The sequence below is a fragment of the Trachypithecus francoisi genome, unplaced genomic scaffold (assembly GCF_009764315.1).
Source record: "Trachypithecus francoisi isolate TF-2019V2 unplaced genomic scaffold, Tfra_2.0 Lachesis_group13, whole genome shotgun sequence".
NCBI lineage: Eukaryota > Metazoa > Chordata > Mammalia > Primates > Cercopithecidae > Trachypithecus > Trachypithecus francoisi.
This window is the reverse complement of record NW_022681458.1, coordinates 123,539,614-124,116,329: the sequence shown is the minus strand read 5'-3', so window position 1 is coordinate 124,116,329 and position 576,716 is coordinate 123,539,614.

Sequence of the window (576,716 nt, the reverse complement as noted above, 5' to 3'; positions counted from 1 at the left end):
TTGTCACACACATATATTTCCGTGAGAGACACTACTGGGATCCCTAACTTGGTCATCATACCTGTGTCCTTGATTAGATGCCAATTTTTTTAGTTTGTTTTTTACCCAAAATATTTTTTAGTTTTCATCTCATCCTTCTGAACTTGACTGTAATTTCCTTGATAAAGCATCAGAAAATCCGGATAAACACCAATGTATTTGGACATACCTGGTCTGAGACTCAAACCAAGCATCAAACTCAGTTGCTTTATCATCATGATTCTGCTTGGAAAATGTGCATTTAATTTTGTGCACCTGCCCTAGTCTTCTGACACTAATTATCTCATTTAGCTTCCCTGGATGATCCTGTGATTTATCACAAATATCAGATGGGTTCAGGGAACCAATAATGACACATAGCATTTTTAAAATTAATAAGTGTCTGGTAACCAAGATGAACATAGACTTGTTGAACCGATGAGTATAAACCAGCCTGTCATAATGTATGTACCTTGAGGGTAAGTTCACAAATGAAACTTGCAGACATTAATCTAAGTGAAAGAAAAGAGACACAAAGTCCCCATTTTCTATAATTCCATTTATACAAAATGTGTGGATATGCAAATCCACAGATACAGAATATATATTAATGATTACTAGAAACTGGGAGAGGAAGGGCATGGAGCAATTATTAATGGGTAAGGGGTTTCTTCGGGGATAAGGAAAATGTTTTGGCATTAGTAATATCTAGCACACTTCCGTAAATACACTTTAAAAAACCCAAAACACTGAATTGTACATTTAAATGGTAAATTTTTTCATTATGGATTATATCTGCATACAAAAATTATAGAAATAAAAACCACATGATTATATTAATAGATATATAAAAGCACTTAATGCAATTTGCCACCTATTAATGATAAAAGAAACTCTAAGAAAACCAGGAATAAAAGGGGACTATGTTAACATGGTAAAGGTACATATGAGAAAATTTTAACTGATATCATACTTTACGGTGAGAGAACACTTTCCCACTGAGTTGGGGAACAGGCAAGACGTTCTTTCCCCCAAACACTCATGTTCATTTTTTTTTTTTTGGTGTCCTTGCTAGTGCAAACGAGAAAAATTAAAGATCAGGAGATTGAGACAAGATTGCATGAGGCCAGGAGTTCAAGACAAGGCAAGGAACATGGTGAGACCCGGTCCTAAAAGAATACAAATTTTAAAATTATCCTGGCATGACTGAGCACACCTGTAGCCCTAGCTACTTACAAGGGTGAGGCAGAAGGATTGCTTTAGCCCAGGAGGTTAAAGTTACAGTGAGCTCTGATTATGCAACTATATCCCAGCCAGGGTGACAGAGCAACACTCTGTCTCTAAAACAAGAAGAAAGAAAAGAGAGACAGAGAGACAGAGAGACAGAGAGAGAGAGAGAGAGAGAGAGAAAAGAAGGAGGAGGAGGAGGAGGAGAAGGAGGAGGAGGAAAGAAGAAAGAAGGAAGAAGGAAGGAAAAGGAAGGAGGAGGAGGAGGATAGGAGGGAGGGAAGAAAGGAAGGAAGGAAGGAAGGAAGGAAGGAAGGAAGGAAGGAAGGAAGGAAATTAAAGGCATATTGGGAAAGAAGTTAAAATCCTTTTATTTGCAAATGGCATGAAATATATATAGAAGACCCCCAAATAATCTGTTTTAAAAAATGAACATTATTTCTACAGGGAAACATACAAGAAAATTTGTGTGACTTTGGGTTTGCTAATAAATTTTAACTTATAATATTGAACACAAATCAATGAAAGAAAAATTTTATAAATTGGCCTTTATTAAAACTAAATATTTTGTTCTACAAAAGGTTCTGTTAAGAGAATTTTAAAAACCCTATACGCTTGGAAAAACTATTTGCCAGTTACATACCTGATAAAGGATTTGCAGCTAGAAAGTACAATGCATTCTTTAAATTCAACTATAAGAAAACAACACAATTAAAAATGGGCAAAAAGTCTGGGAAAACATCTTACAAAAAAGTACAGATGGCAAGTAAGTATATAAAAAAGATGCTCAAATCATATTTCATTATTGAAATGCAAGTATATCAATAATGAGATACCGTTTCATGCCCACTAAGATGTGCAAAAACCAAAACCAAAACAAAACTAATTGAAACTGACAATATCAATTGCCAGTAAGGATGCAGAACAACAATAACTTACATTTATGCTCATGGAAGTGGAAAATGATACAGCCGTGTTCAAAGATAAGTTTGCAGTGTTTTTATAAAGCTAAACATGTCTTACCAAACAATCCAGGAATCATGCATCTAGGTACTTGTCAAAAACATTTGAACATTTATGTCCACATAAATCCTGCACATGAATGTTTATGTAAACTTTATTCATAATTGCAAAGTCTGAGGGCAACAGAGAAATGCTTCAGTAGGGGAATGGATAAACAATCTGCTGAATGGATAAACTGAGGTACATGCCTGGGTTAATGTAAAATACTATTCAGATATAAAAAGGAATAAACTATAAATCATGCAACTGCATGGATGACTTGTAAATGCATGTTGCTAAGAGAAAGAAGCCAAGTTGGGAAGGCTACATACTGTATGATTCCATTACATGGTGTTATAAAAGAGGAAAAATTACAGAGATGAAAAGGAGATCAGTGGATTCCTGGGGGTTGGGGATGCTTGAATAGGTGAAACAGAATATTTTAGGGCTGTCAGATAAGTTTCTACGATATTATTGTAGCAGATACATGATACTATGCTTTTGTCAGGCCCTGACAACCTCATAGAACAAAGAGTAGACCATAACGTATACAAATTTAAAAACATAATTTAGGAAATTGGAGTATCCTAGGATGGAATGCAGACTTTGACAAAAAAAAGTCTAACTCTATTACAAATGAATGTCATACCTCACTAAAGAGGTTGGGAAAAAAGGAGGTAACTAACAGAACTTTGGAAATAATTGGGAGACCATAACAGTAAAGGCAAGAGGAAGTATTCATAAGCACTGTGATGATAAAGTTGTTTCCTATGGGGGCACCAGTTAAAACTTCTGAAATCAGTGTACATGTATATTGTGATTTAATAGGTAAGTGGATGGCAGATAGCGGCAGCCTGGTTTCTCCCTATTTGAATTGTGGGTTAGACATAAGCAAATGGAGAAGGCTACAATGAACCATATATACTGCACAAAAATTAAGAAGAGTAACATGAACTCATGTTTAGCTTAATGTATGCATATGTGTTAGTTTATGTAATGTGAATAGAATGGTAATTCCTTGTCTCCTTCCCAGTAACCTATAGCCTCAGTACTCAGGAGAAAAATATAAGATAAATCCCAACTGAAAAATATTCTACAAAATATCTGACCATTACTAATGAAATATGGAAAGGCCATCAAAAACAAGGACAACCTGAGAAATTGACACAAGTCTAGATCAACCTAAGGACTAGAATTCTAGGAGCCTAAGGACTGGATTCTGGAACAGAAGAAGAACATGAAGTAAAAACTACGGAAATACAGGGAAGATGCTTATCTTCTTAGTTTTTTAATCGGCAAAATTGAGATAAATATATGAGATTGCAGGGGGAACAAGTGGGAAACGTTTCTGAATTTTTTGTTTTTTGTTTTTTTTTTTTGAGGCAGTCTCATTCTGTCACCCAGGCTGGAGTGCAGTGGCACGATCTCCATCTCAGTTCACTGCAAGCTCCGCCTCCCGGGTTCATGCCATTCTCCTGCCTCAGCCTCCTGAGAAGCTGGAACCACAGGTGCATACCACCACACCCGGCTAATCTTTTGTATTTTTAGTAGAGACGGGGTTTCACCGTGTTAGCCAGGATGGTCTCGATCTCCTGACCTTGTGAGCCACCTGCCTTGTCCTCCCAAAGTACTGGTACTAGAGGCATGAGCCACCATGCCCAGGCTGAAAAAATTATTTTTAAATTAAATAATGAAGGTGAGAGTTGCTAGTACTAAAAAAAAAAAAAAAAAAAAAAAAAAAAAAAAAAAAAAAAAAAAGACATGCTTTTCTAGGACATTTGACATCAATAGATATTGTTCTTATGTATTCATGTAAAACCTTCTTCAAATAGTATGTGCGGATCTCTGAGTGTGTACATAGTTATGTGTGATTAATATATTTACAAAGGGAAATTATATGCCCCAAAATACATGGAAAATACAAAATATCTTTCAGTATTGTTATGGGCAGATTTATTCAGAACAATAATGTGTGACATACAACTAAATGCAGATATTATAAAAATAACAAAACTCTTAAGTTGTTCGACAAACATAAAGCTATCCTGACACAAAATATATACAGCAATTTGCTGTTTGAAATACGGTAACCATCGGATATGGTCAAATCTATCCTGAGTTTTACAGAAACCACAGCAAATGACTTAGCAATCCATAAATCCACACTTGACAGTACTTAAGCAGGTTTCATAAATGATTTGCAATGGAAGAAGGAGTTTACTATAATTGTTCTCCATGGCCATAAAAAGCATTATAGATTAGAAAAAAATGACAAGGCAATATTAAAGAAAAATGTTTTCTTAGCAACATTTTTTAAAAAGTGTGGAAAGAAAAAAAAACCTTTAATGAGCTAAAATAAGTATGTTATATCTATATAAGGGAAGAAGGGGTCTTCTCTATCAGTTAAGGTGTATTCGTTAGTTTTTTGAGCAAAACCCAAAATAAATCCAGTGGAAACCCAAAATAAGTCCAGCATGCTCACAAAAATCAAGACTTCTAAAGCTTTGGGGTAAAAAGCATCTCTTTGGTGTGATTATTAAAAATATTCCTTCACCCCTACTTTCAGAGTTTTGACTCCACTCTAAGCTCTCCAAGAAATGATAAAACTGGGACCTGTTCTTGGTTACAACTAGGGAGCGAACACAGGACCAAAACCAGAACATGCTAAGTCTATTCCATTCTCTTGCTTGGAAACTTATTTGGAAGCATTCTCTCACTCTCTTTCTGTGTGTGATGGGGAAACCTCTTACCCAGTTTTCGGAAGTTTCTGATATTCTGACCAACATGGCAACTGGTTTTAGGCTGAAACCAACAGAGCAGAGACATACAGGAAAAAAAAAATAACAAAAGTAGATCCTTGAGGAGATTGACGAACCACTAATCTTTAATTCTAAAGATTATCCTACCCCAGGACTTCCCATCTATACTGGATGATACGTCTACTTTATTTCTGTTCAAGTCACTTTGATTTAGATTTTTCTAACAGGTGAAGTGAGTGAGCTTGTTTTAAGAAAGAGATGATCCCCCCTTAATAGTCTAGTTGATTATGAGACTAAAGAGGGATAAAGTTGTAGTGTAATCATGAATTAGTGACTCAGATTTGTATCTTTCCATATATCTACCTGCTTTGCAATGTGACTTTGGAGCTCTTCGAATCGAAATAGAATCTATTTACTTGCTGACTAATTCTGAATTTAGTCTTTTAACTTTGGTTAATGAAATGTTGAGAGTTTTGACACTGCCAAGGCTTGAAAACACTTCCTTGATTCTTTCTACTCTTGTTCTTCAGTCTCCACCACAAGACTATTCCTAGGCTAGCCTGCTGGACAATAAGGTATATGGATCAGAGCCAAGTCACTTCATTTGTCCTAGCAGAAGCCATCCTAGGTCATTCAACAATCAACTGATCTCCACATACGTGGGAAAGCCCAATCAAGATTGGCAAATCTGCCTAGCTGAACTTAGATGCATAAAATAACCCAGTCAAGACCAAAAAGAAACAACCACTAAAAACCAAAACAGTGAAACACTGGACATGCGAAGGAAAAGGAACTTTCAGACTTATGACTCAAAACTTGACTTACATTTTATATCATTGAGTTTTGGGATTGTTGGTATGCAGTAACATTGTGGCAATAGGTAAGTAATATATACACTGATAAGAAAAGTGAGATGCTACCACAGTGAAATCTCAAAATAAGTGGCATTGGTTTTGGGACCAGATGGTGAGGAAGTTCTTATAATAGTTTAAGAGTGTTGAGGATACATATAACAGAATGGAAATACAGTGACCCATGTTATGTGGTGGAGATATATTTGGCAGCACTTGTGCTGATGATAATAGAAGATAAAAACATAACCACAGCATTTTTAGATAAGATCAAGGATTTTCCCAAGGCAGTGCTGAAAGTACATCTAAGACTGGGTGCAGTGGCTCATGCCTATAATCTCAGCACTTTGGGAGGCCGAGGCAGGTGGATCACCTGAGGTCAGGAGTTCAAGACCAGCCTGGCCAACATGGTGAAACCCCATCTCTACTAAAAATACAAAATTTAGTGGAGCGTGTGATGCATGCCTGTAATCCCAGCTACTTCAGAGGCTGAGGCAGGAGAATCACTTGAACCCAGGAGGTGGAGGTTGCATTAAGCTGAGATCACACCATTGCACTCTAGCCTGGGCAATAAGAGAGAAATTCCTTGTCAAAAAAAAAAAAAAAAAAAAAAAGAAAAGAAAAGAAAGAAAGAAAGAGAGAAAGGAAGGAAAAAAAAGTGCATCTAGCTTTTACTAGCTACGTATGTGATAAGGTCCCATAAGAAAGAGATGAACTCGTCCAGGCACGGTGACTAACCCCTGTAATCCCAGCAATTTGGGAGACTAAGGCAGGTGGTTCACCTAACATAAAAACTAACTGGGTGTGGTGGCGGACACCTGTTGTCCCAGCTACTTGGGAGGTTGAGACGGGAAAATGGCTTGAACCCAGGAAGCAGAAGTTGCAGTGAGTTGAGATTGCGCCACTGCACTCCAGCCTGGAAGACAGGGTGAGACTCTGTATCAAAATAAAAAAATTAAAAAGAAAATTAAAAAAAGAAAAGAAAGAGATGAACTCAGAAAATAATGGAAGTTTGTTAATAGAAATAGATAAAATATATAAGGGTCAATATTTCCTGTAATGAAAAAAATACTATTTTCTCCTTTTAGATTAGTGGAAAACTAAAAAGTGGCAAAGAGTCTCAAAGAATGATGCCTCCAGGACCATAAACAAAATTAGGAGTGTGATTGTGACATCCTCGCTACGACCCTGGATGAAATTAAAGTGATATCTGTTGGTTCTCTCCATTGGAAGTAAGTGATTCTAGGAATCTAAGGACATTGTCCCATAGAAACGTGGCATGCCTAAAAGAGCAATGAAGAAAATGAATGAGAAAGACCTATATGGAAAACAGGTATAGAAGAGGCTTTTTGTTTTTTTTTGTTGTTTTTTTGGGGTTTTTTTTTTTTTTTTGCGCATTCACGTAAAATAGACTCAATTTCATAAGAAACATCCAATGTTCCCGAGTCAGTAAGAGTACCTCCAGCTTGGATCTAACAGGCAAAAAATATTCTAAATGTGACAAGAGCTCTTGGATCTCAATAAAATTCTGGTAGAAAGTGGGCTGAGAGTTCTTTTCAAAGAGCATATTTTCCCATTTCTTCCTTAGATGTCATAGAAGCTAACAAATGGTGCTATCCTGCCAAGACTGCATTAACAAAATACCACAGACTAGATGGCTTAAACACCAGGCATTTATTTATCACAGTTCCAAAGACCAGGCAGTCCAAGATCAAGACAAAGGCAGATTCAGTTCCTGGTGAGGGCTTCCTTGAAACTTACAGATGGCTACTTTCTGTCTATATCCCCACACAGTGTGTGTGAGAGATCTCTGTTCTTTCTCTTTTTATAACAACACCAACTCCGCTACGGTGACCCTGCCCTCATGATGTCTTCTACACATGATTACCTCCCAAACACCTCATTTGCAAATGTCATCACGTTGAGGGTTAGAACTATTATAACATACGGATTCAGCAGGGGCAATAATTTATTACACAATATGGACAAAGCAGGATGTTCCAAAGGTAAAGCCAATGAACATGGCAAACGATAAACTGTGAGCCACAGACAGCTAACAAAAGTGGTACCTGATCAAGAAAACCCTATCCAGAATGGAACAACTTGGCTTCATTTGCTTAGCAATATTTCAAAACTATAAGAAGCAACCTCCCTTTGACTGCCTTTCTTTCTCTTTTGGGAAATGTGAGTGGTTATTGCAATCATCCTGTCTCTGACCATTGTTTTAGGGCATGTTTTCAAGTAAGTGTGTGTGTGAATGGAGTCAGGGGTGATGCATACAGCTTGTCTTTTTGTTCGTGGTCTCCAAATCAAGGGAATTATTGTCTACCAAGGGTGTCCAATCTTTTGAGTTCCCTGGGCCACATTGGAAGACACATTATTTTATTGGATCCCACATAAAATAAACTAAAGCTAACAATAGCTGATGAGCTAAAATGAAAAGGTCTGTGCATCCATCTCACAGTGTTTTAAGAAAGTTTATGAATTTGTATTGGGTCGCATTCAATGCCATCCTGTGCCCCATGCAGCCTGTGGGCAGTGAGTTGGAAAAGCTTGACTGAGGCTTTTGTGGTTGAGGAGATCTTGGACATGAAGTTATGTGATTAGATGAGATGTGGGGATTCTGGGATAAGGGTGAGCATATGGTGCATATGAGAGAGCGTGAATAACCACAGGCATAAGGCAAACCATAGTATATTGATGACACAGTTCTGAGTCTTCATCTTTCCCTGTAGCCACATTTTTGCAGTATGACTTTGTAGTCACAATATTGCCCCGTGTTTCTGATATCAGCTATGTGTCTTGCTTTGGGCACAATAAGATTTTAGCAGTAATGATTAAGGAGAGAACTGCAAAAGTGTTGACATACTTCTGCTTCTTTTTGCTCCTGCGTCTTTGCCATGAGAACATGCCTGAGCTAGCTGACTGTGGGATGAGATATATAAGGCAGAATCTATCTTTCTCTTTTTTTCCTAGCACAGGCTTCCTAGAACACGTATGAGCCAACTAGCCTCCAAACATGAGAAAGAACCCGGCAAAATCAGTAGAGATGTCTCACCATCTGCAGCTGATTCAAGAGAGATGAATGAGCCCTGTCCAGTCCAGACAGCTCCCACTTAAATAAACTAAATAGGTGCTTATATTTTTACAACTAGGTTATCTGGGATGGTCTGTTAAACAGCATTATTCTGTCAATGGGTAACAGGTATAAAGACCTACAGAGCTAAGTTGACAGTATATATTGGGAAGGTTTATGTGGAATTAATTTTGGTGTTAAAATAGCTGCCAGTTGAATGTGTTGACTACTCGAATTTTCCTGGCTCTGACTCTTGAATAATGCTCTTTCAAAGATTTTAGCTTAAACAAGTGCCAAATGAAATTCTATTTAACAATTTTACCATAACAATTGCTGCTGCATTTTTCTGTAAATATACCTTTTCTCTTATTAAAGTATCTAATTATTTTTTGCCTATAAATTAGTGCAGAGAGGTATATCAGAGAATAAGAAATTAGATAACAACTCATGATCTTGATATATATTTTCTATTCCAAGGAAGTCAGGATCCTGAAGAAATTCTACCATTTTTACTCAAGATCTATTCTGATTATAAAGGAATGTCAATTTCAGGTTGAATATATCAAAAGAAAAACAATGTATGGATTATAATTAATTTATATATCTGTCAATGTAATTTTTGATTCAGCAAATATGCTCAAGAAACTGGAGATGGATATGTGAATAACAGATTTACTGTCTCATGGAACGTATAGTCTAGCAGGAGAAACAAAAGTGAATAGACAAATTAGACCCTATTTACAATATTATAAATATTACTGTGAATATAATTACAAGAAGCCATGATGACAAAAAAGAGAGGTAATTTATTCTGATTAGGAGCCGGGAGTAGGAATCAAATGTATTTTCCCAAATGATGTAAAACTCACATTGGCTTCGAAGGAAGACTATGATGTGTACAGGTGCTGGATGGCAGACTCTGTAGAAGGGTACTTGAAGCAGAGCCGCATATGCAAAAAAGCTTCAAAGATTAAAGAAGCATGCAACATTCAGAACATGCAACTACCGCATGGAGTAAAAAGGAAATGAGATTCGTGACATAAGAGAAGGAGAGCTTTTTATACTGCACTGGTGTTCCCATACCAATTCTCTTGTCTTTTGCTGTTTTTGTTTTAGGAAATTAGAGAAGCTTAAGGAAATGGTTCGATTACATGGAATACCCTTTTGGGATAAACTTGTTCCTGAAGACTATGTTTGAAATACCATTATTTAACAAGATCATTTTGTCTTCCTCTTATCTCTTAAAGTGAAAATATGCCACTAAACAATGATGTGAATAAAAATGTTCCTGAGTTCCGCATTACATAACTCAGTTGAAGCAGTGCATGTCCTAGTAACTACTATTTACTAGAAGCTATCTCGCAGGAATTCCTGGAAGAGATTAAGAAAATGAATGGGTGGAGCTGATCCACTCTAGGGGCTAAATGGCCGTATTTCTTGGAAAGAAAACATCAAAATACGTAATCGTTTCTGAAAATCTTCGTTCACATAACAACACAAAATAAAACGGTATGTCAGAAAAGACCATACAAGTACATTTATGTTAATAACGAAATATTATTAACTGAGCTTTCATCAAGAATTGGATTAAAAAATACCATGTTAAAAAGTTGTTTTAAAAAAGAAAATATAACTTAACTTCACATTTCCATTTATAGGTTTATAATGATTCCTTTAGGGGATGGAAATAAAGGGAGAAATAGAAGTATTTTACCTTGACAACAGAGATTTAAAAAATTCAATGAGCATGAATTACTTTTGTTTAACAAATAAAATCAAACGAACACATATTAGATATTAGAAATAAAATGAGCCACATGATGTCAAACTATTAGCTTCTGGGACTAGCTTTTTACCTTTGGTGGGATAGACAGCCAACCTGTAAGATGAGCATAAAGGATTACAAAGACTTCGTAGTGCTACTCAGTCATTTTCCAAAGGGTTCCAGAAAACCATATGATTGAAAATGCATTATTTTCTATTGGATTGCACTATTCTTCTAGCTCCTCCTTTTAACTATGCCTTCTGAAAGCCACGATATATTTAAAACTTTGGATCCTCATTCTGTTAAGTAATGTGTCACGTATCCTCCAACACAAGAGGCAGAGGAATGGGGAGCACAAGTGACCCTGGGTTATTGTGGGCAGGGGAAGAATCAATAAAATGTGAAAGAGGAAGATCCAGTAATGGCACAAAGGAGACGCTACTAATATTGGAAAAATATTGGAAACTTCTCAATTTATAAAGACCTGTTGTCTAAGAAATATATAGAACAGTGTCTCTGTTCTAACCAAATATGTAAAGTATTATAAACTTTTATATAAAATAATTGCACAGCTGCTGTATATCTTGCAATATTTATCAGTGAACCATACAGAAAAATTCAACAGTTTAAATAAATAATGGGAATAGTCTTTACTGCTGAACTGAGGTAGAATGGCCTCAAAAGACACACATTCTCAAATTAAAAAAAAAAAAAATACGGACAGTTGCATTGTGAAGCAAGGTGCTTAATAGAAAACTGGAGATACTGCAAAATTCAATTTATGCCTTTAGAGACTTTCAGAGTCCTAGTAAATATTTTACTGACCATTTTATGTTTTTTAGTAAATGAAGTGCATAAAGCACCAGAGAAACCAGAAAAAATTGTTATTCTATTTCAATTTTATAACTCCTCTCACATTAGTGGTATATGAGTTTATCTATAATATGTAATGATACATCGATTCTAATAGGGTGTATTATAATATACAGAATTCTCAAAGCACAGAGTAATAAAAAATGTCTTCCACTACACCTATAATTTGAAACTTCCAAATATAAGCACGATCATATACATAATGGAAATAAACCTTTTAAAATACTCATATCTGGTGCTTTGACAAGAAAATTTTTATATTGCCTGTGGTTTTGGAGTTTATAATTAAGTTTAAATATTGAAACTGAAACATGTTGATGTAATACCTGAATCAACGTGACTACAAAATAATCCAGATAAAATACTGTCATAGAACATTAATACAATTTTTTTGCTCATATCAAATAACTAGGACAAAACTCAAACAACAGTAGATAATCATTTGTGAAATCGTTTTCTATTTTATCATATTTCTTGAACAACCCTTTGTATATGTATCAATATTAACATCTTAACAACAGCAAGGCTCCTGACTACTGATGCTATCATTTTATATACACATATTCCAAGTAATGCTGTAATGCTGTTTAGTAATTATATTGCTTCTAAAGGAAAATATAATGACAATGTTAGGGAGAAATAAGAGAAGAGAAAATAGAGTGTTTTATTTTATGGCAAAAAAAAAAAAAAAAAAAAAAAAAGCCCTGACAAAGAGAAAAAGAAATATAACATTTTTAGTAGCAAAGTTTCCAGTCATAGGCAGCCTTTGTTGGTTGAATATAAAAACACAATCCAAGAGAAACAAAGTTGAAGGGTAGTGACTTTTGATATTTTGTTTCAAAATTAACTTTTTCTAAGGTTTCTGTTTTCTTGTTTGTTATATCTCAACCAGATCTGACCATCTTGTCTTGGATCAGTGGCTGGCCATAACTTAACCAACAACTCTTACCAAATAAATCTAGTCAGGGCTCGATAATTCGTTCTAAGAAAAATACTGTACTCTAGTACTCAAATGATCTCATCTACCAAGTCCTCTGCTTACTTGCCAACTTTGGCAAGAGTCAGCTTTAAGATATGCATCTCTCCTTCGTGGTGTCATTCATCTTATCATCGGGCAATGCAAAGCATATTGATTTGATTCAACCCTTGGTTGTGCATCTTACATAGTTAGTGTGGTCCTCTTAAAATGGAGGAAATGATACCCCAGGAGGCTTTGTGATAATTAAATGAAGAAATGTATATAAAACACATTCCCCAGAACCTTATACATAGTAAGCAGAAAATCGATATCTTCTCTTAGCAGAAGTATTAAATTAAGTGATTATGTGGTAAGAAATTGACCTCATCTTTTCATAATAATGTAGTAGGTATACAAGAATGTTGTGGAAAATAGCTAGGCAGCCTCGGAACACGGTGAAGGTCAAGTATATGACCAATTTAGCTGTGAGCCATGGTAACTGGCTTGTATGAGGCTGAAGAAATATTTCGAACACACACAGGGGAGTCAGGGAAGCGCTGTGGCTTTTGCAGCATGTAATCAGATGCTCATACAAACTCTGCCGTGAATCCTGCAATACAGCCTTACAACAATATCGTGGGGGTTTCTTTTTAGACAATCCTGTCTCCCTGGTTCAAGGCGGACTGTCAACATGTCCCAGGATGGCTACATAAGACATTGAAAGTGACTTAAGCAAGAATTTCTGAGAGTTTGCAGTGCTATGACCCCAAAACTAAACAATGGGAAGGCACGCAAATCTTCCTCCTTCTCTATAAAATAAAGCAACTGTTGAATCTGTATTAGACTTTGAAGTTTCTCCTCCTAGCATAGGAAAGCACGGATACTTGATTTTTGATGTGTTTTTGTTGTTATTGTCCACAGGAGGCAGACCCTTTCTTATCAACATTTCCAACCTTAGCTGTCTCTAGAGCGTTCTTCTAAATATGCCCTCAGTGATGCCACAGATCTGTGTCGTTCTCATAGTTCAGGATGTGGTAAGGAGCTGTGTGAGCATATAAATAATTGTCTTTAGACAACTGGGATAATTGGTAAAATAGAATGAGAACCAGCTGGGAGGTAGGCGATCAGTGCCCTGGGCCTGGTTCTAATACTAACATGATATGTAACCCTAAGCGGATCCTTGATGTGTTCTTGAATTTATTTTTCTCAGCTGTGAAATGGATTTCCGGCCTCTGGCAACCCATCTCTTACTTTCATTCTGCAATGAGAAAGAGATCTACACTATTCCTCATTGATGAACATATTTTCCTGTAGCACAGGACTGGCCATTTCTGGAAGTACACTGTGTGTAAAAGTTGGAGTGGCTGATAAGACAGGCAGTCTTGAAAGATCCAAATTTACTGAACCAGGCACTCTCATGATTCTAATACACACTGAGTTTTAGAAGCACTGCTTTGTCAAATCAGATAATAGGGAATCTAAATTATTGGCCCTTGCCCTTTCAATGTTGCCAGCTCAAATAAATAGCTAGGCAGGAAAAAGAAATGAGTGGTAAGAACTTGTGCCATCCTTTCCCCAACAACAATTTTAACAAAAAGTTACCAGGAGCCTTAAACGTCTAAAATGAACACACAAATTCCTTTTGGCCAATCACAAATATCTTAATTGATTTTTCCTCCTCTGGTCTTATCCCTGACCCCTAGACCTCATCTAACCCTCACGTGTTTTTAAAAAATAATAATAATAAATAACAATAGGCTATTGGATAGAGATTCTGAAAGGACTTTCAAGAGAGTTTCTGAATTTCCTGCAGCATATTAATAGTAGACAACGCAGGCTGGATTTAAACCTGGTTCATCTCTCCTCAAACTTGTGAGCTGTTGGCCACTACAGGAGCTGCCCAGACGTTCAGTCATAGGAACTTTCCTACAGGGATGCAAATGCCTGAGAGTAAAACCTAAGCCCCTTAGCTTAATTCATCAGGACGCTGCTTGCCTTTCCAGACTATTGAAGGCTGCCTTGAGAAATTCGTTTGATTTGAGATGTGGAAGATGGATAGGTGCAAATGAAAGTGTGATGTGTACAGGGATAATTTTCAGGCAGAGTGAACAGCGTATGTGCAGGCCCTGTAGGGTGACAGCTTGTTGAACTGAAGGAATTGAAGAAAATATAGTGTGGCTGGAGCATACAAAATCACGACGCCACAACATAAGATATTAGAGTGATGGTGAGTACAGAGAAGAATAGAGAGCTTTGTATGTTGTAGTAAACATTTTGGGTTTTAACTGAAGAACAGTGGAAAACACAAGTTTGGCAGCAAATTCACATTTTAAAGCCAAAAAAAAAGATTATTTGCATAAAATACAGGATAACATGTTAATACTATTATAATAACATTAAAGAATTGTACTCAGTAAGATATTTTAAATATATCATCATATGTTTCTTCTTTCCCAGATATAAATGACCTATATAATTAAGGACATACTGTTTTCCATTGTAAATTTTGTGTGCAAATTCTATATCTCCATTTGGAGAACAGGCAGAAGTTGCCAATTCTTCCTTAGGAGGGAGCAAGATGAGAATATAGCGATAAAAACGGCAGCAGGTATAAGATGGAAAACATGAAGCTTAGTTATTTTGTTAAATCCACATTGGAGATCATAGCAGCCTTCCCCCTTGTTCTGACTATGGCCAGTGCACGTAACTGAACCTAGGTATCTTTTGAGTGTGATGCTAAATCATGAATCCAACAAGCTGAGCATAGGTTTGAATGTTGGTCAAGCAGACTTATTGTAGGACACTTGTGTTGTAAAAGTACAAATTATTTTTGCTTGTATCAGGCAAAGGCTGTATTAATAGGGGCATTAATAAGTTTGGTATTGTATAACTGATTCATAGAGCAGGTAATTCATTTGTAAGCCGTTCCAAGAATCTTTCCTGAATAATTTAAACCTTCATGCTCTGGCCTTCAGTGCTTAATTATAGAGGTGTGAAAACAATTTATTCACATATTAAGCTTGACTTAAAATAACTGAAGAAGTCTTCACTCTTCATATGACTCAAACTTTTATTTTAAAAATTTATCCATTGACCAAATTGTTATTTATTTGGTAGCATTATTTCATGGAGTTGGCCAAGTGAAGAATGTGAAAACAAGATGTATTTCCATCTTTTTAAAAGTCCCAAGGTATTTTTCTTGACATTTTAAAAACTAGGGATTCTACACTTTTTTGTTTTTTAACTCTAAAACAACCAAACCAGGCAATGTAGCCAGCAGAATAGTTAGACTTTTACTTAGTTATCAGTAAAGATAATAGATGACTGTCATAAAAAATGAGGTACACATGATATAAAACATTGCCTAATTTTTTAGTTAACAAAAAAATTGTTCTCCTAAGAATCCACTCCAGATCTCCATGCCCAAACAAGATAGATTTGACAACGTCTTCCTGCAAGCTTCTATTAGATGCTGACATTTCAATCACGGTGCCCCTCACACAGCATTGCCCATCTATTTCCTGACTGTCTTGTCAATTTGACCATGTTCTCTTCTTTGAAATCCCAAGGCCAAGAGCAGGTGTTGGTCTGTGTGGTTGATCCATGGGACATTTCTTCTTGGACTTTACACTTCCTTGGTGGCTGTCTTTAGCATACTACCCAGTGCTCTAAGAAAAATAAAGAAAAGAGAACTGATAATTTAACTAATAAGATTGTCCATCTCGGTACTTACAATCTATCACTAGCTCACCAAACTCGTTAGGATCAAATTCAAACTTTTTCACATGGCCTGCAGAGACTGCCATGAATAGGTTTCTGGCACCTCCGTTTCTCTGTCTCTCTGTCTTTCTGCCACACACACACACACACACACACACACAATCCTCATACCCTAAGCATTTTTTATTGATTTGTGCTTGTAAAGCATGCTGTAGTCTTTCATGCCTCAGTGCTCTGCACTTACCCCTTCATCCTCATAGAATAACCTCCCCCTCCTGTCCTGCCTATTTCGTGCGGTTCTACTTATCCAACGCAAGCAGAGGTGCTCTGAAGCCTCCTTTCATGCTACACTACCTCTCATTAAGAGCTGATTACTTCCTTCTTTCCTCACTCTGAACAGCTATCTTACAAAAAGCACTACTATAGCATTTGTCAATCATTTTTCTGTTCTGTCATAGTTAAAATCTTTGTTTCTGTGCTTACAGAGGTTACAGCCATTGTCTCTACACTCCTAAAGTTTGGATGCTTGACACAAAAGGGTTTTCCCAATGTATATTTGTGGGAGGAAGGAAATAAGTGAGGAGATAAGATAAATTAGTAGTTGCACTTATTCTCCTTAAGATATGCTTACATTTTAAATGGCATATGCAACTGATAAAGGCATGCTTACTTGAATTTTTAGAGATTCAGTCAACAGATAAAGAAAATCATTTCAATAAGAGGCTTCCAAGTCTGGGGGCCAGAGGCTCTTGCCCCCTAAAGGGTTGCTAAAAAATCACTGACCTGAGACCAATTGATTAATAGGAGAAAAGGTGCACAAATTTATTTGATGTGCAGAAACTGGAGCCTTTGGAATGAAGATTCAACTTTTCAAAGAGTAACAGAAGCTTATACACTATATTGAGGCAGAAAGAATGATGGCTTGAATTCTGGTTAAACAAATTCAGTGGCAAGACAGCTGATGAGAAAGACAAAGGAAGAAGCTTGATTAGCAAAGGTGGCCTTGCTATGCAGATGAAACGTCCCTCGGAGATAATGGAGGGCAAATGTTTCTTTTTAGAATTTTAAAGTGTCAAATTATCAATCTCTCCCAGATCCAGAAAGGCACAGAAAAGGGAGACATCGTCACATTAATGGAGATTCTCTACAGATGCCAATTTCCCCCACCTCATTCTGCTGGCCTCCAAGCAGCCATTTCAAAATATGTGAAAGAAATATATTTGGAGATAAAAAATTTTTTATTTCCTTCACAGGAACCACCAAATCCACAGCCTGTACGAAAGCTGCTTCTTCCAACCTCAGGTAAGGCTGGCCCAACTTTCACCGACAGTGAATGAAGATGATTGTGGTTAAGATATATTCTAGAGAAAAGACTATGTGTTTCCAGGAAAATGGTACCTGAATTGTAGAGAAGGCAGTGCAAGGTGATTATCATCTTAAATAGTGGTCTAACATCAAAAGGATGGACTCCTTCTCTACAGAAGCCAGACAGGCAGGCGAGCAGAAGACTGAATCCCTGACAAGACTTGCAGCTGTGTAAGCTCAGTCCAGGACTGGCAAAGGGGTTTATGTGATAAATTCTAAGGAATGATTTACTCCAGAACTTTCCAGCTCCTTCTTCATGAGGAAGAGCTTATAATTATGGTGATGTTAATAAAAATAACGATAAGTAACCAAAACGAAGCTATTTATATTTAAAAGGAAATTGATATGTATTGATATTTTAAATCCCTACAGTGTCACCTACAGGTGACACTGAAACAGGAATAATACAGGGTGGTCAGAGGAGAATTAAAATTCCAGACAGTAGTTTCACATGACTAGAGGCTATGGGCTGATAAGACCCTGAAAAACAGTGTGGACCAAGTTGGCTAAAAGCAACTAGACTCAACATGGTGCTGGATTTGACTTAGGTTTCCCCTAGGACCTCACTATATGCTCATTAACATAATAAATCACACACTACAAGCACCGTAATGCTCCAAGAACACTCATATTTGGTGTATAAATAGGTAGAGCCATAGTTCTGAGAAATTACACCTTTTTCCAGGAATTTTCATGAATATTTCACTCTTTGGTTGAAGAAATCCATAAAGGTAGCATTCCTAAACACTGCACTCGTTTGCATACTTTTTGCTTTTCAATAAAGCTTTGTACATTCATGATTTTCTGACTCTTCCTTGTATTCCTCCTTGCAGTGGTGTCAAAAGGCTGGACACTAGCTGGATTTGAGGTCCCACCTTCTTCAGCCCACTGGCATCAACACTATTATTGTTTTCATTTTACCATAATGGAAATGGAAGTGTAGAAAAACCAAGAAAATGGCTTACCTAATTCTCCATGGTAACCTCTCTCATTTTTTATTACTCAATTATTCAATAAATATTGATTGAGCATTTATATATGTGGCAAGTACAATTCTAGACACTAGATACATTATTTTATGTATGCTTATTGGTTTCACATAATAGCACATGTCAACCATCTGGTTTTCTGTTATTCATTCACAAAAGCAAACTTTTTCTCACATTCCATAAATGTGAGAAATTTGATAGGAATGTCCTTAGTATGGAAGATCTATTGAAGTGGGGATAAATGTAATATCTGATGGGGTTCTGATATGAAAAATAAGCCCGTGAAAGTACTGGACCATTGCACTCTTCAGAAAGCTTCTGATTTTAGCTGCACCTAGCTCCTGATTAGCGGTCATTCTGGTATCTTCTACAGCCTCCTTGGGCTACAAGCATCAAGCTGCAGAGAAAAGTACCAGGAGAGCATTCTTATTCAGTTCAGTTCTCCAGATGTTCTTTAAAACACTTTGTGGAGATGTGAACAATGTAACAAAAGCCGGTATATACTTAAAATACAATTTGATGATTTTGGAGAAAAATATATATCTGTGACACATCACCATAATTAATGCCATAAACATATCCATTGCCTCCAGAAGTCTCCTCTATGTTATTATTATTATTTTATTTTATTTTATTTTTGTGATAAGAACACAAGATAAGATCTACTCCTTAAGCAAATTTTTAAGTATACAGTACAGTATTGTAAACCATAGCAATTGTTGATGTAAAGAGTCGAACTCCGTAAAATATTTGAAAAGGTTTATTCTGAGGCAAAAACAAGTGACCAATGGCCCAGGACACATCCCCTGGGAGATCCTGAGCACATATGTTCAAAGCTGTTAGGCAACAGCTTGGTTTTATGCATTTTAGGGAGATATAAGACGTCAATTGATACATGTAAGATATATGCTCAGTTTGTCCAGAAAGGAGAGACAACTGGAAGTGGGGGCTTTCAGGTCATATACAGATTCAAAGATTTTCTGATTGGCAATTGGTTAAAAGAGCTATTATTTAAAGACCTGGAATCAATAGCAAGGAATGTCTGGGTTACCATAAGGGGATGTGGAGACCAAGATTTTATCATGCGGATGAAACCTCTAGGTAGTAGACTTCAGCAAGAATAGATTTTAAATGTTTCTTATCAGATTTATAGAGTCTGTTCTCTCAGCCTTATGGTCTCTATGTTGATGTTAATGTTGTTCATTTGTGAGGAATGTGCAACCTTCACTTCCCATCATGGCCTGAACCAGGTTTTCAGGTTAACTTTGGAAAGCCCTTGGCCAAGAGGAGTGATCCATTCAGATAGTTGGGCAGTATGGGGGTGCGGTGCTTAGAATTTTATTTTTGGTTTACAAAACTATGCTGTACGGAGCATCTCTAGAAATTATCCTTATTTCATAACTGACGCTTTGCACCTGTTGACCAATAGCACCTCATGCCTTCTTTCTCCAGCCTCCAGAAACCACCGTTTTACTCTCCGGCAGGTTTTGTCCCCCTTCTTTTCAGCATCTTGTTTTATCTGCCAGGTCTTTGTGACCTATATCTTGTGAAAACAGTCCTGCTGGAACTCCTATCTCATTTGGAGAGTAGCTTGAAGTCTTCAGGTGGGCATGAATTATCTTGTGATTGGCAAAATTCAAGGACAATTTCAAGAATGTCAGAAAGCACTAAAAAGACAAAGGAGTTTCTAATGGCCAGGTGATAAACTGTGCATCAGTAATAATTTATAATAATTTTATAGTTATTTATGAACTATCATTGATTTATATTAATATGCAAAATTGAATATGAAGTATAGTAGAAAGTAATTTTTATCAATACATAATAATTGTACATATTTTTGGGATACATGTGGTATTTTGATACATGCTTATAATGTGTAATGATTAAATCAGGGTATTTAGGATATCCATCACCTAAAATATTTACTATTTCTTTGATTGGGAATATTTCAAATTTCCTCTTCTAGCTATTTTTAAATATACAGCAAATTGTTGTTCACTCTAGTTACCCTACTGATTCAGTCCATCTAACTCTGTGTTTGTACCCATTAACTAACCTTTCTTCATACAACCCTTCCCCCACTGCCCTTCCCATCCTCCGGTAACCATTGTTCTACTCCCTACTTCCACGAGACAAACCATTTTAGCTTCCACATGTGAGTGAATGTGACATTTGTCTTTCTACCTGGTCTATTCACTTGACATAATGATCTCCAGTATCATACATGTTGCAGCACATGAAAGGATTTATGTTTTTATGGTTGAATAGTGCTCCTCTGTGTATATGTACCACATTTTCTTTGTTCCTTTTTCTTTTGATAGACACTTAAGTTGTTTCCCATCTTTGTTATTGTGAACAGTGCTGAAATAAACATGGGAGTACAGATATTCATTTGTAAAAATGTAATTATAATATAAATGGTAGTGAAAATGATTTATAATAAAAAGTGAATGTAATAAAGGTATCATAGAATGTGAGTTAGTCAATTCTTCACAACAAAGATTAGGATCTACACAACTGACTGCCCAGCAACCAAGATAACACAAAATAAGCAGGTTGAAAAAAGAGATTGAAGACAATTTCTGCCTATGGTGATGTACTTATACAATCTGGGTTTCCAAATAAATTTGCCAATGGTTTCTTAAGTAAGAGCTGCCCAAGAGAATTTCAATTCTCATCTACCAGTAGATGACATATCTCTGGAATCCCACTCCTGATATTGATAAAACATTCTTGAATTTCCAATTACGTGAACAAATAGAGCTAATATACAAAATGTCTGACAACGAGTTAGTAATTAAATTATTATACAAGTTATAGGCTTCAAAAACTTAAATCTCTATATGGAATATGTAACCCACATTTACTTGCTATAACAAGCAATGTGTAAGTATAAATGATCAATGGCTCAAAAACTCTGAGAAATATTCAGCTTTGTACGAAGATCCACGTTAAGACCAGAATCAATCCATTCATATCCCAAAAATCAACATCTCAGGCTAATCTGAGGTTTCACTCTTTTTAACCACTAAAAGATTACTGAAATTCTAAAGAGGTAGAACAATGAGTACCTTTTGTTATTACTGTAGCCTTGAAAATAAGCAGAATAATAATAATAATAAAATTAGGAATTATGAATAAATAATTTAAATCTTAGAAGTTGGTAAATTTTATAATTGGTTTACTTGTAAGTACATTAATAAGTTTTAATTATGCCAATATTCTTGTTTCTTTTGTCTGTTTAAAGTTAGTAAAGCTTTTATTTTAATTAATTTTCTTAGAAACATTTGATTAAATTAGTCTATAATTATCTTTTTGACTTCAAGGAAATTCATTGTGCTTAATTAATTAGTTTGAATGAGTTGGGCAGTGTTGGAATAATATTTGGATTTTGGTTATTTAATATATCACTGAATGTTGTATTATGAATAGCTTAATAGATAAATGCATGTTAGCTACTAAATAGATTTCTTTTTTTTTTTTTTTTTTGTTGAGACGGAGTCTCGCTCTGTCGCCCAGGCTGGAGCGCAGTGGCCAGATCTCAGCTCACTGCAAGCTCCGCCTCCCGGGTTTATGCCATTCTCCTGCCTCAGCCTCCCAAGTAGCTGGGACTACAGGCCCCCGCCACCTTGCCCGGCTAGTTTTTTGCATTTTTTTAGTAGAGACGGGGTTTCACTGTGTTAGCCAGGATGGTCTCGATCTCCTGACCTCGTGATTCGCCCGTCTCGGGCCCCCAGAGTGCTGGGATTACAGTACTAAATAGATTTCTAAGGACATTAAACCAAGTGCATGTAGTGTGACTATTTCTTCACCCACAAAAACTCCACAGACATTAAGAAATCTCTGAACAACTAAAATAAAAATTAATATTGGGATGCAGAGGACAAAGAAAAGCTTCCAAGTGGAGTTACATTATGATTTTGATGCTAAGGCTGAGTAAGGGTCAAACAGAGAAGAGAAAGGAAGAAGATATTATAGGTTATGGTTTGAGAATATAATTGTAAAAGATCTTTCTGCTGAGACTATAACCCTGAAAAATGTAGGTAGTAAAAAACTTGGCGATGGATATAGATCAAATCATGGAGATGGGGGCAGCCTTGGATGACAATCTACTTATTTTCCTTTTTTAAAACAAAAAATAATATTTAATTAAATGAAATTTGATTTGACTTTACATTTATTTCGTTGAATGTGTTGAAGACAAAATAATTAAATGAAATCTGATTTGACTTTAAATTGATTTCATTGAATATGTTGAAGACAAAATTAAAGCTAAAACATTTGAAAATATGGTTTAACATAACGTGTGGAATTAATTTGAATTGGGAGACACTGGAGACAGAGACCCATTTGAAAGCGAATGCTAAGATTGCTAAATGTGGCGATGAGCCTGAGCTTGGGTGGTCAGTGAGACTGCGGGAGGAAAGAGAGGAACAGCAGTACAGCAGAGGCACTGACACATCTGTATGCCAGAGAAGGAATGGGTGGACAAAAACTGCCCTTATATTTGGAGCCTGGGAAATAGCCATCCAGAGGCCCATTCATTTCCAGAGCAGAAAGTCTCCTATTATTTCTCAGAAAGATTTATCTTTGCAGCTTGACTCTCACAATGGTACATATTTAAAGAGACACAAACATATCACTGTCACTTCCTTTGTGAGTCACCCTGGGAATTTCAGGTACCCCATAGTAAAGTCAATAGCCCAGTAAAATAAATGTCTCCCTTTAATCTTCAACTCCACAAGGAGATGTTTATTATGACAGAGAAAAACATTTTTACTTTGGATCTCTGAGTTCATGTTGTGGACAATCGTTTCCATGGGTGCTTGAGTGTGATGAATTATAACTATGAAAACTGTGACATTTTAACAAGAACTGGCCCAGAAATTCTGTGCCTGAGGGCAAATCTCCTACTCAAGTGTGAAAAACATGGTAGCTCTGAGAAGGTCCAGGGGCTCCTAATATAGAATCAATTAAGAAATAAAATAAATGAAAAAGAAACTGGCCTATTTTCATGCTGCAAATAGCTCAATCCAAAGGATGGACTTTTTTTTTCTTTCTCACTCTATGGTCTCTTCATAATTCTGTATTCCGGCCAAGTTTTAATCTCCTTTCAAGCAGAAGTTGCAAACTGGTGGCTCTCAGGCTGAATCAGGATAACAAAAACACATGTTATGAGTTCAAAGTGTTAGAAAATCAGAAGCATCATTCTCAGCAAACTATCGCAAGAACAGAAAACCAAACACCACTTGTTCTCACTCATAGGTGGGAACTGAACAATGAGATCACTTAGACTTGGGAAGGGGAACATCACACACCGAGGCCTATCATGGGGAGAGGGGAGTGGGGAGGGATTGCATTGGGAGTTATACCTGATGTAAAGGACGAGTTGATGGGTGCTGACGAGTTGATGGGTGCAGCACACCAACATGGCACAAGTATACATATGTAACAAACCTGCACGTTATGCACATGTACCCTAGAACTTAAAGTATAATAATAATAAAAAATAAAAAATAAAATAAAAAAAGAACAATCATCTTAAGAAATAATTGTCAAGATTTGAAAATCAAATAATTTCACAGATAAATATAACTTCATATATTTATCACAGATAAATATAACTTCAATATAATGTTATCTCTTGAAAAAAAAAAAGAAGGTCTAATTCTTTCCTGGCAACAATTGGTGAAATTGAATAGTGCTGCTACTTGGAGGTATGACATAGGTGAGGAGTCCTGCCCTGGGGCAAAAACCCATGTGTGATTTTTTAGACTCAACCATAGGCCATTACAAGGCTTCATCAGGAGGGTTTCACGGGGATAATCTGCCCTTCTCACACCAAACTTTGCAGACGATGCTTTGCAGCTTCCTCCTGGAAATTACAGTCCAGAACTCAGGCTCAGCAGCTCCCAGGCTGGCCATCCGTACATGCATGTCTGCATTCCTAGCCCAGGCACCTTCGTGTGAAGGCCTCCTTATGATGGGGGCCTCAGCTGCGACACTTTTCCTATTGTTACTTAGTACCTTTCCATTCTTGGTCCTTCCCTTTCTTTCCACCCCCTGCTCACGTGTCCATAAAAAGGCAGGACCCTCTTGTTCTTTGGCAATGAAATTATTCCTCTTGTCTGTGCTGATCCTCCTGACCCTTGCCCAGTGTCCTTCCATGGAGAATAACAGAACACTGAGGGACCTGTATTTCTCTCTCTCTCTTTCTCTCTTTTTTTTTTTCCTTTTGCTTGCACTGTTGAATGGGTGAGTAAAGTCTTATTGTTGCTTTGAGTTTTTGGCTCCTTCTTCTAACTGATTACCCGAACACCTAATTGATCAACAGCGGATACCAGATTCAGCTCAGTGTCAGACCACTTCCTATTATCACATCTATCCTGATATACCCATTTATACTACAATTTTGTTTTAAGGCATTTGAATATGAATCCCTGTTTCCTGGCATAGCTCCATACTCACTTAGTCCAGAAATTCTTGACCACACAGCCCTTGCTGATGTCTTCTAAAATTGCATAGAGTCTTGAAACTCATGTGTGGTCCATGCACCAAGAGAATCATCATCACATGAAAGCTTGATAAAGATGAAGTATTTCAGGCCCCACCCCTGACCTATCAATTCATAATCTGCATTAGAACAAGATTCCCAGGTAACTTGTATGTGCTTTACAGTTTGAGAATCACTGGTATAGAGCATCTTTCTAGATCATCCAAGACAGCATGATATGTGTTTGATGAATTCATATTTTTAGAGAGATCTTACAAAGTAGACTTCAAGCATCCTGATGGTAAAGAGCGTGTCCTGGGAAATTTCTTTGGTATATGCTGCAAGGTGAACTAGCAAAGACTGAAGGAAACAGAAAGTACAAATAAATGCTTCATCTAATAAACTTGTTCTTTTTTTTTCAATTGTCTTCCCAAAACCTGTACCATATTTGTGACCACAGATAAATACGGAAGATGCACAGCTGAGAGCTGAGCATGGCGGCAGCTCTACACCCACCTTTCACCCTGAGCAGCTCTCTCTTGGTATTTGTTTGACTATATACTTGTCTCAAGACATTTGGTGGTTCATGACTCTGACTTTAATGTCTGGACATGATGTTTTAAATGCTTTTTCCTTAGGAAGACTGAAAACATTTGCAAACACTTGGACTTCTCCACCTCCTATCTATCTGAGGTTGGATTTCTTATCATTCTCCTCCCAGTATTGAAACCCTAGCATGGACTCTCTTGGACTGGCATTTAATCCAGCCTATATAGTATTTTAAAATAAGCTTTTACAACTAAAACGTGTGTCTTACTTTTTATGTAACACAAAAAGCACCAATTAAACATTATATGGGTTGATTTTGTTACAACTGAACTAGTTGAGAGGTCACCTTTCCAGTGTGACTGTAGCCTGTTTTGTAAACCAAAATTTTATTGAAACACAGCCATAGTCATTCATTTGCATGTTGTCTATGTGTGTTTTCACACTACAATGGGAGCACTGGGTAGCTGTGACAGAGACAATATGGCCCTCAAAGCCTAAAATAACACCACTTGGTCTTTTAAGAAAAAGTTGCCAACTCAAACTACTCAATTTTATGAAACAAGTCAACCAAATAATACTTTTGGCACTTGGCAGACAAATGACTGCTTGATTTAATTTTCAAGGTTTTAATAGGTACTGTGCACTTACCATCAATAAGCAACACAGAACAAAATATGGGAACTGATTTTTTAAAAAATGAGGCAAAAGATCACCTCATTTTTCTTTAAATGTGATGGACAACCTATCATTCTTATGACTACTAAATGTGTTTTGAGTTCTCAACTCTCCATGGGGCAAATTTAAAAATTCTGCTTCATGTATCAGTCCATTTCTTTAGATTAGCTATTTAGCAAAGGTGTATTTATTTTATATATTCATAGACCAGTATGTGACATGGCTCTAATATGGCTATAACTGTGCTAGGTACTGTAGGAAACTAAATCTAAACAATAAATGTGACAGATGCTTCTCAGTCTATAATCCATATGGAATTATGTGAGCAACTGAGCTGCAAAATCTGTATTTCCATGATTAACAAAATGTACCAGATTTTGTTAAGTGAATGTGGCTGGTGAATGTTCACTTGGTAGAATATAGTGATCCCAGATAGCCCAGGCTTCAGTCACTATATACAAAGAGTTGAACTCCATTGATAGAACTTCAACATGGTCTCAGTGGAACATGGACATGCATGAGTGAAAGGGTAGCCAGAAATGAGAGGCTGTAAATGGATGTTCCCTCCAAGATAAAGAAGGCAACTGTTGTACCTAGTCTCCAAAGATTCTTCCCCGTCCTGTCTCCAACACATGTGTTCTCAGTTTTCACATTCTGCAACTCTCTTTCCCTTGACTACATTCACTTATGCTGTCTATTCAGTAAGGCAGGGGTCTACAACCTGTGGGCCATGGACCAGTACTGGTTCATGGGCTGTTAGGAAATGAGCCCACAGCAGGAGGTGACTGGTGGGAGAGCAAGCAAATCTTCATTTGTATTTATAGCTGCTCCTCATTACTTAAATTACCACCTGAGCTCTGTCTACTGTCATATCAGTGATGGAATTACATTCTTATAGGAGTGTGAACCCTATTGTGAACTGTGCATGTGAGGGATCTAGCTTGCGTGTTCCTTATGAGAATCTAATGACGGTCATCTGTCACTATCTCCCACCACCTCCATATGGGACCATTTAGTTGCAGGAAAACAAGCTCAGGACTCCCACTGCGTCTACATTATGATGAGTTGTATAATTTATTTTATGATATCTTACAATGTAATAATAATAAAAGCAAAGTGCATAATAAATACAATGCACTTGAATCACCCCCAGATCATCCCCCACCACAGTCTGTGGAAAAATTGTCTTCCATGAAACCAGTTCCTGGTGCCAAAAAGCATGGAAACTGCTGCACTAAAGGAAAATATCTGGAATGTCTTAAAATTTGAAATGAACATATACTCTCAAATCTTCCTTAAGTGCCAAAATATGTTTACATAAAGGCACAGACATTTTTTCAGTCATTATTTAGTAGACAACAGAGGCATGTTGATGTAAAAGGAAGAAAAGCTGAGAAGCAGAATTGGGGATTAGAGTGAACTCTATTGCCTGCCTTGCAATGTCCTTCCCAGAGATCCTAGGATTAGACACATGGAGGATAACTGAACTTTGTATCTACTTCTGTTATTCACAAGAGTAAAGGTGGAAAACATTAGAAATAAATTTTCTGAAATCAAAACCTTGAAATCCTGTTACAGCCACTCTAGAACAAAATAGTGATGGAAAAACATTACTCAGTTTTTCTGAAGAGGCATTTAAAAATATCATGAGCAAAGTGAAGTCAAACAAGCTTATTCTACAGATATTGAATCCATAGCTAAGAATACAGCAGTCCTTCTATTATATTTGAAGCACTACTGTAATAACAGTGTGTTTTGGATGAAGTAGAGCTTCCAATTAGAAAGTTGACCAATCTAACTGATGGCCAATCTCTATCTAATTATGTTCCTCCTGAACTCCAATTTATTTTCTATGCTGGAGCCAGACAGTTGTTTTTAAATGAAAATATTACAGCTTTACCACTCATAAAACAATGTTACAAAAATTTCCAAATATTTCCAATGGCAGACAAAGCTCTACATGATCTGGCTTCTACCTACCATTCCATCTTCCTCTTGCCCTGAAATACATCTCTCTCTCTCTCTCCCTCTCTCTCTCTCTCTCTCTCTCGCTCTCTCTCACACACACACACACATACATACAAACCCCTACTTACCACTCCATCTTCCTCTTGCCCTAAAACACATGTACACTCCCCCCACACATACATCCCTATATACCACTCTGTCTTCCTCTTGCCCTAAAACACGTGCACACCACACACACACACACACACACACACAGACATACACACACAAACACACACAGACACACACACCTACTTACCACTCCATCTTCCTCTTGCCCTAAAACACATGCACCACACATGTGCCCTAAAACACATATACCACACACAGACACACACACACACACATTCATATACACTTGAGCACTCTTGGTCTTCTAATAGAATTCTTAGAATTACCATGTTTCATTTTACCACTGGGCAGACTTCCACAGAGAGCTCCTCCCATCTCTCCTCATCTAGGGAATTAATTCTAAATATGTTAGCTCCATCTCCACTTTCTCCAAAAGGCTTTACTCATGCCCCTCAGACTATTACATACTCTCAAGCTATCTCACCTCTTTATTAGATAACTTATTGCTACTTTTGTTTTTTCATGTAGATATATAGGTACTTAAATAATGTATTGGAGAGTACTAGGTTATAACTTGCATGAGGGCAGGATCCTGTATGATTTTTTCTGGCACTAAGAACAAAATTGTTGATTGAAAGAAGTGAATGATTGAATGACATCAATGGCTTCATAATCCAACAAAACTAGACAGCACTGTGTCTGGTGTCCTTGGTTCATGATTTAACCTTGCTGGTGATTTCACATTTGCTGAGTTTGATGCATAGACTCTGATTTTATTTATTTGATCTGAAATCCTGTGGGAAATGTAGGACAGAGATTGTTAAATCTTTATTCTGCATGATAAATGAACTGAGACAGGGAAGGAGAAAATTTTTGAAAGTTTTCTCAACAAGGAAATTCAGGTATATGGAGAAATACAACTTATGTACGAATCTTTCTTTCTTAAGTTCCTTTCTTCTGTGCCTTTTTTGGGAACTTAGCTACCATTTTCTTATATTTTCTTCATTGTCTTCAATAAACATACACACACACACATACACACAGTATTTCTCTTATAACTCCTAAAATGTGGTCACTGGGCATTAGAAAAAAATGGTGAAAAGACCACAGTGAGTATAGGGGTTGGCAAGAAGAATATAGATTGACTTGGGAATCATACAGGCCTGGGGGTAACTCTTACCTCTATTCTTTTTTTTTTTTTTTGAGATGGAGTCTCGCTCTGTCGCCCGGGCTGGAGTGCAGTGGCCAGATCTCAGCTCACTGCAAGCTCCGCCTCCCGGCTTTACGCCATTCTCCTGCCTCAGCCTCCCGAGTAGCTGGGACTACAGGCGCCCGCCACCTCGCCCGGCTAGTTTTTTGTATTTTTTAGTAGAGACGGGGTTTCACCGTGTTAGCCAGGATGGTCTCGATCTCCTGACCTCGTGATTCGCCCGTCTCGGCCTCCCAAAGTGCTGGGATTACAGGCTTGAGCCACCGCGCCCAGCTTTACCTCTATTCTTAACTGCCTATTTGATGTTCCATAAATTAACTTCTAAAACTAGACTTTTCTTCAAATACAAAAAATGTCAATATGTTGTATACATTATGAAAATTAAGTGTTTATAATTAATTTTTAAACAATTATATACAATTCTTTGCACATAGTCAGTTCTAAATGTATGTTAGAGTTCAACTACTGCTATTTAATGCTATGCCCACCAGTTAGATTTCCTGAGTCTTCTGGTCTGAAATTCACACAGATATGGGGCCAAGCATGTTACCAGGATGAGCTGCACCAGTGGAATTTTATGCTTGACACTGATAGAAAGATAAACCTAATGTGCTTTTTTGAGCAACATTGAGTCAACCAGTTCGTATTTGTAAATCAAAGAGACAATATTACATATATTCTATTGACCTTTGAATAACGATTTGTCTGGCCTACTTTTTTCTAAGTACTTGGACAATTATGTATCGTATTGCTGGTTAATTTACTCCATTATCTAAGAATTCAGGGAAGGAACAGAAACTCCTCCTGTGATCTACAGCTGAAAAAAAATCTGCACTTGGTCTAACTCTAAATTCTTCTGAAAACATATGGAGGAAGTGCAGAAAACTATTAGAGGAAGGATGTAACCCATTATTTATCAATCAGTAGATAATGTGTTTATAACACAAGGATTACTGAAGATAATATCAGAATATTTCTTAGGTCACCTGCTTGTCCTTATTTATTGCCAGTTTAAGTTTGTGCTTATTTATTGCTAGTTTAAAACCAATCTATAGAATCTGGATTCAAATGAGTTTAAGATTACTTAATACTGGTAGAAACAAATGGAGTTGTTTTTATCTCTAGCATTTGGTGTTGAAAATAAATTTTAAATATTTTTAAAATATAATTTTACTTTTATAAGGCAAACTGATACTGAGAGATTAAATAAAGTTTATTTTCCTGTTTCATGCACATTTTTAAGAGCTGTTAAGTAACTAAATTTTATAGTTTAGATTTACTTTAATAGTCAAGAACACCTCCATTTTAATCTGCTAAAAGAATAGGTTATAATTGAATCTCCTAAACTGAACAAGTTTGTTCTGTCTCTGAGCCTTCCTTTATTCCTTGCCGTTCCTAGGAACTCAGCTCTCAGTATGTCATTGAATTACTTTTCTGGTCTCTCGTTGCCACTGTAGAGTGTAAAAGTTTCAGAGAATCAGTGAGGATATAAAATCAAAGAGGTAAGCAACAGGGGAAGCAAAAGAGTCTGAGGATTGATTGAAATAAAAGCAAACATTTATTAATATCCTACTTTTGCATTTATTACATAAACAGCAGTGCATTTGGAAGGTCAGGATACTGTACACAGCTGAATAAATGCTAAAATTATTTATAATTGCTCCACAAAAACTAAAAAGATCGGAAGACTTTGCTATTAGTAAAGAGACAGGAAATGGTAAAACCAAAAACAACATTTAGGCTATAGATTGCCTACTGACATGGGTCTTCAGGTTTATTGTGAAGGAACGTTTAATGTTCTAGTGACCACTGGGATATATGAGTCATAAATGAAAGAATCTCATAGTCCATGCACTTAGAATAGGGTCTGGCCCAATGAGGCTGCTCACTAAATGTTGAATGTATGCATGTTAATACCAATATATTTGAAGTCTTATGGGAAAGAGAGAAATTCATAGAGAAAACACAAATCTGATTCAAGAAGAAATAGAAAATCTAAAAATTGATATGATCATAAAGACATATAATCAGTTGTACATAGTAACTAGTAGAAAATTTTTGCTAAATATTTAAAGAACACTCTTCGAATCTTTTTTATTATTAAAAAAAAACACTCCCAATTTATTTTATAATCCTGATACCAAAACCAGGAAAGGACACTGAGAAAAAGAAAAAATACATATGATACAAGCATACTTGTGGACATAAATGTAAAAGCCCTAAACAGCCAGCATCTGTTTATGGTGGATTTGTGACTAGAAACTCTGAAAAAAATATCCTGCCTCACAGCAGCCAAATCCAGGTATCACATACTAATAAGAAACAACTGGACTCGTGTAAATTAACAGAGTTCTACATGACCATGCAAAGCAAAACCAACAAGCAAACAAGCAAATGAAAGTTGACCCTGCAGGCATATGACGTCTGGGGGGATAGCTGCCAGTACCAAAGGTGCTAGATCTTAGGCGCCTGGAGACAAGATGGGGATGCCCAGCATCTAGATGCGAATGTCAGAAGACCAGGTCACATATGCTGAGAGCATGTTACAAGAAGCCGATCCGAATTAGCAAGCAAGCAGCAGGAAATGATTTTTGCTTGGGGTTAAACTCTGAGAGACACAATTGTGGCTATATTTATCCTTGGACCAGTAATCAGTAAAGGCAACAGTTTGAAATTCCTGGACTTAGGCCTGGGGACTGCAGAAGTGGCCAGAAGGACTCCCATAGAATAAAATCAAACGTGATCATACAAATAGTTTAGTATTATCTTGTTAAATAAATATGAAGCATTTCACTATTTTTGCATAACTTAGAGAAAGTCTTGTATTTATATAACGGGAGACATATGTAGATGTATTCATGGTAGCCTTGTTCATAAGTTTTTGAAAAGGTTATCCAAAGTGTCATCAGCATTAGAATGCATAAATAAACCTAACACAAGAACAGGAAACCAAACACTACATGTTCTCACTCGTAAGTGGGAGTTGAACAATGAGAACACATGGACACAGGGAGGGGAACATCACACACTGAGGTCTGTTGGGGGGTGAGGGGCTGGGGAGGGATAGCAGTAAGAGAAACACCTAATGTGGATGACCGGTTGATGGGTGCAGCAAACCATCATGGCACATGTATGCTTATGTAACAAACCTGCACATTCTGCACATGTACCCCAGAACTTAAAGTATAATAAAAGAATAAAGTAAAATAAAATAAAATAAAGAAGAATTTGCTAAACTACATGTGCCAACATAGATAAATTCAGGTCCATAATGTTGAGTGAGAAAAAAGCAAATTATACAATAATGTACATACATAGTGTTATCCATTAAAAAGAGGAAAATTTAAATGGTAGCATGGGGAGCGAATTAATAAAAAGCCTAAGACAATTTGAGGGAGCAAACAAGGGGGTCTGAAAGTTACAGATACACAACAGATTTCAGGAGCTTGGGTAACATTCTTGCCCTTGACGGTGGTAAGCACAGGACCGTTTACTTCTCATTTTCTTTTTCCTTACAAGAGGCACAAATGCCATGTGTGTATGTGTGTGGGTGTGTGCATTCTTGAGAATGTGTACTCTATTTTAGTCTTTGAAATATGTCATGGAGAGTACATTATGGCCAGATTGTGACCGCAGCACTTCATGATCAAATAACACATTCGGACAGACAGTCTTAAGAGATGGAGTGGCAGCAGGGTCGGACAGAAGACGTAACATTAGGATGCCCACCCAATGAAGGGTGGGGGCTCAGGGGCAAGGGTTGCTTGTTCAGAGTTGTCTTGCATTGGTCTTAAGTAGTAGGCCTTGATATCCTCCCTCTGTCAGTTTCTGGATGCTGGCTGTCCTCATAAGAGTGTGACTGTGGTTGAGGCAGCACTCTGCAGCTGAAGCAGACCCTACCTCCTGGTAGCAGGAGGCTATCTGGGCTTATACTGGATGGTGCTGGGCAATAAATCCTTCTTGCATGAGGATCAGGGCAGTGCATGACCATGGCACTGTGTAAAACCTGACTTTTCCTACTTGACAGTAAACTCATTGAGACATGTCACTGAGTCTTAATTAAATTTACAATAATAGTAGCAATAGGTGACTTTGCTGGTGTCAACTGTGCATCCAGGATCTGTACTGAAACTTTATATATATTATCTCAGTTGGAGAACTCAATGGGTCACAGAGCTAAAAAGTGGCAGAGCTGTGTGTCAAAGCAAGATAATTGGGTTCCAGAGACATTTCTTGCCTGCAGGACTCAGTTACTTTTCCTCTGTGTGGTTGGCACAGTACATATACCTCATATGCCACCCTCATCAACTTCTGCCTAATTTAAGTGATGGCACATAGAGCACACATTCTTGGGTGTTTATGCACGGCTATTGAGAAACTCATTGATACATAGCAAGTGATGTTTGTACAGCTGAAGTTCTTTAGCTCCCCATATCAAAAGTCTTGCAAAGATAAATTCAGGATGAAATCACTACAAAAACCCTGGATTGATTGGTCTTTCAAAATGGAACTCATCAAAGACAGGCTCATTTGATTGTCTTGAGGGCAGAAAGATATAACTCTACACAGATACACTCAGGAAATGATAAAATATCCACTTTGAAGAAGGAAAGAAAAATTTGTAGCTGTAGGACCTTAGGCAAATATCTAAACTCTCTAGATCAACTACCTAAAGTTAACTGGAGACACTAATATTACTTACATGCCTCATGGTGTTGTGCAAATTAAACACAAGTCCATGCCTACAAAGCACTTAGAGCGCTTCCAGCACACGTGTTTAGTAAGGGCTGGGTATTTTTGTAGGTATTATTATTATTATATATACATATAAGAGTACTGCCTTTTTTCAGGATTCCTAAATGTCAACTACGAAGCTGGTTCCAGGAGAGAGAAAATAGATTCTGCCTCTTGGTGGGGAGTGATAAGTTTCTGGAAGTACATATAGGCCAAGAAATAGTGTTTTAGACATTTTTCATTGACTTTATATTGAGATAATTGTAAACTTTCTGCAGTTGTGAAAAATAACATAGAGGAGTATGTCCTTTACCCAGTTTCCCCCAATGGTATCATCTTTAAAACAATGTCGCAGCTATGATATCAACATGAATGCAATACATTCATCTAATCAGATTTCTCCAGTTTTTTGCTATAGGGATTTGTTTGGCAGATGCCCTCTACCACACAAGTAGAAGAGAGAGCTGGGCCAAATCTATGTCTGTCTGGCACAAAAGCTGTGTTCTTAACCATTGTGGTAGGAGGCATCTGACCACTGTACTTTTGCAAAGTCTGAAAAAAGAAAAAGCATGATAACAAGCTCAGCATGCATCACTGTCTAAATTGAATAGTTTATTTTTGTAGTTCCAATAATAACAGGTCCAAAAATCTCTACCCATCTTTCACTTCCTTAATCATTGCTGTCCACAAATATGGCTAATTGATAAATGTTTAATAAAGGCAATAAAAATAGAGGAATGAAAACTACAACAGCACTATCCACTTATCATATTCTTACCATATGCCAATTTCCATAATACTCAGTATTCACAACCCCGATTCTCGCAAAAGTCCCTAATGTTAGATGCTATTAGCCTTTTACATTGCATAGGTAAGTCAATATATATAATAAATATATATTTATTATATATATAATATATAGGTTAATCTAAAATCAAATTCCATAATCTGAAAATTTTCGATCATTCTCTTTTTAAGAAAAAATATTAAATATTTTTATGAATTATGTAAAAACAAATGATAAATTTATTAAGTACATTCAAGTAATAGAATGAGGAAAAATTTACTTGAAAAGAGACTACTTTCCTATTTTTTTGCTCAATATCTATTCGACCCATCTTGAGTTAACAGAGGTCAGAGTTACAAGTTGATTTTCACAGTTCATGTTAGAAGCTAGTGACGTTTATATATTAAACAACTTTTCAAGCACTGTCTTCTCAGCCATGAAAACTGAATTCATTCTTGAATGAAATGTGAAATTATATTTGTATCACTAGATATATGTGTTGAACAGTGACAGATTTATTTTTCTCAAAGGGTTAAAATTATCAACAAATCTTCACTAGTTAATTGCTGATTGAGCCTTGCCTCTGTCCATCTTCAGAGATTTATAATTGAGTAAGTTGTAAAGATTATGTATATTCTGTTGTCAATATGTCAATTGCAGGAGAGTTGAAGTAAATTAACTTTTCTAAAAGTCATTAAGATATCCCAATAGGCTGCAATTCTTCTAAGATTTCAAAGTTTAACTATAGTAATGAACTTGACCTTTCTTTTCTTTTCTTTTCTTTTTCTTTTTTTTTTTGAGATGGACATTTGCTCTGTCACCCAGGCTGGAGTGCAGTGGCAAGATCTCGGCTCACTGCAGCTTCTGCATCCCAGGTTCAAGTGATTCTCCTGCCTCATCCTCCCGAGGAGTGGGACTACAGGCATGCACCACCATGCCTGGCTAATTTTTGTATTTTTAGTAGACATGGGGTTTCACCATGTTGGCCAAGCTGGTCTTGAACACCTGACCTCAGGTGATTCAACCGTCTTGGCCTCCCAAAGTGCTGGGATTGCAGGCATAAGCCACTGTGCCTGGCCTAACTTGACCTTTTTAATAAAACTTTTTTTTAAACCATTCATGTTAAGGAGAAAATGTTAAAATCAACCAAATATCAAGCATTTACTGAAGACCTGAAGAATTGTGCTATATAGTGCAGGCATATCAAATATGTGGTTCTGGTTAATTTACATAAATAAAACTAGAGTATGCAACATAAAAGTATAAACTAGTGTATAATTACAGATTACAATTCCTCACATAATTTCAGCTAATATGATAGAGTAGTGACAGAAAAGGACCGATAATCAGAAAACTTATATTTACTTGACGCTCTTTGTTTTCCAACCCTTAGATACTGACGTATGTTTAGGCATCATCTTTGATCCTACTCTCATTTTGCTCCATGAATGAAATCACATCAAATGAGGCCAGCACATCTATGGCTCTGATGGGAGAGTGGGAAAGCCAGGCTTACAAACTCTTAGCCAAAGTGGAAATAGGAGAGCTGATGCAGCGCCATCAGGAAGCAGCCAGCCAATGAGCCACACAGTCAGCCACCTCCCCCATCACAGTGCTCATCCACCCACCCAGGATGTGGGAACTGAGCTCTGTCCTCAGGTGTTTCTAAGCAACCTCTGTATTCCTGTTGCTATAGCTTCCTAAACATGGGCTTTACTGTCCTAGATACCTTGTATATATTTATGAATATAATAAGTGTTATTTAAAAAAGGGATCATATAATTTTCATTTTTGTTAAAATTCTATTTATGGTTTTAATTCATATATGGACTCAAGTTCGTATGTAGAATTTTTCAGCAGCAAACACCACTGCCAACAGCAGCAATATAATAATATTATTACTTTAAAGTCATTGATACGCCTATGACTCAGAAATTTGTGTCTCCACATCAGAGCTCTATTGTGATTTCCATTTTAAAAAATTCATCTAACTCCTCTCTGTATCCCAACTTTATGGCAGAATAGGGGACTGATCAAACCATGAACAAATTGCTGGTCTCAGTCAATCAGCTCTTTAACCTGGTTTGCCTTATCTGAAATACAATAGAATTAGACTGACTCCTTCCTATAAGTTCTTCTGCTTTTGATGTTTAGTAAGTCTAGTTACAAATAACTACATATTTTGTGACTTTTATATCAAATATTCATATAATATAATGCATTTTTCAGTACCATCAGTATTATTCTGTATCTTAGCTCTTGATAGAATAGTTAAATCCTAAAATGACATGAAGTAATCAATTCTACACATTCTAAAAATTCTCAGTTAAGTAATAACAAGAGACAGAAACTATTGTCAGAAGCATTTGCCAAAATGCTTCCACTCAGCCATGAACCTCATGTTTCTTTGGAGCTTTCGGTAATATTTTCTACCACACTGAGAATAAAAATTGCTAGCATCACATGTTGAGTTATTAGACCACTGTCGAGAAAACGTGCCCCATATTAGAAATGAAAATAGATGTGCCTCAACTTCACCCTCTTAGGAGTTTTATAAATGGATTTGAAATGACTTTGTCATATTTAATAGGCTCTGTTCATTTATGAGAAAGAAAGAGTTCAGCTTCCCACAGACCTTTCCAGTTTACTACCACTCAGTGGCCTATAGTCAGTTTCCTTCTGCCTGATTCATTCATTCTCTCATCATAGAAACAGAGAAGGGAATATTTAAAAAGGCACCACTTTAATGCATAGTATAAGGCATATTTTAATCGCTTTTTCTCATTTATTATTTATATCTACTCCTGCAAACAATTAGGAAGCTACTGTTTTAATTCTTAAAGAGATCTCAAAGGGACTACAATCTAGCACAAGCAACAGCATACATAAAAATAAATCTGAGGCAGTATATGTTTAAATGTCACAGGAGCACAACTGTCAATCCAAAGGATTATCAAAAGGGAAGCAAATATGAAGAGGAATTCTTAGAACGGGGTTTCAGAATAACAAAGGAGAGGATGTTTCCATGTTATGCCTCCTCCCTCTTCTTAAACTAAATTACGAAGAATAGTCACTGCATATTGAGAATCTGTAATACTATTGTAAATTTGCAATTTTATTTTTTTTACTCTGTACAAAGTACAAAATCAACCAAGTAAAATATATTATTTCAAGTAATCATTACAAAAGTTTCTGAGTTTGAGAAGCACTGTTAAATTAGCATCCCTCACTTTGCCAGCTCTGAAGCCCCGACCAAGTCCTAGTGTCCTGTTGAACGATGATGAGCATCCTGCTTGCAGGCTAAACCTGGAGAAGCAAGGCCAGAGTCACTGGGACCTGGAATCAAAGCTGGAGCAGTTATATAGCAAATTATAAACCAGATCCAAGGCCATCCAAGGCAAGATTAATTCACGCCTGCAGACCATCAGTTTTGCTACATAGCATCCTTAATTTAAAACGTTTTCTGCAGACTCGAAGTTTTAGACCCTCTCTAGCAGGTCACAAATGTAACTTGCAAGACTGGGCTCGGCATTACGACTCTCGCGGGCAGGGACTGGCCATCTTGCTCGCTCCTCTGAGTCGCAAAATTGGCCTTCATGTATTGCTCAGTCAAGCACCACTACCAATATAAACGCCCTGCCACACGACCTCGCTGGAGCAATGTTTACCTCTGCCCCTGCTTCCCCAGGGCGCCCACAGATTCAGGTAGCCCGAGATCTTCGAACAAGAACTGCAAGTGGGTGTTACATTCCCAGGTGCTTACTGACTCCTTTAACCAATTGCAAAGCAAAGAACCTCTGAATTCACCTATCACTTGAAAGCCCTGCTTCGAGATATCCTACCTTTTCAGGCCAAACCAATGTGTACCCTTCATGTATTGATTTATGACTTTGTCCATATTCCCTGGCTCCCTGAAATGCATATAAAACCAAACTGTAATCCGACGGTCTTTGGTGCACTTCCTCAGGACTTCTTGAGACTTAGTTTCCCAAGTCATAGTCACTCACGTTAGCTTATATTGAACCTCTTTAAGAAACTTTAGAGTTTGGTTTTAATGTTAACATATCTATCTGTACCTGTATCTGTAGCTGCCTAACTATCCTTCTATGCACACAAAAGCATATACACACGCACACACATGCTTAGGCATGTGTCTAACATCAGTCTCATTACATTGCAGTAGCCGTAGCTCTCTGGCTTGACAGAAGCCTGACACAAAGCCCAGCTAAAAATCACGTTCCCCATTATTAGCTCTGCCTTTCCTTCCCTAGGTGGAATGGTTTTGAATAAGAACACAATACTTAAACCATACAACTAAGCCGAAATAAAATTTATCTAGGAACAATGTGGAATGAGTCTAGTGAGGCTTTGGTCTCTGATTGCACTTTCCTTGGCATCTCTTCTCCTGTGCCTTCTTGCTCTCCAGGTCTAAGTGATGCCTCACACATGCTCCCACAGGGCCGTCAGCGCAGGTCTTCCCCTCCTCACAGCACTCCCCGGCTCTTTTCTCTCATTTGCCCAGAGTGTGTTTATTCTTGGTCTGATTCCCTTAGGCTCCTGTTAAATGCCTGGATAATGCAACGAACTTAAATCCTACTTAGACAATAATAGTTGATGGTGATAAGCAATTATTCCTCTTACTTAACGTTCACATCCTAGCAACACGTCAATGTTTTAACATTAAAGAAAGAAAACCCAGGGGCGACATCCAAGCCATTGAACCATCGGTATGGTAAAATAATGAACATATAACTCTACACACAGTTTTAAAATCTATTAAATGGTTTTCCTGAATTTTCCTATAAACAAATCAGATAATAAAAATTATAAGTGTTTACCAAGTTGTATAAGTTGCAGTGCCATTTGTTCATTACATCATTTCAATGCTCTTAAAATCACTTATTGATTTTTATCAACTTATATTTGACTTGGACTTCTACAGCTAATAAAGCATCTTTATGAACCACAGTTTGACAAAGAAATGCACAGCAAGCAGTGCTAGTAACCTGCCCTTGATATTGATAGTAGGAAAATGATCCAACAGGTTGCCTTGGGTTGGGGGAGAACCTAGTGACTGCTCCCCTCTTCTCAGGCTTCTGCTTTTCCCCCCTTCTAAGTTTCCATATCCCTCTCTTCACTTCTGCCCTCCCTCAGCTGTCCTTCAGGATGGTATTTTCTGAATGCCAGTCTCATACTGGTCACCACTTCAGGTGTACAGGAATTAGAGGAAAAGTAAAAGAGAAAGCGAAGACGATGAAAAGGCAGTGAGAGGTAGCCATGCCCCTGTGGCCCGATTAGATTTTCCTCATAACTTGAGAGGCAGAGGAAAGAAAGAGAAGAAAAATTCATATGTGATTTCAAGCTGTCCAGCTTTCTGCATAAAGAGGAAGTAATACAACATCGAAAGTATTTTACTTGCCTAATATTTACATTCTATGGATTGGATACCTTAACATTGTCTTATTTATAATAGTTCCTGTTAAAACAGGATCATCACACATTGACATTGATATTGAAAGTTGAGGCTATACCATATCATTTCTAAAGAAAGATTAAAACTAATGTTTCACAGAACTACCTTTCAATCCAGCAATCCCATTATTTGGTGTATATCCAAAGACATTTAAGTTATTCTATTATAAAGACACATGCACATCTATGTTCATTGCAGGACTATTCACAATGACATAGACATGGATTCAAATCAAATATCCATCAATGATAGACTGGATAAAATACATATGCTTGAAATACTACGTGTACCCCATGAAATACTATGCAACCATAAAAAAAGGATGAGATTATGTCTTTTGCAGGGACATGGATGAAGTTGGAGGCCATTATCCTTAGCAAACTAACATAAGAACAGAAAACCAGATACAACATGTTCTCACTTATAAGGGAGAGCTAAATGATGAGAACACAAGGATGCATAGAGAGAAATAACACACTAGGGCCTATTGGAGGATGGAGTGTGAGAGGAGGGGGAGGATCAGGAAAAACAACCAATGGGTAGCAGGTTTAACACCTGAGTGATGAAATAGTCTGTAATACAAACCCCCATGACATGAGTTTACCTATATAACAAACCTACACATGAACCCCTGCTCTTAAAATGAAAGTTAAACAACTCACCACCAACAACAAAAAAACTAATGTTTAAGTCATCTCCTGAGAAGCTGAATTGCAAAATCAGGCACAATGTTAAATCAAGATTATTTCTTAACTCATGATTACCTATTGAAAAGGCACTGTTTCAAATGATAGCTATGAGACTGGTTCAGTTGTATAGAATTATTGTATTTTTACTTATCCCACTTGTAAATACATCAGGTTAATGGTTTTTTAGGGGTCTTTGTTTGTTTGTTTGTTTTTATCATGGGGAAACTGCTTAATCTATCTGTATTTCTTTTTTCTTATTTGTGAAATGATGACAATCATCGAGCTGCCTATACCAATTTACTGTTGTAAAGAAACGTAACAAGACAATGCCTTACTTATTGTAAGCAATCATCATTATTATTCATTTGGACAATGCAGTATATACATTTCTGTAGGATTTTTCTAATCATCTGATTTTTAATAGTGACTACACTTAAACAATTTCCTTTTATTGCACAATGTAAGGTGTTAATATTACTTTTAAATGCATCAGGTCTGCAAGCAGAAACAATTTACTTTGTTTTATCTGGAATATACACATTTATAAACAGAAACTTTAAGTGAGTTAATTATAGATTTTCACGTACTTGTTAGAAATAATACTGAAAGATCTTGTGTGCCCTTTAAGCAGCTTCCTCCACTGTAAAACTATAGTAACATCATGCAAAACTACAGTACAACATCACAGTCAGAATGCTAATGCGAATGCAATCCATCCATCTCTTTCAGATTTCCCGGTTTTCCTGTACTCATTGCATGCATATATGTTTGTGCTTGTGTGCATTTAGTTTCCTTGATTTTTATCTTGTTTGTAGGTCAATGTATCCACTATCAATGTACAAAAAATTCTATTTTCACAAGGATCCTCACATTGTTGTTTTATAACTACATACCTCCAACCCCCACAACCTACCTGTGATGTAGCCTTTTAAAATTGGCTTTAAAAAAAAAAAACCTCAGTGTAATTTCCTGGAGATTCACATAGGTTGACAATTTGTGTATCAATAGTCTGTCACTTATATCACTAAGTCTTATTTCATTCCATGGTTGTACCACACTTCATTCATCTTTTGAAGGATTAAGTGAGTCATTTCACCTTTGGACCATTATGGAAAAAACTGTCATGTACATTCAAATACAGGTTTTTGTATGAGCGTGAGTTTACATTTCTCTTAGATAAATGTTCTTAAGCACAATTTCTGGATCATATAGTAATAACATGTTTAGGAGAATTTGTCATGCGGTTTTCCAGAGTGGCTATACTGTTTACGTGTTCACTGACATTGTATGAATGATCTAGTTTATAAGCATCCTTGCCAGCATCTGTTGTCACTTATTTTTAAATTTTATGTCAGCCATTTTGATTAGTCTGCTGTGATATCTCATTGTGATTTGATGTCTAATTGAACAACTTCTTCTATTTGACATTTGTAAGATATTTTCAGTGAAAGGTTTGTTTATATATTTTGCTCACTATCTAACTGGATGGTTTTATTACTGTCATGTTAAGAGCTCTTAATATAGGTAATAGCACTTTGCTAGAAATTTGATTTGCAAATACTTTCTTCCAATCTATACAGTCTAGAATTATCTTTTTAGCCTCTTCACACAGGCTTTCCCATGCCCTAGATTTTTTTGCTTTTTTCCCTTTTAATTTGTATTAGTTCCAATTTACACATATTTCCTTTAAAGGATTATATTTTAGTATCAAGTCCAAGAATTCTTTCCCTAGCCCTAGATTCTAAAAATTTATTTTATTTTTTTCTAAAAGATTATACTTTTGTATTTTACTTTTAAGCATGTGAGCTCTCTGGGGTTTTGGTTCAGTGTCTTTTTTTGTGATCTCTGAATTTCTAACTGTTCCATTTGTTGAAAGTCCATTTTTCCTCCATCGAATTGCTTTTTCTTTTTCGTCAAATATCAACTGAGAATATGTATATCCCTATATGTATATGTATATATATAAATCTTGATACAGCTTTATTTCCAGGTCCTCTATTCTGTTTAATTGATCTGTGTCTCTCCTTCCTCCAATTCAACAATATGCTGATGACTGTAGCTAGATAGTAAACTTTGATAGTGGGTAAAATGAGATTTCTTACTTGATTCTTTATAAGATTGTTTGATTTTTTTTTTTTAGGTTTTTTTTTTTATTATACTTTAAGTTCTAGGGTACATGTGCATGACGTGCAGGTTTGTTACATATGTATACTTATGCCATGTTGGTGTGCTGCACCCATCAACTCGTCAGCACCCATCAATTCATCATTTATATTATGTATAACTATTCCAGGAATTGTGATTTTTCATGGCAGTTTTAGAATAAACTTGCCTATGTCTACAAAAATTATTGTTGGAATTTTGGTAAAAGTGGTTTAAAATGTATTTGTGCCAAGTTAACATATTTTCTATGTTGAATCTTCAGTCTATAAACATGGTATACTTTTTTGAATTTAAGTTTTCTTTGGCTTCTTTCATTATCATTCTGCTATACATGCTTAATTGTATACCTAAGTAGTGCATTTTTTACTAATGATAAATGTTATAGTGTTTTAAAATTTTTGTTTCCCGCATGCTCAATTTTAGCATATAGAAATTAGATTTTTAAAATTAATCCTCTATCCTGTATCCTGACATCGTGCTGAAGTCTTGTATTGGTTCTAGGAGTATTTTGTAGATTTCTTGGGATTGTCTATAAGAATAATCATATCATCTGTAAATATGAACAGTTTCTTATCTTAAGGCAGTAGATAAAACTTCCAGTACTAACTTAGTAAAAGTGGTGGGAGTGACCTCCCATTCCTTGCTCCTGATTATAAGGTGAGTATTCTTTTCTTAAAATCATTAATGGGACTTGAATATTGTTAAATAATTTTTTTGTGTGAATGAACATATTCATTATAAGTTTTCTATTTTAGCCTCTTGCTGTGGTATACTATGTTGATTAATTTAAAAATATTTAAGAAGTCTTGCATAGCTTCAGTATATCCAAGTCAGTCATGATGTGTAACTGTTATTATACATTGCTGAATTTTATTTAATATCTTATTAAAGAGTTTTTTTGTCTGAATTTCTAAAAGTTACTGGTCTATTATTTCCCTCCCGCTTCCTTCCTTCCTTCCTTCCTTCCTTCTTTCCTCTTTCTTTTTTTGTACTATTTTGTTCTGCTTTTAGTATCTGGATGTGGGGATCAGAACACAATACTCCAAAGAATGGCACCTTGGTATACTGAGTACTTTAAACTGGAGAATAGTCAAAGGGCTTCAGAAGCAAGTTCTTTCTGACTTTCCACTAACTTCCTCCCATTTCCCATTCTTCCCCAAGACAATCCATAAAAAGCAGAACTTCTTCGCCCAAGTTGTGTAATAAAAGCCAGAATTCTTCTGACCCAAGGATAGTCATACAAACTAGAATTCCTCTCCCCCAAAGCAAGTCAGAAAACCTAAAAAGATCATTCATTGTCTGACCTCCTCCCTTCTTTGCAGATCCTTGTGTGATAGGTGTCCTGCCCCATAACCAGGAAAAAGGAATGTCTTACAGAGACATAGAAAAGGATGGGAACAAACAGGACTTGCTATGTTCTCTCCAGTTTATTACCTTTGGATCAGACACAAGTTTGTCCAGGTACGTTTCTTCACAAGTACACATTTCTTTCACCAGACTCAGCATATAAATGCAATGCTTCTTGGGTGTCTCAATCTCCATTTCCTTGTGAAAGCTCTTCTGTCATGTAATTTTCATTAGATAAGTGTGTGTGCTTTTGTTCTGTTAATCTGTCTTTGTCAGTTTTATTTTCAGGTTTAGCAAAGAACCTTAGGTGGTTGAGGAAACTTTCTCCCTAACATGGGTAATACTAGTCTCATAAGAGTTAGGAAGTGTTCCCTCACTTCTATTTTCTGGAAAAGATTGTGTAAAATTAGCATTAATTTTTTCGTAAATATTTGGTAGAATTTTCTACTGAAGCCATCTGGACTTGAAAATCATGGGGGAAATTTTTTTAATTATGAATTTAATTTTTGTAATTGTTATTCTGTTTGTCTCATTCTACTTTAATTTGGCAGTTTTTTTTTTTTTTAAATACTGGTTCTTTTTTCTAAAGTTGTCAAATACGAGCATGAGGTACATGTAATATTCCCATTCTACCTTTAATGACTACCAGATGTCTTATGAGTTCACCTCTTTTATTTCTGATATTCATAATTTGTGTTTTCTTTGTTTGTTATTACCATTCTTGCTACAGCTTCGTTGATTTAATTTCTTTTTTTTTTTTTTTTTTGGCAAAGTCAGCTTTTTGTCTCATTGATTTTCACTATTTTTTCCCAATGTTAAATTTTATTGGTTTCAGACTTTATCTATATTATTTTCTTTCTTCTGCTTTCAGGCTTCTTTATTTTCCAATTTCTTGTGGTGGAATATCAGATTACAGATTTGAGACCTGTCTTCACTTCTAATTTTAGCATTTCATGCTGTATATTTTCCTCTCAACATTTTTCTATCTGATGGCTCATGTTTCGATATGTTGTATTCTCATTTTCAAGTAGTTCCAAGTACATGTATTTGTGCCTTATTTGGAGCATATTGTTTAATTTCCAGGTGTTTAGCGATTTTGCTATTGACTTTCTGTTATTTATTTCTAGTTTGATTCTGCTATCATTAAAATATATATTTGAAATGTGTTTGAAATTTTTAAAAATGTGTTAGGGGTTGTTTTATGATGCAGGATATGGAACAACTTAATGTATGTCCCAAAGATACTTGAAATTTTTATGTATTCTGGTTTTGGGTGGAATATGCTGTGTATGTCAGTTAGAACCTGTTCATTGATTGTGTTGTCCAGTGCTGTCAGTTCTTGCATCATTCATTTTGAAGTTCCAACTTTTGGTGTGTGCATAGTTAAGACTGTAATGTATTGGTGGTGGTTTGATTCTTTATCATGATATAATGGTAATCTTTGTCTAGTAATTTTGCTTGCTGTGAAGTCCACTTTGCCATATGTTAACAAAGACACTCTTATTTTTAAAATAGTTTTTATTAGTGTATGCCTGGTAAATTATTTTCCATCTTTTAACTTTTAATCTAGCTACATCATTGAATCTTAAATTGTTTCTTGTGCATTGCAAATTGTTGAGTCATGTTGCTTTATGCCCTCTGCTAATCTATGTCTTGTGATTGGCGTATTTAGAATTTTTGCATTTAAGGTAATTATTATGATAACACTTGTCTGCCGCTTTAATATTTGACTTCTATTAGTTTTGCTTGCTTATTTGGTAGGTAGGTTGGTGGTTTTGGAAATAAACTATGTTGATTTTGAATAGTGTTTTTAGTGTATCCGTTTAGTTTTCATAGTTGTTGCTCTGAGTTGTACAACATACATGTGTCACATCAAAGTAGAGTAAGTCCTTGCTTAATGTGATCGATAGGTTCTTGGAAATTGCGAATTTAAGAGAAATGATGTACAGCAATTTTTCACCAGACAGAGCCAAGTTCTCAAGACAGAGGAACTGCAATAGAGAAAGAGTTCACTGCACATACAGCCAGCTCAACTGGAGACCAGGGTTTTATTATTGCTGAAATTAATCTTCCTCCAAATTTAGAGGCTAGGGATTTTTAAAGATAGTTGGAGGGCAAGGGTCTGGGAAAGGGAAATGCTAATTTACTGGGGATAAAATCATAGGGCTGTCACTGGGGATACTGGCTCGTACCTGTAAACCCAGCACTTTGGGAGGCTGAGATGGGAGAATCAGTTGAGCTCAGGAGTTCAAGACTAGTTCAAGACCAGAGAAACTCCATCTCTACACAAAAATTAGCCAGGAGTGGTGGTGCACACCTGTGATTACAGCTACTCAGGAGGCTGAGGTAGGAGGATCATTTGAGCCCGGGATGTCAAGGCTGCAGTGAGCCAGGATTGTGTCACTGCACTCTAGCCAGGGCAACAAGTGAGACCCTGTCTCAAAAAAAAAAAAAAAAAAAAAAAAAAGAAAAGGAAAAAGAAAAAAAGAAAAAGAAAAAGAAAAAATAGAGGGTGTGGAAAATAGACCCTGTGTGCTGCGTTTGCTACTGAGTGGGGCCACAGAAAGGGTTGAATCATGAATTGCAGGTCCAGATAATGTCATCTAGTTGTTAGAAATGCGAAAGTCTGAAAAGACATCTCAGAAAGCCACTCTTAGGTTTTACAATAGCGATGTTACTTACTGAAGTAATTGAGGAAGTTATAAAACTTGTGACTTCTGCGGCAATAGATGATTATCCTTTAACTATGCCTACATTTTAGCAGAATTTCGGCGCCTCTCATAATCCTAACCTTGTGGACTCTCATTAGTTTTACAGAAGCAGTTTAGTTTTGGGAAGGGCTATTATCATTTAAATGAAATGATATTTAACTATAAACTAAATTTCTCCCAAAGTTAGCTTGATCAAGAGCACTTTGGAGGCGAAAGGCAAGGTAGAGTTTATTAGATCAGGTCTCTTCACCGTCAACATTTTCTCACTGTTAATAATTTTTGCAAAGGTGATGTCAAAAACATTGTTAAAAATTATTTTCGTTATGAGTTTTGCTTAAATTTTGCTTCAAGTTGCAGTTTCCAAAACTCCCAAGTTGCAAGTTGCTGTATTTATGTGACTGTTTTACCACATCCTGGGAACTATGAAGAGTGGAAACCTCGTTTTAATTTAGAATCCTTATCTTGCCCACTTTAAATATTATTGTATTAAGTATCAGATGGGGTCATGATTTTTGTTCCAGTCATCGAATATGATGTAAAACTCACACAAAACAGTATACTGTATTGTGTTTTCACATATTTCTGATAGCATTTTATTTTATTTTTTCTTCCTTCCTTATGCTCCAATTATTATTACTTTTTCTTTATCTTTCTTTTCTTTCTTTTTTTTTTTTTAAGTGCTATTGGGTCAATGCCAGATTTTCTTTCTGGCCTAGAGCCTTAGCTCTTATATTTAGATCATTGGTTCATTTTGAGTTTTTTTTTTTTTTTCAAGTTTGTTTTTTTTTTAAGTTTATCGATACATGTGCAGGATGTGCAGGTCTGTTATATAGGTAAATGTGTGCCATGGTGGTTTGCTGCACAGATCATCCCATTACCTAGGTATTAAGCCCAGCATCCATTAACTATTCCTCCTGATGCACTCCCTCCTCCCGTTTTTCCCGGTCATGTGTTCATGTTTTCTCATCCTTCAGCTCCCACTTATAAGTGAGAACATGTGGTATTTGTTTTTCCATTCCTGCGTTGGTTTGCTGAGGATCATGACTTCCATTGTGGGAGACAGTGTGATGATTCCTCAAAGACCTAGAGGCAGAAGTACCATGTAAACCAGCAATACTGGGTATATAGACAAAGGAATATAATTCATTCTATTATAAATGCATATGCATGTTCATGTTCATGGCAGCACCATTCACAATAGCAAATACATGAAATCAACCTAAGTGCCCATCAATGATAGACTGGATAAAGAAAATATGGTACATATACACCATGGAATACTATGCAACCATGAAAAGAAATGAAATCATGTCCTTTGCAGAGACATGGATGGAGTCAAACATCTTTCTAAGACACAGGGTCTTGCTTTGTCACCCAGGCTGGAGTGCAGTCATGTAATCATAGGTCAGTGCAGCCTTGAACTCCTGGGCTCAGGCCATCCTCCCTCCTCAGCTTCCAAGGTAGCTGGGACTACAGGCGTGCATCCCCATGCCTGGCTATTTTAAAAAATATTTTTATTTCATGTAGAGATTGGGTTTTGCTATGGTGCCCAAGCTGGTCTCATACTCCTGGCCTCCAGTGATCCTCCCACCTTGGCTTCCAAAAAGTTGGGATTACAGGCAAGGCATGAGCCACTACCACACCCCACCTCTTTTAGCCAATTTTAAAGGATAGGTAGGTCTGTTAGCGGCTTCTTTTATTAGTTTATTTTATGTTCCTGAGACAGAGTCTTGCTCTGTCACCCAGGCTGAAGGGCAGTGCAGGAAACATTTCGGCTTGCTGCAACCTCTGCCTCCCAGGGTCAAGCAATTCTTGTGTCTCAGACTCCTGAGTAGCTGGGATTACAGATGTGCACCACCACGTCCACCTAACTTTTTGTATTTTTAGCAGAGACAGAGTTTTGCTATGTTGGCCAGGTGGGTTTCGAACTCCTGGCCTCAAGTGATCCACCCACCTTGGCCTCTCAAACTGCTGGGATTACAGCATGAGCCACTGTGCCCGGCCTGTTAGAGACTTTTTTTTAAAAAAGTCTTCCTTGTCTTTGAATGCTTCAGTTTCTCCTTTGTTCCAGAAACATATTTTTGGTGGATAAAAAATTCATGGACAATGTAACTTTTCTTTTAGCACTTGAAGATACTGTGCCAATTCCTTGTTGCCTTATGGATTAAGGCAAGAAATCTGTCATTTGAATTGGCATTCTTTATCCTTAAAGGGTATAATTATGTGTTCTCATGTTACTTTTTTGGGTTTTATTCTGTTTGGGAATTGCTTAGCATCTTGTATGTATGAGTATGTGTCTTGAATATCATGGGAAGTTTTCAGTTAATATTTTTTCAAATATCCTGGCAACTCTATGCTCTTTCTCTTCTTTCTCTGTACCTGGTTAATATAAAGTTGTTTCTATATTTTTTTTTGGTATATATCTTCTTTCTTTTTATGGACTGTGTAAATTGTATTGTTCTTTCCTCAAGTGCACCGTTTCTACTCGCTATTATATTCAATCTATTGTTAAGAACATCCAGCGAGTTTTTAAATTAAGATTGTTCTGTTTTTTAGTTCTATAATTTCCATTTGAATCTTTTTTGTGTTTTTTTCTTTATGGATATTTTATGCTTTTTTATTCATTTCTACATAATTTGTAATAATTGTTGAAATTCTTTTGTGATATCTTCTTTCAATTCCTTGTCAGCTAATTCCAACATCTGATTCTTACCAATCTTGACATAAGTAGATTCTTTTAAATTAAAGTCATAATTTTCTTAGTTCTTAGTATTGTGGGGTTTTTTTAATTGCATCAGGACATTTTTCCTATTATGACTTAACTATTTAGAAGAAAATAGTTACCAAATTTTTTAAAAGGGATTCATGCTTTTCCTATTTTCCTCAGAAGAATGATTCTATCCACAAATAGCTTTTAATTGCACTGAAGTAAAAGGTGAATAGATGTTAAGAGTCCTCTTTGGTTTAATAAGAGTTAATATTTCCTTTAGATTGTATTTGAAATGTTTATTATCAAAATATATAAATTTTAAGTAAAAATATCTTGATAAGTTCCACCACAAGGAAAATGTTTCCAAAGTGCTTTTGCAGTGTTTGATACTCTTTTCACAATTTTTTATGTGAATATCTATTATATTACTGCATTGTATATCTTTAAATATTTACTGTCTATCTTCATAATTAATTAACTAAAATATTTTAAAACATCATTCTTCTAAACTGAGTCTAGAGATTAGACTTTGAAGACTGTTTTGAGATCTTCATTGTGGGCCAAATAGATTAACCTTGAAATATTTTGAAAGATTGAATACTATTGTTGTAGGACATTCTCCTTAGTTCAGTTAAAGCCTGATTTGTATTACACAACCATGAAAGATTAAGCTTGCAGACACTTTGACGGGTGAGAAGAACAGGGTTTATTGGGTGAAAAAGTTAAAAAAAAAAAAAAAAGGGAAACAGGGACTCTCAGCAAAGTGGGAGTCCTGCAAGTAGGATTCCTACCTCACAGACTGAATCCCCGTTACCCCCGGAACAGGAGAGGCAGGCTCCTCCCCCTGCAAAGGATGCTAACTTCCCAAGGCTCCACCCTAGTGCACACTCCTCCCCACCTACAGGCTGATCAGAGCTTCTCCAGGACCCCTTTATACTTGGCTGTCTCACTATAGTGTAGGCTGGATTCTTCCTAAATCTGTCCATAAAGTTTACCCATGAGATAAACTAAGGCTTGTTCTACTTTCCAAGATGAAACATTCATTCACTTATATTTAAATGAGGAAATTTGCAATTTACAAAGGGCATTAGTTATTTTCTCTCATGAGCCATATGGTCTTAGTTCTCTGTTTGGTCATTGGAAGGCTTAAAGATAAACATGAAGATTTACCAGACTGGAAATTTTTTCCTCTACTCAGAAACTATCTAGGCATTACAAAGCAAACACATCAACATAACATCATTATTTTACTTTTCTATAGCATATTGTTGTTGATCATGAGGAAGAATCCTATCTTCCATAATATAGGTTTAAGGTCTTCAGTTGTATCTTAAATGCCAAAAGAATAACAACTTTTATCAGACTCCATGTGAATTAATCTCTGTCCCAGTCCTGCTTTAAATAGCTCGTTTTTTTGTTTTGTTTTCTTTTTAGTTTTCATTTTTTCTTAACAGTGAAAAAGAAAATAAAACTTACTTTTATTATTTTTATATAGGCTGATTTATTCAGCTTTCGTGTGTGTGTGCATGTGTGTGTATCTACAATAGAACTGAGAAACTGAGAAGAGAGGTTCATCAGTACTAAAATTAAGACAGCATACATGAAACAAAATTTTAATAACAAAATTGGGAATGGAAAGAAGAGGGAAGGACAATTCACTCAGTTTTTTGTCAGTCCAGTTTTGGGTCTAATTATTTTTGCAACATTGGAAAAATAACATTATTTGTCTTCAGTTTAGTTTTGTTCTGTAATGTATTGATGTAAACACCCACAATTCCACGTGTCTATAATTCATGTTTTCCTACGTTCTGGTGTTAGAAATTAGCTCCCAATCAAAACTGCCTTACTGAAATTGGAGACAGGCTCTAGACTTCTGAAATAGTTCAAGAGCTCTGGGCATTCTCAGGCGGAGACTATTTTCTTACGTGTTTCTATGCCGGCTCAATGGTGGCTGCCATTTTCTTTCTTGCCTCTCCTAACAAGATATCGTGAGATTTCATGGTGCTGATAACACTTGGGGTGAAGACCAGAATGTCCAAACTTGTCAAGATGCTCCTGATGCCCCCGGAACACAATGTCTACAAATGATTACTCTGATTTGGCTTGCTTTTAAGGTCATCTTGCCTTCCTCATGTTTTCACTTACTGGAAACAAGGAAACAAACATTTTGGCAAATAGGCTGTGAAAGAGTCCCAACCTATGTTCTCTTTAATCTTATAGAGATACAAGAGAAATGTCATTTTGTTTCCATGAGTTTTCCGTGAGTCTCGCGTGGAAAAACATTCACACAAGATAAGCCAGAGAACAGTCTGAGTCATAGATCCACTGTACTCACAGTGGTCCACAGTCTTCTTCCCCACCATCCCCACCTGCTCTGCCACACCCTACCCCTGGATCATGCTCTTGTAAAAAATAATGCATTTCTATACTTTTTCTTCAGTTAGGAAGAAAGCCTTTTACAGATGGTTCTGAAAACCCCTCACAGGGATAAATTTGCCAGACCATCTAGATGGCCGGACCATCTAGTGCGTAGTATAATAATTTTGCGGAACGATTTTCAAGTTGAGACTGCTTCCTCAGGGTTCCCTACCTACTTTATATTTTTTAAAAAACATATTTTTTATTATTAGTCATAGTAAAGCTCAAAAGGGAAAAAAGATGATAATTATGAATAAACTATTAATAACTATTAATCATATTTCTGCTGGTATTGTTTATCATAAGGTGTTTACATGCCAGTCTTGCTCAGCCTCTCTCTCCCCATTAATCTCTCTCTCTCTCTATCTCTCTTTAATTATGTGTCTGTTTATTTATCTATCTATACACAATTTGGATTCTTACTTTCATTAGTCTGGATCACATGTCTGTCATACAGGAAATAGGAGCCTCAAAGAAGGTAAACACATTGTATCTTCTTCTCTTGACTACAGGATGTCTTATGGACATTCATAGTCGTGTAATTATAAGGACCGCTAAATATCATGGGGGTACTTATGCCTTTTGTGTTCTGAGTTTTTGTGGGAACACTGACTATAAACATAAAAAGGACACTAGTTGATTAATGAGACCATCATCCTGCCTACCAAAAAAATCTCATCACTATTATCATTGCTCTTAATATTATCATCAAATCTAGCCTATTTTTGAATAAAGAGTTTTTTAATGGTTGAAAAAATAAAAAGAATAATATATTAGGATACATGGAAATTATATAAAATGTAAACTTCCATTTTCATAAATAAAATTTCATTGGAACACAGCCACTTCCATGCATTTGTGTATTGTTCATTGCTTCTTTGTGACACAGTGACAGAATTTAGTAATTGAAACACAGACAAGGCCGGGCGCGGTGGCTCACGCCTGTAATCCCAGCACTTTGGGAGGCCGAGACGGGCAGATCACGAGGTCAGGAGATCGAGACCATCCTGGCTAACACGGTGAAACCCCGGCTCTACTAAAAAATACAAAAAACTAGCCGGGCGAGGTGGCGGGCGCCTGTAGTCCCAGCTACCCGGGAGGCTGAGGCAGGAGAATGGCGTGAACCCGGGAGGCGGAGCTTGCAGTGAGCTGAGATCCGGCCACTGCACTCCAGCCTGGCGACACAGCGAGACTCCGTCTCAAAAAAAAAAAAAAAAAAAAAAAAAACACAGACAATATGGCCAACAAAGACAAAACTATGTATTTTCTCCTCCTTTAAACAAACTTGCAACTCTTTGAAGTGTAACATGTTGACTTTCAAGAACACCACCCACAAGACCACAAAGTACTTAGGGAGGACTGCTATTCTGAAAGTAGGTCAAATATACGTCAATGAATAAGGAGTGAATGATTTTTGTTTTTCAAAAAGACTTTTTTGATAATGTAGGCATTATCATAAGGTAGAGAATGCCTCAGCAATCTTTAATACTAGACACAATGGTTTAGTTCACAGAGAATTAATTAATGCCGGTGTTTAGAAATCATAAAGCATACTGTAATTAACTAATGAAGCAATAAAATATTTATAAGAAATAGAAAACAATAAACAAATAAGTACATTACAAAGTGAATACATAATACTAAACATTATTTAAATCTTATCAAGAAACGTATTTAATATTACTCTTTGCATGCTATTTTGTTAATTTTATTTAATTATATTATTTGCTATTTAGAGAGGAAGAGATTGTTTTCATTTACTAACTTAAAATTTTGTGTAGAATTAGCAAATTAGGGAGCAATTTACATTTAGTATTTTATTGAGAGGATTAGATTTAATATATACTACAAATGAAAGCAAACAGTTATACTTTTAAATCTTGGGAGATTAATAGAACTTGATTTGTATTTACTATTCTTTGCACAGCATTCCCCACGTGACAAATATGTGACATTGAAATACATACAAAGTATACCTACAAATTTGAAACAAAAATACAAGGATATAAATATTCAATTAATATTTCTCTCTGTAAAAGGATAGAATTATACTTGCTCATAGCTCAAACTCTAGAGGAGTTTCTGGTTTACTTTTTTAATATCTGGATTATATTCTTTAAATAAATTATCAGGCTGAATTATTGAAGGAAAGACAGTCTATGTCAAAGTGCATAAAAGAATGAATAAATAAAGGTAGTACTATTTTTCTTCAAAAATAGCATGTCGGAGTCAGGAAGTAACTTTTTTATTTGATGTTTAAACCTAGTCTGCAAGTATTTTAACTATCTGCTCAAACGAGATTAAAGCCACCAAGAAGTCATCATGACATACTGTAGAATTCATTAAGGTGGAGATATGGAAAGGCAGAGAGAAAGCAATGCCACTGGAGAGGTACCAGCTATGCGCAGCTTTGCTAATGCAGAGGAAGAAGTCCACATGGAGCTAGGACGGGGATCCTACGTGTTCACATAATTTGCATTAAGTCGCCTTCCATTAAAAACAGTGTCTTTGGCCCGGTGCGGTGGCTCACGCCTATAATACCAGCACTTTGGGAGGCCGAGGCGGGTGGATCACCTGAGGTCAGGTGTTCGAGACCAGCCTGGCCAACATGGCAAAACTCATCTCTACTAAAAGTACAAAAAATTAGCCGGGCGTGGTGGCTAGCACCTGTAATCCCAGCTCCTCAGGAGGCTGAGGCAGGAGAAACACTTGAAGGAGGTGGAGGTTGCAGTGAACCCAGATCACCACCCTGCACTCCACCCTGGGTGACAAGAGCAAGACTCTGAAAAAAAAAAAAAAAAGAAAAAAACACAAAGAAACAAACAAACAAACAAACAAAAGCAGTGCCTTTGATACCTTTGTAAAATTGTAGCAACATATACATGACATGGTACAATCACACTGTGGTGCAACTGTCGCCACAATCCATCTCCAGAACTCTTTTCATCCTGAAAACTGAAACTCTGCACCCGCTAATAAACTCTCCATTTTCCCCTCTCCCCTAGCCTCTGACAACTACCATACTACTTTCTGTTTCTATGAATTTCACTATGTTAAGTATGTCATATGAATGGAATTATATGGTATTTTTTTCTTTTGCAACTAGCTTATTTCACTCGGCATACTGTCTGCAATGTTCGCCCATGTCATAACATATGTCTTTACTTCTTTTCTTTTTAAGACTGAATAATATTCCATTGTGTGAATAGGTCACATCTTGTCTGTCCATTTGCCCATTCATAGACACTTCATTGGCTTTTAATTTTTAGTGAATAATAATGCTCCTATGAACATGGGTGTATACACATCTCTTGAAGACCTTGCCTTCAATTCTTTGAGATATGTACCCAGAAGGGGGATTATTGGATCATATGGTAATTCAAATTTTTAGTGAGAGTCAGACTTGTGACTTTAGGAGATGAGATGTTGCAAAATTCAGGGAAAAGACAAGAATAAATTAATTTCAGTTTCTCTTTTAGATATTCAGGTCATATAATTTTGAACTCTCTAATGTCATTACAGAAAAACGTAAAAGAAGTTTGTGGAAGAGGCAGCCATCTGACTTGGTATTCATGCTTGCTTATAGTAGAAGTGTTGAGTAACAGATATCAATTTTGAGTATTTCCATTGCCTTGACAATTAATATTAACAATTTTAAGATATCATAGAGTGCATCTTTCTCACTATCTTCAGTACTGCCCAATTCAAACTCTAATATGGTGTCCCGCTATTCTGAAAAATGTTAACGTATTACTGCTCTGCTCTGGAGGTCAGAGCGAAGTCTGAGGAGTCTGACAACGCGGGTTTTGATTTGAGCATTGGGAGCGCTGAGAGTGCTTATCACACAGAGGAGCTGGAGGAAATCAGTTGCTGCCTGCCCCCATGAACTGCAGGCTGGCTATGAGAAAGAAGCTATGTTGTTCTGGAGGCCAACATGTAGGCAATGGATTGAAGAACAACAGAGGGAGATCTTGGTTGAACAATAGGAAGGATTCTCGGACACCTAAACTGTTTTGTTTTGAGAGAAGAATAGTGAGTTCCAGAGGGCGGGTCAAATACAAAGTTTCACTTTGAGGTGAATAAATTCTGGCATTTACTGTACAGCACGGTCACTATAGTTACAAAGTACTATTTTGTTTATTTGAAATGTTCTAGGAGAGTAAATTGCAAGTATCCACACCACACACACACACATACACACACACAAACACACACACACACACAATAAATGTGATGGATTGGTTGACTAATTTATTTTTGTAATCATTACACAGTATGCACACACATATATATATGCACACACATATATATATACACACAAATATAATCACATTGTACACATTAAACATTGCCAATTATGCCTCAAAAGAGCTGGAATAAAAAAAAATACTTTGTTTCCTGAAGTAGTGAGCTTCCTATCACTGAGGTATACAAACTGAGCCACAAATCTGCTCAGAAAATCTATTTAAATGCTCTGTATTATTCTAAATATTTGGCAAAGTGATATCAAATTACTATTCAAGACTTAATAATTTATTTACAAAGTGAAAATATTTCCCCCACTTCTGTACAGAGTTAGCGAATGGAATGTGAAAATTAGTGAACATTATTTTAATGTACATCAATATTCGTTCAAAGTTTCCATAAGATTTTGATTTTTATGAAAGCGTGCTCTTATCCAGTCTAGTTAACTTAAATCCACAACATTTTACTATGATTCCAAGAGCTTACCAGATATATTTATCCAAGAAGAGAGCCTGGTTAGCTTAATAAATTATCTGACATTTATTACAAAAGGTTATTTTCCCTGAGAATTCCTTCCATGACAGCCAAATGCCATTAGCAACATCATAACAGTTTTGCCACACAAAAAAAGACCCCCATTGACCTCCATGAAAAATCTCCTCCCCTAAAGTTACATGAGCCTTTATCTTTGAAAATGTCCTCAAACTCTTTACTTGTGGCTTTCCAGCCAAGCAGGGACTACCAAATGTGTCTGAAAAACAGAAGATCTCTCCCATTTCCTAAAATTCTACCTTAATAGAACGCTTGCCAATCAGAGATTTTCTCAATACATTTCCCCTTTTACTGAATAAACCTCTCTCCTTTCCCACACCCTCAAGCTTCTGCTCAAATAAGGTGCATGAATTAATAATATGTGCTCCAAGTTGATGAATAGGCAGCCTTTGTTAACTTTGTCTCCAACTTTGTTGTGTCATCAACATCCCCTTCTTCAAAGTATTGAGCTTTATGATTAAATGGAGCCCCAAAGTACAACAATAATTCCATAATGCCAATAAAGGCCCTTTTCCTGAACGTATCTCCCCTGTAACTTCTGGTTAGAGCCTGAAATGTCAGGCACAAAACTATTCTTTCCATATTGAGGAGGACAGTGTGTAGGGAATCACCTGGAACAGGAGTTTAAAAGGGTGCAGTGGTGTGCTAGTAAGCATTTAAGAGCCAGTTCTCAATCAACCAACCAACCAACCAATGAATCAATCAATCAATTTTTTTAATCCCTAACTGAAAAAAGCCCTGTTTGTATGTAAGTACCCCCACTGGGCTGATTGCAAGCTACCAATATGCCCTCACAGAGCTTGGAGTTGGGAAGTGTGCTTTCTGAGAGCCCTGGGAGCTGGTTCCAGCAACAGAGGCTGACTGCACCTCTTCCTAAGCACGTTCTAGTATCATTTCACATCACTCCTCTGAGCCTTAGTCTTACTACTTTTAAAAATAAGGAAAATTCCAGATCATTAAGTTACTTGTTTAAGGTGATGCAGCAAATATGTATTGTCTGATATTAGCACAGTATACCATTTACAAAACTTCCCGTGGTAAACTAGTAATTGAAATGGATGTCAAGCTGCAAACTGAATAAATAGCACATTTTTCCCCCAAATAACTTATTTTTGTTTCCTCTGGATGCAACAGAGGTTGCTTAAAACAGGTGGCATACACACTGCATGGATGACAATATGAAAGACATACCTCACTATATTCAGTTTTGCCAAGGGCTAGACTTGCCTTAATTAGCAACTCACCAGGATATTTTCTTTGCCAAATAAGTAGCCAATCAAGCAATACACAGATATTGGGCACTTCTGTGTGCCTAGCTGCTCCACTGGGTGCTAATTCTTTACCTTCAGCACAGGTGGCCCGCTCACACCTACCCAACTCCATTTGCAGGTGTGAAAATTATCCACAGTTACACATTTCAAAATGCAAACATGTTTTCTTGGTGGTGGTGTGGTTTGAAGGAAGGGAAAATGGCTTTACTCCTTCCGTTTTCTAATTGGAACTATCTGTTACTGTCTTGGTCGTCAGTAAAGAAGCTATAGTCTGAGTCCTGGGTCTGACGTGGATATCCAGACCTGCAAACGTTGGATTAGACCACAGCCTGCTGAGGGAAGGCGGAGTGCTGCCTCTGCAAGCAAATTGCTTCTGGGATCCCTTGTTAGAGAGAATGTATTTCAAGAGTCACTACTGTTCTGGGCAAATGTCGTGCCATAAGAACATATTTTATTTTTGTAGCAGTTTACTTGCAAAATAAAAGATTATGAAAACACTGTAGAGGACTCACACATACGGAGCAACTACTTTGTGAGAGGTTTTTTTTTTTTTAAACATATATTGTCTCAAAAAAATCCTATGAGAAAATATTATTAACTCCATTTTTTTTTTTTTTTTTTTTTTAAAGACAGAGTCTTGCTTTATCATCCAGGCTGGAGTGCAGTGGCCTGATCTCAGCTCACTGCAAGCTCCGCCTCCTGGGTTCAGGCCATTCTCCTGCCTCAGCCTCCCGAGTTGCTGGGACTACAGGCGCCTGCCAGCACGCCTGGCTAATTTTTTGTATTTTTAGTAGAGACGGGGTTTTACTGTGTTAACCAGGATGGTCTCGATCTCCTGACCTCGTGATCTGCCCACCTCGGCCTCTCAAAGTGCTGGGATTATAGGCGTGAGCCACCACACCCGGCCATTAACTCCATTTTATAGGTGATGTACCTGAGGCTTGATGTGAGACAAGTTTTCAAGATTCACAGCTAATATGTGCATGGCAGAGCTGAGACATGCAATAAAAACTCTGCTGGAATAAAAGGCCACGCCATTTCTAGACACTACAACAGAGTTGGGAAATGATGAAGTCATATCCAGTTGCCACTTGTTTTGGTACAACCCAAAAGCCAGATATGCTTCTTAGACTGATTAATAGTTGAAATAAAGCAAAAGAAGAATAGAGTACATTGTGAAACATGAAAATGATTTGAAATTTAAATCTCAGTGTCCCTGAAGAAAGTTTGATGTAAATGGCCATGAACACTCGTGTATGTTCTTGCCATGGCTGCTCTCACACTACTATAGCAGAGTTGAGTAGTTGGGACAAGACCGCACAGCTCCCAAAGACTAAACTATTTCATCTCTAGGTTTTTACGGAAAAAGTTCACAGACCCCTGAATTCAACCAGTGGTTGTCAAACTTGAACATGTATCAGAATGACATGAGGAGAAGATTTTTAGCAAGAGAAAGGCATATAGATTTGATATAGTAATTTTTTTTCTTTCTTTCTTTTTTTTTTTTTTTGAGACAGAGCCTCGCTCTGTTGCCCAGGCTAGAGTGCAGTGGCACGATCTCGGCTCACTGCGAGCTCCGCCTCCTGGGTTCACGCCATTCTCCTGCCTCAGCCTCCCCAGTAGCTGGTACTACAGGTGCCCGCCACCACGCCTGGCTAATTTTTTGTATTTTTAGTAGAGATGGGGTTTCACCATGTTAGCCATGATGGTCTCAATCTCCTGACCTCGTGATCCGCCCGCCTTGGCCTCTGATATAGTAACTTTTACATAGGCATGGGAGCCCTCACAAGAAAAACGAAGACTCACAGAAGCAATTGGGGCTGAAAGCTTACATACTGGGTTGGACAAAGAATAGTAAATATGAAAACGTGACAAGGTCTGAGCCTCACTCCAGAGGTCCTGACTCAACAGGTCTGCAAGGAAATTGCTTCTGAGATCCCTTGTTAGGGATCTGAGCATTTCCATTTATAAAGTGTTCCTGGATGCCACCCTTGGAGAACCCTTGTGCTGGATGAATTAAAGGAGGTGAACATACTTTCTAATGCACTAAAATGGTTCTGCTGATAAGACTCTTCAGTTACTAAAAAAAAGCAATAGATTTTGCAGCTAGAGGATAACCCTCCTTAACAACTACAATCCTCCCCACTCTGCATCTTCTCTTTGTATGATGTGTTTAGCATTTGTACTGCCAGATCACTCATACCGTTTACATTTTCATGGGTGTAGGTTTTCTTGTATCTTTACGGTTAGTGACAGCAGGAATCACACAGTTTGTGGCTGTATGTCCACCTTGATACCCAGGGCAGAACTGCTCTCACATTGTGAATGGTGGGCAGGGTAGCAGAATAGCATGACCAGAGGCATACATGCTTTAAATCTTGACTCTTTTGTTTGCTTTCAACCAAAATGTGGGCATGTTACCCTACTGAATTTTATTTCAGATCAAATACATGAAGCCTACTCGATGTCGGACAAACTGTAAACAACCTGGAAGCTCTCGAAGCATTCATTATGTGATAGTTGAATAAAAGCTTTCAATCACCTGACACTAGTGAAGAACATGCAATGAAGGAATTCTCTCCTGTGCCACGTCCATTGATGGAACCTCCTACATCACCTGATGGGAAGAGCGAACCCATGACAGCTTAGCAGTGTGTGGCTGCCCGCTCTACCCTTACATAATGACATCTAGATTGGCAGTGTCAACAAGTCTGCATCCAAAGTAGAATAATAGCTGCCTGGAGGAAACTAACCTGCTGCAACACAAAGAAGAGTTTAGAATGCAAGAAAGGGAAAATCAATGGTAACCACAGCTTTGGTGTCTCTATTATTTGCTGCAATCTCCCAAAATAGCACAGAGGTTAAGAACACCAAATGTGGAAACTCACTGCATGGCTTAATGTTCTGACTCCATCACAAGTCTATGGTGTGTTATTAGGGAAGTCAATTTCTCTGCACTTAGGTTTCATCATTTCAAAAATAGGACAATCATAGAGCCCACTTTAAATGATTCTTGTGCGGGTCAAATAAGTGATTTTATGTAATCTCAGAGCTCAGCCCAAGATAAATACTAGTCAGAGGAAACACTTGCATTGCACTTACATGTTCTAGGAACTGTGCTAAGTGCTTTACTTATTTCATTCATAAATCAAGGCACTGAATTAATGCATACCATGAATTCAATAAAAAATTAGAAATAGAAGTAAACTTACCAGGATTTGGACCAATTATATGTGGGATTGTTGTTAGTAAGTGTGTATACTTATATATATGTTTACTTTCTTGACTTTGCTACATTTTGTGAGAAATGTATTTTATAATCTGAAAAGACTTACTATTTTTGTTTATTCTTGGTTTTCATACGATAGTGAAGCCTTCATCCCTTGATTTTATGGCATTTTCTATGCCCATCTACCTTGCCACTCAAGTTTCTGCTTTTTCTGGAACTTATAACTCATTGGCAGTGAAAGGTACCTGGGTGGCAGAATATTCTGAATATGATTTGTCCTGAATGCACTCTGTTTTATTTGAAAGCTTACTACTGTACTGCCAAATCTATTTGGAAGAAAAAGGAGAGTGAGGAGGAGGAGAGGAAGAGTGGGAGGAGTAGGAAGAGGAGAGGCAACAGGAGGAAGAAAAAGAGTAGTGATATGGTTTGGCTGAGTCCTCAACCAAATTTCATCTTTTTTTTAAAAAGTATACTTTAAGTTCTGGGGTACCTGTGCAGAATGTGCATGTTTGTTACATAGGCATACACGTTCCGTGGTAATGTGCTGCACCTGTCACCCCATCATCTACATTAGGTATTTCTCCTAATGCTATCCCTCCCCTAGCCCCCACCCCCCAAAAGCCTCTGGTGTGTGATGTTCCCCTCCCTGTGTCCATGTGTTTACACTGGTCACCTCTAACTTATGAGTGAGAACATGTGGTGTTTGGTTTTCTGTTCTTGTGATAGTTTGCTGTGAATTATGGTTTCCAGCTTCATTCATGTCCCTGCAAAGGACACGAACTCATCCTTTTCATGGCTACATAGTATTCCATGGTATATATGTGCCACATTTTCTTTATCCAGTCTACCATTGATGGGCATTTGGGTTGGTTCCAAGTCTTTGCTATTGTGAACAGTGCTGCAATAAACATACGTGTGCATGTGTCTTTATAGTCGAACAATTTATAATCCTTTGGGTATATACCCAGTAGTGAAATTGCTGGGTCAAATGGTATTTCTAGCTCTAGATCCTTGAGGAATCACCACACTGTCTTCCACAAAGGTTGAAAAAATTTACACTCCCACCAACAGTGTAAAAGTGTTCCTATTTTCCCACATTCTCTCCAGCATGTTGTTTCCTGATATTTAATGATCCCCATTCTAACTGGCATGAAATGGTATCTCACTATGGTACTGATTTGCATTTCTCTAATGACCAGTGCTGATAAGCTTTTCTTCATGTTTGTTGACTGCATAAACATCTTCCTTTGAGAAGTGTCTGTTCATATTCTTTGCCCACTTTTTGATGGGATTTTTTTTTCTTCTAAATTTGTTTAAATTTTTTGTAGAGTCTGGATATTAGCCCTTTGTCAGATGGATAGATTGCAAAAATTTTCTCCCATGCTATAGGTTGCCTGTTCACTCTGATGATAGTTTCTTTTGCTGTGCAGCAGCTCTTTATTTTAATTAGATCTCATTTGTCAACTTTGGCTTCTGTTGCCATTGCTTTTGATGTTTTAGTCATGAAGTCTATGCCCGTGCCTATATCCTGAATGGTATTGCTTAGGTTTTCTGGCAGGGTTTTACTAGTTTTAGGTCTTATGTTTAAGTCTTTAACCCATCTTGAATTAATTTTTGTATAAGGTATAAGGAAGGGATCCAGTTTCAGTTTTCTGCATATGGCTAGCCAGTTTTCCCAACACTATTTATTAAATAGGGAATCCTTTCCCCATTGATTGTTTTTGTCAGGTTTGTCAAAGATCAGATGGTTGTAGATGTGTGGTGCTATTTCTGAGGCCTCTGTTCTGTTCCATTGGTCTATATAACTGTTTTGGTACCAGTATCATGCTGTTTTGGTTACTGTATCCTTGTAGTATAGTTTGAAGTCAGGTAGCGTGATGCCTCCACCTTGGTTCTTTTTGCTTAGGATTGTCTTGGCTATGTGGGCTCTTTTTTGGTTCCATATGAAATTTAAAGTAGTTTTTTCCAATTCTGTGAAGAAAGTCAATGGCAGCTTGATGGGTGTAGTATTGAATCTATAAATTACTTTGGGCTCATGACTATTTTTACTATATTGTTTCTTCCTATCCATGAGCACGAAATATTTTTCCATTTGTTTATGTCCTCTCTTATTTCCTTGAGCAGTGGTTTGTAGTTCTCCTTGAAGAGGTCCTTCACCTCCCTTGTAAGTTGTATTCCTAGGTATTTTATTCTCTTTGTAGCAGTTGTGAATGGGAGTTCACTCACTATTTGGCTCTCTGTTTGTCTGTTATTGATGTATAGGAACGCTTGTGATTTTTGCAGATTGATTTTGTGTTCTGATACTTTACTGAAGAGACTTATCAGCTTAAGAATATTTTGGGCTAAGACAATGGGGTTTTCTAAATATAAAATCCTGTCATCTGCAAACAGAGACAATTTTACTTCATATTTTCTTACTTTAATACCCTTTATTTCTTTCTCTTGCCTGATTGTCCTGGCCAGAACTTCCAATACTATGTTGAGTAGGAGTGGGGAGATAGGATATCCTTGTCTTGTGCTGGTTTTCAAAGGGAATGCTTCCAGGTTTTGTCCATTCAGTATGATACTGACAGGGTTTGTCATAAATAGCTCTTATTATTTTGACATACTTTTCATCAATACCTAGTTTATTAAAAGTTTTTAGCATGAAGGGCTGTAGCTTTTTTTTTTTTTTTTCATCTATTGAGATAATCATGTGATTTTTTTCTTTGGTTCTGTTTATGTGATGTTTATTGATTTGCGTATGTTGAGCCAGTCTTGCATCCCAGGATGAAGCCAACTTGATCGTGGTGGATAAGCTTTTTGAAGTGCTGCTGGATTCAATTTGCCAGTATTTTATTAAGGATTTTGCTATCAATGTTCATCAGGGATATTGGCCTGAAATTTTCTTTTTTTGTTGCATCTCTGCCAGGTTTTGGTATCAGGATGATGCTGGCCTGATAACCTGAATTAGGGAGGATTCCCTCTTTTTCTACTGTTTGGAATAGTTTCAGAAGGAATGGTACCAGCTCCTCTTTGTACCTCTGGTAGAATTCAGCTGTGAGTCCGTCTGGTCTTGGACTTTTTTTTGATTGGTAGCCTATTAATTGCTGCCTCAATGTCCGAACTTGTTATTGGTCTATTCAGGGATATGACTTCTTCCCAGTTTAGTCTTGGGAGGGTGTATGTGTCCAGGAATTTATCCATTTCTTCTAGATTTTCTAGCTTATTTGCATAGAGGTGTTTATAGTATTCTCTGATGGTAATTTGTATTTCTGTGGAATCGGTGCTGGTATCCTCTTTATCATTTTTTGTTGTGTCTATTTGAGTCTTCTCTCTTTTCTCCTTTATTAGTCTGGCTAGTGATCTATCTATTTTGTTGATCTTTTCAAAAAACCAGCTCCTGGATTCATTGATTTTTTGAAGGGTTTTTTGTGTCTATCTATTTTGTTTTTTGAAAAGATGCAACCTGGCCCACCAGCATGGGCGCAAGTTACAACTTCTTACCAGCCTGCATCTCATTACTCAGTGCAGGCTTTCAGCATCTCACTTGCTTGTTTCTTAACTGATGATCCCATGCCCATGCTCAGCTTTTGGTTTAATCTGTACCCAGGCTCTAGAGAGCAGAGCATCTCTCTGAGGACTTTACACATCCTGCCCTTGGTCAGATGAACTTTCCATCATGCTTCCATGTTTAGTTTTTCATTCTAGTCTCCCTCTTAGATGGTATTTTTGGATCCTTCAGAATGGACTAATATTTATAATGTAATTTGTAATTTAGAATGACAGTTTCAATTTTAGACTGTAAAATGTTGTCCAAAAGGGGCTCTGTTTGTGGCCAGGTGTGGGTGGGTGCAGCGGATGGGCCAGTGGGATCACTCATATTCCTCCACATGCAAGAGATTGTTTTATGTCTGTCTCCTCTGTTCACCAGGAGTCTTCCCTACTTCCTGTCTGCCTCACACTTAGCTGAACTTTATTCACATTCAGATATCATTTTCTCCAGGAAACTTTCTTTAATTTTCACCTGAGACACTGTCCTGTCCTCTGCTACATGCTATCTTCAGTGTCCCTTCCCTCATCACACTCCCATTGAGGCACAAGAAATTGATTTCAGTGATTATGAGCTAGTTGAAGGCATGGACTGGTTTTTGTTTGATTTTGTTCTCCTCCCACCCCGGCAATCTCTATATCCCAGAACAAAATATCCGTATGCACATAGATGGGTGTGAATGTTGAAAGTATGAGTGAAAAAATGATGCATGTTGAAATGGTGGAATGAAGAAATGAAGATAATTTTGCCTGTCTTTCTGCATGTTTAGTTAAGCCAGGGACTTAAACAAGATGAGTCTAAGACAGGTGGTTCATCTTGAAGCTTAAATGCTTGTAACTACAGAAGAAAAGCTTTTGCAGAGTGAACGAGTTATTTCAAAAAGTCAGCAATGTATTATAGCAGTGATCCACATTAAAAATAGATTAAACATTTACCTAAAACTCTAACTTGACATGTTCAGTCTTCATCTTTAGTATCTCTGTGAAAATGACTCATTAAGACGTTACTGCTTACAGCTGATTACCAGAAAGTAATGTATCTTCCCTCATACCAGAAATACTCCACTAGCAAGAAGTTCCCAGGGAGAACAGAAAGAGTATCAGATACTCATGTAAAAACTATTAATGTATTACTCATTCCATACTAAAATGATTGCTTAAGGACTCCTTATGTATGTACTTTTCCATGAATGCTTTTATGATTTGAGTAATGCTAGATCAATGTGATTCCAGACATCTAGACACTTGGAACATGAATATTGGTCTAAATATATACTTTTTAAAATATTTATATCAGATGGCATGTAAATGAAATAAAACTCTGTAGTTGGTCTGTGAAATTTTTATATTTGTCCACTTTGATCCTAAGGTACCAAAATTCTACTCTGAATCTCCAAAGGACTTATTTTAGTATTATTATTATTATTTAGTATTATTTACTGAACCATTATACACTAAAAAGTTATTTTAAAATGCAATTGGGAGAGGAAAAATAATACTTGCATACATTTTTATTATCAAAGTTTGAATTGTTATTTACTTATTCATTGTCAGGTATTGTATTGCATTGTATTGTATTGCATTGCATTGCATTGCATTGCATTGCATTGTATTGTATTTATTTTGAGATGGAATCTCACTGTTGCCCAGGCTGGAGTGCAGTGGCATGATCTCGGCTCTCTGCAACCTCCACTTCCTGGGTTCAAGTGATTCTCCTGCCTCAGCCTCCAGAGTAGTGAGAATTACAGGCATGCACCACCGCACCCAGCTAACTTTTGTATTTTTAGTAGAGGTGGGGTTTTACCATGTTGGCCAGGCTGGTCTTGAACACCTCACCTCAAGTGATCCTCCCGCCTCGGCCTCCCAACGTGCTGGGATTACAAGCATAAACCACTATGTCGGGCCTATTATCAGCTTTAGAAATTATCGCTGACAATACACAGTCATGGAAGTATAACAATAGAATAATGTAAATAAGTGCTTTCTTGCCCTTTGGGGAAAATTAGCTCTTAAGAATAGCCTTACTTTATTTTTAAACTCCTGAAAACAACAGGGTTGAGTGGAAGTCATTCTCGCCTAGTCCTTAATTGACTCAGTCAAGCCATTTATTCAATCTAAGTTTTGGTTTTTCAACTGTTAAATGAGGGCTGTAGGATTTCTAAGGTGGATTCTAGATGGTTTCTAAGGTTTTCTAGAACTCTAGCAATCAATACATATATTTTATTGTGACTGACATTGTTGCTGGCTACCAAATAGATACACACACACACACACACACAAATATGCACATGCACATACACACACATGAAAACACACACATGCGCACACTCACAAACTTAACTGCTTATAGAGTCCATTTGCTGCTAAAAGAGCTAAACATACTATACATATCAGATCCTTATTATCACAGTCACCTCCTTCTCATCTAAGGAAAAGTACTGGGTTCTAGTCCTGGCCAGCAGGGTACAAGAGGAAATTTGCAATTGGAAGTCTGAAAGTCCTTCATTTCCTGAAAAGGCTAATAAAGTAAAAGTCATGGGAAGCAATGCCTCTATTCTTTGATAGATCTGGTGTACCTAGATGCTTTATCTGGAGATGCTGCCACCATGCTGGCATCCTAAGGAAGACACACTATCCAACCACAATCACAGAATCTGAAAGATGCAAAGGCCTTCAGTTCATGAGGGCATTTTAGGGAGATAAGTCAATTCTGGAGCCACTGTACTCTGAACTATTTGGTTGAGACATAACAAGCTTCTTGACTTTCCAAAGAGCTTTTGGTTGGATATTTTGCCTACAGCCAAAACCACATTGGATCATCTAATCAGATACTCTACTCTTTGGAGCTCTGACTTGATATAAGCTCACTCAAGATCATTTCATAGCTTTAAACTTCACTTAATTAAGATCTCTATTCAAATGTTTACTTTCTCAAAGAGATCTTTCCTGACGATCTTATCTAAAATAGCCTGTCTGCCATTACTCTCTCATTGTTATCCTACTCTATATTTCTGCCAAGAACCTATGACTCTCTGCAACTATTTATTTATGTTATATTTGCTTATTTGTTTACTGCCTTTCTTCCTCTGGAATATAAGCTTTATGAAGGCAGAACCATCATTTCCCAATTGCCCTGTTTATATAGCATCTACCACTGCTAATACAGTCAATATTGAATACATGTTTGTTGCATAAGCTAATGATGATAGTCTGAAATTAAAAAGTACAAACAAATGGACTGAGAAGTAAAGGGTCTTATCATTGTTAACTAAACTTTGACAAATGTAAGCATGTAAGAAAGCAAAGCAAGCATGACTCACCTTATTAAAAATACAGAGATTATAAAAGGTGAGTTATTTTGTTTATATACTTTTTTACATACACATTTGACATGTTTGAATGATCTTAAACTTTACAATGTAAGAAGTGAATTGCTTCTATTGAGAAGAAAATAATGAGTAAGGAACAATGAAATTGAAATAAAACAAGACTGACAGATTCACTCATGTATTCAAAATTTTATTGAACATAGGCATGTGTGTATGTCTGTATGTATATTAAAAGTTCTAAAGAAATTAAAAATCTTATGTATGATGAAATAATGGGAAAATAATAATAATGAAGTTTTACTTTCTACACAATTCATTTCTGTAATTTTTTTTCAGTGAACATAATACAAAAGTAAGCAGTGAAAGGGTCTAGACATGATGCTAATTGCTGGACACAAAATATGAGGTCTCTGTACACAGAGAATTCAGGGTTGGGTTGGAGAAATGAGATTTAAATAAACAAAATTTAAATGTAAAAATAGGAATAATATTTTCTATCACATTGCATGCATAAGAAAGTGTTAGATGATGCCAACAAATATGATGGTGTAAAGACCTCTTAAAATTTTATTATCCATGAAAACAATGAGAGAACTGCCAAGAACTGAAGCACAAACAGATAAAGTAGTCAATAGAAACTTCCCCTGAAGTACAGATGCTGGACCTTCTACAGAATAGTATTTTAATCATGTTCAAAAAACTAAAACTAAAGGAAAGAATAAGATCATTGTTTATAACAACAATTATATAGAATAGATATACAAGTTGACTGTTGAACAACATGACTTTGAATTGTGCAGGACTACTTATACGTGAATGTGAATTTTTTTTCAACCTAATGCAGATTGAAAATACAGTATTCATGGGATGCAAAAACCCATTGATATGAAAGGCTGTCTTTGTATATACACAGTTTACACAGTATGTATGGATTTTAGTATATTCAGAAGGTCCTGGAACCTCCCCTGTATAACAAGGGAAAACTGTATCAGAAAGAAACTCTGGAGTTGAGATGTATAATATCCAAAATAAAAAAAAAATTATCAGAGGACCTCAATTGCAGATGTAAGCAGGTGGAAGAAGAAATCGTCAAACGTAAGTATAGGTTAATTGACATTATGCAATCAGATAAAGAGAAAGAAAAAAAGAAAAAAAAAGAAAAATCTTTAGAGACTTACGGGACACCATGGAAAGTATCAACTTAGGCATAACAGTAGTCACAGGACAGGAGAGAGAGAGGAAAGAGCTGGAAGTATATCTGAATAACTAATGGCTGGAGTCATCTCATATTTGACAAAAAATATATTATTCTAGAAATCCAAGAAACTCAACAAACTCTAAATATGTTAACTATAAGAAATCCACACCAGGATACATTATTAATCTTTGAGAAATAAATACAAAGATAATTTAAAGCAGCAGGGCAGAGACTGCTAATGGATATTAATTTTCTTTCCTTTTGTCTTTTCATTTTTGCACTTTTTAATTTAAAATAAAACTTAAAATTGAGATAAAATAACATAATAATGTAATAAACAATAATTATGTACAAACATTACTGTTAATATTAGTAACTGATCATTTGATTTTTATAAAAATAATTTAATAATTTATTTTTAGTGAGTTTTAGTATGTTCAAAATATTGTGCAGTCATCACAACAATATAATACCAGAACATTTCCATCACAACAATCAAGTGATTCTATACTTGTCAGAGATCATTCCAAATTCTTTTCAGGCTTATCCCCTGGAAATTACTAATCCATTTTCTGTCCCTATGGATTTGTCTATTGAGACATTTCAAATAAATGAAATTATACATCGCGTGGTTTTTCCATGCCTTAGTTTCTTTCACTTACCATATTATTTTCAAGATTCATTCATGTTATATCATGTATTGGCATTTCATTATATGACTGAATAATATTTCATTGTATATTAGAATTTTATGTATTCATTCTTCTTTTGATGGACATTGGGTTGTTTCCAATTTTTGACTATAATACATAATGATGTTATGAACATTCACGTGTATATTTGTTTGTAAACCTATGTTTTGAATTCTCTTAAGTATATACTTAGAAGTGAAATTACTTAAGCATATGACTCTATGTTTAACTTGTTAGAAACTAATGAGATATTTTCCACAGTGGCTGCACTATTTTAAAGTTCCACTGCCAATATACGAAGGTAGCAATTTCTTTACATATTTAGGGGTACTTATTACTTCTCTTTTTAAAAACAGCTATCCTACTGCGTATGAAGTGGCATTTCATGCTTTTTATTTACATTTCCCTAATGATTGATGACACTGGACATTTCTGCATGTGAGTGGATCATTTGTATATTTCCATCAGAAAAATGTCTTTTCAAATGCTTGCTTAATTTTTATTCTTAGTCTTCATATTGTTGATTTGTAAAATCTCTTTATATACTATATACATTAAACTCTTATCATATGTATGATTTGCAGGTATACTCTTCCATTCTGTGTGATGTCTTTTCACTTTCGTGATAATGTCTTTGTTGCACAATTTAAAAAATTTGATGAAGTTCAATTTAGTATTTCTTCAGTTGCTTATGCTTTTGACATTATCTTTAAGGAACCATTGCCTAGCCCAAGGTCATAATGGTTTATTTCTATATGCATTTCTAAGCATTTTATACTTTTAGCTCTTCCATTTAGTTTTTCAATCCATTTTGAATTCATTTTGTAATATTGTGGTCCACATTCATTCTTTTGCAAGTAAGGTTTTATTTTGGGCAAGAAAAATGTTCTAGAATTAGACAGTGATCATGGTTGTACAATCTTATGACTACATGAAAAATCACCGAAATGTATACTTTAAAAAGATAAATTCATCATACATAAATATCTCAAAAGTGCTTATTTTAAAAGATTTTTAAAGTTCATATTATCAGACAGTATATCGGTTACAAGAAGTGTAAAATGGCTCACTCCTTCAGTACATTTTTAGGTGGAAATTAATAATATGCTAATTAAAATGTAGAAGAGAGAGTGAGAAAATACTGATACACAAATAATAATCCATAGAAATAATTATAGACATAAAAATTTGAAGACAGAAGAATAAACACAAATGACAAAGTCACATATCCTGAAAGTAATGAAAATCAGATTCCAAATGCAAATATGCTACTCAGCAAGCTGGAATCAATAGGAAAAGAAAAACAGTTTCCAATGAAAAAGTTATCATTTCAACAGTTTAGGAGGAAGAATGAAATGCAATAGGGTCAATAAATTTTTAATTAAATATTTTAAAGGTTATTAACCTACATATTATCTAAATTTTTATGAAGAAGCTTTTTTCCATTATTTTTAATTTTTAATTTCATAGGTTTTTAGAGAACAGGTGTTATTTGGATACATGAGTAAGTTCTATACTGGTAATTTGTGAGATTTTGGTGCACCCATCACCCAAGCAGTATACACTGAAACCAATTTGTAGACTTTTATCCCTTATCCCCTTCCCACTCTTAACCCCTGAGTCTCCCAAATCCATTGTATCACTCTTATGCCTTTGCATCCTCATAGCTTGTCTCCCACTTATAAGCAGAACATACAATGTTTGGTATTCCATTCCTGAGTTACTTGGCTTGGAATAGTAGTCTCCAATCCCATCCAGGTTGCTTCAAATGCCAGTAATGCATTCCTTTTTATGGTGAGTAGTATTCCATCATATATACCAGTTTCTTTATCCACTCATTGATTGATGGACATTTGGACTGGTTCCATGCTTTTGCAATTGTGAATTCTGCTACTATAAACATGTGTGTGCAAATATCTTTTTTGTATAATGACATTTTTTTCTCTGAGTAGACACCCAGTAGTAGGATTGTTGGATCAAATGTTAGTTCTACTTTTAGTTGTGAAGTGAATCTCCACAGTGTTTTCCATAGTAGTTTACATTGTCACCGACAATGTAGACATGATCCATTTTCACTGCATCCACACCAACATCTATTATTTTTTGACTGTTTGATTATAGCCATTCCTGCAGGAGTAAGGTGGTATCACATTGTGATTTTGATTTGTGTTTCCCTGATCATTAATAATCAGTATCTTTTTATATGTTTGTTGGCCATTTGTATATCTTCTTTTGAGAATTGTCTATTGATGCCCTTAGCACCCTTTTTGATGGGATTTTTTTTTTCTTGCTAATTTCTTTGAGTTCTGGATATTAGTCCTTTGTTGGATATACAGACGGTGAAGATTTTTCCCCACCCTGTGCGTTGTCAGATGTATAGATTGTGAAGGTTTTCACCCACTCTGTGGGTTGTCTGTTTACTCTGCTGACTGTTCCTTTTGCCATGCAAAAGCTCTTTAGCTTAATTAAGTTCCACCTATTTATCTTTGTTTTTATTGTATTTGCTTTTAGGTTCTTGGTCATGAAATCCTTGCTGAAGCCAATGTCTGGACAGGGTTTTCCAAGGTTGTCTGCTAGAATTTTCATAGTTTCAGGTCTTAGATTTAAGTCCTTGTTCCATCTTGAGTTGATTGTTGAATAAGATGAGAGATAAGGATCCAGTTTCATTCTCCTATATGTGGCTTGCCAATTATGCCAGCATCATTTGTTGAATAGGTGTCATTTCCCACTTTATGTTCTTGTTTGCTTTGTCAAATATTAGTTGGATGTAAATATTTGGCTTTATTTCTGGGCTCTCTATTTTGTTCCATTGGTGTATGTGCCTATTTTACACTAGTACCACGCTGTTTTGGTGACTATGGCCTTATAGTATAGTTTGAAATCAGGTAATGTGAATTTGCTCTGTTTGCTTGGTATTACGTTGGCCATGCGGGTTCTTTTTTGGTTTTATATGAATTTTAGGATTGTTTTTTCGAGTTCTGTGAAGAATGATGGTATTTTGATGGGAACTGCATTGAATTTCTAGATTGCATTTGGCAGTATGATTATTTTCACAATATTGAGTCTACCCATCCAGGAGCATGGAATGTGTTTCCATTTGTTTGTGTCATCTATTATTTCTTTCAGCAGTGTTTTGTAGTTTTTTTAATTTTTAAATTTTTTTTTTGTAGATGTCTTTCACCTCCTTGGTTAAATATGTTCCTAAGTATTTTATTTTTTGCAGTTATTGTAAAAGTGATTGAGCTTTCTATTTTATTCTTAGCTTGGTTGCTGTTGTTGTACAGCACAGCTACTGATTTTGTATATTAATTATGTATCATGAAACTTGGCTGAATTCATTTATCAGTTCCAGGAGCTTTTTGGGGAGTCTTTAGGGTTTTCTATGTATACAGTCATATCATCAGCAAATAGAGACAGTTTGACTTCCTTCTTACTGATTTAAATGCACTTTATTTCTTTCTCTTGTCTGACTGCTCTGGCTAGGACTTCCAGTCCTGTGTTGAATAGAAGTGATGAGAGTGGGCATACTTGTCTTGTTCAGGTTCTCAGAGGGAATGCTTTTAACTTTTCCCAATTCAGTATTACGGTGGCTGTGGGTTTGTCATATGGCTTTTATTACATGGAGATATGTCCTTTGTATGCCAGTTTGGGTGAGGGTTTTAATCATAAAAGGATGTTGGATTTTTTCAGATGCATTTTCTGTGTCTATTGAGATGATTATGTAATTTTTGTTTTGAATTCTGTTTATGTGGTGTATTACATTTATTAGCTTGTGCTTGTTAAACCATCCATGCATCCCTGGTATGAAGCCCACTTGATCATGGTGGATTCTCTTTTTAACATGCTGTTGGGTATGGTTAGTTAAGGTTTTGCTAAGAATTTTTGCATCTGTGTTCATCAGGGATATTGGTCTGTAGTTTATTTATTATTTATTTATTTATTTATGATAGTCTCACTCTGTTGTCCAGACCGGAATGCAATGATGAGATCTCGGCTCACTGCAACCTTCACCTTATATTTCAAGTGATTCTCTTGCCTCAGCCTCCTGAGTAGCTGAGATTACAGGCATGTGCCACCATGCCCAGCTAATTTTTGTATTTTTAGTAGACACAGGGTTTCTCCATGTTGGTCAGGCTGGTCTTGAACCCCTGACCTCGTGATCCACCTACCTCGGCCTTCCAAAGTGCTGGGATTATAGGTGTGAGCCACCGTGCCTGGCCTGGAGTATTCTTTTCTTGTTATGTCCTTTCCTGGTTTTGGCATTAGGATTTGGTATTACTGGCTTCATAGAATGATTTAGGGAGGATTCCCTTTTGCTTTATCTTATGGAATACTGTCAATAGGATTGGCACCAATTCTTCTTTGAATGTCTGGTAGAATTCAGCTATGAATCCATCTAGTCCTGGACTTTTTTTTGTTGGCAATTCTTTTATTACCATTTCAATCTCACTGCTTGTTATTGTTCTGTTCAGGGTTTCTAATTCTTCCTGATGTAACCTAGGAGGGTTGTATCTTTCCAGGAATTTATCTGTCTCCTCTAGTTTTTCTAGTTCATCACATAAAGGTGTTCATAGTAGACTTGAATTATCTTTTATATTTCTGTGGTGTCAGTTGTATTATCTCCTGTGTTGTTGCTAAATGAGCTTATTTGGATCTTCTGTCTTCTTTTCTTGGGTAATCTTGCTAATGGTCTATCAATTTTATTTATGCTTTCAAATAACCACCTTTTTGTGTCACGTATCTTTTGTATTTTTTGTTTCTTTGTTTCAATTTCATTTAGTTGTGTTTTGATCTCAGTTTTTTTCCTTTCTTCTTCTGGGTTTGGGCTTGATTTGTTCTTGTTTTTCTAATTCCTTAAGGTGTGACCTTAGATTGTCTCTTTGTTGTCTTTCAGACTTTTAGATGTAGGCATTTAGGGTTATGGACTTCCTTTTAGCACTGCCTTTGCTATATCCCAGAGGTTTTGATAGGTTGTGTCATCATTACCATTCAGTCTGAAGACTTTTTAAATTTCCATCTTAATTTAATTGTTAACCCAATGATCATTCAGGAGCAGATTAATTTCCATGTATTTGCATGGTTTTGAAAGTTCCTTTTGGTGTTGATTTTCAATTTTATTTCACCGAAGTCTGAAAGAATATTTGATATCATTTCAATTTTCTTAAATGTATTGAGACGTTTTGTGGCCTATCGTATGGTCTATCTTGGAAAAAGTTCTATACACTGACAAATAGAATGTATTTTCTGTGGTTGTTGAATAGAATGTTCTGTAAATATCTATTAAGTCCATTTGTTCCAGGGTATATTTTAAATCCATTATTTTTGTTGTTGTTGTTGGCTTTCTGTCTTGATGACCTATTTAATGCTGTCAGTGGAGTATTGAAGCCCTCCACTATTATTGTGTTGCTACCTATCTCATTTCTTAGGTCTAGTAGTGATTGTTTTATAAATTTGGGAGTTCCAGTGTTAGGTGCATATATATTTAGGATTGTGATATTTTCCTGTTGAACAAGGCTTTCTACATTATGTAATGTCTCTCTTCATCTTTTTTTAACTAATGTTGCTCTAAAGTTTGTTTTATCTAAGAATAGCTACTCCTGTTCACTTTTGTTGTCCATTTGCATGGAATGCCTTTTTCCACTCCTTTACCTTAAGTTTATGTGAGTCTTTATGTGTTTGGTGAGTTTCTTGAGGGCAGAAGATACCTGGTTGGTGCATTCTCATCCATTCTTCAATTCTGTATTTTTTAAGTGGAGCATTTAGGCCATTTACATTCAACGTTAGTAATGAGATGTGAGGTACTATTGCATTTCATTCATAATGCTATTTGAGGCCTGTATTTTTTTATTGTATTTTTGTTTTATAGGTCCTGGATGTTTATACTTTAAAGAGATTCTATTTTTTTTTTTTTTTGAGACAGAGTCTCGCTCTGTCGCCCAGGCTGGAGTGCAGTGGCCGGATTTCAGCTCACTGCAAGCTCCGCCTCCCAGGTTTACGCCATTCTCCTGCCTCAGCCTCCCGAGTAGCTGGGACTACAGGCGCCCACCACCACGCCCGGCTAGTTTTTTGTATTTTTTAGTAGAGACGGGGTTTCACCGTGTTAGCCAGGATGGTCTCGATCTCCTGACCTCGTGATCCTCCCATCTCGGCCTCCCAAAGTGCTGGGATTACAGGCTTGAGCCACCGCGCCTGGCAAAGAGATTCTATTTAATGTGTTTCTAGGATTCATTTCAAGATTTAGAGCTCCTTTTAGCAGTTCTTGCAGTGCGGGTTTGGTAGTGGTGAATTCTCTCAGCATTTTTTTTGGTCTAAACAAGACTGTATCTTTCCTTCATTTATGATGCTTGGTTTCACTGGATACAAAATTCTTGGCTGATCATTTTTTTTGTTTAAGGAAGCTGACGATAGGGTACCAACCCTTTCTAGCTTGTAGGGTTTTGACTGAGAAGTCAGCTGTTAATTTGATAGATTGTCCTTTACTGGTTATCTGGTGCTTTTGCTGCATAGCTCTTTAGATTCTTTTCTTCATCTTGACTTTGGATAGCCTGATGACAAAGTGGTTAGGTGATGATCTGTTTGTGATGAATCCCGTAGGTTTTCTTGAGTTTATGGTCTTTGGATGCCTAGGTTTCTAGCAAGACTGGCGATGTTTTCCTCAATTATTCCCCCAAACATATTTTCCAAACTTTTAGATTACTCTTCCTCCTCAGGAACACCTATTATTCTTAAGTTTGGTCGTTTAACAGAATCCTGTACTTCTTGGAGGCTTTGTTCATATTCTAAAATCCTTTTTTCTTTGTCTTCATTGGATTGTGTTAACTCAAAAACCTGTTCGAGCTCTGAAGTCCTTTCTTCTGATTGTTCAATTTTATTGCTAAGACTTTCCAGAACATTTTGCATTTCTCCCAGTGTGTCCTTTATTTCCTAAAATTGTGATCACTTTTTATTATGCTATCTATTTCACTGAAGATTTCTCCCCTCATATCTTGTATCCTTTTTTTAATTTCCTTAAATTGGACTTCACCATTTTGTGGTGTCTCCTTGATTGGCTAAATAATCAACCTTCTGAATTCTTTTTCAGGTAAATCAGAGTTTTCTTCTTGGTTTAGATCCCTTGCTGGTCAGCTAGTGTAATTTTTTTTAGGTGTGTTAAAGAATCTTGTTTGTCGTATTACCAGAATTGTTCTTCTGGTTCTGTCTCATTTTTGTAGGCTATGTCAGAGGGAAGATCTGGGGCTCAAGGCTGCTGTTCAGATTCCTTTGTCCCGTGGGATGTTTTCTTGATGTAGTACTCTCTGCCTTTTCCTGGGAATGTGGCTTCCTGAGAGCTTAACTGTAGTGATTGTTACTTATCTTCTGGATCTAGCCACCCAGCAGGGTTACCAGGCTCTGGGCTCGTACTGATAGTTGTCTGCATAGAGTCCTGTGATGCGAACCATCTTTAAGACTCTTTGCCATGGATACCAGCACCTGATCCAGTGGAGGTGGCAGGGGAGTAAAATAGACTCTGTGAGCTTCCTTAGTTTTGATTGTTTAGTGCACTATTTTCATGCTGGCTGACCTCCTGCCAGGAGAGGGTGCTGTCAAGAGAGCATCAGCTGAGGTAGCATAGGAAGGATCCGGTAATGGTCAAGGCCCTAGAACTTCCAAGAGAATATTCCCTTTGTCTTCAGCTACCAGGGTGGGTAGGAAAGGATCATCAGGTGTGGACAGGGTTAGGCATGTCTGAGTTCAGACTCTCCTTAGGGGGGCTTCCTATGGCTGCTGTGAGAGATAGGGGTATGGTTTCCAGGGCACTGGAGTTATGTTCCCAGGATAATCATGGCAGCCTCTGTTGTGCCATATAGGTTGTCAGGGAAGTAGAGAAAAGTCAGCAGTTACAGGCCTCACTTAACTTCTACACATATCAAAAGGCCGATCTGACTCCCACCGTGCCCCCACACCGGCAACAGCACCAAATTTGTTTCCTGGCTGTTGGCGAGCAGGCCTGGAACGTGTCCCAGGCTACCAGTCTCCCAGCTGAGAAAGCAAGCAGGACTTTCAGGCCTCCCTGCCTGTTGAGTCTGCACACCAGATTCCTGTCCTCCCCTGAGTTCTGGCCAGGAGACTTTGCATTCCGTTGGAATTGTTAGAAAGTTCAGCTGGAGGTTTCCTTTTCCCTGTGCTCTTTCCCCAGTTCCTCTGGCAGTCCTCCCCAAGGTCCCCTGTGAGACAATTCAGAAGTGACTTCCTGGGGACCCAGAGAGCCCACAGAGCTTTTGTTGCTGCTTCCTCTACCTCTGTATTTTGCTCAGCTCTTAAAATGGACTCAGGTCTAGATAAAGTCAAATTTTTTCCCCTTGATCTAGACCTTCAGGTTTCCCACAGAGAGTGTGTGTTTGGGGGTGGACCATCCCCCTTTCCCACTGTCACAGCTTGGGCACTCCCAGTATTTGGACTGTCTCCCAGGTCCTGTAGGAGCAATCTGCTTCCTTCAGAGGGTCTGTGGATTCTCTTGGCTTCCCTGATAAATTCTTGCAGTAAGTCTGGAACAAAAGTTCACCGTGTGAGTCTCCATACACTGCTCCCTTCACCCGAGCTGGAGCTGTAAGCTAGTCTTGCCTCCTATCTGCCATCTTCTTTCTGTGCTATGGATGTTGAATCAGCTTTATGAAGAAGCTTTTAATTGATAACAGTAGTTCTGATCCATTGTATCACTTCTGCCAAAGTCCATTAGTTGTTAGCAAGTCACAAGCCCACCTAGAGGCAAGGGGAGGAAAATAGATCTAACTTCTGAGTGGGGACAGTGTCTAATTCATGTTGTAGAAGAGCATGAAGGAAAAGAGACATTGTGATCATCTTTGAAAAATCCAATGCATGACTGGGCTCGGTGGCTCACGCCTTTAATTCCAGCACTTTGGGAGCCCAAGGTGGGTGGATCACTGGAGGTTAGGAGTTTGAGACCAGCTTGGCCAACATGATGAAACTCTGTCTCTACCAAAAAAAAAATGAAAAAAATCATCCAAACGTTGTGGCAGATGCCTGTAGTCCCAGCTACTCAGGAAGCTGAGGTGGGAGAATCACTTGAACCCAGGAGGCAGAGATTACAGTGAGCTGTGATCGCACCACTGCACTCCAGCCTGGGCAACATAGTGAAATTCTGTCTCAAAAAAAAAAAAACAATTAATCAACCGTTATCTATCCCGTATTTTCTACAGTCCCTAATGTCAGATTTTTATTTGAAAAGTGTAATGTTAGGATTAATTTTTTGAGATTTCATTTTTGTTTGAATATTTTTTCTTTTCTTGACATTTTTATTATACTTTTAGTTATTTTGTTGACTTTATACTCCATTTCTAATTTAAATGTTGTATTTTGCCAACATGTTTTTGGTTTGGTTATTAAAATACTTTTATTTTTTCATTTTCTTATGCTTTCTAGTGTTGGGGACTGGTATTTTTTTTTGCTTTAATGATGCAATATCATAACATTTGTGAGTCTGATACATTTCTATTTAAAAAGTCATCCCAATCCCATCAGTTTTTATTTCTGTATGTCATTTCTGTTTTCTGTTTTTATTCTGAAAATATTTAATTGAAAAATAAAAATTTTGTATTTTATGGTGTACATCATAATGTTTTGAAATACACATACATTGTGAAATGTTTAACTTGCGTTAATTAACATTTGCATTATCTTACATATTTACTATTTTTTTTTATGATGAGAATATTTAAAAAATCTTCTCTCTTAAAGGTTTCCAAAATACAATAGATTGACTGGGCGCGGCGACTCACGCCTGTAATGCCAGCACTTTGGAAGGCCGAGGTGGGCAGATCACGAGGTCAGGAGATCGAGACCATCCTGGCTAACACGGTGAAACCCCGTCTTTACTAAAAATACAAAAAAATAGCCAGGCTAGGTGGCGGGCACCTGTAGTCCCAGCTACTCAGGGGGCTGAGGCAGGAGAATGATGTGAACCCGGGAGGTGGAGCTTGCAGTGAACTGAGATCCAGCCAAGTCACTCCTGCCTGGGCGACAGAGCGAGACTCCGTCTCAAAAACAAAAACAAAAACACAATAGATTGCTATTAACTATAGTCACCATGATGTACAAGAGATCTCTTTAATTTATTTCTCCTATCTAACTGAAATTTTGTATCCACTGACCAATATCTCTCCAATCTCCTTTCTTACCCCATCCTCTGGTAACGACTATTCTACCTTCTGATTCCTTTATTTAAACTTTTTTAGGTTCTACCCACCCTGGCTTATTTTGTTAAGTGTTACATGTTTCTGGTTCAGCCATGTTGTCCCAAATGACATAATTTTCTTCTTTTCTTTTCTTTTTTTTTTTTTACGGCTATTAATCCATTGTGTATATACACTACTCATTCCTTCATGGACAATTAGGTTGACTCTCACTTGTTTCTTTTGTCTGATTGCTGTCCTTTTCACTAGAAAAACTGCTAATGTGTAAAGGTCTTTTCCCTCAGAATGTTAGATTTTCCAGAGAAGCATTGTCTGAAACTTTTCTTCAAGAAAGAAAGAAGACAACAGCTGAGACAACGTGAAAACCAGACTATGAACTCTAACTCTGTTTTGTGTTCATTTTATCTACTTGCCAATTGCAATTCACTTTCGTGTTGAAACCCTACATCTCTCTTCTGCCCTTCCCTATACCTGGTGTCCTGAATCCACAGCACCACGGGTCACTTTTTCTAGGAAATAACTATTTGGTGTTCTGCCTTGGAGGTAGGTGCTTGTGTTTGAATGTTTTTCTCAATGAGAAGGATAAAAGGAGAGTCAAAAATTCTCATATATCCACTTTGAAACTATATTCACCTAAATGTGTCCTGGGATTTATGCTTTCCTTATGATCTCTTCTTAATTCATGCCAATATATCTTCTGGCTCCCTTGAGTTTTACAAGGTAAATCAGTTCACTTCTCATCATCATTTCTTTTACACACTCTTGTGCGGCAGCTTCCACTACACAGGTGCCATATCCTCATGTAGTTTCTGGTCTCCTAACTTCTGCTGGAATCTCTTATCTGTTGATCTCTCTTCTTCCATTGCCTTGGTCTTCTCAGTATTATATGTTTTTGTTATCCAAAAGCAAAGTAGATAAAAAGAGAGTTATCCTACATCTTCAATGAAGAAATCAATACCATCATATCTTACTAATAATTATTAAAATGTACTGGAGCAGCCTAGTTTAAATGAAATGCGATGATAGTGACTAAACATAAAAAGCAGCAGTATTTCTTATTTGAGTTTCTAATATCAAAGCAGAGCTGCAAGCTACTCGCACGAGATAATCGGGGGTTACATTGTGTAATATTGGCAATAGCTACTGTGACACTCAGAGATGAGAAGAAAAAGTGGGATGGAGCCACAGAAAAGACTTCTTGGTGATTTGAACTTGACTATATCCTAAAAAATTGCATAATCATAGTAAGAGGGATAAAAAAAGCACAAGGGTTTTATTAACTAGACTTTTTTCTTTTTTTCTTTCTTTTTTTATTTTTTAAAAGAAAATCGTTCTCGATATTTATTAACTCTGGTGTGGACTGGTTTCATTTTTACCTCAGTTATTCAATTTCTATACCTACAAAATGAAAATATCTATTGCTACCATATTTTAATTTTCATATTGAATATACTGTAAACATGAACTTTGTGAGACAATGTCTAGCACATAATAGGTCACCAAATGATTAATATTACACAAATTAACAAAGGTTATTGTCTCAGTTATAATAAAGGTGATTATTGTGACGTGACCATGAAGATAAGGCATGAGCCCATCCATGTGCCCAACACACCTAATACACAGGTTCTGCTTGTCTATGTTCCTGGGAAAGGGCTTATAGTCAGTGAGAAATAGAGAAAAGAGAAAGGATAAAGCAGTTATCATGTTCCTATAATGTGGTGAGCATGTTACTGAGTAATAATTACATGCTAGATGTATATACAATATATAAATGTGTTTAAAAATATGTATACAAAATACATGGAGAATTACAAAGGTATCAACTAATTTATATAGCTTAAAGCCATATAGGTTTGTTTGTACCTATATATACACACACTTACATATAGTTATATAATTATGAAGAATCATAAAAATACGAATGCTTCATCATTCGCCAGCTAAATTAAGGAAAAACTTACGATTAATAACTTGGTAGCCCCTTAGAGGTTGTATGTCCTCACATATATCCTTTCTCTCAGAAACGAAAATTGTGTGTCTGTTTTTCTTTTTCACATTTTTACCATATATGCATATATTTGTTTTATTCTTTTGGCTGTCTCAATTTATATCAATGAAACTGACTATAGTTACTTATCTGTAACTTATCATTAATTATTTTATTATTTTACTCAGTGTGATGTTACTCAGTCTGCCAGTTATTTATTCCTTGCCTTTAGTTTTATATTCATCCTTTTTTTATGTTCTGTGAAAATAAATCTGGGCTCTTTACTATTTTTCTTTGCCAGCTGGCACAGTGCTAAGCTTTGTCAATAGGGGTTACTGGAGAGACATTGCAAGAAGAAAGGGTTTTGTTTCCTGATTTCTGCAGCAGGCACAGCTTCTTTATGAACCAGCAAAAGTTCATGGAAGTCAACAGAAACACAAGTGAGTTTCTGCTTCCCCTGACACCTCCCACTCCCAGGTGGTTTCGTAGCATATAGTCTCGTTTGTAAGTACAATTTTAACTTACAAATTAGAAGACAGATTCCTATCAAGTCCTGAATTGTAGATTTCAAGAAAGTTCTGTGCATGGCACCACAGTGACTTCTCTGCGTTCAGAGGCTATGACCTACCACCTCCTTCCCAACAAGGCCTGTTCAGCCCTGGGAGGTGGTTCTAACATGGCTGCATTCTCTCAGCCCTATAGGTAGTGACCGCTTTTTTAAAAAAGTTCTCTTTACTTCTTATTAGATCGTATTGCATCCCTCCAATTCCCTGTTACAGTTTTACATTCTTTATTTTAATATTTTATGATTTAAGTTGCTTGTGGTTTCTCTCTTTTTATTAGTCTCGAGCTGATATTCTTCCTTCATTTGTATAGTTCCTTTTTTTGTACTACCCTGTGACATTTGTGTTTAATTTGTATTTCATATGCTTTTCCATGATCACTAATAAATTTGCATAACTGTTGGTATGTTTATTGGCAAATAGCCTTTCCATCTATCAGACTCTTTATATGTAATCTTGTTTAATCCTCACAACAGCCTTGGAAAATACATATTCTTTTTCTCATTTGATACATCAAAAAACAAAACTCTGTTAAATAAAATGATTTGTCAAGTGAAATAATTTGTCTAAGTACAGGAAAGTAGTAGATCTGGAATTTAAAATATTGTCTTTCATTCCCCAAATCACTGTTTTTTCTAATACTTTATGCTCAGTAATGATAGATATGATATAGAAAGTGGTAGTTTACTGTTACAATTTAACAAGGTAGTGCTTCATTTGTTTATAAACCAATTATGAAACTATTGCAAAGATTTATTAAAAATATAATGAGCTTTTGATCTGGGCAGTAGGGACAGGAGCAACAACAATTAGACAACAAAAAATCTGTTTTCCTTTAAGTAATCTAGGAAGGAAAAAGAGGAAATAGAAATGATTTAAAAACTAGCTTTCCTATGAGTTTTTGAATTAACCTCATTCTCAATGTCATCACTAACCTCTAATATAATGGGTTTCACATAATACTGGGTCATTACATTTTTAGGCATTATCAAATAGAATGAAGAATAATGTATTTGAAAATCAGTTTGATAAAGAAAAAAATTTGAAATTCAAATTTAGATCAGGCTTCATTAAAAAGGCAAACAAGTCCCAAAGCCGAACTTGTCCACTTCTTGCTTTGCAAATGAAAATTTTAAAAATCCAAATGACAGAGAGATCAATGTGGGGAGATAATTCAAAACTCAGCACCTCAAAGGAGTTAAATATAGTATAATTACATGTCAAATCCATGAGCCACACTCTCAGGACTGCAGATAGGAAATCAGCCAAGGTTATTCAAAAGAACAAGAGTAATATGCTCCCCTGTTTCATATTCCACCACTCCCAGTTTTATACCTAACCAGCTCTGCCTAAGAGTCAGTCCCAACACCAATTTAAACATTTGTGAAAGTTCTCTTTGCAGTCAAGCAGTCCTCTCTTCATCTAGTCTGAACTCTCTTGCTTGTACCCTCTGCTTTTGGGCTACTGCTGTTTTCAGTATTAAGCTCTCAAAATTGTTAGTGGATAACGGTTGGTCTCTTATTAATTTAAAAAATATTCAAGCCATAAATAAATACATTTAAAAAAAATCAGTCATTAAAATAGAAAACGGTTTGAACCAGGGTTGCTTCATGGCATGTTTCAAATCATCCTCATAGTTTGCTGCTTATTTACCTTTATCAGATTTTACAGAACTAAAGATGATTCATTAGCGGGTCTTAATACTTTATGGAATGTAGCTCTCCACGACTGCTTTTAATAAAGTCGAAAAGGTAACATTGAAACTGAATTAGAGTAGAATGGCCTCCACTTTGGTGCATAGAGTGCGCCCTATGCATACCAACAAGCTTGCCGACCCACCTGTAAACCTCAGTTTTCTGTTTTCCAAAAGTCATGTGTTATACACACGCACCCAATGGCCATGCCTCTTACCAGTTTTCTTGGTTAAGTTGAAATATTTTTACTTAAAAAAACAGAATCATATGTAAATTTTATTACACTTAAGTATAGGTTTATAATACACAAACTTATTTACCTGCAATTCATTTGACTGGTTTATGTTTCAATGTGTATTTCTCATGCAGTCTTTCCATATCTCACCACAATTGTTTTTCTGTTTTTAAATATCTATGGGATTTATGGAATCTCTTGTTATTAGGGATTCTCTCCCTAGACATTTAAAAAAACCTCTCTTGCATTTTTAAGGTAACTCGGTGTTATTGTATAAAAAGATAAAACTAAGCACCTGAGCTCACCTCAAGTAAATTAAAAAGTATTCGTTTGGGCCACACGCTAGCATATACTATGTTGTTGTTTGGAAATAGCTGATGTCTCTGTTTTACTCCCTGGTGTGTGCCAGGACCTTTGCTATTCCCTACCTCATAGTCCTGACTGCCCAGTTGTTTTAATGTCAAGATTAGGATTTATCTTCATGTAATTTCCCATCAGTTTCCCAACTAAGTCTCCAAAATTCCAGCACTATCAACCCCAAGCTTCCACCCACCGAGCCTGACATAGGTGGAGGATGATCAATGGCAAAAACTCAGACACATGCCGCTTTGATATTGCAGAGTCAGAAAGATGTTCCCACTCTATCTAAATGCAGAATTTACTATACACAATTCCATTCCCCTTACCCCGGTGATACCATCGCAGCAAGTCCTCCTTCCTCATCAAAGTTTTAAGATGCTTGGTTCCCACACTGCTTGATGAGCAAGATTATATGTAGCCTCGCTGCCTCCTGGCCCTGCACATACACACTCATAAGTATTAACATTTTCCTCCTTAGATACTCAGATTAGCAGCATGTGACAAGTTGCACCTTTGGATACAATAGCATAAGAACCTATTTTAAGGAAAAGCTTCTACTAGGGAATATGGTTTAGTCTTTCCTCAAGGGAACATTTTCCTCTAAGGAACTTATAAATATATTGAGATGTAATAGTACAATTGTTTTCTAACATTAAGAATCTCACCTTACATTATCTATGACTAGATACATTGAGATGCTATAGGATGCTGGCCTGATATCTCATGCCATCGGTGTTAGAATTTCATTTTGCCGTAGTACTCCTTGAGTCCAGAAAAGAGCTGAGTGCCTCGTAGATGCTATTATATTACATAATTAGTAATTATGCTATTATAGTTACTAACTATGCTATTATAATTCCTAATTATGCTATATAATAGCATCTAAAATATGTATTTTACAAGATTATTAATTTCTTTCTTTAAAAGATGAAGACACTAATTTACTAGCAATATAGAGCTATACATATGAACTATAGAATTAGTGATACAGATATTTTAAAATAAACCAACTTTCATCAAATGCGAAGAGTGACGTAAACCAGACAACTATGAAAGTCTTCATGGACCTTTGAGGAGAAAATGGAACAGTGACTAATTTTGGGTAATTGCTTTAAGTATTACATTGTGGCAAACATTCATTTTGCCTGTCAAATGCCTCATTACCATTTTATCAAACCAAGACTTGAAAGAAGCAAACTAAGAATAACCTTTAAAGAAATAAGGCTACCTGTGAATATTATTAATAATTTTAACATGCATAATAACTAATGTTTTAACTTGCAATCTACATCAGCTAGTGAATAATTTACTCACACTAGTTTGACCCTAATAAATTCCTCAATATTAAAATTAGTAATATGGCATTGAATACAGGTATATAATTAATCTCACAGAATTTATAATGGAAATATTTAAAAAGAATAAATATTCAATTATCTTGTTAGGGTAATTTAAGTTCATCCATAAGCTCAACAAAAAACACAGGAAGATGGAATACTCTAGTGAAGAAATAAAAGGTGCTTGGCCACTTTGATAGTCATAACGTTTTACTTTATCCATTTGCTTATTTAATTTTACCATCATTTATTTACTCACTTAATGGTTGACACATTGATTCATATAGAAAGCATGTGCTAAGGAAGCACTATGCTCAGGCTCTGTTCTAAGAGGCAGGGATATTAAGTGGAGGAGGATGGAATTCTTGCCTCTTCTTTCTCCTCCTCTACTCACCTTTTCAGGATTCCTGGGACTGCCAAATGGTTTCAGTGATATTCTCCAAGGATCCTGCTTACCTAACATTGCCCTCAGAATCCTACGTTCCCTATTCAAGAGTAGTGCACCCAGTAACCTGTTTATAATGAGATTCTGAAGAGTTATTTTACTCTGTATTTTACAAAGGTGATGTTCTGGTTCCCTTTATGTGTCAACTTGGCCGGGCCACAGGGTACCCCTATTCATGACCATATATTCTGGGTGTGTCTGACAGTGCTCTGCATGAGATTAACACATGAATGTGCAGATTGAGTAAAGTACACTCCTCTCATTATAGGTGGGCTCATCCAATCAACTGACTTCATGAATAGAACAAAAGACTGAGTTAAAAAGGAACTCCTCCTGCACGATGGCCTTAATCTGGATTATGGACTTTTCAGTCTTAAGACATGGACTGAAACATTGATTTTTCCTGGGGCTCATGCCGGCTGGATTTTATATTGGAACTTATGTTGTCAGTTCTCCTGGATCTCAGGCTTTTGGACTTGGACTGGCCCTCGTGGGACTCCAGCTTTTCTCCCTCTCTCTCTGTTTCTCTGGAGAACCCTAATTACTACAAGTGATAAACCTATGTATTAAAAATGACTGCACCACTCTGTGTGTGTGTGTGTGTGTATGGAAATGTATGTAAATTAGGGCATACATTTTTACATACAATGCCAAGTAAATGTAAAATTGATTTTACATACAATGCCAAGTAAAATCTTAGAATGTATACACAAACACACATATAGTAATTCTTAACTTCCAGGCATATGTCCCAAGTCCCCCAGTGGATGCCTAAAACCATAAACAGTACCAAACACTACAAAGATGGTCCCCATCTAATGATGATTTACCTTTTAATTTTTAACTGTATGATGGGTTTTTTAAGATGTAACTGTAAATTAAAAGTATCTAATTTACAATTGTAAGTCTAGAAGTATCTGAAGTTATGATGGTTTAACTTAAAATTTCACAACTTTATGATGGGTTTATTGGAGTACAAAATGCATTTTTAAAATTTTTTAACTCTTTTATTTTAGGTTCGGAGTACATGTGCAGGTTTGTTAGATAGGTAACTGGGGCTTTGTGGACACATTATTTTATCACTCTAGTAATACGCATAGTACCCCATAGGTAATTTTTTTTTTTTATCCTTCCCCTCATCCCATCCACGACTCTCAAGTAGGACTTGGTGTCCAATGAGAACACATGAACATAAAGAGGCAAACAACAGACACCTCTTTTGTTCTTTTTGGTTTTTTTGTTTGCCTCTTTATGTTCATGTGCTCTCATTGTTTAACTTCCACTTATATGTGAAAACGTGTGGTATTTGGTTTTCTCTTCCTGCATTAATTTGTTTAGGATAATGGCCTTCAGTTCCATCCGTGTTGCTGCAAAAGACACGATCTTATTATTTTTTAATGGTCATGTAGTATTCCATGTTGTGTATGCACCACATTTTCTTTATCCAGTCTACCGTTGACAGGCATTTAGGTTGATGTGATGTCTTTGATATTGTGAAAACTGCTATGATAAACATACATGTGCAAGTGTCCATGTGTTAGAATAATTTAAAATTTGGGGGTTTTAAATTATTCCAATAATGGCACTGCTGGGTTCAACAGCATTTCTATTGTAAGTTCTTTGAGAAATTGCCACATTGCTTTCCACAATTGGTGAACTAACTTACATTCCCACTAGCAGTGTACAAGCATTTGCTTTTCTCCACAACCTCGTCATCATCTGTTATTTTTAACGTTTTAGTGAAAGACATTCTGACTAGTATGGAATGGCATCTCACTATGGTTCTGCTTTGCATTTTTCTAATGATTCGTGATGTTGAGCATCAGAAGCATTTTTGACATAACATTTTACTTAGGATGGGGTTTTAAGGATATAATCCCACTGAAAATGGAGGATCATTGCTATATACATGTACTGTGTATTTTTTTAAACAATGTCTCCACAATACCTTTATCATAGGTAAGATTTTAACAATATCATGCCTGTGACAAAGTTTAATTTACAAATTACAAACAATACTCTTGCACTTTGGGGTCATTAAAAAGTGAAATAAGGATCCAAGTACTATGACACTATGACAGTGGACCTGATCATCGAGGTGGGTGCTAAGTGACAGATGGGCGGGTCCTGTACACAGCATGGATACAGGGGACAAACGGAGGATCACATCCTGGGTGACATGGAGTGGAATGGCATGATATTTCATTATGCTACCTAGAATCATGGCCAATTTAAAACTTGTGATTAGTCTAAAATATTTCATTTAACATTTTCAGACCACGGTTGACTGTGGGTAACTAAAGTCATGGGAAGTGGAACTGTGATAAAGGAGAACTACTGTATATATACACTGGGTACTGGTAAAAAATGGTTTAATCTGAATTTAAACTTGCAAGGAATATATAAAATTGTAAAACCCCTTAGCCAGGAAAAACTTCTGAGATTCAATAGATTTATGTTCTAGTTTCCTTTTTATTTTTTTTTTAATTTTTGCTTTTATTTGTCCAATACGATTTCTTCTAGTAAATAAAAAAAGTGGAATTTTTAGTCTCAGACTCTACTCAGTGTTAAACATGTTAGGCAGAGTTAGTTCAAGGAGTTCTGGGGGAAGGTGGGAGAGGTCAGTCACCTTTATATGTAAACTTGAGACAATATTTCCTCTCTGCTTTAATTGGAGTTTATTTATGTCTGTTCTATTTCACCTTCTCTATTCTCTGCAGCTCCGGGTATATAGACAATATTTTACTCCCCTTGGTGATAAGTGTTACTTTGTAATTGGAATCTGAAGTGAAAATTTAACCATTTTGGGTAGAAACATGGCTATCATAACTCCTTCATTTAAGATTACTATCTTTTCATTTTAGAAATAGTTCTTGGTCGTGGTGCTACTTAGTCATTCATACCCACATAACATAGAGTACAGTCATTGGAGACCAATGGGAAATAAGATTATAGATAGGCTAGGGTAAACGGATGAAGGGCCTCAAACTCCAGCAGATATGGACATATAATGAACTGCAGTGAACAGCATTTTAAAGTTGTATTTGGAACAGTAACATTAAACAGAAGTAATTGATTTGTTAGAAAGAAATAGTTTAACACCAGAACATTTCGGATGCATGACTTGATGCCAAAGGACACTTCAACCTGAGATATTGCAGTTAAAGTATAATTGATTAAAAAAAAAAAAAAGCTACAAGGAGAAAATGGAAAATAAATATTTGAAAAATGGGGAAGAGATTTCATGCTAAAATATATTATGTTTTCTTTTCTTGAGAGGACTGAACACATCCTGTTCACACACACACATTTATACACACACACACACAGACATGTATATACTACAGACAGAACACATTTGAGAAGGACACGTGTATTTAAATAAATGCGTAGAATTATACCTCCTAAAATAAAAATCATGAGATGTGAAAGAAACATGAGAAGAAAAAAATAATAATCGGCCAGGCATGGTGGCTCATGCCTGTAATCCCAGCACTTTGGGAGGCCGAGATGGGCAGATCACCTGAGATCAGGAGTTTGAGAGTAGTCTGGCCAATATTTTAAAAAAAGAAAAAAGAAACAATATCAACAGCAACTACAGAAATGTGATCAAATATATTTTAGAAGCTATGGTTTTAAAAATTTAAGCAATTTTCTTTAAAAGCCTATGATACACTGTTATTTGTTGTGTATCTCTAAGATAGGGATAATTTTGCAAAGCATATTTGAGTACCGAATCCTTCTTACCTAGAACACCTTTTCTTGCTTATGTTCTATATAATGTTAATTTGGGGAATGATAACTGAGAACATCATAATTCCAACATAAACTGCTTTTCTTATATCTGATCAATATGGAGTACTGATCAATATGAAGTATGAACTGAACCACCAGAAGTTGAAACGTACTAAAGTAACTTTCATCAACCTGATTAAGGAATTCACCACTACTTTTTTTATTTTAATAAGTTCACATACATTATGCTCATACCATGTGCCAGAAGAAAAGACAGAAAGAACAATCACAAAACACACATGCTAGTATGTTATTTTCATACATGTAAAGTATATTGACCAATCTGGAGCATCTGTTTGCTTCTTTTCACTTTATCCTTTGTGACTAATATAAAGTTATAAATAAAAATCACTCCCCTGTGGGAATTGACATAAAAGGACATCTGAATCAGTTTTGGAAGGTAGGCAAATACCATGGCTGTGTTCAACCATGAGAGCTTCCCTAAAATAAACAAGTTTCTCTTTTTGATTTCTATGAGCTATTCTTGTTGTCATGACTAAGATGAAGACTTTGGGTTCACAATGATCTAGGTTTTCATCATGACTCGGCCACCTTTTAATTGTGTGATATTGGGGTAGCTGGTCTCCTTCTCCGATCCTTGAATTAATGGTATGGTAAATGGGGTAATAACACCTGTCATTTATGGTTAGTGTAGAGGATTCTCATATGTACAACACCTATATAACAATGAGCAGAGAGTGGATGCTTAATGTAAATGATGACTATAAAGAAGACTATAGTGATAATAAATAGTTGAAGATTAATTTGCTGAAAACCAGAATAAATTAGGGAGGAGGGATATTGGATGTAGAAAGAATACTAAGAGACTATAATTCAGTGACAATGAGAAGATGAAAAGACAACAAATTTGAGATATTTCATGAAATTAATTACCAACATCTCTTAGTGATTAACATTTGAAAGGAGAAGGACTTATGTATTTAGCTCACTGCAAACTATTCACATGATGATGTGTATATTGACAATACTCTTCATGGTAATGGGAAACGATATGGGGTGAGAATTAACAATATCCACCTGCCTTCTAAAAAGATAAATGCTGAATTACCTACTTCTCAGGGTACTGCTTAGGAATACTCCAAAAAGGGTGTCAATAGTATCTACTGAAAAAAAGCAAGATCAAATTCTTTATAGTCAGTTTCTCTCATTTCTTTCCAAGTGTCTATTTTGCTATGTGATGGAAATATATAGCAATATTAAACTTCCTCTTGGCATATTTTGTTTATATTCTAAAGCTATTCAGATAAGGTTGTGTTAGAAAGTGAAATGTGTTCACCACTTTTGTGGGTAAATCGTTGTTCAGTGTGAAGAGTAGAGCTTTCCAGCATTAGCCTTGTTGAATAGAGTGTACATGTCTATAATCCAAATGAATATAACTATACAGGAATTTTATGAGTTATTAAGCTCTTCTAATAACAAAATACCTCCACAATAATAGTAGTGATGAACTGTCCAAAACTTCAGTACTTAATATGCTCTTTGTAGCTTCTTGAGTCCACAAAAAGGAGTTGTAAACATTGACTGCTGATCCTTGAAATTTGCAGGTGAGGAAGCAGATTTGTGTACAAAAGGAAACTGTGTAAAGTGAAATAAGAAAGGAAGAAACTAAAGCTTACTTTAACGTAATGTCTTGCTTGGTTGCTTCAATTTTTTTTGCTTCCCCCGTTTTTACTCTTTTTTTTTTTTTTTATCGAAGGTGGGGTATATTATTTGGAAAGAATCCAAATTATTATTTTTTAATTTTTGGAAATACCCAGATACAAATAGAAGAGCATTAAAAATAATTGTGTCCACATATGTATTTTGGTGTTTAAAATTGAACTGATTATGGAATTCAACAAAAACTAATGTTAATATAATAAAAATAATAATACTGTGCAAAAGTTTAAAATAGTCTGCATTTCTTCATTTTTAAATTCAGGTATATAGGAAGAACTTGATACAAATTCACTGAATTCAGAATAATGGCTCATGTAACTCATAAAATTGTGTAAATGACGATGGCATAGTTAGAACAATTAAAGGTCTCATTCTCAGACAAGTAAACTGAGGCACAGATAATTAATTATCTTGCTCAAATTTAGAGATGAGATTATGCTAACTAGATGTATTTTGTAGAGGTAAATCCTCTAGTGATTCCTAATCACATTCTTAATTGATTGCTTAGGAAATCAACCTAGAAAAAAGAAAGTTCTTGCTTAGAGCATTTGTTCTTACTCTTGGGTTTGTCAACCATGCCTGCTGCTTTCAGCTGCTGCTGCTTCTTAAGCCTCCCAGTGCTGATTCCCAAGACATAGGAGATCTGCAGTTTCATGCCTATGATGGTCATGCTGGTTGATTCCCCACATCATCGCTCCTTGGATCATTAATCTAACACAACCCAATAATCCTATTCCCTTTATTAGTGCTTAGCTTCAGATGGCCAACAGGTCCAACATGACACAACATCAAAGTTACTGAGGAGGTTGTCTTTTCTCCTAAACATAGAGGCATAAAAACAGATGGACCTTCTTTTCCTTATAGATGTTGCTGTGTCTGCATATTGCACCTAAAAATTTGAAAGCTATCATACAACCATATTAGTAAAACTGTTGTAAGGGGAATGTCCATCACAATGAAAACTTCTTATGGATTTCCTATTACGTGATATTACTGTTCTGTTGTACAAAATGCACTCTATTCACGAGAGAAATGCTCAGTATTGCCAACTAAGATTCACTTGGCTATTGCTGTCATGGGATCTATTTATATAAACACAGACTTTAAGAGAAAATTGGAAAAATCCAGTAAGTCTGCAGGCTATTGAACATATGTGAGGTTCACTTATTTTCTTCCTGAAAGATGATGCCACCTAGACACAACTTAACTAATGCAGAGTGTGGGGTGAGATACCGAAGAGTTGCGTTCCATTTCTTCTTGAATGACACTACATAGTCAATGAATCAAACTGAATTTAACTTTGTCCCATATTTTGATGATCCAACTTACTTCTTTCTTATATATTTGAAAAAACAATTTCCAAGATGAGTTAAAATAAATAGGAAAAACATTGTCCAATTACACCAAAAAATCCATTGAGAATTTTGTAAAGTTTACCAAAACGAGTTTAACTACTGTTCAGATGTGGCACCCGTTATAGACATTCTTCCTTGTTTAGGAATTTGACACAATTTCTGTTTTGGCAGATGTTTCATTTAGTTTTTGTTACAATCATGTCAGAGCTTGATTTAACTAAAATCTGTTTCAGTGTGTGACTGGCAGTCAAATAGCAATTCCCTAGCAATGGGGCTATATATCTCAGCTGTTACAAACACCCTTTGCCATGGTTTCTTAGAATCTGTTTCTGATTTTTTCTTTTTTTTTTGGTTGTTCCCATGGGATCTTGCTTCATGAGCTGAAACACTGGCAGCAAAAGCACAAGGCAAGCCTGGAGAGAAATAATCTAGAAATTTACATGAGTTTGAGATATCTGGCAGAGAGTAACAATCTAGGTGGAGGGTCATTTTAAGCAGAGAGACATAAAGAGGGACCCTAAAGCCAAGAGGAAAATCTGGATCCACAGGGAAGAATCTGTGTTTGGCAGGGACAAGGGCATGCATTTTGGAACTTAATAGATTTGGATGGAAAGCTTAGCTCTCACATTTTCTTGCCTTTGACTTTGCAATTTTATTTCACTATTCTGAGTCTCAGTTCTCTCATTTTTGTAACTCAGAAAATAGTACCTATCTCAAACAAAGGAGATTTCCTCAACAGCCTACGTTTACTTTTAAGTGTAAGTCGTTACTATTGTTAGAGTTATTTGGGAAGTCCCTAAAAGTAAGAAGAAGCAAAATCTTGTATCCTGGAATCTTAGACAAAACAAATAATTGCAATGGAGGAAGGAATGTTTTGACTGCTGACCCTAAGAGAGTTCATTTATGTCTCAGTTCATTTATGTCTCTTGTCATAAATGCATGCCAACAGCTTATTGGAAGTAAGTGGTGAGATATACTACTATTTTTTATTTTACCAAGTGAGAAAGGTCACACATGTCTTATTTAAGTATTCTTTACTTGGTGAACATTTTTAAGAATATAATTGTTAAAATTATAAGGCCAAATGTGTTGCTTTCTAATGTTGTTAATTCTCTTCATAACTCACAACCATCTGATGTAGCACTTTTCTGTCTCAGAGCAGTGGAAGTAGCACACTGTCCCTCTATGCACGGAGGATAGGTTCTAAGACCCCAGTGGATACTTAAAACAGAGAGTACCAATCCCTGTATATACTATGGTTATTCCTATTCATACATACCTATTAAAGAGTTTAATTTATAAAATAGTCACAGTGATAGATCAACAACATCTCATGATAAAATAGGATATATAACAAAATACTGAAATAAAGGTTTTTAAAATTTTTATTTTCTTAAGCCCAACTTCCATCTTTTCACTTAAAGGAAGCACTTTACAGCTTCTCTTTGGCATATCTGAATATGCTTTACTACCCTAGCATTTTGGGGTCCTTATTCAGTAAAAATAAGGGCTACTTGAACACAAGCATTGCAATACTGACAGAATGTGCTAACTGGGAAGGCTACTAAGCTATTAACGCATGGATAACCCACACAGCTTGGATATGGCAGACAAAGGAATGATTTGTGTCCTGAGTGGAAGGATGTGAGGCCATGGGGGATTTTGTCACACTGCTCAGAACAGCTAATACCTTAAAACTTATAAATAGCTTATTTCTGGAATCTTCCATTTTATATTTTCAGACTCCAGTGGATTGTGGGTAACTGAAACCATGAAAAGTGAAAGAAGGACTACTGCATAAGGACACTTGAATTACAAAAATTGTACAAAAGTGTATATCAAGAAACACTAAAAACAATAACTAGAAAATGTATATAATCCAGTGACTAATAAATACATAGGCACTCAAACAGTATTACATAAAGTGGTGATGAAAGAGGAATAAAGTCAACCAGTCATTACAACTGGGAGTAGCTAAATCTAGAGTCAGATGTTAGAAGAAGAAAGAAGAGAAACTAACATTTTTTTAATATTGCTCTAATCCAGGCGTCATGCCAGGAAAGTTAAACATGCCCACATGTGATCTATTTAATCTCTTAATAACCCCACAAGGCACCACTGTCGTTGCTATTTTACACAAGACCGGTGCTACACTCATAGGCTGGTAAATTGCACTTAGAATTAGCATTAAGTTGCTCAACACCCATGAGCTTCACTCTCCCCACAAAACTATTAGTACCCCACATGGAGAGGGCAGTTGATAAGATTAGAATGAGGGCATTTTCTGAAATAAAAAAGGGTAAATTTTAACATGTTTTATGGGAAATTTAATTAAGAGACCACCAGCAGTTGATCTGAGTTAGTTTGGCTAGAGTGATAATCTGAGCTCATAAATGATAAATTAGCTTGGAGTGGCAAAGAGATGAAGATACTGTGTAGAAAGCCACATTAAACAGATAAAAATCTGTCCAACATATATTTCTTTGAATGTGTTTTTGTCATAACTTTTCCTAATTTTGCTGGAAAAGTGTCAAAATTAAAGGAAATCAAAGCATGCAATTCTGATGACATTAACAAGACTCTTTTTATTGATCCTTTTTCTAATAATCTGTAATATGAAAGAATTCAGTATGATGGAATTCCATAGTCTATCGTCTTCCTTGTATTTCAGAAAAGATTATATTTTCATTGACTAGCTCAAGGTTTCTCATTTATTACCATAATGTGTGGTTTCTATTCTCTTATTTGATTGGCAAGTTATTTATGTGTTAAGAAAAATCTCAGTGAATTAAAAGTTCCTTGCAATAGTTTCCATAATAAAATGTAATCATTTTCAGGTAATGGAAACCTGGGAAGAAAGAATGTAAACTCAGCGATTTACGTAACTCCTGCCTTATGCTTTATCTCTGATCTACTCAGAAATGCCCTGAGAAAAGACAGCATGGATGGGAAATGGGAAATGGGTAGAAAGTACTTTGATAAGGCTTATTTTTCCAACATTGGTAACTTGAAAAGAAAATTGAAATTTTAGAAAATCATGAGGATAATATTATGTATTTATTTTTCATCTCTATAGCTATTGAAATATAAGAATCATAAAACATGGATAAAATTCTCATATAAAAATCACACCAGCTTACAAGAATGCTGCTTCTCCATGTGGTTGTATCAAAGATTTAGAACACGTTCAAGTGTTTTTAAGGTAAAGGTTGTAATGTCGCCTGTAGCTTAACTTCAACCAGCAAATATGCTTTGTTTGGTCTGCATAATTTTACTTTAATTGTGTCATGTAAATTTAAGATTTATATAAGACTAGATAGATACCAAAGACCTTGGAAAAAAAGGCTTAAATAAAGCTCCTCTCAATTTAAATAGATAAAAGGAGTGTGGGAGCGTGAGATTGTTTAAAATAAAATAAAACCAGCGATGCAGACTTACTGCCAAAAGAGAGAAACACCGAAGCTAAAACCCAAGGCTATGACTTCTGCAGTTCTTGAATTAGCATGCGTCAAAGTTTAAAGCTTGGTTAAAAATAAATAAACAATAAGTAAATAAATAAATAAATAAAATTTCCAGACTAGTTAACCAGAAATCATCCTCTGCAGATGTGTATGTTCTTAGAGAGAGACAGAGAAAACCGTTGTCAACTTTAATTTTCATGTTTTCAGCCCAATTTGTCCTTAAGTGTCCCCAAGAAAGCTTCTGTGGGAAGCAGAACTATAATGAGACGCTATGTACACATATTTATTATTGTCTTTAGTATTTGTGTGCTCATATTAATAGCACTCCAAAGAAGTCAACATCCTAATCCCTGGAACCTGTGAATATGCAAGTCTGCATGGCAAAAAGGCTTGAAAGATGGAAGTGAGATTAGTAATCCTTAGTTACTAAACTGACATTAAGCTTGAGAGATGAGCTAGGTTTATCCAGGTGGTTCCAATGACATCAAAATGGTCATTAAATTTGAAGAAGGGAATGAAAAGAGAAAGAAAGAGAGAGAGAACCAGACATCGCAGCATGAGAAAGACAGTCTAAAGTTGCTGATGAAAATGGGAGAAGAAGGGCAAGTGTCAAGAAAGGTGGGTGGCCTCAAAAAACAGAAAGGAGCAAGGAAACAGATTTTTCTCAGAGCCCCTTAAAGAAACAGGCTTGCAACACCTTGATTTTAGCCTTGTGAAACCAGAGTCAAACACCTGACTTAAAGAACTGTGACCTCATACGTCTGTTTTGTTTTCAGTCACTAAGTTTATAGTAATTTGTTAACAGGAGCAATAAGAATCAAATACATAGTTTTTAACTGAACTTGAGTGCTGCTGTAAGAAATACATAAAAAGGTGGTTGTCGCTTTGGAATTTGGCAGTGGAAAGGGGCTGGAAAAATGTTCAGGAGCATGATAGAAAAAGTCGAGATTGACTTAACATTTCTGATGTTAGTCAAAATATAGATGTTAAAGGCTCTGTTGGTGAGGACTAAAAAAAAATTAGAGAAGAATAACATTTCAGTAAACAAAGCTTTTAAATCATATTCCTTTCAAGAATACTGAAATTATTATGAACTATTGGTAGAAAGAGGTACATTTATGGCATTGCTGGTGAAGGCTCAGAATAAAATAAAGAAAACGTTATTGGAAATTGAAGAAAATATTACCTTTGTGGTATAATGGCAGAAAGTTTAGCAAAAATGTATAAAGCCAACTTTATAAAAAGGGTGAAATTGGACATTCAGCTGAGATTTTTCCAGCAAAGCCTTGTAGTCTAGTTACTTCTTGCTGCTTATAGTAAAATGTGAGAAGAAAGATAAATTGGGATACAAATTGTTAAGCAAAATGGAACCAGAAATTGGTGATTTGGAAAGTTTTCAGCCTATCCAGTTCCAGAAGGCACTACAATTAAGAGATTCAATATCAGAAAGCATGCTTTATGGAAAAAGCCTGGGATAAAGCTATAGAACCTTTTGCTAATACCTCGAAAAGATGAAAATGCCAGCATATGCAGTGATTCAAAAGTCTCTTCGAACAAATTAAGCATGTGACTCATGGATACTCCCAACCATATAATCAGAGGTCAAAAAACTGAGGAAGAAATTTCCATGGAGAAGAATCTTATCTAATGGAGTGAATCCCAGTGACATACACAGGAGACCCACATAGTTCTTGAGAATTTTGTAATAGCAGAAACAATGCCAGCTTGGAGTGGATTCCACGGTATACAAATGAGCTCAACGTAATTACGAAATTTCTTAAAAGTGGAAGACGAAGGTGACCAGACAAGCGGAATCCTGAAAAAAAAAAAAACAAAATATAATCAAAAATTACTGCCTTTAAAGATAAGGGAAGAATGAATGCACCAAGGATTGTGGTTGGCCTGTAGAAATTGGAAAGGGCATAGAAACATATTATTTCCTAGATCCTCCAGAAAGAAACACAGTCCTGCAAAACTTCAACTTTAGGCCAATGAGTTCTATCAACTCTAACCGATATTTCTCATTTTAAAAATGTCTTCCAAAAAATAGAAAAGGAGAGGAAATGTCTCAACTTTTCTGTATGATGCCAGTATTACTCTGATACTAAAACTAGACAAAGAGAGCATGAAAAAAGAAAATTATAGACAAATAGATTTTATAAAATTACATACAAAAATTTTCAACAACGTATTAACAATTTCAATCCAACTGTGTATAAATCATCATACTACATGACCAAGTGATATTTATTCCACGTAGGCAAAACTGTTTCAGTGTTTAAAAATCAATGTAACCCACCATATCAACAAGTTAAAAAGGAAATATCATGTGCTCATATCAATTGAAGATGAAAGATCTATATTTTTTAGTAAAATCCCATACCTATTCATGATATAAAGCTCTTACAAATAGAAGGGAAAGCCTTCAAATTGATGAAGACCATTTATAGAAACAATAAACAAACAAGTAAGCAAAACCTACAGCCAGTATGAGGGTGAAAACTCAAATGCTTTCCTTATAAGACTGATAATAAGACAAGACTGTGCACTCTCACCAGTGTTGTTGAAATAAGTACTGGAAGTTCTATCCAGTTCAGTAAGGGGGAAAAAAAAAGTTATGAAGATGGGAAAGGAAATAATACAACTGCTTTTATTGAAGATAGCATGACTCTGCATAGAAAGTCCCTAGGAGTCTATAAAACAAAAGAAAAAAAGCCCAAATAAGTCTTCTAAATCAAACAAATGGTATTAGCAAATTACAGGATACCTGATCAATGTATTAGAATCAAGGCATTTCTATATACTAACAGTGAACATATAGAAACCAAAAGAAAAGCACAATCAATTAAAGGTAATTTAATTAATTCATTAAAGGTAAGTAAAATACTTGGATGTGCTTATAAAACCATGTACAGAATCTATGTGTTGAAAATTACATATATGAATAAAAGAAATCAATGAAGGTATTGATTATGACAGAGATGCATCACTTGTTCATAGATTAGAAGCCACAAAATACTAAAAATATCAACCTAAACCTTATACCATATAAAAATTAAGTCAAAATAAGTTATACACTTACATGTAAACATATAACTATAATACTTTTATTAAAAATATGAGAAAATCTTTGAGACCCCTCATATTGATCAATAGGTTAAAGAATTTCTATCAAAACCTCAGTAAGGTTTTTCTATTTTTTTTCTTGTATGGTAAGGTTAAGGCCTTAGAATTGCTAAAAGAATATTAACAAAGAAAAATAAAGTGGAAAGAATAGTTCAGTTAGGATAAAAACTCATTTTATGGCAACAAAATTTAAGAGAGTATGGTATTGGTGGAAGAGTAGGCATACAGATCAATAGAGCAGCATAGAGGGCCAAAGAGCACAGGAAGTTCTACACATCTATGCTGAAGTAATTTTTCAGAAAAGAACAATAGAACAAAGATAAAAAGGATAAAAACTAATTTTATGGCAACAAAAATTAAGACAGTATGGTATTGGTGGAAACGTAGACAAATAGATCAATAGAACAGAATAGAAGGCCAAAGAGCACAGGAAGTTCTATACATCTATGCTGAAGTAATTTTTCTGAAAAGAACAAAATAAATTCAGGAAAGGAAATAGAAACTGTTTAACTAATGGTGCTGTAATAATTGAAATTCCAGAGGCATAAACATCAACCTCAACCTAAGACTTATACTGCATAAAAATTATGTCAAAATAAATTATGTGCTTAAATGTAAAACATAAAGCTATAATACTTGTATTAAAAAATATGAGAAAACCTTTGAGATCAATGGTTAGATTGAACTTGGCACTAAAAACAAAATCCATTAAAAATATATAAAGTCAACCTCAATATATTAAAAAACGTATTCTGTAAAAGCCTGTTTGAAAAGGATTAAAAACAATGACTGGGAAGTGTATTTTCACACTACATTTTCTACAAAGATACAATATCTATAATATAAAAAATTTCCCAAAACTCAATAGTAAAAAATTGGAAATTTCTCAATTGGAAATTGAGAAAATGACAAGATTATGCATTTCCCTGAAGATATACACAGAGCACACAAGCACAAAAAAAGATGCTCAGCATCATTAGCTATTGTATAAAAGAAAATCGAAAGTCCAGGGAGATATTGACACATTTAAAATAAATGGTTAAAATTATATACATATATATATAGCATATGTATAATATATTACATAATTTATATATATATATAGAGAGAGAGAGAGAGAGAGAGAGAGTGTGTGTGTGTGTGTTGACAATGTTCCAGGTTCTGCTTCAATAAGTAAAGAACTTGGAAGTCATCACTCCTATTCTCACAAGAATAACAAAAGCTAAAGAACCTGAAAATAAATGACTTTTCTTAGCTCCATCAGATAATTGAGTTCATTAAAAAAAAAAAAAAAAAAAAACTATCTCCTCCCTAGAAAAATAGAAAGATAGGGAAATACAGAGAATCACAGCTTACTTTCAGCAAAAGCTGCTGGAGTCAGTAAATGGTAGAAACACTTCAATGGCTATTAATAAATTACTGAAGGCTGTGTGTGGAACAGCTTAAAAACTCCTAGCAGCCTAATCTTAGAGGGATACTGACTGTTTTACGGCTTTTATTTCCAGGCATTACACTACTCTCTGGTGAAGATAAGAGAATAATCTCCAGTGATTTGAATTTGAGCGGAACTAAAAGAAAGTAACCATTCTGAAACACTTACAGAGGAAAAGTGGTCATTTTGAAAATTGCCAAGAGCATTCTGTTCTACATAATAAAGGCAAGCTATCAAGGGAAACTACTTTAACAAAGCCTTATTTAAATCGGGGGAAGGAAAGTTAGTCAATCACTCCAACCCCATGTCTTACTAAAACCCATAAGGAGACAAAAATGTTAAGAAACTCTTCTGGAAGTCACAGCTAGAGACTTTGGCTTATTAAAAGAATATAGATTTAATCAAAATATTATATAATGCTTTCCCTCTCCAATATCTCATCACCATAGCAACACTGATCTAGTATAATAATAGTTGACTGAAACTGAGAAATTTGCAAAGGACATACACTATTTAAGAAGGAGTTTCTAGGGAAACCCAAAGGGAGCAACATAAACAAAAGGAAGTTTATGTGTCTGACACCTACAGCTATAACAAACATTAAATGCTGCCCAGTTTCTTTCCAGTTTAAATAAAACTTCACATGAAAGATCTATTTGTCTCATCCTATTATTTGATATGTCATGTCTGATTTTTGACAAAATGTTATAAGGCATGCTAAAAGGCAAGGATAAACACAGTCTGAATATATAAAGCAAACATCACAACCAGATTCAGATATGACTGAGATTTGGAAAACATCAGACTGGATAATTTAAAATAATTATGTTTAATATGCTGGAGATCTTCACTTTTGAAAGTGGACAACACATAAGAACAGAAAGGTACTATAAGCAGAAAGATAGAAACTCTAAGAAAGAATAAAAAAGAAATGTTGGTCAGGTGCAGTGGCTCATGCCTGTAATCTCAGCACTTCGGGAGGCTGAGTTGGGCAGATCACCTGAGGTTGGGAGTTTGAGACCAGCCTGACCAATGTGGAGAAACCTCGTCTCTACTAAAAATACAAAATTAGTCAGGCAGGTTGGCGGATGCCTGTAATCCTAGCCACTCAGGAGGCTGAGGCAGGAGAATCACTTGAACCTGGGAGGGGAGGTTGCGATGACTGACATCACACCATTGCACGCCAGCACAGGTGACAAGAGTGAAACTCCATCTCACACACACACACACACAAAAGTTAAAAATCAAAAACATTTTCATAGGAATGAGGAAGGCCTTTGAGGGACTCATCAGTATACTTGATACCACCAAGAACTGAACCAATAAACATGAAGATATGCCAATAGAAAAATTCACAGACTGAAATACAAAGATAAAATAATATAATATTAATTAAAATGTATATAATGTCCAAGAAGCTTTGGAAAAATTACAATGGTGTAACATATACATAATGAGACTACATAAAAGAGAAAGAAGAGAGGAATGATACAAATAACAACTTTAAGTACTAATAAAAGATAATTTTCTAATATTAAAAACAGATATCAAACTGTAGATCTAGGAAGCTCAGAAAGCAGCAACTGAGAAAACTATTTTAAAAATCTATAACCGAAGTACACCATACTCAATATACTCAGCAGAAAATCAAAGACAAAGAAAAAACATTGAAATAAGTCAGGGTCACCTTACCTATGGAGGAAAAGAGATAAATATTATATTAAACTCATCTTCAGAAATCATGCAAGCAAGAGTAGAGTGAAGTATTTAAAGGGTAGAAACAAAACAATAAAAAACAAAACACCAACCCAGCATTTTATAGCCAGTAAAATTATCCACAAAATGTGAAAGAGAAATAAAAAATATTCTTAGACAAAAACTGAAAAAACTTGCTGCAATTTATTTTGTATCAATTTATTTGTATTTTTTTCCTGTTTTGAAAAAAAAAACGTTATAAGTAGTTCTTTAGAGAAGAGGAAAATAGTTCATACCAAATACATGGATTTCTGGGTTTATGGAAGCGTTAGAGAAGAAAAAAATGAAGGTAACATGTACCTTTTGTTTTATTCATCCTTATCCTTAACTGATCTAATAGATAACATATTTTCCTTTAAAATAATAATAGCAAGACTGTGTTGGATGAGTATACCTTATGGATAAATGAAATTAATAGCATGAGTGTTATAATGGAAAAAGGAAGGAATTTGGAATATCCTTTTATAAGGTGAGTGTACTCCCCGTGAATTATTATAGCATTTTATGAAAGTGGACCTAAATTAGTTGTAAATTACTGAAAAGTATAGGGCAACTACAAAGAGACGAATACTTAAATCAAACAAAATATGTCTAAAATTTATTTAAGGAAAACTACAAATGATTAAAAATCAAAGAGTTGCCAAATAAATGGAAAGATATTTCATGTACATGGATAGGCAGAATCAATACTGTTAAAACGTCATTCTTTCTTATCTTTTTCTACAGATTTATTGCAATCTCAGATAAACTTACTGCAATTTATTTTACATATATGAACAAAGTGTTGCTAAGGTTTATGTGAAAAGGCAAAAGACACAGAATAACCAACATGATACTAAAAAACAAGAAAATGGAGGAAGAGGAGAAAACAAAGAAAAAAAAGAGTCGTTATTCAACTTCGAGACTTTGAGACTTACTAAAAAGCTACAATTATCAAGGCAAAATAAAAGACAAGTAATCAGTGAAGCAAAATGGGGAGCCCAGAAATAAGCAACTACAGTTGCATAATGACAATCAACTGGTATTTGACAAAGGAGCCAAGGCAATTCAATACTGAAAGAGTAAACTTTTCTACAAATGATGCTGGAACAACTGGCATCAACATTGAAAAAAAAATGAACCCAGATATAAACCTTACATCTTTCACAAAATTAATGCATAATGAATTATTGACCTAAATTAAAATTCAAAACGATAAAACATCTATAGTGTAACATAAATGAAAATCTTATTTTTTATTTTGGTGATGAGTTTTTAGGCAATGCTGAAAGTACAATCTATAACAAAATCAACAAGTTGGATTTATTATAATTAAAATAGCTTTGTGAAAGCGACTTAAGAGAATGAAAATAAAAACGAAAGACTAAAGAAAATATTTTAAAACATCTATATAGTAAAGCACTATTACCAAAAATAAACAAATAACTCTTAAATCTTCACAATAAGAAAATTAACAACTACATATTTTTAAATGAGCAAAAGATCTGAATAGGTATCACACTAAAAACATACCATTGGCAAATAGGCATATGAAAAGATAGCATCATGTATCAATAGAAAATTATAATTTAAAACAATGAGATATCACTGCCCACCTAATAAGATGGCTGCACACACACACACAAAATGACAATGCCAAATGTTGGAAGGGATCTGGAACAACAAGATCTCTTTTATTGTTGGTGGCTATGTAAAATCATACTGCCACTCTGAAAGGTAATTTGTCAACTGTTTCAATTACCAAACATGCAGCTACCATATGACCCATCAATTTTACTCTTTGGCATATATTTCAGTGGGAAAAAAATTGTTTTGTACACAAACATTTCTGCATGAATAATCATAAAATTTGGTTCGTCATAGCCAAACTTGGAAACAGCTCTGGTGTCTTTCAGTGGATAAATGGTTAAACAAGCTGTGGTAAATCCATACCATTGCTTCACAACAAAAGAAATGAAAAATATACCTAATAACTTTTATGATGATGGTGAGTTAAAAAAAAAAATCAATCCTGAAAGGTCAAGTACTGTATGATTCCATGTATACATAATTCATTAATCTAGAGGAATACCAAAGTGGTGAACAGGTTATCAGTGCCCTGAATCAATGACAGGGCGGGTAGTGGGTGCACCTGTACTAGGGATTTTTGTGGTGAGGAACTATTCAGTATCTAAATTGTATTAATGTTGATATCCAGGTTGTAGCACTGTCCTTAGTTTTGTAAGATGTTACCATTTGGGTAAAGTCAGTAAAGGGTACAAAGTTTCTCTTTGTATTTTTTATTCTAACTTAATGTAAGTCAAAATAAAAATTTTAATTTAGAAAATAGAACACAAAGCAGTCTTCCCATGCTCTTTCTCAATTGAGGTTGACATTAAGTGAATGTTTCCTGGCTAATTGTACACTGCAACAAGAAACCATAATTCATAGTGAATCATGTGGGCCAGGGAATCTAGTCGTGATATGCAACACCCAAGGAAGATAAGAACAACTGATCTCCCCTAGCCGCGTGGAATAAAACAGTGTATAGGAGTCATGACTGTAATGTCGGCCAGGCAAATCTGCTATGTGTGTCTTTGCTGTTAGATATATTCAGACTGCCTAAAAGATATTCAAACTGGCTCATCCCCAGCACTCAATCCTTGAAATCCAAATTGTTTATATGGCTTTTCCCAAAGTTACATAGAAGTGTATTTCTTGGAATTATAACAATAAAAATAGTAGGAAACATAGTTAATATTTAATGAAGGATTATCATGTGCCAGACATTTTTTCTCATGGCTTTATATGAATTATATAATTTAATTACCAACGAAGCTCATGAATGGCTAAAATTTGAATGACATTTCTTCACTTGACTTAACTAATTTACAAAAAATTTAGGTGATTTTCCCCATGATGAAAGAGTTTGCACTATGTGATTACAGGTTATGAACTAAGCTAATATACTCTGGAGACTGTTATCACAGTACTTTGTCTATTGCCTTACAGAGTAAAACTACATAGGTCATCAAATGTTGCCTATAGCAAATTATTCAGAAAAAAATGAACACTAACATGTAACATTGCTAGAAGGTCCATTCTCACATAGCTATAAAGAAATACCTGAGACTGGGTAATTTATAAAGAAAAGAGGTTTAACTGGCTCTAGTTCCACAGGCTGTATGGGAGGCATAGTGGCTTCTGGGGAGGACCCAGGAAACTTTCAATCATGGCTGAAAAAGAAGTAGGTATGTCTTACATGGCCAGAGCAGGAGGAAGGGGGTGAGGAGGAAGGTGCCACACACTTTTAAACAACCAGATCTTGTGAGAACTCTATCATGAGACAGCACTAGGAGGATGATACTAAGCCATTAGAAACCATCCCCATGAATCAATAACCTCCCACCAGGCTCCAACTCCAACATCAAAGATTACAATTGAACATGAGATTTGGGCAGGCACACATATCCAAACCATTTCATAGTTGCACCTAGGAGCAATAATGTGTATTCATAACCTAGAAATTGAATGCAGTTCTGATACTTAGTTATTTAGGCATTCTGGTAAAAGACAACAATGCAGATTATCTGAAGATCTTGAGTCAACTACTTAACATGTATTGGGTTCTACATTAGAGGCAGGTCATTAAAGCAGCTAGAGACCAAGCTCTCTGGCACCAGTATATCAGGGATTAGAATCTGGCTCTGCCTAAGGTAACATTACTTGTCCTTACTTTGCTTTTGTTGCCGTATCTGCATGGAGCATAGAATATATGTCTTTGGGTTACTGAGAGAATAAAATACGTGCAAAACATTGAAACAGTATCATATTATCTATGTTAGCATGTAAAATATGCAGTGTGAATTAAACGTTCAAATGCTGAATGTTTCTGGAAGAAAATAGAAGGGCTCCAAAACCCTAGGTAATTCAGTAGTCTTTGGTAAGATAATTAGTATGTTACTTTCAGTGAGAGAGGAAAGAATATACAATCACATATTGCAAGCTAGCTGGGTTTATGTAGTTCCATACTAGCCTTGAGCTAAGATGATTGCAGGAAGTAACAAAAAAATTTGTTTGTGGGCATGTGTGTTTGTGTTTAAAATAGGCAACGAGTGTTCTTTGTATACCAAATAACTAAAATAATAAATAGTAGAAACATAAAGACTTTTTAATAATAATATATGATTTATAATAAGCATAAATTCCTGTTACTCTGCCATTCATTTCTCTTCTTGCCAAACCTGTTTCTTCCAGACAAGATTTTCTCTTTGTTTCTCTCCCCCTCTGTCTCTCATGCTGCATGCTTTATCAAAGGCCTGATAATTCTTAAATTTCTGTTCACATTCAAGACTAGAAAAATTGAAATGCAGAGTGAGAGTTCTATGTTCTTGTCAATTAATAAATTCCTTTTTTGAATGAACCTTTAGGGAGCCAGTCAGTAAGCTTCCCCTCAGCCATGCAGGATGGAAGACAGAGCTCTTGGATGCTAACAACCACTAGCTGTCCCAGTTTGCTTCAGCTTTATACATTTTAAAGAATAAACTTTTGTTGTATTTGTGTAGGGTTTAACGTCTGGGTGTTGGGTTTTGTGGATGGAGGTGGATAAAGGGCATAATGTTTACTGTTCCATAAAGAATGATTAAACTAATATCTACATTTTTGGACATTTCTTTATTGGATATTCCATCCATCTTTGCAGACTTCCTAAAGCCCAGAGCCTTGTGAGGGTTTTGCCGGAAGCAGACACCATCACCATCAAAGATATACCCCCACAGGTATATAAAGGCTGCCATTTCTTTGCTCTGAGTCATGTGCCAAGTCTCTTCCATCTTTTAACAAATCTTTCATATATGTATTGATTCTCTTTTGTGCAAGAGGTTCCTTTCTGTTTCCATTTGTGATTTTGTGTTCGTGCATTTGCTTGCAATCAAATAATGTATTTCTCTGTAAGAAATAAATGGTTTAGGCAGGAAAAGATATATTTGTGTGGTTTTTTGCTATTTTGAAAGACCATTAATAATGTTGGTTACAAGTACATAAATTGTAACTTCAGCACTAAAAAAATGTGTTTCGAGTCAAATTTTAAAGACTCCAAATAATCTATCTATCTGTTGTGTCCAGTAAATGCCTTCTGGGACATCATCTCCTCTGCAAGTGGTCAAAATGGATTCTACAACTTTACAAGTTGTGGTTTAAGAATTGGGCTTTATTGTGCAAGAGGAAATCTCAGAAAGCCAGATCGGCAAAAATAAATGTCATATTATCCTTAAGCTTTATTGAAATCAAATCCACATGTCACACACACATACCATAAAACTCACCTAGTGTACAATTCATGAGTTTTCAGTACATTCACATATAAGTGCAATCCTCGCCACAATTTTAGAACATTTCTGTGCCTCAAGAACAAACCCTCTACCCTTTAGCTAACATCCCCCTAGTTATCCACCCAACACAACCTTAATCTACTTTCTATCTCCATGGCTTCCCCCATTTGGACATTTAATATAAATGGATTCTTACAACATGTGACCTTTTTTGAACAGCTTTTTCACTAAGCAAATTGCTTCAAGGTTCATCCATGTGGTGACATGTATCAGTACTTATTTCTTTTTATTGCTAGATAATATTCCATTGGATGGTTATGGCACACTTTGTTTATTGATTCATCACTTGACGGACATTTGCAATATTTCCTCCTTTTGAATATTATAAACAGTGCTATAAATATTTATGTAAAATGTATGTGAACATAGGTTTTCATTTCTCTTGTTTACATAACTAGGAGTGGGAATCCTGGGTCATATGATAATGCTATATTTAATAACTTCATGTGCTGCCAGTCTGCTTTTCAAACTGGTCACACTGCTTGATATTCCCACCAACAGTGTTTGAAGGTTCCAATTTTTTTATATACTGATATAAAAATAAATCTATTTTTTTCTTTTCAAGATTATTGGATCTATTCTGAGTTCCTTGTAGTTACATATATATTTTAGAATCACTTTGACCATTTCTGAAAGAAATCAAGCAGAATTCTGATAGAGATTGCGTTGACCCTGTAGATTAATTTGGATTTTATGCCATCTGAACAATATTAAGTTTTCTTCCCCATAATTATGAACTGTTTCCTATTTATTTAGTTCTTCTTAAGTTCTGTAGCTTTCAGAGTATAATTTTTGCACTTTTGTGTTGAATTTATTCCTAAGTATTTTATTATTCTTAATAATACTGTAAATATAATTGTTTTATTAATTCCATTTTCTCGTTTTTCATTATAAATGGAGAGGAAAACAATTGACCTTTGTATATTAACCTTGTATCCTACATCTTTGCTGAATTCATTTATAAGTTCAAATAAATTTTTAGTGAATCTATAGGGTATGTTACAGATAACATACCAAGATTATGTTATCTGTAAAATAGAGATAGTTTCACTTCTTTCCATCAAATTTGAATTCTTTTTATTTCTTTTTTTGGTGTCTAATTGCTCAAGCTGTTCTTCACTCTTGATCCATCCATGGAGACCTTCAGCAGAATTTAGTGACACTTGAACATGGTGTGGATTTCATTCCAGGTGAGCAACTCCTTCTTGAGGGACTCACTACCTTCTTAAAATACAAGCATGAAGATTATGGATGCTGTTTGTTTTGTGCCAGCAGGCTGCGTTTGGGTTTGGGCACCAGCTGCATTCCATTATCTGACTATAAAAAATACCTTAGAGTCCAAGCAGTTTCTCAGTTCCCGGAAAGCTGAAGAAAGCTTAGCTTGAAAGCAGTCCTTTACACTGGAAAAGCAAAACTTATTATATGGTAATTCATTGTTCATACAACCTAGAGTGAGGTTCTGAGGTATTTTCACTCACTACTCCAAACTGTAAAATTAATAACATTGGATGTTCATTTATTATTTGAGCTTATTACTTAGTACTGGATGATGCTCGTTTCTTAAAGCAAGAACCTGAGCATGAACTTTATTCTGTAAGTTCACTTCCAATTTTGTATAAACCCCAGTGGATTTGAAACCTACCCTACAAAAAAAGGGAAATCTTAATCTTTCGTCTAAAGAAAATCATGTTATGCTATTTTTGCAACTTTGCTAAGTGTTAATGAGATCACTTGGACACAGGAAGGGGAGCATCACACACCGGGTCCTATTGTGGAGGGGAGGAGGGGGGAGGGATGGCATTAGGAGATATACCTAATGTAAATGACGAGTTGATGGGTGTAGCACACCAACATGGCACATGTATACATATGTAACAAACCTGCACATTGTGCACGTGTACCCTAGAACTTAAAGTATAATAATAATAAGAATAAGAATAACCTAGTCCCAATAATATTTTAAAGTTATGAAAGTGCAGTAAAACTTTAAAGACACACACACACACTCACTCACTCACACACACACACAGATCTCTACTCATTTAGATGGATTCATTTACCCAAGTAAATTCACATTTTCGGTCCCTTTTCTTTGCAAGTGATAATTCCAGCTTACGTTAACTCCTACATTTTATGTTAATCTAATCATGGTTCTAAGTGAAAAGCAACATGAATTCTTCTATAGGAAAAACTCTATGTAATAGATAGGTTTCTACCTACCTTCAATATCGTATTTGTTTATTTCATCTGTCAAACATCTACTCCAGAGGAACTGCTCATTTCATTGATTTATGAAAAACACCATGCACATTCTTATCTTCATACCATGTCATTGCTTAACCTACAAGCTCTTCCCTCATCTTAAGATTTAACTAAACCTTAACCTCTCTTTCCAATGCAGTTTATATTGTTGTTAATTCCTATAGCATTCCCTGGGTTTATGGGCATTGAGTATTTTTACTTTTGAATACTCATTCATTCACTCCTATAACATTCATGAAATATTGTATTTCTTCATTCATTCTGTAATGCGACTGTTATACCTTTCTCACATTTGGGTTAAAATATTATTAAAGAAATACAACACTTTATGAATGTTACTTTAATGCTGAATCTGCTAAAAACACCAAAATGTGTTTTTATATATACCTATAGGATTTCCTATTCAAAATGGACAATAAAATAATATTTGATATTTGCTAAATGCCATTTGTAAAGGTTCCCTTTTCACAGAGCAGAAGGGTCCGTATAGAGGTCTTGTCACCAGGGAAAGATGATGAGGAGGATGTTCTATCCAGGCTTGTCAACGGATCATGACACTTCTACGCAGACTTGGCTGAGAATTCCTAGGATCCTAAGCAAGACTTGGTCTACTTAAAGGCAAATTCAGCAGATCAAAATGCATTACATGAAGCTCCCTAGAGATAGATAAAATCCAACAGGTAGATAAAAACTGAAATTTCATTGACTTTTCCAATAGGCAACAACTAAAGCTACACATGAACACATTTATCATAGACAAACTTAATGTCGTCTTTTAGAGGCCTTCTTTATTGAATCTTAATCTGATGGTTCTTATGAGGTAATGCAAGGAGTCTGGCAAAATGCAGTTTACAATCCCTTTTCTCAGGTGTGATATAAGAGCCATCTCCCAAAATGTCAGAGGTGGATAACTTAGCGTTGACTCTAGCTCATAATTCTTCCACAATAAGGAATTCTGATTGACCCCTTTCAACTCAGTGTCTTTCATAAATATGAAATCTAATTCCAGACTCAAATGCAATGCAGGAAGTAGAAGACACCTGGGTATGGGTTATGAAATTCTCAACCAAAAATGTTAAAAGCAGCAGAAAAGAGCATACAGGTCAGAATCTGGAATGATTTTAAGGGAGAGAGGTGGCTCAATTTCATCAAGTCATAAGATTTCACATCTGGCAGGTTCTGATTTGCGCCTATGGAGCAGAAATATTAATTTTTATTACCAGTTTTTGCTCTTAAATTCTTAGTGACTTGAATGTGAAAGGACTTGCAGCTTTTTAGGAAAAATTGTTTCACCACATTATTTATTATTACAGGATTATTTTATAATGCATTTTTAGTACTTGATTAATTAAAAACGGGACAAGTTGAGTTAGCATATAACGTCATATTAATATTTCCTAAATGGGCCCCATTAGGCAAGCAATAAAATTTAGAGAGAAATCAAAGCTGCTCACTCTACTCTTTCTCACATAATTTCAATAAAAGTGGGAAAAGGATTCCAAATATTTTCACATAAAAGAGGTAAAGGCTGAGGCATTAGACATGGTTAAATCATACTTATTTTGTTAATAATTAAAGCTTAATAACATGCTCCAAGAAATTTGCGATTCACCAATTTGAATAAAGTCAGAGAAAAAAAAAAGAGCTATTTCTTCCCCCGGTAGGAAATTTTACATTTTTACTCACCTTTGCGGCCGTTATGTCGCTGGTGGGGCAGTAGTCTTGGTTTTGAGTCCCTAGTTTCCTCACACAAGTGGGAAAAGAACAGATCTTACTTGCAAAATATTGTGTATGCCTGCTCTAACCTGTCTGAGTTAGACTCAGTCCTAATGGACTGAATATTACAAAAATAGAAGGTTAAAATAGAGGAGGTTTATTGTGTTCTGTGTTCAAAAGCACTGAAATCCAGGTTCAAACAGATATTTATACACCCATATTCATATCAGCATTATTCACAATCGCCAAAGGTGCCAAATGTTCATCAAGAGATGATCAGATAAACAAATGTGATATATATTTATAATAAAATATTAGTTAGCCCCAAAACAAAATTCCGATAAATTCTACAACATGAATGAAACTTGAAAACATTATGCTAAGTGAAATAAGCCAAACACGAAAGAGCGAATATTGTATGAATCCATTAATATGAGGTACCTAGAATAGACAATCATATAAAGATGTGATTATAACATAATTTACATGGCACATGGGAATGAAAAATGGGAAGTTATTGTTTAATAAATAGGGTTTCTATTTGGGATGATAAAAAAATTCTGGAATTTGGTTCGGAATGGTGGCTCATGCCTGTAATCCCAGCACTTTGGGAGGCCAAGGCAGGCGGGTCAGCTGAGGTCAGGAAGTCAAGACCCACCTAAACAACATGGTGAAACCCTGTCTCTACTAAAAATACAAAACTTAGCTGGGTGTGGTGGTGGGTACCTGTAATCCCAGCTATTCAGGAGGCTGAGGCAGGAGAATCACTTGCACACAGGAGGTGGAGGTTGCAGTGAGCTGAGGTTATGCCATTGCACTCCAGGCTGGGTGACAAGAGCAAAACTCCATTTCCAAAAAAAAAAAAAAAAAAAAATTCCAGAAGTACACAGTGGTAATAACTGCAAAATATTGTGAAGGTACTTAATGGCACTGAATTGGACTAAAACGGCTAAAATTGTAATTTTATGTTATGTGTAATTTACTACAATAAAAATGCAAAACAGCCAATGTGTTAATTTATAAGTAAACATTTATATTAATATATTTATAATAATATATATTAATATAAGATCCAAATGATTGAGATTCTGTTTTATTAAACATTTATATACATGCTTCATGCATGTCAAATAGTCTTCTAAGTGCTTTAGGAATTTTAATTCATTAAATCATTATATCTTCTATACGAAGTAGGTATTATTATTATCCCGGTTTTCCAGGTGAAGAAATTGTGGCACAGAGTCTTTAGGTAATTTGTCTAAGGTCAAACATCTAGTGAACACTATATCCAGGACTCAAACCCCTGCTATGTGGCTCTACAACCTATATTCTTCATCATTGTGCTATGTAGCTAGAACTCCTTGGTTACCTGATTAGGAGATCAGAGAACAAACAGATCCTTTATTTTAGAAAGTCACTTGTAGCATACAGTTGGAAAATAATTCTCATTTTCCTGATAATCCAAATGACACATTTGCTATTTATCTTGTTTACAAACTCTGTGCAAAATTCAAATGTTTCATAGATTAATATTTTTTCTAGTAATGGGTTTATGATTTATCTTCTGGATGTTATTTTAGAAACAATTTTATACCCTGTATTTAACTACTTTTTTTTTTTGAGACGGAGTCTCGCTCTGTCGCCCGGGCTGGAGTGCAGTGGCCGGATCTCAGCTCACTGCAAGCTCCGCCTCCCGGGTTCACGCCATTCTCCTGCCTCAGCCTCCCGAGTAGCTGGGACTACAGGCGCCCGCCACCTCGCCCGGCTAGTTTTTTGTATTTTTTTAGTAGAGACGGGGTTTCACAGTGTTAGCCAGGATGGTCTCGATCTCCTGACCTCGTGATCCGCCCGTCTCGGCCTCCCAAAGTGCTGGGATTACAGGCTTGAGCCACCGCGCCCGGCCGTATTTAACTACTAAATCATTGTTTTGGTTGCTTGATTTGCCTTTTTTTGTAATCTAGCATTTTAAAAATAATTTATTCAATTAGACCATTCATGAGTGTGTAATGTGTGTAAATAATTATAATACATAGGAAGAGTCACACATGTACCTACCCTCAAGTTTATCTACCAAAAACACAGACATATGAAAATACGCATATAAAAGATTGTAGTGGAAGACATAGAATTTGTATTTATTTGCTGGAGTAAATTTGTATTTATTTGCTGGAGTAAATTGTAATTGGCAGAGGGTGGCAGAGTTAAAACTAGAGAGATAAGGGAGGCTCTAGATTATGGAAGATCTTGTAAAATATGTTAAGTAGTTATTATAGGATTTCAGTTTGTTATGTCTGACAATAGACAATAATGAGAGCTAATGCTTATGGTCTTCTTACTTTGTGCCAGATAGTCTTCTAAGCACTTTAGTTAAACTTACTTATTAAATATTCTTACCAACTCTGTAAGTTAGCCATGAATATTATCTCATTTTGAGATGAGAAAATGCAGAAACAGTGAGTTTATTTAATTTACTGTAGGTCACAATAAGATTCAGAAAGTCAAGCTCCAAAGCCCCCACTCTTAACCTTATGGGATATTGCTTAATATGATCAGGTTATTACTAATGTTACCCATTACTCTGGTGGTAGAAAATATATTTGCTTAGTATTGAGTCTTAAATTCGTAAGTGCAAGCCAGAATTATGTCCTCAACCAAGGCAAGAGGGATGAGAGTTTAGAAGAGGAGGCATAGTCATAGGAATGAAGAGGACATGCTTTAGAGGTAGCAAAAGGAAAACTGGCTATGGATTGGGTATGAGAAGCAAGGAAGAGAGGAATTAAGAAGGAATCCTAGGTTTTGTACTTAAACTAAGTGAATTGGTATCACCCAAGTAAGGTAAAGGATATAAAAGGCTAACATATTAAATGTTCTTTGGTTCTGAATCACCAAAAATGTTTATTAGCATTCCATCAATGTCCACATTATGAAGAAAAACAAAAAAAATACATCTATTTTCAAATTCACAGCCCATTTATAGCAATTGCTTATGACTTGTAGTAGGTTAAGGTCAGTAACTTATCATCTAGCCTTATGTTCTTTTATGCATTTTATATTATTTTAATCTGAATCCTGTCATTCATAATTTTATCTTGTTTCATGTTTTACTCAAACATCTTTATCTTTAGGAGAAGCTTAAACTTTCTTTCTTTCTTCTTCCAATTCTATCCCCAAAGAGAAGTTTTGATAGGCACCAAGAGAAAGCATTATAGTAGTAATTGTAGGAATTTTTAGGAGTAAATGAAATTAACAAAGGGTAATAGTTTTTTTACAGTATGTTTTACATAAAGCAAAATTAACAGGTATGCCTATAATTTGATCTATTTTTTCCTTCCTTCCTTCCTTCCTTCCTTCCTTCCTTCCTTCCTTCCTCCCTCCCTCCTTCCTTCCTTCCCTTCTTTCCTTCCCTCCCTCCATCCCTCCTTCCTTCCTCTCTCCCTCCCTCCGTCCCTTCCTTTTCTCTTTCTCTTCACTCTCTTTTTCTCTTTCTCTCTCTTCTCTCTCTCTTCTCTCTCTCTCCCTCTCTCTCTTTCACCCATGCTGGAGTAAGGTGATGTGATCATAGCTCATTACATTCTCAAATTCCTGGGCTCAACAGACCCTCCTGTCTCAGTCTCCTGAGTCACTGGGATTACAGAAGTGAGCCACCATGCCAAGCTAGAATTTGATCATTTGACATATGTATAAATGAGTTTACCCACATCTTTTTCAAAATACAGTTGACCCACCCCCATGCAGTAGAAAATTCTTGATATAACTTTTAACTCCCTAAAACCTTAAATACAAATAACCTACTGTTGACCAGAAGCCTTACTGATAATGTAAACAATTGATTAGTAAATTTTTTTATGTTATATGAATTATACACTAGATTCCTATAATAAAGTAAGAAAGAAAGAAAAAAATGGGAAAGAAAATGTGATTAAGAAAATCATAAGAAAGATAAAATGTATTTACTATTAAGTAGAAATGGCTCATCATGAAGATCTTCATCCTCACCATCTTCACATAATGTAGGCTGAGGAGGAGGGGGACGAGGAGGGGTTGGTCTGGCTATCTCAAGGGTGGCAGAGACAGAAGAAAATTTTAAGTGGACCCTTGCAGTTCAAACACATGTTATTTAATTGTATGGAACATTTTCATAACCACAGAACATTCCCTTTTCCCCCTCTATAGGCAATCAGCCACTCCCGAAACAACTACTATTCTGATTAAAATCACCATGGATGACTTTTGTCTGTTCTAGAAATTCATGCAATTAAACAGTATGTGCTTTTTTGGATCTGGCTTCTTTCACTAAATATAATGTTTTGCAGATTCTTCCATGTTGTTTCTCATGTAAGTTATTTTCTCTCTTTTATATTTAATAGTATCCCAATGTTTGAACCTGCTAAGGTACATTTATTATTTTACTTATTGACTGATAATTTTGGCTTTTTTGAATAAAGTTGCTGTAAACATTCATGTACAGGAAGTTTTGTGGACAGACATATGCATGTATTTCTCATTCTCAAAATCCTGAGGGGTACTGTTGTGTCATAACCTAAATAGGTATTTATTTGAAATTTTTTAAGGTAACAAATTATTTTCTGAATTGATGCTTCCATTTTATACTTCTATAAGCAATGTATGAGAGTTTTAGCTGTTCTCTACCCTCACTAATAATTTCTGCTGTCAGACTTTAAATTTCAGTCATTTTAGTAGGTGTGTTGCAGTATCCCATCATGGTTTTGGTTGGTGTTTTCTTGATGAATAATGCCTGTAACTCATTGGCCATACATATATCTTTTTTCAAGAAGTTTCTATTCAAGTATTTTATCAATTTTTGTCTTTCTATTATTGAATGATAATAGTGCTTTATACATTTTTGATACAAATTCTTTATTAAATACATGTATTCTATTGTATTGTGAATATTTTCTCCTACTCTGTGGCTCACCTGCATATTTTTCTTAACTATATATTTTGATGAGCAAAAATGTTTAAATGAGGATGCAGTGAATTTATCCATTTTAATAACTAATGCTTTCAATGTGTTCTTTAGTAAATATTTGCCTACCAAAACTTATACAAATATTTCCTATTCTTTACATCTAGGAACATAATAGTTTAGGGTCTAAAGTTTAGTTATTTGTTCTCTCTTGCATTATATATGTATATCATGTGAGGTAAGGGTCAAGGTATGCTTATTGTTATTTTTCCTTCAGAACAGATACTCAGTAGTTGCAGCACCATTTGTGGAAATGTTTTCCTCCCCCCCACCACTCCTGCCTTAATTTATATTGGTGCTGTCCTTGTGTACCAAAATTTATGTGTGGATTTACTTCTATTCTACTGTATTCTATTGACTTACTTATTTATCCTATCACCTATATTATACTGTGTTGATTACTATGCTGTAGTTTCATTTTATACCTTAAAAGTCAAACAGAGTAAATCTCCCAACCTTGCCCTTCTTTTTCAGGATAGCTTGATTATTCTGTCATTTGCATGTCCATTACAACTTTAGAATCAACTCAACCATATATTCCAAAAAAGCCTACAATTTATATTCCTTTTGTTATATACCCAGTAATGGGATTGCTGGGTCAAGTGGTATTTCTACCTCTATGTCTTTGAGGAATCATAACACTTTCTTCCACAATAGTTGAGCTAATTTACTCTCCCACCAACAGTGTATAAGCATTCTTTTTTCTCCACAACCTTGTCAGCATTTGTTATTTTTTTGACTTTTAAGTCATAGCAATTCTGACCGGTATGAGGTGGTATCTCATTTTGGTTTTGATTTTCATTGCTCTAATGATCAATGATGTTGAGCTTTTTTTCATATGACTATTGGCTTCTTTTGAAAAGTATCTGTACATGTCCTTTGACCACTTTGCTATGGGGTTGTTTATTTTTTTCTTGTAAATTTGTTTAAGTTCTTCATAGATGTCAGATATTAGACCTTTTTGGATGCATAGTTTGAAAAATTTTTCTCCCATTCTGTAGGTTGCCTGTTTACTCTGTTGATGGTTTCTATTGCTGTGCAGAAGTTCTTTAGTTTAATTAGATCCAACTTGCCCATTTTTGCTTTTGTTGCAGTTGCTTTTGGTGTCTTTGTCATAAAATCTTTGCCAGTGCCTAAGTCCTAAATGGTATTGCCTAGGTTTCTTTTCCAGGGGTTTTACAGTTTGGGGCTTTACATTTAAGTATTTAATCCATCTTCTGTTAATTTTTGTATATGGCATAAGAAAAGAGTCCAACTTCAATATTTTGCTTGCCAGTTATCCAAACACCCTATATTGAATAGGAAATCATTTCCCCATTGCTCATTTTTGTCAGGTGTGCTGAAGATCAGACAGTTATAGGTGTGTAGCTTTATTTCTGGGTTTTCTATTCTGTTCCATTAGTCTATGTGCCTGTTTTGGGACCAGTACCATGCTGCCAGGTTTTGGTATTGAGATGATGCTAGCCTTATAGAATGGGTTGGGAAGGAGCCACTGCTCCTATTTTTTTTGTAATAGTTTCAGTAGGAATGGTTCCAGCTCTTCTTTGTACATCTGGTAGAATTTGAATCCATCTGGTCTGGGGCATTTTTTGGCTGGTAGCCTGTTTATGACTCCCTCAGTGTCAGAGCTCATTATTGATCTGTTCAGGTATTTAATATCTTTCTGGTTCAGTCTTGGGAGGATGAATGTGTCCAGGAATTTATAAAATTTTATAGCTTTTCTAGTTTACATGCATAGATCTGCTCATAATACCCTCTGATGGCTTCTTGTATTTCTGTGGTTTGGTGGTAATATACTGCTTGTCTTTTCTGGTTGTGTTTATTTGAACCTCCTGTCTTTTATTCTTTATTAGTCTAGCTAGCAGTCTATTTTATTATTATTTTTTTAATAAACCAGTACCTGTATATATTGGTTTTTTGAATGGTTTTTCATGTCTATATCCTTCAGTTCAGCTTTAATTTTGATTTTTTTCTCTTCTTCTGCTAACTTTGGGATTTGTTTGCTCCTGATTCTCTGGTTCTTCTAGTTGCGATGTTAGGTTCTTAACCTGATATCTTCCTAACTCTTTATGTGGGCTTTTAATGCTATAAATTTACCTTTTAACAGCTCCTTAGTTCTGTCCTAGAGATTCTGGTGTGTTATATCTTTGTTCTCATTAGTTTCAAAGAAAATATTGATTTCTGCCTTAATTTCATTATTTACCCAAAAGTCATTCAGGAGCAGGTTATTCAATTTCCACTTGATTTTATAGTCTTGAGTGAATTTATTAGTCTAAATTTCTAGTTTGATTGTGCTGTGTGGTCTGAGAGATTGTTTGTTATAATTTCAGTGCTTTTGTAGTTGCTGAAAAGTGTTTTGCTTCTGATGATGCAATCAAATTTTAAAGTATGTGCCAAGTGGCAACGAGAAGAATGTATATTCTGTTGTTTCTAGACACAGAGTTCTGTAGATATCAGGTCCATTTGAACAGTGCTGAGTTCAGATCCTGAATATCTTTGTTAATTTTCTGCCTCCATGATCTGTTTAATATTGCCAATGGGGTGTTAAGGTCTCGCACTATAATTGGGTAGGAATCTAAATATCTTTGATGGCCTTTAAGAACTTGCTTTATGAATCTGGGTGCTCCTTTGTTGGCTGCATACATATTTAGAATAGTTAGATCTTCTTGAATGGAATGTTTTAACATTATGTAATGCCCTTCTTTGCCTCTTTGATCTTTGTTGGTTTAAAGTCTGTTTTATCAGAAACTAGAATTTCAATCTCTGCTTTGTCCTGTTTTCCATTTGCTTGATAGGTTTTCTTCATCCCTTTATTTTGAGCCTATATGTGTCATTACATGTAAGATATGTCTCTTGAAAACAGCATTCCAATCAGTCTTGTTTCTTTATCCAGCTTGCCACTGTGTGCCTTTTAATTGGTGCATTTAGCTTATTTACATTTATGGTTAATATTGATATGTGTGGATTTGATCTTGCCATGATGATGTTAGCTAGTTATTATGCAGGCTTGTTTATGTGTTGCTTTATAGTGTTACAGGTTTGTGTATCTCAGTGTTTTTGTAGTGGGTGGTAACGGTCTTTACTTTTTATATTTAGTGCTCCCTTTGGGAGCTGTTGTAACACAAGTCTGATGGTAAAAATTCTCTCAGCATTTGTCTGAAAAAAATCTTATATCTCTTTTGCTTAGGAAGTTTAGTTTGGCAGGATATGAAATTCTGGGTTGAAATTGCTTTTCTTTATAGGCTCAAAATAAAGGGATGGAGGAAGATCAATGAAGCAAATGGAGAACAAAAAAAGGCAGAGGTTGCAATCTTAGTCTCTGATAGAACAGTCGTTAAACCAATAAAGATCAAAAGAAACAAAGAAGGCCATTACATAATGGTAAAGGGATCAATTCAACAGGAAGAGCTAACTATCCTAAATATATATGCACCCAATACAGGAGCATCCAGATTCATAAAGCAAGTCCTCAAAGACTTACAAAGAGACTTAGACTCCCACATAACAATAATAGAAGACTTTAACACCCCACTATCAACAGTAGACAGATCAACGAGACAGAAAGTTAATAAGGATACCCAGGAATTAAACTCAACTCTGCACCAAGTGAACCTAATAGACATCTGCAGAACTCTCCACCTCAAATCAACAGAATACACATTCTTTTCAGCACCACATCACACTTATTCCAAAATTGACCAAATAGTTGGAAGTAAAGCACTCCTCAGCAAATGTAAAAGAACAGAAATTATAACAAACTGTCTCTCAGACTGAGTGCAATCAAACGAGAACTCAGGATTAAGAAACTCAATCAAAACCGCTCAACTACATGGAAACTGAACAACTTGCTCCTGAATGACTACTGGGTACGTAACAAAATGAAGGCAGAAATAAAGATGTTATTTGAAACCAATGAGAACAAAGATACAACATACCAGAATCTCTGGGACACATTTAAAGCGGTATCTAGAGTGATATTTATAGCCCTAAATGTCCACAAGAGAAAGTAGAAAAGATCTAAAATTGACACCTGAGCATCACAATTAAAAGAACTGGAGAAACAAGAGCAAATACATTCAAAAGTTAGCAGAAGGCAAGAAATAACTAAGATCAGAGCAGAACTGAAGGAGATAGAGACACAAAAAACCCTTCAAAAAATCAATGAATCCAGGAGCTGGTTTTTTGAAAAGATCAACAAAATTGATAGACTGCTAGCAAGACTAACAAAGAAGAAAGAGAGAAGAATCATATAGACACAATAAAAAATGATAAAGGGAATATCACCACTGACCCCACAGAAATACACACTACCATCAGAGAATACTGTAAACATCTCTATGCAAATAAACTAGAAAACCTAGAAGTAATGGATAAATTCCTGGACACATGCACTCTCCCAAGACTAAACCAGGAAGCAGTTGAATCCCTGAATAGACCAATAACAGGCTCTGAAATTGAGGCAATAATTAACAGCCTACCAACCAAAAACAGTCCAGGACCAGATGGACTCACAGTCGAATTTTACCAGAGGTACAAGGAGGAGCTGGTACCATTCCTTCTGAAATTATTCCAATCAATATAAAAAGAGGGAATCCTCCCTAACTCATTTTATGAGGCCAACATCATCCTGATACCAAAGCCTGGCAGAGACACAACAACAACAAAAAAAGAGAATTTTAGACCAATATCCCTAATGAACATCGATGCAAATATTCTCAATAAAATACTGGCAAACCGAATCCAGCAGCACATCAAAAAGCTTATCCACCATGATCAAGTGAGTTTCATCCCTGGGATGCAAGGCTGGTTCAACATGTGCAAATCAATAAATGTGATCCAACATATTAACAGACCCAAAGACAAGGACCACATGATTATCTCAATAGATGCAGAAAAGGCCTGTGACAAAATTCAACAGCCCTTCATGCTAAAAACTCTCAATAAATTTGGTATTGATGGAATATATCTTAAAATAATAAGAGCTATTTATGACAAACCCACAGCCAATATCATACTGAATGGGCAAAAACCGGAAGCATTGCCCTTGAAAACTGGCACAAGACAGGGATGCCCTCTCTCACCATTCCTAATCAACATAGTGTTGGAAGTTCTGACCAGGGAAATCAGTCAAGAGAAAGAAATAAAGGGTATTCAATTAGGAAAAGAAGAAGTCAAATTGTCCCTGCTGCAGATGACATGATTGTATATTTAGAAAACCCTATTGTCTCAGCCCCAAATCTCCTTAAGCTGATAAACAACTTCAGCAAAGTCTCAGGATACAAAATCAATTTGCAAAAATCACAAGCATTCTTATACACCAAAACAGACAAACAGAGAGCCAAATCATAAGGGAACTCCCATTCATACTTGCTTAAAAGAGAATAAAATACCTAGGAATCCAACTTACAAGGGATGTCAAGGACTTCTTCAAGGAGAACTACAAACCACTGCTCAATGAAATAAAAGAGGCCACAAACAAATTGAAGAATATTCCATGCTCATGGATAGGAAGAATCAATATCATGAAAATGACCATACTGTCCAAGGTAATTTATAGATTCAATGCCCTCCCCATTAAGCTACCAATGACTTTCTTCACAGAATTGGAAAAAACTGCTTTAAAGTTCATATGGAACCAAAAAAGAGCCCACATTGCCAAGACAGTCTTAAGCCAAAAGAACAAAGCTGGAGGCATCACGCTACCTGACTTCAAACTATACTACAAGGCTACAGTAACCAAAACAGCATGGTACTGGTACCAAAACAGAGAAATAGACCAATGGAACAGAACAGAGCCCTCAGCAATATTACCACACATCTACAGCCATCTGATCTTTGACAAACCTGAGAAAAACAAAAAATGGGGAAAGGATTCCCTATTTAATAAATGGTGCTGGGAAAATTGGCTAGCCATAAGTAGAAAGCTGACACTGGATCCTTTCCTTACTCCTTACACGAAAATTAATTCAAGATGGATTAGAGACTTAAATGTTAGACCTAAAACCATAAAAACTCTAGAAGAAAACCTAGGCAATACTATTCAGGACATAGGCATGGGCACGGACTACATGTCTAAAACACCAAAAGCAATGGCAACAAAAGCCAAAATTGACAAATGGGATCTAACTAAACTAAAGAGCTTCTGCACCACAAAAGAAACTACCATCAGAGTGAACAGGCAACCTACAGAATGGGAGAAAATTTTTGCAATCTACTCATCTGACAAAGGGCTAATGTCCAGAACCTACAAAGAACTCAAACAAATTTATGAGAAAAAAACAAACAACCCCATCAAAAAGTGAGCAAAGGATATGAACAGACATTTCTCAAAAGAAGACATGCATACAGCCAATAGGCACATGAAAAAATGCTCATCATCACTGGCCATCAGAGAGATGCAAATCGAAACCACAATGAGATACCATCTCACACCAGTTAGAATGGCAATCATTAAAAAGTCGGGAAACAACAGGTGCTGGAAAGGATGTGGAGAAATAGGAACACTTTTACACTGTTGGTGGGATTGTAAACTGGTTCAACCATTGTGGAAAACAGTATGGCGATTCCTCAAGGATCTAGAACTAGAAATACCATATGACCCAGCCATCCCATTACTGGGTGTATACCCAAAGGGTTATAAATCATGCTGCTATAAAGACACGCGCACACATATGTTTATTGCAGCACTATTCACAATAGCAAAGATTTGGAACCAACCCAAATGTCCATCAGTAACAGACTGGATTAAGAAAATGTGGAAAATACACCATGAAATACTATGTAGCCACAAAAAAGGATGAGTTTGTTTCCTTTGTAGAGACATAGATGCAGCTGGAAATCATCATTCTCAGCAAACTATCGCAAGAACAGAAAACCAAACATCACATGTTCTCACTCATAGGTGGGAATTGAACAACGAGATCACTTGGACTCTGGAAGGGGAACATCACACACCGGGGCCTATTATGGGGAGGAGGGCGGGGGGAAAGGTGGCATTGGGAGTTATACCTGATGTAAATGATGAATTGATGGGTGCTGACGAGTTGATGGATGCAGCACACCAACACGGCACAAGTATACATATGTAACAAACCTGCATGTGGTGCACATGTACCCTAGAACTTAAAGTATAATTTAAAAAACAAAAAGCAAAAAACAAACAAACAAACAAAAAGCAGTCTGGGCACATTTTTGCAGAGCAGCTTGGCTATGCTGGGACATTCCTTCTACCCCTGGTCGGCTTGGACTCTACAAAGCCAGAAGGTTGCAACAGCTAAACTCCCCGAATAGCAATGATGGCAGCCTGACTCTCTTCCTGGAAGCTTCATCTCAGGGAGATGCAATGCTGCTATCAGTGGCTGGTTGAAATTCCAAGCCAGTGGGTCTTATGCTGTGAGATGCTATGGAAGTGGGGCCTGCACACTGTTGCTGCGCACCCTGCTGGCTTCAGCCTCTTTCCTAGGGGGTACATACAGGGGTCTAACCTTCCACTTTGCAGTTGCAACTACTTTTTCTAGGAAGCTCAGAAAACTCCAGTATCTGAGGCTCCCATGTCTTTGCATATGCCTGAGTGGCTGCTCTGCCAAGATTCCATGTAGCTCTGTGTGTCAGACTGAAGGCTCTGGTAGAGTGGGTTCATGACGCAAGGGTTGCAAGATCTGTGGGAGAAGCATGAATTCCTAGAGTCACACCTTCACTCACCACTTCCCTGGGTCGGAGAGGTTTTCTTGGCTCCATGTCACTCCTGGGTGGGCCATTGTCCTGCCTTGTTTTTCTCCATTTTCCAGGGGTAGAGTTGTTTCCTTGATTAGACTCAATGCCAGTACCTGCATGTTTCAGTTGAAGGTGCTGTATTTATTCTCCCCTGCTGTTCCTTTCCAGAGAACCACACACACTAGCTGCTGCTCCTAGCCGGCCATCTTGGCCACACCAGCAAAAGTTTCTCTTGCTAGAAGGAAGAGTTTTTAATAATAGAATTCTCTGATGTTTTTCAAACTGGTTACTTTTCCCCTCTTCTTAGTAAAATCGGGAGGATATTTTGTTCTAATCTTCACGATGAGAACCAGATACAGCTAAAAGGAAAAGTCAAAAAAAGCGTGGGTGCCCCCCTTTGCCTGGCCTCCACTGGGGTTTGTAACCCTCAGACTTGTCTACGCTAAGCCTACTGTCATTTTTCAGTTGCAGTGGTTTAATCTGCGAACTCACTTCTCTGATGTATCTAAAAGAACACATCTGTTACTGATTTTTCAGTTTGTTCAGCTTTTTACTTGTTATTAGGGTGGAGTGATGACTTCCAAATTCCTTTTTATGTCTACTTTCAGTTATTTTTATAGTATTCATAACTAACATCCTAAATTTACAACACCTAGCTTAAGCTGACATGAAGTTCACTTCAATAGCATGTATTAACTATGCTTTTGTCTAAATACAGCTCTTCTTTTTAAGTTATTATCACAAATTATAACCATATACATTAAGTGCCTGATAATGTAAACTTATAATTACTTTTTTAAGCTTTGTCTTTTAATTTGTGTATGAAACCAATAGTGTTACGTAACAAAAATATAATACTAGGTTTTATATTAATCTATATATTTAAAGAGATCTTTATTCTTCATATGACTTTGAGGTACTATCTATTATCTCTTTGTTTTTGCTTAATGAAATTTCTTTTGTAAGTCTTGTAGAAAAAGTCTGCCAGCAATAAATACTTTCAGCTTTTGTTTACCAGGTAGTATCTTAATTTCCCTTCCATTTTTTCAAAATAGTTTTGCTTGGTACAAAGTTTTGGTTGACAGTTCCCTTGTTTTTCCCTTCTTTCGGCACTCTAAATATATCCTCTTCCTGCCTGCTGGAATTCATGGTTACTAATGAGAAAATGATGAGTTCGTGTCCTTTGTAGGGACATGGATGAAGCTGGAAACCATCATTCTTAGCACACTATCGCAAGGACAAAAATCCAAACACCGCATGTTCTCACTCACAGGTGGGAATTGAGCAGTGAGATCACTTGGACACAGGAAGGGGAACATCACACACTGGGGGCTGTTGTGGGGTGGGGGGAGGGGGAAGGGATAGCATTAGGAGATATACCTAATGTAAATGACAAGTTAATGGTTGCAGCACACCAACATGGCACATGCATACATATGTAACAAGCCTGCATGTTGTGCACATGTACCCTAGAACTTAAAGTATAATTAAAAAAGAAAAAAGAATCCCTTATATATGCTATATGCTAAGACTCTTTCGTCTTGCTGCTTACAAGTTATCTTTGTCCTTGGCTTTTGACAACTTGATTATAGAAAGTCTCAATATTGCTTTCTTACTGTTTGCTCTGCTTGGAGGTCATTGAGAAGCTTGAATTTGGGCATAAATGTCTTTTGTATTTATAAAGTTTTAAGCTACTATTTTTTCATATATCTCTTTCCACTTTTCTGTTCTCCGGGGATTACGATTATGCGTATATTGGTATGTGTGATGGTGTCTCCTAGCTCCCTTAGAATTTGTTCATTTTTCTTTATTTTGTTTTACTTTTGCTCCTCAGAATGAGTAATTTGAATTGCCCTTGCTTTAGCTATATTCATTCTTCTGACTGCTCAACAATGCTTTGGGCATCCTTTAGTAAATTGCTCATTTATTGTATTTTCTGCTTCTGAATACTTTTCATAATGTCCATCTCTTTACGTATTGATATTATCTATTTATTCACACACAGTTCTCCGGTTTCCCTTTAGTTCTTTGTTCGGGTTTCTTTCAGCTTTTGAGCATATTTAAAATAGGTAATTTAAATATTTGTATCAATTAAATTGATGTCTGTGTTTCTTAGAATGGTTTCCTGTCAATTTATTCCTTTACTGGGCCATACTTTATTGTTTCTGTGTATGCTTTGTATTTCTCCTTGAGAACTGGATCTTTTGACTGTAATGATATGACTCTCAAAATTCAAATTCTTTTCCTTCCCACGGATTGGTGATGTTACTTGATGTACCTGCAATCATCTTTTTTTTAGTGACTTTTCCAAATTATTTTCACAAAACCTATTTTTCTTATTGGATATATAGTCAATAATGACTCTCTTCCATTACTTTATGGCCAGCAGTGCTTTAACAGAGATTTCCTATATTATTTGGATCCAATGTAAATTTTTTTAAAAACGTGTTTATCTTTTCATATCTTCTCAGACTGATATTACTGGTAAAGCTGCTTCAGTCTGAGGTCTTGAAACAGTGGCCAGTCTCTGTGCCAGATGCTTAGCAATCAAAAGCAATTGTCAAAACATACTACCATAATTTTTGAAGTACAACGTACCTATCATCCACCCATGGATGATATCAGCACCAGCAAGCCACGCTGGAATTGTCAGCCCCCATCCACATGGTTGTTTACTGTGGGACTGAAGGGTAGAGAATGGGGGCCATTATAGAAAACAGTGAAATTCACTGTAATGGACCCTGACTCTTTCTTCATAAAGCTATCATCTGGTGACTACAAATGTCCAAATAGACTCGAGAATTCCAAACTAGTTTCTCTAGATGCTTCTTGTCAGTTCAGTAACTGTTTTGGTAAAGGGACTAAGTTCTGGAGCTTCCCACTTTGCTATCATCTGTTATGTCATTCAAATTTTCTGCTTTCTACATAAAGATTGTGTAAATCTTTAAAGTGACTTTTGAAAAGCTGCTTTTTCTCTATTTTTCTGAAAGAGTTGGTGTATTGTTTTATCATTAAATATTTGATAAAACTCAACAGCAAAGACATCTCATTTATGTAAGTTAAATGTTTGTATATGTGCATGTGTTTAATAATCCAATATTTATTTCTTTAAGGAGTGTAAAGTTATGTATTTTATTATTCATGGTGTGTCCATTTTAAGTAGTACTTTTCAAGGCATACCTAATTTTTTTTAAACGTCAGTAAAATTTGTAAAAAGTCTTCTTTTTCACATATTGCAGATGTGTGAATTTTAGTTTTTCTCTATTTCTCCACATTTTCCGTTTTTTAAAATATGGTAGCATATGTCATTGACTTTAAACATGTCTTCTTCATTAATAGAGGCATTTTAATATGTAAAATACATTCTAGTGTTTCCTTTGTCTACATCCATAATGCCGCTATGAACATGAGTGTACCAATATTTCTTTGAGTCCCAGTTATCTTTTATACCTTATCTACAAGTGGAATTTCTGGGTTATATGGTAATGCTACTATTTATTTATTTATTTATGTAATGGCATATTGATACTATTCTTCATGCTAGTTGCACTGTTTTACACTCCCATCAGCAATGCATGAAGGTTTCAATAGTTCTACCTCATTACCAATCTTATTATTTTCTATTTTCACAGTAGATATTCTAATTCATGTAAAAGGTATGTCATTTTGATTTTGATTTGCATTTTCCTAACAATTAGAAATGTATTTTTTGGTAAAACATACACACACATACATGTAACATTAGATTTACCCTTAGATCTACCCTCTTAACACATATTTAAATATGCAGTCCATTATGCTTCACTATGGTCATGATGTTGTACAGTAGATCTCTAGAATTATTTTATCTTTTATAATTAATGCCTTACACTCATTAAACAATAACTCATTTTCCCTCTTCCCCTACCCTGGCAACCGCCCATCATTATAATTTCCTCTTCTGTGTATTTGACTATTTTATATACTTCATATAATTGCAGTATTTATTCTGCTGTGTGACTGAGATTTTTTTTTTTTTTTTTTTTTTTTACTTAGCATAATATTCTCAAGGCTCATCCATGTTATGGCATATGATAAGATGTTCTTCTTTTAAAGCAGGGGTCCCGAACCTTTTTGGCTTGAGGGACCAGTTTCCTGGAAGACAATTTTTTTCAAGGATGAGGTGGATGTGGGGTGGTTTCAAGATGAAACTGTTTCACCTCAGATCATCAGACATCAGATTCTCATAAGGAGCCCACAACCTAAATCCCTTTCAACCTAGATCCCTCACATGTGCACTTCACGATAGGATTCACGTTCCTATGAGAATCTAATGATGCACCTGAACTGACAGGAAGCCGATCTCAGGAGGTACTGCTCTCTCACCAGCCGCTCACCTCCTCTTGTGGTTCTTAATGAGCCACACACTGATACCAGTCTGGGGCCAGGGTTTAGGGATCCATGTTTTAAAGGCTTAATTATAGATAGATAGATAGATATGAGATATATATCATATGTATCACATTATATATGATTCAAATAAAAATTTGAATCTTAAGGAGTTCTATATAAGGTCGTTTCTTCTACATACATGGATATACATGTACTTACATACATGTATATAATATCCATACCATATAGATTATATACATATCATTTATATAATATACATATCATATATATAATATATATCATATTTTCTCTATCCATTCATCTGCCAGTAGGCATTTAGGTTTCTTCTACATCTTGGTTGTTGTAAATAATGTTATAATGAACAAAGCTGTGTAAATAAATACCTCTTATATATCTTGATTTCAATTCTTTTGGCCAAATATCCAGTACTAAAACTGCTGGATCATATGATAATTCTATTTTTAATTTTTTGAGAAACCTCCCTATTGTTTTCCATCATGTCTATACTAATTTACTAGGGTTTCCTTTTCTAGATATCCTTGCCAACATATTGCCTACCTATTTATTTATTTTATTTTTGAAAAAGCCGTTATATATGTGTGAAGTAGTATCTCATCGTGAGTTTAATTTGCATTTCCCTAATGATTAATGATGCTGACCATCTTTTCATATACCTATTGGTCATTTATATTCTCTGTTAAATAAACATCCACATCTCTTAGCTGATTTTGTGCTGAGATAATGGATATCTGAGACTGGGTAAGTTATAACGAACAGAAATTTATTGGCTTACAGTTCTGGAAGCTGGGAAGTCTAATATTGAGAGGCTGGTATCTGGCAAGAGATTTCTTGCCCATCATCTCATGGTGGAAGGGCAAAGAGAGCATGAGAGAGAAAGAGAGACCAAAGGAAGTTGAACTCATCCTTTTATGAGGAACCCACTCTCATGATAACAAACACACTGTTTCAATAACAGCATTAATCTGTTCATAAGGACAGATCCCTCATGGCCTAATTAAATCTTAAAGATTCCATATCTCAGTACTGTTGCAGTGCAAATTAAATTTCAACATGTGTTTGGGCAGAGACAAACATTCAAACTATAGCAATGTTCTTTGCCCATTTTAAAAATCAGGTTATTTGTTTTATATTTGCTTATATTTCTTTGCTTGGTTTTTATTTTATTTTTAGTTTTTTGCTATTGAATTCTAGTTTTTATATATTTTGAATACTAACCCCTTATTGGATATATGGTTTGCAAATATTTTCCCTATTCTGTATGTTGTATTTTCAATCTGTTGATTTTTTTCTTTGCTCTGCAGAAGCTTTTTAGCAGCTCCACTTGTGTATTCTTGTATTTATTGCCTGACTTTTCACTGTCATATAAGAAAAATGCCAAGATTAATGCCATGAAACTTTTCACCTGAAAAGTTTTTCTTCTAGAAATTTCTTTTCTTTCAGAAATTTCATATTTCAGTTGTTACATTTAAGGTCAGGGTCCACTTTTATTCTTTCATTTGTGAATATTCAGTTTTCCTGCATTTGAAGAGATCATAGCATCCCCATTGTGTATTCTTGGCACCATTGTGAAAAACAAGGCTTGAAGGATATATAAGTGGGTTCACTTTGGGGCTCTTTACTCTGTAGAGGAAGGCCTCTACTTCCATTTTTATGACACTACCACACGGTTTTGATTATTTTAGCTTTGTAATATATTTTAAATCAAGAAATGTGAGGTTTCCAGCTTTGTTTTTCCACAAAACTCTTTTGGCTTATCAGCATCCTTTGTGTAGCCATATGAATTTTAGAACTGCTTTTTTCTATTTCTATAAAATATGCCCATATGATTTTGATAAGGATTGCATTGAATCTGTAGATTACTCTTGGTATGTGGACATTTTAACAATATTAAGGCTTCCAGTTTATGAACATGCAATGTCTTTTATTTTTTTCTTAAATTCTTTTGTCAACATTTTGTAGTTTTCATTGTTTTAGTTTTTCACCTCTTTGGTTAAGTTTATTTTTAACTATTTTTTGAATTTTTGTTATTAGTGTATAATTAAATTGGTTTATTAATTTTCATCTCAAATTGTTATGGTTATAAATGCAAATGCACAACTAAATTCTTGTATGTTGATTTTGAATACTGACACTTTATTAACTTTATTAGTTTTAAGATTTTTTTAAAAATTTGAATCTTAAAGAGTTCTTCTATATAAGGTCATTTCTTCTACATACATGGATAATTTTACTTGTGTCTTTAAATTTGAATTCATTTTTTTTTCTTGCCTAATAGCCATCCTGCCTATGATATGAAATAGAAATGGTAAGAATGAGCCTTATTTTTTTGTTCATGATTTAGAGAAAAGGCTTTCAGTTTTTTACCACTAAGTAAAATGTTAACTCTGGGCTTTTCATATATGGCCCTTTTATGTTGAGGTAATTTTCTTCTGCTGCCAGTTGGTTGAGTGTTTTTATGATGAATTTGTGTTAAATTTAGTCAAATGTATTTTCTGCATCTATTAAGGTGATCATATTTTTTATCCTTTGTTATGTTAATGCAGTGTATTACAGTGATTTATTTTTGCACTGATCTAAATAAATCAAGGAAATATTGGCAGAACTAAAGACAGGAATAGACAGCAACATAATAAGAGTAGGAAATTTCAATAATGCATATTCAATAATGGATAGAACATCCAGACAGAAGATTAATAAGAAAATGGAAAACTTGAACAACACTGTAGATCAAATGAACCTAAAACACATGTATAGAACATTCCACCCAATAGTAGTTTGCAGAATTCACATTCTTCTCAAGTACACATGGAACATTCTCCAGGATGGATCACAGGTTGTTACAAAACAAGTGTTAACAATTTAAATTGACTTCATATCAAATATATTTTCTTACTGCAATGGAATAAAACTAGAAATTAATAGCAAAAGAAAAACAAAAAACTACAAATATGTAAAAATTAAACAGCACATTCTTGAATAAACAATAGGTCAAGAAGAAATTAAAAGTGAAACTGGAAAGTATCCCGAGGCAAACAAAATTAAAATACAACATACCAAAATTAATAGGATGCAGCAAAAGCAGTACTAAGAGGGAAATGTATAATGATAAATGCCTACATTAAATGGAAAAATTCTCAAATAGAAATCTAACTTTATGCCTCAAATAGCTAGAAAAATAAGAATAAACTAAACTGAAATTAACAGATAGAAAAAAGCAGTAAAATTATAGTAGAAATAACCAAAATAGAGGATAAAAAGAACCCTAAAAAAGGCAACTAAAAGTTTGTTTTGAAGAGCTCGATAAAATTGGAAAACTGCTACCTAAGAAAATAAAACAGAGGACTCAATTTTAAAAAATAGAAATGAAAGAGGAGACATTAAGTTGAAACCATAGAAATACAAAGTACCAGATGGGACTATTGTGAATAAATAAATGCCAAAAAATTAGATAATCTGGAAGAAATTCCTAGAAACATACAGCCTATGAAGACTGAGTCATGAAGAAACATAAAGCCTGAACAGACTAACAATAAAGAGATTGAATCAAAAAACTCCAAACAAAAGAAAGCCCAAGTTCAGATGGTTTTACTACTGAATTCACCTAAATATTTAAGAAATAAATGTAAATCTTTCTCAAACTCTTGCAAACATCTGAAGAGGAGGGAATGCTTCCAAATTCACTTTATGAGATCAGCATTACCCTGATATGTAAACCAGACAAACGTAAAAGAAAACTACAAGCCAGTATCTCTGATGAATATAGATGCAGAAATAGTTCAACGAATGCTAGCTAATGGAATTTAATGGCACACTAAAAGAATCTTCCAGCATGACCAACTGAGTTTTATTCCTAGGATGCAAGGATGGTTCAACACACTAAACACTCTTTATGTGATGTTTGTTGTTCTCTATTAGAATTACATTGACTACAAATCAATACAACCTACTGTTAGGTTAATCTCAAGACTCCCCTTTCCATACCTCTAATCTCTCTTAGAATGTGGATGAACCAGGATCTAGGATTTGGGACATTTCATTGGAAAAGAAATTGGATTAACAGCCTATTATTGCATGGTATCTATTTGATTTACAGTGGCCATTCTGGAGGCCAGTTCTCTATTTTCTTCTTAGCATCCTTTACTGCTCATTTGGCTAATAAATACAAAAAAGAGTTTGGAAACTGGTTATCTTTCCATTCTTCTTCACAAAATATTTTAGAACAAATATGGGAACTAGAATAAAGAAAAAGACATGACTACAATTGGTAGTGTAAGCTCTATAGCTTACGGAAAACTCATTTCTTAATACCTTTCTACTTACCATTTGAGTTTTACTATGGGCTGCTTTAAGAATAAAGGCATATTCAAAAAGTATTAAGTTAAACATAATGGGCATGCATTACCTTTTTAAGCAGTGATCTCACCTCAGGTGGATATATGTCCAATATGACAGTATGACTGTCATCAATTAATTATCTACTTCTCTTCCTGCAAGAATAAGAAAAGCAGTTATTAGAGTGAGAATATAAAAGTGTTTACTTTTACACTAAGCTATCATCCCTTCATAATTATCTGGAAGTCCCATCTGGTGTGACAATAAAGAAAACCGACCCATCTTAACAACAAAGACATGTAATGATTTGTATATGTAAAATGCAAACAAAACTAAGTGATCAAATGTAAAATATTACATAATTTTTCAGCATATACCACAGTGCATAGAACATAGTAGGTATATAAATTGATTTCAACTTCACATAGAAAGTAAAATGAAAAAATATACATCGACTGGTGTATTTGTGTGACCTTTTTGGAAGAGGTAGCTTTTCCTTTTTAAGTAGTGAAGAATCAAGTATATTTATTGCAATCACTGAGCCAAAGATACGACAAATAGCTTTTATTCTTTAAAGGGGCTATAGATGTTGGCCAGTGTACATCCCAGGTAAGCCTTGACTGACTCAATGATGTAAACTTTCCAGGAGCATGGACTAGGAAGAATGTTAGTACCTCTAATGTCCAGTGGTCTTGGGTCTGATTGTAATGGAATTGTAATGGGACTAACTGATGTGAAGGTTGCATAAGGAGAATTCTGAAATACAAACCTGCTTATGTGCTATTCTGCCTCAGTTTTAGCATAATTATTATAAGAGTTTTCAGCCCTCTATTCCTATTTTAACCTACAGCCTATGTGTGTTTGAACCATCAAACCAATTGAGTGGAGTTATGTAGTGAAAAGCTTTCAAATGAGAGTTTCACTCACATTTAAAAAGTCATATTACTGTAGCTTTCTCTGCTTTGCCTTGGGAAAAGAAAAAAAGTCATATATCAATATCTAAGTGCTGCAAAAAGCACTCCATGCACTTTCTCCTTTAACTGCTTCATAAAACTGAATTTCTGTCTACAGAACAGAAGCTAAATATGAACTCATTCTGTGAGGGCAGAAAGACTAATTTTCTTTTTAGTGTTCCATATGGCTAAATTTCACATAAAAATCCTCATGTGACTAGGACTAAGGCAATGTCTTATGGTGCACCACCACATACAAGGAAAATTTCAAGAAAAACTGAGAAAATACATGAGTCAGATCAAGGTGTTCACTTGCTCAATCTTTTCTTAATAATAGTCAATACCTAATACGTGATAAGAAGTTTGAGACACACAAAGCAAAAGTCCAAGCCTAAGACAGTGCACTGAATTATTAAGTAGATAACATCAATATGAGAAAAGAATAGTATAAGCAAGGATACAATAATATGCTATAAATACCACTAACTTCGATTTCACCCAGTGAAAATGTATAGTTCAACCTTGGTTATATCTTTTGAAAATCGTATATATCCAAACAAACATAGCTCCCTCTCAGTCATTTAACTGCTAGCTCTAGCAGTTCTTTTCCATATCAAGAACTGTTACTAGCCATACATGAGGGACCAATAAATACTAATTCTTTAGCATTTTCTATCATTTAAAAATTAATGTTATATGCATTATCTCTCTAAGATCATGGGCTTGCCCTAGGTTCTCTGATCTGTATGTAACAAGCCTGGGTCAAAACCAAAATTATTTCTAGGTTATAAAAACAATGAGGCTAGAGATTGGTACCAGATCTGGGTTTTGGTAAGAATATGGCAGTGGCTTGTATCAAGTTTTAGCATATTTTTCTCCCTGGAGTAAGGCTCACTTGCATAATTGGAAGACATTTGATGCTTTTTTGCATTTTCAGGGTGCTATTGAACCATTCTGGAGAACCAAGTTCTCTCTTCAAGGACCAGTTGGTCTCTCAATAAATGATTCTCCTTGACTTGTACTAGAAAACTTTCTTTTAGCTTATGTTGAATGTTAGGGGGTTCACACAAAACATTTCATTCCAATTCATCAGGAAGTCATAAAAATATTATTCATTGCTTCATTTAGTGTCTCCTATAGAAAGACCAAAAAAGAGAAAAAATAACCATCATATTTAAATGCCAAGGAAATATCTGTTCCCTTGAGAAGCTTTCTTGATTTTCCTTTGGACATTATGAATCATGTAACTCACTGCTTCCATTTTTGCTTTGGCCTTCCAAATATCAGAGTTAAATTTATGATTTGGTTTAAAAACTGTGAATTTTTCTATAGCCTGGATATTATTGTGTTAGGAACAAGTTCTAGTCCCAGTTTCAAAATGGATTTGATATTCCTTTGTATCATTATTTCCCAATCTTCTATTATTTTTTGCTTCATGTTAGGTTATCCAAATCTTCTAATAAGAATGTGAAAAATTCAAAATAAGTAATAAGAAGTTCAATTATTTAGAATTTTAATGATTATTTGCTATGACAAAGTAAGCATACTGTAAGAATTTGAACTTTTTACAGGGACTTTGCTTTGCCTATCAAAAGGCAATTCAGAGTTTATGAACCTAGATTTTTGACAGAGACAGTTTCATGAATTAAAAGGTCAGTTCTGCTCAGTTACTACTATTTTGAAGGTGAATTTGATTTTAGAATCTGATTCAATGGCCCAATCACATTTTCCTTCTATTTTTATCTCTCTAGCCATTTTCATGCTTGTTGGATTAAATATCTATAAAGGAATGCTTGACAAAATAAAAAAAATACATATATAATAAATTGAGCACTGTCAGCTCACCACTTCATTCCTGCTTTGAAATGAAAGCGATATAGCACCATCACTGTAAAAAGTGACAGGGCAGACAGAGGCTTATTAAAAATATATTATCTTTACAGTTTTACATGCATTAAATATGTCAACGCTTTTCCAATTCTTTTACTTTGTCAGCCTGAAACAGAAGTGGATTCAACAGGGAACATCTTTTGTGCCAGGGCTCGTCTGAGTTATTGCATTTCCTAATCCAAAAAAAAGCAGATTTCACTATTTTATGCAAACATGAATCTTGTTAAATGTCTGTATTGTTTTTTCTTCCGAAAAGAGTCTACTCCTTTCTAATACTACTTTGCAATTAAAACACATAAATTAAAAAAAATTATCTGTAAACTCTTGCTAAGTTTGTTCGGAAGCAAAGTATCAACCTCACAATGAGAAAATGAGTGTTAGACCACAAACCTAAATTCCAGAGTCATGGTGGGATTTGGGATTGATGTATAGGAAAATGAAAAAGCCGTTCTATAGGCTCTGAGGTGTTCATTCTACTTGGGCTGATTTTTCACAAGACTGCCCTCCACTGACTGTACAAAATTCTCTATCGGGGAAACATGCCTCTGGGCTACTAGATCCCTGCAAACCACTGTGATATCAAGTCTGTATCAAGACCTCTTCCCCCAGCCATATTACTCCTCAGATCTTATTATTTGTGGAAGGAGTTAAGAGCTTGGCACTACTTTCACAAATAATTTTAGTTTTAACTAGAACAATAAAATATTAGTAGAGTGATGTTCAAGAATGCATTGTGGAAAAATTTAAAGGAGTGGCAGACCGAAAATCATGCCATATAGAGAAACACCTAATATTGATGCTGTCGTCTCAGACCACAAAATCCAGACAATGAGGAGAAATGTCCTTTGCTAATGAAGATGTAATAGTGCGCTCTTTAAATTAGTATTTTCTCTGCATTGCAGTGAAAATTTTGTAACAATGTAAACGCTTAATTGGTTAAACTAAATATTCTCTACAACAACTACCAGGTAGTCATTCAAAGGAATAGTGGAGAAAAATGTTTATTGGGAAAAATGTACAAGATAAATTACTGACTAAGAGGGCAAATATACAAAAAAACTATTTTCCAAATTTTCTAAAAGTAGCATGGTAATAACCTCATGGGGGAGAAAATACTCAAAAACCTTTATTCTATTTTCTTCCTAAAATAAAAAAGACAATTTACTTTTCCATTTTAAATAATGTTTCTCAATGAAAAAGAAAATATCTACTTTTCTTAGTCCTCACTTAAATTTGAAGAATATGCTAATTTAGAGACCTAATTAGATACCTAATTTTTTTGATGAATCTCTTATCCCTGTTCTAATTAAAATGTAAGATGTATGGGTCTCACCTGAATACCTCAGGTCTATAGCAGTGATTTAAACAACAAAAGCAATAATACACTTCAAGTAGCAGTGATCATCAATCTCTATCAAAGAATCTTACATCAGTAAACCACACATTGATTTAAGAATATCAATTAGGTCACTTATAGTTTAGCAAGAAGTTGAAAAGCTGCCATCTTGTTTCTGAATCTGTGTCAAAGTGATTGAGCCACTGATATAAGAAAGGCCCCTGATATGAGAAGGGAAAGCAATTGCAGTCAGAGAGGAATTTTTTCGTAGTGTTAGATCCTAAAGAATAAACGTGACTTGGCAGCTCATCAGCACATGAACTTTTTTACTAAATGAATCTTGGGTAGACAAATATGGCCCCAAGATGAGAGACTAACATTGCACATAAGCCCTATTTTAACACTAAATTAGGAGATCATGGTGATGCCACATTTCAGCCAACAACCATATTCTGGTTTTGTTCTCATGGTGAGCTTTCTGTCAAAATAAGCTAGTGAGGAAAAAGGGAATTCTCTTTTGTTGGCCCTTGAATATGAGCTCCACCATGAGAACGGAGCAAAATGTTGCCTTTAGGCCAATAGTCTTGTCTGTTTTGTTGACAATCTAATATGTGCCATGATTTTTTCTTATGGTGTTTGATCTTATCTGCTTAGTAACCCCATAAGATGGCCACTCTTCATTTTAGAGAAATGGAAGTTGAGATTTAAAGGGATTCTTTTATTTCCTAAGAAAAGATGGAGCCTAGATGTCAAATTTACATCGCAGCGTGGTGAGGTTCAAGGGAACATTTTCTGAGACTATCAGGTACAGGTAACATCTTCAGAGGATTTCTACAATTTTCATATATGTGGACTAAATAAATTATTTTCAGTTAACATACAATAATAACGTATTTTCAATATGAGATTCATCATAAAAAGTCTACTTTCTCTTTTCCCACCAGTTTCACCTATTACATTTGTAATATACCAATGGCCCGCTTCTAATCTGTTTATTCATAGTACCACTTATTGCCTATGTCTGAATTGCTCTCATTCTCTTGTGAAATTTTGTAGAATATTTGTTTATACATATATTTATTAGTTAATGCCTTTCAGAGTGTTTTCTTACTTTAGTTCACTCTTACATGGCCTCTTTATTTTACTTAATTCTAATCTGCATTTTACTTGACATAACTATGTGAATAACATCAACCATTTTTTTTCAATGCTTACTATTAGTATGTGGTGGCAAAGTTATTAAATGTATTAAAATATCACTTCATGTAATAACCATAAAACTTCTGGGGCAGATAGTATTACCCTTTTTACATTTTTGAAACGTTCAGTGAGATTTAGTAAAGAGATTAAATGCTTGTGATACAGTTTGTACATTTGTTCCCTCCAAATCTCATGCTGAAATTTGATCCCTAATGTTAGATATGGGGCCTGCAGGCAGGTGTTTGAGTAGGCGGAGGCAAATACCTTATGAATGGCTTGATGCCTTCCTAAGGGTTTTCAGTGAGATATTACATTATTAGTTCCCTTGTATTTTGATTGTAAAAAGAGCCTGGCCCCTCCTCCCTTCTCTCTTGCTCCCTTTCTCTCACTGCATCATGCCTAGTTCACTCCACTTTCCACCCTGACTGCATGCTTTTTGCGAGCTGGTGCTACAGTGCTTGTACAACATGAAGGACCATGAGCAAAATAAGCTATTTTTGTTAAAGAAATTACTATAAAGAAATACTCAGGTACTTCTTTATAGAAATATAAAGAATCTAAATATAAATTTAAATATATTAAATTTCTTTAAATATCTATCTAAAGAAATATCTGAGTATTTCTTTATAGCAAGATCAAACAGACTAATACAGGTAGTATATTGTGGTAGAGGGAAAATATTTCCTAAATTGCATCTGAAGAGGAATTGCAAAATTAAAAAATTAGATGTTTGGAAATGATCTGAGAAGTCACTAAGTGGCATATTTTTCTTACTGCACTCTGCAGCAACTACCAGTGATCCATGTTGCTATCCATTTGGAGAAAATCAATGAGCAGTAAGAATTCAAGGTCCTCCACTTCCTAGTCTATTAAAACACTTTTCCTCTATCTGTTTTATATTTCATATATGTACAATTGCATTTAATAAAAGTAATCTAGGCTACAGCATTTTGGAAATGGACAACCAAACCAAATAGTGAACTGTAACATAAAGGTCTTTAGTTGATCAGTTGAGGTTTGCATTTCAGTTCTTCCAGTAATTAGCTATGACCCAGTTTCCTCATCTATTAAATAACAAAAAATTTTCTCATCTCAGTAGATTTTTAAAATAGAGGTAAGAATGCATGGAAATACAGAAATATGTGGACAGTACCTAAAACCCAACAACGAGATGTTTCAATTATTACCTGATTACCTTTATCCTCCCAGAACATCCCATCAAGTGACATTGGAGGTGTTTCAATACACATAGTGAGAGGGAACTCATTGTCTATAGGGAAGAAATCCACTTCTACCTTTGAATAGTGCTGACTGACAGCAACACTAATTATTTAACAATAAAAATTATAACAGAAATATGAGTATACATTATTGCTTCTATTGCAACTAAAATTGAGGCAGTTTCTCAAACTTCTGTTCCAGTTCTTAGCTTGGCATTTTCCCTCATCTTTTGATCTCTTTGGAAAGCATTATGTGATCCTGCGATGCCTTTGATAAACTGCCACCTGAAGGCAGAAGTTACTTGTAGTTAGTAGGATATTCACTAGATTTCAATTTTGCTTTCTAACATTTTATTTCAAGCATTGTTTATCCTGTACTTTGTGAAGGGAATGCAGAAAAATCTTCTTACAGCCCCTTTCCAACATTCACATTTTATATGAATGTGACTAGTGGGTCTCCATGGTAGCAAAAGTAAGTAAGCTCATTCACTCTCAGAGGTTCAGTATCAAATTGGTAGAAACATGGCATCTCCTCCCACATATTTCTCACTCATATACCCTAGGCCTGTCTTCATTGAAAAAAATAGGAAGTTGAAAAATAATGCATGAAATATGCTGCATTTTTAAAAATATATTTTCTGAATCCCAAATAATAGAGGCTAATTTTAAAGACTTTGAAATTTTTAAAGTGGAGATATAAAAATACAGCAAAGATATGTTAAAAAAATTAAAAATTGTCCATAATCACATAACTCAGGTATAAACACGGTCAACATTAAGATGGGCTTTCTAGGCTTATGGTGTTGTTATCTATCTCATTTTAATGTTTCTGAGGTCATGCTACAGAAGTTTATATAAGCTTTTATATAATATTATGCCAATCATTTTCTTTATGATTGAAGATACTAACATATAAAAGAATGAATGTAAAACGTATACAAAAATCAGCTTTACAAGTTTGAAAATTGTTTAATTTCTACTAAACTTATATATTTATTTATTTATAAATAAATATTCACTTATATATGTACTTATAAATATTTATTTATATATTTATAAATATTTACTTTTATATATAATATTTCCTTATATATTTATAAATAAATATTTACTTATATATTTATTTATTTATTTATATTTGTTTATATATTTATTTGCATTGATCAAGTTTTAGATTCTGAAAAATTCTAGCTAATTAATGAAACATGCACACATTCTGTCTACAAATTGACAACATAATAAAAAGAGTTTGTGTTGCACCAGATAAACTAACAATGTTAAGAAAAGTTTAAGTTACTGTTGGTTATAGGAATCTTATTTTAGAGATAATCCTTTTTGTTCAGCACTAGAGAGATAAATGTACACATTGACATCTAGACTACTGGGTAGGACACTCACATTAGGTCCCAGGACTTCTCATCCTTCAATTATTCTAATTTTCTTAGTAAGTTTTATACTTTGCAAACAAATTTCTCCTTTTCGTATTTTTCAAAACCCTGAGAGAGACATTAAATTGTATTAACTTCATTTATCCCTCATCTGAATACCTAATAATTTATACAAATGGCAAGAGTTAATTCTCACACATGACAATTTCAAGACCAGAGGCAAACTTCACAAATCTCAAAAGGGTTTTTTCTGCCTATCTCTCTACTAAAGAAGTAATTTGACCCAAATTACTTCTCACAGGAATTATCCACTTTTATCTTTAGAACTTCCTATTATAAAGAATGAACAGATAAAAATGTGTGTGTGTGTGTGTGTATACAACACAACATTTTTGCAAGAAAAAACAAAACAAAACAAAATCGGTGCCTATACTTAGGAAACTAATTAAATGTAATGCTTTAAAATATTCCAGAGAAGTTCTCACTGCCAGACTTAATACTTAAAATTCTCTTCGTCTTATTTCTTACTGAATATTTAAATGAATCCTATAAGTCCTAATTTATCTGCAGTTTAGTCTAAACAAATTCAGGAGTGCACACCCACAAGAAAGCAGAGTGTTTCACACACAGAGAGCGATGCATTCTTGAAATGGAGAATCTTCCTGATGGGAGGAAACAAAGGTTGGTTTTGGAAATGTAGTTCCTCCGCTCATTTGGTAACATAACACTGAGTTGCTAATCTGAGGTCAGTATAAGAATTGGCACATTTAAAAGGCTAATGCCAGAAGCCTTTTATTTTCTAACGAGGCTGTTTCCTCAACCAAAGTTCTAGGTATTACAACGTTGTCTAGGAGTTCACTTTTCCATTTGTACATAAATATGTAATGTTAAGGAGACATGTTACTCTCATAAACTCATTTCATGTCATGCCAGGTTCTTTATTCCTGACCTAAGTACAACTCTGCACGCTGAGAACTCAGGGAATAGTATGTTATCTTCTATGTCTGTGTTTGTAACATTTTCCCAGTAATCCCCACGTTATATTTATAATGTATAGTGTTGGTAGGGTGGTGTCCCTGCCTCGTAGCAAGACTGTTTATTCCATCAACAAATGTTTAGTGGCCAACTACCAAACATCAGGCAGAATAGCAGGGTCTTGAGATACAGTGATTAAAAAATATGCAGATCTTTAAGGAGAACATGGTTCAGTAGAAAGAAAATAAGCTAGTATAATACAACTCTAGTTACCAACTGTGTTATAGAACACTAAAACGTACTCCTCCTGTCTAACTGTAACTTTGTACCCATTAATCCCTGTTCCCTTTATTCCCTCCATTCCCTGGCCTCTGGTAATTACTCTTCTACTCTCTACTTCTATGACATCAACTTTTTAAGTTCCCAATATAAATCTACAAAGAATGTAAACAAACATTTCTGTGCCTGGCTCATTTCACTTAACATAATGAACTCCAAGCTCATCCATGTTGCTACAAATAACATCATTTAATTCTTTTTGATGGGTGAATAATATTCCCTTATGTATGTATACCTCATTTTCTGTATCCATTCATTTGTTGATGGACCCTTAGTTTAATTTCATATCTTGGCTATTGTGAATAGTGCTGCAATAAACAAAGGAATGCAGATATCTCTTCGGCATACTTATTTCCTGTCTTTATGATATATACTCAGTAACGAGATTGCTGGATAATATGGTATTTCTATTTTCATTTTTTGAGGAATCTTTGTATTGTTTTTCATAATGGCTCTACTAATTTACATTGCCACCAACAGTGTATGAGAGCTCCCTTTTCTCCTTTTCCTCACCAGTATTTGTTACTTTTTGTCTATTTATTTATTCATTCATTTATTTATTTACTTTATTATACTTTAAGTTCTGGAGTACATGTACAGAACATGTAGTTTTATTACATCAGTATACAAATGCCATGGTGGTTTGCTGCACCCATCAACCCATCACCTACATTAGGTATTTCTCCTAATGCTATCTCTGCCCTAGGCCCACACCCTCCAACAGTCCCAGGTGTGTGATGCTCCCCTCCCTGTGTCCATGTGTTCTCATTGTTCAACTTCCACTTTTGAGTGAGAACATGCAGTGTTTGGTTTTCTGTTCCTGTGTTAGATTGCTGAGAATGATGGTTTCCAGCTTCATCCATATCCCCACAAAGAACATAAACTCATCCTTTTTTACGGCTGCATGATATTCCATGGTGTATATATGCCACATTTTCTTTATCCAGTCCATCATTGATGGACATTTGGGTTGGTTCCAAGTCTTTCCTATTGTGAATAGTGCTGCAGTACACATACATGTGCATGAGTTTTTAGAGTAGCCTGATTTACAATCCTTTGGGTATACCTAGTAATGGGATCACTGGGTCAAATAGTATTTCTAGTTCTAGATCCTTGAGGAATTGCCACACTGTCTTCCATAATGGTTGAACTAATTTACACTCCCACCAACAGTATAAAAGCGTTCCTATTTCTCCACATCCTCTCTAGCATCTGTTTTTTCCTGACTTTTTAATGGTCACCATTCTAACTGGTGTGAGATGGTTTTCTCGTTGTGTTTTTGATTTGCATTTCTCTAATAACCAGTGATGATGAACATTTTTCGTATGCTTGTTGACTGCATAAATGTCTTAATTTGAGAAGTGTCTGTTCATATCCTTTGCCCACTTCTTGTTGGGGTTGTTTTTTTCTTGTAAATTTATTTACACTCTTTGTAGATTCTGGATATTAGCCCTTTGTCAGATGGATAGATTGCAAAACTTTTCTCCTATTCTGTAGGTTGCCTGTTCACTCTGATGATAGTTGCTTTTGCTGTGCAGAAGCTCTTTAGTTTAGTTAGATCCCATTTGTCAATTTTAGCTTTTGTCGCCATTGCTTTTGGTGTGTCAGACATGAAGTCTGCCCATGCCTATCTCCTGAATTGTATTGCCCAGATTTTCTTCTAGGACTTTTATGATTTTCGATCTTACGTTTAAGTCTTTAATCTATCTTGAGTTTTAATAATAGCCATTTTAACTGGGGTGAGGTGATATCTCAATGTGGTTCTGCTTTAAAGTTTTTTTGATGATTAATGATGTTGGGCATTTTAAAAATATATCTATTGGCCATGTGTATGTCTTCTTTTGAAAAAATGTTCTTTCCAATCATTTGCTCATTTTTCAGTTGGATTATTTGGTTTATTAGATATTGAATTGAGTTCCTTATATATTCTGGATATTATTCCTTTGTCAGATGTATGGTTTGCAAATATTTTATCCCATTCTGTAGCTTGTCTCTTCACTCTGTAGTTGTTTCCTTTACTGTGCAGAAGCTTTTTAGTTTGATGCAATTCCATTTTTCTACATTTACTTGTGGTGCCTGTGTTATTGAGGTCTTAGTCAGAAATAGCTTTCCCCAGACCAATGTCCTCGAGTGTTTCCCCTATGTTTTCTCTAGTAGCTTCAGAGTATTCACTATTACCTTTAAATCACTAATCCATTTTGAATTGATTTTGGTGTGCGTTGAGAAAGAGAGGTCTAGTTTCATTCTTAGGCATATGGATATCTCATTTTCCCAGCACATTTATTGAAGAGACACTTATTTTGCCACTATATGTTTTTGACACTACTGTCAAAAATCCATTGGCTATAAATGTGTAGTTTCATGACATATAACATTTTTGAACAAAGGCTACTGGACCTAAAAGTGAGGATATTTTTAACTCATAGTCTGGGGAAGTCCTTTAGCAAAAGTGCTGTCATTGCAGGAGGGGAGTCTTCCAAGCACAAAGAATAGCATGCAAAAGTGATTAATGAAAAAATCCTGGAGAAATCCACTGAAAAATTATGGCTTCTTAGTATGAGGAAGAAGTGGCCCAGGAATGACCAGGTATTACAGACTGAAAGTGTGTGCCCCAGGAATATTCCTATGTTGACACCCCACGCCCCAATGTAATGATATCAGGAGATAGGGCTTTCGGAGGTAATTAGAATTAGATGAGATACTGAGGGTGTAGCCCTCATGATAGGAATAGAGTTTTCACAAGAAGAGACACAAGAATGTCTCGTCTCTCCCTACCCTGATGCCCTCCATCCTCCCATCTCTACTTCCTGTCACTGAAGACACAATGAGACGACCATCTGGAAACTGGAAAGCAGCCTCTCACCAGACATAATATGCTGCATGTTGATCTTGGACATCCCAATCTTCAGATCCATGAGGAATAAATATTTATTGTTTAAGCCACCCAGTCTGTGGTATTTTGCTATAAGCACTTGAACTGATGTAAGATACAAAGTATTTCTATTTCAAGAAAAATATCGGATGATTTTCATGTTCTAGTGATTTAAGAACTAGTCTTTCAAAACATTTAAAAATTGTTAGGTATGTGTGTCAATCTTCTCCTACTTTTTCCATATGCTGTTCTCTAATCTTTCGTTTTCTTAAGTGTCTATATCTATGTGATACGCTTCTGAGAGGAGAATCCCATCTTCCAGACAACTAAGATTATGACATTTTTAAAAAATAAAACACCAAAAGTGACAAAGGACTCAGTGGTTCTTTATGTGGCAGATTAACTTAATTAGTAAAGAATACAGAGGAAAATAAAGTTAAGGCACCATTGCAACAAAATAAACTACAGTTAAACTACAGAGAGGTGGTTATAAATGTAAGTTAAAAAAAAGAGGGGACATTTGAATTATCCTTACCTTTGGGCAACAAAATAAATCATGATTTGATTCTGAGATACCGAGAGCTGTTCACTTATTGAATGATGGATATGTACAATTACCTTGTTATTAACAAAATAGAATGAAAGTGCTAAATGGAAAATTCAGCCAAAAAGAAAAGGTGCTAATATTATTAATCACAATCTTTTTTATTATTACTATACTTTAAGTTCTGGGATACATGTGCAGAAGGTGCAGTTTGTTACATAGGTATATATGTGCCATGGTGGTTTGCTGCACCCATCAACCCACCATCTACATTAGATATTTCTCCTAATGCTATCCCTCCCCTAGCCCCCCACCCCCTGACAGACACCGGTGTGTGATGTTCCCCTCCCTGTGTTCATGTATTCTCATTGTTCAGCTTCCACTTATGAGTGAGAACATGCGGTGTTTGGTTTTCTGTTCTTGTGTTAGTTTGCTGAGAATGATTGTTTCCAGCTTCATCCATGTCCCTGTAAAGACACGAACTCATCCTTTTTTATGACTGCAGACTATTCCATGGTGTATAGGTGCCACATTTTCTTTATCCAGTCTATCATTGATGGACATTTGGATTGGTTCCAAATCTTTGCTCTTGTGAATAGTGCTGCAATATACATATGTGTGCATATGTCTTTATGATTTATGATTTATAATCCTTTGGGTATATACCCAGTAATGGGATTGCTCGGTCAAATGGTATTTCTGACTTTAGATCCTTGAGGAATCACCACAGTGTCTTCTGCAATGGTTGAACTAATTTACACTTCCACCAACAGTGGAAAAGCGCTCCTATTTCTCCACATCCTCTCCAGCACCTGTTACCTGACTTTTAAATGATGGCCATTCTAACTTGTGAGAGATAGTATCTCATTATGGTTTTGATTTGCATTTTGCTAATGACTAGTGATAATGAGCTTTTATATATATATATATGTTTGTTGGCTGTCTTCTTTTGTATAATTGTTTTTATTTGTATAATTTTGTATAAAAGTTTGTATAACTATCTTCTTTTGAAAATTGTGTGTTCATGTCCTTCACCCACTTTGTGATGGGTTGCTTGCTTTTATCTTGTAAATTTGTATAAGATCTTTGTGATTCTGGATATTAGACCTTTGTCAGATGGAAAGATTGCAAACATTTTCTGTCATTTTGCAGGTTGCCTGTACACTATGATGATAGTTTATTTTGCTGTTCAGAAGCTCTTTAGTTTAATTAGATCTCATTTGTCTATTTTAGCTTTTGTTGCCATTGCTTTCGGTGGTTTAGTCATGAAGACTTTGCCCATGCTTATGTCCTGAATGGCATTGCCTAGGTTTTCTTCTAGAATTTTGATGGTTTCAGGTCTTATATTTAAGTCTTTAATCCATCTTAAGTTAATTTTTGTAAAAAGTGTAAGGAAGGGTCCAGTTTCAGTTTTCTGCATATGGCTAGCTAGTTTTCCCAACACCATTTATTAAATAAGGAATCCTTTCTCTAGTGCTTGTTGTTGTTAGGTTTGTCAAAGATCAGATGGTTGTAGATGTGTGGCATTATTTCTGAGGCCTCTGTTCTGTTCCATTGGTCTATATATCTGTTTTGGTACCAGTACCATGCTGTTTTGGTTACTGTAGCCTTATAGTATAGTTTGAAGTCAGATAATGTGATACCTCCAGCTTTGTTCTTTCTGCTTAGGATTGTCTTGGCTGTATGGCCCCCTTTTTAGTTCCATATGAAATTTAAAGTAGTTTTTTTCCTAATTTTGTAAAAAAAAAAAAAAAAAAAGTCAGTGGTAGCTTGATGGTATAGCATTGAATGTATATATTACCTTGGGAAGTATGGCCATTATGGCCATTTCACACAATTGATTCTTCCCATCCATGAGCATGGAATGTTTTTCCATTTGTTTGTGTCCTCTCTTATTTCCTTGAGCAGTGGTTTGTAGTTCTCTGTGAAGAGGTCCTTCACATGCCTTGTAAGCTGTATTCCAAGCATTTTATTCTCTTTGTAGCAATTGTGTATGGGAGTTCACTCATGATTTGGCTCTCTATTATTGGTGTATAGGAATGATTGTGATTTTTGCACACTGATTTTGTATCCTGAGACTTCGCTGAAGTTGCTTATCAGTTTAAGGAGATTTTGGGCTGAGAAGATGGAATTTTCTAAATATACAATCCTGTCATCTGCAAACATAGACAATTTGACTTCTTCTCTTCCTATTTGAATACCCTTTATTTCTTTCTCTTGCCTGATTTGCCCGGCCGGAACTTTCAACACTATGTTGAATAGGAGTAGTGAGAGAGGGCATCCTTGTCTTGTGCCGGTTATCAAAGGGAATGCTTCCAGCTTTTGCCTATTCAGTATGATATTGGCTATGGTTGTGTCATGAAGAACTCTTATTATTTTGAGATATGTTCCCTCAATACCTAGTTTATTGAAACTTTTTAGCATGAAGGGGTGGTGAATTTTATTGAAGGGCTTTTCTGCATCCATTGAGATAATCATGTTGTTTTTTTCATTGGTTCTGTTTATGTGATGGATTACATTTATTGATTTGGGTATGCAGAACCAGCCTTGCATCCCAGGTATGAGACCTACTTGACCATGGTGGATAAGCTTTTTGACATGCTGCTAGATTTGGTGTGCCAGTATTTTATTGAGGATTTTCACACCAATGTTCATCAGGGATATTGGCCTGAAAATTTCTTTTTTGTTGTTGTTGTGTCTCTGGCAGGTTTTGGTATCAGGATGATGCTGGCCTCCTAAAATGAGTTAGGGAGGAATCCCTCTTTTTCTATTGTTTGGAATAGTTTCAGAAGGAATGGTACCAGCTCCTCCTTTATCTCTGGTAGAATTCGACTGTGAATCCATCTGGTCCTGGGCTTTTTTGGTTGGGAGGACACAATCCTAATGTTTAATCTCAATTATAACAAATAGCATGTTTTGGAAGTTTACCATGTTTAAAGCATTATACTAAGTACTTATCTGCATAGCTCCTTAAATTCTCAGTATAATCCTAAGAAGCTGTTATCATTATTTTTTCTATTCTGTAGATTATAAAGCTAAAAACTATTAGAAGTTTAAAAAATGACACAAGTACCTTAAATCTGTAAATGTTCCCAGTAATCAAGAATATTTTAAGTCATCGATATAATATTTCTCTTTCTAAATAAATACCATATTTTACTTCTTATTAGATTATTTTAAAATATATGTTCTTAACAAAGAAAAAATTAAAAACACAATGTTTTTCTTCTGAGAGTAATTGTATACTAAACTGATTTGTATCATTTAGGTATTACAAAGTAATGGCAACAGCATTAATATATTTTACTGACTAAAAATAGAACATAAAATTGGGCAAGTAGATTTCCTCCAATAGAGCTGAAAGTCATGAATTGTAGAGTGGGTGCTATAAATTAGAAGTTTAGTTCACTACAGTTCATCAGTGTTGGAGACGTGCACAATAAGCAACAAGAATGAATGACTCTGCCTCTTGTATTGAAATTAGTTGATTAATGACAGACTACATTACTATTTTTTTTCCACACCTTGTGTGATCCTGTTAATTAGAAAAATTCCTCTTGCTCATTGAAAATGTGCCATAAATTCACTTTCCTTCTGTATATGTTGCCCCAGGACAGAAATAATGTTATATTTTGAAAAACATGCACATTTCAGAATGGACTCTTCTTAATCAGATGACAACAGATGGTCTTAAGTGAGCCAGCTTCTTTCTGTGTTGTCAACCACTAACAAAAGAACGAAGAACCACACTCAATTAAATGAGATATAACCCAACCTTGATATTGTTTTGGGTACAATGGTTAAAATGTACATCCTTTTGCCGCAATTGACATTTTGTGTCTATTCAGACCAAAAAATTTCCATGATTACACAACACAAAAAGGAAAGGAACAGATTCAGTATTTTATTATGAAATTAATTAAGATACTCTACTCTCCAAACCCTACAGACTTATGTTGTACAATTGAAATACGTTTCATACACATAGAACACAATATCCTGGCATGTTTAATATATAGAGAGAGTCATAAATAAAATCATTCATTTGAAATATCAATTGTTCCAGAATACAATAAACTCAAACTATGGATTTATAGAATCTTACAACTGAAACTGCCTACAAGTTTTCTCTGAAAATCATGTTTTGGAGTAGAATTCATTGCTATTATCTCTTTTACTCAGAAGCTTAGCACTCAGATGGCCCTTATTTAAAATAAATTATCTGCTGTTGTCAAATGAACAGTTGCACCATTCAATAAGTATCTATTGAAACCAGATACAAGACTCAGGACATGAGATGAATTTTGAGCAAGATAGGAACAGAATTTTTTCTTAATTTGGAGTCTCAAATTAAGCAGATGATACAAAAACTAAATTAGCAATCACAGTGCAGAGTAATAAGTTCAGTAGAAAGGAAAATACAGTGTGCTATAAAAATATGTATAAAGGATACATAATCTGGCCTTAGAAATTTAGAAAAAATTATCTGTTCAGGCAATGATTGAACTGGGACTCAATGGTCAATTAAGAGTTAGCTTGGTGAATAGGAGAGACAATAGTGTTTCATGCAAAAAGAACTGATATACAACCTTCTAAAAATGGAGAAGGAACATGAAAAGTTCAAGAAGCGGAGAAAATCTGAATGTTGCTGCATCTTAGGGTACTAATGAGGGTGTAACAAAAATGAGACTATAGAAAGATAGGATACAAATCATATGGAACATTTTAAATGATGTTTTATCTTAACCTGTATCCTGAAACTATGAGACACATACAAAAAGTTGTATTTGGGGCAATAAAATAAGTTTATTCATATTTTAACCTACTTATAGGCAGAAAGCAGGAAACATGATAATTTTATAATCAGTTCCAGATATTTAGCTTGTATTTCAACTTTCAAACTCGATTAAAAATAGTTTGAACCCCTATGCTTTAGTTAATTTTGTGCTGATGTAACAGAATACCACAGGCTGGATAATTGACAATGAACAGAAATTGATGGGCTTACGGTTCAGCAGTCTGGAAAGTACAATATCAAGGTGCCAGCTTCTGGCTGAGGCCTTCTCACTGTGTCATAACATAGCTGAAGATGTCACAGGGTGGAAGTGCCAAGAGAGCAAAAGAGAATGAGCAGGAGGCAGAGAACACACTCCCACCATAAGGAACCCAATTCCAGGATAATAGCATTTGTACATTCATGAGGGCAGAACCCTTACGACCCAAAGACCTCTTAAAAGTCCCACCTGTTACTGTAGTTACAATGCCAATTAAGTTTTAGCATAAGTTTTGGAGAAGACAAACATTCAAATAATATCATCTCAGTTCATCTACATGCAGCATACTAGGCTATAAAAATACACCTGGAGTCACAGAGATCTTCGTTAAAATGACAGTGTTGAAACCAGTTGGATAACCTGGATAAAGTATAAAATCTCAAATAACTTCCTTACATGTAAAAATAAATATAACAATGCCACCTTATAGTTTATAACTTTTAAAATAAAATTAAATGAGACAACATATATGTACACATACATAAATAGAATAATCACATGGAGATAGATGATAGAAAGATAAATAGATAGATAGATGGTAGACAGATAGATAGATAGATAGATAGATAGATGGATAGATAGACAGATAGATAGATAGATAAAGAATAATCCCTTAAGGCTATGAACAGATGAATCATATGTGTTCCACAATCCTCTGGCCCCACTTTTCTTAACAGGAACATTTCTTTCAGTAGTAAAATACTATACAATATTTCCACAAAATTTACTTAAAATTATAAGTAGATTTTTTTTTACCTCCTAATGTTTTTAAAGTGAAAAAAAAATCATCTTAATGATATAGACAACTAAGTAAAAGTATACTTTCTGAAAGCACTTATGTCTGTTAACAACTGGAACCTGTTGCCTCGAACAGCACTTGACATGCAATAGCCAAATATTCACTAAATTAATTTCTTGCTATTCAGACGTTTTCTTTAATAATTACCTCCAGAGAAGGGTATATAAAGTAATTATAATTTATAAACATACATAGATTATGATATTGATAAAAAGTATAGAAATATAAAATTTGCAAATATGAACCCATATGTATCTATGTGCAGCTCCTGTGATAGCTTCATGTATTGGTAAATAAATATTCTTAGCCAAGTAATAGGGTAACCACTGTATTTTCCAATACCAATAACAAAAGGATGAAGCTCATATTTTTGTGAATAGATTATTTGAAACAAGTACATTAGTGGCTCCTAAGCACACAAATGTATTACAATTAGAGAATTGTAAATCAAAAGCAAAGTTTATAAGTAAATATATAAGTAAACATATTAACTAAAATATTGCAAATAAAATGTTAAAATGCATTATGATTGTTTATTTAATAATTCAGTTAATTTGTTACCCACGTGAAAAAAAGTTAAAAAATCAAAATCCAAGAAAAAATAGTTTAGGTCAAGTCAGTAACAGAAGTTTTAGTATCACACCTACACAGCCAATGTAAAATATAATTAGCTTATTAAAAGGGAAACTCTGAGGAGGGACGATGAGAAAAAAATATCTTCTAAGAGAATGCATATTCATATAGAAAAGAGCATGTCTAAAATAATGAAGGCTTGATATTTGTTGTTGGTAGAAAAAAGGGAAAAAAATAATGGTCCAACTATGAGTAAATTAAATTGTGACATCATTTTGATCACCTTATAGTGATACAAATTTAACACATTTGTTCTATAACACTTGTCATACCTGCTTTGAATAGCAGTGACTGGATGACAAGGAAGTACAGAATATTCTGTCTCACTACTTAGTTCTGCAGTGAGTAGCATCTAAATTATAATAATGTATATTAGGACCCCCAATTCAAATAATATGAGTGTAAACCATATTTATTTTAATTCAGACTCTTTAGTTGTACATAACACAATAAAAACTGAAAGTATAGTCATGATAATAAGGACTTGACTCAATTTATTTGGAAGTCCCAGGGTGGACCTGTATTTGTGAATTGCTGAATCTAAGGACCCTTATTTCATGTTCAGTTCTACTTATTTATTCACCTATTAGCTGTAATCGCCTCTGTCACTGGTATCATTCTACAATTAAGCTTCCTGAACATTGCAGAAAAGATAGCTTCTACCAGCCCAAGATTTACTGTCTTCAAACTTGGAATCCCCAGTGGAATCAGGCGTTGTTCTCATCCAGCATTTATCCAGGAAGATCTGTTGCATAGGCCTCCAGTGATTATGGTTGCCATGGCAATGAACTGCAATGAATAACTTAACATGGAAGACACATGCTCAAACAGAGATCAGAAGAGGAAAGAAACTGTAATTTTTATTTCTTTCGAGACTAAAGAGGCATTTCTTCAACATAATTAAATAAACAGTCCAAAAAGAAAATTGTTGATAACTTGCATAATAATAATGTAGATATCATGACAACTGACACAATGTGGAGGACGAAGAAAAAAAATGACCAAAGCATATTCAAAGGTATTAACTTGTTAGTCATTTTGCATAATTCAGAGTTAAATGATATGATAAAATGATCAGAGAATTGAGGCTTAATCTGTAAAAACTTGGAGATTTTGAATAGGATTTTGGAATCTACATAAAAAGAAAGAAATTGACATTCTGGTAGCTCAGGCTCAGATACCTGAATGTAAAATTTCATTGGATGGAAATGTAAAATCTCATTTCTTTTTAACAACAGATTTTTCTAAGAACAATATAGAAGTGGTCTACTCTAAAACAGAAAAATAAAATATATGGAAGCAGAGAAGAACAAACAGCATAACTGAAACATAAGAAACAGAAGGTCTAGCTTAAGCTTAACTGAATTCCCATAAGGACAGAAGAGGCCCATGGAGCAATAGCAATATTGGAGGAATAATGCAGAAGATGTTCAATGCTATAGAAAGACATTAAGCCAGTAGTTTTAGAAGTACCTCTACCAGAAACAGTAAACACAAAGGAAATCTTACTTAGGCATATTACTGTGGTAATTACAAAGGCTTTACATGACTGGCTTTATGGGATTATTGAGCATGTGGGTATCCAGTACTTCAAGCAACATTTTTTGAAAAGGCTATTTGTTTTTCTTCGCAGAATGTTTAGTTGCCCTTGTCAAATGTCAATTGACCATAACTGCAAGGATTTATCTTTGGGAAATGAATTCAGTTTCATTGGTCTGCATGCCTATGCTTATGCCAGTGCCACACTGTTTTGATTAATGTTGCTTTGTGTTAAGTTTTGAAATTGGAAGAGGTTCTTTTCTCACAAGATTGTTTGTTCTTTTCTCACAAGATTGTTTGGCTATTCTAGATTATTTGTATTTCCATAGGAATTTTAGTATCAGTTTTACATATTCTGCAAAAAAAAAAAGTCAGCTAGGATTTCGATAGGGATTCTGTTGAATCTCTTAATCAATTTGGTGAGTGTAGCCCTATTAACAATATTAAATATGATTCACAAAAATTGGATGTCTTTCCATATGTATAGATATTTTAATTATTTTATGTACATTTTTTAGAGCTTAGCGTACAACCCTGGAATGCTTGTTACATTTATTCCTATGTATTTTAATCTGTTTAATGCTATTATAAACGGAATTGTTTTCTAATTCTAGTTTTGCATTATACATTGCCAATGTGTAGAAAAATAATTCATTTTTGTAAATTGACCTTGTTTCCTACAAACTTTTGCTCAACTTGTTTATGAATTTGAATAGTTTTTGTGGATTCCTCATGATTTTCCATACACGAGACCATGCTATCTGCATATAGAGAGAGGTTTATTTCTTCTTTCACAGTCTGGATGGCTTTCATATTTCTTCTCCTTGTCTAATTACCCTGGCTAGAATCTCTATTATAATGTTGACTAGAAGTAGCAAGAGGACACATCCTCATCTTTCTTATTTCTAATATTAGTGGAAAAATAGTAAGTATGATGTCAGCTGTGGGTTTTGGTAGACACTCTTTATCAAACTGAGGAAGTTCCCATTTATTTCTACTGTGTTCTGTTTTTATGGTAAATGCTTTAGATTTAATTGAATGTTTTTTCTGCATTTATTGAAGTAATCAGGGTGTTTCTACCCTTTATTATTTTAATTTGTGTATTGCATTTCAGATTTCAAATAGAACTTGTATTGATAGGGTAAATTCTACTTAGTTATAATGTATACTCTTTGTTTATATATTGCTTAGATCAATATATAAGTATGTTTTGAGAATTTTCAAGTCTATATTAAAGATATATTAGTGTGTAGCTTTCTGTTTCTGTGATGTCTTTGCAAATTTTGGTATCAGAAAAATATTGGCTTCATATAATTAGTTGAAACAATTTCTTCTACTTTTAAAAGAGTTTGTGGAGGATTGATATTAATTCATTATTAAATGTTTCACCACTGTAACATATCTGAGCCTGAGCTCTTTGTGAGATGGTTTCAAATAGCTAATACAATAATGAAATTGCTACAGGTCTGAGCACATTTTAAAATCTAGGTTATATTATTTCTTGTTTGTCATAATTAATAGGATTTTCTTATAATTATTTATATTTCTATAATGTCAATGATGCTCTCATTTGCACTTATTTTAATAGGAGTTACTTTTATTAGCTAATCTGTTTACAAATCAAATATACTTGTTTATGCTAAAGAACCAACATTTGATTTACTGATTTTGTTGTTTTTCTCTCTTTAATCCCCCTGTCTATTTTCTAATCTGTATTTTTACTTCCTTCTGCTTCTTTGGGTTTAGCTTGTTCATCATTTTATAGTTTCAGAAGGTGAAAAATTAGGTTACTGTTTGATATTTTGTTTTGTTATTAAATACAGTCATTTGCATTATTAATCCCCTCTAAGCACTGCTTAGCTACATCTCAGACATTGTATTTACTGTTTTCATTCACATTCATTTCAATTATTTTCTAATTTCTTATATTAAATATTTTTAGGCCCACTGACTATTTAGCTGTGAGCTATATAATTTACATAATTATTTAATTTCCTATTCTTCCCTCTGTTTTTACTTTCTAATTACTTATGTTGTTGTACAACATACTTTCCATTATTTTAATCAGTTTAACTTTATTGAGTTTTTTTTTTTTTTTAATGGCCTAGCTTATGGTCTATCCTGGAAAATATTCCAAGTGTGATTGGGAAAATGTGTATTTGTTTCTGTTGAAGCATTCTATAGATTTCAGTGAGTGTTAGTTGATTAACGGTATTGTTTAAATCTATTTCCTTTTTGATCTTTGGGATAGTTATTCTATCCATTATTAAAATAAGGATATTTAAGTCTGAAACTATTACTCTGTTTTTCTTTCTTGAATTCTGATATTTTTAAAATACACATTGGGGCTCTTTTCATTTCATGTATATGTTAATAATTTTTCCCATGGATTATTTCATCATTATAAAATTCCCCCCTTGTCTCTAGCAATAATTTTTGGCTTAAAGTTTATTTTGTCTTAAATCAATGAAGTTTTAGTTTCTTTCGTTACTATTTGTGTGATCTTTCTCTAACATCTTACTTTTGAACTTTGTGAGTTCTAATCTGAAGTCTATAGTTGAATCATATAATTTTTGTTTTTAAATGCATTGTGCCATTCTGGTTTTCAATCATGTATGTCATCCATTTATTTCTCTGTAATTATCAATGAAGTAGAATTCATGTCTGCCATTTTGCTATTTGTTTTCTGTCAGTATCTCAGTCTTGATCACTTCAGTTAACCTGTCTTCAATTCTTCTGATGTTTTGTTCTGCCTCTTTATTCTCTTTATTAGTAAAGAGCCTCTTTACTAATTTCTTTCTTTCAACTTCACATTTTTACTTGTGTCCTTTTATAATTTTATCTCATCTTATTATCTTATATATTTAATGAGGAATTTTTGTCATTTTTTTCTTTAATTTTTTAGACTTGGTTTTCTTTACTATTTTCAATAAATTTATAATCTCTAATTTGAAATATTTGTTTAGTAAACTCAACATCTCTTCTTTCTCAGGGGCAATGGTTATTGATTAATTTTTGCTTGGCCATATTTTTCTTTTCATTTGCATTCCTCATAATTTTTGTCAAATCATGGAAATTTTAGAAAATAATATATCATCTCTGGAAATGACATTCTGCATATTCTTTGGCTTTGTTGTTGCTCATAAGGTGTTGGTTGTTGTTGGTTTTGCTGTCTGTTGTTATTGTTATTTAATGTCTTTCCTGCACTAATTTTATAATAGCTGTATTCCCTGCAATGTGCATCCTTGGAAGTCTCAGCCAATGCTTGTATATCGATTTTCTCAAAATTTCTGCATTGTTTTAGGGGACTCTGTATGTAGGTTAGAACCGCTCTCCAAGGCTCAAGCGGTTTAAAATGCTACCTTAGCCCTTACATGCTATTAGTTGTACATGCCCTCAAGGTCAGACTGAAGCTTTATCAGGTATTTCTTGGCCATCCATACAGTTTTGTACAAGCATGCATACCTCTGTAGGCCCAAGAATATAACGTAATACCTGTACACCACAAAAAATAAATTTATGATACCAGACTTTCAAGTGAAACGAAAATAGGACATTAAAAATGAGATAGATAATATAATTTATTATAATTATAAACTTCTATTAAACTGATATATTAAGAAAATGGGAATATAAATCAGAAAGTAAAAAACTATATTTCATTTTACATACTTGATGATAATAGACCCTTGTCTATGGCATGCAAAATTTACTACAAACCAATATAAAATTGAGCCAAATATCTGATGAGTCATTGTACAGAAGAGGATATTCGAATGAGCAGTAGACACATGAGACAGTGGCTAACATTAGTTATAAGAAAAATGCAAATACAAGAACATAAGGTATTATTACACAAACACAAGTTTACATCAAGATAAAGAAAAAATAAAACCCAGACATTATCAGTGTCTGGTGAGGATTTGTAGTCATTGGTACAATCTTTCTGAAACGGTTTGGCTATGTTATTAAAGATTGTCATATTACATTCTATGAATCTTCAATTCCATATCTAGAAATATACCAAGAGAAATGAGTGGTAACAGTTTCCAAAATATTTGCATTATGATAGCTCCAAACTGGAAATGACTCAAACATCTGTTAGTAGTAAAATGCAGATTTTACTTTTAGGTATAGTTATATAATGGGGTATTACACAGCAATAAAAAGAAGGCACTATTAATAGGTGCAACCACATACATAAATCTCCAAAAATAATTATAGCTTTGTACTTATTATTTTGTTACATTATAATTAATAAAGTGTCAAAATACTTAAAAATTATAAAGCAAATATTATAAAACAAATATGATTGAAGTTTTGGCAGGAAAAATATTTTTAATCTTTTAATTTATGTCATTTTATACTGTCATGACTTTTATTTTTATGTGCATGTGTTATATGTGGTATGATAATAATAATGTGTGTAAACAATTTTTAAATATTTATGTTTGCATAGAAACTAATCTGAGAATATCCACACCGAATTCCTCTTTTGATAAGAGGTTTAACTGACAAAATATTCATAAAATTGAAACTTTCATTTTATGCAATTCCATGAGATATCTCCAAAATACAAATTGCATTTATAATATGAAAAATAAACTAATAATTGAATCTTATGATATGCATACCATTATAATTAGCAATCCATTAAAATCTATGGCTTAATCAGTTAAATCAAATCCATGAGAAGAAAATGAATATGAAAATACCAGTTGACAAATTGACTCACACTAATTGATTCGTTGGCTATTTCTGAAAGTCACCTTTCTTTAAAGAAAGAGGCATACTTTTTTGTTAATATTGTAATGTGTCATTCATCTTGTGCTTAGTTTTCAAAGCAAATCTAATAGTTGGGTATTATTTTCCTCATTTTATAAACACAAGGTTCTGAATAGGAAACACTAATAATTTCTTTTTTTTTTTTTTTGAGACGGAGTCTTGCTCAGTCACCCAGGCTGGTGTACAGTGGCTCGATCTCGGCTCACTGCAAGCTCCACCTCCTGGGTTCACACTGATAATTTCTAAGGCTCACAAACATGCTGGCTTCAACTGCTGGTTGAACACACATTGAAAGTATATATAAACCAATAACCTTTTCAGTATATTAACCTACCTTTCTTTATATTTTTTATCTATTTATTTGTTGAAAAGAGATTTTTTCTCTGTTTATGAATACATGTAATCAAAAGCAGATTTAAACAGTATTTGGATAATTAAAAATAATCTGGTATTTAAAACATTTTTCTTTTTTTTTTTTTATGAGACAGAGTCTTGCTCTGTTGCCCAGGCTGGAGTGCAGTGGCCGGATCTCAGCTCACTGCAAGCTCCACCTCCCAGGTTTACGCCATTCTCCTGCCTCAGCCTCCCGAGTAGCTGGGACTACAGGCGCCCGCCACCTCGCCCGGCTAGTTTTTTGTATTTTTTATTAGAGACGGGGTTTCACCGTGTTAGCCAGGATGGTCTCGATCTCCTGACCTCGTGATCCGCCCGTCTCGGCCTCCCAAAGTGCTGGGATTACAGGTTTGAGCCACCGCGCCCGGCCTTAAAACATTTTTCACTAAAAACTTGCCATTGATTAAATTGATAAGACAGTGTGTCAGTTTCTAAATCCAATATTGTTCAAAAACATTTTATGTCCTCTGTGTTTACAGAAGGAAGCCTGATTCTCATCCTGATATTCGATGCCCTTAACAATTGTCTTTATTTATTTATTTATTTATTTATTTCTAGAGTAAATGTGATGTCTCCTGTTCTCTACTTTTGCCTGAGAGATTCCTCATTGTTCAAAATCACATCACACTGATGTCTGCAACCATGCTTTGGCTTGGTTTATTTTCCAAATAGTAATTACCCTTATTTCTCTTTTTATTGTGTCAAATTACTCTCATACTGAAAGCCTGAGTAACTAGAACAGCACCTATTACACCCAAATCACATGCACGTACTTTTATTTGTTTAAATGTTTTCTCTTCACCTAAATTACTGGAGACCAGAGTTATTGGTTTTCTTTTTCCATCTCCACTTTGCATTTCCAGTACCCAGCTAGCCAAACATCTAGCTGCCAATCAATAAATATATGCTAAATACAAAACATGTAATTTCCCATCTGCTACATAAAGGCTTCTAGTTATATTGATCTGTCTGTTTGTTGTCATTATTCTATTTCCTTTAAGGTCTGTACCACAGAATTTAGTGTTGTTTTTTTTTTTTTAATAAAGCTCAATCTAACTTTCTGAAATTCTACCTACTTAAATTTTCTTGGCTAGATTATACCTTTCTGGAGAGCATATTAATCTTTATCATAGAACAAATTGAAATGTAAACACTATGCTGGAAAAATATGTGAAAAAAAAGAATCTGAGAAAAAGCCAATTGTTAATGTTTAAAGAGTTCAATGGTTAAGCATTTTTAATGTTTAAACTCATGACCTTTCATTCTTGCTTCATGGTTGTTATACCTTCAAATCTCTTTGACTTCCTTAATGATTGCTTTTTGAGACTTTCTTTTTTTCCTTGCATAGTATCTATTTTTTCCACTTTGATGTATTTCAGTTTGATTTTTGGTCTTTATCTTTCATTTTAGAGGTTTTTCTTAGAAATAAATGTTTATCATGTTAAAATACTAATAATGTTGGAATGCAACCTCAGCATAACCTATCTTGATTAATAGAGAAACTGGTACCTAGAAAAGAGTTGCTGCCATAAATAAATAAAACATGTGGCATTAGCTTAGCAATCAAATTACTGGTACCAAGGAAACTAGTTAGGGAAAGTGTAGGAAAAGTGATCCATTTTCAGCAGCAGCTAAACATGACATTGCCCTCAGTAACTCTGAAAGCCAACAATGAGCGTGATACATTTTAAGGTCTAGAAGAGGTTGAAAACCAAACATTAGTGGTGTATGTTGGTTTCTGCTGACTTCATTTGACAATGGACAGAGAAGAACAGAGAAGTTCAAAAAAAGCATTTGACTGTTTGCAAGCATAACAGGGAAAAAAGGAAGTTCAGAAATTGGGGACTTAAGAGGTTGGAAAATCTATTGCTTTTCAATCTGAAAATGTAAAAGCTAAAACTTAAAAAAATAGTTTATATAAATTGACTTCAATACAGCATTTAAAAATACATTTCAAAGAATAGATGTGCTAACTGCATCACAATGCTTACTTATCAGAATAACCCTAAATCACTGAAAGGTGGTTTAGGATCAATTTTTGAATCCAAAAAGAAATGTCCAATGTTGTTAAATGGATTGCTTTGCTTTTTAGTTTGTTTGGAGTCTTAGATAACTGAGAATATTCCAAGGCATACTTCTATACTAAGGAAAGAATTTCATTAACTAGCAATCATATATATATAACACATATATATGTACACTATATATATATACCACATATATATATATGTCATATCGGTAACAGTGAGTTGACTAAGCACAGTCTAATGGGTGTGCACACCAACAGTGATTGGTGGTTTACATTTTCAAATGCAGCAAAAGGGTGATCTACCACTAATGAACAATTCAACTACACAAATAGATATTAACAGCATATACAAATTACCCTGAACAATTTGAACCACTGGAAAATAATATTACCATGCAAACCATTCTAATTATCTCACTCAAGGCAAATTTATTTTAGAACATGTGCTAAATATGAAATGTTAGCATTTTTTGTTCTTTAAAAAATTCCAGTTATGGTAGACTGCCCTTTAGCCATTTTATTTTATTATTTTCAATTCTTAGCTTTTCTTTCTTATTTAGATTGAGAATTAGTGTTTTTAATTAGAAACACTTTTCTTATTTGCATCCCAATTACATTTTGTGAACTATTCTGATAATATATAACATATATCCCTCAGCTTGATTCTGTTCTAAATTATTGTGTAGCGTTTACTCCTCCCACAAGGACCTAGAAATAACCATAGAAAAGTAAGTTCCTGAGAGATTTCCCAAATTTTGCACAATGACACACTAGTTATACAGGCTAAGAGCCATTCTAAAGATGTTAAAGTATACAAGTTTCTTTAACTTATGTTGGCTCAGTGTCTTGTATTTGTAATTCCACTGGAAATGTATAAGGTAGGATGGATTAGTATAGCATACAGTATTTTTCAGTCATGTTGGCCACCGGGTGATAGTTTTATAGAGATTGTTTACAGTGAAAACTATTTTGAGAAATAATAAGCTGGAGAGATTTTGATTTTGAAATGAAGCAAACTTTGTTTCAATATTTCCAGAGGTATAATATGCTGTAGAAAATAATTCTTGCCTGGGCGTGGTGGCTCATTCCTGTAATCACAGCACTTTGGGAGGCTGAGTTGAGCATATCGCCTGTGGTCAGGAGTTCGAGACCAGCCTGACCAACATGGCAAAACCCCATCTCTACTAATAATACAAAAATTAGCCAGGTGTGGTGGCGGATGCCTGTAATCCCAGCTACTTAGGGAGGCTGAGGCATGAGAATCACTAGAACCCAGAAAGCAGAGGTTGCAGTGAGCCGAGATGGTGCCACTGCATTCCAAACAAACAAACAAACAGACAGACAGAATTCTTGGCCAAAATTCTTGGGGTTTGGGGTCATGGGTTGATTTTATCCCCTTCTTCATTTGCTGAAACCCTTCGCATTCCTTCACTCTGACTTTTCTTCCATCTGGTTTCAGGTTGGAAACTTCAACATCTGCTTTTCCCATTTGTTCTTTTCTGAAAAGAGCACTACATGTATCTCATATTTCCAAATTTGCCTTTACCATAAAATTATGAAGTTGCAATTACTTTGATAGAGAAAGAATTGAAGAGTGTAGAAAAGTGGACATTAGAATCAGGCAATTCTGGGTTCAAGTTCCTGGGCTGTCCAGTCCTGGCTGTGCATTCCATGATTCAAGTCCCCACTTTTCCCTCTCTGGGCCTCATTCCACTGAACTCTGTCTGTGGAGTGTCATGAAATGCTTCTACAAATATCATCAAGGAAGCATGTGTTTATGCCATCAGTAAAGGAAGACCATACATAAAATAAATATCAATTTGAAATAATTTGATTTTCACATTGTCAATAAATGACTAGTTTAAAATGGCAATCATGGAACATTTTTTTTCAAGTTCTTTCTTTATTTTAGGGATTAGTGTTGTTATTCCATTTCGAATTCCACACAAGGAAATGTTCCATCATTTTTAAATTGCCAAGTCACTAGAAATCTACATGTCTTTTCTGGGTCTCTTCTTTCTTTTTTTTTTTTTTTTGAGACGGAGTCTCGCTCTGCTGCCCAGGCTGGAGTGCAATGGCCGGATCTCAGCTCACTGCAAGCTCCGCCTCCCGGGTTTACACCATTCTCCTGCCTCAGCCTCCCGAGTAGCTGGGACTACAGGCGCCCGCCACCTCGCCCGGCTAGTTTTTTGTATTTTTTAGTAGAGACGGGGTTTCACCGTGTTAGCCAGGATGGTCTCAATCTCCTGACCTCGTGATCCGCCTGTCTCGGCCTCCCAAAGTGCTGGGATTACAGGCTTGAGCCACCGCGCCCGGCCTCTGGGTCTCTTCTTTCTAAATTGCACCACATGTCCACTTGCTTCAAGTCCTCTGCATTTCTTCCTCTCATATATTTTGGGTGTGTCTCTATTTCCGACCTTGATGTATCTCCAGCTCTTTCACAAGCCTTTTCTCAAACATTCATTACACAGCTGGGCTCATCTAAATTTTCTTTAGAGTATCAAAGTGGGAATAAGTGCTGAGACAATAAAAAAGGAGTCTCTAAGACAAAAATAAGCATATACATACATTAGTTAATATTTAAAAAATATATTCAACTGGGTGCGGTGGCTCGAGTCTATAATCCTAGAAGTTTGGGAGGCCCAGGCAGGTGGAGACTTGAAGTCAGGGGTTCGAGACCAGCCTGACCAATATGGTGAAACTCTGTTTTTACTAAAAATACAAAAACTAACCAGGTGTGGTGATGTGCCCCTGTAGTCCCAGCTACTCAGGAGGCTGAGACAGGAGAATTGCTTGAACCTGAACAGCAGAGGTTCCAGTGAGCCAAGATCGCACCATTGCACCCCAGCCTGGAAGACAGAGTGAGACTCCATCAAAAAAAAAAATCTATCTATCTATCTATCTATCTATCTATTCTGCCCCCAAAACCTAGTTTTGTTTGACTATGCATATGCACTATAGGAAATGTCCTATCTATGTCTATTTCTGAGAGTCTGTCTTCAGGTGTAAATGCCTTGAAGTAAACTTAGCAAATACAGCATATACAAAACTAATTGTGAGATTTCTAACAGATTGTCACATTCAGTGGAAGTTAAGGAAGTCAACAGGTAATGGGAATGATAAATACAAAACTATTGAGTTAAACGCATAGTTAGATTTCTAATGGCTCTGACATTATAGGTAGATATCAGCAGATGAAGTGTCTACTTGAAAAATATCACAAACTTTCCAAGTTCTTGAAAGACACAGGCGGCCGGGCGCGGTGGCTCAAGCCTGTAATCCCAGCACTTTGGGAGGCCGAGACGGGCGGATCACGAGGTCAGGAGATCGAGACCATCCTGGCTAATACGGTGAAACCCCGTCTCTACTAAAAATACAAAAACTAGCCGGGCGAGGTGGCGGGCGCCTGTAGTCCCAGCTACTTGGGAGGCTGAGGCAGGAGAATGGCGGAAACCCAGGAGGCGGAGCTTGCAGTGAGCTGAGATCTGGCCACTGCACGACAGAGCGAGACTCCGCCTCAAAAAAAAAAAAAAAAAAAAAAAAAGAAAGACACAGGCAAGTTACTAGGAGTCTTTATTCATCAGTATAATCTCTAATATTGCCCTGAACGGTTCAAAAGTCTTTAGAGTCAGAATATTTGTATGGTTAGTAGAATTTCAGAACTGAGGGGACACTATTAAGTAACGTTCCAATTCCCTCACTTTTATAGAAATTTTTTCAACATCATGTAATAATTAAGTTGCATGATCAGAACAAAGCATATTAGATAACTTTGTTTTTCATTATAAATATAGAAATTCAGCTGGAATGACTTGCTTGAATAAAGGGTTATTATTATTATTATTATGCAACAAATAATCTAAAAGTAGCCAGTCCAATTACTCCTCAGAGGTCATTAATTGAGGACATTATCAAAGATCTAGGCTATTTCTTTCTTCCTTCAACGCTATCCTTAGCAAGTGACTTTCATCCTTGTGGATCCAGCCTGGCTCCAGATTCTTCAAGCATTTTGTCACATTCCAGGAGGCAAGAGGCTGAAAAGGTCAAGTTTAAACATCAAGACAACATACAAATCTCTTCACTGTTATCAAAGATAAACAAAACTGGACACTAAAGTGGTAAGGGCAGATTTTCATCCGTAATAAACTGTTGCAATAGGGAAGAAGATGCTTTTGAACTGAATTCAACTTCTATGTGTGCAGAGGGAATTGGGTACTTCTAAGGTAAGAGGGCATTGGAAGCAGGATCTGTGGAGGCCTTAGCAGAGCCAGGGAAGCAGACATTTACAAAAATCAAGAACAGGGTGTGAGTCCTAGTGAAACCCATCTGGGTTTGTTAACTGGGCCTATGTGAAATTAGGCTACTACCCTCCACAGAGGGCAGGAGATTGGGGCCCTTTCTCTAGATGTCGATGGAACAAAATAGCAAATTCTTCTAGCAGCCTTGAGATTTCTGAGGCAGGAACTTACAGAAGTTGCAGTCGTCATCCTAGGGATGCAGTACTGAGCTGTTAGAAAATTGTTCATGCTTTCTAATGGGATGGTGGGAGCTAAATTATTTGTACGAACAGCCTACAGTTTCCACAGGTCAAGGTTGAGGCCTAGTAGAGAAGAAGGCTGAGAGGAACCAGCCTCAGGTCTAGTCAGAGAGTCTTTGTAACTGTATTTTGTCTTTTTATTTCAGAAGAGAAGTCTCATGTGTTAGAAACGCAGCATATGGCTATCCCCACGGCTGTGAATTGGCATTTTTCTCATCTATAGAGATATAAACTTTATGAATATTTATTGGACATTGAGTGTTTTTTAACTGTTGTATTGTTTGTTACTGTTTTTACTAAAAGTCTTCATATCCTTTGCACATGTTTTTCTGTTGGGTTTTCTTTTTTTCTTTTTTTTATTTTTTCTTTGAGACAGAGTGTTGCTCTGTTGCCCAGGCTGGAGTGCATCTCGGCTCGCTGCAACCTCCACCTCTCAGGTTCAAGCGATTCTCCTGCCTCAGCCTCCCGAGTAGCTGGGATTACAGGTGCACGCAACCACACCCAATTAATTTTTATATTTTTAGTAGACACGGGGTTTCACCATGTTACCCAGGCTGGTCTTGTAAGTCCTGACCTACAGCAATCCACCCACCTCAGCCTCTCAAAGTGCTGGGATTATAGGCATGAGCCACCCCGCCTGGCCAGGTTTCCTTTTTTACAATACAACATTTTAGATCATATAAGTGTGTTCTCTATGTGTGATCTAGATTACAGTTTTACAGATTACAGCTCATTCTGTAGCTTAAATTTCAGCTTGTTTAACTTTTATATAGTCAAATGTATTCGTGTTTTCCTTTTCATGTGTATAAACAAATATTTCTGACTTTTTTGTTTCATAAATGGCATATTTTCATCCCTTCACACATTTATTTAACATACCATGTTGCCATTATCTACATGCACTTAACATAGGACTACATTTACCATAGCTTTTTTTTTTTTTTTTTATACTTTAAGTTCTAGGGTACATGTGCATGACGTTTATATCATGTATAACTCCCCAATGCAATCCTCCCTCCTCCCCCCTCCCCATGATAGGCCCCAGTGTGTGATGTTCCCCTTCCCGAGTCCAAGTGATCTCATTGTTCAGTTCCCACCTATGAGTGAGAACATGCGGTGTTTGGTTTTCTCTTCTTGTGATAGTTTGCTAAGAATGATGGATTCCAGCTGCATCCATGTCCCTACAAAGGACGCAAACTCATCCTTTTTGATGGCTGCATAGTATTCCATGGTGTATATGTGCCACATTTTCTTAATCCAGTCTGTCACAGATGGACATTTGGGTTGATTCCAAGTCTTTGCTATTGTGAATAGTGCCGCAATAAACATACGTGTGCATGTGTCTTTGTAGTAGAGTAATTTATAATCCTTTGGGTATATACCCAGTAGTGGGATGGCTGGGTCATATGGTACATCTAGTTCTAGATCCTTGAGGAATCGCCATACTGTTTTCCATAATGGTTGAACTAGTTTACAATCCCACCAACAGTGTAAAAGTGTTCCTATTTCTCCACATCCTCTCCAGCACCTGTTGTTTCCTGACTTCTTAATGATTGCCATTCTAACTGGTGTGAGATGGTATCTCATTGTGGTTTTGATTTTTAAGTATAAAAAATAATTTAGCAAAATGTCTTTTACAAATAGGGACCTACATCACTTCATATTCTGTAATTCTAATTATTAATAAATTATCAGTAACAGGACAAAGTATGACTTATGCACTGGGGCAAATATCAGTTGTATTCTAATACAGTACTAGTAGAAAATACATTGTATATTTGATATGATGCCCACATTGTAACAACTTAAAATTAAAGCACCTTAAAGTTAATTAAGTGATAAATAGAAAAGCGTGTCTCTTCATTAACCTTTTTAATAGGCTACTGAAATCTCAAGATGTAATAAAAGTTTTAGACTAAAAGATATTTCAGTTTTGAAAAAATTTTACATTTGAATGACTGAGTGTTCTGGATTTCGATTAATCAAAGAGAGTGTGTTTTCTATAATTGCTAAAATGTCTAAAAATTCTATATGAAAGCACATTTTATTATATCATAACCTCTTAGCATTCTTTTAAAATCAGATTTACCTCTTCAAGAAAATTGGGAAATGTCAAACCAATTTAATATTTAGATGTCCTTCCAACTGAAAATCCTTTCTTCTCCATTTGTAAGGAGACATTTCCAACATATTAAAAACAGGAAATTATAAAATAGACTGTTAGCTTCCTAGGCCTAAATTTAATATTTTGGAAAATATATATTTTATTTTTATATATATGTATATAATTTGTTGTCTCTTTTTTCCATATCTCTGATACAGCTAACTACCACAATCTCCATACTTTTCCAGCAAAATTTTGTGCCCATCATTGCCATCCATGATTTTAACTTAATAATGGGGTGTGTGTGTGTGTGTATATATATATATATGTGTGTATATATGTGTGTGTGTGTATATATATATATATAAATATACAAATCTCTTGAAATAATGAAAATGGTATGATACTGTGCATATTCTCCTGCAAATTGCCATTTTCCCTCAACGTTGTTGTAGGATTTGTTTGTGTTGATATGTTTATATAAAGTGCATTCATTAGCTGCTTTGTAGGATTTCTATCCAATGTGTAAAAATCAGTATATTTCTGCAGTCCCCTAAATTTAGCAAATTAAGATGCTTTTATTTTTTCTGTATTACAAAAAAAAAAAAAAATGCATTGGGTGTTTGCTAGAGTAAACCCTCAAAAGTAATTTTTTTGTTACTGATGCATGCGGTTGGAAACATTAATATTCCTGATTGTGAAGCTTTATTTATGTCATTCCCCTATATTACTGCCAACACATCAGACTTTGAGAAAACAAACAAAAACGTCATTTCTAATTTAATTCCACTGTGATCAGAAGACATTCTTTTAACTATTTCTAACCTCTTAAATTTACTGAAGTTTGTTTTGTAATCTAACACATGGTCTATCTTGGAGAATGTGCACTTAAAAATAACGTCCAGCCTGTTTTGGGGTGGGGTGTTTCACAGGTGTCTGTTGGGTCTAGTTGATTTATAGTACTCTTCAAGTCTTCTATTTCATTTTTAAACATTCTAGTTTTTCCATTCATTATTGAAAGTTGGGTATGAAAGTCTCCAATGATTATTGTTGAATTGTCTCTTTTCCCCTTTGTCAGTTTTTGTTTCATGTATTTTGGTAATCTCTCATTAGGTGCATGCATGTTTATAATTGTTATGTCTTCCAGATTTGCTGACCATTTTAGCTTTATATAATATCCCTCTTTATCCTTAATAATACTTCTGTTTTAAAGCCTTGCCTTCATTTTCTAGGGATGCTCTTAAAAAATACCACAAAACAAGAGGCTGTAAAAATATACATTTATTTTCTCACAGTTATGGAAGCTACGCATCCAAAATTAAGGTCTTAGCAATTTTAGTGTCTTCTAAGGGCTCTTTCCTTGGCTTGGAGTTGGTCACTTTCTTGAAATGTACTCACATGGTATTTCCTGATCACACACATCCCTGGTGTTTCTCTGTGTTTACAATTTCTTCTTTTCATAAGGACTCCAGTCAACTTAAATTAGCACCACCCAAAAGGGCTCGTTTTAACTTAACCATCTTTGTAAAGGCTTAGCTCCAAATACAGTAATTGTAAAATGACAGGTTTAGGGCTTCAAAATGTGATTTTTTTGGGCGGCGCATGATGTGGGACATAATTCAGGCCACACCAAGTCTACTTTTTCTGATTACTATAGCTACTCCAGCTTTCTTATGCTTACATTTTAAATAATATATCTTTCCCATTCGTGTATTTTCTTTGACTCTCATTGTGTCTCCTATAGATAGTATATAGTTGAATTGCTTGGTTTTTAGAAAATCCAGCCTGACAATTTTTATCTTTTTGTGGAATTATTTATTTTGTTCATCAGTAATATTATTACTGATACAGGTTAAAAATTCAGTGTTATTGATATAGCTGTATTTATATCTGATATTCTACTTTTTACTTTCTACATGATTTACCTTCCACTGTTCTTCCTTTACTATTTTTTGTTACATAAAACAAATATTTTCTAATGCAGATTTTAATATCTTTATTTTTCACTATATTTATTAATTATATTTACTATATTTATTAATGATATTAATTAAATTATATCTTATGTATTAATTTATCATATTAATTTATACCATGTTAATTTATCAAAATAAACTTCATATATTAGTCCATTCCACTGATGTATGAAAACATTATAATTATATATTTCTATTCTTTTTATCCTCTTCCATTATTTTATGTTTAATATTTATCAGTGTTTCACTCTCACATTTAAAAATACATTTTTATCTCTTGTCATTTCCTTAGTAAAATACAGCTTTGCTCATTTTAACTACCTCTTTTGTTCTGTCATTTGCAAACATGTTGCACATATGTTGTATTTCTACAGACTCAACAAGAAATTATAATTTTATTTATAATTTTATTTAATTTTATATATAATTGTATTTAATTTCTTTTGAAATAAATTGAGAAAATCAAGGAGAAAAATGAATTGAACTGTCTTTTACAATTATGTGATTGCATTTTATTAACCAATGTTTTTATTCAAATGTGAATTTGAGTTATTTTCTCTTCCTTTCAGCCTGTTTAACATCTGTTAGTATTTTGTGTAAGGCGGGTTTATTAGCAACACATATAATCAGTTTTTTTCATCTTGAAAAGTCCTTATTTTACTTTCACTTTCAAAAAATAACTACATAAGATTCTTGGTTAATAGTTATTTTTAAATGAGCAATAAAAATATGTTATCCCCCAGTTTTCTTACCTTCAATGTTTCTACTGAAAAATCAGCTGTTAATCTTATTGAGGTTTACTTGTAAGAAACAAGGTATCATTTTCTTGTTGCATTTCAGATTTTCTCCTGGTCTTTGACTTTCAATATTTTTACCATCATGGGTCTATTTGTGAATCTCTTTGGGTCTTGTAGTTTGTTGAATTTTCTGAATGGGTAGATTATTGTTTTTTTTTAAATAAAATAGGGAAGTGTTCAGCCATTATTTCTTTGAAAAAGATTTCTTCTCCTTTCTCTCTTCTCCTGCTGGTCCTTTCCTTATGCATATATATTGGTGAACTTAATGGTATCCCAAATTTTCCTGGGGCTCTATTTTTCTTCATTTTTTTCTCTCTGTTCTTCAGTTTGCATTATCTCTATTAGTATAACTTTGATTGTAGCTGTTCTTTCTTCTGTTTGTCGAATTTTACTCTTGAGGTTCTCTATTGATTTAAAAAGACTAGCAACTTTACTTCTCAACTGATTGGTTGCATTCAATAGTAAATTGGACACAGCAGAAGACTGGGCTAGTAAACTTCAAGATAGAAATTATCCAAACAGTGAATAAATAATAATTAAAACATAAAACACAATAGGGTTGAATAAACATGGACTTAAGTCTCAAATAAAGGAGAGAGAACAAAACAGAGCGGAATCAATATTGAACACAATTATTAAGATTTTTAAAAATCATTAAGGCTATCTACCCACATGTTTCAGAAGCTCAGCAAAAAAAAGCAGGATAAAGATCAGGCAAAATGAAGCAATAAAACCTAAGAAAAGGAGGAAAAAACTGCTAAAACACCATAGTCAATTCCTGAAACCAAAACAGACAGAAGAATCTTTAAACCACTCAGAAAAAAATTAAATACAAACATAATAATAAGTAGTCAAGTAAACAGAATGATATAACTATACTAAATAAGTATTTAAAAATATATCTTAAAATATATATGACAAAAATGATAGAACTAACAAGAGAAACAGACAAATCTATATTCATAGCTGAAAATTTTTGGAGATGATAGAATAAGCAGGCAAAAATATCTGGAGTAGGTACATAGATGAATTGATCAATGCTATTAACCAATATGGACTATTGGATCAATCAATGATGAGAAAAGTAGGAATAGTAGATACTTCTGAAGGATAGATTTTAAAAAGTTGTAAGACACCATATGAAATATAGAAACGTTCTATATGTTTTCTGAGTGAATGACATATGGCTGTAAACATATAAAAACATCATTAAGCTATGTATGCAAAAATATTATACTTGTGCACTTAACTGTTTTCTGTTATTCTTTAATTTAATAAAGATAAGTATGTAAGAATAAAAAATTAAACTCAGAAGTGAGGAGTAAGATGCTAGAAAGAATGGCAGCTAAATTACTTGTGCTTATTAATAATAATTGTATAAGCAAATACAGAGAATTGTTGACATCCACTTATGGAGTGAAAAAGCAAGGTAATAAAAATAAAATACTGGAATGGAAGGGTTTATTAGGTTTAAAGCATTCTAAGTTCCTTTTATTTGGTGGCTGTGGGTGGTTAAATTAGTAACTTTCAGCCTTCTAAAATCAAATATGTCTATTAAAATACAAAGCTAGCTCTCTACTTTCAGGAAGGGTAGATATGGTAATTCAAGACAGCTGTACCAGCGAAGACCCTAGAAAACAGACAGTATTTGCTTAAAGACATTCTAAACCACCAAGACAGACATGATTGATTAGACCTCAATTCAGGAGAATCAGATACCCAGACACATGGGCTCTATATGTCAGCTCCCTTTTAACTTAGAATAATATGTGGCATCTAGAAGAGGGGCTGAAAATGCATTTCACAGCTCTTCATAGTAACGGGTACAACACTGGAATCTAGGCCAGCCAAAAGCCTGGCAAATGTGTGCTGTATCCTGAAACCTCTAAAACAATATTCTCTGAACACTTCAGTATATTTAAGGCAGGATTCTTCAATTCTTTGTCAGCCATCTGGTCATCTCTATCATTGTTAAATCTTTTTTTCTATTGACTAATTTCTTTTTTTCTGGTCATAGGTCAAATTATTTGGCTTATTTTTATATCTAGTAATGTTTGGCTAGGGGATGGATATTGTTGATAGTATGTCGCTTAATAGTTACATTTTCTTTTCTTTTTTGAAAGTGTGATATGGTCTTTTTGCAGGGAGGGTGGGCAGGCAGTTACACTACTTAGAGTGTAGTTTGATCCTTTTGAGGTGTTCTTAAAGTTTGTTATGGCAGGAATAGAGCAGCCTTCTTTGTAGGGGTAGCTTAGCCCTGTAAACTGTGCTTATTTTCTCATCACAAAATAAGGGTAAGATATCAAAAGTGCTTACATTACAGAGTTATTTTAATAATGAAATTATGTAACCTATAAAATCTCTTAGAATAGTACTCTGTTCCCCTGTTATCTATTATTAATACTATTATTTATGTTATTATATTATTGGAACCAGTAGAGAGAAGAAAGGAAAAGGAGTAAAGAAAATGTCATCAATAGAATTGAAAGCAACAAAGAAGGAGAAAAAGAAGGAGGAGGAGAAGGAGGAAGAGGAGGAGAAAAATCTATTGGAAAGTTTGGATAAAAAGAAAGCATATATATATAACATGTTTTATATAAATTCAAATATTTAATACACATATAATTAAAGTTATAGTAGAAAATTAAAATAAAAATGGTTTTCTAATAAAAAATACATTCCAAATATATTTTACTAATAGGTAATACTGCTAAGAACATAGAAATAAAAATTGATAAAACTCTTAATATAAGATGAAATAGACTTAAAAATAACATTATTGGGGTAAAAACTGTACCCTTGTATCATTCCTCTTTCTTAACATGTAATAACTATAGTATAATATGATGTACTCCAGACTTTCAGCACCTCATTCAGATATGATTCTTAAACATCATCATTCACAAATTTCTTCCAGCTAAAATGACCATCTGATCATCTAAGCACAAAGTCAAATCTCAGCAAGTGCCTGTTTATCTACAAAAAGAAGAAACTTACAAGGTCTATGAGACTTATATTCTTGAATTTCTAAAATCTTTTAAGATTTTAGAGATTAAACATTTGATGCTAACTTTGTTTTTTGGTAACAATTTAGCTAACAATGCACTATTACTCTTTACTGCTACTACTATTTACTATTACATGGCATAACAGCATTATAGGGAAATAGCTTATATCTGGTTGAGTACAGAAACATTCAGTATGATCATTTTTAATTCATAACCATTTCTGATTATATCTGTTATATTATCATTTCTATCTCATATGTAGATAGGTTTAATTGTTCAAATTTGGGTTAACCATCTAGTTTTTCCACATTAATTTCCAAGTCAGAGATATATAATTACCTAAAGTGGAAACACTCATTTCTAGAGAAGTGCAAATGAAATCTTTAATTAGTTAATTTCAAAATGGCTATTCCTAGCTATAGCCATTAACAGCCCTGCTATGCCTTATTCATAATATGCAGAACTGAAGACAACCAACTTTCATGCCTAATGCTTTCAGTGATTAGGTTTCTCACACAATGAATAAATTACCAAAAGAAGAGGAAATTAAAAGTGAGTTAAGTAAATTGAGTATTTGCATCTATTAATGTAGTAGTGGAGAAGAGTTTCTTTCTTTAAATTTATGAAAAAGAAAAGAGTCAGAAAAAAAATCTCCAGAGGTATACAATGCTTCTCACAGCCTTTAATGTTTTTTTAAAAATTATATATTGTCAGTACTTCTAAAATGTGAAATCCAATAAAAATTACCCTTTGGGTTTCCTCTGGCAAAATACAGATTTAAAAGACAAGACTTTGGTTGAATTACTCTTAGATCGACCTTTTGGAAGAGTCTGGAATGTCAGGACATGTCAGGGTGTGTGGGTAAAGCCATGACCAGAACAAAGCAAATTATGTATTGAAACTTTTAGCAGACTGTATTGCAATTATCCAATAGGCTCTGCCTACTTTCTTTGCTTTTCTGGGATTTGTGTGTTTAACTAACTTCATTTTAATTAGTTTAAAACTGGCCACCGAGTGTCCAAATAGACACATGTATTATCAGCTGAATCATCATTTTGGATCAGCAAACTGATGAAATTTGACTCTTGCCTCCATACATCACCAGTCAGTCTGCCCCGTGGATTCTCCCCGCCAAGTAGGGATGTATCCCAGTCTTGCTAGGCCCAGACTTATACTATTTTTAGAAGCTCTTTTTTCAGAAAGATTAATAAATACAATTAGTTATAAAAGTAGATGCTTATTTAGAAAGATGAAAGCAATCACAAATACAATACTTAAAAAGTTGGCAAATACAAAAAGAAAAAAGTAATGTTTCTTCGGCCAAATCCAGAAGGTAGAATAATTATTTAATTAACCTTTTTACACAACTCTATGATATGATTTTACTATACATTTTAAATTTTCAGTCTTTGATTTCCTTTTATACAGTTTTGCCATGCTTTTTATAGATGGAAGAAAATATTTTCCTCTTTTTTCACTTTCCTTTAGCATGACTGATTTATTTTTTCATAAATAGTTCTTTAAGTGTGACAACTTGGTAATATAAAAAAATCAGATTACTGTAAAATTTGAGAGAAACTATGAATTTTTTTTACATGAGCTGTAAGATTTTAGGACATTTTCTTAATAATTACATGTGCAGCAACTATTGCTATATACTCTGAATTAAGGATTGCTTACTAACCATATTGCCAAGCTCTAGGGTTCCTGGGTAAATGTATCCTGGTTGTTAGTTACCTCTCACATTTCTTCCTTTTCTGCATTTCCACTGCTAGAGAAGCCTAATTTACAACCTTCATTATGTCTCCTGAATACCCTTGAACGTAGACTAAAATCTAAACTTCACAACGGAATAAGAATAATTTATCCATCGCAGCTCTTCAAGGCTTCTCTAGAGCTTTTGTCCAAAATCTCTGAGTTCCATACGTCTTATCAGATAGGGTCCTGATGTTCCTCTCTAGCCCCATAAGTTTTCATCACTTGATGAATAAAAGAATCACCTGGAGAGCTTAAAAAAAATCTCATAGAAGCCTAAATAAATGCATATACTTATTCCTGAACATAAAACATATATTTGAAGGCACCTATGTGTTTGTAATGGCATCGCCACAATTGGAAATGTCTGATAAAACTAATTTCACATTATCCTCTTTTGTGGGATCCTTTGCCTTATCTGGACAAAAGAGCTTGCAATTTATGAACTAATATTAGTATTTTGAGTCTTGAAATACATTCCAGCAACTTGGCTTGGATGCCGCTTCTCCAACTGGCTATGATCTTGGAGGAACTCCTAACTACGCCTGCAGGCAGGCACAGGCTAGTTTCCCTTATGACCCCTTCCCGTGAATGTTCCAAAAATTTCAACATCCCCTTATGTATGGGGTTTTGATCAGCCTCGTGATGCCCCTGTTATTCCTTCTGTAGTTAATCCCATTCCTCACCTTGTTATCTATCCCCATATGGTAATGGCTTGAGATTGCATCATTTAATAGTAGACAAACAATTTGCATTGGTGTAAATATTGCTAAAATAATGTCTTACTTTTCTAACAGAATATAAATATTAATAATAAAAGCCTTCAGAGCCCCAATGCAAACATATGCTTTCCTTTGTTCTTAAAATATTTTCCATATTTTATTTTCTACCTTATTTTTTGAGAGCCTTCAAAACTCACATGAGCATTAGCTGCTCTAAGACACTTTGGTCGAGTGAGAATGAAGTTAACCTACAAGTTCACAAAGATCTGTGGGAGTTTCTCATTCATTCACAAGGAATAGTGAGCCTCCTATGAGCAAGGAAACTTTCTATGAATGATCTAGACTCTCTCAACATCTACTGCACTAGACAAAAATTCAAGAAGAGGCTGAGGTACTGAAGATATCTCAAGCCAATTTCTTCTGGTTTCCTTCTTTACTTCTGGTGTGTCACTTCTCTTTACACATTTCACCTCTTCATCACCCAGAATGACTTAGAAATAAGACTCAGGCCAGACGATCTTTAGAGAACAGTGAGATGTGGGGGTGGAGGGGAGTATGGAGAGCCAGAGAAAGACAGGGAAAGTTCATAAGGTAATATAGGGAGAGAAAAATGCCCAGAATTGGGTCAGGCAACTTTGGGTAAAAATTGTGTTTTAAAATGTCAAATGTATTTCTTACTGCAGGAATTCTTAAGTCTCTAATAACAAAATTATAAATCTTTGAGAACATAAAATAGCAGATCCCTCAAAACAAATTTAACCACTAAACTTTTTTTTTTACATTAGCACCCCATTATTATACCTTCACTCAGGTCCTATTATTCTCTCCTTTGATCTCTTGCCTTCCTTGTTGTTGCTCAAGTATATTACACATGATTCTGCCTCAGAATCCTTTTTACAAGCTATTTCTTCTGCCTGTACAAAGGTAATCTCATAAGTCCTTCCAACATTCACCCAAATATGATCTTGCAAATAAGGCCTACCCTGACTTAATGACCTAAAATCGTAACTTTGTCATATCAACAACTCTAGATATTCTTTACTCTCTCTCTCTCTATATATATATATTACTTTTAGTCTGACTTCTGGCACTGGTCACATATTCTATGTTACAACTCCAAAGTTTGGCACCTTTACGCTGTTCACTGAAGCCTAGCACATTATCTAATACATAGTAGGCATTCCATTGGAATCCCTGCATGTCTTAGTGTATAGCTCAAATATGTGAAAATACACATTCGTTATTCTGGTTAAAAGCACTGTAAAAGTAAGAATCCCAAAACTAAAGATTGATTTTGAGAATAGAAGAGGAGACATAAATACAATCTATAATTTTTCTCATGTTTCTCAGGCTTAGCAAATTTGCTATCATGGAAACATCAATGATACAAACAAACCACTATATTTGGAAAAGGGTCAATAGAGTACAGAAACTCCAATTTTACTGATAGTTGATGAGTATTAGCTGATTGACAGTCTTAGATAGTGACCCCAGCAGAACTCATCAGTCATCCTTTGTCAACATATCAAGGTATTTTATTTGATATGAGGGGCATGATTTAGTGCAAAAGATTTTTCATTTCCTTTCCTATTTGGAACCAATTTTTTCCTTACACCACCTGCCCATAGACATACTTCTCAATAATTTATTTTAGTTTGCTTTGTTCAGCTGTCCCTTGACATTTTTGTATATCCTAGAAGTTGATGGTCTCTAAATGTCTGAAGTAAGAAAAACCTTTTCTGTAATTGTACCCTGTGTCCTGATTCTTTGAAACATACTAAAAAAAGGTAATAGACTTATTTCTACATTTTCAGATAAAACTCTCACTCAATTCTTTAGTTCAAGTAAATGAGAAAAAATTTATACCCTAAAAATGTACACTTCATAACAGATTCCTTTGCTTTTTTAGGAAAAACTCACTTATATTTGATTTTTTCTACTTGAAATGACAAATATTTCATGTGTGTCCAAGCAAAGTTTAATGTACATAAACTACTTAGCCCTCATAAACACATAAATGTGATGTGATTACTTATGAATGGGATGTCTCACTTACTGATAATTATCAATTCAGAATAAGAGGTAAATTAACCCTCTAATGCCATGTTTCTCAACCTGGCCCCAAAACACTGACCCTAAAGATAGTCTTCCTACTAAAGCTAAGGCGTCTACTGTCTTTGCTGAAAGCTCTATATTCCAGCAGTCTTCATTATTTTATATAACAAATTCCAACCAAACACTTTGAAGGGTCAGTACTTTTCTTCTTATCAGAATTGATACCTAATCTTGATGTTATGTCTACCTTGCTTCCAGTGTGTCTGCTTGTGCAACCTTCTGAAGGCTTATAGGATGCCCAATACAAAAACATGAATTTTAAATGAATTAGCTGCTGTCCAAGAGACCGTTTTCTGTCAGAGGAGGTATAAGTATGCATACCTGGTCATAGAGACCATTTGTCTTGTCATGTACTACATCGCTGAAAGTAGCTAAATTAATAGAACATTGCCATATTCTATTTAAAATAAACTGAAGCATTCACTTGCGATATCCCTTGAAATTTGAGGGGCTGTTCACTTTGATGGAATATTTATATTATACCAATAATCTATACATGGAAGTGTGTCCAAAAAATTAGAGTACATGGGTCAAACAAGCAACAGGTAGAAACTTCACATCATCCTTCCCCCAATTCTTAATGTATGCATCCTGCACTGGTAATGGAGGCTAAATTGGAAGGATTTGTTCCTAGAAAAGGCCATTTTTACAAGGGGACACAGTATGAGTTTCACTTAACCTGCAGCTAGGACTATTGTGTAGCCACTTGAGCTATGTGATGTGTCAGTGGACTAACAAGCAATGACAGGAGTTAAGATATGGATGGAGTAACTAACCCAAAGAGCTAAGGTAACCCCAAAATAGTAGCAACAAAGAGAACACATGGAACCCAAAAGATTAATCTCTTGATGTTTCCATGCCTAATTATTATTATAAACAGATAAGTACAGCAACTGCAGACTTAAAAAGAATAGAGCAATGACTCCCTATCCCTGTGGGGTAAGGTCAGAGGTACTCTATAAGTCAAGAAACTTAGATGTGTTCAAGTGCTCACTGAGTGCTGGGAAAATCAAGATTGGATGGTGGTAGAGGAAAATGATAAAAACCAATGATTAACTTTGACCTGTTGTTGCATAAAGAACTGTATCTTGTTATACTATCTCTCCTGTGTTAAGTCTTGCATAGATTTTGTGGTTCTGTGATGGACAGGACTCTATGTAAGGCAGAAGGGGATCTGAATGGTGCAAAAGACACACTACCAAATAGGATACCTATGGTGTCCTATCATATGTCCTCTTGCTCCACAATGTTGCTGCTACAGTTAATTGCACATGGGTATAAGGGGAAAATGTTGTCACCTCAGTAAAACTTTATATCTCTGCTCAGGACTTGTGGATACTTGTTCACCCAATTTGACTCATGTGCAAACATGTGGTTAGATGCTGTATACAGCTGTCTTTAAACAATTGAAAACAGGAAAGGTTGGAAAAATCTCTGTAGTTGACAATTGTAAAGTTTCTTCCACACAGCTTCTGAGTGGGTCTTCACTGGATTCAAGTCCCAATTGTCCATAGCAAAGACCAACTCTATTATGTAGTTATTAATTATCTTAGCTCCTTCCTCATTTCATGCCACCCAGTTTCCTGCTTCTGTTTCTTGGGATCACTTAAAAAATAAACCACATAAGACCATGTCTCAGAATCTGATAATAGGGTAACAAAGCTGTTGAACCTGTTGCAGTTAACCAAATAAAATATCTTACTCAGATGGCAATGTGGTAAGTTGAGAAATGAGAAATACTCTCAGGAAGATACTAAGTTTATCCCAAGATTATACATTATTTATATCCTCAAAAAACCAATTAATGAATTAGTATTTATTTACAAAGTTAACTTACTCTATCTCAATTATAATATGATTTCAGAAATTATTAGAACTCAGACTTCAAAGTGTTGGCTTTTACATTCTGACTAACGATGATTTCAATAAGATAACTTTAGTGTGTTTCAACATACTACCTGAGTCTTGAATTCTAGTGATATTCTGATAAAATAAGGTTTCCCAGACTACAATTTCCTGAGCCAATACCATTCTGATAAAGACTTCACTATGCAAGCCCCTCAGGTCACTAAAGAAACTGGTTGAATGACATCCCCATTACAAGCTGTCCTAGCTACCTTGTTGTTGAATGCTTCTCTATGGTGAAAGCTAATGTGAAACACAGAAATGTACATATGTTGAACCCAATCCCATAGTGAGGACTCTGTCAGTTTCCATGTATAGCCATTTTAATTATACATTGAGGGTCAGGTAATAATATTGGGCCAATTATGAGACAAACGTGGGCCAAAACTTCATTATCATCTTGTCTCCATTTCATTCCAATGGGGAAGGCATTGTGCATATCTGGTTTCAATGTCAGCTCAGACCCTGTATTCAAGAGCCCTCAAGAAATCCAAGTGTTCTCTTTTCTCTATTACATGTATTTTCTTGAAAATAACAAATACATATGGAGAAGAATTTGGGGAATATTGCTCATATATGCATAATTCATAAGAAAAGTCTTTTTTGTTTTTTTTTCTGAAAAGCTGTTGGACTCTCCTTTAATTCATGGGTTCTAATTCTGAGAACATGGAAACCGGGCAAGAAATTATAATTCTTCCAATGTGGCAGCTGATTTTAGCCTTTGGCTCACCAGACTTCAATTGGTCCTGGTTACAACACAGTAATTTTAAGTAACATAATACTCAAACTACTCAATTTATCTTATCCCTGGAAACATTATTATCTATTAGCAAAAATTTCAGACCCATGCAGATCAAGATACCATGATTGCTTCTCCAGCATTGCTGCCTGCATTGGTACTTACTTCTGTCTTGCCTTTTTTGGTTCAAATCACTACCTAGCTTTGGCTGTTTGGGAACTCCATAATCCTATGTGACATTGGGGTGTGTAGTTTTAATAGGGTATCTCTATTGCCAATACTAACATACAGAAGATAGTCATCAGAGTTTCTTAAAGGTGCCAGAAACTTTCTCTTATGAATCCCTATCAATGAATCCCTTATCGCCTTAAGGTAGTAAATGTCTTCTGGTCACTTCCAGGAAGCAATCAGGTAGAGCATTCCTTAGATTGTAATCTGTTTTATCTGTTCTCACCTATGTCTTTGAATTCTTTTCTCAATACTCCATAAAAGTCAGTTCTGGCACCACCATATACTTTACTGAGGTAAAGCAGCAGAAGACCATCCTATTAGCATAGCACAACCAGTTTCAGATATCCTTGAATTACGTTAAGCCAATCCGAGAAGGAGTGTTTTCAACCAATAAAATTTTTCTTATCTAGCCTAATAATGTATCTTTTTTTTTTTTGGTTTTTATATTTATTTTTTTTTGATGTTTCTAAATTATATTTATTAATTTTTTTTATTATACTTTAAGTTCTAGGGTACATGTGCATTAACGTGAAGGTTTGTTACATATGTATACTTGTGCCATGTTGGTGTGCTGCACCCATCAACTCGTCAGCACCCATTAATTCATCATTTATATCAGGTATAACTCCCAGTGCAATCCCTCCCCCCTGCCCCTCCCCATGATAGGCCCCAGTGTGTGATGTTCCCCTTCCCGAGTCCAAGTGATCTCATTGTTCAGTTCCCACCTATGAGTGAGAACATGCGGTGTTTGGTTTTCTGTTCTTGTGATAGTTTGCTAAGAATGATGGTTTCCAGCTGCATCCATGTCCCTACAAAGGACGCAAACTCATCCTTTTTGATGGCTGCATAGTATTCCATGGTGTCTATGTGCCACACTTTCTTAATCCAGTCTGTCACAGATGGACATTTCGGTTGATTCCAAGTCTTTGCTATTGTGAATAGTGCCGCAATAAACACATGTGTGCATGTATCTTTATGGCAGCATGATTTATAATCCTTTGGGTATATACCCAGTAGTGGGATGACTGGGTCTTATGGTACATCTAGTTCTAGATCCTTGAGGAATTGCCATACTGTTTTCCATAATGGTTGAACTAGTTTACAATCCCACCAACAGTGTAAAAGTGTTCCTATTTCTCCACATCCTCTCCAACATCTGTTTTTTCCTGACTTTTTAATGATTGCCATTCTAACTGGTGTGAGATGGTATCTCATTGTGGTTTTGATTTGCATTTCTCTGATGGCCAGTGATGATGAGCATTTTTTCATGTGTCTGTTGGCTGTATGAATGTCTTCTTTTGAGAAATGTCTGTTCATCTCCTTTGCCCACTTTTTGATGGGGTTGTTTGTTTTTTTCTTGTATATTTGTTTGAGTTCTTTGTAGATTCTGGATATTAGCCCTTTGTCAGATGAGTAGATTGCAAAAATGTTCTCCCATTCTGTAGGTTGCCTGTTCACTCTGATGGTAGTTTCCTTTGCTGTGCAGAAGCTCTTTAGTTTAATGAGATCCCATGTGTCAATTTTGGCTTTTGCTGCCATTGCTTTTGGTGTTTTAGACATGAAGTCCTTGCCCATGCCTATGTCCTGAATGGTACTACCTAGGTTTTCTTCTAGGGTCTTTATGGTATTAGGTCTAACATTTAAGTCTCTAATCCACCTTGAATTAATCTTTGTATAAGGAGTAAGGAAAGGATCCAGTTTCAGCTTTCTACTTATGGCTAGCCAATTTTCCCAGCACCATTTATTAAATAGGGAATCCTTTCCCCATTTCTTGTTTCTCTCAGGTTTGTCAAAGATCAGATGGCTGTAGATGTGTGGTATTATTTCTGAGGACTCTGTTCTGTTCCACTGGTCTATATCTCTGTTTTGGTACCAGTACCATGCTGTTTTGGTTACTGTAGCCTTGTAGTATAGTTTGAAGTCAGGTAGCATGACGCCTCCAGCTTTGTTCTTTTGACTTAGAATTGTCTTGGCAATGCGGGCTCTTTTTTGGTTCCATGTGAACTTTAAAGCAGGTTTTTCCAATTCTGTGAAGAAACTCATTGGTAGCTTGATGGGGATGGCATTGAATCTATAAATAACCTTGGGCAGTATGGCCATTTTCACGATATTGATTCTTCCGATCCATGAGCATGGTATGTTCTTCCATTCGTTAGTGTTCTCTTTTATTTCACTGAGCAGTGGTTTGTAGTTCTCCTTGAAGAGGTCCTTGACATCCCTTGTAAGTTGGATTCCTAGGTATTTTATTCTCTTTGAAGCAATTGTGAATGGAAGTTCATTCCTGATTTGGCTCTCTGTTTGTCTGTTACTGGTGTATAAGAATGCTTGTGATTTTTGCACATTATTTTGTATCCTGAGACTTTGCTGAAGTTGCTTATCAGCTTAAGGAGATTTTGGGCTGAGACAATGGGGTTTTCTAAATATACAATCATGTCATCTGCCAACAGGGACAATTTGACTTCTTCTTTTCCTAACTGAATACCCTTGATTTCTTTCTCTTGCCTGATTGCCCTTGCCAGAACTTCCAACACTATGTTGAATACGAGTGGTGAGAGAGGGCATCCCTGTCTTGTACCAGTTTTCAAAGGGAATTTTTCCAGTTTTTTCCCATTCAGTATGATATTATCTGTGAGTTTGTCATAAATAGCTCTGATTATTTTGAGGTACGTTCCATCAATACCGAATTTATTGAGCGTTTTTAGCATGAAGGGCTGTTGAATTTGTCAAAAGCCTTTTCTGCATCTATTGAGATAATCATGTGGTTCTTGTCTTTCGTTCTGTTTATATGCTGGATTACGTTGATTGATTTGTGAATGTTGAACCAGCCTTGCATCCCAGGGATGAAGCCCACTTGATCATGGTGGATAAGCTTTTTGATGTGCTGCTGAATCCGGTTTGTCAGTATTTTATTGAGGATTTTTGCATCGATGTTCATCAGGGATATTGGTCTAAAATTCTCTTTTGTTGTTGTGTCTCTGCCAGGCTTGGTATCAGGATGATGTTGGCCTCATAAAATGAGTTAGGGAGGATTCCCTCTTTTTCTATTGATTGGAATAGTTCAGAAGGAATGGTACCAGCTCCTCCTTGTACCTCTGGTAGAATTCAGTTGTGAATCCATCTGGTCCTGGACTTTTTTTGGTGGGTAGGCTATTAATTATTGCCTCAATTTCAGAGCCTACTATTGGTCTATTCAGGGATTCAACTTCTTCCTGGTTTAGTCTTGGAGAGTGTAAGTGTCCAGGAAATTATCCATTTCTTCTAGATTTTCTAGTTGATTTGCGTAGAGGTGTTTATAGTATTCTCTGATGGTAGTTTGTATTTCTGTGGGGTCGGTGGTGATATCCCCTTTATCATTTTTTATTGCGTCTATTTGATTCCTCTCTCTTTTCTTCTTTATTAGTCTTGCTAGCAGTCTGTCAATTTTGTTGATCTTTTCAAAAAACCAACTCCTGGATTCATTGATTTTTTGGAGGGATTTTTGTGTCTCTATCTCCTTCGGTTCTGCTCTGATCTTAGTTATTTCTTGCCTTCTGCTAGCTTTTGAATGGTTTGCTCTTGCCTCTCTAGTTCTTTTAATTGTGATGTTAGAGTGTCAATTTTAGATCTTTCCTGCTTTCTCTTGTGGGCATTTAGTGCTATAAATTTCCCTCTACACACTGCTTTAAATGTGTCCTAGAGATTCTGGTATGTTGTATCTTTGTTCTCATTGGTTTCAAAGAACATCTTTATTTCTGCCTTCATTTCGTTATGTACCCAGTAGTCATTCAGGAGCAGGTTGTTCAGTTTCCATGTAGTTGAGCGGTTTTGATTGAGTTTCTTAATCCTGAGTTCTAGTTTGATTGCACTGTGGTCTCAGAGACAGTTTGTTATAATTTCTGTTCTTTTACACTTGCTGAGGAGTACTTTACTTCCAATTATGTGGTCAATTTTGGAATAAGTGCGATGTGGTGCTGAGAAGAATATATATTCTGTTGATTTGGGGTGGAGAGTTCCATAGATGTCTATTAGGTCCACTTGGTGCAGAGATGAGTTCAATTCCTGGATATCCTTGTTAACTTTCTGTCTCGTTGATCTGTCTAATGTTGACAGTGGAGTGTTGAATCTCCCATTATTATTGTATGGAGTCTAAGTCTCTTTTTAAGTCTCTAAGGACTTGCTTTATGAATCTGGGTTCTCCTGTATTGGGTGCATATATATTTAGGAGAGTTAGCTCTTCCTGTTGAATTGATCCCTTTACCATTATGTAATGGCCTTCTTTGTCTCTTTTGATCTTTGATGGTTTAAAGTCTGTTTTATCAGAGACTAGGATTGCAACCCCTGCTTTTTTTTGTTCTCCATTTGTTTGGTAGATCTTCCTCCATCCCTTTATTTTGAACCTATGTATGTCTCTGCATGTGAGATGGGTCTCCTGAATACAGTAGACCGATGGGTCTTGACTCTTTATCCAGTTTGACAGTCTTTGTCTTTTAATCGGAGAATTTAGTCCATTTACATTTAAGGTTAATATTGTTATGTGTGAACTTGGTCCTGCCATTATGATATTAACTGGTTATTTTGCTCGTTAGTTGATGCAGTTTCTTCCTAGCCTCGATGGTCTTTACATTTTGGCATGTTTTTGCAATGGCTGGTACCGGTTGTTCCTTTCCATGTTTAGGGCTTCCTTCAAGGTCTCTTGTAAGGCAGGCCTGGTAGTGACAAAATCTCTAAGCATTTGCTTATCTGTAAAGGATTTTATTTCTCCTTCACTGATGAAACTTAGTTTGGCTGTATATGAAATTCTGGGTTTAAAATTCTTTTCTTTAAGAATGTTGAATATTGGCCCCCACTCTCTTCTGGCTTGTAGAGTTTCTGCCGAGAGATCTGCTGTTAGTCTGATGGGCTTCCCTTTGTGGGTAACCCGACCTTTCTCTCTGGCTGCCCTTAAGATTTTTTCCTTCATTTCAACTTTGGTGAATCTGGCAATTATGTGTCTTGGAGTTGCTCTTCTCGAGGAGTGTCTTTGTGGCGTTCTCTGTATTTCCTGAATTTGAATGTTGGCCTGCCCTAGTAGGTTGGGGAAGTTCTCCTGGATGATATCCTGAAGAGTGTTTTCCAACTTGGTTCCATTTTCCCCCTCACTTTCAGGCACCCCAATCAGACGTAGATTTGGTCTTTTTACATAGTCCCATACTTCTTGCAGGCTTTGTTCATTTCTTTTTCTACTTTTTTCTTTTGGTTTCTCTTCGCGCTTCATTTCATTCATTTGATCCTCAATCGCTGATACTCTTTCTTCCAGTTGATCGAGTCGGTTACTGAAGCTTGTGCATTTGTCACGTATTTCTCGTGTCATGGTTTTCATCTCTGTCATTTCGTTTATGATCTTCTCTGCATTAATTAGTCTAGCTGTCAATTCTTCCACTCTTTTTTCAAGATTTTTAGTTTCTTTGCGTGGGGTACGTAATTCCTCCTTTAGCTCTGAGAAGTTTGATGGACTGAAGCCTTCTTCTCTCATCTCGTCAAAGTCATTCTCTGACCAGCTTTGATCCATTGCTGGTGATGGGCTGCGCTCCTTTGCAGGGGGAGATGCGCTCTTATTTTTTGAATTTCCAGCTTTTCTGCCCTGCTTTTTCCCCATCTTTGTGGTTTTATCTGCCTCTGGTCTTTGATGATGGTGACGTACTGATGGGGTTTTGGTATAGGTGTCCTTCCTGTTTGATAGTTTCCTTCTAACAGTCAGGACCCTCAGCTGTAGGTCTGTTGGAGATTGCTTGAGGTCCACTCCAGACCCTGTTTGCCTGGGTATCAGCAGCAGAGGTTGCAGAAGATAGAATATTGCTGAACAGCAAGTGTACCTGTCTGATTCTTACTTTGGAAGCTTCCTCTCAGGGGTGTACTCCACCCTGTGAGGTGTGGGGTGTCAGACTGCCCCTAGTGGGGGATGTCTCCCAGTTAGGCTACTCAGGGGTCAGGAACCCACTTGAGCAGGCAGTCTGTCCCTTCTCAGACCTCAACCTCCGTGTTGGGAGATCCACTGCTCTCTTCAAAGCTGTCAGACAGAGTCGTTTGCGTCTGCAGGGGTTCCTGCTGCTTTTGTTGTTGTGTTGTTAACTGTGCCCTGTCCCCAGAGGTGGAGTCTACAGAGACAGGCAGGTTTCCTTGAGCTGCTGTGAGCTCCACCCAATTCGAGCTTCCCAGCGGCTTCGTTTACCTACTTAAGCATCAGCAATGGCGGGCGCCCCTCCCCCAGCCTCGCAGCTGCCTTGCAGTTAGATCGCATACTGCTGTGTTAGCAATGAGGGAGGCTCCATGGGCGTGGGACCCTCCCGGCCAAGTGTGGGATATATTCTCCTGGTGTGCCCGTTTGCTTAAAGCGCAGTATTGGGGTGGGAGTTACCCGATTTTCCAGGTGTTGTGTGTCTCAGTTCCCCTGGCTAGGAAAAGGGATTTCCTTCCCCCTTGCGCTTCCCAGGTGAGGCGATGCCTCGCCCTGCTTCAGCTCTCGCTGGTTGGGCTGCAGCAGCTGACCAGCACCGATTGTCTGGCACTCCCTAGTGAGGTGACCCCAGTACCTCAGTTGAAAATGCAGAAATCACCGGTCTTCTGTGTCGCTCGCGCTGGGAGTTGGAGACTGGAGCTGTTCCTATTCTGCCATCTTGCTCTGCCCTATGTTATAATGTATCTTTTTTGACTCAATATCCTCAAGATCCACTTTCACATATTTTCTTACTTCTTGCCATTGCCCTTTCACCATGACTACAATTTAGGAGGGCATATCAACTACTCTAGCAGGTGCCTGGACTCAGTTGGAGTATGCTAAGAATTAACCTACTGCCTAACGTCAGACCTAAGAGGCAAGATAGACATTGGTGAAGACAGACGTCATCTTTGGAGAATGGTGCCTCACATTAGACCTTGACAGAATCACTCAGTGAAGAGTTGTGGTTTTCCCATATCAGCCAGATGAGAGGTTCCAGGAAGTTTAAAAATATCAGATATGCAAATCCACATAATTCAAATCCATTGATAGTTTCCTTCTCTTTCTTTTTTGTGTTCCTAAATTTTGCATAGAATGTCTACGGATGTAGTTAATTATGAAACATGTGTAGTTCATTATGAAATATACTTTTAAAAATATATAAATAATAACTCATGAGCTAGGTTTATTCCAATATTTTATGATAGGCCTAATATTTTAAAGAATCAAGCAATTTAATTTACAGCTGCAGTAACACAAAAGATTAAAAATAGTATATTGTCTATTACACACACACAAAATGATGAAATTCAATATCATGTAATGATAAAACAAAAATCTTTCTCAGTAACCTAGGATTAGAAACAAACTCCCTCAATATAATAAAAGGCATTTATAGCTAATATCATATTTATTGGCAAAAAATTGAATGATTCTTCCCTAAGATATGGAATAAAGCCATCATTTCTATCCTCACCAATAAAAGATCTACACAGTGACATGTGGCAAGAAAAAAAAAATACAGATCAGAAAAAATATGTGCTTTTTCATATGGTATAATTATTAATATAGAAATTCCTAAGGAATCTACAAAACTGTTATTGAATTTAATTGTTGAATTTAGAAAAGTTGCAGAATAGGAAGTCAACATAAAATCAATTATATTTCTATATAATAGCAATAAATATGTTTAAAGAGAAAGATTCATTTATAACAGAGACAATAATATTCAGCAATTAAGTGAATAAACTATATGGCATTTCTCTGCAAAATGCTGTGGAGAGTACTCAAAGAAATGCCAAATAAAGAGAGGTTATACTATGCTTATAAATCGAAAGGCTGTGTTGCTAAGACATCAGTCATCTTAAATTGCCTTATATAATCAATGCAATACAAAGATATTCTAGAAATTGTTTTAATGACAGGCCGGGCGTGGTGGCTCAAGCCTGTAATCCCAGACTTTGGGAGGCCGAGACGGGCAGATCACGAGGTCAGGAGATCGAGACCATCCTGGCTAACACAGTGAAACCCCGTCTCTACTAAAAAACACACACACACAAAAACTAGCAGGGCGTGGTGGCGGGTGCCTGTAGTCCCAGCTACTGGGGAGGCTGAGGCAGGAGAATGGCGTAAATCCGTGAGGCGGAGCTTGCAGTGAGCTGAGATCTGCCACTGCACTCCAGCCTGGGCGACAAAGCGAGACTCCATCTCAAAAAAAAAAAAAAAAAAGAAAAGAAAAAAAAGAAATTGTTTTAATGACAAGAAAACTTAAAATCTATTTGGAAATTCAAAGTATATGGAAGAGTCAAATAATTTTGAAAAGGAAGAAAACAGTGTGCTTGCCTATACTGCCTATTATGAGAATAAACTATAGTAATCAAGAAAGCATAGTTATAACCGAAGGAAAAACAATTAGAACTATGAGACAGAATAGGAAGTCTAGAAATAGACATATGGTAAAGTAGACATAGATGGTCAAATGATTTTCGACAAATTTGAAGGAATAATTAAAAGGAGAATGTATAGTCATTTCAAAAATCGTGCTGAACAAACTGAGTATCTATATTTGGTGAGACATCAATACCTATTTTGAAGCAATAATTAAGACTTTATGGATTAGCATATGAATTGACAAAGGTAGTAATATAAAAGAATCAATTCCAGAAATTTACATCTACATATAATTCTAACTGATTTATGAAACATGTGATAAGGCTATATAGCAGATAAATATTTTTTCAATAAAGGTTTAAATCAATTAAATTTCCATATAAACAACAACCAAAAATGTTCCAATTGGATCACAGTGGTTGAAGTCGTAAAACTAAGGCCCACTATTTTGTGCTGCCTTGACCTCTGGCAAAACCTGGGAGTGGGGAGGTCAAATGACATAACTGCAAGATCCCTCCCCACTTTGCTCCCTTAGAAAGAGCCTGTAGAAAGGCTAAACAACTTTCCTTATCAAGGGAACCAGGCACAGTTCCTGCTAATCCTTGAGTAGCAGATTTCAGTTCCCCACCAGCCCACAACACAGGTAACACAAGCCAATCACATTCTCCTATGGGATCAGTGGACAATTACCCTCTTGATATTACTAAGCCTGTTTCTCACAGCCTCGCGGTTTTCATTCTGTTTCCAGGTAAAATCTCCTTAAGAAACTGCATGACATGTCCTCCTCCCTATGCTGTGAATATATGTGACTAATACATTTTTGTCAATCTCATCAGTCCATTGCTAAGTGTCACGTGCTTGGAGATCCCCGTAAGTCTCAGGTCATAATGCCTCTTTTAGCAAAGGGAGGAATGGGAGGTGATTAAAACATTAGAATATAATCATTAGGAAAAAATACAAAGAAAAATATTAAAAAAAAGAAGTCATAACATAAAATATGGTGATGGAGCTAAGAACAAACATTTCTGTCATGTCAATAAAGGTCTGAATTTTCCTATGAAAAGAAACAGAGTCCTACTGAGCCACAAAGCCAATTCTAACTACACACTGTCTTCAAGAGAGTCACACTTAGAACAAAACACCTATACCCAGAGAGAACCATACTCAGTAATGAGGTGCCAGATGAATTGTTTATTTCCCATACCTTCCCAATCTGAATGAAGTGAGGGAAGGAGCAAAGCTAGACTATAATTCCCTGGGCTAGAGGAGACTTAATGAGCTGTACTCTGTAAATAAATCAACTGATGCTAGTGTTCTATTTGTTTTCTGCTAAAGATCTTTTTGGAAATTTAGACCTCCCTTTTGCCGACAATAGCGCCAGCCTGTCTGTGTGCCAAGCCCTGTCTGCCCTGCATTCCCCCTCTCCAGGCCTCTGAGCTGCCTCTAGATTAAACAGACACATGATGCTTATGGTTGACTGACATAAATACGACTAGTGGTGATCTGACACAACAACAGTCAATTTCTCCCTTCTCCAGAGCAGCGGCTGTGCTCTATTTGTCTCAGCCCTTCCCCAGGGGGCTGCCTGTGCTCTTGTTTATAAGAAGAGGGGTGGGCCGGGTGGGTGGGGTAGACTAGAAACAGCAGTGTTTCAACTTGACCTTTCATGGAAGGGCATGATTAAAAGAACAGTTGCGGCCGGGCGCGGTGGCTCACGCCTGTAATCCCTGCACTTTGGGAGGCTGAGGCGGGCAGATCACGAGGTCAGGAGATTGAGACCATCCTGGCTAACACGGTGAAACCCCGTCTTTACTAAAAATACAAAAAAATTAGCCGGGCGAGGTGGCGGCGTCTGTAGTCCCAGCTACTCGGGAGGCTGAGGCAGGAGAATGGCGTGAACCCAGGAGGCCGAGCTTGCAGTGAGCTGAGATCTGGCCACTGCACTCTAGCCTGGGCAACTGAGCAAGACTCCGTCTCAAGAAAAAAAAAAAAAAAAAAAAAGAATAGTTGCATGAATATGAATAAAATATTTGGTGAAAAAGAAAGATAGAATTGTGAAGGATAAAATAATAAAGATTTTCTAGTAAAACAAAGGAAAATACCTCATGACATTGGAAGAGGCTCATATTATCTTAAATCTCACATTAACATCCACAATCCCTAAGGAAAAAAAAATGGTGTAGCTTAAAAATTATAATATTTGTTCATTGAAAGACACAATTCAGAGAGTAAAATTTTAATCACAGATTGAGAGAAAAGTATTGATACATACAGCTAACAAAAGATTTGTATCTCAAACTTATAAAAAATTCATAAAATCAATAATCAATCAAAACAGATAAATACAGTAAAAGTAAGCAAAATTTGGAAGAAGCTTTAAAAAGTAGCTGCTTGAATAACCATCAAGCCTATAAAGATACACAACATCATCCATCCTCAGTGTACTCTTTCTAAAATAATTGCACACCTCAAATACATGTGCTAGTGGTGGGAGTGGATATTGTTTCGATCGCTGTCTTTTTTTTTTTTTCTTTTTTGATGGAGTCTCTCTCTGTGGCCCAGGCTAGAGTGCAGTGGTGAGATAGCTGGGACTACAGGCGCCACCACGCCCAGCTAATTTTTTTGTATTTTTAGTAGAGACGGATGGTCTCTTATCCAGGATGGTCTTGATCTCCTGACCTCGTGATCTGCCCGTCTCGGCCTCCCAAAGTGCTGGGATTACAGGCGTGAGACATTGCGCCCGACCTGTTTCGATGGCTATTTATGGCAGTTCGGTAGGATATAAGAAAAAGGGTGTTTGCATACTGAAAACAATATACATATTATATTTATATATATAACCTTATTGATAGCATAGTCAATTCGCACGTTTTGCATGTTATATATATTATTTGAAAATAAAATTTTACTAAGAAAATCATAAGGTAGAGAAAATATATTTACTATTAAGTGGAAGTGGATCATCATAAAGATCTTTATCCTTCTTATCTTCATATTGAGTAGACTCAAGAGGAGGAGGAGGAGGGCCTTGTCTTGCTGTCTCAGGGGTGGCAGAGGCAGAAGAAAATGTGGGTGTAAGTGGACCTGTACAGTTCAAACTCGTTTTGTTGAAAGGTCAACTGTTCAAAAGTCTTGTGCGTGTGTATATATAAGCAAACACAAGAATGTTCATACATCACTATGTGTAATACCTAACCGTTTGAAACTACCCAAAAGTTCATTAACATCAGAAAGGATAAATAATACCATAAGCATTGAATTAAATAATGTGAATCAGAAGCAAAAAGGATTAAATTATATGCAACAACATGAATAAAACTCACAAACAAAATGTTGAGGCAGAAAAGCCAGACATATAAGTTTGCATATAGTTTACATGAGTATATTTATGTAAATGTAAAAAACACATCAATCTTTGTCATTATAGCAGTTATTCTAACATGTTGCATTGAGTGCGTATTGAAGAGAATAGATTATGGATACTCTAATTGCTAATTACATGAGTATTTGATCATGAGAAAATCTAGTATCTTTATACTACTTTTCTGCATATATGCTATATTTTAGTAGTATACTCTTTCTTGAGACTATAAATATTGAAACTTTAGGCAAATGAGATTTAGTACCATAAGGGTGGTTTAACAATCAATAGTCAAAATAGAGTAAGTTAAATACTGGATATTTTTAATCCCTTATTGAAACCTTATTTAATATTAAATACAATTATACCTAAAGCTATGTTTTCTATAAAATATTAAGCCCTTTCATAGAGAGAGAGAGCGAGAGAAAAGAGAGAGAGATCCTTGTTTTATAAATGAGAAAATTAAGACATAGGGAATTGTACCATAAAAAACATGGTTGAATACACAATTGTATCCCAGGTCCATTTCATTCTTTCCACTGTATTAACATAGTTTTCATTGACAAGTTCACTTAAATTATTTATCATGAAAGAAAACAGAAAACTTAATTGTCTATATTGAGTAAATTTATTCTCTCATGTTTCACTCAGCTTTTTATTTCAGTTTGTGCTCCATGTCCTCATTAAATGCAAAAGTGCTAACCATACCAGATTTATCTTCTTTTGGAATGTTTTCTTTAGAAAAAGTATGCATATACATTTGCTTAAATATGATAATATTTTATACTTTAAATGATAAGAGTCAAGAGGAAATTATATCTATGTTGGGATCTTCGCAATTCATTTTTAAGGGTCTATGGGTGTGATTATTTCTGAATTTTTATGTATAAAAATATATGTATTTAGTTATAAGTATTTAGACCATAATCAGCAGGGCTCATTAATTTATATAGCTGTTTTGTGTGCATTGGTTTGTTCCTCTTAAAAACACATAGAACTTAGAATTAAATAGGCATGAAAAAGATTATTTTCTTCCCCTAGGGCTCTCTGTTTTTGTTACCAACAGCTATCGCTTTCACAAAATGAGAATTGAATTGAGGAATTGTGAAGGCAAATAGACCATAAGCACGTTTAAATACAAGGATTGAGTAAGCATTATATATTTAACACTTGTAATATTTCTCTCTTTAGCAGAGATTTGTGATTGAAGAGCAGGTGTGTAGTGATGTTATACTATCACCAAAACTCTCTGCCTTGTCGTTATCAATAGTATTAAGAATAAAGATAAGAATTGTCAAAAGCAATAGTTAGCATATCACCGGCAACGCTCAGACTATCAACTACTACATTTTTTTCTCCACTCTCTCTAATAATGTGCTTCAAGCAATTCAATCACCCATCTTGGACTAACAGCTCTTTGATCCCACTGATTATTATGGCTGTGAAAGCTTCAAGGCCTCTCTTTCCAACTGAGACAGGCCAGATTCTATCAATGTCTTGCATATACTCTTCCCTGACCCCTTTGTTCTTCATAATACATAATAATATGACAACCTTGACTGCATTCATCTCTCTATCAACCCTGCATCTGTACTTAACAGCCAAACCTAGATTAGTGGGAACAAACCGTGCAAATATGACGACTGCTATGGTTTGACTATAACCCCCAAAACTCACATGTTGGAAACTTAATCCCCAAAGAAACAATGTTGGAAGACAAGGCTTTTTGGGAGTGTTTAGGTCATGAAGGCTCTGCCCTCATGAATTAATAATTTTATTACAAAAACGGCTTGCAGGAGTGGGTTTACTCTCTTCTGCTCTTTCTGCTACATACATAAGGATACAAAGATTTTCCCCTCTAGAGGATGCAACACTTAAGGCACCAGCTTGGAAGCAGAATCTAATGATCTCCACGTTGCTCAATCCAATGGTAAATTTTCAAATTCAATCATATTTAAATTCTCAGTCGCATTTAGCATACTTGATAATTTCCTCCATTTTAACATTTTTTTCTAAACTATAGAGACACCATCCAATCTACATTACTGGCAATTCTTTTTCAGTCTTCATTTTTCCCCCGTATCTCTCCAGCTTGGAAATATTGACATACTTCAGAGTTTGCCTTAAAATATATATTCTTATTTGTTTATACATGATCATTTATTCATCTCATACAATCTCGTTTCAAATACTCAATTCTCCTGGACTCTACGCTCTTATTTCCAGCCAAGACCTCTTTCTTGAATTATACAGACTTACATTCAATTGCCTACGCAACATTTAGAATTAAATTTCTGATGGACTTCAATTCAATTCAATGTGCCCAACTAAAATTCTAATTGTTCTTCCTGCCTTGGTCATTTCAATCTTAGTAAAATATGATCCCATCCTTCCAGATGCTCATTTCTACCTATTAGTCACACATGCTCTAGATTATGCCATAGTAACAAAGAGCCTCCAGAACTTCAGTGAACTGGAACAACAAAATTCATTTTTCTCTTTCGTGCTACATCAACTTTGAAATAGGCTAAGGACCTGTTCTATTTTTTCCTTCAGAATCCATGCTGATGGAATAACCAATATCTGTGACATTGCCAATTTTGGCAGGCAGATAAAGAATATTGGATGAATTAAATATTGGCAATTTAAAGTGCCACCAAAAAGGATCACATATCCCTTCTATTCATATTTCAGTGGACAAATAAATGTATGAGCCTATACCCAAATGCAAAGGGTATGGAATACACATCTCCTATGTATCAAGAAGAGGAAAGAAAATCCGTTAGTTTGAGAACAATCAGAAATGTTTGGTGATCTATATTAATGACTACATTATCAGGCCTAAATTAGGAGCCACCATTGACTCCTTGCAACCACTGTGTGTTTCCAGTCCTGTGACAAAGTTTCTGGGCTTTCTTTCAAAATATATCCAGAATCTGGCCATATTGTCCCCTCCACTGCCATCACCCTGGTTTACGCTACATTATCTCTCACCTTTTTTACTGCAGTAGCCTCATAATTCGCATTCCTCTTCTGTTCAAACACTAATATTTTCTCCTCTCATTCTAAAGTGATATGCTTTTACTCTGGACCACAGATCTATAAGAACAGGACCCCTGCTATGTCTCTGACCTCGTTTTAAATACTTTCCATCTGATTCATTCTACTCCAATGCACCAGCTCTTTATTGTAGCTTTCATTCAAAAAGGGTCCTCCTCAGGATCTTTGCACTTGCTGTTCTTGCTACAGAGAGATCTTCCCTAGGATGTCTGTATGCTCATGGTCTCTCTTCTTTCAGGCAATCTTTATTCAAACACCACTTTTTCAATGAGAACCTCTCTGAAAACTTTTTTACAAAATAACATCCATGCTGGCCAGGCGCGGTGGCTCAAGCCTGTAATCCCAGCACTTTGGGAGGCCGAGACGGGCGGATCACGAGGTCAGGAGATCGAGACCATCCTGGCTAACACGGTGAAACCCCGTCTCTACTAAAAAATACAAAAAAACTAGCCGGGCGAGGTGGCGGGCGCCTGTAGTCCCAGCTACTCGGGAGGCTGAGGCAGGAGAATAGCGTGAACCCGGGAGGCGGAGCTTGCAGTGAGCTGAGATCCAGCCACTGCACTCCAGCCTGGGTGACAGAGCAAGACTCTGTCTCAAAAAAAAAAAAAAATAAAAAAATAACATCCATGCTTTGGCATTCTCCATTTTCCTTACCTTATCTATAACCTCATCATGTGACATATATTTGCTCTTTTGTTTATTTCTTGTTTCCATCCTTTAATGCATAAGCTCTGTGAGGAACAAGCATGTCTTGCTCACTAACATATGGCTGCTAGTATTTTCTCTGTATAGTAGATACTCAAATCATACCTGTAGAATCCATAACTGAATGGAAAAATAGCCACATATTTATGCACCAAGATTTTTAAGTCTTATATTCTAAATACTGTGTTAGGTAGATCTGTGCACTGAAATGTAATACAATTTTCAATGTCAGCTTACTTTTAAGTGGAAAAACAAAGAGTGCAAAAGACAATTACAAAAAATAAAAATAAAAAACCTAACAACTCTGACAGGTTAAACTACAGCTGTGAAAGAATAGAAGATGTGTTTAGTTTTGTCAATAGGTTTTAAGCAGAAGAATTGTAAGGACTTCCAGAAGTTTATGCTTCCACCACACTTTCTCTTCCTCATTTCCCTCTGGAAGTAGATAATGCAGAGGATAGTCCAAAGGACTGAGTAGAGCCTGAGTCCATGAGCAATTTTATTCATGATACATCTTGTGCATATGTAATATTTTAGCTTAGTATCAAGAAGAATGCCTACATTTTTTTCCACTGGATGAGAGTTATTTAGGGGCCCTAGAAGAAAGAACAAATTTGGGAAGGGAAGGTGGGGAACAACAAGCTCACTTCTTTCGGTTGCTGATTTTCAAGGTATGTGGGATACTCAAGAAGATACATCTATATCTGAAGCTCAGCTCACATATTGAGATAGGGACTTTTGAACATCATAAATATACGTAAGTTAAAATTCACATGTGGTTTAATCTGAATATGATAGTGTAACCTAAGGGAGTGAGTAGCGAGGATAAGGCCAAAACTATAACTAGGGAGAGACACCAAAAGAAAAAGAACCTGAAAAAGACTTGCCATGCATCGTGTCTAATATTCTATCAGCCAGGAAGGAAAGTATTTTCACCCTCCTATGAGGGGTAATGGAGCAGACATTTCGTCTTCATAGACTCTAGACACTAATTTATTTTGTGTAGAAAAAGTTGTTTGAATGTTGTAAGACATGAATACCTGATAAGCAGATTTATGTTACAGAAGCTCAACAATGTTCACATTAAAAGGCTTATTTAGACCACAGTATTTTTAATTAGATGTATTTTTGTAAACTGTTAAATATTCTAATTAGAGTTGGTATTCAATGGAAAAAGAACTGAGAAATATACCTGTTAGCAGACTGTGGCAATGGGTACTTTACTGTCTACAATACAAATACTAGTTCATCTTCTCGAGGCTAGTTTAAACTCCCAATAACACAAGGGGCCAATCATGCAAACCATGCTTTTTTAAAAAATGGAATCCAGCACTAAATTATAATCTCACTGAACAGGGTGACATTTCCTTTATTTATTGCAGCATCTTAAGTTCACAGTTCTTTTTAAGAATTACTTTTCATTATTTTGGGTACATTATAGTTGTATGTATTTATGAAGTACATATGATGTCTTCAAACAGGCATGCAATGTGTAATAATCAAATTAGAGTCACTGGGATAACCAACATCTCAAGCGTTTATTATTGTGTTAGGAACATTACAATTTCACTCTTTTGGTTATTTCAAAATATACAATAGATTATTGTTAACTATATTCACCATGTACTACTGTATACTACATCTTACTCATTCTAACTACATTTTTGTACCCATTAGGTATCCTCACTTTATATCACCCTCCTTGTTACTTTTCCCGGTCTCTGGTTACCATCATTTGAATCTATCTCCTTGAGTTTAAATTTTTTTTTTTTTTTTTTGAGACGGAGTCTTGCACTGCCACCCAGGCTGGAGTGCAGTGGCACAGTCTTGGCTCACTGAAAGCTCCCCCTCCCGGGTTTATGCCATTCTCCTGCCTCAGCCTCCCGAGTAGCTGGGACTACAGGCGCCCACCACCACGCCCAGCTAATTTCTTGTATTTTTAGTAGAGACGGCGTTTCACCGTGTTGGCCAGGATGGTCTCCATCTCCTGACCTTGTGATCCGCCCCAATGTTTGGCTCCCACATATGAGGAAGAACATGGAATATTTGTCTTTTTGTATCTGGCTTATTTTACTCAATGTAATGTCCTCCATATCCTGGAATGCATGCGGATATATAAGATACATGTTAAATAAATTAATGCAACAATAAAAGGGAATTTATTAGTTTTGTCTCTATCTGCATTAGCTAACATTTAGCTGCTATTTAGAATAGAGATATCCTTGCCCCATTATGATCTCAGATAAATTCATATAAAATATTAAATGATGACTCCAGCCTAAATGTTGCTCACTCTTATCTACCAGCAGAGTGTATGCATGTAATAAATAAAAACTGTTATGGGTTCTGAACTCTTCTCCCATTCTCTTTTTTTAAATTGGCATTTTACAAAAAGAAAAGAAAATCCTCCTACAATTACATCTATATGAATCTGAGTTCCTCTTCAAGAATACAAAACACTAATATTCTATTACTTAAACAATACCATAATACAAAACTTGGATTAAACAAAGATAAAAGGAGTTATTCATAATTATACAAATCAAAATAAATTGTTGATTTTAGAATTCTGATATCCTGAGGAGAGGACAATCCATGTAATTGTCTTTTCATACATTAGTGTTTTTTTTTTGTTGTTTTGTTTTGTGTTTTGACGGAGTTTCACTCTTCTTGCCCAGGCTGGAGTGCAATGGCGCAATCTCGGCTCACTGCAACCTCCTTCTCTCGGGTTCAGGCAATTCTCCTGCCTCAGCCTCCTGAGTAGCTGGGATTACAGGCATGTGCCACCACACCAGGCTGATTTTGTACTTTTAGTAGAGACAGAGTTTCTCCATGCTGGTCAGGCTGGTCTCAAACTCCTGACCTCAGGTGATCCACCCGCCTCAGCCTCTCAAAGTGCTGGGATTACAGGCTTGAGCCACCATGCCCAGAACAAACATTAGTCATTTATAATAAAATTTAAAGATGTAATTTCTTTAAATGTACTTATCTGTACTTTTCCTTTCCCTCTCATGGAATTGAGTGAAACTTCTCACATACTGGGTGAAGAATTATTTCTAATGGGTGCCAATATATTATATTTCACAGTTTTGTTTCCTCTAAAAACAGCACAGACACTTGTCTGTCTAGATTAGTTAATGAGAGTGAAGAGTTACATTGTAGATTTTCAATTTTGCTTTTAAATGATTTATCACAAGATAATAGGATGAAACTTAGTAACTGCATGAACTATAATTTAATAACATTCTAAACATTTGCAATTTGTGTTACTGCTCGAAATTACCAAGATCGAGTGGTAGAAAAATTTATATTAGTCTGAGTATGCTAAGTACTTTACCATGTATGCCACCTACTCCAGCGTAGTTGGTGGCTGAGAATGAAGGGATCTAGAATCTGTAGTAGAGATGCAGAAAATGACAAGTGCAACTGAGGCACCAGAAAAAGCTGAGTTCTGTTATATTTTGCTCAGGCTTCCATAAGAAACTAACACTCAATGGATAGTTCAAACAGCAGAAATTTATTTTCTCACAGTTCTTGAGACTAGAAGTTCAAGATAAAGGTGTTGGTAGGTTTGGTTATTCCTGAGACATCTTTCCTTGGATTACAGATGGCCACCTTCTGGATATGTCCTCATATGGCTTCTTCTCTGTGTGTTCTCATCCCTGCTGTCCGTTTATGTGTCCAGATGTTCTCTTCTTATAATGCCACCAGTCATATTGAAGTAGGATCCTATCCTAAGAGCCTCATATTCACATAACCACCTCTTTAGTGACTTTATTTCTAATGTAGTTCCATTCTGAGATATTGTGGGCAAGAAGTTGAACATATGAATTTGTGGGTGAGGGAGACACAATTCAACCCATAACAAGGTCTACAACATGTCCAATTCATTTTGTATTTTTGTAAGATTTCCCAGGACAAGACCCCAGGCAGAATTCTGCAGAAAGTGTTTCTTACATTTATAATGCAAAGAATTGAATCCAACTAGCACGAGATTTGAATTGTAGTGCAGGCTGTGCTGTGATGCCCAGAGCAGTCTTTATTTCCCCACTTATATCAGACATTGGGTTAGGCTGCTGACAAGGGGGCAGGAATGATCTTAGGGGAGGTAGCAAAATTTTCTATCTTATGGAGATAGAAAGTAGGAGTGGGCAGAGTGACAAACAGGACAGTAACACATTCAAAATGAAAATATTAGCTGTTTCACAGGAATGTAAGAACCCACTCCCAAATTTCTATCTTCATAGGATTCATTTTTATAGATTACAGCTACATGAAAACATCAAAATTGTTGTAACATTAGAGTACATTTCACCATGATTCTAGTAATGGTCTGAAAAGAGACACTGTTATTTCCTGAAAAACTTCATTAACTTTATAAGTATTTTCAGGATGTAGGGAATCTTAGCAAAGCTAAGATGGTTCCCGCCTTCTTGTCAGCAGCCTAACCCAATTTCTTATGTATGTGGGGTTATAAAGACTTCTTTCCTTGAGGCAAGGTGGAGCAAATATGAGTGCCACCCAGCTCCTGCCTCCTACAAAATCAGCTCATGTTTTCATTTTGAATGTGATGCTGTTCTACTCCTCCCTCTGCCCCGCCACTTTCTTCAAACCCCACAGGTGTGTTGCCTCAGAATGCTCCCTAAGCATATTTCTGCATGTTATTTTCTATCTCGGTGTTACTATTGTAGGATAGAAAGCTTTGCTACCTCCCCTAAGAACATTCCCACTCCCCGTGTCAGCAGCCTAACACTTGGAAAGCCAAAGTATCCATAAGAGCTTTTATAAAATTCTCATCATCTATTGTTATTTATATTGACGTTCAGTCAAGGAAAGTGGAGTGACATAGTAGAAACAGAGTTGACAGTGATGTTAGGCAGGCTACTCAGCAATTTCAAGCTTGTTTGAACAGTAACAAAGTATTTAATATCTGCAAGTTCTTGTTTTCACATCTAAGGTAATACTAATTCTTTTTTTTTTTTTTTTTTTTCTTTTTTGAGATGGAGTCTTGCTCTGTTGCCCAGGCTATAGTGCAGGGGCACCATCTTGGCTCACTGCAACCTCTACCTCCTGAGTTCAAGCGATTCTTCTGCCTCAGCCTCCCAAGTAGCTGAGACTACAAGCACCACCATACCCAGCTAATTTTTGTATTTTTAGTAGAGACAAGGTTCTGCGATGTTGGCTAGGCTGGTCTCAAACTCCTGACCTCAAGTGATCCCCCCACCTCCCAAAGTGCTGGGATTACAGGCGTGAGCCACCATGACCTGGTTAAGGTAACAATAATTCTTAAATCAAAAAGTTGTAAAAATGTAAAGAGAAAAAGTACTAAAACAAAAATTTTGGCACAAGAATCTTATAATTAGTAGGCACTCAATAAACCAGGATTTGTCAAAGGAAACAGGACCAAAGTGAGCAATGTGGACTTGTTGTTCCCTACATGTCACTAAGGGGCTCAATATTACTATCAGATGAGTAAAAATAGGCATGAGTAATTATACCATTAGAATGATTCTCCTTTTGTATGCAAGTGACCCTGAATCTGACTCTGACCAATGCCAGCTTTGTTACAAAAGGAAAATATAATGGACTACAAGGAGAATGACTGTTCGTTTTAAAGGAAGAAATGAACAAACATGACTCAGTAAAAAAGCAATGCAAGCATTTAGAAGGCAATAGCAGCAGGGGTATGAGTGTAAAGGTCTTTGTTTAGATTATACCTATCATTTATGATATGGTTTGGCTATGTCCTCACCCAAATCTTATTTTGAATTCCCACATGTTGTGGGAGGGACTTGGTGGGAGGTTATTGAATCATGGGGCAGGTATTTCCCATGCTGTTCTCATGATAGTGAATAAGTCTCATGAGATCTGATGGTTTTATAAGGAGGAGTTTCCCTGCACAAGCCCTCTCTTTTCCTGCTGCCATCCATGTAAGACATGACTTACTCCTCTTTGTCTTCCACCGTGATTATGAGCCCTCCCCAGCCACTTGAACTGTAAGTTCATTAAACCTCTTTCTTTCGTAAATTATCCAGTCTCAGGTATGTCTCTATCAGCAGCATGAAAACAGACTAATACAATTTAATAACATCAGTGATTTTCAGGATCTGTCTTCATTTTTCTGCATTCCAAATCCTAATATGAGAGAATTCAGTTGGCCTGGATCAATCACCAATATTTAAGGAAGTAACTTAGTTAAATGGGATAGTCACTGGGTGCCTATCCTCAGAGGATCCATTTTCAGAGGTTGTAGCTACATTAGAACATCCAAACTGTTGTAATGTTAGAGTACATTTCACCATGATTCTAGTAACGGACTGAAAAAAGACATCATTATTTTCTGGAAAATTTCTTTAACTTCATACATAAACATTTTCAATTAAGCTTCATTAAATCGTTCTTATGTGCTAAATATCCAAAATTTTTATGTCAGGATCATTGAGATAAAGAAACTGAAAAAGAGAGAGGTGCAAGCTATTTACTACAAGTATCATGATACCATAGTTAAAATTGAACCAAAATAGATACCCTAGTTAAAATTGGAGTACAGGGGAGATAAAGACTAACTTTGTATTATCTCCTGTGTGTTGTACCCCCACAAAGGAGTTGGTTTCCTACAAATGTACATGGAAACTAGTTACAAGCTAGTGCTTAAATTAGCAATAAAGCTGAGCTAGAAAGATAGGGTCATAGCCATGTTTCTACCACATTATACTGCCATTGGACCCCAGCACCCACTCACAGCATGCAAACGGCTGGTCTGTTCATGAATGTACACATTAGAAGCTCCATTGCCCAGGGGTTCTGGTTTCTCCCCTTCCGTCTACTCCTAAAACTCTGGGAACCACGCTAGGAAGAAATGGGTAAAGGGAAACAGCATACCTGTGATTATATCATTCTCTAAGTTTTCTCAGTGAATTCCACTGTCCTAATTTCTGGTGAGGATTTCTTGGTAATGGACTCACCATTGCCCAATATATGCTTTACTGTTAATGTCAGAGATGTAAAGAAAATCTTCAAATCTAGTTGATGTTCTAAAAAAGCAGAAAGAGAAGAAATACATAATTTGCAAATGAATAAATAAAAATAGCAGAAATGATGCATATAAAAAATTTTAAAAACTATTTTTTGTTCCTCTGGGTTAAAAAAAGAGTCAAAAATGAATTCCCCAAATTTGTTTAACCATAATTGCACGGTTATAATGGGGGAACAAAGTACAAAATTATTAATAATTTTGGAAAGACAATTAGATAAAATTTACCAGACAATATAAATATGTCCTTTCTTGTTTATATAGTGGTTGCTTTTGAAGAAATATGTCAAGTTGAAATTGTCATGAAAAGTGTAATATCATATAAATGTCGTTTTTTTCTGTGGTCTTTAAGAGAGAATTATTGAAAGCAAACTAAAATTTCAGCAAGAGGGTAATAAAAATGATGTTAATTTTACTTAATTGAATGGTATGCATACATTAGAAATATTATCCATACAACAAAGTCATAAGTGAATATTGTATAAAACATAATGACACAAGAAAAGTCAGAACACTGTGAATGAAGTAAGATATTAACTAGGAAGAACAAACCATGAAAAACGGTTTTATTCTGATGCTGGGTGATGGGATTGTAAGCTAATTTGAAAAAAAAATTTTCTTCAATCTTTTCTATGTGTTAAAGCAAGCTCGTTCAACCCGCACCCCATAGACTGCATGTGACCCAGGATGGCTTTGAATGTGGCCCAAAACAAATTCATAGACTTTCTTAAAACATTGTGAAATTTTTTTGCAATTTTATTTTAGCTCATCAGCTATCATTAGTGTTAGTGTATTTCATGTGTGGTTCAAGGCAATTCTTCTTTATCCAGTGTGGGCAAAGGAACCCAAAAGACTGGTCATCCCTGTGTTAAAGTTTATTTAATAGTCATATGTTCATATATATTTGGTTTATTTTGAAGAACATGGGTGAAAAACAAAGCAGTGACTCTGTTTATTCATCCTACATCCATTCAAATATTTGGTTCTACAAAAAATTGTGCAGTGAGCTAAATAAATAAATAAGTAAATGGTTAGTATGTGAACACTGAGCACAGAGACTTGAGTCAGCAGGCAAAAGCTTCCACTTCCACAGATGGAAATGCTGGGTAGTTTGACTGGCTCGTGACTAGAATCACTGTCAGCAAGCGTATGAGTTAGGATGAGCTTGTCTCTAATGCTCTCTTGGCTTCCTTTTTTAGTATATGTGCTGCCGAAGCGAGCACTTGGCTTCCTTTTAGGTCATACCATGGCACCTTATCAGGCGTGGTGCTTTCTTTTGTCCCTGAAAAGTTCATTCTCTGACTTCAGCTGCTAATCTCTATTGAGGTAGTAGGTGATCTCTGGCTAAGGAGATAATGTCTTTTTTATGTGAATAAAACACTTCTCAGATTATTGACCTTCAGAAAATATATGTGTTAGTTAAGTAGTTCAAGTGTCATAGAAGACTATTAGAGTAGATTTATTTAACGCCTCTCACAGAATTCCTGAAAATGCATTCATTCACAGATATTTCTTTTGATACGGATAAGATTGTCATCTTCCCTGCTGGAGGTTGAGATTGGTGTGAAGACCTTACAGTTTGGTGCCAAAGAATGTAAACAGAAGTGCTAAGCAACAAATCCTATCAGTTATAAAGAGCATTAGAGTCCCATGACTGCTACTTTCTTGGAAATAGTTAAAGAAGTCTCATAAATATGAGCAGAAATAAAATTCAGAATACAAAAGAAAGCACCTCTATGCCTACAGATTTCCTTTCAAGCATTGCTCTAGTTATCTGTGTTGAGGGGGAGTAAGAACAACTAAATATTCAGACCCAAGTTCTTCTAGTCACTGATGTGTGGACTTTAAAAGAACACAAAAGAATTAGGTTGAAAGAAAAATTACCACCCTGAAAGGAGAAATGTTACCCCAGAATCTGAAGTGACAGGCACTTCCAGTGGGATATTGCATCTGAGCTCTGCTTACTTGGAGCAAAAGTCACTGGTCACAGACTTGTAGCAGCAGATAAATGATCATTCTGATTCATTCCCAAGAACTAAGTAAGGATTAGCATGAGAGTTAAAAATGCATTAGGGGCAGCAGTCTTAGGGAGGTCTCTCAGTTTTCATGTACTTCCAGGAATGCCTTCAGGTTCTCATGATAAAAATCTGAAAAAAAAAAAAAAAATCCCCTTTTAGCTCCAGTAGGGGTGGAGAAGGAGCAATTATCACAAAATACACTTGGACCCTTTTCCATAACAAAGACCTTCACTCTGGAAGAAAAGATTTTGCAAACATTAGCTCAGTTGAGGAAGAATAGTATTTCTACTCCATCCCCTCTAGCTTTATATCTCACCTAGGTAAGAGGGAACACAGTCAACAAGGATTAGGGACTGATACTTAATCAAAGTGTTGTAAAAGACTGCTCTTCCACACCTTACCACCACACTTAAAGGGACCCAGCATAATAAGATAATTCCAGCTAAAAGAGTTTCAAGATTCAGACTTTATCTTAAGGGAGGAGACCAACCCTCATATTGTCTTATGCCCAATTTCTGCCTCCAAAGAAAGAAGAAGTAAAAAACTAAAAGGTAGAAATGAAATCCATAGGCAGACAGCCCCGCGCCGCACCCTGGGCCTGGTAGTTAAAGATCGACCCCTGACCTAATTGGTTCTGTTATCCATAGATTACAGACATTGTATAGAAATGCACTGTGAAAATCCCTATCTTGTTTTGTTCCGATCTAATTACGGGTGCATGCAGCCCCCAGTCACGTATCCCCTGCTTGCTCAATCAGTCAGGACCCTCTCACAGGCACCCCCTTAGAGTTGTGAGGCCTTAAAAGGGACAGGAATTGCTCACTCGGAGAGCTTGGCTCTGGAGACTGAAGTCTTGCCGATGCCCCTGGCCGAATAAACCCTTCCTTCTGTAACTGGGTGTCTGAGGAGTTTTGTCTGCCACTCCTCCTGCTACATTTCTTGGTTTCCTGACCGGGAAGCGAGGTGAATGGTGGAGGCAGCTCCTTAAGTGGCTTAAGCCTGCCCTGTGGAACATGGCTGCAGGAGACGCCCACCAGCCCCAGCGACCCGGAACCTGAGAGCACTTCCGGGTAGGCATTTGCCCCTGTGGGACGCCTGGCCAGAGCAGTGTGTGGCAGGCCCCCGTGCAGGATCCACGCAGTGGCTGAACACCGGGAAGGAACGGAAACTTGGAGTCTGGACATCTAAAACTTGGTAAGACTAGTCTTTGAAACTTGCCCACTCCGTTTGAGCAGAAGCGTGGCCTGATCATCCATGGCGTGCCTTTATGGGCACTTTGGTTTTGGTTTTGATTTGGTTTGAGTTGCTTGATACTTTGGTTTTGGTTTTGACCTGGCTTGGATTTCTGGATACTCTGATTTTGGTTTTGATTTTGGTTTGGTGTAAACTACAAAAGTGTGTGTGTGCGCTTTTTTTTTTTTTTTTTTTTTTGAGGTGGAGTCTCGCTCTGTCGCCAGGACTGGAGTGCAGTGGCGGGATCTCAGCTCACTGCAAGCTCCGCCTCCTGGGTTTGCGCCCTTCTCCTGCCTCAACCTCCCGGGTAGCTGGGACTACAGGCGCCCACCACCTCGCCCGGCTAGTTTTTGTATTTTTAGTAGAGACGGGGTTTCACCGTGTTAGCCAGTATGGTCGCGATCTCCTGACCTCCTGATCCGCCCGTCTCGGCCTCCCAGAGTGCTGGGATTACAGACTTGAGCCACCGCGCCCGGCCTGTGTGCGCTTTTTACCCGTTCTTTGTTTTGTGGTGTGTGTGTGGTGTGAGCGTGGTGTTTTGTCTAGAGGAAACATGGGTGAGGCACAAAGTAAGCCCATCCCACTAGGAACTATGTTGAAAATTGTCTAAAAAAGGATTTGAGGGAGACTATGGAGTACTGTGACACCAGGAAAACTTAAAACTTTGTGTAAGATAGACTGGCCAGCATTAGAGGTAGGTTGGCCATTAGAATTAAGCCTGGACAGGTCCCTTGTTTCAAAGGTATGGCACAAGGTAACCTGTAAGCCAGGGAACCCAGACCAGCTTGTTTTAGATCCCCCGCCCTCAACACACGGCAGTTGAGAGAACAGCAGCATAAGCGGCTGGCAGAGGCAAGGAAAGATCAGCAGAGAGGGAGAAAGGAAAGAGACAGAGAGGAAAAGAGGCAGAGAGAGAGGAAGAGATGGAGCGGAAGAGACAGACAAAGAGGGAGTCAAGGAGAGAGAGAAAGACAGGCAGAGAGAGAGAGGAAGAGACAGAGGCAAAAGGAAAGTCAGAGAGAGACAAAGTCAAAGAGAGAAAGAAAGAGATATACAAGTAGTTAAAAAAAAAAAAGTGTACCCTATTCCTTTAAAAACCATCATACCAATTCTAACTTGGACAAAACAAGCTCTTATTAATAGCAAAGGATAATTAAAATCCCAAACTTAAAAGATTTTCAACAAAAGTAAAGTTTGCTAAAAGTTAACGGTGTAACATGTATTATAGTAATTCTGTTCTTGTGGCCTTAGACAGTCTAGTCCACAGACATAAGAAAAAAAAGTTTCATTTTGGAAAAAAAATGGTTATCATCTTTGGGAAAAAAAAACGGGGAGGGAAGGGAGGGCAGAATTTATATAAAAAGAGTGTTATATGGTAAATTCTTGTCCTGAAATAAATTAACTGGTTGTTTAAAGAAAGAAATGTTTGTAATAAGTCAGAAAGTTAAGGCATATCAAAAAATTGCCTGTAAAAGTCGTAAAATAAAAAAAAAAGGTTATAAAAAAAGTGTGTTAAAAAAGGATTTATGCAAAAAATGTTGTGTAATTTAAAAGTACTAGGCCTCCTTAATGTAAAACTATTAAAAAAAATAGTTTATGTGCAAGGTGTATAAGAAAAGCAAAATATACCTTTGGTAAAAGGATTATAAGGAGGCATAAGAATGTACATTTTTATCTACATTAAAAAGTTAAAAATTGCTGTTTTGAAGGTTTAAGCAAGGTTTAAAATGTTAATTTTAAAGAACATTCTGTGCGTAAACATATTAGCTAAAGTTAAAGAAGTATCATCCAGTTTTTCTGTGAACTGGACATTAAAGTAAAAGCATAAGAGGTTTTTCTTAAAGCACCAACCTGCTCTTTAGCAAAAATTATAAAAGATTAAAAAGAGTCTATAAAATCTTACCTTATGATCAAACATTAAAAATTAAATAAATATGTCCACAAGGTTTTATTAAAATTAGGTTTAACATTAATAACCCACTAATACAAAGATAAAATTTAGCTTACCTAGTATAAAAATCATAAGAAGCATTGTTAAATGTAAAATAGTATTTGGCTTTCTTTGGTTTAAAAACTAATAAAAATAGGTGCTAAAGGAAATTTCTCAGTAAAAAGGCACTAAGGACCATAAAGTCCACTGCCAAGGTCCCCACATTTAAAACAAAACGTCAATTTCTTAAAAATTATATACTTTGGTTTATCTTCCACTTTCCTTTCTCGCAAAAGAAAAAAAAAAAAAACTAAAAGTCTTTTAGCACATGTACCACCCCTAGAATTTCCAGTAAACCAACACCAGCCTGAAGATCACATTCTCATCGAAAGGTGGAAAGAAGAAAAACTCGAGCCAGCCTAGTAAGGACCCTACCTTATGCTGCTAACCACCAAGACTGCTCTTCATACAGCAAAAAAAAAAAAAAAAAGGATGGACTCATCACACCCAAGTCAAGAAAGTGCCACCCCCTCCAGAGTCGTGGGCCATAGTCCCAGGGGAAAACCCTACTAAACTAAAGCTAAGAAAAATTTAACTCTTTTAATCTAGTCTATTACTCTTTCTTCTTTCCTCGTTCTATTGCTGACCATCTAGTTATTAATATAACCAAGTCAATTTCGCCTCAAACTATTGCTTTTAATGCTTGCTTTGTTACACCCTGTGAGGACTTGCCAAGTCAAAGACAGCTTTCTACTTCAGAAAAGTACTTCTGTCCCTCCTGACTCTCCTCAGACTAGGCATTAGTAACTAGGACCATTTAATCTGAGGAGATTTCGATAAAGACCCCAGTGCCCACCAGGAGTGTTGCCCCCCGATGTACAGCTTTCATGCCATAGTTAGTCCAACCTTCTGTGGACCACTAAAGAGCAAGGATGGACTGCCCCAACTAGTTTTTGTAATTTCCCTAAAACCATGCATTCATTTTACTAGAGGATTATAGAAGTTAAAGACTTAAGGCCGGGCGCGGTGGCTCAAGCCTGTAATCCCAGCACTTTGGGAGGCCGAGACGGGCGGATCACGAGGTCAGGAGATTGAGACCATCCTGGCTAACACGGTGAAACTCCGTCTCTACTAAAGATACAAAAACTAGCCGGGTGAGGTGGCGGGCGCCTGTAGTCCCAGCTACTCGGGAGGCTGAGGCAGGAGAGTGGTGTAAACCCGGGAGGCGGAGCTTGCAGTGAGCTGAGATCCGGCCACTGCACTCCAGTCTGGGCGACAGAGCGAGACTCCGCCTCAAAAAAAAAAAAAAAAAAAAAAAAGAAGTTAAAGACTTAAAACAAACTTTAGCAATTCAGACAGGATACCAAGATACAAATGCTTGGTTAAAATGGATCAAATATTCCCTCTACACATTAAACAAAAGCAATTGTTATGCTTGTGCACATGGCAGGCCAGAGGCCCAGATTGTCCCCGTTCCACTAAGGTGGTCCTCCAGTCGACCAGGCGTAGGCTGCATGATAGCTCTTTTCCAGGATTCCACAGCCTGGAGTAATAAGTCATGCCAAGCTCTCTCTGCTATATCCCAAAGTCCCTGCGGATCAGTCCCTGAGAGGTATCCAGCTTCTGTCTCCTAACGCTAAGTTCACTTCGTGTCTCTCATGACAGGGAGGAAACTTAGCATTCCTTGTAGATTTGAAAGGATGCAGTGAGCTTAAGAATTTTCAAGAGCTTATCAATCAGTCAGCCCTTGTTCATCCCTGAGCGGATGTATGGTGGTATTGTGGTCAACCTTTATTAGGCACTCTGCTAAATAACTGGAGTGGCACTTGTACTTTAGTCCAATTGGCCATCACTTTCACCCTGCCATTTCATCAACCAGAAGGAAATAATAATAATAATAATAAGACATCATAAAGCGAGAGCAGCCCCTTATGGGTCTTTCAACTCTCATATCTATTTAGACACAATTGGAGTCCCATGAGGAGTACCAGATCAATTTAAAGCTTGAAATCAAATAGCTGCAGGATTTGAGTCAATATTTTAGTAGGTGACAGTTAATAAAAATGTAGATTAGATAAACTACATCTATTGCAACCAATAGCACCCAGCTTTTCATGAGTTAAAAGAAAAACTCATGTCGGCCCCAGCCCTGAGGCTACCTGACCTGACAAAACTCTTTAATCTCTATGTGTCAGAAAGAGAAAAAATGGCAGTTGGAGTTTTAACCCAGACTGTGGGGCCTGGCCAAGGCCAGTGGCCTATCTCTCAAAACAACTAGACAAGAGTTTCCAAAGACTGGACCCCAGGTCTAAGGGCCCTACCAGCAAACGCCCTGTTAGCACAAGAAGCAGGTAAACTAACCCTTAGGCAAAACCTGAATATAAAGTCCCCCCATGCTGTGGTAACTTTAATAAATACCAAAGGACGTCCTTGGTTAAAAACTGCTAGATTAACCAAGTACCAAATCTTGCTCTATGAAAATTCCCACATAACCATTGAAGTTTGCAACACCCTAAACCCCACCACCTTGTTTCCGGTATCAGAGAGCCCAGTTGAACATAACTGTGTAGAGGTGTTGGATGAGTCTAGCAGGCCCAACCTCCGAGACCATCCTTAAACATTAGTAGACTGTGAGCGGTACCTGGACAGGAGCAGCTTCGCCAACCCCTGCAAAGTGACTCTGAAGAAGACGACAAGCCCTGCTCCAGTCACACCCGGAAGCTGACTGATCCACACACGGCCGAAGCATGAGTAAATTCATCGTGGGACTCATTTTCCTTAAAATTTGGACTTGTACTGTTAGGACTTCAACTGACCTTCCTCAGACTGAGGGCTGTTCCCAGCGTATACATGAAGTCACTGAGGTAGGACAAAAGGTTGCTAAGGTCCTATTATTTTACGGTTATTGTAAGTGTACTGGAACTCTAAAAAGAAATTGTTTGTATAACGTTATTCTATACAAGGTACGTAACGCAGGAAATGACCAACCTGATGTGTGTTATGACCCATCTGAGCCTCCCATGACAACAGTTTTTAAAATAAGATTAAGGACTGAGGACTGGTGGGGGCTCATAAACGACATGAGTAAAGTGTTAGCCAAAACAGAAGAAAAAAAGGGTGCCCAAACAAGTCACCTTAAAATTTGATACCTGTGCTGTCATTAATAGTAATAAGTTAGGAATAAGGTGTGGTTGTCGTAATTAGAAAAGAGACTATATGGCAGAAAATAAGTACATCTGTCATAAATTAGGACTGTATGAAAATAAATGTAAATACTGGTCTTGTGTCATTTAGGCCACTTGGATAAAAGAAAAAAAAAAAAAAATGATGAAAAGGATCCAGTCCACCTTCAGAAAGGAAAAAGTGGCCCTTCCTGTACTAAGGGACAATGTAACCCCTTAGTAATAACCAATCCTGGAAACAAAAGGGAAACATGTAACCCTAAAAATTGATGGAGCTAGACTGGATCTTCAAGTAAATATCATGGTTTGAAAAAAAGTTTATAAACGCCGTCCTAAGCCAGTATTTCAAACCTTCTATGATAAACTAAATGTGCCAGTACCAGAAATTCTAGGAAAAACAAGAAATTTGTTTTTGCAATTAGCCGAGCATGTAGCCCAGTCTCTCAGTGTCACTTCATGTTATGTATGTGGAGAAACTGTAATAAGAGATCAATGGCCATTGGAAGCCCAAGAATTAGTACCTACAGACCCAGTTCCTGATGAATTGCCAGCTCAAAAGAATCACCCTGATAATTTCTGGGTCCTACAAGTCTCAATTATTGGACAATATTGCATAGCTAGAAAAGGAAAAGAATTCACTTACCCCGTAGGATGACTTAGTTGTCTGAGACAGAAACTATATAATGGTACCACAGAAACAGTCACTTGGTGGAGTTCAGATCACACAGAGAGAAATTCATTTAGCAAATTTCCAAAGTTGCAAACTGTGTGAACCTACCCGGAGTCCCACTGGGACTGGTCAGTCCCCACTGGATTACACTGGATATGTGGGCATAGAGCTTACGCCAAATTATCTGACCAGTGGGCAGGTAGTTGTGTTATTGGCACTATTAAACCACCTTTCTTCCTACTGCCCATAAAAACAGGCAAGCTCCTGGGCTTCCATGTCTATGCTTCCCGCAAAAAGAGAAGCATAGCTATAAGAAATTGAAAAAAAGATAAATGGCCCCCTGAGAGCATCATACACTATTATAGGCCTGCTACTTGGGCACAAGATGGCTCATGGGGATACCGCACCCCCATTTACATGATCAACTGAATCATACAGTTACAAGCTGTCTTAGAAATAATCACTAATAAAACTGGCAGAGCCTTGACTATTCTGGCCCGGCAAGAAACTCTGATGAGAAATGCTATCTATCAAACTAGATTAGCTCTCGACTACTTGCTAGCAGCTAAAGGAGAGATCTGCAGGAAATTTAACCTTACTAATTGCTGCCTACACATAGATAATCAAGGGCAAGTAGTTGAAGACATAGAGATATGACAAAACTAGCATGTGTGCCCGTGCAAGTGTGGCATGGATTTGATCCTGGGACCATGTTTGGAAAATGGTTCCCAGTGCTAGGAGGATTTAAAACTCTTATAATAGGAGTTATAATAATAATAGGAACCTGCCTACTGCTCCCTTGTTTGCTACCTGTACTTCTTCAAATGATAAAAAGCTTCATCACTACCTTAGTTCACCAAAATGCCTCAGCACAAATGTACTATGTAAATCACTATCGATCTGTCTTGCAAGAAGACATGGTTAGTGAAAATGAAAGTGAGAACTCCCACTAATAAAATGAGTGAGAGTCTCAAAAGGGGTGAATAAGGGAGGAGACTACCCCTCATATTGTCTTATGCCCAATTTCTGCCTCCAAAGAAAGAAGAAGTAAAACACTAAAAGGCAGAAATGAAATCCACAGGCAGATAGCCTGGCGCCGCACCCTGGGCCTGGTAGTTAAAGATCGACCCCTGACCTAATTGGTTCTGTTTTCTTTTTTTGGGGGGGCGGAGTCTCGTTCTGTCGCCCAGGCTGGAGTGCAGTGGCCGGATCTCGGCTCACTGCAAACTCCGCCTCCCGGGTTCACGTCATTCTCCTGCCTCAGCCTCCCCAGTAGCTGGGACTACAGGCGCCCGCCACCTCGTCCGGCTAGTTTTTTGTATTTTTTTTAAGTAGAGACAGGGTTTCACTGTGTTAGCCAGGATGGTCTCGATCTCCTGACCTCGTGATCCGCCTGTCTTGGCCTCCCAAAGTGCTGGGATTAGAGGCTTGAGCCACCGCGCCTGGCCTGGTTCTGTTTTCTATAGATTACAGACATTGTCTAGAAATGCACTGTGAAAATTCTTATCTTGTTTTGTTCCGATCTAATTACTGGTGCATGCAGCCCCCAGTCACATACCCCCTGCTTGCTCAATCAGTCATGACCCTATCACATGCACCCCCTTAGAGTTACGAGCCCTTAAAAGGGACAGGAATTGCTCACTCAGAGAGCTCGGCTCTTCAGACTGAAGTCTTGCCCATGCCCCCAGCGGAATAAATCCCTTCTGTAACTCTGTGTCTGAGGAGTTTCGTCTGCCACTCGTCCTGCTACAGTCTGAGAAGTACTTAGGGAAGACCAAAGTCAAGAGGGGAGGCATAAACAAAGACAGTAGAAAGATTTGAATAATTTCATACCTATAGCTACATAAAACAGAAAACAGCCCATTCCAGCTGGTTTACAAAAATCTTCAAACTAAAACTTTTTTTTTTTTTTTTTGCTCTGTCTCTCTGGCTGAAATGCAATGGCATGACCTCAGCTCACTGCAACCTCCACCTCCTGGGTTCAAGCGATCCTCCTGCCTCAGTTTCCTGAGTAACTGGGACTACAGGCATGCACCACTAAACCCAGCTAATTTTTGTATTTTTAGTAGAGACGAGGTTTCACCATGTTGGCCAGACTGGTCTTGAACTCCTGACCTCAGGTGATCCGCCCACCTCAGCCTCCCAAAATTCTGGGATTACAGGCGTGAGCCACCACTCTTGACCCCAAACTAAAACTTTATCCCAATTCTTAGCACCTTCTGCAATGGGTGTCCTTTTAACAACAAAAATTTAAGGTATAAAAAATGTCAAAATTAGTCTGTAGAGGCTTGAGTCTACTTTTGAAAAAGCAATAGAGAGGATGAGCGCGGTGGCTTACGCCTGTAATCCCAGCACTTTGGGAGACCGAGATGGGCGGATCACAAGGTCAGGTGATCGAGACCATCCTGGCTAACACGGTGAAAACCCGTCTCTACTAAAAATACAAACAAAATTAGCCAGGCGTGCTGGCAGGCACCTGTAATCCCAGCTACTTGGGAGGCTGAGGCAGGAGAATGGCGTGAATCTAGGAATTGGAGCTTGCAGTGAGCTGAGATCCAGTCACTGCATTCCAGCCTGGGGAACAGAGCGAGACTCTGTCTCAAAAAACAAACAAACAAAAAGAGCAATAGAGAATAAATAAATAAAACCCAATTTAACTATTAAAACTGAGATAAATTAAAAGTGAAATACGTTTAATGAAAGACTTTGCCAACACCAACCTAAAGAAAACAGAAGTAGCTTCTGTTTTCAATTTCAGACCATGTAGAATTTAGAATAATGAAACTTATAAAGGATAAACAGGAGCATTGCATAATGATAAAAGGTCAATTCTCCATTAAGAGATAGCAATCCTAAATGTGAATGCACCTAAAAAGATGGTGTTAAAATCCAAAAGGAAAACACTGATAAACATGGATAGAACTATTAGGAGAGACAGGGAAAACTAATACTATAATCGAGGACTTTTGCATGCTTTTCTCAGTTATTGACAGATTAAACAGAAAATTAATAAGAATATAGATAAGTAGCACTGTTAATCTACTTAATCAAACTGATATTTACAACAACCACAATATTCAACATCCATCCACAAATAAAATATACATTCTACCCAAGCTCAAATAGAACATTCACAAGATAGACAACATTTTGGTTCCAAAAATACACATTAACAATGTAAAAGAATAGAAGCCATAGGAAGTATTATTGAAATCGAAATAAAATTTTGTAGTGAGTTCTGTCCAACTTTTAAGAAAAATGCATACCAATTATCCATAACCTCTTCCCTAAAATAGAAACAGAAGCAACATATCATAATTCATCCTATGAGACCAGCATTATTCTAACTTTAATGTCAGATACATTTATTAGAAGAAAGGAAATCTTAAAAACAATATCTCACATAAACATAGGTGCAACATTCTAAACAAAATATTATCAAATCAAATACAATATGTAAAATTATTATATACTATAACTTATTCTATCTGTTCAAGTGGAACTCATTCCATCTGCTCAAATCTGTGCAACATTAAAAACTCCATGAATGTAATTCATCAAATCAATAAACTAAATAAATAAAGCCCTATGATTGTATCAATGTATACAGAAAACAATTTGAGAGTTATTTGAGCATGAAAGCATGAGAAGCTCCACTGACCTGCTTCCTAGTGAAATTGATAAAAATTATTTAAAGAAAATCAGTTAAAAATCTCTGGCAATTTTTCTGAGGGCCCACAGTTAATGAAGAAATATCTATTCAAGATAATCTATGATAATTTGATAAAATTGAGTCTGTGATGTTTTAGTCAAGAGCCTTCCACGCCCCAACCTCCCAGATGAGCAAGATGATAACTCCATTTTAGACTGTAACACATATAAACACAGGAGTCCCTCTGTCCCAGCTCCCAGTCAGGTGGGTTTTACTCTGGAAGGTAAAAGAATTTGGCTTTCTTATTACATCTCAAATTAGTTGGTTTTGAGGATAAGATTTAGGTATTTGTGGTCAAGAGGTGGGGGCTTCCTTCTTCTGTCCATTTCCATTTTTGGAACTGAGACTCTATGTGATTGTGACATATTGAAAAAACTACAGCCCAGATAATGCTTTCCTTGACCATGCATGATACAATGGTTTCATGACAGGACAAAAAAGCCCAGAGGATCTCAACTTTCCACTTTGTTTCCACTAATTGCTCGGATCCTGGAGAGAAGATGTTACTCACAAAGAAGCTTTTTGTTGCCATACTTCCAGCTTTAGAGCTCTAGCTTATTACAGATTTTTGTCTAAGAAAATAAGCAGACAGTAAAATAAATACTTCTCAAGCACTTAAGTAATGAAAAAAAAAAAAAACCTGACTTTATTTACAACACAAAATAGGAAAGTTCAAGTCTAAGGACACTCTCAAGAGTAGTGGAGGTTGTGGTGAAAGATCATTCAGATGGGATTTGTGTATTTAATAATATCACAGCCTATACTAGTTTTCAGAAGAAAAGGAATAGTTTTAAGGAGACATTGAGATACTAGGAAAAGTGGAGGATCTTTCTCCCCAACAGGGTAAATAAAAGTATCAAATAATGAAATAAAAAACTATTCCACTGAATAAATCACATTAATTTTATCGAATTAGTTTGTAGTTCAATTTGTGTCACAGTGAGCTGTTAAAAATAATAGACAATTAGCCAGCAATGAGTGGTGCAATTAGCAAAATAGATGAAGAGAGTTCTTTTAATACTACTGTCATCTCAGAGCAACTCAAATTTGCAAGTCCTTGAGGAGCAATATCAAAGGTTTAAACCAGGGGGTGATAGACTTTACTAAAATAAACCATCTAGTGGATAAGCAATAGAATAAAAATAACAAGTTCCTGGGTTCAAAGGCAATATCTGGAGTTGTTACAACACATTGTTACATATGTCCAGTTTCAAATAAAATAGAATAAAGCAAGCAAAGAAACAAGAAAATATTAGTTATACACTAACAACAACAAAAAAATAAGTAGACAACTTCAATTACCTGTCACAGTGACCACATGCCAGTCTATAGAAAAAAAGAATACAAAGGAACAATGATATGCACTGTTATTTAATTAAAGGAAATCATAATTAAAGAATTAAAGAAATGTATGGTGGAAATGTTATAGAAGTAAAGAATGTCAACAAAAATAAAATGTAAAGGGAATAAAATACTAATTTTGGAGTTGAAAACTACAATGACTAGAATTACAAAATAAAAGCATTGCTAGAAAGTATCAGCAGTATATTTGAAGTGGCAAAAAAAGAAGTAACTAGCAAATCAAAGACACATTAATAGAGATTATGGATATTATGTGAGTTGAGGAACAGAGTAGAAAAAATAAATAAAAATGAACAGAACCTCAGAGAAATGTGTAACACTATTAACTGAACTATACATATACATATAGAGCATAACAGGAAGACAGAAATAAAATGGAAAAAATGAAAATTATACGACTAAAAATTTGCTGAATTTATTCAGAAATAATAACATATATTCAGGAAACTCTGTGATTTCCAATTAGGACAGATACAAAAAGATTCGTAAAGAGATGTTTCATAGTAAAATATGAAAATTGAAAGACAAGGAAAAAATCTGCAAAGCAGCAGGAGAAAAAGTGGCATGTCACTTAGAAAGGAACATCAATAATATTAACAGCTAATTCCAAGCAGAAATAGCAGAGGCCAGTGGGGGGTGAGATAACATATTAAAGTGCTCAAGAAAAAAAAAAAAAAAAAAAAAAAAAAACAGTCCACCAGGAATCATTAATCCATCAAAGGTATATTTCAAAAATGAAAGAGAATTAAATATTTTCCCAGAAAAAAACAAGAAATAAGAGAATTGATAGCTAATAGACATATCACACGTGAAATACTAAAGAAAGTTATTCAAGCTGAAAGGAAGTGAGACAAGAAAATAATTGGAATCCACATGAGCAAATGAAGAGAACTGGTAAAGGTAATTATTTAAAAAATATTATCAAGGAAATTTTTTCTCCTTTCTTTTCTTAACTAGCTTAAAAATGAATTGTATACAACAATATGCATCCAGTGTATTTTGGGGCCATATAACATATCAAACATAGAACTGCACAAAAGAGGTTGAAAGGGAGCAAAGCTATATTTGGATAAGGGAGTGAAAACAAATGGTAAAATCATAAACATAATTTGTTAAATTTGTAATGATGATAGGTGTATTATATATAATAATATCACTAAAAGGAGAAAAAGAAATAGTTATATAAGGATAATGTTTCTCTATTTCACTGGAATTTGATAATTATTAATCTGAAGTTAATTCTGATAAGTTAACATGCATTTGACAAATCCTAGAGAAATCATTCAATTATAACTCAAAAAATAATAAATTATTAAACAAGTTAAAGGGCATAATAGAATATATACACTTAATGCAAAAGGAAACAGTGAGGAGAAATGCATGAATAAAATAGTCGACATACAGAAAACAAAAAGTAAAATAACAGATATAAGTATAAGCATACCTCATTTCATTTTTATTTTCATTTTGTACCTCATGCTTTGCTTTATTACGCCTGACAAACATTGTGTTTCATACAAATTGAAGGTGTGTAGTAACCCCGAGTTCATATCTCTTTCCAATAGCATGTGTTTTTCATGTGTTTGTGTTCCATTTTGGTATTTCTTGCAATATTTCAAACATTTTCATTATCATTATATCAGTTATGGTGATCTGTAATCAGTGATCTTTGAAGCTGCTATTGTAATTGCTTTGTGCCTCCATGACCTATGATCATGTAGAATGGCAAAAGTAATAAAATTCCGTGTGTGTTCTCTCTGTCACGTGGACCAACTGTTCCGCCATCTTTCTTCTTCTCCTTGGGCCTCCCTGTTTCCCAAGACATAAAAATATAGAAATGAATTTACCCCTAAAGTTCTCTGCATTTTCAAATCAATGGAATCATTGAATGTCTCTCATTTTCAGTCAAAAGTTAGAAATAATTAAGCTCCGTGAGGAAAATACGTCAAAAGCTGAGATAGGCTGAAAGCTAGGCCTTTTGTGCCAGTTAGCCAAGTTGTGAATGCAAAGGACAAGATCTTGAAGGAAGTTAAATCTGCTATTCCAGTAAACACACAATAAGAAAATGAACCAGCATTATTGCTGATATGAAGAAAGTTTTAGTGGTCTGGACAGAAGATCAAACCAACTGCAACATTCCTTAAACAAAAGCCTAACCCAGAGCCAGGTCCTAACTCTCTTCAATTCTATGAATGCAGAGAGAGCTGAGGAAGCTATAAAAGAAATCTTTGAAGATAGCAAAGTTAGTTCAAGTGGTTTAAGAAAAGATGCCATATCCATAACATAAAAGTGCAAACTGACATGTATCCCAGAACTTAAAGTATAATAAATAAAATAAAATAAAATTAAGTGTTCATCAACAGATGAATGGGTAAAGAAAATGTGATATATATATATATTATATAACATATATATGATATATCTATATACACACACAATAAAATACTATTCAGGGGAAAAAAGTGCAAAGAGAAGCAGCAAATGCTGCTGTAAAAGCTGCAGACGTTATCTAAAAGATTTAGCCAAGATCATTAATAAAAGTGGAAATATTTTTAAAAATAGGTTATCTGAAGTTGTGTATCAGCTTAAGGAGTTTTTGGGCTGAGATGATGGGGTTTTCTAAATATACAATCATGTCATCTACAAACAGAGACAATTTGACTTCCTCTCTTCCTATTTGGATATCCTTTATTTCTTTCTTTTGCATGATTGCCCTGGCCAGAACTTCCAATACTATGTTGAATGGAAGTGGAGAGAGAGGCCATCCTTGTCTTGTGCTGGTTTTTGCTTCTAGGTTTTGCCCATTCAGTATGATATTGGCTATGAATTTGTCATAAATAGGCCTTATTATTTTGAGATATGTTCCATGAATACCTGGTTTATTGAAAGTTTTTAGTCTGAAGGGCTGCTAAATTTTATCGAAGGCCTTTTCTGCATTTATTGAGATAATCATGTGATTTTTGCCATTGGTACTGTTTATGTGATGGGTTACGTTTATTGATCTGCATATGTTGAACCAGCTTTGCATCCCAGGGTGAAGCCAACTTGATTGTGGTTGATAAACTTTTTGATATACTGCTGGATCTGGTATACCAGTATTTTACTGAGTATTTTCACATCAATTTTTATCAGGGATATTGGCCTCAAATTTTCTTTTTTTGTTGTGTTTTTACCAGGTTTTGGTATTAGGATGATGTTGGCCTCATAAAATGAGTTAGGGAGGAGTCTCTCTTTTTCTATCATTTGGAATAGTTTCAGAAGGAATGGTATCAGCTCCTCTTTGTACGTCTAGTAGAATTCGACTGTGAATCTGTCTGGTCCTGGGTTTTTTGGGGGGTTGGTAGGCTATTAATTACTGCCTCAATTTCAAAACTTTTATTGGTCTATTCAGGGATTCGACTTCTTCCTGGGTTAGTCTTGGGAGAGTGTATGTGTTCAGGAATTTACCCATTTCTTCTAGATTTTCTAGTTTATTTGCATAAAGGTGTTTATGTTAATCTCTGCTGGTAGTTTGTATTTCTGTGGGATCAGTAATGATCTCCCCTTTATCACTTTTTATTGTGTCTTTTTAATTCTACTCTCTTTTCTTCTTTATTAGTCTAGCTAGTGGTCTGTCTAGTTTGTTAATCTTTTCAAAAAAACAGATTCTGGATTCATTGATATTTTGAAGGATTTTTTGTGTCTCTATCTCCTTCAATTCTGCTTTGATCTTAGTTACTTCTTGTATTCTTCTAGCTTTTGAATTTGTTTGCTCTTGCTTCTCTAGTTCTTTCAATTGTGATATTTGGGTATTGATTTCAGATCTTTCAAGCTTTCTGATGTGGGTGTTTATGGCTATAAATTTTCCTATTAACAGTGCTTTATCTGTGTCCTAGAGATTCTGGTATGTTGTGTCTTTGTTCTCATCGGTTTCAAATAAATTATTTATTTCTGCCTTAATTTCGTTATTTACCCCATAGTCACTCAGGAACAAGTGGTTCAGATTCCATGTAGTTGTGTGGTTTTGAGTTGTGGCTTTTTTCTTTCTTTCTTTTCTTTCTTTCTTTCTTTCTTTCTTTCTTTCTTTCTTTCTTTCTTTCTTTCTTTCTTTCTTCCTTCCTTCCTTCCTTCCTTCCTTCCTTCCTTCCTTTCTCTTTCTCTCTTTCTCTCTCTCTCTCTTTCTCTTTCTCTCTCTCTTTCCTCCCTCCCTCCCTCTCTCTCTTTCTCCCTTTCTCCCTTTCCCCCTTTCTCTCTTTCTCTCTCTCTCTTTCTCTCTTTCCTTCCTTCCTTCCTTCTTTCCTTTCTTTCCTTTCTCTTTTCTCTCTCTCTCTTCCTTCCTTCCTCCTTCCTTCCTTCCTCCCTCTCTCTCTCTCTTTCCTTCCTTCTTTCTTTCTTTCTTTCTCTCTCTTCCTTCCTTCCTTCCTTCCTTCCTTCCTCCTTCCTTCCTTCTTCCTTCTTTCTTTCTTTCTTTCTTTCCTTCTTTTCTTTCTTCTTCTTTCTTTCTTTCTTTCTTTCTTCCTTCCTTCCTTCCTTCCTTCCTTCCTCCTTCCTTCCTTCCTTCCTTCCTTCTTTCTTCTTTCTTTCTTTCTTTCTTTTCTTTCTTTCTTTTCTTCTTTCCCCTCCCACTGTTGCCCAGGCTGGAGTGCAGTGGTGAGATCTTGGCTCACTGCAAGCTCCACCTCCCAGGTTCATGCTATTCTCCTGCCTCAGCCTCCCAGGTAGCTTGGACTACAGGCATCTGCCACCATGACCAACTAATTTTTTGTAATTTTAGTACAGACGGGGTTTCACCATGTTAGCCAGGATGGTCTCGATCTCCTGACCTTGTGATTCACCTGCCTCGGCCTTCCAAAGTGCTGGGGTTGCAGGCATGACCCACCATACCCAACCTGGAGTTATTTTCTTAATCCTGAGTTCTAATATGATTGCACTGAGGTCTGAGAGACAGTTTGTTATAATATCAAGTTTTTTGCATTTGCTGAGGAGTGTTTTACTTCCAATTATGTGGTCAATTTTAGAAAAAGTGCTATGTGGTGCTGAGAAGAACGTATACTCTGTTGATTTGAGGTGTAGAGCTCCATAGATGTCTATTAGGTCCACTTGGTCCAGAGCTAAGTTCAAGTTCTGGACACTCTTGCTAATTTTCTGTCTCAGTTATCTAATATTGCCAGTAGGGTGTTAATAGTAATAATAGTGATAATAATAATAATAATAGTCTCCGCTATTATTGTATAGGAGTCTAAGTCTCTTTGCAGGTCTGTAAGAACTTGTTTTATGAATCTGGGTGCTCCTGCATTGGGTGCATAGATATTTAGGATAGTAAGCTCCTCTTGTTGCATTGATCCCTTTACCATTATGCAATGCCCTTCTTTGTCTTTTTTGATCTTTGTTGGTTGAAAGTCTGTTGTATCAAAGGCTAGGATTGCAACTCCTGTTTTTTATGCTCTCTTTTTGCTTGGTAGATATTCCTCTATCCCTTTATTTTGAGCCTATGTGTGTCTGTGCATGTAAGATGGGTTTCCTGAACACAGCACACTTATGGGTCTTGACTCTTTACCCAATTTGTCAGTCTGTGTCTTTTAATTGGGGACATTTAGCCCAGTTATATTTAAGGTTAATATTGTTATGTGTGAATTTGATCCTGTCATCATGATGCTAGCTGGTTATTTTGCATATTAGTTGATGCAGTTTCTTCATAGTGTCATTGATCTTCATATTTTGGTGTCTTTATTGCAGTAACTAGAACTGGTTTTTCCTTTATATATTTAGTGCTTCCTTCAGGAGCTCTTGTATTGGGGGAACTCACCCCCAGTATTTCAATGTAGGTTCCTTTTATTTTTCATAAGTGTTGGCTGGTCTGAGAAATAAAGAGAAAGAGCACAAAGAGAGGAATTTTACAGCTGGACTGCCAGGGGTGATATCACATATCAGTAGGACTGTGATGTCCACCTGAGCCTTAAAGCCAGCAAGTTTTATTAAGGATTTCAAAAGGGGAGGGGTGCAAGAACAGGGAGTAGGTCACAAAGATCATATACCTCAAAGGGCAAAAAGGAAAACAAAGATCACATGCTTCTAAGGGCAAAATCAGAAACTCCTGATAAGGGTGCAACAAAGATCACAAGGCAAAGGGCAAAAGCAGAATTACTGATAAGGGTCTATGTTCAGTGACGCATGTATTGTCTTGATAAACATCTTAACAGAAAACAGAGTTCAAGAGCAGAGAACCAGTTGGTCTGACCTCAAATTTACCAGGGTGGGGTTTTTTTCCCCCTCACCCTAGTAAGCCTGAGGGTACTGCAGGAGATCAGGGAGTATTTCAGCCCTTAGCTCAACTGCATAAGACAGACACTCCCAGAGTGGCAATTTATAGACCTCCCCCAGGAATGCATTCCTTCCCCAGGGTATTAATTATTAATATTCCTTGCTAGGAAAAGAATTTAGTGATATCTTCCCTACTTGCACATCTGTTTATAGGCTCTCTGCAAGAAGAAAAATATGACTGTGTTTTACCTGACCCTGCAGGCAGTCAGACCTTATGGTTGTCTTCCCTTGTTCCCTAAAAGTTACTGTTATTCTGTTCTTTTTCAAGGTGCACCGATTTCATATTTTTGAAACACACATGTTTTACAGTCAATTTGTACAGTTAACACAATTACCATAGAGAGCCTGAGGTGATGTACATCCCTGGCTTACAAAGATAACAGGATTAAGAGATTAAAAACAAGACAGGCGTAAGAAATTATGAAAGTGTTATTTGGGAACTGGTAAATGTCCATGAAATCTTCACAATTTAAGTTCCTCTGCTGTGGCTCCAGTCAGTCCCTCCGTTCAGGTCCATGACTTCCCACAACCCTCTTGTAAGGCAGGCCTGGTGGTGACAAAATCCCTCAGCATTTACTTGTCTGTAAAGGATTTTATTTCTCCTTTACTCATAAAGCTGGATATGAAATTCTGGGTTGAACATTCTTTAAGAATGTTGAATATTGGCCCTCTCTCTCTTCTGGCTTGTAAGGTTTCTGCAAAGAGATCTGGTGTTAGCCTGATGGGCTTCCCTTTGTAGGTAACCTAACCTTTCTCTATGGTTGTCCTTAACATTTTTTCCTTCATTTCAACCTTGGAGAATCTGACAATTACGTGTGTTGGGGTTGCTCTTCTCAAGGAGTTTCTTAATGGTTTTCTCTGTATTTCCTGAATTTGAATGTTAGCCTGTCTTGCTAGGTTGTGGAAGTTCTCTTGGATAATATCCTAAAGTGTGTTTTCCAACTTGGTTCCATTCTCCCCGTCACTTTTGGGTACACCAATCAATTGTAGATTTGGTCTTTTCACATGGTCCCACATTTCCTGGAGGCTTTGTTCATTCATTTTTATTCTAGTCTTGTCTTCATGCCTTATTTCAGTAAGGTGATCTTTAATCTCTGATATCCTTTCTTCCACTTGATCAGTTTGGCTGTTGATACTTGTGTATGCTTCATGAAGTTCTCGTGCTTTGTTTTTCAGCAACATCAGGTCATTTATGTTCTTCTCTAAACTAGTTACTCTAGTTAGCAAGTCCCATAGCCTTTTATCAAGGTTCTTAACTTCCTTGCATTGGGTTAGAACATGCTCCTTTAGCTCAGAGGAGTTTGTTATTACCCACCTTCTGAAGCCTACTTCTGTCAATTTGTCAATCTCATTCTCCCTCCAGTTTTGTGCAGTCATTTGGAGGAGAAGAGGCAGTCTGGTTTTTGGAATTTTCAGCATTTTTGCACCGGTTATTCCTCATCTTTGTGGATTTATCTACCTTTGATCTTTGAGACTGATGATCTTTGGTTGGGATTTTAGTGTGGGGATCTCTGTTTGCTGATGTTGATGTTTTTCCTTTCTGTAGGTTAATTTTTCTTCTAACAATCAGACTCCTCTTCTGCAGGTCTACTGCAGTTTGCTGGAGGCTGCAAAGATTGCTACCTGCTCCTTTTTCTGGAAGCTTCATCCCAGAGGGCCATTGGTCTGATGTCAGCTGACACTGTCCTTTACGATGTGTCTGTCCACCCCTTTTGGGAGTTCTCTTCCAGTTAGGAGGCACGGGGATCAGGGACCCACTTGAGGAGGCAGTTTGTCCCTTAGCAGAGCTTGTGTGCTGTGCTGGGAGAATCCTACTTGGTAGGATTAGCTGTACTCTTCAGAGCCAGCAGTCAGGAAAGATGAAATGCACTGAAGCTGTGCCTACAGCTGCCCCTTCCCCCAGGTGCTCTGTCTCAGGGAGATGAGAGTTTTATCTGTAAGTCCCTGACTGGGGCTGCTGCCTTTCCTTCAGAAATACCCTGCCCAGTGACGAGGAATCTAGAGAAGCAGTCTGGCCACAGCTGCTTTTCCACACTGTGATGAATTCCATCCAGTCCAAACCTCCCAGCCCTGCTAGCACTGTCAGGAGAAAACCGCCCAGTAAAGTCTCAGTAATGGCAGATGTCCCTCCACCCACCAAACTTGATTACCTCAGGTTGACTTCAGATTGCTGTGCTGGCAGTGAGACTTTCAAGCCAGTGGTTCTTAGCTGGCTGTGCTCCATGGGAGTGGGACCCACTGAACAAAAACTACTTGGCTCCCTGGCTTCAGTCCCCTTTCCAGGAAGTGAACTGTTCTGTCTCACTGGAGTTCTAGGCAAGACTGGGATGCCAAAAGAAAAATAAAAAACTCAAGCAGCTAGTTCAGTGTCTGCCCAAACAGCCACGCACTTTTGTGCATGAAACCCAGGACCTTGGTAGTGTAAGCACACGAGGGAATCTCCTAATCTGTGGATTGCAAAACCGTGGGAAAAGCATAGTGCCCAGGCCAGGTAGTACAGTCCCTCACAGCTTGTCTTGGCTGGGGGAGGGAGGTCCTACAGCTCCTTGCACTTCCCAGGTGAAGCAAGACCCACCCTGCTACTGCTCACTCTCCGTGGATTGCACCCACTCAATGTGACCAGTCCCATTGAGATGAATCAGGTACCTCAGTTGAAAATGCAGAAATCACTCACCTTCTGCATTGGCCTCACTGGGAGCTGCAGACTGGAGCTGTTCCTGTTTGGCCATATTGGTCCTTCCCAGAATGGATTTTATTAAAAAGTAAATAATAATAATAATAGTAATAACAGATGCTGATGAAGCTGCAGAGAAAAGGGAATACTTATACCCTGCTGGTGGGAATGTAAATTAGTTCAAGCACTGTGAAAAAAAGTTGGGAAATTTATCAAATAGCTTAGAACTGCCGTTTGACTTAGCAATCCTATTACTACATTCATGGAAGTGATGTTCACAATAGCAAAGACACGGAATCAATGCAGGTGCCCATCAGCAGTAAATTGAATAGAGAAAATGTTGTACATATGCACCATAGCCTACTACACAGCCATCTGAAAGAATGAAATCATGTCCTTTGCAGCAACATGGAGAGAGCTGGAGGCCATTATCCTAAGGAAATTTACAAAGAAACAGAAGAAACCAAATATCATATGTTCTCACTTATAAGTGGGACCTAAACATTGGGTATGAAAAAGATGGGGACAATAGACAGAGGGGACTACTAGAAGGGGAAATGAGGGGGACAAGAGCCAAAAAACTACCTACTGGGTACTATGTTTACTACCTTGGTGATGAGATAATTCATACCCCAAATTTTAACATCAAACAAACTACACATGTAATACCTGAATCTAAAACAAAGATTGTTATTATTATTAATATATTTTTTGAGACAGTCACCCAGGCTGGAGTGTAGTGTTGTGGTCTCAGCTGACTGCAACCTCTACCTTCTGGGTACAAGTGATTCTTGTGCCTCAGCCTCTTACTCAGGAATTACAGACACATGCCACCATGTCCAGCTAATTTTTGTATTTTCAGTAGAGATGGGGTTTTGCCATGTTGGTCAGGCTATTTTCAAACTCCTGACCTCAAGTGATCTGCCCATTTCAGCCTTCCAGAATGCTGGGGTTACAAGCATGAGCCACTGCACCTGGCCAGTCATAATTATTTTTAAAAAGAAAATAATTCAATTAATAATAGTACCAAAAGAACCAAAATAGGAATAAATGTATCTAAAGAAAAAGAAATTTATGTACTGAAAACTATAAATCATTATTGAAATAAATTAAGAAAGATCTAAATAAATTGAAAAAATCCCATATTCATGTATTAGAATACTTAACATTATTAAGATGCCAATACTTCACAAATTGATACAGATGCAGTGCAATTAATCAAAATCTAAGCTGTCTTCTCATAGAAATTGAAAAGCTGTATCTAAAATCCATATGTTGCAAGGTACCACGTATAACCAAAACACTCTTTCAAAGGTCAACACAAAATAAGGAGATTCACATGTCCCAGTTTCAAACTGGCACAAAGATGACACACATAGATCAATAGGACAGAATTGGGAAACCCAAAACGTATCCATATCTCCATGATCAATTAATGTTTTTAAAGAGATGGGGGTCTTCTCTATTGCCCAGGTTGGAGTGTGAAGTGAGATTGCAGCTCACTGAAATGTTGAACTCCTGGTCTCTGGGGATCCTCCCACCTCAGCCTCCTGATTACCTGGAACTACAGGCAGGGGCTGCCATGACCCAGTGATTTTTAAAAATTATTTTATAGAGATGAGGTCTTGTGATCTTGTGCTGGATAGTCTCAAATTCCTGGGCTCAAATGATCCTCTTGCCTCCATCTTCTGAAGTGCTGAAATTACAGGTGTGAGCCATTGCATCCAGCCTAATTTTTTACAAGTGTGCCAAGTCCACTCAATGGAGAAAGAATATTCTTTACAACAAATGGTACCAGAACAACTGGATATCAACATGCAAAAAGTTGAAGTTGAATCATATCTTACACCATGTATAAAAATCAACTCAAAACAGGTCAAAAATCTATATCTAATACTTAAAAGTATACATTATTTTTTATTGTGGCAAAATAGACACGACATAAAATTTACCATCTTAATCTTTTTTAAAAAAAAGTTTTAAGTGCTGCTGGGATACATGTGCAGAATGTGCAGGTTTGTTACTTAGGTATACATGTGCCATGGTGGTGTGCCACATCTATCAACCCATCATATAGGTTTTAAGCACCACTAGGTATTTGTCCTAATGCTCTCCTTCCCCTTGCCCCCCACCCTCTGACAGGCCCCGGTGTGTGATCATCCCCTCCCTGTGAGTTCTCATTTTTCAACTTCCACTTATTAGTGAGAACAGTTTTCTGTTCCTGTGTTAGTTGGCTGCTAATGATGGCTTCCAGCTTCATCCATGTCCCTGCAAAGGACATGAACTCATTCTTTTTTATGGCTGCATAGTTTTCCATGGTGTATATATGCCACATTTTCTTTATACCATCTCATGCCAGTCAGAATGGCTATTATTAAGAAGTCAGGAAACACGAAATGCTGGCGAGGCTGTGGAGAAATAGGAACGCTTTTACACTGTTGGTGGTAGTGCAAATTAGTTCAACTATTTTGGAAGACAGTGTGGAGATTCCTCAAGGATCTAGAATGAGAAATATCATTTGACCCAGCATTTGAAATACCATGTGAACCAGCAATCCCATTACTGGGTATGTACCCAAATGATTATAAATCATTTTACTATAAAGACACATGCACACATGTGTTTATTGTAGCACTATTTACAGTAGCAAAGACTTGAAACCAACCCATCTTAACCATTTTCAAGTGTACAGTTCAAGGGTATTAAGTATTTTCAATTTGTTGTTCAATCATTACCACCACCCATCTCCAAAACTCCATTCATCTTGCAAAGCTGAAACCCTGTGCCCGTTAAACAATAACTACTGTTTATTCCATTCCAGCAGTGGCCACCAACCACTATTCTACTTCTGGCTCTATGAATTCGAGTATACTAGATACAGAACATAGGAAATGTATTGTAGATCTGAAATACAAAACTATGAAACTTCTAAAAGATAACATTAACAAAAATCTTTGACTTTTGGTTTGGCCATGAGTTTTTAGATACAACACCAAAAGCATGTTCAATTTTTAAAAATGACAAGTTAGACTTTATTAAGATTAAATCTTCTCTACAAGGAACATTTTTTAAGAGCATGCAAACACAAGCCACACTGGGAGAAATATTTGCAAAACACCTATCTTATAAACAACCTTCAAATCTCAACAACCAGAATACACCCCAGTTTTAAAATGGGCAAGATGTTGAAAATGCAATGAAAAGATAAATGGATGCCAATAAACCAAAGCAAAAGATCTTCTGCATTATCTGTCATTACGGAAATACAAAATAAAATAATAATGAGTTACCACTAATAATTTTAGAATGAATAAATCCCCTAAAACTGACAATGCCCAATGCTAACGGGGATGTAAAGCATAGGCACTCTCACTCATTGCTTGTGCAATGCAAAGCGGTATAACAACTCTGGACGGTAATTGGGCAGTTTCTTTCAAAGCTAAAAATAGTTTTACCACTTAATACTTCAATCATGCTTCTTGTTATTTACCCAACTAGTTTGAAAACCTATGCCTATCCAAAAGCATGCATGTGCAAACATTCATAGTATCTGTATTTATGATTTTCTTTCTTTTCTTTTCTTTCTTTTTCTTTCTCTTTCTTTTTCTTTCTTTCTCTTTCTCCTTCCTTCCTTCTTTCTCTTTTTCTTTCTTTCTCTTTCTTTCTCTTTTCTTTCTCTCTCTCTCTTTTTCTTTCTTTCTCTCTTTCTCCTTCCTTCCTTCTCTCTTTCTTTCTTTCTTTCTTTTGCTTTCTTTCTTTCTCTCTCTTTCTTTCTTTAGTTCTTTCTTTCTCTCTTTCTCCTTCCTTCCTTCCTTCTTCTTTCTTTGTTTCTTCTTTCTGTTTTTTTTTTTTTTTTTTGAGACAGAGTCTTGCTCTGTTGCCCAGGCTGGAGTACAGTGGTGTGATCTCTGCTCACTGCAAGCTCCACCTCCCAGGTTCACGCCATTCTCCTGCCTCAACCTCCTGAGTCGCTAGGACTACAGGTGCCTGCCACCACACCTGGCTAATTTTTTTGTATTTTTAGTAGAGACAGGCTTTCACTGTGTTAGCCAGGATGGTCTCCATCTCCTGACCTCGTGATCCACCTGCCTCAGCCTCCCAAAGTGCTGGGATTACAGGCGTGAGTCACCACTCCAGCCTGTATTTATGATTTTCAAAACCTGGAAGCGACCAAATCCACCCTCAATAGGTGAGTGGATAATCAAACTGCAGTACAGCTAAAAAGGGAAGTGAGCTGGCCAGCTCCGTGGCTCATGCCTGTAATCCCAGCACTTTGAGAGGCCAAGGCAGGAGGATCACCTGAGGTCGTGAGTTCAAGACCAGCCTGACCAACATGGAGAAACCCCATCTCTACTAAAAAATACAAAATTAGCCGGGCATGGTGGCGCATGCTTGTAATCCCAGCTACTCAGGAAGCTGAGGCAGGAGAATCACTTGAATCTGGGAGGTGGAGGTTGGGGTGAGCTGAGATCACACCGTTGCACTACAGTCTGGGCAGCAAGAGTGAAACTCTTTCAAAAAAAAAAAAAAAAAAAAAAAGAAGTGAGCTATCAGACTACACACTGAGAGATGAATTTTAAGTGCCTATTGCAAATTGATAGATGCAAACCTTCAAAGCTTCAAAGCTATGTGCTATAAAAATAGTTAACAAATGAGAAGTTGTCAGAGATTAGTGGTTGGGGGTGTTAAATAAATTAAGTGCAGGGGATTATTTACAATGGTGCAACTACTCTGTATGATACTCTAATAATAGATACATGGCACAATTTTTTAAATTCCATGCATGCAACTTTACACCACAAAGTGAAGTATTTAAACTTACAAAATCAGGAATTCAGGGGTTTCAGTGGTGGAAAGTAAATGTGTCAAAATAATCTCTGTCACAAATGCATGTGACCAACTTACTGAAAGTGGGGAGCAGAGGTGCTGGACTAATAACGTGGAAATAAGGAGAGTTAGAATGATTGAAATCCAAAGGAAACCTATGTAATCAGTGTACTCTTCTTGATAAAGTCATTTCCCATGGTATATAGGTTACCAATTCTGAAACCACTGTAAACCATATATACTAGAAGTAAACAAGTACATGGATGGCAAATAGTGGGAGCCAAGTTTCTCACAATTGGAATAGAAGATTGTAAGTAAGCAAGAGTAATAGAATAAAATGATCCATATAGCAATGGATCTGAGTTGCAAAACTTCAGTGTGAATTCTCCTAAAATCAGTATATTAAGTTTCTACTGCAGCCACAGCAAAGTTTCACAAAACTCAGTGGCTTGAAACAACATAAATCTATTATCTTAGCGTTCTGTAGGTGAGAATTGAAAATAGGGTTTGTTCTCCAAAATGAAAGTGTTAGCAGGATTGCATTCCTTCTACAGGTTCTAGGGGGAAATTCACCTTCTTGTTTTTCCACCTTCTAGGGGCTGCCAATATTCTATGGCCCTGGTCCTGTCTACTATCTTCAAAGCCAGCAATTGCATCACTTAGACCTCTCCTTTCATCTTCACATCTTTTTCTCTGACACTGACTCTCCAGCCTCCCTCTTACAAGGACCTTAATCTCATTTTAAGATTCCTAACTTAATCATATCTTCAAAGTTCTGGCTAATCCACACACATGTGTGCACACACACACACACACACAACATATATATATATATATATTTTTTTTTTCCTCAGTCAGTTGAGAGGGACTAGAAGCAATGACTCTCCAGTAACAACATGCATATTTTATACTCAGATTCTGATTTCTAATGTCATTCTCCCATAAAAAGGAACCAGGGCTTCCTCGAGAAATGGCTGACTCTAGAACTGAGACAGAAAATGTATAGGTCTAGGCTGTAAGAAAGGAAGTGCTAAGCATGCAAAAACAAACAATGATTGGCTGAGTGGAATGACACAGAATCCACTGAAAGAGCTCTCAGTCACCAAGCTGGGCCAATTTGAGCAACAAAATTAACTCAGTATCAATGAGTCTGTAATAACACAAATAACTATTGAATAGAGTTGAGAATATACAAACCTCTCCTGCAGAAGAATTCCACATAATGTGTTAGTTTTCAAGGAGGTAGAGAATAATTCGCTACTACTTGAGTGATTTAGAAACCAAATAAATTGTTCTTTAAGTATCTCCATTACAGAAAATTTTCTCCAAATATGTTGAGTTTACTTGTAATGAGAAATGAGGATTATAACCCAGGATGCCACAAGGGCATACTGTGAAGGAAGAGCAAAAGGAAGCTTTTCCTAACAGAAAGGGAGAGGGTCACTGTAAAAAGGGAGAGAGAAGCTGCTTAGAAATAGAGTTCATTGGTTCCAGAGACTCAAAGCCAGAGTGGTTATCAGTTCATTGGTGGAGATGCTGTTACTGGGCAAGTGTCTTTTGACAACAGCTTGTCTGAATTACTGCAGTTCTAGGGAATGTCTAAGGAATATCTACCTTATCATAGAAACAATAGCATATGTGTGAAATATGTAAGCCATGAAAAGGACATGCATGAAGGATATAAAGGAACTTCTTGTGGGATTTTGGAATGTTCTTGGAAACAGTCCTCATCCTGGATGTGTAGGTATAAGCTTCCTCTCTTCATGCCTTTCTGGCCCTATTTTGTCTGGGTTTGACGAGACAAACATGTCTGGGTTTGCAACTTTCACCCATATTATCCTGTTTTTTTTTTTCTCTCATTTTGGATTATTGAATAGATCTTATTAAGTTTTTGTGTGTCATGCTGTTTGGTCCATTCAACCTCTTGATGTGCTTATTTTGTTTGTCTTTTATTTGTACTTCAGTGGTGGATAGTATCTTTCAAGATTATTTTAATAAATCCATCAATCCTAAAGATATAAGTAGATGCTATTATTGTTTTTGTTTTTAGTTCAACTATCAGTGATATGCTTTAAGTCTTCAGTGATTTAGACATTCAATCCAAAATTTAGAAGACCAGGCTTCTTTTCTTTAATTTCTGCCATTACAACATAAAGTCTGTTTATTCTATTTCTAGAGCAGAAATATGTAAAATTATTTGAACATTCAAGATTTCCCACTTCTATTAGTTCTCTATTCCCACCTAATTAATATTCTAAAAGAAAGGACATAAATATACTGAGTATCCAATATTCCTAATTCTATATAATAATCATGTTTATATTATTTTTCCTCTACTTCCAAATAGTTTTTTTCCTGCTGAACTTTAAATTTAGTATCCTAGGTTACATTAAACAAATAAGTATGTTACAGTTATATTTATCATATCATTATTAAAATATGTGCATATGGCTATTTAATGCTTCTTTATATTTAGTCCCAACATCTGAATTCCTTCTTTTAAAAGAAAAAAAGAAAACAAACTATAAAACCTAAACATAATCTCTTCTGACTACAGAAATATTTTCTTTTTGATCACCCATAAAGGTTCATGAAAATAGAAGAAACGAACTTCCTTAAATTTAGAAAATACATCAAAATGTGTTCAGGTAATTGGAATGTGCGTGAGTTCAAGATAAGAATGAATAAACTGGTGAATTTTAAATAAGTGATGATATTTTCACAGAAAATTAAATATCTAGTCAGTACTCACACAGGGAAACAGGAGTATGATTATGTAGTTATCTAATCTTCTTAAAGCAGGGTTAAAATTCATTTCAAGTGTTTTGGGGAGAAATGATTCCCTTTTAAAATTGTCTTTACTAAGTTAATGAAAATATACCTTAACTATCTATGCCTCACAGGAATGTCCAGACCAGTTAAGATGGCATAGACTCATCTCTTCCTGTTCTTCATCAACTATACTTTCTGGATATAAGGTAATATGCAAGCAAAGGAGAATGCTAAGTGGAAAAAAATAAAGACAAACTGGTTAGGGACTGTAGAGACTAAAGAAAAAATAGAGCAGCAATGAATCTTATGATTCTACACATAACAGAAAAATGGTGACCCCAGCCCAGATTTGCTGATTCTCAACAACACAAAACCACCCAGGTATGCACATATTTTCATTTAATGGGAGTTCCATCTACATTAATAAAAAGATCAATGATGATCTGTTCTATGGGAAATCTCATTAACAAGTGCCAGAAAAAGTGCTCTTCTCTCCTGCTGTGCCTGAGACTCACTTTCATACAGAGAGACCACACAACTGAAAAACATAGACAAGGGAAATGTCACCATGACAAGTGTCTGGTTCAAGGAAACTCTGTCATTGCAGCCTTAAAACTCTCTTAGTATACAAAGTGTCACCAGGAAGCCAGGTCATCTCAAAAATGGTGATCCCAATTTACAAAAAGCTAGCAAATGACTCTATGTTTCTGTAAGAGAGACCTTGACACTCCCTTCACCCGTTACAAACACGAGGCAGCACAGCCAGAGAAGGTCCATTATTTTCCTCAAGCAACATCAGTAGGGAGCAGTAAGAGCTCCAGCAGCATGAGGTAAAATAAGTAGACCAGAATGCATTAAAAATATTCTAAAAATTAGAATATCATAGGAATACCAGCCCACAGAATACATCAGAACCTGTGTTCAAAATCTGCATGGTGATTATGTAATAAAATTTAGAAAAAAGCTAAAAAGAACATGGAGTTTCTGAAAACAAGAGACAAAACACTCGGTACAGAATAGACAGCCACCTGTCATCAATGAACAAGAACAATTATCATATGAATATGAAAAGACATTTATATGACATAAAAATGAAAATGAACTAGATATTTAAATGTTTTAATGATTTTAAATCACCACTCTAAAAATTAATTCAGCAGAAAATTACAAATTCTCTTTAAAACAAAGAGACAAATAATATCTCAACAAGACATGAAAGTTATAAAGAAAATGAAGTGAAGCTATAGAACTAAAAAATTAAATAACAGATATTTTAAAAATAAATTTGCTGAACATGCTTAATGATAGAACGAAATGGCAGAAGACAGAATCTGCACACTTGAGGGTGGTCTCATAGAATTTATTCAGTCTGAACAATAGAGAAAAAATTGAAAACAAGATGATCAAAGACCTCTGTATAATTATAAAGTATCCAAAATTCAGATTATTAGAGTCTCATAAGAAGAAGATGAAGTGGAAATAGCACAGTATTTGGAGAAATACGGCTGAAAGCTCCCTAAAGTTTGGGACAAACATAAAAGTAAAATTTTACTTTTACATAAACATAAAAATTTAGAAAGCTTAAAAGTTTCAAATAGAAAAAATGAAATACATCTATATTAAGACATGTCACAATTAGAATTATGAAAATTGTAAGCAAAGGAGAAATCTTGAAATCAGCCAGAGGTGACTGATGCATTGGCTGTTGGTGTACACTAATTTCATTGGAGACATTCATGACCTGAAACCATGGAGGCCAGAAGGAAGTGGCATAATATTTTTTTCAGTGCTGAAAACAAAGAATTATAAACCACATATATATATTTATGTATTTATATATTAACCATATATAGGAGCCATATATTCATACATATAGTCATATATATATAGAGAGAGAGAGAGAGAGCAAATCTGGTGAACCTTTTTTTTAAATAAGGAAAAAATAGAGGCAATGTCAGATAAGGTATAACTACAATTTTCTGTCACAAGCAGATAAACAATAGAAGAATGACTGAAGGAAATTCCTCAAACACAATGAAAATCATAGAAGAAGAAATCTTGGAGCATCAGCAGAGAAGCAAGAAAAACAGAAAGTAGAAATGTTAGTACCTATATAAGACTATCCTTCTCCTAAAACATTTTCTAATTTATATGTGATAATTGAAATAAAATTTACAAATTACATTATAATCAAGACAATAATATTTAAAATTCTGAATGGAAAACAGATCTAGAGAGTACTTAGGTTTTCATACTGCAATCAAAGTAAACAGTGATGTCATGTAGGTATTTGGTAAAAGAATTAATTCTGACAAATCAGAAAAGTGGCACACTCAAAAGCCCTGCAAATAAATAAAGATAAAATCTTAAAGAAAAACATTTAAGTAACTCATAAAAATGAGATAAGAAAGCAATAATAAATACTAGTACACAAGATAAAAACAAGATATAATCTTTACAACATCAAATATTGCATTAAATATAAATGGTCTAAATACACATATTAAGAAGAGAGATTGGCAGAGCGATTAAAAACCATAGCTCCAAATATATGCTGTTTATAACAACTTAATTCAAATTCAACAAAGCGATAGGTTGAAAGTAAAAGAATGAGAAAAGGTATATCATGCTAACTTTAATTTTATAATGCAACATCGTCTATATTAATATCTGATAAAATAGAACTTAGAATAAGAAAATTACTAGAGGCAAAGAGGGACATTATATAATGATAGAAGAATCAGTTCTCCTAGAAAATACGATGATTCTGGATGTGTGTACCCTCAACAGTGTAGCCTCAAAATATAAAAATTTGTTTTGAAGAAATAAAACAAATAGAATTAAAGGAAAAGTAGGAGTATACACAATTATAACTGGGAACTAAAACACCTCTCTTTAAAGAATTTTTAGGCAGGTATCAGCAAGCATATAAAGGATCTGACCACATAATCAACCAATGGTATTTAATTAAGATATAGAAAACTCTATTCAAGAATAGAAAAATCCATAATTTCAAGAATACATTAAATATTCACCAAGTTAGACCATATTGTGGTACATAAAAGTAGCATCAACACATTTAAAATAATTAATATGGTGCAGAGTTAAGTTCTTGTACCATAATGGAATGAAACTAAAAAATTTCGTTTCATGAAGATAATGAGAAAATGTCTAAATAGCAATGAAACAGTACACTCAGAAATACTTCATGGTTCAAAGACCAAGCTTAAAAGAAAATAAACGACTAATAATTATAAATACAGCTAATAGGTAAAAAAATAAAAAAAAAACTACGGTAAGAAGTACAATACAGAGTACAAAAAGAAGTACAAAACACAGCTCAAAGAAATCTGCAATGACAAAAACAAATGGAAAAACATGCCAAACTCATGGATAAAATGATCAATATTGTTAATATGGATTTACAGATTCAAATGCTGTTATTAACAAATCAATGACATTCTTCACATAATTAGAAAAAACTATTTTTAAAATCCATATAAAACCAAAAAAAGAACTTGAGCAGTCAAGACAATCCTAAGCAAAAGGATAAAAGTTGGTGTCATCATGTTTCCCAACTTCAAACTACACCGCAAAGCTGCAGTAACCAAATCAGCATGGTACTGCTCCAAAAATAGACACATAGACCAATGGAACAGAATAGAGAACATAGTAATAAAGCCACACACCTACAACCAACTGATATTTGACAACATTGAAAACAATAAGCAATAAGGAAGGGAATTCTTATTTAATAAATAGTCCTGGGATAACTGGCTGCCATATTCAAAAGTTAAAGTTGGACCCTTTCTTACACCATATACAAAAATCAACTCAGGATGAATTAAAGACTTAAATGTAAAACTTAATACTATTAAAATCCTAATAGACAACCTAGGAACTATCATTCTGGACATAGGCCTTGCAAAGATTTCATGACAAAGACACCAAAATAATTACCAAAAACCATAACGATTGACAATCGTAACCTAACTAAACTAAAAAGCTTCTGCAAAACTAAAGAAGCTGTCAACTGAGTTAAAGACAACCTACACAATTGGAGCAAATATTTGGAAATTATACATCAGAGAAAGCTGTACTAATAAACATCATTAACTATTAAATACATGTATGTTATACCCATAATTAGATAATATTATATGCTATCAGAATAAATAATTATAAAACTATCCAGATATGTATATCCATATATAAATATATATCATTTAATATCACTTATCCATGTATGTAGAGATATATGAATCATTTCATGACTATTTTACTTGTGCCTATTGTAAATGGCATTACTTTTTAAATTTCTTTTTCAGTTTATTGTGAGCATATGTATGTGCTACTGATTTTTGAACGTTGATTTTGTATCCTGCAATTTTACTGTATATATCAGTTCTAATACATTTTGTGTGTGTGTGAAGTCTTTAGGTTTTTCCAAATATAGGAAACTATCATCTGCAAACAAGGATTATTTAACTTCTTTCCAGTTTTGATGTCCTATATATCAGTCTCTTGTCCAATCGCTGTAGCTAGGACTTCCTATTTTATATTGAATGAATTACAGTGGTGACAGTGAGCATTATTTTCATATTCCAAATCTTAGAAAACAAGCTTTCATTTTTCCCCATTCAGCATGATAATAGCTGTGGTCCTGCCCTACATGATTGTTATCAGATTGAGGTATCATCTTTCTATACCAAGTTTTTTGAGGATTTTTATTATGAAGGATGTTGAATTTTATCAAATGGCTTTTTTGACGTAAATTGAAATGATCATATGGTTATTCCCTTCACCTTTACTTTACTTCAACTTTACAATAGCTTGAATAGAGTTAGTGTTAGTGTTTCTTTAAATGGGTGTTAGAATTCAGCAGTGAAGCCATTAGGTCCTGTGCTTTTCTTCACTAGGAGACATTATTATGGCTTTGATCTTATTACTTGTTATTGGTCTTTCCAGGTTATTGGATTTCTTCATGCTTTGATCTTGGTAGGTTTTATGTGTCTTAGAATTGGTCACTCCCTCCAGAGTTTCCAAATTATTGGCATAGAGGTGTTTATAGTAGCCACTGATGATCTTTTGAATTTCTGCAGTATTAGTAGTAATTTCTCCTTTTTTATCTCTGATTTTATTAGTTTCAATTATGTCTCTTTTTTTCTTACTCTGGCTAAAGTTTTGTTAATTTTGTTCAACTTTTCAAAAACCTTTTTGTTTTATTGATTTTTGGATTGTTTCCTTATTTCAATTTCATTTATTTTTGTTCTTTATTATTTCTTTTCTTCTACTAATTATGGGTTTGTTTCACTCTTACTTTTTTATTCTTTAAAGAATAAAATTGATATGGTTTGGCTGTGTCCCCAGCCAAATATCACCTTGAATTATAATAATCCCATGTGTCAAGATATGGGGGCAAGAGGAGAAAATTGAATCATGGGGGTGGTTTCCCTCATACTGTTTTCAGGGTAGTGAATAAGTTTCATGAGATCTGATACTATTATAAATGGGAGTTCTTCTGCATGTCATGTATTGCATTTTCTGCTGCCATGTGAGACGTGCCTTTGCTCCTCCTTTGTCTTCTGCCATAATTGTGAGCCACCCCCCACCAGCCACATGGAAGTGCGAGTCCATCAAACCTCTTTTCTTTATAAGTTACCGAGTCTCAGGTATGTCTTTATTAGCAGCGTTGGAACAGACTAATACAGTAAATTGGTACCAGTTGAGTGGGGTGCTGCTGTAAAGATACCTGAAAATGTGCAAGTGACTTTGAAACTGGGTAACAGGCAGAAGTTGGAACAGTTTGGAGGGCTCAGAAGAGGACAGGAAGATGTGGGAATGTTTGGAATTTCCTAGAGACTTGTTGAATGGCTTTGATCAAAATGGTGATAGTAATATTGACAATGAAGTCAAGGATGAGGTGGTTTCAAGATGGAGATGAGGAACTTGTTGGGAACTAGAATAAAAATGACTTTTGCTATGTTTTAGCAAAAAGACTGGTGGCATTTTGCCCTAGCCCTAGAGATTTGTACCAGTTTGAACTTGAGAAAGAAGATGATTTAGGGCACCTGGCAGAAAAAAGTTTTAAGTAGTAAAGGTAATTTGGATGTTGTTAAAAGCATTACATTTTAGGTACTCACAAATATAAGATTTGGAATTGGAACTTATGTTTGAAAAGGAAGCAGAGCATAAAACCTGAGAAAAATCACAGTCTGATGATGCAATAGAAATGAAAAATCCATCCCATTTCTGAGGAGAAATTCAAGCTGGCTGCAGAAATTTGCATAAGTAATGAGCCAAATTTTAATTGCCAAGAAAGTCTGGAGAATTTTTTCTGGGCATGTCAGAGATCTTCATGGCAGCCTCTCCCATCACAGGCCTGGAGGCTTAGAAGGGACAAATGGCTTTGTAGGCCAGGCCAAGGGCCTTGCTGCTTTGTGAAGTCTTAGGACTTGGTGCCCTGCATCCCAGCCATGGCTAAAAGGGGCCAACATAGAGCTCAGGCTGTTGGTTCAGAGGGTGCAAGGCCCAAGCCTTGGCAGCTTCCACATGGTGTTGGACCTGCAGGTGCACAGAAGTCCAGAATTGAGGTTTGGGAACCTCCACCTAGATTTCAGAGGATGTATGAAAATTCCTGGATGTCCAGGCAGAATTATGCTTCAAGGGTGGAGACTTCAAGGAGAACCACTGGCAGGGCAGTGCAGAAGGGATATGTGGAGTCAGAGCCCTCACTAGAGTTCACACTGAGGAACTGCCTAGTGGAGCTGTAAAAAGAGGGCCTTCATGCTCTAGACTGTAGATTGGTAGATCCACCGATAGCTTGCATTGCACACCTGGAAAATCTGCAGACACTCAATGCCAGCATGTGAAAGCAGCCAGAAGGAGGCCTGTACCCTGCAAAGCCACAGGGGGTAGAGATGCCCAAGGCCATGGGAGCCCACCTCTTTCATCAACATTATCTGAATGTGAGACATGGAATCAAAGGAGATCATTTCAGAGCTTTAAGATTTGACTGCCTCATTGGATTTCTGACTTGCCTGGAGCCTGTAGTCCCTTACTTTTGGCCAAATTTCCCCATTTGGAATGGGTGTATTTAACCAACGCCTGTACTCACGTTGCATATAGGAAGTAACTAACTTGCTTTTAATTTTAAAGGCTTATATGCATAAGGGACTTGTCTCAGATGAGACTGTACTGTGGGCTTTTGAGTTAATGCTGAAATGAATTAAGATTCTGGGGGACTGCTGAGAAAGCATGACTGGTTTTGAAACATGAAAACATGAGATTTGGAAGGGGCTGGGGTGGAATGATATTGTTTGACTGTGTCCCCACTCAAATCTTACTTTGAATTATAATAATCCCCAGGTGTCAGGGACCAGGCAAGGTGGAGATCATTGAATCATGGGAACAGTTTCTCCCATACTCTTCTCGTGGTAGTGAATAAGTCTCACAAAATCTGATGGTTTTATACATGGGAGTTCCCCTGTGTACCACGTATTGTATTACCTAGTGCCATGTAAGATGTGCCTTTGCTTCTCCTTTGCCTTCCACCATAATTGTGAGACCTCCCCAGTCATATGGTAGTGTGAGTCTATTAAACCTCTTTTCTCCATAAATTACCCAGTCTCAGGTATGTTTTATTAGCAGCATGAGGACAGACTAATACAAAGATGAATTATTAGGTTGTTTTTTAAAGTTTTCCTTCTTTTTTAATGTAGGCACTTGCAACTATAAACTTCCCTCTGAGTACTGCATTTGCTGTATCTCATAGGTTTTGATATATTCTTTTTCTGTTATCATTTGTTCCAAATAATTTTGAAGTTTCCTTTTTAACTTCTTCATTGACCCTCTGGTTACTCAAAAGCATATTGTTTAATATCCATGTATTTGTATAGTTTCCAAAATACCTCTTGTTATTGATTTCTAGTTTTATTCCATTGCAGCTGGAGAAGATACTTGATAGCATTTCAATTTCTATGAACAATTTAATAATCGTTTGTGAAATAACATGTGGTCTGTCCTTGCAAATGATCCATGTGCTGAGGGAAAAAAATGTGTATTCTACAGCTGTTGGATGAAACGTTCTATAAATATTTATTTGCTCCATTTGGTCTATAGTGGAGATTAAGTCTGATGTTTCTTTGTTGATTTTCTGTCTTGAAGAACTATACATTCCTGAAAATGGAGTGAAATCTTGAACTATTATTGTACTGGGATCTCTCTCTTTAGCTCCAGTAATATTTGCTTTACATATCTTGGTGCTCCAGTGTTGCGTGTAAGTATTTTTAAAAATTGTTATATCCACTTACTGAATCAACATCTTCATCATTGTATTGCGAGATTCTTTGTTTTTTTTTTTTTTATAGTTTTTGTCTTGAAATCTCTTTTTTCTAACATGAGTATAGCCACTGTCACTCTTTTTTAGCTTTTATTGGCATGGGATATCTTATTTCATCCCTTTATTTTTAGTCCATGTGTGTCTTCATATTACAGAGTTTAGTTCATTTACCTTCAATATTGATAAACTATTACTTACTTCTGACATTTTATCATATGTTTTCTGCTTGTTTTGTGGTGTTCTCTTCCTTCTTTCTTTTCTTCCTGTTTTTATTTTAGTAAAGGTGGTTGTCCCTGCTGACATGAATGAATCTCTTGCTTTTTATTTTTTTGTGTATCCATTGTATGTTCTCTGGTTTGAGATTACCATGAGGCTTGCAAATACTATCTTAAAACCCGTTACATTAAGTTGATATCAACTTAACACTTCCTAAACAACACAAGCAAACAAATAAGTAAAAAGAAACCTAATAAAGACTGCATGTCTTAATTTTGTCCCCCTGACTTTTTAACATTTTGTTTATATCTTATTGTACTGTCCATCTCTTGAATGGTGGTTGCAGTTGTTATTTTTGACTGGTTCTTCATTTATTCTTTCTGCTTAAGACAACAGTAGTTTACACACTGCATTTACAGTGCTATAATATTCTGTGTTTTTCTGTGTATTGCTATTACCAGTGAGTTTTGTGCCATAACGTGATATTTTACTACTAATTAATGTTCTACATTTTCCTAATGTGAGTACTCCCTGTAGCACTTCTTGTAAGAAAGGTCTGGTGTTGATATTCCTTAGCCTTTGTTTGTTTGTGGAAGTTTGTATTTCTCCTTCTTTTCTAAGATTTTTTTTTTTTTTTTACCAGATATACTAGTCTATGATAAAATATTTTTTTCTTCAGTACATTAAATATGGCATGCCACTATCTCCTGGCCTATAAGATTTCCACTGAAGAGTCTACTGTCAGACACATTGGAGTTCCATTGTATGTAATTTATTTCTTTCCTCTTGCTGTTTCCAGGATCCTTTCTTCATCCTGGACTTCGGGAAGTTTAATTATTAAATTCCTATTGTACTGTTAACTTCTCTGAGTTAACTCTGCTTGGTGTTTTATAACCTTCTTATATTTGGATATTGATATATTTTACTGTGTTTAAAAATTTATTATTTCTTTAAAGAAACTCTCTTCCATATCTCTTTCTCTATGTCTTCTTTAAGGTTAGCTGTTAGATTTGCCCTTTAGAGGCTATTTTCTAGATCTCACGAGTGTGCTTCATTCGATCTCCTCTGACCGTGTATTTCTATTTATTTTGTTTTTGTTTGTTTCCTGATACAATGTCTCACTCACATTGCTCAGGCTGGAGTGCAGTAGTGTAATCATGGCTCACTGTACCCTTGACCTCCTTGGCTCAGGTGATTCTCCCACCTCAGCCTCCTGAATAACTGGGATTACAGGTGCATGCCACCAAGCCAAGCTTCTTCTTCTTCTTCTTCTTATTTTGTATTTTTAGTAGAGACAGGATCTCACCATGTTGCCCAGGGTGATCTGAAACTCCTGGGCTCAAGCGATCTGCCAACCTTGGCCTCCCAAAGAGCTGGGATTACAGGCATGAGCCACTATGCCTGGTCTCAGATTATGCATTTTCAAATAGCCCATCTTCAAGCTCGTGGATTATTTCTTCCTCTTGACCAATTCTGCTGTTAGACGGCTCTGATGCATTCTCCAGTATGCCAATTACATTTTTTTCAGCTCCAGAATTTCTGCTTAATTCTTTTAAATTATTTCAATGTCTTTCTTACATTTATTTGATAGAATTCTGAATTCCTTCTCTGTGTTACTTTGAATTTCTCTGAGTTTCTTCAAAACAGCTATTTTGAATTCTCTATCTGAAAAGTCACATACCTCTGTTTCTCCAGGATTTGTACCTGGTTCCTTATTTAGTTCATTTGGTAAGGTCATGTTTTCCTGGATGGTCTTAATACATGTAGAAGTTCATCTGTGTATGGGCGTTAAAGAGTATTTATTGTGGTCTTCACAGTCTGGGCCTGTTTGTACCCGTCATTCTTGGGAAGACTTTTCAGGTATTCAAAAACTTTGAGTGTTGTGATCTAAGCTGTGTCTGCTTTAGTAGGACCCCAAGCTCTGTAATGCTGTACTTTTTGAATACTCATAGATGAACTGCCTTGGTGGTCTTCAACAAGATCTGGAAGAATTATCTGGATTGCCAGGAAGAAACTTATTTTCTTCCCTTACTTTTTCTCAGACAAGAGGGACCTCTCTCTCTCTCTCTCTCTGTGTGTGTGTCTTCTAAGCTACGTGGAGCTAGGGTTGGACTGACACAGGCACCCCTGTGGCTACCACCTCTAACACTGCACAGGGTCAGACCAACACAGTACTGGGTCTTGCTCAAGGTCTGCTCTAACCACTTTCTGGCTGCCACCTATGTTGCTCAAAACCATGCAGCTCTATAATCAGGAAATGGCAAAGCCAGCCAGGCCTGTGTCCTTCCCTTCAGGGCAGCGAGTTCCCACATTCCCCAGGCGGGTCTAGAGGTGCTGTCTAGGAGCCAGGGACTAGAGTTAAAAACCTTAGAAGTCTACCTGGCGCTCTATTGTACTGCAGATGAGCTGGCATTCAAACCACAAGATGCAGTCCTTCCCAGTTGTTCCTCCACTTTCCACAGGCAGAGGAGCCACAGTCCTTGACTGCTGCCTGTTTAGATCCATGGGAGTACAGCCTGACTACCACGAATGTGCCCTTGAGGCCCAAGGATTCTTCAGTCAACTTGTGGTGAATACTGCCTGTTCTGTGTCTCACGTTTTGGGGTAGAGGGCTCACCTCTGGAAAGGCCATATCCAGAAATGTTGCCCAAGAGTCAAGGCCTGGAATTGGAGACCCAAAGACCCCACGTGGTGCTCTGCACCACTGTGGCTGAGGTGGTACATAAGGTGTAAGACAAAATCCGCTTTACTTTTCCCTCCACTTTTCTGAAGCAGGAGTCTCTCACTGTAACCACTGCATTTAGGAATGTGCTGAGTCTCACCTGAAGCCAGCAAATCTCATAGTCTCACCCAAGGATCTTGATGTTGTTCCTAGGATCACTGCTTATTATTGGGGGACCAAGAGATCTTCAGTTAGAAGGTGATGAAGCCTTGCCAAACTGAGTTCTTCTGTGGAAGGTACCTGGGTCCCCTCTGGCCCACTATGAGTCTAGAAAAGTTGTCTGTTAGCTAGTGAATGGATAGTGGGTTCCCATGACTCTGACCAGTGCCCTATTCCTGCTATGGCTGAGTTGGTGTCCAAGTGGCAAGACAAAGTCCTTCCCACACTTCTATCACTTCTCCTCAAGAAAAACGAAGAGGTCTCTTTTGGGACCATGAACTCTGCAGCCTGGGGTTAGGGGAGAGTTGATGCCAGCACTCCCTTAGCTGCTTCTGCTTATATCTCCATAAGTCATGTGGCCCTCAGCCCAGTGACTCTGGGACCAGTTTAGCACTAGGACTTGCCTAGGATTTGCAGTCCTTGTGGTCAAGACTGCCTTTCAACTTCATTTGGGGCCCCAGAGAACATTAGTACATGGTAGCAAGGCTTTCAAGAACTCAAGTTCTGACTGCTGGGAATGGTGGTTGCCCTCTGGCTAGGGCTAGTTTAAATGCTCCCTCTGTGGGCAAGCGTCAGCTGAGTTTGGTCCAATTTTGCTTTCTGCTATAACAAGGGCAGCCCTGAGAATAGTGCCTCATAATTGTTGGCTTTCCCTCTCCCCAGGACTCAGAATCACTCCCTGAACCATGCTGTCACTATCAAGGGATGGGGGAGGGGTGGCATCAGTGATTCACAACTGTTTTTTCTACTTCTTCAGTGTCTATTTTAGCGATATGAACAATATGAAGTTAACACCAGGTACTGTGAGTGCCCACCTGATTTTTGGCTCTTACAAAAGTACTTTTTTGTGTGTAGATAGTCTCCTTGCATGGAGGGATGATTCTATTCTGCTATCTTGCTTTGCTCCTCCTTTGGATACTATTAATGCACTTATTTAGATTTGGGTAGGTGGAGTGGAAAGGTTGTAGTTCACAGTTCAATTGGATGGTTTTTCAGGTTGATATTTAATAACACTAACATTAAAAAATAATTTGTCCAGCTAACTTGAGCCTAAAATAATTTGATTAAGAATGTGAATAAGAATATCCGGTAATGAGAATGTTATATTATCTAGTGCAGATTAAAAAATAAAACAAATTCTTTAACAAATACATTAGGAATATGACTTAGTATAAACTCATCAGAACACATGGAATGCCAATAGATATTATAAGTTGAAAATCTTATTTTATAATGATAAAAATTAGAGTAGTTCAGAAATTATTGGAAAAGAGATGTCCAGTATAGTTTATTATCTTATATCATCAAAGAACACTACACTGCAGTGTAGTGGTCTTCATTTTATTGTTAGTTGTTGGAATACAAAAACATTAATGATGCAATATCTTTGAAGCTTTCTAGCTCATGTCATACCATAAATCTAGAAAATTTCATACAATTTCATCTTCCACATCTACACCACTGCCCAAAGTGTATAAAGTCTTTCTTGAGAATCCAGTTATACAGTAACTTATTGCAAGTGTTTGAAGAGGATAATCTTTTACTAGAGATGTAAGGTGACAACATTTACAATTGTATGTATTTTAGGATAACACTCTTGAAAATATCCATGAATATATCTGTATCCTTGTAGTAAAGCATACAGTGCCATGAAGCAGTCATCTTAGATCTGTGAAAAGTATATTTTACAAGCTATTTTAAATTTCTTTCTGTGATTGAAGGCTAGATAATGTAGGAAAGGGAGACATAATATAATAAATGTATTTGGCTTCAGAAAGATTTTGATTCTATCCAACATAAAAATTTCTCTTGATGAATTAGAATCAGAAATTCATGAGATTAATAATTTTATTTTATTATACTTTATTTACTTCTCTTTCTTTTTTTGATAGGAGAAATATATGCAGAAAGAGAAGTAAGCTCCTATGTCACGTCTCTGATCCTCTTAATAACTAATGCAGAATCATTTTCCCTAACATTGGGAAACTGGCAAAACTAACAATTCTCTCCTAGAATTTCTAAACTTGGTGAAAGAAAACCTGACAGTAAAGTTTAAAGTTGGAGAGGGAAAAAAGTCAGAAATGCTGAGGTTAGACTGTTAGAGATCAATATGCAGTGAAAGCCACCAAGAAGGAAACTAGCACTACCCATGGCTTAAAATTGAATGAAAAAAGGATAATGAAGATATAGATGCATGAAGATCCCAAGCTGAAAAAATGTCAACTCGAATATGTTTACGTAAATGAGAAAGTAGAAAATAAGACAGGGAATGTAATTAATGTTTAGTCAGTTCAATTACGTTCTATCAGGGGACTCATAATTTTTCTTCATTTATATTCGTGATATATTTTTGAATGTTATTTTGTTCTATAACAAATATAACTAACATTTTGAATCATAAACTGTAGAGGGACTTATTTTCTCGTTATCTTCCTTCCACCTGCCTTCATTCTGTAAATTTATAAGAAGGGGTTTTGGGATCCATTCCTACATTTAGTAAACAGTAACAGAAACTAGACGGAAAAAGAAAAATGATCATATTTTAGAGGCATAAATAAAAATGACAAGTATTTAGAGTGAAAAAGATTACGTCTATAGATCATAAAGACATGTAAAAATTATATAATGATAATTTCTGGTTGCATGGTCAAGACAAATTAAGAAATACTGAGCTTAACCTTCTAGTATAAAAAATTATAATACTGTACAAAATACATGAAACAACAGTTTTTGGACATTGGTCAAAAGGCAGTGTAGGAGAGTATTCCTAAGAAAAGACAATCACACAAAGTGAGTTTCATATTCTTGCAGAGTTTATGCCTTAAGAAATGTTCCATAACAGAACCCAGAGAAATAGGGCACAAACAGCAACCAGTAACCCTGCACACTGGAAAAAATAGAAATTAGAGGTTTTGTATGCCAATAGAGCTGTAATTTCTTTGGATAATGAAATATAAAATATGCATATACCAAAGTCAAATTTCATTGAGGTCTGACATAAAAGAGATACTGAAAGGTTCTACGATAGGTGGATATTATAAATAATAAATAGTGCTAAAGGTACTGAAGTTATATTTAGTCAGAGTAGAAAGATCTTAACCAAATATCTTAGGCATTTAAAATTTCATAAAAGTCTCATCTTAAGAATGGTCATACCTAATAATTATTAAGAGGAAGCCATAGTCCATCAGAGTATATCACACAACAAATTATTGCCAGTCAAAATCAATTTTAACACTCGTTAAAGGAAGACAAATTCAAAATTTCATGGAATAACAATGCCTAGAATAAATTTTTCAAAAAGTTATTAGTTATGTGAAGATGTTACAAAAAAGTCACAAGTAGTTAAAACAAATGAATAGGAGCCAATCTTGAAAGGTCACGAGATCTGGAGTTTTTAGATTAGAACCTTAAAACCATTTTATTAATGTTTAAGGATATAAATGAAAAGTTGTATACCATGAGTGAACAGATTGAGATTTCAGCAAAGAAATGGAAAATAGAACCAACTAAGAATTATATATTTGAAACCAGAATACCTACAATTAAACATTTACCAGTGGGACTAACAACAGACTAGAGAGTGTAGAAAAAAGAAGAAGAAGAAAAAAAAACTACACAAATTGCAATGTGAATTAAAAATGAACAGAATATCAGTGCTTTCTGGGTCAATATTAAGCAGTTGACATATGAGCAAGTGGAGTAGTAAAAGACAGAAATTCATTCAGAATATGTATTTGACAGAAATAATAGTTGATATCTGTTTTTATCTTAAATAAAATAAAGGGTATCAAACCACAGATAGAAAACTCTCTGTCATCTCCAACAATAAACACACTTAGTGGTATGATAATCAAATGTTTAATACCAAAAATAAATACAAAAACATAAATATAACCAGAAAATACAACACACACACACACACACACACACACACAAACACACACGAAGAAGTTTCTAGTTCCAAAGAAAATGGCGTCAGATGGAAATCTGGAACTATATAAAGGAATAAAGATACATGGAATGGTAAATATATATGTTATTATTTAGAACATTATTTATAATGTAAATAACATGTTATTATTTATAACATAATTATATGTTATTATTTATGCATTTTTATATCTTACTGTTTAAAAGGAAAAAGAAAATTAAATATTTAAAATAAAAATAATGGATTTTAGGCATGTATGGTATAATATTTAGGAAAAAATATATATACACACATATACATATAGCACAAAGGGTGGAAGGATATACATAGAAATGTTGAGTTGTAATTTACAGTTCTAACATTGATTCATTGAATTAATGTTCATTCTTAAAGCTAGAATAACTCCCCAAAATATGTTTACATGAAAAGGCAATAAAAGTAAATAATTTGAAATACTGAATTATATTCAATTAATATTAAAGAATGCAGGAAAGGAAGAAAATAAGAGTAAAGGACATCAGGATAAATAAAAAATTAATCCCAAAGTAGTAAGTTCATAATTTGTCATAATTGTAATTATATTAAATGTAAATGCATTGAGCAATCCAATTAATAGGTTAAAATTGTCACTATGGGGAAATAAGGCCTAATAATAAGATATTCATAACCTATGCATCTTAAATATAAAGATACATAGATCAAAGATAAATGCATGAAAAAACAACACTATGCCACAGTAAACGTAAGAAAGTTGGTGTACCTATATTAAAATCAGACAAAAGGAAAAGAATAGCCACTTTGGTTCTGCCATTATCTTCATTATTACATAGACACATTAAAAATACTTATTATTCTAATTAATTATCTGTATGTCTAAAGTGCTTCTTTGCTCTCAGCCTCTCAGCCAGTTGTGACAGTTTCCTTGAAGGGAAAAGCAGTAAAACATTTTTTATTTACTTTTTTAAACTACCCTAATTCCATCTGAATTCTGATCTGCAAACCTTCACAGTTTTCAAAGTCCTCTGGTAGCTTCAATAATAAGTTTTGTTAAACAATATTTTCTACATTTCATGTACTTTTTGTTAGTAGAATTGGTTTGAAACAAATCAATCCAACATTGCCAGCCGTGGCACTCATGTATCAAGTTTTTATGATACTTGAAACTCTACAGCCCTACACGTACCAAGTCACCATTCAGTCCATTTTAGAACAACTTCTACAGTGAGGAATTACCTACTTTAGCTATCTCATGTTTTTTCAAACTATGTCTACTATATTATTATTCATATTTCCGCCGTAGCAGTCTGCATATTGAGTTGTACATAGTAGATGTTCAATATATGCTTGTTGAATTAATGTACAAATAAAATGACCATATTTGGCTTGTCAGTTATATCTTTCAGTTATGTCTTTTTGGTCTGTCAGTTATACCTTGCACTTATGTCTTTTCAGTTTATCTAGAAAAAGCTCAACTTTTATCTGCAACTGTCTTTCCAATCATTATTTAAAGACAGTTATTGCTTCTCCTAATTACATTTTTCTCTACAGGTTAAATGTTGCTAGCGCCTTCCATTGTGTTCCTATTAATAGTATAATTTTTGCGCTATTATGGCCACTTACTACTTCATGTGTTCTAGTTTTTTAAAAATTCCTCTTAACACTTTGCAACGTCAGTCAATTGCCATTCCAAAGCTGTTCTACCTCACTTCCACATTACAAGCTCAAGTTTATGCTGGGAATAGCTCTGCTCATTCAAATATTGATTTTGTTTCTCTCTTTCTCAGTACTATCTCTTACTCTTGTTTTGATTATTCAACCATACATCTTGAAAAAATGTCTATACTGTTATTTCTTTCAATGTTGTTTATGACTAAGATATAACAAACCCCCTGAAAATATTTGTCTGAAACTAAGCTGTCTACTACAGAAGATAGTAGCCACATATTGCTACTGAGCAATTAAAATGTGGCCAGTTAGAAACCTCAAGCTCTGTAAGTAAAAAAAGAATATTTAATTTCAGATGATTAGTAAAAAGATATAAAATATCTCATAATTTTTGTGTAGATTACATGATACATAATATTTTGGATAAATTGAGTTAAATCAAATATAGCATTGGAATTAATTTCAACTCTTTCTACTTACTTTTATAAATGTTTATTAGAAAATTTAAAATTGTATAGAGGTTTGCCTTTGTGGCTCACATTTTATTTCTGTTTGATAACAGTGGCCCAAAACCACATATGTATCTAGTAACAAATAGAGAATAAAAGTGAGTTCCTCTGATTTTCAGGTCATGTTAACTACATCTGCACGTTGCGGCTTGAGAAGAAACCAAATTCTAGGCATTCAAATGCCTACGAAGGTCTAGCTTTATTGCAAATGTTCTATAGTAGAATCACCATTTTCTGTCCTGAGTAATTTCACAAATTGACTTCCTTATGCTGAATAGATGAAAAAAGACAATAATTGGAAATATTCTGTCTATTAGGATTCTGGAGGCAGGATTGGCACAAATATACCTCACATTGATTCCTATTTAGAACCTGTTTTTTAAAATGCCCTTGGGAGAGACCCAGTGAGGGAATCAAGTCCTAAGTGACACTCTCACTTTTAAGCCTTAGTACAATGACATGTGATACATTAAGTCTAATTTGTTCCTTCATTGAAAGTCACCCTACAGCAAGGTTCTGACTATAATGCTCTTTCTTAGATCCTTTCGCAGGCACATTTTGCAACACACAAATGAAATGAAGATATGATTTGTTCCCTCATTCTGCTGGATTCAGACTTGCAGTGGACAGAAGTTTATTTTTATCTTAACATTGGAGGTTGCCCCTAAGGCTGCTGAATAATTAAGGTCCATGTTTTCTGTAGTTCTTCACTAATAAAATACATACCAAGGCCCTTTTCTATCATTAATAACAGAACACAGAGTTAAGGCTGCTGCTTAGGAAAGTAGTAGCTTTCTATTAACTAAGGTTGGCAATTACATCACACCTTTTTCCTTTTAAATTTGCAAATTCCTTGATACCTCATCAGTTTGAAAACTCACCTGCTTCTTGTGACAGAAGTGATATTTATTTAACAGTTACAGGTGATCTCTAAGTGAAAATTACATTGTTTTATATCTTTGTTAAATAATTTTCTAATTTATATTAATCTAAGTATAGATACTTTATGCAGAGATCTGAAAAACTTTCTGCGTTGTACTAACAGTTTAACTTTTACCAGTGTCTCAGAATTGTTTTGCTCATGTTTGAATGATAAATTTTCTTCTCCATTCCTTGCCAATTGCTCCTACTGTATGTTACTCTTAGGTTCACTGAATATCTTTATTATGGCGTGCACATATTTGATAAATATGGGCATTGTGACTTAAACCTAGTGACTACATAGCATAACATGCCTAAGGACAACATATAATAAGCCCTGACAAGATGACACATTGAAATATTTGATATAAACTGATGTCCCCTTTATTAACTATAATCTTTGCTGAAAAAGGTATGGTTTGCACAGATCCTCCCCCACCCCCAAACACACACACACTCACCTGCATACACGCATGCGCAAACTCACCCACACATACGTATATCTAAAATATTATTGGGGATTTTTTTCAACTGAAGAATTGATAAACAAAAAATATTTTAAGTAAATTAAATGTATTTTATATACTGCTGATCAACAAATTGTAATCTACAAATCTACAGCATTGAAATCTGTAACATGTTATTTGTAATTGGTATTAACCCTTTAATGTTTGTTGACTGGCTTTAATATTTAGCCAGTAAAACATGTTCTATATTCTGGACCAGTCTAGATTATTCCTCTTATAGTTCATAGTTTGCAGACACTCTTGTGTGGGTCTTTAATTTTATTGTGTCATTCTTTCAATATTGGTCACCTCTTTTGTTAGGTCATTCATTACTACTATCTGCTAATGTGTTTTTTCTTTTTGGAATGTGCATCTTTAAATGATTAAAGCAGAATGGAAGAACTGAGGAGTTATGTGAACATTAAGAGTGATTTGTTTTCTCCAATGATATCTTCAGTAGATCTCACCTACCTGCTTTGTTCATTTTTCTGATATGATGTGTGTATATTTGCCTTGTGGTATTTTTAGCCGTGTGCTTATATATAGTGAAGGTGTGTTCTGGAGATCTTGTAGGTCTGGAGAGGAGGGGAACAAATGTCTTTTAATGGAAACAATCTCTTACACAATTCAAGAATTAAGTCAAAGCTGAAAAGCAACACAGCACATCCTCTATCCTCATTGTCCTTCTTCAACTCATTTCAATGTAAGCAGGCACCAAAACAAACAATACAGCAGCATTGCTTTTAATTGTTAATAGTTTCTAGGGTGCAAAACAGTTAGGATATAAGTATAACTGGTAGACTTGTACTATTTCTGAGCTTCTAATGACAGTAACATGGCAATTTTAACTAATATGGAATTCTTTTGAGAAAGAGGCAATAGGATAACCTGAAATAATCAAATTAATGTGTTTACAATGAGTATGGATAAGTAAAACACTATAAAAATGACATATTTACAAAAATAACATTTATAAAAATAATGTAGTAGACATCTAGATACTTAAAAAAACTAGATATTAAAATTGACAACTTACACAATTAGTCAAAGGCTTAGTAAAATTTGATGTAAATAGCCCGAAATGCAGCATTAAGAATTAAAGAGATGCATAGAAGTTTAAAGATAAGGAGTATAAAGTGAGATTTCCAACTTTAGTTTAAAATTAATAAAAATTAAAAGTAGTATAACCTATTACTAAATATTACAAGCAACATTTGATAATATAATTATTAAATTTTTATGATTATAGATATAAATCTAAAACTAAATACATTGTTACAAAAAATTAAAAAAACATAAAATAAAAATAAAACTTTTTTTTTTTTTTTTTTTTTTTTTGACACAGAGTCTCTGTCCCCCTGGCTGGAGTAAAGTAGCGTGACCTCAGCTTACTGCAACCTCCACCTCCTGGGTTCCAGCAATTCTCCAGCCTCAGTCTCCCGAATAACTAGGATTGCAGGTAAGTGCTACCACTCCCAGCTAATTTTTGTAATTTTAGTAGAGACAGGGTTTCTCCATGTTGGCCAAGCTGATCTTGAACTCCTGACCTCAAGTGATCTTCCTGCCTCGCCTCCCAAACTGCTGGGGTTACAGGCCTGACCCACCGGGCCCAGCTAAAACTTTTTTTTTAAAGAGGAAAGATATGTTTCCCTAAAGAGAAAAATAACTAAATAGCTCTTTCAATAACTCCAAAGCGTTTGATAGACAAGGGGAACATATTCTTAAACTGATTCAGAAAATACATCCGCATAAACTATCATTCAAGAATGTAAGTAATTCTTTTGAAAAAAAAAGCATGAGGACATGTGACTCAGGACTGTGCTAAAAGATTTACTAAAAAATTCGTATGAGGAGAAAAAATGTATATCTAAAAAGACAAGAAATTTAAAAACATTCTGAATAAAAAATCAAATAAATGAGTTAATTTAAATGAACATTTTTATTTTCCCTTTGATGTTATACTTTTTCATTTACTGTGAAATTTTCTAGCCTATCAATGCTCAACTTATTGATTTTATTCCATTCCGTTTGCTTCTCTTCTACAGTGAAATAAAACAAATGAGTTTGTTTGGTTTGTACGGTAAGGATAGCATCTTATTGGGAAGAAAAATAAATGTCACGAATATTACGCTGTAATGCTGTGATGTTAATTATTTAACCATTTTGCAATATGTGTGACATCTTAATCCAAAAACAAATAAATTGGGAAGGAGATACAAAGTCCACTCAAGTGCTCTTAATTGTTAATACGTAAACAAATTAGCTTATTAAAATGTGGGCTTGAGTAATTCTAAGTGGAGTTGAAGGGTCTGAATCTCCTACAAACTCCAGGTGACACTGATTCTTTGTTGCTCTGAGCATGTGCCGAGTGGCAAGTGTCTCCATATGTCCTGAACAGAGTAATATTTACTTACAAGCTATATAATAATACAAAAAAAAAAAGCTATTTAAAAAAAGCTTTACTAAGTTGTAAACACTGTTGTGTATTTCTGTGCTGAATTGTCATTCCCTTTTCAAATCTTGTCTTTTCAAATCTTACCTTTGAAACTTCCTTTCTACAAGGTTGGAGGGCCAGACATCTTCCCTGGTATCATGTCAGATAAGCCTCAAGTCATTTACACATGCTTTAAAATTCTAGGAGTAGTGGAGTGGTTTTTGTTCCTATTTTAACTACAGTCAGATTCTCAAGTAGTGGAGTGGTTTTTGTTCCTATTTTAACTACGGTCAGATTCTCAGTTCTCTCTCATGTAAGTAAACTACTTGACAAAAAATGATTATGCAAAATAGTTTCACACAAGTGTGGGGATATTTCACTGAACCTTCTCATCTTCTCACGCTTTTTTCTCTCTTTGCCTTCCTGTTAACTAACTCCTGCAGTTCTCAAGTCTCTAATTAAGTAATTAAGCACATGTTTTGGAATTGTAATATGTAGAATGCTTTTGTCATTACAGGTAAAACAATAAGAATGAGGTTAATTGTATTTTTTTCTGCAGTAGATGAAAACAATGCCAGATGGGATGAAACTATTTGTTCCTAAGTCTGAGGCAGTTGATAGTAACAGATTTGTGAAGAATACCAAAACCATCAGAGATGGCTGTCATTAGATAATACTATGATATTGGATAATTGGATGATTATACTATTGTATCAAAGGATAGAATAGTAAGGTGTTTAAGGAGAAGTGTTCTTGAAGTTCTATTGTGGTTGAAAAGAGCTACTTTGAGATTGTTTTGAAATGGCCAATAAAACTCTTCCAGTATAATTTTAAATTAAATTTATGTATCATATGAAAGCTACAAGGATTAAGAAGACAAATTTATCTAATAGAAGAGCTAGGCTTAGATTTCATTCCAAATAAGATGAAAATATGTCTATTATTCCAGAGGCTTGAGGTTGTACCTTCTTTTCTCTTTCCATGTTCTCAGGCTGTGTTTGACTCCATTCGCCAGTCTCCATACTGATACCCAAAATTTTCCTAGGATTGAGAGTTATATGCATCTTCCAGATTATGAAAACCATTTGGAATAATAATTCCACAGAGAAAAGATCAGATCAGAATGTATTTATTTTAAGGAACAGATCAATGATTTTTATTTTCTAAGACAATTTTTAATGGATGAAAAATGTGCTCGGTGTATTTTAAATAATGGAAGATGTCAAGAAGTGGAAACTGGTTCAGTCAAGGAGATTAAACTCACAGTTTGAATAGCCAGTACTAGAAATAGTAAATAACACAAATTCCTAGCATATTTTATTAGTTTGTAAAAGCAAATTCAAAACTTCATTGGCTGTGTTTGGATTTTTCTCATTTTCCAAGCCGAACTGTTTATCATTTCTAACCTGTAAGTGTTCTCATGTGGAACAACTAAAAACACTTCCCTGTAATTTTTAGTTTGTTGACCTACGCAGAATCTCTTCAAAGTCAATAGCTGTTATTTAGTTTCTATCTAAAATGCCTGGAATGAGGCTTTACATGTATGAAGTATTTTAAATGGAATTTCTAAACCTGACTTGAACATATAACTGACTTGGGCAATGAAAATTAAGATCAGTTCAATTTTTACAATCAAAACTGATGGGTCTGTACTGATTCCCATCTATGGCCAAGTGCAGTCCCGTATTTAATCTAAAACACTCAAGGTAGACATCTGCCCTGAATTATCCCTCTTTAAGAAACAATAAACTAGAGTTCCTGTAAATATAGGGATTGTAACCTAGCCCTAGATTACAGACACCTCCAAAGTAGTTGTCATCATTATTATCCCCTGTCATTTATCATCATCATCACCATTATCACCAATAAATGTTGTTGAGTACTAAGTATCGGATCCTGTGCAAAGGTCTCTGTAAGGATTATTCCACTGAATTATAACTGGAACACTATGTAGAGGAGCTGATTAAAAAAAAAAGACTTATGGGACACTAAGAGGATTTAAACAAAGGTGTATAAAACCCAAGTGTGAATTCATGTTACTTATGCATCTCTATATACCCTGCAGTGCAGACAAAAGGCAAACTCTAGAATTAAAAAAAAAAAAACAAAACTGTAGAGTTGACCCAGTTGGCATCTTTCAGATAATATTTTCTTTTATCTTCCATACTCAATGCATTTTCATGATTAGATAGAAAATACTTTCTGACAAGTAGTTGAAATTTTAGTGAGATCTTTTATAAAACAGCTAGATTTAGTGACTGTCATAAGCCCTTATATTGACAGTATGCATCACTTGGAATCATCATCTTATAGAGAATCACTGGAAACTCTTCAGCTGCATTTGTCCAGTTGTATATTCTTTAAATGCTGCTTGGATATTATTTTTCTCTTGTAATGAAAAAGTTAAAAAAAGTTCTGTGGCTTATAAACAGTTGAAGAGACTCAAATAAAGACAGCTTGGATGTACAAACTTAACATTTTATTTAAAGAAAACACTCAATAAAAATAACTAGTTGATCTTGCGTAGCTCATCATGCAGTACCAAGGCACTGAAAGCAAAATTATTTTTGAGTTGTGAGATTAGAGCAAGCATCTGGAAATATACTTCTGTGGCCAGCTTTCTTGTTCTTTCTTGTCTTTTAAAACTTGAAGGGAAATTCCCACACCTTAGTATATTAAAATGCCTCTTGATTTCATATTCTCTCTTATAAAGACTGAGGTTTTATATATCAAGCAACAACTATGGAAAAGTTTCCTGAAAAAAATTATAGAATTACCATATATCAATCCCAGGTTTTGGAGATAAATAGAACCAGGTTAGAATCTACCCTTTGCTGGTCACTTGCTGTGTGACCTAGCACAAGTTCTCTCCTTGCATACTCATGATGATGATACATAAATGGGAGACACATGGATAGGTGATGAACATTATGATGATACATAAATGTGAGACATGTGGATACATGGATGCATAGATGATAGAATGTATTATGCTTAACATATACTGTATATTTTATATATATATTCACAATGTATGTATGTATACACACACATCCTTGTATATCATATATTAAAAAAAATTTTAGAGATAGAGTCTTGCCTAGTCACACAGGCTTGGAGTGCAGTGGTGAAATTATAATCATGGCTCACTGCAGCCTGGAGCTCCTAAACTCAGTGATCTTCCCACCGCACCACTGCGTCTGGGACTACAGGAATGCACCACCCTGCCGGGCTAATATTTAAATTATTTTTAGAGTTGGGTTCTCGTTATATTGCCCAGGCTGATCTTGAACTTCTGGCCTCAAGGAATTCTCTTGCCTCAGTCCTCCAAATTACTGTGATGCTGGCATTAGCCACTACACCCGGTCCCTATATTATATATTTAAATAAGAGTTACGCATATGTATATATGTCAGGTTCCATGTTACAGACCTCTCCTCTCCCCATAAAAGTCATGTATTTCAGCTGAACTTCCCTATTGTGAATAGATGAATTTATGATAAGAAAAAAATACTATCAGTTTAATGTATATTTCTTCCGGAAATACTGGCACTTTTTAACGGCCACAATAAAAGCACTGACACTAGGGAATACAAATAAGGAAGATATCTTGGGTAATTTTTGGTAAGCAAATGTCTATTCTGCCAGTGCCAACATGAAAATAGTACCCCAAGTGGCACTGCAGAAGGCAATAATGAGACTAGAGGTAATTGCTATAGCTATTGCCTTAGGCCCCTCAACGGCAGAGGCAGATGGACTGTGGGTTCTGATGACAGGAGAATGAGTGGAGATAAAAAAATAAATAAAATAAGTAGAAAGTTGCCAAACACACATCATAATCTGTGCTAAACAATTATGACCCAAACTCAGCAATATCTTTGAGTTGATTTAGATCTTTTCTCCACCTGCAGTATTTAATAATAGGATTGCTTCAAAATTCTTTACAACATAGAATATTATACTGTAAGCCAGTATCACATACACATTTTGATTTGTTTGGTACTCACAGAAGATCTTTCAGGACAAAAATTTAATCTTCATTGGAACATAATGAACACAATTTAAAATGAATGAAAGAAAAAAATATAGAAAAAGAAGGTAATAAAGAAAATGATAACTGCTATGAGCCTACTCAGGGAATATCCTAGGGGTCTTAAGATCATGAGTTCATTACTCTTCTTTGTGTTTTTGTGTTTTTTAAATTCAATTTTTATTAGTTATTTATTCATTCAATTAGTTACTCTTCAAATAACTCTCTCGGGTAGAATTATTTTCCCATTTGTTTTTCAGGAATAAAAATAAAAAGCTCAGAGAGTTTAGGCAATTTCTTTCCACATATAGAAAGATAGTCAAAAGCCATGCTGGGGATTGAATCTGTCCTTCGATGCTTTCAAAATTAACAAATAATTAGTATATCAAACATGTCTGATTTCAAGTTTGTGCTCTTGCCATGACATAATTTGTGTTTGCCATATGATAGCCCCACATGTCCAGTCTCCAAGCAAATGGCCCTCTCTAAAACAAGTCCCCTCATAAATCTTAAGATACTTTGCTTCAGGACTCTGTTCTTCCTCACTTTAAGGTTCTAAGGCAATGTGACATTGTAAAGCAAGGAAAATTTTGCTGAGATTGCTTTAAGTCTTTCTTTGTTATTATTACTATTATTAGTAGTAGAAGTATACCATTTTCAGGCATCTTATTCTTACATTTCTGAAGAAGAATAAAATACTTGTTTTAAACTCTGGTCCTTCAACTAAAGTCCCAGGAAGATGACTTCAGTGAATTTCTAGGTTAAATAAACAAGCGTGTTCCCTTCTGAACACCATGCAATGAAATTATTACCCACTCTTTCAAAAACGATTGGGCACAGTGGCTCACGCCTGTGATCTCAGCACTTTGGGAGGCTGAGACAGGCACATCACCTGAAGTCAGCAGTTGAAAACGAGCCTGACCAACATGGCCAAATCCTGTCTCTACTAAAAAAACAAAAATGAGCCGGATGTGGTGGCGCACACTTGTAATCCCAGCAACTCAGGAGGCTGAGGCAGGAGAATCTCTTGAACTCAGGAGGCGGAGGTTGCAGCGAGTTGTTGCACTCCAGCCTGGGCAACAGCACAAGACTCCATCTCAAAAAAAAAAAAAAAAAAAAAAAAACAGTGGGGGAGTTATATTTATTTAATACTATAATTTCAACAATGTAGACACCTACATGGTAAATATTGTTTGTTTTGCAGCTAAAAGAAATACAGAAACAAAGAAAAATATTAAGTTGACTGTAGTTCAGTTAGCTTGGGAATTGATTTTTGATGAAATTTGTAAGAACAAAAACTGCACATTGATTTGTGTTTGTACTCTACATTTCTACTCCAAAGACACCTTTCAATGCTTATTCACAAACTGCTGTCAGCATCTGTCTTCAAAGATAAAATAAAGAAAAGAAAATGACAATAGAATGCAACTATTGCATCTCTGGGGAAGTTCCATGTTAATTTCCCTTAACTTACTCTACTTAATTTGACAGTTGGAAACTTTTGTCTCATTTTGTCTCCAGAATTCAGTAGTATACATAGCTCAGTGAGCTTAGTTTTATTACACATATTATCCAAATGCTTTTTAATCATCTAAGATCATGATGAGCACCAGAAAGGCAATGTTATTTAACAAAGACACTTAACAGTGAATTAAATGGAGATGGTACTGATAAATAAAGTTGTCTGAGTTTCCTGCTGCAGACACACTCTGTCTGCAATTATTTTGGGGATGAAACTGGGATGGCTTGAATCCTGAGATTCAGCTCTCCTTTGAGGATGTATTAAAATCACATCGATTATAACCTTTTAATCACAATATGTGTGATAATTCCCATAGGGCCTGAGATTGAGTTCAATTTGGTGTGAACATCACATGAAGGAAATGCTGATAAACAATGCTGGGATAAAAATTTCTAAGCAATTTGCAAAGAAGTCTTAATTTCAAGCTTATTTTGGAAATAAGAGGTCAAATCGAAAGGAGTTTAATCATCAGTCTATTCAAATATTCACATAACAAATATGTCAACAGGGCCACCTTGAACATAGCACTTTCTTTGTTGCCAGTAGGCAATATTTGTGTTTGAAAACCATTTGTCTACATTTCAATACTAACGGCTACCAATTAAAATGTAACTGGAATACATACATAAATATGTTAGAAAATAATTTAAAAGTGAAAAATATACACCGTATAGGCATAAATATGTGCAAAAATAAGGGAAGAAGCACATTTCTGGATATTATCATTTGTTTGACTGTTACATAGAGTTTACCCCTTAGTGAATATTTAAATTAATCAAATCAAATGTCAAAGGAAGAGTAGCAAACATTTTTATTAAAGTCGTGACTACTAAAATTATTCATATGACAAAATGTGTTTATTTATGCTTTTGCCTGTGAGTAAAAGGGAAAAAAATACTCATCTCATGGTGTCACAACTTTGTCTTTTGAGGAAGAGAGAGAACATGAGTAGAAGGAGAAAAAGAACAGGCAGGAAGAAGTTATGACTGAATGACAATGTTGGTAAAGAACTATGAATAAAATTAGCATTTCTACAGCCATCAATTCAGTTCATAAACATTCATTATAGGGAGTGGAGTAAAATGGACGAATAGAAATTTCCACCTACTTCACCCTGCAATGAGGACATCAGTTTAACCACTATCTAACCAAAAAAAGCACTTTCATAAGAAACAAAAATGAAGTGAGCACTCACAGTACCTGGTTTTAACCTCACATTGCTGAAAGAGGCACTGTAGAAGGTAGGAAAAGAGTCTTGAATCACCAAGGCCACCCCTCCTCCATACCCCCTGGCAAGGATTGCACGGCAGGGAGCATATGTGCTTTTGTGAGAGGGTGAGTGCGGCAATTATGAAACTGCATTGAACTCAATGCTGGCCTGTCACAGCAGAAAGAAAAACCTGGCTGAATTCAGCTGACACCTGCCAATAAAGGGGATATTTAAACGAGCCCTAAATACTCCCTTTGTGGGGAGGCATCAGCTGATTCCAGCCCTGTTTTGCTGAACTCAGCAAAAGTTCCAGGAGATGGGGCTTGCACTTCCCAGTGGTCAGAATCTGAGCTTCGGCAAGTCTTGCCACCATGGGCTAAAGTACTCTGGGCCTCTAAGGAAGTTGAAAGGGCAGTCTAGACCACAAAGACTGCAACACCTATGCGACTCCTAGTGCTGAACTGGGCTGGGAGACAGTGGACTTGGGGGCACATGACCTGCTGAGATAACAGCCAGGGAAGCAAAGGGAGTGCTTATGCCATCCCTCCTCAGATGCACAGCTTGTGGTTCCAAAAGAGACCCCTCTTTCTGCTTGAGCAAAGGAGAGGGAAGAGTGAGGAGGACTTTGTTTTGCATCTTGACTACAAGCTCAACCACAGCAGGATAGGACACTGGTCAGAGTCATGAGACCTCTCTTTCTAGGCCGTAGTTTCTGGATGAAATTTCTAGTAGATACATCCTGGGCCAGAGGAAACTTTTTGGCTTGAACAGAATGACCTAGTCTTGGCAGGATCCATCACCTGCTGACTACAAAGCCCTTGATCCCTGAATAACCAGCAGCAATAGCCGGGTAATACAATGTGGGTCTTGGATGAGACTCGGACTTGATGGCTTTAAGTGAGACTCAGCACGTTCCCAACTGTGGTGGCTATAGTGAGAAACTCCTTCTGCTTGAGAAAAATAGAAGGAAAAGTAAAGGGGACCTCCTCTTGCATCTTAGGTACCAGCTCAGCCATGGTGAGGGTGGAGTAAAGAAATAAGTGGGCCTCTTGGGTTCCTGATTCAGGCTTTGACTCTTGGATGGTATTTCTGGACCTACCCTGAGCCAGAGGGAGCCCAGTTCCCTGAAGGGTGAGCCCAGTGCCTAGGCCAGGTAGCTGCAAGCTGACTGAAGAGCCCTTGGGCTTGAAAGGAACACTGACAGTAGCCTGGAAGTATTGTGGCCAAGGAACCACAATAATAGCCAGAGATTTCAACACCTTACTTTCAGCACTGAACAGATCTTTCAGATGGAAAATCAACAAAGAAAGACCAGACTTAATCTGCACTATAAAGCAAATGAATCTAATAGATACTTAAAGAACATGTTGTTCAACAGCTACAGAATACACATTCTTTTTCTAAGTACATGGATCATTCTCAAGGATTAATCATGTATTAGGTATCTTAAATCATTCAAAAAAGTTGAAAGAATGCCAAGCATATTCTACGAGCACAATGGAATAAAACTAGAAATGAGTAACAACAGGAATTTGGAAACTATATAAACACATGGAAATTAAACAATATGCTCCTGAATAACCAGTGGGTAAATAAAGAAATTAAGAAGGAAATTGAAAATTTTTCTGAAACAAATGAAAGTGGAAATACAACATACCAAAACCTATGGGATACAGCAAAACCAGTATTAAGAGAAATTTTATAGCTATAAATACCTACATAAAATAAAAAAAAAACTTCAAATAAAGAACATAATGATACATCTTAACTAGGAAAGCAAGAGAATACCAAACCAAATTCATAGAAGACAAAAAGTTAAGAAAGATCAGAGCATAAATAAGTAAAATTAATTTCACTTATTAATTAAAATAATACAAATACAAAAAATTAATGAAACAAAAAGTTTATCTTTTGGAAAGCTAAATACAATTGACTATTGACGTTTGTCAGACTTATGAAAAAAAAAGAGAATACCCAAATACATAAAATCAGAGATGAAAGAAGAGACACTAAAACTAATACTGCAGAAATTTGGAGGATCATTGTGGCTATGAGCAACTATAAGCCAATATATTGAAAAATCCAAGATAAATGAATAAATTTCTAGAAAAAAAAAAAAAAACTCTCAGGTTTGAACCATAAATAAATCTAAAACCTGAACAGACTAATAACAAATAATGAGATAGGAGCCATAACAAAAAGTCTGTCAGCAAAGAAAAGCTCAAGACCTAATGCCTTCACTGCTGAAACTGATAAAACTTTTAAAGAAGAAATAATGCTTACCCCACTCAAACTATTCTGAAAACTAGAGAACGGAACACTTCCAAATTCATTCTAAGAGGACCATTTTACCCTGATTTCAAAACCAGAAAAGGGATATCAAAAAAAGAAGCTACAAGACAATATAACTGTATATATTGATGCAAAAATCATCAACAAAATAAAAGCAAACTAAATTCAAAAACAAATTAAGAAGATAGTGCATTGTGACCAGGTGGGATTTATTCTTGGGATGAAAGGATTGTTCATTATATGCAAATCAATAAGTACGATACATCCTATCAACACAATGAAGGACAAAAACACATGATCATTTCCACTGATGCTGAAAAAGCATTTGACTAAATTCAACATCTCTTCATGGTAAAAACTCTAAAAAAAACTGGGGATGGAAGAAACATACCTAATAAAACCCATATATGACAGAATCGTAGCTAGTATCATACTAAATGGGGAAAAAACGGAAAGCCTTTCCTCTAATACTGGGAAAATGACAAAGATGCCCACTCTCACCACTGTTATTCAACGCAGTGCTGGGAATCCCAGCTAGAGCAATCAAAGAACAGAAAGAAACAAAGGGCATCCAAATTGGAAAGGAAGAAGTCAAACTATCCTTGTGTGGAGAGGATATGATCTTATATTTGGAAAAAGCTACAGACTCCTCCAAAACGGTATTAGAACTGATAAGTACATTTAGTAAAGTTGCAAGATACAAAATCAGTAGCATTTCTGTATACCAACAGCAATCTGAAAAAGAAATGAAAAATGTAATCCCATTCACAATAGCTACAAATAAAATAAAATACCTGGGAATTAAGGTAACCAAAAAGTGAAAGATTTCTAAAAGATTATAAAACATTCATGAAAGAAATTGAAGAAGACACACACAGACACACACAAGTGCAAGATATCCATGTTTAGGCGCAGAAAAAATAAATATTGTTAAACCGTCCATACTACCCAAAGTGATCTATAGATTCAGTGCAATCCCTAACAAAATACCGGTGACATTCTTCACAGAAATAGAAAAAAAATCTAAAATTTATGTGAAACCACCAAAGACCCAGAAGAGCCAAAGCTCTCCTAAACAAAAATAACTAAACTGGAGGAATCACATTACCTTACTTCAAATTATGCTGAAGAGCTATATTAATCAAAACAGCATGGTACTGCCATAAAAACAGACACATAGGAGAATGGAAGAGGATAGAGAACTCAAAAACAAATTCACACACCTACAATGAAATCACTTTTGATAAACGTGCCAAGAACATACATGGGGAAAGGACAGTCTTCAATAAATGGTGCTGGGGAAACTGGATATCCATATGCAGTAAAAAGAAAACTTGACCACCATCTCTCCCCATATACAAGAATCAAGTCAAATACTTAAATCTAAGACCTCAAACTATGAAACTAGTTAAAGAAAATGTTTGGGAATCTCTTCAGGATTTTGGACTGGGCAAAAATTTTCTGAGTAATACCCAGCAAGTACAGGAGACCAAAGCAAAAATGAATAGTGACATTACATCAAGTTAAAAAGTCTCTGCACAGCAAAGGAAGCAGTCAACAAACTGAAGAGACAACTCACAGAATGGGAACAAATATTTGCAAACTACCCATATGACAAGAGATTATTTCAGAATAAGTAAGGAACTCAACAACTTTGTAGGGTAAAATCTAATAATCTGGTTTAAGAACAGACAAAACACCACAATAAACCTTTCTCAAAAGAACTCATAGTAATGGCAAACAGGTATATAAAAAGATGCTCAACATCATTGATCATCAGAGAAATGCAAATCAAAACCACAATGAGATATCACTGTACCCCAGTTATAATGCCTTTTATTCAAAGTCAGGCAATAGCAAAGGCAGGCAAGGATGTGGAGAAAAGTGAACCCTCATACACTCTTGGTAGAAATGTAAATTAGTATGTTTGCTATGGAGAACAGTTTAAAGGTTCCTCAAAAAACCAAAAATAGAGCTAACATATGATCTAGCAATCCCACTTCCTGGTGTACACCCAAAAGAAAAGAAATGAGTGTATTGTAGACATGTCTGCACTTCTGTATTTATTGCAGCACTATTTACAATAACTGCAATTTGGAAGCAACCTGATTGTTCATCAACAGATGGATGGATAAAGAAAATGTGGTACATATACACAATGGGATACTATTCAGCCATGAAAAGAATGAGATTCTGTAGTTTGCAACAACATAGATGGAACTGGAGGTCCTTATATTAAGTGAAATAAGCCAGGTACCAAATGACAAACTTCACATATTCTCACTTATTTGAGGAAGCTAAAAATTAAAATAATCGAATTCATGGAGTAGAAAGTGAAAGGATAGTTACCAGGGACTGGGAAGAGTAGTGGAGGAGGGAGGGTGGGGAGAAGTAGAGATGGTAAATGGGTACAAAAAAATAGTTAGAAAATGTGAGTAAAACATAGCATTTGCTAGCACAACAGTGTCGACATAGTAAAAAATAATTTAATCGTACATTTTAAAATAACCAAAAAAAAAAATTGGATTGTTTGTAATACAGAGGAAAAATGTTTAGGGTGAGGGATACCCCATTTTTCATAATATAATTATTATCATTGCATGCTCACATCAATATATATCATGCAACCCATAAATAAATAAATAAATATATATATATACCTACTATGTACCCACAAAAATAAAAAATCGAAACAAATTTAAAAATAAAGAAATAACAATTATAATAGTTCCTTTAGAGTGCATCGATTCTCATTGGTCCTCTCATCAGTCAGTACTGCAAGCTTGAGATGTGTGAGGAGCAAATCAGTGGCCAATGTGCTGTCTCATTCCTTGTACAGCAAACTAAATAAGGAGTTTCACGCACACACACAAAAATAAAAAATAAAAAATAAATAAATGATGCTACTGTATTGGAGTACACAGCAAATTTAAATTATGCCCCAAATTATTTCATTTGGATTATAGTGTTTTCAAAGCCTAATGTCTAAACCTCCCTTAGTGTTTATTATCTTATACTGAGATTCTCTAGGCATTTTACCTTTTCCTCTTCTAATATGTAAACTACACGAAGGTTGGGACTGGGACTATATTCATGTCATCTTAAACCAGAGAAAAGCAAGAGATGAGCCGTCACTGTTAAATATTTTTTTGTTGCTGTTGGTGTTTTTGTTATTTTTCCCTTCTAACTACAAACTGGAACATAATCAGTGCCAGTTTAGATGAAAGAGCAACAAGAAAAAAATTCAGGTAATTTTGCCAACCAGAAATAATATCTGTTAATACTTTTGTTTATTATTTTCAGATAAATATTTCTCCATAATCAGTTGTAATTTCAAAGGCCCAATTTCACAAATAGTTTTCCCAGCAGTCACTTACTTTTTTTTACAATATTCCTCTTTCATATTATCATATCTTTATTTCTAAACTACATCTTCTAAACAGATTTAAATATACAAAGTATCTTGAATCTTTCAAATGTTATCTATTTTAGCAATTTCATTGCTTACAGTTTCTCACTGTTTCATTAACCATTTAAGACAACCTAACTCCTGACATTACTGTACTGCAGTGGTTCGACTATTGCCACCAACAGTACTGTGCTACTGATCAGATAAATACATCCTTCAGTCTTCATCTGATTTTCCTCACAGAAACCTTCAATGGTATTGAATGCTTCTTCCTGAAAACACTCTTGGTGTTATCAAAGCTTCTGTATTTCCTTCTAATACTCTTGATGCCCCAACTCCTTTGCTGGTTTATCTTCTATGTGGCTGTTAAAGACTGACTTGTTGGGCTTGATTCTAGTTTCTATTCCTTTCAATAGCCTATAGTCGTTACCAAGGCAATCTCATCCATGACATTAGCTTTAATTACCGTGTACAAAGGACACACAAACATACCAGTCATCCAGGCAGCTTCATAAAGTTCCAAATCCACACATATATCTGAACATTATATAATGAGCTTATTCATCTTCACTCCCTCCTTACAAAAAGACAAAGTTGCACAAACCCCAAACCAGTAATTTTTCTTGGAACAATGAGAAAAGTGAAGTTTCAGGACAAACCACCACCCTGCAATCTGGAATGGCAGGAAAATCCAGACAGTCACAGCAGAGGTCCATTGATCTGGAGCAGAAGCTGCTACAGCTATAGAACAGCAGGTAGCTGACGATACTGCAGTGGTAATTTTGGTGAGACTATTCTGTATGGATGGTGAAACTATCCTGTATAATCTTGTAATTGTCCAGTTGGTTAAGCAGGTTTCAAAACCCAGAGAACTTTCAGTACAATGAGTTAAAAACTAATATAAGCAATATTTCAAAAGTCAGAGGATTCCATGATGAAATGCAAAATGTTACAAAACAATATAATGATATTACAAATGTGTAATGGGGCGGGAAAAGAAAGAAGAAGAAAAACATACATAGCTACTGTACTGTAGTAGTTGATGAAGTCATTTGCTATAAAGTGATACCACTTATGATACCACTACACATGTATACTGGAACGGAACAATCAGGAAAATGGATGGGGCAGGGTAGAAGGAGTCAGTTGTCTACTATTGGAGTTGGAGGTTACAGGTAAGCAAGGTGCAGAGACTAGAATGACATATATTGTAATGGATTCATGTTAGAAACATCAGTGTGGACACATTTTGCATAATTTAGATAAAGATATTTATATGTAAAAATATGTATAGCTATGTGTGTATTCATGAGTTAGGACACACACATAAATCTTTGTTCTGTCAGCAGGGAGGGGCTGGAAGCAATGATTCCTCCGTAATGACAAACACACCTAGTTCTCAGATCTTGGCTTCTGGTATCATTCTCCAATGAAAAGAACCAAGGATCTATAAGTAAATGCCTGATTCTAGGACTAGGGAAGGAAATACATTAAAAAAGCCAAACAAGGCCGGGCGTGGTGGCTCAAGCCTGTAATCCCAGCACTTTGGGAGGCCGAGACGGGCGGATCACGAGGTCAGGAGATCGAGACCATCCTGGCTAACACGGTGAAACCCCGTCTCTACTAAAAATACAAAAACTAGCCGGGCGAAGTGGCGGGCGCCTGTAGTCCCAGCTACTCGGGAGGCTGAGGCAGGAGAATGGCGTAAACCCGGGAGGCGGAGCTTGCAGTGAGCTGAGATCTGGCCACTGCACTCCAGTCCGGGCGACAGAGCGAGACTCCGCCTCAAAAAAAAAAGAAAAAAAAAAAAAGCCAAACAAAAATATCTGCTCTGCTGCAGATAGGCACAAGTAGAAGAGACATAACCATCCACTCTTTCAGTGTAGACTATAAATAGGGACTTTCTTCCAAAGTATACAGTATACAAAGGGAAAAAAGCAAGATATGTTATAGTACCTAACAAAGTTTATCTCAGCCAGGTGAGAAAGATCTATATGTAGTATATACCCTTCATAAGATGTGATGAAAACTTCGCTCTGTGATCTATTCCCAGAAATTGATAGAACAGGTTAATCCTGAGAACATCAGACAAATCCTAATCTACACAATTTCTGATAAGTATTCCTTAAAACTGTCAAGGCCATAAAAAACAAGATAAATTTGAGAACTCATCACAGCGAAGAGGAGCCTAAGGAGACATGACAACTAAATGCGATGTGGTGTCCAGAATTAGGTTATGTAACAGAAAAATCTGAAAAATGCCCTGGAGTTGAGTTAATGAAAATCTAAGCTGTCAATAAATGTGGAAACTGGATGTGGGGTATAGTTCAACTCTCTATGCTATCTTTGCAATTTTTCTGCAAATCTAAAACTGTTGTAAAATAAAAAGTGTATTTTAAAAGTCGTTGAAATTTTTATGGAAGCACTACATTTAGTTATTGTCAAATGTTTTCATAGTCACTTCCTGAAACCTCATTAAGTCTGTTATATTAATAGGAAACGCCTTATTTTTAAAATTAGCAATGAATTTAAAATACTTCAATATGCCAATAAATATTTCTTTGAAAACGGGCTTGATTACCTTATAATAAGTATGTACCATAATTTACATAGCCAGTCTTCTGCTGTTGGGAATTTAGAAACATTTTCTCAAATTGTCATAGTCATAAATTAAAATACCATATTTATGATTGTGAATAATTTTTATATACATCTATGATGACTTCCCCATAATATGTATCAAAAAAGTAATAACTAATTCAGAGTGTGCAAAGTTTATACTTATGATTTCTGTTTTCTAATTGCCACCAGTCATTTATGAAATTTAGTTTCCGGAACTTTCAATGAAATTCCAGTATCATTTTGGCATTATGAAAGTACATAACTTTGTTATTCATATAATTATTAATGAGATGGGAAATGATTTACATATATTTATTAAACATTTGCATTAATCTTATGAATTAATTGCTTATATCATATGCTCAGTCTTCCTTTTCCTTTTACTTCTTAAGAGTTTTTTTAATTACATAACTCTTCTTTTTTAATAAATATACTTAAAAAAAATTTTTTTTTATTATACTTTAAGTTCTAGGGTACATGTGCATAACATGCAGGTTTGTTACATGTGTATACTTGTGCTATGTTGGTGTGCTGCACCCATCAACTCATCAGCACCCATCAATTCATCATTTATATCAGGTATAACTCCCAATGCAATCCCTCCCCCTTCCCCCCTCCCCATGAGAGGCCCCAGTGTGTGATGTTCCCCTTCCTGAGTCCAAGTGATCTCATTGTTCAGTTCCCACCTATGAGTGAGAACATGCGGTGTTTGGTTTTCTGTTCTTGTGATAGTTTGCTAAGAATGATGGTTTCCAGCTGCACCCATGTCCCTACAAAGGACGCAAACTCATCCTTTTTAATGGCTGCATAGTATTCCATGGTGTCTATGTGCCACATTTTCTTAATCCAGTCTGTCACAGATGGACATTTGGGTTGATTCCAAGTCTTTGCTATTGTGAATAGTGCCGCAATAAACATACGTGTGCATGTGTCTTTATAGCAGCATGATTTATAATCCTTTGGGTATATACCCAGTAGTGGGATGGCTGGGTCATATGGTACATCTAGTTCTAGATCCTTGAGGAATTGCCATACTGTTTTCCATAATGGTTGAACTAGTTTACAATCCCACCAACAGTGTAAAAGTGTTCCTATTTCTCCACATCCTCTCCAGCACCTGTTGTTTCCTGACTTTTTAGTGATTGCCATTCTAACTGGTGTGAGATGGTATCTCATTGTGGTTTTGATTTGCATTTCTCTGATGGCCAGTGATGATGAGCATTTTTTCATGTGTCTGTTGGCTGTATGAATGTCTTCTTTTGAGAAATGTCTGTTCATATCCTTTGCCCACTTTTTGATGGGGTTGTTTGTTTTTTTCTTGTATATTTGTTTGAGTTCTTTGTAGATTCTGGATATTAGCCCTTTGTCAGATGAGTAGATTGCAAAAATGTTCTCCCATTCTGTAGGTTGCCTGTTCACTCTGATGGTAGTTTCTTTTGCTGTGCAGAAGCTCCTTAGTTTAATTAGATCCCATTTGTTAATTTTGGCTTTTGCTGCCGTTGCTTTTGGTGTTTTAGATATGAAGTCCTTGCCCATGCCCATGTCCTGAATGGTATTACCTAGGTTTTCTTCTAGGGTTTTTATGGTATTAGGTCTAACATTTAAGTCTCTAATCCACCTTGAATTAATCTTCGTATAAGGAGTAAGGAAAGGATCCAGTTTCAGCTTTCTACTTATGGCTAGCCAATTTACCCAGCACCATTTGTTAAATAGGGAATCCTTTCCCCATTTCTTGTTTCTCTCAGGTTTGTCAAAGATCAGATGGCTGTAGATGTGTGGTATTATTTCTGAGGACTCTGTTCTGTTCCATTGGTCTATATCTCTGTTTTGGTACCAGTACCATGCTGTTTTGGTTACTGTAGCCTTGTAGTATAGTTTGAAGTCAGGTAGTGTGATGCCTCCAGCTTTGTCCTTTTGAGTTAGGATTGTCTTGGCAATGCGGGCTCTTTTTTGGTTCCATATGAACTTTAAAGCAGTTTTTTCCAGTTCTGTGAAGAAAGTCATTGGTAGCTTAATGGAGACCGAGTCTCGCTCTGTCGCCCAGGCTGGAGTGCGTGGCCGGATCTCAGCTCACTGCAAGCTCCGCCTCCCGGGTTTATGCCATTTTCCTGCCTCAGCCTCCCCAGTAGCTGGGACTACAGGCGCTGCCACCTCGCCTGGCTTGTTTTTTGTATTTTTTAGTAGAGACGGGGTTTCACTGTGTTAGCCAGGATGGTCTCCATCTCCTGACCTCATGATCTGCCCGTCTCTGCCTCCCAAAGTGCTGGGATTACAGGCTTGAGCCACCGCGCCCGGCCTAATAAATACACTTTAAAAAAAACTGTTCTTAGGGCACCAGTTTTACTTCCAGGCCGGCATGATTTGGGAAAAACAGGCTTTTACGTAATTAAGACAAATATATGAGGACTAATTTTGTATTTGATGGGTGGTCAAAGTAACTTAGGCATAGTTTATTGCTCTTGTTATTTTGTTGCTTTCATGAGTCATTTACCTTTCAGAGAGGATTTCAACTGTCTCACATCAGCTGTTCCAATACTTAGCCTTCAGCCATAACAATCAGATTATTTACTCAAAGAAAATGTCATATATGCTGACTTGTCGGGATGAATTAAGAAATGCCAAACAAGGGCTGTTAAAGGCATGAACATGATAAATATTTAAAAATTTGTTTTAGTTTTATCATCTGAATATTTTTTGTCAGAAAATATGCAGTTATAACTATATTAAAAATTTTTCTAATTTACATTTTTATTTTGAAAGCTAGATATAGAGGAAAATGACAAATGTAAACAAATGCACCTAACACTAAAGAACAAAAAGCAAGATTCCACTGTCATATTTCCAAAAAACATATTTTGGGGGTAAAAATAGAGGAAAGAATTAGTAAATTACAAATTATTAGTAGTAAAGAAAATTCAAAACAGTGAGTCAAGTTTTGCAAATATTTCCTCCAGGGCTTGTCAACCATTTTGGAAATAAGTTATACTCACTTAAAATGTAGTTATTATACTCCTCTGATGAATGAGAATCTTAAAGTTATATAACACAGATGAGTAGAATGATCATTAGTCAGTAGTGATCTTATGAATATTTTCATTGTTTAATGCTCGTTAAATAAATCAATAAAGACAACAACATCTAGGTAATTACATAGATGCTTACAAATCTTGGATTAATAATAAGGAATACTGCCAATTACTATCTTTTATTTGATAGAAACTTCACTATTGCCCAAGATGCTTATAAATGTGCTTTGCTCTGTTGGAGATAATATGCATTGCACAAGCACATTTTCTACTTTCTTGTTCTTAATTGAAATTCTCAATGTCGTTTTTTATTTGAAGAGTTAGAAACCCCAATATTACATTATGGTATAATAAAAAGTAACTCATTATTCTTACATAACACAATTCTAATTTGTTAAAATATGAGTAAATTCAAATAAATAAAATTTCTCAAAAAGATGGCATAAAATTAGGAATATCATTAAATATTCTTCTAAAACTCTAAGTATTTTGAAGGAGCTGAGTAGGAAATAAGATATAATTCAGAATGAGAAAACAATTCTACTGAATCTTGGCATTGATAAAAGACAAAGTCTATAACACTGGGCCAGTTTTTTTCACTTTTAGAAAGGGAATAATAACTTGCATTTTCAGAATAATTATTTCACAATTGCTGTATATTTTATGAAAACTGAAAAGCAAAATGTGATATGTTAATTTAGGGCATATAAATAATAGGTCAAAAGTCTTGTACAATTTCTGTAGTATTGTATTTTTCTAAGTTTATATAAGTTTAGCTAAAAAAATAGATGCTTGGTGTATTTATAAATCCAAAAATTAATCACATTTAATATTTTTGAGGACCTATCATCTGGCAAGCTCTGTGACCCCTTACTCAGTAAAATATGGTGCCCCCATGGAATCATAAGCCATCACAGTATTTAAAGCCATGATATTCAAGCCACTGTTTTAAATTATTGATAAAGGCTTACACAGACCACTACACATCAGATGAGATATTGCTATTTAATGTTATCCAATCATAAATGACTGATCCTTGACTCTAAGTCTCATGAGATCTAAGTCCTCGTTCGTTTGTTGTATTGTTTTCTTTTCATTTTAGTCTTGACATCGCTCTCAGGAGAGTGACTATAAACACGAGCCCTGCCCTGATAGAGCTGCAGGGGATTCAGCCTTCCACATTTACAATGTACCTTTTACAGGATACTTCCTTATCCTGGAGGATGGCCTAATGGCTAAGTGTCTGACCTGGTAACCAAGTGCTCCTTTCACAGGAAACTTGTTTATAAAGGTAGATACTCTTAAGGCTCATGACTGATTTATATCGAGTTCATTCCCACCAAGATAGCTACTATGTCAAAGAACTCTGACCAGAAAAGAAGTTAAGTTCAGATGTGTCAGTCAGGGGAGACACAGAGCAGGCAAATCATGTGAAATAACAAAAGCAGTGCGTTACTTGCAGAACTTATAGGGAAGTGGGGAACTTGCCTCGCAGGGCCAGTGGGAAGTGGGCAGCTGTCTGGGACACTCTTAGACCATTTTTGTTGCTATAACAGAATACCTAAGACAATAAATTATATTAAAAAAATAAGTTTGTTTAGCTCAATGGTTTTGTAAGATGGGCAGTTCAAGAAGGATGATGCTGGCGTCTGCTCAGCTTCTGCTGAGAGCTTTGGTTCTGAGTCAAAACATGGAAGTAGGTCCCAGGGGAAACAGGCACATGTGAACAGGCATAATACTAGGGGAGTCCGGGCTTTACAACGACTCATGCTGGTGAGAACTAATTCATTCTAGAACTAATGAGAACTCACTACTGTGAGAACAGTAATATACCCCCATGACCCGAAAACCCTCCGCCAGACCCCACCTACCAACACTGCTACACTATGGATGAAAGTTCAACATGAATATTGGCAGGGATGAGCCATATCCAAAACACAGCACATTCACACCACAACCAGCAGGTGGATTGAAGAAAGAGAGAATGAGGAACCTGTGGGCCAAAGCCATTATTGGGGTCCAGAGTGTTGGTCAAGCAGATATTCCCTGGAAAGTGCAAATCGGTGAACTTAGAACATAGAGGCATAAGTTCTGTAAAGTAACACCTGTGACCGAGAGATGGTCACTGTGGTATATCTGTGCAGCCCATGCAGGGCATAGAAGTCAGTCGGTTCTATAGTTTGTATATTTGACCTTCCAAAACTCGTGCTGAAATCTGGAATCTCCAAGTTTGGAGATGAGGCCTAACGGTAGGTGTTTGTGTAATGGGGGCGAATTCTTCGTGAATGGCTTCATATCATGATAGTGTTAATGAGTGAATTATTGTTCTACTATTTCTCATAAGAGTTAGTTGTTAAAAAGAGCCTGGAATCTCCCTGTCTCTCTCTGGCTTCCTCTCTCACCATGTGATATCTGCACTTGGAGGCTCCTCTTCTCCTTCTGCCATGAATGAAAGCAGCTTGAGGCCCTCATCAGATATAGATGCTGGTGCCATGCTTTTTGTACAGCCTACAGACCATGAGCTAAATAAATATCTTTTCTTCATAAATTACCCAGATTCAGATATTCCTTTGTAGCAACACAAGTGCAGTAAGACAGTGGGGTGAGTCAAATAGGTTTTATCTAGCAGGGAGGTAGGCACAGGAGGAGACTGTATAGGGCAGATATCTGGATCAACCACACTGAGGCACTGGGGGGAGGTAGAGAACGGGAAGCTGTCAAAGTTGCCTAAGCCTTGCCTCTGGTCTGAGAAAGTTAACTTTATATTCAAAATGCATGCCAAGGCAACATAAAATTACAAGAATTCACTATACTGTTTGAAGTGGGTCTTACAAGCCCCCCAAGAGAAGATAATTAGTTTGAGCACCAATATTTACGTGCCTCTGCACCTGCTACTCAAGTCAGTGGTGTCCTAACACCTACAAATTATAGCAGTCATCTTTTCCTATCCATGATTCTTTACAATCTACATGTTTCACTTTTGCAGAGTGGTTTTTTTTTTTTTTCTACTAGAACTGATGTAATAACCTTCCTTCCAAATAGAAATGGATTCATCTTCCTTGCAAAGAGTGAGGCAAGAATTATTTGAGCTCTCTCCTTGGTACCTTCTAGGCTTTGGAGTTGAACTTAGGTGAGGCAAAGTCAAATATGTTAGCCCTCGTCTACCTTATATTCAAAAAGTTACCTCTATGTATCAGACATGACCTGCCTTTCAAGACCTAATAACATAAAAACAGATGAAAAAAAGTAACAAACACTAGTTGATATACCCCAACATAGTTTAACAACTATTATAATAAAGGTGCAAAGACAATGACAGAATGGGTATGGCAAAGATTATTTAAAACTGAGACAAGCCTTATAGAAGATTTCTGACTCAAACTGGGATTTGAATTCCACTTCAAACAAGACCTTGATTAGCAGCAATATTTGGGAAAATATCCATTTTCAATTTCAGCAGAGAAACTTTAGAAAACAAATATGAACCCATGGACTAATAAAAAATTTCCTCCACATTGGAAATATGTGAGATTAAAATAGTACTAATTTCTAGGTTAGCATTTGAGGCTTTTTTTTAAGGCAGTGGAAGCACTAGGGCCTTTAGACATAAGATTGTCATTTTGAAGCGAGAGTTTAAGGAAAATGACTCTTGTCACTTAAAATATATGAGTAGAAACTTTAAGAGACTGGAGGCAGAGATATAAGCTAAACTAAAGACAGTAGAAATAGAGTTAAAATTCTGTCTGTGACTTCTAAAGCTCAGAAAGAGGAAGTGGAGACATCTGTGTGTGAGAGAGAGATATATATATATCACATACATGTGTATATATACATAAATACATATATATGTATACATAATACATATATAAATACATATACATACATAAATGTATAAATACATGGATACATATATAGTTATTTTCTTATGCTCCTAAATACACCCAAATAATCTTATAATAATGTTTTACTTATAAGGAATCTTGAAACAGAAAACCCAAACAATTAAACTAAAACAAATCTTACTCTCCCAAATTTCCATTGAGAGTATTAGAGTGCAAAGTAGAAAACCCTTCCTTGCTAATCCTAGCTATCATAGAAATGCATAACTTTCCAATTGTGTAGAAACACATGAAGTTTAGGATACAGAAGATTAGATTCAGAGGATCAGAGTAAATGGTATAAATTTAATTGTTCAAAATATGAGTGGAAACAAATCATCATGAAGTCACAATAAATAGCAATAATTGGAAAATGAGAAAATTTGTCTGCACTTACTAATGAGGGATTTCATATCCAAAAATAGAGTTTAGGTTTTTACATCCCTGAATTAATTAGTGCACGCGTACATACATCCATAGTAGGCATTTGAATTTGGCCTTTGAGACTGGTATTACATTCTCTTGGGGTTTCATATCGTGTTTCTTATATACGATGATATTTTGATTTTTATGGGGTGTTATGTGTGTATGTTACAAATAAACAGTTTTGGCATTTCAGTTTGGTATTGAGAGCAGCCACATAAATTTATCAAAATATACATGCCATATGTAGCTATTAACATGTTTCAAAAACAATTTGCTATATCCCAGTATTCATGGCCAGATATTCCTCAGTTTGATAGTCCTATGACAATCAGCATCGTAGATGAGTGAATAAACATCTACGCATCACTATAAACGTTGGATAAAATACCTGAATTCAATTACTAGTGTCACACACACACGCGCGCGCGCACACACACACACACACGCAGTTGTCATTAATAATTCCATGGCACTAACTACTCCACAAACAATCTTTAAATCTTCACAAGCTTTCTCCCTTTAGCCATCAATATGCGCATGCAAAAAAACATCATCACCAATGACTAGCCCCACCTTTACACTCTGAGTATCTTGGATTCGTGCTTTGCTGAGCTCTGAATTTCCATAAAATTAAATGTGATATCCAGCGTTAATTGATTCTGGATGGTACTTTTTTGCATAATTATGTTTAAGAAGGGCCTGTCAATACAATTTGCTCTCAATTGTCACAGTAATGGTAAATAAAATAGGTTCAGGTGCAAAGATAATAATTACTCATTTCAATTATTATAACACCATCATCCTAAAGAAACACAGCCAAAAAGAATAAGACGAAAGAAATATCTGGTGAAACATTTTGGCGTTTGTGGTAATACATCACATTGCTTTCATACTTCAGCAATCTCTGCATGTGAAAGTTCATTCACATCAAGAATTTTACCTTTTATAAGTAATTTCATGTTGCATTATGGAGGATATGGTTGTGTTCTCTGTTGAACATGTGCAGTATGATAGAGTTTCAGAGCTGAAGTTATTCGTGACTAAAGTTGATACTTACATCCTTCTTCTGAGGGTTTTGGGTCATGATCTCATTACTATGGCCACATAAAAGATCAGTTCCATTTGTCAATTAAGTAGCATAAAGAGTGAGCGGAATCCAAGGAAACTGCTTTCTCTGTACATTTGCCATAGTATACGTGGGTACCATTTGGTGAAGGGAGATTAACTGCAATTCTAGTTGCAATGAATTTCCATTGTCTTCACCTTTACTTAAGTTTGGGATTTGGGAAATATGATGATTTTTCTCTGTGTTAGTGACTTGTTTGTTAGAAGTCTTGCTCCCTCCAGTATGTTACCCTCTCAAGCTTTCTTGGCTCAGCGATTATCCTGTTTCAATTTATTATTCTTTCTTTTGGTTTTATTTTATTTATTTATTTTTTTGTCTGAGGAAACTTTTAAAACTTTTGCTATAATCATAGATTTTGATATAAACTTTTGAGATAATCATAAATTTACTTATAATTGTAAGAAATATTGCAAATAGATCCCATGTATCACTTACCCAGTCACCTCAATGGTAACATCTTACAAAACTGTAGTACATTATCACAAACAGAATGCTGGCATGGTTGTGTCCAATATGCACAACATTTGTATCCCCAAAAGGAATTGTCATGTTGCTTTTTTATGGCCACATCCACTTCCCTCTTGTCTGCTACCCTTCCTCCTCAATCTATGGCAACCATGTATCAGGACTGTATTTCTATAGTTTCACCATTTCACAGTTTTATATAAATGGTATCATAATAAATGTAATCAATAAACGTAATCCAGCATATAAACAGAACCAAAAACAAGAACCACATGATTATCTCAATAGATGCAGAAAGGCTTTTGACAAAATTCAACAACCCTTCATACTAAAAACGCTCAATAAATTCGGTATTGATGGAACGTACCTCAAAATAATAAGAGCTATTCATGACAAACCCACAGCCAATATCATACTGAATGGGCAAAAACTGGAAAAATTCCCTTTGAAAACTGGCACAAGACAGGGATGCCCTCTCTCACCACTTCTATTCAACATAGTGTTGGAAGTTCTGGCTAGGGCAATCAGGCAAGAGAAAGAAATCAAGGGTATCCAGTTAGGAAAAGAAGAAGTCAAATTGTCCCTGTTTGCAGATGACATGATTGTATATTTAGAAAACCCCATTGTCTCAGCCCAAAATCTCCTTAAGCTGATAAGCAACTTCAGCAAAGTCTCAGGATACAAAATTAATGTGCAAAAATCACAAGCATTCTTATACACCAGTAACACAAACAGAGAGCCAAATCAGGAATGAACTTCCATTCACAATTGCTTCAAAGAGAATAAAATACCTAGGAATCCAACTTACAAGGGATGTAAAGGACCTCTTCAAGGAGAAGTACAAACCACTGCTCAGTGAAATAAAAGAGGATACTAACAAATGGAAGAACATACCATGCTCATGGATAGGAAGAATCAATATCGTGAAAATGGCCATACTGCCCAAGGTTATTTATAGATTCAATGCCATCCCTATCAAGCTACCAATGAGTTTCTTGAATTGGAAAAAACTGCTTTAAAGTTCATATGGAACCAGAAAAGAGCCCGCATTGCCAAGACAATCCTAAGTCAAAAGAACAAAGCTGGAGGCATCACGCTACCTGACTTCAAACTATACTACAAGGCTACAGTAACCAAAACAGCATGGTACTGGTACCAAAACAGAGATATAGACCAATGGAACAGAACAGAGTCCTCAGAAATAATACCACACATCTACAGCCATCTGATCTTTGACAAACCTGAGAGAAACAAGAAATGGGGAAAGGATTCCCTATTTAATAAATGGTGCTGGGAAAATTGGCTAGCCATAAGTAGAAAGCTGAAACTGGATCCTTTCCTTACTCCTTATATGAAAATTAATTCAAGATGGATTAGAGACTTAAATGTTAGACCTAATACCATAAAAACCCTAGAAGAAAACCTAGGTAATACCATTCAGGACATAGGCATGGGCAGGGACTTCATGTCTAAAACACCAAAAGCAACGGCAGCAAAAGCAAAAATTGACAAATGGGATCTAAATAAACTAAGGAGCTTCTGCACAGCAAAGGAAACTACCATCAGAGTGAACAGGCAACCTACAGAATGGGAGAACATTTTTGCAACCTACTCATCTGACAAAGGGCTAATATCCAGAATCTACAAAGAACTCAAACAAATTTACAAGAAAAAAACAAACAACCCCATCAAAAAGTGGGCAAAGGATATGAACAGACTTTTCTCAAAAGAAGACATTCATACAGCCAACAGACACATGATAAAATGCTCATCATCACTGGCCATCAGAGAAATGCAAATCAAAACCACAATGAGATACCATCTCACCTCAGTTAGAATGGCAATCATTAAAAAGTCAGGAAACAACAGGTGCTGGAGAGGATGTGGAGAAATAGGAACACTTTTACACTGTTGGTGGAATTGTAAACTAGTTCAACCATTATGGAAAACAGTATGGTGATTCCTCAAGGATCTAGAACTAGATGTACCATATGACCCAGCCATCCCACTACTGGGTATATACCCAAAGGATTATAAATCATGCTGCTATAAAGACACATGCACACGCATGTTTATTGTGGCACTATTCACAATAGCAACGACTTGGAATCAACCCAAATGTCCATCTGTGATAGAATGGATTAAGAAAATGTGGATTAAGAATGGATTAAGAAAATGTGGCACATATACACCATGGAATATTATGCAGCCATAAAAAAGGATGAGTTTGTGTCCTTTGTAGGGACATGGATGCAGCTGGAAACCATCATTCTTAGCAAACTATCACAAGAACAGAAAACGAAACACCGCATGTTCTCACTCATAGGTGGGAAATGAACAATGAGATCACTTGGACTCGGGAAGGGGAACATCACACATCGGGGCCTCTCATGGGGAGGGGGGAGAGGGGAGGGGGGAGGGATTGCATTGGGAGTTATACCTGATATAAATGACGAATTGATGAGTGCTGACGAGTTGATGGGTGCAGCACACTAACATGGCACAAGTATACATATGTAACAAACCTGCAGGTTATGCACATGTACCCTAGAACTTAAAGTATAATAATAAAAAAAAACAGAAAAAAAAATCATTACGATTGTGATAAACGAAGCTACAGACTGACGAGATTTTAATTCAAACTGTTGAATTGCATCTATTTGCAGGTGTTTTGAAAATAAATATATCTATGATAAATATTTTTGCAGTATTTCATGTATAGATTATATAAATGACTCATAACCTTTAAAAAAAGGCCAAAAACAAAGCTGAAAATGAGAAAAAGTTACAAACAGCTATTACTTCACACTAGAGGAAATCAAAATAACACATGAATGTGTTAGATAGTGCTCAATCTTCTTAGTTATATTAGGAAGATGCAAAGGAAAACCTGACTGAGGTCTCACTGGCATACCTGCCAAATGGCTACAGAGAAGACAGAAGGCAAGGTCGTCGGAAAATTAGAACTTTCACGTGACATTGTGGAGGTGCCCATCGGTCAAATTCCCTAGGAAAATAATTTGGCAGAATCTCCTGTGACCCAGACCTTTCACTCTCAACACACCTGAACTCTAAGTATATTCAAGCAGAAATGAATTCACATGGTCAGAAAAGACATGTACACAAATAATATCACTGTTCCTAATACCCGAAGCAGAATCATCTCAATATTTACAAATGACAAAATGTAGAAATAAAGGGCTCTATAACCATCTAGCAATGAAACTGAAACAAAAATATGCTGTGAATCTCACCAACATGCAGTTGAGCAGAAGAAGACTGAAATAAAAGAGTACATGCTGTATGATTCCATTTATATGAAGCTCAGATAAAGGCCAAATTGGTCTCTGAGGACAGAAATCACGATAGTTAACTTTAGTGGGGACAAATGACTTGGTGGAGAAATTCATGATACTTTTATTCTATTTCTAGGGCGATGTGCTATTTGGCTCACATATTTGAGTTTCCTGAAGTTGTTTTTCTGCTGTTGCCTTGCATTCTATGATTCTCTTCCAAAATCAATCTACTCCTCTTGTTTTCTTTCACTGTTGTATAACTCATTTGCTTGGTATGAGGGTCTAGATAATTATTTTTGTCTTCATTGCCTATTAGTTCTGTTAAGATACAAGAACCACTGATTCTACAGAGAACTACAAGACGCATTACGGTTGACGACACAAACATGTGTATATGATGGGGTCTCATTCTGTTGCCCAGACTGGAGTGTAGCAGCGTGATCCTGGCTCACTGCAACCTCTGCCTCCTGGGCTCAAGTGATCCTCCCACCTCAGCCTCCCAAGAAGCTGGAGCTACAGGCACATGACACCACACCTGGCAATACACACCTTTGTATTTCTTGTAGATATGGTGTTTTGAACTGGTCTTGAACTCCTGGACTCAAGTGATCCATCTGCTTCGGCCTCCTAAAATGCTGGGATTACAGGCATGAGCCACCGTGTCCACTCTGTATTATAATTTTAAATAGTAGTTCTATATAAAGTCATCCCTCAGTAGCTACAAGGCATTGGTTGCAGGACACCTCCCTAACCTTCATGCCCCCTCATACCAAAATCTGAAGATGTAATAGTCCCTGATATAAAACGCCATAGTATTTGCATACAACCTACACACATCCTCTTGTATGCTTTACATTATCCCTAGATCAGTTACAATTCTTAATACAATGTAAATATCATGTAAACAGTTGTTATATTGTATTGGCTTTATGTATTTTTATTGTTATATACTTATTTTTAATATTTCTTTTCCTGAATACTTCTCTTCCACAGTAGGTTAAATTTCAGACATGGGACCCACAGATGTGGAAAGCCAAGTTTATACTGTTACCAAGTGGTATAATGTTTCACTGTTCTTCTCCAGCATTTTTATTTATTTCTGGGTGCTTATGCTTACTTTCTCTATCCTTTAAACTCTTTTGATGCTTACTACCCATTCTTCATTCATGTTCTAAAACCTCTGCATATTTTGAAGTATTCCCTCAGTCTTTTTCAGTAAAATCTATCCTTCCTTTATCATTTTGGGATTCAGCTTTCATGATCCAAGTGGTTGTGTGCTCTTCTTCAGTTTTCTTGGTCCATTAATTTAGGTTTTACACTTTCCTTCCATTTGTTCGTTTCTATTCTGAGTTTTTAAAATTTCTAGATTTAGTTGTTCTTCAATATCTTCAAATGTCTGATAATATTTAATTTAAAAAATTGTGTCTGTTTTGTACCTGGTGTTGGGGGTTGTATTTTTATTACTGAAAACTGTAGTCCCTATTTTATTTTTTCTTCCTTAGCATAGGCTATTTATAGATTTTTGCGTGTCCTTTTCTGTTTGTTTTCATAGACATTGAGATTTTCAGGACAATAAGCATGCAGTGTATCCATGGCTTATCATTATTTTACCCATACTCCATCCTTTTGCATTGGAACTGTGAAGTGCAGTTTATTTACAGTACAACTTTATTTTTTTCTTTTTGAGGAATGAGGGGTTTGGTGAGTTTTGTTGTTTACACATCCTTTAATTTCTACCAGTTGCTTCCTTTTTTTCCTTTCCTGCCAAGGCTGCCTAGTGCCTTTCTCTTTTAGTTTAGTCTCAGCATCAAAATCCTTTGGTCTAAGCAAGTGCATTATATTCTCCTGATTAATGGAAAAGGAGGCTTTGGAGTTTAAAAATGCTTTTAATGTGAAATGGGGCTTATCTTAATTTACTGGAAGCAAAATATATTTGTTTTTCTTTTATTGCTATCTTTTGTAAACCCATCTTTTGCACTTTTAAATGGACTTCTTGTTACCTGTGAACTGTTCTTCCAAAGCCAAAAATAAATTGAAACTCCCTTCAAATCTTAATTGCCTCAGATGTTTAATCTGCACAATAAGGCCAATAACCCTGACACACTTCACAGGACTGCGGAGAGAGAAAGCAAATAAATATCATGAATATACACACAATTGTAAAAGCTCTTGTAAATAAAATACAGCTATATAAATGCAAAATAACAATAATACTTGTAATTGCTTTTGAGCACTAGAATTTTAGAATGCAGGTTTTGGTAAATACCCACCCCCCACCCCCGCGTTTGTGAATTCACAGTCATAATAGATCATTGTGTTTTCCTAGGTTGCATGTCAAGAGCCAACCAGAAGAGCGGAAACTAGTTTTTATTATTGTACACACATTGTCTGAAGAAAGCCAACAGCAATGAATCTTCAAACTTTTGGGATTTACTTAGATGATTTTATATTTCCAGTATTGCTTCTATTTTCTCTTTGCAGCTCTGAATCTAAAATAACATACAAACCGTTCTCTTGATACACAAACTTCAACAGGACCTAGAATCACTTATGTCCTCTACCCAACTGCACAGATTCAGACTACGGGCTCCTCCCCGTTCCTGGGCTGCTGCTTGCCCTTTTCCACTTCTGAGCTTTGGTTTGCTCTTCTCTCTCCTAGGCTTATTTTCCTTTCTCATGATGTTTCTTGGATACTGCCGTGAAGTCTAGTAATAATTGTGTTAGGAAAATATCATCTTTGCCAGCCTAAAGCACTTCTTATCTCTACTGAAACTCTTAACAAATTGTATCTTCTATTACAATGCATCACCTGAATCATTTCTTTCTCCTAATGATTTGAAGAGAAAGTATTGCCCTATTGCTTTTTTTCCTCTCTTAGTATTGTTCAGTAGAGTGGTATCAACAGAGAGATGTCCAATATGTGTTTAATAATTGAGAGTAACCAAAGACTGTCTTAGGAAATGAAGAGAAGAAAGTTATCTTTTCTTTAAATGTTAGTAACTTGAGACAGAAATCCCCTCAGGCCTGTAGACAGTACTAGAAAGAAAGAGAAGTATTTTCACTTATGATTTTCAAAGAAAAATCTTACACATTCATACAGAGTCAGGTCAGTCTTACTGATGTAAGCACATGGAATATAGATAATATCTAATAATACTGTATTTGAATTAAATTGAATACTCTCTAGTGTGATTTCGTGAAAAGATACTTTTTAAATTCTAAAAATTATACTAAGAAATTACATATAAGAAAGTATGCATAATTATGCAAACACATAGAAATGATAGCGTATCTTTAAGGGGTAATTTTTAGTTGAGTTTAAAAGAAAGAGAAGATATTTTCAGGTATCAGACAAAGGGAAACTTGAAGACAACACAGTCAGCTGCCAAACTAACAGAGAGCAAGGCTGAGAATGACATGAAAATTGTTATTGATCTAATGAATTAACATCTATACAAGGGAAGAAAATTTGTCCTTAGATACATGTGAAGTGGGGATCTGAAACTAAAATCTCAGCAGAAATCTGAAACCAGAAAGAAGTGCCCTCTTGGGGATAGAAAGCCTAAAACGGACTTCACTACTTCAGGAAAGCCCCGAGGAAGTTTTGCCCTGCATCAGGTAAATGAGTGGTAAAAGAAATCTCCCTTGAGAAATACAAACTCCAAGTGGATAAAATCAAACTTTGCATTTGGGTCACCCAAGCTGAGATATTCATTTAAAAACTAGGCTCAGCAATGATTACCCAGGGAACCCAAGAGAGGCTTTCAACATCCATGCTCTAGAAATGTTAGAGTAGGTGGTTAGGCAGACATGAGCAGGGAAGCAGAGAACCATCCCAGAAATGACAGGTGATCATCCGGTAATGGTCAGGCAGTTGTTCAACAGTCTGTCTGAAATGATAATTGATCACAGCTGGTGCCAAGGGAAGACCATCTCTCAATAGATAGAAAATACCTGCAGCTAGTGATGAGTAGCTTCTGGATAAGAGCTCAGGAGTTAGGTCAGCGGGCTCAAGAATATGCACTAAGAGGCAAAATGGCAGATGTATGACCTTTCTTTGAGGGTGTTCAACCAGTAAAAGAAAATAGCCCTCAATAGAGTAGGCACACAACCTTAGTAAATACATTACACATGCAATCACCCTCCCGAGTGCTGACCAACAGTGTCCATGTGGAAGCTGAGCAATAGCCCGCCCCAAGGGGAGGATCAAGGGAGGAGAAAATAAAACGTTGGATCATGCCAATGTATAAAACCCCATGTCAAGGACTGGGTGACACACTCTCAGGTACCCCCCTCAGCCCTCCTCCAAGTGTATTTTTCTTCCTTTCACTCCTGCTCTAAAACTTTTAAGTAAACTCTCACTCCTGATCTAAAGCTTCTCTCAGTCTCTCCCTCTGCCTTAAACCTACTTCTGCCCCTCAGCTGAATTCTTTCCTCTGAGGAGGTAAGGATAAAGTTTGCTTCAGCCTTGTATGTTTTCACCTCTGGTAACAGAACCACTCTCATAGCCAAGGGAAAGATGGACTGGAGAAGAAGCCATGGGTAAATATGGCTTTATATGCTTGCACAGAAATTACAGATGATGTGGCCAAGTAGTCTACCAGGCATAAGTTTCATAAAACACACCAAAGTTGATGCTGAATACCATAAAACTTAAAAAAACTACACATTTAAAACATAAGTGCTATAAAAATAAACAACCTTGGTATAAGAAAAAGGGCAAATTATCATGGAAAAAATAGCTAGGTTTGCAAGTAAAAACAATAAAGTTGGATAAAACCAATCAGTAAATTTTAAAAATCAATAATATGGATAAGTATGGGTGGAGGCTACATGGATATGGTCTATCCTCTTTTTGCAGCTTTCTGTGAAATCTTAAGTTTAAAATAGGGAGTTATAAAAACTCAGTAAGATACATGACAGGATATAGCAGCAGAGTGGTAGCACAATCTGATAAATTTACACACAAAGAAAACAATAGACTAGGCCGAGATGGGCGGATCACGAGGTCAGGAGATCGAGACCATCCTGGCTAACACGGTGAAACCCCGTCTCTACTAAAAAAATACAAAAAACTAGCCGGGCGACGTGGAGGGCGCCTGTAGTGCCAGCTACTTGGGAGGCTGAGGTAGGAGAATGGCGTAAACCCAGGAGGCGGGGCTTGCAGTGAGCTGAGATGGGGTCATTGCACTCCAGCCTGGGTGGCAGAGCGAGACTCCGTCTCAAAAAAAAAAAAAAAAAAAAAAGAAAACAATAGACTAATGTCACTTACAGCTGCAAATATAAATATCTTAAAACATTAATAGATAAAACTCACCAAATATTTGCGTCCCCAGAGGATCCCTTAAAGAAACAGATGGCACACTCAGAGGGTTTACTTGAGTGAAGATTTTAAAAATGGACTATTTCCATAGGTCTGAACAGTGTTAAAAATACCAAGAAGATGTGTGTAGAACTCAAGGCTTGTAAGAATGAGAAGGAAGCTATTAGGAGCCCTAAATCATATTGGAAACTCAAAAGATAGTAGCTCTGATAGAAAGGTTGACTGATGACCTGTGAGGATAGAAAACCATGGTCATTGCCAATTTGTAGAGAAGAGACTGTGGGAATAAGATGGCCGTGCCCTCCTCTGAATGTGGAAGACAGAAGACAAGAGGCCGAGAATAACCAGTCAACAGCTGTGTTTCCTACAGAGCACAAAGCTGAGCAGAGACGGATGGAGAATGGATGTGTGGGCATAACACAGAATAAATAGTAGAGACCATTTATTTTGTCCTGTGGCATTGATCTTGTCCTTCCTTCGGAAGTAAAAATGTGTCTTCAAAGCATGTGAAACAAATCCAGTCAATATAATGGTGGCATTAATTCCAACACATTCCATTCTTCATATTGGTGTCTGACTGATGTTGAATATCACCTGTGTTCTTCATATACAGTAGAAAAAAAAAATTAACACAAGCATCATCACTAAAGTCCCTGCTTGTGTAGCTGGTCTTGAAGTCCAACTAATAATTGTAGCTATCTTTTCTCTCTTGCTAGTCTGTGTTCCTGTTGCCCTCTTCTACATCCTTGGCACCTCAGAAATTTTTCCTAATGACTCAATTTTCAGAAAAATCAACGTTTGTTAGAAACAGTGATTACTTTTGTTTCCTTGTTGTATTTTGGTTGTCATGATGTCCAGCTGACTTTTATTACTGGAAATAAAAACATTCCAAGGTGTTGGGATAAATCCTGAAGGATATGCACATACTCCTTTTTGCACCCACTGTGTAAGACTCATCCAGTTTCTCCATCATATTTATAATCAATCACACCAGCCACTTCAGTTGACCCTTGCCCTGCTTTTTGATTCAGTGGCATGAAGTACCCCAAATGGTGAGATCTCAGTTTCAAAATTCAGTTTTTAAAATCATAAATGTGTTTCATGGTGGGAGCCATCCTCCCTCAGTCATCAGGACTTTTGAACTCATGGAGCCATGGTTGAGAGGACAAGGAGCAAAAGTTTCTTACACATTGTATTAGATGTAATAATGAGACATGGAGCTCCACCTACCACCTCTTTGATATTCTAGCTATAGCTAGAATTTCCTATAGGGAAATTGCACCAGATCCTGGATAGCTAGTTTGAGATTTATATTGCATCTTGAAGGAATGGTCATTAACCTGTCTTCCGATTGACTTTGGGTTCAATTATGTAATTATGATAAGGAAATACCAGAGAGTTTCAAAAGTCTGAGCCCATTGCCAGGCTTCTTTATCCATAAAATGAATATCTTGGTAAGAGGTGATCGTATGTGAAATTCCATGCCAATTCATGAGGCAGAATGTTTGTGCTGGCTAGGGTCCTGTGTGGTAGAAACACAAATCACTTTCCAAAATAAGCTCATATTTCCCTAAAGACAAATCAATGTCTTCTCCACAAACAAAAGGGACAAAAGTAATCGACCTCCTATGAAATGTCTTCTATGTCCCCTTGGTAAAATGACACGAATAAGGAGCTTGTTTTGGGCATCCAGCAGGCGTGACTGTCACATCAACTCCAGGGCATAAAATTTCAAGTTGTTGAGCTCACAGATGCCAAGGCATCTGAAATTTTTCGTGTATGCTGTCGGCAAGCACCAGGATGTTAGAAAGAAAAAACCACTAAATGTCCATAAGATGGGTCATCTTCACCATCTGATCAGTGCCCAGTGACTCACGCTTGTAATCTCAGCAATTTGGGAGGCCAAGGCGAGTGGATCACTTGAGGTTAGGAGTTTAAGACTAGCCTGGGCAATATGGTGAAACTCCATCTCTACTAAAAATTCAAAAAATTAGCTGAGCATGGCGGTGCATGCCTGTAATCCCAGCTACTCGGCAGGCTGAAGCAGAAGAATTGCTTGAACCTGGGAGGTAGAGGTTGCAGTGAGCCAAGATCACACAGTGCACTCCAGCCTGGGCAACACAGTGAGACTCTATCCATGCCCACCCCCCCAAAAAAAATCAAAACAAAAAACAACAACAACAAAACCTGTTCTCTCAAACATTGGCTATTAGGGCAGATACATTACAATTTAACTCTGATTTAGGGAAATTTAACCAACTAGTTGTACTTTACAAATGTCTAGATTCTTAAGGTAATGAGAAAAAGTAAACTAGAATATTACGTAAGAGCCAGCCAACACATGTAAGTTAATAAAGAACTACCACACTTAAAAGAATACATATACACAGGTAATGACTACTAAAATGTCAGGTGCAAGATTGTGGGCACATCCTGGATTTGACAGACAAAGCTATCAGGTTAAAATATGGAGAAATTCTGCAACCATGGAAGAGCACACGTTTTTAGGATTCAAGTAAATTCCTCTGGTGTCCACTGTTGATTCAACCAATGGAGATGAAGGGACTTGGAAAGTAGAAGTAGGTTCTTTAAAATATCTGACCACAGACCTTTCTCTCTATATTATAAAGCAGATACACACTGGATGGTTCAGTGACCTGGCTTTTTGCTTGTATAAAAACCACATGATTTGCATCGTGGGGTAATTCCTTAATGTTTTATTCTATTTAGACTCCCAGCTCCTTATGTAACACTCAGCTTACAAGTTTTTCTCAAAAGTATAATCTATACCCATCTAGGTAATGGATTATACAGAAACCGTGATGATGGTGCTTCAGGAAACAGTCTGTTCTAGAGCAGTCAAGTATGCATCAGCACAGAGAGACACTTTATTTGCCTTATGAAATATTTCCTTGCCCAGGGTCTTTCAAAGAGAGTAGAAAGCCACACATCTTCAGAGACCTCTTTCAGGAAAGAAATATGCAATAAAAGACTGCAGTAAGGTCTATGCTAATTATTAGGGAACAATAATATGGATTAATTAGGATTAATTAGTAGGGAGCCATAACAGATTAACAAAAGAAAACTAACATCAATTTGCTATGTACTAAATGTCAGGAACTGTGTTTTCACATCCATCACCTCACTGAATCATCTCAATATGTCTCCTCTTGTTTAGTTTAACAGCATTCTCGCAAGTTTTGGTCATATTATTAACGTTTCACAGATGAAAAAACTAACCCTAGATTGCTGAAGGAAGTTCCCCCAGGTCACACAGAGCATATGTGACAGTCCAATGGTGTAAATATAAAGCCTGTCTCCTACAAAACCACATTCATCTTTTAAAGATGATACCCACCAACACTTGCTTGATCAGAGACTGCTTAGTAGCATGTGATCTCACTCCCACACGGGTAAACACGTTTGATGGTAGGCTAGCTTCCTAATTGCTCTTGTGTTAGGGTAATATTATACACATGAAGGCTGGCAGTAAGAGGTGATGCCTAGGAACAAGATGGGCGGTAGATGAAAACCATTTTATGTTTAAAATTGTTTCCAAACGTGATTATGCCAGACTGTACGAGGAATGAGACTGCTCTTTACTTGTTTCTGCCTCTCATCTTAGCCAGGCTCTTTTTCTAGCTCAAATCAAAACCCATTTATTGGAACCCTGTTTCCCCCCTGCACTCTGATTGACACTGTCCTTGTAAAGGTTCCTCATTAGTTAATCACAGGCATGCCTCCTGGCCCTTGGCCAGTCATTCTTTACCTAATTTGCACAAGGACAAAGCAAAAAGAGGAAAATTCATTGAGCGTCTTCGGTTCTTTTATCAATATGAGCTCTGTGATGTGGTAGGACAAGTCAAATTCGTGTACCTTCTAATTGGTCCAGAGATTCTACATTTCTTTCTTGAGGACACTTGGTTAGGCAGAAAAAAAGTTCATATTTCAGCGGGGCTATAATCAATATATCAACTATATTGGCTTCATGTCAACACACAAGTGTTCATTATTAAGTAGATTCTGAAGGGCTCACTGAATATTGCACTTTGAAATGTGTGTCTGGTGCCTGGGAGCAATTTTAAACTTCTCTTCTGGGAACTAGGACACAGTTAAAAGGATTTAGGAGTAGAAATATTTCACTTAAGAAAATCCATTTCAGCAATTTGCACATTAAGAAAACGGGAAATGTTTCTTTACCAACTTCACTGGCATTTGATGGGAGATCTACTAAAACACAGGTAATTTTATTCTAGTTATTATGGCTATAGAAGCATAAGTGCTCTTCTACTCTCTTGTGAATATAGTATGGCACAATCCATCATAGTCATTGTTTATTACATCCATATTCTGAGAACAAGTTCCTTTTATTTAAGTACTAGTAACATTAAACATTTAGGAAGTATCAGAATTTTGCCAAGAACTTTAAAACCCTTAATGTTATTTAATCCTCACAGCAATCAAAGGAGGTGGTTGCTGTCACTCTCTGCATTAACCATAGGAATTTAGAGAGGTTTAAATAATCTGTTCAAATTTACGTAATTTGTGTGACCCAAAGCTTGAATTTAAAGATAATGTCCCATTCTAAAATCTGTATATTTAATCTCTGAGTTATACTACCAAGAGAATAATATTAATAGCTAATATTTTGTGTGATTTTTGTGATCCAAACACTAATGTAGGTTATATTTACATATATAAACACACACGTATACATATACATGGGTATATATACACATATACCACTTTAAAACATGAGCTGTACTAATAACTAAAATAATGCACAGGACAAAGATCAAATATTCATTAAAATAATCAGTGCAAGGACCAGTAAAAATAGTAAGCTAGTAGCAAAACATTGAGGAATGATGGATTTGCACCACATGAAAGAGAAGAGAGAGAAAGTGAGAGAAGAAGGAAGGAAGGGAGGAAGGAAGGAAGGAAGGAAGGAAAAGGAGAAGGAGAAGAAGGAGAAGAAGGAGAAGGGAAGAGAAAGAAGGGAAGGAGGGGAAGGAGGGAAGGAAGGAAGGAAGGAAGGAAGGAAGGAAGGAAGGATTAGATTAAAATGAGTTAATCCTATAATAGGCAATGAAAATCTATTCCTGGGGCTTGTCTTTACTATAGAAAATAAATTCACAGGTTAATATTCAACTTCACAACACTGAGCTCTACTCAAATAGTAAATTAAAACATCAAACCTAAATTAATTCTTCTAGAGAAATAACTTTTGTCAGGCCTGGTAAGCAGTACTACTACCATGTGGTATTTTAAAGGCATACCCCTAAGTATCATCACCTTATTTACAAATTTTGAATATTCCAAGTTCTTAAGAACATTTAGAATATTCTTAATATTTTTCAATATGGATGATGATGGTATGTATTTCTGTTTACTCAGAAAGGTCTGCAGATAATATATTCTTTCACAATATTAAAAGACTACAGAACTTGGATGAAACTTGGGTTAAATGTAAATAAATGAAGTTATTACCTGAGTACTTTATTTTTCTTATATCAATTCACTAATATAATGTTTAAAATTATACAAGAAACTTATTTCTTTTAATTTTAGTATTTAATTTTTTAGGAAAATTCTTTAGAAATATCTAATAGAGTAGTATAATAATCACTCATTCTTTTAATTTTTGAATAATAGTGATTTAGATGTTGGAGGCTACAAATTGCAATGCACTAATTATAATCTCTTAGGTGAAATTTGAAAAACAGTGACAGTAATCTAGCCTACTTTATTTGTTACTTTTCAATTTTATGGTACCTCATGTCAATCTTGTGAAGTAATTAACACAAACATAATTGCTCCTCCTGAAATATGAAAGAAACATTATACGTAGTCTCTAGGCTAGGACTGCCAGCGAAACGAATCACCACAAAACACATGTGGTGCGTTTATCAAGAGCAATATGATCTTCACCAACAGGCACAAAGATTTAGTCACGTTACTGATGAAAGATGATATTAGTTTTATAAAGGTAGACTCAAAGAAGGACACCCACAAATAAGTTCGTAAGTAACCAAGATTTAATTCAGACTTCCAGTTTTGTCATTGTACATTATAAATGCAGCGATTTGTGGATTTAAGAGATTATCCTTTGGCTCACACTTTCCCCTTCCATGAGTAGAAATAGCATTGAGAAATCACTGTGCAATTCAAAGGTGCTAGGCAAGGAATACTTTGGAACAGAGCTAGATGTTTAAAATATTTGCTCATGTCAGTTGTGAAGACATGATGACTCCACTCACACTGGCGACCTCATCTCTTCGGAAAAATCCCTGGAGGGGCACTTGTCAACTTGGCTATTTAAGATCTGCTTAGCCTTTGTTTGCTCATTTCTTTTGTTTTGAAATGCTTTTGCTTTTAGCTAAATAGCTAAGTTTTGTACATTCCATTCTTTTCCTGAGCAGCCACTTTATCTTTTGCCTGTGTGTAGCCATTAGAGCTTAACTCTTGAAGGCAACTATGAGAGGATTTGGATGGCTTTCTCCACTTATAGCTGCTAGTTTTCATTCTCTTGATGCTGAAGTTGAGGAAAACAGAGATGGAACGATTCATCCAAAGTGACAAAGTGTCTAGTAGAATGCAGTACGATCCTTGGACGATGATTCTCTACCCGCTTTCTCCATACTGCCGTATAGCAACCACTTGTACCATGTGATAACAACGTTTAAACTATTAAAGATTTAAGATTAGTAAACTTTAAGTCTACTTTCAACCTGCCCACTTAGCTGACAGCAATAATCAAGATAATTACTGATAAAAATTGATAGGCAGGTAGAAGGTGCTAAGCTAATACAATTGGCAGTAACCTATATATCAAAAGTCAGTTGAAATCAGGACAGTATAATGGGAGTCAATCAGTGATTCTGATGTGGAAAAAACCACACTGACATCTCCATTCTTCATGAAGAGAGTCTGCGGTGTGTTAGAGGATGTTTGTCATTGACAAAGTCCAAATGATTTACAAGATCCACGTTATTCTGTCTTTTGTGGATTTCTCCAGCCTTCCTTTTCCTCATGCTCCATTTCACACCTAGAACCACATCCATTTCCCTAAACATGTAGTGATGTTTAAAATCTCACATTGGCCTTCACTGCTATCTCAATTGTCATGCTTTTCTTCATCTTAACCACCTCAAGAAGATTTTCCAATTTTTCAAGATTTAAAGTACCACTTTCTCTTTGAATTTCTTCCTAAGACATTTCTAGGAAGGTTTGCCATATTCCACTCTGTGTCACACTGTAACCTTGCAGACTTCTGTTATGTTACTTGTATATACTTCATTGTATGTCTCTCTCTCCCCTCATGGAAATAATATTATAAAAAGTGCAGATTGGAATCTATTTCCCAAATAACCCAAAATAAATCCACAATAACTTGTTGAGAAAATAATAAACATATGAAAAGAGAATTCCATATATTCCATTGACTTTTTTGTGCTCTCTGCGTTATGTTTTGGAGACTTACAAACACTTAAAGAGTGCAGCTGTGTTATTTATCTGCTCTCTGTTTATTTCTGTACATAAGATAGAACTGTTGGCTTTCAGTGGGCACACAGTCAAAGCTTATCAGTGATAGTATAAGAACAATTGCACAATGCATTTATTTCTCTGTCAGTCTTAAGAGTACATGCTACAGAATATCTTCTGGGATCCTGCTGACTCAAATAGCAACCCCTAGAGAAAGAAACTGACAACAGAGTATTAGAGGTTTTGATTGTAGCATATTATGCATTAGTATCTTAAATTAGGTCAATTTTGGCCGGGCACGGTGGCTCACGCCTGTAATCCGAGCACTTTAGGAGGCCGAGGCGGGCGGATCATGAGGTCAGGAGATCGAGACCATCCTGGCGAACATGGTGAAACCCCGTCTCTACTAAAAATACAAAAAATTAGCTGGGCGTGGTGGCGGCGCCTGTAGTCCCAGCTACTCCGGAGGCTGAGGCAGGAGAATGGCGTGAACCCGGGAGGCGGAGCTTGCAGTGAGCTGAGATCCGGCCACTGCACTCCAGTCTGGACGACAGAGCGAGACTCCGTCTCAAAAAAAAAAAAAAAAAAAAATGAAAACTAAATATTATAGATTGTGTCTAATGATATTTTTGTACCCCTTAACCACTCCTATTTTCTACACTCTCCCACTACCCTGCTGAGGTTCTGACAACCATCATTCTACTCTCTGTCTTCATGGGTTCAATTGTTATAATTTTTAGCTTCTACAAATGAGTGAGAACATGAGAAATTTGTCTTTCTGTGCTCACCTTATTTCAAAAGCACAAGCAAGCAGAACAAAAATGGACAAATATGATTACATTAAGTTAAAAAGTCTTTACTGCAAAGTAAATAATCAACAAAGTGAAGAGACAGCCCACAGAATGGAAAAACACATTTGCAAATTATCCATCTGACAAGGGATTAATAACCAGAATATACAAGAAGTTCAAAGGCCGCAATAAAAAATCTAATAACCCTACTAAAAATGGGCATAAGGTCTGAATAGATATTTCTCAAAAGAAGATATACAAATGAATAAAATCTTTGAAAAGTGATTATTTTGTATTTGGAGAACACTCTTTTTATAATTCACTTTTGAAATTATATTTTCAAGCCCCTCACTTTATCTGTTTCTATTGGTCAGAATTTCAAAGGATTCAAAGTGGTGCTCTCATTTATCTATCTGTTTTCAGTATATTGCAATATATTGTAGCTTTTATCTGCCTGGATAAGTCAATTTACAATTTGGTATAATTTCAACTCAGGTAACTCTTACAAAATAGACATGGAACTTCAATAGACACCTGCAAGTAAATTGTAAATTGAAGATAATATCAATAATGCAAGCTAAACTAACAATAAAAATTGTCAGAGCTGACACTTCTAATTCTAGTATAAATGCTTCACTTGAAACATAGTGATGAATAAATAAGGCTCTAATCAGATGTAACAACAAGCAGCAGTAAAACTGTAATAATAAAAAAAACTACTTAAAATGTGAATACAGATACATTATCACCATTGTTAATAAGCAGTGTGCCTAAGTGGATATTTTGTAAATTGTTTCATCCTGGAGGGTACGTTTTTTATATATGACAATCATTGAAAGCAATACCAAAATAAACTCAACTCAGAAGCAGCTCTTTGAAACGCTGTTTCAAAACTGTTACATCAATATTCTCAAAAGTAATTAAGCATAAGCAATCTTTTTTTATATATATACACACACACACACACATCCACATATATGGAGAGAACACATATGTCTATACCTATCTCACACATATATGATTTTTGTATCTATCGAGTATTCAAATATTTATATAAAAAATGTATATACTGACAACACACACATATTGTAATAAAAAGTTCTTTAAACTAAAAGACATTGATTATTTAAAAGGACTTACTTTTACCTTTTCAAAATAATTTTAAAATTCAGCAAGTGCATGTTTTATAAGATGTATTGCATGTTACTGCAACAGGCCATACATATATTATATAAACAAATACGCCTTTACTGGGATACCCTAAAGTTGTGGTTTTTTTGTTTGTTTGTTTGTTTGCTTTACTGACAGGGTGTGCTACTCAAAATTTTAAACATCACTTTTTTTCTGAGGATTTTTTGGCTATTCTGAAAATAGTGAAAAACTGCTAAGACTGACACCTGAGTAGGCCTGGACCTTAAGTGAGGTGTTATAAAAGATGCAGAGGACAACGCCATGGTCCTCGTGGTGGAGGTTGACAGATGGAAAAATGATAGAGTTGGAGGCAAAGCACCTTCCAGCTGTCTCATTTTTATCTATCACACACACATCTACCTTGTCAGTACTTGTCATTTCTTCCCTAAAACTCTCCATTTACAAACTGTGTCTTCTGTAGGGATAAAAAATAAAATAAAAAAATAAAAATAAATAATAATCATCTCCATGTTTAAGCAGGCTATATACATTTTGATTTGATCTTTTAGTTTAAATTTGGTTCTCCTTATCTTTATGACTTTATTTCCTGCCATGTGCCTGTTGCATTTTTGTACAATAGCAAGAGCAAAGTGTGGTTCTACAACTCAAACTGTCATTTCATGCTTCCAGGCCTGAGTCCATTTTCTTATGTTGTTTCTCTGCCAAGACTCCGTCTCAAAAAAAAAAGGAAAAGAAAAGAAAAAAACAAGTACTTTTATTTTTCCTCATTCTATTTGCCAACTTCTTATTTACCTTTCGAAACTTAGTTTCAATTTTCCTTGATGAAATGTGTGTGTGTGTGTGTGTGTATGTGTGTGTGTGTATTTTAAACATGTTTTCCAAGGTCTGGAGATCCGTGGAGAGGTATAGGTTGAAGACAAAATTCAGGGAATCATAGAGATAGTAATTTGGTTAAGAAAATGTAGACAGAGAAGTGCAGAAACCAACAGTTTTGCTAGTTTTTATGGAGAAGCAAAAATAAAAACTGTTAGTAGAAAATTTTTTTAAAAATTATCAGAAATATAGGAGAGAATCCAGCAGAGAGTTTTGGCACAGAAGCTACAGGAGGGGACTTTTTGAAGAGGAGAGATGATCTATCACTGGCAAAGTAGCAGAAAACAAACAAAAACACGAGAAGTACTTGAACTAAGTACTTTGAAAATGAAGTTTATTGGTGATGGTAAGTATTAGTGTTCTCTAGAGAAACACAACCAATAGGATATATGTGAATCTATAAAGTGACATTTATTATTGGCCTTGGCTCACAAGGTTATAAAGGCTGGGAAGCCCCTCCAAGGATGGGATGATGCCTGCTCACATTGGTGACAGTGGATCTTCTTTACCCAGTCTGCTGATTCAAATGCTAATTCTTTCTAGAAATACCCCCACAGAACACACCCTGAAATAATATTTCATCAGCTCTCTGGAAATCCCCTAGCCCAGTCAAGTTGACACATTGAACTAACCATCATACCTTATATACAATATTTATGCTACAGGACAGGAAGAAAAGCTAGATGGAAAAGGTAAGAAGGGAAATTGGCAAGTGTGATACATAAAGATTTTGATTTCTCGAAAAACTTTGTCTGGTTTCCACACCCACCTGTGAGTATTCTTATAGTTATTCACTTCCTCCTTTCTGCTATCTCTGTCTTGCATATAATTTTTTGTAATGCACTCTAAATGGTAATTTGTGATCAATGTATCTACACACAGCCTCTTTCCTCAATTAGCTCCAAATTATCTGAGGTGTTGAACTGTGTCAAATTCATCCCCACATTTCGGGCATTATACACAGTGCCTGCCATATCTTAGGCTCTTAATTTGAGCTTTCCTTTTGGAATAATAATCTGAAGAGTATATAACAAATATTGCAATGCATTTTACATGCTATCAATGGTGTTGAAATTCTGAAAAGTCAGATATCTGTACCTAAGCCTCTCATCAGTTGAGAAAGTGCTTTAATTTTATTGATTCATTGATATTGACTGTTGAAGGGAGGGACCCAAACATTTATGTCTCCAGACTCTTGGGAGATATTTACAAGACAGCTCACCTGATTTACAGGTAAGGTCTATTCCCCTTCAGGGCTATAACCTAAAAACTTGACTTCATTAGTGATACACTCCAGTTAACTGGGCTAACTCAATTGGAACAGCCCTTAGATAATCAAGAGTCAAAGCCCTCTGACTTCAAAAATCAGAGAAAAAAAAAATTACAAAACCTTCCTATATCAAAAGATAATGTAATGAGAAAGACTGAATGCATAAAAATAGTTAGTTGGAATTTGAGCTGCCTTGTCTGTGAGAATGAATATCATTATCTAGAAATCAAAATCATTAAAATACAGTTAAGGACATTGGAGAGAAAATAAAAGGAATAATTTAAAGTAGCTTCCTAACTAAAACCATTATCCCTCAAAGCACAGCTATATAAAGGAAACTGTGAAACCTTGCTTGGTTCAAAGATCTCTGGGCACACCATGCATCACAAACTGAATACAAAATAACCTGCATAAAAGTCAGTGTTTTCATAAATGCAATAATAAAGAACTTCTTATTATTCTTTCTGTAAAAATTTAAAAAGTAGCCCACAATTCAACATTAATTGTATCTAAATAGTCATATTTTAATCATCATTATTGTTGGAGTATAATTGTAGATTAAAAACCCATTCCAGAGAGAAGAAAGCTATATTAATTAAAATAACTCAACAGTACTTTTCTAATAAAGACAGTGGGGAGTATGTATTTTCTGTCAACAGTGTAATAATTGGAATGAAATTCAAAAATATCTTATTATAAATCTGCATGAAAATTGATTTCAACTTTGCTCCTGGCCAACTATTATAGTCTGTAGGGAAGCTGGAAACCCCCGGTTCTGTCCACTAGTTGCTGTGGAACTAGTCGTAGGAAATACAAACAAGGCTACCCTGGATTGCCCTTTCACAAGCTTCTTAAGACCCTCCTGGCGAACACGGTGAAACCCCGTCTCTACTAAAAATACAAAAACTAGCCGGGCGAGGTGGCGGGCGCCTGTAGTCCCAGCTACTCGGGAGGCTGAGGCAGGAGAATGGCGGGAACCCGGGAGGCGGAGCTTGCAGTGAGCTGAGATCCGGCCACTGCACTCCAGTCCGGGCGACAGAACGAGACTCCGCCTCAAAAAAAAAAAAAAAAAAAAAAAAAATCACAAGTTAGCACTAAATCTGTGGAATTATTCTCTCTAATACAGAATTACAAAATTAGGAGCCATGATTAAATTAATTGTATTAGGTATTCACGTACTACACTAACACACACAACTCCTAAGTATGCAACATGTGAATTTTTACCAGTACGTGCAGCACAGAGATCAATAAAGGCAGCATTTCCAGCATCCCAGACATTTCATCATAATACTTCCCAATAAATATTTCCAAAGCCCCCAGAGACATTTTCTAATTTCTAACACCATAGGTAAAATTTGTCTATTCTTAAACTTTACATGGATGAAATTATACATATGCCTTCTCTTGGGTTTGACTTGTTTTGTACAATATTGCCTGTGAGATCCATCCATTGTCTTGCATGTTACTATAGTGTGCTTCTTTCATGGCTCTGTAGTATATCATTTATGAATATACATGGATTTGTATTTCCACTCCATTGCTAATGGACATTTGGATTGTTTCCAGTTCTGTTATTATGAACAGTGCTTGCACGTGCATTTTTTACACATCTATTCAAGGGTATATGTAGTCATTTTTTATACACACAGCCATATATTTTGAGAAAAAGTGCTGAGTCACAAAATGTCTGATATTCAATTTTATTAGGTATATAATGCTTACTATAACCTTGATTTACACAATATGTACTGGTATGGATAATTTGGGATCATAATTGTATGTATGTTTATAAAACTTTATTATCTAATGCATTACAAATTTATTTACATATTTATGAAACACAAATTGTATATATCCAAAATGTATCTAGGTGTTCAATATGTATCTACTTTTAAAACTTCTAAGTGGCAGGAGATTTTCTTAATTTGCAATCACACAGAAACACAAGAAAACCATTCACATTTTGACAGGGCATTTCATCAGTGACCTGCATAAAATAGAGCTGAAATAATTTTATTTGAAGCCATCGTTTTTGACCTTTTCAGAGAGAGATTTGGCTTTTAATCAGAAATCTGTGTTTCATTTTCAACAAGAAACACATCATCCCAATTCAGCTATTTCCATACAAATGAACTATTTTCCATATCATAAGATTAATGATGAACAGACTTGCATTCCTACAAGTGTATGGAGGAGTTCGTGCAGGAGACCACTTTATGTTCTAGTTAGATATGAAATGTGTCCAATGTGTTTGAATTGTCTAAACTGTCCTTGGATTTGACGGATAAAGGAAGATTCGCTTGGCAATGATTAACCTCCATAGAGTCAACCACTCCTGAATTTGTTAAGAGATACGTTGAAAAACCCTGCAGGCCAAGTCTCTACCCTATCGCATATGGAAAAAATAGATAACGTATTGGGACTGGTCCATTGTAAATGGAGAAAGGGAATGAAAGAAAGATGAAAAGTCTTCACTAAATTTGCATATATATGAAATTGTGGGTTATAAATAGTTCTGTATTTAATTAGCTATGTACATTTAGATGAATAAGAATATGTGTGTTTGTAATATTTTCTTTGAAGTAATATGTTTTAAATGTGATGAACTAAGTATTGCATAAATGAAATATATTTGTCATAACATGTTATGAGGATGATTAATATTAATATTATGCTTTTCAAAGCAGTTTATGATTTATTATTTCATTGTATCAACAATACTTTGAGAATGAATGGAGCATGTGCTACCACCCCTGTGTGCAGAGGGGAAGCTCTCTACTAATTTACATTATGATTCGTGAGAGCCATGTGGCAAGGGTCAATCTCTCCTTCCTCTTAGTTTAATTGTTTTTCTTACTCCACTTTTCTTTTCTTCTAAAAAATTGATTAATAAGTGAATTATGTTTTCATCCCATTGGACATGATTTTCTGTGTTTTTAAAAGGTTCTCATATTTCAGTCAGACACTTTACTTCCAGTCCACTAGTGCTCAGCTGTAGGATAACTTTTTGCTGCTGTTGTTGCTTCACATATTAACACTACTGTTCTTTCTCACCTCTTTGATTAGAAAACTTTTTTGGACTGGAGAAGCTGACAGAATATTCAGATTCTTTATTTTATTTCTTTCACCACCACTAAAGTAGGAGGAAGGAAGGAAGGAAGGAGGGAGGGAGGGAGGGAGGGGAGGGGAAAAGAAAAATAAGCTAAATTTCTTATTTGCTCCCTTTACTACAATCACTTTCCAGAAATCCAGCATTAATGCAGTTCTTTCTCAGCTGGGAAGCCTAGCCTAGTTAACCAGTATAGTTAACTCATAAACCTGCAAGCATGGCCATATATTTTAACCTTGCCTACTCAACTTATTTGCACAATTTTCAAGTTTGCGTTCTCATGGTAATTTGACGGGTGCTGCTTTTCCAGTCGTCGCAACCTCATCAAACTAATACAGGGGACTGCACTTATTGGCCAGGACTGAATCCCAAGTCTTTCATTGTCAAGGAAGATAGAATGATCATGGCTGGTTTAAATTAATCCAAATGTACCTCCTGGAGCTGGTCATGGACACGGCCCCTCCTGAAGCGCATGCCTACTCCTGGCAATACTGGAAAACAATTCAGGTTCTATTTCAAAAGAAGAAAGGGAATACCTGTTGATTACAGAACCAACAGTGTCTGTTCTGCCAGATCTGTTCCTGTCTGGGGTGAAATATGTTATAGAAGTAAAAAGTTGGCCACAAATTTCTCATGGACCTAATTCCTCTTCTTTTGCTAGTTCATTTCATCATTGTGAATTGCTAAGAGCATAATCATTATGAAGTACCTCGCCTTGGGCTTGCTGAGTGTTTTGAATATTGTTTCTATATCTAAATAGCAGAGGAATCTTGGGCAATTTACTTAGTATAATCTTCACTCCCTGTCCCAGAGCAGGTAGTCAATGGATTTTGCTGTGGACTCTTGTGATTTGTAGCAATATTTTCCCTCTCTTTCAAGGCCCCACCCGACACAATTCCTTCATGTTGCACATTTTCCATTTTGGTGAGTGCCTTCTGGGGCACTCCAATGAGCAGTTTTTCATAGATTATTGCTTTAAGTACTTATTTTTTATTGGTCTTATTATTAAATAGCCTGTTACTATTGGTGTTTTTGAAATTCATCTGCCAGATAATTTATCATAATACTTTGCAAGTTTATGTTACGTCTCAGAGTAATGCTAAAGAGAAATGAGTTTTCATTGTTGCAAAAATTTAGTTTCAGCTTCACGAAAAACTGACTAGAGAGGATATTAGCCTCTGAATTATCTGCTGAGAGAGCCTTGAAGCATCTTCCTCAGAGATCTTCCATAAATGGTTATGTGTGACCACAAAAATTTAGAAATTTTTAACTGCCTGGAAGGGAGAGGTGATATAATATTTAAATGATGAGCCAGATTATATCCAGTTGTTGAAAGTCTTCAAATCTATAAGGCATGTAGATTGACCAGCTTCTAATAGCATCCAAAATCTTGGGGAGTCTCATGTCCCATGTAATACAAGGACATTCCTTCTGGCCAAACACTGAATAAGGTGAAAGCATGTATAGGCTGTGAGAGGTGGCCTAGGATGCTCCATAATTCTCTGGGAAAGAAACTAATCCAGGAGGCTTCCTTCCCTAAGAGAATGGAGGGATGGTATGCCTAAGAATAGTACTAGTGATGGTGTGTAAGTAGTAAAACTTTTATCATCTGAATCTTGGAAGAACTCTTTGCAGTGCAGTATATCAAGAGTTGTGAGTCTTCAGTCTAAATCATTGCACCTTGAGGACATCTCCTTAACTCTTTGACATTCATATTTCTCATTCTTAAGAACTAATAACGTTTTAGACAACTCCTATAAACATTAAATTCTATAAATGCCTGAAACAATCTGTAGTGCTATAGATTCTCTATTAAAGTTACTTGTTTCAGTCTTTCCATTTCGTGTTCCAATAATGTTGGTAATAGACTAGAAAATCATTGAACAGACTCTCTAGAAAATAGAACTTGAAGTATGTCCTTCATGCTGAGGCGTTTCAAGTATTGCAATCTCAGGACAGTAGGAGGAGGAAAAATGGGATGCAAGCAAATACAACATAGTTCACAAGTAATTTGGGTGAACAGCCTTAAGAAAACACACACTATTGTTTGTTTCCATGGCACATTATCTAGGTAGGTTCTGTTAAGCTACCGTTGACTAGAAACAGTCCATTAAAGAAAGGAAGGGGCAAGGTGCAGTGGTTCATGCCTATAATCCCAGCATTTTGGGAGGCTGAGGTGGGAGAATCTCTTGAAGCTGGGAGTTTGAGACCAGCCTGGGCAACAAAGAAGACCCTATCTCTACAGAAAATTTAAAATTTAGCCAGACATGGTGGTGCACATCTGTAGTTCCAGACACTTGAAAGGTTGAGGTAAGAATTTTTCTTTTCTATTACATGTTTCTATTTTCCAAGTTATGTATCAGTTTTCAAAGTCAATTAATAAATATTAATTGATTACTAGCATGTATTCTTTAGAAAAAAATACAGGATGAGAAAAATATAAATAGAAATCTAGTTTTGGATAAAAAAAGATAAATAATTTAGAATAATATTAGCACAAATTTAGTAATCCAGATAACAAGCAGTATAAAAACTGAGCTGAACAGAGAATACTGTGACCCAGAGTGACCAGGAAAGGGTTGGGCTTGACTTAGTCTGGGGACTATATCTAAAATGTATTAAGCAGTGATGAAGGAAATAGGCATGGCCACAGAGGCAAGGCCAATGTTGTAGGCAAAAATTAGATTGTGAGGAAGGACAGATACTATGTATTTATGGTTTCTTGTAAACCAATATGGCTGATGAGATAAGCTCTTGTAATTAAGCTATGGAACATAGATTGAAAAAACAAGATTGGGTCAGATATTGGAAAGTTTTGAATGTCAGATTCAGAAATTTAGACATTTTCTTACAAATCATAGAGCACTGAATAAGATTTCAGTGAGTTAATATCAAAAATAGCTAACATTTATTGGGTGCATATTTTATGCTGTCAATGGTCGTAATGCTTCCTGTGTTTTAACTCACTGGATAATTTCAACAACCCCTACTCCCAAACAATGTGCCATAGTTTAAAAGGTCATCTTTTTAAATTTAAAAGCACATCTTTCCATGTAAGGCAAAAAAAAATCAAGGACTGCAGAAATAGAAATTCTTTCTGACTAAACTTGTTTCAAAACACACCCAGAAAACAAGTTCCCTTTAGATGGTCTCTAGCCTGATGATACTCTCAGCAACAGCAGAGCAGGCCTTAATTTCCTATATCTACTTTCTTTCTTTTTTTTTTTTTTGAGACGGAGTCTCGCTCAGTCGCCCAGGCTGGAGTGCAGTGGCCGGATCTCAGCTCACTGCAAGCTCCGCCTCCCGGGTTCACGCCATTCTCCTGCCTCAGCCTCCCGAGTAGCTGGGACTACAGCGCCTGCCACTGCACCCAGCTAGTTTTTTGTATTTTTTTAGTAGAGTCGGGGTTTCACCGTGTTAGCCAGGATGGTCATGGTCTCCTGTCTTCGTGATCTGCCCTTCTCAGCCTCCCAAAGTGCTGGGATTTCAGGCGTGGCCACCGTGCCCAGCCTATGCCTACTTTCTATTCCAGTTTCATTGATTTTTGTTTGATATTGAATTTAATTCTCTCAAACCAGAAAATATTCCCTTGGTAGTTCTCATCTCTGGTACATTATATATAGATGAAGACAGGTGAGATCACTAAATATCGAAGTGTTCATCAATGTGATGAGTTTTTAAATTGTTCACGATTAATATATTCCCTATAGCATTTTTTTTTTACTATTTCAAATAAAAAGTGATCATTGATTATTTGAGGAATTTTCTTTCTCTTTAAAGAAAATATAAAGTAAATGTTGCTTCAGTTCAGAAGCGTTTTTCCAGCCACTTAGAAATTTGTTTTTAATTACTTGAAAATAAATGTGACAAAAGCATCAAATTGTCTAAAGTTTTATCATCTTTTGATTTATATTCAGTTGTTGAGGTTGGGTATGTGGAATGCCAAATCTTCAGAAGAAAGTGAACTTGGTGAGAAGCCTAGAATTTTTCTGGACTACGTCTACCATTTGAATTAGAAAAGGCTACGTCCATCTGAACATCCATTCACTTAATGGCAAATGAAGCTACTGGTCAACTGCAAATAATTGCTGTTGGAATAAAAGAGAAAAGACAAACAGTTTGTTGAGTATAATTAAGTGAATCATAATAAACATGTTAGGGTTTGTTTTACTAGACTAAATCTTTCATTTAAGTTGTCCAACATTTATCAATAATCAATTCACAGGGGTAAGTTCTTGAGCTGAAGCACACACAGACATTTTCTCTCAGTTATTAACATAACTGAACTTGGAGAATTCTAAGCTCTGTCAAAGAATTATATTCATTTATGAAAGCAGTCAACAGAAAAACCTAGAATAATCATTTCTCACAGACTGCAAAGATAGTTAACAGCAGGCTGAGAATTTATGCAATATTGAAATCTGACCTATTTAACCAAAAAGTACAGTTGGAATCTGTTAACTCTAAATTTACAAGATTTAGTGCTCTCTAGATATCTATTAAAGCTTTGAAATAACTTTTAATATCTCCTGTCACTCATAGAAGTATTTAATAAAAAGAAAAATGCCTATTCATATGTGCAAAATGAAAATAGAAACAAATGTAAACACATGGGAAGCATCAGGAAACAGAAGCAGTGAAGAACTTGTTCAGGTAGCCAGTAACTCATCTATTAGCCAACTTTTGTCTGCAATTTGATTATTCTTCTTAAACTCTTTAAGATTTTAGGCCGGGCACGATGGCTCAAGCCTGTAATCCCAGGACTTTGGGAGGCCGAGACGGGCGGATCACGAGGTCAGGAGATCGAGACCATTCTGGCTAACACGGTGAAACCCCGTCTCTACTAAAAAATACAAAAAATTAGCCGGGCGAGGTGGCGGGCGCCTGTAGTCCCAGCTACTCGGGAGGCTGAGGCAGGAGAATGGCGTGAACCCGGGAGGCAGAGCTTGCAGTGAGCTGAGATCCGGCCACAGCACTCCAGCCTGGGCGACAGAGTGAGACTCCGTCTCAAAAAAAAAAAAAAGATTTTATATAAATCCAACACCTTCACTTTTTTGAGATGAAATTTACTTGGTATCAATTAATCATTTTAAGCCAAACTACTCACTGGCATTTACTGCATTCACATTTTTGTGCCAACACCACCTGTTTCTAGTTCTAAATATTTTCATAATGCCAAAATAAAATCCTGTACGCATTAAGCAGTTATTTCCATTGCTCTCTTCCCACAACCTCTTGACCACCATCAGTCTGGTTTTTGTATCCGTGGATTTTCCAATTCTGCATATTTTATATAAATAAAGTCATACCTTTAGTCTCTGGCTTCTTTCACTTTGAACAGTGTTTGTGAGGCTTATTCACATTGTAGTATATATAACTATTTAATTCTTTTTATGGTTAAATAATATTTTATGGTTAAATAGTATGCCATTGTAAATATTAATGTCCTAGAGGAACCATAACAAAATGTCACAAACTGGGTGTCTTAAAACATAAGGAATTTATTCTCTCATAGTTAGGGAGACTAGAAGTCCAAAATCAAGCTGTCATCAGGGCCATACTTCTTCTGAAGACTGTAGGGAAAATTTCTTTCTTGCCTTTTTCTCATAACAAATGGTTGCTGTTAATCCTTGACATTCTTTGGCTTACAGCTGGATCTCTCAATTTCTACCTCTGCCATCACATGACCTTCTTCACTGTGGGTCCTCTCTGCGTCTTCTCATGATCTTATAACGACACAAATCACTGAGTTAGGACCCACTGTAGCACAGTATGATCTCATCTTTACTTAACTAATTTATCTTCAAAGATCCTCTTTCCAAAAATGTTCATAATCATAGGTACCTGGGGTTAGGACTTCTGTTCCTAGATTTCTGAGTGCTGCGTTTTGTCCAAGGCCTTTCCTTTGTTGATTGAAATGATCATGGTTTAGTTTCTTTCCTCTCTCTCAGTCTACTAATGTAGTGTATCACATTGATTGATTTTCTTATGTTGAACCACTTTAATATTTCTGGAATAAATCTAACTTGATCATTGTCTATAATTCTTTTAAAATATTGCTGAATCCAGTTTACTAGCATTTTCTGAGAATTTAACACCTTTACAGTCAGAAGTAGGAAATAGTTGAACCAAAAAAAAAAATGTGAAAAAAGAGTCATAGAAGTAAACAGTGACCAAATCCGTCCAGTAGGCTCCTAGAATTATGGTTACCATTGGGAAGGCCAGACCTGCTGGGTAAATACATACATCCCCCTATTTAAGTTGGATACAATTAAACATTCTGTTTTTATTATGGTTCATTTTATTCTAATTGAAATAGTCAACGTTAACCTTTTGATTACTGTTCAGCTGCGTATCTTCGAGGTCATGTAAAATAATACTTTTCTATTGTAAATTAATGAATTGGCATTCACAGAATCTGAGACATTATTTGTTATCAGTATAACAGAGAAATGGATCTATTCTCGGTGAATGAGAAAAACAGGATTTCTGAGCCTACAGAAATAAGGAAGACATTGGATTGTAGTAAATTTACAAAGGTAATGCATTTGTAAATGGCACACTTTGCAGAGATAGATATATAATCCGTTCACCTAACACAATTTTGTCATGCATTGTATGAGCCATTGTTGGCCTTTGGATAGTACAACTATTAAATTGTGTAGTGCACAGAGGTTTCATAATCAGAAAAAAATGAATTCAAAGCAGACTGACCACCATCTATTTAAACTTGACCATTTACTGAATTTTTCTGAGCTGCTTTTCTCCTTATGGAAAACAGACAAAATGATGCTCAAATTGTAAGGCTGTTATAAGGAATAAATGGAATGTAAGTTCCCAGCAGATGGACTTACATTAGATTGTCTTTCAGTAAGTATTATTTATCTTTTCTTCTGTATTTCTAGGTCTAGCAGCTGAACCTGGCTTAGTAGAAGGGACTTACCGGGATGAAAAGGCACAGTTTCAGTGCAGATTTCAGAATCTGAACTAGTTAGTAAAGTGGCCAGTCCTTATTCTCCAGTACATATTTCATCTTTTCATTCTCCATATTTCTTTTATACCAGACTTGGTGGGATCACTTCTCTTCTTTATGGTTTTGTCAAAAGCAAATATTAATATCTCATTCACTATGCCATATAGAAGAGTATATGTGTTAGCTCTCACAGCAGGACCAGTATCTGAACAGTGAACATAGATCCCAGTGTGTGGTTTGGGCATATTGCCTGGGTCTCATCAAGTCCCAATAGCTATTCATGCTATACCAGTCAGAAACACAGTACATGGTCCTGCAACCATAGCCAAGGATGGATACTCAGAGTTTGTCTTGTCCAGGTAAGAATACAAAATCCAACTGTGCTCCCTTACTTTATATTTTCTGTACTTCTGATATACAATCACTAAAAATGATGTTTAGCCACCTTCTCATTGGCTAATTTAAAAATTTGCTTCTCTAATAGCTATAAGGTTTAAAAACAGAGAGTGTAAAGTCACTTACTCAGAGCTTTAGGCGTGCAAAATACATTGATATTGGTTGTTTCCGTTGTGTCTTTGCCACTATTAAACAGATACAGAAATGGGTAGATAAGGGTCACTTCCTTTTTATTATTGCTATTTTTAATTTTGGAAAGGGATCTAAGACCACACCATAATTTGAAATATTTACGTTTATGGGATCCACATTAGAATGCATTTCAGATTAGGATTTCATAATGACAGATCTTTTGTCTGTGTGTCTACAGAAGTGCGTGGTATGTGACATTGAGCACATGAATATTAAGAAATTGAACCAGGCCCTACAGCTTGAAGCATAGTATAGCTTTGCCAGTAAATGTTATGCCTAATAGTAAAGCTTATTGATGATAAATATTTGATCTTTTATCTAAATAGAAGTAAAGTATACATCCTTGGTATAGTGTTCTATATTCTGTCTCTGGTTTCTTTTGTTTAAAAAAAAGACAGACTTGAACTAGTATATGTGGAAGGTAAATTTTCTGGCTCATTGGTTCTGTGCTGGGCATCTTATATTAATTTGCCTCTTTATATCTGTTTCTGCCTAAATCTACCTGCTCTGTCCCCGGGAAACTGATCCATACAAACTGTACCAATGGGATCTCTTGCTCTTTGTTCTCTTGTGCTTTGGAGAACTGCATTTTTCACTGTGTCAATCATTAGCTCTGGTAAGGGCTTACATATTTGCATATATCTTGGACCCCTGCCAAAACTGATTAATCAGGGAAGGTAAGGAGAGTCACTTCACCCAAGGTCACTTGGTTATTTTTTAAAAATGGACCTCAGAAATAGATCCATCACTATTAGTAAAGAGTCTGTGGGACTGTGAGACTCTGGGGTTAACACTGTTTTTTTTTTTTTTTTTTCTTGCTTTCTGGAGTAAGCAATAGTTTAAATTTTTTTCAATGAGAAGTAATTAAGCCCATATGATGGATAAAAACATATACAAGTCAGAGAAACAATTACCGGTAGCTTTCGGTTGTGGTCCTAGTTATTGCAAAACACAACCGCATCCCTGAACTTCCAATAGTTACAGTTGTTCAGTTCTTACTTGAAGATAATATTAGTCAAGATGCCAATAGGAAAGACATGGTTCCTTCAAGCCAGGTAATCAAGGGAATTTCAATCAAGTGACTGCAAATATGAAAGCAGAAGGCATGGTGCAGCAAGAAGGGAGAGTCACTGCCATTTCTAAGCTTGAAGGAAGAGGGGAAGGGAAAGATGACCGGAAGGCCGAGTGGAAATTCCATAGAGAAAGCTTTATGACTATACCTCTGACCTTTTGTAAGAAAGGTAGCTAAAACCAGTGATGCAAAGCAAGTGCTGACCTCACTGTTCTCATCTTTATAATCTCCTGCCAGTGCCAAAACAAAAGAACAAAGAGCAAGAGATCCCATTGGTACAGTTTGTATGGATCCGTTTCCTGGGCACAGAGCAGATAGATACAGACAGAAAAAAATATAGAGAGGCAAATAAATATAAGATGCCCAGCACAGAACCAATGAGCCAGAAAATTCACCTTCTACCTATACTAGTTCAAGCTGGGTTTCTATCATTTGGAAACAGGAGCAGCCATGACTTGAAATTCTTCTTTCTAGTTTTTCTCAAGTGTCTGCTTTGTCCACTTCAATTATCTCTAACACAGGACTCATGCAAAAAGGGTAGTGATTAAATAGACAGGGTTAGCAGCAGATATATTAACGAGTCACCTAATCCATGAGAACCACTCTCCTTTTTCCGGAAAACAGGCAGTAAAGACAGCATGACTTAAAACAGTCTCTCTAAGCCAGTGAGACACCTGCTCATTTCTGTTCTCTCACTCAATCCTGACAGCAATTAAATCTCTCCAAATTAGTTTTCTACATCGACAGGTCTGCCTATCTAAATCACAAATGTTTTACTTGATTCCGTCACAGCACATTAACCCACTGCCCCACCATAGTAGATTCCACGGGAGCTAAATCATGTCGTTTCTCTACTCTGAGGTCAGATATACACTTGAATATGCTTGTAGGAGAGTTCTGTATTTAGCCAATGTCACTCCTCATCACAGTCTTGTAGTTAGGCATAATAAAAAGGTGAAGCTATTTACTGTATTTTTTAATAGGAAAATTAAAGAAAATGGACCAAGAATTTCTAATTCCTGAACTCTGGAATTCAACCAAAGCTGAAACAAAGTGAAACCACAATTTTGCCAGAAGGACCACTCTCCATCTGTTCCCATTGTTTGTTTTACCCTCTATTTCTGCTGAGGAAGACTAAGACTGAATGGGTAAATTGAGGGAAACTTTCTCCTAAAAACAGCTGGATGCTGGCAGGGGTTCAGAGCAATCCAGCCATGCTATTGAACATAGCCATGTCCTGAACACTACCTCATTTTTAAAATAAACAGAGAAGACGTCAATATCTGCTGTTAGTACATGATTAAAAATGAGTAATAGAGAAATGAACCAGCATTTAGTAGTGAGATCATGGGAAAATATGGGAAAAAAAGAAAGAGGGAATTGGTTTTCTTCTTTCTGTCTCTCACTCTCTTTCTTGCTTGCTTTCTCTTTCTTTTTTTCTTCTTTTTTTTAAAGTCATATTCTTTATGTATAAATCACTGATATGTGTTTGCAATAACATGCTTTTACTAGATCTTGAGAACACCCAAATAAAATATATACTATTTGGTTTTGGGGCAGTTTACTTGTACCTAGCCCAAGCCAAAGCAGGGCAGTTCAAAGCAAAAGCTATAAGGATTATAGGTTTCCAGGGTGTCTTTTGTGAGTCATTGTGGAACATTTGCAAAAGACCACAAAATGAGATGGCATTGTATATTAGTTTGTTTTCGTACTGTTGATAAAGACATACCCGAGACTGGAAAGAAAAAGTGGTTTAAATGGACTTACAGCTCCACATGATTAAGTGGGCCTCAGAATCATGGCGGAGGGTAAGAGGCACTTCTTACATGGCGGTGGCAAGAGAAAAAATGAGGGAGAAGCAAAAGTGGAAACCTGTGATAAACCCATCAGATCTCATGAGACTTGTTCACTATTATGAGAATAGCATGGGAGAGACTGGCCTCCATGATTCAATTACCTCCCAATGGGTCCATCTCACAACATGTGGGAATTCTAGTTGAGTTCAAGTTGAGATTTGGGTGGGGATACAGTCAAACCATATCACATTAGAAAGTTATGAGCATCCTCTATGTGTCAGGTACTATTCTAAGCACTCTACGTTTAATTCTTTAGCCACTATCATTCATGTATTCAGCATAGAGGAAAACTGACGCACAGAGATTAAATGACTTTCTCAAGATAGTATAAAATAGAGCCATGGTTCAATCTTGTGCAGACTGAGTCCAGATAAATACAAATACTCTTTAGAAATTATAGGCATTGCCATTTTCCATAAAGAATAAGCTAGCTGAAGTACTATGATATTTCAATAGTCATCTTCTATTTAACATGCTTTCTAATGTTCAGAAAAGTTACATATTATGACCATTGTGTATTTTAAAGACATATAAGAAACCAATGTTGTGATATTTCATATAAGAAGTTATGGAAATATTTAAATTCTAGTTATTCCAGTGCTTAATCCACAGCATGGCTTAAATATATTACAAATAAAGTTATTGAATTACATGTATTCTAAAGTTCCAAGGGATCTCACGGCTACTTCTATGTAGAAATCACAGTCTTAAGAGGTAAGTGGTGTGTGAGAGATCAATACACAAGCTTATATTTTCTGTGAAATCTCAGCTTGATTGCAACCTAAAGCTGAGACCTCCCTCCAATGTAGTGCAGTTGATGAGTGTATTAGTCCATTTTCATGTTGCTGATAAAGACATACCTGGGACTGAGCAATTTACAACAGAAAGAGGTTTAATTGGACTTACAGTTCCACCCACGTGGCTGGGTAAGTCTTACAATAATGGCAGAAGGCAAAGAGGAGCAAGTCACATCTTACACGGATGGTGGCAGGTAGAGAGAGAGAATTTGTACAGGGGAACTCCTCTTTTTAAAACCATCAGATCTCATGAGACGTATTCACTATCATGAGAAGAGCATGGGAAAGACTTGCCCCCATGATTCAATCACCTTCTACTGGGGCCCTCCCACAACAGGTGCAAACTCAAGACGAGATTTCGGTGGGGATACAACCAAACCATATCAGTGAGTCATGACTTTCATTTTTATACATAAATGAACAGAGATTCGTTGATTGAATTACATATTCAAGATCACAAAGCCAACATCAGAATCACAAATTAACCTAACTATGTCTGACTCTAATTTGAAAGTTGAAAGTCAGCTAATCCAGAAATGTTCTTGAAATCACAATGATATCCAATTATTTATTTTAAAACTATGGAAGGTTTTGGAAAGTCTATCAGGAAAATCCAGTTCAGTTTATATTATTAACAGGACACTAAATATTTATTGACTTTATAAGGGTAAAGTTATCTTCAGTACAGTAGCAATTATTCAAGATGGGTCCAAACTTATCTCTCCCCGTGTCCCTGGTATATGGTGAAAAACAAACCAACCAACAAACAAAAAGCCTCTCATGATTCTTCTACTGTATAAGGTGTATGAAGTTTGGTATAGCACAGCAAGATGTACAAATAGATTTCACTTGCTGAAGAAACCTGATGAAGAAAATCTGCTAAAAACAACATAAAACTCTATGACAGAAAGATGCACAAGGTGCTATTGGAACACAAAAGTGAGGCATCCAAATAAATCCTGGAAAATTATAGACTTTGTAGTGTGGCGAAGTAATATTCAAGTATTCAAGTTGCCCAGGAATCACACAATATGCAGGAAAACTAATGTCACAATGTGTTCGATTTACCATTGATTTTCTCAGTACTTAGTAAAAGTGCCTATCTCAAAATTAGTGCTCAATAAACATTTTCAGAATGTAAGATGCAAAGTACATATATCTCTAAATAGATATTTCTTTGACCTAGGAGCACTATGCGTACCTATACTTCTGTCATGCTCCCTTATACCACCTATAAAAGAAATGCTAGAAGTATCTGAATACACTCAAAAAAATTAAAAAAAAATGAGGGGTAACTGCCTGGAGCTTTCAGAGTACAGTGTAGTGACACCAGGCATACTTTGAAGGGGCCAGGGAAGGTAGTCAGGAAGTTCCTTTGTTCACTTATTTGTTCTGCAAGCATTTAGTGAAAGTCTACTGCATGCCAGGTATTAGAGCACATCAGGATAAATAGATGATGATGTCTTAACTCCAGATAGGTCTGACAGATGCTGATCCTTCAGTGTGAATGGTCTTTCCTAGTCTTCAGGGCTTTTCAAAGGCAACACGTTAGCACCTCTAGATGGGAAAGTTTTTGTTGTTGTTGTTGTTGGTTGTGCGGAGCAGAACAATGCAATTAGCAACTGCCTCATACTTAGCAAATGGCAATTGCACTTCCCACTCATTGGGCTAGCTAAAAATGCATATTGAATTTTGAAATGCCCTCTTCGTCAGGTTGATTTGCTTCTGGTTGAGAATTACATTTGGCAAACATAAAACCTATACCTTAGTTGAATTTAAAGATTTAAGCATCAGTGATCCAAGAGAAGCAGGGAGAGTATGGGAAGATATCTCAGTAAGCACTGTTGTTGCTGCTGCTCCTACTAAAAGCCAACACATGCCAAAGCCAGCGCATCCCAAAGCCAGAATACATAGAAAATGTTGAACTTTAGAAAATGACATGCAGTTTAGCTCATCTGAAACCTAGTTTTCAATGGCAGCAGGGGCCAGAGGAATGATAAGTGGTGAAGAATCAGAATTTCACAATGGCATATACATACACACATGTATACATATGCACACATATTTATATATTCATATTACATATGTTATACATATGTATATTCTGTATGAACATGGCAAGTACCATTTATATGCTTAATAATTATAGATGTTGAGTGGGGTGTAGGACAGAGCAATAGAAGACAGAGCCTGTGGTATAACCTTCCTTTGTTCCCAGAACTTCATGGCCCGGGTATATAGTAGGTATTAAGACAATGCATTAAGTTGAATATCTTCGTGTCTTTTATTAGGAGCAGTTAGGGCCTTCTAAATTCAGAATTCTTTATTTATGATTCAACCACAGCTGGTGCCATAACCAAGGCCGTATCTATGATGATGTCTGCACATACTGTTATCATCCACTTTACCTGTGATCCAGGGGCTAGCATTTCATCTACTAAATAAATATCACCTTATTTACCAGGCAATAATATAAAATAAGCATCAAATTTAAGGGCAGTTGAAAAGGGAGTATCTATATGCTGTGCCATTATTGTGGAATTATTAACTTTGCAATAGAGAAATAATTTTTTTCTTTATTCAGGAACGATAATTTTACAAATTAGACCTGTCAGTTAACAGGAGAATGAAAAATGCAGGTGTTTTTAGGGGATTACTACTGTGGCTTATAGAGAAGTTGACTGAGAAGACTGTCAGACATCTATTGAAATAAAAACTGTCACAGAAAAAGCAGTGCTAGTTCTATGAAATTTAATTTTTTGTTATTTCATGAATGCTAAAATTAGCAGATAGAGGAAGGTGTCATTTATTTACATTTATTCAGAATGATGTTTGTAGAAATATGAGTGTATATTCAGAGGAAAGTTATGGAACAAGATTACTTTTACATTTTGCAGATGTAGTTTAATGTGTTTGTAGATACACGGAAATGTGTGAGTTTCTAGGAAGCATTTTTAATTATATCGTTGTTTCTAAGCATTTGTGTTTATAAGTGAATACACGTAAAATATATTTTTGTTTCTTAATTTATGGATTATCTTCTGATTTCCTTTCATTTTTTAATAGCTGTTTTAATCTGAGGATTAAACCTGAGGATTTAATCTGATTTCCCTTCATTTTTTAATAGCTGATTTAATCTGAGGATTTAACCTGAGGATTCTAGCCCAAATTAAATTATTACTTCTTTTATTTTATTTATTTATTTATTTTTTGATACAGAGTCTCACTCTGTCACCCAGACTGGAGTACAGTGGCATGATCTCGGCTCACTGCAACCTCTGCCTCCTAGGTTCAAGTGATTCTCCTGCCTCAGCCTCTTGAGTAGCTGAGATCACAGGCATGTGCCACCATATTCAGCTAATTTTTGTGTTTTCAGTAGAGACGGAGTTTCGCCATGTTGGCCTGGCTGGTCTTGAACTCCTGACCTTAGGTGATCCACCCTCCTCTGCCTCCTAAAGTGCTGGTATTATAGGCATGAGCTACTGTGCTCGGGCACCCACTTGAAATTATATCTACTCCATTGGGCCAATAGTATATCCTCTGGCCAGGAATACACGTCAGTTTTTGCTCTTCTGGGACAATTATTTTTTTTTCTTTTTCATTTGCCAGTATTTTAGCGTTTGAAACCTGTCTCCTGATCGCATAGCAGAAGTCTTGACAGTACAGATTATCATACATATTATTTAAAATATGCAGTGATCCTCTACCTGACCATAACAAAGTCTGCTTTGTAAACCATGTATTTATTAATTACAATGTTTTATTACTCTCAAATAAAAGTATTAAGATAATCCAGGGCCTGTTTATTTTAATTTATTTTTCTTCAGTAAAAATACTGGTTTAATAATGATGGATCCATAGAAAAAAATAACATAGTCTTCTGTTGTTAGATCTATTACATTTAACCTTAAAGATGTTATTAACATAATCAATTAAAGAGGCCTTGATTTGAATAAATAAATACATGTAAAAACTGAAAATTTACTTAGATGTGCTTCATGCTCATTTTCTTCTCACTAATAGCTGGAATACACACTGTAAGAGTAAACAATAAAATTTTGTAATCACAGTAAATTGACTGATTCACTTCAGCACAAATTTTATTCCAAATAGATATTACATAATAAAATCAGATTAAATTTTAGCTAGGAATGGATCATTGTGGGGCCATTTATTGCTACAAATCTGTGTGGATGCAACTTTGAAATGTACTGAGTAGTAATTTAAAAATCCCTCCAGATTACAATTTCCAAAGTACTAACAGTCTACTTTTCAGGTATAGCACAGTTTCAAGTAGGTTGGCTGTATCTCATTATAGCCGCTGTAGATAGAATTGTGCTATGGAGTTGTAGGTAATCAAAATAAAACATCCTAAATCTTTACTTCTATCATGTGAAGGAAAATTGACATTCACCAAATACAAGCTTTCCATGTGAGCAGTACATAACAAGACCCCTGCTTGTTGTAATACCTACAGGCTCTGTAGGATCTTGTCAAGTACTCCCGCACCAAAAAAAAAAGGGTATATGAGGAAATAATATGAAGCTAATGAGTATAATTTTATTTATAACATTTGTCTTCTTATTAATTTACATTTTTAAGGCTTTTTATTTTATTTTTCAACTTTGCACTTCTTGTGTAGACAATTTCTTGATTTATCAGCTAGGAAAAAGTTATGGATATTTTTAATGTCTGGCATTCATCATAGTTCCTGTCGAGTTTGGTTTCTTTAGCTGCTTAATTCACTCTGGGGAGCCGTTTCTATAGTTAATCAATCACTCGTCTATCTATGTATTTCTTGGGTGGCTGTCATCTAAACACCTAAGAAATCAGACAGAGGGAAAACAAAACAGTGAAATAAACTCATCACTTCTCTTTGAAGATCTAGCAATTTTTAAAGAGGAAGACTTTCCTAAATATTAAAATAGACCATACTGAAGACTGTTTCTGTATATGCATGGGGTGGGTGAATATGTGCTAGGGATTAAAGAAAACAGAAGAGATGTCCAAATATCTACGTGCAGCTATTTTGCTATGCTTTATTTTCACTCTAAAAGTCTTCTATTGCCAGAGACATTACCTGAATTAAACTTTATTTTTTAATCAGAAAAAAATAGACTCGTTGCTAGAGTTAGTTTATCAGTGATACTTGATTTCTATTCCTTGTGGCAAAACATCAAGCAGAGGCATGAAGGTTCATGATGGCTGTAATGTTGTGGAGGGTGCAGGTGTGATTAAGATGATACGATGCTGTCATTATTTGGCTTAAGGAGCTTGTCATATTATGAAGGAATAAAATATATTTAGAAGAAAATGTGAAATGGTCAGTTGTTTTTCTGATAGATTATGGTAGTGGGATTTTCTTCTTTCTTTTCTTTTCTTTTATTTTTTTTGAGACGGAGTCTTGTTCTGTCGCCCAGGCTGGAGTATAGGGGCACAATCTTGGCTCACTGCAAACTCTGCCTCCTGGGTTCACACCATTCTCCTGTCTCAGGCTCCCCAGTAGCTGGGACTACAGGTGCCTGCCACCATGTCTAGCTAATTTTTTGTATCTTTAGTAGAGACGGGGTTTCACCGCATTAGCCAGGATGGTCTTGATCTCCTGGCCTCGTGATCCACCCACCTCGGCCTCCCAAAGTGCTGGGATTACAGGCGTGAGCCACCATGCCCAACCAAGGGATTTTCTTTATAAAAGAAAATAAGAAATAGGTTAATATTTTGGAAACGACAATGGTTTTAGTGCAATTCTTTTTTTGTTTCTCATGCTAATTAGCTGATTTTATTTTAAAACATCTTTGTTACAATGGCCTCATTTTTCAATGAAGTAGTTACATGTAATGATATTTAGTGTCCTTTGAAATACTGCAATTTTGGGATGCATAAATCATATTCAAGAAAATTGTGAGTGAAAGCATTTGTGTGTGAAGAGATTGGTTTGGGAAGAAGTGATACCCACGTTAGGCCTTTAGTACATATTACTATGTTAGTTGCAATTATTTTAATAGATAAACTTTTATGATCAAAAATGAATTATTCTGAACCTAAATGTACATCAGTGGTAGGCTGGATAAAGAAAATGTGGCACATACGCACCATAGAATACTATGCAGCCATAAAAAAGAATGATATCATGTCCTTTGCAGCAACGTGAATGGAGCCAGAGGGCATTGCTGTGAGCAAACTAACACAGGAACAGAAGAACAAATACCATGCGTTCTCATTTATAAGTGAGAGCTAAACAGTGAGAATAAATGGACATAAAAAGGGGAAAAATGGACACAGGATTACTTAAGGGTGTAGAGTGGTACAAGGAAGAGAATAAAAAATCTACCTACCAAGTACTATGATTATTACCTGGGTAATAAAATTATCTGCACACCAAACCCCCAAGACAAGCATTTTGCCTATGTAACAAACCTACACATATACTCCTGAACCTAAATTAAACATTTTTTAAAAAAACAAAATGAGTGATTCTGTGTAACTGAATAAGAGTCAAGGAAATATTTATAGGAACATTACTTAGAATTGCCTATAACCTGGATTGTTCCCGGAGTGAACATCTCTAGCATAGCATCCTCACATGCTCTTGCATAGTGCTTGCAGAAAGTAGTGGGTTTCAGAAGGAGTTGAGAAGAAGCAATGACTAAAGAAGATGACCCCAATTTACCAATCATTTATGGAGAGTCCTAAAAAGAGGAATTTTGTATCCTGATTTATCATCTATGGTATTATACTATGTAGAGAGTCATGGAAGAAGGTATCAAAAGTCATTTGGAAATCCAGTCTCATAATTGAGAAGAGGATATCAATATAAACATAAGCTCTTATTTACATTTTCATAAATTTTCTCCAGGTACCTAGACTCTACTCTTAGCTATTTCTTTGTTTTATAAATTTTTCAAATTATTTAAAATAAAAAAACAAACATTGTTGAAACAAGGTTAATTTCACATGTGAAAACTGAAATATTAAGCATGTGTTACTCTTTAATAATAGTGTTTTCTGCTGAATGAAAACTGAGGCCTCACCAGTTTCAAAGTTATCGAAATATTCTCTTATATGTCTTGACCATTGAAAGTTCCACAGATGACACTAGTGCCTCTAGCACACAGGGCACCCTAGATCATAGAGGCAGTTAGAAAATTCCCTGCATGGGATACTTGAGGGCCAAAAGAGAAAGCTTAAGCAATGTTATCTGATGTTTAACATCCAGAAGTGGACTCTCAGAAGAGGATCCTTGCACAAGTGATTCATTGAGGAAGTTTTCACAGGAAGAACTCTTAAAAGAGAGGAGAGGTAGGACAGGGAAAAGAAAGAAGTCACACCAGGTGTAGGTCAGTTGACATGCTGCAGAAGTAGCTTCAGTCATGTTGCAGACTTGCATGACAGTTTGTGTCCTCCTGCCAAATGTATATGTTGAAATCATCAACTCTAAGTTGATTATGTTAGGAGATGGGGCCTTTGGGAGGTGATTAGGTCATAAATCAGCTATGATGAGGGCCTCATGAATGGGATTAGCTCCCTTATAAAATAGATCTCAGGGAGCTCCATCTTCCCTTTCACCATGTGAAGATACAGGAAGAAAACAGTAGCCTATTAACCAGGATATGGGTACTTCACCAAACATCAAATTTATTGTTGCATTTCTCTTGGACTTCCCAGACTCTAGAACTGTGAGAAATAAATGTTTCTTTTATAAACCATCCTATATGTGATATTTTGTAATGGCACCCTGAATGGCCTAAGACAAGCCTCTTCCCACAAGTTAACTATGTCACATGCTACCAAACATAGGTTATGATTTCTAGGCTTTCTTTCATACTGTTCAGCAGGCAGTCACTGGCTAAAATATGCTGTAGGGGATACCACACTCTTTTCTTTTTTTTTTGAGATGGAGTTTCACTCTTGTTTCGCAGGCTGGAGTGCAATGGTGTGATCTTGGCTCACTGCAACCTCCGCTTCCCGGGTTAAAGCAATTCTCCTGCCTCAACCACCCTAGTAACTGGGATTACAGGCATGTGCCACAATGCCCGACTAATTTTGTATTTTTAGTAGATATGGAGTTTCTCCGTGTTGGTCAGGCTGGTCTTGAACTCCCGACTTCAAGTGATCCACCTGCCCTGTCCTGTCCTCCCAAAGTGCTGGGATTACAGGCGTGAGCCACTGAGCCAGGCCTACATACTCTGAATTATTTCTAGCTTCCTACATATACTGGCAAAGAGGCTTCTGGAGTTCAAAGGCTTCCTTCAAAGAAGACATGCAGATATAGGCTGTAGTAGTCATGGATCTCCAGAGAAACAGAACCGTTAGGGTGTTGTATTAGTCTGTTCCAATGCTGCTAATAAAGACAAACCCGAGGCAGAGTAATTTATGAGGAAAAAGAGGTTTAATGGACTCACAGTTCCACATGGCTGGGGAGGCCTCACAATCATGGCAGAAGGTGAAGGAGGAGCAAAGGCATGTTTTACAGGGTGGCAGGCAAGAGAGTGTGCAAGGGAACTACCCTTTTATAACACTGCCAGTTCTTGTGAGACTTATTCAATATCACAAGAGCAGCACAGGAAAAACCTGTCCCCACAACTCAGTTACCGCTGACTGGGTCCCTGCCACAACATATAGGGATTATGGAGGCTATAATTCAAGATGAGATTTGGGTGGGGACACAGCAAAACTTTATTATTCCACCTCATATCTTTACATTTCCAAACCAATCATACCTTCCCAACAGTCCCCCAAAGTCTTATTTCAACATTAACTCAAAAGCCCGTAGTCTAAAGTTTCATCTGAGAAAAGGCAAGTCCCTTCTCTCCATAAGCCTGTAAAATCAAAAGCAAGTTAGTTACTTCCTAAATACAATGGGGTACAGCCACTGAGTACATACACTCATTCCAAATGGAAGAAATTGGCCAAAGCAAAAGGACTATACAGCCTTAGGGAAGGCCAAAATCCAGTGGGGCAGTCAAGTCTTAAAGCTCCCAAATGATCTCCTTTGACTGTATGTTTTGCATCCAGGTCACACTCGTGCAAGAGGTAGGTTCCAATGGTCTTGGGCAGCTCCACCCCTGTGACTTTGCAGGGTAAAGCCCCTCTCCTGGCTTTCACAGGCTGGCTTTGACTGTTTGAGGCTTTTTCAGGTGCACAGTGCAGGCTGTCAGTGAATCTACCATTTTGGGGTCTGGAGGGTGGCGGCCCTCTTTTTATAGCTGCACTAGGCAGTGGCCCAGTGGGAACTCTGTGTGGGGACTCCCACCCCGCATTTCCCTTCTGCACTGCCCTAGCAGAGGTTCTCTATGAGTACACCTCTGCCAGGACATCCAGGCATTTCTATATATCTTCTGAAATCAAGATGGAGTTTCCCAAACCTCAATTCTTGACTTAAGTGCACCCACAGGCCCAATACCAAATGTAAGCCACAAAGATCTGAGGCTTGCACTTTCTGAAGCAATCACCTGAGCTGTATGTTGGCCCCTTTTAGTTGCAAGCTGGATATTCAGTACTTGGGATGCAGGGCACCAAGTACTGAGACTGCACAAAGCAGCAAGGCCCTGGGCCCAGCCCATGAAACCATTTTTTCCTCCTATGTCTCCTGGCTTGTTATGGGAAAGGCTACTGTGAAGACTTTTGACATGCCCTGGAGATGTTTTCCCTATTGTCTTGGCAATTAACATTTGGCTCCTCATTACTTATGCAATTTTCTGCAGCTGACTTGAATTTCTCCTCAGAAAATGGCTTTTTCTTTTCTATCACATCGTCAGGTAGCAAATTTTCTGAGCTTTTATGCTCTGCATTCCTTTTAAACATAATTTCCAATTCCAATTGTATCTTTGTGAATGAATACAACTGAAGGTTTTTAAGAGCACCCAGCTCACTTCTTGAATGCTTTGCTGCTTAGAAATTTCTTCCACCAGATACCCTAAATCATGTCTCTAGAGTTCAAAGTTCCACTGATCTCTAGGGCTGGAACAAAATTGCCAGTCTCTTTGCTAAAGCATAGCAGGAATTACCTTTGCTCCAGTTCCCGGGAAATTCCTCATCTCCATCTGAGACCACCTCAGCCTGGACTTTTTGGTTCAAAACCATTCAACAAGTCTTTAGGCAGCTCCAAACTTTCTCACATCTTCCTGTCTTCTTCTGAGCCCTCCAAACTGTTCCAACCTCTGCCTGTTACCCAGTCCAAAAGTTGTTACATTTTCAGGTATCCTTATAGCATCATCCACTCTACCTGTACCAATTTACTGTATTAGTCTATTCTCATACCACTAATAAAGACATACGCAAGACTGGGTAATTTATAAAGAAAAAGAGGCTTAATGGACTCACAGTTCCACACGGCTGGGGAAGGCCTCATCATCATACCAGAAGGTGAAAGAGGAGCCAAGACATGTCTTACATGGCAGCAGGCAAGAAAGCATGTGCAGGGGAACTGCTCTTTTACAAAACCATAAGTTCTCATGAGATTTATTCACTATCACAAAAACAGCACGGGAAAAACCCACCCCCATTATTCAGTTATCTCCCACTGGGGCCCTCCCGTGACACATGGGGATTATGGGAGCTACAATTCGAGATGAGATTTGGGTGGGGATACAGTCAAACCATATCAGGCGTATGTGGTTTATACACACCTGATATCTTATCTTGTATCTAAGATGAGATATAAGATATCTAAGATGATATAAGGCATATACGATATATCTTATATCTAATATGAGATTTATTATAAGAAATTAATTTGCATGATTATGGAGGATTAGAAGTCCTGCAATGTGTCATCTGCAAACTGGATATTCAGAATAGTCATGGTGTACATTCTATTCTCAATCTGAAGTCCTGAGAATTAGAAGTGCCAGTGATATAAGTCCTACTTTGAGGGCAGGAAAGGACTTATGTCCAACTGAAACAGGCAAAGAGAGAGTTTCAACCTTTATCGGCAATTTATTCTACTCAGACTTTCAGCAGGTTTAATGTGGTCTATCCGTATTGAGGAGGTCAATGTGCTTTACTCAGCCCATCAACTCAAATCTGAATTTCTTCTGGAAAGTCCCTCACAGACACATTCAGAAGTAATGGTTCATCAGATATCTTGGCATTCCATGGCCCAGGCAAACTAGCAAGTTAATCAAGGATGAAAGGTGTTAATCAAGTGTGTGTGTTTCTCTATGTTTTTGTGAGCCCTTATGCAAGAGATTGAGGACCATCCAGGAAAATCGGACAACAAAGAAATGATGGCTATTAGTGCTAGTAAACAACTGGAAAATTTAAACATTTCCAAGATGCATTAATTAGCAAAATAATTATGATGATATTTATATTATACTTTGTACTTTCAAAGTACTCTTCTTCAATTACTAATTGATCTCTTAGTCCAATGTTATGAAATGGCTAAATAAGCTATTATTCTTCTTTCATAACACATAAGAAGACTGAGTACAAAAAAAATAAGTAAGAAGTTGTGTGGAAACCCTTGCAGAGTTAACAGCAGAGCTAGAACTTGTCTTTCCCCTAAACAAATACTTTCTGTACCACTCACTGCACTTTTTCTCTTTTTGCTTTTTTCCACATCTATTCCTAATTTTCTCTTTCCTCCCGTATCTTTTAAACAAAATAATTTATAATGCCTCATTTAGAGTTTGAGAATAAATCTTGGTAAGATGTACTTGCAGTGGTCAAATTGATTTAAAATGAATTACTTTAAAAGCAAATTTCTGGCCCGTGAACATGTGACAATTTTCAGATCAGAACTAATATTGAAGTGACTGCATAGAAATGGAGATTTGTAAGAGTGCTAGTGATAGCATCTTCATTACGGATGTGCTGGAGGGGACTGCAAACCTCTTTCACAACCTGCCTCTAAGATGTTCTCATGGCTGCAGAACCATTAATTTAGGTGCTATGTAATAATTAAAGTATTTTAAATTGGTGCTGTTCAACCATATGCAAGCATATCTTTGAAGAAGTTTCTTTATGGCTTCCTTCTGTTTATTTTTGACAAGCCTTTGTTGTGCCAAAGAAAATGAGTCATCACACTGCCCATTTGACCCAAGCTGAATACCTTGTTCTCTATCATTAGTATGCCCAGATAATTAGGACCCATTGCTGGTTTGTCACATTAGCCAGTAGGGATGGAAATCATAGGCATGAAATGACACTATTCATAAAAGAACACATGCATTTGAGGGCAGGAAAGTGTATATCGGATAAAAGAAACAGAGAAGAGTCCATTCTTAGAGTGAGGTTTTATGTATATCTGGTTAGGAGTCTGGCAGCACTTACTGTTGACTGTAGCAGCTCTGTCAGAGGCTAAAATTACCTTTAGTGTCCTGTTATCATCTCCCCTGCTGTCTCCGCATCCTTTGAGACTCGTTTTTAAATAGGGTTCTAAGCTTAAAGTTCTTTTAGCTGTCATCCCTTGTTGTTATACAGGAGCCCTGCTAATGTGGCAGTAAGATGCAGGGTTGTGGGGCGTTCTCTAGTCTTATAATTAGCTCTGAATCTTTTGGTAAGCCTGTGTCCAAGGGCTGCGATTTCTGCAAGTGCTTCTTTAGATTCCCCTCTCCTCCTCTTTACAGGAGACAAGAAGGCTAAAGAGAGCTGGAGTTGAGTATTTCTCTTCCCTCAGGCAAATTAGGCCTGTGTTGGGCTCTGATAAAATAGCTTCCCTTGAAGGCAGGCCTTCGTTAAGAAGAAAGGAGCTCTCTGGGTATATTTCAAAATTGCTTTTCCTTTCCTGCTGCTAGAAGTAGGAAAAGATTTTTTTTCTGATTTTCACTCTGATAACCTGGTAGGGCTGCTGGAGGTAAAACACACTATAGTTGGGGAGGGGGATCCACTAAGGTTGTCCCCCAGGAGTTTTAATCTCTCTGACATGCTCATCTTTAGCAGGTGGTCACCTAATCTTTATGTCCTCAGCATGCTCCAGGTCGTGATTCCATTTTACCTGTGTGTCTCTCCAGATTCTAGAGCGGTGGTTTGCTCTATAATCTTACTTCTCTAATGGATATAAGAAGGGTTATTGACTTTACATGTTTTCAGCCTGTTTTCTTGTTTTGGGGATGAGAGTGATGACTTCTAAGCTCTTCACAGTCAAACCAGAAAATAGAAAGGGCAGTTTCCTGTTAGTGTTTTACGTTTGTCTATGGTGTTCTTCAGTGTCAGTGAGGTATGTGTAGGTGTGCAATTGATTTTATTTATTCTGCCTGGGATAATTTTAGTATTAATATCTTTCTTAAATTTGGAAATATCACTTCATCTTAACTTCTTAAATACTTTATTTTGTTCTCCTTATTCACCCTTCTAGAACCCTAATTGTGTTAGCCTTGCTAATTGCATCTTTTATGTTAGCCCTTTTTCTCACGATTTCCATCTCCTTATCTATTGCAACAATTTCCTTGAATCAATTAGTCAATTCTTAAATTCTTTCTTCAGCTCAGTATAATCAACTGTATCTCATTTAAAGTGACTTTGATATGATTGCTAGCTTTTTGTTATTTTTCTAGTTGATTCATTTTCAATTAAACTTTCTTTCTCATATCATGTAATATTTTCCTAAGAGATGCTACTATTGTTTTTTTACTGATTTAATCATTTTAATCAATAATTTTGTGGGCTTCTCCTGATAATTTCATGATTTGTCATTCTTGGTGCGTTAATTATATTGTTTATTTTGCCCACTCACCTTCCAAATAGAATTATATTTATATTTCTAATTTTATTTCTATTGTAAGCTTATCTTCACTGAAGTTGATTGTTCTTTGCATCTTGCAAGGTCTGAAGTATAAACAGTTTATTATATAGCAGTTTGAAGTTTATTCCTACTCAAGCCTCCAGAAGTTTTAATGACCCAGGATCAGATTTCATTTAATTTTGAGGCTTGGGAATCATGCATAATAAATTCATTTTAAATTTGAGTTACAAACCTTAATAAAGAAATGCTTGAGCTTTCAGTTTTTGATTAGTAACATTTTATTTTGCTACACTAAGCTCTAGAAAAATGTCAGTATGTCTCATTATTTCCATAACACTGAGTTGAAAATTTTCTATCCTATTTTTTGAGAACTGAATAGACTTTTGAAGCTCCAGGTTCTAAGAAGATACCTGTGGTGTAGCTTCCCCATGTTAGGAAATGTCCTATAGAGTCCTGGCATTTGGACTTTTCTCTTTCTCTGGCATCAATATGCAGTCTGAGAACATGGTGGGCCTGGGCAAGAACATGTGGCACTTACTTCTTTAGACATTAGTTTCCTGCCTATCTTTCAAGCTCAGCAATGTAGTATTTTTAATTATAATTTATGTAGCATTTCAATGTGGTGGAGTTGGAACGACAGCTGTGTGCACTCAGTCTGTCACGTGGCCCAAAGACATGACTCAATTTTATACACTATGTTAATGATGCTGTATCTCCAAAAAGCCATCTTTTAATTCTGTGAGGTTGTTGTTCTCAGCAAAGAGTCATGGTAAAGTAGAAAGAGCAAAGTCTCTGAAATAAAGCACTTCTGGCTTTAATACTCACATGAATTTGTGACCTTAGGGAAACTGTTTAAACCTTCTGAATTTGACTTAAAATGGCAATGTGGGGCCGGGCATGGTGGCTCACGCCTGTAATCCCAGCACTTTGGGAGGCTTAGGTGGGCAAATCACAAGATCAGGAGATTGAGACTATCCTGGCTAACACGGTGAAACCCCGTTTCTACAAAAAAGCTAAAAACGCAACAAATTAACTGGGCTTGGTGGCAGGCGCCTGTAGTCCCAGCTACTCAGGAGGCTGAGGCAGGAGAATGGCGTGAACCTGAGAGGCGGAGCTTGCAGTGAGCCGAGATCACTCCACTGCACTCTATTCTGGGTGACAGAGCGAGATTCCATCTCAAAAAACAAACAAACAAACAAAAAACTGGCAATGTGGACTACTGATTTTATTGTGTCTGTAATCACCTAAAGGAAACAAGAAAAGGGAAATGTAGGATTCCTAGTGTTGATTAAACATATAGAAATGTCCATGAAACATATATATATATAGGACAAGTTATCTAATTTGTGGTACCCAGTCCTAAATGAAAATGTGAGACTTCTTATTAAAAATTATTAAGACTTTAAGGAAAGTGATGGCAAAGCATTAGACCAAGCAAGAGACCCTTCCAAGCTTAGGGCCCTGTATTCCTCCTGCACAAGGACAATGCCCATAAAACCACATGTAATAAAATATGTGAATAGCTTCTAAATGTAATGTTAAACGGGGGATAGAAAGACTTGGTGAGGGGAACCCACAGCAAAAGATCGCAGGTAAAGTTGACAGAACACAGGTTAAAGTAAATGACACATTCTGAGTGGTAGAGGGGAATACTAGCAAATTCATGGGGAAATTCTTCCAGCGAGTATCTTGTCATGGTAAAAAGCACATGGACTTCAGACTTAGATGGCCTAGTTTTGCATCTCAGTGCTGAGACCAGCTCAGTTGGGGAGACCCTAACCCCGTGGCACTAGCAGAATTAAAGACACACACACAAAAATATAGAGGTGTGAAGTGGGAAATCAGGGGTCTCACAGCCTTCAGAGCTGAGATCCCTGAACAGAGGTTTACCCACATGTTTATTAACAACAAGCCAGTCACTAGCATTGTTTCTATAGATATTAAATTAACTAAAAGTATCCCTTATGGGAAATGAAGGGATAGGCCAAAATAAAGGGATTGGTTGGGCTAGTTAACTGCAGCAGGAGCATGTCCTTAAGGCACAGATCGCTCATGCTATTGTTTGTGGTTTAAGAATGCCTTTAAGTGGTTTTCCACCCTGGTCGGGCCAGGTGTTCCTTGCCCTCATTCTGGTAAACCCACAACCTTCCAGCGTGAGCGTTATGTCCATCATAAACATGTCACGGTGCTGCAGAGATTTTGTTTATGGCCAATTTTGGGGCCAGTTTATCACCAGATTTTGGGGGGCTTGTTCCCAACATCTCAGCACTACCCCTACCAGTTATATGAATGTGGTCACATTATATAACCACTTTGTTCTTTAGTTCACATTATTTGTAAAATAAAGAAAATCACATAACTTTTCTCATAACGATGCTAGGATGATTAGATGAAAGGCCTTAGAAGAGTGAGTGGCATATGCAAGTAATAGGAAAGAGTGAGCTATTTGTTTTTCTGGCAGAGATAATTGTAACACTATTTAATTTTTCAGAAAATATAGAAAATGGATGAAATCTTCCAAGAAACTTTGTGAAAATCTAAAAAGAAAAAAATAAATACTGCCATAATTTTCACCAAAATACATTCCAAATAGAATGCCTATGTGTAAAAAAAAAGTCATAAGAAATTTTAGATAGAAACAACCTGAGTTATTGTTTTCAATAAACGTGGTGTTTAGAAGGCCTAAGTATCCCATAAAACTTATCAATGAAGATAACAAAATATACCATATAATGTTTTAAAGTTTTGTGCATGGTACAATCACCACAAAAACACCAAACAGATACACTTCAAACTGGCTAAGAATACTGGCAAACGTTTGCAAAGAACAAAATTGTGTGTAGTAAAAATAATACATTGTTAAGTAAATCATTACTTTTTAAAAGAAGAATGTTAATATTCTTTCAGGATATGAGCCCCAGGCTAATTTTCTTTAATGTATTCTCTATATTTTTGCATATTTCATATTGGATGCAAAATAAAATTACAAACAGATACTATTTTTCTGTCACTTGGGCAAAAATGTATTGAACAGTACAATATGTAGACAAGAATAAAAAGAAACAGGAATTCATAAATATTGCTTTAAAAAGTATGTGTGTATTAAGATAAATTTTGAAACATCTATGAAAATTTAAGACACTGCTTGATCCAATAATTCAGCTATATTTTCTACACACATATTTATACAGTTTGCAATGACTTATAAACAAATGTCCTTTCAGCAGTTTCTGTTATAGCTAAAGATAAAAATTGCTTACATTTCCATCAGTATAGGTCTGATTTAAAAAATTATTGTTTCATATTATGGAATATTAAATAGCCATTAAAATAAATGTGGTATTTATTTTAGCTACTGTGGAAAGTAAATAAAATGCAAAAGATTAGTCTATCTCCATTATTATTTAATATTTGATTGAAAATATTAGACAATACAATTAAACCAGAGAAAACAATTAGGCAATCAAATGTAGAAAGGAGAAATAAAATGATTTCCATTTGCAAATGGTATCAATGGTGAAATAAATAATTTAATGGAAGATAAAATTAACCTATCCAATTAATAGCATTCACATAAAGAATTGGTTAAAAGACAATAAAACATTAAGTCATATTTAAAATAGCTACACAAAAATATATAATACTCAAGGATACATTAAATGAGAAGCTTAGGGAAAATCACAAAACTTTACTTATGGAAAGACACAAAATGAGACTTGAACAAAGGGAAAGATATTTTAGCCTCTGATATAATAAGTAAACATAAATACACCATTTTTCTCAAAATTTGAAAATAAGGACTTTTTAATGAGGCTTTTTGTTTGTTTCTGGAGACAGGTTGATTCTACTGCTCATTTGGAAGTAAAAAACATTTAAGCATAGCTTGAAAAACCCTGAAAATAGAGTGGATCTGCCAACCAGTAAATAAATAAGCTTGTTACAGAATTTCTAAAATTACACTGGATGGTACTGGCACATGGTAAGAGAGAAAAAAAAAAAAATGACGGGTGAAACAAAATAGAAAATCTAGAATTAGAAAGCAAAATCTTCAAAGCACTGGAGTAAATAAGGACGTTTAGTAAATAATAATATTTACTGTAAAGTTTGGATAACCTTTCGGAAAAAGGTAATATTGAATCCATACCTCATAACATACACCATAATAAAGCCTACATACATGAGATATAAGCCAGGCGCAGTGGCTCACGCCTGTAAACCCAGCACTTTGGGAGGTCAAGGAGGGCAGATCATCTGAGGTCATGAGTTAAAGACCAGCCTGGCCAACAAGGTGAAACCCCATCTCTACAAAAAATACAAAAATTAGCTGGATACAGTAGCACGTGCCTGTAGTCCTAACTACTCAGGAGGCTGAGGCAGGAGAAATGCTTGAACCCAGGAAGTGGAGGATGCAGTGAGCTGAGATCACACCACTGCACTCAGGCCTGGGCAACAGAGAGAGACTCTGTCTCAAAAATATATAAATAAATAAATAAAAAGAGAGATATAAATGTAGAAACAAAAAAACCCTGAAGCACTGTGAATAGTTAAAAAAAAGGAAAAAAAGATAAATTACTTCCTTCATTACTTGGGTAGAGGTGTTTTTAACTATGACCCAAAATTCAATCGCAAGAAAAGATTGATAAATTAAGTGGACTTTGAATGCATTACAATAGAAAGTTAAGCAAAATATATATATATTTCCTTTATATATATATAAAAGAAAAGCTGGAAATATTTGTAATGTGTGTATTACAGATAGGAAACTAATGACTTAACATGTAATGATTTTTTAGCCATCCAGAGAAAAAGTGCAAATACCCAACAGAAAAGAAAAAAAAAAAATGGGTAAAGAGGCAATTCCTAAAAAAAAAAAAAAAAAAAAAAAGAACATAATGAATCTTAAACAAATGGAAGGTTCAACTTTATTCATAACAAAACATGCACACTAAAACTACAGTGAGATACCCCTTTTCACCTATTAAAACCTTGACCACATGCTCCTTTGGCAAATCTGTGTAGAAACAAGCACTCTCCTGCATTTCTTGTGAGTGTATAAGGTGGTGCAATATAGTTAGAGAAAACTGGCAAAATCTAACAACTACTGCACCTATGAAGGACACTTTGGGCCAACATTACTGATTTCTGGGAATTTATCATAAATATACTCCCACACATATAAAAAATAGACAAAATATTGAAAACAACATACATAGCTATGTAGAAGAAATTGGTTGAATAAGGTATGGTGCATTCCTATGAGTACTACGCAAATGTAAAAAAATAGATCTGTGTAGTAGAAATGCAATAAATTTCAGAATATGTTAAGTAAAAAAATAAGATGTAAATAAAATATCCTATGTAGATTACAAACTTTTGTGTAATAAAGTTGGGAACAATTTATATATTTCCACAAAAGAGGGCACAAGAAAGATAAACCAGAAATGAATGATTTGGTTATTTACAGTGGGGAATAGGATGAAAGAGATAAGAAGTATCTCTAAGAATACATTTTAGGTAATTATTACTGTTAAACCATGATCATGTTTTACATGTTCAGAAGATAATATTAAATCAAGAAAGATTGCTTAAAACCATAACACAAATATGAAATATAATTATAACTTATGGAATTATTAGAATTACCACTTGCAAAAAATAATCAAACCACATAATTTGAACATAATTCTGACTCTTTGCTAAATTAATATAGAGTTCCCACTTTAAGCTACACAAAGAAATCCTGAACTATATTTAGTTTCTTGTACATTGTGGTACTCGTGTAATAGTTTCAACAAATTATATGCTTACTGATCATACAAGTAAACACATTGACATTGTTTGGAATAAGATTCTTATTATGAAGATGGGAAATAAAAATACCTAATTTGGGAAGTAAAAGGTGAATCAAGAGATATCAGCTGAAGTAGGAAGTATAAAGTATAAAGTATAATCATTTTTTAAAGTTATATTACATAAATTTGGTACATAAAGTTATATTACATAAATTTGGTACATAGAACTTACTTTTTTATAATGTTAGCTTTTTTATAATGTTAGCTTTTATTTTAGGGTAAGGGATGCATGTGCAGGTTTGTTACATAGTATGTTGTACCACTGAGGCTTGGAGTAGGAATGATCTCATCACCTAGATAGTGAACAGAGTACCCAACATGTAGTTTGTCAGCCTTTATCCTCCTCCCTCTCTGCCCCCTTTAAGAGTCCCCAGAGTCCACTGTTTCCATCTTTATGTACATGCACCCAATGCTTAGGTGTCATTTATAAGTGAGAAGATGTGGTATTTGATTTTCTGTTCTTGCATTAAGTTGTTTAAGATAATGGCCTCCAGCTCCATCTATGTTGCTTCAAAGGACATGATTTTATTCTTTTTGATGGCTGTGTAGTATGCCATGGTGTGTGTGTGTGTATGTGTGTGTGTATGAATTATATATAATTTATATATATTATATATTACATATATTTATATATAATATATAATACATTATAGCATATGCCATATATATATAATTTACTTTATCCAATCCACCACTGATGGACACCTAAGTTGGTTACATGTCTTTGCTATTGTGAATAATGCTGTGATGAACATACAAGTTCATGTGTCTTTTGATAAAACTATTTTCCTTTAGGTATATACCCAGGAATGAGATTGCTGAGTCAGATGATAATTCTGTTGTAAGGTAGTTTAGAAATCTCCAAAATACATAATCAACAGAGTAAACAAACAATATGCAGCATGGGAGAATATATGTGTCTTTCCACAGTGACTGACCTAATCTACATTCCCACCAACAGTATACAAGCATTACCTTTTCTCTGCAGCTTCATCAGCATCTGTTGCTTTGTTGACTTTTTTATAATAGCCATTCTGACTGACGTGACAGGGTATCTCATTATGGTTTTGATTTGCATCTCTTTGATGATTAGCGATGATGAACGTTTTTTTCAGATCTTTGTTGACTGCTTGTAAATCTTTGGAAAAGTGTCTGTACCTGTGCTTTCCCTACGTTTTTAATGGGGCTATTTGTTTTTTCGTCCTACAATTGTTTAAGTTCTTTGTAGATTATGAATATTAGACCCTTGTCAGACACATGGTTTGTACATATATCCTCCCATTCTGTGTATTGTTTGTTTACTCTATTGATTATTTATTTTGCTGTGCAGTGTTACTTAGTTTAATTAGGTCCCACTTGCCAATTTTTCTTTTTGTTGCAATTGCTTTTGAGGACTTAGTCACAAATTCTTTGAGAAGGATGATATCCAGAGTGTTATTTCCCAGGTTTTCTTCTAGTAATTTTATAGTTTTAGGTCTTACATTTAAATCTTTAATGCACCTTGTGTTTATTTTTGATATATGGTAAAAGGTGGGGTTCTGGTTTCATTCTTCTCTATATGACTAGCCAGTTGTCTCAGCTCCATTTACTCGTTGCTTTCCCCATTGCTGATTTTTGTTGACTTTTTTGAAGGACAGAGGTTATAAGCGTCCAGCTTTATTTCTGAGTTGTCTTTTCTCTTCCATTGGTCCATGTGTCTGTTTTTAAATTTAGCTTTTATATTTTATTATTTTATGTTATTTTATTCATTTTATTTTACCAGTATCATGCTGTTTTGGTTACTGTAACTTTCTAATATGCTCTGAAACTGGGCTCTTTCGAGGTCTATATTTTTTTGTTTGTTTTCTTGAGACGGAGTCTTGCTCTGTCGCCCAGGCTGGAGTGCAGTGGTGAGATCTCGGCTCACTGCAAGCTCCACCTCCCTGGTTCACGCCATTCTCCTGCCTCAGCCTCCCGCGTAGCTGGGACTACGGGCGCCGGTCACTACGCCCGGCTAATTTTCTGTATTTTTAGTAGAGATGGATTTCACCGTGTTCGCCAGGATGGTCTCCATCTCCTGACCTCGTGAAACGCCCACCTCGGCCTCCCCAAGTGCTGGGATTACAGGCGTGAGCCACCATGCCTGGCCTGTATATTCTTTCTAGAATATAGAATTTAGAACAGATTTTTTTCTAATTCTGTGGAAAATGGGATTCGTAGTTTGATAGGAAAAACGTTAAATCTGCAGATTGCTTTAGGTAGTATGGTTATTTTAACGATGTTGATTCTTCCAATCCATGCTCATAGAATACTTTTCTATTTGTTCGTGTCATCTATGATTTATTTGAGCAGTGTTTTGTAGTTCTCCGTGGAGAGATGATTTACCTCCTGGCTTATATGTAATCCTAGATATTTTATTTTTTGTGGCTATTCTAAATGGAATTGTATTCTTAATTTGGCTCTAAGTTTAAATGTTAATGTCGTGTAGAAATGGTATTGATTTTTGTACATTGATTTTGTATTCTGAAACCTTACTAAAGTGGTTTAAGAGTTCCAGGAGTCTTTTGGTGGAGTCTTTAGGTTTTTCTGTGAATAGAAGCACGTCATCTGTGAAGGGAGATAATTTGACTTATTTTCCTATTTGGATAACTTTTATTTCTTTCTCTTGCCTGATTGCTCTGGCAAGGACTTACAGTACTATGCTGAATAGAAATGGTGTGAGTGGGCATCCTTGTCTTGTTCCAGTTCTCAAGGGGAATACTAACAGCTTTTGCCCATTCCGTATGATGTTGGCTGTGCATTTGTCATAGTTATCCCTTATTATTTTGACATATGTTCCTTTGATGCTTAGTGTGTTGAGGATTTTTAACATAAAGATATGTTGAATTTTATTTAAAAACTTTTGTGTATCTAATCATATTATCATGTGGTTTTCTGTAGTTCTATTTGTATGTTGAATCATATTTACTGATTTGTATATATTGAAGCAATCTGGCATTCCAGTAATAAAGCCTACTTAATCATGTTAGATGATGTTTTTGATATGCTTTTGGATTTAGCTTGCTAGTCATTTGTTGAAGACTTTTGTCATCTCTATCCTCATCAGAGATATTGGCCTGTAGTTTTAATTTTTTGTGTGTGTCTTTGCAGATTTTGGTATCAGAGGGTTGCTGACTTTGTAAAATCAGTTAGGGAGGAGTCTCTCCTACCCAATTTTTTGGATATTTTCAAGAGGATTAGTAGGATTAGTACGAACTTTTCTTTGTACCTCTGGTAGAATTTGACTATGAATTCATCTGAGGCCTTTTTTGGTTGGTAGGTTTTTTTCTATTGCTGATTCAATTTTAGAGCTTGACATTGGTCTGCTAAGAGTTTCAAATACATCCTGATTCAGTCTTGGGAAGTAATGTGTTTCCAGGAATTTAACCATTTCCTGTAAATTTTCTAGTTTGCATGCATAGAGGTATTTATAACAGTCTATGAGGATTCTTTGTCTTTATAGTTGCACATGTTACCTCTGTCAGTTGTAATGTTACCTTTGTCATTTCTGATTATGCTTATTTAGATCTTCCCTCTTTTTCTGTGTTAATCTAGCTAGTGGTCTATTGCTCTTATTTATCCTTTTCAAGAAACCAACTTTTGATTTCATTGATCCTCTTTATAGGATTTTTGGGGTAGAAATTTGTTCAGTTCTGCCCTGATTTTGTTTTTTCTTTTCTTCTGCTAGCTTTGGGGTTAGTTTGTTTTTATTTCTCTAATTCTACTAGGTGTGGTGTCATATTGTTAATTTGAGATATTTCTACCTTCTTAACATAGATGTTTAGCGCTATGAACTTTCCACTTAACACTGCTTTTACTGCATTCCAGAATCTTTATTATGTTGTGTTTGTGTTATTAATTTGAAATTTCTTTTTATATATTTTCCCTAATTTTGTTGTTTACTCAAAAGTCATTCAGTCCCTGGAAATCTACAATCTCCCAAGATTGCAATAGGAAGAAACTGAATCCCTGAACAGATGATTAATGAGTTCTAAAATTTAGTCAGTAATGAAAAGTCTACCAACTAGAAAAAGCCCATGACCAGATGGATTCATAGCTGAATTCTATCAGATGTATATCAAAAAGCTGGTACCATTCCTATGGAAACTCTGAGGAGAAAGAACGTCTCCCTAACTTGTTCTATAATACTGGCGTCATCATGATTTGAAAATCTGGCAGAGGCCGGGCGCGGTGGCTCAAGCCTGTAATCCCAGCACTTTGGGAGGCCGAGACGGGCGGATCACGAGGTCAGAAGATCGAGACCATCCTGGCTAACACGGTGAAACCCCGTCTCTACTAAAAAATACAAAAAATTAGCCGGGCGAGGTGGCGGGCGCCTGTAGTCCCAGCTACTCGGGAGGCTGAGGCAGGAGAATGGCGTAAACCCGGGAGGCGGAGCTTGCAGTGAGCTGAGATCCGGCCACTGCACTCCAGCCTGGGCGACAGAGCGAGACTCCGTCTCAAAAAAAAAAAAAAAAAAAAAAAAAAAAAAAAAAAAAAAAAAAAAAAAAAAAAAAAGAAAATCTGGCAGAACAACAACAACAACAGCAACAACAAAAAATTTAGCCCAATATATTTGGTGAGCATAGATGCAAAAATTCTCAACCAAATACTTGCATACCAAATTCAGGAACACACCAAAAAACTAATCCCCCATAATGAGGTAAGCTTTATACCTCACATGCAAGGTAGGTTCAATATATGCAAAACAATAAATGTTATTCAACACATAACAAGAACTAAAAATGAAAACCACAAGATCATCTCAATAGATACAAAAAAGGCTTTCAATGAAATTCAACGTCCTTTCATGTTAAAAACCTTCAACATACCAGACATTGATAGAACTTACTTCAAAATAATAAGAGCCATCTATACAAAATCCACAGTCAACATCACACTGAATGGGCAAAATCTGGAAGCATTCCTCTTGAAAACCAGAACAAGATAAGGATGCCCTCTCTCACTACTCCTATTCAACATAGTACTGTAAGTCCTTGCCAGATAAATCAGGCAAGAGGAATAAACAAAAGGCATCCAAATATAAAGAGAGGAAGTCAAGCTGTCCCTGTTTGCAGACAATATGATTCTAAACCCTATGGTCTCTGCCCAAAAGCCCTTTAATTTAATAAATAACTCCAACAAAGTTTGGGAGTTGTACAACAAAATCATTATACAAAAATCAGGAGCATTCATTTACAGCAACAATATGCAACCTGAGAGCCAAATCAAAAATGTAATCCCATTTACAGTAACAAAAAATCTATGAAATACGTAGGAATACAGCTAACCAGGAAGGGGAAAGATCACTACGATGCGAATTACAAAACACTGCCCAAATAAATCAGAGATGATACCAACAAATAAAAAAAATTCCATGCTCGTGGATAAGAAGAATCAATATTGTTAAAATTACCATACTGCCCAAAGCAATTTACACATTCAATACTACTCCTATCAAACTAACAATAACATTCTTCATCAAGTTAGAAAAAAAACTATCTTAAAACTTATACGGAACCAAAAAAGAGTTTGAATATCCAGGGAAATCTTAAGGAAAAGGAACAAATCTTGGGGCATCACGTTAGATGACTTCAAACTACACTAGAAGGCTATAGAAACCAAATCATCCTGGTACTGGTACAAAAACAGAAACACAGACCAGTGAAAAAGAACAGACAGACTCAAAATAGTACCACACATCTAAAACCATCTGAGATTTGACAAAGTTGACAAAAACAAGTAATGGGGAAAGAACACTAAATTCAATAAATAATGCTGGGATAACAGGCTAGCCACATGCAGAAGTTTGAAAATGAACCTCTTCCTTACACCCTACACAAAAATCAATTCAAGATAAATTAAAGACTTAAATTTAAAAGCTAAAACTACAAAAACATTGCAAAGTATCCTAAGAAATACCATTCTGGACATAGGCCCTGGCAAAGACTTCATGATGAAGATGACAAAAGTAGCTGCAACAAAAACAAAAATTGGCAAATGGGACCTAATTATACTAAAGAGTTTCTGCACAGCAAAAGAAACTGTCAACATAATAAACAGACAACCTACAGAGTGGGAGAGAGTATCTGCTAATCATTAATCCAATGAAGATCTAGTACCCAGAATCTATAAGAAACTTAAATAAATTGAACTGCAATAAACAAGCAACCCTATTAAAAAATAGGCAAATGACATACACAGACACTTTTAAAAAGAAGACATATACTTGGCTAATAAGCATATGAAAAAATATTCAACATCACTAATCATTAGACAAATAGAAATCAAACCCACAATGAGATATTATCTCATATCTCTCAGAATGGCTATCACTAAAATGTTTAAAAAAAATAACAGATCTTAGCAAGATTGTGGAGCAAAGGGAAACTATACACTTCTAGTGAAAATGTAAACTGGTTTCGCCATTGTGGAAAGCAGTGTGGCAATTTCTAAAATATCTTAAAATGGAGGTATCATTCAACTCAGCAATCCCATTATTGTGTATATGTTCCAAGGTATAGAAATTATTCTACCTTAAAAACACATGCACACATATGTTTATTGCAGCAACATGCACAATAGCAAAGGCATGGAATCAACCTAAATGCCTATCAATGATGGACTAGATAAAGAAAATGTGGTACATAAATATCGTGGAATACTATGTAGCCATAAAAAAATGAGATCATGTTCTTCGCAGCAACATGGATCAAGTTGGAGGCTGGTAGCCTAAGCGAACTAACACAGGAGCAGAAAACAAACACTGCATGTTCTAACTTAAAACTGTATAACTTACTTACACACTAACTTCTAAATGGGAGCTAAACATTTAGAATGCCCTTCATTGTCTTTTTCCTTGTGACGTATAACATACTTATACACTAACTTATAAGTGGGAGCTAAACATTGGGAACACACGAACACAAGTAGAAAACAACAGAGACTGGGTCTATTTCCGGGTGGAGAGTGGGAGGAGGGAGAGGATCAAAAAATTACCTATTGGTTATTATGTTTATTACCTGAGTGAGAAAATAAACTGTATACCAAACCCCTATAGCATGCAATTTACCTATATATAAAAAAAAAACCCTGCACATATACTCCTGAACCTAAAATAAAAGTAAAAACAGGAGCAAGTTGTTTAATTTCCACATACTTTTGTGGTTTTGAGAAATCAACACCAATAATTTTTTACTGAATTTATTAAGCCTTACTTTATGGCTAAGCAAGTGGTAAATCTTAGAGTATGTTCTATGTGCACATAAGAAGAATGTATGTTCTGTGGTTGATGAGTAGCATACTCTGTAGAATTCTATTAGGTCCATTTGGTCAGGTGTCAAAATTATGTCCAGAATTTATTTGTTGGTTTTCTGCCTCAATGATCTGTCTGACACTGTCAGTGGGGTGTTGAAGCCCCTCCTCCACAACTACTGTGTGGCTGTTTAGGTCTTTTTGCAGGTCTAAAAGTATTTATTTTCATGAATCTGGTGCTCCAATGTTGGACGCATAAATGTTTAGAATAGTTGTAATATGTCTTCTTGTTTAATTGAACCCTTTATCATTATGCAGTGCCCTTCATTGTCTTTTTCCTTTTACTGTTGTTGGTTTAAAGTCTGTTTACTCTGATACAAAAACCACAACCTCTGCTCTTTTTTGGCTTTCCATTTGCAGAAGAGAATTTTCTCCAATCCTTTACTTTGAGCTTAGGGCCATCATTATGTGTGAGATGGGTCCCCTCAACACAGCAGACAGATGGGTCTTCTTTTTTTTTTTAATCTAACTTGCCATTCTGTACCTTTTAAGATACTCAAGGATAATTTTTGATATGTGATGTTTTAATCCTATTATTATGTTATAGCTGATTGCTTTGTAGTTTCTACTTTGTAGTTGCTTTATAGGGCCTGTGGACCATGTGCTGGTGGGTTAAGTGTGTTTTGTGGTAGCAGATATCGCCCTGTTATTTCCATGCTTAGAACTCCCTTGTGGATGTCCTTGTAAGGTTGGTTTAGTGGTAACACTTCCCTTAGTGATTGCTTGTGTGGAAAAGATTTTATGTCTCCTTCTTTATGAAGCTCAGTTCGGTAGGATATGAAATTCTTAGTCGGAATTTCTTTTATTTCAGAATGCTGAAAATAAGACCCCAAACTCCCTGGCTTATAAGACTTTTGCTGGGAAGTCCACTGTTAGCCTGAAGGGGCTCCCTTTGTATATTATCTGACCAATTTCTCTAGCTGCATTTAAGCCTTTTTCTTTCACATCGACCTTGGACATTCTGGTGACTAAATGCCTTGGTGATGTACATTTTTAATAGTATCTCACAGCCGGGTGCGGTGGCTCACGCCTGTAATCCCAGCACTTTGGGAGGCCGAGGCAGGCGGATCACGAGGTCAAGAGATCGAGACCATCCTGGCTAACACGGTGAAACCCCGTCTCTACTAAAAATGCAAAAAATTAGCCGGGCGTGGGGGCGGGCGCCTGTAGTCCTAGCTACTTGCAGGAGAATGGCGTGAACCCGGGAGGCGGAGCTTGGAGATCGCGTCACTGCACTCCAGCCTGGGCGACAGAGGGAGACTCTGTCTCAAAAAAAAAAAAAAAAAAAAAAGTATCTCACAGGTGTTTTCTGGATTTCTTGTATTTGGATGTATATCTCTCCAGCAAGATTAAAAAATGTTTTTAAGATTATTCCCTTAAATATATTTCCAGGTTATTTGCCTTTTCTACGTCTCTCTCAGAAATGCCAGTAATTAGTAAGTTTGCTTGCTTTACATAATCCTGTATTTCTTGAAGATTTTATTTTTAAAAATTATTTTCCTTTCTTTTTTTGTCAGACTGTTTTAATTCAAAAGACTAGTCTCCAAGCTCCGCTGCTTGTTCTAGTTTATTGATAATGGTTTAATTGTATTTTGAAATTCCTTAAGTGAGATTTTCAATTACAGAAGCTCTGATTGATTTTTTAAAGATGTTTATCTCTTTCTTCATTTCCTGGATTGCTTTAAAGTTTCTTCGTGTTGAATTTCGGTCTTGTCTCAGATCTTGTTGGGTTGCCTTGCAAGCCGTGCTTCACATTTTCATTAATCATTTCTAATCATTTCTCAGTTTCCATTTTGGTTGGGACCATTGCTGGAGAGCTAGTGTGATCCTCCGGTGGGGGTCACAGCATGGTTTATTATTCATGGTGCCAGAATTTTTCTGCTGATTCCTTCTCATCTGTAGACACTGGCACTTCTAATTTTTCTCATTATTTTCATGTGAATAGAATCTTTTTCTTTATTTCTCTATAATTTTTTTTTTCTTTTCATTTCCCTCCCTCCCTAAGGGGTGCGACTGGGTAGGGCCTTTGGGGTTTGCTTCTGCTCTTCTGTTGGCAGGTTTTATACTGAGCTGTGCAGTTTGACCTACAGGACAGTAGATGATGCTTATGGGTTAGAAGTTGGCTGTGGCTTATGTGGCTGTATGTATACTTGATCCTTGTTTACCAGAAGAAGTTCTCTATTGCTTCAGGCAATGGGGTCATCTGTGAAGTGCATAGTGGGGTGAGCTCCCTGCTCAGTCTGGAGGTGAGGCATGATAGGTGATATGGTTTGGCAATTCAAAATCTCATTTTGAATTGTAGCTCCCACAATTCCCATGTATCGTGGGAGGGACCCAAAGTGGGAGGTAATTGAGGGCAGGTCTTTCCTGTATTGTTCTCATGGTAGTGAATAAGTCTCACAAGCTCTGATGGTTTTATAAAGAGGAGTTCCCCTGCACAAGTTCTCTCTCTTTGCCTGCCGCTGGGTATGTAAGATGCGACTTTTCTCCTCCTTGCCTTCCACCATGATGGTGAGGCCTCCCCAGCCCATGTGGAACTGTGAATCAATTAAATCTTGTTCCTTTCTAAATTAGCCAGTCTCAGGTATGTCCTTATCAGCAGCATGAAAACAGACTAATACAATAGGCATGGCGAGACTAGGAAGGCCCACTTACCGGTCTCCTGAAGGCAGGCACAAGCACCAGCACCAAGGGAAAATACACTGAGCAGCCGACAAGCACCTAGAGGTGTGCTTGTCTGTAGAGCTGGCGTACCTCCTTGGCCTCACATTCTCTTCACTGAGCTTGGGAGGGGCCTAAACTCCTAATGCAGGTGGGTAGCTACTCCAAGTGTCTGAATATCTGTTTCAGTATGGAGCAGAGAAGACTATGCTGTACCACAATCTATGCCCAGGAAGTGTGGGGCCTCTCAGGCTGCTGATGCAGGCAAGTGGGCACTCCAATGCAGGTTGGCATCATCCAGTCCGTTGAGAGTATGGATAGAACACAATACAGTACAACAAAAATGAAATATAGGCAACGATTTTCAATGGTTTTCAAAAGAAAGTGATTGCTTTAAATTATACCTCATTGTGATATACCTTTGGAGAGACAAGAAGAAAATAAAAGAAGAATGAGAAATGAAGTCAATTAAAATAGTTGTCACATTAAGATGAACTGATTTAAATCATACAATAGAAAAACAATTTTAAAGAAGTAAGAATGTATAGAGTATTATATTTATTAACCCAGTCTGAGGAAGTTAACAAAAGATGGTCTTTCCAATAAAGAGATAGCCAAGGGAAACTTGCATATTATAAAAAGTTTTAATGTATGGTTACATGAGTCTATAAAGTTAGATTTTTCTAAATGCCAAAATAAATACTATTAAACAAAACAAAACAGCAATTAAAAAGGCAGAGAAAGGGCAAATTTTCTATTTAAGGCTGGGACATTTCATGTTTTCCTTATCTCAGACATCAGAACTCCAGGTTCGTAGGTCCTGGGATTCTGGGACTTATACCAGTGAGTCACACAGGTTCTCAAACCTTTGCCCTAGGACTAAATAAAAAAGTAAGACATTAAAGCATTAGACAGACATTTTTTGATAGTTACCAACAAAGCACTGTATGATATGCCATTGTGTGGATACACCACAGTTTATTTATCCATTCACCTACTAAAAGACATATTGGTGGCTTCCAAGTTTTGGCAACTGTCCATAAAGCTGCTATAAACATCTGTGTAGAGGTTTTCTTTACGGACATAAGTTTTCAAAGCCTATGCGTAAATTCCAACACCACAGTCGCTGAATTGCATTATAACTACATGCTTAGATTTGTAAGAAACTGCCAAATTGTCTTCCAAAACGATCGTACCATTTTGCATTCTCAGGAGCAATGAGTGAGAGTTCCTGTCGCTGCACATCTTCATCAGCATTTGGTGGCATTCTGAATTTTGGCCATCCTAAAAAATGTATAGTGACAACCTTTTAGGTTTCGAAAGATACAGTCCAGCTTTTTAGAAAAATAAGTCTGGGTTTTTCTGAGGTATTGTCAAAATTCAATTGGGATTGAAAATTTTAGAGGAGAACTCCACAGTGTGAAGTGCCCTTTCATTGCATCACACAGGGGGTATATGGTATCAACATGAGTTCTTGTTGGTGATGCTCACATTGATTATTTAGTTAAAGTGGTGTCTTCCAAGTTTCTACACTGAAAGTTATTCTTCTCTTTGCATAATCTATTGATGAGAAAAGAGAAACCAAGTACAACCCACACTCAAGGGAGGAGGAATTAATTTCCACCTCCTAGAAGGAAGATTCACCAACAATTTGTACACATGTGCTAAAACCACCACGTTAATTAATAAATAATTTGGGGGGTTACTTTGAGTCTGGGCAATGACCTTTTTCTTTATAATGTCTCCCACACTTTGAGCTTTCACCAATGCATCGTGCCTGCTATACTTACTACAGTTACATCCTCATGGTGATTTTCTATATTCCTAATTCCTTCTATATTTATAAATTGGGTGTGAGCAATAGATGTCCCTTATTCCAGATGTAGATACTCCTCTGTATTTATTTTATTATCTACCGGTATGCATGATAAAATAAGCTGTAGTGCAGAATGATGTCTGATTCTAAATTAGTACCACAGTGTTTATTCCAGCTTCCACTCCCATGCCTTTTTACAACTGCTTTTTGTGTAGTGAGAAACCTGGTTCCCATTATCTGTAATTTATTTGCTTATTTGTTCAATGCTAGTATATATACAAACCATTTTTCAAAATTGCTTACCCATAGTCCTGTGAGAAACGAAGGTATTGACGAATTAGAGGATTTATTTTTATCTTTAACCTTACAGAATGTAGTTAAAATACTCTTTCCAAAGTTATAAGTTCAGCTCCTTTTTATTACTTTCTGTTGCTTATGGTTTTACCTTTACAGAATGCCAGATAAAGGAATCACACAGTAAATAGCTTTTGTGGCTTTGTTCTTTCACTTACCTAAATGCCTTTATGATCCATTCATGTTGACACATAAATCAATAATGAGATCTTTTTTATTGCCTAGTGATGTTTCATTGTATGGATGTACCACAGCTTATACATTCGGCTGTTGAAGGACATTTATGTTATTTCCAGGTTTTGGTCATTGTAATTAAGTCTGCTATAAATGTTCTCATATAGTTTTTGGTGTGCATATAGTTTCTAATTCACTTGGATGAAAATCTGGAGGTGCAAGTCCTCAGTCTTATGATAAACATATGTTTGTGTGTGTGTTGTGTGTCTGTGTGTGTGTCTAAGGTTTCCTTCAAAAAGTTGCTAAATTATTTTCTAAATTAACAGTGGCATTTTTAACTGAAACAAAACATAAGTGAGAATTTGTGTTGTTCTACAATCTCACCAATATTTTGTACCGTCAGTATTTTGTTTATTGTTGTTGCTGTTTTACTTTGTTTTTGCCATTCTAATAAGGTTTATATAGCATCTTAGTGTGATTTGATTTTATGTTTTTTTCTTAATGACTAATATTGCTGAGCATAATTTACAGTATTTATTTTCTACATAAATATCATTATTGATGAAATATCTCTTCAGATATTCTATCTATTTATTATTTGGTTTGTTGTTTTGTTATTGTTGGGGTTTGTTTGAGTTTTTGTTTTTCTTAATATTCTAGATATGTGTTTTACAAGACATAATTTGCAAATATTTCCCCAGGATATGGCCTCTTTTTAATTGTAACACTTTCTTTTAAAGAGCATGAGCACTAAAATTTAAGGTTTTAAATTTGATAAAATTATTTTGTACAGCAAAAGCTCTTAAACTAGAAAATATTTTTTTCTTATGAATAATATTTTTGAAGTAATAACTTGTCAAATTCAATATCCTACAGACCATTTCTTATAATTTCTTATAAAATTTTTATAGTTGTATATTTTGTACTTATGTTTATGATCAATTATTAGTTCAATATAGACTGTGAGGTATAAGTTAAGGATGTTTGTTTTTTGTTTTCTGTTTTCTTATTTATTACACATAACTGTCTGAATTTTAGTAAAGTTATTCCATCTATTCTTTGTTAAATTGTCTTTGCATCTTTGTCATAAATCTGTTCACTATATGTGCTTGGGTATATTTCTAGGGTCTTTATTTTAGTTCCTTTTGATTTATAGATCTATCCATTCAGCAGTGCCATAGATTTGACTATAGTAACTTTATGTGAAGACCTAGAGAACGACAGTGAGTGTCCCGAAAATTATTTTTTTTGTAGAAATAGTTTTGCTATTTTAGTTTCTTTACCTTCCCAGATATATACTTTAGAATTAGTTGTTCATACCCTCAAAAATATTGCAGCAATTTTGAACAGGTTTTCATTAATCCTTGGATCAAATTGGAGATAATTGACATTTTAATAATCTTGTATTTTTCTATCCACAAATATGATATATTTCTGTATTTATTTAAATCCTCTTAGAGTTCTTTTTATATATTGTGTAAAGAGTTATTATATATTTTTTCTTACATGATTTGTAGAATGAATAAGTGAAGGCATCTGGGCTTGGGAAAATGTTTAGCTAAAAATTCAATTTCATTAATAATTATAGGACAACTCAGGTTATCTATTTTTTTGTTAAATTTTCTTAGGGAAAGGGAGGAGCAAGATGGTGGAATAGGAGGCTCCACTGATCATCCTCTCTGTAAGGACACCAATTAATCAACTCTCTGCACAGAAAAGACATCTTCATAGAACCAAAGATCAGGTGAGCCCTCATAATACCTGCTTTTAACTATGTATCACTGAAAAAGGAATCAAAGAGATAGAATAAATAGCCTTGAATGGTGGATGCCACACCTCCCTCACACCCAGGAATCAGAGGCATGGTGCAGAGAGTGTGTCTCTCGGTGGCAGGGGAGGGAGAACAGGGCAATTATGAGGCACTCTGTTGTGAACATAGCAATTGTGAGTGCTATTCTGTTAGAGCAGAAAGGAAAACCAGACCAAACTTAACCAATGCATGTCTGCAAATGGAGCATTTAAAGCGACCCTAGCCAAAGGGGAATCACCAAGCCCAGCAGTCTGAACTTGAGTTCTGAAAAACCTCGCTACCAAGGGCCAAAGTGCTCTGGGTCGCTCAGTAAACTTGAAAGGCAGTGTAGGCCACAAGGACTGCAGCTCTGATGTGCTGATGTGAGTCTTAGGGTTGAACTGGGTCCAGAGACAGTGAACTGGGTGGGTGGGGGAATATGTGACCTACTGAGACACCAGCTAGAGCAGCTAAGAGAGTACTCATTTCACCCCTACCCTAACCCAAAACTTCACAGCTCATAGCTCCAAAAAGAGACCCCTTTTTTCTGCTTAAAAAAAAGAGAGAAAAGAGTGAGGAGGACTTGTCTTGCATCTTGAATACCAGCTGAGCCACTAGTAGGGCACTAGTCAGAGTCACGAGATACCCCTTTTCCGGCCCTAGTTCCCAGATGGCATTTCTAGACACACTGTGGGCAAGAAGGGAACCTGCTGCTTGAAGAGAAGGACATAGTCCTGGCAGCATTTATCCCCTTCTAACTGAAGAGCCCTTGGGACCTGAACAACCAGCAGCAATAAACAGGTACTACATCAAGGGCCTTGGGTGAACCTCTGAGACTTGCTCACTTCAGTTGAGTAGCAGTACATTCCCAGCTGTTGTGGCTATGAGGAAAAGCTTCTTCTGCTTGAGAAAAGCAGAGGAAAAAGTAAAGGAGACTTTGTCTTGCACCTTCGGTACCAGCATAGCTACAGGAGGGCAGAGCACCAAGTGGGATCCTGGGGTCCTTGATTTCAGGAATTGACTCTTGGACAGTATCTCTAGATCTTCTGTGGGCCACAGGGGAGCCCACTGCCCTAAAGAGTGAGTCCCAGGCCAGGCAGCATTTATCACAGGCTGACTTCAGAGCCCTTGGGACTTAAGGGAAGATTGACAGTAGTCTGGCAGAATTCCTCACGGCCTGGGGTGGCAGTGGCTATGAGGGAGGGAAAAGTGGAAAGGACTGTGCCTGGTGGTTTGAGTGTCAACTCAGCCACAGTACAATAGAACACCAGGTAGACTTCTAAGGTTTCAACTCCAGTCCCTGACAGCCGGATGGCACCTCTGGAACCACCTGGGCCCTGGGGGTACTTGCCACACTGAAGAGAATACAGGCCCGGATGGCTTTGCCACCTGCTGATTGTAGAGCCATAGGGCCTTGAGCAAACATAGGTAGTGGCCAGGGAATGGTTACAGCAGGCCTTGGCCGAGACCCAGTGTTATGCTAGATTCCGGTTTGACCCAGCACATTCATAGTGGTGGTTACCACAAGGGGGCTTCTGTCCCTCCACCTCCAGCTTTAGGTGGCTCAGGAGGGACAGAGAGAGAGAGAGAAAGAGAGAGAGAGAGAGACAGAGAGAGAGAGAGACTCCATTTGTGAGAAAGTAAGGGAATGGAACAAGAGTCTTTACCTGGTAATCCAGAGAATTCTACTGGATTTTGTCCACAATCATTAAGGCAGTATCTCTACTAAACTGCAGGGACCACAGCGTTACTGAGATTAAGGTGCTCTCTAAAGTAGATACAGCTTAGATCACAACACCCAAATTATTTCAAATTTCCAGAAAGCCTTCTGAAGAAGGAAAGGTATAAACAAGCCCAGATAGTGAAGACTACAATAACTACCCAACTCTTCAATGCCCAGACACTGAAGAACATCTGCTAGCGTCAACACCATCCAGGAAAACATCACCTCACTAAATGAACTAAATAAGAAACGAGAGACCAATCTTGAAAAAACAGAGATATATGACCTTTCAGACCAAGAATTCAAAATAGCTGTGTTGAAGAAGCGCAAATAAATTCAATATAACACAGAGAAGTAATTCAGAATTCTATCAGATAAATTTAATAAAGAGATTGAAATTTTTAAAAAGCAGAAATTTTGGAGCTAATATATGCAACTGGCATACTGAAAAATGGATCCGAATATTTTAATGACAGAGTTGATAAAGCAGAAAAAAGAATTGAGGAACTTGAGGAGCAGCTATTTGAAAATATACAGTCAGAGCAGACCAAAGAATAAAAGAATAAAAAAAAAATGAGGGACAACTACAGAATCTACAAAACAGCCTCAAAAGGGCAATCTAAGGGTTATTGGCCTCAAAGAGGAAATAGAGAAAAAGATAGGAGTAGAAAGGTAAAGTGATAACAGGGAATTGCTAAACCTAGAGAAAGATATTAATATCCAGAAACAAGAAGGTTATAGACACCAAGCAGTTTTAACCCAAAAAAGACTACCTTAAGGCATTTAATATTCAAACTCCCAAAGATTAAAGATAAAGAAAAGACCCTAAAAGCAACAAGAGAACAGACACAAATAACATACAATGGAGTTCCAATATGTCTGGCAATAGACTTTTCAGTGGAAACCTTATAGGCTAGCAGAGAATGGGATACTGTTTTCCTTTAAAGTGTTGAAGGAAGAAACGTTTACCCTAGAATAATCTGATGAAAATATCCTCAAAACATGAAAGGGAAATAAAGCCTTTCCAAAGCAAGCAAAAGCTGAGGGATTTCATCAACACCAGACATGTCCAACAAGAAATGCTAAAGGTGGCCGGGCGCGGTGGCTCAAGCCTGTAATCCCAGCACTTTGGGAGGCCGAGGCGGGCGGATCACGAGGTCAGGAGATCGAGACCATCCTGGCTAACACGGTGAAACCCTGTCTCTACTAAAAAATACAAAAAACTAGCCAGGCGAGGTGGCGGGCGCCTGTAGTCCCAGCTACTCCGGAGGCTGAGACAGGAGAATGGCGTGAACCCGGGAGGCAGAGCTTGCAGTGAGCTGAGATCTGGCCACTGCACTCCAGCCCCAGCTACAGAGCGAGACTCCGTCTCAAAAAAAAAAAAAAAAAAAAAAAAAATGCTAAAGGTAATATTTCAGTTGGAAAGAAAAGTAAGTAATCACCTGAAGGTACACTGGTAATAATGAATACACAGGAAAACACAGAACGTTACAACAGTATAACTGTGGTCTGTAAATTAATCTTAAGTGGAACGATTAAATGATGAACCAATCAAAAATAATAACTATGACAACTTTTCAAGACATAGACGGTATAATAAGATATAATTAGAAACAACAAAATGTTAAAAAGTTGGGGTATAAAGTTAAGGCAAAGAATTTTTACTAGCTTCCTTTTTGCTTGCTTAAAGTTTGTTTATGCAAACAGCATTATCAGGTTAAAATAATAGGTTATAAGATAGTATTTGCAAGCCTCATGATAACCTCAAGCCAAGAATCATACAATGCATACACAAAAAATAAAAATCAAGAAAAAGTTGATTACATGTTTTTGCAGTTGGGATTTTTGCCACAGTAAATATATGCATGCAAGTGTGTTTTTGATATAATGATTTTTTTTTTTTTGCATTCAGTAGATACCCAGTAGTGGGATTGGTAGATTGAATGGTGGATCTTTCAGTTCTTTGAGAAATCTTCATATTGTCTTTCATAGAGGCTGTACTAATTTACATTTCCGCTAGCAGTGGATAAGCACTCCCTTTTCACCACATCTCCAAGAACATCTATTTTTTTTTTTACTTTTTAATAATGGCCATTCTGACTGAAGTAAGTAAGATGGTATCTCACTGTAGTTTTAATTAGCAATTTCCTGATGATTAGTGATGTTGAGCATATTTTCACACGTTTGTTGGCCATTTGTATATCTTCTTTTGAAAAATATTTATTCATGTAATTTGTCCAATTTTTAATAGGATTATTTATTTTTCCTTGCTGATTTGTTTGAGTCTCTTGTAGATTCTAGATATTAGTTCTTTGTCCAGTGCATAGTTTGCAAATATTTTCTCCCATTCGGTAAGTTGTCTGTTTACTCTGTGGATTATTTATTTTGCTCTGCAGAGCTTTCTAGTTCAATTAGGTCTCACTTATTTATTTTTTATTTTGTTGCATTTGCTTTTGTCTCATTGCATTTTGGTCTCAATGTAATAATTTACATAATTACTTTTTCCTCTAAGCACTAGTTTATCTTAAGCTCCAGAGGTTTAAAATATTATATTTTACTTTTATTTGCACCAAACTAATTTTCAATTTTTCTTGATGTGTCCCCTTTGACCTATGAGTTACTTTGGAGTGAATAACTTAATTTCTAACCATTTAAGAATTTTCTAGATATACTTCTGTTGTTGATTGCTATTAATTTAGTTGTTGACTAAAAATTAATCCATACGATTTAATTTCCTTCAAATTTGCCAGGATTCGTTCTATTGCTACCAATATGAACTATTTGGATCAATGGTCCTTGTACGCTTAAGAAGATTGTGTATTCTTTTGTTGTTTGTGGAATGTTCTATGAATGTCAATGTGGTCAAGTTTGCTAATGATTATGTCTAGATCTCTACAAACTTACTGATTTTCTCCCTAATTCTTCTGCCAATTACTGATAAAAGAGTATGGAAATCTCCAACTGTTATTATGGATACATCTATATCATTAATCATAATTTTAATATACATCATATATAAAGCTCTGTTCAAGACCCTCCTGGCCAACATGGTGAAACCCCATCTCTACTAAAAATAGAAAAATTAGCTGGACCTAGTGGAGCTACTTGGGAGACTGAGGCAGCAGAATCGCTTGAACCCGGGAGGCAGAGGTTGCCGTGAGCCAAGATCACACCACTGCACTCCAGCCTGGCCAACAGAGAGAGATTCCATCTCAAAAAAAAAACAAAAAACAAAAAACAAAAACAAAAACAGAAAAACGGTCTGTTGTAGAACAAGTTAGCGTTGTCATATATTCTTAGATAATAGAACCCTTTTAAATATGTTCTTTTCATTTTATTCCATTGTATACACCCAAGTTTCTGATCTCTTATCATATTTCTTCTCACCAAAGAAATTTTAAAATTCTTTGTAGTCTGTTGGAAATGGATTTCTTCAGTATTTATGTTTTTTTTTTCAGCATTTTAACAATGTTTTTCTTTTTCTTTCTTGTTTGCTTGAATTATGACTATAGGTTACCTATAATTCTTATGCCTTTTAGTTATAGGTAATGTGCCTCCCATCACCCATGGATACCTTCAGAAGTTTCTCTTTCTTTTTGATTTTAGTAGTTTGTATATGATACATCAAGACAAAATTTATTTGGTTATTTTCTGCTTAGTGTTCCGTGAGCTTTTTAGATTTTTGATTTGGAATCTGTTATTAATTTTGGAAAATTTTTGACTGTCACTTTTTAAATTACTTTTCTGTTTTATTTTCTTTTCCCCTGCTGGGTTGCCAACTATGGGCAATTTAGAATGGTTTATATTGTCCCATAACTCTTGTATGTTGCTTTTCCACCTGTGTTACCTTTTCTTTTCATGCTGGGTAATTTCTATGGACAGATCTTTAAGGTCAATGTTTTTTGTTTGTTTGTTTGTTTGTTTTGTTTTTTGATGGAGCCTTGCTCTGTCGCCAGGCTGGAATGCAGTGGTGTGATCTCGGCTGACTGCAACCTCCACCTACTAGGTTCAAGCAATTCTCCTGGCACAGCCTCCCAAGTAGCTGGGACTACCGGCACGTGCTATCATGCCCAGCTAATTTTTGTATTTTTAGTAGAGATAGGGTTTTACCATGTTGTCCAGGATGGTGTCGATCTCTTGAAGGTCAATGATTTTTATCTTGTCTGTATTGAGTCTACTGATGATCCTATTAATGAGCACTCACATTCTCATTACAGTGATGTTTTCTTAACATTCTTTCTTATACTTTTACCCTTCTGATTAATTTGTCTCTTTGATTTTGTATGCTGTCAACTTTTTCTATTAGAGCCTTTAATGTATTAATCAAGGTTACTTGAAAGTATGTCTGATAGTGCTATCAATTGTGGCATATATTAATTTAATTCTGGTGATTGTGTTGTGTCTTCATAATCTGGTATTTTTTTCCTTTTTTTTTTTATTTCTTACTTAAAGCAGAAAATGTTGTAGAGGACATCAGATACCATTATGTAAGTTAGACAAGGCACTTCTTCTCCCAGGTTTTTAATGTGAGAATTTATGGTAATCCAACGGGTAGTTGAACTGAGAGTAACGTCTAGTGTTGATAATGTTGCCTGAAGTACACCACAGGCTTCATGTTCTGCTTGTGAGTACTTTGTGTTATCTTTGCTCTGATGCTTTGAATTTAATGTGTGGGCTAATTTGCCAGGTGATTTTTATCAAGTTTTCTTCTTGTCAGTGAGTATCTCTGCTTTGGATTTTTCTTTTGTATTGCTTATTAAATAGAATACACCTCTTCCTGCTCTCCAAGCTGCATCAACTGTAACTTTTTCTTGTCCTTCCTTGTAGCCCATGTCATCATGGTGATATGGCATATAATGGTATTCTTAGGTATTTTGACTGTCTGAATTTTAAGAAGGCACTATAAAAATTTGTCTTGGGGTTGTGGTCTTCAAATGTATTTCTTGCTCCCCTTTAATTGAAATTCTTATCATACTATATATTCATGCCTCTCCCCCCTGCCATGGATAGAGAGGTTTTTTTTGTTTTTTGTTTTTTTTTTTCTTCTTTTCCTATTTACCACCTTCTAGCTGCAATGGGTTTCCATCAGATCCCAAAGCTATAGTTACTTTTTACCTTCCTTCTGCAGAGTAAGCCTTTTGTTTCATAAATGAAAGAAAGAAGATTGATCTGTACTGGTGTCTTCTTACAACTATCATTATGAGAAAACCTTTATCAAAATTCTCACTGCTGTTTCCTGTTAGTGCCTGGTAGGGAAACCCTATAAGTAGGTCAAATAGGTCAAATTCCTCTATGTCTAAGGTCACCATGCAAGCCCACAATTGGCCTTTAACAATTCATTGAATTGCAAGTTTGATCTTCTCACCAGCTTACCTGTTATCTGGCAGCATCTGCTCCAGCAAGCAAGCCCTCAGGTCCTAATTCCCAGCAGGTGCCTGTCTCTCCCCAGATTGTTGGTTAGCTGTTTGCCTCCAACCTCAGTTTCTGATGGATCCCAGAAAGTGAACTGATTTTCTTTTGTCCAAATTTCTTTCTTGTTGTAAGGGTAAGAATAATGCTCTTGCTTGTTCTTTGCACGCCTGAGGTAAAATAATAATAACAATAATAACTCCAGTCAACTAAATTCTGAAAGCAGCAAAATGATTTTATATCTCTAGTGAGCTATACTGTAAGAACAAATATAACTGCAAATAAATACTAAACTTCAATAGTAGGTTTATTTTTAGAAGTAGTATTGGAGTTATAATTCTGAATTTATTTTATGAGCATAATATTAAGTAGATACATTAATGTTAGTAAGAACCAAGATTTCTATTATAAGATAAAATTAATACAAATAATTTTAAAAAGAAAGGAAACATTTTGCATTGTTAAATCTGAATTGGGAATGTCACCAATGTGAACTCAGATATTTATACACATAAGTGTAAATATATAGATCATTTTTTCTAATTCCATCCAATGATGTGTTTGAAATACAATTATCTAATCCAGATATTTGTTTCTAGATACAATTATTTTTCTAAGAGTTACTTAACTATTATAAAAGTAGTTTACTTCTAGTCTGTGCAGGAAAATATATCGACTTAGAGCATCTTGCTTAGCAAGAAAGCAAGGAGGTGTTCAAAAACTAATGAGGTAATATCTAAAAGTAAAATAAACTGTAATTTGAAAAATCATCATCTTGTGACCACTAAACTAATAATTAGGCAAGAACTATGATGTATTCAAAATTATTTGGTGAGAAGCCACTGGAGAATAAGACAACCACATTGTCTCAAAATTCTGTCCCACAGGTTGCTTAAAAATTGTATTTATAAAGGCACAATATACCTTTAAAATAGAAATATCTGGGGCTTACCAACTTAAACAAATGATCAAATTTTGCATCGATAATTTTGGAACAATCTGTGTGCCCCCTGACATAACACATTGAAAGAACCATCTACATTTTATTTTTGCCAGAAAATGTTTAATGTAAAACTGATAATTAGTAAATAATTTTACACATCTAGAATATGATTTGATTAATTATACAAAATAATGGACTTAGATGCCTCAAAAAATCAGTATCTTGAGAAGGCTCATGGGCAATGTTCTTCTAGCTGTAAAGAAATTAAAGGGACAATAAATAAATACAACTTATAACATTACCTGGGTCAGAAATTTTGTAAAAGACAATGAAAGCCACTTTTAGGGTAATTGAGAAGATTTGAGTGTGAATTTAGAAGTGGTGATAACACAATTTAACTGAAATGTTAGAGGTGTGGTACTGTGATTATATAGGAAGTTTTTCTTATTCTAAGAAGGCACATGCTCAAGTATAAAACATGAAACATAATGTCTGCAATTTACTTACAAAAAACATACACGCATATATACACATGTGCATTATATATGCATGAGTGTGGCATTTAATGTTAAAGTTTACAAATGGTGACGCTAGATTAAGAATAAATGCTTGGCCATGGTCCTATTCCTTAGATTTTGTATAAAGATAAAAATTCTCCAAAAAAGTCTGAGAGATAAAAATCTGTAAAATATCCACAATGAAATGAAAACAAGTTAATTGTGATTAAATGACAAATACATTGTACAGAATAGCACTTTCTCCACAAAAAGAGTAAACATGGTACCCCTAAAGTCCATGAATATTGGCATAATTATTTATACTTGTGCTATGTGTTTGGGCATATTTATTTTTGTTTTCTTTTTTTTTTTTATAATGAAAGCAGTGCATGTACCTGTTTACAAAACAACGTATTCTGATGAATAGTCACATTCTCTATCCTCACTTCTCGCCATCTTAGTCTTGTTCTACAGAAGTAAGTTATTTTAACCATTTCTGTTTTAATTTCTCTTCTACTATTTCTACTGTGATACCCCTAGAACGTGAATTCTTTTTTTTTTTTTTTTTTGAGACGGAGTCTCGCTCTGTCGCCCAGGCTGGAGCACAGTGGCCGGATCTCAGCTCACTGCAAGCTCCGCCTCCCGGGTTCCCGCAATTCTCCTGCCTCAGCCTCCCGAGTAGCTGGGACCACAGGCGCCCGCCACCTCGCCCGGCTAGTTTTTGTATTTTTGGTAGAGACGGGGTTTCACCGTGTTAGCCAGGATGGTCTCGATCTCCTGACCTCGTGATCCGCCCGTCTCGGCCTCCCAAAGTGCTGGGATTACAGGCTTGAGCCACCGCGCCCGGCCTAGAACGTGAATTCTTATGGTTCTATTTAGCTTTAGCTGAATACATAAGTCAGAAGGCCTAAAAATACCTTTAATTCCTTAAACATGGCAACCATCACATTATCAGCAAGATTTAGAAATACAATTTTTTTTTTCTGCATGGGCATATAAGCAGAGGACTCAAAGTTAGAAGATAAGGAGGATTAACATGCAAGATAAATAATATAAAAGCTGTGTGACTGGTGTGAAATTAGCCCATAAGCTACAGTGTGTACATTGCAAACGACTTCTCAGAGCAGGTCCTCATTAAATTATTTACTGATTCAGTGGTAAAAAGTGCAGCACAAGTTTAAGATGTTTATATGATTAATAATAACATTAATAACCAAATAGCATTTATCAGTGACTTTTTATTTTTTTATTTTTATTTTTTTTTTAATTTTTTTTTTTTTTGAGTCGGAGTCTCGCTCTGTCGCCCAGGCTGGAGTGCAGTGGCCAGATCTCAGCTCACTGCAAGCTCCGTCTTTTGGGTTCACACCATTCTCCCGCCTCAGCCTCCCGAGTAGCTGGGACTACAGGTGCCCGCCACCTCGCCCGGCTAGTTTTTTGTATTTTTTAGTAGAGACGGGGTTTCACTGTGTTAGCCAGGATGGTCTCAATCTCCTGACCTTGTGATCCGCCCGTCTGGGCCTCCCAAAGTGCTGGGATTACAGGCTTGAGCCACCGCGCCCAGCCTTATCAGTGACTTTTTAAATCCCTACTTTCTCTTTCTCTCTCTGTTCTAGCGAAGCTCTGTCAAATAAATGTTCAAAGTCTCTCTGCTAAAGAACTCAGCTGGCCTCAGTTTCTCAGCATAGTAGCTCCAACAAACAAGTTTTATCAGAAATTATCAATCCTCTATGCATTCACTCAGAATTTCATCCCTGCCTTACAAATTGCCATGTATTGTGCTAAGGCAGTAGTTCTCCATATGTGGCCTCTGGGATCATGTGGAAAACTGTCAGAAATGCGAATTTCATGGGCTCATTCCAAACAAACTGAATCAGTAAATCTGGAGATGGGCTCAGCAGTCTACACTGTAACAAGCCGTTTGTATGATTCTGATGTACAAAAAATAATTAACTGCACATTACTAAAGAAGACTATATGTATATGTCTACATATCTATATTTATATATCTGAAGGAGAGTGTGCTAGTGTGTGTGTGTGTGTGTGTGTGTGTGAAGAAAATGACCAATTCTAATTTGAAGGAAAGATGGTTTATTCATGGAAAATATGATGCTTGTAAGCCAATTCATGACCTGGACTTAGCCACAAGAGGAATTTGGTTACCTATGCAATTTTTCAATAAACTTCAGTATAGCCAAACATTGACTCTAGACTTCGGAGCCGGCCCTCATCCTAGCTCACATAATTTAGTGATGAAAATCTATTTCCGATTACCTCTGTTTCAGCAGGGATCAAAGACGTATTCTGACTTCAGTGTGTGGTGAGGCCTTGTGCTCTTGTGTTTCTTGCTTCATTCCTTTTGCAGGTTCCCACCTGAGTCCTACTCCTTATGGAAATAGTGAATGATGTTGTCGGCCCCAGAGTTTCCTGCTATCTAGTTTCCCAATGCTGAGTCTCAACAACTTCAATTTGTCAAAGCTCCTGCTTTGTTACAGAATTGAAGGAAATGACCTGCACATCCTATCCTTAATTCCCACAATATACTTGAGATATGATTTCCAGTAAATGTTAAACTAGAAATGGAATTCAGATTTTTGAACTTCCAGAATGCATACTCATTCTCTACTTTTCCTTATAACTTTTGATGACTTTTTAGCCTATACCTTTTAATGTGTATCTTTCTCTGTTGCTCTGTCCTCTATATAGTATTATATGTGATTTGATTTAAATATTCATTACAGTGTGCATAACACATTGCAAATATGTGAGTGTGTAAATAAATATCTATATATACTTAAAAACATATTTCTTTTTTAAGTGAATTTGTGAATATATTAGGGTTCTCAGGAAAAATAGGACCGATATAATACATGTATGTGTGTGTCTGTGTGTGTGTGTATATATATATGCATATGAATGTATATGAGAGTGGACAGAGGAAGGAAAGATTTATTATGAGGACTGGCTCACATGATTAAGCAGGCTGAGACATCCCAAGTTCTGCAGTAGGCAAGCCAGAGAACCAGGAGAGACAATGGTGTTATTTCAATGTGAGTTTGAAGGCCTGCAAACTTAGAGAGATAATGGTGCTGATTCATTTCCAAAGCCAGCAGATTCAAGACCCAAGAAGAACTGATATTTCACTTCAAGCCTGAAGACAGGAAAAGACTTATGTCCCAACTCAAGATAGGCAAGAAGAGGTCCATCTTACTCAGACTTTTTGTTCTATTCAGCTCTTCAACTGACTGAATAAGCCCACCCATACTGAAGCAGAGGGGAGGCAATCTGTTGTGCTCAGTCTAGTGGTTCAAAAATTAATTGCATCCAGAAACACTCTCACAGACAATAGAATAATATTTGGTCAAATATCTAGTCACATTTGGCCAAGCCAAACTGATATATAAAATTAACCTTCACAACACATAATCAAATACAATTAATCTCTGTATTTGAAAATTCACCAAGAATATCATTACCTTCATTTAAAGAAAATCTTTATAAGCACATATGACTATGTTAACTGCAAAGCTTGCTATATTCTAGAGAAGAAAACCTGCACTTCCTGTTTTGTGTTCTAGGCTAAGATGTTTATTTTATACGATTATAATTTTAAAAATATATCTGGAAGTAGGTCAGTGGAAAATCAGAAATTCTCTTAAGGATAAATTCATTAAAATAGCAAGCTAATCAATATCCCATTTGTTTCCTACCCCTACTCTCGAAATAACAGGTTTTATGTTCTTTATGAGTTTGTGCCTTTTCCTTAACTTCAGTGTTTTATTAAAAAGAAAATATTCAATCTTCAGGTGTTTCTTTGAGCATCAGGTTTTTTTTCTACTCTATTTTAATTATCTACCAGTTACATAAATATCTAAAAAAGTTATATTTTTATAATAAAATTAAAATAAAATAAAGTTCCTTTTAAAACAACATGTGGAACAACTCCAGAAATGATTCACATTTATTCTGAGAATATCCTGCCATATATGGATCTGCCACATGGGATTTTCTCGTTCTCCTGAAACTATCAACTTCATTACTAAACCACTGAGACTGCATTTTTCTCTCTGTCATAGCTCATATTCTTTTTTCTTGTTGCCAAACTCTTACTGACTTTAGAGAAGAGAAGAAAGACTTTCTTTAATTCTTGAAAACGGGGGCAGAGGTGCTTTTTCAGCATTTAACAATACAAAGAAGGAGGAAAAAGAAGATCATAGCTAACTTTAAGCAGCAACTGCTTGCAGGGGAAAAACTTACATCAAATAGGAGCTAGATGCTTTCAGGCTTTGCCTGGTACTGCTCCTCTCTCTCTAGCACAAGCAAAGGAAAAGAGATATATTGCCGTCATTTTATTTTCTGCTGTTATTGAATAGAGACACTCATCCAAGACAAATGGAACTTTATTAGGTAAAAAGTGGTGCAAATGCGACTCATCTACTCTGTTCTTCTGAAAGGCCTCCCTTTATAGTTACTCTGGATTAATGAAACAATCACTTTATTCTGAGTACTGTTAAAACACCATTAGAGTCACAAATTTACTTACGGATCTTATCTTCTGAGAAGATCTACGTAATGAAAGCAAGAACTGATGAAGAGGGTAAAAAGATGATATAATATTCTCTCCTCTTGCGTATAAGAAATGCTCAATAGGGCGGGACGCGGTGGCTCATGCCTGTAATTCCAGCACTTTGGGAGGTGGAGGAGGGTGGATCACAAGGTCAGGAGATCGAGACCATCCTGGCTAATACGGTGAAACCCTGTCTTTACTAAAAATACAAAAAAAATTAGCCGGACGTGGTGGCGGGTGCCTGTAGTCTCAGCTACTCGGGAGGCTGAGGCAGGAGAATGGTGTGAATCCTGGAGGCGGAGCTTGCAGTGAGCAGAGATCATGCCACTGCACTCCAGCCTGGGCGACAGAGGTAGACTCTGCCTCAAAAAAAAAAATAAATAAATAAATAAATAAATAAATAAATAAATAAATAAAAATAAATGTTCAATAAATGTTGTCCACATCATTGCTATTATTATTAGTGTTATCATTTACCACCTTTGAGACCTGTAAGCCATAGCAATGCTGCCATCAAACACGCCTGTGCACACAATGGCAAAACAATGACAGGAACAAAAACAACAAAAACCCCACTCATTTACATTTATACTCATCTAATGTGAAAAGATTCCACTTGACCCACTCATGAGAGGAGGACTGATATACCAACCTTGCACCTGAGGTAAACTGTAATGTCATTCTCATTCTTCCACTCATAAAATTGCAAGACTATGATAATTAAAAGTGTAAACTTTCACTTTCTCCTTTAATATTTCCAAGAAGTATTCGTATGATAAAATGGACTAAGTAAAGGTTTGAAAGTCAGAGAGTCCTTGATTTTAATCTCACCTCCTGGCCTTACCAAATCTGTGATCTGAGTTTAATATACTTATGTGTAAAATAGAGCTAGAGAAAATCTATGTCCTATTTTTTTCTTCCCAAAGGCATGTCTCTGGGATTGAAAATCAGTAACCATGGATTTGAATTCAGCTAAAGTTTCCATCGATTTTTTCATATGGAAGATCAGGGCATAGGGTTAGATAATCTCCTTCATGGTTCCTTCTAACACTATGGAATTGTTATACGGAGATTCCTAAAGTTTCTAGTAATCAGATAGCCCTTAGTTGGCCCTTAGGAATTCCCATTATCTGGAAATCAATTTTGTTTTAAAATTTCTCCAGCGATGTGACTTTGCTTTTGTTTAATATCTTGTCAGACTGCCAGAGTTCAGTGCGTGCAAACTTGGTCCTTATGAATTTAAATACTTTCATCCCATGAGTTTAAGAGTCAAAGTGCGGATTCTGCCAGATGCTAACATATTTATTCCAACTCTATCTTTAGAAATTAAGGAATAACCACAGAATGGGTCTTCAGAATTATTCTGAGATGCTCTCAGTTAAAACTCCATAAGTCCTGAGTGGTGACTCAAGAGTCTTAAAACCCCTAAACGTGTTGGCAGCCACCTTTTTCTCAAAACACCGTTTCTCTTTTCTTTCCTCAAAACAAACAAACAAACAAAAACTCTCTGGATCCTTTGAGAAAGGCCACTGGAACTGTTTAAGTTTGCATTTGTGATCCTATTGCTGTACCTTTTGTGAAGAGAATCAGCTTCCTTTTCTTATCAAGGATTCTAGGACTCTGAATGTACCCAGATAATGCAACTACAAGAGGAGCATTCATTATTCTCTATCAGTATGACTCAAGTCAGAATTAGTAGCACTAGACATTAGTATTTGGCTTATATAGAAACAAACAAGACTTTAATAGGCTACTCCTCTACTTTGATTCTAGAAACCCTACACTTAGTCACTATCAAAGATCCCTTTAAGTCACTCTCTTCTACATCAATACTTTTCTTGGTACATATTATCGTAGCAATTCCCAATCTTTCCTTTGTTCTTAAGTGCTGTCATTTGGCTTCAGTCACCCCAGTATCCACCATTCTCACTGGACTCACCAGCTCATTTCCAAGGCAGCACCTTCCACCTTGTTTCTGTTATATAGAGAATAGTCACTGGAGCAGTTTTCATATATGTTGACACTCTTCTTACTGATGCATTTTTAATGCTTCAGGAAAGAGAGTGTTGAGGTCTCTTCCGTAAGATAAAATTAGAGGATGGTTGAATAAACTGTATATGCTATCTTATCTCAGCCAGTTTTATTTCCTTAAGTTTTGGGGTTCTATTTTCCGCGTTTTAAGATGGATTTTTTTTTAAATCAAAATTTCTCTTAGTATAGTTCACTTTGAATACAGTTTCATTCAACAAATTATACCCAAAATTTAAACTGCCAGCATCCAAGTGTATCAATTTTGACAATTTCTTTCCTGTATTATATTTCCTTTTGGACTTGCCTAGTGCTCTCAAAATCAATTTCCCCATATATTCCCTTGATGTTTTGTTGATTAGTGTTAGAAATATCTTGCAATTATTTGGTGTGCAGATTTTGCTACCTGGGTTGGACTTTGAAATTGGTTTCTGAAGTGTGGTAGGATACAATTTTGATTATGGAATTGGTGGAAATATTGAAAAGGCATGCAGAAAAAAGGAAGAGTAAATCACTGATCGTAATGTTAATTGGGCAAAACATCCTGACAAGTCTGTACGTCAAATGAAATACATAGGAAATTCACAGGAACAAACCTTGATTATGGTTTCTAGCTATTTCTGCTGATTACCTAGGCAAAACTTGTAAGTAGCCATTGCATTTAACTCTATGTCTCGATGTAAGAAATTAAATATTTCAGTTTATCATTATTTTTCTTTAAAAAATATTAAGCTATCTAAATTGACTCAGGCTTCCATAACAAAATACCATAACCTGATTGGTTTAAACAACAGAAATTTATTTTCTCACAGTTCTGGATGGTGGAAGCCCAAGATGAGGTTGGCAGCAGAGTCAAGTGAGGGCTCTCTTTCTGACTTATAGATGACTGCTTTTTTGCTACGTTCTCATACGCCAAAGACAGAGAGAGAGAGAGAAAGCGCTCTAGTGTCTCTATTTATAAGGGCATTAATCTCATAATGGGGGCCCCTACCCTCATCTAAATCTGATTACCTCCCAAAGGTTTTATCTCCACATACCATTATATTGGGGGGCCAGGGCTTCAACATATTAATTTGAAGGGGGCAAAATTCAGTACATTGTATAAAGCGGCAGTCCCCAGTATTTGTGGCACCAAGCCCAGTTTCATGGAAGACAACTTTTCACCAGGATCCTGTGGGGGAGGGAGGAAGGTTTCAGGATGAAACTGTTCCACCTCAGATCAGCAGACATTAGCTAGATTCTCATAATGAGCACTCAGTCACCTACATGCCTTGCATGCGCAGTTCACAATAGGCTTCTCACTCCTGTGAGATTCTGACGCCACCACTAATCTTAAAGGAGGTGGAGCTCAGGCTGCAATGCTGGCTCATGGGCGTTCACCTCCTTCTGTGCAGCCCAGCTCCAAACAGGCCACGAACAGGTATCAGTCCAAGCCCTTGGGGTTGGGAATACCAGGTATAATATTTACATACAACATTTTAGTAAGTAATCCAGCCTCGTAACCACTCCCACAATCAAGATACAGGACAAATCCCTTATGCTGAAGAGGTTTCTTACATCCTTCTGCAGTTGATCTCCTCTCCTACCTGTGGTCCCATAGAACCACTGCTCTGCTTTTTGCCTTTATAGTTAGTTCTCTTTTCTTATGTTTTATATAAATGAGATCATATAATAGTCTCTTGTGTCTTACTTTTTTAATTTAGCATAATGTTTGGGGAAATAACTGTGTTCATTTATATTGCTGAGTATTTACTATTCCATAGGCTTGGGAATACGATTTGTGTTAGTCTGTTCACTCACTGCCTTAAAGAAATACCTGAGACTGCAAAGTTTATAAAGCAAAGAGGTTTGATTAGTTCACAGTTCTGCAGGCTATATAAGAAGCATGGCTGGGGAGGCTAGGGGAGCTTTTACTCATGGCAAAAGGCAAAGCCAGAGCAGGCATCTTTACATGGCTGGACCAGGAGAAAGAGAGAGTGGGGAGGCGCCACACACACACAACCAAAATTTGTGAGAACTCTATCATGCGAACAGCATCAAAGCGGGGAAATCTGCCTCCATGATCCAATCACCTCCCACCAGACCCCACCTCCAACATTAGGGATTACAATTTGACGTGAGATTTGAGCAGGGACATACATCCAAATCATATCACCATTATTGTTTGTCACCAACTGATAGCCATGTGTGTTGCTACTAGATTTGGGCTGCTTTCAAGAATGCTGCCATGAACATTCACATACACATTCTTTTGTGAATATATATATATTTTTTCATTTCTTTTTGAGTAAATACCTAGAAGAAGAGTTACTGGGTCATATGTAAGCATATATTTAACTTTATAAAATACTGCTATATTGTTTTCCAAAGTGGCAGCTTAACTGTGCATTCCCACCTAACACATGAGTTTTCTGTTGCTCCACATCTTCAGAAACACTTGGCATGGTTAGTCCTTTTAAATTTAGCTATTCTTATGAGCATGCAGAGGTATCTTGTTATTTTTATTTGCATTTCTCTGATGACTATTGATATTAACAATCTATTCATATGCTTATGGGCCATTCTTTTGCTAAGTTTCTGTTTAAATATTTCACCCATTTTTGTTGTTATTTGTCTTATTAATATGAGTTTTCAGGTTTTTCTTTAGCTTTTCCAAGATATGTATAGCTTTTCCCAAATCTGTGGCTTGATTTTTTGTTCTCTTTTGAAGAGTGAATATTTTTAATCATAAAGTCTTTTAAAATTTTTTTAAAAATCAAAATGTTAACAAAATTTTATATTCTTATGAGTAATTTTTGTCTAACCCAAATATTTTATTCTATTTTCTTCTAAAAGTTTAATAATTTTCATTTCTTATATTTAGGTACGTGATCTATTTTGAGTCGATGTATGTGTATAATTTGAGGTAAGGGTCAAGGTTTTTTTTTTCCTTATACCATATTGTGTTTCATAATTAATTTTTCTAACTAAGCTTTTAAATGGCGAAGTCATCACAACCTATTTCACTTGAGTTCCTCAAACACATTACACTACTGACTTAATTCCAGGTGACAATAGTTAACTCAATTAACTGCTTCAACCAAAGTAAGCTATAGGCTAATGCATACCCATCTCTGAATAGTTATAGTCGTTATTTTAGATTTTATTTTGTTCTAACTAAGCCAGATGACTAACGTTAGAATCACTGTATTTCTCTGAAGATCATTTGCCAGGGTCTTTTCTGCTGCAAATTATGTTACACATAGTGTTCTTGATTGCAAGCAATAGACCCTGTGATTAGAATACGGGGACAGGGACAGATGGCCAGGATATGTAGTTAGCTTGCATTAAGCGATGTCAATCATCTAGGCCTAGGTCTAACTGAAGAGAGAGAATTCTTCACATATTTTAGACCAGCTCAATAAAGGACCTGACTATGCCTACCTTCAGGACCCTCCAGAATAATCGTAGGAGTTCGAGAGTTGGCAGTGGCATGTGACAGGTCGGTTGTGACAGGAGTATTCAGAATCAGGCCAAATGCCACTATGTCACCTTCCTTAAGAAAACTGGGTTTCATGGGAAGCGCCTTTGTGAGGGCAAGCTAGTTAAAGCCTAGCCTCTGAGAGCAATGATCCAAGAACAAAGAGAAGAAATTAACTCTTATTTACTCTCTACTGTGTATCATATATGTGCTTGGTAACCTTTAGCTGTTATTGTATCAATAATCATCTTGGTAAGCAAAATAATCCTCATTTAAATACCAGAAAACTGAAACTCTTGTGAGTTTGAATACATTTTCCAGTAAGTGGCCGGGCCAAAATTTGAACTCAGGCCAACAGGATGCCTAAGTATATGCCTTGAGATGTGGAAAATGGGAAGGGGTGTTTTTTTAACTGAACGGGGGAATAGGACACTTATAAAACGAAAACTAGCATCAGCGTCCCTGTTCATAGGACAGAACATGCAGGTTTTACTGTTTTTAACCAAATACCTCGGCAAAACTTTCCTAAGTTTCTGAATTAGGTATTGTTATAGTCATTAAATTGCATATGAGTTTAAACAAAGAGTTGCTGAAGGCAGAGAGGAACAGACTGTGCATTCCAGCTTCCAGGTGGACAATAACCAGCACCTCATTTGAGTGTTTACTCCAGGCTTTCACAATTTTACACAAGAGGAAGAAAAGGAGGACAATCTCTTCAAAAACACACAACAGTGCTGTGCTCAGGCAGTCTCCCTTCCCGCCTTGTGACTGCGGCAGGCAGCCCACAACATTGAGTCGGTCCCAACTACAGCTCCACTTCCACTCTCTACTCTCTCAAAGAGCTCCTGACTATCCAGGACAGCTCAATACACCGTTTGTCTTCCTTTGAATTATGTGGCCGTGGTTGCGTTACAGTCACAAGGCCAGGAGGGCCATCCTGGTATTGCCTGCCTGACTCCACAGGTCCCCATGGGGCATGCCAGGATGGACTCCCATCTCAGCTCGTCGGGATGAGGAGCTAGAATCCATGGTCTTTAAGTTAAAGGGTGCTTAAGGGCAGACGGTCAGGGGATGGGAAGGGAAGGAAGGGATGGGCAAGTGGAGATGTGAGTGATCAGCCACCATCAGAAAACGCTGGCAACCTCTAGAATCTGGAAAAGGCAAGAGTTTCTCATCTAGAGCCTCCAGGAGGGACATCCCTGCCAACACTGTCCCTTTAACCCGTCAGACCTACTTTGGATGTCTGCCCAACGGAGCTACAAGATAATAGAATGTTGTTGTTGTAAGAGACTGAGCTGCTGGTAATTTATTACAGCAGCCACAGGAAACTAATATGATACCTAAGGATATGCAGGTGTGAGAGCTAAAAAAAAAAAAGTAAAATAAAAAAAATAGAGCTGCTAAAGGAAACAGATATCAACTTGAATCTGGTAACACAGAGAACAATAAATAAGATGAGGACTAAGCTCTGATTTTTTTCTTTTCTTGCCCAAATTCCTATCCAAGGGGCCTGGGAAATCATGCCCTACAAATGATAAATTCTCACCAGATGGGTTTTATTTAACCCTATAACTTACTTTTCAATCTGATTCTGATTTACTTTCCAATCTGACTCTGGTGTAATGTTATGTAACAAGGAAGAAAATAAAAATATTTTATCCCAAAGCGTGTTTCTTTGCCATATTTTGAAATGACCCTGCAAAGCCATCCTCCGTGGGGGGAAAATTTGCATCTGTGAAGAATCTCTATTACATAGCTAGATGTTTTTCTTCCAGGCCCTCCCAATCCTGAAGAGATTAACCAAGAGTCTAACACCTTTTAAAGGTTTGAATAATAAACACTACTTGTCATCTATTGTCTCTAAAGGCAGTCACTATTGGACTTCGAAAGAACCTTGGTCTTCACAATCTTTTATTATTCCTTTCTATTGAATCCAGGTCTTTAGACAAACTTCACAGATTGTCAACCAGAAAATATTTAAATTTACCTATAGCCTGAAAGCGCCCCCTACCCTCTGTCCCCCCCCCCTCGAATTGTCCCAATTTTCTGGAGCAAACCAATGTATTTCTCAAATTGTTTGATTGAAGTTTCATGCCTCCCTAAAATGTATAAAACCAAGCTACACCCTGACCCGACTTGGACACATGTTCTCAGGACCTCCTAAGGGCTGTGTCATGAGCCATGGTCACTCATATTTGGTTCAGAATAAATCTCTTCAAATATTTTACAGAGTTCGACTCTTTTCATAGATAAAGAAAAGAGGGGAAATTCAAATATATCACAAAAGAGGGGAAATTCAAATACATCACAAAGACTGATGGTTAAAAAGTATACTTTTAAAAGTTTAACGAGAGGAATTGAAAAGAGAGTTTCTGCTGAGAGTTAAATTAGAGTTCAGTAAAACGGCCAGTATTTTTCACCAACATTTTCACATTTTGTGTGTGTTTAAAATGAAATAGAGGCAATCGTTTCCCTAACCTCAAAGAGACATGGGCTGTGATTATAAGAATAACACTGAGCTCATGGTAGGATTGATGACAAGAGACATTTAAAACAAGACATATGCTTAGATATTCCCACATAATAATTCTGAACTCTAAGAAGAAGAGAAAATTTTTTAATTTTCCAGACATAAAGGACTTATTCATTATAAGTAATTCATTATAAATAACAAGAAATTGAACTCACATGAAAATTCTAATTTTAACCTGAGGTTGTTGAAATCATTTGCATGGGTCACAAAGAGAATCAGGTGATAACACTATATCATCCTCCAAGATAGTATTTGTCAAGATAAAAGAAAATATTTACAGTCAACAATAGGTATCTCATAGAATATAACACCAAAGTAACTCCAATGAGGGAATGATTCAAGAAAGAACTCACACAAAAGTCACTAAATGATTCAGAGGGGAATGCAGCAGCCATGTTTGGAGATCAGAGAGCAAAGCAAAAGCCTTTACTGGGTTTCACGTGTCGTGCAAGCATAGGAGAAATGGAGAGCTTAAAACCCTCTAAAGGTATCTGCAGCTTGAGAAGAAAGACTAGGAAAAAAGTAAACAGTCTGGAAGGAAAAATAGCTGGTCTATTGATTCCATAAAATTGTTCAGATATATCTTTGATTCGATGCATAAATTAGGTACTTTCCTTTAAGAAAATATAGCAAAATTCCCAAGTTAACAAGAAAAAAAAATGAGAATACATTCATAGTTACAGATTTAAGCCAATGACAAGAAGGATAGTTGTAAAGAAGATACAATGAAATAAATAGAATGGTAAGGATAAAATGAAGAGCTAAATGAAAACATATCAGACAGTTGCACTAAATATGGATAGAGCTGAATTTCCAATTAAAACGCAAATACTGTCAAACTTGGTTAATGAGCAAAATTAATTGAGATGCTGTTTATAAGAAACAAGTATAAGAAAAAAATTGTTTAAAAAAGCTAAATATAAAAGGTTATTCAAAGATATACCAGACAGATAGATGTCTACCAAACAAAAGCAAAAGTGACAAAATCAACATCAGACAAAATGAAATTTATGATTAAAAACGTTGAGTAAGAAAGGGATATAATGCACTGTGACATTAACAATGGGATAGTCAGAAAAGTTTGTATTTCAAACAACAAAGCACCTAAATTTATTTTGTCAGGGTTCTTAGATACAAAAAGAATCCACTTAAGATAGCATCAGCAAATGGGAGTTTATTAAAAATTATTTGATCATTTTCACAATCTCTAAAGGCCAGCATCCAAATTAGAGGCTCCACAGGAACACAGAGCCAAGAGCACCGTCCCACCACTAAGCCAGACTTTATTAGCAGAAACTTACCTGTTGTCTCTAGCAATCATGTTATCTCTGATAGTAAAAGCTGAACTCTAGAAGCTTCACAGTTGCTGTAGAAAAGAATGCATTTGGTATTGTTGCACCTGGACATCCGAATGTGCAGTGAGGTTACCACTTTCTCTTTTTTGATATACATCAAAAATTTTGTATAGAGGTTAACTTCTAAACTAGCAGGAAGTAGAAAACAATAAAAATAAGTATTCAAAGGCACAAGAAAAAAAGAAATTGAAGAGATTTGATAAATAGAAAGCATGCAAGCACACAATTAACATAGAAAAAGTCCAAATATACCAATAATTATAATAAATATGTAACTTAAATGCTCCAGCTAAAGGATAAATCTGTAAGACAGGATATAGTATCAACCTATATACTGTTTAAAGCAGACAATTCTAAATTCTAATGATACAGAATGGATGAAAGTAGGACATAGAAGACTGTATGTCAAAAGTTGTAGCCTAAAGAAGTATTGGCCACCTTGAACACCTCTTAGGCACCACAATGGAACACCTCACCCTCACTTTCCTAGTGGTCATGGCCATACCTTCTTCTGTAGCTACTGTGGATGATGACTATTGCTAACCAACCGCATGAAGGCACAAATGACATCTTCTCATCTCGCATGTGTGCCACGGACCTCTTAATTATTTCCTGCAGAGTGTCCCTGTCAAAGTGTGGGACATTTGCTCAGTAAAGGTCTAAATGTGAAAACAAAAAAAACCTCATAACACTTCTCTAATGATCAGAAAAATGTCAGACATATCAGACATATTGCAATAGAAGAGCATCCTATAACACACCTGAAAATGTATTTTTCATAAATGTCAAGGTCATCAAAAACAACCAAAGTCTGAAAAATGGCATATCCAAGAAGAACCTAAGGAGATACAACAGTTAAGTGTAATGTAATATCTTGAATGGGATCCTAGAACAGAAAGAGGCATTAAATAAAAACTAAGAGATCTGCATATAATCAACTTTAGTTAATAATATATTAATATTGGTTTATTAATTGTAAGAAATATGCCATACTAGCCGGGCTCGGTGGCTCAAGCCTGTAATCCCAGCACTTTGGGAGGCCAAGACGGGCGGATCACGAGGTCAGGAGATCAAGACCATCCTGGCTAACAGGTGAAACCCCCGTCTCTACTAAAAAAAATTATTTGCATAGATATTAAAGCATCTTTGTCAGGAACGAGATGGAGAATGGTGTTGACTTTTTTTTTTTTTTCGAAGTGTAACAAATACAATTGTTAGGTAGGGCTTTTGGGTAACCCAAAAGTTTTATTAAATCACATTATGATATTTTTGTCTATATTGCTATCAAGTCCCTGAAGAAGACAATGTCTAATGAATGGGAGTTGGAAACTAAACAACCTCCCTCAGTGACTGGAGGAAAAGAGCAGCTAGACCCAAAAGAGGCTTTGAGCATATCTAACGAATGCTATATCGCTATTTTATATTAAGGCTTATTGTGACATAATTTACATACATACAATTTACCACTTTTAGTTGGGTAGTTCTGGGAATTTTAACAAATGCCGATACAGTACATGTAAACACCATCACCATTCCCATCAACCTAACAAGCTCCTATTTTCTTTTTGGCAGTCCAATGCAGTTCCGAAACACTATACTCTCTCAACCACAGAGTATTCTAGTCACATGATTTTGCCTTTTCAGGAAAGTCACATAAATGGATCCATTTTGTAGCATTTGCTTACGGCTTCTTTTACTTTGCACAGTTTTTGAGATTCACTCCTGTTTTTGCATGTATTTTTTTCCTTTTTAAAAAAATTGCTAAGTTGTATTTTGTTGTACACATGTTACGCAGTTTATCTATTTACCAGATGGTGAACATTTGCACTGTTTCTACTTTGTGATTCTTAAAATAAAGGTGCCATAAATATTTGAGTATTGGTTTATGATATCTGTTGCATTTGCTTTTGGTAAAAAAGTAAACTTGGCATTGGTGAATCCATAGGTAAGCAAATGTTATCTTCTCAAGAGACATCTAAATTGTTTTCCAAAGTAGCTAATGATGTGTTTCATCACCACCAGTAATGTAAAGAGTTCCAGCTGCTCCAGATCTTCTCCAGCAATTGTTTTTTTTTTTTAATTTTTAAAATGTTAGTCATAGTACATATATTGTAATATTTCATTGCAATTTAAAATTGTATTTTCCTTATAATAAATAATGAGTATATTCTCATGTGTATATTTGCAATTTTTATATCTTATGTGGTAAACTGTTACAATTTGTGCACTTTTTTCTTTTGAGTTGATAAGGTATACTTATGGAAGTGTATTAATTCTTTATCCATTATGTGCTTTTGTAAATATTTTTCCCATTCTATGGCTATCCTTTTGATTTTCTTCATAATACCTTCAAAAGAGCAGATCTTTGTAACTTGGCTGATATTTAATTTATCAATATTTCACGGAGTGTGATTCTTAAATCTAGTAATCCTTTGCCTAGCCAAAGATTATGCATCATTTCTTCTATATTTTATTTTGGACTTTCTATAATTTGTTGTTGTTCTGTATTTCTATCTTGGATTCATTTTGAATTGAATGTTATCTACAGTGTGAAGGCATAAGATGTTTTTTTTTTTTGTTTTAGTTTTTTTTTTTTTGGAGAGATACAGGGTCTTGGTCTGTCATCCAGGCTGGATGGAGTACAGTGATGTGATCCTAGCTCACTACAGCCTTGAACTTCTGGGCTCAAGCAATCCTCATGACTCAGCCTCTCAAGTAACTGGGACTATAGGCATGCACTACCATATCCAGCTTAAAACGTTCTAATATGGTTATGCCATTAATCCAGTACAATCATAGGAAAAGTCTACTGTTCTCTATTGAATCTGCTTAGCACCTCCATCAAAAATCAACTGATCATATATGTGTGAGTCTTATTTCTAGACTTTGTAGTTGATTTTATAAATATGTCTACCCTTAGGCCAATACCACAATGTCTTAAATAATGTTCTTTTGTGTTGTCTGGAAATAAGACATTTGTTCTTTAAGTTTATTTTTAAACCTTTTGTCTATTCTAGATCTTTTACTTTTCCTTATATATATTAGAATTAGTTTGTGAATTTCTATAAAAATATCAGGTTAGATTTTGAGTGGCATTGTGTTGAATCTTTCAAGACATGGATATAGTACATTTTCCCAATAATATCAGTATTCCATTATTTTCTTCTTTAATAATTCATAAATTTTAGCATAAATATCTAGAACATATTTTGTTACTTTATCCACAGAAATTTCATTATTTGATACTGTTATAATTAGTATTTTTATTAAAATTTTAGCTTGAAATTGTTCATTTGTAGACTACAGAAATATAGCTGATTTTTTTATTATCCTTGAATTTTGTAACATTAATACACTCATTTATTGCTTTTAATAGCTTTTTTGAAAATACTTATCTTTCTAAGTTAATAGTCATGAGAGTAGCAAATAAAACCATTTATTCTCTTTCCTTCTGATTTTTCTGCCTTTTATATCTTTTTCTGTCTCTATTGCAGTGGCGGTATCTTATCTCAAACAATATTAAATGTAACTGGTAAAAGTAGACATCCTGACTTTGTGTTGTCCCCAATATTAGGAAGAAGGTGCTTAGTTCATTAACTTTACTAGACATAATGCTAGTTGCAGCTTTTTAGAAGATTCCCTTTACCAGGCTAGGAAATTTCAGTTCCGTTCTAGTTTGCTGAGCATTTGTAGGCTTATTAGTTATATTTTGTTTTTATTTATATATAATTAGTCTTTCATTAAATTAAAAAAATTCTTAGCCATTTCCTCTTCAAATCTGTTTTTCCTAGATTATCTCTCCCCTCCTACTGATAATTCAATTGACAGTATAATATACCATTTATATTATCCCACATCACTTGATATTTTCACTTCTTTTTGTTCTTCAAGTTAAATAATAAGCATAACCTGCCTTCATGTTCATTATTCAGTCTGCTCTCTGACAAAATTCCCCTCCTTCATGCATTTTTCTACCTTTCATATTTAGATCATTTGACATACATACTACAGTTATTTTAATTTGCCTATGTAATAGTTCCCAAATTTGGGGAATGTTTGGGTATGGATTTGTTTATTCTTGACTATTTTCTTGTCATTTTTATTCGATTCTGGGCATTCAGAACAGTAAAGACTGAGCTTTTTAGGGATGTTAGAGGAGAAGCATGACTGAAATGTTTGTAAGTTAAAGGGGTTGAGCAGCTTGAATTCTGTGCATCTAGGAATGGCTTGCAAATACTCATTAGGTCTATAATTTCCAAAAATAATAAGGAAAGATTTCAAGATACCTCTTGCTATCCCGGTTGTCACATAAGATCTTGAGTTTGCTGATATGAATTTCTATTTTTAACTTTTTATTGTGATTAAAAAACACATATAATGATATCTACTTGTTTAACAAAGCTTTAAATACACAGCACAGTAGGATTACCTATATGCACAATATTGTACATCTTCAGACTTGTCCATCTTGCATGACTGAAACTCTATACTCACTGAGCACAACTCCCCGTTCTACTCCCCTGCTGGCCCCTGGCAGCCACCATTCTACTTTTGTTTTTTTGTGATGTTGACAACTTCAGATACCTCACATAGTGTAACAAGGCAATATCCGTCCTTCTATGACTGGTTCACTGTACACAATGTCTTCAACATCAGTAAACCTTGAGGCTATTATTTTTAACTTTTGCTCCCAATCTCTTATTCTAGCAACACCAGAATACTCATTGTAATAGGTCATTCTTGCATTGCGATAAAGAAATACGTGAGACTGAGTAATCTACAGAGAAAAGAAGTTTAATTTGTTCACAGTATTGCAGGCTGTACAGGAAGTTTGGTGCCAGCATCTGCTCAGCTTCTGAGAAACCTTCAAGGTGTTTTACTCATGGCAGAAGGGGAAGTGGGAGCAAGCATATCACATGGCTCGAACAGGGGCAAGAGAGAGGCAGGCAAGGTGACACACAGTTTTAAACAACCAGACCTCCTGAGAATCCCCTGACTGTTCTGAGGTAGTACCCAGCCATGAGGGATCCACTCCCATGATCCAAACACCTCCCACCAGGCCCCACGTCCAACACTGGGGATTACCTTTCAACCCCAGATTTGGGCAGGGACAAATATCCAAACTCTATCACCCATCTATCTTCCATTAGGGAAATTTGGTGTATTAAGGCTAAACATTGTTTGCAGCATCAGAAGTTAAATAAAACCTCAAAGACAAATCCATTCTTCTCTTTGATCACATCTTTTTAAAAGTAAATCTTTGTATTTTCTCTTGTATCAAATAGTCTTAAAGTGAGCAATGCCACAATAAGAAAATGACAAAACTGAAATTAGTTATTAAGCATCTCTGCAAGGTTAAATCCCAGAGCAGAACTTGTGGGAAATTGCAACCACAGTTAAATTGGTGGCCAAAAACAAAATTAAGTCAGTGAGTTGAGGACAGAACATGGAAAGAGAAAATAATTGAAAATAAATAATTGAAAGTGATAGCATCAAAATGTCACATGTGGAAGTAATGATGGTTAAAATTCATTGATCTGATATTATCAGCTGTTTCACATTACTGATTCTGCCAAACAAACAAGTATACCAGATGTTAGTGTGATGTGATTGAACAGGAACAAGATTCAGAATCATCACCATAATTTATATTCTGTATTCAATTGTCAAATGACTTGAGAGCAACTATTTATCCGCAAATCCTGGTTATTCATCTTTAAAATTAGCAATAACATCTAGCTCCTGGAGTTCTGAAATTTAAAGAAATTATTGCATATAGAACACCTAGTACTGTTCCAGTCACATAGGAAGTACCAACTTTCGCTTTTTTAATCTTATAAAAGTTTTCAAAGGTCTTTTGTAGTGCTTTGTTCTTCCACATGCGTTTTCAATGGAGAGGCACCTGGCCCAAGTTCACCTCTGGATAACTCTGGGTCATCATACACTCTCTTCCTTCTTTGAAGTCCTCTATCAATTACTGTCAATGTAATTCAAGTAGCAGTTAATCACTGCCTACCTTGTGACACCTCTTCTCTTGTGATCTTGCACTGCTAATCAGCAGCTCGAGTTTTATATTAACTCTTGATGACTTTCTCTATTAGTTTGTGAGCACCTTGAAAGCTGAGGCTTTCTTTAAGGTTTTGTCTTTCCCACAATGTTTTAGCAAACATAGTAAAAGGAAAAGTTGTTGTTACTGCTACTTTTTAAAAAATAAAGCCTGTTTATATAAATAAATATTTTAATAAGATACTTAGGGTCTCCAAATTCATACAGGATGGCTTGTCCCTGCACCAAATCGCCCCATTAAAAATTTTTTGTTTGTTTGAGGTCAGGAGATTGAGACCATCTTGGTTAACACAGTGAAACCCCGTCTCTACTAAAACACATACACATAAACACACAATTGGCCGGGTGTGCCTGTAGTCTCAGCTACTCAGGAGGCTGAGTTAGGAGAATTGCTTGAACCCAGGAGGCGGAGGTTGCAGTGAGCCAAGATCACGCTACTGCACTCCAGTCTCAAAAAAAAAAAAAAAAAAAGAAAAAGAAAAATTGATTTTGCTTAATATCACATGTGACCATATGTTGTAGATCTTTTTTCTAAGTGAGATTTACATCATTTTTCAAAACGTAGTGCTTCGGTAGTTGTATTGAATCATTGGAGAGAATTGTTAAAAATACACGTTTTTGCCATACATAAATATTCTGATTAATGAAATAACATAGTGGTAATATAGTTGTGATTGCTAACTAAGAAATCACAGATGACCTAAACTTCAAAAACTTTTATGACCTTAGCAATTTATTGTGCCAAACAACCTTCTCTTTTACCTTCCTAGGTGATATGCTACTTCTTGACTGCAACTTTGATTTCTTTATAATTTTCATTTTTGTTCATTTTTAATTTCTGTTTATTTATTCTACATATGTTTTATTGATTTCTATTTCTGGCCCTTCATAACGATCTTTTCCATAGTTTGTACTCACTCTTTCTGCCATAAATATGTTACAGGTAAGCACGTGTGCATGCACACACACATGCACACACACACACACAGACTTTCAAATCTTAACTATACACAAGTTTTACGACAAGGACTTCCTACCTTCTCTATAATTCTGTTCAAATCTCACAAATATCCTGTTTCTGAAGAGAATTCAATATGTAAACAGAGATAAGTAAAATAAAGTCAGTTACCCAATGTCATGTAGCTGGAATTTATCAGAACAAAATTTTATGCTCAAGATCTTCTATGTTCAGAGCCATTCTACTGTTATCCTCCCCAGAGAGAGATTAAGGAGTTTCAGAATTCCTTCTTTAGATATTATGAGCAATGCTTAAATAATCATGTATATTGTTTATGGCATCATTTACTAAAGAGTAAGTTGATGTGTGTTGGCAAGGAACTATAATGTTATCTGGTTTCTAACAGCTTCATTTCTGTAAAGTTGAAATGAATAGTAACTGAAATTCTTTAAAAAAGCTAAGTCAGTGGCTAAAAATTTTCTGCATACAAAAATGAAATGGATATTTAGATTTAGTATGTACTTGTTATTGATCCTGTATTTTCCTGTCACTCTTCACTAAAATACTTTATGTTTATGAACACGGTGATGATAATCCAGCAAATTCACTGTGCTGAGTAGATGTAGGTCCTGTCCATTTTATTCATCTTTTTCTCAGAGAAATAATTCCCTTTGAAGTTGATGTATAGGTAAAACAGGTTAAGGAGATGAGACATGAAAGAAACTTAGGGGAATTCTGAGAGGCATTTGCTTTGACAGCCAAATTGAATAGTGGACATCAATATAAATTGTGTTCTAACATGACTGAACAATGAAAGATTTGAACACACACATAGAGGGAGAGTGAGAGAGGCTATATATATTTTTTCACCTGTCATGCCTAACTATTAAAAGAAAACTCAGATGACATTACTATGTCATATATATGCTAATGTCTTTACTCTTCCAAATCTGTTTCTTTTGCTTTTGCATCAAATGACCATCTCCTCATAGTTGCCTAACCAAATCTTTCCCATCCTTCAGGAAACTTCTCAGGTAAATGTCCATAATTTTTGAGTGGTTTTTCAAAATCCTCAAGTTTTTTCTCCCATGAGCCTTATATATTTGCAGATATATTTGCAGTCATCATCTAACTACCATTTAAGACGGTGGCTGGTATAGGCCTTCTCAGCATCACTTATTGTTCTTATACTTGACCAGCATTAGATTGAATTATCACTGTGATTTTCATCTGCTTGAGTGTAAACTCCCAGAAGATGGCGACTTTTTGATTTCATTAAAGATAATGTACATAATGGACATTGCTAACCAATGGTTTAAAATGTACTAATAAAAGGAGACTAAAATGTCTGTAGATGTGAATTTAAAAATACTTCCTACACGTATCTCACGGGTAATGATGGTTGATTTACAAACAGTACCACAAAAACTGCATGCCCAGTTCTCTGTACAAATTTAAAGTATTTTCACACTAGTCCTAATCAAAATATAAACTTGTATTAATAAGCCAGGAGAAAATTCAGTGCTTCTACTTAGTAGAAGTAGAAGCTGATCAGGTTTTGTTTTCTTTTCTTTAAGACAGCAGTTTTTAAATTTTTTTCTGCATAAAATCTTCAACAGGTGGGGAGGTAAATTCTTCAAATCTTTATGTGAAAGATAAAAATCACAAAATCAGTGAAGTTAAAATAGTATCTCTAAAATAGCAGTTAGTCAATGAAAGCTGTAAAAATAGGACCAAATAGTGTTTTGCAGCATTTCATCACCTGGTGAGAAGTCTGCTAATTAGATGTTGGTAGCCATAGGTCTCACGTGCTCTCTTTTGGTTCTGTAAAACACAGCTACAATGAAGTTCAACTATTTCTTCCTTTCTTCTTCTTCATTGTTGTTGTTGTTGTTGCTGGTGGTGGTGGTAAGGTGTGTGTTTGTGTGTGTGTGTGTGTGTGAGTGTGTGTGTTAAACTGTCCCTATTTTAAATCATTATGAGACTAGATTATAATTTTGTGGGAAAAAAGTCTCCTGCAGGATCATGGAGAACTGAAACTTTCCATTGCTTTTTTCTACTGACAGATGCCATCCCAAATTTTCTGTATGTGTCTGCATGTGTGTGCATATTATCATTTTAATTTTTAAATTCTTAGACTCTGACTTTGAGTGTTTTTATTAGACATGGATATTTTGTGTGCTGGCAAAATAGAAATAAAACTCCTGTAGCATACCAGTTGTTCCTTTTCCTCATAAGAAATTATCAAATCTTTCTTCTAGCTAAATACAATACTGACATATTTAATATTAGTCTATTGAAAATAAAGGATGGGTTCTTATTATTACAAGTAAGAATAAAAATGCCTGCCATCTAGAATCTAATATTCTAGAAGAAAACAGAGCAGCATGTCTGGGTCATACCTGGGTGTTCACTTTTTTCCCCACTATTTTACTTGCAGCTGAGACATTCAGAGAATCCATGAATCATGAAATTTTCTGGAATCAATGGACATGTAAAATAACCTAGAATCCACATTTTTCTAACCATTTTGGCCCAACACCCTTCTCACTGTAACAGATAGCATTTATAAACATATTTTTTAAAAATAATATTATTGTTCCATGATACATAAATTATTGGGCAATTTTTTTAAAGTCTTAATTTGTTTTAATTTAACTATGAAATGAGAATAAGATAGCACTTATCTCGTGATATTGTTCGGTAGATTCATTTTTATTAAACTATACAGCATACAAAAATCTCTGGAATGCAGCAAAAGCAGTGATAAAAGGAAATTTTATAGAGCTAAATGCCTATCACAAAAAGTTAGAAAAATCTCTCAAGCATGTGCAGACCTGCCCTCACCCTGCTGAGAGCACACATGTGAGCTCCACTGCTGCCCTATCAGAGCACTCTTGCCAGCTATCCCCTTCATAGTGGTGTTGCCAGTGAACTGGTAACACTTCTGCCCTTGTAGACAGTAGGTGCTTAACTTTGAGGGTCCAGAGTACAAATCTGCAGGCCTAGTCCTAGCCCCTAGGATTAAAGTATGCACCCCAGGAGTGCTGAACTGAGCCTTGGTCCCTAAAAGCATCCGAAATAAAGACAATCAACTAAACCAACTCATACCGTAGCTCAAAGGCCAGAGTGTCTTCTTACTTCCAAATGACCCGCTAGCTCCCCAGCAATTGTTCTAATCACAATGAATCACTGTGCTCAATAGCACATGGGACCGAATAGAATTCAGAATCTGGATAGCATAGGAGCTGATTGAAATATAAGAGAAGGCTGAAACCAAATCCAAGGATAACACTAAGTAGCCAAGAGTTGAAAGATGACATAGCCATTTTAAGAAAGAAGCAAGGTAAACTTCTAAAAGTGAAAAATTTACTGAAGGAATTTCATAATTCAGTTGGAAGCAGTAGAAACAGAATAGACCAAGCTGAGACAAGAATCTCAGAGCTCAAAGACTGCTATGTTGAGTCAATGCAGGCAGATAAAAATAAAGAAAACAGAATTTTTAAAAATAAATAAAACCTCCTAGAAATATAGGATTATGTAAAGAGACAAAACATACAACTCATTGGCATTCCTGAAAGAGATGGAGAAAGAGCAAACAACATGGAAAACACATTTGAAGACGGAAATTTCCCCAACCTAGCTGCAGATGTTCAAGTGCAAATTCAGAGAACTTATGCACTATACAGGATGACCACTTCAAGACACACTCATCAGATTCTCCAAAATCAATGTTGTTAAAATGACCACATTGCGCAAAGAAATTTATAGATTCAATGCTATTTCTATCATACTGTTAACATCATTTTCAAAAAAAAAAAACTTTAAAATTATATGGAACCAAAAAAACAGCCCTAAAATACAAAACAATCCTATGCAAAAGAACAAAGCCAGAGACATCACACTGCCCAACTTAAAATTATATTGTAAGGCTACAGTAACCAAAACAGCATGGTGATGGTACAGAAACAGATCTATAGACAAACAGAACACAATGGAGAACACAGAAGTAAAGCCACATACCTACATCCATTCAAACTTTGACAAAGTTGACAAAAATAAGCAAAGGGGAAATGACTCACTATTTAATCAGTGGTGCTTATATAACTGAAAAGTCATATGCAGAAGAATGAAACTGGGCTCTTACCTTTCGTTATGTACAAAAATTACCTCAAGTAGGTTAAAGTTTAAATGAAAGCCCTCAAACTATTACAATCTTGGAAGAAAATGTAGGAAACACTATTCTGGGCATCGAACTTGGGAAATAATTTATGATTAAGTTCTCAAAAGCAATTGTAACAAAAATAAAAATTGACAAGTAGAATTTAATTAAACTAAAGAGCTTCTGTACATAAAATAAGTATAAACAGAGTAAACAGACAACCCACATTATGAGTGAAAATATTCACCAACTATGCATAGACAAATGTCTAATATCCAGGATCTATAAAGAACTTAAACAACTCAACAAGAAAAAAACCATATAATCTTATTAAAATGTGGGCAAAATACATGAATGGGCACTTCTCAAAAGAAGACATACAAGTGGCCAGCAAACATGAAAAAATATTCCATATCACTAATCATCACAGAAATGCAAATCAAAACTACAATGAGATACCATCTCACACCACTCAAAATGGTTATTATTACAAGTCAAAAACAACAGATGCTAATGAGGCTGTGTAGAAAAGAGAACACATACACACAGTGAAAAGCAGTTTGAAGATTTCTCAAAGAATCTAAAACAGATCTACCATTCAACTCAGAAACTCCATTACTAGTTATATGTCCAAAAGAAAACAAAACATTCTAACACAAAGACAACTGCATTCATATGTTTATTGCAGCAGCACTTACAATAGTGAAGACCATGAGATCAGTGTAACTACCCATCAACAGTGGATTGGATGTATACTGTACATATACATCATGGAATACTACACAGCCATCAAAAAAGAATGAAATCATGTTCTTTAGAGCAACATGAATGCAGTTACAGGCCATTTTCCTAAGCAAACTAACACAGAAACAGAAAACCAGATACCCATGTTCTCACTTATAAGTGGTAGTGAAACATTGAGTACTAGTGGACATAAAGATTGCAACAATAATTTGGGACTACTAGAAGGGGGAAGTAAGGAGGAAGGCAAAGGTTACAAAACTGTCAGGTACTATGCTATGATTTGGGTGATGGGGTCATTCATATCCCAATCTCAGCATCACACAACATACTATGTAACAAATATGCACATATACCTCCAAATCTAAAATAAAAGTTGATTTTTTTTTAATGAGAAATAGGAAAACATACAAAATAAATTTTAAAGCATTGGAAATAGTCTGTCACTTAGTTACACTATTATGATGTATATATACACACATATATATGTTTGTTCAATAAATAAATTATATATTAGGTAAATAAATTATTAGTAATTATTATATAAAGTTCAAAATAATAAAATAATTATTTTCTTAATGCAAATATGAAATACATGTCTTCCCTTATATAAAATGTGGCACATGATGTTTAATCGTAAGTACTACTTTAAATTATTTTTCTATGAGCATGCTCTATGAAGACATACATTTAAGATAAAATACTATTTTTCTTGGCAAAGTCAAGCTCATATTAAAACATAGATTGAACCTCAATTTGACAGGCAAAAACTTCTTTCATTTTTTGAGTTCTTTAACTATTTTCAAATAAATTATAAAAATATATTTTCTGATAGAGGTTTGTAGCACTTACTTAGAAATAACATATTATGGGTGTGCATAATTGTTTTCTCACTAAAAAGATAGATGTAATTATCTCTCTATGTCCTTTTTTCAACACAGTTTTCCATAGTACTAGGATCATCCTGAAGTAGCCAACAAATTTGATCAAATAAATGAGTCTATTGTACTCATAGAACATCTTGAGGCACATTAAAATAATTATTACCAACTTTATGTTCATCACTAATTTCTTACATTTAATATTACTAATGCTTCCCCATCTTTAACCACTGAACTCTAGTGGATCTTAAACAAAACGTAAAACTGAGGATAAAAACAATTTAAAACTATAGATTAATCAAAGTAACTTTGAGTGACAAACTATTACCAGCCACATGTGACTCTAAATAAGTATATTTAATAGATGGAATAAAAAGTTCCAAGATCTTGAACAAAAATAAATGAATGCTTGATGCATCCCAGTTTAATTGCCTCAATTCATGTATATCCTGTCCTTTCTTTATAGATACATATCCTTTCTTTATGGATATATTAATGACAGGCCCCAATCTCACCAACAGTTATCTGTTGAACATTTACCATTGAGTAAGTGAGTGATCCCTGAACAGGGCTTCAAAGCAAACAGCGTTTTGGAGCTACAGTATTCCTTTGGTCCCCAGACTATTCCTTAATGCTGTTGAACCCTAGGGGTCCTATATGTAATGGTGGCTGATGCAATGTGTTGGTAACATAATTTGAAATTTTGGCATGTGGTGACTTAAAATGTAACTGTGTGATTGAGTTTAGCTATAGGTTTTCAATAGGTTGGTGCACTGTTTTTGGTTGGAGAATGACCCCTCACTCAGCCCTTCTCCTTTGCCTACTCAATGCTAGCAATATGAGTCAGATAAAGGTTGGAGAAGAGGGAAGTAAGGCCATCTTGAGAGACATTTAACTATTTGATTAACCAGAAGAAATTGATTCTAGGTGATTTAAAAGATTTTCTATCTTACTAGAAACTAAAGAAGTAAATCATCCTCCACGTGTAGCCAGGAACCCAAAGAAGAGAGGTTGAAAGTGATTTTAGGCAGAACTTCTTAGAATGACTGAATTAAAGGTCTTATAGAGACTAAATATGAGACTTGTCTCTTCTGGCAAGTGTGGGGGGCACATAATCTTCCATATCATGTTGTGAATTGTTGCAGCAGGAGATCAGGAAGCCTCTCCAGGATATTAACAAACAAATTTGGTGGGGTACGATGGATCACCTCTGTAATCTCCCACTTTGGGGGAGATCTGAGGAGGATCGCTTGAGAGCAGGAGGTCCAGAACAGCCTGGGCTACACAGCAAGACCTACTAAAAATAACAAAAATTAGCAGGGTGTGGTGGTGTGTGCCTATAGTCACAGCTACTTGAGAACCTGAACAGGGAGGATTGCTTGAGCCCAGCAAGTAGAAACTGCAGTGAGCTGTGATTGTACCACTGTACTTCAGCCTGCGCAACAGAGCTAGACCCTGTCACACACACATGATGGATTTCCTACTTTGCTAATCCCCTGAGCTCAGTTACAGGATAAACTATTATTAGCTTGTTTGCTGGCAAAGTCTCATTGATGCTTTGTCAAGATTAGGGTTAGGATTTGGAAGCCGGCTTCTTCCAACGGCAATTACAGATGTATATGCTTTTTATTTATTTATTTATTTGTATTCCATGCACCTATTTCTGTAACTGGAAAAAGAAAGTTTGTTGGTAAAAATAAAATTAGTTGGTCTAGTCCAGTGTTCACATCATCTTTATGTTTTGGAAGCCTATAGAGTGCTGTGAATTGAATTTTAAACTGAATCTACTGAATGATCAAGAATGAAGGCCTTCAGCAGGAAATAGAGATAATGTAAAATTAGAGTCTGAACCAAGGTTTTACCAGAAAACCATCAAGCAGAACAGTTATCTTGTATTCTAGCATGAAGAAAGCATGGTGCCATGCAGAAATCCAGGCAAATAAAAAGAAGTAATTTGGAAGAAGGCTGTTTATATGGTGATTATTAGAGAAAGTTGTTTATAAGATGGAACTTAGAGTAATATAGTTAACATAATAAAGAAAACCAAACTAGTCATTGCCTTGGCCTTACTGTCTGAGACATGAAAAAACTTTTTCCAGAAACAAAAATAAATGTTAATATCGCATATTAACATGTCTAACTAAGAACCATTTAGCCTTAAAGCTTTGTTTCTAATCACTTAGGGACTTATGGTCACCTAAAGTCTTATCTTTCTCTAGCATCTTAATGTGTGGAAAGAAATATTATCTCTAATTGTCATCAATCTACAGAGAATTGTTCTTTGAGAAGTTATTGTAGCCCAATCCCCACTTCACATTTTCATAAATTCTAGCTATGGCTAGAACATAATAGAGAATTCTATTGAAAGCAGGCAAAAGAACTACCAAAAGGATAAATTTATTTCTCCCATGTTCAGTGTGTTCAAAAGAGGGTATAAAAAGCAAGATTGTTGTTGTTACTAGAGTAGTGGCAAGTAAAAGCCATAAAATAGTCAAGAGTTAGAGAAGAGACAGAGCTTGTGATAAAGAATCAGTATTGATTTTAATCCACAGAAGTAAGTATTTTGGAATCAATAACTGGACTGCCTGAGGGAACAGGACTTTTGAAAGTACCATTGTGACTCTGAAAACTCCAGGTTAGTCCCAAGTAATTCAAATCCAATTAACAGCATAGTCATCACATTGGAGATTTTCCAGTTTTAATGATCACAAAGATATCAGTTGAAGGCTGGGCTACCAGAAAGGCAGAGAAGAGACAGTAGCCATGAGGAAAATCAGCTTTTCATGGGTTGAATCAATGGTCATAATTAAAGAAGAAAAATCTTTGAAAGATAATCTATCAAACCGTGTAGAAAGAGAATGTGCCAGACTGAAATACAGCAAACTCAAGCTACTAAACTATAGTGAAATAACTTGAATATCTGAAATAATAGGTGATTGCACTTTGAAAATCACAATCAAAATGGAAGAAAACACTGTTTCTATCCCAGGGACTCACTGTCTTTTGTGTCCTCTACCCAGTGCACAAGCTCTCAGGATCATGGCCAGACATGGGCATCTGTTTTTGTTTAAGTGAACCTGCTTCAACCACTAAAAGTGAATGTAATATGTACCGTATTCGTTCCACAGTTTTAAACCATACATCCATTTTCCACATACCCTAGAAAAATAATTACATCTAATTTCTTCCTGAAATGTCTAGAACTAATAAAAGTATTGCTTCCAGATATATTTTAGATATTTCAGACAAACTAATTATTTCCAATAAGACAAATATTTAGAAGTCCAGATATCCAGTACTTTAACTGGGTATCCTTTGCTTGTATTGATTTTCTAGGCATCTTTGTATGGCATAACCTACCTCATAGTTCAAGGCCCTGTTCTGATCCTGAGCCTGTTAAGAAGCATTTTGTTGCTACTGAAACACCCAGGAATCTCTTCTATTTCTTCCAAAATCTTACTGTCCTTAGGATAAAATATACATAATCAAAAATGTGCTGACTTCCAGAATGGCAATGTAAGGACTCAGTGGACTTTCTCCCCAGTGAAACACTTTTATTAATAAAATAATAATAACAATTCAAATGATCTAAAATATTTGTAAATAGCATTAGCAAATTTCAAAAAAAAGTTTATTAAAAAAATCTACTAGATATGGATAGAACAACAATAATATTTTTTGTAGCATTTGAGACATGATTTGCTGCGATGGCCACCCCTATACCAAGTTCAATGTGAAAGAAATTCTACTCTGGGTGTCTGTGGCCAAGAAAATCAAGCTCCTTCTCCCAACACCCAACCTAGAGCTATGGGACACCAGAGAGGGTAGGCAGCCAAAATCTTTCATCTTCCTTCAACACTATGTTGTAGAAGCTCTGTTCCTGGCAAGAGGATCAGAGTTTCCTCCCTCACGAAGTCCTCACTCATAAGGCAGGAGGGTATTCCTTGCCTCTGCTCCAGCCTGCTTGGAGGTGAGAGGTTCCACAGTGAAAGGGGCAAGCCATGAAGATCAGGGGCTACTATCCCTATCCAATACCTCGTTCATAGAGTATATGTATAGAAACATATTGGAGAAACAGGACACTCTCTCCAACCCCAGGTCCAATGCAATGGCAAAGACATTCTTCCCAGGGGATGAGGAATACTTTAAGAAAGGAGATCTCTGCAGCTCTCCATAAGGGAACTGATTTTATTTGAAACACACTATGAAAAGTTTATGCCTGAAGAATATCTAGTGGTAAGTAAATAAGAGAAGGTTAGTAGCCTGTGACAGTGATAGCAAAAAGCAAAATATTAGCGTGGCTAGAGGGTAAGCAGAAAGAACTAGAGAAAGAGACAGCTAAGAAGAGCCCTCCTGGAATCGAAGCAGCTTCTGAGACAGGCAACGCCCTTCTCATGCAAAGTTGCTCACTTTCATTGGATTATATTGTGAAGCAATTTATGCCCCCAGAGCGTTGCCATAAAATAAATAACTAAAAAAACAAACAAGCAGACACTTAGCTGGTAAATAATAAAGGCTATTAGCTGGATAGAATACTGAAAGAGGAAGCCCAGCTAAAAGCTTAAGGGACTCTTCAGCAAGATACACTTAAAAAGAGGCTGGCTAAGACCACAGCCATCTCTGACAGTCAGACAGAATATGCACAAAATGCCAAGTACGGCCCTCTAAGGAGTGACATCAGAAACCACACACTGTTGGGGGAAAAGACCTCACTGAACTAATTCAGCCAGATCACTAAGCAAATAATAACAAGCCCTTGAGAGGGAGATGGGCTGCTGGTGGGTCAACTTCATTTCCAGATTGGCTACAATCTGTTATCGAACATGTCCAATTTTTAACAGAAAAGAGGCATATAAACGGAAAAGTGTGACTCATACATAGAAAGAGAAAAGCATGCTAGAAACTTTTTCTAGAGTGTCCAGATGTAGGATTTAGCAGAGGAAGATGTCAAAGAAGCTATTATACCTATATTCAAAGAACAACAGGAAGCCATGTTTAATGAATTAAATGAAAGTGATAGCAATGTCTCATAAAACAGAGAATAGCAATAAAGAGAGAGAAATAACAGAAGGAACCGAGCAGAAATTCTAGAGTAGAAAGTGCAATAACCAAAATGAAACATTCACTGCAGCGGCTGAACGGTAGGTTTTAGGTAACAGAAGTATGAATCAATGTTTTTTGTTTGTTTGTTTGTTTTGAGACGGAGTCTCGCTCTGTTGCCCAGGCTGGAGTGCAGTGGCCAGATCTCAGCTCACTGCAAGCTCCGCCTCCCGGGTTCACGCCATTCTCCTGCCTCAGCCTCCGGAGTAGCTGGGACTACAGGCGCCCGCCGCCGCGCCCGGCTAATTTTTTGTATTTTTAGTAGGGACAGGGTTTCACTGTGTTAGCCAGGATGGTCTGGATCTCCTGATCTCGTGATCCGCCCGTCTCGGTCTCCTGCAGTGCTGGGATTACAGGCGTGAGACACCGCGCCCGGCCGAATCAGTGAATTTGAAGACACAGACATGGAGATTATGCAATCTGAAAAACAGAAAAAAGAGCAAATAAGGAAACGTAAACAGAGCCTCAGAGAAATTTGAAATACCGCTAAGTGCACCAACATATGCATAATGTAAGCTGCGAGAGGAGGGGAAAGAGACAAAGTCAAAAATATACTTGGATAAATAATGGCTAAAATCATATGCATTTTGATAAAAATCATTAATCTTCACGTCTGGGAAGTTCAATAAACTGTAAGGAAGAAATGCAACGAGCTCTACGATTAGACATACTGTAGTTAAAATGTTGAAAGAGAAAATCTTGAAAGCAGCAAAAGAAGAAAACACTCATCTTGTACATCTGAATGCTAAAACCAACAGGACATAAGAATAAGTTGACTTATTTTAATTGTATCCTGCTTTCCGATTGAAAAAAATGTAAGTAATTGCAATAATTATTTATTTAAAATTATAAGGCAATTCAACATAAAGGTATACTTCTAAGTGATAGGGACTGCAAAATTGTTTGATAACAGTCTCTCAGAGTCTTATTTTCTTTACGTTTAAAATGATACCCATATAATCTCAATATATAAATCATAGATCTTGATTTATAAGAGCTTTTATTTTTTAGTTCATGTAGGAAATAGAAGATGGCAGTAAAAATATTCATACTGCAAGGTAGCATATATGAAGTACTAATTACCATAAGTGTTGGTATAGAAAATATCACTTATTTTACCTTGTAGCAGATATTGTATGCATGACTGCCTTTCATGGCCACCAAGGTCTTATGGAGATAACAAAAAATAATTAAAAATGTATAACATCACACGTGAAGTTTAATGGGAAGGTAGATGACACATTTCAACAATATTTTGAAACAAAAGCCCCAGTTAATTAATATGTTGGACTATGGCTGAGGATGTAGCTGAACTATCCTATGTAAATGGAAATATGGGCTATGGGTTTTGGAATCCAGATTAAACACATTCTTCTTCTGGCAATTCCAGGGTCACTGTACTCATCCAGTAGTGCAAAGCTAATTAGCCTATATGTTGGGTCACATCCACAACCCCTTGGCATACTTGATATTCTCTTATTACAATATAAGTGAGCATACAAGAGTCAACATATATTTGAAAGTAATCACTAAATAGTGCTAAGATAAAAAAGGTAAGATTTTTACCAGAGGACAGAGAATAAATTGAGAGAACAAGAGTTTGATCAGGCAAAGGATTTTTAGGAAGGCTGAACCATTCTGTGTAATACTATAATTGTAGATATATGACATTATGCATTTGTCAATACTCATTGAACTGAATAGTACATGGAGGGAAATCTGTGTCAAAAGGTTTCAGCTAAACACAAACTAAAAGAATGGACACTTCAGTGAGCACACTGAACAAGGAATAGTCTTGCAAATAAAATTGTTTGGAAAAGAAAATAAATGTAAAAGAAACAGAATATGAGAGGGGGGAAAAAAGAGACTCAAAGATCAGGAATGATTCCAACACAGGAAATTAGAGGACGAAACAACAAAGAAGAAATAGATGCTCCAGGAGAGCAAGATGGCCGAATAGGAACAGCTCCAGTCTCCAACTCCCAGCACGAGCGACACAGAAGACCGGTGATTTCTGCATTTTCAACTGAGGTACTGGGGTCATCTCTCTAGGGAGTGCCGGACAATCGGTGCTGGTCAGCTGCTGCAGCCTGACCAGCGTGAGCTGAAGCAGGGCGAGGCATCGCCTCACCTGGAAGCGCAAGGGGGAAGGGAATCCATTTTCCTAGCCAGGGGAACTGAGACACACAACACCTGGAAAATCGGGTAACTCCCACCCCAATACTGCGCTTTAAGGAAACAGGCACACCAGGAGAATATATCCCACACCTGGCCGGGAGGGTCCCACGCCCACGGAGCCTCCCTCACTGCTAACACAGCCGTCTGCGGCGATCTATCCGCAAGGCAGCAGCGAGGCTGGGGGAGGGGCGCCCGCCATTGCTGAGGCTTAAGTAGGTAAACAAAGCCGCTGGGAAGCTCGAACTGGGTGGAGCTCACAGCAGCTCAAGGAAGCCTGCCTGTCTCTGTAGACTCTACCTCTGCGGACAGTACACAGCTGCAGTCCAATAGGGGAAAGAGCGGGGCCGGTGCAGACGCGAACGACTCTGTCTGACAGCTTTGGGGAGAGCGTGGATCTCCTAACGTGGAGGTTGAGATCTGAGAACGGACAGACTGCCTGCTCAGGTGGGTCCCTGACCCCTGAGTAGCCTAGCTGGGAGACATCCCCCACTAGGGGCAGTCTGACACCCCACACCTCACAGGGTGGAGTCACCCCTGAGAGGAAACTTCCAAAGAAAGAATCAGACAGGTACACTCGCTGTTCAGCAATATTCTATCTTCGGCAACCTCTGCTGCTGATACCCAGGCAAACAGGGTCTGGAGTGGACCTCAAGCAATCTCCAACAGACCAACAGACAGTCCTTCTGACTGTCAGACGGAAAACTATCAAACAGGAAGGACACCTATACCAAAACCCCATCAGTACGTCACCATCATCAAAGACCAGAGACAGATAAAACCACAAAGATGGGGAAGAAGCAGGGCAGAAAAGCTGGAAATTCAAAAAATAAGAGCGCATCTCCCCCTGCAAAGGAGCGCAGCCCATCACCAGCAACGGATCAAAGCTGGTCAGAGAATGACTTTGACGAGATGAGAGAAGAAGGCTTCAGTCCATCAAACCTCTCAGAGCTAAAGGAGGAATTACGTACCCAGCGCAAAGAAACTAAAAATCTTGAAAAAAAAGTGGAAGAATTGACAGCTAGACTAATTAATGCAGAGAAGATCATAAACGAAATGACAGAGATGAAAACCATGACACGAGAAATACGTGACAAATGCACAAGCTTCAGTAACCGACTCGATCAACTGGAAGAAAGAGTATCAGCGATTGAGGATCAAATGAATGAAATGAAGCAAGAAGAGAAACCAAAAGAAAAAAGAAGAAAAAGAAATGAACAAAGCCTGCAAGAAGTATGGGATTATGTAAAAAGACCAAATCTACGTCTGATTGGGGTGCCTGAAAGTGAGGGGGAAAATGGAACCAAGTTGGAAAACACTCTTCAGGATATCATCCAGGAGAACTTCCCCAACCTAGTAGGGCAGGCCAACATTCAAATTCAGGAAATACAGAGAACGCCACAAAGATACTCCTCCAGAAGAGCAACTCCAAGACACATAATTGCCAGATTCACCAAAGTTGAAATGAAGGAAAAAATCTTAAGGGCAGCCAGAGAGAAAGGTCGGGTTACCCACAAAGGGAAGCCCATCAGAATAACAGCAGACCTCTCGGCAGAAACTCTACAAGCCAGAAGAGAGTGGGGGCCAATATTCAACGTTCTTAAAGAAAAGAATTTTCAACCCAGAATTTCATATCCAGCCAAACTAAGTTTCATCAGTGAAGGAGAAATAAAATCCTTTACAGATAAGCAAATGCTTAGAGATTTTGTCACCACCAGGCCTGCCTTACAAGAGACCCTGAAGGAAGCCCTAAACATGGAAAGGAACAACCGGTACCAGCCATTGCAAAAACATGCCAAAATGTAAAGACCATCGAGGCTAGGAAGAAACTGCATCAACTAACGAGCAAAATAACCAGTTAATATCATAATGACAGGATCAAGTTCACACATAACAATATTAACCTTAAATGTAATGGACTAAATGCTCCAATAAAAGACACAGACTGGCAAACTGGATAAAGAGTCAAGACCCATCAGTCTGCTGTATTCAGGAGACCCATCTCACATGCAGAGACATACATAGGCTCAAAATAAAGGGATGGAGGAAGATCTACCAAGCAAATGGAAAACAAAAAAAAGCAGGGGTTGCAATCCTAGTCTCTGATAAAACAGACTTTAAACCATCAAAGATCAAAAGAGACAAAGAAGGCCATTACATAATGGTAAAGGGATCAATTCAACAGGAAGAGCTAACTCTCCTAAATATATATGCACCCAATACAGGAGCACCCAGATTCATAAAGCAAGTCCTTAGAGACCTACAAAGAGACTTAGACTCCCATACAATAATAATGGGAGACTTCAACACTCCACTGTCAACATTAGACAGATCAACGAGACAGAAAGTTAACAAGGATATCCAGGAATTGAACTCATCTCTGCACCAAGCGGACCTAATAGACATCTATAGAACTCTCCACCCCAAATCAACAGAATATACATTCTTCTCAGCACCACATCGCACTTATTCCAAAATTGACCACATAATTGGAAGTAAAGCACTCCTCAGCAAATGTACAAGAACAGAAATTATAACAAACTGTCTCTCAGACCACAGTGCAATCAAACTAGAACTCAGGACTAAGAAACTCAATCAAAACCGCTCAACTACATGGAAACTGAACAACCTGCTCCTGAATGACTACTGGGTACATAACGAAATGAAAGCAGAAATAAAGATGTTCTTTGAAACCAATGAGAACAAAGATACAACATACCAGAATCTCTGGGACACATTTAAAGCAGTGTGTAGAGGGAAATTTATAGCACTAAATGCCCACAAGAGAAAGCAGGAGAGATCTAAAATTGACACTCTAACATCACAATTAAAAGAACTAGAGAGGCAAGAGCAAACACATTCAAAAGCTAGCAGAAGGCAAGAAATAACTAAGATCAGAGCAGAACTGAAGGAGATAGAGACACAAAAAACCCTCCAAAAAATCAATGAATCCAGGAGTTGGTTTTTTGAAAAGATCAACAAAATTGACAGACCGCTAGCTAGACTAATAAAGAAGAAAAGAGAGAGGAATCAAATAGACGCAATAAAAAATGATAAAGGGGATATCACCACCGACCCCACAGAAATACAAACAACCATCAGAGAATACTATAAATGCCTCTACGCAAATCAACTAGAAAATCTAGAAGAAATGGATAATTTCCTGGACACTTACACTCTCCCAAGACTAAACCAGGAAGAAGTTGAATCCCTGAATAGACCAATAGCAGGCTCTGAAATTGAGGCAACAATTAATAGCCTACCCACCAAAAAAAGTCCAGGACCAGATGGATTCACAGCTGAATTCTACCAGAGGTACAAGGAGGAGCTGGTACCATTCCTTCTGAAACTATTCCAATCAATAGAAAAAGAGGGAATCCTCCCTAACTCATTTTATGAGGCCAACATCATCCTGATACCAAAGCCTGGCAGAGACACAACAAAAAAAGAGAATTTTAGACCAATATCCCTGATGAACATCGATGCAAAAATCCTCAATAAAATACTGGCAAACCGGATTCAGCAGCACATCAAAAAGCTTATCCACCATGATCAAGTGGGCTTCATCCCTGGGATGCAAGGCTGGTTCAACATTCGCAAATCAATAAACGTAATCCAGCATATAAACAGAACCAAAGACAAGAACCACATGATTATCTCAATAGATGCAGAAAAGGCTTTTGACAAAATTCAACAGCCCTTCATGCTAAAAACGCTCAATAAATTCGGTATTGATGGAACGTACCTCAAAATAATAAGAGCTATTTATGACAAACCCACAGCTAATATCATACTGAATGGGCAAAAACTGGAAAAATTCCCTTTGAAAACTGGCACAAGACAGGGATGCCCTCTCTCACCACTCCTATTCAACATAGTGTTGGAAGTTCTGGCTAGGGCAATCAGGCAAGAGAAAGAAATCAAGGGTATCCAGTTAGGAAAAGAAGAAGTCAAATTGTCCCTGTTTGCAGATGACATGATTGTATATTTAGAAAACCCCATTGTCTCAGCCCAAAATCTCCTTAAGCTGATAAGCAACTTCAGCAAAGTCTCAGGATACAAAATTAATGTGCAAAAATCACAAGCATTCTTATACACCAGTAACAGACAAGCAGAGAGCCAAATCAGGAATGAACTTCCATTCACAATTGCTTCAAAGAGAATAAAATACCTAGGAATCCAGCTTACAAGGGATGTAAAGGACCTCTTCAAGGAGAACTACAACCACTGCTCAGTGAAATCAAAGAGGACACAAACAAATGGAAGAACATACCATGCTCATGGATAGGAAGAATCAATATCGTGAAAATGGCCATACTGCCCAAGGTTATTTATAGATTCAATGCCATCCCCATCAAGCTACCAATGACTTTCTTCACAGAATTGGAAAAAACGGCTTTAAAGTTCATATGGAACCAAAAAAGAGCCCGCATTGCCAAGACAATCCTAAGTCAAAAGGACAAAGCTGGAGGCGTCACGCTACCTGACTTCAAACTATACTACAAGGCTACAGTAACCAAAACAGCATGGTACTGGTACCACAACAGAGATATAGACCAATGGAACAGAACAGAGTCCTCAGAAATAATACCACACATCTACAGCCATCTGATCTTTGACAAACCTGAGAGAAACAAGAAATGGGGAAAGGATTCCCTATTTAATAAATGGTGCTGGGAAAATTGGCTAGCCATAAGTAGAAAGCTGAAACTGGATCCTTTCCTTACCCCTTATACGAAAATTAATTCAAGATGGATTAGAGACTTAAATGTTAGACCTAATACCATAAAAACCCTAGAAGAAAATCTAGGTAGTACCATTCAGGACATAGGCATGGGCAAGGACTTCATGTCTAAAACACCAAAAGCAACAGCAGCAAAAGCCAAAATTGACACAAGGGATCTAATTAAACTAAAGAGCTTTTGCACAGCTAAAGAAACTACCATCAGAGTGAACAGGCAACCTACAGAATGGGAGAAAATTTTTGCAACCTACTCATCTGACAAAGAGCTAATATCCAGAATCTACAAAGAACTCAAACAAATTTACAAGAAAAAAACAAACAACCCCATCAAAAAGTGGGCAAAGTATATGAACAGACATTTCTCAAAAGAAGACATCCATACAGCCAACAGACACATGAAAAAATGCTCATCATCACTGGCCATCAGAGAAATGCAAATCAATACCACAGTGAGATACCATCTCACACCAGTCAGAATGGCAATCATTAAAAAGTCAGGAAACAACAGGTGTTGGAGAGGATGTGGAGAAATAGGAACACTTTTACACTGTTGGTGGGATTGTAAACTAGTTCAACCATTATGGAAAACAGTATGGCGATTCCTCAAGGATCTAGAACTAGATGTACCATATGACCCAGCCATCCCACTACTGGGTATATACCCAAAGGATTATAAATCATGCTGCTATAAAGACACATGCACACGTATGTTTATTGCGGCACTATTCACAATAGCAAAGACTTGGAATCAACCCAAATGTCCATCTGTGACAGACTGGATTAAGAAAATGTGGCACATATACACCATGGAATACTATGCAGCCATAAAAAAGGATGAGTTTGCGTCCTTTGTAGGGACATGGATGCAGCTGGAAACCATCATCTTAGCAAACTATCACAAGAAGAGAAACCAAACACCACATGTTCTCACTCATAGGTGGGAACTGAACAATGAGATCACTTGGACTCAGGAAGGGGAACATCACACACTGGGGCCTATCATGGGGAGGGGGAGGAGGGAGGGATTGCATTGGGGAGTTATACATGATATAAACGTCATGCACATGTACCCTAGAACTTAAAGTATAATAATAAAAAAAAAAAAAACAACAACAACAACAACAAAGAAGTCACCGAGGAACAAATCGCTATGTAGTAGCAATTATTCCTATGTGGTTATAATAACTCACATGTAACGGAAGTGGCTATGTGACTATAGTAAGCATTTCCTTAACTGGATAAAGATATAATCCTTGAGACTGAATGGGTAATGAATACCCAGGAAGGTAAATGATATTTTAAAAAATTATCACTTAAACATATTGTTAGGAAATAAAATTGAGTTTTAAATAAAATGTTTTGAGCTGTGTGAGTCCACTTATATGTGGATTTCCTTCTTCCTCTGCCACTCCGAGACAGCAAGACCAACCAGTCCTCTTCCTCCTCCTCCTGAGCCTTCTCAATTTGAAAAACTTTATGAAGATCTACTTCTATTTTGTCAATAATAAATGTATTTTATTTTCCTTACGATCCTCCTGATAACATTTTCTTTTCTCTAGCTTACTTTATTTTAAGAATACAGTATATAATAGAGATTACATTCAAAATATGTGTTAACTGACTATTTTATTGGTGGTAAGGCTTCCAGTCAACAGTAAGCTATTAGTAGATAAGTTTTGAGGGAATCAACATTTTTATGTAGATTTTAGAATGTGAGGGGTTGGCACCTGTAACCCCTACATTATAAGTTTCAACTGTATAACACCATAAAATAATGTCTTTAAAGTGTCCAGGATGAGAGAAGAATAAGAATCATTTTAAAAAATAAAATCCATAGATGATTGCTAAAACACGAGTACTGACTCATGAATCTACTAGACTATAATATGAATATTATATAATATTAATAATAAATCACTGTTTAGTGATTTTCATCTGTTAGAAACAAAATATTTAAAAAGTGCAGAAAACTTTATGGTTACAGAGCCGACTATAGTGACATCCTCATAATATGAATATGCAGCCCACAAAAGTCAACACGTAGAAGTAGAGAATGAATGGGCTTTAGATAATTTAAGATATTAATATATGCCAATGTATAAAAGAAGTTGAGACATAAAATTGATGGAATAAGAAATACAGGCTTAAGTATATATGTGTACAATCTCCACGAATATGTGTGTGTTATGTTATGAAGGTAGCTAAAAGAAAAAGAAAAGGTAGAGATATAAGTATACATTTGGAAATTGAGGAAAAGGAGACAACATTTTAGCAAGTTATATTTTCAAATTTCATTTAAAAATCTGTATAATTACTGAAGTTCATGAAGGAAAAAATGAAGGTACAAATTATATTATTTGCAGTTGGTGAGAAGTGTCTGCTTCCATTGCCCGTGAATCCCTAACAGAACAGTGCCAGGCTCCACCACCAGGAGACCTTCCTGAGTCCCATCTGAAAGTCTTCACTTGAATGCATCCCTCGTTTTAATGACCTAGCAAGCCTACCTCTGAAGAGAAGGGCGGTCCTCAGCAGCCTGAGGGGTGCTGGTGGAGACATACTAAAAGGTAAGAGGAATTAGAAGAAGGTGCTCCCCAGCTGTGTTTGTGTCTCATAACCTATACAGATGCTTCTCAAATGTAGTTTCGCTGCTTTTTCAGTCCAGAAATTCAAGTTACCTGTCTTGATGAGCAAATGGAGAATAAGGGCTTAGAAACTTGCCTAGCAATTTGACAGTGATGGTTTTGTCTGTTGAATATAGTAATTACATGTTTGGTTTATAACTTTTGTTTATTTATTTTTTGTACTATATTGCACAAAATAGCACCGGTCTCAAATAGACTGGGGCAGGGAGAGATCTAACCCTTCACATCAGTTGCTTGAAAACTAATGATCTGCAGCTTTTAACCCCCATGTCTGTTTTCTGTCTATTTCAAATTCAAATCACTAGTGCCTAGTACAAGGGCTGTCATATTTGTGACTCAAGTAATATTTTTGAGTGAGTGAATGGAGAAGTGCCTCAACCATAATAAAATTAATAACTATTTATTGAGTGTTCAAAGATAAAAATTGGCCTCTTCTAAGGATCCTGACTGGGAGAACAGATGGATGAACAAGGGGACTGCCTCTCATTGTGGACCCTTTTTATCACTTAATTTTTATCACTTAAATGTGAGCAAGAATAAGTATTTTAAATGTAGAAGATAGGAAAGGTAGGGTTTTTAGACTGTGATGTCCTTTTTAGAAAAGGGTATAATGAATACATAGGAAGGAATGATGATTATAATTCAATTTAGGCATCCCATAAAAATTAACTGAGAAAAGCTAACAATAATAATTTGTATTTTAAACATGTTTTGTTCCCTTCTTTTCGTACAATGAAAGTAGCATTCACTAAAGTTCCAGGGTTGTATATACATATATCTTTCAGCCTAAGAATATTATCTAATATTAGAAACATTGGTAAACTAAGAGAATTCTGTTGTATCTATGAGCAACTCAAGGGCAGGCTCTGTATCTTTTCCCTTTCGTTTTACTCTGTCAGTACTAAAGTTTCAGAAACGGAAAATTTCTTCAGACACCAACCTTGGGCAAATCTAGAAAAGAAGAAAAAAGCAGTCTCCTCTCCTCTCTGTGTTACCGTGAGATACTCCAAAATCGTCCTCAGTGGTTTTGTATTTTCGAACAATGGGAGAATTACCCTGTTCTCTGAAGAATATGAAGGCAGGTCATTCAAGGGGCCCCTTGTTTATTCAGAATCCTTCACAAAAGGATTGGATGAAATAGTATGGAGCATGTGTTTGTTGTCTGCTGTTGCTAGCCTTGTGATTTTGGAAGATAGGTGTCAAATGCTTATGCTGTGCAGAATCGTAAGGGACTCACTCAAGTGAAAAAGAATAAAGCTGTGGAATCGCCTGTTTTGGAACCTGTTTTCAACCATCACTAACAAGATGAGAATCATTAGAAGAAGCAGAAAACTACCATATAAAAGAAAATACCAATTATTTTGCAGTGAAGGATTCCAAACCATTGTAAACAGACCATAGAAATGTAAATTAGAAGATGCTGAACACGGGACTTTTCAGGCTCATTTCAATTTACCATTTTACCTTCTTTCCCTTTTTTATGACACCCAGGAAAAAAATTGCCTCGACTTTAAAAATTATTGTATTATACATATATGCAACATGAAAAATGTTAATTCTTCAGGGATACTTTCCCCTAGGCCTTCAATTTGATTTTGAGATTGATGAAGTGAATGACAGTATTTCATTACTGAAACCCCCCTAGGAAGGTACTTTGGCTTGTCTAGTAAATTGTGAATGTCATGTTGATTTTATTACTCCACTAAAGGATGATATTGACTCCTCGTGGAAATTGGGAGTGGGGGGAAAATAAACTACAAAATGTCTGTCCTTAATCTTCTCTTTTCTCAGTATAAAAAAGCAAGAAAAAACTAATACGTTCACCCTGTGGTTGTAGCTATAGTTACTTACCCTAACTCCTGGTATTTAAAAACACTCATGCACAGGCCTGGCTAAATAATAAAATAAAATTACAGTTACTCCTATAAAACTTCTAAAAGTGCCTTTGTATCTTACTATATTTGATCATTCCTTTAATTCATAAATTATATTGCAGAGGGAGTTTTTATTTACTACTGAAAGATAGGTGAGATCAAGCAATGTGACCAAGACCAGCACATTGATAAGGAGAGAAAATATTGCATTTGGAATCCACCTTCTAACTCTAATCCCTAGCTTCTTACCAAAAGAAATCAAGATAAACCCCTGAAAGTTAAGCTTCCTTGTAAGGATCACTCATAGGAAAGTTTGCAATTTGCAGGATGAGTTCGCTTTAGATGTTTTCCCTTGTTGTACTGAGCATTCAGTTTATGTTCTGGCAGTGTTTCTGTCCTTTGTATATTTAAAAGATTATGTGCCACCCTTACCTCCACTCAGAAGGAGTAGAACCTTTCAGGCCCCCAGATTTATTTCAAACACGTCTTCCCTCCCCAATATTTCCCACCTGGACTTCGAGTCAATGCCCCTCACCTCATTAGTACAGATTCAGTCCAACCGTAGTTCCTTACATGACACTTGCCTGAGACCGAAACGTATCAACAACCTCAACTCTGCTTTCTGGATGGGTAAGACCTAGCACTTATATCACATTTTGGATACCCTGTCCAAGTTAAAACCACTACCAAATTGACATCTTAAGGTCTCAAGCGTATTCAGAAGTGTTCTCTGAGGTCGTTGTCAGTGGTTCTCCATGTAGTTCACTCAGACCAGCGGCATCAGCATCAGTTGTGAACTTAATAGAAACACAGATTCTTGAGCCTTCCCCAGACCTCAGAAACTCTGGAATTGGGGCACAGTGACTTATGTGTTAGCAAGTCCCCAGGTAATTCTAATTAACAAAATTTGAAATTAAATTTTCCCTTCTATTCTTTATTGGATTAATCAATGGGACTGGATTTTAACTTTTCTCCCTACTCATAGTTTTCTCTGGAATCAACTAAGCAGCCTGTGGGATAGATTAAAAGAAAACACAGACGTTAAAATCAGAGGAACATAACTTCAAAATGCCTCAAATATTGCTCTTGTTTCTCAGTATGAGTTCTGAAAGGTTGGAGTCACAATATACAGGCATATAGATGCCTTTATAAACATATAAACACCAAGCATTCTATATGTAGTCATTCTGTAAATGATGACCAGCATTCAGTTCTGCTCTGAAAGGTAATCATTTAAAAAAGAGCTAAAAAGAATGTATCCTTATGACAAATGTTTGTCTGTGCATTTGTGTGCAATCTCTGGCCTTTAATATATCTCTTCTTGTTCACCAGTGTTGTCGGTGCCACCTTTTTGCAAGAGATGAAGAGAAAGTTCCCCTGTAGGCAATGTTAGATCACTGTACCATGAACAGCAATCGGAGTATTTGGTCACTAAGAATGTTCACCAAAGGGATGTATATACTTTTCTCTGATATTTGCGGACATCTACTTCCTTGACAAAATGGCAACTTATAAAATTGGTCTTGATACAGGATTAGCAAATACCTAAATAGATACAATTTAAGATATACTTGTTACCTGTACATTGGAATGGAAAGATGCAAGCACACATAGAGACAGATGAGCCAGACAGGAATCTGATACCTTACATCCACGTGATTAAATATCAGACAAAGGACGGAATGCATTCATTCTTTAAAACAGAAAAATAACTTAAATGTAAATTGCAGTAAGCGTTACTCAGGTTATACTGGAGGAAGAACTGAAATCATCATCTTCATCATTACATTGGGAAATTAGAGAATATGTTAGAGCAACTTCAATATCATCTAGTTAATTTCTTCATTTTACAAATGAGGAAACACACTGAGAAAGGAGGCGTAATTATCAAGAGAGTGGCAGTGTATTCTGTTTTTTAATCTTGGCCCGTCTTCTTTTAAATATCTACATCATTCTTAGATTCTGTATTACTTTCCTAGGAATTAAGTTGGGTGGCTTAATACAATACACATTTATTCTCTCATAGTTCTAACGGTGAGAAGTCAAACAGCCTGTTGGCATCCCTCAGAAGACGCCAGTGGAGAATCCTTCCTTGCCTCTTCTGGCTTCTGGTGGCTCCAGATATTCCTTGGCAGCATAACTGCAATCTCTGTCTCTGTCTTCACATGGCATTCTCCTTAATGTCTGTACCTTCTCATCTTCTCTCTCTTATAAGATACAGTGGATTGGATTGAGGGCCCACTGAATAACCCATGATGACCATGTCTGAAAATTCTTTATTTCCTTACATCTACAAAAATCCTTTAAATAAGATCATATTCAATGGTTCAGGAGTTATGATGTTTACATATCTTTGAGGCAGGGGGCAGAATGCAATCCACTACCTACCCTTTTGTGTTGTAGGGAATGAAAGTTAGACATATGAAGTAATGGAGGCGAGTTACAATATATGACTGGAACCTTTGATTTGTTATAATGTGAATTCCTTATAAAGTCAAGAGACTAAAATAATGCATTCCTCAAGGCAGTGTATGCTATTATACAGAACTTTCTCTAATCCATTTGATTCTCAATATAGCACAAGCATTTCAAGATCTTTGGATATATTTTATCAAATTGTAATTGTATTAAGTTGTCAGTTTGATTTTCCCAGAAAGTACAGAGAAACTACTAGCAATAGGGTCAAAAATCAAATGAATTCATTGGTTCATTTAAACATTCATTCATTAAGTACACATTCGCTAATTTGCTTTTCTGTTAGATATAATAGCAAGCACTGAGTGTTCAAAGATAAACACACAATCTCCATCTTTGTGGAATCCAAATCATGAGATTATTTTGTGGAAAAGCTATTACAATAAAATAAGATTTGACAAAAGGAGGAAACTACAAGGTTCAGTGGTAAGAACACAAGATTAAAGAATTCCTTAAATCTGTCTGGGAGTTTGGAAAAAGAAATCATTAGAAGAGTTAGCATTTAGCTAGTGAAGACTTTTAGATAGAGTATATAATTATCAAGGAGCAAACACAGTTTGGTTGTCCAAGAACAAGACAGATCACATTCTGAGGCTGACAGACATGAGAGCTATTTCCAGGAGTCCCACATAGTTTAGTCTTTCTTTAGCACAAAATATGAGCGTGTTTATAATAGAAAATTAGAGAAGAGTTAACAGAATCCAGATCAAATTTAAATTGGATTCTCATGGAATGATTTTGAAAACATTCATTTCTGAAATGATTAATTGTAATTTGTTCATAAACTAGGAGCTACAGGTACAGGTTTTCTATGGCTGTTGCTGTTGTAATTGTTTTTGTTGCTATTGTTTTAATAGCAGCCTAAGCATTTTTTGAAAGATTATTTTGTTGAGGGATGCACTGTTTAGCCACAGTTCAATCACATCCTGGTAGTTTTATACCTTTCCAATTTGCACATTTTTTCTCTATCAAGATCCTAAAGGCATTTGAGTTTGCAAATCTAGAAAGACAAATTCTTACATACAAATTAATTATATTCTTCTGATATCCTTGATAGGTAACAGGACTTATATATAAATTTAGTGACTTCCCTGATGGAATTAAAGAAATTGAAATCACCCTGTTGCTATCAGAACTAGAAAACTGAATAATATCATATGATACAATGATTTTCAGATGTTTATTTATAGGCAGTACACAAGGATGATTCTTAAGATAAAGAAACAAATACGAGAGCACTATAATTACTCCAATTTATTTTTAGGAGAAAGTTTCCAACCACAGCATAGTGAGAAGGAGACAAAACTGTGGCCAGTAATGTTCAGTTTGGGCTTCCAGAGACTATTCCAGCCAGAATTTGCAAGACAAAGTAGCAAAGGATGGAGCTGCACAGAGAGAGCGTGAGAAGTTTGTAGAGGGACCCCTGTCATTTATGGCTGAGTGATGAACTGCGTATCTGTGAAAAGAAACTACTTGAGGTTGAAGAAATAATAACGTCAATGCATTAGGAGGAGCAATCCCTACAGATAACACTGAACTTGAGAAACTATGCGTTCAATCAAGCCAGACTAGAAAGATCTCAATTCATTGTTTCAGAATATTAGCAAATTGACTTTCTGGTTACATATATATATAGTTACAGATATTGTTGTTTGCACTTCCATATAAATTTAAGAATTAATTTGTAATTTTTACATTTTAAATATATAAAAATATTATCTATATTATCTCTATAAATATATATTATTTAAAATGTAAAACATATAAATTTCACTTAATCATGATGTATTTTATGTATACCATTTAAATTTAAATTTTAACTATATATGCAAACTATACATCATGATTAAGTGAGGTTTATTTCAATAATTCAGTTGAGCATTCAAAAATCAATTAATCGTATCATGATCTCAAGAGATGCAGAAAAAAAATTTGGTGAAATGCAAAATGAATTCCCCGTTAAAAACATTCAAAAAAACTGGTTGAGTGTGGTGGTTCACGCCTGTAATCCCAGCACTTTGGGAGGCCGAGGCAGGCAGATTACTGAGACCAGGAGTTCCTGACCAGCCTGGCCAATGTGGTGAAAGACCCTCTCTACTAAAAATATGAAAATTAGCCAGCTGTGGTGATGCGAGCCTGTAGTATTGGATACTTGGGAGGGTGAGGCAGGAGAATCACTTGAACCTGGGAGGTAGAGATTGCAGTTAGCCGAGATCACACTACTGCACTCCAGCCTGGGCAACAGAGTGAAACTCTGTCTCAAAAAAAAAAAAAAAATATATATATATATATATACACACACACACACACATATATTTATAAAATATACATATACACACATATACACACACACACACACACAAACTGAAAATAGATGTAAATATTCTCCACTTGAAAAGAACATCTATTGGAAACCCCATAGCTAACGTACTTTAAAGTATAAGACTGCATGTTTTTAGCCTTAGTATTGGGAAGAAAGATGGTTGTTTATTTTTTACCATTGTACAAGTAGTACACTTCAATAAAATAGAAGAAAAACCTGAACACAAACAGATTGGAAAGCAAAAAGGCAAACTACATTTATTCAGATGACATAATAAGATAAGTAGAAAATCCTATGAAATCTACAATAAAATGTTACAAATGTTCAGTGAATTTAGCAATGCTGCAATATAGAAGGTCATTATAAAATTGTTTCATATATATGCACTAGCAATAAATTAGTAAAAAATAAAATTTAAATTTAAATCAATAATATTTATAAAACCACCAAATTCACACAGAAACATTAAAATTTTTAAATAAAATATGACATTTTTATATAGCAAATTATAAATCAATACTAAGAGAAATTAAAGAAGACCTCAATCAGCAAAGAGAGATATCATGTTTACACATGAGAAACTTTAGTATTGTTAAGAAGTCCATTTTCCTCTATAAAATTTCAACCAAAACTACAGAGGAGTTTTTAAAGACAATTACAAGTTAATTCTTAAGTTTATGTGGATGTGCAAACAACTTTGTTTTACAAAATGTTTTAAAAGGGAAAAAAAGATTAGAAAATGTGTACAATCTTATTTCAACACTTATTGTAAAACTGCAATAACCAACACAGTATAATATTGTTTTAAAGATAGTTAAATACATAGGTCATTTGAACACAATGGAAAAATTACAAATAACTTCACACTTACATGGTCAGTTATTTGTCAACCAAGAGTCTGAAACAATTATTAAGGAAAGCAAAATCTTTTCAACCCATAATGATGAGAAAATAAAGAAAACTGGCTTATAATCATATCACACACAAAAATTAAGTCCAATTTAATGCTAGATCTAAACGTACAAGTTAAAATTATAAAATTATCTGGAATATTGTATAAGTTACTATTTTTATAAGAACCTTGGGGTAGAAAAATATTTATTGGGAATGACAAAACTAATCACAAAGGAAAATATGATAAAATTGATTTTATCAAAATTAAAAATGTCTGTTCATCAAATGACAACATGAAGAAAATGAATAGGCAAACTACAGACTGGAAGAAAATATCTGTGTCTGAAAAGGGGATTCTATATATTCTATATAAACAATTTCTATAGTTCAGTAAGAACAACAGCAAAAGATGCACAACCAATAAAAATGTGCAAGAGACTCGCATAGGCACTTTCAAAGAAAGACAGATAAAGGGTCGAGAAGCAAATAAAAATACTCAAAATCATTAATTATGAGAGAAATGATCATTAAATACTTCGCTGTGATACCAGTACATATTATTAGAATGGCTTACATTTGAAAGACTGACAATACCAAATGTCAGATGACTTGTAGGGCAATTTGAACTCTCATGCATTCCTGTGTTAAGTGCAAAACAGGAGAATCACTATGAAAATCAGTATGGGAGTGTCTCAGAGAATTAAACGTATATCCACTGTATGTCTCAGAAATTCTGTTTTTAGATATTTTCCCCAAATATTAAAATATGTACACATAAAGACTATTACCAAAATGATTATAAATACTTTATTCATAAAACCCAATCAAAATTAAACAAAGCTGGACATTAGTTAAAGCAATGAAAAGAGAATTTATTCAATAACTACTGAGAGTGGGAGAAAGATTTCAGCTTCTTTCCAATTTGGGCATTTTAAAGGGAGACTGAAGGAGGAAAGGGGAGAGAGAGTGAGGCTCATGTGAAAAATTCCAAAGGGTTGGTCGGTGTAAATGTGATTAGGCCAGTTGTGACTGCAAACTCGGTATGATTAAAATTGGGATTTTTTCCTCCCACAGAGATGGGAAAACAGAGACTCTAGCCTTCCTTATGATTTCAACAAAGGAATGGCTTTAGAGTCCTTAAGAAAGACAAGCTTGAGTGGTAGCGATACACATAAGTTTCAAAGAACAGAGGAAGACTTCACAATTGTAACTTTAGTAAATGCTCTAATGAAGAGAATCAGGAGCATACAGAGCAAGCAGTAAATTCTGCTGGTTGCATTGAGCTTTCTCAGGCAAGCATTTTAATGTTGGCTGGGGTCATCCTAGGGACCTGGCCTTGTGCTGCTAGAAGTCATGCTAGAGTTTGGTCATCTCTTAGAGCAGAGGTATGAGCAAGGTTGATACTTGCTGAGCATTCTGCAGTTCTCACACCCAAACTAGAAACAACCTAAATACCTAGTAACAGAACACTAGAGTATATATTCATACAATAAGGCATCCTCTGCAGCAATAAAAAGAAATTGTTTCAATACACGTGCAACACAAATAAGCCTCAGAAACACGATTCTCTGAAGAACATGTAGGATATCAGAGTCCAGATAACAACACAGGTTTGAACTGCATGGGTTATAAAAAAAATTATCACTAAATATGTTGGAGAAATTTTTGGAGACGTACAACAATTTGAAAAACTCCCACACAAACCACATAGTCTAGAAATATTTTTAAAATTATGAAAAAGTTAGGTATGTCATTAATGCATAAAATATCTATAGATATTAGTGTACTGTATACTTACTACCATAAAATAATCATATTATAAAATGTCAAAATTTATCAAAATGTATGCACACACTTGTAGACTACATGGCATCATTTGCAACAGGAAGAGACATATAAACAAACAAAATGCAGTATCAAGTCATAACTGCATAAAATTAACTGTAGTATATGCTGTACTATAATTTTTTAGGGCCCTCCTCTTGCAGTTGTGGTGAGTATTAGTTTAAAATGCCATGTAATATTAATTATCTCCTCATGAGCAGCTCATCTCTCCAGGAAACTGCATGTCACTGTAAAATGTGACCTTTCTCAGTTCTTGCATATTTTTACCATGTTTAGTACAGTACTGTGAACCTTGAAAAATACATTGGGACCCATATGCAATGTCACTAATGGTGCTGGAAGTGCGTCCAGGAAGCCTAGAAAAAGTCATGGCATTATTTTTAAAAAAAAGAAAAAGTTGGATTGCTTGATATGTTAGATTAGTTCTACAGCTTAGATTATAACATAGATTGAGTTCTACAGCTGTGGTTGCCTGCCATTTTACAGCTGCACCAGCAGGCATAAAAAGATTGCAGTTTTTGCAAAATGCCTTTTACCTTGTATTGAAAATGTAGCTTTTATGTGGGTCCCAGGTTACTATAACAAAGGCATATATATTAGACTTTAATATGGTTTGAGAAAAAGCCAAGCTGTTATATGACAAACCAAAAGACAAGTGAAAAACATATAGCTAGAGAATTTAATGCCAGCAAAGGATGGTTTGATAATTTTAGAAAGACGCTTGGATTTAAAAAATGTCAAGATAATAGGAGAAACAGGTTCTGCCAACCAGGAGGCAGCAGACGAATTCCCAGACAACATTAAGAAAACCATTGAAAATAGATACATACCTGCCTGAAGAGATTTATAGTGCAGACAAAAATGCTCTATTCTGAGGGAAAAATGCCCCAAGGGGCATTTATCAGTAAGGAAGAGAAGTGAGCACGAGGATTTAAGTCAGGAAGGGATACGCTAACTCTATTGTGCAAATGCAGTTGGGTGTATGAGGACTGCCTTTAACTTTAAAGCTGTTAATTCCTGAGCCTGAAAGTAAAAAGATAAACACCAGCTGTCAGTCTTTTCATTGTACAACAAGAAGGCTTTGGCGATGAGAATCCTTTTTCTGGATTGATTCCATTTATGCTTTGTCCCTGAAGTCAGAAAATATCTTACCAGTAAGGCAGTGCCCTTTAAAGTTCTTTTGATATTGGACAATGCCCGTGGCCAATCAGAACTCTGATTTCAGCACCAAAGACATCAAAGTGATCTATTTGCCCCAAACACAACATCTGTAATTCAGCATGTAGATCAGAGGGTCCTAAGGAACATTAAGGCTCATTACAGGTGGTACCCTATGGAAAGGATTGTCAGTATTATGGAAGAGAACCCTGATACAGAGAATATCATGAAAGTCTGAAAGGATTAATGAATTGGAAATACTATCTTTATTATATTTTTTAGAAAAGCTATGAAAGCCGTCAAGTCTGAAAAAGCAAATTACTGCTGGAGAAAACTGCCCATGTGTTATGCATGACTTCACAGGATTTATGACTAAGCCAATCAAGGAACTCATGAAAGAGATTGTGGATATGACAAAAAGGTGAAGGGGGACATGATTAAATGTTTTAAGAAACAGTTCTTGGAGAAACTTGAGGATTAACAGACACCACACAAAAGGAATTAACAGAAGACTTGACGAGGGCTTTAGAATCAGTGCCAGATGATGAGGAAGAAGATGTAGAATAAACAATGCTAGGAAACAAATTAACATTAGATAATTTGGCACAAGGCTTCCGACTTTTGACTTCTTTTATGACATGGACCCTTGTATGATGTGGGTTCTGAAATTAAAGGAAATGGTGAAACAATTAGTACCATATAGAAATACTTTTAGAGAAATGAAAAAGCAGAAAGGTTAGATAAAAGTTATGATCTATTTTCACAAAGTTACTCCGAATGTACCTGCTTCTCCTGCTTCCCCTTTCACCTTCTCCACCTCCTCCATCTCTTGTCTCTTTAGAAGGCAGAGACAGCAAGACCAACCTCTCCTCTTCTTCCTCCTCCTCAGCCTACTCAACATGAAGATGATGAGGATGAAGACCTATATTATGATCCACTTCCACTTAATAATAAATCTATTTTATCTTCCTTATGATTTTTAATAACATTTCCTTTTTTCTAGATTGCTTTATTGTAAGAATATGGTATATAACATGTATAATACAAAATATGTGTTAATCAACAGTTTGTTATCCATGAGCTTTTTGCACAACAATAGGCTATTAGTAGTTAAGTTTTAGGGTAGTCAAAAGTTATACTCAGATTTTTTATTTTGCAAGATGTTGGCTCCCCTAACTTCCTCATTGTTCAAGACTCAAATATGCATCTCCTCTGCTTCTATTCTTATGATGTTCCGGGAAAGTTGAAACTAATCTGTGACTTTAAGAAATCAGAATAGTTGTTTATCTGTGGAGAGAAGGAGGTCTCTCTGTGTGATTTCTCCTGATCTTTCACTTATAGCACTTTTATAGACACTGATCTGTAATCAGCTATTAAGTAGCTCTCCCTGCTCTTGTCTCTTACTTAACTTCCAATTACCAGGAATTTTATCAAGCCGTGGTGCAGGGTTGCTGACAAATTAGTTTATGGAACCAAATTGAAGATCTGGTCTCATCAGGTTTGGCAGCAGCATTTCCAAAAAAAAAAAATTTTCAGTTTTTTCATCACTCATTTCTTAGCAAATAAAGAAGAATACATGAGAAGTCATCGTACTTGAGGTATATCTCTGTTTCTCCATTAATATCAGTTATTTATTAAAAACCATCTTAGAGGGCATGTCCTTTTCACAATGTAAACTTTCTAACTAGATGTGAAAATAAAAACACAGAGAAACTCATTTAATTACTGCAGTAATGGAAAAAGCATAAAATTCAGGACATAAAAAATCCTGAAGTAGTTAATGATTTCCTGGCAATTCTCTTGCTTCAAATATAGCCTTTGAAATAAAATTTTAATTTTTCTGAAATAAAAGATATGTTTGTATAAAAGGCTAGAAAAAATAGCAAAAGATGCCAGTCTTAGTAAATGTTTAAAACAAAGCCTTTGAAAATCATAGAAAGTTATAATTAAAAAACAGGGTACCTCCTAAAAAAAGGATTCCAAAGTTTCCGCAGGATGCTACCTTTTAGGTGTTATCATAATAAAGAAATAAAAGAGCAAAAAAAAAAAAAAAGATATTGTTTTACATTCTCAGTTACAATTTATTTAGTGAGAAATGCTGATTTGCCACCTTCTTTCAAGTGATGAAAAAAGGTGAATGCTAATTTGCTAAGAAGACATATAGAAAGGCCAGACATAGCCATGCAGAAAACTATGATGAGAAAATATGAGAGGACACTGCGCTCCAGAATGGAAATGAAAAACGCATCATGTGTTTCATAATTTTAACGGTCTGGCCAAGGCGATGGTTTCTGGGCCATTGGTTAGGCAAATGTTAGCATTTTGTTCCTTTATTTCTTTATACCTGTCTGCAGATTCAGTTCAGGAACACACAACTATTAAATATCAAGGCACGGCTAAAAATAATAAAAAAAAACAGAGTCCAGAGTGACAAATGAGCAAATCATAAATGTTGACTTGTTTGTGCAGAACCCATCAAAGTCCATTTATTTTCAAATTACCCTTTAAGGTTATTTCTTTTCAGTTTTTTTTCTTTCTCTCTAGATGATATTTCTAAACAATGTAAGGGAAAAAACACCAAAATTTGTAGTATAATTGATCCAATCTGTGCTTTTTTTAAAATAATCACTCTGAATTGACACTTTGAGTTCATTTTTTTCTCCTGTGGGTATCATATGAGTAAATGGAATCGCTTCCATTCTCAACTCTAAATTCAAAAATCATTAGGAATACCAGCTCTGGGGCATTTTCTGACCCAAGTCTTCCTTTTTGAGGTTGGATCACAGCTGCTAATGATTGACAGGCAGACAACAACACAGCTGCAGGCACCCTCCTCTCTCTTTCTCTTGCTTGTGTGTTAGCTTTGGGCTAAATCTTCTAAAATGAATGGGGAAGCTCTTGATCTCACATCTCTTTCAACACTTTGCCTTGGTTGGAATTCAAGAAACTTGCAGAGCTACTTAGAGGAGAATATAAGCTTTCCTGAGGTCTTTCAAAAGCATCAATTCAAAAGACCTAAATCAACAGCAACAGTAACAACAACAAAAATGCTTCACTTTCTATTGAAGGGAGAAGCTCAGCTAAAAGGCCTGTCCCCCCAGAGGGTTCCTTTTCTCTTTACATAGGTAGGAGCCCCTTAAAAGCAAGAAGTCAGATGGAAACCCCAACTGCCAGGAGAATCTCAGAAACAGCCATAGAAAGTGTTGTCAGAGTCCACTTATAAACTAAATACTTTTATATCTGTGCTTTGTTTCTGATTGTTACAAATATACCAGTTATTTAAGTAGTACCATCTAACATAAAATACAATTTTTGTAGGTGATAATGTTTCACTATCATAAGTGTTATATTTGTTGCGATTTTTGTGTTTAAAACTATCGGCAACTCATTAATACGAAAGCTAGTTACACAGGCCTACATTTAATATCAGGTTAAAAGTTATAAAATACATATAAAATACTGTGTAAAGTCCACATCCCTAGGCATACGTGTTCTATACCCCTGTGTACGAGCAAGAGCTACTGAAAATAAGTGAAAATGGTTATAATGGTGTCCCAAAATCCAAGCAGCGAGTTAGGACTTCCTTAAGTGCACCCTCCCATACCTCCATCTTCTGTATGTACCCATTTCTAGCTCCTTTGAATATTTCTAGAGGCCTTCTTCACTTGATATGAAGTGAGCAAGCACAAATTTCAGTTACCACAGTTTAGTTTAACACCACCAGTCCCTGTCCACATGGTTCGAATTGCAATTACCATCATATATTAACAGTGAGTAATTGCATGAAGTACAGACTTCCCTGCTCACTCTTCAATGCACACATCACTGTGTAACTAACAAATGAACAGCAGGATCAATGGCCAATCAGGTCAGTTTTCTGAAGTATACTCTAATCGATCACTGAGCGTGTTACTCAGCTTGTGCCTAGATAAGAAACTGTGTAGTTGTGTTGCTCCCTTGTTTCTCAGTAATAAACCCATGTGACATTTTACAAAAATAGATAATTGAAAAAGACAGTGTACCAATGAAAATGAAAGCACAGCCAAAGGAAAAAAAAAAAAAAACAAAAAAATAGCAAAATGTGATAATACTAGGAGTGAAATTTGATTGACTGAAACATTAAGTTATATTAGAAGAAATAGCTGACCATGGATATGACACTTCTGTCGTGTGAGAAACTAAATCTGCAGCCTGAAGAATTTAATGAAGGTGACTTTATCAACATCAATGAGGAAAGCAGTTGTGACAAAAAGGAGAAAGATGTCTCAAAGGAAGGGATGACAGTGAATGACTTCACGTTAAGAGAACTCTCAAGAGTTATTAGACATTAAAAGAACAAACAATAGGCCAGGTGTGGTGGCTCACACCTGTAATCCCAACACTTTGGGAGGCTGAGGTGGGTGGATCACCTGAGGTCAGGAGTTTGAGACCAGCCTGGCCAACATGGTGAAACCCTGTCTCCACTAAAAATACAAAAAAATTAGCCGGGCACGGTAGTGGGTGCCTGTAATCCCAGCTACCCAGGAGGCTGAGGCAGGAGAATTGCTTGAACCAGAGAGGTGGAGGTTGCAATGAGCCAAGATCAGACCACTGCACTCCAGTCTGTGCAACAAAGTGATACTCTTGTCTCAAAAAAAAAAAAAAAAAAGAATAAAATTCTGAAAGGTAATCCAAACTCAGAAAGGATATATAACAGTTTCTATAGACATAAAAAAGATATGCACTCCATTTCTTAATTCATGTGACTAAAAGAGAGCGAACACTACTTTTAACAGTTTTAAAAAGAAATAAAATTCTTTAATTTTCAATATTTCTAAAGTTTTTAAATTAATATACTAAATTAATATTAGTTTTGCTATTTAAAAAATCTTATACTTTTATAACACAGTTCCTATCATTTCATGTGTTCTCTCTTTCCCTCTTGTCTACCTGGCAAATGGCTTCTCATACTTCAGGACCCAACACACAAATGTCTTCAGGAAGCATTCTCTAACTTCAAGATAGTGCTAAATTCTTTTTGTATTATGACATTTTGACGTAGTTTTTCAAGTTCCTATAGAATTCCTAATTTCATATTTATACAGTTGTGTCTTCTCAGGGCTATGGACTGCAAAATTGATCATTTGTTTATCATTAGCATATAGCAACTTATCTAGAAAAATGGACTCTTGGCCGGGCGCGGTGGCTCAAGCCTGTAATCCCAGCACTTTGGGAGGCCGAGACGGGCGGAACACAAGGTCAGGAGATCGAGACCATCCTGGCGAACACAGTGAAACCCCGTCTCTACTAAAAATACAAAAAACTAGCCGGGCGAGGTGGCGGGCGCCTGTAGTCCCAGCTACTTGGGAGGCTGAGGCAGGAGAATGGCGGGAACCCGGGAGGCGGAGCTTGCAGTGAGCTGAGATCCGGCCACTGTACTCCAGCCTGGGCGACAGAGCAAGACTCTGCCTCAAAAAAAAAAAAAAAAAAAAAAAAAAAAAAACGAAAAATGGGCTCTTATGCAATACGTACCAAAAAATGAATTTGCCATTTCTTTTTATTTTATTACAACAAAACCACAAGTCTAATGTGTGCAATTTTGCATATGCATAATTAACCCCAAGTCTTCACAGTGTTGTCTTATCTTCTTAAGATCTAAATTTGAATATATAGCAAACTTGAAATTTAAGAATAAGTCTAACACATTACTGTTTCTAAAGGGCATTAATTAACGCTTAGTGTGGGCAAGATGAAATTTTTCAGCAATCTTGCAGAGAGCAATTGTGGTTGAGTTGTGAGGAAGAAGGCCAGCTTGGAGTATATGAAAACAAAGAAAAAAAATGTGTATTGATTAGAAAGAGCAGACTGGACACATTTATCCACAGTCGCAATCTCCCAACATACCACTAATGGCATCAAGAGGATTTTTGGTAAATATATACCTACAAAAAGAGAAAACTTGAGGGAAATAAAAGTTTTTAAACAACAGTTTATTTGAATAGCACATGGAAGAGAACATATACTAAAAAGTTTTAGCTGATCCATAAGAAATGAAACCCCAAACCCTAAGGGAAAGCTGAGAAATAAACTTAGTTACATGATGCACTCTTTTATAAAGGCAAGCATTGTCAGTGCCACTTACTGATGGAAGTAAAGAGGTGAGCAAAAAGAAGTGGAAATAGCTAAAATGTTCTTTAATAACAATCAGATCTATCAGGCAAAAGATACATTCTCTGGAAGGGTGTTCAGACATGCAATTTCATGTATGGTTGAAGGTAGGGTAGCCTTCTGAAATTAGATTGATTAGATATGCATGTGGGTAATGCATGGTGAAATCTACAGTATTTCCCTTCACTTAGCTCCAAAATTCTGATAATCACACTTTATTTGACTGCAAGAAGCTGTTAAAACTTAAACATAGATAATATAGATTATTAAACATAGATAACAAAAGAAACAGAGAAAGTAAGTGCAACTTCTACTGTCCCAGAAATATATCTTTAAATACTACAACATTAATATTTTAAAATGTATTTTTTTTTTTTTTGAGACGGAGTCTTGCTCTTTCGCCCGGGCTGGAGTGCAGTGGCCGGATCTCAGCTCACTGCAAGCTCCGCCTCCCGGGTTTTACGCCATTCTCCTGCCTCAGCCTCCGGAGTAGCTGGGACTACAGGCGCCCGCCACCTCGCCCGGCTAGTTTTTTGTATTTTTAGTAGAGACGGGGTTTCACCCTGTTAGCCAGGATGGTCTCGATCTCCTGACCTCGTGATCCGCCCGTCTCGGCCTCCCAAAGTGCTGGGATTACAGGCTTGAGCCACCGCGCCCGGCCTTTAAAATGTATTTTTAAAATATATGACAACTTAAAAAGTGATCTGTGTGCTAAAACACATGTAGTAATTGGAAAACTTTTTAGAAATTAAAAATATGGTAGAATAAATGAAAAACAGAATTAGATAATTGGAAGATAAAGTTCCCTGAAAATGAGGGCAAAAAAAAAAAATTTTAAAGATGGATAAACAGTTTCCCAAGAAACTGTTTCTGAATAAATAGAGGCATGAGACTTACTAAAAAAATACTTTTAAATAACTGTCTTATACATGTTCAAAGAGCTAAAGGGAATCATGGACAAATAACTGAAAGGAATAAGGAGAACAATACATAAATAAAATGAGAATATCAACAAAGAGATGGAAATTGTTTAAATAAAACAGATGTTTGGAGCTGGAAAGCACAATTACAGAATTGGAAAACATACTGAAGAGATTCAATAGCAGATTTGAATGGACAGAAGAAAGAACAAGCTTGGTGTAGAAGTATTTGAAATTATTGAGTCTGAGAAGCAAATATAAAAAAAATTAAGAGTTAACATAACCTATAGGACTTATAGAACACCACAAAACAAAGCAATATACCCATTATGGACATCCTAGAAGGAGAAGAGAGAAAGAAATGAGTATAATGATTATTTGAAAAAATAATGGCTAAAAACCTTCAAAATTTGAGAAAGAATACACATGTAAAAATCCAGTAAACTCAATGATATCCATGTAGGATAACCTTAAAGAGACTCATGCTGAGACACACTATATTCAAACTCTTCAAAGCCAAAAACTGAAAAAGACTCTTGAGTGCAGCAGGAGAAACGTGATTCATTATATATATGAGATCTCCAATGAGATTATCAATACATTTTTTAACAGAAACTTTGTGGCCAGAAAATAATGGTATGATATATTTAAAGTTCTTTGAGGGAAAAAAAAGTCAACTGAGAATTCTATATCCAAGAAACTATTCTTCAGAAATCCAAAAAATTTATTATTTAAAAATTAAGATATGCCAACACAAACAAAATCTAAGGGGGTTCAACACTAGACTTGCCTTACAAAAAATGCTGAATGGAGTCCTACAAGTTAAAATGAAAAGACTCTAGACAGCAACTCAAAGCTACATGAAAATATACGTTTTTCCAATAAAGGTAAACACATGAACAAATATTGCAAAGTATCACTATAATTTTGATTTGCTCACTCCACTTTTTATTTACACAAAATTTAAAGGACAAATAAATAAAAGTAACTATAAATCTATGTCAATGTGTACACGATATGTAAAGAAGTAATTTGTGACATCAGTCCCTTCAATGGGAGACTGTAAATAAGCCAAGTTTTGCATGGCACTGAAGTTAAGGTGGTGTCAGTGTAAGATAGATTGCCATGACTTTAGGATGCAATATATAATCTCCATTTAATTAAAAAGAAATATTTATAGGATATACACAAAAAGAAATGAAAGTGCAATCAAAATGTGTCAAAACAAAAAAGTCAACTAAATGCAAAAGAAGATGGTAAAGGGCAAACAATTAGACAAAAATGAAAGCTATAGACTAGAAACAAATAACAAAATAGGAAAATTGTGTGCTCCTTTATTCCTGTATTAGTAATTTATTTACAGGTAAATAATTTAGGGTTCCCAGACAAAAGTTGTTGATTGGCAAAATAAATTTTTAAGAAGTTTCAATCATACGGTATCTACAAAGAACATATTTTAGATATAAAAAAATAGATTAAAATGAAAAGATAGAAAAAGAAATTTTGCACAAATAATAACTGAAGTAGAACCAAGGATGGCTATACTAATTTCAGACAAAATAGACTTTTAGCCAAATACTGTTACAAGAGACAAATAGGGACATTATATAACGATAAAAGTTAATTTATCAGAATAATGAAAACTTATAATCATATATATGTCAAACATCAGAACACTAAAATATGTGAACAAACACTGACAGAATTGAAGGAGGAAAATAAACAGCTCTGCAATAATAGTGGTCTGCCTTATTACCCAACTTTTAATGATAGAACAAAAAGAAGATGAATAAGAAAATATAGAACTTGAAAAAGTCTATGGATCAGTTTTAGTATTACCAATTGGATACTGTACTAAATAACAGTATAATGCACATTTTTCTTTTCTTTTTTTTTTTTTTGAGGCGGAGTCTCGCTCTGTCACCCGGACTGGAGTGCAGTGGCCAGATCTCAGCTCACTGCAAGCTCCGCCTCCCGGGTTCCCGCCATTCTCCTGCCTCAGCCTCCCGAGTAGCTGGGACTACAGGCGCCCGCCACCTCGCCCGGCTAGTTTTTGTATTTTTAGTAGAGACGGGGTTTCACCGTGTTAGCCAGGATGGTCTCGATCTCCTGACCTCGTGATCCGCCCGTCTCGGCCTCCCAAAGTGCTGGGATTACAGGCTTGAGCCACCGCGCCCGGCCTAATGCACATTTTTCGAAGAGCACATGGAGAATTCTCCAGCAAAGACCTATAGGTTAGGCCATAAAACAAATTTTAATACATTTTAAAAGATTGTATTCATAAGTATATTTTCTAATCACAATTGAATGTTTCCAGAAATCAACACAGCAGAAAAATTGGAAAATATATAGAAATTAAGCTAACAAATAATCAAAGAAGATTATCAGGGAAAAGTAGAAAATATTTTGAGACAAATGAAATTAAAACACAACACACCCAAATCCATGAAATACAGCGAAAGGAATGCCAAAAATGAAATTTCTAGCTGCAAATGCTTACATCATAAAAAAGAAAATTATTAAATCAACAACCAAATTTTACACTTTAAGAAATTTTCTAAAAGATTCAACTAAATCAAGGATAGAAGAAAGCAACAAACAACAAATATTAGGGAAGCTATAAATAAGGTGGAAAATAGAAAAAGAGTGCAAAAAAAAAAAAAAAACTGGGGGTAGGTTCTTTAAAAGGATGAATGTAATTGAGAAATAATTAGCCTAATGAAGACCAAAGACTAAAGGTCACATAATTAAAATTAAAAATGAAGAAGGAAATATTAACTACTGAGTTTACAGAAATAAAAGGTTATGAAGAGTTTTATAAACATTTATATGCCTACAAATTGCACAACCTAGAAAAAAATGGACAACTTTCCGGAAACACACAGCCTGCTAAGATTGAATCATGAGGAAATAGGAAAATCTGATTAGGTCTATAACTAGTAAGGAGATTGAAAAGGTAATCTAAAAAACTTCTATAAAAGAAAGGTTCAAGACCAGATGGCTTCAATGGTGAATTCTACCAAACATTTAAAGAATTAACACAAACGCATTATCATTCTACTGAGACCAACACATTACTCTGCTATGACAGCCAAAGACACTAGAAAGAAAGAAAACTACAGACTAATGAGACTTATGAATACTGTATTCATCCATTTTCACACTGCTACAAAGAACTTCATGAGACTGGGTAATTTATAAAGTAAAGAGATTTAATTGAACTCACAGTTCTGTATGGCTAGGAAGGCCTCGAAACTTACAAACACGGTAGAAGGTGAAGGGGAACGAAGCACTTTCTTATAAGGTGGCAGAAGAGATAATGCAAATGAGTGAATTGGGAAGAGCCCCTTATAAAACCATGAGATCGTGAGAATCCACTCACTATCACAAGAACAGCCTGGGGGAAACCCATGATTCAATTACCACCACCTGGTATCTCCCTTGACACATTGACACGTAAAGATTATGGGGATTATAATTCAAGATCAGATTTTGGTGGGGACACAAAGCGTAACCCTATCAAATATTGATGCAAAAGTTCAGCAAAATATTAGCAAATAGAATTAAATAGCTTATTAAAAGGGTTATACACCATCAGCAATTGAAATTTATTTCTAGCATTCAAGGATGTTTCATCACAAGAAAACCAGTCAAACCCTGGTGGGATCCTCCACAGCCATTGTAACTGGGTGGCTTTTCCAAGGCTGAGTGGTGTTTCCAAGTGGGTTCCTAACTTCTTGGCTCTTGGTTCTCGTGTGAATCCCTCTTTCCTCTAATTCCAGCAGTTCCAGAATCTTTCACAAAATTTAGCATAGAAACATGCATCGTCTGTTATTATTTTTTTACTTTGCTTTGACAACTATATTGTGATGTTCATAAAGGCAAAGGTAAGGCCTTATAAAATCTTTTCATTTTAGTCTACAAATAATGAGCACACATTTTCCAATAAACCTAGGACTGACACACAGGGTCATACTGACCACTCTTCTCCTAGTAGAAGTGTTTGCTTATAAATTACTGTTGCTAATGACAGAAAAAATAAATTAAAAACTCAGTTACAGGGAGGAAAAATTCTTGTTTAAAATTACATACTACAAAACTTCTGTTTAGCTATTCACAGCAGAAAGCACAGTAAAAATTATTTAAAGTGCATTAATTGAAATCAGCTCAGCCTACCTTCATGAGAAAGTTGTTGCATAAAGGGAAGAGTTCTTCTAATTAAATCTAAAAACCCTACAGCTGTGGAACTATAAATTTTTATCTATGCTAGTAGTAGCTCTAAAAGTGAATCTAAGTTACAATAATAACTTTTCCCCCATACAAATAATAAAAGACTTTAAACTTCCATAAAATGAATCAGATTGTTTTGGCCTTACTAAGTAGATGTGCTGAGTTTGGCAGACTCTCTCTACCTTAGTGTAAACTGTTTACTATTTGCCATATCACCTCATGCTCACTTTTATTGAAACTGTTTTCATAGTGTAAGTAAACTAAAAAGGAACTCAGCATTTTATTTATTTTTTATTTATTTTTTATAAATCAGTTGTTCCTGTTCTGCCAATTACAACAAACAACATCTGGTCTGTTGCCAGATGGAGAGTTAAATCTCTCTCCAGCCTAGGAAAATCTGTTTCTAGATCCTAAAGTATAGATTTCACACAGGTTCAAATGCACATGTCCAAAACCTTGGCTACTAACTCTTCATTTAAAAGAGAGAAATGTGCTCCAACAAATGATTCGTCCCCGAAAAGTCAACAGAGAGAATGTTGAGTAGATAGTTTTGAAGATTTGAAAACTAGCCAACGATGAGAAGTTATCAATTGCTCCGTTGAATCTTTTCTTACGCATTTTGGTTTGCTTGACAGGTTGTGTCATTTTGTAAAGCTTCTTCCTATTCCCATAAAGCTCTGAGAGTATATTTGGAGGTGTTTGAAGATCTCTGAAGGCCTTTGAAATGTTTTCTAGAGCCTCTTTCACCTTGTTCTTTCCTTTAAGGTAAGGATTAGGAGACAAACGAAGTATGTCAGATAGTGAAAGTTTGTTTTTCTGATTAATCATAACAATAGTAACCATTTCATCTTTGCATTCTTTTATAATCACTCTATCAAATTCTGGTTCTAAAATAATTTGACTTTATTATGGTATCTCTAATAAATCCCATCTCTAAACAGTCATCATTTATTCCCCTTCCCCCAAATCATATAAAATATGTTTTACTCTAACTGTTGCATATTTTTTACCAATGGTCACATGCCAATAATATTCTCATATTGTGAAATTTCCTCTTCTAACATGTGTTTTTGACATTTGCATGTTTTCAAACCTGTGGTGTATCTTACTGTCAATAGGTACATTTGCTGAATCATTTATCTCCCACTAAAAACTTGCTAAATTATTGATGAGCTTTATAACTGCTACACATTAGAATCAATACTGTTTAGTATTTCTTTTGTTTATACTTGATAATCTTATTTCATAATCTTAGTGTCAGGTAAAACAGGAAATTAATAAGATCTCAGGTTTTGAAGTCAGAGACAGCTTGGGTAAAATCCAGGTTCTGGGCCCTTGGACACATTCCTTAAATACACAAGTAAACTGCAAATATTACATAACTAACTTGTTTTGAGCATGCAGGCATATGACAAGTATTCAATAAATATGATTTTCCTTCTCCTTCCCCAGTAGACAAACTTATCACTCTATTAAGGGCACGGAACGTGCTTAATATTTGCCTTATGTTCAGTGTTATAGACATCCAACAGTGATATTATTAACTACAATATCAAATAAACTATTTAATGGTTTCTTCAGCCTCGATCACATCTGAAAATACTTCAAAGAACAATGGAAAAATATGCATAACCACTGAGAACTAATTATGGTAGGATTAACTCATATCCTAGCACGAACCCACTCTACCTGCAGAAGACACGGCAATACCTACTCTTATTTAAGGCACAATACTAGCAAATGTGTTCCCTTTATATATTTCAAATATACTATGTGGTGGAAATTTGGGTACTGTAGAGAGAGGAAATAGCTGAGCTAGGTAAAAAGTGATAGCTGCCTCTCAAAAACAGAGGAAGAAGACAAACTTTTTGATATGTATTTCTATCCAGCTACAGAATATATAAGAAACCACTATCTGGAGATCCTGGGTTCTTTTTTTCTTTTTCTCTCTTTCTTAGAATTTTCTTAAGCCCTTTAAGTTTTGAATGAACAACCCTACATAGCTTAGTTAATCTGAAAGTTGTCCCATTATGAAAGTCCAGAGTAAGCATAGAAATCACAGTGCTTTCTGCCTTATCAAGGTGAGGTTATCAGAGATTTCATACACTCATTCCAGAGGCAAAAGGGTGTGAAATATATCGAGAAAGAGTTCCATCCAAATTGGTTAAAATAAATTTTAGGCACTCCAAGTTTCAGCCATCTGGAGAATGATTTTATCTGGAATATCTCAGTCTTTGGTAAGGCCATATGAACACGGTGCCGCTTGGTTATCTGATGAAGAAAAATGAGTTAACTGCTTTGGAAAATTACTCTGACAATATGGGCATGAAACAATGTATTAGAGAAGCATTAGGATGTAGTAAAATGGCCTGGATTTTGAAATCCTGTGTTTTGCACTTCAACCATCTGGCTAAATTCCTTAATGCTTCAAAGTAGTCTGTATAATGGGAATAATAAGGCTTAATTCATAGAAATAATGTATAAGAGGATAAAGATTGAAGCATACAATGCACATATATAATGATTGTTATGGTAGTATAAATGATTATTATCATCATTATTTTCATTCATGCCCTCTTCATCATAATGTGATTTCCAATAAGCATAAAATTACCTTTATATTAATAAATAATAAAGAGGTTGAATTTGTTTGCCCTAAGTTTTCCCCAGTTTCAACCCAATTATATTTCACTAGAAAATCAAAGAAAGTTGAAGAGGAGATGATATTCTAGTGGGGAAGCAAGCTATGCCGATCTTTGTACAAGGCCACAACTTCCTGCCTGAAAGAGTAAGGTCAGTCACATACCAGACTCAGCAAGTTAACTTTTTTTCATTAATTAATATAGATTAATCTCTTAGGTGATGAAGAAACACAAGTTTGTGTTATTACATGTTATTGTCAAAACTTATGCACAATAAATTAATCAATGTAGCTACATCCATGCCAATTTTCCTGGGATCCAGAATGTTGTAATGGGGCCCAAATGGCTAATGACATTGTGTAGAGAAATGTTCATGGGAATTTGAATCAATTCTTTTTTTTTTTTTTTTAATTAAGGTTCTTCAACTTTTGGTGTTCTGTGGTAATCAGCCTTTACAATAGTGTCTAGTGATCTTTGATTCCCTATATTTCATGTTCTGGGTTTAATTGCTGGATTTGTTGGTGTGAGATTTTCAGGTCTAGGTCATAATGGGCATTGCACCTTCCACGTTGGACTCTTGGACTGCTGACTGTGGGGGATGTCATTTGTCATTCCATGAACACACAAGCAACCCTGTGGAAAGGTCCATGTGGCGGAGCTGAGGCACCTGCCAACAGCCATGTGAGCAATTCATGAGGCCCAGTTTGACCTCAGATAACGAAAGCCCCAGGGGACATCTGTCTGCAATGTTGTGAAAGACCTCACTCAGAACCATCTAGCTAAGTCACCTGTGAATTCTTAAACCAAGTAACTGTGACAGATGACAAATAATTACCATTGTTTTAAATCATCGCATTTCAGAGTGATTTCTTATATAATATTAGATAACTGATACCATCTCTGGAACCTTTAACAAGTGATTTTTTTTTTTTTTTTAGCTCAGCATCCTTATTTGCAAAATGATCAAGATAATACCTAAGTCATAAGTTTGTGTTTGTTTGTTTTATGTGTATGTGTATGTGTGAAGATTCAATATGCGTATATATCTACAAGACCTGGTATGTGATAGTAAGTACTTAATAAATACAAACTGTCCTCTCTTACCATAATTTATGGGGAATGCATTGTTCTTCCTAAAATGCTTTGTACTTATAAGGAGAAATATTGAATATTCAGTTCAGAAACTATGGTAAATATATGTGTAGTATAAACCTTGTTAGCCTTTAAGGTGATATAGTAGAATGGTATTCTAAAGCAGATTGAAATATCAGAAGATTCCCCAGGGAGATGATAAACAATTTGTCCATAAATTAACGGCTAGTTGCAATCTAGGTGGAATAGATATGATTCCTATAACATCATTGTATAATGGAAGACATAGAGAAAAAAGAGATAAAAAAGATTACAGAATAATCAAGAATGTTTGTGAAGTAGAATGAAAGGTGAACATATGCACTAATAATTTGTCCACTGCAGAATACAGAGCTCTTTATCTTACATGCATAACTCAAGATAAGCAATCAAGGTAAATACATTGACTGAGACTCAGAGATCTACTGCTCCAACATTCCTTGTAGCCTCTGCTCTCCTGCTCATTGCTTCCTGTTTGAAGCATGAGTGCCACACCACCAGCTGTTCTGTTTTATGCTAACCAGAAATATAAACTGGGGAGGGTCAAGGAATACATAGATTACTCCAGGAAGTTACCACTGACATTGAATTCCCAGCTATATCACACTGATCATAAATATATTACTCGGACATCAAAAGTAAGTAAATCATTGAGAAAATGATTTGTGCTATTAAACTCAAAACCAATGTGTACAGATTAGAATTTTGCTAGTAAGGAAGAAGTTGAAGTGAGTATTTGATTAGAAAGCCCGATATGTCAACTATACTTGCCAAGTGGAATAAAAGTGGATGCAGTTAATTCTTACTTCTTATGGTAGCTATATTCTATAAAGTCATTACAAACACTGAACTAATTAATACTGAATCATTGTTCCTAGAAGAAAAACAGGGTTCGGTTCCTACAATCCTCTGGACACACATTTTCATCAGCTGATCAATACATAATCCTGTTTTAGGTCTATTTCATTTAAAATCAACATTATTTAATATAGATTGTGATTAATTAACATAGAACTCACTGCCAACAACACAACTTATCCCTAAGTGAAGTGTATCTAACACGTGTTTTCTGTAAGACAAATCACAGCATTCTTGTGCTTACAATCATTACACAGCAATTAAGCACTAAATTGTGGGGCCTATGGAAACAGTAAAATCACTAACAAGCACAAAAATGCGAAAATTGTGGCACTAAATATGCTGAAAACAACCACTTGTTTACAGTGTGAAAGCTGAAACAAGAAGGCAGTGTTGCCTTGTTTTACCTCAGCTGAGAATGTGAGTTTCAGGCAACTAAAATTTTTATTCTCTGGACATGTCTGAGAATGACCACAGAATCACTGTGAATATTGATTTGAGGGTTACAAATAAATGTTAGTGAGTGTGCAAATCTATAAATATGGAGTATGTGAAAAATGAGGACTCTGTTTATTTGGTGCTGGTTAGGTGACAGAAGTGAGAGGGGAGCAGGGGCAAAATTACCAGCTTAAAAGTACACAGTCAAGGCAAGCACGAAATACCTAATGTGTAATGCTGGGAATGTAGAAGAGTGCTCCACAGAAAGGGAAGCCACCAAAATTGCCTGGGAAGATTATTTCCCTGTCACTCTTCATTTTATATATGATGAAGAGGAAAAATATAATACACATAAGAATTTCACCTAATTTTGAAGTAAATATGTTACATAATGTCTTTTGGCTTTCAGATAATTCTGTAAATATCTCACTTTAGATATATTACTTTTTACAATTTAATTCATTGGGACTAGACATTGGGGGGAATATGTTCTGTCAGAAATCAGATTAATGCACAGACTGTCCAAACATCCTCTAGGTGATCTATCAATGTCACTGGAGACTCACCCTGCCTGACCTTCACTGAACATGTGAATGCAGAACTCATTCCTGATTAGGGAGACAGACATAAGTTCTTGTTTTATTTGGACAGCTAGAACTATAACTGGGAGTAAAATATATTAAATTTATGTAACATGTTTGAACTGGATGGATATTTAGCATAATGCCCCTAAATCTCATTCCAACTCCAAGGTTTGATGACATTTACTTAGGGATCTATCACGCATCCAGTCCTTGGTTAAGTGCTGTATACAACACAGAAGAGATACAACATCATAATCATTCCTCGCCCTCAAAGAAGCTAATTACTTTGAGGGAGTATAAATGACTTATAAACAAAACAACCAGAGGACAATTAATAGGGTCCGCAACAACATGGTAAACTGTACGTGGAATGAGACTGATGAGAAAGTCTCTATGAAGGAGGTGAGCCTTTATTTGGCCTTAAAAAGAAACATAGGGAGTATTATCTGTTTAAAGTAATTTTAATTCATTCTTTCATTCAAAAAATATATTGCATGCATATTATATGCCAATAACTCTTCTAGGCAATGAGGATATAAGAGTGAACAAAACAGAACTCATGGACAAAATAAAAAAAGAGCTACAACATATTGAATACCAAATGTATGCAAAGTTAACGTAAGGTACTTTGTAAATCAGCCATTAACTCTTATAATATTTGCCCATTGCATGTAAAATACGATGAGTGGATTAAATGAGGAGAAAAAAATTTACATGTAGTAAATAATTTGCCCATGGCCACAGATTAGTAAGTGGTGAAGTAATCACTGTATGTGGTACCTGGCCAGGTTCCTTGAGTTTTTTTTTTCTTAGTGACACCATGCAAACATGAAACCTAAAGCTAATAGAAACCATTCACAACTAATAACATATTAGTTGATTTTTAAGATCCTTAGAGATCAGAGAGCTTGGAGGGAATAAAGTTTTTCAAAGAGAAAGTTAGAAGGTAAAACAAATGTTTTGGCCACGTTGAGGGAGAGCAGAAGTATTTGCTGCTTCATGAAAGTATCATTGATTCAGCTTTGGGAGGGCAAGGACACACATTTCCTTTCTCTATTCATTGGCAGATTTTTTCTCATAGATCCCGAGAATGGAGTAGTAAAAGAGCAAGAGTGATGAGGGAGCAAAGCTCTTTTTAATACGTATTTGATTTAAACAACTTATAAGTCAAGACATAAGTGAAATTAACTGCTTAGAAAAGACGCAAGCCAAATGAGTCTGACCAAAAGGTAAGATTCAACGTAAACTAAAAATGGCTGTCCTTACCTTCAGAAATTCTCTCACCTCACTAAATGTAAACTCTTTCTTCAAGTGTTTTATAACTGTAGGATTTAGAAAACTGTCTTATGATCCAAATTTGGGTAAATTTTATAGGGTTAAAGTTCTACTAGTTAATATATTTTCCATTTAAAAATAATTTGACTCTCACTGGTTATAAGTGTGAGAGTGAGCTCATTAGAAAATTGTAATTTCTTGTTGGAATTTAAAGAGTAAATTGCATCTGAGAGTTGAGGACACACTATTACTATCACCTGTTGTTAGAGAAGTCACAGAAGCAAAAATCAACAAATAACTTAAGGCAATATAAACAAAGTACCCAAGATCTTGTATTTGAAAAATGACCTCACTTTGTCCATATTAAACAGTAAATATTTCATAACATATTCATTACACCCAATAATACCTTTAAGTATAAAATAAAATATCCCTAATGAAATGGAGACAGCTCTCAAGGCACTTAAATGTTTAATTTTAAAATTGACATAGGTAATAGCAATAAAAATAAGCCAAAAGTGAGGGAACTGCAATTAAAAATGTATTACTACTGTGAATATGTACACGTTGAAGCCCTAACCCCCAACGTGACTGTATTTGGAGAGAAGGCTTTTAAAGAGGCAAATTTAAACTAGGTTGTAAGGGTAGAGATCTAATCCAAGATGAATGCCAGTGAACGGATAGCCATCTACAAACTGGGAGAGATGACTGAGAAGAAAACAACCCTGCCAGCACCTTGATTTTGGACTTCCATTCTCCAGAACTGTGAGAAAGTAAATTCTGTTGTTTATAAATAGCCAATCTATGGTATTTTGTTATGAAGGTCCAAGCAGAGTAATACATTTACCTATGTTTCCTGCTTGTGGAACTCTGATAGATAAGTAGAGATGCAACTTCCGGTAGAAAACTCTTGAAAATTAAACACAATAACTGAAAAAAAAACATGTTTAAGTGTAGCTGAAATAGCTAAAGCAATGGGAGTAATAGAAGTTAAGGAACTATAAGACAAAACATAATTGCTATAAGGTTCTAAAATGTAGATGATAAAATATACTACCAACTTATAGTGGGAGTTCAGAATTGAGATCCCTAAGTAAACCTAAAATTCCAAATGGTATTACCCTCAGAGGGTGAACAAGAAAAGATATGCATCCATGAACTTACAGAAAGACACTACCTTTTCTGGGTCTTGGTTCTTTGTGGAAAATTAAAAAACAAAACTCCTCACTGAACATATATTTTTTAAATTATAAGCCGGCATTTCCAGATATGTAGGGCTAGGATTCATACTATATATGCTATTTACAAATACCTGTTGGATCTAGCTCAGGAAAGTCTCAGCACCTGACAGACACAAACACAGATTTTGTCTGAAAAAGTTATCTTTGAATACAGGACTGATTCTTGAAAACCATTTAACAATGAAAAATAAAAATCATTATAAGTGAGGGTTAACAAATGGAATCAATTACAAATTCAGATCCACAAATATTTTAAGTATATAACATAAAAATAATGTTATGAAAAACATAGTAGATGATACTTATAAGTATCAACTTATAAGAAATATAAAATAAATTATATAAGAAATTATATATAATTATATATAAAGGAAATTATATAAGAAATTATGTAAGAAATTATAAGATGATACTTATTATAAGTATTTCTAAGAAATAGAAAAATTTATACTCTGACTTAAAAAAAAGAAAGAGCTTCTGGAAATGAAAAAAAAAAGAAAAATGTCTAACATTTCTAGAACTGGTAACATACACTGATTTTGGAACCTTAGAAGTCTGACAAATCCCAAGTTCTGCAGAATATATCAAAGACAAAAATATACTGAGAGTAACTAGAAAAAAAATGAGGACTTATGTTTAGACTGATAGAAGACATCAGCAGCAAGTATGGAACTCAAGAGACAGTGGATAACTTTTTCATTTATTGTAGAGGTATACTTTAATTTAGAATTCTACAGGCAGTGAAAATATATTTCAATATTAAATGCAAAAAAACACATTTTCTTTTTTTTTTATTATACTTTAAGTTCTAGGGTACATGTGCATAACGTGCAGGTTTGTTACATATGTATACTTGTGCCATGTTGGTGTGTTGCACCCATCAACTCGTCAGCACCCATAAATTCGTCATTTATATCAGGTATAACTCCCAATGCAATCCCTCCCCCCTCCCTCCTCCCCATGAGAGGCCCCGGTGTGTGATGTTCCCCTTCCCGAGTCCAGGTGATCTCATTGTTCAGTTCCCACCTATGAGTGAGAGCATGCGGTGTTTGGTTTTCTGTTCTTGTGATAGTTTGCTAAGGATGATGGTTTCCAGCTGCATCGATGTCCCTACAAAGGACGCAAACTCATCCTTTTTTATGGCTGCATAATATTCCACGGTGTATATGTGCCACATTTTCTTAATCCAGTCTGTCACAGATGGACATTTGGGTTGATTCCAAGTCTTTGCTATTGTGAATAGTGCCGCAATAAACATACGTGTGCATGTGTCTTTATAGCAGCATGATTTATAATCCTTTGGGTATATACCCAGTAGTGGGATGGCTGGGTCATATGGTACATCTAGTTCTAGATCCTTGAGGAATCGCCATACTGTTTTCCATAATGGTTGAACTAGCTTACAATCCCACCAACAGTGTAAAAGTGTTTCTATTTCTCCACATCCTCTCCAGCACCTGTTGTTTCCTGACTTTTTAATGATTGCCATTCTAACTGGTGTGAGATGGTATCTCATTGTGGTTTTGATTTGCATCTCTCTGATGGCAAGTGATGATGAGCATTTTTTCATGAGTCTGTTGGCTGTATGAATGTCTTCTTTTGAGAAATGTCTGTTCATCTCCTTTGCCCACTTTTTGATGGGGTTGTTTGTTTTTTTCTTGTAAATTTGTTTGAGTTCTTTGTAGATTATGGATATTAGCCCTTTGTCAGATGAGTAGATTGCAAAAATTTTCTCCCATTCTGTAGGTTGCCTGTTCACTCTGATGGTAGTTTCTTTTGCTGTGCAGAAGCTCTTTAGTTTAATTAGATCCCATTTGTCAATTTTGGCTTTTGTTGCCATTGCTTTTGGTGAAAAAAACACATTTTCAAATGAAATCTGAGAGTTTGACACCAGTTTATTTGCAATAAGCATAGCTTAAGGGAGCTATTTCATGTCAAAAGAATACATTCTTATTGGATTATCTGCAATGAAAGATGGAATGAAACTAAGAATTCCAAACATGTGCTTATATGAAATAATCAAAAGAACATACATTAATTATTAACTATTTGAAACCCTTCATTAATTCTTTTGAGTATATACCCAGATCTGGAATTGTTGAATCTTATAATAATTCTATTTTTTTGAGGAGCCAACATACTGTCTTTCATAGTGGTTGTATCATCTTTCATTCCCAGCAAGAGTGCACAAGGATTCCAATTTCACCACGTCCATACCCACACTTGTTATTGATTGATCAATTCATTATATCAATTCTAAGTAATATGACGATTTGATCTAACTATGGTTTTTTGATTTGCATTTCCACAATGATTAGTGATGTTGAGCATCTTTTCATGTGCTTATCAGCAATTTATGTTTCTTTGAAGAAACTTTAATCAAGTTCTTTGTTCATTTTTAAATCAGGCTGGTTTTTATTGTTGAGTTATAGGAGTTCTTTATATGTTTTGGCTATTGACTCATTATCAGTTATATAATTTGAAAATTTTATTCAATAAGTTGTCTTTTACTCAGTTGACTGTGTCCTTCAATGTATTCTAACGATTTCTAAGAAATATCTTAATAATATAATACATTGTAGATAATAAAGTTATTCCAGGAATGCAAGTGTCTGTAGATATTAAGATATATTAGATCAATTACCACATAACACTTAAAAGCAGAAAACTCAGGAAATTATATAAACTGGTACAGGAAGTCATGTTAGATGAAATTGCAGTTGTTGATAACTAAAATAAAACACAAATGCTTTTTATCAATTATAAGCATAAAGATACTTTATTAACTTGTTAAAGTTTATTCTCAAGAAGGCTATGCTAGTCATTATGCACAGTAATAGAACACTAAAATAATTTTTATCAAAATTACTAACAAAAAATGATGTCTTACAGAAACACATTCTTCAACATCACATAAGAGGTCCTAGCCCATACAATACAGCTGGGGAAAATAGAGAGATAAAATGGAAACACACTATTATTTTCTTTCTTTCTTTCTTTCTCTCTTTCTTTCTTTCTTTTTTTTTTTTTTTTTTGACGGAGTCTCGCTCTGTCGCCCAGGCTGGAGTACAGTGGCGCCATCTCAGCTCACTGCAAACTCCACCTCCCAGGTTCACGCCATTCTCCTGCCTCAGCCTCCTGCCTAGCGCCTACTACAGGTGCTTGCCACCATGCCCTGCTAATTTTTGTATTTTTAGTAGAGACTGGGTTTCACTGTGTTAGCCAGGATGGTCTGGATGTCCTGACCTTGTGATCCGCCTGCTTCAGCCTCCCAAAGTGCTGGGATTACAGGTGTGAGCCACCGCACCCAGCCAAAACACATTATTGTTTTCTAATGATAAGTATGTTCATGTAAAGTAAAAGCCAGAATAATATGCAAACAGTTTAAGTAATAACAAATATTACCTATGTTAACATCTATGAGATTAACACATAAAAGTTAAACTTCATTCATATATGCCAGTAAAAGTTATGCGGCAAATGAAATTTAAATAACTGGCCGGGCGCGGTAGCTCAAGCCTGTAATCCTAGCACTTTGGGAGGCCGAGACTGGCGGATCACAAGGTCAGGAGATCGAGACCATCCTGACTAACACGGTGAAACCCCGTCTCTACTAAAAACTACAAAAAACTAGCCGGGCGAGGTGGCGGCGCCTGTAGTCCCAGCTACTCGGGAGGCTGAGGCAGGAGAATGGCGTAAACTCGGGAGGCGGAGCTTGCAGTGAGCTGAGATCCGGCCACAGCACTCCAGCCTGGGTGACAGCGCGAGACTCCGTCTCAAAAAAAAAAAAAAAAAAAGAAATTTAAATAACTATTTGAAACTCTTATAGTAGGAAAATTTGTGGAGATTCACCCAGCCCCACTGACGCACAGGAAACACATAGCCGAGTGAGCGTTTCTCACTTGGGAAAGAAATGGTCATGAGAAATGAAGCTGAATATGTGTGTGCAAATGATCTCACTCAGGAGAGGCCATCATTTTTGGAATCCCTGCGTGTACATATCCTGCTGATTATCTTGCACTCATTTTCTAGTGAAGCTATATCTCATTATATACCAGTTCCTCATCAATTATTATTGTAAATTTCTCAATAAAGGATCTTGAAAATGAGATATATCCATCCATCTGTCCTAGGATTACATAGTATCCACCTTAATTTCATATTGTCCAATACATTCCTTGATTTATCGTTTTTCAGAGGATTAGACTTTTTCAGATCTTCAGGTTTCCCTGGAGACTGAGGTAAAAAAAAACACATATTGGCCATTAACTCTTTCCTCCACTGTCCCACAAAGGATTAGTCTGCTGCAGCAACACAGTTTTGTTGTTCATTTTCTAATAGCTAACTCAGATAATTGATGTATTACCCTCCTCTATGTATCTCCTCCACACTTGATCTTTGAAATCGATATTGTCTTCTTTGAAAGGCTTTTACTTCTTCTTTAATTCCTCTGACAGTCCTCCTGAACATGTCTTTTCATGGCATACATTCCTCAGTCACCATTCACTTGTTACAAATATGTTGATCATCTACTCTTCTAATCTGGAGATGAATCACCGTTCATGACCTCAAGCCAGTTACAGAAGCAAGTGGAGACAGAATTACAATAGTAGACCCACACTTTATCTGGAATTGAGAAGAGGTGGTCAAGAAGACTTTGGAGAGAAAAGGTACTTTTTTAAGTCTTTGATTTGTAAAGATGAAACACTAGCAGTTTAAGCAATAACATAACCAAGAACATAATCAAGTAAGTCACAGCATTCTATGATACTTTCCTACTATAAGGGTTTCAAATAGTTATCTAAATTTCATTTTCTGCATAATTTTTACTGGTATATATAAAAAGAAATCAGAGTAGAACCCAGGATCTCTTTTTTCCTTGTATAAGGAAAGGAAAATACTGTTAGTGTTAGAATGTTTCTGCTGCTATGACAAAATACCTCAGACTGTATATAAAGAACAGGAATTTATTTCTCACAGTCCTGAAGGCTGGAATGTCCAAGATCAAGCCACTGCCATCTTGTATCTTAAGAGGGCCTTCTTGCTGTGTTTGCACATGGCAGAAAAGATGGATGCTATGAGAAAGCCAGAAGGGCAACAGGGCCTTTATGAGGGAATTAATCCCATTCACAAATGCTGAGCCCTCAGGACCTAATCATCTCCCAAAATCTCCCTTTTAAATATCATCACTTTGAGTTTTAAGTTCCAGCATATGAATTTTTGAGGGACGTATTCTTTTAAACCATAGTGCTTTTGTCCTTCCATCATGATCAGGATTAGTTCATATCCATCCAGAGAAAAGAAAAAGTAAGTAAAAAAAGGGATTGACCACCCAGTACACTGCCTTGAAATACTGGCAGATTGGCTTTTTGGGTTTGAGATCTGGTAACAATTAGCTTCTGCCTTCAGCATTTGATCCTCATAGGAACACAAATGGGAATGAAGGAAGGAACTAAAGTTTTCTTTCTTTGAAACTTTAAGCAAACATTAGTTTGCATTAAGAGATAATCAGTAAAGTTAAAATTGCACTCCAAATTATCTTATCAGAATAAATAAGAATGCATTTAAGCTTAATCAAAAATAGCTTATAAAATATTATAATACACTATTTCAGTTTTTATATTATTTATAACTCAAGTCATTTTGTGTAATAGAGTGTAGAGGGGCAGCAAACTTGTCATTCAAGATCTAATAACTTTAGATATTTGCAAAACTATGAGTTATAGAAAGCATTTCCTTGCTTTGTTTTTATGGAAACTAAGAAAATGCTTATGATAGTGATGATGTGGCTTAGGAAAATAATTGGAGAAATATGAATTGACAATATGTTAAATTTTAAACTAGAATTTAAAAAACATATATGCTATAAACCTTTGAACTCTCCATATCCTTCTTTTGATCTATTAATGCCTAAAAGGTGAACAAATAAATTGTGTAATCTCAAAAGAATTACTATTTGAGGGAGATAACCTTTGGCAAATACAAGAAGACCTTCTGAGTTGTTGCTAAGTAAAAAGGCATTTTACATTTGTGAGATATATGAGCTGTGTAATAATTGAAAGAAATTATTACCAAGTGGAATGTTGATGTAGACTTGAAAGAAAAGGACTAATATTTCCAATTAAAGAAACATATTGTAGTTAAGAATTCTGGTGCTCAGTGGAAGTCTGTTACAGGCTTCACCTCATTCTTCCCAGAAAACATGTCAGTAGAAAAGGGAAAAGAGATGTTGAATACAAACCCACAGTTTCTGAACATCCCTACATTGATTATTTTAACTTATATTTTTCTTCATACTACCTGAGAATCACCTTTTCCCACACGTTCATATTTGTGGCATTGACTGAACATTTCTGTTCACACCGCAAAATTCTAATATATATGGTTTATGAAGCAGAAGTGAGAGTTATGAACTGTGTGAAGGCGCTATGACTGGCCAATGAATTGGTAAGAAGGACACAGATCCACACATCACAAAGTGTGTTATTACGTAAGGACAAAAGTCCTTATAGGAGGCAAAGTAGCCATCCAAGAGTAGAGCATTTGCAGCATATTCCATTAGACCTCCCCCTGAACTCTAGAGGCCCAAGTCAGATGCTGGTGATCCTGCCTATGCCAAGATCAGGAAACCACAAGTTTCTATATCTTCCTTGTCCCTGCCTTTACACTACCTATTGTATCACATTGTATCACCTTTCCAGGAAAAATTCGTGTTAATAATTAATATTTTTCTACCTTACATAGAATTATCTTTGTTATCAAATTAAACTCAGCAGCATTAGGGTGAGATCTTTTGGTATTAGGGGGCTAGGAAATAGCAAAGTGCTTTTTTCCACATGACCCTGAATACTATCCAGTTTTTCAATACTCCAAAAAGCAATTCTGGGGGCCACAGCTGGAAGGAAATAAGTTGTGTCAAATGGTTACTCACTATTTAAATTTCACCTCAGGTTACTTTATATGGAGTCAGTCTTTCCTTGTTCTCTATTATCAAATCAGATGTCTCTTTTCAGTAGTCCTTGTAGGACTTATTTTTAATAATTACCTTGGTCTAAGTTATTCTTTGCAAAGTAGAACCCATTCAATAAAGTTTAAGCAAAATTAAGGAAATCGGTTTGACATTTGTAGGGTTATCACAAGAAAATCAAAGGCAGAGAGAGTAATAGTCTGCAAGAGACCAAAGAAAAGAAAAACCTCCAAAACCACTGATTCTTCTCTCTCATTCTCTCTTAGTCTCCCCCTTTCCCACCTAGATTAAATAATCTCTTGCCTCTGGTTTTCTCCATGAATCCGTTTCCCTCTCTTCTTCTCTTTTTCTGTTATGAAAAATCAGGTATCTCTACATTCTGGTCCAAGACTACCCTAGCGCCAGGGTTACATTACCACAGTGTTTAATTGCCTAGTCTATGCTTTCTGCATTCCTGTATCAAACTTCCAAGAAAGCGAGTCTGATTGGCCGAGGGTGGTGGGATTTGTACTCATCTGCAAACAGAGATGTGGGGTTTACAGTGCGTGTGAGACACGGAGCAAGGACAATGGTAATGGACTATTCCTCAGTCAAAGATGGGGACTCACGGTACACAGAAGTGCCTTTAGCAACGTTTCTGAAACAATAGCATCACATTCCACTTAATTGCTTCCTTGTCTGTTTTCCCCTCAAACTTGTGTGTTTTTTCAAGTTAGAAATTACGTATTTCATGTTTGAAAACCAGGCTTTCTTCTCATTCTAACGCTTTCTCTCATACCTACCACCATTAAGCTAGTTCCTTAAGTAAAATAATGTGAGACTAACTTAAAAACTGTTCTGCGTTGATCCCTTACTTATCATTTGTTCTGTCTTATTTCTCTTGTCATTTTTCACTATCAATCCTGATCACCCCACATTCGCATATCTTCAACAATCTCTTAATTAACCTCTCTATCTTCAATATCTTGCCTCCCCAATACATGTTTTGTGTTACCACTACAGAAAAATAAATTTGAACATCGTATTTTACAGGTAGTTTACAACAAAATGCTCATAGATTCTGACAAGGTCAAGAGGTGTGGAAACTGAGGCTTTGAGAAGTTAAATAAATCACCAAGCATGGAGGACCTTGGTGGCTGAGATGGATTCAAGCCCCTGTTCTCTGACTTCAGAGGAGGCTGTGGAAGGAGTTTGAGATTTTTGGCAAGAAATATAAACCTTTTATATCACCGACTCCATTTGTTTTTCTACTTTGAACAAACTACTTAGAAACTCAAAAGTTACTGTTTCATCTGTAAAATTAATATTATAATCCTTTCTAAGATTGTTTTGAAGATCAATATTATTATTAGCATATTGCCAGGCACCAGGAGGTATTTAATGAATATGTTTATTCTTTTTCTCAATTTAATGTAATGGTCTTCTTGTCCTCATTGAATTAATAATTCATAACATTAATTTTGTGATTTATTATAAACTTGCAAGCATTTTTACAAACCTGTGCATGGAGTCAGGAAGATATTTTAGATTTATTTTATTAATAAGTAAATCAAAACTCATAGATGATAGGAGTTACCCATAAGTTACCCATGACTCATAATGAATGATACGTGGGTATCATTATTATCTCTCCAAGTTACTGAAAGTTTCTTGAGGACGCAAGAATGTTTTAAATTTTATCTTTAAAAATATGCATCAATTATAAATTAAGAGATACAATGCAGTCCTTAAAAGTATAAACTGTCAGTTCTGCAAAAACTCTTTCATCATCAGAAACATGCTTAATTAACTTCAGCAGACTTTAGCTTACTTGTTAGCAAAAAGAGGATAACAACACTAACTTTCTGATTTAAGAAGAATGTGCAATATTGAGAATACCTAGACTATAACAAATACTCAGCAAATAAGATCTCCAGTATAAATGAGGGAGAAATAGTTGTACAATGTCAAATGGATTTTCAAACCATTCCTAATTTAATTAAACCTAGACTTAAGTGTCCTACTTTGGAAATTAAAGTAGTTTTTGGTATTCATATGAAAATTTCAAAATGAACCAGCAAGGAAAGGCAACGTTTTGAATTAATTTTCTCTCAAAACTATAGCATAGGGAAAACATTTTCTGATGACTTATCTAAATGTTATTAGAGATACATAAACTGATATCAACATTTTAGAGTTATATTTCATCATTACAGGGGAGTTTGTTATAGAAGGAAAAGAGAATGAAGAGAACGAATGTGGTACTAAATGAAATCCATTATCAATCCTATAATTCACTATGTTATATAGTTGAGCTTCAAAATGAAAAGATGAAATTAGAATCATTTTTTTGGAATTTCACATGATTAGTGGCATCACTATCCCTATAGTTTTCTATCTAATGATATTAAAATGATTTAGATGTTAGAATGGAACTGAACTAGATTTTATCTTAATACTAGCTATGCTTAAAAAGTTTACTTAGCAAATTTATATTTTCATAATATATAAGAAGGGGAGATTCTTAACCTAATTCAGAAGTGGGGCTAAACCCTGTAAAGCCACAGGGGTGGAGCTGCCCAAGGTCATGGGAGCCTACCTATCATTTTGTAGCTGTAAAATTTGACCGCCCCGCTGGATTTCGGTTTTGCATGGGGCCTGAAGCCCCTTTGTTTTGGCCAATTTCTCTCCTTTGTAATGGCTGACTTTACCCAATACTTTTACCCCCATTGTCTCTAGGAAGCAACTAACTTGCTTTCGATCTTACAGGCTCATAGGCAGAAGGGATGTGCCTTTTCTCAGATAAGACTTTGTACTATGAATTTCTGAGTTAATGCTAAAACGATTTAAGACTTTGAGGAGACTGTTGGGAAGGCATGATTGGTTTTGAAATGTGTGGACATGAGATTTGGCAGAGGCCAAAGGAGGAGTAATGTGGTTTGGCTTTGTTGCCCCACCCAAATCTCATTTTGAATTGTACTCCCATAATTTCTGCCTATCGTGGGAGGGACCCAGTGGGAGATCATTGAATCATGGGGGCGGTTTCCCCCATAATGTTCTCCTGGTAGTGAATAAATCTCATGAGGAAGTCGTTTCTGCTGTTGCCTCTTCCTTGTTCTCTCTTGCCACCAGCATGTAAGAAGTGCTTTCACCTTCAGCAATGATTGTGAAGCCTCTTCAGCCACATGGAACTGTGAGTCCATTAAACCTAATTCTCTTTCCAGTCTTAGGTATATTTTCATCATCAACATGAAAATGGACTAATACAGTTATGAATTATTTCCTCCTCTTGTATTTTTGGAATATTTTGAGAAGAATTGGTATTAACTATTAATTGTTTAAATATTTGTTAGAATTGACTGGTGAAGCCATCTGCTTTTGGATCTTTCTTTGTTGTGAGATGTTTTTTATGCCTTGTTCAATCTCTGTACTTGTAGGTCTGTTAACATTTTCAAATTCAAGTTGATTTTTTATAATGTGTGTTTCTAGGATTTATAAAATTTTGTCTGGGTTATCTGATTTGTTTTTGTACAATTGTTTAAAGTATTTTTTATAATCCTTTTTATTCCTGTAAGGTTTGTAATAACATCCTCATTTTCATGTATGGTTTTAATAATTTGTCTCAGTCAGTCTAGTGAAAGATGTATCAGTTTCATTGATCTTATAAAAAATGAATTTTTGTTTCATTGATTTATTGCTTTCCTATTCTCTATTTTATTTATCAGTACTCTGATCTTTATTATTTTATTTCTTCTGTTAGCTTTGATTATAGTTAGCTGTTCTTTTCCTACATCATTAGAGTTAGGTTAGTATTTGGAGGTCTCTCTTGTTTTTCTTTTTAGTGTAGACATTTACAACTTAAATTTCTGTAAAAGCACTGCTTTCAGTGCATGTCATAAATTTGGACAAGTTGTGTTTTCATCTATGTTTATATGAAAGTATTTTCTAATTTCTTTGGCAATTTCTTCTTTGACTTATTTGTTGTTGAAGAGTGAATTGTTTAATTCACACATATTTATAATTTTAAAAAAATTTTCATTTTGTTATTGATTTATATCTTCATTCAATTGTGCTTGGATAATATATTTTTATAATTTAAATATTTCAAAATATATTGATACTTATTTTATGGACTAATATTGTATATTATGGAGAATGCCGTGTGTTCTTGGAAAGAATATATATATGTTCCAGTGTTGTTGAGCAGTGTGCTCTCTAGATGTCTGTTTATCTAGTTTGTTCATCTGTTGTTTCTGTCTTCTATTTCTTTAATCATCTTCTGTCATATTCATTATTGCAAGTGTGTTAATGAAGTCTCAATCTGTTATTGTAGAACTGCCTTTCTCTGCTTTCACTCCTTCAATGTTTAACACACATATTTTGTGGCTCTGCTGTTTTGCACCTTTCTTTTATAACTGTTTTATTGACCCTTTTGTTGATTAATAAAATCCTTCTTTGTCTCTTATAACAATTTTGAGTTCATTTCTTTTCCAATGTTAGTACAGTCATATCAGCCTTTTTTTGCTTACTATTTGCACAAAATGTATTTGTCAATAACTTGTTTTGAATCTATGTGCGTCATTTAAGTCAGTCTCTTTTAGAAAACATACACTTGGGCTAGATTATTTAATTGTAACTTTAACCAATTGACACTTAATGTAATTACTGAAGAATAACATAGCTCTGGCAATGTTTTAAACTTTTATGTTAGGTTCAGTGGTACATGTACAGGTTTGTTATATAAGTAAATGAGTCATGGAGTGGAGGTTATATACAGATTATTTTCTCATCCAGGTACTAAGTTTCATACCTAATAGTTATTTTTCTGCCTGTCTCCCTCCTCCTACCCTCCACCTCCTCCTCTTTATGTCCATGTGTTCTCATCACTTAACTCCCACTTATAAGTGAAAACATGTGGTATTTGATTTTCTGTTCCTGCATTAGTTTGCTAAGGATAATGACCTCCAGCTCCATCCCTGCCCCTGCAAAAGACATGATCTTGTTCTTCTTTTATGGCTGCATAGTATTCAATTGTATACATGTACTATGATGTTTTATCCCGTCATCCACTGATAAGCATTTAGATTGATTCCTTGTCTTTGCTATTGTGTGTAGTGCTGCAATAAACATACACATGCATGTGTCTTTATCATAGAATGATTTTTATTCCTTTGGGTATATACCCAGTAATGAGACTGCTGGGTCAAATGCTAGTTCTGTTTTTAAGTCTTTGAGGAATCACCACACTGCTTTCCACAATGGTGGAACAAATTTACACTCCCATCAACAGCATATCAACATTTTTGTTTCTCCACAACCTCACCAGCACTTTTTTTTTTTTTTTTGCCTTTTTAGTAATAGCCATTCTGACTGGTGTGAGATGGTATCTCATTGTAGCTTTGATTTGCATTTCTCTAATGATCAGTGATAGTGAGCTTTTTTCATATGCTCATTGGCTACATGTATGTTTACTTTTGAAAGTGCCTGTTCGTGTTCTTTGCCCATTTTTTAAAGACGTGTTTTTTTTTTTTTTTTTTTTCTTATAAACTTAGTTAGCTTCCTTATAGGTGCTGGAATTAGACCTTTGTCAGATGCATAGTTTACAAATTTTTTTTCTTCTTCTGTAATGTTGTCTGTTTACTCTCTTGGGAGTTTCTTTTGCTGTGCAGAGCTCTTCAATTAGGTCTCATTTTCAACGTTTGTTTTCCTTGTAATCACTTTTCATGTCTTTGTCTTAAAATCTTTGCCAGTTGTTTTGCCCAGGATAGTATTGCTTAGGTAGTCTATTATGGTTTTTATAGTTTGGGGTTTTACATTTAAGTCTTTATTCATCTTGAACAGATTTTTGTATATAGTGTAAGGAAGGGATCAAGTCTCAAATGTCTGCATATGGCTAGCCAGTTATCCCATAATCATTTATTGAATAGGGAGTCCTTTCCCCATTGCTTGTTTTTGTCATCTTTGTCGAAGATCAGATGATAGTAGGTGTTCAGCCTTATTTATGGGCTCTGTATTCTGTTCCATTGGTCTGTGTGTATGTGTGTGTGTGTGTGTGTGTGTGTGTGCACGTGCGCGTGTGTGTGTGTGTTTGCATCAGTACCAGGCTGTTTTGGTTATAGTTTGAAATCAGGTAGCATGATGCCTCCTACCATTTTTTGTTTGTTTGTTTATTTTGCATAGGATTGCCTTGGCTATCCAGGATCTTTTTGGTTCCATATGAATTTTAAAAGTTTTTTTTTTCTAGTTCTGTGAAGGATATCATTGGTATTTTGATAGGAATAACATTGAATCTGTAAATTGCTTTTGGCAGGTTGACCATTTTATCAATATTGATTCTTCCTATACATATGCATGAAATGTTTTTCCATTTGTTTGTGTCATATCTGATTGTGTTGAGCAGTGTCTTATAATTCTTGTAGAGATCTTTCACCTCCCTGGTTAGCTGGATTGCTAGGTGTTTTATTATTTTTGTGGCCCTCTCTCACCACCCTTATTCAACATAGTATTGAAAGTCCTGGCTAGAGCAATCCGGCAAGAGAAAGAAATAAAGGGCAGCCAAACAGAAAGAGAAGAAGTCAAACTATCTCTGTTTACAGACGACATAATCCTATATCTAGAAAAACCCAGAGTCTCAGCTCAAAAGCTCCTTAAGCTGATAAACAACTTCAACAAAGTCTCAGGATACAAAGTCAATATGCAAAAATCACTTGCATTTCTATATAAGAACAACAACCAAGTTGAGAGCCAAATCAGAAGAAACACAATCCCATTAACTTCTGGTATTTTACTATTTATTTTCAATAAGTTTTACATAAATTTCTTTGTGAATACCTCAATATTGCCTTTTTTGTGTTTCATAGTTTTCTTTCAATATGCCATTTGGTTTTATTTTTATTTTTGTATATATATTTTAGTTATCATCTGAATCATTGCTCCAGTTATTAAAATTAGCGTTATATATTTGTAAAATTATACTAAAATTGATACCAATTAAGCTTCAATAACAACAAAAACAAAAATCTGGTTATATAAACTTTTGAGACCACTTTTGGTGTTTTGTCACAAATTATACTTTTATACCTTGTGTCTATTGACATAGATTTATAATTACTGTTTTATGCATTTGGTTTTTTAAAATTCTACAGCAAAGATAAAGAGTAATTATAAATCCAAAGTACAATGGTCTAATGTTTATGTTAACCTATGGTAATATAGCATCCTAGTGTCCTTTCCTGAAATTGTTTATTTCTTCACATCTTTCAGACAGCTAATGTCTTTTCAATTCAATATGTAGAAATTTCCTTAGCATTTCTTGTAGGGCAGGCACATTTTCTAGTGATGAAATTAGCTTTTTTCTTTTTCATAATCTGGGAATGTCTTTATTTGTTTTTAATTCTTAACAGACATTTGAACAGACATAGAATTATTATTCTTCTTCTTTTATTTTCAGGACTCTAAATTTGTCATTTTGTTTTCCATGATTTTTTGGCTCTCACCCCAACTCGAGTACAGTATCATTATCACAATTCACTGCAACCTCCACCTGCCAGGCTCAAGTTATCCTCCCACATCAGCCTCCTGAGTAGCTGAGACCACAGGTGCATGCCTCATTATGTTGCTCAGACTGATCTTGAGTTACTGGGCTGAAGCAATCCTCCTGCCTCAGTTTCCCAAAGTGCTAAGATTATAGGTGTGAGTCACCATACCTGGCCTAATTAAACATATATCTTTCTTAAGTTCTAGAATATGTTTCTAGTAGCTGCTTTCTAGTTGTGATCTGCTAATTACTAATTTGGATCTTCATGAGACTGATGCCTATTGCCTTTATAAAAATTATTGTTATGTCATATTTCCCATCTCTTTGCCTGCTTTATACTTTTTGATGTCAGATTAGATATGTTTTGGATACTATAGGTTCTGCTATGTTTCTCTGATAAATAATTCTAGTTGTTAATGTTCTACAGGGTAATTAATTTAGCTTGATTTAAGTTCCAAACTCTGTCTTACCTGCAATAACCAACAGCTGAAATCTCTCTTCTGGTTTTTTATTCTTTATTTCTTTATGCTGAGCTCTGTGTCATCACTCTTAGGCTTGCATAATTTAACAATCAGGAAACGATTTGATAAGTGGATTTTATTATTGGGTTTTGGGGGCCCAGTCTCTCTATGGTTGATTCGTTTCTAGGATCCCCAATCTCCATGATTTTCTGGACATTCTGAAAGCCAAAAATTGTCCTCTGATACTTCAAACCAGTAAAACGGTGGTTTTGTATAGCCTGTGTACTAAGGCAAAAAGCACAAAGTTGTAAATCGCACCTGCCTGGTTTCTCCTTTCAAAAGTCTGCTGCTGTCTTAGTTAATCTCCAGTTCTATCACATAGGGCTTTAAAAATGTTTGCTTATATTTTATAATTATTATATGTGGGAAGGCTAACCTAGCATACTCAAAATCTACCAATTTATGGAGTATTCATTGTAATTATGCTTAGTTAATTTCCGGTAATCGTGTTGATTATTTTTCCAATCAACTTCTTCTTTGTAGTTTCTTTTTTCATATACTTTGAAACACACATTTTTTTTTGGTGTGCACATTTGACAGAGCTGTATTTGAAATACTTATGCTTCAACATTCCTTTTCTTTTGTTTCTGTTGGTTTTCTTGCATGGCGTTTTTTATTTCCTTATGGACAGAGTTACTTTTTATTGTGTGCTACCTATTTCTGTTATATATTTTGTGACCTGGAATGAAGTTAGTTTGATCTAGAAATTTTTGATATTTTTTTCTTGTCAGTGCCTAGGGTCACTACTGATTAAGGTTACTCAACTTAAAATTTCAGCTTGGAAGATTTTTAGCCATCCAAGCTGTAAATAATTCTGATAGTTGACTTGTTTCAAATTCTTGGTCACATTTTACCCCCCCATTCTTTCTCAAAATATTATATTTTTCATGTTGTTTACTTTCATCTGGGAATGTGTTTAGTTCATAATTTTAATGAAGTATAACTCTTTATTCTCATCATTTTATGTAAGACGGTTTCTCCTTAGATACTCGACTGCATATAGGACGTAGATTTACTTATTTGCTCTGTTTCCCTGTGAATCTGTGAAGACCGAGTCTCAATTATGTGGCTTGAAGTCAAAGCCAACAGTCTCAACTATGTGACTTGAAGTCAAAGCCAACAGTGAATTCAGCTTTTCATTCTAGAGTTCTGTCTTTACCTGGTCCTTGTTCTGAAAGGTTCCCAGAGGCTTATAATCTCTAATCCAAAAATCCAAAACTTTTTGAGCACTGGTATGATACCATGTGTTAAATTCCACACCTAACCTAATATGATAGGTTGTAGTCAAAACATTTTTCATGCATAGAGTTATTTAAAATATTGTATAAAATTACCTTCAGGTTGTGTGTATAAGGTTTATATAAAAATATGAATTTTGTGTGTAGACTTGGGTTTCATCCCCAAGGCATCTTATTATGGATATGCAAATATTCCCAAATCCAAACAAAATCTGAGATCTAAAATACATCTGCTTTCAAGTATTTTGGATAGGGGATACTCAACCTATACTTACTTACCAAATCATTTGTACTTTTAAGATTTTTCTAAAATTAGATTTATTCAAACTTTTTAAGGTGTTTTTTAGGAGGAAGGCCTTAACTTACTGGGAAAAAATATTAAAAACTTAAAGTACATTTTCCTTAATTTTTACAAGAATCTCATATGATTGGACAACAATATTAGACATTAAAATGTTCACTTTCAATGCCAGGAAACTTGAACTCAGAGAGTTGATGTAACACTATATGTAACCAGCTTAGTAAGCTAAGATACCATAGGTGGAATGCAGGATCCTCTAATACAAAAATTCATGCTTCTTTCCAACACCAACCTTGGTTTAAATATTGACTTACAAAGTCAGCTGCTGGTATGATTTGGAAACATAAAAATGCAACAATTAAACCTTTAAGCATCATTAGTTAATGCCTAAATGCGATGATATATGTTTGAATATATGTGATAATATATGCGATTCATTTACCAGATAATTAACACTAAAAGATTACTACAAATAATAGCTATGAATGTGTGTCATATATGTATAACAGTTATATGTGCACATATTTGGGACTAAACTCATAATAAATTTATTGGTTGCTAAAAAATGCTTGTTGAATGAATGCATGCTAAATAAAGCAGCAATCACTCTGTCTTCACTATTCCCACATTTTTCAGGCATTTTGGAAAGTCCATTTTGACCCAGAACACAGTTCAGAATGTTTGTGTTCCTAACAACAGTTAAAACCATTTTCCAAGCATTTGTGTTATGCCCCAAAGGTGTTGTGGCTGAGTGGTCTGAGCAATCATACGTAGATGATGGAAGTCTGGCCTTGACATTGGCTCCCAGAGCTCCTGCAAGAAAGTCACTTAACCTTGGGTTTCAGGTTCTTCATCTGTAAAACTGGGATTAAAAACACTTGCAGGTCCCTGAGGAAAATGTGAAGATTTCTGAAAGTAAATGTGTTAGGAAGTGCTTTGAATGTAAATATGATTCCTAAAATAGCAAAAGATGAATCTTTTCCTTTCTATTCCCACTGGAACATTTTTTCTCAGTCACGGAATGAAGTGTTATAGAATCTAAGGTGTTCAAAAGCCTGAAAACTAGTATCAGGAAAATCACAGTGTTAATCAACTGTAGAACTAGTTGGTTCCTCCTGGCACTGTCAGTAAAGCAGAAAATGAAGATAATATTTTGAACAAAGGAGCCCCTACCTCCTTTGTGCTGTGGTTCCTGCAGTCAACTCACTAGGACTATTCTAAATAATAATTTTACCAGAAGGTTCAAATTTTCCTCTGGGAACAAGTTTGGCTTGGGAAAATATTAGAACATTTTGGAAGCTTGAAAAACTATCAAAACAATAAATCTGATGAAACCGAAGTATATCTATGGAGTCTTCAGAGAGGGAAAAACTAAAATAAAAAATGGAGTTTCTGTGGCTTAATCTGCTTAGGGCCATTTTTTCTTCCTCTCATATGCCCTGGGGACAGAGCTTCCCTCTTTTATGTTTCCATGCTTGCATCAAACTCCTCTGTCCAGTCTGACCCACAATCAAATGAAAACCCACAGAACTTCAGAGTTAGAGAGAGGCAGATTTAGAATGTGTTAGACAGAGGCAGGTCAAACACAAAATAACCAGACCGAGACTTGGAAATGATGACCGGGTGAAACCTTGGAGAATACAGGAGGCTTTGTAGCTTGGGGAAATTTCTTGAAGAGGTAGTTACATAAATAAGGTCAGGCAAGGAGAGAGGTGACACAGACTGGGTACACTCCAGAACTTGGAGATTTGGTGTTACTCTATCTGTAAAAATTGAACACTGTGTCAGTTGTCCTGAGCCATCTTCATGCCTATGAGTCAGTAAATACTCAAAATTCCCCTGTTTTCTATGTATTTTCCCTAGAAACCATGGTAAACAATCAGGTGAACCATATCAGGAGGAAACATAGGAAAGGGGCTTTGGACCTTAGTAGATATTTTATCTTTATTATCCTGACTCCTGGCTGAGAATAGAATTAGAAGGAAAGAGTTCATCAAAACACCCAGCCCATTAATTCCTTCTGACACAACATTTCTATGTAATCAATGAGCACAGACTATCAAAATGAAGCAATCCTTATTCCCTAGTTACAATTTGCATCTCTGAGGACCTTATAGACTAGATGACAAACACTATGCTGAGCTCAATTCTGAGCTACTTTGAATAGCCTTCCTGTAAACCCCTTAGCACTAAAGATAATGTCTATAAAAGTACACTAAAAGTAAGTTTGCGTTTTGTTCATTATTAATTGGCTTCTTCTCCCATTTAATACTCTTCCCCTTATTTTTATTGTTGAACATAATATCTTGCATGATAATATCAGCAGGTGTGGTAAAGGCACTCCAAGAGTGAGGGAGAATGTTGAGTGTGATTACATAAGCCTTAAATGACAAGCGTTAGCTAGAGCTAGAAATTGCTACAATGTATGGTCATTTTGATCATTTTTATTATCCCATACATATTACAAATATATATCTAATAATTGCTATCCTTTATTACATAATGCTGTCTGTCCTGGTGTGCACGTGCATATATTGTTAGTCTCTGATATGAAGGGAAATATAAAAATATGGTTATAAATCTGGATCACAACCAACATGATACTTAGACCTGCAGCTGAGTTGGGGCAGGGGAGATCTCTCAATCCTTGGAGGTCTTGTGGATGACTTATGTCTGATGAGGAAAAACACAGCAATAACAACAATTAAGGGTATTGACATAAAAAATGAAGAAACACTTTCTTTCCATATGTTTCCACATTTGTATTCTTATTTTAGTATTACTTTAAAAATTATTTAATAGACATTTGTTATATAAGGAAATTTACAACTATAGTGCTCTCTGTTTCACCTTATTACAAAGGAGTCAGCCAAGTAATTTCATTTTAATTTCAAAGTAAATTTCAAGTGTGCAGTACAACCTTGTTATGGTTTTAAAAATATTTATATATTTGAGTTCCCATTGATTGCTACCTAGACCTCCAAACCAACGAAATCTCTTTAGCCTGAGAAAAGGAAATAACTTCAAGAAGTGACAATTTTTACAAGCGAATATTTTTAAACTGCACAATAGCCATTAATAAACAAACAAAATAAATGGGGAAGGGTAGTCCTACTTATTACAAAGATTCAACAAAACACAACCAAAATACTCTGGTTAATAGCTGTGCCTCCTCTGTCCTGTGCGATTCAGAACATGATGGGGACGATGGTGCAGGGCCTGATGAAGGCTTCTGTCCAAGAGAGGAAACACGTGGAGTTTAGGAATGCCTTGCTCTCTGCCTGCAGAGTAGTGTGTGTGTACACGCGCGTGCATGAACACGCACTGCCAATTATACATATCACAGCACTTGAGAACTATTGCAAACAGCACCTGATGCCAAAAAAGTAGTTATTTTTAATTTTATAAAAGAGAGTCTCTTTTAAAATAAAATTATTTCTACACAAATAGGACCAGAATACACATTTACAAAGTTACTTAAAGATTTAAATGACCTTCAGGTTATCATTACTTAATGCAACTTGTGTTACCACATAAGAAGAAAAAGTAGTTTTCAATTAGAAGAATAAATTGGTGAAACTTGGAAGCATGGGATAGAGTGAGTCTATAATTGGTGGGACCAATATAGCATTTTTCATGGAAAAGGGACATTCATTGAAAAACTTTCAGATTCCTTGCTAAAGACCATTACACTGTGAAATGGAGGCAGCAAACTATCCTTGCTTGTGGACCTCTTTTTCATCTCCATCCCTGTTTTCTTCTTCTGTTTTCACATCTCCAAAACAACTCAAGTCTGGCATAGTAGAAAAGGACATTAACGATGGCAACTTTTATTCTTAATTTTCTCATGACTGTAATTTCTCATATTTTTAAACAAAGAGGAGGAAAACATAGTGAAGTGAGGACTTCAAAGATCTGATCTTCATAATAATATGTCCTTTTGTAAGTGAATAAATTTGCATCCTGATTTTTATACCTGGGTAAAATTTGTTAAGTCTTAATCTACTTTTTTTTACCCCCTAGGTTATTGGGGTACAGGTGGTATTCGGTTACATGAATAAGTTATTTAGTGGTTATTTGTGAGATTTTGGTGCACCCATCATCCGACCAGTATTCACTGCACGCTATTTGTAGTCTTTTATCCTTCACCTCCTTCCACTCTTCCCCCCAAATCCCCAAAGTCCATTGCATCATTCTTTTGCCTTGGTATCTTCATAGCTTAGCTCCCACATATCAGTGAGAACATATGACGTTTGGTTTTCCATTCCTGAGTTACTTCACTTAAAATAATAGTCTCCAAACTTATCTACTCTTGAGAGCTAGACTCACTTCCCTTCTTATGACATAGTATGAGGCAACAAGGTGCAGAGGAAGGTCTTAGATACTGAGCAAATTATCCAAATTGTGAAAGCTTCCAAGAGATGTCTAGTTTTAAGGATATATTTCTGGTTTCATGAAGATGACATCCAGGTCTTACCCTGTGACTGAGAAATAATGATTTCATTTTTTTTTACATCATCTATTTTATATCATTGGGGAGAAAATATGTTAGATTTTATCTCTCTGCTGACTGTGATGAGAGCAGGTTAGAGTGGATTAAGGGTAAAAGTAAGTGTATACTGTGTTATTTATTTAATTTTTATTTATTTATTTATTCTTACTTTTTGAGACAGGGTCTCACTCCCAGGCTGGAGTTCGGTGGCATGATCATGGCTCATTGGAGCCTGGACCTCTTGAGCTTACGTGGTCATCCTACCTCAGCCTCCTGAGTAGCTGTGACCACAGGTGTGTGGCACCATGGTTGGCTAATTTTTTTAAAAGTATTTTTGTACAGGGTCTCATTACGCTACTCAGGCTTGTTTCTAACTCCTGTTCTCAAGCAATTCTCCTGCCACAGCCTCTAAGAATGCTGAGATTATAGGTATAAGTCACTCCACCTGGCCTTTTATACTGTTTTAGAGATAGCATGGACAAAGCCCTTCTCTCAATAACCTAATATAGGATTACAGAAAATATGTAACAATGTATTAATAGTATAAGGTAGAAATAAATAAAACTAATAATAGCATCATATTCCTCATGAAATGGGAATAAAAAAGAAAGAATAATCCCTTGCTTAAGGGAAGAGATGAGAAATTGTGTATTCCTATAGGAGGTGAGAATTTAAGGCTAAGAAACTTCATAATCTACAAGAGGAAATTTCTCTTTTAGGTCATTAATAGAGTGAGATGCCCAGGTTGGCAGTGCTTAGACTGTGTGACCCACCATCTTCATGTTTCCTTGGTTCTCTGCTTGGTTCTCTGCTGCATGTTCACCCCTTTATTTCCAAGAAAAAGGCCAGTCTGAGCCCCAACTATGGACTTTGCTCTGCATTGGTTTGTTTGACATATATTTTATCTCTTTATAGCTTTACAAGAATCCTAGGAGGTCATTGCCATCATCATTTTAGAGATGAGTGCCCTGAGGTCAGAGGGTTAAAGGAGTTTGCTTAGGGTTATACAGTTAATAAGTGGTGAAATCAGGATTGGAACTAAGGTCGGTTTTCTCCAAGGTACATGCTCTTTCGATTATGCACTCTTATTTTGAATTGCGAGTCACCATCTGGCTTAGCAGCAAGATTAGAGGTTGGCACAATTACAACTGGAGTTTAAACATTATGTATTCATTTGCCATTAAGGCCTTGTGGATGACTTATGTCTGATGAGAAAAAACACAGCAATAATAACAATTAAGGGTATTGACATAAAAAATGAAGAAACACTTTCTTTCCATATGTTTCCACATTTGTATTCTTATTTTAGTATTACTTTAAAAATTATTTAATAGACATTTGTTATATAAGGAAATTTACAACTATAGTGCTCTCTGTTTCACCTTATTACAAAGGAGTCAGCCAAGTAATTTCATTTTAATTTCAAAGTAAATTTCAAGTGTGCAGTACAACCTTGTTATGGTTTTAAAAATATTTATATATTTGAGTTCCCATTGATTGCTACCTTGTAATACTCAGTTTCTACTGCAGCACAATAATTTAATTGTGTTGTAAAACTGCTTTATAAATGTTAAAAACTGTTAAAAACTGTTTTAACACAAAAATTTTGTTAAAACAATTTTGTACATTTCATTATATGAAGTGGATTATTTCAAATATATATTTTATATCTGTTTAATGGAGAAAATCTCATCCTCATTTGGTTGGATTATAAGTGTCTTTTTGAAAATGAATATTTTCATAAAAACTTAGTCTTAAAATGCACTTGGCAGTGGGGTCGGGGTAGGTAGATTTACCCCATCACTGTGAAGTGCTCAAGCATTCAGTCCACCTTAGAAGCAGGCTCATTGATTGTTGGAGTTATTGCAATATTCCACGTCAGTTCATGAGTTCTGAGAAGTAAATGGCTTTTTGAAGATAGCTTGAATCAAGAACAAAAGCAACTGTGACCAAAATGCTGTCTAGGGCCTTGTGCAGTCTCTAACCTTGCCCCTACTCGAGATTTGAAAGAGGATCATCATTTTGCTGCATCCTCAAAAATAGCAAATACTATTTGTCCAAAACTAACAATAACAATCATATGACAAATGAGGAACACTGAAGATATGCTGAATTCACAAATAAGACAAATACCTAGTAAACACAGAGTCAATCGATTGGCTGAAGATAGCGATTAGCACTGTGCAGTTGCCATCCAGGTTTTTTCAATTGCATGCAGGTTCACAAGTTTCCTCTGTTTAGCTCTTTCTTTGGTTCTTCTGCACTTGAATAGGACCAATTTTAAAATTCATCTTCCCCAGACTTTAAGTGATCACCAATGGTTACTTTCGGGATTGGTAGCAGGACCTACAGAAGCTCAATCAGCCAACAGAGCTTCAGAGCTGATTTTTCCTGATGACCTGTGACCGAGCAGTAAGTGGACTGGACTTGATTTGTGTCAGCAGTTGCTTTATAGTGAACACTAAAATGTGAAAACCAAAAGCCTGTTACCAGATTTCCAGTTAGTATCAGCCCCTATTGTGTCCTGTGAGAAATGATGCAGTTGTTAGTTTTGCTCATTGATTTGGAGAGGAATATACCTCTCATCTCAGAATTCTGTGCGTTCCTGCATTAGACATTCTAGAAAATCTGCACCATGTTTGATTCTAGTTTTCATTAAGAGAAAAACAAAAGAAAGGAGAGAGTGGTTGCATGTATATAATCAAACTGATATAGGAAGAATTGAATGATATGAAATACGTTTCACTTTCTATAGTTGTTTAAAATGTATTCATCAAATATGCAGAGAATTGACTTGTTGCCTGATCCTACTGGGGTTTGGGACAAAGAGAAGTTGAAGGCACTAGAAAATATTTATAAAAGTATATAGTAAACAATAATAACTGAATATTGACTGAAACATACCCGGAATATTGTATAAATTGTCATAGATACTGCTTAGAGAAGCTAAGTACTGTTTGTATTTTGGCCTATGTGACAAGAGGCTGATACCTCTTGCGTATACTTTGAAATTGTTAGGAGAACAAAACAACATCAAGTATGGTACCAGAGGGAATGGTGACTCACAGATGATATTTGATAGAACTGGGCATAAAACCTGAAGAGAAAGAAAAGAAATGTTATTTCAGATTGTACTATTTCTAGGCCATTTATGTGAAAAGTTAGTCAACATACTAAGATTTTCATCACTGAAAAAATACCAAATGAATTAGTAACAAAGTGTTAAAATGATTATATTTTTGAATCGATTTTGTAGCAGCAATAATACAATTCTGGCAAAAATTTTGGACCAGAGAAGAATAGTTGATTTTTTTCTTAAATAACAGCAAAGATGTAATCTTCATGTAGTAACAGCCTAATACAGTATGAGAAAGAGGCTTTAGGAAGAGATGAGTGGTGAGGGTAGTTAAACTCAACATCCATAACCTACTAGCTTTGTGAGTTAATTACTTGGAAACTTCTCTGATGATTTAATCTTCTGAATAACTGAGATTCATAACATTTATAACAGGAGTATTATAAATAAAACAAGACATGTGAAATCACCTACTATAATGCACGGTCTATTGTAAATCCTCAATAAATGTTCATTTCTTTTCTCCTGTATAATTAAGCGAAGTCCATGTCACTGGTAAACATCTTGGATGTACTTAGCCAACTTTTTCACAATAATTTCAGTGCACAATTAATTCAAAACAACAAATAAACTTTCTACTTCCTTTACAAAATGTTACCCTGTATGTGACATTTTATGAACTCTTATAAAAATGTCTAATTGGTTGACGTTGCATTGATCTCTTTATCATGTTTGTTTTCTGCCATAGTACATTTCTTCAACTCTTGTCTCTTCTCCACATAATGTGTTCTAATAACCTAAAAAAAAAAATTCTGAAATTCTAAACTACCATCTAAGATGAGCTTTTCATCAGCAACCCAGAAATTTAATGAAAGAATGACACATATTTAATTACATCTCGGTTCTCGCATCTCTATTCAAAACATCTGCAGTGATTACAAACCAGTAATGTGTCATTTAATTATTTTCTTATTCCTGCAAAGGAATAGAATAGCCTCCACAACTCATGGTAGGCTCCCTGGTTTCAGTTAAAATGAATTTATTCTTTTTTAAATATATTTGCTATTGGAGAAAAAGTTTAAATTTATCTGAGTACTTCTCAATTTTATTTGTAAAAAGAATATTTGCTATTCAATCAGATTTCATTAACTTGAACGTGAGAGCAAAATCCTCACATCTCCAATCGTAACACAGAAACAGTTGCTTGTAAGGAAAAATAATTTGAGACAAGAGTTAGCTCATTGTAACCACAGGGAAAGAGACAACCAGACAAATCTTATGATTTGGTCAAAATTTCCTCAAGTGGAGGAATTTCTTGACAATAAAGAAGAGTTCATGGAAAGCAAGTGTTGATTACATCATCCATTTCTTTTCTTTATGGGTGAAAAAAAAATGTGAGTGACACAGAAATTAGTTACCTATAGCTCATATACTGGGAATTAACCAATCATTTCAGAGTACAATCTGTAATGGACAATATTTGATTCCAGTTATATATTAGAATGTATTGCAGAAGTCAGGGACCCCAAACAGAGGGACCAGCTGAAGCCATGGCAGAAGAACATAAATTGTGAAAATTGCATGGACATGTATTAGTTCCCCAAATTAATACTTTTATAATTTCTTACACCTGTCTTTACTGCAATCTCTGAACATCAATTGCAGAGATTTCATGGACACTTATCACTTCCTCAATCAATACCCTTGTGATTTCCTATGCCTGTCTTTACTTTAATCTCTTAATTCCTTCATCTTCGTAAGCTGAGGAGGATGTATGTTGCCTCATGACCCTGTGATGATTGTGTTAATTGCACAAATTGTTTGTAGAGCATGTGTGCTTGAGCAATATGAAATCTGGTCACCTTGAAAAAAAGAACAGGATAACAGGGAAATTTCAAAGCTGGGTGTCCTGGGGAGACATCACATGTCGGCAGGTTCCGTGATGCCCCTGAGCCATAAAACCAGCAAGTTTTTATTAGTGATTTTCAAAAGGGGAGGGAGTGTATGAATAGAGTGTGGGTCACAGAGATCACGTGCTTCACAAGGTAATAAAATATCACAAAGCAAATGGCGGCAGGGCAAGATCACAGGACCACAGGATGGGGCGAAATTAAAATTGCTAATGAAGTTTCAGGCATGTATTGTCATTGACAACATCTTATCAGGAGACAGGGTTTGAGAACAGACAACCTATCTGATCAAAATTTATTAGGCAGGAATTTCCTCATCCTAATAAGCCTGGGAGCAGTAGAGGAGACCAGGGCTCTGTTACAAAATGTCTGTTAACATCCTTTGCCTTTCAAAAAGCAGGGAACAAGAGAGGTAACCTTAAACTCTGACTGCCGGTGAGTTGGATGAAACGGAACCATAGTTCTCTTCTTTCAAAAGCAAATAGGAGAAATATCGCTGAGTTCTTTATCTCAGCAAGCAACATCCCTGAGAAAGAGAATGTGCCCCTGAAGGTAGGCCTCTAAATGGCCCCTTTGGGTGCAGGTGTCTTTTATGGTCAAAGTTGAAGGGATGAAATAAGCCCCTGTCTCCTGTAGCGCTCCCAGGCTTTTTAGGACGAGGAAATTCCCGCCTAATAAATTTTGATCAGACGGGTTGTCTGTTCTCAAACCCTGTCTCCTGATAAGATATTGTCAATGACAATGTATGCCCGAAACTTCACTAGCAATTTTAATTTCACCCCATCCTGTGGTCCTGTGATCTTGCCCTGCCTCCATTTGCTTTGTGATATTTTATTACCTTGTGAAGCACGTGATCTCTGTGACCCACACCCTATTTGTACACTCCCTCCCCTTTTGAAAATCACTAATAAAAACTTGCTGGTTTTACAGCTCAGGGGCATCACGGAACCTGCCGACATGTGATGTCTCCCCTGGACACCCAGCTTTGAAATTTCTCTCTTTTGTACTCTTTCCCTTTATTTCTCAAACCAGCTGACACTTACGGAAATAGAAAAGAACCCACGTTGAATATTGGGAGTGAGGTTTCCCCCGCTAAAAATGGATGCTTTTGACAAGTTATACCATTTAAACATAGTGCATATATATATATGAATATATATTTTCAGAATATATATATTTAAACAGAATATATATGTAAATTTTAATGTATAAAATTTTCATTTGTTATTGAAAATAATACATACATATATGTGACAAGAGGCCAATACCTCTTGCTTATACATCTGAGGTGATATTTCAGTGTAATTTATGTATGCATTATTTTCAATAACAAATGATAATTTTAAAGATTTGTGGGGTACAATGTGATATCTCATTTATGTATATACGTTGTGGATTGATTAAGCTAATCAACATATTAATCATCTCATATACTTACCATTTTTTGTGTGTGCAATGAATCTCTAAAACTAATTGCTCCTGTCAAACAGGAATCTTATACCTTTGATCAACATCTCCCCATCCTCACTGCTATGAGTCTGGCTTTTTTGGATTTCACATGTAACTGAAGTCATGTGGTATCTGTCTTTCTGAGCCTAGCTTATTTCACTTAGCCTAATGTTCTCCAGATTCACGAATGATGTCACAAATAACAGAATTCTTTCCTTTTTAAGGCTGAAAAGTATTCCATTGTATATACACTAATTTTTCTTTATTCATCTGTCAATCTTAGGTTGATTCCATCCTTTGGCTATTGTGAATAGCACTTCAATAAACATGGGAATGCAGATATTTCTTCAATACATTGATTTCATTTCCTTTAAATATATACACAGAAGTGAATTATATGGTTGTTCTTTCTTTAATTCTCTGAGGATCCTCCATACTGTTCCTCTAAATACTGTACTAATTTACATTTCCAAAATAGAGTGCAAGTGTCCCCACTTTCTCATCAACACTTGTTATCTTCTGTCTTTTTGATAATAGCCATTCTAACACGTGTGAGGTGGTATTTCATTGCAGTTTAAATTTGTATTTCTCAGAGGATTAGTGATCTTTCTCTATACTTGGCCATTTGTATGTTTTCTGTTACAAAATGTCTACTAACATCCTTTGCCTTTTAAAAATCAGGTTAATTATTTTCTTGATTTTAAGTCTTTTTGAGTCAGAAGAAATTTATGTTATCAATTAGGAATTAGGTTGATTCTGATAAACTATGGCAGAGAGAATTTGACATCCAGTCTCCCTGAGGGTCTCTTCCTAATATCCTAACCTTTCCTTTCTTTGGTTGCTTCCTTGATCTACCCAATGAAAGAAGAACTCTTCTCAAATGAATAAATCTGACACTATTATGCTTTCACTGTAATGAAGTCTTTGTTTGCATGTATTTATATTCTTGTGATCACAATATTTAATATATAATAAACATACATCATATATGTGTATATATATTTGTATACATACATATAAACACACACAATAAAATTGAGTTAAAATAAAAAAGATATAAAACAGAAGGAAAACATAAGTAGAATATTAGAATGACATCAGAAGAGATTCATATCGTTGCATGTCAACACAGAAAAAAACTCAGTCCTGACCTTTCCAATAGCCAAAGCAAAGGGTAAAATGTTTGTCACAATATCTAGTAAGAAAAGTATTTGAGTAATTGATTACTTTAAATCTGACTTTGATAACTTAAGAAAAGTTCTTCTGTAGGCTAAATGTCACTAAAGTAAACACAATATTTAATTTCCTTTAGGTGTTTATTTGCTACTTCCTCAACTCACAATAGGATGATAAAACAAAACTTAAAACAATTTTGTAAAAATGTGTCCCAAACTTTTCATATGATAACAAAATGGGCTTCTAATACATTCAGATTCTCAGGTTCTGTGCTAAACTTATGGAATCAAATCCTCCAGGAGAGAGGTTTGAAATTCTTTATTTTATTGTTGAATTTTATTTTAAATAATCATATTGTAATTATAAGTTCTTTTATGTCTTTGTTATTTTTGCAGTAAAATTGAACTCCATTTTATTTTGGTTCCACTATTTACTACCTGAGTGGTCTTAGACCAATTATTTTGCCCGTCTTAGATGTATTTATAAACTTACAGAGCCAGATGTAACTCATACAGTTGTCGTGGTGTTGAAATGACACACAGAAGATGCCACTCAGGTAAATAGTAAAGTTTTTATTCTTATCTCTACTTATTTCAAAAATGTCTCTGTTTCCTTTTAAAGAAATGCTTGACATTGCTAGAGATCACTATGTAATCAGACTGCTCTTTTGGACCTTCAGATTATGCTATGTGAACAAATGGATTGTTTGCTTTTAAAGGCAGCAATAATAGGTCTTGGACTTGGAGACCTGTTCTAATTTAAAATATGCTGCCTTATTGTCAATCACAATTTTCAGACATCCTTGCCTCATATTTTGTGCAGGATACATAGTCTTTTCTAGTATCTCCTTAAGTCAGGCTCTACTTTGAATGAAAAAATCAAATCCTTTGGCTCTTAATCCGTATGCTTCCTTTATTTTTAATAATGCATGAGCTCCAGATAAGTGCAAGGTCTCTGTCTAGGGATTTTACACTGAAGGTATATTTTTAGCTTTCAATACAACTCAATGATATAGATATTATTTTCTATATCATTTTTCATATGAAGGTACTAAGGCATAGGGAGTTTGAGAGGTTTCCTCAAGGTCACAGAGTTGGTGGTGACAGGGTTATAACTGACAAATTTGTCTGACTCCAACTCACTGTTTCTTCCAGGAGGACATGCATTTATTTTTTCATTTTTCATTGTGGTAAAATACACATAAAATATATCATCGTAACCATTTTCAGTGTACAGTTCAGTGGTATTAAATATATTCATAATGTTGTGCAAACATTACTAGTATCCACCTTCATCACTCTTTTCATCTTGTAAAACTAAGATGCCCATTAAACAATAGCTCACCCTTCTCCCCTCCTTAAAGCCCCTGGCAACCACCATTCTTTTTGTATATCTGTGATTTTGGTTACTCAAATTACCTCATATAATTGGAATCATACTACATTTGTCCTTTTGCGACTGACTTATTTCACTTAGCATAATGTTCTCAAGCTTCATCCATGTTGTAGCACATGTGAGAATTAGCTTCTTTTAAAAGCTGAATAGTATCCCATTGTATGTATACACAATATTTTGCTTATGTATTTGTTCACTGATGGACAGTCAGGTTGCTTCCAGAATTGATGTTATTTCTTCTTTAAAGGTGTAGATTTTACCAGTGAAATCATTAGGTCCAAGGCATCTCTTCATTAGTTGATTTTTGGTTACTGACTCCATCTTCTCACTAGTTAAAGGTCTATTCAAATTTTCTGTTTCTTCTTTGTTTTTGTAGGTTTTGTGTTTTTAGAATTTGTTCATTTCATCTAAATTATCAAAGTTGTTGGCATACGATTGTTCATAATAGTCTTTTGTAATTATTTTTATTTCTGTAAAATCAGTAGTAATATTCCCACTTTTATTTTTAATTTTAGTAATTTGAGTCTTCTGTTATGTTTCTTAGTCCCTCTAGCTAAAGGGACTAAGAGTTTGTTGATCTTGTCAAAGCATAAACATTTTGTTTTATTGATTTTATCTTTTTAAGTGCTCTACTTTATTTACATCTGCTCTAATCTTTATTATTTTCTTCCTTTTGATAGCTTTTGGGTTCATTTGTTCTTCTTTTTCTAGTTCCTTAGATTGTTAGGTCAGGTTGCTGATTTGAGAACTTTCTTGTTATTTAATGTAAACATTTATAGCTATGAATTTCCTCCCTTAGCACTTCTTCCACTGTTTCCCATAAGTTTTGAAATTTTGTATTTTCATTTTAATTCATCTTCAACTATTTTCTACTATCCCTTGTGATTTTTTTCCTCTATCCATTGATTGATTGTTTAAAAATGTGTTGCTTAATATTCACAATTTTGTGAATTCTTCCATTTACTTCTATTACTGACTTCTCCTGTTTTGTAGGCACAGATACAGTTTATATTTATCTTTTTAAAGCAGTTGAGGCTTAATTTGTGACCTAACATATGGTCTATCATAGAAAATGTTCTATGTGCCCTTGAGAAAAATGAATATGATTGTTATCATTGGATAGAGTGTTGTGGATATATCTATTAAATCTAGTTTGTTTATTGTGTTATTGAAATCCTCTGTTTCTTCATTTATCATTTGTCTGCTTTTGTGAACCTGTTGAGGGTGGGATATTGAAGTCTGCTACTATTATTGTACAACTATTTCTTCCTTCAATTTTATAAGTTTTTGCTTTACATATGTTGATGGAATGCCATTAAGTTCATGAATATGTATAGTTGTTATATCTTCTTGCTGTATTGAATGTTTTATTACTATATTATGTCCTGCATCTCTCTTAATGTTTTTTGATTTACAGTCTATCTTGTCAAGTATTAGCATAGCCATTCCTTCTATCTTTTGGTTACTATTAGCTTGGAATATATCTTTCCATCTTTTCACTTTCAGTCTATTTACATCTTTGAATCTAAAGTGAGTCCCTTGTAGACAGCAAGTAGGTTGAATTATATTTTTGTATTCATTGTGCTAATATCTGTCTTTTGATTGAAAAGATTAAGCAATTTACATTTAAAGCAATTACTAAAAAGGAAGGACTTTACTTTGTCATTTTTCTATTTTTTATATTTCTTATACTTTTTTCTCCTTTTATTGTAAATTATTGTGTTTTGGGTTTTTTTTGTAAAGAAATATTTATGTCTTTCTTATTTTCTTTCATATATATTGTGTAGCTATTTTCTTTGTGGTTACCATTACAATTACATTTAACATCTTAATGTTATGATACTCTAATTTTAATTTATACATCTTATCCTTTAACAGTTTCATCTCCATTCCTTTTAGTTTTTTTACATTACAGAATTACAGTGTGTATCCGAAAATGACTATTAATAACTATTTTATATGTGTTATTCATTTAATTTTGTCAGAAACAAAATGTGTATTTACAAACCAAAGTCACAATAATATTAGCTATTAGACTAATAATTGCATTAAAAAAAATTTTGGTCTCTTAACTCATGTAGAAAACTAAAAGTATAGTTACAAACCATTGTTACAATAGTACTAGATTTTAAGATTTTCCAGGTATTTACCTTTGTTATCTTTATTCTTATGGCTTGAAGTTACTGTCTAGTATCCTTTCAATTCTACCTGTAGGATTCCCTTAAGCATTTATTACAGGATAGGTGTAGTGGAAATAAAGTCCTCCAGCTTTTGTTTATCTGGGAATGTCTTAATTTCTCCTTTACTTTTGTAGAGTAGTTTTGCCAGCTATAGGATTCTTGGTTGACAGTTTCAGGATTTTTTTCCTTATTCTTTCTTACAGTACTTTAAATATGTTGAGTTTTTAAACTTCTAGCCTCTAAACTTTCTGAGGAAAAAATCTTCTGATGATCTCATTAATGGCACTTTGTATGTAATAAACTGCTTCACTCTTGGTTCTTCTGAAATTTTCTCTGTTTTCAAATTTGATCATAATGTGTCTTGGTGTGAGCATCTTTGAGTTCATCTTAGTTGGAGTTCCTTGAGCTTCTTCAGTGTCTTCTTCATGTCTTTCATCAAATTTGGGAATTTTTAAACCTATTATTTCCTCAAATATTCCCTCTATCCCTTTGTCTCTCCCTTCTCTTTCCAGGACTCCTATAGTGCATACATTGGTTTCCTTCAAGGTGTCCTACAGTTCCCTTAAGCTCTATGTACTTTTCTTCAGTTTTCTTTCTGAAACTCATACTTGATCATTCCCATAGTCCTGTGTTCATGTTCATTGATTATTTTATATACCTGCTCACATCTGCCTTTAAATGCCTTTATTTATTTTTAATTTTTTAAATTTTTGTACTTTTCAGCTATAGAAATCCATTTTGAAAACTTTTTGGGGTTTCTCTTTATTGAATATTTAATTTTCTTCTTACACTGTTTTATTCACTTTTCTACATCTTTTTTTAGTTCTTTCAGAATTTTTTAAGACAGTTATTTACAAGATTTTGTCTAAGAGACTAGCCATCAAGTCTTTTTGTAGGAACAGTTTCTTTTGATTCATTTATTTTTATTGTTTTTGAATGCTCTTTACTTTCATAACTTTTAATACACCTTGTGAATTTTGTTTAAAATTAACATTTAAATATAATAAGGTGGTAAGTCTTGAAATTAGATTACCCCATTCCTTCCTTTTTGGGGGCTTTCTGTTGTTTTGTTTGTTTGCTTGAGTATTCAGTTTCTGTTCTAAGTAAAGCCTAATGTGTTAACTGAAGGTCTTCTCAGGTTTTTTCTGTGCCTGAGTCTTTTTCTGGACATGCACAGTCACTTAGTATATGCAGTTGATCTTTTTGTCATTACTTTATTTTAGAATGATTTCATAACTTTGCTATTGTGAGTAATGCTGCCGTAAGCATGGGGATGCAGGTATCACTTTGATACATTGCTTTCCCTTCCTTTGTATAAATAGCCAGTAGTGGGAATGCTGTATCATATGGTAGATCTATTTTTAAGTATTTTGATAAATTCCATGCTGTTTTCTGTAGCGGCTGTACTAACTCACATTTCTAACAACATTGATGAGAATTCCCTTTTCTCTGCATTCCTGCCAGCATTTATTTATTTTCTCTTTGATAGTAGCCATTCTAACTGGGGTAAGATGATTTCTCATTGTGGTTTTGATTTTCATTTCCTTGATAATTAGTCATATTGACCATTTTTTCATATACCTCTTGAAGATTTGTATGTCTTCTTTTCAGAAATGTCTATTTCAGATCCTTTGCCCACATTTTTAGATGGAGTTGATTTTTGGTATCGAATTGTTCAAGTTTCTTATATCTTCTCTATATCTGTCTATTGTCAGATGAATTGCTTGCAAACATTTTTCCCATTCTGCAGGCTGTCTTTTCGTTTTGCTGATTGTTTCCTTTGCCATGCAGGATTTTTTTAGTTTAATACACTATCATTTGTCTCTTTTTGGTTTCTGTTGCCTGAGGCTTTAAAGTATTAACCATAAAACCATCACCTAGACCAATGCCTTGAAGTATTTCCCCTGTGTTTTCTTCTAGTAGTTTTATAGTTTCAAGTCTTATGTTTAAGTCTTTTTTTTTTTTTTTTTTTTTTTTTGAGGCAGAGTCTCGCTCTGTCGCCCGGACTGGAGTGCAGTGGCCAGATCTCAGCTCACTGCAAGCTCCGCCTCCCGGGTTTATGCCATTCTCCTGCCTCAGCCTCCCAAGTAGCTGGGACTACAGGCGCCCGCCACCTCGCCCGGCTAGTTTTTGTATTTTTAGTAGAGACGGGGTTTCACCGTATTAGCCAGGATGGTCTCGATCTCCTGACCTCGTGATCCGCCCGTCTCGGCCTCCCAAAGTGCTGGGATTACAGGCTTGAGCCACCGCGCCCGGCCATGTTTAAGTCTTTAATCCACTTTTAGTTGATCTTTGTACAGAGTGAGAGACAGGGATCTAGTTTCATTATTTTGCATATGGATATCCAGTTTTTCCAGCACTATTTATTGAAGAGGATGTATTTAGCCCAATGTATGTTCTTGGTGTTTTTGTAGAAAATTAATTGGCAATAAATACATAGGCCGGGCGCGGTGGCTCAAGCCTGTAATCCCAGCACTTTGGGAGGCCGAGACGGGCGGATCACGAGGTCAGGAGATCGAGACCATCCTGGCTAACACGGTGAAACCCCGTCTCTACTAAAATATACAAAAAATTAGCCGGGCGAGATGGCGGGCGCCTGTAGTCCCAGCTACTCGGGAGGCTGAGGCGAGAGAATGGCGTAAACCCGGGAGGCGGAGCTTGCAGTGAGCTGAGATCCGGCCACTGCACTCCAGCCTGGGCGACAGAGCGAGACTCCGTCTCAAAAAAAAAAAAAATAAATAAATAAATAAATAAATAAATAAATACATAAATTTATGTCTGGTTTTCTATTCTGTTTCATTGGTCTGTGTGTCTATTTTTGTACAATACCACACTGCTGTGGTTACTGTATCTTTGTTGTATATTTTGAAATTAGGTAGGGTGATGCTCCCAATTTCGCTCTTTTTGCTCAATATTGCTTTGGTTACTAAGGGTCCTTTGAGATTCCATAACAATTTTAGAATTGCTATATCTGTTTTTGTGAAGAACGTCACTGGTGTTCTGTTAGGAATTGCATGAAATCCTTCGATTGTTTTGGGTAGTGCTGTATTTTTAACAATATTAGTTCTTCTGATCCATGTGTATGAGATGTCTTTCTTTTGTTTGTGTACTCTCCAATTTCTCTCTTCAGTGTTTTGTGGTAGTCTTCATTATAGAGGTCTTTTACTTCCTTGAGTAAAATTGTTTATAGGTTTTTTTTTTTTTTTTTTTAGCTACTGTAAATGAACTTCCTTTCTTGATTACTTTTTCATTTGGATTTTAGTTTGCGTATAGAATTGCTACTGACTTTTGTATGTTGATTTTGTATCCTGCAACTTTACTGAATGTATTAGTGCTAAGTTTTGTTGTTGGTTTTCTTAGAGTTTTCTGTATATAAGATCAGGTTTTCTGCAAAGAAGGACATTGGCTCTGTCTTTTCCAATTTGGATGCCTCTTAGTTTTTCTTTTCTGATTCCTCTGGCTGGGATTTATTGTATTGTATTGAATAAGAGTGGTGAAAATTTGCATCCTGGTCTTCTTCCAGTTCTTAGGGAAAAGGCTTTCATCCTTTTCCCATTCAGTAGGAGTTTAATGATGATTTTGTCATATATGGCCTTTATTATGTTGAGGTATGCTAATTCTTACCTAACTGTTGAGAGTTTTCATCATGAAGCTACATTGAATTTTTTCAAATGCTTTTACTGCATCTATTGAGATGACATTTTTTTGTCCTTCATTCTCTGTATTTGATGTATCACATTTATTGATGTGCTTATGTCGAACCATTCTTGCATCCATGGTATAAATACCATTATATCACACTGTATGATCTTTTTCATGTGTTGTTGGATTTGGTTTGCTAGTATTTTGTTGAGGATTTTTGCATCTTTGTTTACCATAGTTCCTTGAGTTGCATTCTTAAGCTGTTTGCTTGAGAATAACCTAATGGCCTATAGTTTTTTGTTGTTGTTGTCATTGTGTCCTTTACTGGTTTTAGTATCAGGGTGTTGCTACATTCATAGATGAATTTGAATTTCCTTGTCTTCAATTTTTTTGGGATAGCTTGAACAGAATTTATGTTAATGATTCTTTTTAAGTTTGGTAGAATTCAGTAGCAAAGCCATCTGTCCTGGGTTTTTCTTTGTTGGAATATGTTTTGTTACAAATTAAATCTTGTTACTTGTTATTGGTCTGTCAGGTGTTCTAGTTCTTCCTTGTTCAATCTTGGTAGGTGATAAGTATCCAAAAGTTTATTCATTTTCTCTAGGATCTCCAATTTATTAGTATACAAATGTTCATACTGGGCTGTAATGATATTTTATATTTTTGTGGTATCAGTTGTACTGTCTTATTTCCCATTTTATTAGGGTCTTCTCTTATTTTTAATTAGTCTAGCTAATAGTTTATTGATTTTGTTTATCTTTTAAAGATCAACTTTTCATTCTCTTGATTCTTTGTATTTTTTAAGTCTCTATTTCATTTAGTTTTGCTCTGATCTCTCTGTGTTTTTTCTTTCCTTCTACTAAATATGGGTTTGGTTTGTTCTTGCTTGTCTAGTTTGTTGAGGTGCTTTATTAGCTTGTTTATTTGAGAACTTTTTACTTTTTTGATGAAGGCTTTTTGTAATATATTTGCACCTTAGCAGTGTTTTAATTTGTTTCAATATTTTTAAAATTTGTCTTCTTAATTTCTTTATTAATCCAATTGCCAGTCAGGACCATGTTGTTTAATTTCCATGTCTTTATACAGTTTCAAAAGTTCCTCTTGGTATTAGTCTCTAGTTTTATTTTATTGTTGTCTAAGAAGATACTTGATATTACTTTTACTTTGTTGAGCATGCTGAGTTTTGTTCTGTGGCTTAACATGTGGTTTATTTGGGAGAATACTTCATGTACTGATGAGACAAATGTATATGCTGTACCATTGGATGAAATATTCTGTTAGTACCTATTAGGTCGACTTGGTCTATAAGGCAGATTAGACCCAATGTTTCTTTGTTGATTCCGTCTACATGATCTGTCCAGTGCTGAATTGGGGTGTTGATGTTTTCAACTATTATTTTATTGGGTTCTATCTTTCTCTTTAGCTACAGTAATATTTAGTTTATAAATCTGGTGCTCTTCCTTTGGTTGCATATATATTTACAATTGTTATATCCTTTGCTGAAATGGCCCCTTTATGCTTGTAATAGAACCTTTGTCATTTTATTATTAATATTATTTTACTTAAATTATATTCAGTACAAGTATAGCTACTCCTGCATACTTCTGGTTTCCATTTGCATGGAATTTTTTTTTTTTAATTTCTTCACTTTCAGTCTATCTGTGTCTTTACTGGTAAAGTAAGTTTTCAGTTGGCAGCATATAGTTGGATCTTATATTTTTAATTCATTCATCCAGTCTATATCATTTAATTGGGGAATTAAAAGTGTTTATAATTATTGTTATTATTAATAGGTGAAGACTTACACCTGCCATTTTGTTAATAGTTTTTTTATTGTTTTATATATTTATTTTCTTCTCTTCCTTTTTTATTTACTTTTATACTTTGGTAAAGTTTTTTGTTGTAATTACATTTGACTCCTATCCTTTTTCACTTGTGTGCCTGCTATACTAGTGAATTATATATTTGTATGTGATTTAATGATAGTGGATGTCAGCTTTCCACTTCCACAAGTAGGTCCCTCTTAAGTATTTCTTGTAGGGCCCATCTAGTCATGATAAATTTCTTTGGTTTTTGCCTGGCTGGGAAAAGTTTTATTTCTCCTTCATTTTGGAAGGATAACTCTGCTGGCAGGTTTTTTTTTTTCCCCTCTTAGCACTTTAAATATATTGTCCCTTTTATTCTAGTCTGTAGGGTTTTTATGAGTAATCCACTACCCATCTAATGGAAATTTCCCCATACATCACTTGATGCTTTTCTCTTACTGTTTTTAGAATTCTCTCTTTGTCTTAGACTTATGACACTTGAAGTATAAACACCTTGATGGAGTCCTTTGTTAGTTGAATATATCTGGGGATTTTTGAACTTTATCTAAATGTCTATATCTCTTGCAAGACTTGGGATGCTTTCAGCTATTTTTTAAATAAGATTTCTGTGTCTTTTCTAATCTCTTCCTCTGAAGGAGAAAATTTGGAAATTTGGTTATTTTATGGTATTTCACTTTTTATGTAGGCTGTTTTCTTCTTTTTTTTGTTTTTGTTTGTTTGTTTTTGTTCCTCTGAATGGGTCGTTTCAAAAGACCTGTTGTCAGTTCAGAAATTATTTATTTTATTTGGTCTACTCTACTGTTGAGACCTTCTAGTATATGCTTTATTTCATTTATTTTATTTTTTATTTCCAGGATTTTGTCTTAGTTTTTTTTAATGATATCTAATACTTCATTAAATTTCTCTTTCAGATCATGAATTGTTTTCCTAATTTCACTAAATTTTCTTAAATATTATTATTTTAAATTCTTTTGCAGACATCTTATAAATTTTTTTTTTGGAGGGGAGGAGGGGTATCTAATTTTGCAGAATTAACATGTGTCTTTGGAGATTTCATGTTTCCTTCCTTTTTTATATTTCTTATGTCCTCATGTTTCTATCTGTGCATTTGTTGTTGCAGTGGCTTCTTCCAGTGTTTTGGATTGGCTTTCTTAGGGAAATACTGTTTCTTATGGTTGTATCCTATAGTGTTGGTTGGGGAGGATGCTTTTGCTTTAATTCTAGGTGAGTTCAATAGTGTAGCCTCTATATGATTTGTGCAGCTATCATTAACATCAGTGGTGTCTGTGAGTTGCTCAGTGGATAAGATGAAATACTAGTGGAGGCTGTGGCAAAGTTTTTGCTGGGTACAGCGACACAGTTTAGGTCATTCCATGGGTACCAGTTGTAGTGATGGTAGGCCAGGTAGGTGAATTTTTGGTTCCCTGGGTAGCATGCATGGCCTCAGCTGTGTCAGTCATGGCAGCAGACTCAGCTTTGGGCCCCTATGCAGCATGTACAAGTGCCAGTTTGGCAGCAGCAGAATGGGAAGACTAGTTATCATGTCTGAATGGCACCTATAGGCATCAATGACAGTCAGGGTAAGACTATCCTTACCCTCCTAGGTTTGCTTATGTGCCGGTGGTAATGAGTAAGGCAGGCCTATCTCCAGACCCTCAGACAATACACATGGACAACAACTGCAGGTGAAGTAAGCTTTTTCTTAGGTCCCTGGAAGGTGTGCATGTGTAATGGAAGTGGCAGACAAAGTGACTCGATTTCCAGGCTCCAATACGATGCATGTAAGCACTGGGGACAGTGGTGTCAAGTGGCATGGACTTGTCCTCAGGTCTTCATAGGTGTGCACAGGTGCTTGCAGTAGTAAGCAGGAAAGACCTGTTTTCAGATCCCAAAATGGTGCTAGAGTAGACCAGTCACGAGGCCCTAGAGATCTTGCTGCTGGAGGGGGCAGGGTTGCTGTCTGTGGCAGCAGCTCTGGGCAGATGGTTCTGAGACACAAATGAGTACATTCTTCAGCTATCTTTGTTCTGGGGTCAGCCTTACTTGCGCACTGCACTGCTCAGTCCCTTGGGTGTAGAACACTGTGTGGGCTAGGGTCCTGGGGACATGGCTACATCATTGGGTTCAGTTGGAATTATGATGTTGCAGTCCTGCGGGTGAACAGTCAGGCTCCAGGGGATGTCACTGAGGCTCCAGGAATGTGAAGATGCAGGGCCTGCTGTGCCCCCTGGCAAAACAGAGTCTAGTGGGGATGCAATCTCAAAATAGTACAATGCCACAGATGCTTAGGTCTCAGGGGTTGTGTGGAACCCCAGTACAAACTTCCTCTTTAGAACAACGCCATTGCATGGTCTCCAGGCTGCTGCCTATGCTAGTCTCAGGGCCCTCAAGGACTGAAAAGCTTTACTGTGACTAGGATTGTAGGAGTCCACATGGGCATGTAGACCACAGGGGACCTCTTACTTACATTTTCCCCACTTTGGAGAATTCCTCCTGGCCTTAATCTGGTCCTGGCCAGGCCAGCTAGTTTGCTTCCATCTCCTTCTGCGATTCAAATGTTCCCTGCCACTTCCCTACTGAATGTCAGTTTTCTCTCTTAGAAGCTCTACTTGATGTGTGGTTATCTATGTACCCCTTTGGTACTTCTTTGTGGAGGAGGTGAGTGCTGGGCACTTCACATCTGCCATCTTAAAGCACCTCCACAACACCAAACAATTGCTTTTGAATTTTTCAGTCTTTGATGTCTGGATCCTGGATGAGGAAAAAACAGAAAAATTAAAGTAAGGGATAAAGAATGCTTGCCCTTTAAATTCCCTGGCGGTCTATTCAACCACAGAGGGAAGAGCTTGTAAGAATGGGGGAGCTGCAATAACTGTGGCTGTCTGCCTCTTTGCACCTCTGTGATCAGTAATATTATAGCACAAATTCTGACATTTTCAGGGTGGGGTATTTTTTGATCACCTGCCTCCCACAAGCTGTGTGCAGCCTGCTCCAGGAATGTAAGCACAGCTGCCTGCCATGGGGCTGCGAATAGAGGATGAGTAGTTGCCACAGTGCTAAAAGCTGAAAGTGCCCAAAATTAACAACAATTTACCTTGTAAGCTTTCCTTTGGAAGTTGCAAGCCTTTAGTAAATTTGAGAGTCCCAAAATACAATAGTTACTTAAGACAGATTCTGCCCTATGCAGTTGTTATCTAGATGGAAAGACACAATTCTGGCACTTCCCACTCTGCCATCTTCCCAGAATCCCAGCATATAGTTTTTAACTATGCTTCTGGTGGTAAGATGAATTTCCCTCTGTAATAAATTCAACTCTATGGTGTTCTTTAAGCTTGACTTCTAGTTCTCTAATATGTCAGAATTCCTGACGTCTTTCTGAAGAATTGTGCTACTATATGTTACCTAGAAAATGCACACACAGAAATATGCACAAATATTAATTTGGCCGAATATGTTTGGAAAACACTTGGTGACATAATTAAACTGTTAAACATATAAATACTGATTTAAAATTTTTGTAATAGACCCCTTCACTGCAAAACTGTTCCAAGCCATTGATTTACTCAGTGCCTAAGATGTGGTCACCCTTTAATCTCTGCCTCAAATATTGATTCCCTCAATCTTTATCTCTATACTCTTGCCAGATACTTTTTAGAGCACAAATCCTCAAATCTCACCATGGTGGCCTTCAGAACCCCTGAGATAAACCCAAGTCTCTTGGCCTAGCTTTTGTGAGGCTTTTGTGAGGTACATTCACTACTTTATGTGGAGTTCCTTGAATGTAGCGTGTGTGTGTGCATATGCATTTGGTTTTTATTTATTTACTTTTATCTTGGACCCCTTGCTTGGGCTGAAGCATCCATCTAGAATGATGTCCTACGTCTTCTTCACCTGACAGACTATTTTAGGTGCCTTTCCTGCTTGCACCATGTACCATCGCCTCCCAGAATAGATGGTATATTGTATAGAAAATATATTTATTCTACTGTGTTCCCCATCATTAATTTGATAGGACCATTTTAATCTCAGGATATGGCATATGGCCTAGAGTATAATATGCATACTATAAAGACTTATTAATGTGATCCTATACCATCTCTCTGTCTTTGAGTATAATGTGTGTATCTCTCTCTTCCTCTCTCCGTCAGTCTCTTTTTCATGCTATCACTATGAACACAGATACAAAGTCATGTAAACAAGATCATTGCTGTTTCCCAACCTAACCTGAAAGCATTGACATGGAATGACATTTTTCTCTAAGCCCTGGCTTTTTATTAGCAATCTTTATACTTTATGCCCCAGCTGCAATATATAGTCACAACTCGGCCTCTCTGAACCCCAAAGACATTAATCTTGTCAAACTTAATTGAATCAAAGCACAAGCAGTTATAAATGGAGTGTAGCTTGACAAATAAAAAGAAAAAAAGAAAAGTAAAAAAACATGCATCCAACCAATACTTTCATTTTAAGATATTCCCTGTTGGGGATACTTTGTAGTTTCCTGAAAATTTCTCTCCAGAGTTTCCAGGCTCTTTCCCAGTAATAACACCGCTCTTTATTGGGAACATTTACTTATCCCAGCACTGATTCTGATTCTGCACATAGTAACCACTTCCCAGGGTAAAACATGCTACTCTGTGAGGCAAAATTGCCTACATTTTGTGGGATTCTGGCCTTGCGTAGCAGTTTGGGGTTTATGACATGTTGGTAGAGGACAGGAAGCACATCACAACATCCAAAAATTCAACTGTGGCCCCACAGCCAAGTTCCATTTGACTTGGTCATCATGCGGTTTGTAAATTCTCCAGTTATCATCCTTAACAGTTGCCTGTGTTACTTCTATGCTCTGTGGATTTTGCAGTGGATCCCATGCCACCTGCTTTGCCGAGGACTACCCTCTGGAGTGATGAGCACCGGTACTATGAGATCTAGGAAAAGCCTTATTGATCCAAGCCCCTCACAATACTAGCTTGCCTCAATTGCCAAAATTAGTTAACATTCTTCTTTCTCAGGATGGCAGTTACCCATGGAATGAAGCATGATGGGGCTCTTGGGTGCTGATAATATTATTTTTCTTCATCTGAATGTTGGTTATGGTGGTGGTGGTGGTGGTGGTGGTGGCATTCATTTTGTAGAAGTTCATCCAGCTTTGCACTTATTTTTCTGTAAATAGAGTACATCAATCAGAATGCATGTTTAAGAACATCTTCTTAAAAATCATGTCCTCTTTGACCGAGGTAAGACATTTTTGTCTAGAAATGGTAATATTTCTTTATATATCTAGGATAAAGAGTGTACTGTTGGATCTGATAGATCACAATAAAAGTGCCAAGCCTGCTTTTTACTCTCTGTGTGCTCTTTCCTGTTTCTGTTTTTTCACCTGTTAAATAAAAATTATAATGCCAACTTAACAAAGTAATTGAGAAAACATAGAATAGAATAAACAATAGAAAATCACTTCTCACAAAGATAAACCGGGTAATGGTGGCCATCACTATTAACAGCAGCAACAGAGCCACTGAAGTAGAAGAGGATAAAGGCAAATTAGGGGCTTTTCTGAAGTGGCTGAGCTGTGGTGGCAGCAGTGATATCAAACTTTGTGAGGGGGAAGGAAGGCAGGAAATACGAATAAAATCTACACCACTGTATACAGGGGAAAGCAATGACATGCACAGAAATGCTGCAAAACAGAGTCCTCAATGGACTGGTCTTACGTGACGGGAGGTTTCCTCACAAGAGCATCCTAGGGAAGAGCCTGCAACACCAGCCTCAGGGCATGTCTTCACCTTCCTTTTTGTGTGTTCATTTTCCACTAGAATATAAGCCCCAAGAAGAAGAATATTTCTGTCTAACAGATGTATGGATTCTAAGCATCTAGAGCTATGCCTAGGACACATCAGTGAAGATTAAAGACACCCATTGTTCCTGGTGGGTTTATCATATTTATAGTCTGCTGTTTCAGAATGGGCTGGACTGCCTGACAGCCATCTGTTATTGGATATCAAGCATGAATTCTTGAATATACTAATTCTGATTTCATTTAATTTTAAATAAGTGAGGCAATGCTTCTATATTTGAAATACATCTTGATTTGGTGAACTTTGCTTTTAAGATAATTAGATTTAAGTCCTCATATTTCTGCCTATTAATTTGGGCTATTTAGTTTCTATGAGCCATACGTCTCTCACATGTAAACTGGAGAGAAAAATACTGACATCAGAGAGCTGGTGAGGATTAACATCATATTGTGTATAAAACAGTACCTGACAGGTAGTTGGGTAAAGGGTGTTTAAATAGTCCTTTAGCTTAATGGTTAACAAGACAGAATTTTCCATCAATTTGCAGGGAGGAGACCCTTCCTCAGAAGACAGTGTAACATTTTATGCATCTGAGGCCTTGGGAATAAAGGTCAAGCAGAACTAATCAGTGGAATTCTCCTTTTCTTAGGAGATAAGGAGAAGTGGCTGTGATTGTTAAGAAGATTATAATGCATTTGTCCCTGAAAGGAGGAGAATGGGGAAAACAAACATATTCTAATCATATCGGAGCAAGTTTTAATTAACGTTTTTAGAGGATCAAAAAACTGAAAAGTTTGAAATACTTTTTATGTGTATTCAAAATAAAGGCAATGGGAAATTGTAAAAAATAAAAAAAAGTGTTAAGAAAGCACAAGAAATTTTATTTTTTTCTCATGATGACTATTTCAGTGCATGAAAATATAAGCCAAGTAGCCAGGCATCGTATGTTTTCAAAATGTGTGTGTATGCCTGTGTTTGTGTGTGTGTGTGTGTGCACGCATACACACGTGCTTTGCTACTTTGTGTGCCCCTCTCATGACTCAGTTGTGTAACTTCAGGAAAAGGGCTAAAAATGAGCAATGCAATGTAAGAAACAGATCCCACTGAATGAAAAGGGCATAGGCTCTTCAGAAACAGAAGTTTGTCTTCAAGGCCAGGGTGGTCTGGAGACTTCACTTGTGTGGGGAGATTCTTCAGAAAGACTCCTAGAAACGGCCCAATTTTATGGCCTTAATGAAACAGAGCATCACAACCGCAGTGTAGCCACTGAGTGGGCTCACTTTGCCTGCTGCCTAGATGAGAGTCGATTTATCAAGACAGAGGAATTGCAATAGAGAAAGAGTAATTCACACAGAGATGACTCTACTGGAGACCGAAGTATCGTTATTACTAAAATTAGTCTTCCCAAGCATTTGGGGATAGAGTTTTTAAAGACGATTTGGTGGGTGGGGAGCAGCAGTGAGTTGGGGAGTGCTGATTGGCTGGGTTGGAGATGAAATCATAGGGCGTCACAGTCTTCTTGCTCTGAGATGAGCCAGTTTATAGACCTAGGTGGTGTCAGCTGATCCATCAAGTTCAGGGTCTGCAAAGCATCTCAAGCATTGATTTTAGGAGCAGTTTAGGGAGTGTCAGAATGTTGTAGCCTCCAGCTGCATGACCCCTAAACCATAATTTCTAATCTTGTGGCTAATGTTAGTAGTCTAGTTCCCAGGCAAGAAGGAAGTTTATTTTGGGAAAGGACTGTTATCATCTTTGTTTTTAACTATAAACTAAGTTCCTCTCAAAGTTAGCTTCGCCTACTCCTGGGAATGAACAAGGACAGCTCGGAGGTTAGAAGCAAGATGGAGTCGGTTAAGTTACATCTCTTCCACTGTCTCAGTCATCATTTTACAAAGGCGGTTTCAGTCTCATTTTATTCTCACTCTCGCTCACCTGCACATCCACAGTGGCATTCTTGCCCTACTCCTAATATGAGAAACTTGTTCCTGTTGGGGGATTGCGCACTTAACAGTTCCCTCTGCGTCAGGCGCTCTTGTGTCATGACTCACTCCCTTATATGCACCATGTGTCTAATCAAATGTCCCTCAAGGAGACTTTCCTTTACCTGAATACAACAGTAACACCCACACCCTCTCTAATGCCATGTTGTCATTCTCTAGTTTGCACCATAGTATTTATGAACACCAGGGATGCTATGTACATGATTCATTTATTTATATTGTCCATTCTCACTAAAAAGGGACTCTCCATGAAGTCAAAGTCTTCTGTCTGTTTTTCATCTATTTTTTATTGTGTAGAAAAATTCTGAGCATTTGGCAAATGCTTGATGAAACTTTGATGAATGAGTCAATGACTGTGGAGTGAAATGACAAATTTTACCCACTGTTCTTTATAGAGATCTCTTTTGGCTTAAAAAGTAGATAGAGATAGTCTAATTAGAATATATCGTAGTTGATTTTTCTAAGGCTTCCATAGGGGAAAAAAGGGGAGCAGTTAAACCACAAAGATTCATAATAAATTAAAGAATAAATTGTCTCATGACATCACACTAAGACAGTCACACTAAGTCCTTAAGGACCAAAACATAGATTGACATACAGATAAGCATCAAATGTTTGAATAAATAAGATCTTAGAAAAATGAAAATGGTTACTCAACAAGGTTGGGAGGCCGAGACGGGCGGATCATGAGGTCAGGAGATCGAGACCATCCTGGCTAACAGGGTGAAACCCCGTCTCTACTAAAAAAAAAAAAAAAATACAAAAAAACTAGCCGGGCGGGGTGGCGGGCGCCTGTAGTCCCAGCTACTCGGGAGGCTGAGGCAGGAGAATGGCGTGAACCCGGGAGGCGGAGCTTGCAGTGAGCTGAGATCCGGCCACTGCACTCCAGCCTGGGTGACAGAGCAAGACTCCGTCTCAAAAAAAAAAAAAAAAAGGGAAAAGAATGATTTCAAATTTCTTTGGATGATAAATTAATAAATAAATACAGCATGGGAAAAATCAAGCCTATTCAAAAATACATATAATAAATATTTTGTTGTAAACAAAAATATTTACTATATAAAAAGTTGTATGAAACCATGAGAAAAAAACAGTTAAGAGTCAAATAAGATAAATGAACAAAGGTTACAAGGGTCAATTTTAAATGAGGAAATATAAATTTGCAACATATGGTATAGTATCTAACCTCTCCAGTAATTCAAATAAATGAAAATTAAAACAACCATGAGATGCCTTTTCCTATCTTTCAAATAATTTAAACTTGTGAAACATCTATGCTGACAAGGAGACAGGAAATAACGCACCCTTGGATACGCCATTGGTGAGCATGTTAAAACTGTTGAGAAAGCATATTAGCAATAAATGTCAAAAGTCATAAAAAAAGTTCACATGAAGCTAAAATGACACAGTGGTTCTGCCCTGGACATTAAATAAATAATCATGAATACAGAGGATGTTGTAATTTGAAGTGATACTCATTCTAGGGCTAAATATAGAAGGAAAATACAGAAAAAAAATATTGGAAAGGTTAGGAGACTTAGAGGCAGTCCTAGGATAAACTATTATACAATCTTTGATAATGATGTTTGAACATTATTCATAGCAATATTATGACAAATGTTTATTTTAAAAATAAAAAGTATTACAAAATTATACCTATAGAATGATCTCAAATATATTAAAAAATATTTGCAAGCCCAAGTATAGATATGAATATAGGTTTACATTGATGCATTTAAATTTATTTTTTGCCAAATTTGTTTATATCTTAAAGTATTACAATATTATACATGTAGTCTTTTTTTATTGGATCATAATAATTGTACATATTATGGGGTATATAGTAATGCTTCAATGCATGTAACACATAGTGTTTGGATCAGGGTAATTAGAATATCATCCCACACATTTATCATGTCTTCATGTTGCAAACTTTCAATATCCTTTTAGCTATTTGAAACTATATTATATATGATTGTTAACTGTACTCATTGTACAGTGGTACACAATACTAGAACTTATTCTTCCACCTAGCTGTAATTTTGTGTCCTTTAACAAACCTCTCCCCTCCCTCACTTTCTCTCACCTTTCCCAGCCTCCAGTATCCACTGTTCTACTTTGTACTTCTATGAGTTCAAGTTTGTTTAGCTTCCACATGAGTGAGAACATACAGTGTTAAATTTATAACACTTTAATAAATTAAGGTAAAGTTAAAAATTAAAAACTCCAAACAATAAATCAGATAGCAATTATATATTCCTTTTTGTTGAAATCATCATTTTTTGCAGAGTTAATTCACAAAGTAAAGTCATATAGAAAGGGTACAACTATTTGCAAAACAAGTTTAGAGACGTTTTCAATCATCCAAGGTATTTTTAGTAATTGGGCCAAGTAGGTAAGTTGAACGAAGGGAGCAGTTGATTACACTCATGTAATTATTTATGACTTTTCTTCATAAGTTTTCTAATTAAACATCATTCATAAGCCTAAATTTTTGTGCTCCCTGTCATTGTAGTTATTTATTACAGCATTTAAAAAAGGCACAATGTGTATTTGTTTGTGCCTGCCTCCTTTTACTCTGCATGATTTTTTTGAAATCCATCTGTGTTACTATGTACAACTGTAATTTGTTCATATTAATGGCTGTATACTAGTTCATTGTATCAATATACCACTATCTATACTCTAAACTTTTGTATTGCTTTTTTAAGGTATTGTTAAAATTCAAAAATGTGTGTGCTAGAACAAGTCTTTGAGATGCATGCACATATTATCCTTTTTGATATATACCTAGGAGTGAAATTGTTCTGTCATAGCATATGCATATTTTTAATGTCAGTAGATAATGTGAATAAGCCTTCTTAATTAGTTGTTCTGCTTTTCACTGCTATCTAGAATAATGAGTGTCCTGCAATATTATTAACATTTGGTCTTGTCACTTTTTGCTGATGTTTGTTCTGTTTTATCTTCCATTCTGGCAACTATATGGTTATAAATTATTGTGGTTTTAAATTGTGTTTCCCTGATTAATAAGGAGCATGAGAATCTTTTGCATTTTAATCACCCATTTGGATGTCCTGTTCATGCTTTTCCTTACTATGTTTTGTTTATTTCTACAAGGTCCACAGTAAGGAATATTCTTTCATTTCTGACTGCAGTATTTTTTCTCTTCGATTTTTTTCCAGTCAGAACGTAATGGTTTGTCTAAATAATTGATCTTTTCAAATAGCTACCTTATGATTTCACAGATTTTTATTTTTATTTTTATTTTTTTGAGATGGAGTCTGGCTCTGTCGCCAGGCTGGAGAGCAGTAGCGTGATCTCAGCTCACTGCAACGTCCACCTCCCAGGTTCAAGCAGTATCTCCTGCTGCAGCCTCCCAAGTAGCTGGAATTCCCAGCACCCGCCACCATGCCCAGCTAATTTTTGTAGTTTTAGTAGAGACAGGGTTTCACCATGTTGGTCAGGATGGTCTCCATCTCCTGACCTCGTGATCCGCCCACCTCAGCCTCCCAAAGTCCTGGGATTACAGGTGTGGGCCATGGCACCCATCCATGATTTTCTTTATTGTGTTTCTGTTTTCTGTTTCATTATCTTCTGCCCTAATCATTATTATTTCCTCATTGCTGCTAGCTTTGGGTTTGATTTGATCTTCTTTTTCCAGTTCCTTAAGCTGGGTGGTTTGTTTACCAATTTTAGATCTTTCATCTTTCTTAATACAGGCATTTACAGCTATAATTTTCATTCTGAGACTGCTTTTGCTTCACTCTATATAATTAAAGTATGCTGCATCCTCATTTTTATTTATCTCAAAGTATTCTCACATGTTCCTTTTTATTTCTTCTTATTCAGTTATTTGGTAGCATTATTTTATTTCAAAATATTGTAAGTGTTCCAAATGTCTTTCTGTTATTGATTTCACATTCATTTCCAATTTCAGAGAGCACGCTAGGTAATATTTATATTATCTTAAATGCATTGAGATTATTTTTGGAGGTAGTGTATGACCTATACTAGAAAATATCCCATATGTACTTGAGAATAATATACCTTCTGCTATTTTCACTGTGGAACATTCTATAGATATCAGTTATATAAAATTGATATATGTGTTGTTGTTCATTTCTATGTTCTTGTTGATATTCTGGCGGGCTATCCATTATTGAAAGTGGAATGTTGCTTCAGCTATCGTTGTCTTCTATTTTTCTCTTCATTTCTGTCAGTTTTTACTTTATGAAGTTTAGTGCTCTGTGATTAGGCACATGTATACTTATAATTTTATATCCCCATTTTGTATGTATCCTGTAATTTTTTATGCAATGTCTCGCCTTATCTCTAGTAACATTTTTGTTTAAAGTTCACTTTGTCTGATGTTGGCATAGCTCCTTCAGCTTTCTTGGGGTTGTTATTTGCATAATACATAGTTTTCTATTATTAACGTATTGAACCTATTTAAAGTCTCACATAGCATACAGTTGGATCATATTTTTAAATCCAAACTTGCAATCTCTGCTTTTCTGATTGAATTATTTAATCTATTCACTTTTAATTTTCTTATTGTGATAGTTAGATTTATGTCTTGGACTTTAGTTTTAAATTTTTAAGTCTCACATGTTATATTTTTTGTTCTTCTGTTTCTACTTTATGGTTTTCATTTGCATTAGGAGAATATAATCCAATGTGGCATTTTAATTCCTTTAATATGTTTAAAAGTATATTTCTTATGACTTCTTTTCTGGTTTGTATAGAGCTTACTATAGAAGTCCTAGACTCATATTCATCTAACTTAATTCTTGTCTGATATAGATATATTACTCATATAAAGTTATATTGTACTATCCTTTCATTTGTGCTATTATTTTTATACACATTATATCTCTAAATGTTAGTAAGCCAAAAATATATTATTATAACAATTACTTTATAGAAGTTTATGTCTTTTAAAGAAGCTGACATTTTAAAAATGTAAATAAGTATGTATTTATAGCTTTTGTAATATTAACTTTCTTACTTATCCATTCTGGTTCCCTTCAGTTGTTCCTGTGCTTTTGTGTTAGCATTTGGAATCATTTCTTTTGCCCAATACATCTTTGCCACCACCAGCTCCCTTACATTACACATCTATAGGGTATATGCCCAACAATATATTATGTACATGTTATTTTATACAATTGTTTCTTAAGTTTGTTAAGAGAAGGAGAAAATATTCTTTTATGCTGTCATTTACAGTTGCATAGTGACTTTTATTTTTGTGTGCAGATTTGAATTGCCATCTGAGGTTACTTACTTTCTTCAAGACTTCCCTTTATGATTTTTTGTAAGATGTGTCTGTTAGCAACAAATTGTTTTAGTTTTTTTCTTAACTAGGAATTCATTTATTTCTCCTTCATTTTCAAAATATAGCTTTGTTGGGTATTGTATCTGTGGTTGACAGTTTTTTTTCTTCTTTGAGCACTCCACTGCCTTTTGGCCTCTATTGCCTCTTCTAAGAAGTCAGGTGTAAATTGTATTGCATCAATTTATACTTCTGGAAGCAATGCAAATTGCTAATACACATCCTTTGCATAAAAGGCTGGATCCCTGAAAATATCTCATATAATAACTGGTAAAATAATCTGGTAAGATTAAGATGAGTTTACCATAGTAAGATAGAGCACTACCTTGATGAAGTCTTAGTTGCAATTTAGATAGGAGTGCAAGGTTGAGATATTTATGAAATATTGAATACAGATTAAGAGGGGTCTTTTATTGTAAGGATAAAATAGGTTTGTCTGAGAAACACAATGAACATAGCAGAGTGACGATATTGAGGAAAGCAGTGAAAAGTGTTGCTATCCATAGAAGAGTTGAATAGTTTAAAATATACATAAATGTTTGTTTTGTTGTTTTGATTTTTGTTTTGTTTGTTGTTTGGCAGAGAGAGTTTCAGGAGCAAATAGCAAAGTTATTTACAACTTTTATCTTCTTCTGATAGTAGCTATTTTGATAAAGACAATAAGTTATGTGAGTATTGGTATGGTTAATTGTTTTGTACTCTTCTTGAATACAAAGTTATTGTTAGACTTTACTTTGGGTCAAATAATTAGAGGTAAAATGATATATTTTGTGGTCTTCATTATTTTCTTTGATCACTAGTGATGTTAAATATATCTTCCAATGATTATTGCTTTGTGTATTTCCTCTTCTGTGTAATTCCTATGTATTTTACTCATTTTTTGTGTGTGTTATTTATACTTTTTCATTGCCATGCATAGGCCATTTATACATTCTTGTTTTTTTTTTCTGGTGTATATTATGAATGGCTTTCCTCAGTTTGGAACCTGTCTTTTCATTTGTCTTGACAAATCAGGATTGTCATTTTGCACAACAGTGAACATAGTACATTCTGAATTCTTTTACTACGTTCTAAATTCTTTTAGAAGTAGAGTTTAGTTTTTAAATTATTTTTTAAAAGCTTCTGCTATACTCTAGGTTGGTACGTATTGCCAGGTTCATGAAATGGACTGATATTTCTTCTTTGCTATCATCTCTCTTATTCTTAAGATATCCGTAATTTCTCTATATTGAAGTGAGGACTGTCCTTAGCAAAGTTTTGAATGCAATGCTTTTCCTTTAAATACAATTGCCTATATTATAATTTACTGAATTTTAGTTCATAATTTTATATAGCCTCAGCAAATGTTCTATGGATAAAATAATTAGTTCTGGTTTTTAGAAACCCTTAAAAACTTTTCATACACGGCACCATCTATTAAATTTATTGATAAATCTGTTAAAGTTAGTTGTGTCTAGTATGTCCTCAAATTAACCAAGAGGCACCTGATACATGGCACTTCTTAATCTTACTCTTAATATTTACCTGATTGTCAAAGAGAATATTGTTTCACTTTGATTTCATTCTGAAAGACTCAAAGTAGTAAAAGCATAGAAAATTACCAAGTTAGTAATCTCAACTGAAATATATTTAAAACAATTTAAAACTTTTTCAAGTACATTGTTTCATCAGATTGATCATTTAGATCCTATACTACCTTAGCTTAGTAATTATAAAGATGGCGGCTGAAAGTATCTTCCAAAGTGCTTGGAAAAGAGGAAGAAATAATTCTCCAATAATTTGAAAAATACAAATATTATTAGCATAAAAACAGTCAGAACACAGCTTTTCTTACAAACAACTTCATGGTATGGTACGTCATTGGTCATCTGAGGATTCCTAAGCTTTTTTGTTTTGTTTTGTTTTTTTTGAGATGGAGCCTTACTCTGTCACCCAGGCTGGAGTGCAGTGGTGCTATCTCAGATCACTGCAAGCTCTACCTCCTAGGATCACGCCATTCTCCTGTCTCAGCCTCCCAAGTAGCTGGGATTACAGGAGCCTGCCAGCATGCCCAGCTAACTTTTTTTGCATCTTTGATTAGAGACCAGATTTTGCCATGTTGGCCAGGCTGGTCTTGAACTCCTGACCTCAGGTGATCCACCTGTCTCGGCCTCCCAAAGTTCTAGGATTACGGGCATGAGCCACCACGCCTGGCCTCCTCAGCATTTTTATATGTGACGTTTATTTATGACTATCATGAAAGTGTCACTGCTGAATCCATATGGTAGTAAATAAATTAGATTTGACATAAAATACAAATAAGATGTAAATGATATAATGGAAAATGGCCATCATAATACACTTCTGTATCAGTTTTCAGCTCTCTTAGGATTATTATCTATCCATGTTGTGGCTTTTTGTAGTTAAGAGCATCTTGGGATTTTACAGGTATGTTTTTATGACTTTTATATTGCTTACGAAGGTCAAAACTGTGTTTGAATGTGGGGATATATAATTTTCTACTCAGAGTACAATTGTCAAATATGTAACATTTTAAATTATTTTAAAATAAAATAGTTTTTAACTTTACATAGTTGACGATTGTATTCTGAGAAAAAAAAAAAAAACAGTGAATGCAATTGAACCTGTTGCAAAACTGCATCACTGTTGCTGTCAAAAGCATGTCAATGAATTTTAATTTATTGATATTCTATTTGAAAGACAATGCATTTCCCACAGCATACAGGCCTCCTCATCATAAATGTCCCTCTCCACCCTTGAACAGCTTCTACAAGTAAGCACTGCATGTACATGCTGTGAAACTACTTGTGCTGAACCACACATATTATTCTTTCTCAGCTTTCTTCCTCCATGATATATCCCTTAGCTTAGAATGTTCTTGTTCCTGATTCATTAGTTTCAATTCACTATTCGACAGCTAGTTTAATTAAAGCATCTGAGACAGCCCATTTTCACCTCCATGTCGAAGCAAGTGACATTTTCAGTGGTTTCACAGCTCTCTTTATACTCTGCTGACTTCCATCTTAGCATCTACCACATTGTCTTATGAGTCTTTGCATGTTTCTTCTCCCTTCTTCTTCTTCTTCTTTTTTTTTTTTTTTTTTTTGAGAGACAGTCTCACTTTGTCACCAGGCTGGAGTGCAGTGGCATGATCTCGACTCACTATAATCTCTGCCTCCCAGGTTCAAGCGATTCTCCTGCCTCAGCCTCCCAGGTAGCTGGGACTTCAGGCACATGCCACCATACCTAGCTAATTTTTTTATTTTTAGTAAAGACGGGGTTTCACCATATTGGCCAAAATGGTCTCAATCTCTTGACCTCATGATCCACCTGCCTCTGCCTCCCAAAGTGCTGAAATTACAAGCATGAGCTGCTGCACTTGCCCATGTTTCTTCCTTCTTATAATACTGTTATGGGATCCTTGAGGTGTCACTTTTCTGGCCTGAAACGTCTGTGCCTGGTGACACCTTTGCTCGAGTTTTGCTTGGGCCTGCTGTGCTTGTTCTGCCCACTCAGCCTGGCATACTGCACTTGGCTCATGCTACTGACCTAGATCCCATGCCTGCCACGAGCGAGTAAGGTATGGAGCAGTGAGGGGTATGTGAGCAAATGTGGGGTCTGGCCACTGAACAGTCAGACACACTGGCTGGCTGTTGCAGCGGGGTGGACAGCTCCAGGTACCAGCATGGGTGCCAGCTTTTGTGCAAAGCTACGGCTGGATCAGGAGCACTGCAAGCAGCATCTACAGCTGGCACTTGGGAACATGGAAGCACCTGGAAGCTAGGAGATGCCAGGAACCACAGGCCGGCAAAGAAGAAGTCATAGCCCTGCCTCAGGGAGCTCCCAGCTCTGGGCTCCCCAAAGGGCCACAGCTCTTCTCTTCTCTTTGCCTACAATGTTGCGAGCAAGGGACATGTTTCAGCACTGTTTGTGTTACAGCTTTTTCATCCCTGCCATTTGACGAATCCTGAGTTCTTGTCCTATAATTAGGAAGAATAAGGTATGCAGACAAGTGGAGGATGAGCAAAATGAAGAAGAGCTTTACTGAGCAATAGAATCACTCAGAGGACACCCTCGGTGTTCAGCTCCTAGAAAAGAGGAGACCCTGGAGTCAGAAGCTTCTCTCTGCATGCAGGTCATCCCACTGTCTCTGCCTCTGTCAGCAGAGAGGAGGCCCTGGAGTGGGTAGCTCCCCTCTGCAGCTGGTCATCCTGATGTCTCTTCAGTTTTAGCTGAGCCCAGGGCTTTTAGGGCCTCAAAAGGGAGGAAGTGCATGTCAATTGGTCCACAGTAGGCCATGGACAGGCCTGGAAAAGGCACCACAAGTTCCCACTCCAGTCTGTGGGACCGGCAGCCCGCTCCCCAGCCTTCAGGCCCTCCCTGACCTGAAGGTGGGGAATCACCAGGGGCCTATCCCTTCCACTCAGGAGCCTGTCTGCTTTCTGCCTGCAGTCCATGGCAACCAGGCTGCTTACACCAAGGGGCACCTGTAGACCAGTGCTTAGCTGCCCTCAAATCCCCTCAGCCTCCTCCCAGCCTCCACGCTTGTGGGCACCCAAAGTGCAGAGGAGGCTGAGGCAGAGGGCCTGGCATTGTCAGTACTGCCTTGAGTGTGTGCACCCCTGACTGGGCTGTGACAGTACCCGGACTTGGCCCCAGTTTGCTCTGAAATAGGAGTGGGTGCTGACAGCAAAGAGAAGCTGGAGGTGGAATCATGCACTTCCAAGACTGCAGGGGCAGTGGAGGGTCCTTCCTGGGCCCCCAAGAGCACAGAGAGGCCCGAGTCTAAAGCCCCAACTTGGATACGTGCAGCTGAGCCCAAGGTGTGTGTGGATCCTACCTGCTCCCAGTCCCCAAGAGCACATGGAGGCCTGGGTCCACGGCCCCAGCTTGGGCAGCTGCAGCTGCACAGCCTAGGAGGGTGGAGCTGCTGCCTACTCCCGGCTTCTGCTGGCTCAGTAGAGCATTGCAACCGGGGCCACTCCCCTTTGCAGCCTGGGGTTGGGGCTCCAGGTCCTTACTGGGCCCGGTCTCATGTCTGGGACAGGGGCAACATCTCCACAAGCTCCCCCTGTTGGGGGAATCAGACTCAGAGGTCACCCCAATTCAGGATGGGCTGGAGCAGAGCCTCCTGAGGCAAAGTAATCCTGTGCTCTCGGAGTGGGCACAGTGGCTGCACTGCTGGCCAGGTCCCCAAAACAGGTGCTGCTCCCACTTCCCACCCTGAGTCCCCAAAGTGTGGCCCCAGTTCCACACCCTGGGCCCAGCTCCGATGCTTTGAGTGTAAGTGCAGCACTGCCCCCAGCCCAGCAGTGCCTTGGGGCCACTTTTTGTTGGACTGCGCTGCTCCTCCACCCGTGGGTGACCCAGCCTGGCACCATCGCAGCAGCCCCTGCTATGTGGCCTGAAAAGCCTAAAATATTTACCATCTGGCCCTTTACGGAAAAAAAAAAAAAAAAAGACTTACCAACGCCTGGCTTAAAATGCTCATTGAAATTTGCCTGATGTAGAGAACTTTGTGGTTCCTACCTCAGTATTTTTACTACTTACAAATGATGTGTCTAATCTAATCATGGCAGTCTGGTGTCTTGTGGGAGTGATTGGTTTAGGTTCCAATACAGACAGAGATAAATCTTAATGGAGTGTTTTGCATATAAGAAATAAATGAAAGAAACAAATGTACTTTTCATCTTTATAATGGTTTTTGTAGCTATATGATACCTGCAACTTCTGTGACCATTTTGTCATGTTGGGACCAAGTGTGAATGCAGTTTACACATAGAGGAGGACTGACCTATTGGAAAATGGAAAACTTCTTGGTCATTGATGACAGCAGTCAACCAGTGAATCCATCAAGCCTGGAGCTTGTCCTACTGCTGGAATTCTTGTCATTGTAGAAAATCAATGTTGTGTTCTGATTTGGGGCATTCTAGCTTGCAAATGGATGCATCTTAGCTGACATCAAATGCTCCCTAAGGATATTCCAAAGATAAAATTGATGTCTTCATTTTGAAGGGCATTGATAGAGTTTTACATTTGTCTTTATTGTAGTAAGGATTTTCAAATTAAAAAAAATGTATGAATTGATTGATTAATTGATTGCTTTATGCAGGAAGCAACACAGGGTGAAATACAAATAGGTGATTGACAAATGCTGATTATTCAAGAAAAGCAGATAATCCATTTACAGTGATTATGTCTAGTTTTTCTTCATTTATTAAGTAGCTAGTTTTTGAATGCAGAGTTTGGAATTACTCCAAATTAAGTCAAGACCCAAGACATAGCCAAAAAGATTGGAGTGTCTGAAGAAAACTGGATGGTTTTGACACATGTGGACCTATGTCCTAGTCTATTTTCATATTCCAAAAGCAAACCACATTGACATTTTGACTTTTCAAATGTTTTTAGTTTATAATCATATCTTTTTCCTAAGGTGAGAATTCTTGAGAGTATATGATTGATAGCATATTTCTCTGATTATAAGAAATCATTAATTTTAATAGTAAATATGTAATAATAGGTTTTGAAAACAAGTGACATTAAAACACGGAAATATTCATTGTAAAGACATTCTAAATATATTGAGGAGTATGAAAAGTTAATATAAAGTGACAAATAAGAGATCACTGGTTAGGTCAATGGCTGCCATAAAACCATCTGTGTAGAAATCATATTCAAATGTCCCTCCCTCCACAATTTTCAGATGTATAAAAATTTATCAATTTTTCTTTGGAAACACCCTCAAACCCATCATGCTTTCATTTATTTATTTTTCTCTATAAGTAATCAATCCCGTCTCCAGTATCTACCTGTCAAAATTACCTTTTCTCAATTTAAATATTACTTACTCAAAAAGTTCCTGTCTAGTTTTCCAAAAGCATATTTGTTTTTCCCTCATATCTTTCAAACCACAGCAAAAGTCTATTACAGAACGTTTATGTGTCTTTTGTGTGATCGGGTTTTTACTGCAAAGACATGTATCCCTATAGTATTAAAAGGCATTCCATTCTCAGTGGCAGCTGGAAGCAAATTTTGATTTACATTCGGCCAAAGAAGCCTATTGAAATGATTTTAAATATATCACTTTTGGAATTCAGATAGATATTCCAAATCTATCAAACAGGTTTGATGCATTTGATGTTGCTCATTGAAAACCAGAATGTGGAAATGAACATGGAGACCACTGAAAGAACAGTCGTGGTCTGAATAGTGGAACAAAAATATATAGGGCAGTATACATTTATAAATGGATGAAGAGATAGATAGGTGGAAAGATGGGTTAGAGAGAGAGAGATCCATACAATTCTGCTATGATAGCTCTAAAATGAAGACAGGACATGTATATTAGTTCATTCTCACACTGCTATGAAGAAATGCCTGAGACTGGGTAATTCATGAAGGAAAGAGGTTTAACTGACTCACAGTTTCACATTGCTGGGAGGCCTCAAGAAACTTCCAGTGATGGTGGAAGCCAAAGGAGAAGTAGGTACCTTCTTCACAGGGTGGCAGGACAAAGTGAGTGCAAGCAGGGGAAATGCCAGGCACTTCTAAAACCATCAGATCTCCTGAAACTCACCCATTATTATGAGAACAGTATGAGGGTAAACTGCCCCCATGATCCAATTACCTCCACCTAGTCCCACCCTTGAGGTGTGGAGTTTATGGGGATTACAATTGGAGATGAGATTTGGGTGGGGACATAGAACCGAACCATATAAACATATGAAGGAATGATATCTTTTTGCCACCCAGAGGGAGACTGAGATGTGCTTCTGAGATCGCTAAGCAGGAAAGAAGGCAAACTCCTCCAAGCTTTAGCAGAGAGAGGAGCCATGCCAAGAGTCTCAGTGAGAAGGAGCAGAGGGTGGCAGAAGCAGACTACTCAGCAGGCTCTAACCACCGATTGGAGACAGTGGGACTGAGGCCCACAGGGACTGAGGGAGCATCAACCAGAGCAGCTGGGGGACAGAGACACAAGTGTCAGTGCTAGTGCAGAAATGTGGGGAAACTTCTCCCACTGGACGGGCTGATTCATGTGCTGAACCGGAGGGGTAGGAATGTTATAGGTGATTTGGAGGCCAAACTACCATTAGATTGCTTTTTTTTTTTTTTTGTATCTATAGTGTATTTGTGTGTTAATCAACAAATTTGCAGTTTGCCAAACGCAAGCAAAAACTTTAGAATATTCAAGGTAGATAATTAGTAGCAACACTTTTGTTAGATATGGGCAGAATGCATGTGATATGTTAAAATATGAGACAGGTAATGTGGAAGTAGAGCATACGTATTAAATAGAAAGGTGTGGAAGTACTGAGAGATATTTATGAGCTAAATATCCACTATATGTAAGTATACAGCAGCCACTAAATGTTCAGGATAGAGTCAGCAGGCATAGGTACTTAATTTTCATGAGGTTTTTAATTCAGCCACATGCTGATGACACCTACTCTGTCCCCAAATATCCTCTGCTCAGATTAATTAATTAGTTAATCCCATAGCTAATCCCATAGCTATTCTTCAGTCAAGCTTCAGCTGTGTCAAGCTACACATCCCTCAATCTCTCCAATAGAGCAAGTGTATAATTGGCCAAGGACACTGTTTATCTGTGGACCCCATTGTTTGAACCTAAATTCTGTCCTTGTATTGTGGCACCATCAGCAGAAAGATTGACATGGTAGAGAGTGTTGGGACAGGTGAGGCTTGTATGCCCTGGGATTCACGTAGTGAGGACCTCTTAACTCACTTGCACCCTATGCTAAGTGTCATCTCTTTTACCTTGCTTCTCACTCTGTGATTTAAAGTGATTCAATTGCTGTGTGATCCAGCATTTTGATTTTGTTTGTGAGCTTCGCTGCTCAATGCCTACTGGGTTCTCTTTGCTAATAGTGTGCACAGAGGTCCCCATTGCATCAAGACAAATTCCCATACAGTCGCGTCACTAATCATCTTCTGTATATTTGTTTATTTTTTGTTCCAAACCCTAGAAAAGTTCATGGAGACTAGAAGGTAGTCCAGAAGCAATTGCAGAATCAAAGAATAAGGTTTAAAAGTGTTCTTCCTTAGAAGCTACCCTGTTGTGACACGGAGCATTATTTGGAAAACATGCAGTTCAACCTTTAATAGAAATTTCAAGCACCTATAAGCCAGAAACTCTGATATTCACCCTTCTAGCTCCCTAAGTGTAAGAAACAATTGGCATGTGATGGAATAAAACTCTGTATTTATTATAGGGGAGGAGAAAAGTAATATAGCACCTACCATATAAGTTTTGTAAGTATGTTACGTACAATGAATACACAGTATCAATGAGAGAGATATTATGATTAACTCCCCTCTACAAATTAGAAAACTGAGGTTCAGAAAGGTTGCATACTGTTTCCAAAGTCGTGAAAAGTAGAATCTAAATCTCAACGTCCCGCCTGTTATTTATAATGGAAAATCAGAGAGATCAAAGTAGTCACCTGAGATCACGTGATTTGGAAGTGGCTAGAAGGTAAACACCCTGACACCCATTCAGACATTTGCCAAAACTCCTCCAATACCAAGTGCTTTCTGTAGACTCATTCATGTGGTGCAAACATTATAAAATGTAATGATATTAATAAAATATTATAACAAAGTACTATAGTTTTATATAACATATAAAGTAAATATGAAAATAAGTATTATAAATATATTATAAAATAATTATTAGTACATTTTTAGAAATATTTTCTCTAACTGGGTTATTATTCTATAAGAGATCCTCTTGTAAATGGCCTTATATTTTTAATTTTGGTATCCACGTGTTCATAATAGACGTCTTGAGGAATAGAAGATAAGAGGGAATATTTTTGTGGAAATAAATTAAGAGTAATTCAGAATTCAGTGATGTAAGAATTGTGAAGAGACTTACAAAATATTTTGGATAAGTCATACTGAAAGAAAGAGGATATTATTCCTTTAATTAAACCAATTATAGTGGGGATTAGCAGATGATACCATAAAAATGAACTATTCAATTTAGGAAAAAGTGAACACTTTTTGAGGATTAACAGTCATTTCTTTGTAGTCAAAAAATTGAAATCGAATTAAGTAGAACAAAGCCTCAAGCCAAGTATGCCAGACTCATTAACAACGGCAAATATTGATTGAATAGTCTCTCTTGCTTCACCATATTAATAAGTATATTCGCTCTGACTTCTGCCTATTCTGCTCCATGCAACAACTTGCTCTGTAAATCTGAATGCAGAGGAATATTTTCCACTGAAGTTAAAGGAGACAAAAATCCCCATAGCCATCATAATTCAAACAAATGTTCAGATTGTTGCAAAAAATTATTCTTGTGGGTGGGAACTCTGGGCAGAACAATTTTAAAATGGTAAGAATTTTGTGGGTTAACTGGACTTGATCAGACAAGTGATGAATGGAGCTCCATTTGCTTTGTTTCATAGGAATGAGAAGGAGGGAGTGTGGAAAGTGGAAACAGAAAGGAAGAAAACTCATGTTTGTTTTACAGTTATCAGACACCTGATACATTAAGTAGTTATTATTTTCTGCATGTGAGGAGAAGAAAATCATGCTTTTCAAAGTTGTACAAATTTCCAGCGTCATTCAGACATTAGAGTTGGAGTCTATGTCCAGGTATTTCTGAGTCCTAAACCTCTGACCCACTGGGTCATTTGAATGAACATAAACCAGAATTGCAGTTCATAAGTATTGGACTCAGAGGAGGTAACCAGATTGTTCTCCTCTGTGGTCCAAATGTAGACTTAATGAAGAGGAAAGCAAATTTTATTTCACATTCCAGTCAGTTTTCTCCTGCAAATCCATAGAGTAAATATTAGCACATTGGGTCAATTAGACACAACATGTTCCTCATATTTTCCCAAAAATTCCTGTGGCCAGAGTTCCGTTGGCTCAAAGGCCTTTTTTTAACCTACATTATTCACGTACTATTTGTTTCAGCAAGCTTTGCCCCATTTTTTTTTTTTTCGTACAAAATTTCATGGGGACAAATCCATCAAGTATAAATCACCTGTCATGATTTTATGACTACCATTATCACTTTGTCTAAGAAGCTCACCGAATTTTGCATGAAGTAAAATCCAAACTCAATTGAGTATGTGCACAGACATTCCTATATTTTATTTTCTTCAAAGAGAATGGAGACCATGCCTATACATACATACATTTAGTTTCAACTAAAAACATACTTTGGTAATTTTTATTAAAAACTTTTTTCCATTAACAAAACTATCACTCAAGTATATTCTGACAAAATTGATTGCTTACAAGGAACGTTTAAGAATGCATTATTTGGCCGGGCGCGGTGGCTCAAGCCTGTAAGCCCAGCACTTTGGGAGGCCGAGACGGGCGGATCACGAGGTCAGGAGATCGAGACCATCCTGGCTAACATGGTGAAACCCCGTCTCTACTAAAAAATACAAAAAAAGTACTAGCCGGGCGAGGTGGCGGGCGCCTGTAGTCCCAGCTACTCGGGAGGCTGAGGCAGGAGAATGGCATAAACCCAGGAGGCGGAGCTTGCAATGAGCTAAGATCCGGCCAATGCACCCCAGCCTGAGCGACAGAGCGAGATTCCGTCTCAAAAAAAAAAAAAAAAATGCATTATTTTCTGGTCTAATATTTAAAAAGGGACAGTCATATTAAGAGAGAAAAATGGGGACACCTTGTAGCCATTTCCCTTACTGTGAATTCCTATGCATTAGTCTTTTTAAACAATACTTTAATCTTATATTTTCTTTAGATTTAGAACAATGGCAAAGGGGAGTAAAAAGTGTCCCATATACATCACATGCAGATTCCTTTGTTAATGCATCTTATATTACTGTGGCGTATGGGTCACAACTAATGACTGATATTGATATATTATGATTGACTAAAGTTCATACTTTATTTGGATTTCCTTTATCTTTACATAATGTCATTTTTCTGTTCTAGAATCTCATCCAGGCCACGCTTAGGCTCTCCTAAACGATGGCAGTTGCTCAAAATTGACTAGTTTTCGATGACCTTGATCATTTTGAAGATTCTTTTATAAGACTGTTCCTCAGTCTGGGACTGCTTGATGTTTCTCTCATGGTTAGACTGGGGCTATGGGTTTTGGGAAGCAAGACAACAGGACTAAGTAGCATCTTCCATACATCATACCAAAAGTACACATTCTCCAGAGGACTCCTCACTGCCTTGAGGGAGTGTTTGCCAGGTTTCTTCACTGGAAAGTCACACTTTCCTCCCTGATTTCCCTTGTTATTCTCATTGGAAGGAAGTCACTAAGAGTAGTCCTCACTTAAGAGAAGGACTTGGGCTGCGCGCGGTGGCTCACACCTGTGATCCCAGTACTTTGGGAGGCCAGGGCAGATGCAACACGAGGTCAGGAGATCGAGACCATTCTGGCCAGCATGGTGAAACCCCGTCTCTACTGAAAATACAAAAACTAGCTGGGCGTGGTGGCACACGCCTGTAGTCCTAGCTACTCAGGAGGCTGAGGCAGGAGAATCGCTTGAACTCAGGAGGCAGAGGTTGCAGTGAGCCCAGATCGTGCCATTGCACTCCAGCCTGGAGACAGAGCGAGACTCCATCTCAGAACAAAAAAAAAAAAAAGAAAAAAAGAAAAGAAAAAAGAAAAAGAGAAGGACTTAATGGTCCTTTCCTTGGAGTGGGAGAATTAACTTATCTGCACAAAGATTAAGTACCCAGTTCTCCCAGGCCCGATTTGATGGTATCTCAAGAGCTCATGAAGTCAAAAGAAGTGAAACATTAGGCATAATGTATATTATAAAGTTGTGAGCTTTTTATAGATATTATTCTTACATTTTACGGGTAAGAACAGTAAGATTAGACAAATTAATTAGGGGTAAGATAACAAAACTTTTAAAAAGTGAAGACATAGTTTTTACCTAGCTTTGACTCCAAATCTGTAATTTTTCCATCACTTTCTAAAGAGGAAGCATTGAGAAAGTTGGGTCTGTCTTTTAAGTAAGTTACTTGACTTGGTTTGTGTCCAAATTTGCTAATTCCTGGCACTCATTTTGTTCTCCAGATGGCTCTGGGGTGCTGTGAAACACCAAGAGCTATCGCCACTGCCTCACGCTGCACACAGGTGCACCACTCCTTGGCAGCCAACACACACCCAGATGCTGCCTTAGGGGAGCAAGGGATGCAGAGCCTTTTCCTGAAGCCAGACAAGCCCCTGTTGCCTCAGGGGACTTTATTCCGTGGAAGACATGGAGCAAAACTGCCAGTTGCGGAAACATACCCCAAGGAATAAAAATTGGGTAACAGTTAGAAACATTAGGCATTTTTCCCATTGTACCTGCAAACACTTCATCAACATTAGAAGCAGATGGCAAGGCAACCATGAAAGGCAAAAAAAAAAAAGATCATTTAGGCAATAAAAATAAAAAATGTGTTCTGAAAACTCAACAAGTCCAATGATGTTGCTGGTTCATGATTTTGAAAAGAAAATATAAAATAAATAAAATAAAATATAACAATGCTATTGTGTGCTATATAGTACTTTTAAAATTAATACTGACAGTATTTGATGTCAAGTAATTTTGTATTCAGAATTAGGAAAGATTCTTTATAACTAATGGAGGCATAGCACCTTCTATGTTTTCATCTATATTAGCATTTAAAAGAATTAAAATGTAAATAATAAGCAATTATTGGCAATAAATCACAGAGTGCTTGCTGATGCTTTACATCATAGCTTTATATTATTATGAAATTAGATTTTTGTTTTTTAGAATGGTTCTAGTTTCACAGCAGAATAGAGGCACAGAGTTTGGCCTTATACCCCCAGCTCCACGGATGCTCAGCCTCTCAGCTTTTCAACATTCCCCAGGAGAGTAGTCCATTTGCTACAACTGATGAGCTCGCATTGACACATCCTAATCACCAAGGTGCTTACTTTACATTAGGATTCACTCTTGGTATTATACCTTGTATGGGCTGGGACAAATGTATCATGACATGTATACACCATTATAGGAATATACAGAGTATGTTCACAGCCCTAAAAATTATGTTCTCTGCATATTCACATCTCCCTTTCCCCCAAACTCTCATAATCACCGGTCTTTTTACTGTCTCCACAATTTTACCATTTCTAGAATGCCATATAATTGGAATAATACAGTATATAGCCCCTTGAGATTGACTTCCTTCACTTAGTAAAATGCACTTATGATTTCTCCATGTCTTCTAATGATGTGATAGCTAATTTGTTTTCAGTGCTAAATAGTATTTCTTTGCCTAGAGATGTCACGGTTTATTTATTCATTCACCTACTGAAGGACACACAGTTGCTTCAGTGTTTTGAAAAATATCAATAAAATTGCTAGAAATATCTGTGTGTAAGTTTTTATGTGGACGTACGTTTTCAACTCCTTTGAACAAGGAGTCCAGTTGCTGGTTCGTGTGTTAAGTATGTTTAGTTTTGTAAGAAATAAACCCCCATCTTCCAAAGCATATGTACCATTTTGCATTGCCACCAGCAATGATGAGAGTTCCAGTTGCTCCACATCCTCACCATCATTTGATCTTGTCAGTGTTCTGGATTTTGACCATTATAATAGGTGTATAGTAGTAGCTCATTGTTTTAATATGTATTTTCCTGATGACAGATGATCTGTAACATCTTTTCATATGTGTATTTATCATATGTATTTCTTCTTTGGTGAGGTGTCTGTGAAGGCCTTTGGCCCATTTTTAAAATCAGGTTGTTTGTTTTCTTATGGTTGACTTGTAAGAGTTCTTTGTATATTTTGAATAACAGCCCATTTTCAGATGTGCTTTTTGCAATATGTTCCCCCAGTCTGTGGCTTGGATCTTCACTCTGTGACTTTTGTGAGGCAGAATTTTTAAATTTTAATGAAATATAGCTTACCAATAAATTCCTTCATGGATTGTGCCTTCAGTATTGTGCTCTATTGCCATACTCAAGATCATGTAGGCTTTCTCTTTTATTATCTTCTAGGAGCTTTACAGTTATACATTTTACTTTAGGTGTATAATCTATTTTGAGTTAATTTTGTAAAAATGTTAAGGTCTGTGTCTACATTCTTTGTGTTGTTTTTCGCATGTGGCTCTCCAGGTGTACTATACCATTTGCTGAAAAGACTGGCTTTGCCTAGGTTCTATTGCCTTTACTACTTTGTCAGAGCTTAGTTGATGATGTTTACGCGGGCCTATTTCTTGGCACTCTAGTATATTTCATTGATCTATTCTTTCACCAATACAATATATACTGTTTTAATTATTGTATTTTATAGTAAGTATTAATCCAGATAGTGTCTGTCTTCAATTTCATCCTCCTTCAATATTTTTTGCCTGTTCTGGGTTTTTTGTCTTTGCATATAAACTTTCAAATCATTTTGTTTATATCCACAAAATGACTCACTGGGATTTTGATTGGTATTGCATCAAATGTATAGATCATGTAGGAAAGAACTAACATCTTTACAATATTGAGTCCTACTTTTTGTGAATGTGGACTATCTCTCCATTTACTCAGTTCTTCTTTGATTTTTTTTTCAAAAGAATTTTGTAACATTCCGCATATAGATCTTGTACATATTTTGTTATATTTTTACCTATTTATGTTCAGGGGGTGCTAATGTAAATGGTATTAAATTTGAAAACTAAAATTTAATTTGTTTATTGCTTGTGTATATTGTAGGGATTGACTGAGTGTTGCATGTTAATTTTGTATCCTGTGTCCTGCCACATTGCTATAGTTGCTTATTAGTTTCAACTGGTTTTTTTCATAAATTCTTTCAGATTTCCTACAAAGATGATCATATCACTTGTGAACAGATAGTTTTATTTCTCCTTTCCCAATCTGTATGCACTTTATTTTTGATTTTGTCTCATCTTGTTTATTAACTGGTACTTCCAGTATGATGTTGAAAAGTAGTGGTGAGAATGGACATCTTTACCTTGTTCTTGATTTTAGTGGGAAGCATTCAAGTTTGTCACCATTAAGTTTAATACGATGTTAGCTGCAGAATTTTTTGTAGATATTCTTTATCAACTTGAGGAAGTTCCCAACTATGTAGTTTTACAGTTTTTATCATGAATGGGTGTTGGATTTTGTCAAGTGATTTTTCTCCATCTACTGATATGATCATGTGATTTTTTTCTTTAACCTGTAAATGTGATCAATTACATTAATTGATTTTCAAGTGCATTGCACGTGTGTAATCAGTCCTCTTTGGTTGTGATGTATAATTTTTTACATACATTATTGGATTTCCGTTGCTAACGTTTTGATGATCATTTTTTATCTATATTCAGCAGAGAGAATGGTCTATAGTATATAGTTTTTTCAAATGTTTTTTGTTTTGGTATTAGGGTAATGCTAGCCTCAAGGAATTAGTGGTTATTCCCTTTGCTTCTGTCTTTTGAGACTGCAGAAAATTGGTATGAATGCTTCCTTAAATGTTTGATGAGACATACCAGTGAACACATTTGAGCCTGGTGCTTTATGTTTTGGAAGGTTAGTAATTATACATTCAATTTCTTTAATAGATGTATTCCTATTCAGTTTTTCCATTTCTTTTTGTTTGTTTTGGAAGATTGTGTCTTTCAAAAAATTGATCCATTTCATCTAGGTTATCAAATTTGTGGGCATAGCATTGTTCATAGTATATGTTTATTATCCTTTTAATGCCCATAGGTCTGTAATGATGTACCTTCTTTCATTTCTGTTATTAATAGTTTGTGTCCTCTACCCCCCACCACTAGCCTTTTTTTATTGAGAAGGAGTCTCACTCTGTTGCCCAGGCTGGAGTGCAACGGTATGATCTTCACTCACTGCAACCTCTGCCTCCTAGGTTCAAGTGACTCTCTTGCCTCAGCCTCCCAAGTGGCTGAGATTACAGGCATCTGCCACCCTGCCAAGTTAATTTTTGTATTTTTAGTAGAGCCAGGGTTTCACCATGTAGGCCAGGCTGGTCTCGAACTCCTGACCTCAGGTGATCCATGCATTTCAGCCTCCCAAAGTGCTGGGATTACAGGCGTGGGCCACCACACCTGGCCCACTTTTTTGTTTTTATTTTTATTTATTCTTTTTTTTTTTTTTTTCCTCAGCCTGGCTAGAAGCTTATCAATTTGACTTGCATTTTTAAAGAACCAGATTTTGGCTTTATTTTTTTTTATCTATTGATTTCCTGTTTTTAATTACATTGATTTCTACTGTAATTCTTATTCTTTTTATTATAGATGCAATGTGTTCTTCATTTTCTAGTTTCCTAAGATATAAACTTAAATTACTCATTTTATATATTTTCCTAATATATATGCAATGCCATACATTTCCTTCTGAGCACTAATTTTGATGAATCCCACAATATTTTCTTTTATAATTTCAGTTTTTATTTTAGATTCAGTTGTTTTCATTTTTATTCAAGTCAAAAATATTTTTAAATGTCTCAATATTTTTTTGGCCCTTATGTTATTTAGAAGTATGTCATTTAATCTCTACATATTTTTTAGATTGTCCAGTTGTCTTTCCATTATTGATTTCTAGTTTAATTTTAATTTTATTGGAGTCTAAGAGCAAGCATTGTATAATTTTTGTTCCTTTAAATTTGTTTAGGTATGTTTCGTGGTCCAGCATGTGGTCTATCTTGTTGAATGTTCCACATGAGCTTACTGTTACTTTCTCTTTTCATAGCCTAAGGTAAATGGTTAAAACCTTGTATTTTCTTCTGCCCTGGGAAACACCTGTATAATGAGTAACTTATACATAGTAAGCAAGCAAAAATGTGTTTCCTCAAAATCCATGTAAACCTATGAGCTCTTTCCTTGCTCCATATACACCTGGGCATGGCAGAGGATGAAGAAAATCACACTGGAATTGGGCAGGTCTAGTATTTGACAAGTCTGCTTTGCCCTTTAACAGTTACCTTACTTTGGGGAATTTATTTAATAATCTTTCCAAGTTTTTTTTTTCCTCGGTAAATGACACTATATGTATCCCTTTGGATGAATTGATTTTAAAAGTAGACATGTAAATGGGTGCCAATTACACTCCCCGACATATAATAGGTGAAGAATACAAAAGATACTCATTTTGCCTACGAATGCAGCTTTCCCAGCCTGTAGTCAGTTATCTGTGTACTACCACACAATATTGTATATTAACTTCTCAGTTACATTATAAATTTTTCCTAAATGTTGTCACTCAGATTTTAACCTGAATATTTATTTTAAACAATTTTAGATAACTAGCATGAAAATAAAAATAGCATCATTTTATTTGCTAACTTTTAAAAATATATTCAATAATTACAAAAAGTACGAATAATTGAATATATTCATAGTTTTTAGACCATCAACAGACAAATAAAACTTTGGCCTTGGAGTTTATGAGAAAAAACCTGCTTTAGGGATGTTGATCTTTACTTTTTTCCCTTACACAACTATCACATCTTCAGGCTGTAACAGAATGAGGCTAAAACTCTCGTTTGTTTTATTTGCCTACCACACAGATGATTCCACAAACTTTAGCATGTTGCAGAGTGGGTGAACATTATATTTGCAATACAAAAATTAGATCAAATGTCTAATTCATTCCTTTGTATCCATGTGAACATGGAGAAGTTGCTTACTTAGATTCCACAGGAAGAACACAAAGAGAAAATAAGAAATTATTAAATCATAAAAAAATTGAACAAATATAATGATATTATACTACTTATTTCATGTATGAAGAATAATTGATTCAGTGATTAATGTAAACAATGGTAGTAATCTATTCAAAATTTATTTTTAAAAAGTGTTGTGTGTGTGTATATATATACCCAAGAATATATATATTCCTAGCACATATATATAGCATTTATATATATATAATATATAGCATTATATATATAGCATACACGTATGTGTGTGTGTGTGTATATATATATATAATGGAAGTTAGAAGTAATGTCTTAATTAGTGAGACTATTACACAAGCTTGTTTTTCTCATCCCCATCTTGCCCTTTAGGCTTAAACCTTTTAGGGTAAGTACCATTGTTCTTTGGTCACTGCTTTGTATTTAATGTTTCGTCCTTAGTTCGGAAAAGGACAAAGAGATAAACAAATCTATGAAAATATAGATACATGTTTACTAAAGTCCCTTTCTGATATAAAATGATTTGGCTGTGATCACAATATTATTAAATTATTAACTGGTGAGCAGTACAATATGAACAAAGCTGTCCTCAGAAAAAGATTATATAGGAAAGGATCATATTGAGATGTAATGGTGGAGAAAGCTAAGCTAGTAACTAAAATCTGTTCTCCACTTCCATTATAATTATGTCGTACCTGAGAAATGGTAATCCGGTCACTACTTTATATCGCCTTCCCACTCCATAAATGTAGAGTGGTGTGATTCAATGCTGGCAATAACATGAGTGAACTGAAATGTGCACTAGAGGAATAATGAAATTTCCTGCCGTGATTTCTACATGCTTCAACCTGGAAGAACTGCTCTGGAATCCATATATATCTACAAAGGTGGGAGACTTTATAAACAAACAGTGCACACAGAAAATTAGGTCAATAATGAGCCTGCAAACAAGATATTGTCAGATAAACAAAAGTCTGTTTTCTGAGAATTTTTAAAAATTATGTGACATACGAATGTTCTTTAGTGAGACTCTTTTGCTGGTAAACTGTTTTGGAGTGTGAGTGTGTGTGGTGTGTGTGTTTGAGTGTGTGTATATATTGAAAATGTCTTTAATTTACTTAATTATTAAATACTCATTTAGTTGATTAAACAATTTTGGTTTGATAATTATTTTTCTCTGTACATTTAAAAACTTTATTGTTTTTGTGTCTTGTGACTTTATTTTTGCTGTTGGGAAGAGTGCTGTCAATCAAAGTTCTGTTCCCTAGTAAATAATCCGTGTTTCCTCTTTGGCTGATTTAAAATTAAATTATTTCTTGTTCTTTTCACCACGATGTATTTAGAGGTGAAATTATTTTTATTTATTGTGCATAATTTTGTTAATTTCTAAATCTGTGTATCAGTATTTTTCTTCTTTACTTCTGTAACATTTTCAGAACGTTCCTTAAATTTCCATTACTTTCTTTTAATTTGTATCTCCTTTTTCTTGCTTTGCTTCTGTTTCTTATGTTAAATTTAATGTTTGTGTGTATCTCTTTTTACAAAATTTTATTTTGACTTTGTCTAAGTTGCTGATTCACCTTTCCAGTGTAATTTTAATTTCTAATATTTGCCTTTGTGTTAGGCTAAGATCTTATACCTGGATCATATATTCAACTTTTTATTTTACTTTTCAAAACATTTGAATTTATACATTATTCAATATATATACTCCTTTCAATATATTCTTCAGACTCTCACTTACAGCAGTATGTTTTCCTTTTTGTGTTTCATAATTTTGGATAATGTACTCATTTTTAAACAGCAGACTTTGTGGGAATGGTATGTGAAAATACATACTGGCAAAGATTATTTGCATTTGGTTTGCAGTTCTAGGGCAGCACAAATCCGTGAGGATTTTAAATTAATTTTTTGGATTTTGACTATGTGTATGAATCTTTAGAGGGCACATTGTCCCACAAAGAGCAGAGCTAGCAATTCTTTTTTTTTTTCTTTTAATCTGATTTTTCACTGAGGATATAGACTATAGACTTCTGAAGGTTCTGGATTTATTCTCTTTCTATGTTCTATATCACTCTCCATTATAGCCTTTAATATAGTTTTAAAATTCTAAATAATATACACATACTGTTTTAATGCAAAATATATATTTAAAATAAACAATAAAGCAAGAAATTTTTATGTTTTGGTCTACAGGAATCCACTCAAACTCAATATATCTAAGTTAATGAGATATGCAGATATCTTCAGAGCAGCCATACATGTGATGTCAACATGTCAGTAGGATTTTGTACTCTTTCTTCATGTTGCATGCCTGGGGAAGCTTTCTAAATATTTTATCAACACAATCATACTTATAGAAATATCCCTGCTAAATCATGCCCACAATTTCTATCAGATACTTTTTCTAAAATCAAGAGGTATTTTTTATGTAAATTCTACAATCTCAGAAATGAAAGTTTCTTAGCATGTCTTCTTCTTAATGATTGGATGAAGAGAGGAATACATTAGTAATGCAGGTATGTATAAGATTATTTGGAGAAGGAACTTTTTAGATGGTGAGAGTTGATGGAGTCCAGTATGCAAATGGAAGTTTTGGACTTAGAAAGGCACTATGATAGTACATCCAATGTAACATGAGGAAGAGAAGTGTTTGTGAGTTTATGTGTGTGTGCGTGCATGCACTTAAATACATTGATATAATTGGTAATAGAAAAATAACTCATACGTATCTGATGATTTCTATTTTTCCAATGAATTTACAGTGAGGCATTAGCTGAGACTATGCAAGGAGGAAGTTGTATTTAGGTTGTATGTAAAATAATCATCTCAGATCATTGCAAATGGAAATAACCAGAAAAATATTGAGACATCATTAGGCAGTGCTAAGGCACACTTAAAATTTGTTATCTTAAAGTTAGTTCAGATTGACAGATTGTATTTATTTATATACATAAACTTAAATTTACATCTACACTTAACCATTTATATATTACTATATAAAATATATAATATCATATATGGTAATATATGTAATGTATGTTATATGTTATATAATAATATAGATTAGCTATATAAAATATATAGTAATCTCATTCAACAGTTAAGTTTGTATGAGGGGGCGGGGAGGGGGAGGGGGAGGAGGAGGAGGGGGAGGAGGAGGGGGAGGAGGAGGGGGAGGGGGAGGAGGAGGAGGGGGAGGAGGAGGGGGAGGAGGAGGGGGAGGGGGAGGAGGAGGAGGGGGAGGGGGAGGGGGAGGAGGGGGGGAGGAGGGGGAGGAGGAGGGGGAGGAGGGGGAGAGGAGGAGGAGGGGGAGAGGGGAGGAGGAGGAGGAGGGGGAGGAGGAGGGGGAGGAGGAGAAGACATAAACAAAAACAGGAAATTTGGCCCAGTCAAAGAACAAAATTATATTCCAGAAACCGACTCTCAAGAAAAAAAGATGTAAGAACTATTGACAAAGAATTGAAAATAATCATCTTAAGGGAGCTCAGTGAACTACAAAAGAACGCAGAAAGACAATTATACAATATTTGAAAAGTGGTGCATGAACAAAGTAAGAATATCAACAGTGAGGTAAAACTATAAAAAAAAAAAAAAAACCTTTCACATAGAAATTCTGGAGCTGAAGAACACAATAACTGAGCTGAAAACTTCAGCAGAGGTGTTTAACATCAGACTTAAGCAGAAAAAAAGAATAAGCAAACGTGAAGACATGTCATTTAATATTTTTGACTTAGCAAAGCAACATAAAAATAAAGCAAAGAAAGTCTAAAGAACTTATACAGTATAGCAAAGTAGACTAATATACACATTATGAAAGTCCCAAAAGGAAAAAAAGAAAGAGACAGTTTACTTGTAAAAGTAATAGCCCCACATTTTCTCTATCTAAGGAAGGAAATGGACAATCAAATTTAAGAAGCTCAGTGTGCCTGTAGTCTCAGCTACTTGGGTAGGGGAGGCACGAGAATTGCTTGAACCTAGGAGGATGAGGTTACAGTGACCTAAGATGGCACCACTGCACTCCAGCCTGGGCAGCAGAGTGAGACAATTAAAAAAAAAAATAGATGAAAAGGTATTCAACTAGAATGAATCTAAAGAGATCTAATCTGTGACACATTGCACTCAAACTGTCAAAGGCTAGAGAGAATCTTAAAGGCAATAAGAAACATGTGATTTGTCATATACCAAGGAGTTCCCACAAGATTATCAGTAAATCACTCAGCAGAAATATCACAGGCCAGAAGAGACTTAGAAATATATTCAAAGTGCAAAAGTAACACACACTCGTATACACACACACTGCCAACCAAGAATACTACATCCATTGAAACTATTCATCTAAAATGAAAAGGAAATAGACCTTCCTAGATAAACAAGCACTAAGGGATTCATCATTACTAGTATTGCCTTACCAAAAAAATGCTAAAAAGGTTCTTCAATTTAAAATGACAGGATACTAGACAACAACATGAAAGCATACAAAAACAGATCTACACAAAATTTTATGTATATCTATACAAAATCCTGTAATACTGTAATGGTAGCATATTGGTCTTTTTTAAAGCAGGAATAAAATTTAAAAGATAAAGGAAAGAAAAATCACAACAATAAAACTATGCTAATGAATAAAAATATGATATAATATAATTCGTGAAGGCACTTGGGTCTTTCCTGTTGCCTGTTGCCCCTCCTCTAAGCATACTTTACTTTCTTTAAAAAATTCATAATTAATAATAATTATTTGTTAAATTAATAACATGAAGTGGGGAAAATGTAAAAAAATACTTTCTGTATATGATTGAGGTTGTTATCAGTCACAAATATATGGTTACTACATATAAGATGTTTTATGTAATCCGCATGGTAACCAAAAAGAAAATACCTATAGAAAATACACAAAAGAAAGATAAATAAATACAAACATATTGATTTTTAAAAAAATCAATGAAATACAAAGAAAGACGGCATGAGGGGAAAAGAGAAAAAAATAACTGTAAGACACATAAAAAACAACTAACAAAATGAAAATAGTAAGCCCTTCCTTAACAGTAATTACTCTGAATGTAAATGGATTGAATTAATAAAATTCACAGAGTGGTTGAATGGATAAAAAGCAATCAAAAGGCAATTTATGCTGTCTACAAAAATCCATTTGAGATGTTAAAACACATATAGGCTGGAAGTGAAAAAATGAAAAAAGATATTCTATGCAAATGATAAACCCCCAAAAGCAGGAATGTCCATATTTATAACACATAAAATATACTTTAAGTCAAAAACTGTAATAAGAAATAGGGAAGGACATTTATAATAAAAGGATCCATTCACCAGGAAGATATAATAATTAAAATATATATGTACCCAACATCAGAGCACCTAAACGGATAACAATTATTTACAAATCTGAAGGGAGAAATAAACTGTAATACCACAATATTAGGAGATTTCAATATCCCACATTTAGTAATGTATGTAACAACCAGAACAGAGACCAATAAGGAAAGAGAGGACTTGAAAGAGACTAATGAGAACTAAGATAGATAATGCAGAACATTCTACTCAACAGTAGCAGAATACATATTGTTTTCAGAGCACACAGAACATTATTCGAGATAAATTACATATTAGGCCACAAAACAACCCTTAACAAATTTATGAATATTAAAACTATACCAAGTATCTTTTCTGACCATAATGAAATGAAACCCCAATCAATAACAAGAGGAAGACACAAAGTTAATACTCCTGCACTGTACACTTCAAATGGTTAGGATGGTAAATTTTGTGTTATGTGTCTCTTACAATAATAAGAAAAGATTATATAACATGGTTAAGGATAGAATATTGTGAGGTCAGTCAGAGGTAGAAATAAAACCAAATACATGTTATATAATGGAAATCATAGGAAGAGAATGTATGTCAAAAAGAAAATTCACAATAGTACTGAATGCTTCAGAGAGGTCAAGGAAAATAAGGACAGGAAAGTACATTTGAGATTTGGCAACACAGATGTCATTAATCTCTCAGCAAGAATCGTTTCAGTGGAACAAAGATGGGTTCAAATGGTTGCAAGGCTAAGAACCTGACCATATAATTTATCATCTAATCATGGATACTTTTGAGAATAAAGGGGATGCTAAAACAATGAACAATTGAATATTTAATGTGTAACGCATTGGTTTTAATTTGCTGGTAGATTTATAAAATTTTTCATTGGCCTGCTACAGGCCTAGAAATAAGGAAAAAGATTGGTTACTACTGGGACCAGAAGTTGCTGTCTTCAGGTAGAGAAACATTTCTTATGAGCCTTAGATCTAGTACATTGTTAAGTACTTCAAACTCAAAGACCTTTAGAAGAGTTAAAATGAATGAATAAATTACTGCAGTTTTGCAAACAGGTTCAACTGAATCTTACAAGCCTGAAACCCATGCCCTCTTAGGGAGATGGCCTGAAGCTGTGGGGGAAGTCTACTTAGGATTCTCAGAAAAGATGGAACGTCAGGGTCTGTGGATGGGAGACAGATGGAATAGCCTCCTTGGAGTAGTTGTGTAGACATTTTTTTTTTTTTTAAGTGGAATATTTTTATTTACAAAAAAATCCCTCAAAGCAAAAAAGTTTTCCAACCACACACAGGAGGGATATGGGTAGGGGAAGGTGTCTGTCCATCTATCCCTGGCCCCCAGCCCATGTGGTTTTGGCAACAATAAGGTCTATGGGGTAATGGCTCCTGAAATTAAAATGGTGTGTGTAGGAGAAGGAAAGGAGGGCAAAGCTGTGGGAAGCAGTGGAGGGGAAGGAACAGAGGAGGTCAGTACTGGGAACACTGAAAGTGGGAGGCCATTTCATAACATTGTTTGTTGATGAAACTGCCGTGGACACCTTCTTTGCCCATCAGCAGGCCTAGCGTCTTGGCAGTCATGACGACAATGACATTGAAGGTGGGGGCTCCACTGATGCTCTTCATGTGAAGATCCACGGTCAATTCCCCATCCTGCAGCACTGAGTTGTGTAGACATTTGTCCCATGTTGTTTCCAGGAGCAACAGAAGAGATAAGTCCAAATGCGTTGAATATCCATGAGGTGGGTTTCACAAATGACCAGGCCTTATGCATTCTTCCTTTGGGTTACAGGCATATGAACTGGTCCCAACAGGGACTAAGAAGAGGAACAAGGTGCAGCAAGCGGGAAGCAGGAGGCAAGGGCAGTAGAAATGGGATGGAACTTCCTTGTTACTCCCCTGTCCTTCCCCGGTTTAGCAGTAGTCATTGCACTTGGCTTCAGAGCTTTCTTCTGAGAGTCCTGAACTCACTCTACCTTTCTAAACTGAATCTTGTGTTAAAATGTGAAGTCTGTTCACTGCACATGCCTTAACACATTATTAGACACAATCATGGCTGAAAGTTAGAAAAATAAGGTAAAATTCTACCAAACCCATCCTGGCATAGGTTAATGCTAAAATTAATGATTAATTTAAAAATAAAAATCCTGGATGGGATTCTCATCAAACCAAGAGAAATGTTCACCGTAGCACAAAAAGTGAGTAGAGGACACAGAGCACAGTCAGCTCCTTCTAGAACCTTGGTGATAACGAAGAACAAAGGCACAAAATGTTGAAGTAGAGGTTGAAGAAGAATATCTTAAGATATGAATGAACTGACCATGTTTATATATGAATAGAAAAGTGACAGGAGAGAAATATAGGATTTTCATTTAAAACACAGATGAATACTTTTCAAAATAATTAATTTTTTAATGCAATTTCCATTTAAATCACAATGATATTTTAATTGTGAATGCCTGACAAAATATATAGATAGAAATTATAAATAAATAAAAATAGCAAAGGGCATTTTAAAACAAAGCTAACTATAGAAGACTCATAATATATTACATAAAATGTATTATAAAGCCACAGCTTGACCCTTTTTATAGACTCTTCAAAGTACTTCTTCCTCTTTGATCACATGCTCGTTCTGCCAGCTCATGTGTGTATGTATGTATATGTTACAGAAGAGCACATTGCTAATGGCTAAATAGATGGGCATAGTACTCTTTTCTTTTGTGCATCCAATATCTTCCCAAAGGACATACTGGATGTGAGATATTATGATACGAGTTATAGAGTTTTATAGGAAGGAGAGAGAAAAGTAAAAAAGTGACTACAGAGTAGTTCCTGGAAAAATTGAAAGCACCTAAATTTAGTACACTAAAGCCAGGTGTTTCATATGAAAAAGTAGAGAAAAGATTTGTAAATCTAGCTGTCAATGCCAAGCTTCCACATATAAGAAACTTAAGTCACTGCCAAGAACAAACTGCTTTGAAACAAGAGGTATCTTTACAGAGCACAAATAGAAACACCAATATTTCAGTGATCTTACAAAAGTGTGAGTGATTCTTTTTCTCATAATCACAGAACCTGCTGCTCTACACCCTATACTTCCTCTAGTGGGCATACATCCCACATCATCCCAGTGGGAACGCTTTTTCCATGTTTGGACAATTTTCTATGTCATCATTATGTCCTCCTCACCCTCAGTGTTAGAAGCTATCCTTTCGTTTGCACCAAATCTTTTTCTCTTAGATCTCAGACATGTGAACTAGCCTGCAGTACTTGTCTGCACCTGGATTTGATTTTGTTTGGATAAAGTAATATGATGATGTATGTCTCACATAGAAGTTTGGTAAAGATAATGATAAAGGTGCCCGGATTGGCGAAACAGTAGTTGAAGGACTTTCAGGGCCAAGTACAAGCATCATCAGAATGACCTATTGTGCCAACACAGGAGTGGCATAGTAGTAACTGAGGATTGTTCATGGATATAGAGATTCAGAGCCTGACCCTTCAGACATCGTGAAGATTCTGAAATCTATCTTACATCCCTAGATTATTTGTTATGTATTTATTTTTGTTTAAACTTGTTAGAGTAGATCCTGTTTCTTGCAAGTACAATACCTAGCATGCTTTCCAAAAGAGCTTACCGACCTGTGATTCGTTACTTCCCTTTGTAAAAACTGAGGTAGATTCCAAGTTTCCATGAAAGCTATCATTTCATCTACAAGACTTTGAAACTGTAAGCATCCTATGTCACAACTGAAAGAGACAGTAATACTATTCCCTTAAGAAATATCACAAATGTTGCATGTTATTTCCAGGAAGAAGAATTTAAGTTATTGGATAGTTTCAAGAGGTAAACAAACACACACATGCGCGCGCACACACACACACACACACACACACGTGATGAGAGTAGTTCAGAGCCATGTGACTTTGGACTTACGTCCCAAATAAGAGAGGCAAATTTTGGTTTAGTACAATGCCTATCTTAGAATAAATCTTTAGTAAATGGTATACATTATAAATTCTTAGGTTAAGATGTAACTCAATCTAAGGGCTACTTATGATAGTCAAAGCACCTAAGCATAGATTGAGCTTTTCAGAGAATAATGAACTCCTTTCAGTTCAAGTATTTAAGCATAGCTGGGGCAATCATCTGCAAAAGGTTTCTTAAAGGGGTTTGCAGCATCAGATGGAGATTGGCCCAGATGACATCGAGGCTCTTCATAACAGGTGTACGTTATGTCTAATTCCAAGACGTAAACAAAACTTAGACAGGTAGTCCATTCTAATCAGGTGTTTTCTATGAGAACCAAATGCAGATTTTTGTATCACCTGTGTAGATAGCAGAGCAGAAAAAAAGCGGCATATTATTTTTTCTCTAGATTTCATAAACAACAAATATTAACACGAATACGCTCCATGAATGTTGGCAGCTTGAAAAGTCAGAGCTTAGAGAGGCCTTAGATTCACGTCTTATGGAAGATACTCTGACATAACCCCATTTCCCTAAATCCTGCCAATGCTATAGCTTGATGAAGCCTGATCTTTAAAAAAAGAAGCTATATAGTTAGTTCCCTTAAGTTTCCTGTATACCATTCACAAGACAGGTCTGTTATAGCAAAGATAAATCTATCCTGGGAGATTATTATATTATTGATAAAAGGTAGTTCAAAATGTAAACATATTTTTATGTGTTAAGGTAACTGATAATGAGGTTTATGAAATATATGAACTATTTATGGTATAATGGAAAAGGTGCAGAATTTGTGATTGGAAAACTTGAATTCAGTTTATTCTGTTAAGAGATTTTAAAAAAGACAAAATCATGATTCTCATAAAAATAAACATGTGTTAGTTACTTTATTTTACTTACAAATGAGAAAACTAGTAAGATGGTTTGACCGGTTCAAAGGAGAGTTCAAAGAACAAATATGTTTATAAATAAGAAATGTTAAAATAGAGAAAGAATTTAAACTTTTCATTTGAAGAATGTGAGCCTCCTCTAAATTATCAGACCCAGAGAGGCATAGAATGAGATACCAGTCACATCCCACTTCTCCCTTAGGTTAAATAATCAACTCTTGAAACTGCTTGCTATCACTACATGGAGATATAAATTAACCTAATAATGCCACACACTGTGCACACTGAGCCCCATAACCCATGCAATGTATAGCCAGTCACTAATCAATGCTATTTCTGTAAGCCAATGAGAACTCCCAACACACAACTTTGTATCAGTCCACTCCTTGTCCCTCTTTTTTTGTCTCTAAAAACTTGCTTGCAACAAAGGCTGAACAAGACCCAGATCTGAAATTATTTGGGTTGAGTCTCCTGGGCAGCTGTCCTCATCTTGGCTCAGGTAAACTATTTAAAATTATAATATTTGTGCTTCAGTATTTCATTTTTCCTTTAGGTCCATAAAATGAATTTGCAAACTGGAGGTAAAACCAGAGCCTCCCATAGGAAGGAAGTCAGTTGAGCTTCTGCTGAAAAGAATATACATAATTGTCTACAGGCAAGAGTTATTTACATTTCTACCCATTATCTACAATTTGTAGTATTGTAACAAACAAACTAACTAACTAACTGACTACAATCAGATAGCCTAGAAATTGTGCTGTAGACACTGCACAGTTTTCCATCAAGGCACAAAATTTTCTCTGCGTTTCTTGTGCTCTGAGACGTTGATGTCATCTGACCCGTTCTTCATCTGATATTTCAATTCCATCTGTAACATTTGTAGATAATTATACAGTTATGTTTAATTACTTCCAATAAGAAAGTAAGCTTATATAATAATAAGATGTTTAACATGTACCTTAATATCTGATGAGCTTTGGTGATCATTAATAAACTCCTTCTTGGAGGATTATTAAGAAAATTTCAGGCAGGGACCAGTGGCTCACCCCTGTAATCCCAGCACTTTGGGAGGCCGAGCCGGGTGAATCACTTGAGGTCAGGAGTTCAAGACCAGCCTGGCCAACATGGTGAAACCCAGTCTCTACTAAAAATACAAAAAAAAAATAGCAGAACCTGGCAGCATGTGCATGTAATCCCAGCTACTCTGGAGGCTGAGGCAGGAGAATTGCTTGAACCCTGGAGGCAGAGGTTGCAATCAGTCCAGATCACGCCGCTGTTCAGTCTGGGTGACAGAGTGAGACTCTGTCTCAAAAATATAAAATTTCATGAGACAATGTGTAGAGCACACCCAGTTCTTGACCTGGTATTTCTTCAAAAACTATTCATGATTCCATTGTGACCCCCTCAGATCGTCTAATTTCTACAGGCTTTGAGAAACTCTGTAAAGGAAAAGGAGAATGAACATTAATGTTGAAAATATATTAAACAAAAACAAAGAGCTATTGATACATGCAACAACATAAATGAATCACATAAGTATTATGCTAAGTGAGAAAAACCAGACCAAAATCCCATCCCTTTACATGAGATTCTAGGAAAAGGTAAATTTATATATAGAAACATTGGTAAGTGTTTTTCAAAAATCAGAGTGTAGGGGGAAAGGAGTTTATGCAAATGGAAGTAGAGGATTTTCAGGCTTACGGAAATATTCTATGGTGTGTTTGTGGAGATATTCATTTGTCTAAACCCACTAAAGTGTACACTTAAAATTAATATACTTTATTGCATATAAATTAGACCGAAATAAAGCTAATAAAAAAAATCACATGTGATTTGGTCCTGTCTCCTTGAGCCATGTGTAAACACATCTTCTAAAAGTTTCTTTTTTTGTTTTGTCTGTGCATAGTGAAGTTTACATGAAAATCTTGTTTAGGTGTGATTAGTTTACTATCAGCTGCCCTGTGTATTTTATTAATCTTGATATGATCTTGGGCAACTAACTTTTTTAAAGACTCTTGATTCCTCAAAATGGCAAAACTAAAAAAGTGGATTTTATTACTTCTTGGAATGCTGACCTTCTACTATCAATGAACATATTGAGAACAAAGCTCACTAAACATAACTAGTATTTTCTCAGTGAAGTTGGCTATTTTGTCAATAAAAAAAAGATATATTCCAGTGGATCAAAGGATACATCCATGTGAGTCAGTTCCTTCTGAATACATGCTTGTTGTGTGAATGTGTTTCATTTTGTTTGTTTTCTTGTTTTATTTTGATTTTCAAATGACTAATGTTTTCTTTATGATTTCACCAAAATGACTAAAATAGAGATTCTGCAATGAATTTTAAAACAAGGGAGTAACCCCACTTAATGTGACAACACTGCTTTTAAATTGAAAGGTTCTTTCTATGTAAGTTTCCTTTCCTTTAGCAAGGCAAGCATTCCCCTAGCTGGTTATTAGTAGCATACTGTCTTTGGCTTGATCCCAGGGGCACAAGAGAGATGATGATTCGGTCTGACAACATTTCCATTTCCTTGGTAAGGATCACTTACGAAGTGCCTTTAATCATTTATGAGTACGTTTCATTTGCTGTTTGCTGCAAACAGCTTGACTGTGCTGAGTTTGACAGCTTTCCGACATTCTGCAAACAGCTGCAATAATAGCCTTGACAATGTCATTTACAAATGAGACACATGCGGTATGAACAAAGCAACTGATACACTCTAAGTAATATGGTAATGGAATGGCAAGTGGTATGGAAAGCAAGATGGAAATGATGTATCACCCTGTAGGAGAGCTGTGTTCCTAGAGGAAAAAATTGCTAAAATGCATACTTTTAATCATGTAAATACCATTGCCATGAAATTTTCCGAAATAATGGCTCTGGATAGTGTGGGATACTTTACCTTTCCCTGTTACCTCTGAAGTCTATTCCCACTGTTGACTGCAAACCTTCCACATTTTTTTTTTAATTTAACCAAAGCTTGAGTTTCCTGAAAGTGAGTCCATAATTTATCCTATTCCAATGCCTAGCATAGTGTGTTATGCTTATCTTATAGTTAATACATTTCTAATTATATCTGTACTGTCCTTTCTTCATTTAGATCAAACAGTACATTTTAAAAAATATATACACATGTATAAATTTCCTAAATGTGATACATCTATGTATGCATACATATATATGCATGCATGTATATGTTTATAACTTTGAAATATGAATGTATTATTGTGTGATCCTAGATGACAAGTCTGAGATTTGATGCACATGGTCTCCTTTGCTTAACATTAGCAAATTTGAAAGAAGATTCATAAGTTGTTTTAATTCATCAGGTCTGAAGGATCAGCCCTCACCATTCATATTGGTTATATAGGAGAAAAACTATGAAACATTTGCATTCCTTCATCACAAATTCTTTTTAAATATGTCCTTTAAAGAGTAGTTTTAGATTCACAGCAATATCTAAAGGAAAATCTAGAGATTTTTTATACACCACCTACCTACCCTCATATTCACACAGCCTCTCCAACTATAAACATTCCACATTGGAGTGGTACATTTATTACAATAAATGAACCTATATTGACACATCATTATCACCTAAAGTCTGTAGTTTACATTAGAGTTTGTTCTTGGCGTTGTACATTTTATGGGTTTTGACAAATGTCTAGTGACATCTATGTACATTACAACATTATACAGAGTAATTTCACAATCCTAAAAATCCTCTGTGCTCCTCTCGTTCATCTCTCATTCCCCCTGACCTCTGGCAACCACTGATCCTTTTATCATTTCTATAATTTGCCTTTTTACAAAGTTGGAATCATACCATATGTACCCTTTCCATGTAGGTTTTTTTCACTTAGTAAAATGCATTTAAGTTTCATCCATGTCTTTTTATGGCTTGCAAGCTCATTTTTTAAGCGCTGAATAATATTTCATTGCCTGGATATATACAGTGTATTCATCCATTCACCTACTGAAGGAAATTTTGGTTGCTTCCCCGTTTGGGTCATTATGAAGAAAGCTGCAATACATATCTCTGTGCAGGTTTTGTGTGGACATAAGTCTTCAATTCCTTTGGATAAATACCTAGGAGCAAAACTGCTGTATCAATTAGCATGGTAAGTATCATGCATTTTAAATATTGTCACGGACATGTTATTTCCCTCTATGATTTACGTTTTCTGCTTCATGTGTTGAATTTGAAGCTTGAGTTTTATAAAAGCTGGTGTTTGATAATATTGAATTAAATTAAACAAGTCAGCTTTTACCTTATTATAAAAATACATTCCCAGTATCTGTTATATTGATACCTTTTGACTTTGGTTCCACTTGGAAGTTTATTCCCAAGAAATACATGTATAAAGACAATTCTTTGGAACAATATATTACAAGAGTATATATAATAACTAAAAAGAGAAAACAATATTAAAAATTACGATGGTTTAATAAATGATGATATATCAATATATAAAATGTTTAAACACTTTGAAGATGACACACTGTGCTATTTTAGTAACAGTATAAAATTTTCTGAAGTGCAATATTTTGTACCAGAGTCTTGTGATTTCATCTTATTATTCTAACATTATGTATAATTATTGTTGTGAATTATTTCTTTATTAATAATACTGTTTACTGAGTGCTTACTTTGTACCAGGCAGTTACCTAGGAGTTTCAATATACTCCTTGTTGAATGCTCATAGAAATTCTATGAGACAGGTACATTATTCCTATTTCACAGAAAAGAAAATTGAGGTTTTGGGTGTTAAGTAGCTTTTTCCAATGCTATACATTTATTAGCCAGGGCACCTGGGATGTAAACTCAGACCATTTGACTCCATTGCTCCATTGCTCTCCCTCTACATCACCTATAAACTCATTACCTTGGATGCTGTCACAAGTGATGTTTTAAATAAGATAGGATCAAAATAAATAAATATTTGTCTTGATGACACAAGAGTATGCAAAACATCTAAAACACAATAGTCAGTGAAAAGTAAAATGGTCCTAAATGCTGTATACACTGTGTTTATATAATAACATATATGACTAGGAATTAAAACTAGATTACGCACAAAAAAGGAAAACTCCTTTCTTAGAAATATACCAAAATGGGCCTTTTAAAATTCAGTTTTCTCCATAAGCTGTTCTATAATCTGTTCAAAGAAAAGTAATACAGGATTTCTCATGCCCAATTAACAGAAATTTCTGACAAGAAAATATGTTGATACTATTGCAATTCTAAAGAAATTATTTCTGATTTTCACGTAAGTCAGAAAAAGTATTCTCATGTGTCTTAGGAGTGCTTTTTTTATTTTTCTAGATTTTCTATTTTCAATTTTCTAAATTCTTCAATCAGGTCAGTTGGCAAGATAGGATCAAGTAGCTTGGACAGGGGATGTCTACCTGGCTCATCAGGCCATCTCCAGCACTGTATAGAACACCACATATTCAGTTTCATATAGCATTGTTATACATATTTATAAAGTTAATTAGTTAATTACAGAGCAAGTGAAATCTTTATTCCAAGTAAAACTCTCTAGACATTGAAGTGAAAGATCCATGGTACACAGAATGTTCAGTAGCAGAAAAGTTGACTCTTGGATCCAGGCGGCAGAATCTCAGCATAGGCTCCATGCAGTAGGGAGGGGCTCTGAAGTCCACCAGACCTTGGTAAGCCTTCTTCTTCTCAACCTTGGATGCTCCATCTATCAAAGGAGATAAATGCCTTGCTGCCTTGCTAACTCACTGAGTGGTAGTAAAGGAAAGAAAGAACAGTTTCTAGTGGAACTCCTGTTGTGCGGCGCCCTGCATCAGCTCATCTTCCTCTTTCGTCATTGTGTGACCCTGATCTTCACAGAACTTCAAGAGGTAAAAGAGATTTTCCTGGATTAAGTAGGAAAACAAGAGAACATGTTTTTAAAGGAAAGCATGATAAAAGTTAAGAGAAGACATAGGGTATAAGTGTTGTGTCCCAGTCACAGTGTAGAAGAAAAAGGGCTTTTTAAGTGCAGCTCATCACTTCCAGAAAATAAATAAGTCAATCAAAAGTGCTCTATGTATTGAAACAGGGTTCTCTTCTCCAGCCATAAGTTTGAATAAATTTCTTTCATTTGCAAACGTGGCAACTGCCTTAGACAAGTCTCTTCACTTAAGCAAGAGCCTGATCTATAGAACATGCAGATAATAATAATAATATCATCATTCACTAGAATGTTAGATGATCACTAAATAACTCCGAAGTGCTTTGAAAATACTAAGCACAGCATAAATGTTAAGAAATATTAATTACAATGAAATTGGTTATAATTGGAGTCAGCATTTAAATCTAGAGAGAAAAGATCATGATTATAAAGAACTAAGATCTAGTAAGTTCTTTTATATTCTCTCTTCTCAGAACCTGTGGAGAGTTCTGCAATAAGAGTATAGGGTAGGCCGGGCGCGGTGGCTCAAGCCTGTAATCCCAGCACTTTGGGAGGCCGAGACGGGCGGATCACGAGGTCAGGAGATCGAGACCATCCTGGCTAATACGGTGAAACCCCGTCTCTACTAAAAAATACAAAAAACTAGCCGGGCGACGAGGCGGGCGCCTGTAGTCCCAGCTACTCGGGAGGCTGAGACAGGAGAATGGCGTGAACCCGGGAGGCGGAGCTTGCAGTGAGCTGAGATCCGGCCACTGCACTCCAGCCTGGGCGGCAGAGCAAGACTACAGTCTCAAAAAAAAAAAAAGAGTATAGGGTAATAAATGTTAAAAGAGAAGGACTCAGAATAGTTGAGGGAATGAATTTTCCTGGCTAAGTGGCACAGATGATGAGCTGTGGATTGAGTTGAGGAGGTGTGGAGATGGGATTTCCAGCTTAGGCTCTCTTCACCCAGTTGTTCATTTTATAGCTATTTATGAAAGAGCATCTATGTCCTGGTACATTATATTACCTCCTGGGCATGTGAAAATCCACAAGGTGGACCCAGCCAAGGCCTTCACAGAGCTTGTTTGACTAGATAGAGTTATGAACTCTGACTAATTTTACCTCCTTGGTCTTCAGTTTCCCCATATATCTAGAAGAAATTTTTCTTTTCTCTACTCATTCCACAGAGATAGCGTTGGATAGAGATAAATGTAATAAATGCCTGAAAAAATAGCAAAATATATAAATGTAACCACCATCCTGAAGAATAACTGATATTTTCAATCAGAAATTTTGTCATGGAATGAATGAATATGTATGAACATCTGGAACTTGAAGGAATTCTTTCTTTGCCAGGGGATCTAGTCCAGGAAACTAATAAAAATGAGCGTTTATATTATCTGTCTTCTCTTTGTTTTGTATTTTGTATTGAGAAGACCATAGCTATCTTCTTTCTTTTTTTTCTTTTTCTTTTCCTTTTTTTTTTTTTTGAGACAAAGTCTCACTCTGTCGCCCAGGCTGGAGTGCAGTGGCACGATCTTGGCTTGTTGCAACCTTCACCTCCCAGATTCAAGCAATTTTCCTGCTTCAGCCTCCCGAGTACCTGGGACTACAGGCGCCTGCTATTTTTGTATTTTTAGTAGAGACAGGGTTTTGCCCTGTTGGCCAGGCTGGTCTCGAACTCCTGACCTCAGGTGATCTGCCTTCCTCGGCCTCCCAAAGTTCTTGTTCTTCTTTCTTTAAAAATAAATTTCAAGCAGGCCCAGAACCCAAAATAAATTAGAGAGCAGATTAGGGTTCCAAATAAACAAACAAATAATTAATAAATAAATTTGCTTATTGGATTTGTAAAATAAGGGACCCATTAATGTCTGATGAAATTATGTGTATTTGTTTCCCTTTAGATTTGAGTTTCAAAACCCATGACCCTAGAGAGAGGAAAATGTAAAAGAAGAATCTTCAGAAGAGCTAACGGGTATTGGTTAATAATAACCCAGAATGAGTTACTAAGGAAAACACTTGGAATACATCCTTAATCAATGGGTTTGTAACTAAGAACAATAACCACACTCCTCCTCAACTTAAACCTTGGTGTTTCCACAAGGAAGGTCAGCGTTATCAAGGGTGTCATGTGTAACAGCTGGGAGCATTACATCAGGAGAATGTTTTACAATTTATAATCCAGTCAGTCTTTGAAAAAAAAAAAAAAACTCCCTGACATCAGATAAAGTATTGTATATAATATATCCTTCTCATATCAAAAGCACAATTTTGAGGCCCTAAGCCATGTATTCGACATATTTCTCATTCTACCCTTAAGATTGTGTCTCTGTTGATATTAAGTCCTGAAAGCAATGCTTACATTCAAAATAGCTATTTATGCATGCAATACATACACATAAATAGCTAACATGGCAACAGTGATAATCCCACATTAGCCTCCAATTAGATTACATTTCAGTTTTAGAAGCAAATGGCAGGCAGTGGGGATTGCAATCCACACGAATTGAAATGTGAAGGATACCACATAAAACCATAATTACATGACTCCAGAAATATTTCTTCCCTGAATCTAGGGAAATTATGGGATGCTGCAGGTGATTATCAGTTTATGATCTGAACCCACAATCTGTTTCCTTGTGTTTTCTTATTCTCCAGGCAGCATGGAGTTTAGGCAAAAGGAAGGGTAGCAGAAGAACTGCTGAGGTGTCAAAACAGCAAGGTGGCAGATAATAAAAGACTACATAATTAAAAAGTATTACACATCCATTTGATTATTGTCTCTGCCTAACTTTCCCTCACTAGCAATGAATGAAATAAAATGTACCTTAAGGTATTTAAAACAATTAAAGCACTGTACATCATATTTAGCTTCTTTTAAAAATAAAAGCCCACAACTTTTCCATGTAAAGGCGTAGAAAATTGTGCTCATATGCTCATCATACTGTATGCACATCTTAGTATTATGAACTGGTCGAAATTATAAGGAAATAGACAAATGTTTAGTCCACAAATTTAAATTTATATTTTGCATCTTTATGTGTTAGAAGTAACAAATTTAAAAGATGGAAGGAAATTTCACCACTAAAAGTTATCCTTTGGGAGTTTGGAGGTTGTTCTTTCACTGTAAGTGCATCTCAACTAAGTGCTGATCATGAATTTATGTTTTGTCAGTAGCTGAGAACTGGATCTTCTGAAATGAAGCACATGAGAGGGTTTCAATTGTCTAACAACAATTAAATGTGTATTATCTGTCAGTTTCTATGTTGTGTTTTAAATATATCACCTCATTCTTTCTCTTAGAATGTGCTAGTTGATTCTTCCATTTCAGGTTGAAAACAGAATCAGTAATTGAATTCCTTATCACTGAAATGAAAGAATATTTATTCATCAGAATAGTCGATGGACTGTTGGGAAACAATATAACAATACAGCATGTTTTATAGCACAGAGCAATGCAACTATACAGTATGGTGATTAAAAGCATGCACTTTGAAGTCAAATAGACCTGAATTCAAATGCTGCCACTGAGTTACGTGATCTTAGATGAGGTATTTACCCTCTTGGCACCTCAGTACCCTTTTTTGTGAAACAAATATAAATACGAATATATAGAAATATAGTGATAATTAAATGAAATAATATACATAAAGTACTTAACATATAACTGGATCCTTAAGGACTAAAATATTATTCCTTCAATTATTACTATAATTGAAAGCATATGTTATATACTCACAATCCTCAGTGTATTTCTAAGAGGTGCTTCTGAAATCTACAAACATTCTTTGTCTTCCATAGTTAAATGGGTTCATACCATCCATCCACTGAAATAAAAGTACACAGAGGAGACAGTTATCTGAATGATACATATACTATTTTCCTGAACCTGGCAACTTCCTCTGAATGAGTTTTTAGTGTCCTAGTTTATAGGAAACAGAGTTCCATTTATGATTGTTCCCATCTACACAACCATTGGTGGATTTGTGTTTGCTCCTCCAATTTCTGTGAAGTGATCAATTATGTTACTGACTGAACAGGTAAAAGCAGGGACTGTCTGCAATTGTTATTGCTTGACTTTGACATTGAAAAGTTCCAAAAGGAAACCGGAAAAAAAGACAAACTGAGCAAAAACAAATATTCCTCTCAAACTCTCACCAAAATTTTCAGTAATTGCAGAAAATTTGAGGTAAGAATAGAATGCCACAAAATGTATGGAAAACAATGCTGCATTCCATCTGCAGACGAAAAAGTTTAGGAATATCATTAATCATTTTAAAAAATGGGACAACCAAAAGAACACTTCTGTGAAAGGTGTGATTTGGTCAAGAAGTGCCTGAAGATCAGAGATAGAAGACACCTTGGCAGAAGGAGCTCTGGAGGATTGTTTTAACATTTGATGTTAACCAGCTTATTTTTTGTCGTCTGGGATGGAGTCTACATGATACCTTGTCCTTGATTTGTGCTAGCAGTAAATATTAGAGGTATTTACCCTTAGGCTGGAGTAGTGAATGTAGGTACTTGGGACAGAGTGGCAGCTTTGTGTCCTAGGGAATGAGTAAAAATATTCAACATGATCCAAAATGCCTAAAAATAGAGGACAGCCCCTAATAGTGTATGTCTATTGGCAACACATACATTTCCTCCCACAGAGTCCATGAAGGTAACCTCAAAATACACAGAAAATATGTGCACAGACAGGCTAGCAGGGATTCTCAAGTGGGAATACAAACATGGAAACAAAAGCTACAAAATATTTTAAGAAGAGCAATTAAGGAAGATCCAAAAAAAAAAAAAAAGCACACACACACACACACAAAACAAACAAATGACTAAATAGATGTTATTAAAAGGCAGAAGATATGTATAATTACTTTCTCCAGAGTTAGAAGATATTATATCTCGGAGACAATAATAGTGTTCTGACAAAAATACAATTCATTGTCTTGAAAAGAAAAATTATTATTATTAAAGTAAAAAGGAAAAATGGGCACACTGAAAAGTAATAGGCAGAGATTGACTCAGTAACCTCTTATAAGAGTGGTACAAAAAACTGTATTAGTAAAATATGAAACAAATGCAAAAAGATAAAAAGGAGAATACCAGCAAATCTGTCATTCATTTAGTACATACAACCCAGAAGGTGTATTCTTTAGGGTGGACTAGAATGTAGAAACATATTTCAGCACTTCAGTGGTTTAGTGAGATAGAAGGTTATTTCTTGCTCTAACATTATGGGGCATGTGATAGTCTGGTTGGCAGTGGTGAAAGGTTCTCAGTATGGTCATTCAGAGGCTCAAACTGACTATGGCTCGGCCACATGCAAATTTCCCTAGGCATACTTCTCAGTCGAAGCAGGAAAGAGCATCACCAAGAAGTGCGTGAGGGTGACTTGTATGGTGGATCTCCTTTCAACGATAGGACAGATGCACATCTTTGCTGCTCACTTTTCTCTAGAGAGAGATTAGACGGTCAGCCATATCTCACTGGAAGAAAGGCTACTGAATGAATCTTGCTAACTAGAGCTCTCCACCACAGAGAAGAAGAAAAAAAGTTAAGAAACGGTAGCATACACTGCCGTTTTTTAAAAATTAAAGTGTTCATATGGAGACTGTTCACTCTATTGCCTGGGCAATATAGTGAGACTCCATATACATTCATATATTTATTTCATATATATATGTGTGTGTGTATATATATATATAGCCACCAAACCTCGTAGTATTGCTTTAGGCAGGATGTTGAAGAAATTCTAAAGTAAAGTTGAAGTTTTATTTAAAGTAAGCTAGGAATGTTTAAAAATCATACATACATTTATTGATAGTAAACACTTAATAAATGTTTAACCTTTCTTTTTTTAATCTTTCAATTCATTTCTGTGAGATGCTTTGTATAACCGTTCTAGTTCCAGGTCTCTGGTTTTTGAAAGAGTGCTGTGATGGTTAGTGTGACGGGTCAGTTTGCTTTGACTAAGAAGCACATAGAGAACTGGTAGAGCATTACTTCTGGGTGGGTCTGTGACGGTGTTTCCAGAGGAGACTGGTGTGAGTCAGTGGACTGAATGGGGAAAGATATGCCCTCAACGTGGGTGGCCACACTACAGTTGGCTGAGGGCCCAGAAAGCACAAAAAAGCAGAGAAAGGATTTCTTTTCTCTCTCTCCTGGAGTTGGGACACTCTTCTTCTCCTGCCCTTGTACATTGGAACTCCAGGCTCTCTAGCCTTGGGACTCCAGGACTTACACTCGTGATCCTGCAATTTCTCAGGGCTTCAGCCTTGACTGAAAAGTACAGCATTGACCTTCCAGGTTCTGATTTGGACTGAGTTTTCTGATTTGGACTGAGCCATGCTACCGTCATCCCAGGGTCTCCATCTTGTACACTGCCTGTCATGAGACTTCTCAGCCTCCATAATCATGTGATCCAATTGTCCTAATAAATCCTCTCCTATCTATCTATCGATCGATCTATCGATCTATCTATCTATCTATCCATCCATCCACGTCTGTCCATCTGTCTATCCATCTATTCTATGATCTGTCTCTCTGGAGAATCCTGACTAACACAGGTGATATGATAAAACACCTTTAAATTGTTAACTAGAGGTCTAAGTGGAATAGATCCACTTTTATTTAATTAATAGCACTTAATTTTTTGACTCCTTGATTCCAAAAAAATATTTCTAATTGAGATTAAAAAGTAAGATAAACTGTGTGTCTCAGGCTAGTAAGAGTAATATTAAATATTATATAATTATTTTATAGTTGCCTTCAAAATTTCTATTAGAGAAGAAAACTGACTTTTCTTAATTAACTTAATATATAAGGTAGACTATGGGCATATGGACTTTAAAACATGGAGAGAAACAAAAGGACTGCATGGTACTACTTCAAAGAAATGCCAGGAATTTGTGGAGGAGAGGCTGGGGTAGAGAGCAGAGAACAGTGGAGGAAAGAAGGGGGAAATGGCTATTCAAGAAAAGTGGCAAAATGTTCACAAATGCTGAGAACTCTGGTGTCTAATTCAATGTGACATATTTTTCTTATGGTGAAATGAACCCTTTCATTTATCAAATCTTTTCCTGATGTCCGTCATGCTCAAAAGCTTTCTGTGACTTTGTCTGTTTTGTTAGATTACACGGAATGCACAGATTGGCCTGCACAGTGTAGCCACACAGAATGATGGAGCTCTTCAAAATTCTCTAAAAGGGAAATGATATACTTAAGATATAGGCAACAATTAGAAAGCAAGCATCCTGGGAAAAATACAAAAAATATTGAAAAAGAATTATAGACTATGCCTATGTCATGGAATGGAAGTTTGAGCCTATCTTCTCTAGACGTTACAGGGCAAGAGCGGGACTTTGATTCATGTGTTAGGCATTTAGCATGCATCTCCTCATGCACATTGCTAGGCTAATATGCAAATGAGAATCACTTAGGTCATGAGGAAGTCTTGTACCTCCTAAATATCTGCATCTAAACTGGTGATTTTCTTTTTATATAATTTTTGAAGTGAAATAAAATAAATTAGATATAATTACTGTACCATAAAATTCATCACTTTTTTTTTTTTTTTTGAGTCAGAATCTCACTCTGTCGCCTAGACTGGAGTGCAGCGGTGTGATCTTAGCTCGCTGCAATCTTCACCTCCTGGGTTCAAACAATTCTCATGCCTCAGCCTCCCAAGTAGCTGAGACTACAGTCTTGCACCACTACGCCTGGCTAATATTTTTAGTATTTTTAGTAGAGATGGGGTTTCGCCATGTTAGCCAGGCTGGTCTTGAACTCCTGGCCTCAAGTAATCAGCCCACCTCCACCTCCCAAAGTACTGAAATGACAGGCGTGAGCCACAATGCCCAGCCAAATTCACCATCTTAATGTGTAGAGTTCAGTAGTTTTTAGTATATTTGCAAGGGCTTGCAGCCATCATCACTATCTAGTTCCAGAGTATGTTTATCACTCCAAAAAGACTCTCAGCCTCTGACAACCCCATCTACTTTCTGCCTCTATGAATTTGTCTATTCTGGAAATTTCACATAAATGGAACCATACAATACGGGGTCTTTTGCAGTAGGTTTCTTTCACTTAGCATTATGCTTGTACTTTTTCCTACTGTTTGTACATTTTAATTTTTTTAATTGAAAAGTGATATATATGGTGTACAACATGCTGTTTTGATATCTGTATAGATTGTGAAATGGCTAAATGAAGCCCTTTACCATGTGCATCCACTTATACGCTTAGGACTTTTGGTGGTGAAAACACTTGAAATGTACTCTCTGAGCAAGTTTCAAGTATACAGTATACCGTTATTTACTGTAGTCACCATAATGTTCAGCGTGTCTCTCCAAAGTATTCCTCCTTTGTAACTGAAATGTTGTATCCTTGAAAGACACCTTCCCAGCCGGGCGCGGTGGCTCAAGCCTGTAATCCCAGCACTTTGGGAGGCCGAGACAGGCGGATCACGAGGCAGGAGATCGAGACCTTCCTGGCTAATGTGGTGAAACCCCGTCTCTACTAAAAAAAATACAAAAAGCTAGCTGCGCGTGGTGGCGGGCGCCTGTAGTCCCAGCTACTCGGGAGGCTGAGGCAGGAGAATGGCGTGAACCTGGGAGGCGGAGCTTGCAGTGAGCAGAGATCGAGCCACTGCACTGCAGCCTGGGCAACAGAGCGAGACTCTGTTGCAAGCAAGAAAAGAAAAGAAAGAAAAGAAAAGAAAAAAGAAAAGAAAAGAAAAGAAGAAGGGAGGGGAGGGGAGGGGAGGGGAGGGGAGGGAAGGGAAGGGAAGGGAAGGGAAGGGAAGGGAAGGGAAGGGAAGGGAAGGGAAGGGAAAAGACACCTTCCCAAGCCCCTCCCTACCCAGTTTCTGGTAACTACCATTCTACTCTTTATGAGTTCCACCTTTTCTCACTCCACCTGTAAAGTCAGATCATATGGTATTTGTCTTTTGGTGTCTGGCTTATTTCACTTCCTACAACCTCCTCCAGGTTTATCCAGGTTGTTGCAAATGACAGAATTTCCTTTTTTTTGTGAGGCTAAATAGTATTGTTTTGTGTATATATGCCAAATTCTCTTTATCTATTTATGCATTAATAGAAACTTAGGTTGATTCCATATCTTGGTTTTGTGAATAATGCTGCAATGAATACTTTATTCATCTAATCATCAACTAATGATTTTTTGAGTTTGGCAAATTATTAAAGTTCCAAATGAGTCAAAAATGTCAAGTTTCTGTTACATAACAAATGAAGGGGCAAAAGCTGACATTTTTTGTTTTCACATAGTTAATGTTGAGAAGTAAAATGGAGTATGTATGACCAGATTATTATTATCCTTAATGTAATCACCTCCAAGGTCAAGATTTAAGTTATTAAGTTAGAAAATTAACAAGTTCCCTTTGTGTTTTTGCCTCAGCATTATACCATTTTCTCTATGTAGTAAATTAGGGGAAAAAACAAAATTATTTTTGTAAAATATGATTAGAGAGGATGTTAAAAGAAATGTCTGGGGGCCATTCTGTAGATGAAACAACATTTAATGAAGAGGGAGAGATTTTCATTCTCAACACATCCAGCCTTCCTTGTGACAATAAAGCTCTCATGAGACATTACATGATAAACTTTTTTTTAATTAAATGTACAATACAGCTGCAAATAATATGAAAAATAAAAAGTTGGTCTTAAATTTCAGTCACTTAATCCTGTGAAATAGTTCAATTCCTCACATTTCTTTTCCTCCCTGAACAGTGAACAGACTGTGGGAAGAAAAGTGTAAGACGACTTAGCATCCCTATAGTTACCTCTTCCATGTAAATGTCATCATGATCTTTCTATTAAAATAAAAAGATGAGTTATTCAGAGGGCAAGATGGACAGCTCGACGCAGCCACCAGGTGGAACAGCTGCCAAAGAGGGAGTGAGTCAACTGGCACACTCCTCAAAGATCTTCAGAGGGAAGCCAGAGAGAGTGAATTAAGGGAAGACACAGTAGTTGGGCTGAACAGGAGGAAACCGGGAACCCAGCACAGGGCTACCATGAACCGGGACTCATTCCTGGCTTCAATGACTCAGGAATGCATGAGTTGAACTGGCAACCCACTCTTGCATGGGCCTCTGGAATCCCAGTAAAAGGAGACCCCTTCGGCTATCACAGACACCGGAGTTGGCAGGGAGAGCTGCTGAGGGAAGTGATAGTGGTGGCAAGCCAGCTCTGGTGGAGCCCAGAAGGTTTGGTGCAGGAGCATGTGTTCTACTGCAGATGGCAGGGAAGCCCATCTCCCTAGGCTGAACTTGTTCCCGTAGGAGATTTGAGCCTTAGGGGAACTGTGAGACCTGAACTCTGCAGGGTAGTCTTGCCCATCAGACAGGGTCGGTCTGCTGGCTTCTTCCAGGGCCCCAGACTGACTGTACACACTTGCAGGGGGTCTGCATCATAGCTTCTGTACTGGCCCACTATGTTTGACCAGTAGAAAGCTCCAGCAGCGTGGTCCCTATGGCCACACACCAGCCCACTTGCTCCCTCCCCACCCTGCAACTTCCCCCAGGCCCATGGCAACCTATGACATTGCTTTACTGGCACATATATGCACAGGCAGGTTTTTCATTTCTTGCCCTAAAGCACCTGTGGATGCATGTACCCTGCCCTGCCACTGATACAGTAGGAGTGCACTCTACCTTCCCACCCCCATCAGACCACCTTTGCAGTCAGAAACTTGGTGACCACAGAGATAGCCAGCACCGCCCCTGCCAGCACCCTGCCCTTGCACCAACACAGCCACAGAAGTGAAACGAGGTGCAGAAAACAGCAGATCCTCTTCTGCCTGTGTGACCACCCCTGCCTGTGGTGCACAGAAAGTGCACACAAACCTATGCCTGCCAGCAACCCATCACCATGTTAACATCACTAATAGGGTGACCACATGCACAGTTGCCAGCAGGGGCCCCCTGCTCCCCAAGCCGAGCTGCTTCTGCCACTATGGTGAGCACTCACATGGAAGCAGGCACCCTGGAACCCACTAGGACCCTGCTGCAGTCAACAAGCATGCACCGCATCATGATGCTGCTGCCACTGCTGCTGGAACATATGAATGAGGATGGATCTGACTGTCATCACACTACAAAATACTTTGGGTGATACCACCCATCAGAGTGTAGTGACCACTAGTCCAGGAATACCTCAACTGCCCCAGCACAGTGAATTCATAACTTTGAGGAGCCAGAGAACAAAGTTGGGTTCTGACACAAGTCCCCCAGAGTTAGAGCCTGCAGTCCAGGAGTTGGGAGCTGAGTGCTGTCCCCCTAAAATCTCCCAGAAACAGAGATGGCTGATTCCACCTTATACCACAATTAAACTCTCAAGGTCATCAAATAAGATAAAAGAAAAAAGAGTCATACAAAGGTCAGCAACTTCAAAGATTGAAGAAACATCAGCCCACAAAAATGAGAAAGAACCAATGCAAGAACTCTGACAACTCAAAAGCTAGACTGCCTTCTTCCCTTCAAATTATCATACCATCTCTCCAGCAAGGGTTCTGAACCAGGCTGAGATGGCAGAAATGGCAAAAACAGAATTTAGAATATAAAGAGGAATGAAGATGACTGACATGCAAGAGTATGTTTAAACACAATCCAAGGAAACTAAGAATCACAATAAAATGATACAGGAACTGACAGACAAAATAGCCATTATAGAAAAGAATGTAACCAAACTGACAGACCTGAAAAACACACTACAAGAATTTAATAATGCAATCAAAAGTACTAACAGCAGAATAGACCAAGTAGAGGACAGAATCTCAAGAATTTGAAAACTGCCTTTCTGAAACAAAACAGTCATATAAGAATTTTTAAAAAAGAAAAGAAAAAGGAATGAACAAAACCTATGAGAAATATGGGATTATGTAAAGAGGCCAAATCTACAACTCACTGGTGACTCTGAAGGAGATGGGGAGAGCATAAGCAAATTGGAAAACATATTTCAGGATATTATCCATGAGAATTTCCCCACCCTAAAAATTAAAATTTAGGAAATGTGAAGAATCTTAGTAAGATACTTTACAAGAAGATCTTCCCCAAAACACATAATCATCAGATTCTCCAAGGTTGAAATCAAAGAAAAAATGTTTGGGGCAGCTAGAGAGAATGGTCAGATATCTTACAAAGGGAAGTGCATCCTGACTAACAGTGGACCTCTCAGCCAGAAGAGATCTTACAAGCCAGAAGAGATCTGGGACCAATATTCAACGATGTAAAACAAACAAAAAAAGAAATTCCAAGCCTGAATATTATATCTGGCCAAACTAAGTTTCATAAGCAAAGGAGAAATAATTTTTTTTTCAGACAAGCAAATGCTGAGAAAATTTGATACCACCAGACCTGCCTTATAAGAGCTCCTGAAGGAAGCACCAAATATGGAAAGGAAAGATCATTACCAGCCAGCACACAAACACACGTAAGTACACAGGCCAGTGACACTATAGGGCAACCACAGAAACAAATCAGCATAATAACCACCTAACATCATGATTACAGAATCAAATCCATACATATTAATATTAACCTTAAATGTAAATGAGCTAAATGTCCCAATTAAAAGGCAGAGAGTGGCAAGCTGGATAAAGAGCCAAGACATGTAGGTATGCCGTCTTCAAGAGACCCTTCTCACATGCAATGACACCCATAGGCTCAAAATAAAGAGATAAAGAAAAATCTATGAAGCAAATGGAAAACAGAAAAAAGCAGTGTTGCAATCCTAATTTCAGACAAAACAGACTTTAAACCCACAAAAATAAAAAAAAGGAAGAACATCTCATAATGGTAAAAGGTTCAATTCAACAAAAAGAACTAAGTATCCCAAATATATATACACCTAACACAGGAGCACCCAGAATCATGAATCAAGTATTTAGAGATCTTTAAAGAGACTTATACTCCCACACTATAATAGTGGGAGACTCCAACACCCTACTGACCATATTAGACAGATTATTAAGGCAGAAAATTTAAAAAGATATTCAAGACCTGAACACAGCACTGGATCAAATAGACCTGATAGACATCTACCAATCTCTCCACCCAAAAACAACAGAATATACATTAATCTCACCATCACATAGCACATACTCCAAAATTGAACACATAATTGGACATACAAGACTCCTCAGCAAATGCAAAATAATTGGAATCATAACAAGCACTCTCTCAGACCACAGTGCAATCAAACTAGAAATGTAGACAAAGAGATTTACTCAAAACTATGCAATTACATGGAAATGGAATAACCTGCTCCTAAGCGACATTTGGGTAAATAATGAAATTAAGGCAAAATCAAGAAGTTCTTTGAAAGTAATGAGAACAAAGAAACAACATATCAGAATCTCTGGGATGCAAGACAGTGTTAAGAGTGAAATTTATAGCACTAAACACCCACATCAAAAAGTTAGGAAGATTTAAATTTAACAACCTAATACCACAACTAAAACAAGTAGAGAACCAAGAGCAAACCAGCTAGAAAGCTAGCAAAAGACAAGAAATAATCAAAATCAGAGCTGAACTGAAGGAGATTGACACACACACACACACACACACACACACACACAGAAAAAAAAAAAAAAAAAACAACAAATCCAGAATCCAAGAATTATTTTTTTGAAAAAAAAAATTAAGCAAATAGACCACTGGCTAGACTAATAAGGAAGAGAGAAGATGCAAATAAACATAATTAGAAACAACAAAAGCATATTACCACTGAACTCACAGTAATACAAGTAAGCATTAGAGATAATTATGAACACCTCTATGCACATAAACTGGAAAATATAGAAAAAAATGATAAATTCCTAGACACATACACCCTCCCAATATTGAGCCAAGAAGAAATTGAATCCCTGAACAGATCGATAATGAGCTCTGAAATCGAATCAGTGATAAGTAGCCTAACAATTAAAAAAAAAAAGCCAAAGACCAGAAAGATTCACAGCTAAATTTTTTGCCAGATATATAAAGAAGAGCTGGTACCATTTCTACTGAAACTATTCCAAACAACAACAACAACAAAATAGTAGTAACTTCTCCCTAACTCATTCTATGAGACCAGCATCTTTGTGATATCAAATCCTGGCAGAGACACAACAAAAACAGAAAATTTCAGACCAATATTTTTGATGAACATCAGTAGAAAAATTCTCAACAAAATACTGGTAAAACAAACCCATCAGCACATCAAAAAGCTTATCCACCATGATCGTGTAGGCTTTATCACTAAAATGTAAAGTTAGTTCAACATATGCAAATCAATAAATGTGATTCATCCACTCCCCTAAAACCAAGTGCCTCCATATCCTTGTGAATTTACCATGTTTCTGCTGAAAAGTCCTTAGTCAGCTTCGTCTCTGAAGGGATTTCTACGATTCTTCAAGATCAAATTCAAATGCTATCACGGCTTTAAAGCTTTCCTCTTCCCTTGAGAATATATATTTATCCATGCCAGGTTCACTTGGTACTTTTTATATATGTCAGTTACACAATTTATCACTTGAGTTGTTGAAGAAATAATTGTTATTTTTACTGTGCTGTTAGCATTAGCACACAGCCCAGCATAGTGTAGGCAATAGATGTTTCTTAAATATTAAGGTATTACTATTAGTTATAAAATCAGCCTATACTTTTATTCAGGCATACCTTATTGTATTATACTTCACTGTACCTGTTATGTTTCATGAATATTGCACTTTTTTATAAATTGAAGATTTGTAGTACCTGTGAGTTGAGCAAGTCTAGTGACACCAGTTTTTTCAACACAAGTTCTCACAATGTGTATCTGTCACATTTGGGTAATACTTGCAATGTTACAACTTTTTCATTGTTATATGGGTTAGTGTGATCTGTGAACAGTAATCTTTGATTTTACTGAGCTAATTGTTTTGGAGTGTCACCAACTGTGCCCATATAAGACAGCAAACTTGATACGTGTGTGTTCTGACTGTTCCACTGCTTTTCCCCTACTTCTCTCCCTCTCCTTGGGCCTCCTTATTCCCTGAGACACAACAATATTGAAATTGGGCCAACAGCAATCCTACAATGGCCCCTAAGAGTTCAATTGAAAGGAAGAGTTACATACCTCTCAGTTTAAATCAAAAGCTGTATGATTTAAGCTTAATGAGGAAAGACATGTCAATACTGAAATAGGCGGAAAGCTAGGCCTCTCTCACCAACCAAACCTTCTAGAAAGAATTCCCAGTGGTAAATGCACAGAAGAAAGTTACTGAAGGGAATTAAAAGTGCTGCTCCAGTGAACACACAAATGATAAGAAAGCAGAACAGCCTGTTGCTGAGATGGAGAAAGTTTTGGTGGTCTGGACAAAGAAACCAACCACAACATTCTCTTAAGCCAAAGCCTAATCCAGAGCAAAGCCCCAACTCTTCAATTCTATGAAGACTGAGAGAGAAGAGAAAGCTGCAGAAGAAAAGTTTGAAGCTAGTGGAGATCAATTCATTAAGTTTTAACCCATCTCCAATGCATTGATTACAAGTTGAAGCAACCAATGCTTATGCAGAAGCTGCAGCATGTTATCCAGAAGAGCTAGGTAAGATCATTGATGAAGCTGTCTACACTAAATAACAAAATAACAGATTTTGTGTAAATGAAACAGCCTTAATATAAGAAGAAGATGTTATTTAGGACTTCCGTAGCTAGAGAAGAGAAGTCAATGCCTGACTTCAGAGCTTCAAAGGACAAATTGACACTCCTCTTAGGGACTAACACAGCTGGTGACTTCAACTTGAAGACGATGCTCATTTATCATTCCAAGAATCCTGAGGCCCTAAGAATTATGCTAAATCTACTCTGCCTATTCTACAGAAATGAAACAGCAAAGCCTGGATGGCAGCACATCTGTTTACAGCATGATTTACTGACTATTTTAAGCCCACTGTTGAGATATACTATTGATAAAAAACAATCCCTTTCAAAATGTTACTGCTCAGTAACAATGCCCCTGGTCACTTAAGACCTCTGATGGAGATATAAGAGGAGGTTAACGTTGTTTTCATTCCTGCTAACACAACATCCATTCTACAGCCTATGGTTTAAGGAGCAATTTTGACTTTCAAGTCTTTTTACTTGAAAAAAAAATTATGTTAGGTCATAGCTGCCATAATGATTCTTTCAATGAATGTGGGCAAAGAAAATTGAAAACCTTCTAGAAAGAATTTCTCATTCTCGATGCCATTGAGTACAATCATGGTTCGTGGGAGCAGATCAAATATCAACAGTAACGGAAGTTTGGAAGCAGTTGATTCCAGTCCTCATGGATGATTTTGAGGATTCAAGATTTCAGCAGGGGAGGTAAATGTAGATGTGGTAGGAAAAAATCAAGGGAAACAAAATTAGAAGTGGAACCTAAAGATGTGACTGAATTGCTGTAATCTCATGATAACACTTAAATGAATAAGGAGTTGCTTTTTATAAATGAGCAGAGAAAGTTGTTTCTTTCGATGGAATCTACTCTTGATGAAGATGCTATGAACATTGTTGAAATGAGAACTGTATGTTTATAGTGTACAAAATGATGTTTTGATGTAAGTATACATTGTGGGATAGCTAAATAAAGTATCTAACATAAACACTACCTCACATGCTTATCTTGCTTTTGTGATGACAACACTTAAAACCTACTTTTTTATAATTTTTTATATACAATATTATTGCAATCTGTATTCCCTGTTATGTACAATAGATATCTTAAACTATTCCTTCTTTCTACCTGAATTTTTTTATCCTTTAACAAACATCTCTTCAATTTCCGCAAATTCCAGCCTCTGGTTACTGTCTCTGAGTTCTACTGTTTCACATTCCACATGTCAGTGAAATCGCATAGCATTTGTCTTTCTGGGCCTGCCTTACCTTACTTAACATCCTCCAGGTTCATTCCTGTTATTGCAAACGACAATATTTTTTTTTTTTAAGACTATAGGATATTCCATTGTGTATATATACCACATTTTTGATCCAATTATCTGTTAATGGACACTTTGGTTGATTCCCTGCCTTGTCTACTACTGTATATTGTGCTGCAGTAAACATGGGAATGCAGATATCTCTTTGGCATACTGATTTTCATTCTTTTGGAATTGTTAGATTGTATGGTGATTCTATTTTACTTTTTTGAGGGATCTCCATACTGTTTTTCACAATGACTATACTGATTCACATTGGCACCAACCATGTATAGGGTTTACCTTTTTTCATATTCTTGCCAATGCTTGTTACCTTTTGCACTTTTGATAACAGCCATTCTAACAGATATGAAGTGGTGTTTGACTGGGGTTATAATCTGCATTTCTCTGACGGTTAGTGATTTTTTTCACATACATTTTGGCCATTCATATGTCTTCTTTTGAGAAAATGTCTATTTAGGTCATTCTTTTTTTTTTTTTTTTTTTTTTTAGAAATTTGAACATGGCTTCCACTGCAGCACTTTTCAGGTCATTTAAAAAATCAGATTATGATATCTAACCTGATTAATAATGAACTGTCCATTGCCTATATTTAATCAGGTTACTTCACTTTTTCTCTTCCCTGATATATGTGTTTAGTGTTATCAATTTCTCTCACAGCACTGCTTTTACTGTGTCATGCAAATTTTGATGTCACATTTTCATTTTCATTTACACTTTAATGTATTTTTAAACATTCTCTGATATTTCATTTTAGAATTATGGAGCAATTCAATGTGTGCTTTTTAGTTTCCATGTGTTTGAAGATTCTTGTAATGGTATTGATTTCAAATTTAATTTCATTGTGGTCAAAGAATACACTCTATATGATATCAATTCTTTTAAATATATTGCAGTTTGTTTTATGATCCCTGATATGGTTTATCTTGTTATGTGTTCCATGGGTGCTTGAAAAGAATGTGTTTTCTGCTGTTCCTGGATACAGTGTTCTATAAATGTCAATTAGATTCTGTTGGTTGATAGTGCTGTTGAATTCTTCTGTATCCTTGCTGATTTTCTGTGTAGCTGTATTTATCAATTGTACAGTGATGTTTTGAATTCTCCAACGACAACTGTATATTTATCTTTTTCTCCTTTCAGTTCTCTGCATTTTTGCTTCACATATCTTACAGTTGAGCTCTTTGGTACATCCACATTTAGAAATATTATATCTTTTGGGTGGATTGAATTTAGTCATTATATAATGCCCGCCTCTGTCTCTGAAAATATTTTTTGCTATGAGTTCTGCTTCATCTAGTATTAAAAGTAGTAACTTCTGCTTTCTTTTGACTAATATTTGCATGACGTGCCTTTCTGCATCCTTTTACTTTTAACCTGTCAATATTACTATATTTGCTGCAATTTCACATAGACAATATATATCTGGGTAATGTTTTTAAACCTCCAGTCTGTCTTTAATTGCTGAATTAACTCATTTGTATTTAAAGTAAGTATTAATGTTAGTAATTAAGTATGCCATTTTATTTTTTGTTTTATTTTTGTTCTCTTTGTTACACAGTTTTCTGCTTACTTTTCCTTGCCTTACTGTCAGTTAATTAAATATATTTTAGAATTCCATTCTGATTCTCATAGGCACTGTTGGTAGTGTTTTTGAGTATATCTACATAAATAGGTGATAGATAGATAGATAGATAGATAGATAGATAGATAGATAGATGCTCCAAACATTACACAACATATAAATAACTTATCACCATCTACTGGTGTCATTTTTTTTTTATCAACTCAGTTGAAGTGTGGAGACTTTATTTACTCACAGATTCCTTTTTCTTATCCTTCATATTTATGATATAATTGTCTTAATGATTTGTCTACATACATTGGAACCACGTCAATGTTATTATGTTTGCTTCCACATTCAAATGTAATCTACAAAACTCAAGAGGAGGAAGAAATGCCATTGTATTGACCTATACTTTTGCTTACTGTATTTATTTTTCCTCCCTGATGTCCAGTATATCTTATTTTACCCTTTCATTTGTTTTTAAAGAAGTTTTGTTAGCAATTCTTTTAGAGTAGGTTTACTGGTGACAAATTTTCTTAGTTCCTGTCTATCTGATTTTCCTTTTATTTCTGAAAGATATTTTCTCTGAATATAGGATTCTGGACTGACAGTTCTTTTCTCTCAGAACTTGAAAAATATTGTGTCAATGTCTCCCTGCCTCTATGGATGTTGGTGAGAAATCTACTGTCATTTGAATTACTTTCTGTTAATAGATTGTTTCTATTACTGTTTTCAAGATTTTTGTCTTTAGTTTTCATAAATTTTAATATAATGTGTCTTGACATGGCTTTATTTGAAGTTATCCTTTTTTGTTTGCTTGTTTAGCTTCTTGAATCTATAGGTTTCTTTCTTTTACCAGTTTTATAAAGTGTTTAGCCATATCTCCTTGGATATTTTTTAGTCCCACACTCTTTCTCTTTTCATTCCAGTACTCCAAAAACACAAATGTTAGATCTCTTTTTATAGTCCCACAGGTCCTTGAATTTATTTCTTTCATCTATTATTTCTCTGTTGTTTGATTGGGTATTTTTTCTTTTTGTTCTGTCTTTTATTTCACTGATTCTTTTCTCTGTCCCACCCATTCTACTTTTGAGTTTGAATTTCTATTTCAGTTATTGGAATCTTCAGTTCTAAAACGTCTATTTGGTTCTTTTATATCTTTTTTTTTTTTTTGCTGAGACTTTGTATTTCTTTTCTAAAGCTTCCTATTTTTACTTCTTTCTAAAGTTTTCATAGTTGCTTATAAAAGCAGTTTTATGATGGCCTCTTTAAAATCATTATAAATTATTTTTAACTTCACTGTCATCTCAGTTTTGACATCTTTTGGTGTTTTGTTCATATAATTTTATTAATATATCTTTCTGATTCTTGATATAATGAGGGATCATCAATTGAAGCCTGAATATCTTAAAATCTTGGGTATTATGTGATGAGATTGTGACTCTTATTTAAAGTTTATATTTTAACTGGCTTTCCTTCGGTTAAACCCTGAAGAGAGAAAGAATCTCATATAAAACTGGCCATATTATAATTCATAATGTCTAATTTTTAAAATGAGGGATATAGAGAAACACTAATGTGTGTCCTATTAATAAGAACAAAATTCATCAACAGAAACTGCACTTGAGAAAGAATAGACGTTGGATTTACTAGACAAAGACCTTACGTTAACTCTCTTAAATAGGCTCAAAGAGTTAAAAAAAAAAATAAAGGAAACCAGGAGTATGCTGTCTCAATAAATGAGAATATACATAGAAAGATAAAAGTTATAAAAGGGAACCAAATAGAAATTCTGGTGATGAAAAGACTATATTGACTGAAATTAAAAATTCACTGGAAGTTTCAATAGCAGATTTAAATAAATAGGAGCAATAGCCAGTGAACTTGAAGATGGGACAATTAGAACTATACTCTCTGAGGAGCAAAAGGAAAAAAGGCTGGGAGTTGAGTCTAATCTTTCTCCCCCACTGCAAGACCCCATTGCATTGGTCCCTATCCTTATCTCCATAGCATCTCTTGAATAAATTCTGCCATGTCATCTTTAACAAAATAAAAGAAAAAAGATTGAAAAAAAAATGAAGAGAGCCTAAGAAACTTCCGGGATGACATCAAACATACTTATGTACATATAATGCACATTTCAGAAAGAGAGGATAGAGAGAAAAGGACAGAAAGAAGATTTAAAGAAATAGTGGCTGAACACTTCCCAAATTAGATGAAAGACATTGATCTACATACGTAACCTGGAATGACTATACTGTTGTCAGACAAAAGAGATATTAAGTCAAAAACAGGGAAGGCAGGTAAAATAGAGAAGTGAAAAACAATAGAGAAAATGTATGAAACCAAGAGTTGGTTTCTGAAAGGATTAATGAAATTTATAAACTTTTATATTAGACTGATTAAGAAAAAAGAAGACTCATATTACTAAAATCAGAAATGAAAGTGGAGATATAGAGAGCATTATAAGTTGCTATATAACTTACCATATTTTTAAAAGAATTATTAACAGAAGGCTATGAACAATTGTATGCCAAAAAATTAGATACACTAGACAAAACTGACAAATTTCAAGAAACACACAAACTACCAAAACTGACTCAGAAATAAACAGAAACACAAGTATAACAAACAGAGAAAATAAAATAGTCATTAAAAACCTCCCCACAAGGCCTGGGATCAAATGGCTTCATTAGTGAATTCTACTCAATATTTAAATAGGAATTAACACTAATCCTTCTCAAACTCTTCCAAAAAATAGAAGAGGAGGGAACACTCTCTCACTGATTCCCTAAGACTAACAGTGCACTTACAACTTAACTAAAAGGCAGACAATTCAGTTTATAAATTGGCAAAGTTCTTGAGTGAACTTTTTTTTTTTCTTTTTCCCAAATGGCTATTGAATTTATTTGCTTGATCAATAATGGCCCTGGCAAAAATTAGTTAACCAACGCTGAGAAATTTGTAATGAAATACTAATTTTAAAAATCCATGACACCTTGATAGAAATTAGAGTTTAAACAAACAAAAAAGGAACCTTTGATATTGCCAGCAGCTGTAAAGTGAATGTGCTGAGACCGACAGGACAGCAAGAAGGCATTTTCACATTTATATCTGACACCTGGTCATACTTTCAGTCGCCAGAATATCTTCTCTCCAGATTAAAAAAAAAAAAAATAGTATGTTGATTTCTATAACCAAACTTTTTTTTTTTTTGTATAAAAATCAAATAATGACCAATGGGTCACAATAGCTCAATAGGTAGAGGATTAAAAACTGCATCAAGCAGGTGTTGAAAATAAATACCACTTAGGAGGAGGAGTTGGAACCCCCTGTGTGGGGTTTGTTATTGTTCCTTTGAGTGTGTGTGGGATTTGTCTTCCCAGGCATGAGCCTGGCCTGTCTCACGGTGCTACTCACTCCGAAAGAGTGCAACTGCAGCAGGTTGCCTCCAGAGCCCGGCCTCCCAGAAGCCTCAGCGCATCCCTCGAACATTTTTTTTCACAGAGGATATGTAACTGGCCACCTCTTAGTATATGCAATGATGCTGAGCATCACTAGTCATTACAGAAATGCAAATAAAAACCACAATGGCATATTAGCTCAGAGCTACTAGAACAATGATCATGAAAAAAAGTGGCGAATATATGTGTTGGGGACTTTATAGAAAAACTGGAACCTTCATCCTTAGTTGGGAGAGATGTAATATATTTTAGCCACTTTAGAAAATAGTTTGGCAGTTTCTTAAAAAGTAAAATTAATATTTACCATATGGCCCAGTCATTACACTCCTAGGCATGTAAACCCAAAAGAACTTAATACAGGTATTCAAACAAACAAATACTTGTATATGAATATTTATAGCAACACCATTCACAGTGGCTAAAGTTGACAATAGATAAACGAAGAAACAAAATTTAATAATCCGTACAATGGAATATTATTCAACCATAAAAAGGAATAAAATACTGATGCATGCTGTAATCTCAATGAACCTTAAAAATATTATGCGAAGTGAATGAAGACAGATACAAAAGATAACATATTTACTATGTCAGCTGTCTTAAATATCTGTAATAGATAAATCCATAGAGACAGAAAACAGATTAGTGGTTACTAGGAGCTAGGAAAAGGGAGGATGAGTAGCTGCTGCTTAGTGGGGATAAGGTTTCCCTTCGAAGTGATGAAACTCTTTTGGAACTGCACAACATAATTAATGTATTCAATGCCACTGAATTATACACTTTAAAGTGGTCAAATTTATGGTATATGAGCTTTACCCCACAAATGCCAATTGATTCAATTTTCCCTTCAGATAATTTGAATTTTCTATGTGCTGATTAGGCCTAGACAATGACTGGGAATATTTGTTAATATTAAATTTATTGATAATTTAATGATAATTTTAGTTGTTTTTTGAATGCAAACCATTCTTACACACCTGAAATAATCTCACTTGGCTATGATGTTCTATCCCATTTATATATGAATGGATTTTATTTGCTAATATTGCATCAAACTTGGTCATTATATTGAAATGTGTAATAAAGTGTTTAAATATGATGATTATAGATTTTTTTCCTTTTCTTTCCAATTTTGCTTGTATATGTATATACTTGTACATAAATTTGCATGTATATGTAATATGAATGCAAATTTTGTATATGTGTATTATGATAATATATAAAACAAATATAAATCTACATATTTTATGTGTGCATAAGATAAAGCAATATATTAATATTTATATTGTAATTATATTGTAACACACACAGAGGCACAATTTTCCTTCTGTAAAATGCACATGTCTAAGCATAAAGTTGAATCAGTTTTGGCAAATATATAAATTCTTTATAAATTAATTATTATATCAACAAGACTGCTATCTTTTTGCCCTAGACACTGCCTCAGCTAGTCCTTATTTGCTATTTGAGTGCGACAAAACTTGATTTTCAAGACAATAACACTCTGCACATAAAAACTGCAATAGTTTATTCTTTCTAACACTGAACAAAAGATTTGAAAGGAAGCACTCTTTTCTGATATGTGTTATAAACCTTGGATCCCCATGTACCTGTTTTTTACCTGCTTCTCTGTATGTCATGAGAAACCTTGAGCAGTCTTATGACAGATTCCGCTTTTGCATTGAGTGGTATAATTAAGTCTAGGGGTAGAAACATTCCTCCCTTGGGTTAATAAAATATCTACCACAGATGCACAGGGACTGAGAATAAAATAAGAGTTTGTCAGTGGATATGGTAGAGAGATATCTTCTCCCTGGCCCTCCATTCCATTTCTTTATTCTTAAACCTATGTGTTTGGGCTATTCTAAAAGTTGTCAAACCAGAGCTATTGTGCCATCTAGAAGATGGCATCCTCCAAAACAGTGGAGACTGTTCATTTATTTTGCAGTTAGCACTATAGCTAGGCCCTGAAAATTAAAATTGAATCAACAATTCCAATTCTCCAGAAGGCTAACTTACGATGATGATATTTTAAAATAATAAAATGTAATTATATGCCCAGCGCAGTTCTAAGAACTTTTCATATGTCAATGTATTTAATCCCCACAGCAACCCTACATACAGCGTCATAGTCATATTCTTTTGCAGGTGAGGAAAACACGGCACAGAGAGGTGAAACAAGTCTCTCAGAGTACACAGTTTATAAGACTTAGATTAGCTTATAAGGCTGACTTAGAGTTAGGTAATAGCTTATGAGATTGAAGATTTGAACTCAAGTAATTATCTCCAGAAAGCAGACCCTTAGCCACTACTCTTTTCCCCTCTTTAAGGGCACCTAGGGCTTCCAAGGACATGAGTTCATCGTCTTCCTTGAATGTTATGTGGACTCTTAAATGTGATGTAGAAAAGGAGAAGTATGGTTACGCTAGTACGATAGCACCTAACTTGGGAAGAGATGTTTCATATAAAAAGTCATTGTGGGCCCACAATGACAACCTGTCTAACTCCACTATAAGTCAGTATCAAGCTATCAAGTTATGTCACATAATAATTTACTTAGGAGGCATTTGCCTTGCTTCAAAACCACAGAGGAATCTTGAGTCTTCTATCCAGTGTATAATGGTCATCACAGATCATCTCCATCAGGGCCTCCGGAGTCCATAGACTAAGTATTTTTTAGTCAGGATCACCTGGAGAACCTTCTGTTGCTCTAGGTAACATTTAAAAACAACTGCTTTTTAAGTTAACCTTTGAAATATTCAGTGAAAAAATACATAACCATGATATATGGTGCCTCCAGAATCCAGAATGAACCATCGGACATTTTAAAGGTAGAATTCATCTTTTGTTCTTCCTTTGGGGAGAATTTTATAATATGCTTTAGATCATTGAATTCCTAGACATTCTCTAGTGGTGGTTATAAAAGGCAAATATTCTATTTCAATTTTAGTGATAGGAAGAAATAATATGAGAAAAAGTTAAATGCTTTTTTCTTCATCAAGAAATTCAGAAAATGTTTTACCATTGTACATGATAGTAATAGGTATTAACCCTCAAAATGATTCCATAAGTTAAACCCTACTATTCCCCCATTTTAAAGATGTCAAAGCTGACACTGAGAGCATTTGCACAACTAATAAATACCAAAGACTAGGTTTTACCTTGCATATTTTGAATCCAATAATGAACTATTTTTATTATATCCATCATGATCACCAATGCTTATGGCCATACAGTGTCAGATTTAGATGTTAATCTCTTACACTTTGAAAGTGTGCAATAAATGAATACGATTTAGAATAATAATCATAATATCTGGAGCTTAACTTCGGCATATGAAACATGAAGATTCTGCCCCATTCTGGAAGTACTGCATCAGAAATATTCTCAAATGGGATCTGGGAACTGATACTTAAAATAAACACCTGGGAGAAGAGAGTCTACACTAAAAGTCAAGACCTACTGCTCTAACGCTTATTGTATGGAGATGTAGTGTCTCCAGCAAAATCTGTTTCCTCTTTGATACCTGGCTTCATAGCTTTATGGAGCCAAATTCCACAATGCTAAATGACAAGGGGCATTTATCAATGTTTCACAGTCCCTCTTCTGTCCATTTCTTCTCACTTGACTTTGAGATGCACATCTAGAGCTGTGGATGAACACTTCCCTAAAGAACCCAGGTCTCACCTTCTGCTTACAGCTAACCCTCCCCCTACTAAACTTTCATACATTTTGAGCACTGACCTTGACTTCCCTTCGTATTTTCTCTGGTTATTTTGAACAAATACCTCACTGAATTCAGTTATTTTTTGTGAAACTGTATTATAACACCACCCTGAAATATACTATATGGTCCTGAGGTGTCTTCATGGTCAGCTTTAAACGGGAACAGGACATGAATTTGATGTGCCCTATATCAACCTGAACTGACTAGAACAGTGCACACCCTCAAATTAATAAATAGAATACTATCAGAAGGTCACATTCCATAATTTCCATTGTGGTTGTGGAAGATTAACAGAATGGAAATCACTTTGTAAATTTTCTACATTATGCAAAGCATCATGCTAGGAAAAATGTACAGCTGATAAAGATGAAGATGATGATGATGATAAATTATACATAATTCTACCCTGGTAATGGTCAGTTAATTCTTCACATATTTCGTTATTGACCCAGTAAGTCTAGACAATATTTTAATAGATAATATTTTTCATGGCAACTCAGTCTTGAATCATCCTGAAAATTGAATAAATACAAGGTAGTCTATCACAGTTCTCTAAGCTTGTTTCTGTAGTTAGAAACATGAAGGCAATAAACTGCATTTTTAAAGTCCTGCTTGAAAAGACTTAAGAGAGCAACAGAAGAGGAAAATTTTTTTATTAATGAGGCACTGAGTGGAGGAAGAAGGTTTGCTGTCTAATTTCTGTGTTTTAATCACTAGGAAAAACATGTAAAATGAAAGATTAAATCAAGGCTGCATTGGGAGAAAATGCCAAATTACCCAGGGCTTCAGTTTCTCTTGAAGTCCTGCCTCTCTTTAATGATCAATTACATTCATAATTTTAGTCCTTTCACAGTCTCTCCTTTTTCTCCCAAATAAAACAGCTTTAGAAAAAAAGTCTGAGAAACATATTTACATTAAATCTGGTTGTTGTTGTTTTTGTTTTGTTTGAAACGGAGTTTCACTCTCGTTGCCAAGACTGGAGTGCAATGGGGCAATCTCGGCTCACTGCAGCCTCCACCTCTTGGGTTCAAGGATTCTCCTGCCTCAGCCTCATGAGTAGCTGGGATTACAAGCACCCACCACCAGGCTCAACTAATTTTTTGTATTTTTAGTAGAGACAGAGTTTCGCCATGTTGGCCAGGCTGGTCTCAAACTCCTGGCCTCAGTTGATCCGCCTGCCTTGGCTCTCAAAGTTCTGGCATTACAGGCACTGAGCCACTGTACCTGGCCTACATTAAATCTTGTATCTCCATCTTTTCTGACGACTGATTGTATAGTGTCCCTGGAACTTGTGTTCTCCCATTGAAAGCTAAAATTCCTTGGGAAGTTGAGGTCATAGATAATATAAAGACCTTTTAAAATGTGCTGTATTATCAAAGGTCCTTTATTTTATGAGAAATAGTTTACATATAATAAAATTTACATAATTTAAATGCACGGCTCAATAACTCTGAACATATAGACACCAGTGTAACCAATACCACTATCAAAACATAGAATATTTAAAAGCCTTTTGTAAATGTAAAATGCAATGCAAGCTTTTGGCCTAGATAAAAATAATAAATAAAAAATTGTTTTCCTAATTGTGATGTTTCATAATTATTTTGCTTTGTGGCCTAACCTTAAAAATGAACTGTATTATATTCCATATCTCATGACTCATAGGTATCTTATCATAAGATGCATACAGGCCAATATGACCCTTTCTCCTCATTTGCCTTAAATATGTCATATTTTTCTCTAATAAATTATTAGATGCTATGACAGATGAGATTACCAATGAACACTGAAAGGTTTCTAATAAGATCTGAACTATACTTAGAATCATGGATCAATTATTGTATATAGTCCTCGCTACCATCCTACATCCTCCACACCTCCTGTGTTAAGAAAACATATATCAAACAGGACAGATAAAAAGAAATGTTCAGCTGGGTGCAGTGGATCACACCTGTAATCCCAGGACTTTGAGAGATCGAGGCAGGCAGATCATGAGGTCAGGAGTTCAAGACCAGCCTGACCAACATAGCAAAACCCAGTCTCTATTAAAAATAAAAATAAAAATAAAAAATAAAAAATGTACACTTTGGGAGGCCGAGGTGGGTGGATCACAAGGTCAGGAGATTGAGACCACGGTGAAACCCTGTCTCTACTAAAAATACAAAAAATTAGGCGGGTGCGGTGGCGGGCACCTGTAGTCCCAGCTACTTGGGAGGCTGAGGCAGGAGAATGGCGTGAACCTAGGAGGCGGTGCTTGCAATGAGCCGAGATCGCGCCACTGCACTCCAGCCTGGGCGACAGAGTGAGACTCCGTCTCAAAAAGAAATAAAATAAAATAAAATAAAATAAAATAAAATAAAATAAAATAAAAAATAAAAAAACTAGCTAAGCGTGGTGGCACACACCTGTAATCCCAGCTACTCAGGAGGCTGAGGCAAGAGAATCACTTGAACCCAGGAGGTGGAGGTTGCAGTGAGTGGAGATCACACCATTGCACTCCAGCCTGAACAGATCAAGACTCTGTCTCAAAAAAAAAAAAGAAAGAAAGAAAGAAAGAAAATAAAAAAGAAATGTTTATTTGTAAAATAGCATAAAATATTAAACCAACTGCATTTTGTATTTGTGAGCATAAAATGAGTTTACATGAGAAACATAATGAACAACAGTAATACGTTCAGCTCACAAGCTGAGATAGAGGACAGGTTGCAATAAGATCCTGTGTCCTCACCATAATCCTAACACTGGTCCCATTACACTAAGCCACTTCTGCACAGGTGTGAAAATCATGTTTCCAGAATTCTCCTTGAAAATGAGCATACACATAATCAATTTATTTTGCGGACACAGATAACTTATTTTGTAGAGATTTCGTTCTGTCAAGAACCGTGGTAGGTCTGAGACTGTATTCTACTTGCGAGCTAACAAGTTAGCCTGCCATGGTTTTATGGATGCTGGCAGAAAACATGAGACTCTAGAGTCAGAGTCAAAGGACAGTTTATTACTCACAGCAATAGCAGTACAGTAGCCAGAATATCATCATTTTTACTCAAGTTCCCCAAGCCCCAGTTCCCATAAGGCAACGTGAAGAGGGGCAGGGGATGACTACATATATATATATATACGAGGCGTTGTTGCAGGAGAGAGATCCCCGGTTTTAGAAATGTAAATATTTTATATTGAGTTGCAAGCCAACCTGCACAAAATTTGCCATGGAGGAAAACACTAAATTTATTAAACTGGATAGTAAATAAAACTGTTCTTTGTTCTAGAGAAAGGCACAATCTGTATCTTCTAGGATTGTTTACATGATAAACATCCGTGACAAGACAGTCTTAAACAAAGGGTGCCAGTGGTTTGTTCATAATCTATGCAGAAACATGATAGACCCTTGAAGAACTGCTTCCTAACATGGCCTACCAGGAGACAAACTGGAGGGTCAGATCAATGTAACCAGTTTCCTTCAAGTATACAGCATTTGAGAAATGCAAAACAAAGTGAGTATATATGTGTGCTTGTGTATGTGTATATAATATATATGTCTTGTATATATTATATGACCTGTCTATAATGTATACAGATAAATATGTATATATAAGATACACAAATATACACACATGCATATATAAAGGGAATTATATATATAAAGCACATCATAGGTATATGCATAATATATTATATAAATTTCTTTAAAGTCTGTTAAAATATGTATACATATATGTTCAAGTATATTAAGGAAATTATTCGATTTGAAGATACACTGGTGATTTTTAAACTCTATTCTCCACCTCCTTTATGCATCTGTTCTTATTATAGTTAAATAGCAATTATACCAATTATACTTAGTTAATTTATTTTCTAAAGCCCACAACACTCAAATTGATAAACATATTTTTTCTGTGTGCTGTGAAAATAAAATCCACTTTAGAAAAATGTCACATGCCCAGTAGTCTAAAAATACATTAAAATGAAAATTATCATATGAAGTGCCTGCTCTTGTCAACAAGATTGAATTTTGAAACAATGTAATGCATGTCCAATTAGCAAATGAGTATGAGCTAAATGAAGGAAAAACAATTTAACTCTTGTCTGTTAGACCATGGAAATGAGCAATGTATGCACAATTGTCATATTTACTCATGTATAATAGGATTGAGCACTAGATCATGCAATGAACAGTACTGTTGACCCTCAGCTACTACCATATTTGTATGTAATAACTCAAAAAATGCTAGTTATAAACTTTCTCCTTGTCTCGCACTGCTATTTTTAAAATAGAGCAACAGAAGTCATGCTCACAATTATCTTGTTTATTCTGTTTCCATTAAGAAAATCAAGTACTGAGAATATCTAAAATCTGAACATCTACTCCATGACAAACAATGTACGTGTTTCTGCATTTCATCCTCACTAATATCCCCTGAAGCAGATACTTTCAATCCTGTTTTACAGATAAGGAAATGAGGTGTTAGGTGTCATATTAAACAACATGGAAATAGAACTTGTGATTATCTAACATCTGCACAGAGCTTTTCACCTCAACCCACTGGCCTTATTCTTTTCTATCTGTAGCACTCATCTAGGTAGCACATAAAATCTGTAAAACATTTAGGAAAAATTTAATTTACTTGGGGATGGGGTTGATGATTAAAAACAACACAAATGCACATTAACTCTGCCTCATATATGCTAATTAATATGCATAAAACAAAGAACAGTTGAAGATGCTAATAACAGTATTAGATCAAAGAAATTGAAGCCACGGTAGGTATTAATGTATAAGTGCTTTGTATACTAGAAAGATTTTGGCTAGGTCTTATCCTGAAATATAATTGTATGCATCTTCTATTGCTGGAATAACAAATTACCATGAAATTAGAGGATAAAACAAATTACCACATAGTTATAAGAGTAATTTTATTGGCTTACAGTTCTATAGTTCCAAAGTCTGAGACTCACACTGCGCTAAAATTAAGGTATCTGCAAGACTGTATTCTTTCTATAGACTTTTTTTTAATATATACTTTAAGTTCTAGCGTACCTGTGCACAATGTGCAGGTTTGTTACATATGTACACATGTGCCGTGTTGGTTTGCTGTACCCATTAACTCGTCATTTACATTAGGTATTTCTCCTAATGCTATCCCTCCCCCATTCCCCTACCCCACTATAGACTCTTGAAGGTAGGATTTACTTCTTTGCCTTTTCTCCTTTCTAGAGGTCACCTACATTCTTTGGTTTATGGGCCCCTTCTTACACTTCCAAAACCAGAACTAGTAGATTGAGTCCTTGTCATATGATATCACTCTAACCTATCCTTCTGCCTTCCTTTTTCACTGTTAAGATATCATGTGATTTAGATTGGGCCCACATAGAAAATCCAGAATGATCTTTTCATCTCAACTTTAATTACACCTGCAAAGTTCCGTTTGTCATAAAATGTAACATACTCACAGGTCCTGGAAATAAGGGCATGTACATCTTCTAGGAGACATTACTTGCCCAACCACAATGAGCACAGTCTAACACCTACAGAGATTATAAAAATCCATTTATAAAACAACCACAGGACCCACCTGCATATTGTCTATAAGAAACCCAACTTAAAAAGTATTCAAGTAAAAAATAAAGAGAGAAAAAAGATATACCATGCTAACAATTTTCAAAAGAAAACTTAAATAGTTGTAACAACTTCAGAGGAAGAAGATTTCAGAACAAGAAAAATCATCAGAGGCAATGAATTGTCACTTTTCCAAGAAGACATAGCAAACCTAAACATGTATATACCTAACAGAGCATCAAAATATATGAGGCAAATGCAAACAGCACTGCAAGGAGAAATAGACAAATCCACTGTTATAGTTGAAGACTTTAACACACCTCTATCTGTATTTGATGCTTGAAACAGGCAGATAATCAGTAAGGATATAGTTGAACTCAGCATCACTATCAATCCACTTAATCGAATTGATATTTAGAGAATATTCCATTCAACTACACCAGAACCCATATTCCTTTCAAGCTCATGAGTATCATTCATGAAGAAAGATGACATTATAGTCTATAAAACACACCCTATTAGGAAGGAAGGAAGGAAGGAAGGAAGGAAGGAAGGGAAGGGAAGAAAGAAAGAAGAAGGAAGGAAGGAAGAAGGAAGGAAGGAAGGAAGGAAGGAAGGAAGGAAGGAAGGAAGGGAAGGGAGGGAAGGGAAGGGAAGGGAAGGGAAGGGAAGGGAGGGAAGGGAAGGGAAGAAAGAAGAAAGAAAGAAAGAAAGAAAGAAAGAAAGAAAGAAAGAAGAAGGAAGGAAGGAAGGAAGGAAGGAAGGAAGGAAAATTTAAAGTATTGTTAAGTCAAGTTTGGCCTAAGGCTGCCTCCTTAGATATTTTATGTTGAGCCTCAATTTTTCACCCTAAGTTGTGAAGTATAACAAGTAGAGATGTAAACAGACCTTAGCCTACACTGTGCCAATCACCAAGTTTTGGCCAATCAAATATAGCCAACTGTACAAATCATGTTCAAACAAGCCAAATGATGAGCCATAACCAGTCCAGCCATTTCTGTACCTCACTTCCATTTTCTGTACCTCACTTTCCTTTTCTGTCCATAAATTTTCTCCCGCCACTTGGCTGTGCTGGAGTCTCTGAGCCTAATCAGACTCAGGAGGCTACCTAATTAACAAATCATTCATTACTCAATACATCTCTTTAATTTAATTTGGCTGAAGTTTTTCTTTTAACAGTATGCACTTAGGCTACAATGGCATTACACTAGAAAACTAGAAACTAACAACAGGAAATAACTAGAATATCATCAATATTTGGAGACGAAACATGTTCTTTTCTAAGTAGCACGTGGTTCAAAGAGAAGCCTCAAAATTTTTTTCAAAATATATTTTTGACTAAATATAAATTAATATACATCTAATAAAAATTTGTGGGATGCAGCAAAAGCAATACTCAGATGGAAACATATAGCATTAAATGTATACATTAGAAAAGAGGAAGGATCTAAAATTAATTATCTAAACCTCCACCTTATGAAACAGAGAAAGAGCAATTTAAGCCTCATGCAAGTAGAAGAAAACAAATAATAAAAATTAGAGCAGAGGCCGGACGCGGTGGCTCAAGCCTGTAATCCCAGCACTTTGGGAGACGGGCGGATCACGAGGTCAGGAGATCGAGACCATCCTGGCTAACACAGTGAAACCCTGTCTCTACTAAAAAATATAAAAAACTAGCCAGGCGTGGTGGCGGGCGCCTGTAGTCCCAGCTACTTGGGAGGCTGAGGCAGGAGAATGGCGTAAACCCGGGAGGCAGAGCTTGCAGTGAGCTGAGATCCAGCCACTGCACTCCAGCCTGGGCGACAGAGTGAGACTCCGTCTCAAAAAAAAAAAAAAAAAAAAAAAATTAGAGCAGAAATCAGTGGTACTGAAAATAGAAAAGCAATACACAGAATCACTGGATCAAAAGCTTGTTATTTCAAAAGATCAAGAAAACTGATGAACCTCTACAAGACTATGCAAGTGACCAAATGCTCACAGTTGTCCTTAGTTTACCCTCTGCATTGGCTCAAACTTTGGTCAGGCATCCCGCCTTTCAATAGGACCTTGAACTTTGGCTTGAATCCAAATCTGAGAAAACTCTAAAATGCGGAATATCCCTGTTACTAGTTTATCCTGAGAGTAAGGTGAACACAGTGAAAATCAAAAGCTGTTAGACCACCACGATTACGCTGTCTGCTCCATAGTATTCAATTTCCCCTCAAAAGTTCCTGGTAGTTCTACTAGTTGAACCTCTCTCTAAAAAGAGAAAGCTTTTCTTTTTCTGTTTGATTTTGTGATGCTTGTAGATCTTCAGTTTCAAGAGTTCTTCCTGTTGAAACAGTCTTTCTTAATACAATCTCTTTTCACCTAAGTTCATATTTCTTTTTATTTAGCATTAATATTGACCAAAAGAAACAAACTCTGTAAAATATTTGAAAAGATGTCTTCTGAGCCAAACGCAAGGAACATGACCCATAACACAGCCCCAGAATATCCTGAGAGCATGTGTCCAAGGTGGTTGGGCTACAGCTTGATTTTATACATGTTAGGGGTCAAAAGTTACAGAAAGACAAGTCAATACATATAAAGTATACATTCGTTTGATTCAGAAAGGTTGATTCATTTGATTCAGAAAACTTGAATCCAGGTCATGGCAGGGGGATTAGAGATCATAGGTGAATTTAAAGATTTACTGATTGGCAATAAATTTAAAGAGTTGTTATTATCTAAAAAGTTGAAGTAAGCAGAAAGAAAGTTTTGGGGTTAAGATAAGGAGGTTGTGGGAGCCAACATTCTTGTTATGTAGATTAAGCTTCCACGTAGCAGGCTTCAAAGAGAATAGATGGTAAATGTCTTTTATCAGACCTTAAAACATGTCGGACTCTTAGCTAAAACTCTCCTGGATGAGAAAAAGACCTGGAAACGGAAAAGGATTCTCTACAGAATGTAAATTTTCCCTACAAGAGATGGCTGTGGCAGGGCACGGTGCCTCATGCCTATAATCCCAGGACTTTGGGAGGCTGAGGCAGGCAAATCATGAGGTCAGGAGTTCAAGACCAGCCTGGCCAACATGGTGAAACCCCATCTCTACTAAAAATACAAAAATTATCTGGGCATGGTTGTGCATGCCTGTAATCCCAGCTACTCAAGAGGCTGAGGCAGGAGAATTGCTTGAACTAGGACCTGGGAGAGAGAAGTTGCAGTGAGCCAAGATCACACCACTACACTCTAGCCTGAGCTACAGAGTGAAACTTCATCTCAAAAAAAAAAAAAAAAAGGTGGTGTGCAGGGCCATTTGAAAACATGTCAAATAAATATATTTGGGGGCAAAAAAAATTTGGTTTCTTTCAGTGCCTGGTATCTATCAGATGATACTATAGTAGAGTGTGGTTGAAATTTGGTATCTTATTGCTAAAAAGAGTTTGTTTGGACAGTCTTAGGATTGCTGTTTTAATGCTAATGCTAGTTAATTGTGCCTGAATTCCAAAGGGCAGATAGTATAATGAGGCAACATGTGATCCTCCCCTCCCATCATAGCCTGAAGTAGTTTTTCAGGTTTCTTTGGAATTCTCTTGGCCAATACAAGGTTCCATTCAGTCAGCTAGGGGGCTTAGAATTTTATTTTTGGGAAAACCAAGAAAAGAAAGAGAAGACATCAATTATCAATATCAGAAATAAAAGAGGGGTCAACACTCCTGATCCCATGGACATGAAAATAATAAAAGATAATAAATAAATAAAATAAGAATATGAATAACTATGGACAACAAATGCCCACAAATTTGACAATAAATGAAACACACCAATTTTTATGAAGATACACACTACCAGAATTCTCACAAGGATTAATAAATACTCTGACTAGGCCTATATTTATTAAAGAAATTGAATAAGTAATAACCTTCTAAATAAGTAGAAGGAAAGAATGAGAATGAGCCTAAACAAAGATCCTGAGATGAAATTGAATACAGCTTGAGCAGGAAAGATGTCAAGTTCTGTCTGGTTAGAGCAGAGGGGAGGCATACTAACACTTAAGTGAGGTCTCCGTTTGATAACAGCTGCCAATAGCCTGTTTCCTCCCCCATTGAGCTCTGGGGTTAGAGGGCAAGGGACTCTCTAGGGGGTCCTTCTCACGGGCCAGCAGGAAGGAGTTTATTCAATAGAATCAGCATCTTGGCAGTCTGACAAGGGAGAGAAGGAAAGCTTTGTTCACACGCTGACACTTGAGCTTCAGTGGAATAACATGAATTGGTAAAACTACAAAGCAGTTAGCACTTACAAAGAAGAGTCCATTGAATGGCTTTGGCACTTTGATATAGGATTCGGAACAAAGGAGCCTTGGGAATCTAACATGATTTAGAGGACTGGAGAAGTTCAAACTGAGGGTGTGGCAATGGATCTAGAGAATGTTCGCAAGCATTAATGTCTTTGCTTCTCATTACAAATTAGTTATAATCTCAAATTAGTGTCAGGTCATTTCCCAATTGTTTTATTTTGTAATTGTTGATCCTTTGGGTTAATGGGTTCTGTGGTAAATTTTTCATCACCAGAAATGTAAAACTCAATATTTTGACTTACTTTAGGACTAAAAGAGTGTGTGTTGTTTGTTGTGTGAACATATGTGCATTTTGGGGGACAGAGGAGTTACGGGAGTGTTATTTTAACAAAAAAGACTTTCAGTTGAGTGGCCTTTTAGATTCACGGATCACATTCAAGTCAAGACAAAGAGATGGAAAATTATCAGAATGGAAATTTAGATAAGTTAGCATGATCACAACATATTATATTTTAAGAAATTCTAGGACATAGAGAGTGCAACTATGTGGTAGGCAGAATTCCAAGAATTTCCCCTCTCCCTCCAGGATCCTCAATCCCTGGCTATCCAATCAAGCAGTAATCTAGGGACTGTTGTAGAGGAACTTTGCACTTGTAATTTAGGGCTCTAGTCAATTGACCTTAGAGTTTGGAGACTATCCAGGTAAGCCTGATCTAATTACATAGACTGTTAAAAGACAGAAGAGCACAGAAGAGGAAGTCAGAAATATTTGAAACACAAGAAGGACTCAAAGTGCTATGGCTGGAGTAAAGATGGAGAGTGAAATGAAAAGGAAAAGAAATTTAGGTGGCATCTAGTAGCAGGAAGTGAACCCAGCACCCAGCAAGAAAACAGGAACCTCAGTCTTACAATTACAAAGATATGAATTCTGTCAGCATTTGAATGACTTTGGAAATGAATTCATTCTTCAGGCTTCCAGATAGGAGCTCGGCCTAGCTAACACCTGGATTTCAGCCTTGCAATAGCCTGAGCAGAGACCAGCTGAGCTTACCTGGACTTTTGACCTACACAAACATATAATAAATAGGTATTGCTTTAAGATGTTAAGTTTTGGAAATTTGTTGTCAGTACAGAAGGGCTGGGCTCTCGACTAAACCCCAACCTTAAGCCTGGAACCACAGCCCTAAATAAAAACACCTGACCCCATTTCTCCACTTAAATGTTGCCTTTTTGGCCTGCTATACCCCTATCCTATGCCCATAAAAAGGCTTCAGCTGACAGAGAACAAAAATGACTGAGTATCAGGGTACAAGCTGCTCAGTGGCAAGGATACAAGTGGTTAGGGTGGGGGGTGGGGAGATACAAGTGGCTGAGCAGTGAGCAGAGAAGCAACTGAGCGTCAGAGAATACATACAGATGCAGCTAACTTCAGATGGGGCAGCTTCTGGGAAAGATCACCTTCTTCCCACACCATCCCTTTTCCAACTTCCCATCCCACTGAGTGCCACTTCCATCACTCAAAATCCTCCACATACACTACCCTTCAATCTGTTTATGCGACTTGATCCTTTCTGGATGCTGGACAAAAGCCCGGGTGCTGAAATGGTGGGGGCCTGGATGGTTCTGCAGGCCCCGCACAGAGTCTGCTCCCACCAGATAGAAGTGACTGTCTAGTTCTAGTGTTCATTCACTCTGGTTCCTGCACTCACTTGTTCGCATGCTGCCTCTTACAAGGAGGTGGTGGGCTGAGTCAAGCCACTCTAGTTCCCACCTATGAAGGGGATCGAGGTCAAGGGAACAATCCCATCTAATCTGGGGGCTTGTCCAGGATACAAAATAAAAGGTGAGTAAAAATGCGAAACTGTTGGATCTGTCTCTTTTCAAAGACCTTGCCATCTCTCTTTCATCTTTGCATAAAAGGAATATTGGCTCTGTTTCCCTTCACAGAGGTCCAGCCAGTCTGAACCAGAGGAAGGATACAGTGATTAAAGGAAATCCGTTTACACAGCAAGATGCTCTTCTCCTAGGTTCCCTGCCCCCTTATGCAGTTTAAGTTGCTTTCTTCTTTGTTTTTCTGAGATGGAGTTTCGCTCTTGCTGCCAAGGCTGGAGTGCAGTGGCACCATCTCAGTTCACTGTGACCTCTGCCTCCTGGATTTAAGCGAGTCTCCTGCCTCAGCCTCCTGAGTAGCTGGGATTACAGGTGTGTGCCACCATGCTCAGCTAATTTTTTTTTTGTATTTAGTAGAGACAGGGTTTCACCATGTTAGGTTGGTCTTGAACTCCTGACCTCAGGTTATCCACCCACCTTGGCCTCTCAAAGTGCTGGGATTACAGGCATGCACCACCACACCTGGCCCAGTTGCTTTCTTCTTTTCTAAGCAAGGAGTTCTTTTCCTACCTCAACCCTCTGCTTATGATAGGGAAACAAGAGAGGAGCGACCCCTGCTGGCTGTTAGCTGGAAATTTGGCAAGGCCAGTTTGAGACTTAATCTAAATGAATCTATGCACATCCAAAATACATTTTTGTCCCAAACTCAATTTTGAGCTTTAGGTTGAGGCCCTAGAAAGGAAAACCAGATCTGAGGGAGGTAAAGCCAGGCAACAGGCACAGTGCAAATGAGGAGGACTAACTCTTGCTGATCAAACCCCCACTTCATGGAAGGAGGCCATGCTCCATGGCATAAATGAGACCCAGGAAACTCAAAGGTTGTCGACAGTAGTGGAGGTAGAGGCATAAGTGTTGATAATTACTATTTTCTAGGCCCTCCCTGATTTATGGGTGCAAGCCACATTGGCATCCATGGGTGGCACCTGCCAAGGACACTGGGACTTGGGGATAAGGATGGAAAAGTAAAGGAGGTGTGCCTGCTTTCTTTCCACCTCACATCCCGAGTTTTCACTGAAAGGAGGAAGGGAATGAGGAATGCCAAATTCCCTGTCTTTCATAATGGGCAACAAAATTCACCACCTCCAGTTTACACTCATAAACGGACCCTGGGACCAGATAGTACATTAGAGGAGTTTTGAAAGGGGCCACATTGGTCTTTCAGACACAAGAAACAGGTAGAAGCTTTAATGACCACGATGCAAACTCCAGAATTCCTAAGGTTCACCTCTTAACTGCTACAGATTTGACAAGAACAGCTATCTCCCTCTGAAACTTTAACTGCTCCTATACATGGTTTAGTCTGTTTTATCAGGGTGAGACAGCTCGGGATACAACGTTGTTAGTATATTTCACTTCTTCTTTCTGTAATCTTTGGCACTAGATTCTTCCCTTGTATAATACATGTTTGATTCATGCATACTTAACCTTGTAAAGCTTGTTTTTATTTCTTGCCAAGAAGCCATCAAGGCTCCAAATGGGCAGACAGGCAGCGCCTCAGATAACCACCCCCTTTTGCTGGGGACCCTTGGGTAGACCTCTGGGAGGAATCTGAATGCTGTTTCCCCCAAATAATGCCCCCTTTCAGCAGGAAGTAGCTAAGACTGGTCATCATCCATATTCTCACAGCAGTTAAATTGTCACTTCAGAGGGGGGAAAGGATACAGAACTGCTGGGCTCCTGGCTAAATCCCATCCTTCAGCCTGGAACTGTGGCCCTAGTGAAAATAGCTGACCCCGTTTTTCCACCCAAATGTTGCCTTTTTGGCCTGCCATGCCTCTATCCTGTACCCATAAAAAGACTTCAGCTGGCAGAGCAACAAAAGCAGCAGAGCAGTGGGAACACAAGGGGCTGAGCAGCGAGCAGAGAAGCAACTCAACGTTAGAAACTACAGATAGATGCAGCTAATTTCAGACAGTGCAGCTTCCAGGAAAGATCACATTCTTCATGCACCTTCCCCTTTCCAATTCCCCATCCCGCTGAGTGCCACTTCCATTTCACAGTAAAATCCTCCGCATACACTTCCCTTCAGTCCGTTCATGTGACCTGAGTCTTCGTGAATGCTGGACAAGAACCTGGGTGCCTAGAGGGTAGGGGCTTGGATGCTTCTTTGGGGCCTGCACAGAGCCTGCTCCCACCAGAGAAGAGTAAGCAGCTGGTTCCAGCATTCGTTCACTCTGGTTCCTACAGTCCCTTGCTTGCATGCTCCCTCTCACTTATTATTTTCATGAGGGCCTAAGGAGCTCCCAAGTACCATAGAGTATTCTTTGGTAAAAAGACGCTAGTGACCTATAAGCAGAAAGGCATGTGTTTAATTCTAGAGGCTCTTTTCCATGACTCCTCACTACAACTTGGATAACAGAGCAGCCACACGCCCAAATTGCCAGTTACCACGGCAGAAGGAAAGAGAGCTCTGGAGAAGATTCTGTGCTTTCAGGCTACCACTTAAGTGCTCACACTAGAAAGTGACACATTAATTCTGCTCACAAATTTTTGGCCAGACTAGTCATATGGACACACTTAACTATAAGAGCCAAGGAAATGTAGTATTACCATGTGCTGGTCATATTTGATGAATGCAATTAATGATTATCACATCCCCAAGTTGGAGAGAAAGCAAGTACAATTAGCTGAATATAGGAACCAAGTCTAATCACAGAACTGATGAAGCTGATCACAGGATTTCTCTGACTTTCAGATTAATATCTCTGTTCTAACCCTGTTGAGTCAATATGTCAACTTAGGCCTATGGTGATAAGAACAAGAAATGGAAATATAAATTAATGAACTATTTACCAAAAAACATCTAAGGTACAAATAATTTCTATTTCATGCTTCTCTTCCAAAATTCCTACCAAGTTGGAAAAAACGAGACATTACCTCTTCTCAAGTCTCTTCAGAGTAGGTGTATATAAGTTATAAACAGACTTCAAACCCAGAAACTTAGCAAATTTGTCATCTCTAGAGTTTCATGGACCTAATTTTATTTTATCACCTTCTGTTATTAAAGAAGGTATAAAAAATTTTATAAGCTTCAGGGGATACAAAACACATCTGTTCTTGCCGGTAAGATCCGTCTTCACCAAGAATCCTTCCCCCATCCTCCCTGACCAAGGCACATCCTCCAACATTCATGGGCAGTTTTTGTCTAGTTAGTTAATCATTTCCAATAGCAAGAGAACCTTCTTCCAAATTAATCTTATTACACAAATGCAGCAAGTCTGTAGGACTGACCCATTTCAGGGCTAGGTTCTCTTCTTTTTAGAGCGTACATATACAGATTAATGCCTACTTAGACTTTTCTAAGTGGAAATTTTATTCCTGGAGTTCAACATGGTGAGTTCATGTGAACTAAAGGCACCAACTTTAGTGTAACTTTGTGCCACTAGAAATTTTTAGAATTAATTCCTTTGAAGTAAACGTCACATCTTTATATCAGTGCCTGTTGTATTGCAGGTGTTTTCTTGTTACCATATTTCCAGCCTGGCATGCTATTTTGAATATACCATCCAATATATAAAACATTTTATCTGGGTCTGTATTACATGTGAATTTTATAAGCATATGAGGTATGCCATCACTCAAGTTGTGGCTTAGATCATAGAACAGCACAGAGCCCTGAAGCATATCACCCGAATACTTCTCATTAGAAAGTAAGATGCCATGTGAGTGTGGCTGCTTTGGTATTTATAAATGCTTAGATTTGTCTTATCAACCAGCCAGGGTTTCTTCACCACGTTCCCAAGACTGTTTAGAGTCATCATGGAAAATTGTTAGACCTAAAGCAGAATTTTGTTCAATGCTTTGTTATATATTTATTCATTTTTATGTCTTTGATCTGTTGGCCTGAGTCAATGTTATTTATTCTGTATGTAGAAGCAGTTTATTTTCAGAAAAGTTTCTATTTCTTTGCACAAGCCTCAATTTCGTCATCTATTAAACAAAAGTTGTAATTATCAATATGAAGATAAAGCAGAAATGTATGTTAAGAGCCTAGGAAACAGCCCAGGTCATACTAATGATCAATACATATCAATTTCATTTTCTTGCCCTTTCCTTTGCTCCCATCAATCCCATTGACCCTATAAACCCTCAATAACACTTTTATCTGCAGAACCATCAGCTGATCCAGACATCATTGATTTTGGGCATTTGTAGTTAAATCAAACTAAAACAGATATTGCCCTCCCTCAAGTGTCTTCAGAGTAGGTATTTATAAACTCTGAACAGACTTCAAACCCAGAAAATATGTTTAAAACAGTGAGGTCAAATAGAATGTCTTCCTAAAGCTACTAACATACTGCTTCAGTTCTCAAAGAAGACAAAAGTAAAGTGATACCTGACTGGGAATATTTGGAAAGACTTTTTGCAGAACATCTTTTCCGACACCTCTGGAGGGAGGGAAGGAAGCTTAGCCCTCTGCATGAATGATCATCAAGTAAGAGGGCATTCTGTTCAGGATGATGGTGAGGTGGGAAGTATTTTCTATTTACTAAGTTTGGGGAATTGGTTAATTCACACATAGGATATGGCAACTCCATTGGTCTGAACATTACGTTAATCAGAAGCCTATCTAGTTTATAATAACCCAGATATGGAAACAACTAAAGCGTTGGTCAATGGATAAATAAATAAATATATTGAATTATGTTTATATATGTAAACATAATTTTAATGAATTTTATGTATAAACAGAATTCAGTATCTTGCTGAATTATATATATATAGGTATAGATAATTCAGCCTTTAAAAAGAAGGAGATTCTGTCATTTGTGACAGCACTACCAAGCACAAACCAAGAGGATATTATGCTAAGTGAAACAAGTCAGGCACAGGTTATCAAGAGTGAGGTGGGGAATACAGGAGAAATGAGAGGATGTAGGTCAAAGAGTATAAAGTCATAGTTATGCAGAATGAATAAGTCCAGAGATCTAGTTACAACATGAGGACTATATTTAATAATGTATTGTATACTGGTAATTTAACAACAGAGTAGTTGCTAGGTTCTCTCACCGACAAAAAAAGAAAGAAAAAAGGAAGATTATTATATGAGATGTAGATATGTTAATGTGCTTGACTACAGTAATTACTTTGTATACGTATATCAAGACAAGTATATCAAAACATCATGTTATACACCTTAAACATATAAAATACAAAACTAAGTTTGAAAAAAGCCCATCCCAAACTACTTTAACCCACTTGTTTGCTTCTAATTGAACTTCTGTTTAATTCACACTCAAAGGCAAATTCATACACAAGTACTTATTGGATATCTCCTTTGAATGATAAACTGCTTTGGATGTGGTCAAGATACACTACCTATGGTTTCCATGCCAAGCAATTTAGATTTTTAAAAAGATAGCTTTCACACATATCTGCTTACTTTATTTCCATGTCTCCCTGGGTGTTTCATATCAAGGGAAATACCTTTTTCAACATCTGACAAAGGAGAATACAGCAATTTCCCTGAATGTTGCCTATGGATAGACTGGGTATTGGATATCTGGTTTATTTTCTAACTGGTAGTATAACCTTAGCCAATTTATTTGACTTCTCTCAGGCTCAGTTTATTTCATCTGTAAAAGAGAATGAAAACTGTCTACATCATCAGATTCTGGAGAACATTAATTAAAATATATATGTAAAGCACCTAGCACAATTCCTGACATGTATTAATTTACAATAAATGGAAGATGAACATCACCATTTTGACCAATATAAAATGCTTCTAAGAAATAAATTTTGCTTTGCATTTCGTTCAATTTTTAAACCCTTTTGATCATGTGATCTTTTGGTCACTTTGGTATAAGACAGTCACTGAAAAGAAAAGTTAACTAATGTAGACATAAGCTCTCCACAAGCTTCATTTTTTCTCCAAATTGGTCTGAAGATGTATCTTCAACGCTAATTGGAATGCAGACTTGGTAAAAGTGGATTTTTATTGGTGTTTCCTGGCCCAGGCCCTAATATAGGAATATTGACTAATAGCTGGTGGAGAGGTATCCATTAGCAGGCATAATTATGACTAGCATCAGGGTTAATGGAGGACTAATGATGCCTTTCTCCTGGATTCCCTTTTGTCACAGTAAGGGAACAGTGTATAATAACTTCAAATACAATGAAGGCCCGAAATACAAAGTTATTGGACACTGTAATCAGAATAAAAGTGTATTTAGTTTCCTTAATTACATTTCCAGTCCACAAAATCATGCCTCAATTAATGCTTTCTGATATCACCATCATTACCAAACATTGATTACTTGCTTACTACTGTGAAGCAAACAGAAAACTAAGAAATACTGAGTACGTATAATACGCACAAATCATAGTGTGAGGTATTTTCACACACTTTATACCAGCTGATCCTCATAGCAGCCTTTCGAGGTGACTCTTCTTGATCTCATTTTAGAGATGATAATATTAATCCTTTAATAAGGAAGGGACTTACCTACCATCACATATATGAGTACAAAGTCATAACCATGACCCTGAAAGAAGTTCTTGCTTGGAGTCTTTAAGAAATGTGCAGGAGTCTTGGAACCCAATCAGTTACAGGAAGAATAGACTCAATCTCAACAAAGCCGGTCATCAGGTCCTCTGTCCACAATTGCAGAACAATTAGAGGCAAAACAATTCACATTACCACAATGCTGACACACACTCTGTCCTTGAAACAAGCTCGCCTGGGCAGAAGGGAAGATCAGCTTAATATCTATTAGTCTTAGGCAGTGTGATGCTCTGATCTCTCAGTCTTATTTCCCAAAGGCCTTCACTTATTGTCACTTACAAAACTTTCCGTTTTCCTCTCCCCATTGAGCTCCTTGTTCATCAAGTGTCTTTTGTAAACTTCCTGCTTGAAATTGTAAAATCTATTCCTGTCACCTCCATTATTCCCAAACGAAGTGCAAGTTGCCTGTCCAGCATCCCACCGCAACTCCTTCCATCAGCTCCCCAATTCCAATGTACACTGTGGCAATGCTAATTCCACCTAAATCCCACTCATCATGTGCCTTTGATGGAATCTAGGCTGTTCATGCTGTCCCACTGCTTGAGAGATCCTCCTTTGGTTACCTAGTCATTACTCTGCACACCTCTTATCAAACGCTTGACTCTGCCATCACCCACCCCAGCAACTTCTCTGACACAGACTTGTAGGGCTGAGTGCTTTTCTTTGTGCCTATACAAAAATGCTCTAGGTTTATGTTCATCACAGAAATGCTGGCATCAAGTTACAAATGATCTGTTTCTGTGTCCCTCTCCCTTATTATTTTGAACTCCTTAATGATAGTAATTACATCTGTTTATCTTTGTATCCCTGACCTCTAGCACAGTGGATAAGATGAAATACTACTAGCTGTATTTTAGCCCAGTGTTTGTGAAATGGTTTAGAGTGTTACATAAATGGTGTAGAGAAGACAAGTGAAACCTATTCTAGCTCATCACAAGTCTCAGGGCTGAAGTCCTTATATCCAAAGACAGATTAACAAGAGAAAAGCACACAAATTCATAAATGAAGGCTCAAAAAAACAGAGAAATTTGTATATTTTTATCCTTTGGTTTGATGATGAGTGGACAGTCATGCTGAAATACGATCGAAAGAAAAAAAGGTGAGATCTAATGGTAATAAACTAGGGAGAACTTAGCTAGATCTTTTTGTTTCTATCCTACTTGGCCTATGGGTATAGGAAAGGACCCCTCTGAAATAATGAGGGTCTTATGACCTACTTTTAGGGGAAAGTCAAGTTTTATGGCTTGCTGCAGGAGAAATTTTTTTTTAGTTTCTGTGGTCTGCTTCTGCTATTTTCTCAAATATTTTAGAGTGTGTGTGTCCTAAACCTCATAAGTTAATATGACTTATTCTGTTATTTTTTCTTGTATTTATTTGGAAAAAATATATTTTACTCATGTTTCCTTATATGCTTACGTTTTATTTAGTAGTGATGATAAATTTCACTTTTAGTTAATATATTTAAATTATTCAAAACTTTAAAAAATGTTAAGTAAAAATAATTTCAACATCCAAAAATTGTGAGTGTGGATGACCCTGGCTTACATCAGTTTTCTAATGTAAAAATCTTGGTAGGATCAATGAGAAATACATTTTATAGCAAGGGTTTTCTTGGAAACCCATAAAATCCTATTTCAAGACATTGACTTTTCTCAGAAATAACTTGGTTCTAAGGAAGAGGTAGGTAGATATTGGAAGGTTACAACAAAGCAAAATTTTAAATAAGATTTGAGTTTGGATTCCGTCTGCTGGAAGTGGAAATTACAGTGGTGACAAATCTTTTAGGTAAAGCATGGCCACCTCATTATGTGAGTCGTGAATCCGCTGATTAGTGAGCCTGCATCCAGTTCCAGATCCTCTATTGAAGGAAGGCTTGGGGAATTTCAGATGAAGTATGCAGACCACTTTGCTACTGCTCCCCTTCTTTCCTGTCAAATGAGTTCGTTATATAGAGGGAAGGGTACATCTCGGAATAAAATTTGGCTAACATTATGTTTTCATTTTCTTATGAAGATGATCTAAGTTTCCAGAATCCTTCAATGACACAAAAGCCTTTGGGAGAAAAAACGAAGTTAAACCTAAGACTCCCAAAGCTTCAGATTGCAGGCGCTTTTTCTTACATGCACTGATGCTTACATCCATTATGTTCATCAAACCAAAAATCAGGGGCCATCAATACCTGATGCACTGTAGAAGCAGGTATAAGTATAATGAACATGACTTTCCCTTGTGGAACTTCAGGAGAGAGCATAAAACAGACCACTGAAGAAGAAATGGTGTGGGGGAAGATAGACAGGGTAATTCACTCTTGAAAAAGAGCCAAACTTGGTTCAAAATAAACAGAACACTCCCATTAGGAGGTCCTCCACTTCTGATGACTTTAAAGCATTTCTGGAGAGTGAGCCCCTTACTCCAACTAAACTCTCTGGAACATTTTCAAGCCCACATCCCCCAGGCTTCACCGAACTATGAATCCAGATGAGATCTCTATACATGAAATACTCACCACCAGCAAGCTTACTTGCTATATGCATGTAAGACCTCTGACTTAACAGCTAAATCTACTCTATAGACTTATTAATGTCATAGAAATGGGCACAATTCTATCACTTATGTCCTCATTATCCTACATTTTCTTTATGCTTAATTCTAAAGAACTTTCCAACTTTTCAACATATCCAATTCTTTTTTCTTAAAAACTTTTAATTAAAGTTCAGGGGTACGTGTGCAAGTCTGTTATATAGGTAAACCTATGTCATGAGGGTTCATTGTACAGATTGTTTTGTCACCCAGGTATTAAGCCTAGTACCCATTAGTTGTTTTTCCTGATCCTCTCCCTCCTCCCACTTCCTACCCTCTGATAGACCCCAGTGTGTGTTTTTCCTCCCACTTCCTACCCTCTGATAGGCCCCAGTATGTGTTCTCATCATGTAACTCCCACTTATAAATCAGAACATGCATTATTTGATTTCCTGTTCCTGCATTAGTTTGCTAAGGATAATGACCTCCAGCTCCGTTCTTGTTCCTGCAAAGGAACAAGATCTTGGTTTTTTGATGGCTATATAGTATTCCATGGTATATCAACATATTCAACTCTTGAAGCCTAGTTTTATTGCTTTCAGTAGTTTCCAAAAAGAGCAGTTCTTTTAGCCTTTCATCAACAAACATACTGCTAAATGTAATCAACTGTTTAGCATATTTCTTGAAGCTTAAGTCTTTCTGTATTTTAACCAAAATGCCCCAAATTATTTTAACTCAACCACATCTTGGAGGAAAGTGAACAACCTGGGTCACTTTTACTTTTCACAGATTCCCTAGAATCTGTTCTTGCCTTCAGGATAGCGTTTCTCAGCAAAAATTCAAGACCATTTATGCTATGATTTCTGCCTACCCTGCCAGCATCATTGTTTGCTGCTCCCTAACTATAGACCTATCTCCCAAATCTTTTAGGTAAAGTTCTCTGAATGCATCTGGCAATCCTCACATCTATTTTCTCATTTAGAATTTCTGTTTCTCTTCTATCTGCATTATATTTATCTGATTAATGTTCACCTGCTTTTGGAGTTTTCATTCTACACTTAATCTCTGACAAGTCTTTTTGATGCCCCTTAACAATCATTACATAATTTGCAATAAAACTGAAGATAATATTTGCAATTTACCGTAGTACATTGTAATTATGTGTGCATTTCTCTTTCTCTTCCATGAATGAGTAAAAGATTTGAAGGAAGCAATGATATAATCCCAATAAACAGGGATTTGCAACTGCCTGAAATGGCAGATTCTTAGCTAATGTCAAATACGTAGAAAACCAAACCCAAACATTTACAGCTAGATCTCCTAGATGTGGTTTTAAGTGTGCTTAAGCTGTGACCCTAGATTGTTAAAATGTTGCATGGGTGCCAAATGACCAGTAGTGAGGCAGTTATTTCTTAAAGAATGTCTGCCTCCATGACTATTTTTATTTTATTCCAGCTAGAATTCAGAATCTGATTCTCTGACTCCAGGATGAATATACTAACATATTCCTATACACACTGAAAATACACCTTAATGGTGGCTCACACCTGTAATCCCAGCATTTTGGGAAGCCAAGGTGGGCAGATCATGAGGTCAAGTGATTGACACCATCCTGGCCAGCATAGTGAAGCCCCGTCTCTACTAAAAATACAAAAATTAGCCAGGAGTGGTGGCGGGCGCCTATAATCCCAGCTACTTGAGAGGCTGAGGCTGGAGAATCAGTAGAACCTGGGAGGCGGATGTTGCAGTGAGCTGAGATCACGCCACTGCACTCCAGTCTGGGTGACAGAGTGAGACTCCATTTCAAAAAAAAAGAAAAAAATACACCTTAATGAAAAGCCACACACATCCCTTGGCTGCCCCCTAACTGGCAGAACAGCCCAGAGGAGCCACCTGACCTGGCTCGGAAACAGTGGGGCTATCACATTGTTCCCCTGATTGGGAAACCCACGTAAATAAAATTTCAGTTAGCCTTTTCTTCCTTAAAAGAGGGTTCATTCTATCCTTTGTATTCGGAGGTAGGTTCATATAAATAATTCGTATTCTTTCTAGGAGGGACCAAAGTCATGTTTCTTTCATTTTTAAACTATTCTTTTCTAGCCAGTATTTGAACATTTAGCCACTGGCTGCGCCCCACTACCTTTTTTTGATGACTTCTCTTTGTGGCAGAGAAGGTTCTAATTACAATAGCCCTTGAGGCATTCCTGCTGGCCCTATTAGGCTGACCGAGTTCTCAGCTACCGGGGTCCACAGCTCTCCATGAGCCTTGTTGCTCAGTAGTTTCTTGCCAATGGAAGGTTCTTCCTCAAGCCATAGATTCCAGCCATCCTCAGAGCCCTGACAATTCCAACAGGCTCATTTTCTCAATGCTGTATTTTTTTTTCTGTCGTTCAAAAAAGCATAGCATGTCAAATTTGCCAAGCATGCAATGCAGTTAGAAGGAGCTGCTGATCATAAGGAGACATTTTAATGGGGTTTTCACTAACATGTCCAAAGTGATCTTTGAAATAACAACCTAGAGCAGCCAAAATTTTTAATTCTGTCCTTGAAAACCACCTTTTTATGTTTCTAAACATCATCAGAATATAAAATGAATATTTATCCTAAATTGTTCACTTCGTCAGTAACTGTCACATCTAGCAATGATTAAACACCTGTAAGACACCAAGTGTCTTGAGTCCTCACAATAGAGCAAAATGGGAGATCTCATTGTCTTTATTTTTTTATTTATAATTTACTGCTGTCTCTCTAGCCCTGGGAACTGTGTTTGGCATAGATGGCACATACTAAAAAAAAAGTAGTTGTATTAATTATTATTAATATTATTTTTTGAGATGGAGTTTCACTCTCATTGCCCAGGTTGGAGTGCAATGGTGCGGTCTCAGCTCACTGCAACCTTCACCTCCCTGGTTCAAGCGATTCTCCTTCCTAAGCCTCCCAAGTAGCTGGGATTAGACATGTCTGCCACCACGTCCAGCTAATTTTTGCATTTTTAGTAGAGACAGGGTTTCACCATGCTGGCCAGGCTAGTCTTGAACTCCTGGCCTCAGGTGACCCACCAGCTCGGCCTCCTGAAGTGCTGGGATTACAGGCGCTGAGCCATTGTACCCAGCCAAATTATTTAATTTAACAAATAAAACAACTAAAGTTCACATCTCACTGCTAATTCCTCATTTCCATCAGGAATACTGCTGTTGCCTACTAGATCTCAACAAGCGTCAACACAAACATACGCATCCACATATACACACATGCATACACACAACCGCTTATGTGTGCACACACAGGACAGAGCGGGGAGCCAGCCTCAACAATGTGGTCAGTTCAGCAGAGGAAAACAGACCCATCTCCACTGACGTCTGTTCCGTTCTACACATTCATTGATACAACTCGAGATGAAGCATACATAGCCACATGATTGACACATTATAATTTGTTCAACAAAAATATTCAAATATGTGTCCCTGAAACTTGCTATAAAACCAAGATTCCTCATTTCTGTCTTTTTTTAAAAATAGTGTGAATTTAAATGATACAGACAAGCACTTGAAGCTCATTCTATGTGCTTATCTCTCATTCTTCCTACAAAATGTTAGCAACAAACTTTCTATTTTTAAAATTATTTTTTGACTTAAAATGCACATCTTTATATTGATCCCTGCCGGCATTTCAAGTGTTTACTTGTTCCCGTATGTCAAGCCTGGCATGATATTTTGAATATATAATTTAACACATAAAACATTTTATGTGGCTCTGTATTATGTGTGAAATTGATAAGCATACTTAGTATGCCTTCACTCAAGTTGTGGTTTGGATTAGAGAAAAGCACAGAGCCTTGAGGCACATCACCAAAATATTGGTGTTAAAACACTCCTTTGGGGTGTCTGCTCTGGTATTTATAACCCCAGGTATTTGCGTTATCACCTCTTCAATGTTCCCCCATCATGGAAAACAAATTAAAAAACTCCTTAAATAGAATTTTGCTCAATGCTTTTTTATGTTATTTCTTCACTTTAATGCCACCTTACCTGTAGGCCTGGGTCAGTGTTATGTATTCTGTATGTAGAAGCAGTGTATATTCAAAAAATTTCTTTTTGTCTCAGGACAAGCCTCAATTTCATCATCTATCAAATGGAAACACTAATACATATGAATATGAAGATAAATCAGTCAAGCGTATTAAAAAACCTCGAGAAGAAAAAAGCCCACGTCATACTAGTGATCCACACACAACAATCTCATTTCTCATTTTCTTGCTCTTCCCCTTACTCCCCTCTATGCCATAGACTCCATAATGCTTTGGTCTGCAAGATCCTCAGCAGATCCGGACATCATAGTTACAGGCATTCATTATTAAACTCAACTAAAACAGACATTTCCTTTTACCAAAACAACCCAGTAGACGTTTTGCATTTATTTTTATTTTTAAATTTATGTAGAGTAAAATTAACTCTATGGTGGAGAGTTCTATGGGTTTTGATAAATGCACAATCATATATGAACCACCACATTTGAGGTAAAGAATAGTTTCGTGCTCAAGCCTGTAATCCCAGCACTTTGGGAGGCCGAGACGGGCGGATCATGAGGTCAGGCGATCGAGACCATCTTGGCTAACATGGTGAAACCCCGTCTCTACTAAAAAAAATACAAAAAGCTAGCCGGGCGAGGTGGCGGGTGCCTGTAGTCCCAGCTACTTGGGAGGCTGAGGCAGGAGAATGGCGTAAACCCGGAAGGCGGAACTTGCAGTGAGCTGAGATGCGGCCACTGCACTCCAGCCTGGGCAACAGAGCGAGACTCCGTCTCAAAAAAAAAAAAAAAGAATAGTAGTTTCTTTTTCTTTTCTTTTCTTTTTTTTTTTTTTTTTTTTTGAGACAGTCACGCTCTGTTGCCCAGGCTGGAGTACAGTGGTGTGATCTCTGCTCACTGCAACCTCTGCCTCCAAATTCAAGCGATTCTTTTGCCTCAAATTCCTGGGTAGCTGGGATTACAGATGCTCGCCACCGTGTCTGGCTAACTTTTGTATTTTTAGTAGAGACGGGGTTTCGCCATATTGGCCAGGATGATCTTAAACTCCTGATCTCAGGTGATCCACCCACCTCAGCCTCCCAAAGTGTTGGGATTATAGGTGTGAGCCACCACACCAGGCCTGAGATATGGAATAGTTTCATCACCAAAAATAATTTTCTCTTGTTGCCCCTTCATGGTCAGATTCGCCCCCACCCCAAATCCTGGAAACAACTGATCTACTCTGTGTTGATATAATTTTGCCTTTTCCATAATGTCATATAAATGTTGTATGAACACAAGTTTACATTTGTCTTGGGTGCATAGTTAGAGGTTAGGCACTACATCATCTGGTCAGTTTATACAAAACTGCCATATTGTTTACCTGAGAGGTTGTACCATTTTGCAATCTCACCAGCAATGTATGAGGCTTTCAGTTGTTGTATATGCTCATCAATATTGTCTAATGTCTGATATATGTGTGTGTGTAAGTGTCATTTTGGTCATTTAAATAGGTTCCTAGTGCAACCTCATTATGGTTTTAATTTGAATTTGTCTAATAACATTGAGTATGCTCCCACGTGCTCATTTGCCATGCATATAGCTTCTTTCATAAAGTATGCATTGCAGTTTTTTGCTTCTTTTCTAATCAGATTTTTTATTGTTGAGTTTTCAAAAATTCTTTGTGTATTCTGGATACAAGTCCTTTGTCAATTATTATTTTAAAATATTTTCTTCTAGTCTATAACTTGTCTTTCATTTACATAGCACAAGTTTTAAATTTGGGACACGTTCAATTTGTCACTTTTTAAAAAAAGTTTTAAGCATAATTCTTTGGAGTTTTATAAAACTCTTTGCCTAATTCAAATCACAAATAGTTGATGCTTTTCTTTTCCTAGAAGTTTTACAGTCTGATAGTTTATCTTCAGGTTTAGGAAGGTTTGTGATTCATCTTATGTTAATTTTTTATAAGGTGTGAATAATAGTTTGAAGGTTTCTTTGTCAAATCATTGTGTAATTTTCCAGCACCGTGTGCTGAAAAGGCTATCCTTTTCACATTAAATTATTTTCACACCTTTGTCAAAAAACAGTAGACTACATTAATATAAACATATTTCTTGATTCTATTCTTTTTACTCAGTCTTTGTGTCTATTTTTTCACCAACTTCATACTCTCTTGATTACTATAGGTTTATAATAAGATTTCAAGTGAGGTGATGTGAGTTCTTCTTTGTTATTTTGAATACAAATTTTTCCTTCCCCAATAAATTTTTAAATGTTTACTGATAGTTTAAAAAAAAAAAAAAAAAGCCTGCCAGAATTTTGATTGCAGTTGCATTGAATCTGTAGACTTCATCAATTATACTGACGAAAGACATTTTTTTATGGAGCTATAACCTGACTGGCCCTTCCTTTTCTATTTCCACAAACAATCAGCAATAGGCCCTCTCCCTCAACCCTTTCCTTACCTGCCTGCTATTTTCGTCTCCCAGTGTTAGAATATAGTGAGCAAGAGATTTGTGTGGCTCTGTGCAAAGGGACCATAAGGGTCACAAAAGTGAAGTGAAATGAAACTTTGAAATCTCTATGGATAGCTTATTACCGAAATACTCTGTAATATACCGGTCTAAATCTACACAAACCCTAACAACCCAAACACATATTCAATAGTAATTTCTTCAAGTTAACAAATTTTAACATGTAGCTCTGTTTAAAGTTCAACTTACTGCATCCAGTGATGCATCCCACACTGTCCCGACCTGCAGGACAGTCAAACGGACCCTGGAAGGGGGAGTGGGAATGGAGGAGACAAGAAAACACGAGAAATGGAGACAAGACAAATAGCCTGATCAAGTCTCGTTTAATGGTGGCGGTGCAATGCCTTATATAGGCTGGCAGGGGAAGAGGTTGGGCCTGGGCGGTAACGGGGGGCCGGGTTTTCTCAAATTACAATCGCGCATGCGCCGTTCGTTGGTAATTTTTTTCCCGGGCGCGGGATAGCGCCTGCGCCGTAGGCTGCATATCTTCCTGGGCGCGAAAAAGTTTGCGCGCGCACGGGAAAGGTTGGTGCGCGCGCGGGAACAGTTTAGGTGCACGCGGGAAAAGTTTAGGCGTGCGCGGGAGAGGTTGTTAATGAAGAACCCGGAAATGTGCCATCTTGTTTCCGCTTTGCAGAGATCAACAACAGAGGTCGGCTAATTCCGGGCCTCATGGCTCCGGACACCACACTGTCTGCAACATCAGCTCCTCAGTCCAGGTGGTTGTAGCTTTGACATTTAGAAGCGCAATGTCTTGAAGTAGCCCCAGCTCTTTTCTTTGGGCCCATAATCATTCGATCACTATACCTGATGAGATGAAATATCAAAAAATAACAGGAATATATCTTGGTCCAGCATTAAAATGTAATAAGCCCTTTATAGGGTAATAATTCAAGTTGCTACCTTTAATTTAAAAACCCCATATAATGCAAAGAAACAGACGAAACATATTCTGTATATAATGGCAGAGAGGGAGTTTTTCTGAGATTTCTGTGTATATGTGTGCCTTTTCTGCAGGGCACCATCTTCCTGGTAGCAATGTGTCTCACCAGCATTTCAATCGTGAGAAACTGCTGTTTAGCCTAAAATTTGAGCAGGAGGATGCAAAGAAATTAAACATGAGTTGAAATGCACGACTATATATACCTCAACATGCTGCCGAACAAATGTACAAGAAGAATCAAGGAGAGTAAAGGAAGTAAGCTGGAAGATATTTTTTTGGTCAACACACACATTGTAGATCTCTGATTGTGAGAAGAATAAAGATAAAAATTAAGGACATGGGAAAAATTAATAAATTAAATTGATTAAAACAGTTATCATCCAGCTCTAGAATTAGCCTATTTTAACTAATTATAAGAAATCCATTTACAGTGATTTCCAGTTAATGCCTAACTTCTCAAACCATAATTAGTGTGAGCCCTTGTAACTGCAATTAAGTGACTAATTTAATTTCTAAATTTGCTATTACATTTTCTTTTTGTGTGACTTCAGTTTAAATTATTAATAACACCATGCAATTTGTTTTACATACTTTTCTTTTTCAGAACAACTGTGCTCTGGTTTTCATAAAGGCAAATTAAGTTAGACTTTTAGATGTTTTATCATTTTACTTCATAATATTTTGAACTCTCGATGTCCCAGATCTTATTTCACTGGACACAATTTCTCTTTTTCTGTGGATTTGCAAGGACAACCAAAGTATGTATTGAATCTTAAAATCCAGTGTATAAAGGGTCATTGGTTGTCCAGGAAGACTTTTATGTCTTTCCATCTTTGCAATTACTGTTTCTCCCCAAATAATATTTTTAAAAATGTCAATTAGCCATGTGTGACCCAATGGAATCTTCATGCCTCAGGAACCACGGCTCAGCCCACTTTCCTAGGATTCAGGAAGGTGTATAAGGCAGTGCTCAGAGCCCACTTGGATGACAGTAAGAGGAAATTTGCAAGGCTGGGGCTGGTGAAGAAAAGGAATTAGCCAACCAGGGGCCAGAATCTATTGCCCTTGCCTGTAAGAATTAAAAAGAAAATAAACAAAACTCAAACCAGAACTCAGAAGGACCTCTCTCATTTGGTACTGAAGTCAGAATGTAGTGCAAAAAAATTAAGCATTGGGGATTAATGCTACAGCCACAGAGTCCAGCTGAAAAATCTTTAAGATTGCCAGAAGCTATCTCCACATGACATTCAACATCTGTTTAAAAATTAATCTTTGAAATTGATATTTCCAAATGATTTTATTATTAACAAAATACAATTTTAAAAAATTGTTTTGGTTGTCCCAGTTTAGTTAAAACCAACACACACACACACACAAAGATTTTTGTGACTTTTTTTACTGTATTTTTCAGACTTTGAAATTCCCACTCCTAAACACTCTGTTCTGAGTATACCAGTCAGACATGTTGATAATGAAATATTTGAGGCATATAATTAGACATATATGGAAACACAGACATATGTGGGATAAACAGACACACACAAAAGAATCGTGTCTTTAGCCTGATTTGTAGAAAATGCCAGGAAGACTCCTTTCTAGATAGTAATGAAAGATAAAATCAAAGCAGAAGTGGTTTATTTAAACGAATCTATGAAGCATAAATCTTAAACTGCTTCACACTGGACTTCCTGAGTAGCAAGGTGGTGTAACTAATAAGCTATCAATGGGAATTATGAAAAAATGACCTGTAGCAGAGAAATTATGAGGAAGCCTCTAATCCATCCCTCAGCAACCTTGTAAGTAAATGTCATGTTTGACAGAGTAGTTCATGTTGAGAAACACCATCTGTGCGGAATATTAGTGACGAGGAGGAGATGTCATGCTTGATAAAGCTGGGAATGCTGATGTCCGTCAGAAGAGCCAGCTAATATTTTTAAAGCTCGGGGAAAAGGCAGTCAAGAGAAGAAAATTATGAGTTTGAAGAAAACACCTGAGACTACTGCTAATGAAAACAAGCACATGAGAATCATTCTGTATAAAAAGTTTCTTTTTCAAAAGCGTTATCTGTACTTCTGTTAAGGTACAGTACCTCCTAATATTTAATATTTTCTTTCTGCTTTCAGCTAACATCTTTATTTGCTTTTTGACACTCATTAAATGTTGTTTCCTCACACACGCTAATATACATCAGCATTGGAAATTTTAAAAATTGGAAACTAACAGGCTTCATTTTTTTTCATTTTGAATGCCCTATTCAATTCAATAAATATATTTTGTGGATCTTTGCTGAGACAGCTCCTGTGCTGATTACAGGCTTTTATGGATTAAATGTTTGCCTCTTTGAAAACTCATGTTAAAATTTAATTAGCATTGTCACAGTATTAAAATGTGGCACCTTCAAGAGGTGACTGGACCATGAGGACTGTGTCCTTATAAATGGATTTATGCCCTTATCTTCTTGGGGGGTCGGTTAGTTATTGTTACTGTGGGAGTGGGTTCATCTTCTCTTGCATGCGCCGCTCACCTCTCTTTTGCTCTCTCTCTCTCTCTCTTCTTTTCTCTTTTTCATTCTGTCTTTGCCCTTTGGATATGTGATACCTTCTGCTATGTTATAATGCATCAAGAAGGCCATAACCAAATGGTGGTAACTTCTCTGTGGATTTTCCAGCCGCCAGAACTGTGAGCCAGTAGATTTGTGTTTACTGTAAATTACAGTCTGTGGTATTCTATTTCAGCTGTACAAAATGAACTAAGACACAGGCACATACTTGCACTCAGGGAGCTCACTATCTAATACAGATGCATGCAGAAAACAATATTTCATTACACCTTAGTGTAAATTTCCTCATTATATAATGTCTGTTAAGAAAGCTCTGGTGGTTAGTATGGTAGGAAGAACTCACAAGAGCTGTTCTGTGAGGGACGAATAAAGTTCATCAAGTAGCATGAGTTTAGTTAGAAATATGAATGGTGCATAAACTTTATAAAGAAACTGACATGCCTATATTTATTTCTCTGAAATCCCAGGCTAGACACATTTTCCTAACCGCCTTCGTCAGTGATTTTGTTCATACCTGTAGTTATTTACAAAACAAAAATGTTAATATTCAACTTTTCCACTTAATTACTAATTTCATGTTGATTCACCATTTTGTCTTTAGGAAGAATCCACTAAGTTCAAAATCAGTTAACTGACAGACTGTTCCAGAAGACCCTTGGTTATTATTGTTTTTACATGTGTCCTGATACTCACTTTATGATTAATGATATTTACTAAAGAAAAAAATGTGAAAAAGACAAACTATGTATCTTAAGAAAGTGCACTAGATCTGTCTGTTTCTTTCTTTGGAAGTACACATTGAAGAACGTGAAATGCCTGCAGAGTTTTTCTAAGAAAATTTGCTTTAATGAGTGTTTGCTCACTGTTTACTGGGTCTACGAAGATGGACAAGAACCTTCCCATTCAACTGGCCTCAAATGGCTTAATGTAGCTCTGATTAGAACTTAACAAAGCAAAATTGTTCCTACCTAGAGTGGGTTGAGATAGCTTTTGAATGCTGTGTTTTGAAGCATTTCTTCAGTGTGAAAGATAATTTTTTTTCTTTATTTATCTCTGAAGCTTGTAGTCAAGAACTTCTCAGACTTTTGGGAAGCAAAATAAAACCCTCACTCAAAGCAAAAGGTTAAAATATGTCAATGGAAGTGTCAGAGGAATTTAAACCAGAGCAACTCCATCTTAAATAGGGGCTGGGTGAAAGAAGACTGAGACCTAGTGTGCTGCATTCCCAGGATATTAAGCACTCTAAGTTACAGGATGAGTTAGGAGGTCAGCACAAGATACACACTATGAAGACCTTGCTGATAAAATAGGTTGCAGTAAAGAAGCCAGCCAAAACCCGCCAAAACCAGGATGGTGACGAGAGTGACCCCTGGTCATCCTCACTGCTCATTATATGCTAATTATAATCCATTTGCATGCTGGAAGACACTCCCAACAGTGCCGTGACCATTGACAAATGCCATGCCAATGTCAGGCAGTCACCAAATGGGGTCTAAAAAGGGGAGGAACCCTCAGCTCTGCGAATTGCCCAACCCTTTTCTGGAAAACTCATGAATAATGCACGCCCTCTTTAGCATATGATCAAGAAATAACTGTAAATATTCCTAGGCCAACAGTTCACGCTGCTGCTCTGCTTATGGAGTAGCCATTATTTTATTCCTTTCCTTTCTTAATAAACTTGCTTTCACTTTACTCTGTGGACTCGCCCTGAATTCTTTCTTGCGCGAGATCCAGGAACCCTCTCTTGGGGTCTGGATCAGAACCCCTTTCCGGTAACAGATGGCTAGATTTATTGTGGGTATTATCTGATTACTGTTTATTATCATTTGATTAAAGGACAAAGGGCAATGGAAATGCACATAACCTCAGACTGAACTCTCAAGTGCCATAAAATTTGTCTTCATTTCTTGTTTTCAGAGAATTAGAATTAAAATTGGCCAAGATTTTGGTCAGCTCTTAAAACTTTGAGTCACTACACAGGGTTTAGTAAATAAGGAGAACATCACAGAACTAGTCAGTTCTATTTGCCAGATGTTACATCAGACAATGTGTGGGCCTTGGAGATACAGAATTTACCCTTTTGGAGCTCAATTCAGTCATGTGAGAAATTGCAAGTACCATACCGGATTGAGGAGTGTGTGGGCTAGGTCAAAAGCACCGGTGAGGTGTTGAAAATGTTTACAAAATATAATTAGATACATAGCTAGTGGAAAAAATACAATCACAATATCCCAGACTTTGTAGTTAAGTTGTGTTGAAAATAATTCTCTGGAATTAGGAAGAAAAAGAAATCACCTGCTACATATGTTATCACAGATGACTTAATTAAAACTAAAGCTGGGTATCTACTGTAATTTAACATAACCCCAAATTTACTAATTTGAAGACACGCATGCTCACAGCAATGTTAAGCTTTATCTTTTAACATATTATTTAAAAGACAGAGTCTATAAAAGTGTTGCTAATGTATATATGTTCACTGGACATAGGATACAGACATATGCAGGCATACATCATTTTATTGCACTTTGTTTTAGTGCATTTCTGACACTGTGCATTTTTTTACAAATTGAAGGTCTATGCCAAGTCTAAATTAAGGAAGTCTACTATTGCCACTTTTCCAATAGGATGTGCTCACTTCATATCTGTGTCAGCATTTATTTTAGCAATAAAGTAATTTTTTTTCAAGATGGAGTGTTGCTCTGTTGACCAGGCTGGAGTGCAGTGGTCTGATCTCGGCTCACTACAACCTCCAACTCCTGGGTTCAAGCAATTCTCCTGCCTCAGCTTCCTGAGTAGCTGGGCTTATAGGCACCTGGCACCACCCCTGGCTCATTTTTGTATTTTTAGTAGAGATGGGGTTTCAGCATGTTGGCCAGGCTTGTCTTGAACTCCTGACCTTGTGATCTGCCCACCTCGGCCTCCCAAAGTGTTGAAATTACAGGTGTGAGCCACCATGCCCAGCAAGTATTTTTAAATTAATGTTTGTATGTACATTGTTTTTTAGACACAATGCTGTATTGCACACTTGATAGATTACAGTATGGTGTAAGTATAACGTTTATATGCACTTGGAAACCAAAAAATTTTTGACTTGCTTATTGTGACATTCGCTTTATTGCAATGATTTGAAATCAAACCCACAATATCTAGCAAGATACTGTAGAAGATAATAAAGATTGAACACTTTCAGTATTAGAGAAAAATGTTTTCAGTGCAAGTAGTCTTGTGTTTGGAATCCAGCTCATTCACTTGCTAGTTAGATAAGACAATCAGAGATCACATCTAAATATCTAGTTTACTGACTTCTTGTGATTAGAACGATTAGAACAGTGCACTGTAACAATAGATTGTCAATAAAACTTGTAATGATTAAACTTCATAAACGAGTGTTCCCATCCCTTGCTCATCAATTTCTAATAGAATCCCTCTCTTTTTATTACCTTCCTTTCTTTACTATTTATTTCTTTGCCACTTTTGAAGGCTCTTCTGAAGCAAACAGTGGTTAGACAATGGTGATCTTAAGGGTCGCTGCTAGGCCAATGTTTAATGTTGTACCCGGAAGCAGTCAGTAAGAGAAGTGGAGGCATCTATTTTTGGTTCAGAATTGAATACACAAGGGGCTCTTGAAGCCGAAAGAGGCTTAAAGTGCCTTCTGCTTACCACATCTCAGAAAGCTTATTGATCCACTGAAAGACACAGCTCACAAGGAGAACACAGACATAGACAACTGGGATGGGAGGGAGAAAGAGGTATAGAGCCACATTCCCATAGAACTATTCCCATTAAACAGAAGAACAGGAAGTTACATTATGCAAAGCATAGGTGAAGAAACAGGTACACAGCCAAAAAATAATTAAGGCTTATTGTCCTAAGGCTGCAGATGAGAAAAACTATAGCCATTTAATTGTAAGTAACAGGGGCTAGGGACAAAGAAATAGGCATGTAACATATCCAAAATATATAAGCAATGCATCTTCAAAAAGGTATGCTGACATGTGCTTATGCTATGTGGTATTGTTACACTTTATATGCTGTCACTGGATCCAGTCTTCAGTGAGGTCTTGCCTTTCTATTCTTTGCCTAAGTTTAGGTAGTGCCTATTCTATGGCTGATTTTCTCAGAACTTTTTATTTTTGAGGATTAGTCTAATGAACACAATCCATCTGAGGCATTTCTTCTTTCTCTATATGTAATTATTATCTAATTATTATCTGACTAGTTTTTGGGGAATATCTTTAAGAAAACCTTCAAAATGTAGAAAAATCAATAGTTTAAATGCTATTCCATTATCTCTGGCTTTCATCTTTTCTTCTGAAGAATTAGCTGTTATTTCCTTATTGCTTTTAAGGAGATATGTCTTTTCTTCTCTAGATACTTTTAAGGTTTTCACTTTCTCATTGGCCATCTTTCATTTTTCATTACATGGTAAAAGTTGTACTTATTTATTTATTTTGTTTGTATCTATCCCATTTGCTCTGGTAGCCCTTCCTGATATCTTTCATTGACTTTAAAAAATTCTTGACCATCATCTTTTCAAATATTGTTTCTTTCCTCTCTCCCTTTCTGTCTCCTCTCTTCTTGATAAGCCAATTACAGGCCTTTAATATCTTTTCACACTCTCCCTTATGTATTTTCAATTTTTTTATTAGTGTTTCGGTCTTGATTCTTTCCTGTCAATCGATTTTTTTACTCATGAATCCTCTATCCTATAATGTCCAATCTGCAGTTGTACCCATCTAATAGAGTATTTATTTAAAGAATCCTAAGATTTTCATGTGTTTGTTTTGTGTAAATTGTAATCTTTTTATCCATCTTTCCATTTTCTTATCATATTAATTATGGTTATTTTAATATCATGTCTGATAACTCCAATTTCTGGGTCATCTATGAATCTGTTTTCTTTTGGTTCTGTTCTTTAGTATGGCTATTTCCTTTGTTTGTTTGCTTACTTATTTGTTTAATAAATATTGGGCATTCAAACTAAAACATTGTAGAGTTGTAGAGTATCCAATAGTAACTTTTTATCTTCTGGCAGGCAGTTTGAGAGGAAGCACA